The following is a 535,000-nucleotide window of genomic DNA, read 5'->3' on the forward strand; positions in this document are numbered from 1 at the left end:
ACAACATGCCAGGCACATGCCCTTTACTCACATCAGTATAGTCACCTTATTTTCTATTGCATAACATACTTATTAAAGTCATACTGTTCACCTGTATTTTTCACAATAACCATTCCACGTAAATGTGTATTTTGACAACTTCTCTAAAACACAATTTTATCAATAACGCAGCCCTTGCACCTACGTCGCAACGCCAACAGATATGCCCATATAGGGAGATCCCTGATGTCATCAGCATATGCCCTTATATGGGCATGCCCATTTATGGAAATCTCTGTATCTGTCAGTCCTTGTCCCTTTTATGCCCATATGGAGATCCCTGATGTCATCAGGGTTTGCCCATATATGGGCATGGTTATGTCTGACTCATTATATTATAATCATTTATTTTTGAGATTTTCAGTTTACATTTAGACAAGACAACAACAGACTCAGACATACATACAAAACAGTGTACATACAGAAAATCATACGCATAAGACAAAAACAAAAACAGTAAAACAAAATGTAAAAAATAAAAAGATAGTTATCAAGTGGTAAAGCTTCAGAAATGGGAGTCTGAGTCTGAGTCATAGCAATCTGGGAACCCATCGGCAAAAAAAGGGGAAAAATGAATCTGAATCTATCTTGAGAGATTAGACATAAGCCAATTTTAATATAGGATAGTGCCAAAATTTTGCAGGCACTTGGACCAGAAATGTCTTTATTTATTCATTTTAAAGTTGATACCATTTCTGACGACGTTGTTGGTGCTTTCCACAATATTCTCTTCTCTAGACTATGCTTTGTTTGTCTTGAGGTGGTGCTTCCATCGTTTCATTTCGAACAGACTTCTGGGACTTGCAGTTCTAACTGCAGACCATTAGACAGACACATTTTTCTAATCGGCCTCATGGTTTGTTTGATTGTTTGTTTGATTGATTGAATACTTTATTAGTCAGATATGTAAACAGCCCGAGTTACAGTCAGACATTTAGGCTAAAAGGATAACACAAAAAAGTCCTGGGGACTTGTTTCCATTGTGGTCCTATGGTGGTGCTATAACATGCCAATTCACGTTTTGGCCTATAGCTCTATTCTTGAATCATTAGTTATACAATCAAATTTGTTTCCCCTGGATTCCATGGATCATGAGGAAACTCACCCTGCCCATTTCTGCCTGTTCCGCCATTTTGCGTTTTCTTCAAAACACGCTTTTTGAAGGTCAAAACGGCTTTGTTCTACCCATAGTGGTCACGACAAGCGCTAACAGTTGCACCGTCTGTCGTACAAACTCAATTTCCCTCGCATCTTCCTTGTGTCCTGACTGCTGCACCTGACTTACTTGCTAATGTAAATTATTTTTTGCAGAATGATTCAGTGTGCAGACTTTATTGTTTTTTTAGATGGCGCTTTTTGTCCTGCACCTGGCGTTTGTTTGAGTGAACAAGAAAGCATGTGCTTTCTTGTTCGTTTGCATTTTGTAACTGGATATTCTTGTAGCTTAGATAAAAAAAATAATTGTTCCTTATTCATTGAACTCCACTGACAGCAAAGCTATGTGATAGTTCCAGTTTGGCTTTGAATGCAGCCACTTTATCTGCCAACTTAAATACAGTTGCCCTTCTCACCTGAAGTGACATAGTTCACTCAGCAGATTAAATATGTAGCACAAGTAAGCGAGTTTTGTGACCCATTCCTTGTCAGTGACGTACTTAAACTTATACTCGGGTCACCAATCTTCCTGATATACATTTGGAAATCCTGATTTCTATCGTCGCTGTCTGTTGCTGGCCGAAGCCGAGCCCTTACCAACCCATAGAGTTAAGAAATAATAGTGAGGGCACCGGAAATCCCCGCCCATCCACTTGCATTGAGTTGCTCACCCAGTGCATGTGCCTAAATCGCCCCTTCTGCCGGGTTGTGAAATGTAACGGGCGTTACGAAGGTGGCGCGTTTTGCGTCACCTCCATGCGCAACCCTGTGCCAAGCTTGTGCGCAAGCTCGTGAGTCGAGCCCATTGGTCAAAACCGTTTTCGCTCGCTCGTGACAGTGGCCCCAGGCCGTTTTAAGCTGCAGTACCTATGAATGGCCAACATGTCCAATGCGCTTCGATGCAACCTCTAGGTTCTGGGGGCTTCGACCAACCTAAATGGAGAATATTGGTGAATCTGATTGGCTCCATACATGGTGCCATGCCCAAGCAGGAGACCTGTTGATGATGATGAAGGCAAGCCTGACCACACCATTTCGCCTACAGGTGAAATGGGGCTATACGTGGCTACAAAACTGGTTATGACACCTTAATCGGCCTAATCACCCTAGTCATCATAGCAGTTAGAGCCTAACCCAAAAAGAGTGTTGTCACGGTATGAACAAAAGGGCATAAGAACCTCAACTTCCAGACTTTTATCTGTCTGGGGCACAACATATCTTGTAACCTGGCGCAGGTCAAATGTCTGATGACGGTGAAATGTATAGGCAGCGCCGTATATGCTCAAGCTAAGATGTTGGCAAGAAAATTATCCATGTGTGCAGACCAAGTTAAGATCTTACTTACTTAATCCTCTTCAACCCAGGTTGGACATATGTCTTTGACTTTAGTCTCTGAAAACATCTAAACCTAGTAGTTCAAATTACCAAAAGATAGCATATTGCGCTACTCTTGTCTTTATACTGCACCCAAGGGCCCAGCATCTGGCTTTGAAATTGAGTCTATATATTAAGTGACAGTTCATATGAATGGCCTGTAGTTTCGCTGTTTTACCCCTGCTGGTGTCAAGTCATTTGTCTATTAATCTCCATTCAAGTAGGGTAAGTAAGGGTTTTTGACAAACTTTAGACTTGATTTTCTTACCTTGATAAACATAGTCATAAATATATGCTTCCAGTCGCTAGTTTAAAGTCTTCTTTCAATCACCATGCGTTTTGGTAAATTATGGTCCCATTTATCTTAAAATTGATGATAAAGTAGGGTATGCTCTAGGAGGGGCGGGATGATTTGATTGACAAGCTACACAACCAATAGCATTCATTCCCCGCCCCCACTCTTGATTGACAAGCTACCCAACCAATGGCATTAATTTCCGGTGTCATAGGATATGACGCGATATGACGTGGTATAGAAAGATGGCGGATTTGAAATTGCTGAACAATAGGCTTCATTTATGGCCTGTAGAAACCAATGGTGTCCATTTGTCCATTCTTTTGATATTTCTGGGGCTTTTTCTGCCTTTATTTGAGAGGAAAGTAGGCTGACAGGAAATGGGGAGAGAGATGGGGGGGTGACACACAGCAAAGGCCGTCGTACACGCTGTAAGACTGGATTACCAGCCTATGTGGTATGCTCCTCCTGAACCGCTAGGCCAGCGGGCGCCCGCCATTCTTTTTACTGTCTATGACTGCACCCTTGGGGGCCAAGTTTAAATTGCATGCCAGCCAGTTTTAGGTGGCCTATAATTACAAAAATTCCAGGTGTGAAAGCGACTTGTTTTGTAATGCAGGAGTCAATACCTTTCAGGCTCTACACCTGATGTGCAAATGTATTTGTCGCCTGAATTTCCCAGAATGCCATTATCAAGCTGCTAACAAACCCATGTTTTAATCAGTTTAGCTTGCCCTATACTCAATTTTTTTAATTTGTACTTGAGTTAAAATACTTTATTTTAAAAATACTTTAGTAATAAGTATTCAACATTTCATGCTTTCAAAAATACTGAAATAGTACAAATTACAAAGAACATTTTCTTTTTAATATCAATGCCTTGCTGTACTGAAATTTTGACATTTTCAAAATTCAAAGATTTTCAAGTTAATGGAAAAAGATATAAATAATTTTGAAAATAGCAGATCTACAAGCTATTGATGCGGTGTGTTTTAAGCCCATTTAAGCCCAGAGTATTTGAAACTGGGCTTAAATTGTTAATTCATTATGTACTTTGAGTCAAAAGTATAATATTTGTCTTTGAAATGTCAAGGAGTCAAAGTCAAAGTATCAAAAAATACAAATACTCAAGTAAAGTACGGATATGAGTTTTGTATTTACTTAAGTACTCAAATAGTAGTGTCGTGTACGTAGTTACTGTCTACCACTGGTTTTCATGTTGTGCGATACCAGTTGCCCCTGTGGAGGCATTGGTGTAGCTGCTAGTGATGTGCGGGTCAGGTTTTTTCATTACCCGCCCCGCCCCGCCGCGGAACCCAACCCGCCTCAACCTGCCCCGCGAACCCATATATAAATCTATGGCTCAACCCGCCCCGCGACCCGCGGTGGGAAAAAAAGATAATCATCATCATAATAGCTCAGATTTATATAGCGCTCTTTTAAGTACCCAAAATTGCTTTAAATGTCTACAGTAGTACAACATTGTCATGGGCTAAATAAACAAGCATGTTGATGCGGGACCCGCGGGTTACGGGTCGGCCCGCTCATCACTAGTAGCTGCCTTTTATAAACTTTTAAAGTGTTTTCCCTTCTGTGGAGGAATTCAGACTTTTATTCAGACTATGAGTCTGATAAAAGTTGATTTGTTAATTTAATAATGTGTTTGAGGTTAGAAGCTGGTGTGACATCATGTTCTTAAGATTATAGCATTGTAAATACCAAATTGTCAAGAGATAAAAGGAATGAGGATGCTTATTTCTGCTGAGTCATAGACACAGCCTGCCTCTGTGGACTAAGGTGCAACTGATGTCTGGCGTAATTGAGAAGCAGACGATAGGACAAAGTTTGAACTGAGTTTAGTTGACTTCTAGAGACATCTGTCGAAAGTGTTGTTCAAAGAAATATACATTTTGATTTCCTCTGAGAGATAGGGATTAAGTCCCCATGATCCCATGCTCAATTAAGTCTAGTTTCTAAAGCTCATGGCATTTAAAGACTGTAGCTATTTAAGAACAGTCATGTGGAGGATGACTGATATAGACGGCAGGAATGCCTTTTCACAGAACAATGGCTTCAGTCATTATTTTTCTTTCTTTGGTGGTGCAAGGGTCTCTAGAACTTTCTCTCTAGTGAGAATAATCCATAGGTTAATTGTTGCCAACAGACAAACATCAGTCAAGAAATGTCTGAATCAATCCAGGAGGACCATGTATAAAGTTCCAGTCTGACCATGCATGCATGAAGTTCCATAATTTAAATTCAAATCTGTACACATTGTGAGTGAAGTATACATAATCATCTGTCACATTTTGATATTCTGTAAATATATTTGATCAATTTGTAATCAAATCCTGTATATATTTCAACCATATAAAACATTGTCCTACTTTGTGACAAGTAATGCACTTGACTACAATGTAGGCTTATACAAATAGTGGTGTTAGGTCGAGGCTTAATAGATATCAAAGTGTGGTCTTTGGGACTGTGAAATATATCAGATTCTCCAACATAATAAATATATTTGAATTAATTAAATGAAAACAGAAAGATTTCATTATTGTATATACCACCTTTGTGACAACAAACTTAAAGAGTACAAGTGATATTTGTCAATTGAGAGCCAAATTGAGTTATCTTTTCTCAAATTAATTTACAGGATGGATTAGTTGGGGACAAAACACTATAGAAAGATGCAACACACTCTCTCTCTCCTTCCTTCCTCCCTACTCGTTATTACCGTACTTCCCATGCAGTACATGGGAAGTACAATTTATCTTGTCACAATTTTACTCATTTATTTGTGTTGGGTGTTGGTGGACCCGTATGTCCTTGCATGTCTTCAGCACATCTGTTACGACCCAAAGTTGGAACCAGGGGATGAGTGGTGGAACATATTTAAAAAGCTGGGGGGAAAAAGGTTGTGGTTGCATAAAGAACAGGGATTTATTAACGCTTTGACTGCCAATGACGAGATTTCTCGTCACATTTTGCTAAGGTGCAGACTGCCAGTGATGAGAATGACGAGATTTTGTGTTTTCAGTGGTTTTACACTAGATGGCGCTGTTCGCTAACACATGAGTCACCATTTGACTCCCAGTGAAGCCAACAACAATGGAATGGATTATCGCGGCGGCACAATTTTTTTCTCAGATTCTACGAGAACCCCTACGACGTCTTTTAAAGCGATTGGAGGGTGGATCGTTGTGAAGAATAATATTCTATGATTTTTCAAAGGTTAGTGAAAACACTTGGAAATCGCTGGCAGTGTCTTAGCAAACAATGTTTTATTTCTGGCAGTCAAATAGTTAATAAACACAAAAATGAATGACAAAACAAATTAACCACTAAATAAATATACCATCAAGTATCAAGTGACAAAAAGGAATAACTAAATAATTAATAAAGGACACCAACAACTTATGCAAGTGGAAGTACACTCCTAAAGAGAATCACAATTGCCTGTCACTATGGGTAACCAACCACTTACATAAGTAAAACAAACTACCAAGGAGAGGCACGGCAATCACTGTCACTACAGGTAACTATACCTCACACACTCTAGAAGAAAGACAGTCACCCGTCACTACAGGTAACTCACTACACCTAAAGCTAAGGTAAACCTAGAACTAACAGACAAGCCCGGATCTAGGCCAACTTGCGCCCTAGGCAAGCTTTCTGTTTACTGAATATGGTACATCTTTTAAATCCTCTTGGCCACAAATCTTTGGCCCACCTAGGTAAAGAATGAAGTTCAGGCCCTGAACTTTAGCATTCTATTTCTTATCTCTCTTTCATTGCGGTGGAATATTTGTAAAACCCCTTTGGTGTTTCTTTGTCTCTCCTGCACAGATTGTATTAGTACTTTATCTCAAAGTATTGTTTGTAGAACTTTGAAAATATCCCTTTCATATTGCCAAATTAAATATGTAATATAAAGAGGATTTCTTGAGGGCTGTGGCTCACATGAAGCTCATAACCCACGTTAGGGGTGGGCAACCTTTTAGGGCACAAAATACTTTGCTGTTCTCCAAGGCTGGTGAGATCTATAGCCTCATTATTATTAGAGTCAGATCATCAGATAATGGTTCAAGAGGGCAACTCACTTCAAGAAATATATTTAGTTTAGATTGAACATTGTATTTATCATACAACATGATGAGGAGAGTGTAAATATTTGTATTTACACATGCTTTCATGCTGCCCTGTGTTTATAATGACATGAGCTCTAATAACGAATAACTATATCGATTCCAGAATGGTAATAATGTAACTGACATTTATACACCGTAAAATCCTCAGTGTTATCCATTTGTAACTCTGAAAGTGTACAAATTACAGGTCCATTTTGTAATTTTTGAACACTCAGAGTTAGGATTTTTCTATCTATGACATAGGGGCATAAAACAGGAGATGCTTGTTGAAATCTATCTGTCTTCTCTGATATTTCTCCTGTTTCAGGTGCATTTCTGGTTCCCTACCTTACAATGCTGTTCTTGTGTGGCATCCCTCTGCTCTTCCTGGAGTTTGCTATTGGGCAGTACACTCATTTAGGACCGGTACATGCCCTTGAGAAAGTCTGTCCCTTGTTAAAAGGTGAGTAACTTTACAGACAGTGGTTTCTCACATGCACAGAGAGCAATCATCTGAATGACTGGTTTAATATAGCAATGCATTCACAGTAAAAAGCCTCAGGGACAGGGTTAATATCATTCTGAGAAAGTACAAATGTACACAAATGGACCCGACCCATAAGGTTCCATTTCCTTGCATTTGAACACTCTCAGAGTTGCAAATAGATAAATTAACAGTGGTGGGTTTCATTATGTTCTCTCTTTTGTATTTAGTTGATCTGAAACAGAAAAGAGGTTATAGCATAGAGTGGCTACATAAGCACAAAGCCTGTCACATAAATTGCTATGTCAAAGGGTAAATGATTAGCCAGAAGCTCAATCTTGTATGTACAGTAAATACTGTACAACATAAACAGGTTCCTGTCCTTTGAATAAAATGTATAATTAAATGCAATACCCAATCCACAGTGGATATTTAATGAACAATTTGAACCCACTTCACAGCAACCAAAATAAATATATGAATACATAGTAAAGTGCTCATCATATAAGTACAGATATTGCTTTGTTGACATTTACAACAGAGAGAGATATATGTAGATAATGTATTTATTTATTATTAATTAATAATATTCAGTTTTATGAATTCTGTGTGCATCCAATTAGCCTAATCTCCTGCTTATTTAGGCTTTGAGTTACAGTAGTTACTATTTTCGGCAACATCTTCATAATATACTATACACAATAATTGGTGTATGACTGTAAGATTGGGTTGTTGTTTATGAGTTTTATGAAACATTTGTGTAAGACAAAACTTACAAAACTATAATATGTATAGTATTCTACCCTGCATTATGTTCATTTGTCATTGTATTGGCCTGTAATAGCCGTTTTGTCTTAAAAAGAAAAGGTGTGTGTGTGTGTGTGTGTGTGTGTGTGTGTGTGTGTGTGTGTGTGTGTGTGTGTGTGTGTGTGTGTGTGTGTGTGTGTGTGTGTGTGTGTGTTTGTGTTTGTTTTTCATGAATATTGTTGTGTATGCAGTTTAATTGATTGTTTAGTGTTCTTTTTTTTCTTTACAATCACAGTTGATGGCTGAGAACTTGTTAACAACAAATTCAGAGTCAATGCCAGAATTGGATTGAATTTATTGATTTATTAAATCACCTACTAGGTTGAGCTAATTTCACAAAAATAGTGGGAATTTATCAATGATATTTTACATACACTCAAATCAATTTCTGTTCAGCTGACAAGAGCCCAGCCATCAACAGTCACCTCTCTTGGGTCTGACTTGCAAAGGCTTTTTGTGTCCTGTTCTAACTTACGGCTTTTCTCCATAGTTTTTATCTCCTCAAAGACAGAGATAGTCTACCCGGTCAAAACATATGGGTCCATCACTTGATTTATCGCTCATTTCTGCCTGGTTAATGCTCTGTGCTAAGCGAGGGCCAAAAGCAGGTAGTTCTCTCTACATATTCTTCTGCTTGATAATTCTATTCCACTTGGTGCAGTAGAATGTGATATATTTGTGAGTAACCCCCCCCCCCCCCCTCCCCCCCCCCCACACACACACACAAACATCTTCTGCATTTATTACATAGCTTATCAACAGTGGATACAAATACCACAGGGTGCTTATGCATAGCATTATAAGCGTGGGTATAATAAAAAAAAAATGGTATTCCATTCTTTCTCATTTTACTCATGGACTAAGAGCCTTATTGCAGAGTATACTGTGTACAGTAAAAACCTCAGTGTTAATTTAAACTCTGGGTGTACAAATGTTCATTTGGTTCCATTTGTACACTGTCAAAGTTACAAATAGATAAATTGGGGCCAGAGATCGCATTAGGCCGGTAATTGACGGTTTTGGCCATTTTTTAATAACAAAAGCCATAAAATACAAATCCCTCTAGCCGGCCGGTAAAAAACAACACGGCAATTTATTATTATGACCGCCAATCAGACACATTGCAAATCCTCTGCTCCTTCACAAGTCCCTCTCTCTCTCTCTCTCTCTCTCTCTCTCTCTTTCTCACACACACACACACACACACACACACACACACACACACACAAGCAAGACGGAGAGATTTGCACATATGAGAAGTTCCGTGTGGAACTGTTACAAAGAATCTCTAACCACAGACACGTGGACAGTAGACACCATTGACTACCCCATTATGTCGCCATAATTATTCTGAAGTGCCTATTTTTGTACCGTACCCTTTGATTGTTCATTATTCTGAAGAAAATGTGTTATAAATTGATGATTCATGAAACCATGTGCATGCAGCCACGCACACAAAATGTGCGAATAGTAATGTAGCTAATTAATCTGCTTGTGCAAGATGAAGCTGTTAAGCTAGTACATTTTTATATTACTACTTTATAGTCAAATTGTTTTCAATAATGCTGCAACTGTTATTGGCTAAATTTATGCGACTGCTTGTCGTTCATGCATTAAAAATGGATATGGACGTTATTTTTTATCAGATGTCTGGTAAACTGTAATCTTCCGGACATTGTGACAGGCAGTTTAAAATCCTAAAGTGACCTCTGATTGGGGCCTAATGCCTTCTTCAGCGTGTACCCAGTTTTGACTCCTGGTCTGGACTGCTTGCTGTGTTTCAGTCCCCTGCTCTCTGTCCACCTTTCTTGTCTCTCTCTCTCACTGTCGCTATCGAGATAAAGCAGAAATGACCCAAAAAGAAGAAACAAAAACACCCCAAATGGACAAATTAACACTGGGGATGTTACTGTGTTATGAACACAAGGAAAAAACTAATATCTTAACAGCAAAAGTGTTTAAAAAAAGTATAAAAATGTCTCTCAGAGTCTGAAGTTTAGCTTCTAACTTGACCGTGTACTCGTTTTGACCAAATTGCTAACACTCAAAAGAGTTGTGAATTTAGTAGACCTCAGTTGTGGTCCTAACAGTTTTCCTCAAATTAAGGGTGGTGAATAATGATTCAGATCAGTTCAGCAGCCAGCTACTGTAAGATGATACCAGGCATTATCACACAACAGGTTCTAAAGTTTATTAAGCACATAGAACATATACTATATTTGCAGAGGTGGTTGGAAGATATGAGTTATGACCAAGACAAGAACAGACTGTGTGCTGAGCATACAGTTATGTGATAAAGAGAAAGATATACAGTACACATTGTACATGTACATTATCTAATAAGGAGATGACTTGTATAGTCACAGTGACATCTCATGTTTGGGCCAGCTGTATCTTTGAGAGCAAGCATATCTACGGTACATGCTTACGCAGCTACTAGAATTACTCAATATAGTTCATTACAGATGCTGTGACGCGGGTTAAACCTCAAGTTTATTACAACATTCGTGATGACAAGACTGGGATAAATGTTGAACCTGAGCTCAATATAATGACCTCCCATGTACTGTAGTGTCATTACAGGACATTATGCTGTTCTGCCATGTTATGTTACGTTAACGTAATTTTCACTTATTTTCTGTGCAAATTTCAATTCTTCTTCCATCTTTGTGAAATAGGTTTTAGACGGTTCCTCTTAGCTCCGAGGCCTTCCCATAGCTTCACTGTGCTGGGTTGTTTTTGAATTCTGCGGATTGATACGACTTGACAGGGAGAACTGAAACATCATAAGCCACTTGCAGTGTATGTGGTCGGCCAATGGAGCAGACAGCCATTTTAACTAGATGAAACAACAAGCACAGTGACAACAATAGTAGAGCAGCTTAACATGGAGTATGGCCAGTGGTTCTAACTGATCTCTGAGCTCAGAGGGGTTTGACTGGACTCTGTCATTGTGTTGACTCAGAGGTGTTTTTCAGCTGCCTCTCCCTTGGTATTTACCAGATAGGGAGATAAGATTCATTGAAGCAGAGCATTCCATCCGATCTCTGGCGAGCGGGCACATTTTGGCACATATCCGGAATACTCACACATGGCTAGAGTTAACAAAACTCTATAGGAAAACTTAATGTCATCTTTGTTATTTTTGAATAATGTCTGGTGTTTTTAACAGTATGTCAAAGAAAGCTTTGGGAATGGAAAAGGAACCCATCAGGTGGCTTAAGGTTTACTGAGACCATAATATAGTGATTTACAAAATTAATGTAGGTTACTGCTGGCAAATGCATTGCTAACACTTTTTCTTTTGTCTTTTGTTAGAGAGTGTGTGTGTGCGTGTGTGTGTGTGTGTGTGTGTGTGTGTGTGTGTGTGTGTGTGTGTGTGTGTGTGTGTGTGTGTGTGTGTGTGTCTGTGTGTGTCTGTGTGTGTGTGTGTGTGTGTGTGTGTGTGTGTGTGTGTGTGTGTGTGTGTGTGTGTGTGTGTGTGTGTGTGTGTGTGTGTGTGTGTGTGTGTGTGTGTGTGCATGTGTAATTAGTTTTTGTATGTGATTCTTCTGTTTTATTGAGTGAAGGCATTGCACCAGCTAAACATTAGTACTGTAGAATCGGAATATAACTTATACAATATGTTACAATATGGATACAATATGCTTGGGGTACAATATGTTTGGACATGCAACAAATTTGCCTTGGTGAGGTTGGTGCAAAGTAGTAACATAAACCCCTAAGAAAGATATTCAGTCTGTCCAAATGGCCAGCTAAGAGCTCCAGAGGTACTTTTCATTCACTGACTCTGTCGTCTTATCTCCCTCTGGAAGGGGGCAGGCAATACAATCTTTTAGGATAATTTGTTATAATTATTAGTTAAGACTTCTGAAGGTGTAAAAAGTGTACAGCGTATTACAATAAAGTGTATTAATGAGAATCTGGTGAAGAAATTTTCATATTTGTATTTTATTTTAACAGCAGAACTATATATTCATTAACAAAATCTGTAAATCCATACTGGTTGCAGGCATTCAATATTCTATGTAATATAATACAGCTGACTTCTCCAAATTTGCCCCCTCACCGCTCCAAAGGTCCGTTGTTATCGAGTTATCAACTTGAAATGTCACCTATAGAACAGGTTACATAATAACGTAATGTGGGCACCAACATTCCAGACTGTGCCTCCACAGATTCACTTAACAATACCGAATGACATTGTTATTCACACATCACAAGAAGAGAATGCAGTACAGCATCCACCACTGTGCACTGCTCATGCATGACTGCTGCAGAAAAGGACTCTGATTTGTGCGTGTTTCACTCCATGTTACTCTGCAGGTGTCGGCTTGGCAACAGTTGTCATCTCCTTTGTGCTCTGCACTTACTACAATGTGATAATGTCCTGGGCATTGTACTACTTCTTCAACTCATTTGGAGCCCCCCTCCCCTGGCAGTCCTGTAACAACACTTGGAATGCCATTGGCAACTGCTCCAATGGTTTCCCTGGCAATGTGACGCACCTGCACTCTGCAAGTCAGCAGTTCTTTGAGTGAGGAGTATTCAACACTTAAAAACAATTAATGTGAACTATACAATACAGTACTGTCATTAATGGGGACAAACAGTGAAATTGCTGAATGATAGGATTAGCTTTCAATGTTTATATCACAGCCTTTACGTCCATGTGGAATATTTGGATGCAGTAATGAAAATCACTGTATTTGTATTTTCATACATTGTATCCATATCCTCCCAGTCATAGACTTCTTGAGCTAACCAGGGGCATTGAGGAATCTGGTGGACTTCGCTGGGAACTCGTTGGCCTTCTCCTGATGGCCTGGACCATTGTGTATTTCTGCATATTTAAAGGTGTCAAATCCACTGGAAAGGTTAGAGAAACAGCATTATTTATTCATAGTTGATGACTAGCATTGGTACAATTGTAGGTGCAACTGTATATAACTTATATAACCTTTATTCCAGCCAGCTGTCATTCAGTATGAAGTTTGATTTCAGAGTGTATATGCTACAGTATGATTGGAAAACCAGTCAGATTGAAAAAGGTGCACTCGTTTTCTCAGACGGAGGTGTGCCGTCTGAAGGGGACTTGAGCCGCGAGAGGCACCGCCGAGCAAGCTTAGGCCGAGCGAGTCGTTGTGCTGAGCGTTGCAAAGTCACCTTCAGTCGACTCAGCGCCACCGGAGTTATGACAGAATCGTAAATCCTCGTTCTCACTAGTCTCGGTACCTCCGAGACGTAATTTATTTTTTCAACAGGGATGGGGACGGTGATGGGGGACGGGGGGGGGGAACTAGAAGAAATCTGACTGATTTTCCAATCATACTGTAACATATACAGTACTGCACCCCAGAATGTCTTAACAGGAAAGGCAAGGGCGCTTACCACATGGCTCTGATGTCTGACAGCATGTACCTGGTTTGATTGCCAGGCCGGGCGGACCATTTGCTGCATGTCACTCCCCTACTCTCTCTCCCTTCTTGCCTCTACACTAAGTATCAAATAAAGGCAGAAAAAAAACATTCAACAAAATGCTCTCATTGATGGCTCTCTTTCTGCCCTGCAGGTTGTGTATTTTACAGCTGTATTCCCATACTTCATCCTGTTTGCCCTACTGGTCAATAATGTGCAGCTTCCTGGAGCAAAAGATGGCATCCTCTACTTTGTGACACCAGTGTGGAGTAAACTCCTTGAAGTTAAGGTAAAATGGATTGTGCTTTTTTTTGACAAAGCATGCAACTGAGGTCATTGCTGTAAATTGGGTAAATACCCCTGTTAATGACTTGTGTACTTTAAATAAAACAAAAAAACTAAACTTTGGTATAGTTTGCATGCTTTTAAATCAGAGAATCAGCAGAAGAATCAGCAGAAGAATCAGCAGATATTTTCAAGAGTTACATTGAGCAACAGCGCAACTTAAAGGGCCATACCAGTGTTTTTGCATGTTTAGCCTTTTTACAAGTACACAAGTCATGTATACTTTACATTACAGCCAACCATTCTTTCAAAGTGTTATTGCCTGTAGTGTAATTGTCTCTGTCATGAACCAACTCAAAGTCCAGACAAAACCACACAAGTAATCATGCATCAAAGTAAAACAAATTTATCCTATATTAAAATTGGCTTAAGGGAGGACCGGCCGGCCGGCAGACCTCTGATGTCACACTCATCATGTCACCATGACTCAGCCATAACCAAGGTTCCCAGGTGTGGCACTTACTTCTGACACACCTCTGTCAGTCTGACCACCCCCCTACGCAAGGCTATGTAGAGAAGGAACTGTCAAATACGTCACATTCTAAGCGTTCTTTCTCGGAGACCCTAAGTTTGATGGAAAGCATTGAAGTCAATGAGAGCCAAGTGTATGAATAAACACTATCTTTGAATTATTGCGACCTTTGTGAAATAATTGGTTCAGGAAAATAAATATGTGTAAATATCTTCTTTTATTTTAGTTTATTTGACTAATGTCACCTTAATTCAAAGATTGTGTTTAGTTATATGCATCTCCACCGGACTCTCAATGACATAAATACATTACTTTGCGCAGGAATTTCCACAGAAAATGATTGAAGGGCAGCAACAACAAAAAGGGTGTTCACCATTTCTATTTAAATAAATGTTGTTACGTTTTGGTGCGGCTGAATGCCTCTGGAAAAACACACAAGCAGCCACAAGCAGAGCGGGAGGGGGCATCACAGTTCATGTTGTTCTATAGATAACATACTGTAAAAGATCAACATGATTGGTGACAGTGCACCTTGACAAATATGAAAACATTAAAGGTGACGGCACACCTTGATTAATATGATTAACTTCGGTAAAGTTTCCAATGCTTATAAACCAACACAAAGGTGACTCAACAGTTTTCTGAAAAGGGTATGTTTCTATGTCAGTGGCTTTCACACTTTTTCATGTCAAGGACCCCCAAAATTATATATTATTGTGTTTGGCCGAGACCCCCATCTCAAAATATTGTTAAAGGGACAGCCAGGAGCAAAGATTGGAGTTAATTAAACATGTTTGCTTTAAAGAGGTGGTGCCATGGTTTTGCACTTTTTCATGTGTCTGAGGTTGATAGAACTTCATTAAGCCCCCTGGTGGTGTTTTTATGGTGTTTTATGTCTTCTCTGACTATTTTGAGTTTCTACCTGGAGGTTGAAACCTTGAGGGTCAAACGTGCCAATAGAAAAACAGCCCTTTAGTGACATAGTAAAAATATACCCTCCCCCTCATTATCATAACACAACAGGTGTAGGCATGAGGAGGAGGGACTAGGACAGGTGGGTGGTGCTAAGGTGGTGGAGGAGGTGCTAAGGTGAGAACCAGGTATACTTAATGAACTGGAGGCGTGTCCACATAAAAAACATATACTTTTTTGAAAAAAATCTTCCTCCTAGTACAACCATACTACCTGATGATTATGTTTTAGTGGGGGGGAAAAATCACTGAAAATCACTGCACCCCGTCTTTAAATATATATATATACAAAAATGTTCAGGATTTTTGAATAGCTAAAGTATAAAATAATGGTTAAAGTGTTTTAAAAATAATTATTCCCGGTCTTAATAGCTGTTCCAAAATGTAAGCATGGTTTGCTTGCCGTAACTAGTTAATGTTAATATGCTGTAGTAGAAAAAATAAAATAAATTCACAGTGCCACACAAAGGGCCCAGACACACATACGCTTCAGACGCGTCAGACATGGCAGCTTCCCCGCTCAGTTCACTTCTATTATGGGAGGAAGGAGGTGGAGCGTGCTATTCCTGCATGTTGATGACGCTGAAGCGTGTGGCAAACGCAAGATAACATCAGAAATGGAAGTGTCCGACTCATGCAGATGCTTTGGCTGAAGCGCACGTGTTTCTGCAGCAACTTTTCTTGCATGTGTTACTCAATGCATGAGTTGATGCCACGAATCAGCAACACACCTTAAATGTCAATATTACAACTTTGAACATTTCATTGTTTTTTGTTGGCTCTCTTGCGTGACATAGGGTACATTAACACATCTGCGTCAGAAGCGTTGTAGCCGATGCACACCGTGGCGTCAGATGGAACTGTACCTTTCCTCCACAAAGCAACAGGAAAGATTCTAAACAAAGTACTGTGCATAAGGATTATAACATAATTGCACAGGACAAATAACTCAAAAAGCCTATACAAATCCTATTATTGAAATATACAAAGAAAATACTGACAATGACCTTTACCAATAATCAAAATAAATAATGTACTATGGCCAAAACAGGCCATATATTTAGTCATTTTAACCTTAATTTTTTTTTTCTTGCCCTAAATGCATATGGTTGGATCGGCAGTTCTGGACAACTGGATATCCATATATGCCTATTGCCTTTATATGGACATATAGGTCGGATCGGATGGACAACGTCTGTGTCTTAGCGACATGCCCATAGGCGGCGGGTGAGCCTGACAATTGGGAAGGCTAGGAGATCTGGCTTGAGGCTGGGGGGTGCACGAAATCGCTGAAATCGTGCACGCGAAAGATTTGTTTTTGGTTACTCTATTTTGGTTTTAGGGTTAGGGTTAGGTTAGGGTTATGTTATTTCATTCTTATTTTTGCCTGATTTTACTGATTTGTTATCAAATAATTAACTTAAATAATGCTGCGCACATATATTATTATATATAATTTGCACAATTCCCAGAATTTCCCAGCATAACATTTGGGAAGGCTTAGCCTACCCTAGCCTTCATTACCCGCCGCCTATGGACATGCCTATATATGGGCGTATCGGGTTTGTTTATGGTTATGTCTGAGTCATAGTGACGTGGCCGTAGTCGCCGGCCAGGCCTCCCATTAGTCAATTTTAATATAGGATTCTGTAAGTGATTGTTACAGGCCTATGCGCACAACAGTAGGTTTCTCAGCAGAAATGATGCAGGAGTATGCTTCAATTGTATTGAGCACGGAATGTCTGTCAGTGCTAAACTTTTGTTTTGCATGGATGGGGTGTGTACTTACTTAACCTGTCTAAGAACCCAAGAACAGACAAGACATATCTTGCCTGTTCTTGTTAAATGTATCAAGCCAAATTTAATATATAGGCCTGCATGTAGAAAGGATATAAATGATAAAGCAATCACAACACAAATCACAGCTGCTGCCGAGCAGGGAGTCCGCTGTTCTCTGCTCGGGGGAGGGGGGGGGGGCTTCACCATTACTGTAGTTCAGGACACACTAGACCGGGCATTCGGGGACAAGCCCCCAGAACCGAGAGAGAGCGGTGAAGGTCATTGGACATGCTGGCCAATCATAGGTACTGCAGCTTATTACGGCTGGGGCCAGACATATGAATGAGTTAAAAATTGAGAGAGACACAGGAAACTAACCGGCACATGATGATACAAAGAAGAGGTGCCTGTAATAGGCCATAGTTTGTTGATGTTCAAACTGTGTTTTTCCTACCTTGCAGGAATCCAGTAGTTTAATTTCAGTATGTTAATGTCTAGCCGAACTAAATTCAAATGGTCATGCCAGAGAAACAGATCATTTTAAGGAGGGTTCATCACTTGAAAGTTTGATTTAAAAAAATAATGTTGGGAAATGTGTTAATTATTCCAAAATTAAATAAATTAATCTTGGGAAAATGGTTGGCAGTAATGTAAAGTTTAAGTGAGTATTCAATGGAATAAAACATCCATTTTAAGTTTTGTACCGTACTTGAAATAATTAATGATTAGGCTCCGGTGTCTTTCAAGTTACCCTTTCAAGGTGTGACACAACATGATATCTAGCACAGCAAACCCATGTTCATATGTCTAGAATAGAGCTCATGTTGGTCAGTGCTCCTTTATTCTATTGGTCATGGAATTGAATTAAATTGGAATTACATGCTGTATCAAGTAGAGCTCAATCAAAAAAAGTAAACTGCACTTTAGACTTTAGGTAACTAAAATATTTCTTACTTTGTGGTATCTTAACAACATAGGTATGGGTTAACGCTGCTGCCCAAGTTTTCAACTCCCTTGGAATAGGATTTGGCAGCATGATTTCGATGTCCAGTTACAACAAGTTTAACAACAACATCCTTAGGTAATGATTTTGTATTTCTATGTACACAATGTTTGTAATTGTATAGCTCCAAGACGTTATGATAGCAACAAAAAAATAGTTGCTATCCAATTGCCTGTTTACATGTCAGTGGCAACAAAATTGTTTTAAAATGGCAGTTCTGGGAACAAGTGGACTTTATGTGTTTATGAGTTTGGTGGTCATGGGAAATCATTGTTTACTTTTTTCTACTTTTTCTTCAGGGACACTTTAATTGTATCCCTAACTAACGCAGCCACTAGTGTCTTGGCCGGCTTTGTCATCTTCTCAGCAATTGGTTACATGGCTCATATCCATAACCTCCCTGTGGACAACATAGCTACAGATGGTAAGTGCTTTTTGCTTCCTGGGGTTTATTTATTATCTTTTCTGTTTGCCTTAGTATTAAACAAAGGAACAAGACAGGGTCATGGAAGAGTTCTCTCCACCATTTATGCACATCAGTTTGACGTACAAAAGGACCTGTATGCCGAAAGAACAGCATGTGAGCAGACTGGAATATAGAACTAAGAGAAATAGACCTGGGAACATAATACACATAGTAATACAAAACGTATAGGAAACACAAACTGAATATTTGTCCAGTTTGTCTGTGTGTCTTTGATTGCTTGTCAGAAATGTTGTTCAATGGTCCCTAGATTACCTGTAAAATATTATGTTGGAGGTAACTTGGTTGAGGTCAAATGTCAAAATCGTTTTGGAACATAATTTAAAGTATTGTCCAATTTATTTAAAACTAGAACAAAATGCTCTTAGGTAATCAGGCCGACATCCAGCACACCGGGGGCACACAGCTATTTTACTGAGCCCTTCCTTAATCCTGCAATGGTATGCAAATCTCAAGGGAGAGGCATGACTTCACCTGTGCCTCATTAGAGAGTAGGTCACTTTTGTTGTTGCCCATTGGTAGAGCAGAGTTGGTGGAGCAGAGCTGGGTCTGACTGACTAGAGAAAGGTGGGTTAAAGTAAGCCAGGTTTGACCCACCTCACCACCTAGGATAAAAGCAAGTGCTCACTTGTTACTGTAGTATTAGTTCTGTTTAAGGGGGGCAGAGATAGTTGTGCCTGTCACCACTTGTTTCTAATTATATTTATAGAGGATATATCGTCAAAGATATTAAATTCCAAGGTTTTATCTGTGGGCAGCTTTAATTTATGACAAATTTAGCTAGAGCAGTGTGGGATGAAATCTTAATTATTATTAAGTAAAATGTGTCCTTTGTTCCATTTCTCTTCTGCCCTCCTCAAGTTGGCCTAACATACAGTCATTCATTATTCATGTTGAAGAGCTCCACATTGTATCTTTTGCTGTGGTGTAACTGGTGTTACATTGTCTCTCTCAGCACATAATATGCCAGGTGACAGGTTGTTTGTTTGTTCTCTCGTGTCTTTCATGGCATGTGTGGTGCATTATTAAATTATCTTTGTCTATTTCAGGCCCTGGCTTAGTCTTTGTCATATACCCTGAAGTCTTCTCAACCATGCCTGTATCTCAAGTGTGGGCCCCCCTGTTCTTCTTCATGCTTCTTTGTCTGGGTCTGGATAGTCAGGTATGATACGTCTCTATTTTCTATCTCTGTAGCTCCATGTCTCTCTGTCATGCAGAAAATAAGAGTTGGCACTCTAAACTCTAAAAGGAGCTAGAGACTTACACAAACCTGAAAGGAGGGTGTACCTCCAGGGGAGTATGCTGAGCAACGTTCATTGAAATGGGTGGGCGGGGATTTTCTGTGCCCTCTTCAGTTATAATATAGCTCAATGTTGTTAGCGTGCTCAAGAAATTTGATGCTGATTAGCCTAGTAGTATACAAGATTAGGTGTTGAGCTACTGTAGCTGTGGAGAGACACACACAGGGCTAAACAAACTACTAAGGAACTACACACTGATGGATAACCGGATAGTGTGTTGACCACACAATTGCAACGTTGCCGTCTCAATTCTGGTCAGAGACTTATGTTACATGTTGTTCCCCTTTTCCCCCTCAACATCCCCCCTCACCTATCTTTCTACACTCTCCCATCTAAAAAAAAACATTGATTTGGAGGCTACACTTCTTTTGACAATGTTAGTCGTAGCTTTAACTCCAGTGGTAAAAACAATATGTTAAATAAATAAATGCATACTCAATACAGAATACAAACACAAACACTGTACTTATTAACAGCACCACCTTACTGGTCAACCATCACCAGTATTGCAGAAAATACATGGTCAATTAACCATAACATTTCTCACATTGCAACAGCTTGATAACTAATTGTCGTCCTTGAAAATTATAAAGAAAATAACAAAGTCATTGCCTGTAACTTAAACAACAATGGATTGTACAAAATTCCAGGGAACTGAACAGCAGTTCTAGTCCCCATAATTACTGTACATGTTGAGACAATCTTGAAAGTAGGCTCCTCTGTTGCCCTCTACAGGCTGTTTGCAGTACAGCTATAACCGCAGTTTCAACTAAATACAGTGTGTCACAAGAGCATTGCTGGCATCAACGCCACCAAACACAACAACTGATATCCTCAGAGTCCCTGCTGCTATAGAGATGTTGCTCATGACTGTTCCCATGTCAAGCTCCCCCATCACACCACCGAACAAGAACATTCTACACCAGACCCTCCTTCGCTTATTCTAAATAAGGTATAGGCTACTCAATCCACACAAACGTAGCACATTTGATATTCTATCCATTATTTCCCCTCACACCTTTGGACCTTATCTACTTCCATACACTGTATGTTGTGGATATATTCAACGTTTATTTTTGTAACCTTTTGTGTAACCTAGAGTGGTATAGCTATCTGCATCATGATATAAGTCCAAATTATGTCAATCCTCTTTAACTGTTTGTTACACACTGGTGTGGTGAGGACCCAGACTGTGCACAAAGACAGGAGCTAAACCTAGCCCAAAACCTAAGACTGGTTGTTTTAATACAGGTGACACAGGTGATTTAATACAGGTGACACAGGTGAACAAAGACAGGAGCTCTCTAACATAAACTTGACACAGGTAACACACAACAATGAGGACTGTCTGGCCAGAAGTCAGAAAACTAAACCAGGGAACATAATACACATAGGAATACAAAACCTAGACAAGGAATGAGGCACAAAGTCTCAGCCATGACACTGTTGCTTCCGTGCTCCATGAGTGGCGAATGCATAATGGTATTTTATTTCTCTTTCCATTCGGTCTCGGTGCATGGTCTCAAATTCACACTTTTAGTACATTAGAAAATGGGAATAAAGTGCATTCTGCTAATATAAACCAACTATTCCTGGAACTTATTTTTGGTTAAGTGAAACAGCTGTATTCATGTAATATTACACTTTGAAGTTTAAAGAAAATCTGTAGTGGCACAGACATTGTAATGTGAGAGATGATAACATTTAAAAAAAGAAGCTCAGTCAATGGGTGGCATGCTCAAACCCAGCCCTTTAAACTCAAATTATTCTTTCCTATTTTATGCTATAAACTTCATTCACACTTTAAAAAGCGCAGTGTTTTTTCAATGTTTTAGGGTACCGTCACACCGACCGTTGATTCTGCCTATGCGGCGGATTCTGTTAATGCTTTTCAATGGGAACAGAGTTTTTTTTGCGGAAATACGCGAATGGCAACAAACCACATTTGTCATTATGACAATTCCCCCTTGTACTGTTAGTCCCTTGTCACTACTGACCCCTACTGGTTGGTTAATTAGGGAGGAGTTAGGCGAGCAAGTGTAACCTCTGATACACGTGATGCCGATGGTCCACTTCTTTTCCTCTTGACAGTGAGGAGTTTTCACCAGGAGGATGTAATGCATGTGAATGCACATTATATGCATCTGTGAGACCCTATTCACAGCTGCTGTTTTGAAGCTTATACTCAGCTGAAGGTAATAACATTAGTTGTTGGTTTTTGTTTTTGATGTTACTGTGTGCCAGCATGGGCTCATGCTGGGTTCAGCCTTCAAAATGGCTGCTGTGAATACGGTCCCATTCTCACACCCCTTGCGTGAAATGGGTGATGGTTGAGACAAGATGTTTACTATGTGGCACCCGTTGACACGATTCTGAGGGTGCCACACATTCATGTTCTGTAGCAGTCTTGCATGCATCAAAAAGTTTCATTTGTCTCACTTTTACGCAAATAAAAAGTTCATTTTGCCAGGTGGCATCCAATCAGATTGCTGAATGTGATGGAGCAACTGTCAGTGACACATCACTTGAGGGTTAGTATTGAGATAATAGTACTAACCTCAATGACAAAATGGTTAAAAACTCGCCTGCAATAAGCTTCTATTCCAGGAAGTTGAAAATGTCAACTTATCTTCTTCCTAATACAAATGGCAAAATAGTTTTTAAGGGAAAAAATAAAGTCTGTACTGGGATTGTGATTTTATACATTGGCAGAATCTGCTTTGTTTGTATTGATTTGTGCTAAAAGAGACCTGTTTCACTGTAAGTTCAAGGTAGGGTAAGTGATATTTTTGGGTGAAAACATTTTTTTTTTTACTGCCCAGCCCTTCTGGCATCTGCCAGAAGTGCCAGACCGTCCAATCCGGGCCTGCTTTGAATCAGGGGCGCCGATATTTGTCCGCTCTACTGGGTGCGCTACCTGGCAGTCACGCACGCGCGCTGTGCCCCGTGCGTGAGTGCCCCGCGAACCTTTTTGGTTTCTGGGCGGATATTTTGCGGGGGTTTTGTAACTTTCATTCGGTTTAATTACCTGCTAGGCAATGGTGGACAGTAACGGAGTAAATGTACTTGAGTACTGTACTTGAGTACAGATTCTGAGGATCTGTACTTTACTTGAGTATTAGATTTTTTTGATACGTATTACTCTTACTTGAGTACATTTCCAAGACAAATATTTCACTTTTACTCAAGTATATTTCTAGGAAGGCTATAAAGTACTGAGTACTTTTAAGCCCTCTCCACATCCACAACAATGCTTCGATCGCCATGCAACTCCTTGCAACATGCAACTACTTGCAACTACTTGGAAAAGTTACAAAGACTGAAACAAAATAAAAACTAAACAAAACAAAAAAAAGTAACTACTCAAATGTATCAAACAAACTTCAAACAAAAAAAAAAAAAACATAATGCTGGTCGGAGCGTGTCTTTGCGCTTGTGACATCAAAAATCACCACTGCACCTCTGGTGTTAGGCTCCCAATATGTCATATTTTTATTAATAGGAACTAGTGCATACCCACATTTCCACCCACCGTCCGTCTGGGATTTGGGACAGTGACCGCTACTACAGATCCCATAGGCTGTGGTGAAAATGCAAATAAAAACCACTTAAATTTGAGGAGCGTTAAGATCAATCTATCTTCTAGAGCTTTATAGATCTATGACAGATCTTCATAGCTCTTTCACCGAGTCATTTTGGTCCCATAGATTTGGTGCTAGTGCATTGAACAAATGTGTAAAAATCTAACTAAATAAAGAGAAAACTCCCTGATGCCACCAATGACCTCACAGTACTGTCATAGGCTGGCTTCCAAGTACTATGATAATGGCTACTGCTATGAATTATGACCTTTATCTGCTTGACCCAGTACATAATGTGGTGAATCACTCATCTGCGTAAACATAATTGATACCCTTGATACCATGACCATCAACTACTTTATCAGATTGTCTGACGTCTGTGCACAATGATACGAGATGCATGTTCTATTCCTATTCATTCTGTTCTTGTCCTTGTCTCATATATTTTGTTCACGTCATGTGTCCAATACTTCATATATATTCTCTATGTGTGTGTATTAAACTTCAGAACTTGCCGTGTGATACTGCCTGGTGTCATCTTGTTCTGCGCGCACGCAACTCAACTGAAACATCAATCACCACCTTTAGTTAGAGGGAGACTCTTAAAGGACCACATGGTTGGTCAACCGAAATCACAACAGCTACTGCACTAAATACTCTGACAACGGGTGCAGCAGGTTTTGCATAAGCGGAGGATGTGTTCCCAACGTGCATCTTTCAGGCAATTATATTTTGTATGTGAAATGTGCTATACAATGAATTGTCCCTACCTTGCCTTGCCTATTGCCGAGTATGCTCAGCTCAGCTTCAGTATGAAATAGAAACACAGGTTTCAATCAATGAACTTCATTGTTTATGATCAGAAGTACACTAGTATGGCACATGGTGCTTAAATCTTTCCTGGGTGGACTGCTCAAGTAATGAAGTACTGACAAAATAGCCAAATCTCTGTGCTACAGTTTGCCATGGTGGAGGTGGCTGTGACATTCATCATGGATGGTTTTGGTGCCAAGGCTCTACATTTCCTGAAGAGACAAGAGATAGTTGTCCTGGTTGTATGCTTAATTGGCTTTCTCCTGGGGATTCCACACGTTACTAAGGTAAGCGGCAACCAGTGAAGCCCTGCTGACAGGTCAGCCAGGCAAAACTGAGTACACATGTTGAATGTTAAGCTTGATTTATTCATTGCACAACAGTAGTGCTTGCCGAAAATAACAGATTTTAAAATAAGTTATTTTCGGTGAGCGACACCATCGTGCACCTAAAGCACTTAAGCCTAATTGAGTATAAATTAGGCTTAAATGTTTTCCCTTTTGAACACAGTTTTTAACCTGGGTTGTCCTGTTCCTATTGGGATGCTGAGCCCTTGTCTTTCTATTTTCAACCAGGGGGGCATATATGTGTTCCAACTCATGGACCACTACACAGCTGTGGTTTCCCTCATGTTCCTGGCTTTCTTTGAAGTTCTAGCATTCTGCTGGATTTTTGGTAGGAAGCACATGAATGATTAATTTACGAATGCTTTTAAAGTTGTTTTTGTTGTTTCTTCTTCCATAAGATTAGTCTAGAATGAATACTCAAATATTCAAAGACTTTATTTGTCACATATTCATATGTGTATGAGCAGTGAATATCTCATATTTTATTGCAATATCTTATATTGCAATAAAAAAAATCCTTTAAAAAAGTGATGAAATTGAATTGTTTTTATTAAATGTTTTAAGTATGACCTTTTTATAAGTGCACCCTTCTCCCCTCAGGAATACAAAATATCTCAGTTATGATAAAGAGGATGCTGGGAAGGCCTCCTAATGTGTACTTCCGCCTCTGTTGGTTGGTGTTCTCTCCCGTGCTGGTGCTGGTGAGTGGGTACATGGCATCATGTTGATGATAAATGCTATTAATTTATCTCGTTCCCTCAAATTAGTATCTCATTCCCTCGAATTAAAGTAATTTGAGGGAACAAGATAGTATTTCGAGGCCACGTGAGTATTTTGAGGGAACGAGATATTTAGGAGGACTTAATGCACTTTTACTTGGATTGTGTGACAGCCTATGTGCGTTCATATTCTTTATTATGGTGAAGAAATTGATGCTATTCAAGGATTATTATTATTATTATTGTTTTGTCCTTGTCTGTGTACAGTTGGTGCAATTGATCAAAGTAGAATAACTGAATAGAGGGAGGAGACCATATCTATAACAAAGGATTGGTCATGGGACGCAGTAACACGCCGTGCAACCCCTTTTTTGAGCAGGAGCATGCCTTAATTCACACCTCAACAAAGTTTACAAAGGCTCCCGACTGCCGGGTGTCACACCAGCATGAATTAACATAGGAATGAGCCTAGATGCATATCAATTAACCATTGTGTGAATTGTAGTGTAGGTGTTAAGCGATGTGCGTGTGACGTCTTTAAAATAGCGTCCCACCACTAACATAATCACCAATACAACACTGTCTACAACAGAATGGTCTGCTACAGCATTGAAGTGAACATCTTACACCAGTGGTTCTCAAACTTTTTCATGTCAAGGACCCCCACATTGACACTTATTAGCCCGCGGACCCCCATTTGAAAAGATATGCCAGCCAGGGACCCCCATAAGAGAAGATTCTTACGGCTCTAGCAATGATTCTCATTCATTGTAATTTAAGGACCCCCCCCCAGTTTGACATGCATTGGCTACGGACCCCATTTAATGGCATTTCTATCTCTGGGACCCCAATTCTTATTGTAAAATCAATGTTAATTTAACTCTGAGAGTGTACACATTTTGTAATTGAGAGGTATGGTCACATATACCCACCTATAAAAATGTTTTTGCCCAATGCTGACAGCTGGTCAGCAGGTGGTTTCATGAATGTACGTATATAGACAATATTTTGGACCAATAAAAAAATATATATAGACCACATTTCCCAACCCCACCTCAGGGGCTGCCGGTCTAATAAGCCAGCCACAGTAACAGGCCTATATTGTTGATCAACTAATATATTTTATGGGATTTTTTTTGGCGCGTCCCCGCACGGTAACGTTACATCGCGATCTAAATTTAACTCCGCGAAGGTACAGATGGAACCAAATGGACCCGTGGTCCTGTACCCTTGCTCTCGGACTAACAAAAACAGCCAAAAGAGATCTTTTAAGCCACATATTGAACATAATTCCTTAATAAATCGTTTATGAACAGAGCTAAATCAGTTTGTGTGCCTCAACAAGAGCTTGTGTGTGTTGTCTTGTTGCTGTTTGATCTGGGTCGCTGTTGGAGGTGGAGCTGTGTGTGTGTGTGTGTGTGTGTGTGTGTGTGTGTGTGTGTGTGTGTGTGTGTGTGTGTGTGTGTGTGTGTGTGTGTGTGTGTGTGTGTGTGAGGAGTCAAGCCAATACATTGTTTGCCCCCGACGTCCTCACTTTTTTTCCTGATTTTTTTTTTACCGTTTCTTGTATAAAAAAAAAAGAGTCATTTTTTGGTTGGTCCACTGCGCGACCCCAACGGCACCTTCCCGCGACCCCTCTTTGGGTCGCGACCCATAGTTTGAGAACCGCTGCTGTAGCAGACCATTCTGTTGTAGCCCTATCTTGCGCACCACCTTACCCCTAAACTTTTTTGCCATTTTTTTTACTATTTTGAAAAACATTTTAAAATAGTACAAATAGCCGATCTACAAGCTCACAACGTGACGGTGTAGATCGGCTAGTTGAACTATTTTAAAATGTTTTTCAAAATAGTGAAATATGGCTAATACCTTTAGGGATAAGGGGTAAGGCGGTGCAAGATAAGGCCCCATGGTCTCCTCCCCCGTTCAGTTATTCTACTTTGATACTGTGAACAATAGACAATAATGTGAACAATGTTTATTAACTGATGTGGTTATAGCAAACGCAGATCAAACAACATTGTATTTGTCTTTGATAAGCTTAACTGCCAACTCCTGATAAAAACACAACTCATTGACATAAGGAATTAACAGTCACACTTTTGTGGACCACAGTAAATTGAATGACAATCACTTTTAAAATCACTTAATTCAGAAGTGCCGGTGCATCCGTATCCACCCACTCTGACTCTGCGGCCGCACTGGGGCGCCGATAACGTTGGACACTGTACACCCGACGTTTGCTTCATACTCTCTAGCCTTTGATTGCCTTTCAATAAAACCATATTTGATTGACATAATTATCACCCACATATTACTGATTATAGATATTTTTTTATTATTATAAACTGTTCTTTGTTTCCTGCCTAATGGATTAATGAAACTTAACCGAGCGAATGGCATTACGCACGACGTGCAACACAAATCATTGTCTTCTTTGAATAGACTATCATCTTAAATAAACACAATTGACACAAGGAATTGACACTCCCACTTCTGCTGATTATAGGACAATTTAAATCAATCTACCTAATAGCATTCTTGATGAAAGAAATATACCCTTACACGGTTAATGTATTCCTTCTAGACTATCCTCATCTTCAGTATTGTCCAGTACACTCCTGCTCGCTATGGGAAGTATACATACCCAGTTTGGGCAGAAATGGTGGGCTGGGCCATTTCACTGTTTTCCATTGTGTGGATCCCGCTTGGAGCCATTCAAGAGATCTATAAGAACAAAGGCTCATTTATTGAGGTGAGTATTAGAATAAGGTAAACCACACACTCACTTACACAGATGTAAAATGCTAAAGTGTAAAGTTCTGACTGCAAGTGTTTTTTGCTGTACTTCCATATATGTAGGGTATTGTGGTTTTGAATGATAATGAAAGCTCTATATTTTAATTACACTGTGCAAGTAAAGCCCAACTAAGGACAAGAGTTGAAAATTAACAACAGGTATAAACTCTGTACAGCACATCAATTTGATGCTCTGTATTGGAACTATATTAAATTGCATAGTCCCTATCACATAAAACTCAAATATAAAATCAACTCTGGAAGGACGTTTTTCATGCATTTTATCCTATCTAACCCACAGAGAGTCAAAACCGCAATGGCTACCACAATAGATTTTGAAGTCAAAGATCACTTGCCGGAGAAACAAGAAGAGAACAACCCAGAGTCAGAAGCCTTATTTACATCAATGGCATGACCACGGATAAAATATTCTATGATGTGACATACAAGTGACATATATATATATATATATACATATATATGTGACTTGTATGTATGTGTGTGTATATGTATATGTGTGTGTACATATATATATATATATATATATATATATATATATATATATATATATATATATATATATATATATATATATATATATATATATATATATATATATATATATATATATATATATATATATATATATGTGTATATATATATATATATGTATATTTTGACATCATCAGTGTCAAATTCGATATAAAAAGTAGGTAACTATGGTCAATGTAATTATTTTACACTTTAAGAAATGTGCAGTTAATATGAGTTCTTTCACTTTCAAGATTGTAACAGATGAAAAATGTCACTGAGGCTGTCGCAGGTGCTAGATTCATACCGGCCAATAAACTTAAGGTCAAATTTACATGATCAGCTATCAGTATTGGCTGAGTTCACTATGTAACTTTGGTTTTGTGTATTCTGGAAGACCGCTATCTTGCGGTTAGCACACATAGTTGAAGCTTTCTGTTTCAGCCAGTGTTTTTTCTATGTTGGTGCTCACACACTTTAAATCTAAGTATTTTTTTATTATTAAGGGGTACTTTGTAAATTCACAAGGTCTTGGATTTATTTTATGTCATGTTCTGGTAAACTCTTGGCCTCCTGTCTCTCCTCTGTAAGTGCTCGCCTACACCAATAGTGCCTTTTGTCAGATATGCTGAAAACCTGCACTGAAACTAAATGCTAATGGCACTTCAATATTTACAAATGATGCAACAAAGAATCCAAGCTATATAGAGGTGTCTGTTAAGGGTTATTTCTTGTGTTCATCAACATACTGCTATTGTCAGATGAAAATGGCCTAGCTCCGTTTTATGTGACTTTCATGTTTTTACCTCTCTTGACATATTACATGGTCATGGTTTTTGCATAAGAACATAACACAACAAAAACAATTGCAATCTATTTAGATACAAGGTTTTCACCTGACAGCAGCAATCTGTGGAACATTCTGTCAAGTGCCCGGCATTAAAAACAGTTATTTTAGATAATTGGTATTTGATGAGACAACCCAAAGATGACATGATATGAGATTACGCTGCAAATGTTTGAAAGCGGATTTTTTATTTTATTGTATTTTATTTTGTTTCACTTTATTTTGAATGGTACGTGTGAATATTTGAAGGTGATTTAATGTAGAAAAAGTGATACAATATAGGTCACTGTTTACGCTTTTCTCGTTCTTTGAATAATGCTACCTGTAATTACTATTTTGACCAAAAAGGACAAATCCTATTAAGCTATTAACATAATTATGGATTTTTGTTTTCTTAAGTTTAACAAAGGTTTATGTTAAAAAGTGATGAATGATGTCTCTGTTATGAAAAGTCTGTAGAACTGAACAACAATCTGTGACATCCACACATGGGATTCATATCCCACTTGTGTTATTACATGCAACTGTATCATTTATGTCGCTGTCGTGCAGAAACCTTGTCTGTCTTAACCCTTTACTTTAACCCGTTACTTCTCAGGAAATGGAGGAAAAAAACCTGTGTTCAATGGATCCAATGTTATTGTTTAGTCACAAGCTCTTTCTTAATAGATTTCATTGGTGAAATATTTATAAAACCCACACAGATTTTGACACTTTCAACCTGTCGTCCCTATTTTGGGCATTATAGGCGAAGAATTACCTAGCATTTTTCAAAAATAGCGTAAATAGTACTAGCAAGCTGTAAGAGCTGAGCTTTTACGTCAGCTATTTTCAATACTTTTGCATGACTCCCATACAACAAAATATAAAATAGGACATTCAAAATATAAAAAAGATGAAATATGTAGATACAAGGTTTCTGCCCAACAGCGACATTATGCTGTTGTGATTTTACAGTTCTCAAGTTTTTAACAATGGGAAAGCCTACAATTTCCTCATATTCAGCCAAGGACCACTGAATCTACATAGCAAACCATTAAACTGCCTATCTGTACTGTACACTGAGTCACATGGGAATTTATTGAAAAATGTGTTTGCAAACATTGTTTTATTTGATAAGTTAGGCCTATAGTTTTGTTTTATTCTTTCTAGGATATTGCTACAGTGGCTGGTTTTATATTTATATTCATATATATATATATATATATTGTTATTTTTTATGTTTTACATTCTCTTATTTCAGCTCTCTTATCTGGACTTCAGAGCAAAAACATTAATATCTGAATGATTTTGTTTTCACAGTAGTAAGAACAGCAGTGAACAATTGACAACATTGGATTAAAAGTGAACAATGGCCAAGAGTTCAATTGTTCACCTTTTAACAAAAGTTTACAATAAAAATGTTTTAAATTCATGGTGGTGCAATTTCTTCAATTTCTTCAAATTAAAGCTGCACTATGTACATTTCCTGTTCCACCCAGACGCTGGACTTGAACTTGGGCCTCCTGTGCAAATGCTGATGTTTCAGAGACAGGATCGTGTCAAAGGTCATGTCTAACCTAGACACAGGATATACATTTCTCAGTAGAAGAGCAGGGAGAAAAAGAACCACAATAATACAATATAAGTGATATTGTATTAACTAACACATCGGGTGCCAAACACGGTCTGAACCGTGTGTTTACATAGTGGCAGTTCCGCTGCTTCGGTGCCGAACACGGTCTGAACCGTGAGTTAAGTCTTTTTGTTTTTTTCGTTTTTCTCCGCGCGGGCGGGGCTAGAGTAGTCTCGCGTCACCAGACAACTATTCCACAATCTCTGAATGCTAAAATAGAGTCTGGGACTACACTTCCCGAAAGCTGTGTAACGGAAGTTGTTCAGACCGGAAAAACATTCGACCAATCACGACGCGGTGCCCGCGGACCTGTAGTCCTAGTGGAAACAGAACCGAGGCGGAAGCATAGTCATAGGAGCGGTAGATTCATGTTATTTGTGCAAGGATTGTTTATCACAGAAAACTGAGAAAGGTATCATGGAATTAACGCCGAAAAAACTGTGAAAGAAGACACTAGTAGACATAAACGATATTTATGAGATTCGTTGATTCCAGTCGGACTCATTTGCGCCACTGCACAATGCTGAAACGGACGTGGGTAGGGGAGGGGCATCCGCTTTCCCCTTACACATGATCAGAGCTTCCGAGTCCCAGACTGGGTACATCCACACATGAGCGTGTATGTCGGAAACATTTGTAAATTGTGGGAGGCAACAGTCTGGTGACGCGAGACTAGGCTAGAGCAGCTCTGGGAGCACCCATTGTAATCCTGCGAAGGAAGTGCCAGATCGCTCACCGGAAACACATTTTCCCCCCATCCGCTTCCTGTCTATTTCCTACTGTGAAACGCCTATATCTCCGAATCTGTTTCCTGTGGGGAAAACCGGTCATGCGCGATGCGCGATCCCCCCCCCCCCCGTTGTAACTCGCCAGGGTAATGTTATGGTTCCAGGCTGTAGCCAGTCTCATGGGACAACATGAATCGATGCTTTTTTTTTGCGTGGATTTGCTTGTAACGCATGCGGAAGCTTTCAACAGCAAAGCGCAGTCAATGGGGAGAATGCTGGCACCCACGGTAAGTTGTTATGAAAAAATGCTGGTTATGTTAACGTACAAATTGGACAAAATAACATTTTATTTACTAAACAAACGTACATAATATAGCTTTAAGTCAGTGACTATAACATGCTGGCATTATTTGTACAGCTGGACTTCTTGCCAGGTCCAGCAATAGGTTTGTCGTTGGATTGGGTTGCAAAACATCTCTGTATAGTTTTTAGCTAAGGGAAAAAAAACTAAACTTGAGTTATGTCATTTTTTGTCCTGTCGGTTTAACTGACAAGCATTGTGTCAGTTGATGCCTCAGTAGGAGCACTAGGTGGTAGTATAACACAGGAGAAAGTGTGAGAGGATTAAAGCCATCAGCATTATCAACATTGTCCCCATTTCACTCATTTCTGTTGTAGATGTACTATTTCTCTTTTAAATTATACTTCAACATCATCCTATGTTTATCAATAGTATAATACACACTCATTAATTCCCGAGATTCCTTGTTCATAGTGATGCATTTGTAACCTAATTGTATAATTTGCTGTTATTTTAATGCATTACTAACATGATACTTCCATCATCTTGGAGAGATAATTTAATAGCATGCTCTTGACAAGCTAAATATATTCAAACATAGGGGAGAAGAGACAGGAAAAACATGACAGTATTTGATTTTAAAGGTTACTAAGTTAAAGCTGCAATATGTAGCTGCAATATTTCCTACCCTGGATATGAACCCCGGTCTCCTCTGCAAGTGCTGAATATTTTACAACCACCCCAATTGTATATGTTATATTGTATTAACATACTCTACCGTACAGATTGGACAAAATAAGAATGTGTTCACTAACATAGTAGAACATTATAGACTCTTGTGGTTGAGTAGCGTAGTACCCTGAAAAGCAACTGTGCTGTAATCAATATTCTCTCCCTGCCCCCCTTGTGACAGATCATGAGCACTAAATGACCACATGAAGCGTTGTTAGATCAATAATCATGGACTTTTCAGCCCAGGGGGCAATAAATGAATGGCTAGGCATGGCATGGTGACAGCATATAAGTCTGAATGGGAAATGAAAGGGTTAGATGGGTCACTGTCTATCCTACATTAAGTCGTGTAACAAACAAAAACATAAGGATACATGGCAGGGAATATAGAATGAATGGCATGGATGGATCTCATCAATGTATGTGGGAGACTCAGCAAGACAAGAGTAGGGGTCCTGAGGAGGCAGGAGCAATGTAAGGTGTAAAGTAATTTAACAGAGAAGCCCAGTGCATCCAATCTTAGGCCATTGGCTCATTCAGGCAGCTGCAAGAAAATTTGAAAACAACAATGTTTGTGTGTTCAAGAGGGTTCACTGCCTGTGAGAAATTAGATTGCACAATAACAGGAAATTAAAAAAAGCACTGAGCTGGAAAAAACATGCTTGTTACATAGTGTGAATAACAACCTATCCAATGTGTGTGCCATGTACAAAATAGCATTTTACTGCATATTGTACAGACATCTACATCTATTGTTATCATCTATTGTTATTGATACCAACAACAAAGAAAAAAAGAACGATGCTTTCTCAAGTGAAATTCTCTGTCTAAGTTTTTATTTTGTTTTACTTCAGAGCAAACAAACATCACCAATTCAAGCACATCTTACTGAGTTTATACTTTCAATCAATACACAATTCACTTCTTATTTTGCTTACATTAAAGCTGCACTATGTAACTTTTTTTTAAATCAATAAAATGTAATTGTGTTGCATGTTAATACAATATAACTTACAATTGGGGTGGTTGTATTTTGTCTCCCTGCTCTTCCATTGAGACATTTAGATTGTGTCAAAGGTCTCACCTAGACACAGGATCTGACATGAATTTTGACCTGAAGGTCAAGATTCAATTCATCCCTTGAGCAAGCAGGCAGGCTCTATTAGCTCAATGGTAAACATTTCAGCACTTGCGCAGGAAACCGGGTTCAAATCCGGGGTAGAAAAGGAAAGCTACATAGTGCAGCTTTAATTTCTCTTTTGGTTTATTTTGGTGTGTAGTGTGAGGAGGGTGCTGGCGGGGGCAGTTGGGTAGTTGGTGCAATTACGCTTGCAGGTATACCTGAGAAAAGTAAAAAGAGATAGAAATTAAGTCTTTCAGGTGGATATTTACAGAAAGAGGATCAGGTAAAGGCATGGATCCATCGTTTTAAAATTGGTGTCTCGCCTATCTGAGGCTGAATTCACTTAAGTTGTACTAGTATGTTCAGCCTGTTCAAAAGATTTATATGGTAGTCTTCATACACACAGCTTTTATTCGGTGTTAATATTTGTTTTCCATTTCAACATATTAAGATGGTTATGAGCAAATCCAAAGAGATAAGAGCTTTCGAGGTCTGAATTCTGCAGTGCAGTGATGTATATAGTTTAATGAGTATTGCTGCAGCGTGTTTTAAACTGTGTGGGTTGCGCATATACAGTATATATATATATATAAAGCTTGTCTCTAAATAGATCTCACCTCCTACTGAGTAGCCTAATGAGGGCGCAGCTCATGGCATCAGTTGGCCCTTCTCCAAGATATGAAATGTGTTCTTTCAGATGAGTGTCAGTTCTCAAGAAGAATACAGGAAGGCTATTATTACCCTTAAGAATTTATGATATGTATTTGTATTTGTTTGTCCTGATTTGTTTTCACAGCCCAAAACTATTTCATGTGAATGTAAACTGTATGGAATGCAACAAATATGCTAGACATGTTGGACATGCAAAATAAACAACAGATACTTGTTTCATTACATTACACTAAATGTTCTGTACATCAATGTTATAGTTAATCTTTTATACAGCATTCTGTTATAGGCTACTTAGCCTATGAGAATATTTGAGCTGAGTCACTCCTATACATTCAGTTGTACAGGCAATATTTTCTTGGTGTAAGGTATTTTTTCCCACCTAAATTCTGGATTACGTCTAGCTTCATATACGCAGATGGAACAAATTGGCAGAAACTGTATTTTTCACCTCCCCTTGATTGCATAGTATACACATCCATGTACAGTAGTTACTAACAGGCTGTGGATATAAATGAATATGCATGAACTCTGGGCCAGAATGGATGGTTTCCAAATATGAACTTCTAGGGAGTGTAGGTGTCACTCTTGATAAATGCTCAAAGAGGAATGACATGAAAAGAGCAGGTGGGCGTCTAGATATCAAAAGAGGATTCTCCGGGGGGGAAGAATGAGTACCATTGTGGATGAGGCATGGAAAAATATCTCCTTTTGTCCTGCAGGATTTTGGTCTTGAACACTGTGAGGAATTCACACAATTACAAGGCAGGTTCCTTTTAGATAGGACGTAACACTGTTTTCATTGGTTCAATCCAGAACATTTCTCTATTCTCACATCCTTTGGATTTTCTTTTTACAAAAAAATGTAAACCTAGGATTGATCCTTAGAGTTTTAAAACATCAAAAAACTAAATATGGCAAAGGAGAAACAAGATTCATTATAGGCAGCCTTTTTCCTGGTTTAAGCTTATATCCAACATACTAATGCAGTATTTATAAAGATAGAGGGTGCATGGCAGGAAGAGACAGAAGGAGACACACAGTGAGAGAGCTAAATCACTGGGACTTATTGGACCATGAGGTGAGTCAGCCCAATTCTCTTGGGCATGATCAGAATTGATGATCACACATAACGGACCAGCCATGTGCTGACTTGAACTGCCTGAATTTGTAGCATTTAACCACTTAAACCCCATATGGGTAACCGGAGTCCCTCAGGGCTCAATACTATTGTATTTTCTGTTTTGGGTTATTGTGTGAGCTACGAGCTCACAACACGTTGCGCGAGTGTGAGTCTGTGTGTGAGTGGTGTTCAACATACACAATCTGGGCTAGTATAGTGGTCCAGGCTAAACAACTTAACACCCTGCAATTTCCTGAAGACATGTGAACCCCAATGATCAAAATGTGTTTATGTTTCACAGCATCCAAAATAAACAAGAGTGATACATCTGGAAACAACCAGAGAAAAGGCATTTGCCATGGGCTAATGTGTATTAATGCAGTGATTCTCAACCTGTGGACCCAGGCCCACTGGTGGGCCGCAAGGATATTGGAAGTGGGCCCCCAGCTAATTGGAAAACACTAATATTTTAATGATAAAATGTATATGAAAATAATAATGTTTAGTAAAATGTCATGAATAACTGGATGTAAAATGCTGTATAATGCAAAAAAAAACATATATATATATATAACAACAAAATGGTAAAATAAATAACAACAACAAAACAACAACAACAACAATAATAATGCAAAATAAAACAAAATAATACTGATAATAGAAAAGGACAGAGCCATATCTTACACCATAATGAATGTGTGTGGCTCTTCCATATTTCAATGTTTCTGATCTTTAAAAGACTGCAGCATAAAAAGCCGGAAGCATGATCTTTTGATGCTGCTGATTAAATAGCGGAGATGGAACATCTGTTGTTTCATCATATGCATCCTTTATTTAACCGGGCACAGTAATGTGAGTTCTGTGCTCTTCACCACATGTGCACATCTGTACTGAATTAGATAACCATTCACATAGTTCATTCACAGGACATGAAATTTCCTTCTACTTGAAATAAGCAAATAATGGCAATTGAAAACCCCTTAGACATGCTGCTTGCACATTACACAATTGTGGCCCTGTTTTATACAATCATTACATGTCACACTGCGGGATTTGGAAAAGATAAAACCTTGATTATCTACCATGCAATGTTTTATCTTAAGAAAACAAAAAAAGACTGGGTCAAAATCGAGTATATCATTGCAGTGGTCACAGTAATATTTGTTGTTAATGTGTGCTTAAGTAGCATGTTTAAGCTATGCTGATTTAAACAAAATGATTTAAATGTAGGTGCAATGCCAGTTATATCTTGGGATGTGAACTATTTGTAATTATATGTTGACACCACCTGCTCTTTCATTTGTTCCTGTGGATTTGTGGACACAGTCAATATTGTGTGATTGTTTTTTTGGGGCTGATTGTTAATGCCTTGTGTCAATTATGTTTCTATCACCAGTGAATCAAAGGTTGTAATTTGAAAAGTCTCTGGTTTTCACTGCCACACATTCACTGCTTGAGTCCTACAAGTAAAGAGGAAGTGGGTGGTTTTCTGTAGGCTTGTCTTTAAACAAACATATTAATCTTCCTAATCTTCACCAATATGAACAAAACTACTTCATAAGAACAATGTTGGTGTAACTAAGAGGTTTGTTGGAGAACAAAAGGGTGTTTTTTTCTGGTTCTAAGCTACCCTCTCGCTATATTGCTGCTACAGAAATTCCTCATGGGGCCTTATCTTTATTATTATGTCTATCTTATTACAATTTAAAATAGGCATAGCATATCGGAATAAGCAGAGTAAGCGTGAACTCTAGTCAATAAACAAGGCAAATTGTCACATACTGTAAGTAGAGTGCAGAAAGAACAATATAGTGCCTAAAAAAAACAAGTAAGCAATGAACCTAGCATCTGTATAAATAACATACTATCTAAATAACATTCTTAACATTCTTAACAAAGCGGCAAAAACACAAGAACAAGTCACCAAGACACATCTGGATTGTGAACTAGCATTTATCGAACAAAGGTGAAAAGAAGGGATACAAGGCGAGAGAATTGCTAGGGTGTGAGGTGGAGTGAGTCTGCAGTTTTGACTGCAATGGGGAGTTTATTCCACAGTTTGGGAGTCTACATGGAGCATTGTCCAGGGGGTTTTAGGGAAGGCTCGGACAGCATTCATGTGTTAGTTGATCAAGTGAGCAGGAAGGGTTGTAGGGTCGGATCATGTCTTGAAGGGGCACCATGCCTTTGGTTGCCTTGTGCGCCAACCTCAGTGTTTTGTACTCAAAAACAGTACAATTGGATGCCAATGAAGGGAACGGAAAAGGGTTAGGGTTATTTGATCAAATGAATCACATGATCAAAAGAATCACAATCACAATAGTTTCATAGTGATTGAAAGACATAACTCCAGAAACACTATCTTAGCCACACTAGCAACGTTGAAAGACAATTGTTTGGTTGGAGACACAATTTTAGTCTGCCCAGCAACACATTTATTTTTCTGTGTAAAAAAAGCAAGAAAATGTGTCTGTTGGATTTATGCTGAATGCTTAAAATAATCCCATTAATAATTCATATTCCTTCTAATTAATTCATTGTGCCCTCTTAGTAATGCAGGGTCTATTTTTTGTAGTTTTCAGAGAGGCTGTTGAATTATTCATGCTAACAGCATTTACCAGGTTTGATAAAAGAGGATAGCTATTTCAGCTAAATCTGCCCCCCCCCCCCCACCCCCGCTCATAATGTCCTATTCAAGCACCTAAATAAGAAACATACGGTAAAACACTTTTCTTTGACACCAAGCCCTTGTTCACTGAGTATAACATTGACTTAATTTGTGGGCAGTTCATTAATATATGTTGTGCTACATCCCAATATGTCATGCTGCTGTCATGTGCTGTTTAACAGCGTATTAATCAGGTTTCACAGTGTTCTCCAGACCTGCTGTATGTTTATGTGGCATGGCTGTCACGAGGGACTATTCATTTTACTTCACACAAGATACTCTCAAAACAGCTTACACAATCACAAAGAGACAACATTTATGCAAGGATGTGGATGGGCTATATAGTAGCTTTAGATTTTGATACTGGAACCAGGAAAGGCTTTGATCCCAGTGTGCAGTGTGCATTTTACCTCTATACTGCTACTTAAGACAGATATCTGTTATTATTCATGTCTATACAGAGTGAGTGATGTAGTGATAAATAAAAAAATGTGATGATCTTAAGTAGTAAATAGTAAATAGCTATCTACCCACACTTCAAACGAGCATGACTGCACACCTGATGCAAAATACAAAAATCAGCTGGGCTGATCAGATGGAGTCTTGCAGAGCAAAGTGGCTAGGCTAGCAGTTTGCATGGGAAGTTTGCAGCCGTCTAGTTAAATCTGGCATTTGGCAAAACAATTCATTTCTATCGAATATCTTAAATACATATTGAGCTAACAGTTACTGTTCTTTACTTTTGTAAACCTGTGATGTGACAATAAAGCTGATTCTGATTCTGAACAGTTAAGTTTTGTTTCTCTATGTGTCCAGTCTGAGAAAAGTTGTCTAGCGTGGCTGAGTAAACAATGACTCTGTCTGTCTCTGTCAGACGGACCCCATGTATATTTCTAGGATAACAGAGATAACACAATGTCACAATCGCAGAATAGCTTGTGAAGAGAAAAGCCTGGTCACGTCCGGTACTTTTGGTCATGACCAAAGTACCGGAATTTGGCCGGTATTTCTGCCAAATTCCGGTACTTCCGTTTAGACACTCAACCGGCTAGGTCTTGACCAGCGTGCTCGCAGAAAGGGTTGTTATTTTGAGAGACAAATGCCCCGCAATATGAATACATTTTGATAGGTTTATTTTGATGAACTGTTCTCTTCAGTGATACTTGCAGAACTCGGCTCCGCCTGGTTCCTGACTGCATCACTGGCGTGCCAATAATCGCGATAACACACACCCTCTCGTGTAATATTGCTGAAATGTAGGCCTACCCATCTACAGCCAGAGAGCTGTTATGAAGTAAATCATTAAATGAGGTCATCAAAATGGGTAGAAGTATGGATTGTATTTTATTTCTTACATCCAGGACTACTCCAGAATAAATAGCTGAAGCTTTTTGTCTTTTTCAGAGTTGAATGATGTATGATAGGTTATCTCATCTGTTTGCCAGTGTACTGCAACTGCAATACATCTTGAACCTCATACAGACTGCAGTAGCATCCCCCTCAACCCTCTTTTTTTGATGGTTTGATGATTATTGATGTGATGTAAACTTGCCTCGACATTCTAATGGTTTTGTGTTCTCATAACGCAGGAACTGCTGTTCTAGATCTTCTTCATTGCCAGCAGTGTTACGTTCCACGTGGTTTTGGTTTTGTTGTCTGGGTTTTATGTCCTCCGTGTCTCTTCTCTCCCTCCTCTATCATTCTCTGCAGGTCTGAAAGTGACCATCTCATCTGCTGTCAATCAACCCATTACCTGACTCCACCTCCATCGAATCATAACCATCTGCTGTCTATAAAAGGCTTGGTCCAACCTTGTGTCACTCTCTCTCATTCCTTCGACCTGTCAGCTTGAAGCATTATGACTGCAGCCTTGTGTTTTTTCCTTGTATTTTGAATACCCAGTGAAACCTTTGAGAATTTTAGTGTCTGGTCTCCTACGTTGTAAACTATATATGCTCTCTGCCTTGGGACAGGTAAGACAGACAGAGGCCTCTATACATATGCACCACATAGGCAGAACCTCTGTTAATCACACTAGGTAAGGAGTGGTTGCCACTTATGTATTTTGGAACATTGGTTTGGTTAGAGTAGTTAGGTAGGCAGGCTTTTGTTTTCACTACTAGTTACTAGTTAGTTATTCTGTCTTTGTTTTTCCTAGCTGCTTCTTTTGTTGTTTTTGCAACATTCGCGTCCCCCAGTGGCTTGTTTTTGTTTATGCCCTGTGCATATTGTGGTGTAAATATTATATATTTTTTAAATCACTAAAACGGCACCTTTTGCACTTTGAAACCTTATGGTTTTTGTTTTGTTTTATGTAACATTTTATGTTACAAACTCTCCCCTAGACCTTTTTAAAAGGGTTTCGTAACAAGCACGGACTAGCAGAAAATATTTTAGATGTACATTACTGCTTTTTGAGAGCAGTAACATGCAGGGTGTAGTTTAATGGGGTACATGAGATGTGTGACTTTGTGGTATGTTGTTCATGACATCTGTATGAATATACCAACTCTCAGTTGGTATAGTAATTAACATAAAATGTATAACAAAATTCTAAACATTACCAAACACTGTACCTCTGGTAATGCAAGCAACAGACATTGTTATATTTATTTTGCTTTTACCCCGTCTCCCAAATGTAGTCGTTATGCCAATTAATTCTCACACACACACACACACACACACACACACACACACACACACACACACGTGTGTTGTCACTTGTCACTGCTGTTGTATCCTACTGACTCACCTGCCAGTGGGAAGCCCCCATCGGGAGGACGTAGAGCCTTCGTTCTACTCCTCCCACCCAACACTCCCTGCTGACAGGTGCCGCCCCAGCCTGTAGGAATATGTGCAGTGACAAATATCACCCTCCCCGCCCGGCTTCCCTCCTCGATAAAGCCGGATGCACCATATTCGAACCTACATCGGCAGGCACTTTTACCACTAGTGATACTAGTTGCCAGATATAAAGTGGCAACTGGGAACGTTTTAATGTTGATCACAGTGTGGATTTCTGATTGGCCCCAAGGGAGGATAGCAGAGATGCAATAAATCACACCTCAGATCAATAGACATGACATGTGATTATCAGCTGATTGACCTCAATAACTGACTGGCACAGTCAGCTATATATCCCAGCAGAAGGAGGCAAAGAAAAACCCTATTTTTCACCTCAGCTGCAGTATTTTTGTGAGTGCAACAATGTCAGTATTTTGGGGCTTTTTTATACCTTTATTTAGAGAGTGATAGGGAAAGTAGGCTGACAGGAAAATGGGGAGAGAGATGGGGGGGGGGGGGTAGTAGGGGGTAGTAGTCTCGCGTGGCCAGACTGTTGCCTCCCACAATTTTCAAATGTTTACATACAGTCTGGGACTCGGAAGCTCTGATCATGATTAGAATATAAACCGGATGTGAAGCCTCCTCCCCACTTCCGTTTTGTCTTTACAGTCGCACACATTTATCCTAATATAAATCTAAATCATTTAAGTATATTTAGCTTGCTGCTTAGCAGAAATGGAAATAAAAAAATAAAATGTAAAGATATTTTAAAATATATTTTCGTGAACGGAAGTGCCAGTTTCCTCTCTCGGATTTCGGGAGGTGTAGTTCCAGACTCTATATAGCCTTCGGAGATTGTGGAATAGTTGTCTGGCTACACGAGACTAGGGGGGGGGGTGACACGCAACAAAGGTCGTCGGGATCGTGAGTCGAACCTGCGACACGTCAGGCTGGCATTGCAGCCTATAGGGTGCCTGGACCGCCACGCTACGCTACAGCCCAGGCCTGAAAAAAGTATTTTAATTGTTATTTGTGTCCTTGAGTTCAGTGATGCAAGGCAATAGCCTAACAGTCTACAGTATGTCTGTGTGTAAAATATAATTTTGATCTAGAATGTTTTTCACTGACAATTTTTTAAATGTTCAGTATCTTTCACCTCGGGGGCAATATTTTATTTAGTAATTTTAACTGAGGGGCTAATGCTGACAGTGTGACAATTATTGTATCATGTGTTTGTGTCACTGAAAGGCAATTTGCACTTGAAAAAAAAGTAGCAATGTGAAGCTTGAGGCTGACTGAAACATGGATGAGATGCTGACTACTATCGACATAAGACCTGCTTTGAAGTTTTACAGCTGTGTCGATTTCATGCAATGTGACTAGGTAGGATTACACCACTGATGTCTCATTGTATTGGGAAACACTGCAGGCTACATTGAGGTTCCCACCAAACAGGTACACCTGAGTGGATCTCATCCCATGTCACAATTAATAGAGGCTTACCGCTTCAAAACATTCCTTAAGAACAAGCACAATGACCCATTGACAATAGTGTTTTGAAAGCTACAGTGTCCTTTGGGTGTTTTCATTTCGTGACAGGCTCTGTTAAGGAAACTAAACTAGATAATACCAGTCAGTGACAGTGGGGCAAACGTTTACTGTTCACACATAAATATTAGGTCGCCACAGCCTCGCGTGCAACGTTGACACCTAGGCTGAAAGTATTGCTATCATCACAGCGGCTTTGAGGTTGTATGGGATTCCTGTTTACCCTTCCTGCTAGGCTGTGAAAGGCATGGTGTGACAGATGAGGTAGCCTTTCTAATTCACATGGGAATGAACCAACATAGTTGGATTCTATCTATATTGCGGCTCCACTGTAACTTCCCCGATACATTTCTCACGAGAAACTCGTTACCACACAAAAGCTAGGCTAAGAACATTCTCTCCAGCCCTCTCCATTCCACCGCCGCCCACCCCTCGCCAACATAATCCCATGAAAGAGCAGGTCTTTTACACAATGAGCACTTTATCATCTGTTTACTCCTCTCTTTGCATGTGAGGGGAATATCAAGCAGAGGACGCACGCACGCACGCACGCACACACACACACACACACACACCGCTTGCAGGCTTATGACATATATTCTCTGACCCTGTAGGGGTGGACACCAAGCTGGTCAGAGGTCTCATCTCCAGCATAGCATGATTTAGTTGCCACTTGTGACCTTTGGCCATCGTCATGCTGTTCATGACCTCTAAATGCTGAGAGAAGTATACATGGAGAGAAGAGATCCTCCACACGTCACATTCCCGTGACCCAAAAAGAAAACAACGCTTGCCTATCTCAAATTGTACAATGCTGTTGTTTGGAAAGTGGCATAACAATGTCCATGTCAGTGTGAGTAATTCTGGAGTGTCAGTGGTAAGGTCAAAAGTATTCAACTATGCAATTTGGAGCCAGCCAACAAACTATATTATAAAATCTGGTCAATGCCAAGTGCTTGTCATGGTGGTGGCAGTTCAAATATGATTATTTTGGGGGTCGTGGCCTAAAAGGTTGAGAACCGCTGCATACTGTGCTCAGGGCCACAGCAAAGACAGTAAGCAACTCACAATCCGTCCTCTATGACATGATGCTGCTTGAATTCTGCCGTGTCATCTGCATTGTGCCAGACACTACTCTTTAATGACAGGCCAGCAGTAAGTCAGTAATCACTGTGTTGGTTATTCAAACTATACTCTAGGTAGGTCTTGGCGCCAGAGGGGATGAAGTAGACTATAACCAGCTTTAACTTTACAGAGTTGCATTCTCATTCATATCCAGTTTAATTTAATACCTCCACTAATGGAGTTGGATGGGAGTTATGTTTGTCTGACTGTTAGCAAAATAAATCAAGAACGGATAGGTGGGCAGTAAAGGACAAGGTCACAAATCAAAATTATATAATCAGTTCCAAATGGCATAGCTTAACAATTGCATAGTGGAGATGCACAGGTACAGTATATAAACACTATGGTGTGTTATCTTTCTAGTTTTTATTGCAATATATATAGTATAATATCTAATAATATCATATCATTATAACCACTGACTCCAAGCAGGATTATCTTCAAAGATCTTTTAGCTGCGACCACACAAGCACACTGTCTGTCTGTCTGTCTGTCTGTCTGTCTGTTTGATTGAATACTTTATTTGACAGAAATGCAAACAGCACGAGGTACAGTCACACATTTGGGCTAAAAGGATAACACAAAAGGTCCTGGGGACTTGTTTCCATTGTGGTCCTATGCATTCAATTCATCAACATAACATAATAAATAACACCAAAATACAATATTATCAACAAATATAAAACATATGTGCAGAGTAGAAAGGGGGGTGTAGGCAGTGTATGACATATAGTATAATATCTAATAATATAATATCATATCATATAATTATGACCACTGATTCCAAGCAGGATTATCTTCAAAGATATTTTAGCTGCGACCACACAAGCACACTGTCTGTCATACAATAGTATCAACAAATATAAAACATATGTACAGAGTAGAAAGGGGTGGGGGTGTAGGCAGTGTATGACATCATCTTTCTAGTTTACCTCCCCCTTTGGCCTCCAGAAAGATGGATTTTCAGGCCTGTTTTGAAGGAAGCCAGTGATCCACATTTGTAAAGGGGTGGTGTCAGGGCATTCCACATTTCGGTGGCAGTGCAGTAGAAAGAGAATTTACCAATGTTTGTTCTATAGGAGGGTGGTACCAGATCGTTGTTGTCACTCCCTTTAGTATTGTGGCTGTGGGTGTCGCTCACTTTTTTGAGATAGTTAGTCATTGTATTGTATTGTTATGTTGGGTTATGCTGTGCCCTATGTCTTGTCATGCTCGTGGTGTATTGTCTACCTTCTTGTCTAATAAAACATTGAAACAGAGATAGTTAGTCAGATATGAGGGTATTGAGGGCAGAGCCCCTTTGACTATCTTGAAAGCCAATCCCAAACTGAAACCCAAGAGCTGGTTGCATCTTATCACCAGGGGCGGACTGGCCATTTTGCGTTATTATTTTTCAGTTATTAGTTACGTTAATGTTTGGGCTGGGATGCTTTCTAGAGGGGCCTCAGTGCGGCTGCAGAGTTCATGTGTAGCCCAGGTGCTGGGCTGAAACAGCGAAACCCCCCGGTTCGGACCAAAATGCCAGGGCTGAATTTTGGTCCCAGTCCGGCCCTGCTTATCACGAAAGAAATGCTTGTCCAGTCAAAGAATAACTGTTGATCAGAATAATCATACTGGCATTATTCATATCTAATTATAAACTTGCTTTAACAAGCTATTTATTTATGCTAAAGAGGACTAGTTTGCATGAATGGTCCATGTCTCCGGTTATCTGCACACATCCCTTTATACAGTATGTTTGTGCGTGTGTGAATTTCACGATACAATAATTACTGTGACTTTCATGAGCGGTTTGTGCATATACTGTACTGTAGATGCTGGCTTGCCTGTGATGTGAATGTTGCCCCACGTGTAAATGGTGCATTTATATAGTAAATGGTGAATTTATATAGCGCTTTTATCCAAAGCGCTTTACATTCATTCACCGATGGCAGAGGAAACCATGCAAGGCACCAACCTGCTCATCGGGAGCAATTCAGCGTCTTGCTCAAGGACACTTCGACACTAGACAAGACACACTTCGACACTAACTCTGGGGGAGCCCGGGATCGAAACGGTTCACCATCCGGCCACTCTTCCGCTGAGCCACTGCCGGCCCTGCATGTGTGAAGTCAAATTGACCATTAAAGATCTGTGTAAAACACTAATTGTAAGACAATTAACATACGTAGGGGTAGAATGATAAAGCCGATCAAGGAGAAGCTTTACTGGTAATTAGAAATGATAGTCATCATGTGAATGTGACAAGCACAGGGACATAAGAAATCCTTCTGCATATAAACGAGACATCTGGACATGAATGTGAGAGGGGTAAATCAAGGACACTATATGCAACACCATTTTAAAGTAAGAGCTGAATGTTGTATGGTTGTATGGTTTGTTCAAAGTAATATGTCTGCCCTTACAAAGTGACCTTCAGCAAGGCGTTAATCCCTAGCAAAGACCAAAAGGTATCTTTCACCATGTATTATCTATCTATACAGTATAGTGCAGTGGTTCCCAAACTTAGAATAAGTTCTTAAAGGTTTATTTAAATGTATGGAATTTCTTTGATATCTTTTACATTTCCGAAATGTAAATGAAAATTTCGAAAATGTTCTGAAATAATAATAATAAAAATAGAAAGAAAATTGAAAAAGGGGATATTTACCCGCGAACCACAAATGGGTCCCGCCCCATAGTTTGGGAAACAATGGTATAATGTACTAATTCCCAGACTACTATGACACTACATCCTAAGCCCTGTGATCCGTACAGTTTTACACAACCATTAGAAAAGGGCATGCAGCTAAGCACATAGCTCCACTAGGCCAGGTGGCTTACCCAGTCCTGTAAAATGTGACACTGGCACTGATGATGTGCGGCATGGCATCAACCCAAAAAGCATGTTGTTGGACGCATGCACTTATATAGTAAACATTGTGTGGTTAAAATGATTGGGTATACCTCACTGACATGTATAATTGCTTTCTAAGACCATGCCTATCTTAACTCAATGTGGCGTTTATAGACCGTGGACTGTTTTGTAACTTCATTTTATTGGAGATTTTATGTTGTGTATTCGTTTTTTGTTGTTGTCTTCTTTGTGTGTGTGTTGTTTGTTTGTTTTTGTTTTTGCTGTTGTTTATTAGCCTGGTTCCAGACCATAGAGCCTGCCCACTCTCTGAGCAGACTGCCCCTCTTGGGGTGCGTTCGGAAATGCGCACCGGGAGCACACTAGGCCAATTAGACAATCAGGCTAGTTGTTTATACCTTATTCAATTTATCTTTTTTCTTACTCTTAATATTTGTTTATCCTGTTACCCACTAATTTTCTTGACTGTTTTGAGATACCTTGTTTATTTGCTTCAGTACATGCCTATATGACCTGTGAGAATGTAAAAGAAATCTAATTCAATAAACAGAACGTTAAACTAATGATTGATTGGGTATGTCAGAATTGCATTCATTACACTCTGTACAGGCTTAGGCTTATGTGTTTATAATGTTTTTAGATTAGGTGTTAAAACACCATAAAACACCCTTGTCTTATAGCAGTATTGTTTGAGTAACAGAACTCAAAGAGTTATAGAGTGACAGAATAAATGCATCCGTTTGTCGTAGCAGTAGCCTATTGGATGGCAGAAATTATATTATTGCATCTAACAATGTTACATAATGTTCTTCATAGCATGAGAGTGTTACAGATCTGCAAGAATGCACAGAGGCTGTGCAGGTTTTATAAACAAAATGCATAGATGGCATGACTGTGATTAAAATCACAAGACACATGCTACATCAGCAACCCTGGCAGACAGGGGAGGTCCGCTCACTGCTAAGGATTGTAGATGCTGCTTTTAGAGCTGGTGACTCTGCAGCATACAGAATGGTAAGAAACAACCTGAGAAGAGGCATCAGAAAGGCAAAAAGGCTGTATTAGCAAAAGCCAATGAGACACTTTAATGACAACAAGGAAACACTGCGTTTGTGGCAGTGACAGGCCATAAGCCCACTGGGTAGACAATCAACAACGACTGGACCAGGTGTTGTTCTAAAGACTGTGCTGATGGATGTCTTCACAGACATTTTTAACATTTTCCTCAGCCAAGCCAAAGTGCCTATAACTGCTGGAAGAGCAACACCATCATACCGGTGCCCAAGAAGCTGCAAAACCTACCTGCACCGCACAAACAACTTCTGCCCAGTAACCCTCACTCCAATATCCATGAAATGCTTTGAGCAGCTTGTCATGCTACATAAAGACAGGCCTCACTGCGCAGCTAGATCCCTAACAGTTTGCATATATAGAGTAAACCGTTCTATGAAAGATGCTGTTGCCAACATGCTCCAGCTGACCCTGTCCCATCTGGAAAAAAAGAACACCTATGCCAGGATCCTGTTCATTGACTTAAGCTCTGCTTTCAACATGATTATACCACAGCAGCTGGTGGAGAAGCTGAGGCTGGATGTGGACACTGTCACCGGCAATTGGATCTTGGATTCCCGACACAGACGGCAAACTGTCAGAGTTGGCAGCAACGCGTCAAAATCCACTCTGATGAGCACACAATCGCCTGAGGGCTGTGCACTTAATATTGTACCTTAACTGCTCTATTAAATTGAACAGTAATCACATCATAAAGTTTGCAGATGACACTACAGTAGTAGGCCTCATCAGAAGATGAGTCTGCTTACAGAATGGTGGAGCAGCTGATAGTCTGGTGTAAAAAACACAATCTATCTCACCCTCAATAGTGACAAAAACAAGGAAATGATTGTCAACTTTAGAAGGGCCTGCTATCATCAGCCATCAATGGTCCTGTCATGGAGAGGGTATAGCACCAAGTTCCTGGGGATGTTGCTGACTGATGAACAGACCTTCAAAAGCACCACACTACCACTTCCTCAATCACTTCCTGGTTTGGCAACAGCAAAGCGGATGAAAGACACCAAATAAACAGGATAGCTGAAAATATCACTGGTGCCTTGCGACATATTGTACCACAAAGTAGCCTCTTCAGAGCTTCCAGCATCATCAGTGATCCCTCTAGCCTGGTAAACCATCCCGTTCACGGAATTCTATTTCATTTTCATTCAGCCTGGTAAACCCCAGTCGCGGAACTCAATTTCATTTTGAAAATGAAATTGAAATTGAAAATGAAAATGAAATTGAAATTGAAATTGAAATTGAAATTGAAATTGAAAATGAAATTGAATTCCGCGACTGGGGCGGTTTACCAGGCTATGATCCGTCCCATCCATACAGCCTGCTTACCACAAGCAGTTTGGCAAAAGATACATAACATACAGGATAATCCACATAAAAAACTCGAGGCTATACTGAACAACTTTCCTCCTGGCAGTTAGGCTTTTAAATGACCAAAGTTGTAAGATCCCACAGGTTTTCTTTTAGTGCCTATGGTTGCATAGCCGAGGCTATATTCATTTGACTTTCAAATCAAATCAAATCAAATCAAATCAAACTTTATTTATATAGCACATTTACAACAATCGAAACTGAACCAAAGTGCTGTACATGGTGAGACACAAGAAACATCAAAACAAGAAAGTATGCAAGTGTAACAACAACAAAGTCACAGATCACATACAACAAGAGATCAAGACATGAACTTAGATATGATTGAAAGCTAAGGAATAAAAGTGTGTTTTAAGAAGGGATTTAAAAGCCTCAATAGAATTGGCACTTTTAATATAGAAGGGCAAGCTGTTCAAGCTGTTTTCAGCATCAGCACTATCATTAGTTATGTGTAAATTAAATGCCTTTGATTGTCTATTCGTTTGTTTGTTTAGACATTATCTTTGCTATTGATAGTTAGGGAAAGTTAGCCTCATTTTTGACCAATCTGCAAAATAATCAATAGCTTTATTCACAAATGTGTTCATAAAGTAATGTCTACTAACACCTCTACATTATTTGCTAATTAGCTAATAATTAGCTAATTATGCAAATTATGCAAACTAAATAAGACAATTAGATATCTTTATTTGACTCTCTAAGAACCACAAGATTCAAAATATACCACTCAACAAAGATAAATAAGTGACAATTACGGCCACCACAATTGGATGGATAGGCCATCTGAAAAGTAGATGTGGCCGATTGTATATGGCCAGGAGTAATTTTTGCTAAAAACTAATGGTTGGAAAGGATTCAGAACCCCCCAAACCCATAATTAGACATCCCACAAGTTCATATTAACCAGTAAAAATAAAAAAGTCCAGTTGTTTGCCCTCCAGGTACCTCAACTTTGATTGGCTCCAACAAAGTTTCCCATGGGAGTTTGGTTGGAACAAATTGAGAGGTGTTAGTAGATACTTATATGAACACTTGTGTGAAGAAAGCTATTGGTAAGCATTTATTTTGCAGTTTGGTCAAACATTTTGCTAACTTTCCCTAACTATGAAGCTAATGACCATTTTATTTAGTAGCTATATTCATGAGTTTTGATCTGGGTTGTTAGCTGTAATGCCCTCTGACCTGGCAGACTGTAGGTTATAGCACCAATACATTGTCTTTGCACTAAAATTGTCTCCATTAGCCTGAGCCAGCATTTATCCATGCAAGCACAACCATGGAAAGACTGCATTTTATGAAGAGTTCTTAATAAAAACCGTTGAGGGGAAGTTTTCACATTTTACATCCTGCAAAACGTCTGGTTCGCGATCAAGCGGCATCTGATTGCAGGCTAGGGGCTAGGGCTACTTGACTTCAAAATCACAACCGTGGGAATACTTTACCATTCAAACATCAGTGGCCAAGGCAGGCCCACATGGGGATGCCGTGCCGTCACTGCGCCTTTTTCCGAGCGTCTGCTGTGTCTCTTTAAACCATTGTTGCCAGGTTCTGCGAGAGAATTAAGCAACCAGGTGTTTGAAAAGAGGCTACAGCTATTAGAAAATTAAATAGCCGATCTGCTATTTTCGAAAAAAAGAAAAAAAAAATATCTTGGAGAGAAAAAAAATAGGTGAAACATTTGAACAACACACATTTTTAACAACACAAATCTTGAATGGGGGGGGGTCCCTATCTGGCACACACTATTGTCAAATGGGGGGATCTGTGTCTACTGACAATTAATTTGGGGGTCCTTGACATGGAGGTTTAAACAACATAAGGAAACAAGCCCAAATAAGCAACTACTCTTTAGAAACAAGCCCAAAAAAAAAACACAACCACCGATATTGTTAAGCAACTTTACAGAAAAAAATGCCCGAAATCGCTTATACTAAGTGGACATGGCAACACTACTTTAAACGCAGGCAGTGCTGTTCTGTGTGCGCGCGGTGCATATCCGCAGGATTTGACAGACGCTTTTTGGGAACGAGAGAAAAGACAGGTCGACTCACGGCAACGACACGCTGCCTGCTGCATCAAATCGGACAGTCGACTGCGACTCTGACCTAAATAGATTAACGGGGCGTTTTAAAGCCTGGGAGGACATGTGTAATTGTGGTGTGGAATTTTGTCATCTGCATTGCTCCCTGTTTACCTATTGGAGCGTGTAGTGGTATCTGCGCTACAGCGGGTTATTAAATAGAACTGGGGTTCATTATGGAATTGATAAACTCTTCAAGCAAACTGTTTTAAATCCGGTTAACCAGCAGTGATCCTGCATAATCAACCCCACAAAAGGCAATAACCGACAACAGTTTTTCGACGGTTTGTTGTGCCGTGAAGATTTAAGACATGTTTGTGAGCTGATGATGACCATCAATATCTGAGTTGCATTTTGTGAATTTGGAACCATCAAATCATCATCTGCTGAATCGGATTGTAAGGCTCGTGTTGACCGTTGGTTCTCTACAAGTTAAGGTATTGTCCACATATACCAAATGTTATATTGTCTTTTTAAGAGATGCACTTATCCAACTGTTAATGTACGACAATCACAGCTAGGATATAGCTTATTAGGCTGAAATTAGGTAAGGCTACTCAACTGAATAAAACGAAACGAAGATAGCCGGCTATTTATTTTTTGTGGTTGGTTACTGGAAAGGGTTCTATTTCTTAGTTGGATGACATTATTCATTCGGAGTGTTTGTATCAGTATGTTTGTGTAATCATTATGGTGCCACTCGAACCTCACTAAATTGACACTGCTATTGCTTGCTTGAGTAGAATGGTAAGGTTGCTGGTTGAGAATCAGTAGGCTTCACTCACCAGGCTCACCAAAGTGAGAAGCTTCCTTCACAAACCAGCACTGCCAAGAAGCTCAGTAAACAGGCAGAATTAACGTGTATTTCTCGATCTGTTTTTCTTACCTTTCACACATTTTATATAGCTTCAACTCTGTAATATCCCCAGATAGGCCTAGGCTAAACTATATTGCCTATAGTATGTGAGAATAATTCACTGGGATGATTTCCAATCACGGATATTCATTATTGTATGATGCATGGTAACCCATGCATGAATTTTTCAGAACATGTTAGTCTGCAGCTTTCAGCCAAGAAAATATCACCAACTGCTTTCGGTTGAAAAATAACCAACTGCCTATCTCATCAGCTCATCAGAACTTTATTGAACTGACTACCATATGGAACCCATCAGCATCCAAGCAGCATGTTCCCCTGAGCACAGTATTGAGCCAACTGGTCCATGTTGAGGGTTTAAAACTGCATTGGCGGAACATAAGGCTGAATAGATCATTAACCAAATTCATGGTTGATGTGCTGGACTTATATGCTGGTGTTGCAGCAAGTAGAACTCTTGGTTAAAAGAGCACTTAGGGTCCTGCAGCCTTTCACCCAAGCCATGGATAACTAATAGATAAAAGTGTGGGGCTCCCCTGCTTCAAACACTGTAAATACTTGGTAGGCCTTGTGTATATTATATCAAGTATCTGGCAGTAAATACATGACACATCTGGATTCTTACATTCGTTTTAAGCGGTGCCAGCCGTGTGCTGGCCGTGAAATGACTACCACAAGGTGGGAACAGACTTCAGACATATACTGTATGCCTGTCATTGTGGCAAGAAGTTACACATTCATCTGTGTATGTGATAATTTCCCCTTTGGACACACAAACATGTGCAAAAGCTGTCTTTCCTGATATGCAGCGTTTTCTAATATGTCCTGTGTTATTTAATTATGTATGCCTTTACTATAAGTGAGCATCAAAGTACAGTCTTAGGAATCTATTTTTGATGATGCTCCATATGGTGTGTGCTTTTTCTGCGAAGCATGCCACTGAATTGTAAGACAAAAGTTATTGTTTTCCTTCTAAATTTGATGTGGAATTGAGACGAGATTATCAAAGACAGACTTAGCTCTTAGTAGGCTGGGAGTCTTAAAAGTGCCTCAGATATGAAGTCGCTTGTGGTGCTATTGGCCGACCAAGCAGCACACTGAGAAGGCTTTGAGTTCCTTCAGAGCTTATGTGCCTTCCTTATCTCTTCATCCTCTTGGCGACCTCACAGTGACACGTCATGGATCATAATCAATGGCCACAGGCTTCGAAGACTTAAAGCTTATTTTCTTGTGGTGGTCATTGCTGTGAAATGACACCAGAATAGTGCTGGCTGGCTGTATGCATATGTAATGGTGTACTTTCTTGTGATATATCATCATCAAGAAAGGATGCCAAGATCCTCATTAGGAGCTGGTATAAAAATAGCAAGGCTATAAAAACTGAGCTGACGTGGGCAGTGAGGTGTTGGAACTGTAAAATGTCTCCTTACTTTTTTACCCAGGTACTGTTTGTCAGTTATCACAATCTCTGCAGTATTCATCGAGTTGTGAAACAGAGCATGGGATTTTAGGCATTCACCTCCGCTCTTTCCTTGAAGGACTTTTTGATACAGGATAATTGTCAAGAATCCTGCATGCATATCTCTGGCAGGTTTTCTGCTTATACCAGGATTTACCTTGACACTCTGATAATCACTGCAGTAGTGCAATATTGTATGCCATTATAACTGCATACATTTCCTGTTCTACCCTGGATTTGAACCCAACAGGTCTCCTGTGCAAGTGCTGCAATCTTTGCCGCTGAGCCAATAGAGCCTGCCTGCTTGCTCTGGGGAGAAATTGAATTGCCACTTTTGTACCCATATATGGAGATCTCGATTCTCCGTATCTGTCCATCTACCGGTTTGCCTTTTATGCCCATATATGTAGATCTCTGTATCTGTTCGCCCTTGGCCCCTTTATGCACATATTGAGATCCTTGATGTCATCGGTACAGTATATGCCCATAGGTGGGCATATACAGGGTTAAGTCTGAGTCTTAGTGACGGAGAATTTACAAAGGCAACTACAAACAATGGCCAACCGCAAAACACATGTTCAACCTTACGGGTCTGTTGCTAGAATTAGCTAAATTGCAGTTGAGAATGGGATCAGGTAATCCAGTGCATTCAGTGACATTTACATATATTTGAGATCAAACCTGATGCTGATCAGTGAAAGAGAGTTGACTGGAGTACACCATTGTGTGTGGCCTGTAGTTCAATGGAAATTGGCTGGAAATGTTCTTTTAATATTTGGAAGATCACGTAAAGATGTATTTGCTTAACAGCCAGGAACTATGCATCTGACATGAAAATGCACTCATTTCAGTCATAAAATCTATCAACAACAACTGCTGTGACTGAGACCATTGTGATGAGTGCATCTCTCCATGGGAGATGGGATGCAGATTTTTAACTACAGGAATTATAGCAAAACATAAGAGTTTCAAGAGAAAGTGCTACTGTGCTTACTTATGGAAAGGGCAAAAGAAAATCAAGTTTTTACAATATGAGCGCTTTAACCGTGTCCACACTGACACTGGTAAAAATAAGACCAGACATAATCTGATCTCTATGACAGTGCTTAAAGCATTTCCCTATCCTTCCTGATTGAATTCCTCAGCCATCAGTTGCAGCTACAGACACTCCTATTACAGCTGATCATCAAATTCAGTAGGTGTATAATAGCACATCCTGTGCCAGCCAGCCCAGCCTGTACATGAAGATGCTGCTCCTTACACCCAATTGGACCAAAGCGGTTTGAACTGACATACAGTGCCATCCTTAGAGCCCTGCAATCTCACCAGTGGAGATAGAAATGGTTCACAAAGAAAAGAAAAGAAAAGAAAAGAAAAGAAACGACACAGAGGACCCGAGGGTGTGATGCGCCGAGTGGGAAGTTGGTCGGATCAGCGATCTCCCAAAAATATTGATTAAAACCACAAATCCCCATATATATTGTAGTACGCTGATGTCCTCAATAGGACGCCATAGACTGGCCTCGACGGCGACGCCATATTTGGGAATGCCTGACACAGAACTCCATATCCTTTATTAAAATTGTCTAATGGGCAAGCAGGCGGGCCCTATGACTCAGACATAACCATATATAGAGGCTGGCCGGCAGACCACCCAGTCACTATGACTCAGACATAACATAACCATACACGGGGACTACAACATTTACGCCCACAATTGAGACAGTGCCCCCACGCAAGGTCTGTTAGAACGATGTACTGCAGCTGTTAATGCAATCCCTATATGAGAGACATCGTAAAATACCGTAATTTCACTGGTTGACTACTGAGGCTGTAGCAATTTTTAGCGGCTCCTGCTCTATACCTGACTTTGTCCGTGTGCGTACGTCAACATTCTGATTGGTCAGGTGCGTCAACAAAGTGATTGGTCAAGCTTCACGTGACACGTGGCTATAAACACATTATAAACACATATCGATGACAAAATGTATCAAAGGCGCCGCTACCTTCACACAGGGTGTGATTTTTTTTTTGTGTTCTAAAAAAGTGTCCCATTTGTTTGATTTGTCCTTTTAATGTGACATACTGTACACTGCCATCTCAATATGCAACCCACAATTTACTATAATATACTCATCAGTGTGTCAAAAGTTCTAGCTTCTGAAATCTAAAGTTTAAGTGGTCCCATGGTATATACTTCACGGACACATCCCTTGAGGTTTTCAATACCCAGCTACGTTTGTGTCGCTCACGTATCATTTTTATAGGCTATTTAATTTGGACAATTATCCAAACAGCATCTTGCAAGACTATTTGTATGTTAATACTATCCTGGAGAATTCACTAAGTAGTTGAAAATGTCGGGTTATTTCCCCAACTTACATTCAGGCAAGTTAGTACAACAGCAGTAAACCAACACGTTTTAATTTTTCATGTACCGTCGGAGCTCAGCGATTGGTAGAAAATTAATATAAGCCTACGAGATGTTCAAAATATAGACATGAACAAAGTCAGTCGGCGCTCGTAAAGACAGTGATGTCACTGAAATGCACTACATGTCTGTCTGCTATCTCCCCTCTGCTGTGTTAACATTATGTTATGGGTAACCCATTAAAGTGGCAAATTAAATGTGAAACACATCAACTATTAAGAAAACAAGAAGATATGTTGATATTAAAGACACTCTATACATTTGGAAACATATTTTTATTCAACTCTATATCGTCTCCAGTTCATGTAGGATCATTTTGAAAGTATTCCTCTCATAGGAATTGCATTGACAGCTGCAGTACATCGTTCTAATGGACCTCGCGTGGCACTGTCTCAATTGTGGCCGTGAATTTTGTTGTCCCTGTGTGTCTCTATGTATATATAATCCGGCCCACGGTGCTCACGGAGCACTCAGAATCCACATCACACAAAATATTTGAAAACCGCAAAAAAAATATATAATTATAGTATATAATGTAATTAAATATTTTGTTCACACAGAAACAAATGTTTTATGGTCATTATTCACCAGGAGCCTGGATGGCTTGGTTCCAGGTTTTAAATAACTTATATAAATATTTCTGGAAATCTCTATGGGAAAAATGGATGTTTTTTCTATCTGTGGCACCACAAAATGGCCACCACCCAGGCCTGGAATTTCGTCAATTTAGGGGCAAGGCCACTTGGCCTTTGGTGTTGTCCATATTGTGAGGGCACAATGGCCAAATGGTAGGGCAGGAAGGCCATCAAATAGAACAAGATTTTAGTCCATTAAAATAATTCATTGAATTTAAGGATTTAAGGATTTTAAATATGTAGACTATCTGCAGTGAAATAAATAAATAATGGTGTTTACAATCTGATCCATGCTCAGCCCTGCACCAATCAGAGTCACTGGATGGGTTTAAAGATGGGGACTCAGGGGAGTTAAGAATAAAGAATCTCAACAAAAGACACTGGTGTCTACATGACAAGAAAGAGACACTGGTGTCTACATATTGACAAGAAAGAGACGGAGGAGAAAGTGGTACAGTCAGGGGCACAAAGCCAAACTGAGAGGCAATGACGGCCATGGCCTTCGTGTCCTCCCTGAAATTCCTGCCCTTCCACCACTGCTATGCTCGTCGACATGTAGATCGCGACCAACCGGTTGGTTACCACTTGACTAGGGAGACCGTCTCCAACCACTGCAAATGTGATAGTTACCTGTATAACATACTCTACAGATTGTTTAAAATAATGTTTTATTTGTATTCATTAAAAGAAGTCCCGGATTGTAGCTTTAACCATAATCAGTGAAATAGCCCTAAATATGTGAGTGCTTTTGTTTTTCACTCATAAACTTGGTCGTTATTTAATACAGGCCTGAATTTCAACAGCCACATTATGAAGTCTGCCTACTATTAGACCTAAAATACTTATGTCTCAGCAGCATTTGTCCATGCATTCATCTTCAGTAGACTCGACCAGCGGTGGCTTCCTAAAATGTGTACTTTGATAATGTGTTTCTTTTGCAATTTGTCCTAATGTTTTGTGTAAAGCATTTTGAATTGCCGCCTTGTTGAAAAAAGGTGTACAAATAAACTTGCCTTGATAAAAAAAATATTTAGCTAAAATTGTGTTCCCAAATTGCATTTGTTAAATTTACCAGCAGTCTTATCACTAGTGTTATGATGATACACTGTGTTCTATAGTGGGACAAGGACAGTCAAGGTCCCAGGTGTGGCATCAGTTCTGGTTTCTCTCAGTCTTGCCAGTTCTGAACTTCCAAATGTATGTATAGAGAGTATGACTCTCACTCTCAGACCAATGTGAATGGTAAATGTCCAACACTAACAGCTCTGGGGAGTCAGAGGGCTAGCCATGGTGGATATGAATGGGTGGGTCTATGTATGTGTGTGTGAAGGACAGAGTATAATGGCACCACAGATGTAAAAGTATAGATCACTCATACTGCGTGTTGACAGCCACCTACTTTGCTGGGCGACCCGATGACGCTTAAATATGGATGCCATAACCAATGCATCTTCATATCGAACAAACACATCACAGAGTTTGTGTTTGACACAGAAGCACAGCACTGTGAATATCCATTCAAAAACTACATATATTTATAAGAATGGCACATTCTCTATGATCTATGGTTGCATTTGTGATAGGGTAGCTACAATTTGCACATCACAACTGTAATTGTTCATCTTGAAATGCAGACCTGTTTGCTTGTTCTTTCTTGAAGTCAATCTCAGCTGCTCAATGAGGCCTCTGTTTGTGCTAAGTGGCTGGGCTCTTGTTTTCTGTACCTGGTTTAGCAATGGGGCGCCACAGGGCAACTCCCATCCCTTTAAATAGAGACTTTTAGTTTACTGGCTCCGCTTTCACTAAATTGGTGGATAAAGAACATCGTTACTGGCGCCAGTGTGTTGCTCGGAGAGTTATTTAACTTTGGCCAATGTTTGCCCTCAAACCAAAGGCCCATAGATGTTTTACCCACAATTTAAAAAGCCCAGTCATTTTAGTTGAATTATAGCACATTCTGCAAATTAATTCCCCCATTAAAGTGATTAGTAATAGCTTCATAGGCTGATGAACACTGGAGCATGAGGGAAAAAGATACATATTATTTGATGAGTATTTTGTCTTCTGATATTTTGTGCTCTATGAATATATATTCTATTTTCCCTCGGACGAGCCCTCCAGCAGTGTTTCCAGTCATCTCAATCCTCTAGCTAGCTTGCCAGTACATTCCGCCCAAGCGTCTTTCTTTAGTATGTCCCAATTCGTTGCTGCGAGATGCCCTCATGATTGATGCCTGTGTGTTGGCTTCCACAGCACAAGTTTGCTTACTGGGAGCTCCTGGTGTCTGTGGCAATGACTGACTAGCCTCATTCATGTGGATGCTATGTTCTCACTCACCTTTGTTAACCCCCCATACAGATGCTTGTTGGTGACGTACTCGTTCTGCTAGATGTGTAGTACTGCATGCAGCATTCTAATGTAGCATGCATCCAGGGACTTCTGCAGGGCAGGCTTCAGGGTCCAGCATTCACAGCTTTTTAGTTGAATACTGTGAGGATGGCCGCCTTAGTGTAACGGCCGTTGGAGCATACGCCTTTCATGCGGAAGGTCGTGGGTTTGAACCCTGCCTGGGGTCGATGTCAGCAAGGGCATGCAGTCACAACAGGTTCCTAACGCCAAATCAAATGGGTTCAGATTTGAGCCTGCAGGAGTCGCTTCTGAAGCCTGTCCTGACGTAAAAACAGATGATGACTGTGTGGACATCTACTGATGTAAATGATATTGGCTTGAACACAGAATAATGACCAAAAGAATCGTATTTTCTTTGTCATCGGGCATGCAGTTATTTTTTCAAGGTTTCTGTAGGTTTGTGAATTTGACATTATAGTCATATCAACATGATGTCCCATAGTGATATCCTAGTTTTTAGATAATGTTATTGTGATATGACTATATACATTATATAGATTGTACTATGAAGAAGATTTGGAAGGCAAGAGTTTTCGATAAGCCCTGTTCCCAGTACAGCAGGATTCTTGGTATGATAAAGGCAGTGCAAGTGGAGCCCCCTTGGGGTCTGTCATGGTTCAGATCTCCCTCATGCTTACTGGGCCCTAATGAGGCTGTCACAAATTTGTCAATTTGCAGTGACATGAAGTACAAAATCGAGATGCATCCCAGACTGTTCCATCACATTCTCCTCATATTGCAGTATCACCACCCAGTAACTGGATATTCACGAGTTAAATGACTAAACTACACTTGGATATGCCCTACTGGGAGTAAGTCATTAAAGCATAAATGTACGACATTCCCATGACAATTTTGTGCTCTATAATTATGCCTACTGGGATTTCATCAGAAAGATGTGAAGCAGTAGCCAAGCACTGTCTATTTATATAACACTCCTTTATCTGTCCATTATTACACATAGACCTACATGTTCTTACTGTAATCTCCAGCTATGGAAGCATCAAATTGGCTGAGTTTAAGTCTGGTTAAGACTGTGATAGGGGCCCCGCTTCACAAAAGCTAATAGTCTCCATCTGTCAGTGAATGTCCAGGTTGGCAGATATGTTTGGTGGCGATCGTAGCACGCTCGCTTGGTCAGCCACAAGTCTTGTCTCTATGGCACGTCAACATTCATCCTTTGTCGGTGACTGCGCATGTGTCTTAGCTGGGTTACATGCCTGCAGGGGGGGATACAATGACTCAGCTCCAGATCCTTTGCAGTGCTTCACTGACTCCTGGTTCAAGCGTCCCCTTGTCTGCCAATCACAGCAACTTACATGAGGCCTTGCTTGCTGCAAGGTTAGACTGAGGCCAAAACACCGGTGGCATTCTCTGCTGTGTAAGCTTCTCTATGCAGCATTAGTCATGGGGAAACACAGCCTTGGGCTGGTTGCAAGGATTATAGTGGTGGTGGAAAAGGATCTGTGTCTTCCGATGCTTTAATCAGGCTTCAGACTCTAAGTGCCTAATCTGTGTTTTAAGTTTAAATAAGTAAGTTCCGTTAAATTCCATTTAATGGAACCATGTCCTGCTGGACAGAAGTGCATTATAATCTGCAGGGAGAAGGATGATTGAGAGCATGAATTCAACACTGTACTGTACACAGTCACTCTAAATCTCTCTTTCTTTGTCCTTGTCTGTTTGCATCTTTACACGCACGCACACACGCACATACACGTGCACACACACACAGATACACGCACGCACGCGCGCACACACATTCTCTCTGGTCTCCCACGGGTTGCTAAAGCAGGACAAGAATACTGTGAGCATGTCTTATTTTATTCATGTACTGTAGGCGAGGCTGCACCACTGAGGCTTGCTCTCTCCAGCAGTCACAGTGTCTGTATACACACAAGATTACCCTCCCTTTTGTAACACACACACACACACACACACACACACACACACACACACACACACACACACACACACACACACACACACACACACACACACACACACACACACACACACACACACACACACACACACACACTTACAACAAGTGCATACATATTATCATATTCCCCAGTGCATGCACATAACCACTCGGCTAATGCAGAAGTGTCCCTTACCCAATTTCCTTTTTGTGTCATGAAAACCAACAGCAACCTTAACAGCCTTAAAAGCCTGCGGTTAAGGCCAAACATATACACACATACCTTTTTCTTCCAGTCAGAGACAAAATAGCCTGTGTGATATTAATTTGATACTGTGTTGTTGAATCGAGTTGTTGATGGACCCAGCACCCTTCTTTTGCAATGTACCGGTTTTTGGGTATTAATATCATATGGAAAAAAGGGAAGGATATATACATCCCCACAGTTTTTTTTAACACAGTGCTGGACCCAAAAATAATCGGAAAAAATGGAATATCCGCACACGATAGGCTGCTCTCCCGTCTTTTTTTAAAATTATTTTAACCAAAAGTGAACAACGTTTCGTATTAATACGTTATCGTATTGATATCAACTACAGGATTCACCATGATGTTTGGAAGGAAATTAAAGGACAGGACAGAGTAGAGGTAGTTGATCATAGACAACAGTGGTATTGAATATATACTCTATGAACAACAAAGTCAGATGCAAATACATAGTTGCAAACCGACTTTTGGTGCTGATAAGACCCCATGCTTCAGTGGCCATTTTGCAAGAGCAGAGTACCCCATCCCTGCCTCCCACTAGTCAAATGGGTGCATCCTGTCAATTGCTCTCAGTTCACTGGTTAACGGGACCAATACCCTGCCTCGCATTTCAGATCATTCTGCATGAAAAGAAAAAAACTCTTGTTATGTAATCTGGTTAACAGGACCAATACCCCGCCTCGCATTTCAGATATGCTGATAGATATACTTCTACAAAGAAAACTATTTATGTCATCTAATAGACGAATGCATTGACCATAGTCTAAAATATGCAAGCCAGTTCTCGATCAAAAGCCGAGCATCACGCCTGCAGGGCAAGGACTTTGTTGCAAAAATTGTGAGAGGTTTGGTGTGCTTGCAGCACTGGGACAACAAATTAAATAAGGTGGCATCAGGTGTATTGCCACTGTAGTTTTTCCACCCTGGAGAATGAGGTGAATCAGCTCAATTCAAGTTGATTGATTGATTGATTTTTTGAGCACAGAATAGCTGTATGTTCTCCTAATCCCTGTTGCTTCTAACTTTGCCTTTGACCGCAATATGCTTTTCCAGGAACATGCTTTTCCAGGATGTATTGTTTGATGTAATCCTATATGGTGCACTGTGGATCGCCCTTTCCCTCGACAATGTGCACAACATGCCGTAATCCTCCCATATTTATTTACATTAAACATAATTATTTTAGCATTTCTGCTTCATTGCTGATTGTGAGAGAGAGACAGGAAATGCCAGGAGAGAGACAGGGGATGACATGCAACAAAGAGTCTTGGGTTGGATTCGAACCGAGGTCAGCTGCAGGAAGGACTACAACTATATTTTTTGTGTGTCTCTCACTCACACACACACACACACACACACACACACACACACACACACACACACACACACACACACACACACACACACACACACACACACACACACACACACACACACACACACACACTCTATATATAAAAATATTGTGTGTGTATATACACACACTGTATGCACTCTTACTAGGTGAGCCTCTCATATCTATTTATTTTAATGTGCTGTAAAACATTAGGCTGTCTAACATACATGTATGCGGTATATGGGATTGTGTTTGAATCAAAATACGTTCAAGTTGTTAGCGTAATTGTGAATGTGCTGTTTCAATGGATCAACATCCAGAGCAACTGTAATAAAGGGCAATACATGCTCCTTCCGATGTCTCCTTCCGATGTCTGAAAAGACCCGTTTCAGACGGGCTTTCCAAACTAGTTTGGAGAGTCAGAAATGTTCTGAGACCACCCATCAGAATTATGAATGACGTCAATTTGTATTTGACTCCTTTTCTGAAAACTTTGGAAGTAGCATGTATTCTGTAGGTCAAGTGCAAGGCCACATTGTGAATGTTACAAGGAAAGGAAGGTTTTGTCCAGGGGAAGTAAAGATTTATGGACACTGCTCTCTTGAGATACAGCTGGCAAGTTTAAGCCTTATCTCTGTGTGTGTGTGTGTGTGTGTGTGTGTGTGTGTGTGTGTGTGTGTGTGTGTGTGTGTGTGTGTGTGTGTGTGTGTGTGTGTGTGTGTGTGTGTGTGTGTGTGTTACTATTATACTATAGTTTACTATTTATGAACATACTATTATACTATAGTTTACTATTTATGAACATTCTATTTGATTACATTTTTTTATATTTCATGTAATGCTGCTGGAATTGTTTTATTTTATTTTATCTTGTTTAGTAAAGCACATTAACCATGTTCAGAAAGCCAATATATCGTTGCTGTCCGGCAGAAACCAGCTAACTCCATTTTTCCGCTTTTGCATTTATTCCCCATAAATCAAGGATCAATGAAAAGTATTAAAAAGGGCTTCTGACAAAACAAAACTATAGCTAACTCCATTGGATCCTCAAACTTTCTGCTAAACCAGCTAAGTCCAAAAAAGGGGGGTGGAGTTAGCTGGTTTTGCTGACTCCAGGCTCCACCCCCTTTTGACCTCCAACCTCATTGTGAGCTTTGAGCTCCATTCAGCTGTTCTTATCAATGATGAACAAAACCTCCTAACTGCACTTTTTGTTTTGTTTTTGTCATTTCCTGAAAAATGAACATTTTGGAGATATGTAATTAAGTAAGCAAATAAATAACCACTAATAAACATTTCAGGAAGAAAAAATGCTATTTTAGTCGACATTTTCAGTGGCAGGTGGACAGTTTTAGGCTAAATAGACCTGAAGGAAAGAAGACGACCATATACAATATTCCATTTTTTAACAGTACAGTATACAGCAGCTCTAGGTCATAAATACTTTAGTGATTTACCCATACAGGTGAGTGGTCTGTAAATTATTAATTGGAGTGGTTCAAAAATACATTCTATACACACCATCAAGGAATCCTTGTATAATTATGGTAAACAGTCACTATTTGACAAAGTTAAGCATTGTTCTCTAGTGTGTAACTGTTTAGTTTCCTGTTTGTCCAAGATGGAAAAACAAAGTAGGTTCCTCTCAGTTAATAAATAACTGCATTTCTGAGTTGCTAACGTGTTAGTGTTTCTACACTTTTCAGTGCGTAGTGGTTCCACAGTTCAATCATGTGCTGCTGAAAATTGCTTTAATTTCTGAGCAATCCATTGTGAAGGGAGGCATTTCCTATTTCCCTCCTTGTCTCTTCTTTTTCATTGACTACACACTTGCTATAGCCCTCTACAATCCCGACTAAAAGCAGAGAACACTGAAATTCAGAGGAGAAATGGGAACTTTCTCTTTTTATTAAGTAGTGCAATGCTCTGTGGTTAGTGGAGGTGGGGGGGAAGAGAGCAGGAAAAACTCTTGAAAAAATACAGATATTCTGTGGGCCCTGAATGAAGATCTTTGTATGGTTGGATAGTGGAGGATCATTCGATCTCCCATTGACAGCCACTCTCCATTCAGCAGAACTGCCGAATAATTACTTCTTTTAGAGAGCCATTAGAGAGGGCCAATTCATTCCATTGTCTCCCAAATGTTCATCTAGATAACCAACCAGGAACTGGAAGCAGTGGCGATTGAGAGTGGGCCTGAAACACACAGCCATGGAATCTGAGCTATTTCTCCTTGTTTTAGGGCTCCATGGTGGCACATACAGTTATGAAAGAGTGCCAGAACTCTCCCTTATTGTCAATGACATTTTTTGTTCTGTGCCTCTCTCAAAGCGTGAAGGTGGAAGGGTTGCCCTTCCGGAATTCTCCCACTCTCCATCCTGCTCTCCCTCCCATGGACACAATTTTAATGCTCTATTCTGTGGAACAAAAAGACTGCTGATTCAGCTTCTGTGGAAATGGTCGGTGCAGCCTCCTGTTTTGAGCCTGCCTAATTGCACGTCTCTGCTCTTGGGTACTTTCTGTAATCAAAGGAAAGCTATTAACATTGTCCTCCCCTTTTCTCCATATCAACCATATGCTGTGGAGATATTCATGCTTACCAGTAAAGAAGTTTTGCTTCATTACAGCACTACGGCTTAACATTACTATGCACTGGTTGAAAGAGAGGATTACAATATTTTGTGTCCTTTTAATTTATGTCTTCTCTTTCAGAATAAAAGGTCACCAGTGTGCTTAATGGACCATTGAGTATTATAAGGATTACAATGAGATTTTTCTCTGCCACTCTGGGCTTAATATTTAATCTTTATACAGTGTGCCTAAAACCTCTTCCTCTGATTGGACTATTCTAGTGTCCCATTGCCAAATGCATGGTCATTTGTAATTAACCTTAGGCCTTTGAAAAGTTTAAATGGTGGTGCCAATGAAAGCATTTGCTTCTTGGCAACATTAGTCAGTCCACACTCATATCTCTCATGAAGAATGAAAGAAAGTTATTTAAGTGGAAAGTTTTCATCAACCTAAATTAATCAAAGATAAAGCAAATACCCACCCCAGAGCCAAACGCCAGCTAATACACGTAAGGTTTTCAGTAACCAGCTTTTGAAGTCTGCTTGCTACAGTCTTTTTTTTTTTTAGCCCACAATTTTGTAACCCATTTTTTTCACCCAGTGCCAATTATCTAAGTAATCCTGGGCGCTACACTCCCTCTGCAGGCCTAGGGAGAGCTTAGAGCCGAGCTCATGCCTCCTTCAATGCATGAGAGCTAGCAAGCCGCTTCTTATCACCTGAAAGGGGGGAGGTTCCCTGGTTAGACGTAGCGCGTGGAAGGAACACGTTATTCCAACCAGTTCCTTTCCCATCAAGCGCCCTGGCTGACCAGGGGGAGGCAGTATAGAGACTAGGATTACTGCATGTTTTTGTGAGGGTACCTACCCTAGGAGACACGGGGAGAACATGCGAACTCCTTGATTAAATTCAATTTTAAATAATTACAGTGGTGTTCCATCAAGAAGATTGTAGATGTCTTCGAACTTCTAGGAGAAGGTGAAGTTTGTCCATATACTTTTTGATACTTTTTTTCTACCTAAAAGTGGCAGGGCCATGTTGACATGCAGGCGGGCTTGGTGTCAGTGTATAGTGTGTGTATAGTTTACAGTAGGTATAGGGGCCTATACAGTATGTACAGCATACAGTATGTAATTGTCCCAGAATCCTTGCCTCATCAATTACTGATTGGTCCAGAATTCCACAACAGATTTGATGGACTTTTTATGTAATGTAATTACTGCAGAAACTATTATGTAGAACATTGTAATAGAACTAGTATTGAATTATAATAGAACTAGAAAAAGTGCTCCTCGGAGCACAGGTCAGGTACGTTATTGTGGCCTCCTGGTGGCGCTATAATAGGCCAATGTGAAAAGGGTGCCATTTCTTCTTAGGCCTTTCACGGCAATCGGAATATAGAATAATAATTGTTTGTGGACAGATACTGTTTGTGGACAGATGCTGTTTAAAGGGATTGTTCACCCCAAAATGACTTTTTTCTATCCATTAGTCACCCCATGGAGACTTGAATTCATGGATATTTTTTTTGCTTTTTTCGCATTCCTATGCCAATAATTTAATAACTCAGCAGCGGTTCCGGTAGGAACCGCTGCCTACCGGTCCGCTGGTTATCAAAGTAAGTGGCTTAGGAATGCGACAAAAACAAAAAAAATATCCATGAATTCAAGTCTCCATGGGGTGACTAATCGATAGAAAAAAAGTATTTTTTTGGGGTGAACTATCCCTTTAAGCTTCAGAGGACCTGCAACTATCTTGAGATTCTCCAGAATGTCTCCACTGATGGGCTTCCAGAGGCTTTGAGTAGTCGTTGGTAATTAATTGTCTCGGGCGCCAAGCCAATCATTATAGCCGGCACACACCAGGATCAGCTACCGGTCTAATTAAAATGGTTGGCATGAAGTTGAGAAGCCAGGGCTCCAGCACCCGTTGTGGCAACATTTGCCAGATACAAAAGCAAAGAGAAGTAATTGGTTTGGCACATTGAAACAGTGGCACACAGCACTGGTCATGGGTCATCGCCTCCTCTAAGAGTGCCATCTGTGTTGGTTGAGCTGTTTTATCACAGAGTGGTGTGAGTTTGGCATCTAATAGATCCTTATGACCATTTTCATTACATCTATATAGCACAGTACTGTTTTAATAATATATTGTGTCAAGGAATTCCTGCCTGCCTTCATTGTTTGGTTCATGACACATTTACTGAACAGGTGAAGTACGCACGCACGCACGGACGCACGCGCGCGCACACACCAACGCACACATACACACACTGCACATGCATGCATAGGATACGCACAGATATACTATAATATACTATGCAGAAGCACAGTGCAATGCTTAATCCATATTCGATTAAATGCTTTCCTCTATACATAATAGAATGGTACACACAAGCTTTATTTCTGACCAGCATCAGAGGGAATCCACATTCAAATAAATTCCCTTGAAAACCTGCCTGTATTCCAAGGGTCTGACTCTGAACTGTCCCATCAGCTGAGTTTGCATGATGTACAACAGGGGACATGCAAACCCCCCGTTGTAGATCTGACGTAAACATCACTGGGGGAGGAATGTGATCTTTAGCTTGATTTGATTTAACAAACACAGCTAATGCACACTGGCAGGCCAAACACACCAGGATAGCGGAAAGACAGGCCCCAGGGTGAGGGGAAGGTCAGGGTTGTTAAACAGGACACTGCAGCTACAGCATGCCATTAACCCTTATGTTGTCTCTGTCACAGCAATAGAGGACAGCTTACCTGGATCCTTGTTGTTAGTCTACATAACCATATTGCTACAGTATTCAACTGATGAATGAATGAATGGATGGATGATTTTATTTTGTCATTGAACACAAGTGTACAACAAAATTATCTTAATGACATCAATCCAATGCAGTAAGAGCGATAGAATGCATATAATATATTGACCACACATACAGTAGAGTGAGGAAGAGAAGTGAGAGAGGGAGAAAAAAATTTAGAGATAGAGAGATGGAGAGAAAAGACTCATAAACAATTTCCTCTCCTACTGACAGCTGGTGCCAGAGCACCTGATACCCTCTTGTTCTTGTCCTTTTGGGATCTAAACTTTTGAGTGCTGCAGTAATGAGTGTGTTTCCGCTCTCCATTACGGTTAATGACTACTATCAGTAGAACCTTTTGCCAGAGACCAGAAGTTGCCTCACTGGCCTGTTGAGCCCACCGTCCCCTTTCCAGCCCCCAGTGTCATCTCACAGCAATGTTATTTTACTGTTATCACTGTTGTATTCCACTGTCGTGTGGGGAAGAACGACTGCCAAGTCCAACACAAGCCATGGGAGGGTGTTGATTCCATCTAATGCAACTCAGCTGGAGGGAATTGCGCTGGGGAGCTGAAGGTCTAAAAGTTTAAAAAGCCTCACCCAGTTGCTCAAGAACTGAAAGGGGGTCCTTTTTTGGCAAGCTAAAGACAAAGGAATGGAAATTAAATACATATGGACAATTCAAGCCAAACCACATATTTCATGCTCTCCATGGGAAAATAGCATTCTGGGTTTTGGGATCTGTCTGCTTCTCCAGTGTTCATACTGTATCATCTTGACATTTGCAAAGGAGAAATATTTTAGAATAATGCAGTAACAGAAGGCCCGTTTGTCCTTCCAAATTATTCCAAGTGATGCTCACATATATTGAGGAAACAAAGCCTCTCTTCTACTTGCCATGAACATCAGCTTTGGGTTATTTCCATCTTGACTATTGACCATAGTCATAGTCGGTGTGGGAAACAATCCAGGTCCTGTGGGAGGAGCGTCATAGGTGAGTGTAGCCCCAGCAGGCATGGGCCTGTTCCTGGTCAATAAGTCCCAGGGTAGAGATGAAGAATATTTATGGACTGACCCACAGCACTATTTGCCCATGGTGAGCTGAGCTGGCTGTCGGCCTGGTCGGCAAAGATTAACTTTGACACCCACTCCCTCCTAAATCCACTCTGATTAAATATTTGCTGGCTCATTTAATATGAATGTGAATTAATGACCAGTCAGTGAGTTTACGTCTGCTCCACTTGAGTAATGGCCATGATTTGGGTACAAGAACCCCACAGCACCTCTCCAATCCCTGGTGTGCCTTACTTTTTCTTATACATTTTATAACCATGCAAATGTCACATTCTGACTTTCATCCAAAATTCTCCCTTTGCAGTGCTGGAAGTTCATAAAGTTCAGCTGCACTGCCGTCAGCAGTGCACACAAGTATGGGGAAGTTATGATCACTGACCTTAATGTGCAGCACTGCAGACTTATGGGAGAGCTGCCTGTTTGCTGGTCTCCACTCTGATGAAAGAAGCCATACAAATCCAGTCTGTGCCTCACTGTCTACTCTGAAACCTCTGAAGTGTGTGCACACTCATGTTGCTGTTATTTGATCCAGCAAATTAGTCCTGAGTAGAGTTCAATTTCATTTTCGTTTGTTAGTGGACATAAATAATTAAAACTAGCCCTGTTTGTCGGTCTACTATGTGTTACCTGTGTCTGAGGGAGAGTGTGTGGGCAGATGTGTTCCTATTTAGTCTCGCGTAGCCAGACGATCAGAGATCTCTGCCTACTGACATGTCTGGGGAAATTTCATTGAATGGGCTTGGACGCCAGCGAAAACCAGCGGTAACAAACTTATGCCTATTACTTGGAAACCCAATCCTGATCTATCTATCCCATATGAAGGAAAGCCCCTGAAGTCTTTGCATTGGTTCTGTGGATCTTTTTTAAATTTCCGATTTTTTTCCACCCAGTTTGAACCCATTCATTGAATTTAGATATCAGTAGGCGGAGATCTCTGATCATCTGGCTACGCGAGACTAGTCCCTATGTAACTTTCTCCAAATTCTATATTTTTACAGACAGAACTGTACCTTCTGTACAGATACTGATCCTGTAGTGAGGAAGAAGGATTACATCACTCCTCTAAAAGCTGCAACATACAATCTAATTTGTGCCGGCTTGCTAATGACCACAGGTCCTCAACCCCAGGGGGGCAGACAAATAACGAATTTTCAGGATCTTAACACTGCCTGAGGAGGCAGCGTTTAGGGAGTATGGCATCTCAAATACAGTGTTGATAGACCAGGATTGCATATTGTTTATACTACAGGTACCACAGGGGGGCCAATTGGAAAGAGGGAGGAAACAAGTTATATATTTGTTAATTAAAAGCAAATTAATACAAAGCCTTAATTTGTTCTCATTTAAAACATAAATCAAAAAGGTGTGGTTTTAACCTTTGAATAACTGTCATAGGTAAGAAAATACAATATATATATATATATATATATATATATATATATATATATATATATATATATATATATATATATATATATATATATATATCAACAACAAAAAATCACTTGGCTTTTCAAAACAGGAAAAAAAGAAAACAAGTAACAGAAACCATGCACTTGTTGTAAGTGTGTGTGTGTGTGTGTGGGGGGGGGTGTGTGGGTGTGTGTGTGTGTGTGTGTTTATATATATAAAATCCAATTGATAAGATTATATTTCCAGTCAACTTTTAATCTGGCAGCCCTGTTTTTAGGCTCATTATTTCGGACCCCAACATTTTTGGGGTCCTTATCATCTGTATAAACAGTGGTTTCCCAACTTTTCCATGACAACACAGTATAAATCTGTAGAACTGCATTAATCTTAAATACTTCTGCCACTTTATGTACACAATTGCATCTTTATCTCCATTTAAGCCCAATCATCATATTTCTGTTCAATGCCATAATGGCTGTTTACTTAACTGGTCAGAGTTGGAAGTATGACACCCAGATGAAAGAGATTATGTAGTTTCAATGTCAGGGGTCTTGTCCATGAACCCACTCACATGGGTCATTTACTTGAATGTTTTGAACATCTGAACTCAATGTGAACTAACAGACTGAATCAATTTTGGAATATAGTATATATTATGCAAATATAATATAGACAGAGAAGTGTTGAGAAAGAAGACTGCATATTGCATTCTTTAATTTTCAGCAATTACTCTACAGCAATGGTTAGTTAACAACAGCACATAGTTAAAAAAAAAGTCCTCAGCAGTACAGTACTGTACTGTATGCATTGTGGTTAATTGGCAAAAGTCAATAGTCAATGATCCATTTTTCCTTGAGGGTCTTGGATGCTTCCTGGCTTTCCAGGGGGTAAATGGACAGGCTGAGAGACAGGCTGGGGGCTGGGTCTTGTGGTGGGCTAAGTTTCAGGTAACAAAAGTTTTTTGTGGGCTTTTCCTGAGGCAGACAGATAGCTCCAGGGGTGAGTGTCCCCTCGAATGTTCTGGAAAATTCCACGACCCTGAAGTGTTGCATTACGCCTGCCAATTGTACCCCGCTCAGGTCTGTCTGCATCCTTGAACAGAGAGTCCTTTCAAAGTGATTGCAGAGGATTTAAGAGATGAGAATTCTGAATGGGAACATTATTTCCTGTTGCTAAAATCTGATCAAAGTCAATTACTAATATTCTTTGGACTTATATAATCATGGCCAAAGACAAAATTCTATCCAAGGATCATCTGGTATATCAACCCGGAACTATGTTTTGAATTTCCTTATGCTTAAGATACTCTTGCTTCTCTTTGATGATTCTTTAAACCTGTGTATCTGTTTGTCCCTTCAAGTATACTTGGTTCAACTTAATTTAGAGAAAGATCTAATTGATGAACATAACTGAAACTTGTTGATATCAGCGTAAATAGAGTAAATACCAGACAGTGCTGGGCTTCCATAAAACTGATCTCTCTCTCTCTCTCTCTGTCTCTCTCTCGCTCTCTCTCTCTCTCATGCAAAATCACAAATCATATCTCTTGGTTATAAATGAACAACTGCATTGCAATAAACCTGTAATGAGATACAAAATATAGAGAGTAATATACAGCGAATATATACAATACTGTGACCACAAAAGCTTAGCCATACATTTACAGCGTTGCAAAGCAGATGTTGCTTCATACTTACTATTTCACTAAGCTGATCAGTGATTTTATGTTTTGTCTTTCTTTGCACCTGCAACATCACTTAGGTGTGTGGTTTTTCTTGTTCTCATTCTTTTTCTTGTTCTCATTCTTGCAGATGGTGAGACATGACCTCCCTCCCAGATTGCACCAGTGAATGGCTGGTCACACAAAAGGTGCAAAAGGCGAGGGGAGCTCGGCCAGTAAATAAAACCTTCATTAATCTGCGCTGAGGGAGAAAGTGCCACCGTACAGCTGGCATGGCATCTCTGTAGGTTGAGGACTTGAGTGAAAGCGGTGTTCGGTGATCATCTTTCACTCTGAGCCACTCACCTTTCATGCCATGGCCCTGCGACTAGTGCTCGGGGCTGGGCTCTCAGAGGGAACGTAGACTCAACGAGGACACATCGTCTAGCACCGCTCTCTGACTGCACGCCTGGATAAGGACCTCAGCCTCATGAGCCTGAGCAGGCACATATGCAGAATCTGCTATTTGGTGTGACCTTCACGCAGAATTGGATTAAGACATTTCAGCCACTGCTCTCTCTCTACATTTTAATTGGCCTTCTGTGAGTTGCAATGCCTCTTTGAAGGAGGGGGGGGCGGTGACAGGGCTGTTACTGTCTGCTGCTTTATGAGTCTTCATCACTTACTGTGTGAATGCGTGATTGAGAGGCAGGGGAAGGCAGCATGGCCAGGCCTCTGCTGAAGATACAACGCTATTTCCGCAGGAAACCTGTGCGCTTCTTCTCCCTCATCCTCTTGTATCTGACTGCCGGCAGCCTTGTGTTCCTTCACGCTGGCTTCGTTGGGGAGAGCTCTTCGGGAGTCAGCGGGGGCCCAGTGGTTTTGGAGACGGGAGGTCGAACATCGCCCTCAGACGGCCGGGGGCGGGGCGTCATGGCTACCAGGGTGATTAAGGAGACTCGCAGACCTGGCCGGAGGTATGGTCCTCCGTGGATGAAGAAAGCCGCACAGGATGGCCATGACACCGGGGGCAGGGGGGGAGACTACACCAGCAGCTGGAACCGTGCCCTCAAAGGACGTAATGCCAAAGACACTGATGATGGAAGAGGTGGGTCATGTACTGCTAGTGGTTCTCTGCCAGCAAACACTAGATGCACTTTCGCAATACTGCAGTGGTATTCATTTCGTTTTGGCAAAATCCCCGGAGCTGCTATCAGAGCCTCCTCGTGCTTCTCTCAGAATCGTAATATTTAAAACCTGTTAAGCCTAACATGGATAGATGGTAAGATGCTAAATACATATAAACATTACTGTTATATAGAAATGATAGATGCTAATAGGAAGATAAAGTACATTTTACGGTTACATGCATGGGGCTGCAGTGCTATAAATTAATGGGAAAAAGGATCGAGGTTGCCTTTGTGATGTCAAGTTGCTGTAGTATGTTAATAGCTGGAGATTTTACCTGGAACAGTAACTGGCTATACTTGCAATGTCTTTAAAAGGAGGCAGTTAGAGTGACCTTTCACCTTTTTTTCCCCCCTAAGACATTCTAACCGACTAATCCATAAACTCCATAAAACTTTTTTTACCAGATGGTACAGAATACTGAATTTGGTGTCACTATCCCCTCAAAAACATTTGATGATCTAAAAACAAACAAAAAAAAACATTTGAACAAACAATAAGGTCAGAGATGATTGTGAGTGGTTGTTCATTGCAGGATAATCGGCTGAATGCCTGCTTTCCTAAGCAGATGGCTTTTTGTGCAGATATATCTCTAGGCTTAGCTAAAATTTAGTTGTGTTCACTTTTGTGGCCCTTAGTGTGTGTACCCTGTCTGCAGTAATTAACCTCTTGGAAAAAAGAGCTGGCACTGCAGTGAAATGATGGAGACTCGTTGAATGTTTTGGTTCCACGTGGCTCCCAGAAGCAGCTGGTGAAATGCAGTGAGAGCCAGGAGAGATCAGTGCAGTGGAAACTGAGAGGCCTACTTCTCTCACAGGCTGTCAGGGTATTTCTCTTCACTCACCCATAATAATGTCAACATGGCTACTGCAGACCATTGTTGAACTGCTGCAACAGCAACCCATATGAATTCTCACCTGGGTAGAGAGACACAGGGGAGTTAGTTGTGTCTAGTATGCAGAATTTGATGGAATAATATTACAGCTATTGCATTCATAAAAGTGGAATGTTTTTAGTGCTAACATAGTATTAAGCATATCTCTTCCGATTATGGGTTCAGGAAATGTTTACACTGCACATTCAAGACCCCCCCCCCCCCCCCCCCGCCTCCAGTTAGCATCAAGCCTAATTTATGCTCCGTCGCACGATGGTGTTGTGTGCCGAGAATGGCCGAGAATAGCAGACCACAAGCTCATAATGCAAGGCATTCGTGACAAAGTATGAATCAGGCTTCAGAACGTCAACCTCCTCAAGCCTTTCTTTTTCCCTTTCCTCTTTCTCTTCCTGAAGTGGTAGCCCCACAGGACCATAGATGAGTATGATGAAAGTGCAATTAAAAGCATCAAAGCATTTCTGCTCTCCCTGCTATCCACCAGTACTCTGAGTGCACTGCAGCTGGCTTTCCAGCCTTTACAACTCGGTCATGCTATGGTTACATAGCAAGGATACACAGTAGTCAGACAGACTAGTACAGTGGTTGTTGATTAAAGACTATTATGACCCAGTGGATAATATGAGGTTATTCTCGAAGTTATACATTCTAGAGCACAGATTTAAAACACAGATTGTATTATACCCTAGGTGGGGTTGGCGAAAGGGCCTTTCTGTGTGGAGTTTGCATGTTCTCCCCATGTCCCCTAGGGTAGGTACCCTCACAAAAACATGCAGTAATCCTGGTCTCTATACTACCTCCCCCTGGTCAGCCGTTGCGCCTGAAGGAACTGGTTGGAATAACGTGTTCCTTCCACGTGCTACGTCCTACCAGGAAACTCACCCCTTTCAGGTGGTAAGAAGCGGGCTGCTCACTCCTCATGCATTGAAGGAAGCATGAGCTCAGTTCGGGGATCTCCCCAGGCCGGCAGAGGGCGAGTAGCGCCCAGGATTACTAGCTTAGGCAATTGGCACTGGGTGAAAAAAATGGGTTACAAAAATCGTGGGATTTCTTCTTTTTTTTTAACTAAAAACACGGATTGTATGGGAGTTCAAGGAAGCAAACAGGTAGTGGTTACATACACCTGTCATTCCATTATGAAAGACTTAATCACGCTTCCATAACCATTTATGCCCTATTATATTCTTTGGCTATTTGAAAATAGCCGATCTACAAGCTCACAATGCACCGCAACCCGAGCTTGCATGTATATCTGTTATTTTGTTTAAGATTAAGAATGTTATTTTTTATTGTGAGAAATTAGTTTTTGAAGTTTAAAAAAAAACGTTAACATTTTGGGATGCCAGGGTGAAAGTGGTTAAATTAAAATTGATACAACTAGTTCATGTCCATAAACCTGAAAATATGGAATATTTACTAAAGTGCAGCTACATTTGTATCGGTTTCCTCTGTAAAGCAGATTAGTACCCAGCTCAACAATGGTTAGGAGGAAGATTATATCAGAGGTCCTGCAGCACACCACACGCAGCTCAACCCCAGACCTTTTAGACTATTACAATTATAATAATGCACCAGGTTAAGACCACGTCCCTCCCCCACTTATAGCTATTAACAGAGGTTTAAAGGGGTAATGGGGCAATGGCAGAGCACAGATGGTGAGAGAGGTTTGGTGGTGTTTTGAATTTCAGAGCCTGTGTAACCTCAGTGAAAAGAGCAGCGTTTTAATGAGCAGGAAAGAAAGGCATGGTAGGTTTGCTGTGTGAGGAGGAACATTGCCTCTCACTATCCCTCCCCCCACCACACACATCGGCCTACTGCCAGGGAAATGACTGCATTACAGAAACAGGCCACTAGAAGGGGTTGAATCTTTATAAATAAATTAGGACGCTGCTCCAGTTAGGGCTCTGTTCACTGGACTGACCTGTGTAACACTGAGTGTTAGACACCGTTAAGGTCTTTCAGTGGATATCATGGTAAAATATATACTTGCCATTTGTCTTGCCATTTTAGGGTCCATAATTGTGTTATTGTATTGTAGTTTCACAGTGTATTGCTTGTCACATGTACTGTATTTTATCTAACTTGTGATCTGTTTAAAAAACACTTTTCCAGCAAAGTACATTGGCTGCTACACAGACAACATACAGAAAAGAGCGCTGAGGGGCACATCCTTCTTGGACTACAAGAAAATGTCTGTTTTCCGTTGCCAGGACAACTGTGCAGAAAGGTACGACTATGACAGTCAAAAGCACACACCTTCACTTTGTCCTGTCTCCCCTTTAATCATTCATCATTAGTCACTGTAACGCAAAAATGAAACCCACAGTAAAACCCACAGCACATTAATTGACCTCAGTGCAACTGTGCTCCAAGCCTCCACGGCATGCCGTCCTCTCTCTCCCTGCCACCACTCTCAGAACTTTGACTTCTTCTCCGAGGAACAGATGCCTTCATCGAATGCTTCCCATTACACCTGTCACCGATTCACAGACGGTGCGGTGCACAGAGAAAGGCGAATAGAATAGAAAGAAAGGGGGGGGGGGGGGTGTGGGACGGTTTTAGCTTCTCCCTAATGGCCCTCGCGTTCCTTCCTCGGAGCAGTGAGTAGGTAAACAAAAACAAACAAATGAGGGGAAAAGCACAATTTGCAGCAGTGGTGGAAGCTTGATTGACAACCGTGTATGATAGGTGTGCTGGCTAACTAACTGCATTCTAACAGTCCCTTATTATACAGAGACGTATGTCCGCATAGAAAGTGACGCAAGTTTATCTACTGAATAGACTTCCTTCTGTGCTTTACGTCTATAGAGCATTAACCAATTCATCTACTAGAGGGCAGTGGTACTTTCTGATGACCTACATTCCCCTACAATGCAATGCGATGACTTGAGACTGAAGTCTGTGGTGACGTCTGTTGTTCACCACATTCACATGCAAAACTGCTAGCATTAGCCTGCTAGCTTATCTGTACAACCAGACATCATGATTTAAAAATAAATGGACACTTAAAGCTACATCAGCAAACGTAACATGAATCTTTAAACTGGTAGTGCTTTAGACTATATGCCTTTGCCTATATATGGAGATCTCTGTATCTGTCTGTCCTTGTCCTTTTTATGACCCTATGGAGATCCCTGATGTCATCAGTATCTGCCCTTATATGGGCATGCTGGTCGGATCTGCGGCTCTGAACAACCGGATCTCCATACTCTATGCCTATACATGGGCATAGCGTTTGGATTGACGGTTCTGGACAACCGACTGTCCCCGACTTCAAGCCCGAATCTGAAGTTGTGTGGTTCTCGTTCTTGAGATGCACGAACAACAGATACACGCACACACACACACACATGCACATACGCAGATATTTCAAACATTTATAATAGAAGGATGGGCCTGGGGAGGATCCATACAGGGTCAGATACACTGTATGACAACTCAAAATTACTATCTGAGGGTCGAACTGCACAGCCTCTCTGATTTCCTTTCCAAATAATGTTAATTTCCCATTCCTACCTGTCCTGTCTGTGTCCAGAGGTTACCTATATGCAGGCCTGGAGTTTGGGGCAGAGTGCTACTGTGGCCACAAGATCCAGGCTCCAAATGCTTCAGAGAGTGAATGCAACATGGATTGTAAAGGCGAGAGGGGCAACTTGTGCGGAGGAGCCAACCGCCTATCCATCTACAGATTGGAGCTGAGCCATGAGTCAGCGCGACGCTGTGAGTTGATCCATCAACCCCTAAAGCCCCCTACACACTAAACCTTGTTGTCCAGACTACTACTGACTTTAAGTCGAATGAAGTCGGGAGATCAGTCAGTTGAAAGGTGTGAAAAGGTTGCTGAATGCAACTCTCTCCACACCGCATCGACAGTCAGCTAGTACTAGTTTGATGTAAAAAATATGGCTGGACGTTCGCTTTTCAATAACAAACACATGAACATGCCACGCAATGTGTGCATGCTCAAAACATGAACGCAGTGCCCGATTGCTGTGACACTTGTGCACGCACATTCCCGCTAGTCCAAGGAAGAAATGCCACCCTACATTTTTTAAATCGGCCACATGGTGGCGCTATAACAGGCAGATTTCTGTGAGAAGCTAATCCCCAGCAACATTGATGTGAAACCTTGCTCCCTGGAGGCCTACTAAGAACCTTTGACCTTTCACACATTTTTCACACCGGCCTGTTATAGCGCCACCAAGAGGCCGATTTTTGCTAAACTCATTTTTTGATCATTTCTACAGATTTTGTCCAAACATCATGCCAATCAGTACACATTATCTCTATAGTCATGTGATCAAGACGGATGTGTCCCGATTTGACATATTCCATCCTGATTGGCCAATGTTGGCTTCCAAAGTTTGCAGGAGTGGCTCGTCTTGAACAAAATGCCTCAAATCATGAAAGCAGCGTCCGATTGCCGGCCCACAATAACCTACCTTCCCTGGCGGAGACCTGTGCTCTGAGGAGCAATTTTTTCTAGTTTATATTTGCTTTCAGAGAAAATCTGACAGCTTGTGTGAGCCACACACACATACTCTTTTTTTAATAGATTCGTTTTTTACCCCCTTTTCTCCCCAATTTAGTCGTGCAGCGCTGTAATGATATACCATACAGTCTATATGCGCTGCATTAAGACAAAATAAATTTTACGCGAGCACTACCTCCGTATTGCGTGAGAGCTCTAACCCCTCTCTGCCACTCCGCTGCTATCCAAACATTGAATTGACCGAGCTTGCTGGGTTGGCTTTCAATGCCTCACTACAACTTTCGACCTGACACGACAGTGTACACACTGCCTATTCAAAAGCAGATTATCGGCCACAGACACTTACCGCCGCCAACATTGTGTGTTGGGGGGCTGAACACTAAGCTCCCTCTGACTTTTAAAGGTATTACATGCTGTTTCATTAACCATATTCAATCATACGACAGTACAAGTACAGCAGCAAGGTCATTTTGTTATACAAACACAAGAAAGCACTGTAATGTATTTGATCCAGCTAATACAGACCAACTACAAAAAAAAGTTCAATGATTGACTGTATTAACCGAATACACTGATGCTATTTCAATACAGGACATACTCATAGTCAGCCAATTTAGGAATATATTTTTCATTTTGGATTAAAGTCACAGTTAGGTATGACCTGCGCTGTTGTGTTTAACTTCTTCCTCTTGAGAGCTGTGCTGCCTAGCCATGGTCTGCATTATAAATACACTTTGTCTGCCTCAGGATCACTGACGGAAGGAAGGAACAGCTCATTAATAAAAGACACCAATTCCGAGCTCCTGTAGTTTGAGACTGGTGTGGATGTGGTTTTGTTTAGATTAGCACCATGTTACTGTCTCTTTGAAAGGAAATGGATACACCCTGCTATTGTATTTAAGGAAGTCAAGCCCACCATATCAGGGTAACGTGCACATCCTCATCAACTCCTCTTACACAACAAATAAATCCTTGTCTCGACCCCTGGTCTTCCTGCTTATTGCTGTTTGTTTACTTAAGAGTGACATGGAACCACACTGTTGGGTGTTCTCATTTCCCTTTTCTGTTGTTTTTGAGAAAACTGCTGATCATAGCTGTCAATGTTTGCGTGTTCACCCCTCACCCTCATCGTCATGTGAGCCTCGCTGAGTACATGGAAAAGGAGATGCAAAATGATACGTGTAAGATGATGTATCATTTGCAGAGCAAATACTCATGCAGCCACTTCATGAATTTCCATTGCTGTATTTTTAATGACATGCTGGTGAAGCTGACAAAGACAAAGAGGAAGTTAAATGCAAAATATACATTAGATCAGGGGAGGAGTTTTCCACACCCTATGTTTGTTTGAAGTAAATACGAAGCAGGAGAAAAATTGCCACCATATGAATCAATGAGAAGTCAGTGCGTGGATATGGATCAAGCTCATACTAGTGTCATGGTGTTAGTCCATACAGACATGTAAGACCACACCACTACTACAACTAATCCCCATTTTGTCATGAACCTGGTGTCAGTACAGACTGACAAAGGAGACCACACATGTAATCAAGGGGTAAAAAATATACACATTTATTAATTTAATACCAATTTTGTCATGAACCGGGTATATGCCATAGACAAGGGAGACCGCATGTAACCATAGGGTAAAGGTGAATAGATTTATTCAACTAATGGTAACAACCAGACAGATTATTGTGCAATGTGCCATGTCCGCCATATCCAGTCCTTTAAAATAGACATCAGTGATCAGTGGATTCGGGTGTATTTCATCCTCCTGACACACATGCACAGGAACAGAAGAAACACAGGACAAAACAGCTACTGTATGTTATCAACGTTTTGGTGTATGAAGATTTGAACACTTTGTCGTTGTGAGATTGTAGATTGGCTATTTTCGGCACTGTCGTATGACTGAGTATAAGTTGTGCGTAGTCTTGTCTATGTTACATCATTACCACAGCAACCAATGCAGATAGGGTGATGATGTCTGAATACATAAATGTGGTCTGATCTCTTGCAAATCTCAGTCCTAAAGATCAGGTTTGAGAAAATAATAGTATTTGCCTGCAGTCTGAACAAAGCCAAGATCCTCAAGCAGAGTGGGAGGGGTCATCACAGAAGCTATCCTATTTATCTTTAACGGAAACATACTGAACAGTACATTATTGTCCATTTAGAGCTGTTTTGCTCTGCTCTGTGTTTCAGATGGGAGTGCAATATTCAAAGGATGTTTCCACAGGCCTGACAATGTGACTTTGGCCCTTCCCATCAGTACAGTCATACAGAACATGTCTGTGGACAAGTGTGTGGACATGTGCACAGAAAAGGTGAGGAAGAAGTGTGAGCTTTAAGCCCTAACACCTTTCAGTACAAAATCTGTACCCGTAGTAGCTGTAGGGAAACATACACATACCCATGCTCACCCAGAATCACTGTCCGTGGCTGAGTGGCATACCCCCCTCATTGGCTCTTCTATGAAAGAAAGCCCTAACTAACCCCTGCACCCCCACACCAACCACCATTAAAAGAAAGTAGATACAATAAATATGATAATACTACCAATAATAGAAATCATAATAATAATAATTATAAAAAATATGTATTTGTTATCAAATGAGAAATTTATATAAAAAAATGTAACCCTTCCCAACCAACCCTCTCATAGGCTTATGAAAAAACGGCAAACAACAAAACCTGTAATAATCACAAAAAGATGGCCATTTTTAATAATTATTAATAATCAGAATAACACCTTAAAGGACAATTTTAGTTTTTTACAACCAAGGTTTATATTTTAGCTTGTAATTAAAGTAAATAAAAGATGAGTGTTATTTTTTTTTCATGTACTGCTTTCTACAGTTTTGGCAATTTTTGCGATATTTTTTACAGTGGGCGGGGGCATTCTGTCCGGTGGCTAAATATGCCTTTTTTACACAATAAAAAAGGTCCTGAGGTCTTTGATGGCCAGATGTGAGTTATTGGGGGTTAGAAGAGCTACTGTACGTAATAATAAAGAAAACACCGGGTTATTGTGTAAAAAAAGACATATTTAGCCACCGGACAGAATGCCCCCGCCCACTGTAAAAAAAAATCGCGAAAATTGCTAAAACTATAGAAAGCAGTACATTTAAAAATGTTAACACTCATATTTTATTTACTTTAATTACAATCTAAAACATAAACCTTGGTTGTAAAAAACGTTGTCATTTAAATGAAATGCACAGGTTGACAAGTAGTACAGCTTAAAGCTTGTAAGCCCAATATCTCCCCTGGACAAATGTTTATTTTGTGCGATTAATTTGCATTAATTTAAACTGCTGTTTGTGTTATGAGAGCCATTTTTTTCCGAAACAAGGTCGTTTCAGCGCAAATAAAAGTATCAACCTGTATGAATGAGGCATCACCAAAACAAAAGTTTGATAAACTTAAAACGTATGCATTCATTCCATTGTAGCTTTAACCACAACCAAACAAGACGATAACCTGGACAATTCCCTGTCCCTAATACAAAACTAACCCTAAACGTATCCCCTCGCCCTAAACCTAACCCCTAACTGCTAAATCATAACCCCAATCTTATCCAATCCTATCTCTATTCAAATGTGTTTCCATTTCTGTCACCTTATAGCAGTTGGTTTCTTAGTGAAAGCTATCTCTGAGTTTCCCATTTCTATGGGTATTTCAACATGATCATGACAAGCAATTGGTTTAGAAGGTTTTGAGTTAAAGATTTCAATGTGATGCGGAATGTACATCGAAGCATGTTGGTTATATGACAGTTTCCCAGGCTTTGTGCTGCATGAATTAAAGACACATGACTTCAAGGTTGAATGCTATCCAGACAGTTCTGATCGATCCTCATTAGAATTCCTATGCATGTGTGAGGACTAAGGAGGAGGGAAAGCATTCATCATGTGTTTATGTCTTCAAGTTCTGAATGGCCATTTCCTCTCCCGGTAATCTAGGAGCAGTCAATTGCTGTTCTAGCTGGAGACAAGTGTCACTGTGGGTTCCCGACAAAACACTTCTCCCTTCACGAGTTGGAGGATGAGGACATGTGCCTTCACCGCTGCCAAGGGGAGGAGTTCGAGAGCTGTGGCAATGAGGAGTACTTTGTAGTGTACCAGACACAGGTTCAAGGTAAGTGTTTAGGCTGTATTAGTATTATTTTAGTTGCTTTTTACCCCTTTTTCTCCCCATGTTTTGTAGTTGTGCCAATTATTTCCTCCTCACACACATTTCCCCTGCGCCAGTGAGGAGACCCCACCGGGAGGACATAGAGCCTCCGTCCTACTTCTCCCACCCAACATTCCCTGCTGACAGGTGCCACCCCAGCCCGTATAGGATTACATGCAGTAACAATAATCACCCTCCTCCCCTCATTTTCCGAAGATTTAGACTCCAATCCACTTCCTGGTTAACTTATGACTTCAAAAGCCTGTATCTCGGCTCCTCAAAAATGGTTAAAAATCCTGGCACTCAGTGTACTCTGTTTTTAAAAAAACCTGGCACCCCATGTGTTAAGGTCTAATATTTCTACAATTGCTACAAAACCTGTATATCCAGTAATTTTGGGGCATAAACAAGAAGGTGAGGGATACCGTGCATGACATGTTCACATACTTAGACCATTTTTCAAATATTTAACATTTTTACATTTTGGATTCGATTTGGATCGAGGTGCCAAGATGTCCCTAGTGCCCACCTACCCTGTATCCCTGGGGTTTTCAACTGGTGGTCCGTGGACCACTGGTGGTCCGTGAAGGTATTGCATGTGGTCCCTGACAATGCATTCAGTAATGTAGGAAAGTGAAGGGCACAATATTTCGTTTGATTTTGGAAATAAAGAAATTTAGTAACTTGGTATTGAGGACAGGGGAATTAAATACATTATCATCATTATCAGTGGTCATTTGAGGAGGCTTATGCTTCAATTCCAAAAGGACTTAATACAAAAGAGTCCACAGAGTAGACTCTGTCAAGAGGCACATTATATGAAACACTTGTGAAGTTCTGGATGAGTTCTCAGACACAATTCACAGAGCTTAGAGCAAAAACCAAATGTATAATTGACGTTTTACTACATATCACTGTGAGAGTGGTATTTTCCACTCTGGCATACTTGAAAATGTGTACAGGGCAAGGTCGGAGACAGAAAATGACATAGGACTCTGTCCCTGTCCACCACTATGGCCAAGAAGAGACAGACATGGACCACCTGTAATTATGCCATGGACCACTAGTGGACCATGGACCACTAGTTGAGAAACAGTGCACTAAACACCTAAGATGACGTGTCGATGTTGTCAGTTATTGGGAAGTCGGAGGTCAAGAAGTTCCACAGAAAAGGGAGTTAGAATCTCAATAAGGGGAACTATTGTGCAACAAATATCAAGCCCTTAACAGTCATTATTTAAATTTTAAGCCCCCCCCCCACACCGTGACCATAGCTTTTCCCCCCACACCACCCCTATTAAATCAAATACTTTCTTAAATTTGATGGACTTATGAAGTATTATTAGTTAAACATATCTTTATAATATAATTGGCATGCAGGCGCATGCGCGAGGTAATGGGTTTGTCCCAACCAAAAAAAGGGTTTGTCCCCAAAAAAAACCTGCGCATGTTAGGTTTCGCTTTTGGTTTGCATGTTGCAGTTAGGTTTCGATTTCGGTTTGCATGCTGCAGTTAGGTTTCGCTTTCGGTTTGTGCGTTGCCAAATCATGTGCGAGAAACAAGCACCGGTGTTGCAAGGAACGTCTATACGCTCTTCTGTCTCTGTCTCCGATGTGCGGGCCAGGCTACTAGACGTTTTAATACAGTTTTAATACATTTAACAAAGGTACAATTTTTTTTTTACATCCCATGGACCGCCTGCGCAGACCTAATTATGCCATGGACCACTAGTAGTCCGTGGACCATTGGTTGAACAGTGTTATAAAGCATTAACACATGTACTTTAGTGTACACTCGACATTTAACCCGACTGATCTCCTGACATTAGTCTGTAATAGTCAGGACAACTCAGTTTGGTGTGTAGGGGCCTTTTAGGGGTTTGTCTCCACATTCCATGGATGTAGTCACAGTCAAGAGCACTGTTGACAATGTTCACACGGTGGCAATTTTGCTCCCCACCCCCTAATTACTTACTATAGGAGCAAAATGCTGCTGCCACGGCCAGGCAAGCGATACCTTCGTAGCCATTCCACCACATTATGAATGTGGTGGAATGTCACCTGTCAGCCATCAGACTGTTGAACAAGTTAAACTTTCTGTAATCCAACGCTATTTCCACTAATGCGTTTTTTTCTACCCTTGCATGTGGCTGGTGGTGAGTAGTGCTTCTGCTTCCTGAGCAGAGCTGCTTCTAAGTCTTTCAGCAGAACTATCACGTCAAGGTTGAAAATAAGTCTTGCACAAATCTCAAATTTAATAACTCAAGTCTAAAGACTGCAACAGAGGAAAAACCCAGCTAAATGGAGGAGAGTTGGTAATCAAATGGACCCTTATAGATCTTTAGTCTTGAGTGTAAAATGAAACATTACAGGTCCATTTGGTTTCGTGTTACGCTCTCAAGAGTTAAATTATTGTTAAACATCTGCATTTACGTACTTAATTAAAGTATTGTTAATTTGATCAACGTTGCCTGTAATCTCTCCTATGGTACCAACATCAATACAGCATGGAATTGTGGACAAAATCGTGTCAAACAAGAACAAAATAGTCTAAATCTCATACAAATGGTGGTCCGTGGCTCTAATACTGAATAAATAATGGACCTTGATATGAAAAGGGTTGAAAACCACTGCTTTAGTCCGTTGAGAAGTGCACATAGGCTGTACTTGTCAACCTTGCACAGTCTTAACAGTATAGATGATAGCACATAATAAATCAACACTAGAGACATTGTATGAGGAAATGGAGAAGTCATCCGTAAAGATAACTTTCATTCTGACTCACTGCCAATAGCTCAGGGGGGTTTTCCTCTAAGGCCTTTCGTTGACGCAGGATATCTTTTTAAACAGCTGCCAATATTTCACCATCATTAAAACCACAAGCCACCATCAGATGATCAGAGCTCATGCTGAGTCTAAGCCCACCACTTCCAATTTCGTACATTGTGGTTAGAAAAAGGAAATGCCATAAGTGACTAAGGGCCCCAGCATACTTAAATTAAAATGGAATTAGGCATGTTCACAACTTGTACGCAGGCAGTGTTAAGTACAATTTTTGGGTTAAAAAAAACAACTATTGAACTAAAGTTCAAGCTATATATTCAATTGGTAATCATTGCTACTGTATAGAGTGTTTGTTCAATAAAGGTTCCCGTCTCTCCTTAATAAACAGAAAATACATTTTCAGCTGGGTTGCCAATTCCATCCAGTACCCATTTATCAGCTTCACTTTTAAAGTGTTCCAGTAAAGTTCCAATAAAGAGCTGAAGCAAAGAGACAGGAGACACAACATGCAGAAAATGATCGGGCCAATCAGTGACTGCGTTTCAACTGCTGTCCGTACTACAATGAAAAGCATCAAAATCATTTTCTGATTTCTCATACTCACTCCCTATGGGCCGAAGTCCAGACTGATACCGGGGAGGAACGTGAGAGTGAATCCACGTTATCAGTCTGGCCAATGCCAGGCTAGCAGACCACGGCTGGATAATAATGGTGAAGCCGACTGATGAGTTTTACTTTAATCTTTATTTGGAACCCACCGTAGAAACTGAGAAAAAGCATACAATACATAATCAATGATCACACATTAATACACAATAATTTCGTAAAACAAATTGCACCATGACATTTGCATGTTGAACCCATAGCCTACAACATAAACAGTCAAATGTATACAGTGTATAATGCAATGCTGAAAATAAATCTCAAACAGTAAAATTCAACAATAAGAGCCTACAAGTTTGACAAACAATAAAATGTCAGTCACCTTGTTCCCTTTCCAGCTCCGTGCTATAAGTTCGCTTGACCAACATTTCACCATCATTAAAACCACAAGCCACCATCAGATGATCAGAGCTCATGCTGAGTCTAAGCCCATCACTTCCAATTTCATACATTGTGGTTAGAAAAAGGAAATGCAAGTGACTAAGGGCCCCAGCATACTTAAATTAAAATGGAAGTAGGCATGTTCACAACTTGTACGCAGGCAGTGTTAAAGGACAACTTTGGTTTTTTACAACCAAGGTTTATATTTTAGCTTGTAATTAAAGTAAATAAATGATGAGTGTAATTTTTTTTTCATTTACTGCTTTCTATAGTTTTAGCATTTTTTGCGATATTTTTTACAGTGGGCGGGGGCATTCTGTCCGGTGGCTAAATATGCCTTTTTTACACAATAAAAAAGGTCCGGCTGTCTGAGATGGCCAGATGTGAGTTATTGGGGGCTAGAAGAGCTACTGTAAATAATAATAAAGAAAACGCCGGGTTAATGTGTTAAAAAAATACATATTTAGCCACCGGACAGAATGCCCCCGCCCACTGTGAAAACACTGTAAAAAAGATTGTGAAAATTGCTAAAACTATAGAAAGCAGTAAATTTAAAAATTTTAACACTCATATTTTATTTACTTTAATTACAATCTAAAACATAAACATTGGTTGTAAAAAAACAAAGTTGTCCTTTAAGTACAATTTTTGGGTTAAAAAAAACTATTGAACTAAAGTTCAAGCTATATATTCAATTGGTAATCATTGCTATAGAGTGTTAGAGTGTACATTTTCAGCTGGGTTGCCAATTCCATCCAGTACCCATATCAGCTTCAATTTTAAAGTATTCCAGTAAAGTTCCAATAAAGAGCTGAAGCAAAGAGACCGGAGACACAACATGCAGAAAATGATCGGGCCAATCAGTGACTGCGTTTCAACTGCTGTCCGTACTACAGTGAAAAGCATCAAAATCATTTTCTGATTTCTCATACTCGCTCCCTATGGGCCGAAGTCCAGACTGATACCGGGGAGGAATGTGAGAGTGAATCCACGTTATCAGTCTGGCCAATGCCAGGCTAGCAGACCACGGCTGGATAATAAGGGTGAAGCCGACTGATGAGTTTTACTTTAATCTTTATTCGGAACCCACCGTAGAAACTGAGAAAAAGCATTGCACCTTGTTCCCTTTCCAGCTCGGTGCTATAAGTTCGCTTGACCGTGGCATGTCCATCAGTTCCAAAATGTTGTTTATGTTTGTCCGTCCTTTCCTTGACCGTCCGTGCCATGGTCCATAGTTATGCCGTTCTCGCTCCTCTACCACGAGGCAGTTTTATTCTACTGCTGCTGCTATCTGCAGCCCCATGCTGGGCGTCAGCACCACAGGTGAACTTCTTCTAATCAGTGCCAATTCTTTGTGGCTGAGTTTGGGCAGGAAACCCGTCAAAATAGAAGTCTCAGAGACCTGACTTTGGGCAGGAAGCCCTTCCAAATAAAAGTTTTCAGCAACAACACACACGCAGTACTGTAATTATTGAGTTGCAATGGGTTTATATAACCTGATGCCCTTTGTGTTTATGTACCCTCAGATAACCGATGCATGGACAGACGCTTCCTTCCCACACGTTCCAAACAGCTGCTGGCCCTGGCCAGTTTCCCTGGGGCTGGAAACACCTGGGCTCGCCACCTAATAGAGCTAGCTACTGGCTTCTACACTGGCAGTTACTACTTTGATGGCTCACTGTATAATAAAGGTAGGCTTCGACATGGAACTTTTTGAAGGTCTTTTGGTGCACTGCAGCAGTCAAATGAAGACTACTGCTGTGCACCAATAAATCATTGTCTAAGTTTGTGAGTGTACACTATTGTTTGTGCCTCCTTGTCTTTGAGTCTACACCCATTACAGTACTGTACATAAGACATTGGAACTGAGCGCACCGTTCCATTTATTCAACATGGAACTAACATGACTTAAAGCAGACCAACAGACCATATTATTATTTATAACAGGCCATTTTGCTCTTGCACTGGACTGGATTATACAGTTATTTTGCATAATTTCAGGTTTTAAAGGGGAGCGAGATCACTGGCGTAGTGGGAGGACGCTCTGCATTAAGACTCATGAGAGTGGAAAGAAGGAGATTGAAACCTTTGACTCCAGCATCCTGATGATCCGGGACCCTTACAAGGCCCTCATGGCAGAATTCAATCGTAAATATGGCGGGCACATTGGCTTTGCGTCACAGGCCCATTGGAGAGGGAAAGGTGAGTTCCTGAAGTCATGGGGGGGGGGGCTTTGTCAGAGCACCCATCTGTGTCCCTTTTGTGCCCATATTTTACTTTACTTATCTTTGTTTATTTACGGGACAGTGCACGTTAATGAACATTCAATACATGTTCAAGATAGTGATCTCAGGTAAACATGCCGGTGGGGTTGGCAAAAGGGCCTTTCTGTGAGTTTGCATGTTCTCCCCGTGTCGCCTAGGGTAGGTACCCTCACAAAAAACATGCAGTAATCCTGGTCTCTATACTGCCTCCCCCTGGTCAGCCCGGGCGCCTGATGGAGGGGAAAGGAACTGGTTGGAATAACGTGTTCCTTCGACACGCTACGTCCTATCGGGGAATACCGGGGTGATAAGAAGCGGCCTGCTCACTCCTCATGCATTGAAGGAAGCATGAGCTCAGTTCGAGGCTCTACTCAGGCTGGCAGAGGGAGAGTAGCACCCAGGATTACAGCTTAGGCAATTGGTACTGGGTGAAACAATTGGTTACAAAAATCATGGGATAAAAAAAAAAAAAAAAAAACATTCCGGATTTATAGAAGCTCATTTCCATCAATTATATGGAGATATCTGTATCTATCTGTATACCTGTGTCCCTTTTATTTTACTATAAAATAGTTGATACTTTGCAGATGTCATTTATATAAAGTATGAACAGTTTTGGGCCCAATATTGAACCCTGAGGAACCCCAAATGTGATGTCCATGAGTGTTGACTTGTGCTCACCTAACTTTACAAATTGCTGCCTGCCCATCAAATAGCTTCTCATCCAGTTCAGCACTACCCCTCTAATACCATACCACACCTTTCCAATTTATCTAGTAATATATTGTGATTAATAGCATCAAAGGCTTTTTTTAAAATCTATAAATGTTCCTATAGCATACTTTTTTAAATCTATACAAATAGTGTTCAATTAATTCCATTAGTGCTAAAGATGTACATCTGTTTCCTCTGAAGCCATATTGGGTGTCAGTCAACAGTTTGTGTTTCTCAATGAATGTTTCCAGTCTTGCATTGAATACGTTTTCTAAAAAATTAGAAAACTGAGAAGTTCTATTCTCGCTCTCATTTCGGTAACCATAGTAACCCTTCCTGCCACAGTCTTCCTGTGTCTGTGGTTAAATCGATTTTTGCCTGAGAGAAAAAGAGACGCATGCACAGGGCGTCTCACGTGCTATGCAAACAGCAGCACATTTCCCTTGGTTTCTTTATTTATTGGTGTAGCGCTGATGTAAGAATGAAGAGAACATTTTGACAGCTGCCACTTGTAATATTGCCGAGCAGCTTGTGAGTCAGCTTGACATTGTGTAAGAGACCCCAGCTGAGGCATCTCAGTGCACTCAGCACTGTCAATGGAGGCTGTAGGCCACAGGGGATGATATAGCTACTGACAGCTATTATAGCACCTTTCAAACAATCTTTTACTTTTTCAAATACAGCCTTTGAAACCAGCTGGTGCAGGGGTAAAGGGGTTAAGCCCACCACTGTGGAGTTAGAGTATAGTCTATGGTCCATATTGTACATGGACTATACAAAACATGGGGGGAATTGGCAATGACTAAATTAGAGAGAGAGAGAGAGAGAGAGAGAGAGAGAGAGAAAAAAAGGCATTCTACAACAAGCAAAGTCTGATATTTGGATAAGAAGAGCCACAAGGACTAGGTGGAGTGGTTCTGAACAGTGTGCTAAGACAATTGCTCAAAAACTGACCTTACAGTATGTAATATTCTGCTCACCATGGCGCAAAAGATACCTCCCTCATTATTTTGTAAAGACAGATTTGTTAACTCAGCAGACCCTTAAGTTTTACTTTTAATATCCCCTTTTAATACTAGATACTTGCTAATGCAGCACAATTCTCGCTGGCCAAAACTTTTATGGCCCATCACTTCCTGTGGATCATTATTATTGTAAAGAAATTAAGAAGTGAGGTCAGGGTTCTCCAAGTGGTCCTAATGTCTGATTTAGACCTGGTTGCATGCAGCGTCACACACCGAAAATAGCCGATCTACTATAGCTCTCAACACCAGATCGCCGATAAATCAGTGACTGTCCAACTTCAATGTGACCTGGAGGAAGGACTTCATAAGTAATGACTGTGAACATCAAACTTTATAATTTATCTCCATTACTACTTGACATCTAGCTGTTTTTGTTTTGTTTTTGTAGTTGTGATACTTTTCCCTTTTTTCCCCCTTTTCCTCATCCAATGCAATTTTGTCTTTTTAGGCCTATTTGGGGTTTATTTTTAATCCCACCCTCAAAATGTATCCTTTTATTGTTCTATTAATTTCTTGTAATTATTCTGTATTTGGATACAAAAAAAGTTACTTAAGAAACAAGACACTTTTATAGAATTTCATTTTTCACTATTTTTGTTTTACAGAGTGGCCTGAGTTTGTGAAGAACTACGCTCCGTGGTGGGCGTCCCACACCTTGGACTGGCTGCACCATGGGAAGAACGTCCATGTGGTTCACTTTGAGGACCTCAAGAGGGAATTGTTCTCCAAGCTTAAGGCAATGGTCCTGTTTCTAGGCCTGGAGGTTTCAGAGGACCGTCTGCTTTGTGTCGAGGGTCAGAAGGATGGCAACTTCAAGCGATCCGGCCTACGAAAGCTCAAGTATGATCCTTATACTCCTGAAATGCGTGCTGACATTGACAAACTCATCAAAACAGTCGATTCTGCCCTGAAGAAAAGGAATATGTCTGGGGTTCCAGAGGAGTACAAGCCAAGGTGATATATGGGAAACAACTTTTATTCAGTAATTCATTCTCTCTTCCCTCCCATGTCATTTTTTTTTATTGATTTGGACAGCAACTTCATCCTGCTCATTGTAATAGGAGTGGTAATTACTTGCTGTAGATTGGGAGGTCATTTAAGGAGTTCATGAGAAACACTTCATTTCCTGCTCTATGCATATGTACTGTATTGGTATGTGGACATGCCTTAACATGAAAAAGCTGTGACCTGTTTTGGAAGCACATCTAAGCTCATTATGGCTGGATTATTTTCAGCTGTTAAAAAAAAGTGGACCTCATCTAGAAGTTGTATTAACACTGTAACGGGTGTTATATGAACTTATTTATATGCAGAAGATGAATTGCAATTATGGAAAATGGTCTGCTGCTATCACAGATATAGACATCAATCTCTCTTTTGTACATGCAATAATATTCCCTCAAAACTTCTGAATTTAATGTTCAACCTATTTGCTAGGTAGAAAACAAAAGGCAATATGCAGCCATTTTATTATAATGTAAAGTTATTGAACTACAGGAAAAAAAAAAAATCAGTCACGGAAAGGTAAAGGACTTCTTTTTGTAACTCCCCTCAGAGACGATTAATGAATTCCTCGAGGGCACTGGGTTGAAATCATTTTAAGAAGTTGGAACATAATTTATATAATCTCGAATACTTATTCATTTGGTTTTGAATATGTTTTTCTTTTCTTAACACTGGACTAACTGCAGAAATCCAAAACACATGTCACTGTGCAAGATTTACCCCAAAGATCACTTAAGTATTAGGCATTATATTCTAATTTATAACATTAGATTGATAGCTGTAGTATTCATTCTGTTGTAGTTTTGATGCCACTTGCTTATATAGAATGAGCATAACTATGTTCTCTTTTGTTAGTTGCTTTATTAAAATACAAACTATACAACAAATACCCATTGGTAATATTCAGTTCCATAACAGTACATTGAAGTGTGAAGCATTTCATTTGGTTTGTGCAGGCCCCTTCTCAGTGCCATTCGCATTATTCTATGCCATACACTTAAAAAACACAGGTGGCTAACAGCCATGCAAGATTAAAGACTTCCATATATTATGACCCATATATGTATATTTTTATAGTGTCTGCAAAAACATGTAAAAAAACAACAACATTCTAATGCAAGAGAAAAATGGGAGAAATAATTTCTATTTTTGACACATGCTTTATCTTTTAGTGACTCTTGCTCTCACAGACTGGCACTTTTGGAATACGGGAGTAACATTTGAATGTATTTTATATAGAATGAATGTAATGTGATATGGCCCAATAAATAAGAGAAGAACCTAGTGTAATATTGTTTATGGTAGTTACAATTTCAATGGCATGTTGCGTAACACCAGAAATAACCAGGAAGACACACTTTGTTGTTCAAAAGAGAAAACATATTCTGTACAATTAACTTCAATATATGCCCAAGATTCTCCTGTAATTAAATGGTATTTGATGATGCGATTGCAGTGCCTATTTTTTCCCCTGGGCAGATGTATTGTATTGCAATATTCCAATTCAATTATTGGCCAATAAGGTGCAGGTGTCATTTAATGCCCATGCTTAAATGACACACAACATTTACTGGAGAAAGGTAATTACACCAGAAGTTTTGTAACTTGGTGTGCAGCGTGAAATGCAAATGTCTTTGTGTGTGCACCAAATAACAACATCGTAGCTACAATATTGGTTATCCATGCACTGAATAAAGATAATAGTCTCATTAGACCATGTTACAGTTGAATAAATTATTGTGATAAGGCTCATTGGTAATTCCTTGATGACCATGATCTTCATTTTGTTGAGGAAATGCAGAGCCAGATCACTCAAAGCTCTGAGGATAGATTTGTGGATGAGCAGGACATTGCAGCCTGCGTTCTTAATCCGTTTGACCAGGTTGAGGATGTAGGCATGCTCCTGTCTGAGCACACTGTCCATCTGGACATAGTTTGACACCACAATCTGGTTGTCCATGTCCATTTTGAGAGGGGACAAGCAAAACTGGATCAGGCAGACCCAGAATTCTCACTTCACTTGTCAATACAGTGAACTAAATTATTTGTTTGCTAAATTATTTCAAGTAATACAAAAATGAATAAAAACAATTGGCAAGAGAGATTCATTATCAATTGAGAATATACTCGTCTCTAAAGCTGAGAAATAGATGCTCTACTCGTTGCTCTACTTCCAGAGGGCCTGTCTTCGCCGAAAGCATTTTCAATTTTTGAAGCAAAAGAGCTAAACAATTTCTGCTTCACATCTTTGCCCATGAATGCATAAAGAAATGGGTTCATACAACTGTTTGCGCTCGCGAGAGTCACCGATATCTTCGTTCCAGTTGAAATAAATGTGTGGTGACTATGGTTGATGTCTAGTAACATAAAGATGTGGTATGGTAGCCAAGAGATGACAAATGCGACTATCAGGGCAGTCATGACTATGAAGGGCTTAGTGGACTTGGCCAATTTGTTGTTCTGTAGCCTTACAATGATAAGAGTATAACACACAGTGATGATTATAAGTGGAAGTACAAAGCCTAGAACAAAACGAAAGACTCGTGTACTTTCGTTTGGTAGCAATTCAAAATTGTTGTAGCATTTAGTAACCTGATTATCTGGTATAATATCACGAACCACTAAGGAAGGAATGCTCAGCAGCATAGAAAAGAGCCAGGCAACAACAACTGCAACTGCTGCCTTTCTCAGTGTACGATTGTTTTGGGCCCAAACTGCACACACAACAGTCACACAACGGTCAATACTGATAATTACCATCAGGAAGATGCTGCTGAACATGTTGAGGAACAAAACAAAGGATATGAACTTGCACATGAAAAGTCCAAAGTTCCAAGATCCTGTTGCTGCCTGAGTGATGTAGAAAGGGAGAGTTGCACAGTAGATGAAGTCGGAGAGGGCCAGGCTGAGGTACCACGTTGTAATGACTGTCTTCTTTTTAATCTTGTAGGCAACAACCCAGATAACCACGCCATTCCCCAAAATCCCTAGCAGGAAGATGATCCCATATATCACAACCTCGATGACACACCCAGCTTTGTTAATGCACAATGTTGAAGGTTCCTTAATTGGATTATATGGAGTTGGATCAGCGTAGTCATAATCAAACGTTGTGTCATCATCTACACTGGTAGGTAACGGAGTCGGCGATGGCACAGATGTCATGGTTGGTAACGGTGATGACACAGATGTCATGGTTGGTAACGGTGATGACACAGATGTCATGGTTGGTAACGGTGATGACACAGATGTAATGGTTCACTGCTGTAGAAAAGGAAATGCATTGATATGTTCAAGTAAAGTAAATTTTTGTCACACCACAAACATATTTATTTCAGTTGCACATTTTGTGCTGCAGGAAAAAAAGATGAATAGATAAACACATACCCTTTTCTGATACTGTATAGTGACTCTGAGTTAAAATGAATATTTTGTGTCATTTTCATCTCTAAGGGCACGGTCACGCCGAAGTTTAATTCTACCTATGAGGGCGGATTCTGCCAATGCTTTTCAATGGGAACGGAGCGGTTTGTTGCCAAAGAACGCTCTGTTCCCATTGAAAAGCATTGGCAGAATCCGCCCTCATAGGCAGAATTAAAGTTCGGTGTGGCCGCACCCTAGCTGTGGTGAATTCATCTGTGTGATTATTTTAAATGTTTTTGCAATGGGTAAAAAAAAGCTTAAGCTTAATATGGCTTAATGAGCTAAAATCAAAATGGAAAGAATTACATTTAAAGTGCAATCATGAGTAGGCCAGTGGAAGAGGACACCAAAGCAGAAATAATAATGAAATAAGTTCACTCACCTCACACAAGACCACTTGTTCACTGTTCAGAACAGATCTGGGTATGCAGTAGTAAATGAAAGGGGATGTCACTTATATTTTGTACTACTTCATTTCCTATATTGTTAGTTTTTTACAGGAAACCACTCTCAGGGTGCGGTCACACCGAACTAGAATTTTATCTACTGTATGCGGGCGGATAATGCCAATATTCTGAGAAAAAACGCTCTGTTCCCATTGAAAAGCATTGATTGATTGAATACTTTATTTAGAAAGACATGGTAAAAGTGCATGAAAGTACAATTCACAATACAAGGTCCTCTAAACTGGATTGCTCATAAAAGCACTTGGCTTATTTAAAATGAGATGGTGTTATGATTGTGGACTTCATTTACGTTTTGGAAGTATTTTGACAAATACAGGGGGATCCCAATGCTGTGTCGAATTGTAGACCAGGCCCATAGCAAGTTGCCGTACTCTGTCCTCAACCCTGATCCATCCAACCCTAGCAAAGTGAGCAGGGGTTAGATGGGTTGTATGATTGAGGCCAAGAAGTAGCCTTACCAGTTTGTTTTGGGATGTCTGGAGCCTTGTTTTTAAATGTCCATTGCCGCATTGACAATGCATTGGGCGCTTAAAGTTAAATATCTCCAAAACTACAAATGATTTCAAAGAAATAATCTCAAGCATGCATGTCCACAGTAAGGTGGAATTTTTGAACTGTCAATGGAGTTTCTAGGTGAAAGTGTTTTTTTGAGGTCCCAAAATCGTCCATCGACCTCCATTATAAATCTCTGAACTTTTAAAGGAGTACAATTCTAAAAAGGTTAAACATTTCAAAGATTCCTTTTTAGGCAAACATGTCCACAGTAAGATGAACATTTTAAAGTATGATTGAGGTTACTAGGCGTAAGTATGTAGTTGTAAGCCTGCCTTTAAATGTCCATTGCTGCATTGACAATGCATGGGGCGCTTAAAGTTAAATATCTCCAAAACTACAAATGATTTCAAAGAAAAAATCTCAAGCATGCATGTCCACAGTAAGGTGGAATTTCTGAACTGTGAATGGAGTTTTTAGCTGAAAGTGTTTTTTTTAGGTCCCAAAATTGTCCATTGACCTCCATTATAAATCTCTGAACTTTTAAAGGAGTACAATTCTAAAACTATTAAACATTTCAAAGATTCCTTTTCAGGCAAACATGTCCACAGTAAGATGAACATTTTAAAGTATGAATGGGGTTACTAGCAGTAAGTATGTAGGATTAGTAGCCTGTACTCGTTTCCCTTTAAATATCCATTGCCGCATCGACAATGCATGGGGCGCTTAAAGTTAAATATCTCCCAAACTATAAATGATTAAAAAAATAAAATAAATCTCAAGCATGCATGTCCACAGTAAGGTGGATTTTTTGAACTGTGAATGGAGTTTCTAGGTGAAAGTGTTTTTTTGAGGTCCCAAATTCGTCCATCGACCTCCATTATAAATCTCTGAACTTTTAAAGGAGTACAATTCTAAAAAGGTTAAACATTTCAAAGATTCCTTTTTAGGCAAACATGTCCACAGTAAGATGAACATTTTAAAGTATGATTGAGGTTACTAGGCGTAAGTATGTAGTTGTAAGCCTGCCTTTAAATGTCCATTGCTGCATTGACAATGCATGGGGCGCTTAAAGTTAAATATCTCCAAAACTACAAATGATTTCAAAGAAAAAATCTCAAGCATGCATGTCCACAGTAAGGTGGAATTTCTGAACTGTGAATGGAGTTTTTAGCTGAAAGTGTTTTTTTTAGGTCCCAAAATTGTCCATTGACCTCCATTATAAATCTCTGAACTTTTAAAGGAGTACAATTCTAAAACTATTAAACATTTCAAAGATTCCTTTTCAGGCAAACATGTCCACAGTAAGATGAACATTTTAAAGTATGAATGGGGTTACTAGCAGTAAGTATGTAGGATTAGTAGCCTGTACTCGTTTCCCTTTAAATATCCATTGCCGCATCGACAATGCATGGGGCGCTTAAAGTTAAATATCTCCCAAACTATAAATGATTAAAAAAAAAAAAAAAATCTCAAGCATGCATGTCCACAGTAAGGTGGATTTTTTGAACTGTGAATGGAGTTTCTAGGTGAAAGTGTTTTTTTGAGGTCCCAAATTCGTCCATCGACCTCCATTATAAATCTCTGAACTTTTAAAGGAGTACAATTCTAAAAAGGTTAAACATTTCAAAGATTCCTTTTTAGGCAAACATGTCCACAGTAAGATGAACATTTTAAAGTATGATTGAGGTTACTAGGCGTAAGTATGTAGTTGTAAGCCTGCCTTTAAATGTCCATTGCTGCATTGACAATGCATGGGGCGCTTAAAGTTAAATATCTCCAAAACTACAAATGATTTCAAAGAAAAAATCTCAAGCATGCATGTCCACAGTAAGGTGGAATTTCTGAACTGTGAATGGAGTTTTTAGCTGAAAGTGTTTTTTTTTAGGTCCCAAAATTGTCCATTGACCTCCATTATAAATCTCTGAACTTTTAAAGGAGTACAATTCTAAAACTATTAAACATTTCAAAGATTCCTTTTCAGGCAAACATGTCCACAGTAAGATGAACATTTTAAAGTATGAATGGGGTTACTAGCAGTAAGTATGTAGGATTAGTAGCCTGTACTCGTTTCCCTTTAAATATCCATTGCCGCATCGACAATGCATGGGGCGCTTAAAGTTAAATATCTCCCAAACTATAAATGATAAAAAAAAAAAAAAATAATCTCAAGCATGCATGTCCACAGTAAGGTGGATTTTTTTGAACTGTGAATGGAGTTTCTAGTACCAAAAGGTTTCGGTAGTGACACAATGGTGAAATTTTTTTTTACTCCACTACAAAGTACTACCAATCAACTCTAAATTGCCTGAAACGTACTCCTAACAGGTTTTTGGGGGGACAATTTTGGCCTCCACACTTAGTGATTTTTTTGGATTTAACTTTCGTTTCGGTAGTGACAAACTTTCGTTTCGGTAGTGACACAATGGTGAAAAAATAAATGTATTTGTCTTGTTTGTTGTTCAAGTCAAAGCACCAGGAAGGCTGTATTTCTTGGCCAACAGTTAGCTCAATGGGTTGAGACGCAGTATTCATGATCCAGAGGCCATGAGTTCAAATCCCACTGGTGTCTTTACTGTGATGCTTCCTTTTGCAGACTAACTTCTAGAAAAACAAGTTAAAACCACCAAGAATCATGTAACTCTCAGCCAACAGCTTAGCTCAACTGGTAGAGCATCTGTCCAATAACATGACTTGACTTGAGTGGGTTAGATTCCCACTCGGGTCAAGTGTCCCCGGTAACTTGGGGCAACGGATAAATTGACTGATATCCTTAGTGATGCCTCCCTCTGCAGACTAACTTCTAGAAAAAAAAGTTAAAACCACCAGGAAACCTGTAACTCTCAGCCAACAGCTTAGCTCAACTGGTAGAGCGTATGTCCAATAACATGACTTGATTTGACTTGAGTGGGTTCGATTCCCACTCGAGTCAAGTGTCCCCGGTAACTTGGGGCAACGGATAAATTGACTGATATCCTTAGTGATGCTTCCCTTTGCAGACTAACTTCTAGAAAAACAAGTTAAAACCACCATGAAACCTGAAATTCTCAGCCAACAGCTTAGCTCAACTGGTAGAGCGTCTGTCCAATAACATGACTTGATGATGACTTGACTTGAGTGGGTTAGATTCCCACTCGAGTCAAGTGTCCCCGGTAACTTGGGGCAACGGATAAATTGACTGATATCCTTAGTGATGCTTCCCTTTGCAGACTAACTTCTAGAAAAACAAGTTAAAACCACAAGGAAACCTGTAACTCTCAGCCAACAGCATAGCTCAACTGGTAGAGCGTCTGTCCAATAACATGACTTGACTTGACTTGAGTGGGTTCGATTCCCACTTGAGTCAAGTGTCCCCAGTAACTTAAGGCAACGGATAAATTGACTGATATCCATAGTGATGCTTTCTTTGCAGACTAACTTCTAGAAAAACAAGTTAAAACCACCAGGAAACCTATAACTCTCAGCCAACAGCATAGCTCAACTGGTAGAGCGTCTGTCCAATAACATGACTTGACTTGACTTGAGTGGGTTAGATTCCCACTCGAGTCAAGTGTCCCCGGTAACTTAGGGCAACGGATAAATTGACTGATATCCTTAGTGATGCTTTCTTTGCAGACTAACTTCTAGAAAAACAAGTTAAAACCACCAGGAAACCTGTAACTCTACTCCTACTCCTCCCCCTACTCTGGGCCCTACTCCCCCCCTTACTCTGGGCCCTACTCCTCCCCCTACTCTGGGCCCTATTCCTACTCCTCCCCCTACTCCTACTCCTCCCCCTACTCTGGGCCCTACTCCTCCCTCCCCCTACTCTGGGCCCTATTCCTACTCCTCCCCCTACTCTGGGCCCTATTCCTACATCTCCCCCTACTCTTGACCCCCTACTATTCCTACTCCTCTCTCTACTCCTCCCCCTAGTCTTAGTCCTCCCACTACTCCCCGACTATATTCCCTCTTTACTCTACCCCTACTCTACTCCGCCTACTCTACACAACCTCTATCTATCTCAGTAACTGAGACCGAATTGGCCAGATTCGGTTTCAGTTACTAAGGTGGTGACTGGATTTGAACCAGCACACTCCTACAAGTTATTCTACGGATATCAGTCAATTTATCCGTTGCCCCAAGTTACCGGGGACACTTGACTCGAGTGGAAATCGAACCCACTCAAGTCAAGTCAAGTCATGTTATTGGACAGACGCTCTACCAGTTGAGCTATGCTGTTGGCTGAGAGTTACAGGTTTCCTGGTGGTTTTAACTTGTTTTTCTAGAAGTTAGTCTGCAAAGAAAGCATCACTATGGATATCAGTCAATTTATCCGTTGCCCCAAGTTACCGGGGACACTTGACTCGAGTGGGAATCGAACCCAGTCAAGTCAAGTCATGTTATTGGACAGACACTCTACCAGTTGAGCTATGCTGTTGGCTGAGAATTACAGGTTTCCTGGTGGTTTTAACTTGTTTTTCTAGAAGTTAGTCTGCAAAGGGAAGCATCACTAAGGATATCAGTCAATTTATCCGTTGCCCCAAGTTACCGGGGACACTTGACTCGAGTGGGAATCGAACCCACTCAAGGCAGGTCAAGTCATGTTATTGGACAGACGCTCTACCAGTTGAGCTAAGCTGTTGGCTGAGAGTTACAGGTTTCCTGGTGGTTTTAACTTTTTTTTCTAGAAGTTAGTCTGCAAAGGGAAGCATCACTAAGGATATCAGTCAATTTATCCGTTGCCCCAAGTTACCGGGGACACTTGACTCGAGTGGGAATCTAACCTTCTCAAGTCAAGTCATGTTATTGGACAGACGCTCTACCAGTTGAGCTAAGCTGTTGGCTGAGAGTTACAGGTTTCCTGGTGGTTTTAACTTGTTTTTCTAGAAGTTAGTCTGCAAAGGGAAGCATCACAGTAAAGACACCAGTGGGATTTGAACTCATGGCCTCTGGATCATGAATACTGCATCTCAACCCATTGAGCTAACTATTGGCCAAGAAATACAGCCTTCCTGGTGCTTTGACTTGAACAACAAACAAGAAAAATACATTTATTTTTTCACCATTGTGTCACTACCTAAACGAAAGTTTGTCACTACCGAAACGAAAGTTAAATCCGAAAAAATCGCTAAGTGTGGAGGCCAAAATCGTCCCCCCAAAAACCTGTTAGGAGTACGTTTCAGGCAATTTAGAGTTGATTGGTAATACAAAAATTACCAATCAACTCTAAATTGCCGTTTCAGGCAATTTAGAGTTGATTAACTGACTGGTAATTTTCGTTTCGGTAAAATAAATTTTACCGAAACGAAAATTACCAATCAACTCTAAATTGCCTGAAACGTACTCCTAACAGGTTTTTGGGGGGACGATTTTGGCCTCCACACTTAGTGATTTTTTTGGATTTAACTTTCGTTTCGGTAGTGACAAACTTTCGTTTCGGTAGTGACACAATGGTGAAAAAATAAATTTACTAATTCCAGAGCTCGATGAATGTTAGGGACCAAAAAAAGTCACTCCAAAGTACAACCAATCAACTCTAAATTGCCTAAAACGTACTCCTAACAGGTTTTTGGGGGGACGATTTTGGCCTCCACACTTAGTGATTTTTGATCGGATTTAACTTTCGTTTCGGTAAAATAAATTTTACCAAAACGAAAATCACCAATCAACTCTAAATTGCCTGAAACGTACTCCTAACAGGTTTTTGGGGGGACGATTTCGGCCTCCACAATTAGTGATTTTTTCGGATTTAACTTTCGTTTCGGTAGTGACAAACTTTCGTTTCGGTAGTGACACAATGGTGAAAAAAATGTTTACTCCACTACAAAGTACTACCAATCAACTCTAAATTGTCTGAAACGTACTCCTAACAGGTTTTTGGTGGGACGATTTTGGCCTCCACACTTAGTGATTTTTTCGGATTTAATTTTCGTTTCGGTAGTGACACAAAAACGTTTCGGTAGTGACACAATGGTGAAAAAAGAAAATTACTCCACTACAAAGTACTACCACGTAGTGATTTTTTCATATTTAACTTTCGTTTCGGTAGTGACACAAAAATGTTTCGGTAGTGACACAATGGTGAAAAAAAAAATACTCCACTACAAAGTCCTACCAATCAACTCTAAATTGCCTAAAACGTACTCCTAACAGGTTTTTGGGGGGACGATTTTGGCCTCCACACTTAGTGATTTTTTCGGATTTAACTTTCGTTTCGGTAGTGACACAAAAACGTTTCGGTAGTGACACAATGGTGAAAAAAATAATACTCCACTACAAAGTACTACCAATCAACTCTAAATTGCCTGAAACGTACTCCTAACAGGTTTTTGGGGGGACGATTTTGGCAACCACACTTAGTGATTTTTTCGGATTTAACTTTCGTTTCGGTAGTGACACAAAAAACGTTTCGGTAGTGACACAATGGTGAAAACATTTTTTTACTCCACTACAAAGTACTACCAATCAACTCTAAATTGCCTGAAACGTACTCCTAACAGGTTTTTGAGGGGACGATTTTGGCCTCCACACTTCCACCCAAATTTGTCCATCGACCTCCATTATAAATCTCTGACCTTTTAAAGGAGTACAATTCTAAAACTATTAAACATTTCAAAGATTCCTTTTCAGGCAAACATGTCCACAGTAAGATGAACATTTTAAAGTATGAATGGGGTTACTAGCAGTAAGTATGTAGGATTAGTAGCCTGTACTCGATTCCCTTTAAATATCTATTGCCGCATCGACAATGCATGGGGCGCTTAAAGTTAAATATCTCCCAAACTATAAATGATTTTAAAAAAAAGAAAATTTCAAGCATGCATGTCCACAGTAAGGTGGATTTTTTGAACTGTGAATGGAGTTTCTAGGTGAAAGTGTTTTTTTGAGGTCCCAAATTTGTCCATCGACCTCCATTATAAATCTCTGAACTTTTAAAGGAGTACAATTCTAAAACTATTAAACATTTCAAAGATTCCTTTTCAGGCAAACATGTCCACAGTAAGATGAACATTTTAAAGTATGAATGGGGTTACTAGCAGTAAGTATGTAGGATTAGTAGCCTGTACTCGTTTCCCTTTAAATATCCATTGCCGCATCGACAATGCATGGGGCGCTTAAAGTTAAATATCTCCCAAACTATAAATGATTTCAAAGAAAAAATCTCAAGCATGCATGTCCACAGTAAGGTGGATGTTTTGAACTGTGAATGGAGTTTCTAGGTGAAAGTGTTTTTTTGAGGTCCCAAATTCGTCCATCGACCTCCATTATAAATCTCTGAACTTTTAAAGGAGTACTATTCTAAAACAATGAAACATTTCAAAGATCCCTTTTCAGGCAACAATGTCCACAGTAAGATGAACATTTTAAAGTATGAATGAGGTTACTAGGCGTAAGTATGTAGTTGTAAGCCTGCCTTTAAGAACTTAGTGGTGTTGTGATACCATGAGAAGCATGCATAGTCGAAATGACAATGGATGAGGGCCCCTGCGAGAATCTTCAGGGTATTCTTACTGAATAGAAAGTTGATCCTGTACAGAAAACGTGTTCTTTGATTGACCTTTTTGATTACTCTTTCTGCCATCTTATCACCGAAGAGGTTTGCCTCCAAGATGGAGCCCAGGTAGGTAATTTCCTCCTTTCTTGTGATAACATCGTCACCCGCTTTGATTGTGAAGCTCTCAGCCTTGTTAAGGTTAACACTAGACCCAAAGAGAATGGATTCGGTTTTACCCAGGTGTAATGATAGTTTGTTGTCAGAGAGCCAGATGCGGATCGCATCGAGTTCAGAGCTGAGAGATTTTTCAACCTGCAGCCTGTCCCTGTCCGAGACCAGCAGAGCCGAGTCATCTGCGAACAGGAACAGGTTGCAGTCGCAAGCTGATGACATATCGTTCACATATATCAGGAACAGTAAAGGTCCTAGTATACTTCCTTGCGGAACGCCACAACTCACTGGGAGGGGGGGGGGGCAGGGTTCCGTTTACTTCGACCACCTGTTCCCTCCCCTCCAGATTGGATCTCATCCAGCTAGCCGACGTATCATCAAAACCTATTGCTTTTAGCTTATCATGCAGAATCCGCCCTCGTAGGTAGAATTAAACATCGGTGTGACCGCACCCTGTTAACATTTTTTTTATTTTTGAAAAATCATTACATAGTTTACACAGAAAATACAACAGTAATTCAATCATTGTTAAAAGTATATGTCAATCATGCTTTTAGCAGTGCTGAAAATGTGCTTGTGTATTTTAGTGATTCCCAACCTGTAGGCCAGGGCCTACTGGTGGGCCACTAGGGTATTGCAAGTGGGCTTCCAACTGACTGTTAAACACTACAGAAGTGTTCACACAGGAGGCAAAGATATCATTTTGAGCAGCGCGGTTTGAACGCTTTTGAGAATTTCAAGTGGGCTCAGATAGATATGGATGGCTGGACGGATAGATAGATACTGTAGCTAGATATACCTTAATTAATGTGTCACTCCGCAATAGGAATACAAAATGGTACATACATTATACAGCAAACATATTACCCCCCATGACAGAGTGTTTGTTTGTGTGTGTGTGTGTGTGTGTGTGTGTGTGTGTGTGTGTGTGTGTGTGTGTGTGTGTGTGTGTGTGTGTGTGTGTGTGTGTGTGTGTGTGTGTGTGTGTTCTGGTCCAGAAAGTATTGCGAACTGCTGGTCTATTTTGACATTTCAATTTGCAGAGATGACAGAACAAGGCCCTGTTAATAGCAACTTTAAACTTCTTACTGTACCAAACATTTACAGCAAGTAAATCTACCCAAAATGCAATATTAGTTTTCTAGATACAAATGATATCAATCAAATCATGGATGGACATCTCTCTCTCTCTCTCGTTTTGTATTTCCACCTCTAGCAGATATAACAAAGTTGCACTGAAAAACCCCATACAGTATGTACAATGGCACTTAGAATACATGTTTTAGGTTGGTTCTGAAAGCAAAGAAATTATAAGAGATAAATGTAAAAACCCAATTGCGTTGGTGTTTTCTGTTTCAAATCTTTTTTATTGTGAAGTGAATTAAGAAAAATAGATTTAAGTGTGTATGGGTAAGATTACACCAAACTTTGATTCTGCTTATGCGGTGGATTCTGCCAATGCTTTTCATTGGGAATGGAGAGGTTTGCTGCCATTGCTCCGTTCCCATTGAAAAGCATTGGTAGAATCTGCCACATAGGCAGAATCAAAGTTCAGTGTGACTGTACCCTAAAATGGTCAATGTTTTTCTTTTCCTGTTGAAGAAGAAAACAATCTTCTAAATTGTAGACCCTCTTCATATTACAAAAGGCTGTAAGATGGAAGTGGAATACAAGTGTGTATCTTTTAGCACTTTGAGGTTTGTTTCAAATGTAAAGTGCAATACAAATAAAATGTATTATTATTATCTCTTCTGAATTAAGCCAAACATTCCACTACTTTATAAGCCCAAACAGGCCAGAGGCATGCAATTACTTCCTCTCTTATAATCCAATCGTCAGATTTAAACTACATAGACCTGCTGTAGTGCAGCTCATTTCCCTAAAAATCACCATGTTTTAGTGTCACAAATACAAAATTTGGGTCATCTGTTGAACGATAGCATCAAAAGACCATTTACTGATAAACGTGTGCACTACAGATCCCCAGTATTTAGCCAGTTTGAGACTAGATGTGTGTGGAAGCCCTGCCGTCCATGGAGCTTGACCTGGAGAGATAGCGGCTGGTTGTGCGGCCATCATCCCCTATGGCATTTTCAATCTTAGACAGCACAGAACTCTTGAACGTCCGCTTGAAATCACCACCCATGAACACATACAGCACCGGGTTCAGGAAACTGCTGGCTGTAGCCACAGATGTGGCCACTGTAAGTCCGATCTTAATTATCTCATTGTGGTAATGGTGGTTCTGCTCCAGTAGAACGAATACATGGTACGGCAGCCAACAGAAGAAGAACGTGCCGATGAGGGCTGTCATGACTTTGAAGGGCTTGGAAGACCTGTTCATCCTACTAGACCGAAGTCTCACCATAATGATGGAGTAGCAGATTATGATAATGAAGAGCGGGATAACAAACCCTCCAAAGAAGCGGCTTACTGCGATGGTCTTGTGGCTGTGTTCATCAGTATATTTGTTGAAGCAAATCGTCTTCCCCAGATAAGAAACAATGTCCCGAAAAAACATAGCTGGCATGCTTAGCACAATGGAGACGACCCAGGCTAAGACAACAGCCACAGACGCCTTCCTAATAGTGCGGTGGTTCTGGGCCCACACTGGACACATGACCGACACACAACGGTCAACACTGATTATGACCAGCAGGAAGATGCTGCTGAACATGTTCAGGAACATCACGAAGGAGGAGAACTTGCACATGACGAGCCCGAACATCCAGTCGTTCGTTACAATGTGGATGATGTTAAACGGTAGAAAGGCACAGAATATAAAGTCAGAGATTGCAAGACTGAGGTACCAGGTAGTGTTGACTGTCGTTTTCATCTTAAAGCCAGCAATCCAGATCACCACAGCATTGCCACAGATTCCCATGAGAAAAATGAGCACATTGATCACCAGCAGAGTGATACATGAGGCCTCCTTGAAACACGTTGCATTGTGCGTGACAACGGCTTCCTCGTGTGGTGTAGACGAGTTATCATAGACGTAGTCATCGTAAAGTGTTGGATCATAATCCATTGTGACCTGTATGGTATTTGAGTAAAACTTCCTGTAAAAAGAAAAAAAAGAAAAGAAAACATTTTTGTTTAAAATGACACGCCTGTCCTCCCAGAGGATGTTCTTGAACAGGATTTAAAAAATGTGTTTGATAGTTCAATAAAAGATCAATATCATACTCACGGTAATGCGTTGAGTGCTGCTGACTTGATGCTGTCTGGGTCACTTTATGCTCTCTGTCGTGTTGTATCCTAACATGTCAATCAACATTACATCTCTTTTTTGACGCTGACAGCTGATTCACACAGTTTCGCAATATTTCCATTCCCCTGCTTTCACTACTGCATTTGGATATACTGGACTGTCCCAGTCAGTCTTAAGCTTTCATAAAATGCCTTATGTTGAATTTATTATAAAGGTGACAATATCATATCAAGTTCCTGTACCCTGACTGAGGATTTAAGTGAATTATGATACTTGAATGAAGAAAATTATGCCCACATACCCTCACAGACATACACATATCCGAAGATGCACGCACGCACGCACGCACGCGCGCACGCACACACACACACACACACACACACACACACACACACACACACGTGCGAAAAAATAATCAGCCTTCCGACCTAGCAGTAGGTAGGTAACAACCTGTACTTAAAGGAAGACTTCATCACCCATTTTCAACCTATCGTCATATAATTGGTCCTCCTCACTAATGCTCATGACTCACCCTGGTCATATGGTAACATTTTATTCTACTCGGTCTGTGTCTCATAGGAGGGCTGTGGACACTTCAGAAACCCGCTTACCAGTGACATCATCGTTTATTTTTTTACAAGATTTAAAAATGTTATTTTGATTGTTATCAACGTGAGAACAATGGCATTACAGCATGCTAACTTTCCAGGAATAGAACGCCTGCAGTTTCTGCTTAGATTCCCCATCGATGATGCCACTGGTAGGCAGGTTTCTGAACTGTCCACAGCCCTCCTCTGAGACACAGACCGACACACAGGGGTCTCGTAGAATCGAGAAGAAAACAAAATAAACATTCGATAATCCGTTCCATAGTTGCAGCCAGTTGAAAATAGCATGTTTTGCCAAAAATACATAGTAAAAAAAAAAAAGGTACAGGAGCCGAGATACAGGATTTTAAAGTTAACCAGGAAGTGGATGGGAGTCTAAATCTTTTTTTTATTTTTTTTATTTTTATTTTATTCAAAAACGGCCATAGACGTTTTTGGCACTCAATGGTTGGATTATGAAAAACGGCCAGGGCTGTTTTTGCCCCTCAATGTATTTTTTAAAAGGATGTACTTTTTAATATTTAAGTATTTTTAAAAGCAAGTACTCCAGTACTTTAACTTAAGTATAAATTTGACCGAGCAACTTTCACTTTTTAATAATAGTAATATTTGATCTGGGGTATCTATCTATACTTTGACTCAAGTACTGGGGTTGAGTACTTTGTCCTGTTGCAATGCCACACATAATTCGTGTCAATGTCACATCCCAGTGGTGGAAAGTAACATAAGTAAGAACATAAAAGTACTGTTCTTAAGTATAATTTTGAGGTTATTTTACTTTACTTGAGTACTGTATGTAATTTTGCAGTACTTTATACCTCTACTCTACTACATCTCAAAGGCAAATGTACTTTTTAGTCCACTATAATCATTTAAAACTTTAGTCACAAGTTACTTTGTAGATTTAGATCATTACAAAAAGTTAACAAACTAAGCCCTATTTTATCCTACCTCATATTCGAAAATAGCCGATCTACAAGGTCACACTATGTCGTGATGTGATGGATTGTGAGCTTGTAAATCAAGCAAATTTAGAAAACTTGAAAAAACATCTGAAATGGGACATTTTGCTTAATGGGTCCTTTTCGATTTGGTATTTTAAGTATATTTTGATCAAAAGGGGATCTGTCTGTCCTGATGAAGGTCTAACGACCGAAACATCGACCTAAATAAAGAGCAACATCTCTGCAAGTTCCAGACAGTGTGTGGGACCTCTTTCTTTGGTTTGATCATCAGAGATCCCCCTTTGAACATTGGCACATTTGTCCTACGCACCTGTCAGTTTTACTACATTGCGGAATTGCTACTTTTACTGAAGTAAAAGAATTAAGTACTTCTTCCACCACTGGTGCTTTGGCCTAATGGCAAAGCAAAAAGTGGGTCAGCTTTCCTACAGTAGAATAGCAACATTGGTAGGACCCCTGGTGGACATCTTTCTAGTCCCATCTTATTTATGTTTTTACATTTGCTTATATAAAGCTTGATGATGCGATTGCAGTGCCTACTTTTTCGCTCAAAATTTGTTATTTCAACCTCATACTCTGTCTCAGAAGATGAGTTGGTAAATAAGTGCAGGTGTCATTTTTTAAATTCAGTTTTACTGCAGAAAAATACAGAACCTTTCAAACATTCTAAATGGTGTGGAGTATAAAATGCAAATATCTTTGTGTGCCAGGTAACAACATTGTAGCACTGTTAACTTTCCATGCACTGAATGAAGACGATAGTCTCATTAGACCATGTTACAGCTGCTGCATTCAGCCTATTTTAAGCTCAATGGTGAGAAAAGTAAAAACATAAATATCCAAAAAATAAATTCTCTTTTCACTTGTCAATAGAGACAACTAAATGTGATGGACCTATTTGTTTGAAAAAACAACCCATCAACATCTTTATGTTCTCACAGGAAGATAAACACAGAGCAGCGAGACATCGTTTTATATCAACATGAAAATTGAGAACATACTTCTCTCTAAAGCTCAGAAATATGAAGTAGCCTAGTCTGTCTAAGCTTGAGACGTTGTGACTGTTCTGCAGGACCTCTCTTCCATGAAGGCATTTTGAATTTTTGAAACAAAAGAACCTAACAAATTCTGCTTAACATTTCTACCCATGAATGCATAGAGAAACGGGTTCATGCAACTATTTGCGCTTACAAAAGTTGCCGATAAAGCTGCTACAGCCTTATCATCGATCATCTGTAGTAAAATTAAGATGTGGTATGGAAGCCAACAGATGACAAATGTGACTATCAGCGCAGTCATGACTTTGTCAAGTCCCTTCCTAGTTTTGCTCCAAAGGACACAAGGACGCAACTCAATGTTCCAAACTCAATCAACTTTTTATTTTTCCAACTCTGTTTTTCACATTGGTTGGCTTCTTTTGTTGATTGGTCTGGTCAGTTAGTAGTTAGAAGTTTAGGTTGTAAACCTTTAACACAGAGAAACAATAAAGGTTAGCAACATTGCCATTTTACAACAAATCATAGCATTCCTTAAACAACAAATTTTTAAACACCTTGTGTTTTCAAACAATAAATGTTTTAAAACAATAAATATGTCTAAAAATAATAAATGTCTAAAAACAATAAATGTCTTAAAACAATAAATGTTTGAAACAATACATGTACCAAACAATTAAAGCCCTCTTAGACCAAACAATAAGTGTCTTTAAACAATTATATAAATAACATAAAGACACATCTTCAGAAAAATAGCTGATCCACAAGCTTGTAGATCGTCTCTTTTTCACTTGGCATTTTAAACCTTTTTTAAACATGGCAAATTCATGAGTTCTAAATTTTAGTAGTTTTAAATCAAAACAGCATTTTAGCTTTGTAACATTGTATTCTTTTGTATTTTATACCTTTCAAACAAAACGGAGGTCAATGCTGCAATGCTCCTTGCAATGTGTTCCTTAATTTAGCAGTTAAACATGTTACATTAAGCCACATTACAAACACATTAAACAGCAACTCAAAACCAAAGTAAAATAAAACATTCTACCGACCATTGGCGAATTTGGCGTCTTTGGGCTTAACTCTCTGGTTGGAAACTTGAAGTGTCTTCTCTCCTCTCTGGAGTCTCCTTCTCCCTGGAGTTGGTTTCTTTGAGTGAGCACCTCTGTTCTTTTTCAGGTGCTCCCAATCTGTTGACGAGCAGCCATTTTACTACTGCCCTCTGGGAATTGTAGTGCTGTTTGACTAGAGGTGTAGTTTTTTGACCATATAAGGAAGAGGGTTGGCAATGAAGCTCCACTTCTGAGTCAAAGCTCCAGTTTTGACTTAACAGTGGACTTGGCCAATTTGTTCTTCTGTGGACTTACAACGATAGTAGCATGTTCGAATGTTAAAAACCTACAGTATAAGAATTTGTCAATCATGCTTTTGGCAGTGCAGAAAACCGACACATTTTCTCAATTGTGTATTTTGAATATGTCCTCAAAAGTCCTTTGAATCAAATGAGATGTAATGAATAATTGAATTTGAAAGTGACTACATAGGCTAATGCCCGTAAGACCCCCCTCCCTCTTCACCATAGGTCACATTTAGTTGTCTCTATAGCTAAAAGGCACGGTTCACCCAGTGTTCAGTAGAAAAGTTGCACCAAATATCCCATGCATGAGCAAGCTCTCTCTTTGTGGCTGCTACTAGTATTGTGCAATACAACAGAATTCTCGCAACACAATGTCATGCTTTGGTGCATACACACTTATCAATAGTAATAAATGGATTTACAATATTTTTTTCCCTTGCTGACGAATGTCAGACCTTATCCAAAGAAAGAAAGATACTGTATATTAATGAATCAATTGATCTATTGATATTTAAAAATAGGCCTAAGTATTACAAATAAATGCATTTTATACTGAACATAACATAACTTGACATGAATTCAAATAAACATAATTAACACTTTTTCGTTATTCAACAAATACTATAACTGGCACAATGAATTCCATTTGAAGAGACAATATTGTTAATATTAGATGTTGACGGAGTGTAGCCCTGATTGCTGGTCTTCTCTATGACGCTTGTAAATGCAAGAGGTGTTTATTTTTACAAAATGTGTTAAATGTTACAATGGACATAATGGGTACTTTTACATTTGGTACTTTAAGCTTATTTTGTTGGCAAGTATTATTGTACTTTTACTCAAGTAAAATATTGAAAACAAGACTTTTGCTTCTAAAGGCCAGTCCATACCAATGCAACTAGTCGCTACTCCTTGCAACAAAACCGTTTTAACGCAACTCCTTGTAACTGCCATTGGGGATAATGTGCAAGTAGTTGCAAGTAGTTACATGTTGCAAGGAGTTGCGTCGCGAATTATTAGTGTGGACTGGCCTTAACAGAGTCTTAACTAGTAGTGCCACCACCACTGGCCTGATGTAAAAAAAAATGCATCAGCCTTAAGTTCCTATATAGTGGAATAGCGACATTACACAACTCTGGGTAGGATGCGCTCCTCTGAGACACAGACCGGGTAGACAAAAATGGTACCAGTTCATCATGAGCATTAGTGAGGACTAATTGTATGGAGATAGGTTGAAAATGGGTGAAGTCATCCTTTAAGTAAATGTCTGCACTTTACTTGAGTATTTGTGTTTTTGCATACTTATGACTTTCACTCCACTACATTTCAACGACAAACATTGTATGAATCCACTACATTTCTAGGAACGGAAAAAGTACATTATGAATTAGCCACTTAACCAGTGAAAATAGCCGATCTACAAGCTTGCAGATCTGCTATTTTCATTATAATTTATGTTTTTATGAATTTTTGTATTTTTGAAAACGCAGGTATTTTTTAAAAGGCTGTACTTTTTAATATTTAAGTACAAATTTTACTGAGCAACTTTCACTCAATAATAGCAATATTTGACGTGGGGTATCTATCTATACTTTGACTCAAGTATACTGGGGTTGAGTACTTTGTCCTGTTGCAATGCCACACATAATTTGTGTCAATGTCACATTCCAGTGGTGGAAAGTAACATAAGTAAGAATGTACTTAAGTACAATTTTGAGGTTCTTTTACTTTACTTGAGTACCGTATGTAATTTTGCAGTACTTTATACCGATCTACTCTACTACATCTCAGAGGCAAATGTACTTCTTAGTCCACTATAATTATTTAAAACTTTAGTCACAAGTTACTTTATAGATTTAGATCAGTACAAAAAGTTAACAAACTAAGCCCTATTTTATCCTACCTCATATTCGAAAATAGCCGATCTACAAGGTCACACTATGTCGTGATGTGATGCATTGTGAGCTTGTAAATCAAGCAAATTTAGAAAACTTGAAAAAAGTTAATGAGTCCTTTTAGAGTTGGTATTTTAAGTATATTTTGATCAAAAGGGGATCTGTCTGTCCTGATGAAGTTCTAACGACCGAAACATCGACCTAAATAAAGAGCAACATCTTTGCAAGTTCCAGACAGTGTGTGGGACCTCTTTCTTTGTTTTGATTATCAGAGATCCCCCTTTGAACATTGGCACATTTGTCCTACCACCTGTCAGTTTTTCTACATTGCGGAATTGCTACTTTTACTGAAGTAAAAGAATTAAGTAGGCTACTTCTTCCACCACTGGTGCTTTAGCCTAATGTCAAAGCAAAAAGTGGGTCAGCTTTCCTACAGTAGAATAGCAACATTGCACAACATTGGTAGGACCCCTGGTGGACATCTTTTTAGTCCCATCTTATTTTTTATTTTTTACATTTGCTTATATAAAGCTTGATGATGCGATTGCAGTGCCTACTTTTTCTCAAGCTGAACATTTGTATTTCAACCTCATACTCTGTCTCAGAAGATGAGTTGGTAAATGAGTGCAGGTGTAATTTTTTTAATTCAGTTTTACTATAGAAAAATAAATACAGAACCTTTCAAACATTCTCAATGGCGTATAAAATGCAAATATCCTTGTGTGCCAGGTAACAACATTGTAGCACTGTTAACTTTCCATGCACTGAATGAAGACGATAGTCTCATTAGACTATGTTACAGCTGCTACTACATCCTACTGCATCCTATTTTAAGCTCAATGGTGAGAAAAGTAAAAACATAAATATCCAAAAAATAAATTCTCTTTTCACTTGTCAATAGAGACAACTAAATGTGATGCACCTATTTGTTTGTTTTTCAAGTTAAAAAACAACCTATCAACATCTTTATGTTCTCACAGGAAGATAAACACAGAGCAGCGAGACATCGTTTTATATCAACATGAATATTGAGAACATACTTCTCTCTAAAGCTCAGAAATATGAAGTAGCCTAGTCTGTCTAAGGTTGAGACGTTGTGACTGTTCTGCAGGACCTCTCCTCCATGAAAGCATTTTGAATTTTTGAAACAAAAGAACCTAACAAATTCTGCTTAACATCTCTACCCATGAATGCATAGAGAAACGGGTTCATGCAACTATTTGCGCTTACAAAAGTCACCGATATAGCTGCTACAGCCTTATTATCGATCATCTGTAGTAAGATTAAGATGTGGTATGGAAGCCAACAGATGACAAATGTGACTATCAGGGCAGTCATGACTTTGAAGGGCTTAGTGGACTTGGACAATTTGTTCTTCTGTAGTCTTACAATGATAGTAGTATAACACACTGTGATGATTATCATTGGAAATACAAAGCCTAGAACAAAACGATAGGCCGGGGCTCTATTGCTGTGGGGTAGCAAGTCAAAATTGTTGTAGCATATAGTAACCTGATTATCTGTTATAATATCACGAACCACTAAGGAAGGAACGCTCAGCAGCATAGAAAAAAGCCAGGCAACAACAACTGCAACTGCTGCCTTTCTCAGTGTACGATTGTTTTGGGCCCAAACTGCACACACAACAACCCCACAACGGTCAATACTGATAATTACCATCAGGAAGATGCTGCTGAACATGTTGAGGAACAAAACAAAGGATGTGAACTTGCACATGAAAAGTCCAAAGTTCCAATATCCTGTTGCTCCCAGAGTGATGTTGAAAGGGAGAGTTACACAGTAGATGAAGTCGGAGAGGGCCAGGCTGAGGTACCACGTTGTATTGACTGTCTTCTTTTTAATCTTGTAGGCAACAACCCAGATAACCATGCCATTCCCCAAAAGCCCTAGCAGGAAGAAGATCACATTTATCACAACCAGGGTGACACACCCTGCGTCGTTGCACATGGTGAATGGTGAAGGGTTCTCAGTGCTATTTGGAGTTAGATCACTGTAAATATAATCACTCGTTGTGTTATAGTCATCTTCACTGTTAGGTAACAGAGTCGGTGATGGCACAGATGTCATGGTAGGTAACGGTGATGGCACAGATGGTAATGCTGCACTGCTGTAGAAAAGGAAATACCACAAGCATGTATTCTTATCAGTTGCACATTTGGGCTGCAGATAAAAAAAAATGTTTTACCCTATATGGTTTACCACTGTAGATTTAGGGGACATACCGTTTTCTTTTTTTCCCTCTTTTTTTTTTTTATCAAATAGTGAGTATCTGACTCCAAGTCTGAGTCCAAATTAACATTTTGTCTCATTTCCACCGAGGTGAAAATTACACAGAAAAAAATCATCTGTGTGATTCATTTAAATATTATTTTTCTTTCAAATAAAGAAAAAAGAAAGCTTTAAGGCTGTGATTCTTTGAAATAATCATTTAACTCATTGTAACAAGTAAGTCCAAATGGAAATATTTACCTTTAAAATGCAATCAAGAGTAGGCTTCAACGCAGAAATAATGTGTAATAAAATAACTTCACACAAAACCACCTGTTCTCAGATCTGGGTATGCAGTAGTAAATGAAGAGGATGTCACTTACATATATTTTCTACTTCTCCAAACATGTCACGTCACGTGTGACATAGGAGCACAACCATACTGCCACAGAACTGTATGCTATCGGTATACCAGTATAGGCCTACTATCGGAAGAAATGTGTTCTTTAAGACACATTCTTAAAGAAGAACTGAGGCAGGCAAGATGAGCTTGTTCAAGGCCTACGGTTAGGGACTGATCTGAAGGCAAAACTCTAACTTGAACACGTCATCTAATTAGCTGACTTTAAAAGGCAGATAAATGATATCCTGTCAATGACCTGCTCTTGTTTTTAAATCCTCTACCAAACATGTGTAGGTTAATTTTAATTTGTATTTCATGTTTTTAGTTTTTATAAGTCTCACTTATAATAAATAATCTTAATGTGACTTCCTGGTTGAATAAAGGTTATATAGCCTACGCATGCTAAATTATTCTTATTCTTATATGATAGAATTGCTATAATGTTTGTTAAGCCCTGCCCCTTCTCCCTCTGCCCAGATGGGTGTTGTGATAGATTACGTAATGACATATGTTGGATGACAGCACTGTGTATAAAACTTACCAACTAGACAAATGATTTGGAAAAGGGTTTAGACAGATGAGGAGTGTCACAAGGGCTTCTCATACCTGTCCTTGAACTTGATATTGTTCTCTTCTTTCCCTCCATTGTCTTCTTCACCTTCCTCTTCTTGTGAGTTACAGGCACAGTTTAATCTCAGCAGAATTTACAAGGTTATGGACTTTGTTCTGGCCAGCTGGGTAGGGTTGCTTGTGTGAGATCCACTGGTACTACTGTAAGTGTTCCCTGGGCTGTATTTCATCTAGAAGCCACAGCAGCCCACTTGCTATGGGTGAGTATCACAAATGCAATAGCAAGCAAGAGAACAGGGAAATGTACGGATTAGCTGATGTTGACCTGCAGAATGTCCTTTTTTCAATCTTTCATTTTTTTCTGTAAGTTAATGTCCTACTTCGTCTGCAAAAGTAGTAAAAATAGCTGATCTAAAAGTTCACAACCCATTGTATCGTGATTCGTGACACATTGTGGATTGTAGATCTGCTATGTTTGCTATTTCTGAAAAAGAAAATTGAATGTGATTGATTGACAGTCAGACAGACATTTTGTAATCACAACTCGCATGTACAAGTGAAGACGGGTCAAAAGGATAGACACAAGTGACCTGGAAAGCTTATTTCCATTGTCAATGGACATTTCCATTGTCAATGGAAATAAGCGTGTATTTATTTATTCATTCATTTATTCTTTAAGTCAGTCCCTGGGTTTTATAAAATTTAAACAATGAAAAGTATTAATAAGAGCGTATGTCTAAATAATAATTACATTGGCTCCATTAGAACACAGATTCCTTTTTTTATTTCACGGTTTTGGTTAAAAGGTCGACAATATTCAAGGTCAATATGGCAATTCGTGTACATGCAACATACTACAAGCTTTCAAGCTGCCATCAGAGATCAACAGAAACACCTTCTAAGCAGTGTGACTCTGGAATGGCTGGCAGACTGACTGACTGACTGACTGACTATCATGTCATGATAGACTATCACTGTATATCATGTTGGATGCAAGCTCTGAAATGCTAACGTGGGCCTTTTCATCACTTTGTTTTGCGCCCTGAGAATATAGTAGCAGCCCTAATGTACAATTGTGTAAATAATGACCGTCGTCCATCCACGATCATTAATGTTTGATACCAGTTATTTGCTATGGAGTGTCTCAGGAACAACTTATCATGTGTGTGTTTGTGTGTGTGCGCGCACGTTTGAGAGAGAGATTTCACGATTACACGCAGAAAGTAACTTTCCAAGTTCCCTTTCTTTCACTGAAACTGCAGTTTATGATGAGACAAATACATAAAATCCTGCTGCGGCACTTGATGAAATGTACACAAGGTTAAGAAATGTCAACCATATATGTTTGTTCCTTTCTGTTCCTTCTTTCTTTGTCTTGTGAAATGACAAGTCTTGTGAAATGATTTGTGGTTTGTCACAGTTGATGGTATAGCACTGTGTTAAAGGACCACAATGGAAGTAAGCTCTCAATCTTTTTTTGTGTGTTTTATCCTTTTGACAGATATGTACAAATATATGTTCATATATGTGCATTTTAGTCAGTCAGTCAGTCAGTCAGTCAATCAATCAATTTAAACAAACAACCAATGAATCAATGAATCAATCAATCAATCAATCAATCAGTCAGTCAGTCAGTCAGTCAGTCAGTCAGTCAGTCAGTCAGTCAATCAGTTAACATATGTCGAACATTAACATTATGTTGAATGTTTACATATTATGTTGAATCTTTACATTAACATAAACTTGTTGAATCTTTACATGAACATACTAGGTTGAATAATTTCATTAGCTTATGTTGAATCTTTACATTAACTTGATGAATCTTTACCTTAACATTATATTTAATCTTTACATTAGTTTCTGGTTAGCTCAGTCGGTAGAGCACTCGCTTATGGACTGTTCGATTCCTGGCACCGCCAACTCAGCGTATGAGTAGCACATCTTGGGTAATTATGACGTGTGGTATGTACCGATGGTGTGTTGTGCTCCACTTCAGCAATCCATCTCCAGGCCTGGCTTAAGGGGGCATTAGGGGCTGCAGCCCTGGGCACCAAGCTCTGAGTGGCATCAAACGCCTGGCAATTTTTTTTAAAAGAGTGGACTATTGCAAGTAACAGCGGCCGGGCAAGGAGGCCTACAGTATACATCAAGGGCAACACCACCAGGTCTAGGTCTAGGGACTAGGTCTGATAACTATGTATTTTGAGGACAATATTGATATATATATCTAACCAGTCATCATAACATATTTTAGTTTCATATTTTGGCCTAACTCAGCCTGGCTCCATATGTCTTCTCACTGTCAACCTGACATGTTTCACCCATAAGTCAGGGCCTTGCTGTGATAGTTGTATGATATCAGGGTGCCTGCTCTACTGTCTGATAATATATTCTCTACAGGAAGAAATTTCTCATTCTGTCTGCTATCTACCGGCTTCTGGAATTTATAATATTATGAGTTAGAAGGAAATGTTTTCAGCCCACTATAACTCTGTGTCCCTCCGATGCAATAACACTGGCAACTGAGTGCCCGGTCAAGAGCCGAGGTCAATGTCTTGACCCAGACACGTCGACGCTGGGGTCATCTTCATAATCTTCATCATCTTTCATCCTCCTCATCATCACCTACCCTCTCATCCAATGACAGGATTCCACCTATGCCCGGAAGCTCACCACTGTCACATCCATTATGTTATATGTTTATGTTACCAAACTGATAACGGGTCATGTTAAAACCCTTTTCTGTCTCTCGGGAGAGAGAGGTACCCCGATGCTGCCTGCCACTTGTTGATACTGAACCTTCCCTACTCTCTTTGTCTCAATAGAAATACAAGATATTTCATTACACTCAATGGCTGTCTGTCTGCATTTTCTTGTTGCCTTTCTTAAAGTTATCTGTACTTTATATGGGTGATAAGAACAAATATCCATCAGTAATATATCTGCTGCTATGCTCACGCACCTTTATGTCTTACCAGGTACCTTATGTTTTAGGCTACCTCAGGCACTTACCACACCGGATAGATATTAGATATACTATGAGTAAATATGTGGATAAATTGTTGTTTTTATTGATCTCTCTCTATCTTCCCCTGCCCCCCCCCCTCTTCTTCCCTTTCTCTTTTATGGAAATAAGAAAAACAATGAAGCTTGCCCCAAAAAATATTTCACCTACTGTTTTACACCTGTAAACCTGTGACGTGACAATAAAGTTGAGTCTGATTCTGATTCTGGTGAAGTGAAAAGCTTTTCACAGCAATACTAGAATCCAAAGGTGATATACTGACTGTTGGAGTATTTATAGAAGACTGTTGAAAAAGCTGTTTGTACTGTAACAACAATATTTGCTGTTATTTTGTTACTGTAAGCACAGTTGTAGACAGACAACAACACGTCATAAATCTAAGATATTACTTTACGATTTCCCCAATTACATGGAGCAACCAAGACTATTAGCAATGCTTTTCTCAATATCACAGTAGATTTAACAGGGAAAATGCATATCTAAACTGTCACCAAGGAAAACATAGATTTAAGCTTTGGATAGGAAAACAGCATTTGGATAAAAGAAAATTAAACTAAGGCACAGACAGATATTTCTTACATCATGCCACCTATTCTATAAGCCAATATGACATGGTTTTATGTTATCATCTGTGTAGCCTTTTACCATCTAAAATCTAAATCCTGTTAGAGTAATCAGAAATATCCCACAGGAGAGTCAATTAGTGGCACTAATCCCCATAGGAACCATGGATGATGAGGAGCAAGATGCAAGATGATGAGGATAACATGTGTCTTCCATAATACAAAGACCCAAAGACATGGTTTTGGGTTTGGGTTCCCAATCTTATGCACTGTTGAGGATTTCCTCTTGTCCTGTTAAATGCCCTTTATTGTCTTTACCAGGCCAAAGGCGTGCGGCCGACACTATCTGCTGGGGCTAACACCCCAAGACTGATACAGCCCTGGGTAGGCAACCCAGTCTGATGGAGATCCGAGGAGTGCACTTATCTAGTCAAAGTTACTGCTGCTGCCAGTGGTGGAAAGTAACTAAGTACATTTACTTAAGCACAATTTTGAGGTATTTGTACTTTACTTGAGTATTTCCAATTTCCAATACTTTTACTTCTACTCCACTACATCTCAGAGGCAAATATTGTACTTTAACTCCACTACATTTACTTGAGAACTTTAGTTACTAGTTACTTTTCAGATATAAACTATGATATAATGAAACATACATTAACCACTTTAGCCCTATTTTATACATAGGCTATTTGAAAATAGCATCGCGACGCGTTGTGAGCTTGTAGATCTGCTATTTTCAAATATTTAGTAATTTTACTTTTGGTACTTTAAGTACATTTTGAGGCCAATACTTTTGTACTTTTACTCAAGTAAATTTTTTATTCTGGACTTTTACTTATAACAGAGTATTTTTATATTGCAGTATTGGTACTTTTACTTAAGTAAAGAATTTGAGTACTTTTTCCACCACTGGCTGACACCTGAATTGCCCCCCTGAGGATCAATAAAGGTTGATCTTATATGATCTTGTTATGTAGCATCTAGATTTCAATGATCTAAAATGCTGTTCACTGATGTGGTTTGGAAACTAATTTCCATCAATAAATAATATGGTAGGACAATTACGACAAGAACTCCTGTGTTGGCTTTAAAGTCACGCAAGTCTAAGAGGCAGCTGGACCAAATACCACTGTTCTCTGACGCATTGAACTATAGAGAAGCAAATCGCAGCGCACTGGCACCCAGATTCCATGCAGGGACTTGATGTGCGAGTGTTTCAGATGTGATGCTGGAGGGAATGTATTTGCTGTTGTATTATACTGCATATTGGGAGCATCAAGAAGAGGCAGCTTCCAGATGGGAACCTCCTGCATAATTACCATATTTTGGGCTTGCAATGATTAATCAGACATGACTGCCATTAGATGCCCCCTGTCCCTCATCCACCACCTGCCAGCTGTTATAAATAATGTTTATCAACTAATCTTTACATTTTGTTGTTCTTTTTACATTACATGCTGTTCAGCAGTGGTGTAAAGTAACTAAGTACTGTACTTAAGTACAATTTCTTGGTATTTTTACTTACTGGAGTATTTCCAATTTTCGGTACTTTTACTTCTACTCCACTACATCTCAGAGGCAAATATTATACTTTCACTCCACTGCAATTATTTGAAAACTTTTGTTACAAGTTACTTTGTAGATTTTGATTATTATTACAAAACAAACATTAACCACTTCAGCCCTAGTACATTTCGGCCATTTGAAAAGAACCGATCTACTAGGTCACAATGCGTCGTGATGCGACGCATTGTGAGCTTGTAGATCTGCTATTTTCAGAAGATTTTTATACATTTGAAAACTTGCGAAATGGGATATTCTGCAGAATGAGTACTTTCTACTTTTGGTACTTTAAAGGTAGGGTAAGTGATTTGCTTTGGTTAAAATAAGTGTTAAATAGCTCTATATTCTGATAGTACTCATAGAGTGTTTGTTCAGTATTAGGAGTCTCCTTGTCTCTCCACCTCTTTATTAAACAGAAAATGCATTTTCGTTTCAGTTTCAGTTTCATTTCCAATTTTATCCAACCAGGACAGAGAACTCAATCAGGATACAGATTAAACAAGTCAAATTGGAAGTGATGACACTAAGAAATGAGCAGACAAAATTGGAACTGGAACACTATACAAATTAAGCTTAAAAATGGGTACTTTCTCCTGATTGGCTGAGATTTTGACACCTACCGAAAAATGTATTTTCTGTTTATTAAAGAGCTGGAGAGACAGGGAGACATCTGTTACTGAAAAAACACTCTATAGCAATGATTACTATCAGAATATAGTATTTTAACCTTTTAACAAAATACTTTTTGTTTTAACCAAAAAATATCACTTACCCTACCTTTAAGTACATTTTGATGCCAATACTTTTGTACTTTTACACAAGTAAATTTAGAATTCCGTACTTTTACTTGTAAGTATTTCTACATTGCAGTATTAATACTTTCGCTTAAGTAAACATTTTTTGTACTTTTTCCACCACTGCTGTTCAGTAATAAATTATTAAAACATAGTCAAGTCTTGTTACTTCATGTGGCCAGCCTGTGACATCAGTTGTGTGACATTTGTTCTCACCCTGTGGGCGGGGACCACTGGTGCGCCACGAGGGTATTGCAAGTGGGCCACCAAATAATTGGCAAAACTAAACAGCACTAAACAGAATATCCAGCCATACAACCCCTCCTGGTGGGTGAAGGAGATAATGAGCCACCCACAGATGCTGAGGTGCGTGTGTGTGTGCGTGCGTGCGTGCGTGCGTGCGTGTTGTGTGTGCTGTGAGTGTCTATTGGTGTTAGAATTGGTTCATCTGCCAGAGACAGTGGTTTGTCCACGTACACTCCTGAATGGAACAGGGTGGTGCGGATGTGAAATAACTAGTCAACTAGTGCCTGTGGGATGTCTCTGACAATGGCTGCTGGTCTCTATTTCTGCCTCTTGTCTTTTGACTAGATCGTTTTGTTGACCTTTTGGCCCTGCTGTGTCTCACAAGAATGTGAAACAGGCTGGGGAGACTACAGTTTCTGACTGACAGTCAGGGAGAGAGAACATCACTACGAGGTTGTGTTATGTGTTAACTAGGACCAGGAGACCTGGTACTGCCAGACCCCTAGTGGTTGAAATCTGAATGGCCGGACTTCGCTTGGCGTGTGTGCAGAGGAAAAGAGGAAAAGAAGGACAAAAGAGGGACGAAAGAGGGACAGACAAAGCCTCATGTAGGCCGACGCTCTGGGTCTGGCAAAAATCCCAAAGTTGATTACCAGGGGAGACAATAATCTTCCACCCAAATTCGTGGCTCAGTCAGGCCCAGTCATTCAAGATTAGCTCACCTTGCTCATTCAGGTCCTTCTGTGACATACCATACTACATACATGTATAGGCATAGGTGCATTTCACATTTATTTCTTCTTTATTATATTTTTGTAACAGAGCTATGTGCTCCTATTCTTATTTATTTTATATTACATGTTTTATGTATTCAGGATATTGTTAACACGGCCTGATTTACGTTAATGAATGAATTATTATTTATCGAACTTGGGCTAATAAACAGCTTAAATTTGTGGAAAGTTAAAAATGGGCTTTGTCACTTAACTCTCTTCATATGGCAATGGTCAATGGTCAGTGCAAGTTTAGATCAATTGGTTAACCCACTGAGGGCATACAGAAGGACAGACAGACAGACAGAGGTTTCTTCATTTTATAGTAGGATAGTAGGATCTAACACTGCATCAAAATTGACATTCTCCCATGTTGTAAGATCTCTCTGCGTATATGACACATGCAGACGTATGTTCTATTTAATGCAACGCAATATTAGTCTTTTTAGCTGTTATAAAGGTTCAAATATTTTATGTAATCAGGTTTCAATAGTGATGGATTTCATTGATGGAACAAAATCAACAGTAGTATAATTTAAGTTTGTACATCTGGCAAATAAGCAATGAAAAGAATACTGATGAATGCCATGCTAATCATCCGGAAAAAAGGTCACAGATGTGAATATTTGCACCAAAGTGCTATTTTAGATGTTCACAAGTGAATGTTTGCTCAAGCAAATGCTCTATTCTCTTTGTTCAGTCATTCAAAGGGTGCTGCTATGTGAACTGCCTATCCTCAGGGGACTGTGTCAGAGTTACAGAGAAGGACAGAGAGCATAAAGTGAATTAATAATGACCACTCTATCCAGACGATAGGCAGGAGGTCATGTGGATAAAACTTCCTACCTTTCTGCTTAATTGTTTCACTATACCTTTGGCATTTATGAATGTTAACTGGTATATACTGTATGTCATAACCTTCCAGTAGGTATAAGTACCCATGATGCAACTGTTCCTCTTAGGTACAACCATTACTGAACAAACGGTATTGCACGTAATTTTTGGGGTGAACTACTCCTTTAATTAAATCCTAAATATGGTGTCTTTGGAAACACTCAGCATGACAGCATAGGTCATGTTTTCCTTGAGATAGCTGTTGGCCTATCTCTGCTAAAAATGATTTTGTGGGAAAAATATAATAAAGTATAATAAAATATGCTTTAATTATGAAAATGTGTGAAATTGTGTTCTGATCCAGAAAATATTGCGAACTGCTGATCAATTTTGATATTTCCTGAACAGTCCTTTGAATCAAATGAGAGTAGGATTGTAATTTGCAGAGATGACAGAACAAGGCCCTATTAATAGCAGCTTTAAACTGGTTACTGTACTAAACATTTACTGCAAGTAAATCTACCCAAAATACAATATTATTTTTCTAGATACAAATGATATTAATAAAACAAACCATGAATGGGCAATCATTCATCATGTTCATCACAAAAATTACAAAGCTTAAACACTCTCTCTGTCTATAAATGTAAAAACTCAATTGCATTGGTGTTTTCATGAATTAAGAAAAAGAGATTTAAGTGTGTATGGGTACGATGACACCGAACGTTGATTCTGCTTATGTGGTGGATTCTGCCAATGCTTTTCAATGGAGAGAGGGAATAGAGAGGTTTGTTGCCATATGCAGATTTCCGCAAAAAAAACGCTCCGTTCCCATTGAAAAGCATTGGCAGAATCTGCCACATAGGCAGAATCAAAGTTCAGTGTGACCGTACCCTAAGATGTAAAATTATATTTTTTTCCTGGTGAAGAAGAAAACAATCTTCTAAAATGTAGACCCTCTTCATATTACAAAAGGCAGATGGAAGTGGAATACAAGTGTGTATCTCTTCTGATTTAAGCCAAACATTCCACTACTTTACAAGCCCAAACAGGCCAGAGGCATGCAATTACTTCCTCTCTTAGAATCCAATCTTAAAATGTTATCACATAGTCCTGCTGTAGTGCAGCTCATTTCCCTAAAAATCACCATAGAACATGTGAAAATGTTTTGGTGTCGCTAATACAAAATTTGGGTCATCTGTTGAAAGATATCATCAAAAGACCATTTACTGATAGACGTGCACTACAGATCCCCAGTATTTAGCCAGTTTGATACTAGATGATTGATTGATTGATTGATTGATTGATTGATTGAATACTTTATTTAAAAGTTTGCAGAGAAAAAAGCACATGGAAGTAAAGTTCACAATACAAGGTCAACTAAATAGGATTGAAAAGCCCAGAAAAGCCACACTGGCTTGTTTCAATTGGGGTCCTCACGTACTCTATTCATGGAGATGAGTGTGGAAGCCCTGCCATCCTCCCCTATGGCATTTTCAATTTTAGTCAGCACAGAACTCTTGAACTTCCGCTTGAAATCACCACCCATGAACACATACAGCACCGGGTTCAGGAAACTGTTGGCTGTAGCCACAGATGTGGCCACTGTAAGTCCGATCTTAATTATCTCATTGTGGTAATGGTGGTTCTGCTCCAGTAGAACGAATACATGGTACGGCAGCCAACAGAAGAAGAACGTGCCGATGAGGGCTGTCATGACTTTGAAGGGCTTGGAAGACCTGTTCATCCTACTAGACCGAAGTCTCACCATAATGATGTAGTAGCAGATTATGATAATGAAGAGCGGGATAACAAACCCTCCAAAGAAGCGGCTTACTGCGATGGTCTTGTGGCTGTGTTCATCAGTATATTTGTTGAAGCAAATCGTAGCAAATCTACCTATGAGGGCGGATTCTACCAATGCTTTTCAATGAGAACGGAGCGGTTTGTTGCCAAAAAACACTCTGTTCCCATTGAAAAACATTGGCAGAATCCTCGCTCATAGGCAGAATTAAAGTTCGGTGTGGCCGCACCCTAGCTGTGGTGAATTCATCTGTGTGATTATTTTAAATCATGTTTTTGTAACAGGTAAAAAAAAAGCTTAAGCTTAATAAGGCTTAATGAGCTAAAATCAAAATGGAAAGAATTACATTTAAAGTGCAATCATGAGTAGGCCAGCGGAAGAGGACACCAAAGCAGAAATAATAATGAACATTACTGTCCGAGACCAACAGAGCCGAGTCATCTGCGAACAGGAACAGTTTGCAGTCGCAAGCTGAAGACATATCATTCACGTATATCAGGAACAGTAGAGGTCCTAGTATACTTCCTTGAGGAACACCACAAGTCACTGGGAGGGGAGGGGACTGGGTGCCGTTTACTTCCACCACTTGCTCCCTCCCTTCCAGGTAGGATCTCATCCAGTTCACCGACGTGTCATCAAAACCTATTGCTTTGAGCTTATTGATCATAATTGGGTGATTAACGGTGTCAAAGGCCTTCTGGAGGTCCAGCATGACCATGCCGCAATATTTGCCCTTGTCGACATCTTGTTTGATAGAGTCGGGCCACGAGGGTATTGCAAGTGGGCCTCCAACTGACTGTCAAACACTACAGAAGTGTTCACACAGGAGGAAAGATATCATTTTGAGCAGCGCGGTTTGAACGCTTTTGAGATTTTCAAGTGGGCTCAGATAGATATGGATAGCTGAACGGATAGATAGATAGATACTGTACTGTAGCTAGATAAACCTTTATTAATGTGTCACTCCGCAATAGGAATACAAAATGGTACATACATTATACAGCAAACATATTACCCCCCATGACAGAGTGTGTGTGTGTGTGTGTGTGTGTGTGTGTGTGTGTGTGTGTGTGTGTGTGTGTGTGTGTGTGTGTGTGTGTGTGTGTGTGTTTTTTTTTACCAGCTTGCTTGCAAAGCTGGTCTAAGAACAGACAGACCTACTTCCGACACATTACAGATTTGCATTCGACAGATTTGCAACACATTTGCGCCATTGGCTGTCCTTACAACCAATGGGGATACTTTCCCAAATCCCATACTCTGAACGGGCCTCGTCCTCCCAAGCTATGGGACTAGACACGCCTCTCTCACGCCTCTCGCCTCTCTGCCTAGACACAGAGTAATGTATAGGACACAACACAACATAAGAAAAGTACTTGAGTTAATGTAGTACTTACTTACTTTACGCGAACGGCGTTCCCATTTTTCGCCGACTGTGTTGTTGACAGACAACGGATGCACGCTTATACAGTACTTGAGTAAATGTACTTAGTTACTTCACAGTAAAGTGCATTGCCTTGTGCCTCAAAGCGACTGCGAGGACACCCCCCCCCCCCCCTCCCCCTCCCCCTCGCTGCAGCGGCCATTAGTGGTCTCAGCTGTGAGAAGTTGAGAACACAAGACCTGATTGATTGATTGATTGATGTACTTTATTTAGTAAGACATGAGAACAACAGTACATGGAAGTACAAATTCACAATACAAGGTCTACTAAACTGGAAGACTCATAAAAGCACTGAGCTTGTTTCAAATGAGTTCCCCATGCACACAAATCATGATGACATATAAGAGACAGACAGATATACACAACTACTATAGAATGTCATACAATCAGTTTACGGGTTACTGGTATGAAGAGTGAGAAATATGTACAAAAGGAGAAGGAGAGAGGGGGGGGGGTAGGGGGGTAGGTTAGGTTAGGACTTAGACGGGGCCATTTTCCAATTGCAGCCTCCTGAAGGTGTATCTTTAGGGCTGTTTTGAAAGAGAGTAGGGTTTTACACTCCTTTACTCCTTTTGGTAGGGCGTTCCACATTTTTGATGAATAGCATGAGAACGAGTTACTTCCCTTTGTTGAGCCAAAAAAGGGTTGGACAAGGTTTGTGGAGCTGCCTCTGGTATTGTGATCATGGACATCATTAACATTTTGGAAGTATTTTGACAAATACAGGGGGATCCCAATGTTGTGATATATCTTGAAGACCAGGCCCATAGCAAGTTGCTGTACTCTGTCCGCAACCCTAAGCCATCCAATCCTATCAAAATGAAATTGAATGGAATGTTAAGGAGTCACAACTTGCGCTGCTCTATGCAGGCACATTAATTCAACAGAAACTAAAAATGGACACTAATTAGCCAACAGAAACTGCAAATGTAGGCTTTGACAAGGTAATGTGTGTAAATGGGGCTACTTAAAATATCCATTTTTGCGTTGAAAGTCCATATTAAAGTAGCTATTTATGTATGTGTGTGTATATCAGTGGTGGAAAAAATACTACAATTCTTTACTTAAGTAAAAGCACCAATACTGCAATATAAAAAATACTCTGTTACAAGTTAAAGTCCAGAAAAAAATGACTATGTATATATATATACATAATTAATTAATCAATTAATACGGGTCTCTCTCTCAGCTAAGGGGTCCTTTCCTTGACCTGCAAAACGTAGAATACCCAGGCCTGTGTTATTATATTATATGAATACAATCCAGGATTATTTGTAGCCATAATGTTTTAATGGCAGACCTACAAGCTCAATGACTTGCATCCACGACGCGTTGTGAGCTTGTATATCTGCTATTTTAGTCACGGGACAATGTCGTGTTGTGACGTGCTGCGAAGTGAAAGTTAGACTCGAGTCTAGCCCATTGAGAACAGCAGCAGAGAGAGAAACAAACGGCATCAATAGTGAAAAGCTGTGAAAAATACTTTGTTTTAAACACAAGCAGTACACGCAATCGCAGCAACGTTGTTGTTGTTGTTCATACGAGACTCGAGACTGCAAGAAGAACAAACAGCTGTGGGTCATCACTCGATGCTACAGTGACACAACAACTTATAAACGGACATTTATTTTATGAAGCTAACACAAATACAACCTGGCGCAACAGTTGCGTGCATTAGCGCAAGATGAGGACAAAGGAAACAATAACAAATACATAGCAACTACCAATATTTACAAACAACTTTACAGAAAACGAGGTCGCTTACAATTTGTGTGTGTGTGTGTGTGTGCGTGCGTGTTGAGGAATGAAAAACAAGCGGCGAAACAAGCGTTTTTTCCCCCAAACTAACACATTTACACTAGCGTGTGTGTCACCTACATAGTCAATCTATATACCATTGTAAAGGTACGGGCCTTGTGATTAAAAAAACATTCCAAGATTTATTATGATTTTAGCATCAAAACTGACGCTAAAATCAGCGTGTTTCATGTTTCATTACAATAGCAGATCTACAAGCTCACAACGCGTCGCCGCCTTGTGTGCTTGTAGATCTGCTATTTCTTTTTATTTTTATTGAATACTATATTTAGAAAAGACATTAATTAAACCAAATGGACCCATTTGGGTATTTTGTTCATGCAGTATTTATACGTTCACTTAAATAAAACATTTGAGTACTTTTTCCACCAATGATTATTAGGCTTAGGCTAATTAATGTATTTAGGTATGACAGGAATAGCTTTGGAGGCAGTATATTTTGTATTTACCCCTCTCTTACTATGGAACATGGGGAGTTGCCTGTATTCAGTGTATTGTACGGTAACTTAGTGTTGCAGATGGATGATTAGTAGCCTTAAAGCTACTATTTGAATACTATTATTATTTTGGCTATACTGTGTGGCTGGCTGTGCGTCACTCTGATTGCGTCTTTCATTCATTCTGAAACGTGTTAATTGTCCACCACCTGACAATCATTAGCTGTCTTTTGTCATCTTAATTTCTTTATAGTTAAATGTTGTGCTGTTGACGACCATTAGGCTACCTGCCCATTGAAATAAAAAAAATAAAAAAAGAGTACTGCTCACCACCGGTCTTTTGTCCAGGATTCAGAACAATGAATACAACACTATCAACCCGTTCTACTGGGTGTGTGTGTGGGAGTTTATTTTTGTTGCTCATACATTCATACATCAGATAAAACACATAGCAAGCTGGTATACATGACTGAGTCATGTCTTGTTTTATCTACAAATGAACTGATAGTACTTCTTCTGTGACACAGTTTTGTATTTCCACCTCTAGCAGATATAACTAAGTTGCACAGAAAAACACCATACAGTATGTACAATGGCACGTAGAATACATGTTTTAGGTTGTTTCTGAAAGCAGAGAAATTGTAAGAGATAAATGTAAAAACTCAATTGCGTTGGTGTTTTCATGAATTAAGAAAAATAGATTTAAGTGTGTATGGGTACGATTACACCAAACTTTGATTCTACTTATGCGGTGGATTCTGCCATTGCTTTTCATTGGGAATGGAGAGGTTTGTTGCCATTGCTCCGTTCCCATTGAAAAGCATTGGTAGAATCTGCCACATAGGCAGAATCAAAGTTCAGTGTGACTGTACCCTAAAATTTGGGTCATCTGTTGAACGATAGCATCAAAAGACCATTTACTGATAAACGTGTGCAATACAGATCCCCAGTATTTAGCCAGTTTGATACTAGATGTGTGTGGAAGCCCTGCCGTCCATGGAGCTTGACCTGGAGAGATAGCGACTGGTTGTGCGGCCATCATCCCCTATGGCATTTTCAATCTTAGACAGCACAAAACTCTTGAACGTCCGCTTGAAATCACCACCCATGAACACATACAGCACCGGGTTCAGGAAACTGTTGGCTGTAGCCACAGATGTGGCCACTGTAAGTCCGATCTTAAAGTTCTCATTGTGGTAATGGTGGTTCTGCTCCAGTAGAACGAATACATGGTACGGCAGCCAACAGAAGAAGAACGTGCCGATGAGGGCTGTCATGACTTTGAAGGGCTTGGAAGACCTGTTCATCCTACTAGACCGAAGTCTCACCATAATGATGGAGTAGCAGATTATGATAATGAAGAGCGGGATAACAAACCCTCCAATGAAGCGGCTTACTGCGATGGTCTTGTGGCTGTGTTCATCAGTATATTTGGTGAAGCAAATCGTCTTCCCCAGATAAGAAGCAATGTCCCGATAAAACATAGCTGGCATGCTTAGCACAATGGAGACGACCCAGGCTAAGACAACAGCCACAGACGCCTTCCTAATAGTGCGGTGGTTCTGGGCCCACACTGGACACATGACCGACACACAACGGTCAACACTGATTATGACCAGCAGGAAGATGCTGCTGAACATGTTCAGGAACATCACGAAGGAGGAGAACTTGCACATGACGAGCCCGAACATCCAGTTGTTCGTTACAATGTGGATGATGTTAAACGGTAGAAAGGCAGAGAATATAAAGTCAGAGATTGCAAGACTGAGGTACCAGGTAGTGTTGACTGTCGTTTTCATCTTAAAGCCAGCAATCCAGATCACCACAGCATTGCCACAGATTCCCAGGAGAAAAATGAGCACATTGATCACCAGCAGAATTATACATGAGGCCTCCTTGAAACACGTTGCATTGTGCGTGACAACGGCTTCCTCGTGTGGTGTAGACGAGTTATCATAGACGTAGTCATCGTAAAGTGTTGAATCATAATAATCCATTGTGACCTGTATAATGGTATTTGAGTCAAATTTCCTGTAAAAAAGAAAAAAAAGGAAAAAAAAATGTTTTGTTTAAAATGACACGCCTGTCATCCCAGAGGATGTATTTGAACAGGATCAAAAAATGTGTTTGATAGTTCAATAAAATATCAATATATAAATTAAAATGAATATTTTGTGTCATTTTCACCTCTAAGGGTGCACCGAAGTTTAATTCTACCTATGAGGGCGGATTCTGCCAATGCTTTTCAATGGGAACGGAGCGGTTTGTTGGCATTTGCGGATTTCTGCCAAAAAACGCTCTGTTCCCATTGAAAAGCATTGGCAGAATCCGCCCTCACAGGCATAATTAAAGTTCGGTGTGACCGCACCCTAACTGTGTTGAAAATGTGACAAAAATATTCTGTGTGATTTTTTTAAATCATGTTTTTGTAACAGGTATAAAAAAAAAGCTTAAGCTTAATAAGGCTAATGAGCTAAAATCAAAATGGAAAGAATTACATTTAAAGTGCAATCATGAGTAGACCAGTGGAAGATGACACCAAGGCAGAAATAATAATAAAACACACCTCTCACCTCACACAAGACCACTTGTTCACTGTTCAGAACAGATCTAGGTATGCAGTAGTAAATGAAAGGGGTTGTCACTTACATTTTATACCAGTTCATTTCCTATTGCATTTCCTATTTTCTGTTGAAAACCACCACCAAAAGCATTGTCAGAATCCGCCCTCATAGGTAGAATTAAACATCGGTGTGACCGCACTCTGTTAACAGTTCTCATATGTAGGCTATTTCTTTTCTTTTTTTTTTTCATTTGATTTATTTGAAAAGCAATAACCACTTGCAGTTCGAGGATTACGTCCTGAGACTTATTTCTGTTGAGGTCCTCTCACATATAACAGTAACCGACAATAAGTAAAAAATCACACCTGTGTGAAGGTAGCGGCGCCTTTGATATATTTTGTCATAGATATGTGTTTCTACTAGAGAAACAATATTAAATCTCTGTAAAAAAAATTAAAGGCTTCCAGTGGCACTAAATAGTGCCATTGGAAGCGAATCACCAAATGCATTCCAAGGTAAGTGGCAAAAACTGATCTGTCATAGCTGATAGAGTGGGTACCTAAAAAATAAACTTTGTGTGTGCATGTGTATAAATGTGGTACCAGAAAGATATGTATGTGTTATGAAATAATCTATACAATTTATAAGCCGTACCCAGAGTGTTTATGTTCCGGACTTGTACAGTTTATATAAACCATCTAATTTTGTATTCATGATATAATATTGATGTCATGAATAGTTCCCTTGCCTGACCAATCAGAACGTTGACGGGCCTGACCAATCAGAACGTTGACGGAAAAGCCAGGTATAGAGCAGGACCATCGCCGTTAAAAATACATACAAAAAAAGAAGGGGGAAAAGCATGAGAAAATAAAAATATATACAAAAAAAACATGAGAAAATAAAAATATATACAAAAAAAAACATGAGGAAATAAAAAATAAACCTTGACATCATAGTGATGTCATGAATAGTCCCCTTGCCTGACAAATCAGAACCTTGACGGGCCTGACCAATCAGAACCTTGACGGGCCTGACCAATCAGAACGTTGACGGAAAAGCCAGGTATAGAGCAGGACCATCGCCGTTAAAAATACATACAAAAAAAGAAGGGGGAAAAGCATGAGAAAATACAAATATATACAAAAAAATCACACCCAGTGTGAAGTGGGTGGTGTGTGGTCATTACAGCATGATTCTAGCTGTAATGTGATTGGCTGATATTACAGCTAGTGTCATGCGAATCAAAAAGTATCGATTTGCATTAACAATGGCAGAGTTTTACTGTGTACATAATTGGCCTATCACGGTGCAGGATTGGCCGGTGTACAGAATTCTCGGTGTATACAAATTGCAAAAGTATCGATTTGCATTAACAATGGCAGGGTTTTGCAGGGTACATAATTGGCCAATCACGGTGCAGGATTGGGCGGTGTACATAATTGCCAAAAGCCACTTATAGAGGGTGGTTACACCACCCTAAAAAAACATGAGGAAATAAAAAATAAACCTTGTGTATACATGTGGTACGAGAAAGATATTTATGTTTTATGAAATAATGTATACAATTTATAAGCCGTACCCAGAGTCTTTATATTGACCTTAGTGTTATTAGCAAAGCATCGTGGTCTTTTGCTGTGTAGTATGAACTGTACAGAGATGGATGTGCAGTGACTTGTCCGTTGTTTCGGAAGTACGCGTGGTCTATGTGTCCTCCCTCAAAGTGGGTTGCTTCTTGTATGAGTTGAGTGAAGCCTAGTTTCTGAAGAGATTCTGATACGTGGTTGTTGGGGTTTTCACCAAGGCATATGTTGAGATCACCGCATATCAGAGTTGTTTTGATTGGGTCGATTAACCGTGTCAAATTCTGGATCGAGGATGTATGTCCTTTGCTTTTGTAGACATCATAGTGATGTCATGAATAGTAACATAGTGATGTCATGAATAGTGACCAATCAGAACGTTGACGGACCTGACCAATCAGAACGTTGACGGACCTGACCAATCAGAACGTTGGCGAGCCTGACCAATCAGAACGTTGACGGACCTGACCAATCAGAACGTTGGCGAGCCTGACCAATCAGAACGTTGACGCAAAAGCCAGGTATAGAGGGCTAATATCAGAACGTTGACGGACCTGACCAATCAGAACGGTGGCGAGCCTGACCAATCAGAACGTTGACGGACCTGACCAATCAGAACGTTGGCGAGCCTGACCAATCAGAACGTTGACGCAAAAGCCAGGTATAGAGGGCTAATATCCGCTCTATACCTAAAGGTATAGAGCGGCTAGCGCCGCTAATAAAAATACATTACAGTACAAAAACACACGTAACTTACAGTACGCAACAATACAAAACACATACACAGTACATACATACAAACAAGTGCTCCCCTATCTTTCCCTAGTCTAGTGACCCTCTATAGGGGAACCTTTTCTAATAGACAGGCTTTAGTCTTCTGCTTAAAAGTCCTCAGATTGGTCATTTTGACACTAGATTCGAGGTCGTTCCACTGGGAGGCTCCTAAGTAAGTAAATTATTCTTTGCTTAACTTTACTTTTAAAAGCCGGATGGCTCACATCTGCTACACTGGCTCTGGTGAAACAATGGTGTACTTCGCTTCTCTCAGTAAAACATGTCTTTAAAAATATGGGAACCTCGCCATATATTATCTTATGAACCATGGTCAATCTGGCCATGGTTACCCTGGATTCTACCCAGCCAGTTGAGCTCTCTAAACTGGTTTCCGAATCCTACCTATATGGGATCTGGGTCCTAACCATAGAATGACCCTGATCAGTCTATTCTGAGCTGACTGTAGCTTGGTTTTGAGGGATTTCATTAAGCCCTCGAACCAAGATGTGCATGCAAAATCAAAATGGCACATTATAAGGGAGTTGGCCACCACCTGTTCTGTCTCCCTATCTAAGTACCTTGCTGTCCTTGCAAGAATTTTTTTCTATTTTTAACTATTTCGGCCATCTAGGTTACCATCCAAGATACAACCTAGGTATTTCACAGATGATTTTGCTGCCATGAAGTCCGATTTGAAAAGTCATTACATAGTTTACACAGAAAATACAACAGGAATTCAATCATCGTTAAAAGTATATGTCAATCATGCTTTTAGCAGTGCTGAAAATGTGCTTGTGTATTTTAGTGATTCCCAATCTGTAGGCAAGGGCCTACTGGTGGGCCACGAGGGTATTGCAAGTGGGCCTCCAACTGACTGTTAAACACTACAGAAGTGTTCACACAGGAGGAAATATATCATTTTGAGCAGTGAGCGACATTGAGGGAGTGTGAGTGTGTGTGCACAGTTTCGCTGTGATCAAGCCAACGGTGCCAGAGATTAGATGTCCGCAGAGAGGGAGACGGACACAAACACGGACACACGGATGGACGGAGGGGGTGCAAAACATAGTCTCGGCCATGCCTTTCGGTCTGGCGGAGACAATAAAGTAAAAAAGAAATCTGTTAAATAATGAATTGCTTAGATGCATATTATAGACATGATGCAAACCGATTTGTATTTATTTTCCAGTTGACACATTTAGAGCTGGATATGGTAGGTCCTTCGGCGTGTTGGCCGTTTCTGTAAGTGTGTCACTGCTACCATTTCATTTTTTAAAAACACATTTATTAGATTTATAAGACATTTAAGAAGATTAAAGATCTCAATATTTGGCTTTTGTCCAGAATGCCTCATAATTGTCACAAAAAAACAAAGTAGAAAAGCAAAAAGGAGTGTCCTACATAGGTGAATGCATCGCTGGTGTAATTTCACTTTTGGCATGTTTTCACACATGTTTTTTCTCTGTAGCTTCACAGTGTTCTTACTGGCAGGGAGGAGCAAGACTGTGTGAAACTAACAAGAGGCTCAAATCTCTGAATATCTGACCACAAGAGTGAGGAGCAGGAAACATTGTTATCTATTAGACTACATGTCTAATCTAGACATGTGGCTAGCACCCATGCTAGCACCCTGCCAGACTCAGTATGGATGGAAACTAAATGTCGACCACAAATATGTTTTCTGAGAACAAGGTCTTACTGCCAGTAAGTTGACTGATCTACGTAGGTGTTGCTTTGTGCAAAGATGATGTGGGTTTAATGTGTGAAAGAACACAGTTTCTGTCCTCTGCTGCAGGCCTCGCCATGTTAACGGTTTGATATCTGGAAGTACATGCAGGACATAATGAAAGAACTTATATGCTATGAACATATCTTCAGTATTTATTGTGGAGTTTCTACCTCTTGAAGCAAAGCATTTTCCAGTGATCTATCTCTGATGCATCCTCTGTGCATGGATGTGTTGTTGAATAAACACACAATTTAACCTAAAGTGCATGTATTGATTCTGCCTTTTACAAAAATATTATACATAACTGGTAAAAAATAAAATAAAATATTCATGCCCTTCAATGTCATTTACAACAATGACACCACTACGTCCCACATTCTGGGAGACAAAATAAAGACAAAACAAGAAAGATAATCTTGCGGTTGTCACTGGACATTCGCAACGTGTTGTCCTACGCAATAACCCCAGCAATGACAGTAAATAAATACGCCTGACATCAGCAGCAATCTGCACATCATATGCCCATATATGGAGATATCCATGAGTGTGTGTTCCCAGTTATATATATGCATATATATAGAGATCCCAGCTGTCACCCCGAATCAGACATTGTTATACTACGGTTTTATGCCCATACATGGAGATCAGCACAAAATCAACTTTGTTATAGGCAACAGTTAAATGACAGAACTATGTGCCTGCCCAAATATGGACATGCCTGATCATCATCCAGTGCTGGGTATCGAAACATGAACACTCTGATTAACGTGTTATTATTTTGCAACTTGTTGTCTGCGGGATAACCCCAGCAATGCCGGACAAGCCGAGAATGTTCTGCTAGTGAAGTCACACTTATCTTTTTCAGTAAATTCTAATTTAGTTGCACAGACATGAAGAAAGCCACAGTCTTTTGAAGGAAGTGCACCATTACAAATGATCTAGTCTGTATCTTTTCAGTCTCAGAGTAACTAACTGTAATTTGATCTACATGATCACCAAAACATCATTTTTCCACCTCCGCAAAATTGCCGGCCTTTGACCCAAACTGTCACACACTACTCAAGAAACTCATTCATGCCTTCATCACATCCAGTTTTTTTGACAACTGCAATAGCCTCCTCTACGGCACCACCACCAAAGTCCTCAATAAAGTACAGTGAGTGTATACAAACCTCTGCTGCCCTCCTACTACCCAGTAAACACTCAAGAAACACCATCACACCAGTCCTCCATGACCTTCACTGACTCCCAGTCAAATACAGAATACATTTCAAAATACTCCTCACTACCTACAATAAAATCACAATACAAGGTCCAACCTAGCTGCCCCCTACCTCTCTGACCTCCTCCACCATCATGTTCCCTCCTGCTCCCTCAGGTCCGGGTTTGCCATTTAAAGCACAAAACCTGCATGGGGAGATACAGTAGGGCTTTCTCAGTTGAATTATTATTATTATTGTTATGGTAAATGGTAAAAATAATTGTATGCATATCTTACTAAGTACTGGTCTAAGGACAATGAGATGCAGATAAATAAGTGCACTTATATGTTATTCATTATTCACAGTAAAGTATACTACACAGCCATTGTCAAACAAAAACTACAATCATAATTACAAATGAAATGAGTGATTTGACATTGTGCCAGCCCTACACAATTTTTCCGACAGAAGAACAAATGCTTTAAATATGAAAGCCTAGTCTTTTTCTTGCTGTGTCCAGCAATGGGCCTCATTTCATGCATTATGGAGTGCATGCTCTTCCCAAGTGAACCTGTAATAATATATATGTAGCCTGGTGCAATGGGGAAATTACATAGCACTGAGGACAATTCACAGAATGCAACATCTACTTTCCCCCCAAACAATTGTTAATCATTTGCTGTATTGTGATTAAAGTTCTCATACAGAATCTCTCTCCCTCTCCCTCTCCCTCTCCCTCTCTCTCTCTCTCTCTCTCCCCAGTACATCTGTGTTTGTTTGTGTCTCTCTCTCTCTCTCTCTCTAGTCCAAGCCCAGTCTTAATGTATGTCTACAGTGGGAGAAAAAGCTATACCAGGGCACCCTGTGGTTGTGTGAGCATGGTTAAACTGTGGCTATTGCCTAAGTATATTGTGAGACTGACATGATGGACATACCTCCTTCACAAATTAAAGTCAGCCATGGGTAGGTCTTATATTGACCTTGACCGCATGTGTGTTTACAGCAACATAGAACAGCCTGTAGTTATGTTTGGATCTATATGTTATAGCTAACGGCTTGACATGGCCCTCTACTAAAATAAATCAATCAGTCAATCAATTATCATCATCATCATCACAGGCTGGTCATTATTCAGTAATAACTGGTGTAAAGGACATGTCACTCAATATCTAACACGCACAAATATACAGATATAACAAATAAATCAAGGGCATATATTAACTAAATCAGTGAAAGCTCAATATTACAATCCCAATTACAAATAGTAGAAATATGTTTTGCTTTTTGTTCTGCTGCTGTAACCATCAATATGTGCTACTCTACAGTAGCCTATATACTCAGTGCAATACTGCCCTCATCTGTTTGAAGGTAAAGATCCCATTTAAGGAAAAAAGAAAAGGAGAAAAAAGCATGGCTTCTGTAAAAATGTGGCTATTAAAAGAAATGAAAAAAGGTCATACCATGTAGTAGACCAAAATTAAAGACAAAGCTATACAATATGTTGTAAAATAAAAAACAAGTCAATAATACTATGTCATCAAAATACAGTACTATACTATTACAATACTATTCTAAAAGAAAGTCATAAAATCAAACACTTTTGGCATAAAAATAGCCATACCATGTCGTCATAGCAGTATGGACAGTCATAGTAGCCTACTGCTTAGCCCCTACGGAACCTCTCCCTCCGCTGTATAGCTCCGAGATGAGGTTCCTCGTTTGTCTCTGCCGTTTGAGGTCGACATTGTCGCACATTTTCCACTTTACATGTTTCTTACCCCTTTCTGCACATCGTATCCAAAAAGTAAAGCATTTCCGCCACTCTCTCAGATGTTTTAAGTTCTAGCGCACCATAAAAGCTATCCAATGAGTTGAAGAAAGTATTTAATTTGCCTCGGTCTTCATCCGGTCAAATGTTTTTAAGACATTGCGCAAGAGTTGCGCCCGCAGAGATAACATTACTGATTCCCCTACTGGTCAAATGTTGAATTGCATCTTCTAATGCAAAATATTATGGAACAACAAAGGAATGCACAAACTTACTAGCAATGATCCTATGGTGATCACAAACTGAGTAGATGTCAAAAATGTCTGCTATCTGCAGACACAACTTGCACACTGAGTTTTCTCTGGGCATACTGAGGTAAACAGGTGTTCCTAATGTCCCCTTAATTAGGCCCAAATTAGACCACAGTGACAGAGGCTAAAGAGTTACAGAACATACATGCACCACCTAGTGGCTCAACAATGAAATGTATGAAAATAAAATACAGAGTCCAGCACAATAATATCAGTACTTCTCCACCACTGGCCTACATACAACTACGAAGTGACGTTTCCACCCTCCAAGCCCTCCTGTCCGCTCCGTCCAATCACTGACTGCTACGTACCTGTTCTTGTATTGCTGCGTTTTCAGCCAATCCGCAACATCTATCATCATGGTTCCGACCAATCATGTTGCAATACGTTCACAAGTCCAGCCTTTGTTCAGTTCCAGGAAGTTGATGATGTGTATTTTGGTACACGGCCTTGACTTCGAGTGAAGGGTTTAGGGTTATCGTATCACTAATTTCTAATTCTTTACCGTCCGATTTTTACAAGACAGCGGTTCTTCATTTTCCTTATTACGGCGTGGCAAAGGCAAGCCCTCTAGAAGAGGGTCTGTGTGTCTGCGGCTAGCAAACTACTGGACCGATCGGCGGTTTCCCCCTCACATATTGTGTTCTTGTGAGTGTGTGTGCGGGAATATTTTTCACACTTTCTGAAATCATAATCTCAGATCCGCCGTCCCTCCATACTTGGGCAAGACTGATGAGGTCATCGACATGACTTCAGAACTACAGGGACGCCAGGCTGTTTATTAGACCCGTCTTAACTTGTCACTGGTTACAACAACACGATCCAGTTGTCACTGCCACTGGTTGCAAAGCTAAGTAGAGTTAGCTACATGGTAGAAATGTAATGTGAGTTGATGGTGAAGTCTTGACAGCTGTTATACTGAATGTGTTTGTACTCCTCTCACATCTCAACGTATTGTATACCATTAGCTGGAAAAGTGCAGTAGTAGATGGGGTATGTGTTATTTTAAAATGTATGTAACCGGTGATGGCTGCTATAATGATCTGGCGTTACACCAGCTGCCGTGTCCTTGGAGGATGGGGTCCGCTTCTGTGTGTTCTTCTTGGGTCTTTGGTGGCACTCTGGATGCCACTGGTAGGGGTAGAAGACCAGTGCTGTTCCATGCTGAAGGGCATTGCCCAGTTACGCTGCCAGCTCTGGGGCAGCTCCCAAAAGCCCACCGTTCAGTCAACCAGTCTCACTGTTCCCTTTACCGCCCTTGATGTCCTGCCTCTTAGGTCCAAACCAAGCAAAGGTAAGCAGTTACTTCGGTTTCCAGAATTAAGGCTGTGCTTTTCAATGTTAAAATATTGCAGTGCCAATAATGTATCTTCTTTTATTTCAGAGACTGTGCTGGAGTCCAAAGCAGCTCTGCAGCAGGCTTTGGAGATGAAAAAACAAGGGAAGAGAGAGAAGGCTCACAAGCTGCTGATGCATGCCCTCAACATGAACCCTGACTTCGTGGATGCCCTGACAGAGCTTGGGACCATTTTGGAGGAAGAGAAGGATGTTGTCCAAGCAGACCACCTATATACCAAGGCCCTGGCTATCTCACCTTGTCATGAGAGGGCTCTGGTGAGCAGAGACCGCACCCTCCCTCTGGTGGAGGAGATTGACCAACGTCACTTTGGTATCATCGACAGCAAAGTGCGCCGGCTTATGTCCATTCCCAAGGGTAATTCTGCCCTCCGACGGGTAATGGAGGAAACCTACTACCACCATATATACCACACAGTGGCCATTGAAGGTAACACATTGACTCTATCCGAGATCCGCCACATCATTGAGACGCGCTATGCCGTACCTGGCAAGAGCCTGCAGGAGCAGAATGAGGCCATTGGCGTAGATGCAGCCATGAAATATATTAACACCACCCTGCTGTCTAGAGCTGGAGACATCGCCGTCACAGACATCTTGGAGATCCACCGCAGAGTGCTTGGCTACGCTGACCCTGTGGAGGCAGGGAGGCTGCGCACCAACCAGGTGTTTGTAGGCCACCATATTCCACCCCACCCTCAGGATCTTGACCGACACATGCAAGAACTGGTCGAGTGGCTCAACACTGAGGAGGCCCTTCAGCTGCACCCTGTTGAGTATGCAGCACTCGCCCACTACAAACTGGTTTATGTACACCCCTTTGTCGATGGCAATGGACGCACATCACGGCTGCTAATGAACCTGGTACTCATGCAGGCACGTTACCCACCCATTACAATTCGCAAAGAACAAAGGTCTGAGTATTACGCAGCTCTGGACACGGCCAACGAGGGTGATGTTCGACCTTTCATTCGCTTCATAGCCAAATGCACAGAGATCACTCTGGACACACTGTTGATCGCTACTACTGATTATGCTGTGGGTTTGCCAGGAGCTAGTGATCACCAGGCCTGCCCTGACTGCAAACAGACTATCCCAGTACACACCTGGGAAATGTGATGGAGCCTATCATGATCAAATAGGACATGCAGGGTTGTTCATACTATTGTCTTTAGATTATTTAATAACATATTTATGTTTCTTAAGTTGGCCAGTCACCTGGCTATGCTTAATACATTGTTTTTATTTGTTTTTGACTCTGACACTGTTACAGGAAAATGTTGGCACCTCCATAGCATGCATGGCATTAGGTGTCCTGTCTCACTCCTGCCATAGACCGTGTCAAACTGAAATTAGATTTTTGCTGGGCTTGTGAACAGATACCTGTACATCTCCAGAAGGAAAACTTCACACTTCTAGTTTGTTTATTTTCAATTAAGGATTTTGCTGCTGAAATGTGGAGGCATTTTAAAATGTTATATATGCATGTAGTACTATTTACACTTGCAAATATGAAAATAAGACGGTCTCATGCATTTAGGTCTATGCTTAATTTGGGATGCTTCACAATACTGACAAATGGTATTGAAAATGTGTAGTTGGTGCTCATGTAGATTGGCTCCTGATTTCCTTTATCTCTAAAGATCATTTCTCATTACACTGTCAAGCACTTTCATATTTCTAAATTATTTTATTAAATAAACTATTTTATTAGCTTCCTGTTGTAATGGCTGTCAACAAGAACAAACTGGAGATCACTCTGAACAAGGTTTTATTTATTTATTAAAACTTAGACCAGAAACAACAAAATAGCATGACATGACATTTTACAGCAAAGTAAAAGGGTAGAGCGGTAAATTTAAAGTTATCAAATACTAGCCGATCAGCTGTTCAACTTGGCCGAAATAGCCATCTATTGTTTCATAAAGTCAAAAATATGACCTTTAAATTCAAAAACAATGCACAACACGCCTTTTCTGTAGGATGTTTAGAGACCAATACTTTTTTTAAATTAGGCCACTGTGGTGATAACATCAATACATATAGCTTTTATTCCTTATTTTATGAAAGTCCTAAATTGTTTACAAAACTATGGCAACCTGTTGAAAATTACAACATAGCACATAGAAAATATCCTTCCTGATCCAAAGGACAAATTAACTGACCATGGAATGCTATTAGCAATACAAGGACAAAACCTTTCCATGGAAGAAAAGTGAGGATGCCATTTTAACGCTTTACTTGTAATGCTGCATAGTTTTCTTTCCTCTAATAATAGTGGACTATGCAGGACCAAATAAAACGTGTAGTATTATGCTATTTTACAGAATATTTCAGAGCTGTCAGCTTATTACCCACTGGGACAGCAGCTTCATACAGTAGGCAATAAAATCCTTTGTAAAAATCATGTCTGCAACTGAACTGATTTGCAAACTGCAAATAACTATAAGGGATTCCAATCGTCATGTATATTTTACATCAAATGTAAAAATTAACACAGTGTCCAACTGGACCTACGTCCTGTTGGATACACTCCTATTTATATAGTAACATTTTGTATAACAAAACAGCCTAGCCTTGTGCACTATTGAACTGCCGTTAAATAGTTTCAGCAATGAAAACCCATAACCTTTCTCCCAACCCTCAGGTATTAGTAACATGACGTGTAGGGCAGGCATTTAACTTATCTTTCTGCACCCTTTGGCTTTTGCAGTTTTCCATTACGTCATACAGGTTATTGTAACTCATAGATTAAATTAAAGGAGTAGTTCACCCAAAAAATGACTTATTTTCTATCAATTACACGCCCCATGATGGATTTTGTTTTGTTTTTTGTCGCATTCCTAAGCCATTTTTTACTGACCGTGTGCATCTCTGGTAGGAGACACAAAGAGTCTAATTTGTGTCTCCTACCGGATACATTAGCATCTTTCCGCCGGTAATCAAATTATTGGCTTAGGAATGCGACAAAAACAAAAAAACATCCATGATTTCAAGACTTCATGGGGTGTGCTATTGATAGAAAATAAGTCATTTTTTGGGTGAACTACTCCTTTAAGTAATGAAGGGGGAAAAAATTATGCCTGACAAAACTGCATGTTTGCTGCGTCCTCGGGGGTTCAAGATAAGCTGCACAACTTTGAGGATTTCCTTAAAGTATTTCTTTACATTATTGTAATAAATACAACTTGTATACACACACACACATACACACACAAACCACTTATAACACATCACATCTGAAATATCAAATGTTTGCATATAACTTCTTAACATACATCATGTTTGGCTGTGAACATTTAAAAAAATACTCTCTCCTATGGATTTGCCGGACTTAATTCCCTATCACCAAGTCAGCACAACAGAAGAATACACCCTGCAACTTCAGGTGTATAATTTGATATATTTACACAGAAACATTATGCAGTTTTCTTTTTTCTTTATAAAATATATTTACCAACCTCCCCTAAAAAGCTAAACAACAATTGGTCGTTACACATTCTATCATACTGGTGAAAAAGAATTCTCATCTTTGTTGAAAGGGATTTCTAGGACACGATCAAGTGGGATTAAGGCTTTCTCACAGGAACTGACATAGGGACAGGACTAGATTAAAGGGAAGTCAATCAACCTATTGGCCATATTCACATGGTGACCATTTTGCTCTTGCATCATAGTTGTGGGGAGTTCATCTCCAGAGTGTGTGCTCAATACAGTAAAATCACCACCATCACTAATCTGTAAGGACACAAGATGGCTTTCTGTAAGAAAGGTTGTCATCCTCCTCCCCTTCATCATTTCACTTCTGGAGAAGCATTCTGGCAAAGTCTGAATTAGACAAGGGTTTTGTCTGTGCCTCAACCCCAGTTTCTCCAGTTGCATTGACAACTGTACTGCCTGTCCCTGGTATGGGTTTAGCTGCAGTCCCATTCTCAGCTTTGTTTGCAGACCCACTCTGTCGTTGTAGCGACCGAGGAAGTAATGAGAGCTGTGTGCGTCCTCTCCCTCTCCTGGAAAAAAAAAAAAAAAAGAGTAAATTACAATACCAGTTGCAAGACTGACAATATCACTCTTAACTCCAGCAAATGTCTATAGATAGTATCTGGATTCCTAATGACTGGTATGAGGATGAATCTCATAGTCTACTACCTTGTTTACAATTGGTATTAAAATGCATCTGAGTAATCAGACAGATATCCTAAAGAGAATGAAATCATATAGCTAAATCCACCTTGGTTTCGGCAATATGATTTCAATCTGTTTATAATGCATGTTAATTGTGTTTTTAAGACCAAATCTGCCAAAATACAATTTAAGAGGTTTAAGTATGAGATGTGCTATCAGCAAACTTACGATCCATAGACCATAGAGCGAGGCTTCATGGCTGTCATGGGTCCACTAGAAGCAAGGTTATCCTTATTTCTTCGAGGTGGGTTACTGATGGCCACAGCTATGGTATTGCCTTCTACAACCATACCATCCAACTTCAACACTGAATGGGAAGCCTGGGCTTCATCAGCAAACTCAACATACGCCAGGCCCTGTAAAACAATGCAAAAGAGATGTAATGCATGTTACACAGCACATCTGCTATGCATGCCCTAACATTCACTGGAGCTTTTAGATTTGTGATTGAAATCATCCAGTAGCATATTTCCAATGGTCCAGTATATTTATTAGTTTTATTTATGTAAAACTATTTATGTCAACTTGAATAGCCCTAATGTAATTTACTGTCGTCCCAGAACTGAAACTTACAGTGACATCACTGTAGTGCTTTTAAAGGACTTCCTACTCCTTTTTCCAGGTCCCCTGCTAATCAGAACACAAACGATAACTGTTCACATATCTCCATCATAGAACGGAGCGGTGCGGGGTCAATAGGCCTCAGAACAGTCATAAAAAAGAGCCGTGCTGTCCTAGCAGCTCACCTTGGGTTGGCCTGAGCGATACGTGACCAGACGGACATCTACGACAGTGCCATGATCCTTGCAGATCTCTTTTAACTGCTCCTTGGTGCATGAGTAAGGCAGCCCTGAGATGAAGATCTTGTGTTTCTCCATAGTGTCATTGTATCTGAATACCTATAGAGATAATCAAGTAGTCATTAAGACAAAAAAAAAGTCCAGTGTCCAGTGCAAATACAATCAACCTTATATTTACCAGCCATTAAACCAACACAAACACAACTGGCATTTTTACCTTGAAGTTAGGATTTGCGTTTTTGTCCACACAGGGTGATACAAATACGGGTCTTCCTTCCACCTCGTGTCGGTCCAGCTTCAGGGCTTCAGGGACAGATGCTTGGCATTCAAACTGTATGTAACCATAACCTTTGAACTTCCCCTTGTTGCCGAAGACGAGGCGCACCTGCTGGATGGGACCACAGGGCTCAAACAGAGTCCGGAGCTTGTTTTCTGGCTCCTGCAGTGTGTATGCCAGGTTGCTGATGAATACACTGAGGTTATCATTGCGCAGCTCGGGCTTGTCATCCTGTTGCATCTGTGCAGTGACTGCTGCTGATCCCATTTGGGCCCTTTTAGCACCAGGTGGTGTAGGCCTGTGACCACCAGTGGCCCCTTTGCGCCCAAATAATCCCATCTCCGTCTCCATTTGCTCCTCTGTACCTGGGTCAGCATTTCCTCTGTGCCTCTTAGGAGCTTGTTCTGTCACACAAGGATTATTATGTTATAGTCATATATATATATATATTTCCACTGATCATGTGTTTTGTAGAGAAAAAACAAAAACAAAAATGTCTTTACCAGAGTCTTCATCCCATTCATCCTCCTGCTTGGCTTTCCTTTTGTCCCCAGCTCGGTTTCCTTTCTGACCCTTCTTCTGGGACTTCTTTTCTGCCTTAAACTTCTGCCGCTGCTCGACCTTCCCTTCCTCCTGACGTGCCAGGGTGGCTTCTTTCTCAGCCACCTATGGGATGGGTGGAGGAGATTAATATCAGCAGGCAGCAGTGAAAAAAGGGTATCTGTTCTGTGTCGTGCAGACAAGAGTGCTTACTTTGACTCTCTGCTCATTGACTTTGTTCAATCGAGTCTCCGTCTTCTGCACTGCTGCGTCCCAGTCTTCCAGAGAACCTGAAGGTGACAGAGGGCGCAAGAACATCCGATGAATGTATTCACTATACTACAACATTTGTATTCATCTGGTGACAGTCTGCTAAGAAACTGTGCTCAGTTTGTACTACATTCATACAATTGCAACACTTGACCAGTAGACTGGGATCAATTTGTTTTGCACTTTTCTGACCGGGTGCGAACATGGCCTGCTGTTTCCAAAAAATAATTCCAGAGGAAACCAGGGGTGTCATAGTGGTAGGGCCTACCCATAAACCTCTGAAATCTTATGAATCTGGACAGTTTCTTTGAATTAATCTTGGTATACTTCGTTATGTCCATGTTTTATTCTAAAACTAGAAGTGAAAACTAGGCTTTCTGCCGTGTGGAAAGCCTGGTGACGGTTTGGAGCATTACTAAAGGGTAATTTGCTAGTCAGGGTAATAACACCGGCAACCGTTCAGTTACAAGCTCATCCTATAACATACAGGCTACCACTTGCCCAAAGTCTGTCAAACTGTGTCCACTGAATACATGTAAACAAGATTAGAAACAAAATGTAATTACAGCTTGCCGCATTATTATTTTGAATTTTTCCCCCATAGAAGATGACTGCATGTGTTTAAAAACAGGTCAGTACCATTATGTCCACAAGAGGGTGCTCACTGCCAAATTATTGTCAAGAAAAACTGTGCACCACTACCATATTTATTTTCTGTCTTCTGTTCTGACAAATTTCAAGTAGGCTAGTTGCAGCATCATGTTCAATGTACATGTGACATTTAGTGCAAACTGCAGTGCAAAAATGTGATTATACTCTACAGCCTTTAGACTACTGAAAACCAAAGGTCAAATTACAATTAATGGCCTGAATAGATAGATGACATTAATGAAGAATGTCAAGTAATTAACGCCTATTCATTGATACACTCAGTGGAGAGAACAGAAGGGGAGGGCTGAACGAACCTGTCTCCTGTCTCTCTGTATAGTATCACTGTATGCAGTCAGCACGAACGATGGGAACAGTATGAACGAGACATGGATATAGCGTGGAGTGCCTCAAACTCCTTTAAACACTGTGTTTCAGAGATAGAGGGATTTCATTCTTGATCCATTCATTCTTAATCTATTAAGCTCTGAGCTCTGAAGTGACATTGATAAGAGCTATGTTTAAAAATGTTCACATCAGAACAGGGTGGTGGTGCTAAAGAGAGATCAGGTCCCTGTCTGAAAGTGCTAAAAAGTGCAGACTTTCCACAGGAAGTTGATGCCAAAACGGCACTGGTGGGACTTGCTTTGTTTTTCTTTGGTGGATACACCGTATTAGTTGCCATTAAGATGTACCTGTGGAACCAACACATTCCATTCTTCACCTTTAAACTGAACTCACCCTCTACTCTTTCAAAAGAAAGCAGGACTTCACACACATGCTCTGGGTAGTCTGTAGTGCACTGGACAGCCCGGTGTAGAGCCTTCCTGCAGTGCATGGGATCTCCATACGACCTATATGTATAAATAAAAACAAACAAATGCATCTAGTTACATTATTGCTTACACATTATGCTTCTGCAACTTCATTTCTGATTATCAAGACATACACTGGCTGACCTTTCAAGGTTATAGTACTCCAGCCACATGTTGGCATATTTGGCATTTCCTTTTGTCAAGATACTGTCCCACAGTTCTCTGGCCTTTTGCATGTTCTTGCAGTACAGAGCCTGGCAAGTACAGGAAAGAAGAAATACAGTTATTTGTACCATTTGCAAATACTTTAGCTAAAACTCCCCATTGCAGTCAGAACTGCAAACACAATTTTCCACCTTTTCAGTCTCTACCTCACCCCCTAGCACTTCACTCTCCCTGTACCCCTTGCTGTCACCTTCCATCCCGACTGATGGCAGCGATTGACTAAGATATGGCTACCATGCAGACATATCTTTGTCACTAATTCATGTTTTTGTTAGTTTTTTTTTTCTTGACCACAATTTTAAGAATGTTGATAGTATAAATTGTTTAGACAGATGCTAGGGTCTTGGTTTTACCCGGATACAATTTTCTTGAGGCACTGCACTGTTTCTCTGCATTCTATGCATGTGATTACCTTGCTTATTGTAAGTCGCTCAGGATAAGAGCGTCTGCTAAGTGCCCAAATTGTAATTGTATTCAGAGGCAGAATACACCAAAACAAAGATATTCATATTAACTCTCTCAGTGCCAAGCCACGAGTTATCCCGAGTTTTTTTTTTTTTTTTTTTAATAGAATGTTTAGAACCCAAGATATCGTGATCCGAAGATTTGCTGCTCCATTCACTTCTTGTTTAACTTATTACTGAAAAAGAATGTATCTCGGCTCCTGAGCTTTTTTTTTTACTAAAATGCTGGCACAGTATGAGCATATTTTTTGGCACTGAGAGAGTTAAACACTAGCAATGAATGTATTTTACCTGTCTTTGTCTTGTATCATCTATTCAAGATCTATGTAAAGACTTCTGAACTTAACACATCGGGTGCCAGCATTTTTTCATAACAACTTACCGTGGGTGCCAGCATTCTCCCCATTGACTGCGCTTTGCTGTTTAACGTTTCCGCGTGCGTTACAAGCAAATCCACGCAAAAAAAAGCATCGATTCATGTTCTGCCATGAGCCTGACTACAGCCTGGAACCATAACATTCCCCTCGCGGGTTACAACGGGGGGGGGGGTCGCGCATCGCGCATGACCAGTTTTCCCCACAGGAAACAGATTCGGAGATATAGGCGTTTCAAAGTAGGAAATAGACAGGAAGCGGATGGGGGAAAAAAAAATGTTTCCGGTGAGCGATCTGGCACTTCCTTCGCAGGATTACAATGGGTGCTCCCAGAGCTGCTCTAGCCCCGCCCGCGCGGAGAAAAACGAAAAAAACAAAAAGACTGAAATCACGGTCCAGACCGTGTTCGGCACCGAAGCTTCGGAACCGCCACTATGTAAACACACGGTTCAGACCGTGTTTGGCACCCGATGTGTTAAAAATAAGATTTTTTTTTTAGTGCAGTAAAATATTTTCCCTGTTACATCATCAAAACGTATGCAGCAAACTATATCATATCACAATGTAATGTAGACATGATATCAATTAGTAGTAGTTTTCTTTTCTTTTTTACCTCTATTCTTGCCCAGATCTGCATTATGGTACAGGATGGATCTCCACTTTCACTGAACCCTGCAAGTGCACATCAGTGAGTGAAATTAAGTGAATTAAACTATAATTAGGAAATTAAATTAAAATATGACATCAAAACCTACTCTCTTCAACATCTTGTTTCATGTAGTCCAGAGACCGTGAGAAGGCGGCTCGCAACTCCTCCAACTCTTTACTTGATTCTGAGAAATATAAGAGAAGCAGATGAATCAGAAAGGGACTGATCATCAAAATACAAAAATAACATCTATATTTTCATAAAATCTTAGCTCACCTTTGCTGAAATCGACACGCCTCCTCAGGTAGTCAAGGTATGCTTGCCAGATGTCCACATAATCGGTCGCTTGTATAAAACCAGCATTCAGTGCCTTTTCAAAAACATCTGTAAAGAAAACAGCCTACTGAATTAATAATAGCCTACCTATAGACCCCTTAACAGACGACGTCACTCTGATAAGAACCAGTATGCGTGCAACCAGTATGCTCTTAATGAAACCCATTCTGTCAGGTCTCGCTAGGACGCGCCTCACTAGCCAACACACAAGAGGGGGTTGGGGTGTGCTGAAACCAGCGCACCCCGAAACAACAGGTTGAGAATTGATTGCGTGAAACAATCACCTGTGCGTCCAGTCTCAATGTTAGTAAACAAATAATTGGTCTATAGAGGTGCTCCGATCGTTCGGCCACCGATTTAAAAATCGGCCGATTTTTAATCCAAATGACTCGATTGGTGATCGGCAATTTACCCGATCCGGAGAAACCGATCTTTTATGACCGAGCTGCACCATTTAAGTGTTACAAATGTCAATCAGATATACAGTATAATATCACTTTGCATCTTTGTGACAGGCTTACACATGCTTTGATCTTTCACTCAAAAACCATTCTGAAACTCAGTTTAAGTTTACCTGACCATGTTTAGTTTTAGTTTAATTATTCCATGAAGACAGGCACAGACAGCAAAGAGGGGAAATGAACTCCTGTTGCTCTGGCTGGAGCCTGGGACCAATGTTAACATCACTGTTTGGGGAAACGGGGGCGGTGAGGTGCAAAGTGCCGTTAACTGCTGGCTATTGTTTCTTTAAGTACCAACAACAAATGCTAAGCATGCTAAGCTATTACAGCATACAGTATGTATGCAAATCACCCAGGCATTCACAGCCACACCTCTTGATTCGATGTAGCGGGCACACAGTCTCGCGGGCATGCACGTGAATGCCAGTGTATCTGTGGGCGCGTGCGTGTTGGTCAAGAAAGGTGGTCATACGCCGTAGCAACGTGTAGCAGACCACTACACCCCTGATTATAATAAAAAATTACCACCATGGTAGCCCTAGAGATTATTGGTTACCTGACACAATTTGATGTTCTGCATCATGCCTCTCCAGGGCTAGCAAGTAGCTCTTCCACAGACCCATCGTCCAGGGGCAGTTCCTGACGGCACGCTCATGAGAAGAAAGAACTAAATCTTTAATCTTCAGTTGGCGGTCCTATGGAGCCCAGAGGGAACAGAATATCAAAACGACTGTTTAATGGTCATTAAAGAAATTGAATAATGGAATTTTAGTTTGTGGATTGTCACACTTTCTAACAATCCACATACACTTGCAAATGTTTTAGGGCCTCAGTTCCACCTCGTTGATGTAAGCCATATCTCTTAGCAAAAAATAAAAGAGAAATGACCAAACACATCAACAGGATCATTAGGGGGGGGGGGGTTTATTGGCTCAGACCACATGGTATGAGCCAATAGACACCCCACATAATGATCCTCCTTGGGAGCCTGAGTACGGTACATCAGTTCAAATCCAACTCCTGGTTTCACTTAGTCTCTTCTGCGACCGGGCTTTTCCAACCCGGTCGTAGTAACTTCTGTGTTACGCCCCCTTCTGTGACACACACGGAACTGCTTCGCCCCTAGTCACTGTGTCACATTCCAGGAGGACAGCACTGGCCGGCTTTCCTCCATGGTGGAAAATAGTGCTCGTGCTGGCACTGCCATTTACAATTTACGATTCTGTCCCTATCGGTACATAACTCAAACGGCGCTGAGTCTTCTCTAGTGGACTTCGCAACGTTCGGCACGGCGACTCGCTCGGCGGTGCCTCTCGTTGCTCAAGTCCACTAGAGACGGCGAGCCTCCGTCGTCCATGTGAGAGGCAGTTCCACGTGCGTCACAGAAGGGCGCGTCGCAAATTGTTCCGTTCCGTTCGTTTCTCTTCTCTCACTGTCCTTGGTTTCCTGTCTCTCTACTATCTCCTATCTAAGAAATAAAGCATACAAATGCCTGATCATAATTTGAAATATGACTCTGAATTCCTAAGCTGAAGCAATTGAATTAGGGCATACTGTACTTCCATTAATTTAATTAATTCTCCCAGTAATCGGAAGGAGACTTTCATCATATGCCTAATCATATGTACCAATGGAACCAAATGGGCCCTCAACGGGTCCATTTGGTTCCATTTGTACACTCTCAATAGTTAAATTATCACTGCAGATTTGATAGTGTAGATGAGTTACGGTCATGTAAGGGGTCTATTTGGACCGACGTTGAGAACCAATTCATTAAAGTATCTTTCCACCAATCAGACACGTAATATGACCGGCATCTTGATGAATTATTGGCTATTGTCTGGGTTTAGCGTTTGCCATGTCAGCATCTCATTATCACCCCATTAAAGCAATTAAAACCCCCATGAATAAATTTCAGCAGGAGATGCAGGATGTCTGAGTAATTAAAATTAACACCGTGAAACACAGCCTCACACTGCAGCTTGGAGTGGGGGAGGGGATACTCACCAGATAGGTGTTGTATTTTGCCCACATGTCTGGTACAAGGCAGTTTTCTGCCAGCGTCCGCTCAAAGATTATCTGGATCCGCAACGGATCGCCCTCCTTCACTTCATAATCAATGTAGGACTGATATTCTGCCAGCTTGGGTGGCTCTGCTATCATCTGCAGCAAGACATTGACATATCAAAGCATTGTAATGCCAATGCATATAATTTAAGAGAGTCAAATGTAATTTAAACAGACTTGCTAATATATGGGTAACAAGACATAATTGTTTAGTTTTTATAAAATAGGTACCAGAGCATCTTCATATGGCTTGGACTTCTCCATCTGTTGCAGGACTCTTTTGTACAGTTTTGAAACCTTCTCAGGCACCCCCTGCTCAGACCACTCGTCATACTCTGCATAGGTGGCCTCCATGTCTACAAGAACGCAAAAGACCGTTGGCTCAATTTGTAAGACATAAACACAATGCAAATTATTATTATTAGTAGTAGTAGTATTTTACAATATAGAATAGAAATCCAAACATTTAAATGTATGATTTACTTATCATAGTTATGTGAATGTGTATTAGATCACCTCCTACAGAAGTGGACATTACTTTTCCAATTACCTTTGTGTCATAATCTGTATAAAACTCAGGAGTGACTATAGCCAGAGAGCTGGCACAGGTTATTAACAAGATAGGCACCCAGAAATGTCCCCAGAAATGCCTCTGGTAGGCATTCAGCAGGACCCAAAAAAGGAAGTGAGCAAAGCCAAACCATCTGGCTATCTCGCACAGTATTTAGTCATTCACTTTGCCAAGAGGCGAATTGGGCCTGGAGCGGAAGTGTTCATTTTGTCAACATGTAAAGCTTTTTCAAAAGCCACACTGCAAACACTCAATCCCCACAAGGCTTAATAATCCCTTCAAAAGCAGCAATTCAGTATTTCAGTCTAGGCCTGTCACAATTATTGCATAATCACCTAATCAGAATTATATGAAATAATCACAATTATTTTACATAATCGTCATAATAATTTCCATGCTAAAAAAGGTTCATACATTTTCAAAAAATTGCAAAAATAGATCTACCAGTGCACAACATGTTGCATCGCTACGCGTTGTGAGCTTGTAGATCGTTATTTGTTATATCTGCCCTGTGCAATTTGGTCTACAAAGCCTAAAAAGGCCAACGGAAATGTAATTCTTATTCATATGTTCCAATGTTCAATGCCAAAAACGCAATTAAATCGTTAACCAGCATTATTTATAGGACAATTAATCATCAAGTAAAGTTTCATGATCGTGACAGCCCTAGTCATGACTCATGATACTATTGGGCATTCCCCAATTTAGAGCACCCCCTCTGACCAGAGGAGGTGGAATCCATACCCATTAAGGGGATGGCCAGCTGGCGGCGGAACAGTGTATGGATGCGCTCAAGCTGAGTGTTCAGTAGCTCCTGCTGATCATGGGAGGGAACACTGCCGGGGGGTGGCTGAAATGACGTGAGGGTAAAATATCAGTACCATACCTTTGTCTAAAATGAAATCCCAAGATTTCAATCATGCACATTGAATTTAGCATATTCTATTATTGAGCAACAGTGAGCCACCACAAATTGAAAACATGGTACAACATTATTGTTTTCATTCTTAAATAAATAAAAACTATCATAGGGGCACACCAGATAATTTTGACTGAGATGATTCTTCTTCTATGTGAAAATCTGACAACTTGCATTTGACCTATGCATGCAGACAAAGGTTGTAGGCAAAAACAAGCGTGCTTGAATGAACGCTTAGTGAAATCAGTGCCAAAGGAAGGAAACTCAGACCTGTACTGTGGACAGTATGGCATTCTCAAACTCCCTGTAAGCCTCCCACACTGTCGCTCCCTTGGCCATGTGAAGGCCCACAGCTGTCAGGGCTCGCTCAAAAATGGATCTCGCTTTGTTCATCCCACCAGGTAATCCCATTCCACCTATTGAGTACTGGGCATATTCAAGCCAGATATCTGGACCTGCAAGTGAAGACAATGAACTAAATAAATATAATGCTTGTTCAGTGACAGTGTCAAACCAAAGGCAGTAACTATTATATAAAGCACTTACAGATGTAGTCCTTCACGGCCCTCTCAAAGAGTTCGTAAACTTTCTCCCGGTTAGGCTCCTCCTCAGTTAGGCGGATCTCATCCTTGAGCCAGTCTAGCCAGATCTCTGCAGGGTGAAGATAATTCATACTTTGTGTTACATGACGGTGGGATAGCCATGTGTAGAGAGGACACCTGGGAAACAGAAGGTCCATGGTTTGGCCCCCAGCCCCAGATCTGTGTGTCCCTGTGCAAGACACTTGGCCCTAACTGCTCCCCAGGTGCGATATTAATGGCATTTAACCACTGCTGCTAATAGTTAGGATGGGTTAAATGCAGACGACACATTTCACATTATGTGCAAATGTACTGTGAAACAATACCCCAAAGGAAAGGGGACCATAATATTATATTATTATTTCTTATGACGGTTCCACAAAAATAACTATCAGAACCGTGTTACTGGTCGAAAATAACTCAAAATCAGTTATTTTCAGAGAGTGGCAACTGGCAACCAAGCGAGTCGGAGTCTCATAGTGTTAAGCAAATTGAACAATGAGAAACAGAATCATCCTTATGAACAAATCATAGGTTTACAGGTGTAAATAAGTGGGTGGAATTCTTTTCCAATATATTACTGAACTTGGTCAGAGCTCTCCATCTGCTGACCTGCATGTCAAGACAGTTAACTTTACATAAACCTACCTTCAGTGAGTGGGAAAAGCTCACTCATTTTCTGCCTTGCCCTGCGCAGAGGGATCAGATCTCCCTCCTGCCTTAACAGCTTGATGAGATCCACATGGCAGTTGTAGTCAAACGCATTGATGGATAACTGAAATCACACAAAAAAGAATCAATACAGCTTGGCAAATGTGGCTGGGTGATCACATCTGCAGCTAGACAAGTAACGTTAAAGGCAAACGTAAACAATAAGATGTGTCAATATCCACCTCTGATGAGATCAGACGAGAGTAAATATCTGCACTAGTACGGTCAGGCAATCTGGCATACTACATAGCAATACTTGTGACGTTGCTACAGTATAATTGTACTGTATTTTGCACACTGTGGCTGGACTGTAAAGGTCCAAAGTCTTTCATCAAAAAGGGCGCGTGGGTACTATTGTGGTCACCTGGGGGCTAACTATTAGCATTCGATATTAGCTAGAAAGCTAATGGGTTAACTTTGATCAGCTCGGTGTCTTGTGAGTCCAACTGTAATGCACTTGCAGGCACTGGTTTGCTCCGATAAGGTTGCATTGCATAAAATGTTATGTTCAGATTCGGTTTAGGCTGTTTTGAGGATAAGGGGCAGCTAACTTTTGCTAACACTAGCTGCTGTGTTTACCACCCATTCATTCATTCGTTGTCCATTACCTGCTCCTCCAGACGTTGGATTTCGGCTTCATTTTCTTTCTCATCCTCTGATGATTCGCCCTCGTCTTCGTCGTCTGAATTTTCGACACCCATGCCCTCCTCGTCGTCGTCCGATTCCATCTCTCTTTCCAACCCTGCGTCTTCCTCCATCTCTTGTAAGTGCGTTTCCTCTGCGTTGCTGCTGCTTGCCGCTGCCATGTTGGAAGGGCTGTCGTCTGTCTGCCTGGTAACAGCCTGCTGACAACACGCTGTCCGCGAGTACGACGGCCAGTGTTGCCAGATTGTGTTAGAGAAATAAGCAACAGGTCTATGAAAACAAGCCCAAAAGAGTATTCATCATGAGCTATTTGAAAATAGCAGATCTACAAGCTCACATGCTTGCAGATCTGCTATTTATTTATTTTTATGTAAAAAATGTGAAATATTTTTGAAACATCAACAAAAATTTGGTAGGGGTTGCACAAATGTTGCACAAAACATTTTCAGATAGAGTAAAGTAAAGTTGCTTGTAAATATTGGTAGTTCAATTTGTGTTGTTGGAATGTTAAAAAAAGATTTCAATTTTTCCCAAGATTTTTTTTGAAAATAGCAGATCTACAAGTTGTGAGCTTGTAGATCGGCTATTTTCAAATAGCTGATGGACATAGCTTCTTTTGGGCTTGTTTTCATGTAATCTCTCAAGAACAGATTCTGCTCTGCGTAAAAAACAGCAGAGGGCGCTGTTTTTCCTTTTTTTTTGGCGATGGGTTCCCAGATTGGTTTTCATGGACCTCGTTGCTTATTTCTCTCACACAATCCGGCAACACTGCACAGAGCGCTGTACTGTGATGTTCACTCGTTTACGGTCGTGCGATTCCGAATTTCCGTCAATCATCGTTTGTCAACAACATGGCGCTGGTGTCCTTACGAAAGAGTGGCTCTTTGGTACTATTTGGCCGAAGGTTATTGTTCCCGGAGCTAAAGGCGCTTTGCCAATATCACGAAAAGGTAACTAAAAAAACATGTTGTGACCATTTAGGTTCACATGCCATGAACCTTGAATAACGTCTATTTTGCGTGTGTTTGTCCTTGTCGACGGTGTAACCCTTTAGCAATAGACAGTAGCCACATAGCTAACTGCAGCAGAAACAACAACACGTTTGTCTTTCCGTCTGCATGGATTAAAGTTCTCAGCCGCCACGACTGATTTTAGTCTTTTGGATTCCATAGAAGCCAGCAGCGATCTACAAGCTCTCAAAGCTTGTAAATAGGCTATCTTTGGTTATTTGTTTTAAAGATTAGAGCATTTTAAGTGGTCAAACTATATGTTTAGAAGCATTTTCCATAAAACCCTAATGGTCTCGGATATTTCGTAAGGTTAAGGTAAGGTTAAGGCTTCAGTCTGTGATTTCTTCACCTGTTAGTAGGCAGTGTGTAGAACAGCAGGACCAATATTACTAAAACATGTTCTCAGTCTTGAGATTTTATTTTTGCTTTAATCCATGACCATGTGTCTCTCTCTCTCTCTGTCTCGCTGTTTTAAGGTGGTGGACCACTATGAGAACCCAAGAAATGTGGGTTCCCTTGACAAAAACTCAAAAAATGTGGGTACAGGATTAGTGGGCGCACCAGCCTGTGGTGATGTAATGAAACTTCAGGTATGCCAGCCCTTTATGGCTGTCCACATCCAGTTTTTTTATGGCCCATAAGCCAATGCCAACTATTCATTTTCTGCTAACATTCACAAAACAGTGACTCTTGTTTGTCTAAAGATCCAGGTGGATGACAATGGAAAGATTGTGGATGCGAGATTCAAAACCTTTGGTTGTGGTTCAGCTATTGCCTCTAGTTCTCTAGCAACTGAGTGGGTGAAGGGGAAATCTGTAAGTATGGCTTACCCTAGCCCTAGAATGGCTAATATTCCATAATCCATACATTACATGTATACACAGCCATAGAACACTCATTGCGTTTCTGTGGAGGGATTCTTCTAACTTCTAGCACTCTGTGTGTACTCAATCAATAATGAATTTCTGCGACTTGCAGTCAGTACTTGTCATCTAGTATCATATATAAGTGTGAATCTTATGGAATATTTTAAATATTTTACTAAATACGTTTTCTGCCAGAACTTTTTAATGGAACTGATTCTAGATGACAAAAGCTGACCCTAAGTTGCAGCAATTAATTATTAGGTAAGTTAAGTTCACATGCAGCACTGCAAATTAGAACGCCCCAGAGATGAGTCCCTCCATGGAAATGTACCAAGTGTTTCTATGTCAGTGTATATGGAATACATGCAATGTATGGAATATCAGTCATTCTAGGGCTATAGGCTTATCCCTGTTCCAAGCAACCGTAGCCGATTATATCATGCTGCAGTTGTTTTGTTGGGTTTCTTCATATTCTATATTCTTTCATGCAGGTTGATGAAGCACTTAAGATAAGAAATACAGACATTGCCAAAGAACTCTGCCTTCCTCCCGTCAAACTTCATTGCTCAAGTAAGTTTGCAAGGAAACAAAAGCTAACCTTTGCCTGGATTGTTAGTTTGGTTCATCCATAGATTGTACTGCTATGGTCATTATCCCATATACATTCTGTATTTTTCTAATGTGTTGAAGTTGCTCATGTCATTTTAAAAACCTCACTCATTTATTTGTAGTGCTTGCTGAAGATGCCATCAAAGCAGCACTGTCAGACTACAGACTCAAACAAGTGGACAAGAAGAAGGAGGTTGCAGAAGTCAGCATTTAGTGACAATGTTAAATATGCATGGTTTAGTACATGGGTTATGGCTTCCACATACTCCACTCTAATTTAGAAATTCAATAAAACTTGCAAGAGTGTGGAGTAAATTTAACAGGTAGCCCATTTTACAGAATATAAGTTCTGAGTGTTGCTGGTTCATTTGATCATTGTTGAAAATGAACATAAATAATACAGTGCAATACGTTTTGAGGAAATTCAAAGTTATGTCATCTCTATTTGATATTTCTGATCAGGAAAGGGATAAGAGACATCAACACTTTAAAATTCTATTGTGAATCTACAATGCATATCTCTTTGGTATATGAATAAGCATTTATCATTTGAGGTGTTTATATTTTACAGTTGGGTCTCTGGATGTATGCATATTATGGGATGAATCATTTACATATTCCGTTGTGTTTCATCAGATAAAGTAAATACACAGCCATAATACAAATTGAACAGAGAATAGACTGTTGTGTATATGCTTGTGTTATACTGAAATAAACTTTAAAAACAAATTGTGCATTCATCTTTTGTGCTGACATCAACCATATCTACAAAATGATGTTTACTTTCCATGAGTCAGTTGTCTTTAGGATTGTTGAAGTGGAGCCACCCGCTGGTGGTGAAGGAGAACCATTTTCAGCACCAGTAACACTCCCAATATTAGGAACGCTACCAGCACACACAACACAGCCAGCAAAGCTATGATTACTGGGGATAACTGTTGAGAGAATGGTCCAGGGTTGGGTGTAGGCAAGTAGCCAGCCTTGTATGTGGAAAGAAAAGACCCTGTTCCAAGTGAGGTGGAATTCTTCACAGAGTACTGTACTGTGATGTTGTCTATCCACGTTGGTGGTTCTTCATCGGGGATAGAGATTGTGGGTTTAACAAGGAGTGGAGTTAGTGGCTGTGTTACATTGAGCGACAAACAATCCTCATAGCTAAGCATGTCTAAAGAGTTGTGTTCAGATAATATATGAGTCATACGAACATCCTGGTTAGTATAATGAATTTGACCTTGCGGTTCAGAGGTGGTGGACGTTTCATAAGATTTTTTCTGTGATGGAATATTTATCGGACCACCCAAATGCCTTTTATTTACAAATGAATATTGGAAATCGGGTGCTGTGGTTTCCGCTAAGGAGTTCAACTTTCTCTCCAGTCTAGAGACACTAAGCCTTGGGACTTGCTCATTTGGCATTAGTACCCGGGGACAGATGGCCACGACCGACAGGTTTAGTAGAAGACGATGTGCAAGATGAATTGGTTCAGTACACACAAGGTCAGTGGCCATCTTTAGCCTGCCACTCAGTAGCCAGCGATAAAGATACAATATGTCACACTCACACACCCACAAATTATTTGCCAATTCCACAGATCGGAGTCGAGGCAGACTGTCAAAAGCACTCTCCGGGACTGAACGTAGGCAGTTACTGTTGATCTTCAGCACTTGCAAGTTGACCAGTGTGGACAGCGAGGGCAGGTCCAGGGCATTGATACAGTTTTTGGACACGTCTAGGTGGGTGATGGAGGCCGGCAGATTCAGAGGTAAACTTGTTAACTTGTTTCCCTTCAGTGTCAGGATCAGCAGCCTCCCAAGTCCCTGAAGTGCTCCAGGCTGTATGACACGAATGCGGTTGTCCTCCAAATCCAGGCGAGTTAAGTTCTGCAGTTGGCGCAGGGCACCAGAGGTGATATAAGTGATGTGGTTCTCTTGAAGCTGCAGGGTCTCCAGGCTTGGAGGTAAGCCACGAGGGAAACGGGCCAGCTGGTTATGACTGAGCCTGAGCTCCTGCAGACCATAGAAGGGCCCAAGTATGTGGTCTATGTTACAAAGCTGGTTTCTAGCCACTGAGAGGACTGAGGTGTTGAGTGGGACGAAGGGAGGGAGGGACTTAAGGCCCAAAGAGTCACAAAGTACCAGGAGTCCTGGACGAGGACAGCAGCAACCAGGGGGGCAGAGGGACATCACTGGGCAAGCTAAAGGACAGACATAGAGAACCATTACAATTTACAATTTAGGCAGATGCTTATCCAGAGCGACTTACATGTGCGAAATCTGAATAAGCAGAGTAAGCATGAGCTCTAGTCCAGAGGTCTTCAACAGGGGTTCCGGGACCCCTAGGGGGTCCTTAGAGTTACTACAGGGGGGCCGCCATATCTGTGTGTGATAGGATATATTTTTTACATTAACCACTTGAACCCTAACATCCCTTTTCTGAGGAGAACTTCAGCGTTGTGAGCTTGCAGATAGGCTATTATTGGCAAAGATGTTTGAGGGAAAAAAGGTCAGACCAAGTACAGAGTGAAAGGTCAAGTTTACTAAGTATTGACGGTGCGGGTGGTTAAATGTCTGAAAATAAACCAACATACTGATGATAGTGCTGTCAAACAACTCTATGAAGCTATCTACAGTATGAAATCTATGAAAAGTTTAATCTGCAACTCAATTTTATACAATATGTAGTGGGGGGTCCCTGCTTCGTCTCTCTCTCAGTTAGGGGGTCCTTGGCCTGAAAAACGTTGAAGACCCCTGCTCTAGTCAATAAACAACCAGGTAAATAGTCACCTAGAGTGCAGCAAGAACAGTGTAGTGCCTAAAAGAAACTATGTTCTAAGTAAACAATGAACATATAATATGTTGTACATTTTAAACTATAGGATACCATGTAAACAATGAACCTTGCATCTGTCTAAACAACATGCTATCTAAATAACATTCTGTACATTTGAAACTATAGGATACCAGGCAAACAATGAATGTATCGTAGGCCTATCTGTGCAAACAAAATGCTATCTAAATAACATTCTTAACATTTGTGGTGGAGAAAAAACTAATCAAAGAAACACAACATGAGAACAAGTGGCCAAGATATATCTGCATAGCAAACTAAATCAAGAAGGGATACAATGTTTACTTGTGTGCCAGATCAGCGCAACATAAATACATAAGCCACCACACGTGCGAGTCTTGGCCAGGCCTGCCAGTAGGACACCGCATGGGCACCAAGGCATGACTCACTGTGAAGGAAAGACAAGATGACACGAGAAAAACACTAGTAGAAGCATATTATAAATACTTTAGAGACTAAAAATGTTAATTCCGCGAGTGAAAAAGGTACCAAATTGTACACTTTTACACACCCTGTGTACTGATTGTACTTATGAATCCAAGTGCATCGTTACAGAACAGATTAATGCTAACCATAATAAATAAAGTATTGATTCACTACCATACAAAGCATCTTAACTTACCATTCTCCTTCGGTTGTATCATCTGCACCTCAGAGACAGACAAGCAAGTTTCCCAGGAGTCCATAAGACTGTCTGTCAGTTTCTAAAGATAACCACCACTTAGACAGAATTCCAAGCAGATGCTCATCAACATTTAATCATTACCCTTAAGGTGCTCTATTACCTATACTGTCTCCTCTTCATCATTCAAATTGAATGCGCACATTGCCTTTAGTTGTCGATAACAAACACACAGGTAGACTTATTAAAATGTACCAAAGAATTGTGCAATAGTTGCTGTGCCAAAAGCAACACAGCAGTTTCCCTAACTCTTATCTTATGAAAGGCTACTGCGGCTTGAAGGTCCATAAGTTGAACTAATAGTTGCATTCTGGGCTTGCGTCAGAACCTTGTTGGGTGGTACTGTGGCTGTGTGCCTTTCTATCGCTAAGTGGGAAGAGTGAAAGTAATCGTAGTATTTTCCAGAATTATTTAGCACCTCATTGACAAAAGAGTAGGGAATCTGACCCTAGTGCAATGGCCCTGTCTGAGCTCACATTTCCACCACTACAAGGTTACACCTGCTTTTGAGCTGTTCTGCCTTCATCTTTGATGTTTGCTCTTTGGTAAATTGACACTGAAGATCTGGGGGTTATCTGGACGAGACCATTATGGTTTGTTAAAAAAAAAAAGTGCAATTACAGTCCCTGCCCCACCCCCTTTTTTATTTTTTTCCTTCTTTTTCTTTTACATTAAAATAAATATGCTATAGATTTTTAAAATAATGTTTGTTGAAACATGATTCAGTAGATGAAGATCAGAATATCTAAAAATTCTGGAGAAATTATACATAGCTAAACTTAAATCTGGTTGTAACTAGTGGAATCTCTGTCAATACTTGGGAATGTTCACTTGAGGGCAGCATTAACCACTTAGAGATAATAGGTAAGTTCATGTTTAGGAGCCAAATGTTCTGTGCCTATGGTAGGTTGACCACTGTTGAAACATGTATGTAATCATGTTTATACCGCAATCATAACCAACAGCATGAGAAAAGCTCTCTTCATCTATAGGCTCTAGTGCCTTTTTCTCTTTTGTTTGTGTATGACATTATATACTGTAGCTGTGTGTGTTAGGGTGTGCAGGCACTTGCGCGTGTGTGTGCGTGCCTTCACTCTGTTGCAGGGAGCACACAAATGGGAAAGAATGAAATGTTAATTGACCAGAAAGCTGTAGAATTTGTGTCTCACAAAATAATAGATACATCTGACATTGGGATTGCTTTAAAAATAAACAGTTATTCTTGAATTGAAAGCGTGCAATAATAGATTCCAGTTATAGTTTACTAACATCCCTTGTTCCTTGTTTCTAACCTATTTTAATCCCAGATCTCCTATGCAAAGCCAACTGTAGTTATGGGACTTTCAGTATGACAACCTTTTACATTTGTTCTACTTTGTAATTCAAAAATGATGAATGATGAATCAAGATTTACAATTTATTAAACTTTAAAAGATTAAATTAAGATGCACGTATACAAAAAAAGGAAATATCCGTTAAAAAAAATCCTGGGTTTAACCTACAAAAAAAACAATTCCATTATTAGCACATTTTCCTCCCTTGTTACAGTAACAGAATATCACACACATCACTTACATATCTACAGCCAACAGTATTGTGGGACAGACAGATGAAACATTTCCCTGCAGACTAATTGTGTAACATGGATTTCCCATCATAAGATGTAACGGAGAAATAAGAAAAAGAACACTGTTTCTAGTTGTCTTTATTACCCTCCATGAGTCATTTTTAACCATGTTAAAACAAAGGTACGTGCAAAAGAAAAACAGAAATAGAAAAGCAAATGTTTCCAGTCCCAATATTTGTTTTTGACTGCAGATAAAAACTATTCTAAAGCTAAAATCTATCTTGTATATAAATATGCCCATTAGTCATTTATGAAAAATGTGATCCCTGTTTCACAAAGAATTTATTCCAAAAAAACTGTTTTATGAAAAAAAGAAATAATAATTTGGAGACACATCCAAAATATATTCACAATAAATATTGAGGAATGGAAATGTCCGCAAAATAATGTTTTATCAGAAACACCAGGTCCAATCTTTAGTAAGTTAAAGCTTTGTGAACTAGGCTCTCAAAATGAAATACAATATGATATGTAAATACAAAATTAAAAGTTAAGTCGGAGCTTGATCAACCCCGGCTGGGTCACCTGGGCGAGGGTGTATGTTGTTGCGAGACCCGAAACACCCGATGACCCCAGGCTACAACACTGATGATACGTCCCAGGTGCATCCATGTGATGTTTTCTTTATAGTTAGGAAAAAGAAAATTGCCACTCAATTCAAATGACATATTGTGTTTTTAATTTTGCATAATTTACAGCACCAAAATGCTTATTTGATTGATCCAAAACAAGCACTACATCTTCACAAATATCAATATGGACACACACCATCTCCCTTTCACAACTATCAATATTTCAGGATCTAATCTAATATTTCACAACAACCATTTTGAGCACTAATGCATGTACAGTAGGCTATAGAATAAGATAATGTAGTAGAAAACCTAGTTAATAACAAGTTCAAGCAGACACATTTTGGGTTACAGCAGTATAATTCTATAATGTTTAAGAAGAATCCAATGTGTTGGCAGAAATATGCAACAACTCCAACAATCTATTTGAAATATGTATTACTTGGAAATTTGGGTACTATGGTTTGGCAGACATCCAACAAGAAACATCCTGCGGTCATATCCATTTTCTGTCTGCTGCATTTTTTTATTTCTTTTTTTATTTCTTTTTGACCTCAGATTTAAACAGTATCTAGTATTATTCGCCTTTTCAATGTTTTAGGTTTTTGTTTAAGATACAAATAACATATTTCAATTCTTGTTAGCAGTCATAATTCCATTTAATGGTCATTTTACTTTGTGCTATAATACATTTTGAGGTATTTTTGCCCATGTCTGTGTGTTGTAATAAACAAATTCCTCCTTGTTTATTTACTTCCTGGTTGGATCCCCAACATACCACCTCTTACGTCAACAGCAGTGGTATATAAAACCTAGTGGTGGGCCTTCTTCAGATGGCAAGTGCAGACAACAGGCTGACTGAAGCTGGTGCTTGGACTGGAGCTGTGGTGCACCTCCTCTCTCTGCTTGGACGGCTCTTTGTACTTGGGCTCGTCCCTCCTTTTCTCCACCTCCTCTGCCTCTCTTACTTTTCGGACCTCCTGTCGAGGAGATGACCTGACATCCCTGCCCCTCTCGCCCACCAGTGCCTTAGAGGGCATGCGCAGATTCTTGGGTGATGCCATGCTCTGTGTCTGAATTCTCTTGACGTGGTCGACAGCATACGGCCTGTCTTGGAGCTCACTTGCATTCTTGACACTTGCAGTCTTGTCTGCCACGTGCTTCCTGGGGGCATTAGCCGGCGGCTTGTAGGCCTCCAGCTTGCGCTTATGACTCATGGCAGAGGCACAGCAGATGATGAAGACCATGACAATGAGGAGCGAAGTCACAACAATGATGATGAGTAGATTCTCCTGTAAGAAGTCCACCACTCGGCTGAGGACAAAGTCCTTGAGTCGGATCATGGTGGTGGTGATGGTGTTGACGAGTGTGGGAGCATCGGTGGTTGAGGTGACGTCAACAGGGGCGCGAGTAGAGACAGCGATCGGAAACAGGAACTCAGGCTCCCCTCCATCACCACTGCCATCCATGGTGATGTTGTACAATAAAGGAGAGGCATGGCCTCCATGGCCCCAGAGCAATACCAGGGACACGCACGTCAGGTTCAAAACAAAGTGGGACTTCATCTTCTCTTCCCAATCCTACAAACACAAGAGACTGTGTTGATTCAATGAACAAAGAAGGTGCCACATCTGATCTTCATAACCCTCTTAATCACAGGAGAGATGCATACTTTCCCATGCACGACATACTCTAGAAAGTTATGGTACATGTTTCAGAAAATATTTCAATTAAAAAAAAATAGAAATAAAGAAAAGAAAAAAGTTATTCAAACATCCACGACCTTTCTCCCTGCATCTATTTTCAGAGTGAGCAGGCTAGGCATCATTTATTCGGGGTGGAGACTGTGAGTTTGGTGCTGTAGGGCTTATAATTTGTAAAGTGTAGGGAGGCCACCCATCCACCACACCAAAGCCAAGAGGAAGCTATATATTCCTCAAGGAGCAGAGAGGCGTGGGAGACCTGTGGCCTCTATATTTACACAGAGCAGCAGCTTGCTGTACAAAAGACTGTACTAGCAGTAGATATTAATGCATACAGGGAGGCACAGGGAGGGTGTTGTGGATTTCAATCACTATTGTACCAATTAACTGGCTTTAATGTTTTACATTACCAACTATTAGTTCTATTCTCTCTCTCCTATCCATCCATACAGCCATACACCTAATAAATCCATCTATCCATCCATCTATCTATCTATCTATCTATCTATCTATCTATCTATCTATCTATCTATCTATCTATCTATCTATCTATCTATCTATCTATCTATCTATCTATCTATCTATCTATCTATCTATCTATCTATCTATCTATCTATCTATCTATCTATCTATCTATCTATCTCTCTCTCTCTCTCTCTCTCTCTCTCTCTCTCTCTCTCTCTCTCTCTCTCTCTCTCTCTCTCTCTCTCTCTCTCTCTCTCTCTCTCTCTCTCTCTCTCTCTCTCTCTCTCTCTCTCTCTCTCTCTCTCTCTCTCTCTCTCTCTCTCTCTCTCTCTCTCTCTATCATCTATCTATCTTCCTATCTATCTATCTATCTATCTATCTATCTATCTACCCATCTATCTACCCACCCATCCATCTTTTCTCAGTATGCTACTGTAGGTGAAGTCTATAAAACCTTGCCCTACAGTAAAAATTGCAACCTATAGCACAGAGTCATTACTGTATATCTTAACATGGTATGTAATTAGACAATGCTTAACTGAAAAGTCAAGCTACTAATCAACATGTTAGAGCGAACCTCGACCAATATCTACTTGTGTGGGCGTACTGTTCTATATGTAATATATACTGTTAAACCAGATGATTGGCTGGCACATCACTCCTGTATGTACAGTACAGCTAGTTGCCCCATCAGTACACCATGGTATGGTATTAACTAGACATAATCTAGACATAATTATACCTCTTGGAAATCATTGGTCATTCTTTAAACCTTCAGGTGAAGGACATTGAGAAGCCAAACATGGAAGTATTACTTTTTCATGAGTTTAAACGCATGCGCTCGCTCGCTCGCACGCACGCACGCACGCACGAACGCGCGCGCACACACACACACACACACACACACACACACACACACACACACACACACACACACACACACACACTATATAGGTTGGTATTGATAGAAGGTTAAGTATGTAATTTGGTTTCACACCAGAGACAGGAATGCAAAAAATATATAATTAGAAACTCACATATTCACTGGATAAAACTGGTAGTTTGCTTAGAAAAGTAATTATTTTAGTACACTTAAAGCTAGGGTATGTGATTTTTTTTTGTTAAAATAAGTGTTAAATAGCTCTATATTCTATTTTTTTTCTGTAACAGGAGTCTCCATATCTCTCCAGCTCTTTATTAAACAGACTATACATTTTCAGCTTGAGATATCAATTTGATCCAATCAGGAGAGGGAACTCACGCAGGATATAGATTAATCAAGTGAAATTGGAAATGATGACACACTGGAACACTAAAATTGAAGCTGATAAATAATAAATAGGTACTCTCTCCTGTCTGGCTGAAAATGGCAACCCACCTGAAAATGTATTTTCTGTTTATTAGAGCTGGAGAGTTACTGAACAAACACTCTATAACAATGATTACTAGGATATCAGAATATAGTCCTTTAACTATTTAACCTTAGCTTTAAAAAAGAAAAAAAAAAATAGAAGCACACAAAAGATTAGACAGTCACAGCATATCCTGAGAAAGGGTCTTTGTAACTCTTGAACATGAACAGCAAAGTGATGCAAATGTTCTTGGGATACAGTTTGCATCACCCAAAATACTGTATGCATATCGACCTTTACTTGTCTCTTCGTTATGTGCAAGTTCAATTAAATGTAATAAAATATGAATATATCATATAAAAATGAAACCAAATGTCAGTATGTGTACTTACAGGATGTGATTTCTTGGGCTTGTCCTCTGAGCACAACACAACTTGAATGAAATAGGGAGAAAGAGAGAATAAGGGGGAGACAAGAGTAATGAGAGGAAACTGAGGGTGGATGAGAGCTTCCAAGCATACGCCCTGCCCTCGCTTGGAAATTATACTGAGTTTTTTTCCCCTGAGCTCTAAAAAGCCTGTTCATTGCAAAATGATGTCCATCCCTCTATTTTCATCATCTCCTCCCTCTCAGTCTACTCTCCCCCATCCTCCATCCGCATCCAGGAACCATTCCAGGGTCCAAATCTGGTTCCAAACCAACCAGATTCTTTCCTAAACTGCTGTAGAAGGACACACCATATCATAGTGACTGGACATTTTGAAACATTCTCATACATGATTGGCTTGAACTAAAATCAAAAGAATGTGAACTAAAATCAAAAGAATGTCATATCAATCTAATTGATCTATATTGTTTAAAACATTTTTTTAAATCGTGATATGTTCACTGATGATCATCACACTTGAAATTTCCACGTGAGATTCCCAAAACCATTACAGTTTGTGCATCGCTCCTATGGTGAAGGTTAGCGGGTATTTCTGTACTTGGCAGGGCGAGTCCCTAGATTTCTCTGCCTCCCACTGAGTCCTCTCTAATTAAGTTCCCTTGATTACAGCCTGCCTCGATTGGACATACAAGACCTATGAAGAGAGAGTAGGCACGCCTTTAATCCCAAAACATATGTACAGTGAACATATACGCTGTATGGTCTTGTACAATTATTTGTCTCCAGACGTATGCAGGACTTCTGTTTGGAACAAGTAAAATGTTCATCTTTGTTCCCAATTGGTGGAGGATATTATGGCTGGTCAGCCTACAACTACTGTAAGCTGTACAGTATGTACTGTAGCTGTATTTTACAAGCAATAGGGGCAATACCATATGCATCAAAAGGTTTTGAGAAGATTATATTTCAAACTCTATACATTGGCTATGTCAGTTGAATATATTTTCCCAAATAAATATGAAAAAATCACACCCTGTGTGAAGGAAGCGGTGCCTTTGATGAGCCCCGTATTGATGTTGTCATCAATATTTGTTTATGGGACAGACACACACCCGGACAGACACACGGACACCCGGACACACAGACAAAGTCAGATATAGAGCGGTTGGCACCGCTAAAAATAATGTGCCTTGATGCTATGTATTCAAGTAAAGAATACATTATTTCAATATTAGATAAACGTATTTGGCACTACTTCTTATTAGCATGTACAAAGGTCCATATGAACCATGGTGGCCTGCGGATAAAAGTACAATAAAAGAGGACATACAGAAAATGTGTAAATCAAAGTACAGTGACATTCTCAAAAGAGAACAGGAAAAGGGAACAAAAAGGTACATGAAGTAACAGAAACAGACTCAGATAACAATTGAAGATAATTTGTCCAGTCTTGAGTTATATTCCACGAAAGATGAGGACAGTGAAGTCAAACGGCTGACACCCAGCCTAAGTTAATGGAGTTCCATTAAAAATGGAACTGGATATTGGATCTGCACTATCCATCACATCCTTAAAAGGAAAATTTCCCTAAATTGAAACTGAAACACACAAGTGTGAGACTGAAAGCATACACAGGTAAGATTCCACTGGGAAAACCGAAGGTAAAGGTGACATGTGGGCCAAGTATGGAGGCATGTCGTTATTTAGATGACAGTGGTTGAGGCACATCTGTCTGAACTGGCATGTGATAAAGGCCAATTGTAAATCGCCGCCAAAAAGAATAATTGATGTGCAGACATACAAATAGACATACTATTTTCAACTTGTATAAACTTATAAAACCCAATATTTGAGAATTATACAGCAAAGCCACTTTTTTAAAATGTGTTTATTAATATTTCTTATAATCAACGTTTGATACTTGAAGCAGGAATAATGAACAAAAACGCTGAGCACACCTCCACATGAGGCTTAATCCTGGTATGTTTTCTTCTGTGACTGATTTGTTTCTATATGTGTAATACCTGTGATAAGGTGGAGACTTTTTTGTAATCACATGACGGGTTATGGCAAGGCGCAGGAACATAAAGGGGAAACATTTAAAACACGCCATTGACCACATTCACAAGGTGGCCATTTTATTTTATTTAATACTTGGGTATTAAGTAATTAATTAAATAAGAGTAAAATGGCCACTGTGTGAATATGGCTAATAACCCAACTCCCATACAATACCCTCTTCAGCACAACCACAAGAAACAAAAACTAAAATAATTAAAATAAAACAAAGACAAAAATAAAACAAAACAAAAAAACATGGTGAGGTTATTTACACAGCTTTCAACAATTTGCTAGGCCTTTATTTCAAATACTTCTACCTTGCAACTGCACATTCCTCCGACCTACAGTGTCCCTTTGAAAAACTATTCATTATATTCCTTTCAATAAATCATAGCTCCCGTTCCAAGAGTGCTATAAAGAGACCAAAGACTAGCAGTCTAATGTACAAGATAGGGCAGTACAGATTCAACATGACACATTTCCTTTAATGTTAGACTCATTTCTTTAGCATGTTTTAGTTTTACTTTCACTAGTGGTCTGTGAACAAATGGTGCTGAAACCGAACATGTATCAGTGGGCCTTTAACGTGGCCGGCAGCTGCCTGGGTTGTATTTGCTTTGTTGTTGTTACTGTTTTTCCATATTCATGTTTTGGTGGAAACCAATCAAACTTTGTGTGCATTCAACTGTCACATCTGGAAGAGGTAAGATTTATGAATGCATCAACCCATATTTTAGCAGAAATTCTGTGCAGTACAAACAGTATACTGGAATGTGGAATGGGAAGGACTGAATGATGTCATCCAGGGGACTAACACGCTATAGGAAAATAAAGGGTCCATTAAGGAGACGATTTGTGTCAAATACTTTCTTCAGCCCTTCAACATGAAACTTGGCCAACTTATCCAATGTCACTCCTATGCAACTCAAACCAACTCTATTCATCACTCCCATGGCACCAACTCTATGGCACTTTCTATGGTCTTTTCAGTGGTAACAAACTTTAAAGGCAAACAACAGACTGAACGGTCTCACCTTCCTTCTAGAACACATCCATAACCAAAACAAACAATCATTTATCACAGTTGGCAAACCAATGAAAATATTTTAAGAGAACAATCCGAATGCTTCCTGGTTGCTCTAATTACTTGGCCATACAAAATTGGGGCATTTAAGACATAACCATAAAAAAAGTGATAGTGCTAAGAGGGAAACAAGCACAACTGAGCAAGAAAGAGACTAAAATTATCAATGTAGCAAGGAATCAACGGTTCAATTCTCTGTAGTTACAGGCAAGTCTGTCACATTCCACTGTAAGTTCATTTCATAACCAACCGCTTCATCACATTTCCTGTGTGTGAAGACAAGACAAAACAAAACAAGGAGCACATGAAACATTGTAGGTACATCCTTGCAATAACACCCGAAAGGCCAAAGACACCAGGCACATTTTCACATACACTTGACACCTCACGCTACACTGAAGCAATTTGTGCATTTATCAACCAAAACCTAGTTAAAATCAAGGGAGATCAATTGGTCATTATTTTGCACAAATTCCTGTCAGACATGTTCTGGGTTGTGCATATGAACAAGAATGAGCCAATGGTGGCATATAATGGACTGGAATGATGGTAAGAGAATCCCCACCACACTTGATTACACTTTAACCCCGATTTATACTTAGTTGCATGCCAGTGTCGCACACCAAGAATAGCAGATCTACAATCTCACAACGCATCACAGCTGCAATACTTAGCTTGTAGTTCAGCTATTTTCAGTGCACAACACAACTCGCAACAAAGTATAAATCATGCCGTAGTCTTGGAACACAAGCAACCTCACACATACAAAACATTGAGGTTGGTGACTGAACCCCTTATGACAACAAAGCAGAGCTAACACAGGCCTTTTCTTTGGAAAATTGACAATCCACAATGTCATTGGTCCTTCCAAGGGCAGAACGTAGAGAGGGGGGGGGGGCAGAGAAAAAGTCCACAAAACCTCATAAAGTTCACACTAACAGCCCACCACTGGAGCGGAGTCGGCGCAATGGACCACAGTGAAGTGTTGACAGAGGAGAGAGAGGGGATTTTACAAAGTGTTATTTTTCACCCAATAAATGACGAATGAGATTCATCCGAGCCGTTGATCATTTTATACTCCTATAAGTAAAGGAGGCATGGTATTATGTCAGCTATGAGAGGACTGCATGCCTACAATACATGACTTGCTGTGTGTAGTGATAGTAGAACAGATAAGCTCAGAGGAGAGGAGGGGGGCAAAGTGGAGAAAAGCAAGAAGAGTAGGAATAGGTTTACACAGATGTGAAAGACTGTGGCAGCTTAAGTAGTATATACGGTCAATATTGATTTTCTTCCTAATTACAGAGTTTTTGAGTTGTCAGCCGATTGTGACCAACAGTCACGTTTTCCTTGATTGCTATCGTGCAGTAAGTGATTCACTGATAGAGCTCCCCTCCTCGCATTAGCAGTCTACTGCGTTGTCCCTCACGGTTCGCATTTTCAATCTTCCCACAAAAAGAAGACAAAAATACTGTCAAGGAGGTGTAAACAAAGTTACTTAAAATTTGGCAACAGCGTAAGTAGGGGTATAAAGGATAAGAAATACTGATACCTGCTTAAAAAACAAAAAACGGAAGAAAAAAAACAACATTTCAGTATACCAATACATGGGACCGTTCACACAGGATTCTTTCTTGGTCATAATTCTAAAAGGAATGGGATAGTTAAGACTGTTTATACAACCTATGGACAAAATAAAAAATGACTGCCACAGATTAAAAGGAATAGATTTCTCTTTCAACAACATAAAAAAAAAAGAATATTTTCCATAAAAAAAAAAAAAAATCTGTCACACGTCCTTCTTTAATCCATCTGTGTTAACTGAGGGCTAGGGGCTGGCTAAGAAAAAAAGTTTGTCTGGAATGTTGCTAGGGATTGTTGCTAGGTAGGCATCAGGCGGAACGCTGTCATTGAGATTGGCAGTGACGGGTCCCGCCCACCTCCCAGCCAATGGAACGTCCTGAATTGTAGCGGGTTGGGGAGGGTCCTTAAATGGCAATTTTGGACATCTGCTCTTCAAGTTTGATGATTCGCTTCTCCTGACTGCTGACCAGGTCTTTGAGGGATTTGATTTCTTTCAAGATCTCCTCCAGCTTGGCTTCACTTTTCTGTGGGAAAAAAAGAAGACATGTATGAGTGACATTTTTAAAAAAAAAGGGTTATTTTTGGCTTTTCTGCCTTTATTGATAGTTTTCAGTGAAGGTAGACAGGAAAGAGGGTGAGAGACGGGGAGATACACGCAGCAAAGGTCGTCGGGAACGGGACTCGAACCCGCGACGCGCATTAGAGCCTAAGTGCCCGGATCGCTAGGCCAGCGGTCCTGGCTGTATGTGTGACATTTTAATGACATGACCATGTTTATTATCAATCTTTCAACAAATGCTACGCACATTTCCTGAATGCAAATCTACCAACCGTATTCTGAGTCAAACCTATTCCTCTGCACGAAACAGTTAATAACAGCAGCTTCTCTTTTTTTTATCACTACCTACAGCTGGAGCTGCAAATGCCATGTGGCAGAGCCTGGAACCCTGAGGGTTAACACGTACCGCCTTCAGCCTGCATTTCAGGAGCCAGTGAGCTATGATTATAGGCCAAATCTGCAGAGAGCAGTGGAGGCATGGGCTGGGTCCCAGGGAGGGCGGCTGTGTTGTGGGCGAGATGGGGCAGGACGCCCAGTGGCTGGGTGCGCAGAGCACCAGTAGACCCTCAGTTTGTGGGTCAGAGACAACATCTAAAAAACACTTCATGAATTCAGCCCATAATCTTAAATCTGACAAAACCCTGCTGGTCTAGAGACTCAACTGCAACATGATGCATCAGGGACTGAGGGGCATTAACCCATTAAGACCTGGAACAGTGTCATTTTTAGATTTCAGCTAAAAAGCATTATTTTACACTTTGGGCTATTCAAAAATAGCAGATATACAAGCTCATAGCGCGGCACCGAGTGCCGCGCTACGAGCTTGTAGATCTGCTATTTTTGAAAAATCGTGAAAATGTGTGCAAATCTTTGAATATAAATACTTTCAAAGCGAACATTTCTAACTCAAATCTTTGCTTCTGGGGGTCCCTGGAACAAAATACAAATACATATAATTTTGGGGGTCCTTGACATGAAAAAGATTGAGCACCACTGATATAGAAACATATGTTTTTCAGAAAACTGTTGGGATTTAGGAGACATGTAGAATCGGCTTCAGGTCTCAATGGGTTAATGAGATGCAGTGATGGAAAAGGGCATGCTGAGGGCAGTGTAGTGGTGGGGAGACACATTATACACAGTGAAAAAAAATGAGTGAATTTCTATCCTTGTTTGCATTTTCAAAAGCAGCAGCCATTGAACAGTCATCCAATATGTAGTGGATGTCTGGGACTGGACTAATCTGGTACTGCATGGAACAAATCAGTACATTAGAGTACTGTGTGGGTTAGCCGACTCACAATGGATGGAGTTGGAGAGGCAGACTTGTTGGGGGGGGCCGTGTTCTCCGCGTTCTTGGTCAGCTTGCTGTCCAGAATGTTCTTCTTTACCACTTTGAGGTCGCGGTTCTTGCCCGGGACATAGCCGTTCTTAAGGGAGATAAGGACGGGGTCTCCGTTCTTCCCATCAAACCACTCTTCTGCTTCCAGAACTGCGTCTGGACCCGCCGTGTCCGGATACAAGTCGTCCTGGAACAAGTCCGACTGGAGGGTAGAGCAAGACAGAATCACCATGAACAACACATTTAGGTACATGCCTGGCTTTTTGCATTGACACCAGCAATAAAGAGAGGTGAAAAGAGGCCTAATAGCAGTTTGTGTGTGGTTTAGGATTTAATCTCACCTTCCTAGGTACAGTCATGATGATGGGTTCACACTTCCTTTCATGCAGCTTATAGAATCTGTCAACACACAAGAAGAGGCTGATTACCCACTCTGTAATGCATTAAAAGAACATACAATTTCACTGAGCTGTGTGTTGTCGTTTTTTCCCCCTTTCCCCCCCCCCCTGTAACTAGAGTATGCCAAGAGAGCTTACAGATTACGTTGTGAAGAAGTACTACCTCCTAGTGGAGAAGGTAGGAAGTACCCACGGTTGACTATTACAAAAAAACATATTCTGGCCGTCAGAAAAAAAAAAAATCCAATTTCATTCAGGAGTCAGGACCACTCTTGTCAAAGTTCAAATTTATTATCAACATTATATGCGATGTTATAGGCGATATGGTTCTATTCTCTGCATTTGACCCAGCCTATTAGGAGCAGTGTGCCGTTCAAGTGAGCGCATGTGAAATCGTGGATCAATTAAATGTTCAGTTTCTTGCTGAACAGGGACGCCTCAACATGAAGCCCGGAAGAGCCGGAGATCGAGCCGGGAACCCTCTGATTCAAAGACGGCTGCTCTACGTCCTGACCAACTGCTGCCCCCTTTAGTAAAAGGTGAAAGGGCTTATTTGTCATGAAGAGAGACCCGAATAATTCAATTTGATTGCTGCGTGAATCAGCTGAGCTGTCAGCTGATGTGGATATTTCCTCAGCTGAGCTATCAGCTGATTATCTGTAAGAGTTAGGAGCTTGACTACATGGCGTGTCTGAATTATCATGATACTCAGTAGATCTTTTCCACAGCAGCCATATTGACAATGACATTAAATAGTACATTCTTCACAGGTGTTACCAAAGATACTAATTAAAGCTTTGTTCCACTTAGCGTAGAGCCTTTCCAATGAGCCACATGCACAATACAGGGATTGTGCATGTCCCAATCTGTGATTTGTGAAACGGCATGAAAGAAGCCCCGCACAGTGATGAAAGTGGGTCCAAGAGAAGAAAAAAAAAGCCAATTTCTCGGGTGGTAACACCACACAGAGTTAGGCTATACAGTTGCTCAAAGACAATTTTCTCGCATTCGCATTCATTGATTCGCATTCATTGAATGGTCAATATTGTGCTTCTCTGTTCTCTAATGTCTTCACTGTGAATATGTGCCAATCCATTCTTTATTTTGTACCATGCTGTGGAGGACAATGCTGATGTGTTGCATTGGCCACCAACAATGCCCTGCGATGCAATATATTGTAAATTAAGCCCGACTTCGTCATCTGACGGTGTCATGAAAATAACCAATCTACAAGCTCACCAGCGACACGGATGCAATGCGTTAACTCTCGGTTAATCATGCGTTTCAACAACTACACTGACGGTGAAAATCACACACCTTTCTATATCCCAACTATATTAATAATACATACGATTAATATAGCGCCCTTCTAGGTACTCAAAGTCGCTTTACAGAAACAAGATAAAAAACAACTTTATTGGAGAAACGAGTTATAATCGGGATACCTTTATTTTGTTTTTAATTTGAGGGTTCCCCTCTTATCATTGATGATCTTAAAAGCTAAAATGTTATTAACTGGTGGTTGAACGATGGTAAACAATTTGTGTTGCGCTATGAACATACATCATACTCTCTCTCCATACACATAATTAGATTCATTAGCCTACCTCTCGTGTAGTTATCCATTTTTCGATTTCTAACTTCAGGTTATTCCAGAATTGCCGCAATTTGATATTTTGGAGACTATACGATCACTTTACTAACCAGCAACTAAATGCGTTCAATTTAGTCAGAATGACAAATTACATATCGAATGACAGGGAAAGATGTGGTGAGACATGCTTGACAACTAGCGCACATTAACAAACATAAAATAAGCGCGCTATGCGGCCCGAACACCTACACGGCACCGCAGATCCGACTGATATGCCCATATATGGAGATGCCCCCTTTGGTGCCCATATATGGAGCCGACGGATTTGTTTATACGTGAGGTGTGACGTCACTCCGCCGTCCAACCAGCCTATGTACAAATCAACATAATTATGATAAGGGTCGTAAACTATTTAGATTATAGGTTTATAGATCAGTAGACTAGTCAGTGGGCTGTGTTTTGACGACTAATGTCTACTGATTGCTGTAGCCTACCACCCCACCACCACTTGTTCTTCTCTTTTGTGGATCTATTCTACACTGATCCCATATACTGTTTGGCCTATATGGGATCCAATAACGGAAATCCGTCGCTGAACTTTAATCCATGACAATGGAGTACAGAAGTCCTGAGGTCACTTGTTTATCCCCTGAGTCGCGGAAGTAATTTCTCTATGGAGAATAACATTGGGTCATCTTAGAATCATCTCATAAGAATTATTGGCAATATTGTCAGGGAGGTGGCTCTGTATCGTTTGTGATAGTCAGTCACTCATATTTGATACAGTCTGTTTCTGGCGAAAATTTAACTAATTCAGCAGAAGTAACATTAGCGTTTTCTCACCGTCAGTTGATGCTTCATATCCATAAGAGTCAAACCGCCAGGATAATTTTTGGAACACAGTTCTTATTTGACGCGATATTAAAACACATCTATGGGAATTCAGAATGGGGGAAAAAACGTGACCCAGGTAGGATGCGTAAATTATGTCAGACTTCGGTGCTCTATAGCAACAATTTGACCTGAATGGAACACACCCGTAATCAGTATCATTGGTAACACCTGTGTTTACCCAACTATTTCATGCCAATAATATGGCTGGTGTGACAAACAATCCAGTGGGGTTCCCAAATGGTTTGTAGGGACACAATGGACTGCAAGTCCAGTTCAGGTGTGGCAAATTCTATACCCTCAAAAATATATATATTTTGTCTTATTTGGTACTAGTAAATAAAAGTATTTGTAGAGAGATAAGATAAGATTTTGACGTGACCTTTGAGGAGCTGTGTGCATACAAGGTTTAAAAATCACAGTATTAAACTCTCTGCTTCTTCAAGCTTACCTTGCAATTTCACACTTATTGACATCAAGTCCCCTCTTGGGCATGTAGCCCATACCCCTCTGTGGTTCCTTGGTGGTGAAAGTGTTGAGGTAGTGGACAAACGGAGCCTCGTCCGTGATCTCAAAGTAGCGAATGCTGCTGTCACCCTGTCAATCACCAACAAAATATAAAGGGGTGATATTATTTCTGCATTGAGCTACATGGAATTTGACCTAAGCCTCCATTTGAACACTGTTTAGAGACAACATACCTTCCCACAAAGGTAAACCACATTGGTGTCTGGGTCATAGAAGGGCAGGAGGACTCCGTTGCTGGTGTCCATTTCATGGACAGAAATGGCCTCATCCATGCTTTGCTGAAAATGAAGCATTTGGTCAGAGTGGTCCTGCTGATGAGCTTCAAATCTAGAGATTTTCATGGGACCCCCCCCCCCTTTTGCTTTGACTTTCATTCCCCCCCCCCATTGTTGTACATATAGCATTATTATTCTTTCTGCGTTTTTTTTTGGTTTTTGTTTGTACATAGCGTTATTTTTCCTGTATTTTTTGTGTTGATATTTGAACTGTTGGTGCCACTATATATGACTTTGAATTGAATACCAAGGACCTCAATGGAAACAAGACCGCAAGGACTTTTTTGAACTGACCTTTTAGACAAAGTATTTTAAATGCAACTGTGCTGTTTAAAATATTTTGCCTAATAAAATATTCAATCAATCAAAGACAGTTGGAAAAAGGTCACCAGATACCAGCAGGAATGTTTGTTTCATGTACTATATAGTATTATTTAATGTAAGCAAGCTTTTTCTTTCTGTTTTCCTGACAAAGTGAAAATACATTTTGTGACTTGAAACTGTTATCTGCTGTATGCTTGTATGGTTTTCAATTAAACAAATCCTTCTATAAATGCGCAAAATCTCTGTTTGTGTGCGTGTGTGTCCCCCAGGAGAACCGCGTGACCGACTGACTTCAAACCGAGTGGGAAATATAAAATCCACAAATCCCCATATACGGAGTACCATGATGACAAGGACCTTTACCTAAAATACAGTATACCCCCAGAGTTAAGGGCCTTATATTATATTTAGCATATAAGTAATGCCGTGATGTTATTCCATATCTCCATGGAAATGGCAACCTACCGGGTTCCAGAGGGCTAGCTGTCTCTCACTCATGCGGCTGAAACCTGTGGTGAAGACATTACCATCAGCCAGGAAAATGGCCCTCATGGGTCGTGCTCCCTCATGTGCCTTCTCCTTCTCCTGTGAAGTATACGTCACAGGTTAATATTCGTATTCTGATCCCTGGTTTAAATTTGAAAAGAACAGCACCCTATACTTTTCTATTTTCCTCCCCATGTCAATTCCCCCCGATGTGTATAGTCCTTATCACGGCTGACTCCTACTGTTGATCTCGGAGGGTTGGCAACATGTCTCCTGCAATACACATGACGTTGCCAGCCGCTTCTTCACCAAACACTTGCAGAGGAACACGCTATCCTTTCCAGATCCAGTCCCTGCTCAACAACCTGTAGAAGTTGCTAGTGCAGCAACAGAGAATGCCAACTGTGCTCATGAAGCGACCAGCCAAGCTGGATGCACCGTGGAGCATTCAAACCCCAGTTCCCAAAGTGGTGGGCAGGGACTTTACCATGGATGCCCCTACCCTAGTCTTTAAATGTTATTCTTCATAGTAATCCATCTAATCTCCTTGGTCAAAGCCTTCAATTCTGAGTGAGATGCTTTGTCCTATACAGAAGAATGGTAAACATGAACAAATCAAAAACACCACTCACAGCCACAAGCTTTTCCTTTCGTGGGTCGATTACTCGAATGCCCTTGTCCTTGCAGGAAGTGCAGATGAGGCTGCCGTTGCGGTTCCAGCATGCGCTGTAAATAACGTCAGGATGCATGTCCTCCAGGTTGATCATGGCCTCCCCTGTGCCAACATTCCAGACGATGATCATGTTGTCACAGCCTGGCAAAAAAGAGAAGTAGCATGGGCACATTAAAAGCTACAGTACTTGACAGCTGATTCCATCTATGCTGACTTTGAAGCTCAGCAAGGGAAAAAGAAAGGGATATGTGGAACTTGATTTGTTCACATAAGCACGCAGCACACCAGAACCCCAACACCAGCACCGTATTATAATAACATGCTATTCCAACTCATTCTTTTAGTTTCGGTCAAGCAAAAAAGGCCAAGGTGAAATATTGTATTTAATTTTCAGCTTTACACAAAGCTTACAAATGAATGACTACAGAATATATTTTTAATATATTATTTTGGTCCTCCCAGGGCCAAGGAGGAAGGCACTTACCTGCACTGAGTAGGACGTTGCGTGCTGTAGGGTGCCATGAGATAATGCCAACCCGTTTGGAGTGGCCCTCCAGGACCACAACGGGTTCAGCCAGACTGGTGACCAGACCGTTTTCAGGGATCTGCCATACCTATCAAGAAACATGACAGACAAACATCAGTAAACAAAGACAGCCAAGGAGCGATACATGCATAATACTAACATAACGCACAGCTCTTGTCTACCCATTTGGCCATAGCTGAATAGATAGAGAGGCTGTCTGGGAAAGGTCCCAGGTTCACCCCCGGCCCTGGTCTATGAGTCAAACTGTTCCTCAGCAAGACACTTAACCCCCAACTGCTCCCTGGGAGCTGTAGATAGTAGATGGGTAAATGTAGAGGACAAATTTCACATATGTGCTAATGTACTGTGACAAAAAAATACCCTAAAAGGAGTAGGGGAACCATATTATTATTATTAGATGACAATTCTCTCACAGACCCAGAAGGGGGCAGCAGAGACTAAAAAGTCAATCCATAGGATTTGATGACGGCATATACAGACACATTTAGTTTTAATGAATCTTAATTATACAACTAAACCACACACACACACACACACACACACACACACACACACACACACACACACACACACACACACACACACACACACACACACACACACACACACACACACACACACACACACACACACACACACACACACACACACACACAGCTTAAACTTGCCAGCTGTATCTCAAGAGTCCATAAATCTTTACTTCCCTTTGGACAAAACCTTCCTTCCGTCCCCAAACTAAATGCTGGAAAGAAATCAAGTGATGGGTCAACTTCTGCAAACATACAGGCCCGTGGAAACACTGCATGTATTCACAATCCTGGGTAGTTTTATAGCCCTGAGCAGGTTAAACAGGGAAGTTGACTCTTTCAGGTAGGGGAAGTGGTAGCAACACTAAGGCCAAATAAGGACACAGTAAAGTATGTATAGCACTAGATTCAAACAAATCAGTGACGTCAGCCCAATAAAGCAGCTAAATCACCGCCCAGCTCTGATTCCTATGACACATATTTGTGCCTAATCTGATCCAGAGGGTGAGGTTTGTACCCATCCTGGGGCTATGAAAATCTGGTCTTTCGCAACCAAAACATGTAGTCTCAAGTCGGTTACTAGCTGAAGTATGTGCGTGTGTGCGTGTGTGTGTGTGTGTGTGTGTGTGTGTGTGTGTGTGTGTGTGTGTGTGTGTGTGTGTGTGTGTGTGTGTGTGTGTGTGTGTGTGTGTGTGTGTGTGTTACACAAGAAGAACGACTTGTCTCACTTACTAAGGTGTGCAGGATGACATCAAACTTACCATGACTGTGCAGTCCTCTGAGCCACTGGCAATGACCTGGTCATTGTGGGGACACCAGTCGATGTCTAACACAGGGCCTGTGTGACCACACACTGTGGGGTAGGATTTGTCAATGCGGCCTGTCTGTAAAGGGGAAGATAAACAAACAAGTAACAAGATTAGTCTCCTGCTGGTTCTGCTTAGACAACATAGCCCATGCGGAAATTGTGAAGAAGTTGCGAAACATGACAATTACCAGTATAATCCCAATGGCAAACTATATATACCTGACAAAAACATACTGGAAAATGAATCCTGTGGTTGTTTTTGTCAGTGCTAAAATGTGATCATTTGTTGCTAGCCATAGGTTGCCACTTTACAGGAAGAAGAAATGTGACTGCCCTGGCCCGGACGGCTGGCATAGCGGTCCGGGCACCTAGGCTGCTAATCCCGACGACCTTTGCTGCGTGTCACTCCCCATCTCTCTCTCTCCCCATTTCCTGTAAGTCTACTGTATTCTATCAAATAAAATAAAAAAAAGATATATATATTTTTTTAAGTAACTGCTTTAATATGTATACATCTTTGCATTGATGGCACCATACAATCATTTGAGAAAATAGAAATCTATCTAAAAGGTATTCTATTGTTATTAACATATTATTTACATAACATTTTCATATCCAATTTTCTTTGTTTTTTTTCTCGATTCTACGAGACTCCTGTGTGTGTAATGAGGGGATCACCGTGATCACGGAAAATATTTTGTGATTACTTGAAAAGGTAAAAAAACGCTGGCACTGGCTGTACCCTGTTTTAAAAAAAACCTCTGGCAGTGAATGTGTTAAGCAGTGACCTGGACAAGATGACACTTTTCTGGGGTGCACAGGAACCTATCAATGGTTCAGCTGCCGGGAACATGTCTTTATCCCTCTCTGACATCAGTTTCTTGTCTCTCTTTGCTGTCTAAAATAAAGCAAAACTGCCTAAATAGCTTCTCTTTAAAAAAAAAGGAGACCTTTCCAGCCATAAGGTAAAAGCCCTATCCCCCAAACACAGAACACACCCATCAAGTTCTGTAAACGAAGCCTAACTACACGTTATTAGTCCTATTACATGGTCCATTCACGCATTATGTGCAGAGAGAGAGAGGCAGTCTGGGAAACAGAAGGTCCCTGAGAGAGGGCCGTGTGAACCCAAAGACTAACACCTGACATTGGTCAGACTAGTTTTGTCACTGTATCTTTCAGCCAAAATAGAAGCCTGGAGTGCATTAGTGCTATACCGAGCAGGCATGCAGAGATTAAACAAAACGTTTTCTTTATAGAGCACAAAGTGCAGGATGAAATAAAATATTAAGAGAATGGGATCTATGGAAAGTTACACCCCTGTTTACCAAGCCTGATGCATGACAGCAGATGTCAAGTTTTCTGCAACCGTTCCTTTCTTAAATGATCACTCCAAACCAACCACTACACTGAGCCTTTTATATAATGCACTTGTACAACTATTGGACCAGACAACCAGAAATACACTTCCCCCTGAAGGACCGTCACACAAGGACATGCACACCCAACTGTGTCAAGACAATAGTCCTTTTCCACTAATTTAGTTGTTCTCTGTTCTGCTAGATCTATGCCTTTATTCAAACAGACCTCTAACTTTAAAAGCCGGGAATATCAGCTGCTTTCTCAACACACTATTGAAAGCAATTAGGCCTATTTTTTATTCTTATGTTCCAATGCCCAAAAATAGCTAATCACAATTATTTGTATGACAATTTATGGTGAAATAAGATTTCATGATCGTGACAGCCCTAGAGAGCAATGCAGTAATATGAATTGAATATGGATGGATGAGTACTATGAGACACGCCCTGTTCTTTGCTGTTGATTCCATAACAGGGCCATACGAGGGCCAGATAGATGATGTCAGCTACAGTGATCCATGCTGCTGCTGCAGCACTATTTAAAGAATAATGGTTTCCCTAATAAAGACATTTTAAAACAATCTCAGTGCCCACAGTCAATCTACCATTAGACTGGGCACAGTGACAATAATGGCCCCAGATAGGCTGAACGTAAGCAGTAAGCACTATGCAAATTCACTCATGCTCGGGTAGTGCAGATTATTTTTCCCAAGTACGTTTGAGAACAAAAAAGCAGAACACAATCACCAATGTTGTTCTAAAGAATAATTCAAGCCCCCCCCCCCCCCAAAAATAAATGCAGTAGACTAGAGTATGAAATGACTACAACCCAAAGAAGAACAGAAAAGGTGAACTCCATCCATTTCTATGTCATTAAGATATCATAGGAAAACAGCTAGTTTCTAGGTGTTTAAAAGAGATAGTGAGAATCTAAAAGTATAAGCTACAATCTGTCTTCTCCCGGCGGAGAGAGGTAATTGCAACTGTAAAACCTGAGATTTATTTTGAACCCAGGTCTCCCAGAGGAGAGACCAAACCTCTACCACTGCCTCTACGGAATGCCTTCTTGGCCAAGGAGATGTTGGGCTTATGAGCTTCAGACAGGGCTTCATCTCAACCAGTAGGTGTCATGCCCGACGCCAGGATCTAAATTTGTCAATGTAAGAATAAGGGGACCTCTTCGAAAATCTAAGATAGAGCTGAACATAAACATCAAACACTTTTAGTATAAATTACCCTGTAAACAGTGATCTGGGCCTGAATACCAGACGGCCTGTCCAGGATATGAGTCAGTGCGTTGTTCAGGATTTCCAGTTTTCGGCATCACTTCCTTGCCTGGGCTACAGCAGACAACAAAGCCTAGCAGAGGTCGCCTCCAGTCTTCTGCCACAGCACAACACACTCCCGCAGTACTGTGGTTGCCATATGACTCAGATCTTACGAGGCCGGAGTCAATTTAGACTGAATGGAACGGTTCACCTGCTACAGTAGGTCAGTGGAGGCCTATAAGCCACAAGTCGATAATATCTATAATGTAGTGGGCCTGTCCCTTATGCAATCACCTGACTGAAGCAGAGTTGGGCTAGCCTGTGACACATACTGTACTACGACTCCAAGCCTGGAGATCAAAGTCCAGTGTAAGTGTATGTGAGCATGCATGACCTGCGCTCGCGCACGCGCACACACACACACACACACACACACACACACACACACACACACACACACACACACACACACACACACACACACACACACACACACACACACACACACACACACACACACACACACACACACACACACACACATAAAATAAGCAGAGTGCGTGCGTGAGAGAGAGAAAATCCCAAGACTTGACTGTGTCCAAAGCTGACCCTGTCCTATGACCACACCCAGTAGCCAAGTCAGAACGAAACTGGGAGGGCATACTCCATGTAGATATTCTGGTTGATTTGTAGATTACTGATAACACCTGATATTTAGGCTACTTAATTGGTGAAAACCTATCCAGGCATACCGACTTCATTTTGTTAAGCAGAGTTCAGATGCATGCAGTGCCTTCCACTGCACCACATTTAAAAAAGGTATAGCTCTCCACCAAACTGCCTACTACAGATTAGATTACTACCGACTGGCAGGAACACAATGGAAACAAGTCGCCAGGACTTTTTTGTGTTATCGTTTTAGCCTGTCTGACTGTACTTCGTGCTGTTTACATTTCTGACTAATAAAGTATTCAATCAACAAGTCGAATGAAGTCGGGAGATCAGTCGGTTGGAAGGTGTGAAAAAAAGTTGCTGAATGCACCTGAGGGCCGATACAGACAGACTGAAAATAGCCGATGGCTTGATGTCTTTTTCAACAACAAACAACATGTACATGCTTAAATCATTTGATATATTATAAACATAACTACTGCACTGCAGGGTTCTTAGGGCATGGGCACAAGGTTATCTGTATTTAGACAATTTTTTGGTGTATCATATATCTTTCATATTTAATGTTAATTAAAACAATAAACAGCAGCGTGCCTGCAGCAAGCGGCAGCGCAATGCACACACAACCATATCATTTTGCTTCAACTAGGCTAATGACCAATATAATATAATAAATAGCTAGAATGATACGAAAAATGTAAACCTGTCATTTCTGTTCGAGTAGCCTACTGTAGGATAGGCTACTCACCACACGAGCCTTGCACATCCAATGCTTCATCATCATAATCATTTTCAATTGATAAAATGCCAAATTTATCCTCCATGTAAAAAACTCAAGTGAAACCATAGGTTACCACAGGTTGCTTCAGTGATTTTACAGACCTCTCTCGCCTTAAAGAAAAGCAGGAGTACAGACCTCTCTCGCCTTAAAGAAAAGCAGGAGTACAGACCTCTCTCGCCCTAAAGAAAAGCAGGAGTACAGACCTCTCTCGCCTTAAAGAAAAGCAGGAGTAAGTGATTATGATATTTATAAGTTAAAGATACGGCATACGCTTAGTTTCGTTCCAGAGAAAATATGACAGCTGACAGCTGGTGTTTGAATGAGACGAGCCACACGCGCGTCCCACGCTTTGTGTCTGCATTTTGGGCACACATGCAGCTGTAGAAATATATACCATGGATATGCACTGTATTAAGACAAAATAAATGTAACGCATTTTAGAAAGGGTCCCTAGCAGCCAACCAGAGAGCTCTATCTCCTCTCCACCAGCCCGCTGCTACCCGACGGTCGCAAGATGGGTTGGCTTTCGACGCTTCCCTTCAACTTCCGACCCGACAGTGCACACATCGCCCATTCAACAGCAGATTTTCAGCAACAGACGCTTTCCAACACTTACCACCGCCGACGTCGGTGCGGTGGAGAGCTACCTTAAGAGTGAACAAACCCCAATTCACTCAAATCTGTCATTACTTGATCTTATACATTTTGCCTACTCAAAATATCAACCAAAAGAGAAGTTGGCTTAGTTTCAAGATTATGGACCCATCTCACAGCAGTGTTTTCTTCCCTGCGCCCCTCTGTTTAAAACAGGAAGTAAAACAGGGAGAATGCTGAATTGCTGACTTTACAGATCACCAGTTATAGTCGAGGCAGGAAAGGCACAAAACGCTCAGATAGAAAACAAACTGAGTGAGTGTAGATAAGCTGATTCAATCAAAATTCATTTTAGCAACATTATAATCAGGGCTACAGTTTGTGTTATGACAGGACCAAAGGATTATTTTGTTGATCTTATTATGTCACTTTCTCAAATCCTCTTGGTTTTTAATCAGACTGGGTGATTACATGTTAAGTTAGTGCTCTACAGAGCTTTATAACCATCATGAAATGGGAGTAAAACAGCAGCAGGCTATGACCAGGGTGTGTCAGAGTCGGTGTTGATTGCTAATGTGTGCAAAGTAGAAACTCATCACAACCTGAGCTCTAGGTTTCAGAATGTATGCGCATGCAGCTTTTAAAAATAAGCTTTGTTCTAGAATTTCCATAGTTATACGACCGTGTCGCTCATCGAAAATAACAGATTTTTGGTGAGCGACACATTCATACAAATAAATATAAGTTAGGCTTAGGACTTTAGTGTATTTTAGACTTCATTCATATTCCACAAACAATATTCCATTTCTCTTGTGGTCAATATGCAGAAATGTACACATTGTAACGAACTAACTGCAAGAGTACTAGAAAATACCAAAAGCAGCACACACACACATACAGAGCAGTGCTACTTCCTGTCTGTCTGGTATTTCCCTCTGATTAATGCTATCCTCCTCACAGATGGCTCACTGACACGGCCTATAGAGATCAGGACCGCACACTCTAAGTTGATCCCCGTGGGGAAATTCAGGTGTCATAGCAGCTAGTAAATAGTAAAGAGTGAAACACAAGATCGGTAAGAGTAGTGTCAAGAGCCAAATGAAGATAGATAAGAATAAATATAAAATAATGAAATAAGCTCTATAGTGCTTGATCAGTTTTCTGACCCCAGGACACCATATTTCTTAGAACATTTCGCTTGGAAAATCCAGTCCAGAGCAGACAGTGACACACTGAAAAACTTCGGACTGTATACAAATTTCAGTACTACCTCATATCAGCCATTGCTCATGGTCGTCATGCCCAAAACGATCAGAATCAGGTTTACTCGCCATTATGTATTTTGTATGTTTCAACAACATGATCTGGTGGTGTTCAGATGTGGGGTAAGAACATCACAAGCTCTTAAGTTAACAGCCTACTGTACATGGTGGTTTTGTGGCCGAGGCCCGAGAACCATGTAGGCCAGCGATGTTAAAGTTAAGCGCTGCAATCTGACATTCTGACCGGCCTAGACCAGAGAGCACGCCAGGCCTCTTGCCACATTCTGAGGCAGCTGCCTGCTAGTTCACCAGAGAGCCAGGCGTTCCTCACATTCCACACCTCGGCCCCAGGCAGCTCTGGTATGGCTATGACTAATGAGAGCAAGGGGCTGCTAGGGTGTCAAATGTAGCACCCTTTGAGGTGTTAATCATGTTTGTGTCTGATATACACAATTAGGAATTCCTAGTACTGAGCGAGGAGCACAAGTGGATCTTGCCCTGAGCCTGCACAAACATTATCCAACAGTGTGATTATCTACATAAGGCAGGAATGCGGTTCGTATGGAGTGAGGTAACCATAATGGTTAGCACAAGCCAATAAACGGTCAAACTGTGAAAACACCTCTGATGTTGAGCAGGTGTCACCACGCCAATTAAACAAAGCTCATACTAGAAATGCATCGTCTTGTACAGCCATGAAACACTGGTTGTAACAGAGGCCATATGAAATGTTGTCCATATTGCTGAGCCAGTTTACAACAATGAGATCAACATTGAGAGCAGTGTAGACAAGTTGGCCTGTGGCAACCTGTCCCACACTCGTTTACTCTCCCAGGAAGAGTCAGAGCCTAAGGGGTATATTCACACCCCGATTCACGCCCTAAAGAATGTTCTACCCTTTACCTGTGTGTCCTACCAATCACAAACACTAGAAGATTTGATTCAGGAGAGGTTAGTACCAGGTAAACCCATGCCAATGTTGATATAAACAACATTAAACATACTTCAGACAGTGACAAACCGATTAGTTTGCTGGACATGATACTGCAATGTCCCGTTTCGATACTGACTTTGGAGTCTCTCTCTGTCTGCCCTCACTTTCCTGTCCCTACTTTCCAATAAATAAGGCTGAAAAAATGAATAAAAACATAAAATTAATCTTTAAACATTAACCATGTTGCCTACTGTTAGAAATCGGACATGGATAAAGAGTCTTACAGCCATTAACATCCATCAGGGCCTTAGAAGTGAACGAAGGGGTTACTTGGCAGGGTGGTGGGTGACATCACAGGACACTTTCACAACACTGGAAAAAAGGCTGCTAACAGAATAAACCAGCCAAGCAAGGAAAGGCAGAGCAGTGATCATCACCAAGGCAACCAGCCTAGAGGGAGTGTGGTTAGATGTAGGAGTGAGCATCATTCTGACCAGACGAGGGAGGTGAGAGCAGAGAAAACTGATATCTCCAGTGTTGGGAGAAAAAAAACAGAAAAAAGCCCTAACATGTCCATAACTACACTACAGACTATACTACAGACATTTACATCATAGTGAGGAATGTCTGCAGCGAAGGCATACTCACTTGTTGCTATGCAACTCATGAGGCTGTAAACAAATACTATACAAAAAAAATAAGAATGCATATCATTGCAGGAGATTGGCTAAAAGCAAAACTGTCTGATACACAAAAGGAATGGATAAGGAAGAAGGGCAAAAGTCCCTCAAAGCAATAGAGAACTTTATTTTCACTCACAGGGGACACTTCCTCACAACTCAACATGTGATTCTCACACACACACACACACACACACACACACACACACACACACACACACACACACACACACACACACACACACACACACACACACACACACACACACACACACACACACACACACACACACACACACACACACACACACACACACACACACACACACACACACACACAGACCACTAGAGGATCTTCCATCAGTGTGGCTCAACATATTTCATTGCTCCATGGAAATTTCCACTTTTCCTTTGCCTCTGTTGCCTTGAGACACACAGCTGAACCAGTAACAGTAGCAGTTGCCCAGTCAGACACAAGAATTATGTATATGTGATTTACAGCTTCTGAATGATAGGGGACCTACACAGTACACTGACTACAGTACAATACCGTTCAGCACAGTAAGAGCAGACTTAAAGCAAATTTACACATCGAACGACATACTTGAAATGTGTACTTGAAATGTGACAAACTATAAGTTAGTGTTTAGAACTATAAGGCCACTGGTATATGGCTTGTCTGGGTATAGCAGGGGCCATGGAAGGTGATGATTAGCAGTCAGCAGCTAATTATATGCTACCGCTGTCTCTCTCTTTTCTAACATCACTGGTTCTGCAGCTGGGAACCAGCAGAAAGTATTCAATATTGACTGACAGCTGGTGGTTCTTTTTGGACAGAAACTACTGATGATGACAGGACTGGAGAGAGTCCAACACTGGTTTATACATTTGCACAGGACAATGGTGACTGAAAATACAATTGCTCCACAAGAAAGAATGCTTGATAAAAGTGTTGTGTGTAGTTTTATGCCATTTCTATGATAGCAGTGGACACAAAAACACTGAATAGATTTGAATAGATATTCTCAAGGGGAATATTGGTGCAACATGTCAATGGTATACTATCACTTGTCTGCTGGGTGACAAGGTTATCTGAATAAGCTGTTAAAATGCTCAAGGAAATTATGTACAACTCACTAAACCACCAAATAACTACACTTAAAATTATACATAATGCTAGATCTCACAGAAGAAAACAACTTAAATCAATGATAATATATAATGTGGCATTGAAAGTCAGTGAATGACTGTGACACACAGGCAACACATGACGCTAGAAACGGTTCTGTCATCCTGGCCGCGCTTCCTCTTCCAGCCTATCCCAGTATTCACATGTGTACCGGCACTACTAGTAGCAGCCAATGGCAAGGCAGGGAGGAAATGGTCTTGGAAGGCTGTCAGGCAGGGAGCAGTGAATGACCATATATGGTAAAATCTGCAGTCAGCAGGACTCAGCGGCAGCAGTGGTGAAGGCAGAGGCAGCGAGGCAGTATAGAGGTCCTGGAATACAGATTGAGCAGAGTATGGGGAAAGACCCTTTCTATTAAGCACTTTAACCCTGCCATTCCTATCTTGGGCATGTAATTATAAGCAAATAATCTTAATTTTTTTTTCAAAATGTCAAAATGTTCACATTTTTGAAAATAACAAAGTAGCTCATCTACAAGCTCGCAATAATGGGTCATATAGCATCACTTTGGGCGCTTGTATTTTTGCTTATAGTACGACTAAGTAAATAGGTCTTAAGTTGTTAAACACAGTGAATGTATTGTATGTGTGCTTCTCTGTGTATAATGAGAATGAGAGATGTAGTAAGTAGCCAACCGTGTATGTATGTTTGAGAAAGGGAAATAGAAAGAGTGTGTTTATGCACACGCCCAGGGATTTACTTACACCAAAGGTTGAGTAAAGGTGAATGGAGGATTGAGGGAATGGATCCAAATAAAACACACACACACTCCAATTTCATTGTGCTGTTTGTATGAAGGCGGTGTCAGAGGTGCTAGCATGGAACATGCCTTTTACAGTACGCAATAGACTATTTGGTGTTACGGCCATACATACTTTTAGACCATCTAAAATAGAAAAGCCCAAAGCGGAAGCCAGAGATGCTAATACTGCCCTTAATATATTACACAGTAAGTAACACTTGCAGACAGTGCGGAAAATGAAAATACTCCAGACAAGGAATGAGAACAGAACCATGTCATGTTTGCCTGCATCAAATAAGTGATTTCAAGGCATGGGAAATATATAAATCTCGTCTATGGCCAATTGGCCATTCACTGAGAGAGAGGGGGGTGCAGGAATGTCTCACTGCATGCTTGCTAGTTGCTGCATTCACACTCCCACAGCTTCCTTCATATGGAAATAAGAGAATAAATTAGTGGGAATCTAAGAAAAAAGGGGGAGATTGAAAGCATAAGGGAAGGGAATGACATGTGTTTAGCTAGACACCTGACACCCTCTCTACAAATCCCTATGTGTTCTGACAGGAGGCAGCAACAATGCTCATGGCTGAGTTGAGTCATGCTGGACTGCAGCACCAATCCCATCTCTCTCTCACACACACACACACACACACACACACACACACACACACACACACACACACACACACACACACACACACACACACACACACACACACACACACACACACACACACACACACACACACACACACACACACACACACACACACACACACACACACACACACACACAGCAAGCCAGACACTGGCCAGCTCCAATCACTGACCACTCCTATAGATGAACCTCAGAGCTCGGGTCAGGTCACAGACCCAAGACATTAACCTCTGCCCCCTGCAAGAGATGCTTTCTATGTCCAACTAGATGGTGATACAGTAAACACAACAGACAGTGGCCTATAACAAAGCTATACAAACAAAGCAAAATGCTATTGTGGACTATTCAATAAAGTGAGCTCAAGTGTTCTTGCTCTCCCATCATACGTTAAAACAACAGAGTTGTACAATCTTGGGCCGAAAATGTGACATACTGTGAGGCATATTTGGGCAGGGGGATAGGAGCATGGTACCTCCACCTCCCCCCCCTACCAGAGTGTGGCAATGACAAAGGGCTTGGCTGGGAGCGAGTGTGGGACAAAGGCCTTGAGCAGCTGGCTGCCCACATAGGCTGAGAGCAGCACAGCATGGGCAGATGGACGAGCCAGCCAGATGCACCCTCACACTGGGGGAGGGCTGCGTGTCTTTGCAACAAAAAGGAAACTATACCCAATCGGTGTGAAACCCATGTGCCCTGCAGAGATGCAGAGCTATGGCCATGGCACAGGGTTAGATCCCACAAAAACATATGCATGGCGTAGTAGAAGCATCTTAAACATTTCTGAAACAAATCTATACAATGGTGGAACATCTATGTATTAAATAAGAACTGCAGTTTTGAAGGGCAACCCTGTAATACTGACCACTGCAGTGTATCTGTAACGGAAGTCTAGTCTCAGAACAGCCTCTCCTCTCAGTCAGCCAGAGATCTGCGCTGTCAGCAGATGGACCTGCCTTATTTTATGAAACATCACACACAGGAGTTATTTGGAGATAATATGGTAATAAAAGCCTTATGATACAAGGGAATACCACTGCAGTGAATATTCCAAATTTGCGTTCATATTTCTTTTGAAATTATACATTTTGTGTTTTACAGTTTTGTCTTATAATCTTATATTAAAATTGCCTAATGGTTTGACGGTGGATGTCACAAACATAACATCCGGACTTGCAAGGTCCAATCCGCACCAAACTTGGCACACACACCGTTCAGGGCTCTGCCATGACAATAGTCACACCGGGAGCCACAGGCGCACCGTTGTTTCAATCCTTACCAAACTTGGAATAACACTGTTCAGGGGTCTGCCATGAGAATAGTCACACATGGGGCCATGTGTGGCCCCCCGGGGCCCCAAGGGGCCACAGGTGCTCTGATGCTCGAATCCGCACCAAACTTGGTACAAACACTGTTCAGGGGTCTGACATGAGATTAGTCACACCAAAAAAATAAAAAATAGCAAACATAAGGGCCACTACATCAGTGTTAGAGCAATGTTTAACACTTCAAATGGCCATAACCCGGTGACCATTGCTCTGATCAGTGCATTTAGGACTAAATTTGAAGGCACATACCGAATGATTTTCCAGGGATGAAGGTATAGGTATAGTGATGTGGCATGTGGGTATTTGTATACACTACATGTATGCTTCAGAGCTGATTTATTGTAACATGGAGCAAGAATCTCATTAGAGATGCTCTTAGTTTTTGGCCTTCTATCCTTGGACCAGGGATGATCATAAATGCTAGATTTAATGGTCTATAGTTTATGGTCTTAATAAAGAATATTTATATTTGATTTATTTTTGAAAGACCCTGTAAAGCAGTAATATGTAATATGTATTCTCAGTTTGTAACATCACAGAATAATGTGTTGTTAGTCAACAAGGCAAATTTGAATGATTAAAAGCTTCCGAAAAATAAGCAACTCTGCTCTCTTTGGATGCCACATACATGGGGCTCCTTCCACTGAGCCTGCTTTGAAGGAGGGTAAGGAGTCACACTTTTTCATTCCACATTCTGGTGGCATAGCAGTTTAACGAATTTGACCCAATTTTGTGCTGACTCTGGGTTCAGTGAGAACAGTGAAGCTCCCTCTGGTGTTGTGCCTGTGTGTGTCTTTTACGCTATTGAAGTAGTCTGACAGGTACATGGGTATCCCTGTTTTCTGCTTCCCAGGCAGGCTCTCTAACAATTCGGCTATGGATGCCCAAAGCATGATACATTTATCTAAGTACATTTTCTTTACAGGATCTTTAATTGACTGGTAAATATTCCCCTTTAGCTCCTCCTTAGTTCTTCAATACATGCAATAATGAGAGGGAGGAAACACTTTGTGAGAGATTACTGCATGTCTCCATTGACAGTTTGTATGTGGGCAGATCTAAAATCAAGAGCTTTTTTCTGTCCCTCACTTGCAGGAAATTGAACAGGCTTTACTTTGCACACAAAGACATCAGTCTCCGACCACTTTTAATTCAGCGCTGAAAGCAGACTTTGTTCCGTGAACACACCATCACTGTACTGCGACATGTCAGGCAGAGGGCAGTCCATTTCCAAGACGGAGACACAGAGAGGAGGACAGAAGGAGTGTGAAGCTAGCTAATCTAGCTCCCGGCTCCAACTCTGGGACAAGGCTCTGCATTCAGTGAGGTGCTGAGAGGCGTAAGCTGTGTGATGACAGGCCAGGGGATCCGGTACCCCGTGCCAGAGCCGACTCATATGACACGCCAGTAATTACAGGCCCAGGTTGGACCTGTCAACGCCACAGCAGCACTCGTGTCACTCATGGTGTCGCGTCTTGACACTGGGACACAGCGTCAAACAGAGACATTGGCAGTGTGCTGCTGCTGCTGCAGCTAACGAGCAATTTGACATAAGTCATCATAACATTTCCTATAGGAGCAGTGTCAGGGGGTCCAGAACGGTTAGCGGTCCTAGTGGTTGTGATGTGTTTGACCCATTGACTATTAAAAAACAAAAGTAGATTTTCTCACGATGACAACAGGTGTAAACAACTAAATTGTTTACAGGAAACGCTCTATAAACACTGCCTTGTTCCAAACACGCTTTGTGGTCGGAATGGAGTAATGCAAGGCCCTTATATGGATGGAGGTGAGGAGAATCGAGACGGATCCCCCTCCCGGGCTTTGGTGTGCTTTCTGATGGGTCTGTGCTGTCTGTCACTCTGTGTGAAACAGCTCTCTGCTCAATGTTAAGACCCAAGGTATAGGGACTCAAAGAGTCAGCAGCGCTGTTCACAGAATTTACTGTACGCAAAATAGACATGGACAAAAGACTGAATGACAAAAACAGAGTCCAGCAAGAGTCAAAATTGAAATCTCAGCTGGCTATGCCGCTGGGTGGGGACTTTCTCTGTCACATGCTATACATCCTCATTTTGTTAGTTCAAATGTCATCCTGCAGATGTCACAGCTTTATTATTCCATTCGTTGTATTGCTGACAAGATGATATAAAAGCTTTCTTCCCCCTAAATATACCCTTAGGTGATTCTGTCACATCATCTGCATATGCATCAGCACACGCGGAACGTCACTCTGGCAAGGGAGACAAAGCTTTTAAAAGGAGTTACAGCCATCAAATGTACAATTTCTCCTTGCTCCCTGAGCAGCAAACACAATCTCATCTTTAAAGCAACTTCTGATTACAGTACACGTCATTTGGAGCCAAACAGGTCATTAGGCTTTGAGGAATAATAGGGACTGCACTGACTGTGACTTCTTGCACTGACTGAAAAAAAAAAGATGAGACTGAAATACGGTAATCCCACTGATTCTACCAGCAGCAGAGCTCAGGAATGTGAAGGACTAGTGGTGCAGGACTACAGTATGTGCTGCAACACATTGACTAGCCAGTAGCCACTGTCATCATAACATTCGCACTCGCTCCCCTCGCAGCTCGCTCGGGCGCGCCTCACGAGCCTCAAGGCCTTACTGTTGTTTTATGAGGGGCAAAAGTTCCCTCACGTATTCTGACATTCCAAGGAGTAGTGTATAGGAGTTGGCACAGAAATGCATAGACCTCATGTATTTTTTTTTTTTTTTCCAAAATATTTTATCCCACGATTTTGTAACCCCATTTTTTACACCCAGTGCCAATTGTCTATGTAATCCTGGGCACTACCTTCCCTCTGCCAACCTAGGGAGGCCAGGGCCGAGCTCATGCCTCCTTCAATGCATGAGAGCCAACTGACCTTCTTGTCACCTGACAGGGGAGAGTTTCCCTGGTTGGACGTACAGTAGCGCGTGGAAGGAACACGTTATTCCAACCAGTTCCTTTCCCCTCCATCAGGCGCCCTGGCTGCCCAGGGGGAGGCAGTATAGTGACCAGGATTACTGCATGTTTTTGTGAGGGTACCTACCCTAGGGAACACGGGGAGAACATGCAAACTCCACACAGAGAGGCCCTTTTGCCAACCCCACCTAGGGTATGGGCACTGATGCGGGAATCGAACCCAGGACCTTCTAGTTGTGAGGCGACAGCGCTACCGACTGTGCCACCGTGCCCCCTTAGACCTCATGTCTACTGTACACATTCATACATATAATCTGCAATAGAATTCATTCTACTCATCTATAAAAGCTATGTTAAAACTATTCCTGTCCGTCTCTTCCCCTGTCATCTTCTCGCGCTCACACACACACACACACACACACACACACACACACACACACACACACACACACACACACACACACACACACACACACACACACACACACACACACACACACACACACACACACACACACACACACGTATTCCCCCAAAGTGTATAAATCCCCCCCCCCCCCCCCCCCCATGTGATTGTGAAAAAATAAATAAATTTCAAACCCTGATTCACACGTTACGGTAAATGTATCTAACGTTAGCAGGCAAGCTAGCTACATAATGTTAACACACCGGCCAGAGCCCACCTCTTGTTCAGAACTTCAGAAGTGTGCACTGCTATGTCCTGCTAAACCACGCCCATCCGGGTGAAGCACCTGGGTTTTAGTTAGTCCATTCCACATCACCTGTGTGTCTTGTACGGCTGAGCAAACCAACCGGTAAAGAAAACCACTCAATTAGGCCACCAGAGACCACACAGTCACACACCTAGAAGCTCTGCAAATCACAAACTGACGCATGGCTCTTTAAAGAATGGATGGAGAATGTACTCTTTGTAAATGAATACTGCAAGCAAGATAAGCAACAGGTTGTAACTAGTTTTGTATTAGTAGTGCAGCATGTCTGATCAATGTATGATTACCTGCTGAGTGTGCAACTCTCAGTGCACTGCAAAGCAGTAAATAGTGCATTGTGTGACTGTCTAATTACTGTCTGTGCTGGATCAGTGGCAGGATGGGATTTCAAGCCACACAGGTATGTGAAGGTATGTGGACCTTATGAGGGCCTGCGGCATTGTTAAAACAACACTATGTACAGTAGCAGGCCAACGTCACTACTAATATCCCCTAAAACATTAGAAACAAAAACAACAATTATTTATGAACCTGTTGTGGTATCAAATCCTTTATTGGACAAGATAAACTTACCTTATGAAGAGGAAGAACGAGGAAAGCTCCACCCCCACTGGCCTCAATGATTAGGGCAACAAATCTGGGGTTGACCGCACAGAAGGAGCTGTCCCATGTAACCCTTGATACCCGGATATCATCGTAGCATTGGTCATTCTTTACCGCCTGGCCAAAGACATGACGGAATTTGCTCGCCCGTACAACTCGTCTGAACATATCTGTGCAGAGAAGAGAGGATAATTCAGTATTGTTTGTTGACAAAATTAACCTTTTATCAATGAAGAGCACTGATCAGTATGTTGTGTCTACTTTAAAACCAAAACATACTATAAACTTACTAGATAAGCTTACTAGATACTACCCGATACATACAGTATGCACTGCAGCTGGTACAACAGCTTGAGATCATCTGTGAACTTTTTTGTGTTAAACATTCCCCATCCAGATGTTTGAGGCTCTTTGACTCCAAAGTTGTGTCGTAACAGACGCTCCCCTTGCCTCTCCTCTCTGAGACTCTGACAGACCACCAACTGTCAGCAGACATGAGCTAATGTGGCTACCAATTAGCACATGGCTCAGCTGCAAGAATGGGGTGGTTATCACTGCTTTGCTCCAACAACACGCATCAACAGGATACACGAACAAGTATTTAACTTACTAAATGCAGTGTGTACGCATTAGAGCAATGACTAATGAATAATCAGATATGGTGAATTTATGTATGTTAGCCATACATACAAATGAGCTTGCACACTTCCTCTAAATGCTTTATTATCTTCGCCTGGCCGGAACGGATGAGGGTATTACGTTTTTGCTCCTGTGAGTCTGACTCTGTCCATCCATTGGTGTGTGTATGCACACTCCCAGTAGGCCAAGGAAGAAACTCGAACCCAAATTTCTCAAATCAGCCTCATGGTGACGCTATAACAGGCTGCTTCACATTTTGGCCTAACTCTTGAACCGTAAGGTGAAAAAACAAATCCCCTGGATTCCTTGGACCACAACTCAACTCCCACGGCCACGCCCATTTCTGCCTGACAAGATTTTCCGCCACTTTCCACGTTTTTTGCAAAACACAGTGTTTGCTTCTACTCTTACTGATTTTGTTCAAAACTCACACAAATCAGTACACATTATATCTGGAGTCACTGGTGATCAAGATGTACAAGTTTTTCCATATTCCATTTTGACTGGCTACGACTGACTTCCAAAGTTTGCGGGCCCTGTGTGGCCAACCCTGGCTACACAAAAACACCTCATCTTATCTACGAGTCATAGAAGGCAGTGGAGATTCAGCTGTCGGATGGCATTGATTAAGGAAACTCGATTAAGCTGTCAGACACTCTGGACACCCTGCCCAGATCCTCCTTACCCTAACCATAACACCACCAGACCAGACTGATGCCTAACCTTAATCCAAGCTAAACTCTACTAACTGTGCTTAACCTAAACTGAACCAGCTGCAAGCTATAATAATTGGTTAAATGGTGCAGACTGTGGAGAGACGCTGAATATCCACTACCTGCTACCACACACGACCAATAAAAAAAAAACACTTTGTTGCCATTTCTGCTGAAATTCTCATCCAGACAGACATAAAAAAAAAAAAAAAATCTGTTGGCAGACAAGAGGGGTTTGGCAAACAATCCTATTCCAAGAGCTACAAGAGCTTACAATAACAGACCACCTCCAAAGACTATAGAAAAAAGGGCAGTTTAAGATCAGTGTACAAAACCAAGTTCTAGTCTCATCTAAAACGCATGTTAAGGCAAGCTCATTTAATCCTTATTGATACTCTTTGACTGTGGTTCACAAACGTGATGTAGGACACAGGTTACTGACACAAGGTGTCTGAGACAGAGACAGAGAGATATATAGACAGAGAGAACAAGCATGAGATACATGCATGGCATGTTTTTCCTACAGCGGATGGATCCGATCCCAAACAGGAAGTTCATCCTGTAGAGATATGGCGCTGTAGCAGGCTTTCTCAACAATTTTCCTTTGTGAAGTAAGTCATTAAATGCATCTTTGGAGCATTTGTAACATCTCTCAACAAAGATTTAGGGATAACAACTCCAAGACTTGGCGGTGAATTATTTAATGATAAAACAGTTGATGGGTCCTCTTAATTTTTTCTTAATATCATGTTTTGGCACTATCCCTAATGGCAAATGGTGCATGTATATAGCATCTTTGTCCAAAGTCCTTTACAATGTGCATTATATTCACACACATTCTCTCACCGACGACAGTGGAGGAAACCATGCAAGACACGAACCTGCTCATCGAGAGCAGTTAGGGGTTAAGTGTCTTGCTCAGGGGCACTTTGAAACTAACTAACTAAGGGGGAGCTGGGAATCGAACGAGGAATTTTTCAATTCCTAAGAGGTCACTTTCTGAGCCACTGTTTTAGTAGGTTTGCAATATTTTTGTGTAACTAATCTGAATGAAAAGTGTCTGATAAATCAAATGAGATTCCAGCAGAGGTCTGAACTCTGAACAGACAAGCAGTTAACAACTGAGCTTCATCTTAGACAGCTCAGCAGATGGGAGGGAGGATACGTCTAACATTTAATCTTTTATCGCGATAACACTAGATCATTTTTATCATGGCGAGTTTCCATTATAGGGATGATCGTTTGCTCAGGTGAGTGACTTGAAAACGCTGTCTCAAAACGTGCCAGTGTTCTGGCAGAAAGCCATATAAAGTGAACATGCTGTCATTTTTGCACTTCAATCTATCTTGAAAAAGACCAAGGTTTGGCATGTCTCACTCTCTAGGCCACAAGTCTAGCAGTAGTGTTAGATGACACAGTGTTGTTCGGATTACAGCGTGGCTCCTTGGAGGCGAGCCATCTAGAACAGCGTCTGTGTGTACGTACAGTATGTGTCCGTGTCTCACTCACATATTATGAAGATTTAGTATTTTTTATAACTGAAATGATGTTATAGTCATTTGGAGGTAGGATTGGGCTGAAACTTCACCCAAATATGGAGATGACAGGCGTCATAAATGACTGACGTCATAGACAGGCCATATATGATCTGCGAGATACACATGGAAGCTACGTTATTAGCATATTTTTTACCAAGATGGGTTCAAAGTAGTAGTAGTTATACCCTTATTTCATTTCAAGAACAGACACACAAAGTTGCTATTTTGCATTTGTTTATCTATCCTTTTCTATGCCTTGGAGGACCTTGCTGTCTCTGGCGCCTGAATTTCCCCAGCAGGATCAATAAAAAGGTATCTCTTATCATTTATAATTATTACCTAGAAAGTAGAAAACACGACTTAAAGTGCCACATTATCAGCTTGCTTGGTGTTACCAGGTTTATTGACAACATGTCGCAGAGCAACGCATCAGTGTGTTTAGGTTTCAGTACCCAGCATTGGCCAGGTTATAGCACAGATGAAATAGCCTAGGCTCTTTCTCACCCTCTCCCTCCCTTTCACTCACTCACCCTCTTTCCCCGCCTCACTCACTCTCTCTTCACATATATGTCGAGGATCTCCATACAGTATAGGGGCATGTGACATTAGACACAACCCAACAACGTTATGGTTCTCCATATGGGGTAAGAAACATGTGTCCTATGATGCCCCGCCTCCCCCACTTTCCGTTTAGTCTTTGCAGTGGTGCAAACTTGTCCTAATGTAAATCATATTAATCGAAGCATATATAGCTCGCAGCTTGGAAGAAATGAACATTCAAAAATATAATGTAAAGATATTTTAAAAAACGAAAATGACAAACATGACAACATCCTGTTCATCATCAGCTTTCAGGAGGCGCAGTTCCAGACTCTATGTAGTATTCAGAGATTGTGGAATAGTTGTCTGGCTTGAGAGACTATTAAAAGGCAAACATTTGGCAAAAAGTTCACAACATGAACAGTCACATTGCAACGCTTTGTGAGCTTGTAGATCGGCTATTTTTGGTGAAATTATTTGGTGTAGAGAGGTGAAAAAAGGAGGGGGCCAAGTAAAGACCCCAGGGGAACCCGGTGGACAAAGCATATAGCCGATATATGTTAAAACATGTATGTAAAGTGGTTCCAGTAATGTATTTTTAGTGCCATTTCAGAGTTTTAAAGGAGTAGTTCATCCAAAAAATGACTTATTTTCTATCAATTGCACACCCCATGAAGCCTTGAATTCATAGATTTGTTTTTGTTGCATTCCTAAGCTAATAATTTGATTCCCGTCTCCTACCGACTAGTGTATCCGGTAGGAGACACAAAGTAGATTCTTTGTGTCTCCTACCGGAAATACACACGGTCATCAAATTGTTGGCTTAGGAATGCGACAAAAACAAAAATAAATCCATGAATTCAAGGCTTCATGGGGCGTGCAATTGATATAAAATAAGTCACTTTTTGGGTGAACTCCTCCTTTAAGCAAATTATGATGATTATAGGGATAATGACAATTATTTTGGCTAGGTAATCAATTTGTGACATGAAATGTTCCTATCGTACCCATGCGTATCAAAGACCCACCGTCCATTGCAGACCAATGCCACTGGAGAGAGACTGCTTAATTAGTTCAAAGGTAATTTAATACCTCTTGGTTGCACAGCATACAATTGGAAGGCCATAGTCACCCATTTGCCACTGCTGGGAGAACCTATCAACTCAAGCCACTCACCTTCGCACTTATATTTGGTTTTCAGCTAAAACAAACACGGAAAAGGCAATGTTGTTGTTTCTTAATCAAAGTGTAGTCTAGAGAAAACACTCAATAAGGACATCTTTATTTTAAGGGCTGAGCAACCATGAGGTCTGTTTGCCTACTGACCACCAGTAACTATAGATATACCAAAGGTAGCTGGGCTGCAGTGGAAGTTGCATGTGAACCCACACCTAAATCAACAATCCTGCACTGCCTGTCGAAGGCCAACTGACGCCAAGTCAAAGTTAAAACCTTCAACATTTTCTCACTTGACCTTTTCAACTCTCTCTTACATTAGCCCTGTCCTTTGGTCCGCTTATTTCCGGCAACATAATAATTGCTGCCATTAGCCAACATTGTAATGTGGGTAAACTACTGAATACTACTACAGAGACCAGACCAGCAACCACCAGTCCTTATGCTGCAGATGTAACACATGGAGATAAACTCAAGCACTGCCTACTAACTACAGTAGTAGCAAGCTATGCAAGGATAACAGTCAGCCTAGAGTGGAGACTCACTGGGTCCCAAATCACGTGCTTGAACAACATGTTTATTCAGCATCTATGCAACCTGTGTGTGAATGTTCTGACAAGAAAATGTGAAATGTCATGGCAGTTAGGCTATGTTAAAGGAACAATTTGACCACACATTTTTTAATTATTCACTTTTCCCAGGATTTCCAAACCCATAAACATGTGCCTGTGTAGAAAGGAAAAGGCCCTAAGTTATTTGAACAATCTACTGATTGTCCTGCCAAAAACACACACACACACACACACACACACACACACACACACACACACACACACACACACACACACACACACACACACACACACACACACACACACACACACACACACACACACACACACACACACACACACACACACACAAACATCAGGACCTCAGTCAGCTTACATCCATCACATACTAGGCTTATTTAGACAGGCTGGTCAATATATCACACATCTCAAACATCATTATTGTATTCTCCAGTGAGGTGTCTAAAACATGTAATTGAGAACACAAGTAATGGATATTATTTTGATTCTTTTGATCGATCGTTTGAACAATGGTAGTCTCAACTTGCCTTGCTCTGTTGTTACCTGTGCGTAACATAGGGGACTGGTAATAAACACAAGCCTCATACAGAGCCAACAGTCCATCATCCAACCTCTGCAGCATGAGATCCAATCAGGGATAGAACTAATTCATTCTAGTGTGTAAAAGACTTAACTCTAGGCTCTAAATCTGCCATAATAGCACTATATCCCTGGTTGCAACCAGAGTTCAGTATTTAAAATAAATAAATGAAATGATTAAAACAGCTATAATACATCATTAAATCAAAGCCCGCATAGGCCTATATGGCATAGAAATATAAAAATAACAATAATTCATAATTTCACAAATAATTTAAAGCGTTCCGATTCTGATAAAGAAATATAGCATTTGCCACAGAAATGCCAGACACAAGCCATGGCATTAATATTAAATAGAGTGCCTGACAGGCACTTGGTTCTATGACAGGCTAAATGAGGGTCACTTCAAGTGTTCAATCAGCACTAGCTCCTACTGGTTTGCTGATGGGACCATATGCTCTCTTGGCTGGAGTGTAGCGTTCCCTAGAAGGGAGGGGTAAGGGAAATGAAGGACTACACAACAATAGACTGGTGTAGACACTGTGTGTACAACCTGCTTGGCCAGTAATCTGGCCAAAGAAAGCAAAGTAATCATCCTCTTATTTAAGTGCTTTTTAATTACTACAGGGCTGGTCCTATATCTGAAACTACAAAGTACTGTTAACAAATATTTTACAAGAGAAAATGGTGCATTAAAATGACAGACACAGGGTGTGCAGATTGGTATAGCACCTAGGCACTGTGACTGTGATGTCTGGAATCTCAGATGACCAAATGGTGTGTCCTGGCTTGCTCAAGACCTGACCCTAACCAGTGAACCCTGGGAAAACCTCAGGCAAGCTAGCCTGGTTCCAGACAAATCTGCCATTACAAAACAAAATTGCCCGATTGGCAGATTATGTCTGACCCTTCTCAATAGAGATTGGATTTCTCTCCCTCCGAAGTTGTGAGGGACCAATCAGGGCCCAGTATGCAGGGTTTTTCACCAGAGGCATCTTTTTAATTTGCCCCTCGGAAATTCATGTTCCACACAGAGATTCCAGACTAATATTTACGCAGTGATATTAGTCTGGCCATGCCAGGCTACAGACGAGCACCTTGCTGCTCCAGATCGCTCTCCAAACCACGTGTCTCCCTTTGGAAAGCCTAATTTCGTGCTGCTTTCATGTCACTGTTGTTAATTTCACACTTGCAAGTTGGGAAGTGGAAAGAGTACAAATACAGTACGTTCAAGTCCTTTTAGTAGTAAATACCAGCAAAATGAAGCTCCTTGTGTTCTTCTTAATGATTTGGATTTTTTTTGTTTAGTTATTGGTATATTACTGCAGCAGAATCATTATGAAGAGGAAAGGATGACTAGGTCTAGACTGTAATTTATGATGATTAGGTCTGTAATTTATGTTTCTGTGACCATGACAGCACTGTAAAACAGCCGCCCATCGACGCAAACACCACCGGCGGATTCCACCATTTTGAAATCACATGACATGTTCACAAATCTTACAAGTCATGAACTCCCAGCTATTCATAAAGTTAAAGTTAAACTTCACCACTGGCAAATGACCATGTTGTCTCCAGCCATTCATGTATGCGCTTCTAGTTTTCTTGTGAATACAGTGAACAGAACACGATATGTCTCATAAGAAAAATGTATGATGATCCCTGGTAGACTGCACTTCATGAGAGGGATAAAAAAAGGTAATTGTAGCACTAGAGTGACAGATGAGGTTGAAAAAAAAATGTGTTAGTAAAAGGAGCTAAAGTGAGAAAATGACAAAAAGAACATCAATGGCTTTGTTTGTGAAGATTCACCTCACTGAGGTTGTATTGCAGGAAAATGCATTTGGGGTTGGTCAGTTGCAAGCCGTGACTCACTCATGCCTTGGACTCGACTAGGTTCTGCCAAGTTGCAAAGAGGTCTCCAGGCCATGTTTACTAACTTAGAGCTGCTGCTTAGCAACATCAGGAAAATATCAGCACAGGAATGTAAAAAAGAAACATAACGTGTTATGGTCAAAAGGCATGGCCATTAAAAGAAAGAAAGAACGGCAACACAAATTATGCCTTGTAAGGTTAGGGTATCAGAAGGCAAGTAGTTGTCGAAGTCTTTTAAATAAATAGACAGGCAAAAGAATGGAAAACTGAAATTCATGACATTAAACTCTCCATTTGCTGTTAAATGACACAAGAAAACACCAAGGAGTCTGGAACAACTGTTATCTAAACCAGTGTGACTTTGTTTTACTGTCGACAAACTTTGTGTGAACTTGCTGATCTGTAAAGTGTTAAACCAAATTAAGTAGCACAACTGTGAACTGTTATTGAATAGAAAGCAGTACTTATTTGTTGTTAAGCTTTTTTATCTTGAACATCTTGACATCAAAACACTTAAAACTGTGACTATAACTGAAAGGTTATGACCACGGTTTAAAATAAATTTGCTCAGGGCAGGAGGCAGTAATTGCAAATCTTTCACTCACTCACAGTATTGTATTTTTGAGCGGTGTAGCCGCTCCTATAAGTGGGTTTGGGACAAGACCGTCGTGAAAATTTGTCTTTCCCTGTACTGTGATTGGCTGACTCTATTCACACCCTTTTCGCTGTACCGTGATTGGCTGACTCTATTCAGACCCTTTGCTTTGATTGGCTAGCGAGACGCAAGATGAAATTAATAATCTATAAATAGCACGCACTTCAAAAAACTTCAAAGTGCAGTGTAATTTCACAGTGATGGAAGCTCACTTCAAAAAGTAATTTTTTTGAAGTGCGTGGTGATATTTATAGGTTATGAATTTCATCATGCGTCTCGCTAGCCAATCACAATACTGAGCAAAGGGTCTGAATACTTATCAGCCAATCACAGTACAGCGAAAGACACATTTTCACGACGGATGGGTCATGGGTCCCAACCCCACTTATAGGAGCGGCTACACCGCTCAAAAATTACTTTTTTTTTAAGTGAGCTTCCATCACTGTGATGACCACTGTTGTTTCTAAATAACACCGCTCACTTCACACTGGGTGTGATTTTTTTTTATAAGGTAGGAGGATATCATTCATTCATAGCATCACATGAAAGCTATGGTTTTCTCTTGCAATTTTCTAAACAAAATATTGTAGTTGGGTAATGGGGGTACTTGGATTCAGAAATCAAGGAAAGGGGGTCCTGAAGCCAACAAAGATTGTGAACTTCTGATCTCAACCTGAAAATAATTGGATGTCCAATAACAAACCCTGCCAGTACAAATGCAACATTAAGTCATTAATAAATGTATAACGGAGATCAAAAGAGAAACTGAGAACAGCACAAGTAAGACTTTTAGGAGGAAAAAACAGGCATCCATAGAAACAATGGGCCCGATTCACTAAGCTGTTTACACCCATATTTTGAGTGTTAACAGCCTTATGGTCTTAAATGGGGGCGTGGAGCAATGCAAAGGATCTTCCATATGAACGCACCTCTGACCTTCAGGCAAAAATGAGGAACAACTGTGATCCGCACATATCAGGGATTTACACACCCCTTGCTTTGTGAATTGCACGTGGGTTTTTGCTTAGACAAAATACACCCTCCTTTAGTCACTTTAAATACACGTTATTTACACTGATATTTACAACCAGCTTAGTGAATGAGTCCCAATGTTTTATTGGTCACCCTGCTATGGGAGAATTCTTAGTACTGGCTAATGAAAACTGTCTTGTATCCATAATGTCTGGATAGATAGGGACGCTGTTGGCTGTTAATTTACAATAAAATCGTATGTGAGGAGGGCATTGTCTTTGTGCAGTTTTTAACATGACATTTTATCACAATAGTGTAGCCAGCCTCGACAAAACAATCTGCATTCTTGAGGTCAAATGGGCCTGCACAAAGTTTACTAGGCAGACAGACACACCATACACAGCACTACACAAAATAATATGTTTTATCATATGTTGCTATTAAAGCCAACCACTGATAGGAGAACAAACCTGGGCCAATTCTGTTATGTTCTGATATTGGAGTCTGAGGAATATTCAGTGACGAACTTCAAACCTACTTATTATATACGTTTTCATTTACAAAAAGGGCCAGGGCCGAGCTCATGCTTCCTTCAGTGCATGAGAGCCAACTGACCTTCTTGTCACCTGACAGGGGGGAGTTTCCCTGGTTGGACGTAGCGCGTGGAAGGAACACGTTATTCCAACCAGTTCCCTTCCCCTCCATCAGGCGCCCCGGCTGTCATGGGGGAGGCGGTATAGCGACCAGGATTACTACATGTTTTTGTGAGGGTATTAACTACCCTAGGAGACACGGGGAGAACATGCAGGTCAGAGGCAGCAATGAATGACACCCACTGGCCAAGCTTCACTGTTGCACAAAAATGTTGTTTAAACAGAAATTATTAGCAGTACAACAGGTGCACACACATCCACAAGTAGGCTATTTCGGCGGGTGCTGGATCAAATAGATAACACTGTAGAGAAGGAGAAGGTCCACTCACCATCTTAATGCTCCCAAAAATATGTATTTATTCAGCTGTAAAAACACAACGTTTCGGCGTCTACGGCCGTCGTCAGGTGATACCTGACGAAGGCCGTTCACATCTCACACTAACCCTAACCCTAACCCTTAAAGAGTGCCTCTGAGAGTGGGCCAAATTAAAAGACATTATTTATCATTCACTTTGGCAGTACTAAAGACAGACATCCAAAGATAAATTTACACATACTTTAATATCTTAAAGAATATTGTATAAACTAGGGAAAACATTCAGCTAATTCCAAACAATGCACTCGCTCTTCTCAGAAGACTAAAGAGACTTTATTATATAGGCTACATAAGATTAAAGTAACACACCAATTCAATGCAACTTTGTACAAATATTGTCCTTTTCGCACAGAGCACCTTTTGCTTATACAAAGGGTTCAAGTCAATGCAGTGTTCGTTCTTCCAACATTTTTATAGAAGCTAGATTAGAGGCATGATATATTACACATTTATAGAGGGAGGGTAGAGCTTTTACAACTATAGAAGGATACATAAGTGACTTGGGTGGGGTGTGCTGCTGGTTGTGCAACAGTGAAGCTTGGCCAGTGGGTGTCATTCATTGCTGTAGCCTGACAATGCTGTCAGGAGGAGGAAGCTTCCGCCATTACTTCACTGTTGTTGGACCTTCACCATTGGTGCCGTTTAGAGCTAGACCCATAAATCAATATGTTGTTTACAGTATCACTAAGGGGTTGGGTATTGTTTGAATTGTCATATCATACCAGCTTGTGCCAAGCTAAAACTTTTGAAAAGTACTGTCATGACTCCTGCATCTTACAAAACATTACCAAAAATATATATATTAAAGAGTTAAATTAAGGTGCCTTTCACAGCTAAAGCGCAGTAGTGGATTTATTAATGCACTCTTACAGGCACAAACAATCCAACATCTAACTGTAAACATAAACAAAAATAACTTACAAGTACTAGGCTTCTAATACAAACTGCAGTATAACATTCAACTCCTTTGAACAATGTTTCAGAGACATACAGTAGCGAATTTCATTCTTATTAATCTATTAATTTGTATGTAATATAATCCTGACCCGAGTGCCTCATTGCGGCCACAGAGTTTCTAATGATCTAAGAATTTAACTAGGCTATTGTATCAGACAGACCGCTGACAACGTTGTCAGATAGGGGAGGGGTGCTGTGTTGTTTGGGCCATTCATCAATCAAATAAAACATGTTTAGGTTATTGTGGCAACTGATTCCCTCTTTATGTAGCGCCGGCAGTTGTGATGTGATGCCATAGCCTGATAATAACTTTCTCAAAACGTTCCCTTTATAGTAAAGGATAATGGTGTTGTCACTGTCATGGCTAGCTGTCCCTGGCTCTACTGGAGATACTAATAGAGCTGTCGCAGTCATGGCATTTGTAATGCTGATTGATGATCATCACCCAATTATTAAAACAAATGCCAACTATAATCATCTCATTGGGGGAGTGGGATGCCATCAGTGCACACGTGCAGTTTATTTTGATGACATCGTCGTGCCAGTGGCGTTGCAAACACATGAGAGACTTCCGCTGCCTCTGTGTATTAAATCCACCTTGGAACTCCTTTGACCCAATTTACCAACAACTCTTCAGGACTCAACATTGAGGACTCAATTTATCCTGATTGCCATAGGCCTGCACTGCGGAGTCATTCTGTAGGCGACTTGGCGGTAGTGTCTGTTTGTATTACAACACGTGTGTTTTACAGCAGCTTGTGGCTGCTATATAGTTCTGCACATCTCACACAAATAATGGAAAACCATGCAAAACGATCAGAGAGGGGAATTACTCTTCCTGACCGGATCAGAGGATTATTGAAGCTGCCGTATCCTGGTGGTCAAATCTGCTATTGCAAGACGTCCACAATTAAAAAGCTACTGCGCATGCTTATATCATCATAATGTGCATGCTTGGTGCTTGAAGTAGAGTGTACTTCCATGGCTTCATGCGCTGGCTGAGCAACTTCATTGACATGAATAGTTGGGGGTGGGGCCGTCCATACTCTAGAATCTAGATAATAATTATATGGAGTTGACCCGGTAACAACAAGGAGCAAATTTCATTGGCACAACTCAACATGCAAGAGAGAAATGAAAGAAGAGTGAGTGAGTGAGTGGGCATTGGAAGAGAAGAAAATGTAGTTAATGCAATTGTAAAAGAAGCATTGTAACAGAGAAATGATCTACAAAACACACATTTCTGAACTTTTGTGCTATGTTTACATAGATAGACACACTAATTGTGTATCAAGGCAGGTGAAAACCCATCAAAGTCTAGTTTAGAATACAGTACATGTAGATATGTGCACTACAGATGCCTCTAAACTAGGCAGGCTCTGATCAATTGGCAGCCGATCAATCGTCCAATTTCCATTCCAAATGACTCTCTCTTTAACGGATCTCAATGGATCTAATATTCATAACTGCATCGAGTAGTTTGTTGGCAAACCTACCCTAAAAATAACACATTTATCAGCACAATAGCACAATGACATCACCAAAACGTCAATCTCTTAAAGCAACAGTACCGACATAACCAATACTTCATTGTGAAACGTTATCAAAGTTGATAAATCACCTAATATTGCTCTATAAAAATGAAGGTGTCTCCACCTCCCAGTGCACATTTGTGAGGTTTTAATGATAGAGTATATTTATATAACCTGTATAAATAATGTATCCGACTTTAATTGACCCTTTTGTCGTACTTCAAAACATACATTTTTCATAAAATATAGAGGCCCTAGGTTGTGGAACTCTCTAGACACATCACTTAAGTCATCACTATCCTTGCCAATATTTAAGAAACATTAAAAAAAGTCATCTAATTTCATCCTCACTGTAGTCCATATGATTTAGTTCTGATGCATAATTTTTACTAATTCGTTTTTTTTCTTCTTCTGTGCAGTTTTTGTTTTATTTCTTTATTGCACTGCTGGTCCCCTTGTAAGCTTGTAAGTCTTTTGTATTGTTCTTACTGAACTTTTAATGCAGGGGTGGGCAAGATTTCTTGAAACTGCATGGATTTGGTAGACATGCCAGACTACTTTACAATAAGGTACTTGCTTTCAATCAACAATCATTTTCAGTTACAAAATGTTGTAACATTGTAAAATTGTTCTGTTAAAACATTTTTTTACAGCTGTACTGTATCACTCTGGTGTGCTGGCCTTACAATAAAAAGATGACTTGCATAAAACAATCCACATCAATGCCGTATCAACTTTTAAATGAGCCTATACATTTATACAGCATCTTATCTGATATGCACCACTCCATAGGTCACTGATCAAACACATTGCATTAGGTTATAAATATGGACTCAAGGTTGACTGTTACATTATAAACATAAAACATTTGAGTACATACGGATGGAGAAATGAAGGTAGGTAGCCTATAGTACTCAAATGGTAAATATGAATTACTATTAATTGGAGTCTAGTTAAATATTTGTTTCTAAAAAACATTAACATACGGCAGCCTTTTAGAATGTACATTCTTGGTGGGGGTCATTTTGTTTTTCTTTGAGGACTTGGCGGGCCGGATTAAGATGGTCAAAGGGCCGGGTCCGGCCCCCGGGCTGTATGTTGCCCATGTGTGTTTTAATGTATGCTATGGACTTCTTCCATTAAGGAAAGGATTGAAAATAAGCCTGTTGGCTTCTTCCTTTTCTTGCACAATAACTTGTTTTCTTTTGATATGTATTGTTTCTATTTTATATTGCAATGTGCTAATAAACTAAACTAAATTATCTATCAATTCATTCACAGAACCTGTGTTTGTGTATCTGTCCTGGGCATAACTCGGAAACTGTCCAACCGATCGACTTCCTGTGTGTGTGTGAGTGTGTGTGTGTGTGTGTGTGTGTGTGTGTGTGTGTGTGTGTGTGTGTGCGTGTGCGTGTGAGAGAGAGAGAGAGAATGAGAGATGGCATTCTCGTACAGATGATGCATTGCAACTTGTGCCCAAACCATTGTAGTCTTTAGCATCAATTTAGGCCAATTGCCTTGATGATATTGCTGCCATTATTGGGGGTGACACAGACCAGCCCCTCCTTGTAAAACATCCACGATTTGAAGGCATCTTTAAGTAACTGTCTCGCCTATATGACCCTCTGGTGCATAGCTTGTCTGACTGCAAGCACATATTTCTCAGCTCCCAATATTTGACATAGTGCTCAGAACTGGACGTTCTTCATATAAAAGTGGTTTACAGTTCACAACTTTTTCAACGAAGGAGCTCTCTTTAGCTTGATACGTTAATCTGACTCAATAACATTTTATCTGACTGACCATATTTGTAGTCTTGCCTGTCATATACCTGTCATAATATCTTTCACAAAAGTCTTACAGTCTATGGCTGTTTTTTTGCCTGGGTATCATTTTACCTGCAACCGAACCATTACCAAATGACAGATATTACGTCTCTTTTTTAAACCAATTTGTTCACGCTTGCATCTTTCTCCATCATTTATTGCCTATGAGAGCTATATTCAGCAGCGGGTGTAGAGTCTCTGCCCCTTCCTTGTTGTTGTCCACACATACCAAGGAAGGAGCGCTGCCGCTGACAAAAAAACAAGCACAATGAAATCTTGTGTTCAACTTGGAAGAACAGTAATATACAAAATAATACTCAATATTACCTTTCCCATATCGAGCATTATTAAAATGTTGAATCGAAGTTCACAATATATTGATTCGCCCAGCATATGCATGCAGCAAAGTCATGGAGACTGTGGTGCAATAATAAGGAAATGCCACCACTCTGCGAGCCACTGTCATCATGTCAGACAGGCAGACACATCCTCGGGGCAAGCAGTGATGCCTCGTCAGTAGCCACACTAATCTGGGTCATTGGTCACTGGAGCAGCGCATACTCTGGCAGAAAGTCCTCAAAGACCCACTGGTCAGATCAATGGAAAAGAAGCCAATGGAGGACTGCATACCCGCCCATTTTCATAGCCAGCAGGACTGACTGTGAAGACAGAAGGAGCTTCAGAGACAGATACACCTTCTGTTTGCCTACCACTGATATTAGGCCCCCAACAGCACCTTGAGGAAATTACTTGCAGTAAATTTGACCAGTGTGACATGGTTTAGGAATCACATGTATACCTTTTGCACCAGCAAATTTCACAAACCACGACCCATCAATTTCATTGGCTAGGCTACTCTGTCCTCCCTTTGGCTGGTTGGAAGTGACGTGCACCCGCTAACGTTAGCTAGCCTAACGCACTTGTCACTGTCAAGTACAACTATGTGCTATTTGGAAACTGGTGATAACCTATTCTGTCCGTCTCCACTCTAGTCTCTCCACCACAGCTTGCCAACTGGGATGGCTTGCTTGTCGACGCATGAGGCCATTTGCTGCTTGGTGCAGGCACACGCTCACCTAGCAGCTCGCTCAGGTGCACTTCACAAGCCTCCAGTGATGTTGAACTATTTTCATTGTAATGGGTCCCAGGACCCAATGGGGATCATTCAAGTGGGTCACAGGGAAATTGAATGGTGTGTGTTTTTGACTAATTGTAGTGTTTAACTCGTCTTTGATATCCTATTGTTATAATTATGGTTATATTCATGTACTGTATGTTCAGTTGAACTGAAAATTTAACATAGACAATCCCAAAATGTAAAATCGAAATTTAATCGAAGAAAAATATCTATAGAACATGAAGAGTAACAATCAGTGAAGGAATATGTAGTATCTACTGTACTGTAACAGTCAACTTAGTATAGCAGGCAGACAGTACAGTTTTCTACTGTGTATATGGTAGGCTGTGTACAGGCTGAGGGAGGGAGGGGGGGGATTGTTATCAGAAGTATAAAAGTGTAAGTGTATTAGCAGATTATAATGCACTATAAGTATGTCTATAATGTATTATAGACATGGGATGCATAGCAAGTGTTATACCACTATGTTATACAACTATATCACTATGACAAACTCTATGCTACTACGCCAGACTAATTTAGCTAAACGTCAGAAAGATATAAGCTACCAAAATGGCATGAAACTTTGTCCATATCGTGCAGCCCCAGTGCGCACGCACATTCACCCCCACATGCACCCCCCCAGGCTAAGTTTTTTCCTGTAGGAAACCCTGCTATGTTGTGAATTATGAAGAGGAATCAGCAATTTCGGCGATTGCATAGTTAAGGTGCACTTGTGGTTTACAGTGATGTTTCTTAAGTTTTCTAAGATTGTTTCAACAAAAATGTTGTTGTTCATTAACAAGGTATTAGGATGCGTCCTGTGGATGATGAGTTGAATGCTTAATAATGTGTCAGAGATGGGCGATGCACAGCGTTTCAACATCACTGAGCCTCAAGACCTTGCTGTTGGCAGTCACGCCTGCCATGTTGTCAAGTGATGTAAAAATCACAGTGATGTGGTGTGGTTTGTGAGTACTGTACAGGCTTAACATCCTACTCTGCAATCCACTACTCCCTCCATACAGACATTGGATAAAATGTCTGTATGGAGCTCTGTCACAGCTCTGACAGCAAAACGCTGTAGGGTGGCATTAATGGTAAGTTTATTATTGTGTCTTTCAGTAGTTAGTCTGGCTAAAACTTGAACATACAGAGGCCAAGATCTCTTGTTCCATCATGTCATCTGATATTACCAGGTCACACTTATCTCAGAAGCAGCTATATTATTGCAACCCTGCCCTGTGCCATTGGTGTCATATACATTAGACAATCTCACAACATAATCAATAAGGCTGCCCTGAGGGATTGGGCAAAATATGCGAAGTGATAAGGGAATGAAATGAGGTCACTCAGGGCACACAGGGAGTAAGATCTTGTAGCCTTTTCTTCTCAACTCTATCATAACTAATAAGGGAGGCAAACGGCTGCCTTCTATTAAACCAAGGGGAATTGTTATGCCTTCACTGAAAAGCAGGAACAGAACAGAGAAGGAGAGAGAGAAGGCTCATATCTGCCCTGATAGCCAGAATGCCTTCTTTTATTGCCTGTGCTGTGGAGATGGTGTCTCAACACAACAGTGATGAATCACTGATGGCCCAAAGGCTAGATCAGTCACCCATACCCACCAAGTACTCATACATTAACATTTAGTCATAATGATGATCATTGTGATCAACGTAATAGCTAAAACCCAATCTTAAATTGTGTGCTGTGACTGCTGTCAGCCTGTCACTGAAATAAATAAATAATTATTTGTACAATCTCTACAGGTCAAAATAGTTCTTATTATATAGTAATACTCATCCAGTCAACCCACCTTTAGGCCCACACGTTATTCACAACCCATGATTCCAAGTGAGTTTGTGAGACATACTACATTAGAACGTTTCTAATAGGAATACTTTCATAAATCTAAAATAGTAATATAAGCTCAATTTAACTGCATAATTTACTACTTAACTTAGGCTATGTTTATTGTTTGAGAACTAACTAGGTCTAGACTCTAGAATATAATTCCATACTTATTTAATACAAGACAAGAAACGCATGTGTAACTGAAAATATAATATAGTGTATAAAAGCCTCTTAGATCTCCTACATTTCCTGGAGAGACATGTATGTATAATCTCAAGTCCTCAACAACATTATACAGCCAGTACAGTTTGCAAATTGTGTGTATGCGACTGCTATGCATTAGGCTATGAATATGTGTGGGTTTTACAGCAGCGCGTGTACAGTATACTCAAACATAAACATCTGAGGATTCCAGCACCCTTTTTTGGTGACTAAAGCAATGAATGTTGTCCCTGCCATACATGGTGACGTTCATGCATTCTAATTAAGGCTTTGGCCACCCCGTTCTGTCAATGGCTATTTGTACTCCAACTGGTTTGTCATTGAGAGGGCTGCAACAGAGATACTACTGCCACACCCTGAGAAGGAGCCACAGGGCTGACAGTAAAATACAATAGCAATGAGGAAATGGGCCTACATTCACAATGGAAAATGTCCGGGGAATCAGGTCCGGTGTTGGTCGTTCACACATGTAGCATGTAGCAGGAGAATGTCCGTTTTAGATACGTTCACACATTTAAAGGAGTAGTTCACCCAAAACCTTACTTATTTCCTATCCATTATCCTTCAATAATTTGATGACGGCGGAGTCTCCTACTGACCGATGACCCGGTCATCGAATTATTGGCTTAGGAATGTGACAAAAACAAAAACATCTCCATGAATTCAAGGTTGCATGGGGTAAGTAATTGTTAGAAAATATGTTTTTGGGTGAACTACTCCTTTAATCCTTCCAAGTCGGCCAGGACACCCATGACCTAGGAGGCCAGGACCCATGCAAACAGCATTATAAAACAAAATGTGAGACGCCAGAGGGTTTTAAGGTAAATACTCCTAAGGTGAGGTGAGGGGCGGGGTCTGGGTAGTAGGCGCGCACATTAGCTACTCCCACGTAAATTTAACACAGGTACAGCCTGAGGGAGATAAGAGGATCAAATGCAATATATCTCTATATGCAGCCAAGTGCGCACTGCTCGTTTACAATTAGACTACTGCAGTAGTAAAGAGACGTTTATGTTTGATCTGTGAATATTCCAACTCAAACGCTAATAATCGGTGAATATTCCAACTCGAACGCTAAAAAAAAGCAGAATGATTAAACTGGTTTTCAGTTCTCTTTCTCTCCAAACACCTCGGGAGGAGGGGATACCCGGAAACAATAGAAGCAACACGTCCACGCTGAAAATAAATTCACCGGACAGTCACTGCTTCCATTCACACAGAGCGGTTTGAGCCAAATCGGACATTACCCTGACTTAAGTCAAGGGTCCTGCTCGCATGAAGTCTGTTGCATGTCCGATCTAACTGATCCGGAAAATGTTGCGTTCATACATACAGCCCCTCCGTTTGAACTCTGGAAAACCTCCATAATACAGTGCATGTCTGAAAGTGGCTCTACTGATCAATCTGAAAATCTAGATAAGTAGCAGCCTGCTGAAGTGCCAAGCTCCAACATCCAGGTACAGAGAACTGCTAACCTGCCTACAGCATGGATTGACATACTCATAGCATATTATTATCTGGGATGGGATTAAGCTTGTTGATTAAATCCAAGGTGAACAATGTCATTCCAAATTGATCATGCTACTCCATCTCCTCGATATTCATATCTGGATGTTGGGGAGCCAAACTCCATCTGGTGTTCTCTTGCAGCACAATTTCACAGTACACTACAGTACACTTCTTAGTGAGTGAGATATGGAATAATAAGGAAGTCCCGCAAACAAAATCAGGATAAACGGCGTATAACATAAGTAAAACATACAGATTTTCACTCAGGCTTTCTTAATGCAGTCTGCCCAATTGTGTCCGACTAATATTTTTAAACCTGTACTAGGCATTAGTCAAAACCAACTATCAAGACTATCAAAAAACAACATTGTCAAAAAACTAAAGCTCAAAAGTTTGATATAGCCTACATCAGAATCTATTCTAAATGCATAAGTATAAGCAATGCAGGCTTTCTATATAAAACATGTCCAACTAACTTAACTTAAGGAATTAACCATGATGAGGAAGCTGGTGTTACATTGTGCAGCCCAGAGCATTTTCTTTACAGGCTAGCTTCTTCATCATCACAGGATGAATTTTCCCACAAACGCTACCAGTCCACCCTGAAGCTGTTGGCAGAGACTATGACCGTCATGACCAGAAATTAAGACCTCACACTGCAGCAGAGTGAGATACAGACACTTTCCAGTTAACTTTGGAGACATCTGCCACATCCTTGTGATTTCTCATTTTTGTGTAGCACAGTTATTGTAATATTCAACAAGGACCAGGCCTGTAAAGCAGATTGTGTTTTTTTTCTATTAAACCAATATGGGGGACAGAAAGCTGTAGTTGTTACACACATAACACTATATACAATCTTTACTACATAGACAACCACTCTCTTTTCCCACAGTCTGCTGGCCATATTGCCCCATGGTTCTCACCCCCAATGCTGTCGCCTCAATGCTCTACATACACTGGCAGCCTTTTGCCTTTTGTCACCAAGAACGCATGAGACGCCACCTAAATCCCCTTCCTGTATCCAAGTCCATGGACCACCATTGTAATCAGATTCCAGCTACATTCCAGCACTTTTTGCAACAATGAGTTAAGGTGCTGCTTTTTCACCTCTCTCTGCCTCAGAGCAACCATGTGGTCCATGCTCTGCTCATTGTAAAATACAACGGAAACACAATGTAGTATGCAACAGAATGTATAATTTGCATGGGTGTTCCATGATGGGATGCTTCCAATACTTAATGGGACAAATAGCCTTGTGCTACCTAATTATTAATCTCTCCACAACATATAGAACCATCTGCCATATCTGAGCCAATTAGTATACCAGACCTTGACTAAAATGTCAATAGCTGCAAGAGTCAAATGATGAGATTGCACCGATTTCCAGATTCCAAAACAGGAACATTTAAAACACAAGGATTTACAGCTCAAAGTTTAAGATGTTGACTGTCTCTCAAAAGGGAGGCTGCCACATAAGCTGGTTCTTATCCAGCTTAATTCCAAGTTTTGAAAGAGACTAGGCTACTTGAGAAATACTATAATGCTACTTAAACTTTTAAGAAGTGCTATTTTTTCTCATATTGAAAGTGGGGGATCACTCACATGGTTTAATTGAAAAATCATTAGCTTTCATACTGTAGGTTTCTTTTCAAACTCTACACATACTTAAATGGCGATAAAAGGCAGGAAATCTCATGATAAAATGTAACATCCCAACATGAATTAAACTTACAAAAATAGCCTGATTAATAATATTAGTCGGATAGAGTGCTAAAAACTTGAACTTTATCACTGTCAGTAACAGAAGATGAGAATAAATAAAATACTGTACTTCTAGTACTTCCATATATGACAGGCTGAGCCTGCTCTGTCCTTTTCCTGTTCAGCCAGTTTCCCCTCCCCCCAATGAACAGTCCTCCCAGCCACTGCCCCATTTCACCAGATGTTGTCATGTGGGTGTAAGAATGAATGGAAGAATTACTATTAGCCTGTGCATCTGCTGGACGTTTTGTGTTACAGAGCATTATAACGCTCTAAAAGCAGGATGGGCAAAATGGAGAAAGGCACTTGAACTCCTTCTGAAATTACAAAAAGGTCCTCATTGCCAATGCCTAACTAAATTGCCTCCAAAAAAACAAAACAAAAGAATGGCCATTGGGGGATAAAAACAGTATTACATGGACAAGAATCACATTTTTTATTAGCTATGATGACTGTAAGCCAGGTAGGTACGGTACGAAAGGTGAGGTCACTGTCTCGCAACAATCACAGTACTCTATGCGCTGCTGTTGAGATTTATTTGAATTGTTAACTTCCCATGTTTGTTTTGTAATGTGTGTGTACATGTGTTCCACAGTAACATTGACTGTTTGGGAGTGATGACTTGAGTGTGATTAACCTTTGCAGCTTTCCACACTCGCTAGGCAGGTACAAATAAAGAATGTCGTACAGTACTGATCTGTGCGGATATCTTCCCACCTGCCCTCCTCACACAACATTAGAAAAAAATATAATTAAAACTTGTAAAATCAAACAAAAACTTAGTTAAGTATTTACATTCTGAAATATTTCAAGAATAGTCCTACTGCTACTTGAGGGTGAGGACTGATAACATCTGCTCTCACACAGACAGGACCTGACACAAACTGAGGAATGTCAAACATGTGAACAGACTGAGGTCTGGTAAAACATGAGATCTATTCTACGAAGTGCAAAATGCAATTCCATTCTCTGATCAGCCAAGCTTTCTCAAAATAGTGATTTTCAGTAACAGGACAGAGTGACATGAACACTGAATGAGAACTACAGCAAAACAACACAATTTAAAGGCCCGGCAACTTCTTGAAAATGTCAGACAAAGTCTTGTATGCCTATGGTCACACAGTACATGGGGGTCAACATACAGTACATGTAGCTGCTTGCCTTGGAAGTGAAAGTTAGCCTAGACTTCTAAACGATTTAATCTTGAAAGCACTCTTCTCTCCACGGCACATCACTGTGTCTTGCCCTGCTGGTTAAATAAAAAATGAAGTCTGCCCCTAACCAACACTTCCTCAAATCTCATGCTTAATTTCCCTCTGTTTCCTGACCCACTTCCTCTCTCAGAACAGACAGGGGAACTCAGACTACCCACTTCTAAAGAGCTTGTGTATTGCAACATAAAGGGCCCTCAGAGGTTGATGTGCCTAAAGTGGACAGCAAGACCAAACATGGCTTTAGAACTGTTGACATAAAACCATTCAGTCTACCAGTCAGCCTTCACCTGCTCTACATCTCTACAATGACAAAAATCAACCAGGGAACTCCCAGAACCCCCAAGCCAATTACACAAGTGCATTGAGTAAGATAGTTGAACAGAGTAGTTTACACCCTTTTGGTACACAAACCATAGTCATTACAACTCAAACTGACTTATTGTCATTATGTGAACACATCAGCCACACCACAATGATGGAATAATGACAGAGGACTATTTGGTTCATCACCATAGACACCATGTTCATCACCCAGCTACTATGGTCTGACTGGAGTATTACTATTTGCAAGCATTTGTGGATCCATTATTTACACACCCTTCACCAATCAATGTTCAAAATAGTTCTCTCCCAGAATATGACCATTGTTGTCTCAAACTAGGCACTGTTCCCAGTAGGGCCAAGTAGGGGATTACAGGGCCAATCAAACTCAACTTATTTATGCCACATGATTGAATTCGTTCTTCTGGTGCTACATAACTGACAATCTTGAATGGCAACCAGATGCATTAAGAATAATTAATGGGGAAAAATGTTTATTGACAGATTTGAGAAATTGCCTTGTTCAATAGGCTTTTCCATGGTTACACTTGTTTGGCACTGTAGAAGAATCCAGCCAAATACTGGGACTAATCACAAAGCAATGTTCAATAGAAGGCACACTCAACACAGCGAATATGCACCCTATAACCAGGCTGAGGACACAATAAGCTAACTGTTGTGGTTCAGGGAGAGCTCTCGTCCATTCCTTTTACACATTTTCTTATCCAGTTCGTCCACCTCATGGTTCGGTAGAAATCTCATAATAGACTCTGACTAAACAGACATAACGCAACTAAGCTCTGTATACATTATAAGTAACACCATCACCATTAAACAAGCAGAGAGCACAGTTACGAGAGTATAATACTTCATTCAGTTTTCACTCAGCAACCCATCACGAAGAAATTCTAGGTTATTGTGACTATAGTGGATTCTTTTGCACTAACACTTTTCCACGTGTTATGGCTAAACAAGCGGAATGCGAAAGACCATGACAGATATACACAGAAGCCATGCAGCTGGGTCATGATGGCCCCGGTTCAATTGCAAGCATGTCTGTCAGTCCACACCATTCCTCCTCCATAACCCGACCATAACCCCATATTATGTCATTGCATTAGTAGGTCACTTTCTTTTTTTAAACCAATCTTACATCGTAGACTGGTGCTAATCTTAAAGCTGTGTATATTTTAAGCACACTTCACCAGCATGGGTAAGGCAAGTGTATCTTACATCTATAGCACGTTTTCATGTCGTGGCGCCCACTATTCATCGCTGGAGGGGTTGACATGAATAGATCCCATGGCCACGGGCCTGGGTGCGGTTGCACTGCCTGCACCTCCTGTATCCCCGCCTCTATGGATCTATCGTTGATAAGTTATGCTTCCGTAATAGCGTTAGCTACCCCACCCCACCCTGCACGAGCGACTCACTGGACATAATACTGTAGACTACCATGGAACACTTACTAACAACACAGGACGACACGAGTCCAAAACACTGTCTGATTATTACTCTTTCTTTACAAAGATGGATGGGTATTCTTGGATGTGTACTAGGCTACCTAACCGTCGGCTAACGCTAGCTGCAAACCCAATTCACATTCTATGGACCAGTCCAGTTGGTAACCGGAACACTCGCCCCAGAACACGCTCGCTCCCATTTCCTTCGCGGACCAGCGGTTCTTGTATTGTTTGTTTTACTGAGGATAAGGTTAGAAATAAGTTTAGGGTTAGGCATGATTTTACTGAGGTTACGTTTAGGAATAAGGTTAGGTTTATGCATAGTTTACTGAGGTTACGTTAAGGAATACCAGGTGAATACCGCCGGATTTGCCCCGGGGCGACTGTGTTTTGGGACGAGCGTTTTGGTATTCGTCCAGTTCGTTTAGCTAGCGCATGCACTTTCCTGTCTTGATGGCCACAGCAGATAAGCTCGCGGCAAAAAAAAAACACCAATTCGGGAAGAAAGAAACCTCCCCCCGCCAATTCAGATAATATATATGATTAAAACTTACCTTCCCGGGTGAAAATAAAAATATTCCTGAAAGATGAATGGTCTAAGAGAGAGTTTATCCTAATTCCACCCTGCTGGAGCGAGCCGCTGCTGACAAGTCGGTTGTGTGTCTCTTTCCTCACTGTCTGTCACTGCGCGGTGCAGTTTGACACGCCCTCCCCTTAGTCCCGCCTCTGTTCTAGCCCTATTGGCTCTGGCCATGGTGAGCAGCAGCCACGACCACCAATCAACGAACAACAAACCACCAGTGGTGAAAAAAGTACTCACAGTTTTTTTTTACCTAAGTAAAAGTATCAATAGTGCAACGTAGAAATACTCTGTTACTAGTAAAAGTCAGGAATTCTAAATGTACTTGAGTAAAAGTACCAACGTACCAAAAGTAGAAAGTACTCATTGTGCAGAATGTCGCGCTCCACACGTTTTCAAATGTATAACAATCTTTTGAAAATAGCAGATCTACAAGCTCACAATGCGTCCCATTGCGACGCATGGTGAGCTCGTGGATCGGCTATTTTCAAATGGCCGAAATGTATTCAGGGTTGAAGTGGTTAATGTATGTTTTGTAATAATAATGAAAATCAACAAAGTAACAGTAACTAATGTTTTCAAATAATTGTGGTGGAATAAAAGTATAACATTTGCCTAGAGTAAAATAACTCGACATTGTACTTAAGTACAGTACTTGAGTAAATGTACTTAGTTACACCACTGTAAACCACATGCCTCTAGGGCTGCCTGCCTGCCTGCCGCTGTCTGTCAGTCTACCCGTCTGACTGTTGCATCTTTCAGTTACCATGATATGCTGACATTACCTGTGTGTGTGTGTGTGTGTGTGTGTGTGTGTGTGTGTGTGTGTGTGTGTGTGTGTGTGTGTGTGTGTGTGTGTGTGTGTGTGTGTGTGTGTGTGTGTGTGTGTGTGTGTGTGTGTGTGTGTGTGTGTGTGAGAGAGAGAGAGAGAGAGAGAGAGAGTGTGTGTGTGTGTGTGTGTGTGTGTGTGTGTGTGTGTGTGTGTGTGTGTGTGTGTGTGTGTGTGTGTGTGTGTGTGTGTGAGTGTGCGTGCACGTGCGAGCGTGCGTGCGTGTGTGTACGGAATTAGATATCCATATTGAAATGATTCTTGCCTATCTAATGAAGTTTGTATTTCATTGACTTCTCTCTAGCTTCTGTTGTGGTGGTTGTAAATCCCTGTACATTATTATATAGACAATTATTTCCATTTGAAATCTATATGTAGGCTCTACATGTGAATATGACAATTTGCTTCTTAATAAACCAGAATAATAGTTTACACTTATTAATAATGCATTTCAAAATGCAGAACAAAATGTACCACTCCACCGATTTATTATTATGTATTTAACACCACAAGATGGCACTATTTCAAATATTATTAAAATGTCAGGCATCTAATTGTGGAAACAGCTGTATTGCATCATGCAAGAAAATCTTCCTTGTTTTGTAGATAAAGGTGGATTGTGGCAAATCTCTTAACTTAACCCAAACCCTCAGGTCATGTCCTCAGGTCCAGGAGGGCTAACTTCACTGGATCATTGCATTTATCATGGATGATTAAACAATTCACCTTCTGCCCTGTTATTTGCAGTTCATTCAACATGCACCGACACTGTAGTGAAGTCCCTTACCTTTTCTCACAGATGGCTTTCTCTCAAGCGACTTTTCTGGGGATTTATGAGGCACGTCAAAAGTTGCCATCATCTCTGCAATCTTCACAGAGTGGCCTTGCTCAGAGGACCCATCGTGGTTGACCTCTATTGGCTTCGGCCTGTCTTGCTGCTGCAGCTTTTCAAGAAGAAGAACGTTCCCCTTTATGAGATCTGAGAGAGGTCTAGATTTGTGAGAGTGTGGAGATTTGTCTCTCAGTTTAACACTTTCACCTTTCACCTTGTCAGAATGTTGATCAGGCTGCACTGCCATTTTATTTTCTGTCACATACTGAGACAAACTAGCGTCTGCCACCAGTGAAGGACTGTCACTGTCTTGAATGGTGTCCTTTATCTTGTTTATCTTCTCCGCAGACTGAGCCTGCAGGGTCTCTGAGATATGTAATGTATCATTACATGATGGAGATGGGGGTATTTCGGTAATAGTGACCATCCGTTGTTTCTCATTGTTATGTAAACTGAGTGAATCTGTGGCGTGGTCATCCTTTTGTTTGGGAGAAGGCTGAGCATCTCTGATGCTGTCAGGTGCAATGGATGATGCAGGAGATAAGCATTCATCTGTGATCATGCCACTCACTTCACACGGCCCGCTTTCATCAGGAACAGTTGACTGTATGCTCTCTGGGGAAATGTTTTTAAAGGTTGCGTCGTTCAGTAAGATATTCTCCTCCTCCTGGAATGAGGCATATGTTGTGTTGACATCCTGCTGAAAATGCTGGCAATCAGCATTTGAATGTGATTTTGTTTGTGATATCTCACAATGGGTCCCAGTATCTCCAGATGCCACGCTGTCAACATTTCCAATCTGCTTCATGGCCTGCTTTGTGCTGCAGATGACATTTTGGACAAGGTTTATGTCATGTGGGGTCTCTGTTGTATCAATTGAGTTAATAATAATCCCCTCAGTGTCACACAATTGCAGAGGTATATTTAGGTCAGACTGATTAACCTCCATAATATCATTGGTGATCTTCGCTGCATTTTCTGACCCCACACCTTGGGGATGTAGGCTTCGCTTAGCACTCATGTCCTCGGGGACGATAATGGCAATCTTGTGTTCTGTGTCAACCACTTTTGTCTTTGAGAGATCTGGGGTTGCCTCATTTTTATTTCGTTTCAGTAGCTTCTCTAAAATGGAACTGGGTTCCAAGGACATAGCTGGTGTTGATGTTGACCATGGTGGGTTGTTTTGGTTTTTATCAATTTCATTTTCATCCATGGTTGCGTCTTCTTCAACGTTGTGGGTATCATGAAATTCATCCGCTGATGGATGCTGGTTCTCCGATGTTGTAGACTCTGAGAAAATATCACAGCCATCTCTGCTGGTAGTGTTGTTCTTGTCATTCTGTGATGCTCTTGCCATGTGCAATGACAGGTTCACAAGCTCACTTTGATTATCAATATCAGACTGTTCTGGCATCCTCTCCAAATGTTCACTAAGCAGTGGATTCTTGCTCTCTTCAAATTTGGTATGAATGTTAACATGTGAATGCCTTTCCGATGCCATGTTATTTTTTACCCTCTCTCTTGGAGGACTGCAGTATAAAGTACCACTTATTGCTGATAAAGACTCTTTATCCTGAATGTTTTTCAAAGGAGGTTGGAGTTCAGCTACAGGCAGTTCCTTCATCTCACTCAAATGGCCCACTGTTTCACCACAGCGCCTACTATCTTCATCCTGAACAGACATTACCAAGTCTCCTCCTATTCTGTGGATTAGGTCATCATCAGTTCTGAAATGAGCTCCACCCTCACTGATCTTCATTATCGAGGCTTCCTCCTTGTTTTCAGTGGAGCTAGCATCCACTGAGGTAAAGGCCACAGTCCCCCCAATGGAAGGGCTATGCTTCTCATCAGAATCTCCTGGTAAGAGATTTCCATGTTGGTTCTCGTAGTGTAGGTCTTTTTCCTCGGCTTTGTATTCCATGTTGTTCCTTGACAAACTGTGAGTTTGCTGCTTAGCTCTCTTCTCTCTGTTGATCTGATTGAGATGTGTGTATGTTCTGTCCCTCTCCTGGATCTTTGAGCTACTCTTCGGATTCTGGCTATTGTCCGACTCCTGTGGAGCTTGCCGAGCATTTCTGCCTCCTTCTCCTTCTTCGTGTTCTCCTCCCTTTCCTGCAGCCCCTCCCTCTCTCACCTCCCCGTCTGTGGAAGGACTCACCCGTCTTTGCAAGCCTGTGAGTTGCTTCATAGAGGAAGGTGTTGTTGGCTCCCCATCTGGGCTCTCATCCAAGCCCTGAGCGTCTGGTTTTCCTGCATCTTCCCCAGTGTTACAAAGGCCTCCGCCCTCCGTGACAACACCTGTATCATTACTCGCATCCCCCGTGTCAAGGCAAGGCCCTTTCTCCTCGGATCCTTCACCAACGGCCTGCTTTCCCCCTTCCACTTTGACTTGGTTCTGTCCCATACTGGTCTGCGGAGAGAGACATGCTGTTAACCTCACAATAAAAGACCGGTCCTTCCAAATGATGCCATGTCTGTGGCATGCCAGCCCAGGAGTTTTTTTTATGTCTGTCGACTATTACTGGTCTCCATACTCCCACGTTTTTTTTACCCCTAACAGAATTCTACGGGTCTGAGCCATTTGCTGTAAGCACAGTGGCAAATTGGAACATGAAGTGGAAATGAAGTTAGGAAATTGAAATATGGGCAGTGAAATTAGTTACCAGACACCCACATTTAATGTCAGAGCCTGTTACGTTAAACTATACAGTACATACTTTTGTCATGGAGTAAATTGTGCATGACTTGAGAGAAGAGAGAGAAGGCCATTGTGGCCATTCGAAAAGAATGAATTGTCACACAGGATCCATTTTCAAGGAAATAGGCAGAGCTAGATACCCTATGACTGGAACCACTATAAACTCTGTTGATTGCTCATGCTCTTGCAATGTTCACCCTTATAGCTTTAAGATAGAAATTAGTGTCACAAGTTTTCCTGCAAACTCACTGCAGGACCACAATGGAAACAAGTGTTTCATTACGCTTTCATGTGTTTATCCTGAGTTTAAGTATTGTGATTACTTGTATTTCTTTTACCAAAATCGAATCGAAAAAAATTGAATCAATTCTTAAGCTTCAAATCATAAGCCTTCCTGATCTCTCTCTCTCTCTCTCACTCACATGTATGTATATTTGTATATGTATATTCTTTCTTTTTACCAAGTCAGATTTATATCAGGCTATACTTAGAATGAATTAAAACCTGTTCTTAGAAAATAGAGACATTTTGAGTGAATGTCAAGTATCCAATCCAAAGACATAAAGTATATCTAAAATATTTTTACATGATTTCAATTTAATCTAATTTAAAAAATAGATTTGTGGAGGAAGTATGGCATAACCTTTGATTCTTGGTTTGGGATAATCAGCAGCAGATGAGGCTGAGAGAAATAAGAAGACTACAGTCAGACTGATACATTAATCCTCAGTACTGGAAGCTTATGAGGTCTTTTGCAGCTCTTCTGAAACATTTTACCAACAAAAAATATACTATTTTGCTGACATTTTACTTTACTTAATTGGAATTGGAATACGATATGATTCATGAAGTAGTGGCATTAAACTTATTTTTTATTTATACGTTTTTTCAAGTATTTCAGAATATTTTTTTAGAATTATTTTTATATAATTTTTTATATAAATATTTATTTTTATTAGATTTATTAGATGGCAATCGTGTACTTTGCAAATTGTGAATTGTTGCATGGATTTCAAGGCTATGGTTTTATTATATAATAATAACAATAGTAATAGTAATAATAAAAATCATCATTATTATTTGCAGTAGTAGTACCATTCATATAGACCAGTTTCTCTCAACCTTTGTTGGGCTCTGTACCACTTGTATACTTCAATCAATCCTCAAGGACCACCCCACCCCACCTCCTCAAAACAAGGTATGTATTTATATAAGAAGGCATAATAGTCATTCATATAAATATTTAAATGAATATTAACATCAATGATCTGAAATACGGATTGAAACTTAGTTGCGTGCCAGTCATGCGCACCTGAAGTAGCCAATCTACAAGCTCACAATGCGTCAGATTATTTAATTTCAAGCTTTTTTCCCCACACTACACTTATTAGTTGAAAATATTAAATATTACATATTATTTAAACATATCTTTGATACATTTAACAGAGGTACAATAGATATATTTTAATAATTTTAAAACATTTTCCCATGGACCACCTGTAATCATAACACCTGTATAATACCACTAGTGGTCCATGGACCACTTACTGAGAAACAGTAATATAGACCATGATGATATTGCCTCATTAACCTACTGTCCTACCATTGGACCATTTCCTGAATGTGAGCAAAGTTGGAGATACCTTCAAGCATCAATGGACATAATGTAGAGTGACATAATATCACATGAGATTATGGCTGTTTTTTTGTCAAGCGCCTGAGCTTACACTGTCCCACTGAACTGCAGCGGTAAGCAGAGTAGATGGTGAGGTACAATGAACAATGATCAGGAGCAGGCGTCTGCTTCCTGTCGATGGCCTCATACTGCCTCTGTGTTACAACATATGGCTGTCTTATCATCTGACAGGACTGAACATTCACCAGAGACATGAGCTCATGTTATCTAACTAGCACCGTGCCATAACTGTGTGGAGAAGTTACAAAATGTAAGAATCAACATACATGTTATAACCTACATTAAACTTAAAAATACAGTACTGTTTCTGAGCACACCCATGCAAAGTAACTGTCTTGTCATCCAGCAAATCATGTGAACTTATCACCTGTCCTCATACTGCATCCCCAACTTCAGTCGCCATCAGGACTATGGTTAACGTGACGATCCCTTGCCCTTTGGGGATCCCATCCCTGTTTACAACTAGACCATTGTATGGCATCCTCCTCCCTGCCTGCATGAGGCTGATCACTTGATCAACTTGTGCTCTGCTGTTTCAACATTCACAGACATGCAGGAATTTCAGCCAACCAAACCAAGAAACCTTGGGGGAAAAGTTGTTCAAAAACGGAAAGTAGACAAACAACTTATTCTGGCGACCCTGATCATTCTGATTGATATGAAAAATAATCATTTAGGTCTGGCACATACTGTAACAGTTCTCTACTATTGCGATCTTACAAATATTGTACCGACCTGTCCTATCCTGTCCAGTTCTATCAGGGCTGACACTCACCGGCAAGACGTCGTCCACCCGATTGCTCTCCCAGGATCGACAGAGTGCTCTTTGTTGGTTGTTTGGTGATGTCCAGTCCTCCCTCAATTGCAGAAGCAATGGGAGCCTTATATTCTAGACATGTGATGTCACAGCACATTTGACTAATACAATCAGAGAAAGCTCTGACTTGTGGGTTTACTTTCTACTGTGTGAAAAAAAAGAAAACTCTGAATATTTGTTCATATTCATTAGGGAAGATAAAGAAAAGTGATTGTGTTTTGTGTATGAGGTATTTTTCATGAATAGAACACTTTTACCCACCGCCTCAGAAAGAGGGGAATTAAACTGCATGGTTTCATGGACTATGACCAATGTAGAGCCAGACACTATAATTCCATAACTCCATCAGAGTGAAGATGAGGAATTGTATGCTTTCCTTCTTACCCACCACGGTTCACATGCCAATGCCATGGCCTGTACACAGAAAGTCATGCCAGAAAACCTTCAGATAAGCAGTCAAGTAGAGGAATGTTAGAGGAGTGTGGCTGTGGTAGAGGTTGAGTTACTCTCCTTCGTTGTAAATAAAATAAATCATAACCATCCTGGGCTCGTCTAGCCAGGAGGACTGCTAGTGTAATTGACATGAACAATAGCTGAGAAATTTCTGTTTTTACCTCAGTCTCTATAGTAACACCCAAAACAGGATACTTGCTCAGATAATAAAACAAAGGCATGTGCAGCCAAGAATTCACCAGCACCATCGGCAGAAGAAGGGGAGGGGGGCTCAGCCCACAGCCTGTTGGTGTAGATTCTGAGGGGTTACTGTGCTGACATACAGACAGCTCGTGTTCACTGAAAGTATTCTACTGGAAACTGGTGTCTGTTTGTTTACTAAGAGTGATAGAGTACTTAGAACATTGCATTGTTGTAAATCATCGGCAAAGTTTCCTCCAGATAACAGCTATTTGAAAATGATTTCTAATGGTATGGCAGTCACCTCCACACTGTCCAATACAAGCCAAAGATTCAGAAGAGCCTCTGACATTTAGTAAGTCTCTTATCTGACCTCACAGACATTAAAAAAGTTCAATAAAACCATCCGCTCTCTTTGTTATATTAACATTAAAGGGATATTTCACATTCAAACATGTTTGGGGTAATTTTATCAGACAGTACCAGACAGTTTTTAAGTTGCTTGATTCAGTGTTTAGATATTTGATATTCATTTTATCAGACACGCCACCTTCTTATACAAACCCATTGTAACCATGATGGATTCCTCGAAAACACCCGTTCTTGGTCCTGGTGACTGATATTGTCCATCTAATGCGGGAGGAGACCATGTCTTTTCAATGTCCTTAATTTTTTTTATTTTTTACATAAAAAGAAAATAAATGTAAAAAGTAAAAACACTGTCTCCTCACACATCAGTAGGGACTTTTCCAAGGGGCACACGGCCAAAGAGAGGGGCAACGACGCCCATGGCCGTCGTGAAATTCCTGCCCTGTGACTGACAAATCAATGCAACTACCCTATGTAGTGTAGTACAATCAAATGTTCTCATTGTCTTCATACAGTTTAACAGCACTCAACATTAATGGACTCAATTGTCAACAATATACGTATAAAAGATTTATATTAACAAAATATGTTACATAGGTACAGGTTGATTAAAACATGGATTTGGTTAAATTATACAACAGGGATCATAATATTATGAAAGAAAATTTATTTCCATAATAAACACATACAGTACATTTTAACGAACATAAAAAGTGCAATATGCATTCAAACTACAGCAAATGTACAGTAAAAAAAGTTACTGCATAATTAAATATAAAAAGAAAATGGTTACAAAAACTGTAAAGTAACCTATTGTGAGCCTTGTCACATCAGCGTGACAACGGCTGTAAATTTCATTGACGATATGAGCAAAAACATGACAGCTATGATGAGCCCAGTGACACTCCACTGTCTCGCTTTTGTTTCTTTCAAAAAGGTGCAAACAAGGTGTTACAGCGTTTAAATACTGTATATGATTGACATTATGACTCACAAGTTTTATACAGCTTCAATGGTGTATCCAATTTGTTGAGACAGCCATAGAACTTTGGTCTTCCACATTTCAATGAGCACAAATGAGTTTTAAACCTTGGCAATGCTCGTGAACATAAAAATATAAGACATAGAAGATTCAGTATGGAATATTCTGTTTTTTGTTTTCTATACTATAAAATGTTCAGAATGCATAAGTCTGGGCGAAAAAAACAAAAACGTAAATGTTTCACATTATTTGATTTGATGACCTAAAGTCTATGTCACCAGAGGTGCTCTCGCATTGTAAGATGATTTCAAGCCATGCAATGTGACCCTCACCCTGCCCTTCCCCATAACACAGTAGGGAATAATGAGGTCAATAACATTGTTCTCATGTTATATTGGAAAATAGCTTTTGTACTAGCATCCACTCATTACAAGCAGTGCAAACAAAAAGGAAAACCATACATACAAATGTCCCCACCCCCACTCTTGTAAGAGGAAGATAAAACCTTCACTCTTATCCTGTTCACCCAAAGACTCACATACACTATCGCATTCATGCATTATGAATAATTTAACATTATGGGTTTTAAATGTATTTCTGTAAAATTCCTATTTGCTTTTATATAGCTTATTGGTGAATTCAATAAGAGAACTGAATTGAAATTCTAAACCAGTGTTGATTTGAGAAAGAACTCTTATGCATGTACCATGAGTTAACCCTTTATTTTACAATCTACCACTCTACCATCTAGTAAGGTATTGTGTGGGAAACCAATTTACAAATACATTGCTTTCCTCCACATTTCAACTCAAGTTCATCAATGTACCAGACAGGTAATGATAGTACCAGACCATAATTTGGTAAATACGAGGTCATAGTAAGAGCGTAAAAGACTGTAAAGTTAAGGGTTTTACCCCATCATAGTCCTTGCCTTACACACAGCTCTGTGCCTCTGCTCTCTCGGGTAAGGCACTTTAGTGTCCATGAATTAAACCAAGGTGGAGGTGAATTGATGGCTTACATACTTGACAGATACAGCAATATGACCCTCCTCACTGTAAGCAGCAGTATCAGAAACAAAGTGGCAAAGGAGGGTGTTGATGGGCACTATACTAAACTCTTCATTACAAAGGTTGGCATACGTTTTCTGCAGGCTCCTTTAGTCAACAAGCCAATGATATTGGCACACACTTTTTTTTCATCCATTTCATGAGACAACTCTCCCCTTTCCAGAATCTGTCTGATCCCCTCCAGCTCACCAGAGGGAGGGTGGTGGGATAGGGGAGGAGTGTACCTCCATCCTTCCTGTCAGCTTCTCGGCTCCTGGGCCGGTGCTCTCTCTGGGCTGTGCAGGTCCCTGCCAGGCCGAGGCTGGGCAGGGATGGTGTGGCAGTCCCAATCAAGGCCAGGGTCTGGCTCTGGGGACAGGGAGAGGAGCAGGAGAGTGCCTGCATCTGAGGAGCAGGCTGAACATAGGTCCTCAGAAGAGAAGTTGAGGCTCCCCAGCTTGGCTAGTGAGTTGGAGCGTTTGAGTCTGGAGGGTAAAGTGAGGCCCGCTAGGCGCATGCGTGTTTCGATCTCTTGGGCCCTTTGACGTACTAAGCCAGGTTTCCCCCGCACGCTACGCAGGCTGTCACTGCTGGAGCTACGTGTCAGAGTGGAGCCATGAGGTGAGGAGGTGGGCGTCAGCAACCCAGACCCCATCACACCCAGCAAGGCCTCATTGGTAGGTGGCACCACCAGTGGCTCGAGGCGTAACTGGCACGGTGTGGAAGCTTTAGTGAAGTCGTCAGGTAAGACTGAGAACTCCTCTTCCTCATCGGTGTGAACAGAGCTATTCTTGGGCCTGCAACAGGAGTGAAAATGCTGCAAAGAGGGAAGGCTCTCCTGGGATGAACCTGATAGCCTCTCCAGTCTCTCTGCCCGGCGACGTACAAGCCCAGACCTCTGTAGCTGCATTAGCATCTCCTGCTGCAGGCCAAGGTGGCATGTCAACACAGGCTTCTCTTCCTCCAGAGCCAAACTCATCAACTCAGGGAGAGCCTCTGAAGCTCCTGGAGACGGCAGAGTCTCCTTCTCACACTCTATTTCCAGACCATCACAACCATCCTCAGGTTCTGTTATGTGTGGCGAGTCTCCCAGCTGATCCTTTCGGTCAGTGTCAGCTACGTCCATGGAAGGGGAGATGGCACAGTTGGCACAGTTGCACAGATGGCTACAGGGTTTCAGCAGCTGCCCAGAGGAATGCAGGACATCTGGGGATGAGGTGGACGAGAGTGGGTATGAAGAACCAGGGGGCTCAATGGAAGCAGGGTCAGTGTTAAGGCAAAGTTTAGTGGCCAGAAGCGAAGGCCCTTCTTGCTGCCTCAACTGACAGTCCCAGCGAGCAAGCAGAGAGGGATCAACCAGCTGAGGGTTTGAAGAGGCAGTTTCCTAAACACACAGAGAAGAATGGAGCAGTGAAGTGAAATTCCTACAAACTGGAATACCACTACGGTTTCTCCGTGACTTGAAAAATGCTACAATGTGGATCTTTATCTACTTGCATAATCCAGCACCACATACTGCCCCTGCTGCCCAAAACTTACATTGAGGTTGTGCGGACTGCTCAAGTGGTTGTTATTGTTGCAGTTTTCATTCAGGGTTGCCAGGTCCATCCCGTTACTCTCTGTGTCAACCAATTCTTCCGCGTCATCACCGTCACCCCCGCCTCCTCCATCAGGCTGCATGAGCACCTCCATCTCAGCCTCCTCTTTCTGCACCTCCTCCTCGTCCTCTTCCTCCACGGTGCTGAACTCCAGCCTCAGGCGCAGCTCCTCCAGGGGCTCTGGACCACGGCAGCAGGTTTGAGCAGCTGTGCCCTCCCCGGATGGAGCAAACTGGGGAGGCGGCGGGCCTTCCCGCCCCTCGAGGGCTTCGTCATCTAGCAGGGCATCCCGCTCCACATCCTCGATTTCGATGAAGACCTTGTCCATGTTCAGGAGGGGAGGGCCACGCACGGGTGTCGATGGCTCGCTGTCCAGGGCCGAGTCAGAGAGCCGGCGGAAGTAATAGTTGTTGTAGGCGGGGTCTACCTCCAATGCAACTGTCCTGTGCGGGGTGAGGCATGCCGCCCCCTTGTCGGTCAGAGCTTCCTCGCAGCAGGGGGACATGCCTGGCTCTGGGGTGGGGTGGCCTGTCTCCTCCCCTACACAACAATGCGTCATCCCCTGTTGCCCCTCCGTCATTTCACAGTCTGGGTCCGGACGCCATAGCTTGTTGTGACGCTGTTTACTGACACAGTAAAATGGAGAGGATGAGGGCAAGAGGCATTCAAATGAGAAAGACAACTAATGTATATACTTGATGTAGAAAATTCCAATAGAAAGAATGCAAGGCTGAGTTTTCTCTCTCTCTCACACACACACACACACACACACACACACACACACACACACACACACACACACACACACACACACACACACACACACACACACACACACACACACACACACACACACACACACACACACACACACACACACACACACACACACACACACACACACACACACACACACACACACACACTTTAGAGGGGTCTGTACCTGGCATCCAGGATGCCCTCGTACTCTGCTAGCTGTCTCATAAAGCTTGCATTTGGTCGTGTGATGCTCCTCTTCTCCTTAACAAAGTTGTAGGCCTTCTCTAGTGTCCAGCCGAACTCTTTCATGGCATAGGCAATAACTGTGGAGGCAGACCGACTGACACCCATCTTGCAGTGGACCAGACACTTGGAGTGGTTCTTCCTATTCAGGATAAATAAAAATAACTCTGCCTTAACAAGTGGTTTATAGATTAGCGCAATCGTCTGTGTAAAATGTGAATGAATACTGGACGCCACTTGTCAAGATTACTAGCTACATTGTGGTAACCATAGTTGTAACCATAGTTTGTTTCTATGTCCTTCGTCAATAGAGAGGTAATATTTTCTCTGTTATGATCCAGTCGTTTGCGAAGAAGGAACATAGGAAATGAGATTTCACTGATTTGGCAGTCAGCATAAAAGAATGGCATGTCTGACTCCGGTGATGACGAAGTGTTTCTAAAACATGCTTAACATGCAGTGACTTATTGACCTCTGTGGCGTTAACAACTCACTTTGCTTTAACAATGAAGTTGTATGTGTCATTCCAGTGAGCCAGCAGGTCAGTGGCCTCCTCATCATAGACGCGTATGTTGTGATAACTGAATGTGCCTGGAAAGAAGTTGTCTATCTCCCTGGTGACATTGAGGATATAGCCCACCCTGGGGAGGAAAGATAGTGTTACTGGACACTTTTCCATCAACATTCCTAGTTGAACAAAACACAGTGAAAGATGTTTTGAACAAGGTTGCTGTATCTTAGCGCCTCTGTAATTGCAAAATAATTACCCCGTCTCTTGTAGCTCTTCCAGATTGGAGGCATTCCATTCTGATCCCTGCCAACAAATGACATGAAAGTACTGTTTATACTCTGTTTTCACCCACTCTGTATAATTGTTCTCTTCTCAGAAAATAAAATAAAGGTTCACAAGCAACATTAGTCAGACACCGGACATTCACTGAGCTGACCAGGACAAGAGACCAAGACCTTTCACAGTAAACCATAGTGTGACTAAATGCTTCAGCAGATGTAGGAAGTGACATGAGGCATCTTACCAAGTACAAATGGTCAAAAATGAGTGTGGCCTTGTCCATCTGACCCAGGATCAGTAGCATCTCGTTGTCGATGAACTCTTTGTACTCATTCAGGTTACAGTTCATGTGCTTCTCCAGCTCTGTACGGATCTGGGAAAAGCATTAGATCGCAGACACTGTTATTTTAGAGCCTCAAAAAGTAATACTCTTACAAGACCAGCTGTTAATACATGTCCTTGTCTATTCACAGCTTCAGCCATATAACGTACATTAACAGACCATTCAAATCAATCTGTGCTTTAAAATGCATTAAAACTTCAATGATAATAAGGTACCTTTGGCATAAAATAAAGGAACAAAAAAGTTCAGTGTTGAATTACTTCGAGCAAGTTTCAAGTCTCTGCAAGATCATTTTCATACCGTACTGAAATAAATGGTTTCCCTGAAAATCTAACAAACAATGGTATGCTTTGGAAAATGATCAGCAGTGATCTCAAGTATACCGTGTGTCAGTCAATGGCCAGATCGCCAGAAAAAGAAATAGGACAAATGCATTATTTTTTGGTTTCCGGGTGGTGCTCAAAATAATTAATATGTAACTTCATAATTCCATAAAGTGAAAAAATACTTGAAGTGTGTTAACATCAACAAACTAGCCATTCAATGTGTTTAATTTGATCCAACAATTGATTGGAAAAAAGGGAGGTATACTCCTGAATAGGTTTTCTTTTCACCTGTTTGGAGGTGACATTCTCCAGATCCTGGCACATCATGAGGCTTCTGAGTTTGGCTTTGATAAGGCACTCTGTCCTCTCTCGTTCTGAAGGCCTACCAAAGATAACAAGTCTTGTTAGAGACCTACAATTAAATAGCATTCACACAAACATGGCTACTATAAATCAGTACATGGGCTTCTGTATGAGTGAATCATATACTCTTCTCCAGAGCCAATTTACGTTAACTGACCCAACAAACATGGTTGGCGAGTCAGGCCGAGTGGTCTCCAAATCCTTCATGGCATTCCACTCGTTGATAGAGCTCTGCTCTGAAGCAATGCAGCTCTCATAGTAGCCTATCCAGGTGAGGGCCATCCCCCCCGGGAAGTAGTTGTACCTGCGGGACACCTCGCACGCCTTGTGCAGGACCTGCAACGCTGACCTACATTGAGATTGTATGTAAAAGAATAATGGTCAGAGTCGTTAAGTTTATAGTTCATGATAGTGGCTCAGATTGCTTAGATGAAATTTGATAATCCAAAATTGACATTGCAAATTTACGTCACACTTTTAGCAAACTTTTAGCACCACGTGAACAAAGCAGATTCTGAAATGTGTTTTGGAAATAAAATTGATGTTACAATTTGAATTAGTAAGAAGATCCAATAGGTAGTGGTACAGTATGCTTTCGAGACCTTATCACCATGTTTGTTTTTGCACATGTAAGAAACATTACATTACATTACGTTACAGTCATTTAGCAGACGCTTTTATCCAAAGCGACTTACAATAAGTGCATTCAAACAACAATGGTAACACTTTACCAATCATTGTAAACGGGCGGGAAAAAAACATTGGGTCAGGTTTTGTCATTTTATTATTGACAGAATCCAATGTAAGTCAATCGGGAGAATATTTTGGATTATTATAATTTTTTTTATCTATGGAGCAACTATTTAAGATATCGCAGCAATATTTGCAGTTACATCATGGCTAGTGAAAGAGGGAGTCCCAAAACGGGACTCCCTCTTTCATTGGTGTGTCGCCCAGGTTGTGCCTAAACCCTAACATTTTACTGCACAAAAACTATACCTAAACTTAACCTTAACCTCACAAACACTATGCCTAACCTTAACCTCACAGAAATTATGCCTGAATCTAACCTCAAAACCCTGTCTACCTGGGCCAAACACCGGGAAAAGAGACTCTCCCCAACCAAAACCACTACCAAAGCTTAAAGTCTATGCATACTTGTACCAGCAGGTGGCAGAATGAGTCTGCACTGCCTCAACTGACTGGTCTTTAGAAATGTTGTGGTGCAAATGCCTGTCATGTGCAGTCAGAAGATTTATTGTCACGTGTGACGTGTGATTTATTACCCAGTATAATTTGTAAGCTGCCACCGTGGCTCCATAGGTTGATTGTTACTCACCACATTGCCTGTACTGACACCGGTTTGAAGACATGAGTCCGACCTGCTGTGTTCACTGTAAACCCCCTGGGGAGAAAATAAAACAGACGATCATTCCCTGGAGCACAATAGGTCTACTACATGACAACGTTAGCTTGAACTATTATAAAAGAACAAAATATAATCTGTATCTTCATATTTCAGTATATTCACACTAGGTCTCGTGTCTGTGTCCTGACAGTAGGAGGTTAGGGTGACAGAGGGAACTTACCCATCTCCGTCCAGATGAATCTTTGTATCACTCCACAGAGGCAGCACCATGCCTATGGAACAGCTTTTGCTGACCAAAAAAAAAGGCAAGTTAATACAAAACATCTGTGTTTCTCTGAAATTGCTCAATTGCAATGAGGAAGACACATTTACAAAAGTAGGCTATAGTGGAAACCTACCCAGAATTTAGGTTTGGAAATATCTACAGGCTAAGCCCAGGAAATATTTTTGAACATGAACACATTTCTGCAAAAACTAGAAATCAAAGAGGTAATATGCAAACCTGGGACAAATATGGTACTTGTGATACTGAACTTGCAATGTGATCATGCGTAATTTTGCAACTGCTCCACTGGGGATGAATTATAAACGATGGAACAACTCCCTAGGACCTAGCAGGGAATTTCCTTTGACTAAGTGATAACAATGCGACGGAACAAAGTTCACCTGGGTATAAAACCTCAAACAAATACACTGTTGGATCATCTCCAAATTTGATACCACGCAATGTCTGAACTGTGAGTCTAAAATGACGAGTGCGCTCAATCACAAATATGTTTTAAAAATACAATTACAGCTTCATTGTCTAGTTCAGTAGAGTGTAGAGACAGTGGTTGAATAACGTGGCACATAAGACAGTTCAAATCACACAGCAATGCCCTGAGTGCTAATTTAACACTCTGGAGAGTACAAAAAAAAAATGCACCACAGCTAAGTGATTGAGAATCACATGTATTCATTTGTTTTTTCAATATTAGTCCCTTTGAACAGATATTTGATTTTTTGGCAAGCAGGGCAGGTGAATTCCTGTACCGGTTGTATGTTCATACCTGTCCTTGTTGGTGAAGTCCATTCCCAGCAGGATGTTTTCCTCCGTGTCCTGTCGCCCACTGGTGTAAACCACCACCATGTAGCGCACGCGGTCTGACCACGCACTCTCCAACCGCACTGCCTGGATGCAAGATAGTCCACATGTTACATGCCAGTGTAGCACTGCACTGATTTTAAATGTATATAACGGTATATTGATACCATCCCTATCAGTTGTGTCAGATGCAAAAACATGTGATAATATAGCATCAAATAACAACAATCCACTTTTCTCAGCTAAATGCATGGAATTCATTCAAACAAAGCAACTTTCAAGTGCCCTCACAGACAGAATATCCTGGTCATACTGTATGCACATGTATTTCCCTCTTGATTGTGCAAAGGTACTATAGCATAGTGTGGCAATTAAGTCCTCAAATGTGAGCATCCTGGCGGATAACATAACTCTTACAAACACTAAACTAACACACACTGTTTAACACATATCCATGGAAACATTGGGTAATGCTCTCCTCTGTGTGTTCAAACATGTCTTCATGAGCTAATAATTATAGCGAGCAAATGAGAGTCTTAAGTACACAATAAAATGCATTCAGAAAGTTTGCCATGCCAGGGTGCCAGATTGTTACTCACTGACCTTGATTCTGTGTGTGTGTGTGTGTGTGTGTGTGTGTGCGTGTGTATGTGTCATCTCTCACCAGTTTGATTCTGTCTTCGGAACGAAGAATGTTTATCATCACTTGCAGGTGCTGAGGTAAGTCGCCTGTTGAGAGACAAACAAACAGATCCATGACAACAGCTGTGTGGCGATTCAATATCATCTCACAACATTGTTTTATGTGATTATAAAACTGTGTAGTCATATTGCCAATTAATCTCAACTTCAAACCAAATGAGATCCAGCCCATATTACTGGGATATTTTATGTGAGAATATTAACTGCTGAATGGCAAGGCATTTGAGGAGTTGGTGTAATGTAACGCTCTGCTCTAATCTGGCTGACAATATGTGACATTAGAGTTCTCCCTGGTGTTAAAGTCAAACTATTCCAGATCTGCACTGGTCTGTGCATGGACAGTGGGCACTGGGTACATGTTACAGTATCTTGCAGTGTGTGATTCAAATCTGTTGCCTGTCGATCAGTAGATTAACCAATATTCAATGTCCATATATAATTGTCAAATATGTATCTATTATATCCAGTTCCGTGCCTGGTGGACACAGTGACATTGAGTGAAATGCCTGTGTGTCTGCTACTGTATGTCAGCAGGCATACTTGAGGCTCTCACATTGGCTCTATCAATACAGCCTAATCATATAAGGCTTCCTTGACTTGAACGAGTCGACTTTGAAACAACTGACTTTGTCAGTCCAAGACAAGAGGCATCATTGTCTAATCAGCTGAAGTGTGTCATCGATATAATGTTTCACAATTAACTGATAACACGTTTTCCTTCTTTACGCTAAAAAAACGACCCTCCTCAAATTACATGGTTAACCATGAAACTACAACAAAACACTTCCTTCTGTGTTCGGTTGGCAGTTCTTGGTGTCTTCTGTGGAGGTAAATTAGCCCAGAAAAATGGGGTGAGAACATGGGCTGTGGATTACGGTAATCTCCTACAACTGCAGTGGTATTCAGCTATAGACTCAGAGGGGGAGCCAAGTATGCTTCAGTGTGTCACAACAGGTAAGAATGAATGCCCTCCTAGGTGGTTTTAATTACCGCTTTCAGCACAGTGCACAACGTGCCAGGCCATCTACCTGGACATGCTCCCTTCTGCACCCAGTGACAGTGGTTTCTCATAGTATTCAGGCATACATTTAAGGTTTCTCATAGTATTCAGGCATACATTTAAGGTTTCTCATAGTATTCATTAATACATTTAAGGGATTTATTCTGGAAATATTTCCGTTTCACAATATTCTGTGCACATTCACAAAATGCAAAAAGAAAAAAAAATCATCATTGCAGTATCAGCATCAGGGACTTCACAATGTTCTCATTGACAGCAACAGGAGCACTATCAATGAGGCAGGCATGATCCAAGTGCTCTCCTCACTGTTGGCAGAGTTGCACGTGCTAGATTGATTTATCCTGTTAGAATACGCTTGGAGTTGGATTTTAATGCAATGTATGGGACTCTACTTTAAGTACAGTGATACTATTATGCGTTGATAGCATTTCATTAACCATTACGTGAACACCGGTTCATATGTCCCTCAACTACAACCCTTCAGTTGTTTTCAAACCGTTTCCAATCCCAGATCCCAAGTAGGTCAGACTGAAAAACAGTCTTAACCCCATCATGTAAGTAAGTGTGGATCGGAGTGTGTTCCAATGAACCACAACAATGCTTGTCAAAATATTTTAAAGCACTTGAGTGCATACAGGGGTTTAGCTCAAATAGCTATACCTAATTTGGCAGCCAAGTTGGCATCTGTTCTGGATAACAACAGCTGGAGGCCATAGGTGTTCTTCCCAGCCAGTCGAGCTCAGAGGCAGTCTGCCTGCCTTACCCAGAAACATACTTCTATACAGACACATATCTGTTAAGGACGTCTGAAGGCACTGACAAGAGTCTTTAAGTGCAGGCCACAAACATTGTGTGGACAGTCCAGGGGTGGGCATGTTCACAGTCATTTGCCTTTTCATAATCTACCCATGATATGGCTTATTGGTTTCAATGCTGTGTGGATGAATTTCCAAGTTTGGCTGTTTGTAAAAGCACAATTTTCCATAGTTTGTTGAGAAATGCACAGGATGCATTTGCAGAACACCAATCATGTTCATACCGAGCCATACTTTGTGTGACACGAGCCATACTTTGTGTGACACAAACACGGAGACACAAACATTGAGCCTCGCGTGGACATGCCCCGGTCGGTGTATGCTGAGGTTCGCTACTGCATCATTTTAGTCTGTGCTTACCCCAGCGGGGTCTAGTCCATGTATGTTACAGTACATCTGCTATCAATTGGCCTTAAGGCCAGTTGAGTCTGTGGTTTTTACTGATTGCAAGAACATTAGCATTGAATTTCAGCTTTTAAATCAATTATTCTTATGACGTATGTATGAACTAGTTAGTATTTGCTATGGGCGATACCCAGTGACAAGACAGAGCTTGTAATCCATGATGTCACACCAATGAACAAATCTGCTGGGAAACAGGGAAGAGACAGAGGTAAAGTGGGCTGATTTTCTCAGGACCATGGCATATTTCCTCTCTGGGAAGTGGGAACGGACAACTACTGTGTAGCATACAGGGTTCACTTTGATGTGCAAACATATTCACAGAAGAGTCAGTGACTCAATTGCAATCAATGTAATAGCTTCAAGATCTACAATCGCATGACCCAAATGGACCGGTAAGGGTCAAAGGGACCGGTAATTTAGTTCCATGGCATGGACTCATGGATTTTGACACTCTCCGAGTTGAATTACACTGAGGGGTTTGCTGTGTAGAGTTGCTAATCTGAGATTGAACTTGTGGGGTCTAAAGTCATAAGGGCTGTCATGGAGCAAAACATGTAAAAAGCAAGCAGTGTCCTTACAAACGTAAATACGCAGTAATTTACAAACTACAACACAGAGAAGACAACTTTCTTGACTAAAGGCCACAGTGACTGCTGGTAAATTCCCCAAATGCTTTCCCTGCCAACTAGGTTTGTAGACTAAAGTAGGCCAGGGCCTCCAAATTGGTTGGTTACCTGCCAAAGTGGCTAGTAAAAAGAAAGACAAACTTGCCAGCAGGTGGCAAAGACTTACAGTAGGAGGATTTGGCTGGTGGCTGGCATAGAGATTTCCCAGCATGCCACTAGATCAGACCAGCCCTGTGTGTTTGGAACATTTATCAGTAGCTTTGAAAATGAACTCTGATAACCATACCTAGGCCAGGTGAGACCTCTGATTACCAGACCTAGGCCAGGTGAGACCTCTGATTAGCAGACCTAGGCCAGGTGATTTCCCAAAGCCAGCATGTACTTTCTCTATAGGCCTATCTTCTATATATACAATTGGCAAAGTGGATGTGTGCGTGTTTGCGTGTCGTGTTTGTCAGTGGCATGTTAGGTTTCGCTTTTGGTTTGCGTGTTGCAGTTAGGTTTCGCTTTCGGTTTGCATGCTGCAGTTAGGTTTCACTTTCGTTTTGCATGCTGCAGTTAGGTTTCACTTTCGTTTTGCGAGTTGCCAAATCATGTGCGAGAAACAAGCACCAGTGTTGCAGGGAACGTCTATACGCTCTTCTGTCTCTGTCTCCGATGTGCGGGCCAGGCTACTAGACGGGAGGGCCGCGTAGCGGCCCGACCCTCTAGTATTTAACAATACTAGACCATACCCGGTGAAAGGCGCAGGTGAAAGTAGTTGCAAAGTTGGGGTTAATGCACGTCCTGTCGCACGGTTTCTCCCCCGCGCGCGTCCCGTCGGGGCGCCCCCCCCCCCCCCCCCTTCCTCCCCGTCGTGGCTTCCCCCCCTCCTCCCCGTCGTGGCTTCCCACCTCCTCCCCCCCGTGGGTCGCGTTGCGTCACCCCTCCCCACGGGCATATATATATATATATATCAGCACGGAGAATGGCGTAGGCATGTTACTCGCCCGCCGCGGGTCCGTCTGGTGTGTTTACTTTCCACAGAAAGAATTGTGCTGAGAGTGGGCGGGGTGTCGGTGTTGCCATGTCGGCGTACTGTAAGCGCTGTAGGGCCAATGTTGGTGGTATAGGGTTCGTTTGGTTTGGCTCGTTTTCATAGACCTTGCTGCTTGTTTCTCTCGCGAAACCTGGCAACGACGCATGCGCAGTTTGATCAAGAGTCCCCCGAACCACGAACCAAGACACCGCCGCCACCACCACCGTGAGGTTACTAGAATTATAGGAGGATGTGTAATCACTTGAAGTAGACTGCAGCCTGCATAGTACCTTTAATGTCCTCTTGTTTAATCCATTTAAAATTTAAATGGATTTAACAAGAGGACAGTGACGCAAACTTCTCCAACCGCCAAATTATCTTAAGCAATTAAAACAAAAAACACAAATTTTACACAAGCGGACAAACATTCATTCACACGCTGTAAGTTATATGAACTGATGAGTTTACCCATTACTGGGGCTCCAGTCATCAGTGTTCTTTATCTGTTCGTCATTTCTAAAGGTTGCACTTTACACCACTACTAACTTCAACACATGTATACATCCCTTCCTTCTACTACAGTCTATTCACTATATTCACATTAACGCTATCATACAATAGATGGTGGATAGACATGGACAGAAACACTGATGTCCTCTCTTTATTGTGAAAATAAGGTGTGCCCACAGTTGTACCATGCACAGCACTTGCTTGCTAATCTGCTTAATCTACAAGACTGGAACGTGCTTATCAACCGGGCACCTTTCCTCCAGCTCCACACAGGAGCAAACATCTGAACATAAGAACTATCAAACAAACACACTACATACAGTGAAACATCTGAAATTAGGAGGCTAATTGACCATTTCACTCAAGCATATTGCTCTTACTTCATAGTCTGTCCAAGAGACAAACTAGATGCCGTTGTGACTCAACCATGAAGTAAGAGCAACATGTCTACTGTGTGGCAATGGTTTATGAGCTAAAGAATACTGCTTCAGTAGCAAGTGTATTCATAGCGGTTTGCCTACCAGTGTCAACTTCAGCTGGGACTTGATAGTGTCATGCCTTGTGGTTCTTACCTGCATGTTTGTGGTGGGGATGTACTTTCTGGCCCTGAGCACAGCTTCCCTGCAGAAAGAGTGCAGCCCCCTTCACCATGAAGAAGCTCTCGCTTAGGCTGTGAAACAAACAGGAGACAGGGGGCGGGCGTTATACTATAGTAACAGTACTCTCTATCAGACACTGTGCTGCAGGGCCTCAGCACTGCACATCGGCTCTAAATGGGACTGCGTTCCACCTGTTTATTAGAAGCATCACTCCATCTACTTTTCAGCGTGCACCGAGTGGTAGCTGAGAAGTGAGACAAATGGCATTCTGTTTCAATACAGAGGTGCAGTACCAAATATTAAAGCAATGAGATGAGGATAAATCATGGATGTCTGCTGCCAGTACATTACCACGACAGCCAACTGGGGAAAGCCCAGTTGTCAGCCACCATAGAGAGGGAGGCCTATGGTTCTGCAGCAGTGATAAATCAGGCTTCAGCCCGAATGCTTATCTGGCCTTTTTTGTGCTGCATGAGCTGCATTCTGATTTGATTTGTCGAGTCTGCTGCTGGATGGGCCTTAATGGAAAACAGACCTAAATAATTGACCCAACTGCAGTTGTTTGTGATACCAAATGTTTCTAATGGCTGATAAATCTGTCTTTTGCATAGTAAAATCTGAAGTGTTAATTGAACTCTGAGAGTGTAGAAATGGACGCAAAAGGGTCAATTAAAACTCCTGATTTTACTGTGTGCTTTCACACCTGCCTTCGTAAATAAAATCCTCTCAGGTTTCTTATGCTTCTGGGAAATCTACAGATGACACAACAGCAGAAGAGACTACAGTGAAAGTGGGACTGAGGTCCTACCCTTGAGCTTACACCAATTATTCCGTTTGACTGTTCTTACAAAGTCACTACATCGGCACGCTCGTAAATCTACCTGGCTGGCAGCAGGGTGGAACGCGCTCGTAGTATTCTGTGTGTTCAATCTGGTAAAGCAAGACATCATAAAAAGAAAAAAGCACAGGTGTGATGACAGATTGAAACATAACAAAATCCCAACCAGAAACACAAACAGTACTGCGTGCCAGCAAATCCCAGGTCTTAACAGATGTATCTGGGTGACTTTTTATATCACTACATCAATGTTACATTTAGACCGAGATGCGTTCCCAAAATGACCTCTCTCTGGCCACACTTCCATTGTCTAGTATAGCAGACCGGAACTGGACCAAATAGAGAACAACAGTCCCCGTCTTGTGCTTCTCACACTAAACTCCCCCCCAACCCCACTGGAAAGAGACAAAGTTCTATAGTGACCATATGTAGCCACTCAGGTAGTGTTTGTCTCACATTTGGCAACTTTTCTGTCTATTCTCTCTCCGCAAGAGAATTATGAAGCTGTGAGGTGGCTACTCTGTCAGGGGATGATGGATATTATGAGGCAAGAGCTGCAGTAGCAAGAGAAAAACATAGGCTGGAGAATATAAACTCAGCTAAACACAGTGTTGCGTGCAAACACCAACTGGTCACAATGCAACCTACTTCATCTGGCAGACCAGCAATGGATTCAGTGGACTTAAATGATACCTGATAAGCTATCAGTGCAAACAATTCATTCTTTTGACAGCTGAGGATATGTGAAACTTGCATTTCTCCTGGGGTGTAAATCAAAATCTGTGGCCACCACTCTGAAGGCCATACTCAGACAGCCTAATTAAATAGCCTCAGCTCTGGTGTCTCTCACCCTCCAGCACCCTGCTATCAGCCTCTCCACAAACGCTACAGCTAAAAATACATCTGGTATCAAGGCAAACAAAGACTGACAGAAAGGCTTGCCAGAGAGCCGCAATGATTCCACATGATTATAACCTACAGTACCTACAGTCCAAAGACATTCAGCAGCTCTTCGCCATTGATGGCAAAAAAGACATCAGGTTATACATAAGAATGGGGTAGGAAGGCAACACCATGTCCCAAGCATTGTATCCCATTCAATCACAATAGTTTTTTGGGGATGATAGCTTATCCTTCTGATTGTAGTTCAATATCTCAAAAGAACTCAAGGACGTAAGTTACTGATCCAGTTCACTGGTCTGATACAACACTACAGCTCTAAGTACTTCTGAAGCTTACGGTGTAAATGTCAAGAAATGTCAAATCATAAGCAGATATTTACTACTCTTGCACTAGTAAGTAATTCGAAGGACACTTTGAACAAGTTTAACTGTAAAAAATACAAAAAGAAAGGTTTAACAGTGGCTTGGCTTTCAGAATCATAAAAAAAGAAACGTAATAATGGTACTAGGCATAATGTTACTTAAGATTCAGATCGACTGTTCTCACATTTCATCTGTAAAGGACCTAACGGATTTAACGGTTTCCCAAGCCACTGGAGTGACTTCTGTGCGCTGAACTCACATGCGGCGTATCTCGCGCTGGTTCAACACAGCATTCTCCACAAAATAGGGCAGCATCTTCATCACAGCCTCCTGAGGTGACTCTACAACCAGATGCATCCTGTTGTTGACCCGGGCGAACCCGCAGCTCTCTCCACTATTGAGCTACCTCCTCTCCAGCAGCTCCGAGAATTAGTAATGGAGCGTAATATGAGAGTAGATACAATGTGCCAGGTCTCATCCCACACAGAGTGACAGACAGTTCAAGCTGAGGAGTCTGCACTCATCGGCGTTGATCAGTGCATAAGCGCTGCCTATTCATATGTCAATCCCTCTGTCCGCCTCTGCTTCTTCATCTGCGAGTAGACTTATAAGAAAAAGCTTTGTCAGGCTCCTGCCTGGAGGGAGTTGCTGCAGTCTCCACCCGTTGCCTGAGGCTGAGAGGGTTGTGCTTGCCGTCTCCTTCCCTTACTACTTTCTCCCTCTCTCTTTCGCGCGTGCGCACACACGCACACACGCACACACGTTTCCTATTCCATGATCATGAACTCTGTGATTGTTTACCATCCTCCATCAGATCTGATGCAGACACCCAACAATGTCCTACTTTTCAGATTTAAGTAGTGAGAGGTTCCCAATTTAGCTGTGTCAAACATGTCCAGACCCAGGACCTTGCAATGCTTTATCCAACAGACACCAGCTCTACAGAGCAGTAAAGAATGCCCCTTTTCTCTCCTTTAGCCTGGCACCACAAGCAACACCCACTTTCTAAACTGTAAAAGACAAATAGGAAACGAGAGGAGTTTTGGCACAAACCCTTCAAATGGGATATCTTGATCTTTTTAGTGTGGACTTTAGAGCTGCATACCAACCCAAGAATCAACTGACTCCCAGGCAGCACTACCAGGGAGCTTCCCACATGAGCCAAGCATGAGTGGAGCGGACTGGATGAACTGGCAATGGGTTCTCTCCAAATCTCATTACATTCAGGCTTATAGGGGAGGGATTCCCTTGCTGGCGCTATCATACAAGTGGCCGGTGGTGCCTGTCACTCCAGTGTGCCTCACACTGACCAAATGTGTGACATTGACAGAAGGTGCAATGATAATATAGGGAGAACATATTTCTTAACACCCCTGGCTGAAGTCTGATGGAGAAGCCTTACAACAATCATTGTTCTTTATAGTGGTAAATACAGAGGGGGAGATTCACTGAACTCAGGGAAAGAATGTAACATAATCATGTGAAGGCTAACCTAAAGACTTGTTTAAAGGTTAGCTCACAAATGGGTCCCTGTTACAGTGTAAGGTATGCCTTAAGTGGACAACAGTCTGTCATAGACCCCTATCACCCCACTTTCTTGTCTCTCTTGCATTGGGAGAATTTGCAGACAGTGGACACTGGTGAGAGCAATGGCTCCGTGACAAGGTAGATAACACAAGACCATCCTAACTTGTCAACAGGACGAAATCGTCAATAGCTTACAATAATAATATCATTGTGTGAGCTGTATGTACGGCAATAGGATTCGCCTTGCTACAGGTAGTGCCTCTATACAGTAAGACCAGATTCAGGAGCAGTAGAGAGGAATGGAGGCTGGGTTACAGCTAATTTAACTGTCATACGTCACCACGCTTTTAGATGAAAATCAGTTTTGTAAGCCAGCGGTTATTACTAGGGCAGAGGAGTAGCAGGAGTCATCTTAGCCACTGCTCTGAGTCACCAGGTGTATGACAGAGGTGTAGCGGATTACACAAACATCACTACAAAGAGGCTACACAGAGGCAGTCACCAGGCTAGTTTATTATTACGCTTTCTCTGTGATCTGCACATACTAGCAGTACAATGGAAGAGAAGCAGTTTCTTGTGGCTGGCTGTTGCATAATGTTGCCACTTTCTCACTGACTCCATTGAAAAGAGCAGGGGGAGGGTTAAGCTGAGCACACTGTACATGGAGTAAGAACTCTCCTCAGGTGTTAGGGGCGGGGGGGGCAGCACAGGATACAAATGACATCAGCACGTTCTAAAGAAATGATAACCTACAGGCCCAGTTCTACTCCAGTTCCTTTGTGGCTTGTGCAATTCCATTTCGACCGGTCTACACTCTACACACAAGCACAGTAGCACACCACTGATACAAACCACCACACGCACAAACAACCTTGCACGCACATGCAGACACACCAGTCCATTTTCATGATGAACATTAGCAGTTCTGAAGTGTGCCTTTTGAGTAAACAAGTATGGGTTGCATAAAGTTCAAAAGTTATTCATTTTGATACCCCCACATGACAAAACGTGGTTGCGGGGTGCTTCGTTGGACCCCCTCTTCTCACATTTTAAAGCTCTCTGCAAACATAAAGCCTGCAGCACATGGGCATGCACACAGCAAGAACACACGCACGCACACACAAAATTCAAGAGGGATACAGCAAGTGCAAACGCACCTCTCAGCATTCATATAGCTGTCAACCTAATATATAGTATATACAACTGGCAAATTCTGCCCCTCTCAAAATAAAAACTATAAATTAATAACTAATGACAAATGATATAAGCTGTGCTTGTACTAGCTGTTTCATTGCATAATAGTGTCAGTAACCTCCAGAAACTGGAGCAATATAGAGGCAAGACAGGCCCCAACTCATAATGCATAGATCTTTACTCCATCCATGCAAAGCACATTGGTTAGATAAACTGAAATCTTAATAGCTTTGCCTGCATTTTATTTCAAGGTCACGACAATGCTTTTAGCCTGGGTCATCGGCTTTCTCACTGCATTCTCTACTCCTGAAACTGTGTGAAGCCTTTAATCAGTAAAGTCCAGATGATAATGCACAGCAGATGATCCCAATGACTTTCAGACCAATTACGGAAAATAATTGAAACTAGGCTCTCTTAATATATGTGAGTGAACACAAAGTAGAATGTTGTAATAGATTGCAGCTTGTGAGCACAATTTCCAGGCTGCTTTTATGTGTTCTAAGTGCTACACAACATTCTAGTTAGTGTAATTCAATTTTCATTATGGTCCATGAGAGGAATTGTTCAAGATGTAGCCCACAATACCCTTGATTCCCTAAGATGTGTCTGAATGCGCAGAAACAGAAGGGGACAGCCTTTAGCTGATAATCCTAACCACAGCAACTTGAACATCATAATCAATATCTACCTATGCCACCTCACCACTTCCTGTGATTGCTGATAGTTACCAGTATTACATTGCCATCTTTGATACCACAGGCTGGCCAGTTCCTCCTGTATTTGTTGTTATCCACAGTAGGGCAGGAAGCTGTGACCTGTTTTCAGGCATCCTGTTTTCAGCAGCGACAGAAAGACTATAATGTCAGATCCACACAAAAGACATAGGGACAAAAGGGTCTAAAGAGAGACTTTCTCTGTCATACAGCCTGCACCATAACAACAAGACAGCTTGACAAGCAATTATCTGACGCTAATGAAGCAGTAAAGGTCTGCAGCGTTGTTGTCCCAAATAGTTGAACATTTGTTGGATTGATCTGAAAAAAAAACACGCTTATAATATTCAGAGAAAAAAATATTTTTTTCTTCAGAAAAATGCTCTTACATTTTGTAGCATGAGAGTTATAACAATGAGAAATGTAATTCTTCCAATGAGGAAATGCTGTTGGTCAAGTTCTTGACAGATTAAAAAAAAACAGAAGATCGCCACTGATTCATTCACACAAACACAAATAATATTCCATGTGTTAATGACATGTAAGAGACATACAGCGTGGACTGACTTTCACTGCTTAGCCACAATTCAAAAGTGTGCTCCTCAGAGCGCAGATCCCCGCCAGGCTGGGATGCCTACCCAGGGCCTGCAAAATTTGGAAGCCAGTCATAGCCAATTGGAATGGAATCGGCTAAATATACATCTTGAAAATATAAATAAAGATACATCTTGCTCACATGACTCTAGAAATAATATGTGTGCGTTTTGTAGGAGTAGTATCAAAAATTTAAACCAATCAATAATTGGAAGAAAACACAAAATGGCCGAAATTCTTGTCAGGTGGAAATGGGCGTGGCCTATGTGGTGAGTTGCATCCTGATCCAAGGAAAAAGATTTTGATTGTAAGACCTACAGTTCAAGAGTTATAGGCCAAAACATTTGAACATTTTTGGGTAGAGGTTCTTCCTTGGCCTTCTGGGAGTGTGCGTGCAAAGTTTCACACTGATTAGTCCAACGGTGCCAGCGATGAGCTGTTCACAGACAGACAGACAGACAGACAGACAGACAGACAGACAGACAGACGGACAGCCTCACAGGGGTGAAAACATAATTTTCAGGAGGCCGTTCCGGCTTCCTGACGGGGATAATAATGCATATATTAGTCTACTAATAATGCATATACTGGTTCTCAACGTGGGGTCTGTGAACCACCAGGGGCCTAAATGGACCTTCTGTCTGTACACTCAGAGTTAAATTAACACTGAGAATTTTACAAGGTATATTTGGGATCCCTGAGATAAAAAATAAATAAATGGTATCAAATGAGAGTCCGTGGCCGAATACAAATCAAACTGGGGGGTCCTTGAAATAAAAAAGGTTGAGAATCACTGTACTATCCCATACATGCATTTCCTCCCACCGTCTGTCTAGGCTAATCTATGACGAAAATTCTAATCCTACAACGTAAGTGTAAATGTCTGTTTGTCCGTCTGTTGTTCACGTATCTCGAGAACGGTCCAACCAACCAACTTCAAACTCGGCACACGTGTCGTCGATGACCCGAGGGACATTTATCTGCCCGAGGTCGTCAAATAGGCGGTTGTCCAGAACCGCCGATCTGACCGATATGCCTACATATAGGCTTAACCAATATATAGTTATGCGCATATTTGGGACCAACCGACTTCAAACTCGGCACACGCATCAGCGAGGACTCGAGGGAGTGCGGTGCCTGCTGTCGAGTTGTTCGGATAGGTGGTTGTCCAGAACCGCGATCCGATGTCCACATAACGGAATACTGGTTATATGCAAACTATTTAACTTGATTCATCCCACAATGGTTGTTGTCTACTCCTATTTTTTCAAACATTAATGTGGGGTGATATGATGGCAATATCGTGTGCATATACAATATATTTAAATGAGAATAGGCATGCAGCATAAATCTAGGCTTCTAAAAGTTGTAAATCAGTTGTTCTTGGTCAGTCAAGTATTCTAAAGAATAAATTAGGCATAAACTGATCTTACACCGTTTAAATTAAAACATTTTTTAAAACATGCTTGTTTGACTGGTGACAATAACATGTTATCTCATATGCTCAAGGGAATTCATTACTCTCCCACACAGACACATAATGATGCATTACACTGGATTCAGTCAACAGCAAATATTACTTGCCTGTTATCTGGCGTCATTTTGTCACATGAAACTTGAGGGAAAAGGCTTAGTTAAACTTACCTCAGATTTATTCGCCGTTCATCATCACTCCCCAAATCCTGAAATACAGATAAGGAAACATATCACATATTAAATATTACAATAATACATTTACAATACAAGCCTCTTCAATGACATTGTTAGAAAATTCAGTGGATAAAGGAATACTTCACCCCCAAATAGTAGTATTTATTTATACTTTACTTATTTTCTATTATATATATTATGTTACCACAATTCTGCAGAACAAGTCTCGCCAACCTACTGCTTGTACTTGTATAAATTAGAGACAAAAACAATACTTATTGATTCTTGAGAATTAAAAAAAAATAGGGGTCAATCCTATCCTATAATCCGCAGAGTAGAAAGTCAGTCGCATCAACGGATCTCCCAAAAATATTGATAACTCTGCAAATCCCCATAAATAGAGTACCCTGATTTCATCAATATCACGTCAGTAGACAGGCCCCGACTCCTTATTTGGGCATGCCCGACAAGGAACTCCCATCTATGGGCATAAAAGGGAAACGGACAAACAGACGGGTACAACGGGTATTGCATTACCAGGTTGGGTAATCATTGCCAACTTAATTTGTTCCCGACTTGCATCATTCCTGACTTGTGGGGCTCTCGAGTAAAAACATCAAAACTTTAACAAACATTTGTTTATAAACTCCAAAACAATGCTCACAGTGTAATCGCAACCAAGTATCTTGTAACCAGTCTGTGTCCTCAGTATTTACAAAATATCACTATTTCACTGAAACTTTATTGTTGAAAAGAAAGAACAAACAATGCACACGCCTGGGAGCACGCATGCATGTGAACTGAGCTCCTGTTGATCCCCACAGGCATGCCCAGGCGCATTCCTCCCAGTAAGTGTATGAGACGGTTTACACCGGAAGTGATTTAGAAAGTAATATCTTCACCTTAACAGCGATGTTTTGGAAGTATTAAACATACGACTACATAAAGGGCACTTGGGTTTACACTCTGAGCATTTATAAACAGATTTTTATGAAGTATTGCCGTTTTTAAACACAGACCCCTATTTTTTCCAACTATATTCTCTTAATTTTTTGATTCTTCATTCACCATAAAGTAGTGTGATACAAATGAAACTTCTCCTTGCATTTAAGCCATCACAGGGTGAGTAAATGATAGGCTAGTCATTTTGGGGTTGAAGTATTCCGTTAAGCTAATTGGCAAGACAAAGCATGTAGGCTCTCCTATTACCTAATCATAAATGATAATAAAGTAAGTAAAAGGATCACTGGCTAATAAGCCAAATATCATTATAATCGCCCTCTAGAACTAAAAAACTAAAAAACGCTTTAAATATTTTATAAATAGTTAATCTTTTACTCGAGGGGGACAATGCCTGTCGCAAGTTGATGATGTAATTTGTCTATGTGTGGTCCAACCCTATGGAACGTATGGAATGCATGTGCTAATAAAAATGTATTTAAAACATTGTTTTGATGCTATATTAACAAGGGGGGGGGGGCAACGGGGGGTAAGTGTGGAAGAGCCTAATATATCTCCCCTGGCCAATGATCCCTATTTAGTGGTTAAGATGTTTCGCTTCCCACACAGGAGACACAGGTTTGAATCCTGGGTGTTACACAAGGTCAAGTGGTCTTAATAATGTTCCATACAAATTAGAATGGTGGTATTGTATGAACTGCAAAATTCGTTTTTATATAAAATAACACTTATGAAAAGTACAGAACACAGCTAATGTCTGGAGTGTCAGGCATCTGTATAATAGCTGCATGACCTATATTATAAAAAAGGACAACAATAGTTTAATACTTTTCATCATGAGAGCAATATGATACCTGATAACTGTTCCCCTGCATTCTAAGAGAGGCGAGTTGCACTACATTGTGAGAATAGCCATTATGATCACTACAGATGGATTCATTGTATTGGGACAGTGGAGTGGAGTGTTAACATTACAGCCTAAAGGGCATCAGGCAATGTTATGGGATGTGAATGCTAAAGAAGTAAACCAAAGCTTCACCTATTTTAAGATGCTAATATACAGATAATATTTCCTATATTGGGTGGTTCATCAAAAGGCAACCCTAACTCCAGGTAAAGCTTTATTAAAACGTTTAGTGCAATCAACATTGTGGAATAATGCTGATCTTATATGTTCACACTGGAAAGCATAAGTTAGGGAAAATAAATTACTAGACCTAAATAGAGGTAAATTGATGAGACCATAATTGGTGACACAGATAACAGAGAGGTCACAGGGGCACAAAGAAATTCCCATCATTGTAGCATTTTAAGAGATTCTTAAGAGTAGTGCTGTTGCTGTTCACTTGCAGTTACTACAAGTGTAGCCTCACAGTCTCTTTTTCTCTCACTTTGCTTCGTTCAACAGACTAGAATTTAAATTCCAGCCATGATTTAGTAGCACAGAAACCCTGACAGAAGCAGTAAGAATAGAATAGAATAGAAACATTAGAATGCCACCTTTAGGGTGGACTAACAGTAAAAATATGTAACTGTTTGCAGAGAAGAGCAATGTAGTATGAAATACAGAGGCAGGCTGTACTCTGTATCATATTACCTTCACAATGCAATGACTAATAATTTCACAAAGATCAATGTCTCACATCACAGTCTCCTTAACCGATCATTACCTATATTGTTTTTTCTACCAGTTCCTTCCTACAGTAGCTGCACCCCTCCACCCCTCATAAGAAGATGACATCATAGCTGCAGCAGCCTCCTGTGAGGCTGGTCATTTCCACCTCAGGAGGTGCTGGACCACAATAGCTACACTTGTGACAGTGAATTAGAGCACTAGGCAGTGAAAACTTGTCAAACTAATGCAAGAACTACCAAGAAAAGATTAATCTCATTATACCCATGTCTTAAATTGCTACTCTGAGACTACAAAGCTGTGTTATTTTATTGCTCTAGTTCAATGAAACAAAACCTACTAACTCCACTACACTTAGATCTCTAGACAACTCTAAACACATGCTAATTAAAACACCTGTGGTTCAAAATAAATCCATCTACTGCTCTAAAATGTTATTTACCAGTGCAGTCATATAGGTTGGATTGAAGCATTATCTTGTTTTTAGCTAGGACTTAGCTCCCCCAACTGGTAGAACGAAACAGTGTGATAAGAGACAGCTCTGTCTTACTGGAACATTACTGCAGTTGAAAATATCAATGTGAAAATATTGGTTTATGGCAACGGTTCAATGATGAACATAACAAATAATTCTTATTGTGAGTGACCATTCACCTCACATCCTCTTGCCAATTGGTTTATAATTTGGAATATGAGCTGACTCTTTCCACATGACTGCTTTCCAGTCAGTATAAATAACAGACACCCCTTTCCTTGTTATAGTGATCAAAGCAGAAGACCACAAGAAATTTGATACCTAATCTTTTACCTACGGTCACTACCACCCTTTTACCTAAAACATAGTTTGATCATGCAAGTACATAATATAAATCATTCTGCATATTATCATTTAACCTATGATGCCCAAATGAATGGACTGCAGTGGCGTTTGGCGAACCTGGCCTACAGTAGGATAACATGTTAAGGGAAAAAACGATTGATACATGATGTGGAATGTCAGTCTGTCAGGTATATATCCTTAAAAGCTAGCTACAGTAAGCAGCTACACTTTTATGCATTTTTGCTATCCTAACTAAGCTCCACGCTCCTCGACCTCTTCTACCTCCAATTGGTCCCTAGCCAAAGTAAAGAGACGCAACGTGGAACAACGTTAAATTCATACCTCCTGCGGGTTCCTACGAATGGCAGCTATGTTGATGTGTATGGAGACTGTGGATTGTGGAGGGCTGAGCAATCTATCTACAATACATGTTTTACCACAGATTAAAACGTTATGTAGCTATAGCTAGCATATTGCGCTGGCTGGAATACCATAACGCTCGCCCCAAAACACAAATCCCACCTGGTATTCCAGGCTAAACGTAACCAGTAAACTGTGCCTAAACTCAACCTTATTCCTAAACGTAACCTCAGTAAAACGGTGCCAAAACCTAACCTTATTCCTAAACTTGACCTCAGTAAAACTATGCCTAACCATAAACTAATTTCTAACCTTATCCTCAATAAAACAAATACATGAATACAATAACCACTTTTTCAAGCGGTCCGTGGGGGATAAAAAAAAAAGGGGGTGAGCGTGTTTTGGGGCGAGTCTTCCCGGTTACAACTGGCTGAATTATGCTAGTTTAGCTTCATTCGGCGGGCCTGACTACTATAGCACCATTCCCAGTCATCCTCCGTGTTTCCACAAACGCTTTTCCGTCCTCGAGCCACTTTAAACCCACGTCCATCTTACCTCCCCCGCGGTAGTGGTGGTGGTGCTGGCGGTGGACGCGGCGCTGGGGGTCGGGGAACGCTGCAGAGTCACCAGCGCCATGGTTGGAAGTCGAGGATGCACTGGCCGTGGCCGCTGCTATAGTGGGCTAACGGATGATGATGGATGAGAGCGGTGTGTAAAGTAACTGAGTACATTTACTCATGTACTGTAGTACTCTAAGTACAATTTTGAGGTACTTTTACTTTACTGGAGTATTTCCAATGTTCAGAACTCTTACTTCTATACTCCACTACATCTCAGAGGCAAATATTGTTTTTACTCCACTACAATTATTTGACAACTTTAGTTACTAGTTACTTTGTAGATTTTAATTATTATTACAAAACATACATACCCACTTCAGCCCATTCCTTTTCGGCTATTTGAAAATAGCAGATCTATGCTCACAATGCCTCACTATGCAACACATTGTGAGCTTGTAGATCTGCTATTTTCAAAAGATTTTTATACTTGTGAAAACTTGTGAATAATGCATAAATGAGCACTTTCTACTTTAAGTACTTTTTTTACTCAAGTAAATTTTCATTTAATACAAGTAACATTGTATTTCTACGTTGCAGTGATACTTAAGTAAAACATTTGAGTACTTTTTCCACCACTGGATGAGAGCAGGATTATTCCATCGGGACTCCGGAGGCAGAACTATCAGTGGTGGAAGACCGCCTTTTAAAATCCCTCATTTTTCTTGACGACCGCCAACCAAAGTGATGCGATATGGAATATTTGATCTGCTATATTAGCTGTTTGCAAAAGTGCCCCATGGAAACCTTTATTCATTATTGATTGATTATTCATAACAACTGGACAACAATTTGAACATGCAAATGTAATTGATTACCAGATTAAGTCGTATTGTGTAATAACAATGTTGTATAGGCCATCGATTATAATATGATGACGAACTTTAAACCATGCCTAAGATAATTCAGTTAATTAGCTAACTAACTAATAAATATACGTCATCATCACACCTACCACCACCGATTATCAGTAGTAGCTAGTAGAGCAGGTGGATGCAATTCGGAACTAGCCCCTGTCAAAAGTCAAAGCCTTTTTTGACCTTCTATGTTATTTTTGAAAAATCCTGGCCCAAAAATATTTTTTGAGACAGGGGGTCCGCAGCCAAAGAAATAGAAATATATCATTTTGGGGGTCCTTTACATGAAAACGTTTGAGAACCACTGACATAAACAACAACTGCTTGCTGGGTGGTGTGGGATTTTTTGTGATTCATTCAGTTAATCTTTAATGCAGAAGTTTAATCCTAGACATCTAGGCTACTTCACTAAATGACAGCAGCCATGGTCACCGTGACTGAATACTTCTGTTTTCCTACCCTGCGATAATCGTAGTATAGTATAGGCCTACGATTGCACCTGATGTGATGCTCGTCGGGGAAATAGCATAGGCTATATTGAGTGAACAGTCTGCTGGAAAGTAACTAAGTACATTTACTCAAGTACTGTACTTAAAAAGTACGATTTTGAGGTACTTTTACTTTACTGGAGTAGGCTCATTTCACTTTATACGTCTACTCCACTGTAGCCTACATCTCAGAGGCAAATGTTTGTACTTTTACTCCACCAAAGTTTTTTGAAAATGTTATTTACTAGTTACTTAGATTTTGATTATCTACAAGCTCACAACATGTCGTGATGGGACGGTGGGACCTGTTGTGAGCTTGTAGATCTGCTATTTTCAAAAATAAATAAATTACACATTTTAGACATAATGACAACTTGTGCAATGGGACATTCTGCATACTGAGTACTTTTACTTTTGGTACTTTAAGTATATTTTGATGCCAATTTGTGGTTTTACTCAAGTGCATTTTGAATACCGGACTTTTACATGTAAAAGAGTATTTATACACTGCAGTATTAATACTTTTACTTAAGTAAAATATGTGAGTACTATTTCCACCACTGGTGCTAGTGCTACCCACTGGACCCTGGACAGACCATGCAGTAAATGAGTAGCCTACCAGAGCAAGGGTTGGACTCAGCGATACCATGTGACAGAGAGTACACTCCGCATTTTAATTGGGAGAATCAAGTTGTAAACCTACAACTTGGAAGGTAACTGCAACATGTTTCTCTCTTGATATTGTAAAATATGAATTGCAAATGTCGTTGCACTTTAGATCTGACATGTCTAAACTTTTGTAGGTTGAGGATTGCTGTTTTGCAGGTTCGGGTTATATGGTGTGAAAGTGAAAGAACACTTGTTACAACATATGCCGTTATAAAAATGCAGTCAGACAAACGTAACCTATCGGCTATGACCAGCATAATTAATCTGAAGTTTTGGTACAGTGACTGATGATTGCTTTTCAGTAAACAGCTGGTAGTGTTAGCCAGGCTATCAGACAGTCTTTGCACAAACGGTTTAGTGTTTGAATTGTTTATCTGTGTGTGTGTGTGTGTGTGTGTGTGTGTGTGTGTGTGTGTGTGTGTGTGTGTGTGTGTGTGTGTGTGTGTGTGTGTGTGTGTGTGTGTGTGTGTGTGTGTGTGTGTAATGTGTGTATCTACGTATATCTACAGTATATCTATATATCTATATATCTATATATATATATATATATATATATATATATAATAGATATAGATATAGATATAGATATAGATATATAGATATACTGTAGATATAGATAGATACACACATTATATACACACACACACACACACACGCTTATTTATATATATATATATATATATATATATATATATATATATATATATATATATATATATATATATATATATATATATATATATATATATATATATAAATATGATATATGATATATATACTATAGGCCTACATTAATCTTGTCTTCAAGTCTCACATTTAATATACAGGTTTACATATAAATATTGCCCATAATTTCAGACATGAGAGTGGCAGTGATTGGAGCAGGTGTCATTGGGCTGTCAACAGCCCAGAGCATATATGAGCAGTACCACTCCATTGTCAGTCCATTGACCATTGAGGTGTATGCAGACCGTTTTACTCCTCTGACCACTAGTGATGGAGCTGCAGGTTTCTGGCAACCATACCTCTATGACAAGGGAAATGTCCAGGAGACGTAAGTGCATTGGGATTTACTCTGCTAAATATATTATTTAGTACTCTTTAAATAAAACAATGATCAATGTAATGCTTTAATTTTGTTTAGACAATGGAATAAAGAGACATTTGACTACTTGCTGAGCTTCCTCAGTTCCCCCGACTCAATAAAAATGGGTGTATTCCTTCAGTCTGGCTACAATGTCTGCATGGAGCCTGCACCGGTGAGTAGAACAGTGTCCATGGAAAAATTATATATTTACCTAGTAAGATAAATGTGCAACATTTGATTGGCACGGGAAGCATTTTTACAACCCAAAGGCATTGTGTAATAAAAAACTTGGGCTGTGAATTAATGGGCTAGTAAATAATTATAACCTCAAAGGACTCATCCATGTCTTAACATTATATGAATGCAATTTCAGTCATTCAATAGCTATGCAAGCAGCGTCCATCAATACCCTGTCCATCTGAATAGAGGATTGTGTTAAGCAAAACAAAGAACTGGTCCATGGCATGGATAAAATTCCTGTCGAGGCCCTATAGACTGCTCTGTATGTAGGCTCAGGGTTTAATGAGGTTTCTATAGACAAACTGTGAATTTGCACAGCGAAGAGAGGCTTCTGAAATAACGAATGTTATCATAGTTGTTGATTCAGTTTTGTGTGTGTGTGTGTGTGTGTGTGTGTGTGTGTGTGTGTGTGTGTGTGTGTGTGTGTGTGTGTGTGTGTGTGTGTGTGTGTGTGTGTGTGTGTGTGTGTGTGTGTGTGTGTGTGTGTGTGTGTGTGTGTGTGTGTGTGTGTGTGTGTGTGTGTGTGTGTGTGGGTTTTGCAGGAGCCATCATTTAAAGATATTGTTCTGGGCTTTAGACATCTCACAAAGCGAGAGCTAGAGTTGTTTCCTGGATACAGGTATAGTATGTTCTTGTTGAATTTGTCATTATTAGGTCTCTAGTCTGGGTAGTTTAGGGAATGAGGCTAATAACTATTTTAAAAAAAAGAGAGACTGGTGAAAAAGGAATCAGGAACAACAAGATTATATAAACAAAATACAAAATATTTATTTTATAAGTTTATAATGTTCAATATAACCCCTGAAACAACTATACTGTCTAAATAAAGAATAATAAATAAACCAGCATGTCTAGACACATGGTGCACACACAACTCAAGTCTTGATCGCTAGCTTGGTTGTACAAGAGACAAAACGACAATGTAAAAATTCTCCCTTCACAAGAGAGTCACCACCGAATCCGGTGCTCCAATAAGTTGAGCATAAGCGCAGCAGGTCAGCTGTGTATCTGAGGCATATAACGAGTATCTGAGACGCAGATATATTACACTATGTTCATTACCTGAACTTATAGACTTGCATAAGTGTAATGCACATCACAGAACATACCGTCAGACATAACAGGCTAATATTCGATTGTAAATCATATTAGCAGAATGTTTCATGGCTGCGCTTTTTGAATATAATAATAAGTAATATTAACACTTTTTTCCAATGTGGCCAACTGTGTAGCTGTGGGTGGTTCAACACTGCTCTCATGGTGGAGGGAAAAAGCTACTTACCATGGCTTATGGATTGGTGAGTGATTTACTTATTCTGTAAATTATTTTGCATGCATCACATGATTTTACTTAGACAGAATAAACGGATTAAGAAGCAATAAGTAGTGTCCTATTTTTATCTTCTATTGGTTCCAATGTTATCTAAAGCAAAGGTCGGTGATAAACGCATAGTTTGCTATAGTACCTCACTTGATCCTGTTCTGTTAATGGTTTTGCTGTTTTTTCTGTGAGCCTTACTTAACTATTAAATGTTACTTTATAGCACAAAGCAGCTCCTAAAACCCTAAAACAAGCAAATAAAAAACACTACAGCTGCAGTCATCGACTGCCATCGACCAGCATGATGACATATTTTTCTGTTGTACATTTCTTGATCTAACTGTATTATCTTTATTTATTATTATCAGGTTGGAGAAGAGGAATGTGACATTTTACCAGAAGAAAATTGAATCTTTCAAGGAGGTTAGTTAGACTCTTATCTTTGAGAAATTCAGAAAGCTTTTAATAATGCCATTTGATACCCACAGTCTATAACACCTTCACTTTACAGAGAGTAGTAATTCCATGTAATTCAAAGAAAGTTGCAATTAAAGCTGCAATCCACAAGTTGTATGTCCTTTCCCAATGGAGAGAGTTAATTGTAACTATAACACCTGAGATTCAAAGCCAGGTCTTGTGTGAAACCAAACATCTACTGATCAGCCAAGACAGGATCCACCATTCGACAGGGGAGATATTGGGCGTATAAGCTTCCGGCAGGGCTACTTGTAAACTAAAATGTGCCCTAACCTAAATTCCTCAATGAAATAGTTGAGAGACTACTCTACCATAAAGATTGGTTAAGATAACATTATGTTGATTAAAATAAGTTCCAGATTGCGTCTTTAAAAAGGGAAAGATGAAATGCCATTGTTTAAAATAACACATACCTTTTAGCAACTGATAAGTGTAGCTTATGTCTTATATCTCATACTGTATGTGTTCAGCTGGCTGAAATGGGGGCAGATGTCATCATCAATTGTACAGGAATAAGATCTGGAGACCTCCAGCCTGACCCTGAGCTCAAACCAGGCCGGGGACAGATAGTGAAGGTAAGAGTGGAAAGAATGGAAAATGTCTTATGTGGTTGGTTACATAATGAACACTGCCATTGCTATTAATCTTTATCTCTTTGCATTTCAGGTGGATGCACCTTGGCTGAAACACTGGATTCTTACCCATAATTCTACCACAGGAGTGTACAATTCACCATATATCATCCCAGGGTAGTTATTGAGCTCAGTGTGTGTTTGTGTGTGTGTGTGTGTGTGTGTGTGTGTGTGTGTGTGTGTGTGTGTGTGTGTGTGTGTGTGTGTGTGTGTGTGTGTGTGTGTGTGTGTGTGTGTGTGTGTGTGTGTGTGTGTGTGTGTGTGTGTGTGTGTGTGTGTGTGTGTGTGTGTGTGTCTGACTGTCTCGCGCATAACCGATCGACTTCAAACTTGGCGTTTGTATCACAGAGGACCTGAGTGTGTTGTGCCGATTGGGCACAGTCCAAAGAATCCCTGTATCTGTCTGTGTCCCTTTTATGCCCATATATGGAGATCTTTCTGTCTGTCTGGGTACTGCACTAAGTGCTCTGACAACGGGTACAACAGGTACTGCATAACCAGAGGGGCATGTGTTCCCCAACAGGCATAGTTCCCAACGTGCATCGGCCTAATTTTGCTAAATTGCACACATTCACAGTACCTTATTTCATTTTAGAGTGTTTTTATATCCAATAATCCTTTGTGGCCAAATACCTCTTTGTGTGCAGAAGTCGTTTAGTGACTGTTGGAGGTGTATTCCAGCTGGGAAACTGGAGTGAAGCAAACAACTCTATTGACCATAAGAAAATCTGGGACGAGGCTTGCAAACTGGAGCCCAGCCTGAAGGTGACATGATATTGAATCATTGCCTGTATAAGATAACTTAAAAAGAGTTTCTTAAAAAAGTTCACTGTCTCTTAACTCAAAATGTTCACTTGAAAAACAGTTATTTTCAGCAAGTGACATCATCATGCTGCAAAGTATAAATTAGGCTCAAGTGTATTTGATATAGTAGGGTAGTATATTTGGTCAAATGTAGTCAATCCTTTATGTAATGCAACCTCATACAACTTGCCCTTCTCTGGTATCAGCATGCCAGGATTGTAGAGGACTGGGCGGGTCTCAGGCCTGTTCGGAATAAAGTAAGACTGGAGAGGGAGACCATACAAACTGGTTCAACTACAATGGAGGTAAGTCACCAAGTTTAGTAAGTTGCCTCAATGTTCATGTGTATCTTAGTCATTGTATTTTAGCGATGGACAGGTGTATAATAGCATTGTTCTCAATCAGGTTATCCACAACTATGGCCATGGAGGTTTTGGACTCACCATTCACAGAGGCTGCGCTCAAGAAGCAGCAAGGCTCTTTGGTCAGATTGTGCAACAAAAAGGACAAGGGTCAAGAGCTCGCTTGTAAACTCCATCTCACATACTGTGTCAAAGTCAGATATTGCATTGTATTAATGCTGCTTAATCATTAATGTATGGAACACTAACATCTTTTACTTTAGTGTCTATTATAGTATTATTATAGCTTATTACAGAAATATAGTCAATATTAATTACTATTCAGCCATAACCATAACGTTAAAAGACAAAAACATAGGAAGACAGTTGTGTGGTTAAATAAAAAGAGGCAGTTCACCTGAGCAATGAATTCCACAAAATCAATATGAATTTTGAAAGCTTGAAATGTAATGGGTATCATTTTGGACACTCATTTGATTGATATTGTAGATTTAGTGGGGAAACATTTTAAACTCACTGTTAATAAATATTGCAGATCCAGTGTTGTTTTGAAACACATTTTATTGTATCATACACAACACATGTACGTACATACAGTGCAGTTGGCAATAGTCTGTGCACACAATTAATGCAGCAAAACCAAGCAGGTACGAGTCAACTTGCCAGAGATGTGCACGGTTATTTTATGATTTGACAATACCTTGTGTGTAATCATCTATAAATTGAGATTGGGCAAGAGTTCATCCCAGCACCACCTTTCTGACAAACAAAAAACAAGAACCAACAACAGCCAAGCCAGGTATTAATACATTATTTACAGATTGTCCTCAGTGAAGACAGAATACACCATTGTACTAGATGGTTATGGATATATGTATGTGTGTACATCACCAGTATCATTGAACAATTTGTGCACCATTCTGGCTTGGATTCAAACCATGTATTTCACCAGTGTAAAAGTAATATCTGCTGTGCTAGGCTAATCTCCTTTGGGTGGTGAGTATATTCAAGTATTCAGTATTATATATGTTTTAATCACTTTGAGGTTCGCTGACACGGTTTTGTCTGAAGCTTCACTCCAATATTTGTGTAGTCACATTGCTTCCATTTTGTGACATTCATATTTTGTAAATGAAGCTTTGCTATAGCTGGTATATACTCTTTTGAGTATTCGTGTGCATACTGTATTTTATGTACAATAAAATACAACAATTTTGCTGTGCCACATGTAACAGTGTTCCAAGACAGGATACAAACATAAATACTTATATGAGTGACACACTGCCTAATGTCATCACTACAAATGCCTTTGTAATTTGTGCCTTCACAGAAGTCTATTTTTTAGATCTGAAGTCCCAGACCTTATATAATCTCATTTAGTCTCATTTATGATGACTATAATGGCGACTTTACTTATCCACTATTATAGACAAATTTGGGATCTTGATGCAGAACTGTAGTATTGACTCGTACTCATATCATTAAAGAATTCTCCACTTCTTATTGTTATATTTGCAACTTACAACATCCAAGGAATGGCGGAGATCGTCGTGTATTTTAAGGGGGTTTATTGAAAAGTCCAATCTTTTATTTCCATCCAAACAGAATATTCCTCCTGAGCTTCTCTCAAATAGGATCCTCTTGAAAATAGTAAATGGCTTTCCAACAGCAACAAAAAAATAATAAAACACGATTCCACTGGTTACATTTACGGTTATGGTTACGAAGTTACGGTCAAAAACTTGTATCGTCCTGCTCCTGCAGTTACATCATCTAGACTAACTCTCACTTTCGCTTCCCTGTAAACCTGACGTCACTGGTCAACTTTCACATGCGCAGTAGCTCAGAACAATACAGAAGTTTCAGAAATATGGCAATATATTCAAACAAACAATACCTGATATTAGTAAACAAATAATATCACAATATGCAAATACTAATAATAATACTGTGTCCCTTTGGTTATAACACAATAATAATAGACAAAAATACAATAACAGTATAAAACACTCAAAATGGGTTTAGGTCAGTTTTGGCGCTTACATTTCCGGCCCCTAATTGGAAGACAATAAGGCTGACAATTACTCACAGAATAACAAAAAAGTGCCAAAACACACAGTTGTACTGTTCAAAACACAAAATAAACATGTCAAATGAGTGTCCATGTCACATAGTCTTTCTCAGTTTTTTCAGTCTTTCTCAGTTTTTTCAATGTCTCTTTTAAGAGTCCGTTTCACACACAAGACATAGCTTGTCAACTGGTCTTTCTAAAATGTTTGTCTTTGTTTTGACCAGCACTCTACGAACAAGTCCCTTTGAGTCTGGGATGGTCTGAGTGACTCTTCCTAAGAGCCAGGAGTTTCTCGGGGCTGAGTCATCAACGATCATGACAACATCTCCAGGTTTGAGATTTTGCCTGACTTGTGTCCATTTTTGACGCTCTTGTTGGAGGGGTAAATATTCACGCACCCACCGTTTCCAGAACAGGTCTGCTAAGTACTGCACCTGTTTCCACCTGCGACGAGAATACAGGTCGTCTTTTTCAAACAGTCCTGGTGGGAGCAAGGGTTCTCGCTTCAATAGCAAGAGGTGATTAGGGGTTAAGGCCTCAAGGTCGTTTGAGTCGTCGGATGACTTTGTGATTGGCCTGTCATTAATTATGGCTTCTACCTCACAGAATAGCGTTTGGAGAGCTTCGTCATCAACAACTTGCTCCTTTAGCACAGACTTCAGTATCCTTCTCACAGATCGGATCTGCCTTTCCCAGATCCCTCCGAAATGTGAGCCCGCTGGCGGGTTGAAAATCCACTGTATCCCCTTTTGACGGAGTGAATCTTGTATCTTTGTCTGGTTCCAGCCTTTTATTGCTTCACGAAGCTCTCGTTCAGAAGCAACCAGATTGGTGCCGTTATCTGACCGCATGATGGATGGGTGGCCTCTCCTGCACACAAACCGCCGGATTGCATTCAAGCAGGAGTCAGTGTCCAGTGTGTGTGCCACCTCTATGTGCACTGCTCTTGTAGTTAAGCAAGTGAACAAAACACCATACCTTTTAACAGTGGCTCGTCCTCTTTTGACCATAAAAGGCCCAAAATAGTCCACACCAACATTTGTAAATGGTGGTTTGTCTGGTTGTAGTCTATCTTTCGGCAAGTCAGCCATCTTTTGTTCTCCTCTCTTGGCATTGACCTTCCTACAGATGACACAGCTTGACAGGAATTTCCTTACTGCGGAATTTGCTGCAGGAATCCAGAACTTCTGGCGTAGCTGTGACAGCATGTAGTTCCTCCCACAGTGGCCTATTTTTATGTGAATATCTTGCAATATCAGAGAGGTGATGTGCAGATCCTTTGGGATGATAGCTGGGTGCTTGGACTCTGCTGGCATAGCAGACTTGCTGAGGCGGCCTCCAACTCGTAATATCCCGTCCTGGAGCATTGGGTCTAGCTTATATATAGGACTACTCCTCTTCAGGTTGTGTGTTCCCTTTTCCAATGTTGAAATCTCTACTTGGAATCTTTGATTTTGACAGAAACGAATGATTTCTGTCTCTGCCTTTTGTAGATCTTCAACAGTTAGATCTCCTCTGCCAACTTTTGTCTTGTAGGCTTGCATCTGTTGTGCCACAGTAGCTTTTTGTGTGTCAGTTTGGGAGTCTTTGTATGTTGCTTGTAGCTCTTTTCTTTTCTTACTCAGTTCTCGGAGTATCTCTTTGAGATTAAGCATCCATGCTACTGCCTTTTTTAGTTTGTACCACTTAGAGTAGTAGTTGAACAGCTTATTCACAGTGTTTGTGTGTTCAGCTATGTGTGTGAGGTGTACAGTGACTGATCTCCTCACCTCCACATCATCCTCTTCAACCCCTGAGTTATGAAATCTGGCTGGCCACTGATCTTCAGGTTTTTGCAAGAATGATGGTCCCTGAATCCAGCTCTGGTGACTCATCAACTTTTTCGCTGTGAGGCCCCTAGAAGCGCAGTCAGCTGGGTTGTCCATAGTGTTGATATACCTCCACTGAGACAGCTTGGTTGTGTCTCGAATGGTGGAAATCCGGTTAGCAACAAATGTTTTGAATCTCAGCGTGTTATTTTCTATGTATTTCAATACAGTTGTGCTGTCTGTCCAGAATGTTGAGTCCAGCAGATTGAGTTGCAGCTCCTTTCTTATCATCTTGTCGATGTTCACAGCCACAACTGCTGCTGTCAATTCCATCCGAGGGATTGTCATTTGCTTCAAGGGTGCTACCCTCGACTTCCCTAGTAGGAATGCACAGTGAACACGAGCTTGATCATTCGTCAACCTGAGGTATGACACTACTCCGTATCCACTCTCGCTTGCATCTGAGAAGTGATGGATTTGAGCTGTCTTAATGTCACCAAAATCAACAGGCTTAATGCACCTGCTTACAGAGAATGTAGCCAGTTGATGTAGGTCTTTCAGCCATTGAAACCACCTCTGGGACAGCTTCTCTGGGATGGGCTCGTCCCACGCAAGCTTCTCTCTGCTTAACTGCTGCATAAGACACTTTGCAGGAAGAATGAATGGAGAGAGGAAACCTAATGGGTCGTAGATTGAACACACAGTTGATAGGATTCCTCTCCTGGTGACTGGTTTGTCTTTTACATTAATCCTGAACATGAATGTGTCTGATTCTATGCACCATAACACTCCTAGTGCTCTTTCTATTGGCAGCACATCTTGACTCAAGTCCACGTTTCTCACATCTTTAGCCCTGTCATTTTCTGGAATAGCTGCCAGAAAGTCCCGGCTGTTGCTTGTCCACTTAGTCAAGTTGAATCCTCCTGAGGCACATAGTGCTACGAGGTCCTTGTACAGTGCAATGGCTTGACTTTCACTGCTGACAGATGTTAAACAGTCATCAATGTAGAAATTGTTGAGCACTGTATTCACAGCCTCCTGAGATGACTTGCTTCTATTTTCCTCTGCAGTCTTTCGTAGTGCAAAGTTAGCGCAGCTCGGAGAAGACGTTGCACCAAACACATGTACAGTCATCTGGTATTCAACCATGTCTTGTCCAATGTCCCCGTCTGGCCACCAGAGGAAGCGAAACAGGTTGGCATCATCGTCAGGAACTCTCACCTGATGATACATTCCTTCAATGTCCGCCATAACAGCAACATTCTCTTGTCTGAATCGCAACAAAACTCCTATGAGAGAATTTGCAAAGTCTGGACCCTGAAGTAGCTCGTCATTCAATGAGGTCCCTTGGAAACGAGCAGCGCAGTCAAAGACCACGCGCAGCTTCTTCTTTTGAGGGTGGTAAACCCCGTGATGTGGGATGTACCACACTTTACCATCCTGCTTGCTTAGCTGGTCCTCCGGTACTCTGATTGCATAGCCTTTGCTCATCATGTCGTTCATGAAAGCATTGTACTCCTGATGGAACCCAGGATTTTTACTGAGTTTTCGTTTGAGAGTGAGTGCTCTTTGCACAGCAGCACTCCGATTATTTGGCATAATGACAGCTGCGTTCTTCTTTGGAAGCCCAATGTAGTGATGACCATGAGCGTGGTATGCAGAGGTTGTCACAGAGTCCATGAACTGTTTATCTTCTTGTGACATTTCCTGCTTCTCATCACCCATACGCTCAGGAAAATCCTGATTGAACTGCTGCACTAGCAGCTGCTCCACATCTTCAATGGACACACGATTCACTGTAACCTGTGTGCATGCATCACTTTCTGTGTCAGTGTCTGTATGCTCCTTTAGTGGTCCGTTGACTATCCATCCTAGTGCTGTTTTAACAGCGTATGGCCCATTGTCTCTGCTGTTGATTACCTGCCATGGTTCTAATGCTTTGTGGACATTGGTTCCGATGAGAAGTCCCACGTCGGCATTGATGGTAGGTAGTGTGACTTCACTGAGATATGGCCATTTCTCAATGTCTTTCTGTGATGGGATATTCTTCCTTGATACAGGAATGCTCTTTTGAGTGAAGACCTTGGGTAAATCGATGAAGTTGCTGCTCTGGAGCCCGCTAACTTCCAAGTCAGTGAGTATATAACTTTCCACACGTATTTTAGGACTCATGGTGGTCAAATCAAGTTCTGTGCGTCTTCCCTGTAGGTTCAGCTGGCTTGCAAGTGTGTTGGTACAAAAGGTAGCAGAGCTGCCAGGGTCCATAAACGCATAGGTCTCCACTATCTTGCTGCCTTTCTTTAACTTGACCTGGACTGGAACAATGGCAAGGATGCAGTCATCTCCGGCCCCAGTGCAGGTACTAGTTTCACTGTTAATTGTCACCAGCGCACTGGTAACTGTTGTGTGCTCTGTGGAGCCATCTTCCACCTTTTCTTCATCCATGTTTTCCCTGTCAGACTTCTCTTGTTTTGCAAAGTGTAGCATGCTAGGATGTTTCAGTGAACAGACTTGGCATGTCATTCGTTTTTTGCAGTCCTTGCTGACATGACCTTTAACAAGGCAACCAAAACATAGTCCTGCTTTCTTGAGAATCTCTATTTTATCTTTGTGTGTTTTGTTTTTCATCTTGTAACAATCTTCCATAGTGTGGTTCTTGTCACAACACACACATGGTTTGGTGAAAGCACTAACAGGTCCTGTTCCTTCAGCCCTGGCTTTTGGTGCATTAACTTGCTCTTTTTCAGCAGTAGTAATGCTGGTAGCAAAGCTACTTTCCTTCTTTACTTCTTTCTTTGTTCCACGTCCTGAATCCTGTTTTCCTTTTTCTTTCTTTTCACCTTTGGCAGCATCCAGCAGATCTCCAAAAAGTGGGTCCATGATGAGTTTAGCTTGCCGATCTACGAATGTGACCAGGTCTGCAAACCTGGCTCTGCGACCTTTGTTTTCTTGTAATTCAAATGCAACAGACCTCCACTTTTCTTTGACTTTGTAGGGCAACTTTGAGGTTATAATCCTCATGTTTGTGGGATTGTCAAGCTCATCCATATACTTGATGTCCTCCATGGTGTTGCGGCAGCTCAGAAGAAATAGTGAGAAGGTGCTTAGCGCTTTTCCATCTTCTGACTTGATTTGAGGCCACTTGAATGCCTTTTCCATCAGCGATGTGGCAATTTTAAGCTCATTTCCATAGCGATTATGAAGCAATTGTAATGCCTCTCTGTAGCCACGGCTTGCTGTCATGTGCTGGCAACTCTTTACCAGGTCCCTTGGTTCTCCTCTGGTATATTGCTCCAGGAAGTACAATTTGTCTTCACTGCTCTCAGCTCTGGAGTCAATAGCGTGTTCGAATGCTCTTATGAATGTTATGAATTCAAGTGGATCTCCATGAAATAAAGGAATGTCTCTTTGTGGTAAGCGAATTAGCCGTTGGTTCTTCACAAGGAGCTCTGTGATATCAGTCTGTCGTTGCATTACTCTGTACAAATCACCTGTGTCATTTTGCTGTGGCATCGGCTGCTGTGAAATCGGCTGGACAGCAGGTGAAGATTTAAACTGCTGTTGTGTATTAGGCATTTTAGGCTTTACTACAGGCGTGTCAATAACAAATGGAATACTCTCCAGCCTGCTCTTAGATGCTGAAGAAACATACCTGTTAACTTCACTTTTAACATGATGGTGTGCTCTTGCAGTGTTCGATGTCCTTGACATGGCGTGTGCATTCATGCCTTCTAGTCCTTCAGGTGCTTCATTTTCTTTGAATACTTTGATTTTAGCGTCAGAGACAGCCAATGCTGTTTCCATCTCCAATCGCTCCTTTTCAGCACGTAACTGTGCTTCCCTCAGTTCCAGCGCTTGCTTTTCCTTCAGTGCAGCTGATCTTGCGACAAGAGCTGCTCTATTTGCCTCTTCTCTCAGGCGTGCTGAAGCTGCAGATGAAGCAACAGATTTAACAGTGGATGATTTTCCAGATCCAGCCTGACTAGAAGTCCTGCTGGTCCTTCGTGGCGCGTTTGAGATACTGTCACTGGGTGCCACGTCTTTAACACTTGTTTGCATGAGTTCCATATGAAGTTTTGTGTCATCAATCCATTTATATGTATCGTAGATGAACTCTTTGCAACTCTGTAATTTAGGCTTAAACCAGCTCACTTGGTCTGCCTCTTTTTCCTCTTCTTGGAGATAAAGCAGCACATTAGAGTTGGCCTCCTTGAATTCTTCAACAAGTCTTTTATAATGTTCCATCTCGTGTTGTTCAATGCTCATCACATGAACATCACTGACCATGTGCTCACCAATGTAGTTCGATTTTGTAGTCAGCAGTCTTAGCTTGCCTCTTCTTGCATTAATGCACTGCTGCAACTTCTCCTCAAGTCCTTTTTCAGTGGGCAACTGCACCCTCTTGAGGTCGTGCTCGGCCACTGCACCACTGTCTTGCAATTTCTCCTCAAGACTTTTTTCTGTGGGAAACTGCGCCCTCGTGCGGTCATCCTCTGACACTACACCACTGACGTCTTTATCTTTATCCATGTTCTTTGTTGTTCGGTTGTGACGACGTTAGAAATAACGACGGTGAATTTGCTTCACAGCTAACAGTTACACTTCAAGTTTCAAGCAGCACTTCGGTTTAAACTTCCATTATGGGATCACTTCCATGTATGAAGACATCAGTTTCATTGAACAGTTGAAGAATAATCCTTTCCAGACGCGATTGTCTTTTGGGGTCAGGCTAATTCCTGGATTTGACTATTCCATCGCACATTCCTTTCATCCACAGAACGAAGTTTTTGACTTGATATAATGGCGACTTTACTTATCCACTATTATAGACAAATTTGGGATCTTGATGCAGAACTGTAGTATTGACTCGTACTCATATCATTAAAGAATTCTCCACTTCTTATTGTTATATTTGCAACTTACAACATCCAAGGAATGGCGGAGATCGTCGTGTATTTTAAGGGGGTTTATTGAAAAGTCCAATCTTTTATTTCCATCCAAACAGAATATTCCTCCTGAGCTTCTCTCAAATAGGATCCTCTTGAAAATAGTAAATGGCTTTCCAACAGCAACAAAAAAATAATAAAACACGATTCCACTGGTTACATTTACGGTTATGGTTACGAAGTTACGGTCAAAAACTTGTATCGTCCTGCTCCTGCAGTTACATCATCTAGACTAACTCTCACTTTCGCTTCCCTGTAAACCTGACGTCACTGGTCAACTTTCACATGCGCAGTAGCTCAGAACAATACAGAAGTTTCAGAAATATGGCAATATATTCAAACAAACAATACCTGATATTAGTAAACAAATAATATCACAATATGCAAATACTAATAATAATACTGTGTCCCTTTGGTTATAACACAATAATAATAGACAAAAATACAATAACAGTATAAAACACTCAAAATGGGTTTAGGTCAGTTTTGGCGCTTACAATGACTTTGGTCAAAAACGAACAACATTGAAATCCCAGCAACACATTTATATTAATGTTGAGTTCATCATTAGTACTTTAGATTAGAAGAGGCTTCCTTGCCATCATCGGTATACCTCTAACTTTATGATATTTAAAGCAGCAGTTTAAAAGCAGTGCCTCAACCATAAAACTCCATAAACAGAGGCACTCTTTCAGGAAAGCTTTGCCTGTCTACCATCATTCAGTTTGATCATCGTGTTCCAGTGCAGGTCACTCATATTCGCTAATCATCCACAGTGTGGAAATCACATGGTAACAAAAATCATGAAAGAAATGGCAGTTGAAGACAAGTTTTTAAAAAACACAACAGTGCTGTCAGGCCCTCTCTGGCGTCTATACAGAACAGGTCATCATGAGCAGCTGGTCTTCTTGACCCTGGCCTTGTTCTCACTCTAAACACTTCTCTGTGCTATCTATCTATCTATCCCTCATTATCTCCTCAGTCCTGAGAGCCAGAGCTAGAATGAGGGATTCCCCCTGGGCTGTGAGCAGAGGCCCGGCCCGTCATCTCCTGACCCCACTCGCGGTGGCTGGATTCCTGGAGGCCCCGGCCTGTTGTCTCAATTGGCAGAGCACAAGAGGCAATGGCAGCTAATAGGCAACAGCAACAGTACACTGAGAGAGTCAAGTATACAGAGGACTCCAACATCACCTGCAGTGAATACAGGATGACACAGTCAAATACTCAGTGTTAATTTCTCCTTTTGTAACTCTGAAAGTGCACAAAGTAATCAAATGTACCCCCCTTACGGGTCCATCTGGTAAGGTTACATTTGCACACTCTCAGAGTTAAATTAATAGGGTTTTAGGGTAGCACAGTAAGGGGCAAATGGGACAGTTGATTGTTTGTCTAGTTACCTGTGCAACAAAAGGTGTAATAAGGGCACCAACTCTTGCCATTCCACTGCTGGTTCCCAGACCTAGAGCTCTGGTTGCTGTTGGGTACACCTGCAAATTTGAAAGTGCATTAAAGCCATACCATGTGTACCAACAATAGATTTAAAAATCTTTACTCCGGTTGAATAATCTAATACAATGATACACTGTATATTTATATTACCTCTGGAGTATACACATAGGCAGCTTGGAATCCTCCTGCGATGAAGGCCCTGGCAATGAATATCAGCACTGTCATGGAAGTCCTGAAACAGAGATTGTGACACCAATTCTGACATTAATATAAATGATTGATCAGTGATTTTACCATTTTATTATCATTACTTGTGTTTCTGTTCCATCTTACCTCCCAACACAACCAAAAAGTGGAATAATGCACATAGAGAAGACAAAGAAGCACAATGCCATTGTCTTCCTCCTTCCGAGTCGATCAATAGCCCAGAGAGTCACCAACAGTCCTATCAACACGAAATGAATTAATCAATCAATCCCAAAGTTCCCCATACTGCATCAACCACAAATCTCATCAAAGGTGATACAATTATTTTTAAATTCATTAGTTGGTAGATTCACGTTTAGTGACACAGTGTAGTGTGGACACAGTAAAATAAAAGTGTTAATTTATCCATTTCTAACTCAGAGTGTACAAATGGACCGATTTGAACATTCATTTGTTTTTGTGCAAGCACCATAGTTTTTTTGTTGTTGTTCAGGAAGAGATAAAGAAAAGAGGGGGGGGGGGGGCAAGGAGAAAAATAAATCAAACAGTAAAGAGAGACATGTCAAGGATAGGCAAAAATGTATCTACTTCATACACATAGCATCCAGCTGGTACAGTATGTTCATGAGGTTAGACATAAGGTGCATACGGTTAGGTGCCTCTGAGCATTAACGCTCAGTATTTTAGTAGAGTAGAGAAAATGTGATGCTGTCTACCTGGGAATTCAGAAAGGGTGGTCCACAACAGGTCCTTATAGTCATCAGAATTGAGGTATTTACATTCCAGACTACATCGGGGTTCCATCTTATTGCCTTTGGACACTGGGGGGAGTTACAACACAACAAATGCCTTACATACCTACAACTGTGTGTGAGTGCGTGCGTGTGTGCGTGCGTGCGTGCGTGCGTGCGTGCGTGCGTGCGTGCGTGCGTGTAAATATATGTATAACATCTTTGGAAGGACTGATCACAGAAGCAGTGACTCACCTCCACACGCGCCTCCCTCCTGGAACAGCCCTGTGGTCAGCAGAACCAGTCCGTAGTAGGAAAATGCATTCGAAAACCTGTGGAGGTATACGGACACAGCACTCAGTTTTGTCACTCAGCTCAGTTTTGTCACTCAGCCTACAAGCAGAGCTGTTTCAAAGTGTTGTGAACCGATCAAGCGACAATGGCATCCTTAGAGCTGTGTGCTCTCACTAGCGGGGCTGAAAATAATGTTCTTAAATATAAGTTGTGAAAGAGAGAACTCCCACACACTGTCCTCAAATGCGAGCAAAAATATTTAATGTCAATATAACAACGTTTTGGTCCATTAGACCTTCATCAGGTTATCTTATCAAAGATAACCTGGTTAGGTTATCTTATCTAAGATAACCCGATGAAGGTCTAATAGTCTAAATCCCCATTAAATATTTATGCTCGCATTTGAGGAGAGTGTGCAGGAGTTTTTTCTTTTATTACGCTGGGGCCTTCGTTTGGTCTTCTCCTATGCACCTGTCGCCTTCGTAAGTGTGCAAAAGATTTGCTTTTCATATAAATTGTGAAAGAGTAAGCAGAAGAAATGCATTTACAAAAATAACTAATACATAGTACTCCTTTACCAAATAAACCACAGCAAAACTGTTGTCCATCGAAAGTGGGGTGAAAATAAATCTTGAATCTTCCCTCGATCCTCCTAGTTCAGAGACATATTCCAGAAGAAATAGTGTCTGAGGTCAAATAAAAGGCTTAAATGCACCTTGTATGACTATTTCAGAACATTAGTGGAAGATAATAGAAAAGATATGTAGAACATACCTGTCTGGCAGCAATAAGTTTTCCCAAGGGCATGGGTGCCCCATTCTCTGTGGCAATGCGCTTTAGGGTGGCCAGTGCTTTTTCCTGGTTCCCTGTCAATACATCATACCTGGCACTCTCTGGTAGCCACTGTCCCCCACCCCCCAAAATGTCTTATATTATTTTTTATTTCATTTATTTATATTTGATCAAAATAACATGACATTAATGTCAACCTAATACTCACAAAGCTAAAGATGGCAAAGATGAAGAGAGGGATAGTGGAAAGGGCGAGCAGCCAGCGCCAACCCAGAGTGGGCATCACCAAGATTGCTAACAGAACTTCAAAGACAGTGCCAAGTGCCCAAAATATCTGTGAGGGAATCACAATTACTCTTGTGTAAAACTGGACATTGTTTTGTTTAATTTCCTACAAGAGAAAAATACTATGACTTGATATATGCAAACTTAGGACACTGTGAATGGTAGTCCATACCTCTATTAACAAGATACATGTGGCTCTCGACCTCATAGGCAGAAATTCAGCATACAGTGTCACCCTAGGAAAAAACAATGAAATGCTAACTGTACCTCAAATCATTACAATGTTATTCTTGATAACAGAAATGAATGAAGAACTTACGACTGTGGGGCCCCTCCAATGCCAAAGCCCACTAGGGCACGGAGGAAGAGGATCCAGCCATAAATAGGTGCAAATGCACTCATCAGTCCATAGAACATAGTCCATGCCACACTCAGCTTCAGACCCTGAATGCACAGACAATAAACAGACAACAAGCTGTTAAAAACATGATTATGATAAAAAGGAATATATAGTTTTGTAGTGTATTATTATCTTTTATATTCTAGCCCTCCAACACCTACAAACTACATAATAGTATATATACAGTATATACAGTAGATAGATATAAACAGACGGATAAAATGATGTTTGTGGTTTCTATATAAAAAAATTCAAGACTTGTTATGGCTGCTGCATGTCAACACATTATTTTAAGCTGCTAATTAAAGGATGTGTCAAACAATGATCCTGCTCTAATATTACAGTTTGTATTCAACATAGTGGACAAAATATATATGGTATGCTCTTATAACTTACTGTTTTTCTGCCATATTTGTCAGATATATTTCCCCAAAGGGAAGAGCTGATCATCATGCCAATAAAAACTGCCTGGATTGACAAGAGAAAGAATGAATGCCTGATATTATTACAAACAAATTACATTATACAACTTCAAACCAACATCAGGTTTGACAAATCAAACCTGATACATTACGTGCAGTTTTTCTCAAATCTTTTTTTCTGAACTATAAACAATCCTGCACAAGTTAAAGTCAGTTAGTCTAACAGTGTCAAGAGTTAGTGATCACAGATTGCAACTCAAAGACAAAGTGTATATTGAAAACAGGAAACAAGACCTCTATGTTTTTTGCCCCCTAGACTCTGACATCGATATTTGTTGATTTCTTTCATAACAACTATAATAGTTAAATGTGTATTGTAATTATTCCAACCTCAATATTAGCCCATATCCAATTAACTAAAGACCATACAAGTGTCTCTGGAGAAACAGAAGCTATACTTGACCTATTATTGTGCTGAAACGTAATCCTCCAATCCTTTAGTCTGATGCATACTTCCTCTTAGTGTTGTCACTGTTCTTTAAACCCAACCCTACGTACCAACACTACGTAAGCATCCATCAGACAGAATCTCACAGCACAACACCCAAGAGCTCTGTTGTGCAGCCATTACCGAAGTAAGGAGTGCCACTGCCAGGCTTGGCAGTCTCCATTCACAGTGGAGCTGTGGGGCCAAGATACTGAGGATCATCATCTCCATAGCGTCGGCCATCTAAACAAATAACAGCCACAAAGAAAAATCCTCAGTGTTAATTTAATCTCTCAAATGTAACCAAATGGACATATAAGGGTCCAATTGTTTACATGTGTACATTTTCAGAGTTACACATAGATAAATTAACACTGAGGATTTGACAGTGCAGGATGGAAAAATCAAGAGGACACACACGCTTCAACAGACTTTTGTGACCAGATTGACATATTTTCCTTCTGAACTGGTTCTTACCCAAGACAGACCAGTAAGGATGGATAGTTTCCATTGGAATGTGCCGAACCCTATGGCCTCTACCGCATCTTCCACCATGAATGTGTCTGGGGGGGACGAGAAAGTTGAATGTGTTGAAAGCTATTCAAAATAGCTATCGAGCTCGGACAGGGAAAGCATTGGAAGAATGAGCCCTGCTATAATGTACCATCAGTTGGATTGGCAAACTCTCGGGGCACTGGTGCTCCTTCTGCAAGTGCCGCAGACTCCAGATCATTCTGCTCTGCAGCAATCCGGAACTCGTGCCCACGATTTTCACTATCATCTTCAGAGCGTGTGCTCTCACCTGTACGACGAAACTTAACAACACTGTAGGAAAGGAACATAGGTTTTACATCTACGTCTGCAACCAGAAGCACAGAGTTCATACTATGACAGAGGGAGTACAGATGAGAACCAGAGGCTGTTGCCTGGGTGACAAGATCATTTTGGTCTGTGCTTTCTTTTCTGTGAACAGGTGGTAACCTCCTCCCATGCATGGTGTCATGCCAAATGGGAGTTTTGCTTTTGCACACTATACCACTTGACAGTTGGTAAACTAGTGAAGTACCCCTTTTTTGATAATGGATGGTTTGTTGAGGATGGGATGCTGGAAAAACTGTGAGGCTGCCAGCAGTGTCTTAATCACTGTAATTAAAATAAATACTTGCCTCACACAGTTTCAATTGCACAGATCACATAGTTGATGTAAAGAGAATCACGTGTTCAACTATTTCAAATATATGTGAAAGAAGATGTATTGCTTCCAAATCCATACGTTTAATTATTAAATCAATCAAACAACCATTATCATGCTTATTATTGTATCGCTTCGGACACAAATCTGGACAAGAAAATGGCATACTATAGCTTGGTAGACAACATAACACTGGGGTCTTTAACAGGGGGTCCGGGACCCCTAGGGGGTCCTCAGAGTTAGTACAGGGGGGCCACCAAATCTTTGTGTGATAGGAACTTTGTTTTTACATGAACCAATTGAACCCTAGCATCCCTATTCTGAGGGAAACATTAGCTGAAAATAGCAGATCTGCAAGCTCACAACGCCTCGTGCTGCAAGGTGACCTGAGCTTGTAGATTGGCTATTTTTGGGGAAGACGTTTGGTGTAGAGGGAAAAAAGAGCAGACCAAGTAGGCTACCGAGCCAAAGGTCATAATTGAGGGTTTAAGTGGTTAAATGTCTGAACATACACATTAACATGAAGCTTAGCCAACAATGATAATAATAGTGCTGTCAAACCAGTCTATGAAGCTATCTATTTTACACAAAAATAGATAGTCCCTGCTTCATCTCTCTCTCAGCTAAGGGGTCCTTGGCCTGAAAAATGTTGAAGACCCCTGATCTGATGTATTCGACAGCTGGTACAAAACATTCTACAAAAATTCGATCCAGATGATGATGCACGTAGGCTACAGTTGGTTAAATGTTACAATGAATAGCTTATTAACAAATGTAAGCAAATGTCAATCGAGCTATAGTCACTCTCCCTGTCAGTGTCAGATATAACAGCTGTAAACAAACTGTACCGTTAGTAGGCTACCTCGACTGATGGAACCGATGGAAACCATTTCAGTGCATTTAGGACAATTCTTGCGTTTTAATATATGGGCCTTCTGTTAAAAAGTATAGGCCGTGTTTTGCCCAAAATGCTAATAAAAGGATTAGAATGCAAAGAATATCCCTGTCAGAAGCCGCGCCAGTCACTGTAATAAGCCCTTATAATAGCGATTAAAAATGAAAGGGCGTTTATTTGAATATAGTTAGCTACTTACGGGAGTTGTCTTAGTTGGAACAAATCATCGTCCATTGTCGTGTTTATTGGCCGACGCTGTGTTTTGCTTCATTGCTATTACATTACAACAATAAGCAGAGATTTCAGCACCAAGGAAAGCGACCTGCACGGGCTCTCAGATGACAGCCAATGGGGTGATGCCATGGTTGTGTCACAGCAAGGAGAAAGTGGATAGGATCAGAAAAGGACTGTCTCACGATGTCCAATTGTCTCTGACATAACATAGTTTATATTGCCATAATGTATGTATGTATGTATGTATGTATGTATGTGTGTGTGTGTGTGTGTGTGTGTGTGTGTGTGTGTGTGTGTGTGTGTGTGTGTGTGTGTGTGTGTGTGTGTGTGTGTGTGTGTGTGTGTGTGATAAGAAGGAGTTAAAAAAACTGCCAATTTCTTCTAAAAGTTTGAGTAACCAATAATTGTTTACACCATTTCTCCCTTTTCTCCCCAATTTAGTTTAATTTATGCCAATTAATTCCTGTAAGAAGATAAAATGAGTACTTTGAGGGAACAGATGGTTTGTACTTGTGAAAAGGAGGGATGAGGGGTACAGTGGGAGAAGGATGCTGAAGATGTAGCTGCCAAGAGGAGAAGAGAAAGGCCAAAGAGGAGGTTTAAGGATGCGGTGAGAGTCGACATGCAGGTGGCAGGAGTCACAGAGGAAGATGCAGAAAACAGAACCAGATGGATTTTTTTCTTTTTTTCTTTTATCCCTGAGTTTGCCTGTGAGTGAGCACAGTTGTGTGCCGTGTTTTTGAGATGTTTTCATTTTGATGGTTATAACTTATAAATGGTAACTCCTGTTTGAAAATGTTCAAAAACATGTATGGATGGGATGGGAGTGGGAGTATTTAGTGATTGACTAAACAAAAGTAGCCTACAGGCAAAGATATGCTGAAATGCAAAAACGGTCTGACTTTGACGGCCATCTAAAATCGAGTATGGAGAGTGACCTCCAAAGATTATACCAAATGTCACGCTTATCACCATTTGAACGATTCTCCCAAAATATTGTTGTTCTCGCTGCACTAGCCTACTAGTACTATGTTATGTTATAGTCCTGCCTCTAAAGGGTGCTGTTCATAGAGGTATAATATAACGGTGCTGTTGCGTAGAGTTATATGCTGCACACACAGCGATACATCAGTGTTGCCAGGTCTGCTTATTATAAGCGACTTTGGGCTTGTTTTTCTGTAAAGTGGTTTAATGGTTTAAATGATGGTAGTTGCGCCGCAACTACCAATATATATACAAGATTTGTGTTTCAAAAAAAAATCCCAAATTACCTATTTTTTCCCTAGATTTATTTAAGAATTATTTGTATTATTCTTTTGAAAATAGCAGATCTACAAGCTCACAATGCGTTTCATCACTACGCTACGCGTTGTGAGCTTGTAGGTCTGAGCCTAGCTGCTTCTTTTGATCTTGTTTTCCTAGACCTGTTTGTCTCACAAAACCTGGCAACACTGGGTACATCCTTTTGAGTGGTCCGTCTGAAACGCACTATTAAGGGGTTCCGTGATGAACACACACATGTTGTGGAGACACGAAAGGTCTGAAAAGCTTGTTAGAGAGTTCCTCGGCGCTCGGCCAGTACTCAGGTAAATGTCATTCTTGGCAAACAACAACTAAACGCTATTTAGGAAATATTTCGTACCAGCGATGGAGTAATAACTGATCACCCAAGTTAACTGGTACAGTTAACATGCTCGATCAGCTGTACAAACAGAGGGATGGGGTTAGCCTCACGTGTTGCCATGTCGGCTATTATAAGCGACTTTGGGCTTCTTTTCTGTAAAGTTGCTTGTAAAAATTGGTCGTTACGGGTTGCGTTTTTTTTATGTTGTTTCTGAAGCACTTATTTTAGACTTGCTGCCATATTTTTATTATTATTATTTAAACCAGTGGTTCTCAAATATTTTCATGAAAATGTTTGTGCCCAGGGAGCATGTGTTGTTGGAATGTTTCAAAATAGCAGCTCTACAAGCTGCCTGCAACGCGTCGCTGTGAGCTTGTGATCTGCTATTTTCAAATAACCGATGCATATAGTGCTCATGTGGCCTAAGTTGCTTCTTTTGGGATGGTTTTCCTAGACCTAGTTGCTTATTTCTATCACAAAATATGGCAACACTGGTTAGCTTCATGTTCTTGCTAACACTGTTGGCGTATCAGGTGAAAAAAACTCCGTTTTAGGAACATATGATATTATGACAGCAGCATAACGTAGTGGTCAAGTGTAGCTAGTATACCCCCAGTCGATGTCGTTGGGTAAGATGGTTAGCCTCATGATAATGGTAGCTTTTCTTCTTTTTAGCTAGCATTAGCCTGGTTTAGAACGTTGGGTACACTGTAGGACAGGGGTATTCAGGGGTCGCCACCCCTAGTGTGATAGAATTCTGAGGGGAGTGGAACTTAAGCCAAAAATAGCAGATCTCCAAGCACGCTTGTAGATCTGCTATTTTTGGCAAAGAGGTTTGATGTAGAGGGGGAAAAAAAGAGTAGACCAAATACAGAGCCAATGGTCAAGTTTAGTATTGAGGCTTTAAGTGGTTATTGGTTAAATGTCTGAAAATACACATTTACATGAATAGAGAAGCCACATTAATTCATACAACATTGATGATAGTGCTGTCAAACAAGTCTATGAAGCTATCTATCAAAAAGTTTAATCTGCAACACAATGTTAAACAATATGTAGTGGGGGTCCCTGCTTCATCTCTCTCAGCTAAGGGGTCCTTGGGCTGAAAAACATTGAAGACCCCGGCCTGCTGTAGGATATCACAGCTTGTCCTTTACGGTGTTTGCGTGCAGTAATACATAATAATAATCCCTGGTTCTGCTGACTGATATTGTCCTAATGCATGAGAAGACCGTCATTCTATTTGATCTCACCATAGTAGAATCTAGGGCTCTAGGGCCATTCAAGGGCTAGGTAGAGCTATATCTATCTATAGAATAATTCTATACATTGCATTTAATATATACATATTTTATTCATAAATTGCCATGTGCAATTATACCCCAAGAATTTGTATTGTGCCTGTAAATGTAATACATGCTGTTATGAAGGCTTTCACTCACCCTCAAGTCATATGGGTATTTGATAAGTTGCCAGAGTTACTCACTGGATATTGGCACTCCATTTATGGAGTTATCCGACCTATCCTAGTAAATTCCATATATGGAGATAGCTAACTAATCGTGACATCAGTGAGCTGTCACAAGCATCCAGCCAAGTAATTTATATAAAGGGTGGTTATAACACAGTGAGCTGAGATGCAGCAGTATTTTATACATGCAATGTATGGCATGTCAGGCATTAGGTTGCTTATCCGGGTATTCTATATGATCATGTGTCAGATATTCTCATTACCATGCAATGCATTTCAGAACCAAGATGATCAGGAATTGGGGTGTAATTGGAGGGATCGCTGCAGCCATGGCAGCTGGAGTGTATGTCCTATGGGGCCCAGTTACAGAGCGCAAGAAACGAAAGACAGGTAATTGCTTCAACAAAAGAATACCACATATGGATTGTGTGCATTATATTTGTCTTGGTTTAACTATAGTTTTAAAATACTTATTTTCCATAGGTATGGTTCCAGGCCTGTTGAACTTGGGAAACACCTGCTTCATGAACTCTTTGCTTCAGGGTCTGGCGGCCTGTCCCTCCTTCATCAGGTGGCTTGAGAGGTTTTCAGGTATGTCTGAAGGCCAGCCAGACAAAGACAATCAGCTGTCCAGGACTCTACTCCAACTCCTCAAAGGTAATAATGATAATAGCTTGAATTTATATAGCACCTTTCATGAACCCAAGGATGCTTTACATGAAAAACAATGAACAACCAACAAGCAAACAAAACAACAAACAAACAAACAACTATTTGCCATAAGCCTGAGAGAATAGGTGTCTTTTCAAGTTAGCCTTAAAAGAGTCCAGTGTTGGAGCATGGCTAATCTCCATTGGTATGTAAATGTAGTCTGTAATCGCACCACTGTTTATGTACACAGTAGTAAAATCCTCAGTGTAAATTTATTAATTTTTAACTCTAAGTTAAATTAACATTCAGGATTTTACAGTGTAAGTACATTTCACAGCCTTGTCCAGCACTGACCCTGGGGTGGAAGACGTGTTGGATGCAGGATGCTTACTGGATGTCCTCAGACTATACAGGTGGCAGATTAGTTCATTTGAGGAGCAGGTAGGTCAAGAATAGCGGAGAATGGAATCTTATATTAATTATTTATAAACTGGTCCTGTGTTTTGATTCAGTTTATAAATTGTATATTTGTGTTTGCCCTGCCTTAGGATGCCCATGAACTTTTTCATGTCATTACATCCTCTTTGGAGGAGGAGCAAGATCGGCAACCCAAAGTAACTCACCTGTTTGACGTGCAGTCCCTTGAGGCAAGTTGCTTTTCATTGTGCCAATCCTTTCCTAGCACTACTGTAAAATCCTCATTTGTACACTATTAGTTACAAATGGATAAATAACACTGAGGTGTTTACAGTGTGGTCTATCTGTCCATACAGTATGCTTCCGATATGTTATTTAGTAACATTTTCTAGGAACATACACATTATATAGGGAGAGGAAAGAATGAAACATTTCCTCCAAGAAGAAAATTAAAGGTAAAGCAATACGTCTAGTCTCTGCTAAGCCATGAGTACAGGACACATTAGAGTGCATGTGGGTCATAATACATATTTGTGCAAGTGTTTATTTGCTTCTGCTTGCTGTTTAGTTTTATGACTTCCTGTTTAACATCTCTACTATTGCCAGTTTCCAAGACTAACTTGTGTGGCTATTTTCATCTATTAATTCTCTTTTCTTTGAACACTAGAGGCTTCCTGAACAAGAGAAGACTTTACGTTGCAGAATTCAAGGTAAGGAGGCATTGAAGTAATGTTGCTAAAGAAAATAAACAGACAAAATAAAGAAACCCTTACTAATTAATTTGTATTACTCTTGTAGCCCCTATTCATCCATTACCAAGTCCGTGGAAGTTTCAGCACCCCTTTCATGGGCGTTTAACAAGCAATAAGACCTGCAAGCACTGTGAACAACAAGTGAGTTACAGTAGTTTTAGCTGAGGAAGCAGATAAGTGATATTTGTCCTCCTGTTGGTAGATTGATTATGTTTGCCTGAAAATCTTACAGAGTCCAGTGCGATACGACTCATTTGAGAGCCTCTCCCTGACTATTCCATTACCTCAGTGGGTAAGTAATAAGTCCTGAACACAGATGTAGAAATAAATGATTGACATTAATTATGGTGAAGCAAGGTTGTTACATATTTGTTCTAACATGAACAATGTATAAATGCTGTTCTCGTAGTTTCTGTATTATAGTGTGATGGATTTGTCTTTTTAGGGTCAGCCCGTCTCCCTAGATCAGTGTCTTCAACATTTCATCTCCCCAGAAACCATAAAAGAGGTGGAGTGTGAAAACTGCACCAAGGTACAGTTCCTGTTTTATCAATTTGTCTGCTTGGCCTTTGTGTTTATTCAGTGAGATTGACTGCAGTCCTTTTAGTTGAGTGTTTATTTACGAGAATTATTCCTCAGCTTCAGCAAGGGTCCTTAGTGAATGGGCAGATTCTGGAAAGCCAGAGGACAACATTTATCAAACAACTTAAACTGGGAAAGGTAATTATTAATCATACATGTGTATGTAGTAGTCATTAATGAATTATCTCGGTCGTAAGGCTAACAAGTACAGTACATCCATGTTTATCTACACACCAAGCTGAGACCATTCACTTTTTTCGTTAATTTAAAGATTATTTTTGGCACATACAGTACGTGATGTTTGGCTCCCTCTCCCAGCTCCCCCAGTGCCTCTGTATCCACCTTCAGAGACTGACGTGGTCCAGTGAAGGAACTCCCATCAAAAGACAAGAGCATGTGCAGTTTACAGAGTTCCTGTACATGGACCGCTACAAACATCGTGCTACCATTCAGAGGATCCAGCGGATCAACTGTTCCTCCAAGCCAATAAAGTCTGAGAACACAAAGGAGGCCATAGCCACTCCTACACCCAATGGCACTGGTACAGTATGCTGAAAACTGTCTACCCAAGTACCAAGCATATTGTTCTTAACAGTTATTGTACCTTGTATTCTCTAATACATGTTCTGTTTTGTTTTCAGATGTTGAGTACCATAACAACAACAAGCCATTGTCCAATGGAACCTGCTCGTCTGTCTTTCTACAATCTCCTGGTTTGAGTCCACAGCTCAACCTTACATTTGACTACAGGTAAACAGCGCAGTGCATATACAATACCGTACCAATATCAATTCATGCAGAGTGCTAATGGATTTCTGTACAATGTGTTCTGATGTCTGTTTTTCTTCCCAGCTCCCCAGAGTACCTGTTCCAGCTTATGGCCGTGCTGGTCCATCATGGGGACATGCACTCAGGACACTTTGTCACATACCGACGCAGCCCTTCCTGTCCTCGCAGCTCCACACCCTTTGGCTCCCAGTGGCTTTGGGTATCAGATGCATCGGTGCGCAAAGCCAGCTTGCAGGAGGCGTTGTCTTCAAATGCTTACCTGCTCTTTTATGAGAGAGTCCGCAGCCCATCTGGGAGGTCACAATAGTAGCCAGAGGATTTGTGACCTGGACACAGATTGGGGTTCCTCCTTTATTCCTCCAACCACCAGTCACTGGCTACATAGCCAATGGACACAAGTTGCATTGCGAATGAGATAAGTAAGCCAGTATATCGTCATACTGTAGATACAGCATTATATCTCTATTCACAGCAAGACATTAAACAACCTAATACAACTTTACAGTTGTGAATGAACGCATGCTTCTCCTTTAGCAGAGAAGTATGGTACGAATGGAAGGCACTTGATCCCAAATATTTTGAACATGTTCTTTTTTAGATCATGTTTAATCATTTTCTCTTTGACCCAAGTGTAACAGATCTACCATTTCAGAAAGAAAAGTTAAATTATGAATTCTCTACATGGAGGGAGTTGATAGAAGCTATAAAGAGGTAAAATAGATTTTTCTGGAACTCTAATTTTCCTCATCATTCCCAAAGTATGGTATGTGTAAATTATATTTACAATGTCTCAATTATTCTTCATAAGCTGCTGAATTTAATATTTTTCTATGTTTCAAATACATTGTTATACTGTTACTATTTGCATAGCTGCAAGTAGAGGTCATAGTGCCATCTCACCCATAATACTTTAAAACTTAAAGGAGTAGTTCATCCAAAAAATGACTTATTTTCTATCAATTGCACACCCCATGAAGCCTTGAATTCATGGATTTGTTTTTGTTGCATTCCTAAGTTAATAATTTGATTCACGTCTCCTACCGACTAGTGTATCCGGTAGGAGACACAAAGTAGATTCTTTGTGTCTCCTACCGGAAATACACACGGCCATCAAATTGTTGGCTTAGGAATGCGACAAAAACTAAAATAAATCCATGAATTCAAGGCTTCATGGGGCGTGCAATTGATATAAAATAAGTAATTTTTTGGGTGAACTCCTCCTTTAAGCCATGTTTAAGATTTAAAGATTCCACTTGTGAGAGATACTGCCATTTCAACCCTTTTAACTAAAATGTATTTCAAATTAGGATATGGCCTGACTGGTACTCCAGTTGATGCTTGTTGATCAATTTGCACTAATGTATATTTATGATGAGTTTGTATTTGTGTGTAAGTGATTGTTTTCAAATTTCAGTTATAAAAAATAAAAATGAAGTAATTTGTACATCTCTATTTTTAATCAAGGCAACAACACCATTTGCAAACCTCCTATAGGCTTACAAATTCTAACGAAATTTGCAATCACTGCATTTGACATGAACCTGCATTCCATAGATCTCAACTTGTCACTGCTTACTCTGAAAAGAAACCTAATGCCTGCTGTGAGGTCTCTTGTAATCTCAAATAAGTGCCAGTCGCAGAAATCAACACCAGTAGTCCCAAGTGATTAAACGTTGAATGGCTGCCACTCACTTCTTCCCGTCCATGAGGATACGTCTAAAGGTCAGGTTGATGCGTGGCATAAGAACCTTTTTACGTGCAGGTAAGCTGTGGTACCAGTGTGTGTTGGTTGGTGCATTCATGAGGAGCAGGCTTCCATGAGCAAGCTCCAGCTTCACTGGTTCAATATTACGAGAATTTGGTTTTCCCCGTGCCTCCCTGTGTCTGAAGATGAAGTCCCGTGCTGCCCCTAGAGAGACTGAGGCGATGGGGCAGACGGGATCCAACTCCCGTTCATCATCACGGTGTTCCCCCATGTGATCGTGCCCATCTTTATACCTGACAAAGAGCAGATCAGGTAAAACACTTGAGCCCTATTTTAAAAATAGTGCTAATAGCATATCTATCTACAAGCTTGTAGATATATTTAAAACATGGTTTGAAAATGCCTCCTACACATATGATAGGGATGCCAGATTTTATAGTGTAGTGGTTAAAGAGACTAATATCAACTCTGTACCTTATTGAAACTTATGGATTAACTCATTCCTCACCTGTTAACCAAAACAAAGTTGAATGTGTGTCCTGTTGTTTTGGAAACAGCATCCAGAATATATTCCAAGGTAGGAGTCCATCTACGGGCTGAATGTTTCACCCTAGAATAAGTGTAAGTTAGTCCTTCATCCCCATATGTTGCCTGTTTTCTGGGAATATCGTAGACCTTTCCAAACACTTGTACCTTTGCCTCATCACCTGAAACAAAAACAATAGTTATACCATTACATCTTAAATTGTTTTCATGATGATGTGTTGATATGTAGGCCTACCTGTTAAGTACACCACTTCCTCCTCCAGTTTCTTAAATAGGTCGTCTGCTTCCTCCTTGGGGAAGAGTAAAGCATAATCACAGTCCAGTCCTTCTGCTTCTACTTTCTGCCAGGGAACAGGATGAGAGAACTCTGCACAGTCTGCATCTTCATCTGCTTCTTCCTCCTTTATTATTCCCCCATCATCATTGCCTGGATCTAGTTTCACCTTCTTGCTGGCTCTCGGGGCATCTTCAGCAGCCCCATTATTATAAGAACGCTTTTGTCCTCGAATTACAAACCTATCCATAACTATGCTATAATAAATATATAATTAGAAGACATATACGAATGTGGAACGTAATACCGTGCTGCTGGGACCAGTTGCACCTGCAAGTAAATGCCCTGTTTTGATTGCTCGGGTTACAGGTCACCATAGCCACAATCAGCTATCAAGCAGCCACCAGTCTTCCTGAACCAGTGTTGCCAGATTTGTGTCAGAGAAATAAGCAACCAGGTCTATGAAAACAAGCCCAAAAGAAGCGACTAAGCAACGGCTATTTGAAAATAGCTCACAACGCGTCGCGATGCGACGTGTTGTGAGCTTGTAGACCTGCTAAACATTTTAACAACACAATTCTTGTATGGGGGGTGAGTCCCTGGCATAAAATATTCGGGGGTCCTTGGACAAATACATTGATTTGATCATGAAAATGTTTGAGAACTACTGGTTTAAACAAGTTTAAACAACATTAGGAAACAAGCCCAAATAACTAACTACACTTTAGAAACAAGCCCAAAAAACCGCAACCACCAATATTTTACAAACAACTTCATAGACAAACAAGCCCAAAGTCGCTTATAACAAGCGGACATGGCAACACTGTCCTGAACGCGACTCTAACTCATTTCCATACGCGTTGACGTCATTTTGTTTTGGCGCGGATCATACACACAGTGTGGTGCATGCCGGTCAGAACCCAACCTCCTGCCTGGTTTTCTCAGGAATAGTGGCTAGAAACTAAGTAGTTAACCATAGCTTGTTGGAATTATAGTAAAACTTAACAACATGATTGGACAGAAAACTATTAATTCATTCTTTTCACCAGTCTCGAAAAAGAGAGTTTCAAAGGACCTGGATGAAAACGAAGGGGATACTAAAGACGACCAGGTCAGCATGTATTAAACTGACGTCAACTAGTAGATTGCTTGTACAGTTTTGAGTTTTTTTTTTTTTTTTTTTTTACTTTACTGGAGTATTTACAATTTTCAGTACTTTTACTTCTACTCTCAGTGGCAAATATTGTACTTTTACTCAACTACAATTATTTTATAACTTTAGCTACTAAGCTACTTTGTAGATTTTTATTATTATTACAAAACATAACCACTTGAGCCCTATATACATTTCGTTTTTTTTTAAACTTGTGAAATGAGTACTTTTACTTTTGGTACATTTTGATGCCAATACTTCTGTACTTTTACTCAAGTGAATTTTGAATTCCAGACGTATACAGTATACTTAACAGAGTATGTCTACATTGCAGTATTGTTACTTTTACTTAAGTTAAAATGTGTACTTTTCCCACCTCTGGCAGCTAGTTGGATTGGATAACATGATTAGATTATTTCATTTGAATGTTGTTGTTGGCGGAATTAGTTGTGATGCGGCGTAAAGCAGGATGTGTTCACAAGCTGCGGCACGTCGTGCACTCTCTGTCTGTACTACTCTATGGTCTGTACTCTGCAGTACTACATTCACGTTACACCACGGAAATGTTTGTGCAGCGCGGATCCCGAAAACTAAAAACGTTATTACCAGCTGCAAACGCCTTGCCAACTGTTTATTTTGCTCAATATACTAAGGTTGGACGAAAGAAGTTGAAGTCCTCAACTACTGAGCCTGGGTCAACCGCCGCCTCCTCCTCCTCTCTGACCCAAGAACAACTGGACAAAATCGCCCTAAACAAAAGAGCAGCTCTTGACAGACTCGCTGCCAGTCGAACAACACCTGAAGGATTTGGGAAAAGCTGGTCAAAGGCACTGTCCGCAGAGTTTGACAAGCCCTATTTTAAACAAGTGAGAGAGACCAGCAGCACATTACCACATGTTGTACAAAGTGTTTTGTTTACTTGTATTTTTTAGTTTCCATATATTTCTGTCCCTGTCACAGTTGATGTCATTTGTTTCTGAAGAAAGGAAACGCCACACCATCTATCCACCTGCCCAGCATGTGTTTACATGGACACAGATGTGTGACATCCAAGATGTAAGTTTAATAGTTCTGCCATTGTTATTGAGTCTTGCTACTGACACGGTCTGACACACAGGTGCAATTTATTCCAAGGCATTCCCTTTTTACCTATACCTTCCACCACCACCTGACAAATCTCACAAAATTCCAGAAGCCACTGGAGAAATAAGCGGACAAATTAAACACATTGTGGAATGCTTTGATCTTCTTATGTAAACTGAAAAGACAAATCCACATGTGGGAAGCTTTTTTCCAATACAAAATATCTCCCTAAAAATATGTCTGCTTGCTTCAAAAGAGTAATCAGCAGCAGTATCAGATGTGTGATTATTGAAAGTTGGCATATGCTTGCCTTTAAATATTCAGGTCAAAGTAGTGATTCTTGGCCAAGATCCGTATCATGGCCCCAACCAAGCCCATGGTTTATGCTTCAGTGTGCAACAACCAGTTCGACCTCCACCCAGGTAAGAGAGAAATACCATTTCTGTAAATAAACACACCATGTCCAAGTGCTTCCACATCTAAAGCCCAGTCCTCAGCACACCAATGATTCAGCCAGTCCAAAACACTGCACTTAACCACCTCAGTGGTAAATTGTTGTTCAGTCACTTTTAGCTGTGTATACCATGTATTAACCTCTATTCATAGAAAATTAGGTGTTATGTACTTCAATTCATGATTATACCATGAAAACTGGATTCTTGAATTAGTAAATAATGAAAAAGAAAGACTGGGAAATAGGAATGCAATGCACTCCAAATTGCCTTTTTTTAATTTGCCACCCAGCATTTCAGGCAAGACCACCTTCATCAGCTTGTGTAAGCTTCAATAAGTAAACTTGCAAAATGGTGTATCCCAGCAAGGGGGGCCACAATGATGCAAGTTATAAGCATGAAGCTATTTATGTGGGGGGAAATACGTCCTTCCGTGGCCTACCAGCAACGTGCACAAGAACATTGCCACCGATCAGTCCAGATATTTGGAAATTAGTCTAGGATAAACAGACACAGACAGACGGACCCATTTGTCGACAGCTCATCTCCTACAGAGCCAACTGTAAAAAAAGTGTTAATAACTTTTTAGACCATCAAAAGATGGTCAGGTATACTGGGGTACCAGCTAGAGATATACATACGTAGAAGATCATTAGAGTCCACATGGCAGTCTGAGACAAAGAGGTGGCGATAGAGACAGAACCTTTCTTCAGAGGGAGGCATATTGGATAGATTAAATTTGCTTTTTTCTTGTTCAACGAATGCAATTTGTGTTTTTTCTTTAAACATATTTCAAAGTCTACTGTGGCCTACCGGCAGTAGATCAGCTAATACATTTGGTGTAGTGGGGGAAAAAAGGAAGGGACCCAAGTATAGGCCCCTGCTGGACCCTGGTCAACTATATAGGGTTAAATTAATGAATAGCCATAACCTCAGCTTGAGTGAAATACATTACATGGGCCTTGAAATGGTGAATATGCCACAGAGAGGGGGTAATTTGGACATAACCCTTTTACAGAAGGAGACTCCCTTGATACCCTCAATCCCAATGGGTTGGAGATTTCATTTGCTTATTTCTTATGAAGTGTTTTAGTATTTAGTGTTTTATTCACCTACTGTACATCATGTGATTGTGGCTCCCCCTGCTGGGATAGATCTGTTACTTGTGCCAGTTGTGGACATCTATAATTTACCTCACTTGTGTCTATTGATTGTAAAATTGTCAGTACACAGCTGACACTTCTTTCTGGCAATTAAAAAGTCAATTGGAATGCAGTATTTCCTTTTCAGTATCCACTATTCAGAAAGACAGGGTCCACACAAAAATATGTTGTTAATCCATAGACCTATTGTATATGTCTTTTTACCTTTCAATCCGGAACAGCATCTGAGTCACATAAGTTGTTCCTATATATTCTTTTCCCTCCAGGTTGGGATTTAGAGAAGGCGTTTTTAGAATTGGCCTTAGGTCTTAATGGGGTTAACCACATTATTCATCATGCATGGAAGAGTAAATAAATGGTACCTAATGTAACCAGCTAATGAGGGAACAGATTCAGTAGAGACTACAGTGTGGGGTTGGAATGCAGTTTACTTTTCAAAAACTGCCATTTTCTTTTGATTGAGGGAGTCGGGGAGACTACTTGTCCTGTAATGTAACTACGGTACTCCATTCAGTGTCATGTTCAAGGTCTGTGTATTGGCAGTACAGACTTTAGTTTGATTGTGGAAGTTGAGACAAAGAACACAATTGATACATACATAATTCTGTTTCTTTGCACTTGCTGTAAAGTGTAATTTTATCATTTAGAGTAGACTAGGTAGGTGTGCATTATATTTGGAAGGGTTCTATTTAAAGCGGCACTATGTAACTAACTAACCCTTTTTTTAATGAATACATTTTTATTTTGTCTAATCTGTATGTTAATACAAAACACAAAACGTATACAATTTGGGGTGGTTGTATTTTGTCTCCCTGCTCTTCTATTGAGACATTTAGATCGTGTCAACGGTCATGTCTCACCTAGACACAGAATCTGACACAAATCTTTACCTGATGGTTCAGATTCAATTTATCCCCTAAGCAATCAGCATTGGTGGTAAAACATTTCAGCTCTTCTTATATTGGATGCTAAATAACATAATTTTGTGCAGTTTGGTGAACATGTACAAAGAACTGGCCTCTGACATCGAGGGATTTGAGCACCCGGGACATGGAGATCTCACTGGATGGGCTAAACAAGGTACCACTTGAAAAGCATCATGTTGAAGGTCTGTTTTGAATGCCCAGAGAGGTGTGGCGTGTCCAGACTTTTCTGACTGGGGTGGCCCTATTTGGGGAGAGCACCTCCACACAAGCGCACGTATGCGTGTGCACACACATGACGGAATAGCATTAACCAAGTGCACGTTGGTTATAAACAAAATTGGCTCTTGCTTGCAAAATGGAAATTTGTATCGCGTGCAAAAGTGCATATCTCTTTATGCTGGATGGAGGAGGAACTATAGGTATTTGTAGCCAATTATGTTCACCTGCTTTTTATGCAGTTAGGCTTTTGTAGCAGTAATACAAGTGTAGCTATTTGCAAGCAAGGAGCTTCTTATCTAGTTTATTTTTGTCCCTCTGTTTTGTTAGGTGTGTTGTTGCTCAATGCTGTGTTGACTGTTCGAGCCAGCCAGGCCAACTCCCACAAAGAGAAAGGCTGGGAAACCTTCACTGATGCTGTGGTGCAGTGGCTCAGCACCAATCAGGAGGGTCTTGTCTTCATGCTGTGGGGATCATATGCTCATAAGAAAGGAGCTGCTATCGATCGAGTAGGTGTAAGATATATGCAGTAATCTTGTGTTTTGTGTGGATATGTAGTCGATGCTGATGACTTCATATATTCATGTCTTGTGTAGAAACGTCACCACGTCCTGCAAGCAGTACATCCATCGCCTTTGTCTGTTCATCGTGGATTCTTTGGATGCAAGCATTTCTCAAAGGCAAATGAGCTGCTGAAGAAATCTGAAAAGGAACCTATAAACTGGAATGCACTCTAGAATGTCATACTGTACATGTCTGTTTGCTGAGACACCACTGAACATGGATATAGATTAACAACAGTGACCAGATACAAAACCAATACATAAGCTTTTCATTTCATTCCTGTTTGACGTATTCTCCTAAAAGTGTTTGTTTTTTCCAGATTTTGTGCACTACACTGATTTTATTTATCTTTTGTGAAGCTCTTTTCTTTCCGTTTTGATGCCACCTTTAGAGTATATCTCTACAATGTTCCATTGAGTTTTATACTGTGAAGAGATAGAAGTTCCAGTGTGTGTTGTTCTCTTGTTTGTGTATTGAAAATGTTTTTGTACTTCCTACTTTTTTAAACATAAAGAAGTTCATCCCTTTTTCTTGGTTTGTTTTTCCCCCCAGTGCAATGCACAACATGCTTAGCTATCAGAATCTACGAGCTACTTTATTGAAAAGCAAGAGTTTTGTTTTAATAAAACAATTTAGCCCGCCTGCATTTGGGTCCATAATTGATCCATTTATGTCCATCCATATGTGTTAGATCTTCCCACTGAGCTATCAGGATCTTCCTAATTCTTTGCTGGCCCTAAACGTCATCAAATGTACAACTTCATGTATGCAAAGGACTTCTAAGATATTTTTCTACCAGTGGTGGAAAGTAACTAAGTACATTTAGTCAAGTACTGTACTTAAGTACAATTGTGAGGTATTTTTTACTTTACTGGAGTATGTATGTCCAAATTTTAATACTTTTACTTTTATTGTACTCCAGTCCACTACATCTCGGAGGCAAATATTAAACTTTTGCTTCACTACAATTGTTTAAAAACTTTAGTTATAGTCACTTCGTAGATATTGATTATTATTACAAAACATGCATTACCCACTTATGCCCTATATACATTTTGGAACGCATTGTGAGCTTGTAGATCGGTTATTTTCAAAATAACTATGCATAATGAGTACATTTACTTTTGGTATGTTGGTAAGTATATTTTGATGCCAACACACTTGTACTTTTACTCATACATTTTGATTACTGGACTTTTACTTGTAAAAGAGTGTTTTCTGCATGGCAGTATGGATACTTTTACTTATAAGTAAAGAATCTTAGATTTTTCTCTACCACTGAATGTTACCAGTTTACCCAAATGCACCATGCATGGCAGTGGCGGAAGGGCGTGTTTGGACTGGATGTGTGTCAATTCAGTGCACGCCGTGACGTACAGTATCTGGTGATCTGAGACGGAGGAAGACACTGGACAGGACTGAGTCTGAGAGCACAGAACACAGCTGAGTCTGAGGTCCTTTGTTTTAAGTTGATTTCTCATTTATTTAATCTGTTGCATGCAGCCAATGATCTGACCATGCCCGTACAGAGCGTGCCAGTTCGTGATTCGTCCATCCAGTTGCGGTTACTTCAACAGTATTTGATTCTCCTGAAGAAGTATCCCCTTGTCACAAAGTCTGTTACGAGGTCAGTAACTGTTTGGCCATACATTAATGTCTTGTTTTGTTTTTATACACAGCAGGCAGCTGTAGCTGCCTACCTAGGTACTAACGCCATGACTACATTGTAGTAGAGAATTAAGTTAGAATCTTACAGCCTAATGTACTTTTTCTGGTATGAACAAAGCAGGAAAAGTTTGTTTTTTCTTTTCTTTTCTTAGCATGACAATTTTACAGTTTAAACTGTTCCAGAATTAGCTTCAAAGCTAAATGTAGTCCCTCCCTGGATGAGTATTCTGTTAGCCATGCATGCTTCAGGATTGTGGCATTTCCAACAAATGCAACAAGAGCTGCACTTTTGATAACTATCTTTGCTTTTTCAATGAAAATGCATGTTTTGTTGCTGGCTTGTGTAGCCCCTTCTTTTTTGTTTGCTCTGACCGCTTGTCATCTACAGTTGCCCCCTCTGTCGGTTTCAGCCAATGAACATCTTCCTTAGGCAACTCCCCTATTAATTATTCGAGTTTTGTGATCCGTTGTTTTTTTATTTATCAATCCTCATCAATTCATGTTAAACATGTTTGTGTCCTTGGTATGTCAGTGGCATCCTCACTGCTCTAGGGAATCTTCTATCTCAGACATTGGAGGCAAAAAAGAAGGCCAAAGATGAACTGCCAAAGAAGGAGATTGACACAGCAGGAGTTACACGTTATGCAGTTTATGGGTGAGCTAAGCTGTATGTGATAATAGTTGTAGTTGGGTTCATGAATAATAAGTCTGGTTGTTGTAGGGGTGGCTACATGTTACACTATATTGTCAAGTTTAAAATATTTATATTTATTTTTTACAGTATTTTGCTGCATAGTTTATCACTTCATCTCAATATGATTTTAGCACTTTGTGTTTAATGGACTCTGGTGCACTTGCACATGGACTACTAGGATATATAAGACGCCTGTTAACATTATCTGCTGAGAGACTGTACTTATATTCACTATTATTATGCAGTTAGTGTTAATATTCACTCACATTCACTGTTGATAGTAGGCTACTGTATCCATTATTATATTCATTGTTGACACAGTCTATATTCATTCATATATATATATATATACCTGAACCTGTATATTCATTGTTGATTGTCAGACTGTGCATATATCCACCCACATACTCAGATTTGTTAGACTGTACATATTCATTCATATATACACTGTATTCATACTATATGCACTATATAGCAGTAGATGTATATTCATTAATATATTCACTGTATATTTATATTGACAGACTATACATATTCAAACATCCAGTGCAGATATCTAGGGCCATTAGCTTAGTATTTTATTTCATATTTATTCTTATTTATCTTGGTGTGGTTATTGACATTACTCTTATCTGTACCTCTCCTGTGTTTATTCTTACTGAGACCTGAATTGTCCTCTGAAGATCAAAGATTTATCCCTTATATTTTAGTTGGAATTGAGCTCCCTCTGTGACAGCACTGCTAAACATAATTTGAATGCCAACTGGCTAAAAGTTAAAGTCTGCACAGTAGAAAAAGGTCCCATTAAAAAAAACAATTCTGATGATACATATACATCTCTCTTTCTGTAGTATTTTTCTGTCTAGCACCTAGTATTTATTGTCTTGATGTATGTGCTTTTACAAATTTATGTATGAAAGTATGAAATGTGTGGCTTTATGTTTTAGCTAGCTTAATTTGGGTGGTTTCAGGTTGTTAATCACTGGACCAGTGAGCCATTACTTTTATCAGCTTATGGAGCTGTGGCTGCCCACCACTGACCGATACTGTATCATCAAACGTCTGCTGCTGGATCGTCTTATCTTTGCCCCTGGCTTTCTGCTGCTGTTTTACTTTGTCATGAACATCCTTGAGGTGGGTCATCACGAACACAGTGGCCCCTGCACCAACCACTCCTCAGATATTACACTGATCTCAAATCATTATACATTTTTACTTATTTTCTAAATTTACAGTATAGCCTTTTCTGTTCAACAGTATTTCATGAAGCTTCTACTAACAGAATGCATCCAAGGTCAGCTGAAAGCTGTTGTGCATTTTGAAATAAATCCAAACTTTACCTGTTCTTAGGCTAAAGGGTGGCAAGACTTTGAAAAGAAAATGAACAATAGTTACTGGACCGCTTTGAAGATGAACTGGAAAGTCTGGACTCCCTTTCAGTTCATCAATATCAACTTTGTGCCTGTTCAGGTAGTTACTGTCCACTGGCATGTTGCAGTATTTGAACAGAGGCTGATTCAGTGTTTTTATTGACACTTCCTGTGTCTCCCTTTTTTCTTGTTTTCAGTTCAGAGTGCTGTTTGCCAATGTGGTTGCATTGTTTTGGTATGCATACCTTGCATCTTTGAGGAAATGAAACCTCCGAAGTTGGAAGAATCTGGTGCACCACAATGGCCGGGACATGCCTTAGAGATGGAACCTCTCAGTTGTTACACTGAACAGTTCATATACAATATAGTAGCTATTCTAATTAAATCCTAATGAGTCAAATACAGTAAATGGATACATTGTTACGTGTGATAAGACGCTGTTTATGTTGAAGCAACTGACTTGAATTACTCATCATTTCAAAGAATAGCACCTTAAAGTGTACTTAAAACCAAGCCAAAGACTAGTACAATGTAACTGTGAACCTAAACTTGTATGTATGATCAAAATAATGTCTGTATCATTTTGTAATATATGATGTTAAAGTAATTTTTTATTTGTTCATTTGATTGATTTAGATTTAGTGTCAGTTACCATGCTAATATATGATATACGGTAGCTCTATGTGGCTTAATATCAAGTGTTTCTCAGGTAAAAGGAAAGATCTGCCCAGAATTCCAAATAACATTTAATCTTATGCTAAAGTAGTGAAAAATTTCCCCCTTTTCTTCAAGGAATAGGCTCTGTTAATGGAACCATCTCATTTTGCCTTTATTGTTACTGCCAATACATTATTACATTTTTAAGACAAATGTGATTGTAACAAAAAAAATAAAAATTATTAGATTAATATGTGGTCCTTTATCTGCAATGAATTAACATGGAATGATTATATTTCTCGCTTGAAAGTGTTCTCAGCCTCCTCTTAGTCTTAGAGTCAGGTAGATGGTGCTTCCACTTCTGACATTGTAGTCATCCAGTTTTCGGCCATCATCCATCTGCTTGCCTTCATGAATCAGCCTTTGTTGGTCCACAGGAACACCTTCCTTACTATGAACCTTGCGCTTGAACTCTTGTACAGTCTCACCAGGTGCGATATCAAAGGTACTTGTCTGGCCCTTTTCATTTTTCAAGAACACCTGGGTTGGAATCGGTTCAGTTATCACCATGCAGACCTGTGATCCGGACTCCAAACCATAGGAGCTCAAAGGTTTGGAATCGTCATCTAGACTCATCCTCTGGCCATTGTTGTAGGACAGCCTCTGCCTCTGGATGGACACTCCAAACTTCTGGCTGATGAGGGTTTTCAAAGACCCCACTGTAGCGCCCGGCTGCACCACCAGGGACTTCGACTCCCCATTCAGCATCGTTATTTTGATCTCCATGGTGATGGATATAGTCTATACAAATTATAAAAATAATAATTAATATTAAGATGTAAACCTGCCATGATTTTCCGGTATTTACACATTTACAAAAATCAATGTAAAGAAGAAATCTTTACATTAAAGTGATTCTTGTGGATAAAGGGATATTTCACTTTCAAACATGTTTGGGGTTATTGTAACATCTACTCTGGCATTTGTGAGCACTCCAGACAGTTTTTAAGTTGCTTGATTCAATATTTAGACATTTGATATTCATTTTATAAGACAAGTCACACGCCTCCTTCCTATACAAACCCATTGTAACTTCAAACTCAATTTTAACCATGTTAGATTCATTGAAAACACAGGTTCTTGGTTCTGGTGACTGATATTGTCATTCTAATGCGTGAGGTGGCCGTGTTTTCTCAATTACTTTTTTCATAATTTTTTTACATTTTGGAGGGGAAATGGAAAAAAAAAAAACATACAAAATTAAATAAAAGTAATGAAAAAAGTAATCGCAAAAACAAGACCCCCTCACCTATTACCAGGACAAGATCAGTCACCAGAACCAAGAACGGGTGTTTTCAATGAATCCAACATGGTTAAAATGGAGTTAGAAGTTACAATGGATTTGTAAAGGAAGGGGGCGTGTCTGATAAAATGAATATAAAATGTCTAAATACTGAATCAATCAACTTAAAAACTGTCTGGAGTGCACACAAAAGCCTGACGTTAAAATGACCCCAAACATTTTTTTTAAAAGTGAAATATCCCTTTAAAACGTTTTTTCATTTTTTTTTGGGGTGAAAAGGTCTAAGCTCAAAATTTTGATAGCTCTTTAATAAACAATTAATAAGTTAGGTTGTCAATTTAATCATATCAGAAGAGTATCCATTTTTCAACTACAATCTTAGTTCCAGTTCCAATTTTGTCTGCTCATTTCTTTATGTAATGATAATGCATTTTCTGTTAAATAAAGAGGCCCCTACTGATCAAAAAGCAATGATTACTATCAGAATAATAGAGCTTAACACTTATTTTAACCAAGACATATCACTTACCCTACCTTTAATTATGAAAAATAAAATGTTAAAATGAATGTTTTACCTTTTTATTGTAAGATCCGTTCAGTTAGATGTCTTGATGAGCAGGACAGGACAGGTGAACGGCAAAATGAGTTGATACCAGTCTAGGTGAAGAGTCAGACAATCTTCCAGCTGTTTGTCTCAAGTAATGCTCCTGGTGTCGCGTCTCAGCACAGCAGCCAGCAATGTTTATAAGCTTCAGCTGGACCGTGTTTTGAACAGCTGATGAGCGACTGTCCCACCTCATACGGCTCATAGCTTAAGATTCGTTTTCCTCCTGCAATGTAGTGGCTCGTTGTTTCGGTTTCCTTTCTCGAAACATGCGAGCTGAAATGTGATGTCATGTCATGATAGAAGATTCGCGAATAACATAACTATCAAACTCCGATTGCTTGGGTTATAACTTATAAGGGTTATTTTTGTGTTGATTTTATTGATTTTAAAAGCACAGTGCAGACTATCATGACATACCTCTAGTCTAGACTATAACACTTAAAATAATGTAATCCTCCATTGAAAGCTTTTTTAACGATGACTTTATAATCTAGTCAAGTGAAAGCTAATGCATTATGATTGTGGACAATATTGTTGGCCTGGCCCGAGAGCTCAAGGCCATAGCATGATTCACACAATAGTAATAATACTCATTACTAACAATGACCCCTCAGCCCTCATAACCTGTGCATGGGATGGGGGGGCACTCCTTTCGGTTGAATACTTTATTAACAGCTTATCACAGGGGGGGTGATAAGCCTTTTTAAGCCTCAAGGAGTCACACTTTGTATGACTATGGGGAATTCCACATTTTAGTGGCATAGCAGTAAAACGTCACAGGATCCACTCAGAATAACTTGCATTGATTTGCTTACTTGGGGGAAAATTGACCCTAACTATGCCAGAACCCCCCCCCCCTCTTTGAAGCAATAAGTCTACTTATCATGGACGCATCTGCTGCACCATGCATTTATTGTTTCCCCAGTCTGCATATCTTTATCTCCTACTGTTGTGAATTGGCCCAGATTAACATTGAATACACTGATAAATACATGGTCCAGTCAAAGGAAATTCCCCAAAGGAGACAGACACTGATCACTGGCATGAGCAGGGCAAATGTTAGAATTGAAAGTAAACACTTGATGAAAAATGAAACCAAAATTTGAACTATAAGCATTTCAGGTAAAGCTGAATTAAAACCATGGATGGATGTGGCGCCATCTAGTGCTTGTGAAAACATTTTTGTATTATGATGGCAAAAACAAAACTGAAAAAGCCTTAAAACGGCAGTCTACAAAATACAGACATTGCAAACATGTATCTGACGAAATATTTTTTTATTTTGTCCAGTTAATGTAGTTATAAAAAAAAGTACATATGTTTGGTGAAACCAAAATCTATAATAATCTGAAATATTAACAATGTACAATATAAAATAAATATCCAGATGAAATGCAGAAACGTGCATTGGTCAAAACTCTGAATGTTGCAACATGGTAGCCCGCTCCTCCCTCTTGGGTAGTGGAATGTTTCCTTGGATGAAAGAAAAAGAACATTAGGATGCAGCTCAACATTTATTATAAACTATTGAGTTGACAACCCTGCAAAATGCTTACTAATGGATATATCTGTACAGGTTAGACTGTACAGTAAGTAATCACTTACTGTAGCACCCAAATATGTACTAATCATCCCTGGTGTCATAACATTTATAGAAACCCCAAGGTTCTTCTTCCTTACCAGGTGGTGCCACAAAATATTCCTCAATTGTGCTTCTGGGAAGCTGGAGTAGTTCTTCAGCAATCTCTCCCTCCATCACAGCATCGTCCCTTAGGTACAATGTTCTGAAAGACAGGTTAACAAAGCAGCATTCATGTAATTGCTTCCAGCCACTGTGATAGGCAGAATGTAGGTATTTGTAATTAATCTAATAGGCAAAGCTGAAAGCTGTATTGTTGGAAATGTGCCATACTAGTGGAAAATGACTGCAACTTTAAAGATAATCGCATGACATTCACTTTTAAAGATCATTACCACAGAGCTAAAGAGATATTTTGTACACACATATTGTAATCTAGTGTTTGTATTGTACCTTTCCTCCAGAACAGAATCCATTGGTTCAACTCCATTTGTATTCACAACATGAAGCTGATCTGCAAATTGTATGGCTCTCTCTAAACATATCAGTCCCTCTTTGGTGCGGAAATCAACCAAGGCTAGTCTCTCCAGTTTGTCCACCAGATCAGCAGGGACTTGGCTTGCCTTTTTTTTTAAAGGGAAACATTAGAGGCGTTGTCTTACTTGGCTTATACATTTTGTTTGGCATGTCCAAGGTTATATTATACATGCATACATACATGTATTCCAGTGTGCTATTAATTATATATAGATGTGGATTATTCATTTAATTAGGGGGCAAATGTATATTATATACATTCAATATGCGGTTAAATATCTGACCCAAACATGCCATGTAATTAAACGTGAGGAAAATAGTATTAAAACTCATTAATTGTGAGCAGATCTTTCTCACCATTACATTGGGAGGTTGTTTATTCAGCACTGGTTCCCACGTTGCAACCCATGGTACCTAGAAAATAGTTTTCAATGAAGACTGTTCATTCATTTAATCTGCAAATTATTGACACACACACACACACACACACACACACACACACACACACACACACATGCACTCTTACTGAACAAATACTCTACAGGATGAGTATCTTCAGAATGTAGAGCTATTTAACACTTATTTATGTGACTAAGAAAATCACATACCCTACACTTTAATTTCAAGGAAAACATATATCTTGCCTAGGAAGTAATACTTTGCAATGGTGGTCCAGGCCAGCCAGGGTCCATGACAGACATGGAAAAAGTTTGAAATCCCTAAACTAGCTTACCTTGGAACTGTACCGACGGACTGCTACATGTTTTATTCTCGGAAGGGCGTTCTTCGCGTTAGATAACGTTATACAAACGTGTGTTGTTCTGATATGGTGGAGTGAATACCTAGTGCTAATCATTTTTTAATTATTGTGTACTAACTAGGTTAAACCATAGATAGAGCTATAATATATCGGGGTTAAACAGGACACCACTGAAGCATGCTGATGTTAGCTTTGCCTTTGACCAGTGTTGCCATGTTGTGTGAGACAAATAATCAACCAGGTCTTTGAAATCAAGCCCAAAAGAAGCAACTAGGAACTAGCAGATCTACAGGCTCACAACGCGTCACGTCACAACTCGTTGTGAGCTTGTAGATCTGCTATTATCAAAATGTGAAAAATGTGGAATATTGTTGAAACATTTTAACAACACAAATCTGGTATATGGGTGCCTGGCACAAATATTAATTTGGGGGTCCTTGACATGCACATGTTTGAGAACCACTGGTTTAAACAACATTAGGAAACAAGCGCAATAAGCCACAAACCACCGCAAACGCCAATATTTAAAAGCAACATTACAGAAAAACAAGCCCAAAGTCGCTTATAATAAACAGACATGGCAACGCTGCTGCTTAGACGGTAAATAAACAGGGAGGTACTGGGTCACAATGCGCAGGCGCTAATGACGGGCTCACTCAGTCGCACAGATTATGTAGGTAAAGCAGAAACGAATGTATTTTCATGGGGAGATTATTTATTTATTTTGAATTTAAAGGAAATGAATCATACCACCTATAATTGCATCACTGATATGTAGCCAAATATCCTAAATTGGGGGGGCGGGGGGTATATACAGTAAATTGGAGGGTGTACTATTTTTGTAATGTATTTTTTCAAAACACCCCTATCATAATGGTATAGTCTTGACACTTCCGTGTTCAAAAGTTTTATTTAGGCAAAGCTTTGGGGAAAGTTGGCTAGCCGGCTAATAGCACCATAGTGACATTAGTATTGCCAATTACCGAGGAAATTAATTATATTGTTTCTATGTTCGGTCGCTGCAAGGGCGTACAGCCGTTTTTCACATGGCTATAATTATAAGCTGCCAAACGTTCTATTAGAGAGGCTTCATAAAGAGGAAGATGTCCACGGCTATCGTTAGCGAAGCTATTAGAGGGTCGTTTCCACTGCATTCCTCGGTTTGGGAGAATGACTACAGGAAACTGGAGAATGAGTTGGCCCAGGTTTGTAAACATCTCAATATACATCAGCTCATACAGCTATCTAGTTGAATCAGCTACACAATTAAATAAAGCGTCATCCTCGAGCTATGTAGGTCTTCATCTAGTAATGTAGGCCAGTCCAGGCGTCACATTTAGCAGTTCACAGTGGCTGCAGTGGATTGACAGATGTTTTATGACAGTACAACACTTTTGAACCAATTAAGAGCCTGAAGACATTCACTGTTAGTAACAATAGGAACATTAAGTTCAATGACATATTAAATAAATAGATTATCTATCCATTTAGACATTTTACAGATTAGGAGAAGTCCAGGATATGTGTGAAACCTTGTGCGGATATGATAGATAGCAAATGTGACACATACTTGTTTGTGCCACCAAGGTCTAAACAGTTTGTTTTCATTGGATTGCACTCATTGAAATCGCTCCTTCATTTCCTTTAGAGTGACATTGAGGCCGTGGATCCCAGAGGGAGGACCGCTCTTCATTTAGCCGTGTCACTTGGGCACCTAGAATCAGTGAGAGTCCTTCTGAGACATGGGGCTTCAGTAACTAAAGAGAATTCCAAGAATTGGACAGGTTAGGCATTTAATCTTAAATGACATACTGACAATCACATAATTGTTTGTCTATGTATTTGGTTTACAAATGTCATGTTTTAGTGGCGTGTGGGCACATGGAGCCTTCCATGTATTTTAACCTACTGTACACACAGCTAAATTGGATTTCTTATAAAGATGCACACCCACTTGTCTTTTCCGCCTGCAGTAAGGCATTATTGCCCTCAGTGCCTATTACCACCACCAGTCCTGAGGTTTTATAATGGATGTTTGCAGTTTATGGATGACATATGCTCTTAGCTTAAAAGGGTTAGTGGTGTTTGACTGAATCTGTCTCTGTGTGTTCAGTGCTGCAGGAGGCAGTCAGTACTGGAGACCCAGAGATGGTTCAACTGGTGCTTCAACGCAGGGACTACCTCAAAGCATCTACAGCACTGGGAGGAGTGCCTGAGCTGCTGTCCAAGATCAGAGAGGTTTAACTTTACAAAACGCTGTCTTGTATTACCATCCTATTCTAAAACTCAACATGTACTTGCAAAAACATTAAGCAACTGATGTGTGTTTTGCCCCCAGTCTCCAGATTTCTACATGGAAATGAAATGGGAGTTCACCAGTTGGAGTAAGCTTTTACCGCCCTTTTTTTACATATACAGTAGCCTACATGTTGAACCAAAAATAAATGATTAAAAATAGTCACTTAATTCATGCAATTACTGCATGTGTAATGCAGAAAATATATACATTTTATGCCAAGATTAAAAAGAAAAAAGTTTGATTTAAGGGCAGAGTTAATACATATGCTATTTAAAGCAAAGCCCAGTGGTTTCTTAACAAAAATAAAGAATGTTTTGCCTACTAAGATTTTGTGATGTCCTGTGGAAAAAAAGGACATTCTCAACGCATCGTTGCCAGGTTTAAATTCTGCTTTCATTTTTAGCTTTGTGATATTCATATGCTTTGCTTTTTAGTCCCCCTTGTGTCCCGAGTTTGTCCAAGTGATGTCTGTCGCATCTGGAAGAGTGGTGCCAGCTTGCGGGTAGATTCTACTCTTCTGGGCTTTGAGAACATGACGTGGATCAGAGGGCGTCGGAGCTACATCTTCAGAGGCGATGGTATGTAAAAGAGTCTCAGACACACACAGGCCTTAACCTTTTGACTGAGGTCCTTGTGTCATTCTCATTGCTGTTTGTGCAAAACATTTGTTTATACTGGAACTATCGACAGATACATGCACAGAGTTGATGGAGGTGAACCATGATGAGGAAGTGGTGGACACTGAACGCTTCAACATATCCCAAGAAATGGAGGATGTCACATTAGATTCAATGCAACCTGCTGAACAGGAAGTTGCCAAAAGGTTGACTACTCCCATTGTCAATACGTACCTGGACACCAAGGATATTGCTTTTGAGAGGCAAGAGTCCCATCTTTTTCCTCTTTCCACTATTTAAAAACGTTTCTTTTACATTATGATAATTAGCAAACGGTACATCTGCCGTTACATTATTTCACGCTTTACTCACAAATACGTTTTAGTGCTATCGTTAGATTGTATGGCAGAAGAATTTGAAAATTGTGTGAGTCAACAGTCTGGCTCGAGAGACTACCTAGCATCTATAATATACTGGTTATGGTTGTTGTAGTGTCCAAAGTCCTGTACTTCAGGCACTACTGGTTGCCGACGGCTAGGGTTGTTTCGACGTGTGATAAAAAGACTGAAGTCCAAACCGTACGTAAAGTTCATAAATAAAGGCTTTATTCTCTGTACCTTGGTCGTCACTCCAGCATACAATTGATAAGTACAGTTAAACAGTTAAACGTACGGTAGCTAAATCAATAGCCCCCCTAAACACAGTCAAAAAACTGTTTGCCTCCCATCAGCAACACCTGCCCTTGATTACAGACAAATACCCTGTAACCCTGGCAACCTTGGCCTTGACAAAACCCTGTGGTGATGTCATCAATTTGGAAACACAATGGCTCAAATGTCTCTTACAGTTGTGTTGCAGAAATCTTTATTGAGGTGGAAAAAAAACTTGCATATTGAAATGTCAGACATTAGTGACTTTTTTTTAATAAAAGGGTTGCTCAACAGGGCCTAATGCTTCATGTCAAGCTTAACAGACGAAATGGTATCATAACACAGCATCTTGATCATTATTACTTATACTGTATATTTAGTTTAGGGCAGCTGTGTTGAAGAAAAAAAGTACTTGAGTTTATATTTCTGTGAAGTAGCTCTATTGTACCCTTAAATGCACAAGTTTTCTTTTCTTTTTTCATTATTTTTTAAATTTTCTTAAGAAACATCTTATTTTCACCAGGAATAAGGCTGGGGTCTGGGGATGGAGGACGGACAAAACTGAAGTTGTCAATGGATTCGAAGCAAAGGTTCATGTGAAATAACTTTATTTTAAACATAATCACTCAAGCTTACTGTAACAGTGCTCTTTAACTGTGATGTGATAGAATAATACGTGGTTGTTTTCTCAGGTATTTAGTGTCAACAATGTGAATGTGGTGATCCGGACAAGGACAGAACATCTTACAGATGAGGAGAAGGCCAGGATAAAAAGTATGTGTGAAACCTTGTGCAGACATGATTTTCCCAAATTGGTGATTAAGGAGAGTTGTTGTTAAAAGGTCAATGTAACATGATCATAACAGATGTGTTATCCACTGAGACCATATTCACATGGTGGCATTTACTTCATACTGGTGGGCAAACACCCCAAATATGAAGTAAGAGCAAAATGGCCATGTGTGAATATGAATAATGGGAAATGGACTTTGTTTCATAGGTGAACGGAATGTCCTTGAGTCTCTTCTGGGCACTGTGGAGCAGCACATAAGTGCACAGGGGGTAAGAAAACATTGTTCTAGCAACTACGCATGAATAACTTCTTGAAGTTGCGGGAGTCAGGTGACATCATATGAACACTTCTTGTAATTATCTTGATAGGACCTTACTCTGGAGTTTGCAACTGCCACTAATCCAACTGCCATCACTCCAGAGGAATATTTTGACCCAGAGTTTGACCTGGAAAACAGAGACATTGGCCGTCCTCTTGAGCTCAGCACCCGAACGCAGAAGTGAGGGGAAAAAAATGCATGATGGCATAATAAACCTTTTATCATTTCACCCTTAATATTTTATATGGCAAATAAGGGGAAGTTTGTGTGTTTTTACCTTTTCTTTATTCTACACAGGTTCAAGGGCACATTATGGATGAGTGAGGATCACCCCCTGTCTCTGGTGGAGCAGGTAACTCCCATCATTGACCTCATGGCCCGGACCAGCTCCCATTTTGCACGGCTGCGAGACTTTGTCACCATGACGTTCCCTCCAGGATTTCCTGTAAAAATTGGTACATTCCCCATCCCCTCGCAGAACAGAAATGGCACAATATAAATCATGACTTTTTACACAAACCACATATTCAAGTGATAAACAGAGGCCCTCATTCATTCATGCAAAATCTCTTTTAAGGTGTTTTAATTATTCACCCATTTTAATCTATTATTTGACCTTTTCACACAGAGATTCCCCTGTTCCATGTGCTCAATGCCAGGATTACTTTCGGGAATGTCAACAAATGCAGTACAGAAAACCAGGCCAACACATCCACAGCTACAACACCTACGCCCGAGGTGGAAGATGTAGAAGCTGCTGGTAGGAACAAAGCTATAATTCGCTCTTAACATAAGTGATGCATCAAAAGTCATAGGAACTTGCTGAAAACTGCTCCATTGCTTTTTGGTCCACGTAGCACCCCTCCCATTCCAGGTGTGTCCTTCTGTGTTCGATGTGCCTGCGCACTACCGCCATCGGGGGGGAAGCCGCCACACTCCTATGTCCAACCACGATGAGGAGCTTTTGCAGTACGCCATCCATCAGAGTCTTTTGGAGTCCTGCAATGTCCCAGGACAGGTCTGGGCATCAAGTAGAGATCTAAGTTCACTCACATATACCAGACCACACATTCTGCCTGCAGCAATCTTTCAAATTTTACTATAACACTGCTATATCTAGTTTCCTTCTCCAGTAAGTGCTAATGTATTCTGATTTTTTTACAGGATGTTAGCTGGGACGATGCCAACGGGGACTTCAGTGATGCTATGCTCAGTAGCCCTAGTGACAGGTAGGGACGTTTTATTTATATATATCTGTGAAAGCCAGGGCAATGCAGTTCTACTGGAATGTGTGTGTATTTACAAAAAGCAATATAGTTAGACAGGAAAGAGGCATGTCTTCTCTTTATGCTCACTATTCTCCTGTTGTTCTAGGAGTGTCCCAGAGGGGTCGCTAGTGGACTTGGGAGGCACATCCAGCCCTGTGAGCTCAGTCTCAGCCTCCAGCCCTGACACAGACCTCCGCCTTGCCATGGAGCTCTCAGCCCGAGCCCAAGAGGAAGACGACAAGAGGAGACGGCAAGAGGAAGAGGAGCTGGAGAGGATATTGCAGCTATCGCTCACCGAAAAGTAAAAGGAACAAGAGGGAATAATGGCTAATTATGCTTTGCCGAAAAAGTGTCATGACATGTCGCTCAACAATGTACGTATTTAACAACTGACTTTTTTACAGTTTAAAATGCGTCTTTTTTTTGGTGGAGTGACGAAATATAAATTAAGCGTAAGGAGTGAGGCCAGACCTCACTGTAACCGTGTTAACTTTTCCAGATCCAGAACCAACAGCCACACCTCAACTTCCCTAACCACTACAGTCAATCTATGCAACCTCTAATCCTTTCTGTAATAGATCATTGTTGTTGCACAGGCAATATCAAACTCCCTTTATTCAAAATTTTCCAAAAGCTATTTTTGGTAAGAACATACTCCTTTATATATTTGTATCTTAACATAATGCGTAGTCAGTTATGTGTCCTGTCCTTCAGTTAAGAGTCACAGTTGCAATCCAATACTTTGTCATTGACCGTATGTTATTGAGTTGCAGGGTTAAATCAACAGTGGGGTTCTGTAGCATTGAAGTGTCAGAGTATAGGAAATTATTTTAGTGACTAGTCTTCCTATAGAGTCACCTGGCAGAGGGTTCATGGTCTTACTGAATGATTGAAAATCTCAGGGTTCCATTATTCCACAGTCTCTTCTCTTTGCTTTGAAATTGGGCTTGTTGTCTGTAAAGAGATTGGAATGGTTATTTATTTTTCTTTTGTGTAGAATGATATCAAACCATTACATACTATCTTATGTTATACTATACCATAATTTTCTATTCTGTTCATTCCAAACTGTCTAGAAGGTTTACGGATAAAGTGAAAACAAAATCTCGTACTTGTGAATGTATAGTATAAGATAGATATCATTATCAAAGCATGTTGTGAGAAAATGTAATTCAGCTGCATGGTGATATCTTTGCTGCACAAGAAGAAGGAAGTTCCTGGCTTTCCTTAGGCTGAAGCCTTATTTTGTTTAGCGTACCCCATTTATGGTTTTATGGTTAGGGCGATTTATATTTTTCTGAATCACCAGTCAGTTATTGAATAACCGCAACCATTATCACCTCAGTTCACAGAAGCAATAGCAGCGCCCACTGTGCCTGTGTATCCATAGTGTGTCATGATTTCAAGATTATTTGTCACTCATACAAGTACAAGCCACAAAATGTTGGTGTGACATCCTCCGCAGACTGTGCTAATAACTAATATAAAGCAAGATATGATACTGGTAAAATATACAGTTTAGAAGTGGTCACACATCAGTGTTGCATGGATCATAATAATTGGGCTTTTTATTGATGAAAGATATTTTTCTTCAAGTTAAGCGGACATAAGACACCTAAACCAGCAGGTCCCTAAGGGCAAGTCTTTAGCATCTTAAAGCTACAAACACCGACTTGGCAGAAGGAAATTATGGACTTCAATATCAGATATGCTACTTATTATTTAAGAGGCATGTCCCACTTTAGGAAGTGGAGGTGTTTATTCTGTGCAATGGTACTCAGACCAACCTTTCTGAAGTGGAAACATACATTTTAAAATGCTTTATCTTCAAAAAGATGTTTTTCCAAATGTAATTGAGTGATGAAGATAGACCATTAACCACTATAGTTGATTTCACTGATAACCCACCATTTATCAACAGCCTGCATTGCTTTGTCCAGTTGTCTGAGGCTTGAGCTCAAAATTTGCGACATTTTAATGATCACTTTGCCAAACTGCTCAAAAGCCTACTTTACCAAGGCTAGCTTTGGTTAGATTTTGAGGGAACAGTCTTTATAATATGCCATTTGCTAGCTGTAAAGCTTTTTTTTTATTTTAACATGTGAAAAACTTGTTGATTTCTTAAATAAAAGCACTTTATTTCCACATTGAACTGATATGTCATTGTTTAAATGTTTTCTGTACAAAGGTACACAACAGATTAAATTGCTCATTGTTCAAATTAAGGTATAAGTAAAGCTGTATGAGCTGTATAAGTAAATGTACTTAATTACTGTCAACCACTGAACAGTATTCCCAGTTTAAAATACAAAACTGTATTATGTATTAGGCCTACTGCACACAGACACATTTATATATTCATATATAATTAAGATATATAAAAATATATAAGAGGGATGCTATTGATCTTGTGGAAATGTCAACAAGCCTGTGTCATACAGAGAAAATGATCATTGTAAAAGCTTACAATGTCTGTTTGAGGTGCTACTGCATATAGTACGATATGTGCTATGATAAGATATATGAGAAATCAGTAGCCTAAAGTTTAGGAGATCTGCAAGCGTGTAGATTGTCAATTTTCAATTTTCAAAAGGCCAAAGTTTAAATAGGGCTGCATGATATGTAAAGTTAAAAAACACTTAATTCCTAATTCAAGGTGCCCACATATCACGAGTGCCTACTCGTCCTAGTGCCCAGTTATCTGGGTTCTGGGTTGTGCTCTGAAGAGGTGGGTAACCGCCTTCACTTTCAGTCACTTACATCAGGTGTTTCCATGGCTTGATATGGATGGACTTGTAGCTTACTGACAACTCTTCCCTTTAAAAGAGCTAAAGTGATACTCTTGTGATAAATGTTATTTCTCTAATAAATAAGGGCTTGCGGAGTGGCAACATGGGCATGGGTGCCCATGTTGCCACTGTGTTTAAGGGGCCCCCATACCTCATTGCATGGACTTATTCAAAACATCATAAAATACATTGAGGGAGAAGTTGAACACTCCTTTTCAATGGTACAACAAACATACAATAAATGCACATAAGATTAAAATCAATAGCAATAAAAGAATACTACTAATAATAAAATAATTATAGCTACTATTGTTAAAACACAAGAAAGAATATGGTTACATCAATTAACACACAATAACAAATAGCAGCACTAACATTTTATTCAAAACCAGAAACCAATCATATTATTCATGTTATTTCATTTATTTATGATAACTTGTGCATCACAAGATTATCAATGTATTTATTAAACAAAACATCTTACAGAAAAAGGCAGAAGAGGTAGGCATTTCAACTTTTAAATGCTAATTGAATGTAATATAGCAGCAATGAAACAATAACAATGAAACAAACGTTAAAACTTGATTTTAAAATAATAAGCCATCAATTCTATTGAATCTTGGAAGTTAATATCATCTATTGATTGAATACTGTTAATAAAGCATTCATTCAATCAATCAATCAATCAATCAATCAATCAATCAATCAATCAATCAGTCAATCAATCAATCAATCAATCAATCAATCAATCAATCAATCAATCAATCAGGTATACATGTAGATTTGGGCATTCCAGTAAATAAAGTCATGGCTCCCAGTGAGTTGATCCATCCTGAAGAGAGAGATTGTCATCCTCCATGAAGTGTTCAAAACAAGAGCTTCGTCATCGGCGAGGCAGTGGTTTGTAAACACATACAGCCATAGTGATCATCACCACCAGCAGGATAGAAAGGACCGTCGCCATTGCAACTGTAAACACATAAAAGATATGCAACCCAGAAACAATATTGTAACATTGAAAAAAGACAGCGAGGACAAAGACATTAATGTATAATAACCCAAGTTTTCATTATAATTTAACTATGGTTCAATATTGCTCTGCGTGATTTAACATGTTTAGTTTTGGTCTCAGAAGAGCGACGCCGATAGCGCATCATTTCATAGACGTTGAAATGAGCAGCGTTGCCATATATTGTGAGAGAAACAAGAAACCAGGTCTATAAACAAGCCCAAAAGAAGCAACATAATAGGCCACATGAGCACTTTAAACCTAAAAAGATCTACAAGCTCATGACGTAGATCTGCTATTTTCAATAACTCTTGCAAAAAAATTGGAATATTTGGACTATTTTTCTTTTTTTTTTTAACATTCTAAAAACACAAATGCTCCCTGGCACAAAACATTTTCATGAAAATATTTGAGAACCACTGGTTTAAATAATAATCTAAAAAATTGGCAGCCTAAATAAAGCAAGTACACGTTAGAAACCAGCCTTTCCCAAAAAAAACGCAACTCGCAACTACCAATATTTACAAACAACGTCGCTTATAATAAGCGGACATGGCAACACTCATAGGCGTTCATAAGCGCACTTTGCATTTGTCTATGCCTTCATCGTAGGCCGTACAATCAATGGTGTCGGTGACATGGCTAGAAGAACCCTTACCTAAATTTTGATTCTGGAGTACCACATAAGGCCTCTCGTTCAGTTTGGAGTCCTCCAACTGTCCGCTTACTAACATTCCAAAACAAAGAATTATAGTTGGACTTGGAATGATATGCTGCAGCATCACGAAGCAGGCGATTGAAGTGTGTGCGATGATGGAGAATGAATGAAGCACACCCAATCTTCCACAGCCTGATATCTGGGTCCTAAAGCCGTCTTTTTTATCGGCTATCCTAAACCTATTAAAGGACGACTTCACCCATTTTCTTCCATTATCTTCATATAACTGGTCCTCACTAATGTTCATAATAAAATGGTACCATTTTTTCTACTCAGCCTGTGTCTCATAGGTGGGCTGTGGACACTTCAGAAATCCGCCTACCAGTGACATCATCACTAGGCAGATTGTTTTTTGCAAACAAGATGTATTTATTTTTATGTAAGATTTTTGTTCTCGCGTTTTTTTTAAACGCGAGAACAGTTTCCATTATAGCATGCTTACTTTCCAGGAATAGAAAGCCTGAGGTATCTTAGCTTGGATTCCCCATCGATGATGTCACTGGTAGGCGGGTTTCTGAACTGTCCACACAGGCCTCCTGAGACACAGACCGAGTAGACAAAAGTGGTACCATATTAAAATGAGCATTAGTGAGGACCAATTATATGAAGAGTTGTCCTCTAATGTAATGTGCATTGTTCGATCTATTTTCTTAAGGTAAAGTATGGCCGGCATATATATGGGTGTGGGCCCCTGTGGGTCCCATTTTTCATCACTGAAATGTCAGAGAGCAATAAAGTATAAAGGTCAAACTGCTTGGGGTTATATCCTTACATCATTATGTTCATGACTGATGTGTATGGCCTTTACCTTCACTTTCCAGATCTCACCAGCTCATCATCATTACAGCATGAACCACATGCATAATGTTGGGAGTCAGATCAGAATGTTGAAAATGCAACTACAAAAAAACCTGTTGCCCATTGTGCAGAGGTGTAGAGTAAGTCTCTCTCTCTCTCTCTCTCTCTCTCTCTCTCTCTCTCTCTCTCTCTCTCTCTATATATATATATATATATATATATATATATATATATATACAGAATATTATGTTGTGTGTGTGTGTGTGTGTGTGTGATGATTGTTTATTGACATCAAAAGAGATCGTTTTGGTGAGTAATCAGAGGAACCATGCCATTAATTGGCATGACATCACATGCTGGGGGGCATGATGTGACCACAAACTCTCAGAGTCTACAGATGTATCCAAATGGACGGGTCCACGGCATCTTTTAATGTGTGGACTAAAGAGCACGTCTTGATGCATCATAATCAGTTTTAAGGACCCGCTGTAATTAAATGTTGATATTTGTTTTTATTTTTAATTTGCAATCAATGAACAGTTTGATGCAGTATTGACTATTGACTACTGTTGGACTAAATTGAAGTGTTCAGCCAACATTGGGCTTACAAGCATCCATGATGATGATTTGCATGTAGGCTATGTGCTGATACTTTATATGACATGACATGATATCCATCAATATAATCGAAACTGTTAATGCAGCATTTCCCCTAACCTTTTTTAAGTGCTATTTGATCACTATTAGACAGCAACTGTACTACTACTACATCATGCATAATATGTGCATTCTGGTAAATCTGGTAAAAAGCTTGCATATCTATGCAGTCACTGTGTTCCCTCCCTATACTGCACAATAATCACTGCAAAGCTGTTCATCTCAGATGGAAGAGAGGCCATCCAATCAGCAGTGCTCCTTTCATGTGTCTCTTCTGCTGGTCTGTTGTGCAGACACCTCTCTAGCAGTAGTGGCTCACACAAAGGGGCTTTGATCAATGCTTCCCTCAACCAGTACCCAAATGAGGAATCGTGTGCTCCACTTTCCATTCTTCTATCTCTCATACCAGTGATCTTTCAAGCATTCAGGCCCTGACAACCAGGACAGTGTGAATAACTATGGGCTTTGGGGGGAGCTAGTGGAAATGGGTTTGTGTTTGTGCCATGGTTTGTGCATGTGTCTGTTTTAGGTGGTGAGGGGAATGAGTGTGCGTCTGTGTAGGGGCGGGAGAATATCTGTTAAATAAAACATTCAGAAGCATTTGAAGGTAGATGCTGCTCTATTGCCTTGTATGTTGATGAATTCAGAATATTGCAAATCAGCCTGTTAATTAGTAGCCTGGCAAACCCTCCCTCCGGAAATCTCATTTCCATTTGATTTCACTCCTGAAATCAAATGGAAATGAGATTTCCGGAGGAAGGGTTTACCAGGCTAGTTAATTAGAACATCTTGCTAAGATTAAATGGCATGAGGGAATAAGAACATGGAGATTAAAGTATAAAATAAAAGTACAATCTTCCAAAATAAAATGACCTAAATGTTAGTTTAAAAAACTACAAAAACAACAAAAACACTTGTTAATGGCTCTTAGACTATTGTCTATTTTTGGCAAGCAAAACGGTTGTATAAATAAGTATAAATTGGGCTTACATTACCCATTCTATTAAATGGAATGCAGCAAATACATTGTTGATTGAAACACACTATAATCATTCATTTAAGAGCTCATGACAGGCAATATTTTGCCACGTCCTACCTGATTGAAAATGAGTAGCTTCTAAAAAACACAACAGTCATTCATCTCTATGATGGTTTATAGATAAATTAACATTTCTGACTTAGACACAAAGTATAATGTCTCTGCAATGTTTGAACAGTCATTTCTTTGATCAGAAAATACATCTTTGTTTGGAGAGGCACAATATAAAACAACATTTACAATTCTTGCACATAGAATAATTAGGCATATTTAAGGCAAAACTAATGGAAGTAAACTGCACACTTCAGACAAAGACCCAAGATTCAAATTTAAAATGTTTTTATGTTTTTAAAGCCAATTCACATACAGTTGAATAAACCAAATGAATTGCAATGAGAACGCTACACATCATCTAGTACCCAACCTCTACTTTCTATAGCTTTAAATGCACAGAGCACTCTGACATTGCAGTCTTTGGATAAGGAGTTGAAGACATCTCCTACAGTATATGAAAACTTGTATTGGTATATTATTATGCATTTATATTGTTCTTTGTCTGAAGGCCCCAGTCATATCCATAACAGACAACTGTGTGTGTGGGGGGGGCACGTTACATTTTGTGGGAGTAGGCTATTGAGCAGCTGTTATAAACCTCCATACAAATACTAGATAAGTAAAAATACAGCATTGAAAAAGATAAAGTAGTTTGTAGTCTAACATTGTTTTTGGTTCAACCACATACACTTACTGTGTTATTTCATAATCATTTGTTATTATATAAATATGTCCTCTCAAACAAGAATTTGTGTAAACGTAGGTTTAAGACATGGGTCATTTATAAACCACACACAATATCTGCTTAGAAGTTTGTCACACAAATATATTGGTATCCATTTTATATGAATAACAGCTGACATATTGTCCAATATGTCCACTATTGCGTACAGTACATAAACAGTATTCAGCTTTTGTATAATAAACAGTCGATAAAACCCACTAAGAACTTGTCACATGAAATCACAAACAATTCTTACATCTTGGATCACTGCTCCAATTGTACTTGTCTCTGACAACAATTGTCAGAGAAACAAACAAAGATGTGTTCTAAAATTGTTGCTGTAAGTTTAAATCATTTTGGCACATACATGTGTGTGTGTGTGTGTGTGTGTGTGTGTGTGTGTGTGTGTGTGTGTGTGTGTGTGTGTGTGTGTGTGTGTGTGTGTGTGTGTGTGTGTGTGTGTGTGTGTGTGTGTGTGTGTGTGTGTGTGTGTGTGTGTGCGCGTGCGTGTGTGCGTGTGCGTTTTTTTGTTCATTTAGCACAGTAAAGACAGAAAGGAAACTTAGGAGAGAGAAACACAACAGCAGAGCAAGAGCCAAGACATGAACTCCTGCACTTGCTAGAATATGGCGTGCATGGATACACAGTGAAATCCTCAGACTTAATTTAATTCTGAGTTACAAATGAACACTGAGGATTTTACTGCATAACAGCATGACCCACCAGGATATTACAATGCAACAGAAATGTTGTTTTTCCATGTTACATGTCACACTCGAGGTAGCCTTATTAATCCAAATGAATAGCTAACATAGCCCAACAGGACACCTACGTATAAGTACAGTAGGTTTGGTGGAACTACTGTAAACTCTATTGTCCCTTCATATAGCTTTATTACATAATTGAACTATGATGTTCCCACATTTGTATTTCGGTCTAGTTTCAGTTCTAAAGTATGTAATGATCATTGCCAGGTGGTGGTGATGTTGGGTATCAGTGTGTATCTTCATGCCTCTGTTGGAAATAGCAGAATACTGAACAAAATACATGTACATTGCTACCAAAAACACTAAATATTTTGTTCAGATTTGGTCGCAGGCAATCTACAAAATACATGGTTGGTCCGATCAAGATTTAAAAGCAGGAGTGTGTTCCCTGTTTTTAAAGTGGGCCAACCTCTCTGTGTTCTTATGGTACTGGAGTCATGTTGATGCCGTCTGTGTGGATGTCTGGCACAGTCCTCTCAGGTCTCAGACACACTGCCAGACGCTGTGGGCAACAATCGGGACAGAAAGGATCTCAAATTACAAACAGCATTGGGTAATTCAAGATGAATTATCCAAAATTTCCCGAAGTTTTCCAAAATCTTCCAAAATCTTATTTTAAAATTGGCTAATGGGCTTCCGCCCCATTACTTTGATTCAGACATAACCATACTGTATTGAGTTCCCACTGCAGCTACATCCAAATGTGGTGTGTGTCATGCTGACTGTGACAGCATGACATCAGACGCAAACAAACCGTGTCATCTTGACAGTAAAAAAATGGAATCATCGTATCAGCTGTGCGATGTAGGTGTGAGGGCCACACAGCGGCCCGAACTCTAGGTGTGAGCTAGTTTTCCAAAGATTTCCAAACTTTTAAAAATTATTTATTTTCAGAAAAGTGAATATAGCAGATCTACAAGCTCACAACACATCGCAATGCTTGTCGATCTGCTATTCTGCTATTTATGATACAACAAGGTAGTGCTTAAACCCTCTATACTTTGTGAACTAGTACTGAGTTGACTGGGGTTGGCTCTGTACTTGGTCTGCTTTTTACCCCCTCTACACCAAATCGCTTTGCCGAAAATAGAGTGTTGTGAACTTGTAGATCGTTCCCCCCAGAATAGGGATGCTATGGTTCAAGTGGGCAAGTGGTTAAGGGGTGTGCTGTCACATTAAACTAAATTTCACATTACTTTGTGGAAAATGTACTGCATGAAGAAACCGTATGAGATCCACTGACCTGTTTAAGTGATCCAGGGGTCCACACTAGTTTGTATACCATATAGATTGGGATCCACATGAAGGATGAGAAGCCAATGAGGTAGCCCACTGTGATGCTCCATTCAGGGTACTTGTAGTCAAACAACGTGAGGGGTGGTGCTTTCAGCAGGGAACTCACTATGATATACTACATAGAGAAAATGAGGGAAGAATTGTGAAACCAATCCTGAAGAGATATATTTAGAAAATTCTCTCTGTCGATTTTCTTTGATTGTCATTATGCAAATACTGAATTGACTGGCAGTGATTCCCAAGCAGTGTGCCAAGGCACACTGTTGTGCCATGATGAGACAAGTCCATGTGTGCCTTGCGATTTTGTGACAACCACACATTATTATTGCAAATACTGTCTACAGAATCAACTTTCAGAATCAGAATCAAATGGATGTAAGGATCAAGCAAAGGAAGGCCACAGAGACATACTATCTAAAAGTGATGCATGTGTATCACTTAACCCTATACTTTGTTGACCGGAGTACCACCCGGGTCTATCCTTGCCCCCCTAATTTCTTCTGCCTGTCTGAGTATCCAGAGCTAATCTCAGCAATCCGCTCGACAGATCAGCTCTAAATTTCTGGTACACACTGCAAGTAGGCAAAAATACCTCTAAATTCTTTCACATATCATTGCTGTCAGGCAGAAACCTCACATCTCCATATTTCAACTTCTTATTTTTTTCATAAATTAATGCCCTACTTCACTTCACTTCATCATAGACAAGAGTGTCGCACAAAACTAGTGAAAATAGCAGATCTACAAGCTTCCAACACATTGCATCGCGACACGTTGTGAGCTTGTAGATCATCTATTTTCACTATTTTTTAAATAATAACAATAATTCCCTGAAAGTGCTTCAAGTGCTGGTGATCTTTTCGTTTTAATTTAATTCTTTCTCAACCATGCACCCAGTAAGAGACTGTTGTTTGTGACGAGGGCTCTCATTTCTTTTGAAGTTACAGATTCACCCTTAAATGCATGTCCGCTACTGCTAGTTTCCAGTGTGTGCTCTTACCGCTAGAAACGCTGGACTGATGGCCACCCAGCACACCTTCCAGAACAACCCTGGGGCACTGCCCAACATTGCCTGGATGTCATTACTGAACCGGTTGATGCCTGCAAATGATTTCACAGTAAGACATTGCAAGTACAATACTACTATATATCGCAACCTATGTGAAGTCATCAGTTTTTTTTTCACTCAAAGCATGGTTTGACAAATAATCTTTACGCCGTGGCTCTGTGGAGGCGAGCTGTCTAGAAGAGTGTGTGTGTGTGTGTGTCTGTCTGTCATTCTGTTTGTCTGGGGCTAATCTCAAACCTTTGGACTGATCATGCCAAATTTCTTTTGCACACTTCCATTAGGCCAAGGAGTACCTCCACGTATCTCACATGTTTTATGTTTTGTGAAATAGTTTTAAAATAATAATTAAATATTATATAAAGGAAGTCAATGATGCTCTGATTGGGCTGAAAAACCCAGATATGGAATCATACTGTATGTCATAAATGACTGATGTCATAGAGTGGCCACATGAAGTCCAAGATCCACATGGGAGTCTCGGTGTTATTAGACCCAATCTTGTTTTCCCTTTGGTCAACAACTCACACTGTACAATACATAAAACATGATTTAATTCCTTGCTTACCATAGAACCAGGAAACTGCAATGGCTTCAAGGAAACCAACTGCAATGATGGAACAACCTACACCAAATTCCTCCAGCAGCTTCACCACAAAGGCTCCACCCTGGCAGTATTGTACAGTATAACAAGATAAAATGAATTAAGATCTAAATATTGAATCAAGCAACTTAAAAACTGTCTGGGGCGCACACAAAAGCCAGAGTATATGTGTTTTAAAGTGAAACACCCCTTTCATTTTGTCAGCTCTATTGTCTGATACCACTTCAGCCTCATCAAGACATCTTCAAGAAGCTCTGTAGAAATACATTTTCATTGTGCTTCTGACTGATAGGATTTATGATTTGAAAAATGTACTCTATTGGTTACTTACATTTGTGAGGGTACTTAGAGAGCCCAAAAAGCAGACAACAACCAATCCCAGAACCAAGAGTTCTCGTCTGTGGGAGAAATAATCTGGGTATTCATCCAATACAGCAGTGATGATTGCCTCCAGCCCACCAAACTAAGATACACAGCAAAGACATGCACTGTAAGGCAAGGCAAGGCAACTTGATTTACATACACAAATGCAATTCAGAGCGCTTTACATAGGGCATGAAAATGTATTTAAAAGCATAATAAGGCATAACTCAGGCACCGTCCAACCAAACTGCCCAGGGGGGGGGTTTCCGAGAGCCGAAAAACTGTGAATGTCTGTGTATCTGTCTGTTCGCGGGTCTGCGGAGGATGCATCAAATCTCCTCGTGTTTAAGAGGGGTGTGGGCACCGGCTTCCCTGATTGGCCAACACGACCCGTTGGCTTAACTCATTGGCCGAGCTTCGCCTTACCTGCTGCACCAATGTGTTATTTGTCCACCTGCTTCCCTGAGTGACTAACCCGACCCGTTCACTTCAGTGATTGGCTGAGCTTTGCATAACGTTTTTACCGCTCCGCCAATAAATGTGAAATACTCCTGAGACGCCAACATGTCAGACAACATGTACAACGACTGCATCAGGTAAAGGAGTAATGGGTGGGCATGTATTTCCGACTTGTGTTGCGTTGCGCCCTCTACATATTAACACATCTCCATAAATATTGCGCATATTTAAGTGTTCAGATTTCTACCTAACACAATACTCCATCAGAAGCAGAAGAAAAATCATAATTTAGCATCAGAACAATCAAGTGTACGTTTGTTTTTGTTTTTTACAAAAAGATGGTGGAGAGCATTAACGTTTTCAGCCTAGATATAGAGGCAGTCAGAGTTGGCTCAAGTCTCAGATCCTATGTACATTTATTCCAAATTCCCATATCCATATCTATTCCATTCTGATTAAGACAACACAGAATCATTGTCTAACTAGAAAATGTGCTCCTCGGAGCACAGGTCTCCGCCTGTTCCTTATTAATCCTGTCTTACCTCACTTCAAAAGATATAAATGATATTTTGAAGTGACACACCTATTTATAGGTCTCTATTTCATCATGCGTCTCGCTAGCCAATCAAAGCACACCCTTTCAACATATTGTCACGTGTCACGTGAAGCTTGACCAATGTTACCTTGGTGGACACACGGAAGGACGAGAACGAAAACATAGTCTCCTGGCGGAGACAACAAGAAAATGTGCTCCTCGGAGCACAGGTCTCCGCCAGTACTGTTCCTGATTAATCCTGTCTTACCTATTTATATTACATATTGTCACGTGTCACTTGACCAATGTTAGCTTAGCTTCAAAAAATCACACCCAGTGTGAAGTGGGCGGTGTGTGGTCATCACAACATGACTCACTTAAAAAAAACATAAATGTGTTTTTTTAAGTCCATACTGCTATTCATAGGGCTGCACATGTGTCATGTGTTTCGCTAGCCAATCACAGTCCTGAATTTGCAAAGTCAGCCAATCACATTACAGCTATGGTGATGACACTAGCTGTAACCCCCACATGTTGAGCCCCACATGTTGGCAATGGCCTCTGGGTCACGTGAAGCTTGACCAATGTTAGCTTGGCTGAGACGGACGGACACACGGAAGGACGGAGACGAAAACATACTCTCCACCTCTGGCGGAGACAACAAGGCATGCGATGCAATGCAATCTCTATTTTTGCATGACACTGTCGTACAACGAAGTATAAATGATGTATTAAGTGGTTAATGGGTAACATTAAGTGTTAATTGTTCAAAATTCCTACCGTGCTGTCAAGACCCAGGGTGATCATCATCACAAAAAAGATAATGGCAAAAAATGTTGAGCCCCACATGTTGGCAATGGCCTCTGGGTAAGTAATGAAAAGTAGACTTGGTCCTGCAAATATGAAAAAACTTATGATGTGACAACGAGGTTGAAGTTGAGTTGAAGTTATACTTCGTTCTAGAACCGTCTCACTTGGTGAGTGGCACTGTCGTGCAACAAAGTATAAATGAGGCTTTACTTTAAGTTTGCCCCACACTGTAAAATCGTCATTGATAATTTAACTCTCAGATTAATTATCACAACATACAGCTACTGTACTTGCCTTTATCTCTGGCCACATCCTCTACCTCCACTTGCCTCTTCTCTGCCATGTGGCCCAGCACAGTGAAGATTACAAACCCTGAGACAAAGCTTGTCAGGCAATTCACTAGACTGGTCACTATAGCATCGCTGTTGAGAAAGAAACCCATATTATTGTCGCATTTAACATTATACAGTTATAGTGGAATGTGATGTGAAAGATCAAAAGAGGTTTATTTTACTTGCATGAGCTACCATTACTAGCATGAGCCTAATGTTATATCCTACATCCTTTTTTTTTCTTCTCATGTTTTTTGATGGGAAGCAACAGACTGTAGCACTGTGCCCTCAGGTAAATAAAGTTTACCCAAACCTTTATACAGATGATTCAGCCATTCATTCTGACCTTCTGCCTCTATTAATTTTACATTAATGACATACAGTAGGTGCAATGTTTATATTTTTCAATTCACATACACAGATATCAGCAATTGATTAAACAAGAGAGCCTCCATCATTGTTCTCGAACAATCTTCTTTGTTCTTACCGATAGCAGTTGTTTGTGAAAGGGTTGTAGCTTGAAAGGGCAAGAAGCACCCCAAATCCAGGTCCAAGAGAGAAGAAGATTTGAGCAGCAGCATCTACCCATACCTGCGGAAATAATATATGTATACTGTATATTCATTCATTCATCATACTATACTCTCATCAATATTAACACAAATACTGTAAGTTTACCTGCTTTTATTTTGCCTCAGTGGGTAGCTACAAGCATAACCAGAAATAGTACTTTCAAATACTGTTTGCAATTGATTGGATTTGTGTAGGAAGGTAAATGTTTATAATTGATACATTTTTGTTCATATTGTAAAAGACAATTATACGCCTTATCCAGCCAAAGTCCATCATCAGCCTCAAAGACGAGAACGCTGCTGCATTCCTTTTATGTTTATCAGTGAACCCAATCTGCATGATATACAATATAATACAATATCTGCCCAATTGTCTCAATCCAGTCCTTTAATCTCTCTCTTTATATCAGTATGTTATATTTTTCCTGTATTTCGCCCACATTTTTTGTAGGAGCTAAACAACCTTCAATTGTGCTTTTTTGTATTGGTCAAGTGAGGGAATGACTGTGAGAGTGTTTATATGTTTGTGTGTGTATGGGGGGAAGGAGAGGGGTGGAGTACTGCTGTTGGTTTAGGAGAAGTACGGGTGCAGCGGTTAATCAAGCTAATCAATTTAATGTATAAAAAATATAATATATAATAAACAAATATACAAAACTTCTCAATACCTTTCAAACTTTTTCATAGATAGCAAATCGACATAGGTATCCAGCTCTTAGCTGTAATTTAATTCCAGTCTTGTTTTAATAATTCTAAACAAAAAAATACTAAATACTAAAAAATAAGTAAAATTCAGCACTCACAACCAATATAAACACATCAGTATCGTCACATTTTCATTTGATCTATAATTTAATTGTTTACTGTGACCTATATCTAGTTGCAATACAGCTGTGTTCTGAGAGATCTGAAGAGGAGCATGCATGCGGCAGAAAAAAAGAAGGGAGAACATTAGGTATTTGTGAGTGAAACAGAAAGGGAGGCCTTTGTTAATGGGGGAAAAAAAATCTAAACCAATTATGCATCTTATTATCCTGGGCTGTGGCTTATTTATGCATCTCATCTCATCTCATCCATATTCCCTGCACCAAAGCACTTACACGTGCTCTGAAAACAACTGCTCTGACTTCCAACGATGCTTTTCACTGGGCCAATTCTCAAAGCACCGGACATATTAGACAGTATTAGACTCTTTTCTAGATTTTTTTATGTAAAATATGGTTATTTCACATTATTTTGTAACTAAGAGTTAATATTCTTTGTTACAACTCACACTGGTTTCAAGGAGCTTATCCCATTGGGGCTTGAGGTAGAACACCACACCTCTCCAGGCACCAGGCAGAGTGGCACCACGGATCAGCAGGATGAACAATACAACATAGGGCAAGGTAGCAGTCACCCACACTACCTGGCATGGAACAAACCCATGAACAGAGAGGATAGAGAATACAGATAAAAAGTAAACACAATTTAATATGCATTTACCCACTGACTACACGTATATTATTTAGGGAAATGCGTTCCCAATACAGTACCTTGCCTGAGGTTTTCACCCCCTTCCAGAGGCTGAAGTATACTATGGTGAAGATGAGAAATAGGCAGAGCATTAGCTGCCAGCGAATGCCACCAACATTACGTAACCCATCGGATTTGTGGATCTCAAGAACATTCCTCCTGTCAGGATAAAATGCATAAATCAGCTTTTTTTTATCACATAATTCGACCCCCAATTTTATTTTCTCAAAATGTTAAGACTACAAAATAATAGAATCTTTTTTGTATTATTATTATTTTATTTTTTTCCACTTCCACTTACATGCACTTACGTACGTGTAAAATTCCTCTGCAGGAGACCTGGAATAATTTGTCCAGATGACACTGTCATTGCCAAAATAATTGGTACAGTTCTCAGTGTTCCACGCATTGTCACAGCTGGCCCATGGCAACACACGGGAGAAAGAGGAGTAGAAGTAGAAGAGTGCCCAGGCGATGATGGTGTTGTAGTAGAAGGACACGTAAAGTGCGATGATACAAATGGCATACCCTATACCTGGAACAGGACAAAAGTTCTGGTAAGGAGGAATTCACATATTTAAATAGAGCACAGCATTGTGATGGCAGCAATCAGCAATGTGACTGGAATAGTTAACCTATATATTATTGATTGCATGATCAGCAGCTCAGTAGTCTAATCTGTTTTCTTTTTGTTTTTTTACAACAACAACATAATGGCCTATAGCAGAAACCTTACCTTTGAAAATTGGACAGATGTGTTTCCATATTGAAATGGCACCAGTCCTATGGTACTGGCCCAGTGCCAGCTCCATGTAAAAGAGTGGAACTCCACCAAAGATGGCCATCAAAATGTAAGGAATGAGAAAAGCCCCTGCACAGAGATACACAAAGGTAGATTTCATTGAGGTCAATGATAGGACGTTTTCAGTAAGATCGTTCTTTTTCCTTTTTTTATGGTAGAAACATGAGTCCTGTTGGCTGTTTTGAGGAAGACTGTATTAATGTATACTCTCTTAGACTTTTGAATTTGTTGGCTTTTTATTTATTAATAGTCCTACTTCCTTCTTGGTCTAGTCTTTTTGCTCAGGTTCCCTTATTATGATGCAGCCTATTACATTTTGTTGTGAGCTGTTACAGTTTTAGAAAGAAAGTATGCAAATCACATGAAGGAAGAAGGCTTTCTAACAGGTTATAGGAAATTGGAAAATATGAAACGGAAATACAAATTAATAATGAGGTTCAATTAGGCTTATTTGCGTAATTAAAGGCAAACAACTATTTAAGTCTTGTCAGGCAGGGCATCCAAAATATGAGCAGAAAATAAACTAAAACCTTACACAAAATCTGAATACAGTTCTTTCTCAGAGAACACAGGGTGCAATATTAAGGTGCAGGAGAGATGCATGCAGTTCAATACCAAGGACAGCTCCTGTTTGTGCCTACTCTCTCTTTACTATAAGACAGTGGTTTTCAACCTTTTTCATATCAAGGGCGATTATTTATTCTGCATTTGAGCCATGGACCACCATTTGATGAGATTTAGCCTCTCAGACCCAAAGATTGTCCAAAATTCCATGCTGTATTGATGTTGGTACCATAGTAGAGATAACAGGCAAACGTTGATCAAAATAACACAATTCTTCTTTATTCTCTAATTGTGTAGACTTCTTGTAAATAAAGTAATGCAGATGTTTAACAATAATTTAACTCTAAAAAGAAACCAAATGGACCCATAAGGGTCCATTTGGTTTCATTTTACACTCTCAAGAATGAAAGATCTAATAAGGGTCCATTTGGTTACCAACTCTCCATCATTTAGCTGGGGACCACCTGAAACCCCCTCAAGGACCACTGGTGGTCCCAGGACCACTGGTTGAGAACCACTGCTATAAGACATAGCCTGCCCTAGGCTACCTTTATGTAACACACATAGTGCACATAGAGATGGCCCCAGCCATAGTGTGGATATCTTTAAAAGAAACACACCTTTTTAGCCTTGATTTTATTTAGTGTTCTTATTTCGACTTGCACTTTTACTGTTATTTCGTATTTTATTATTAGTTTTAGTACCTATTATATTTTATTTTATTTTAAACGTTATTTTTTAAAACTTACTCTTCCCTTTTTATGTTCAGCACTTGAGTTGTATTTGATGTACTGTATAGACCAATGACTGCTTGAAATAAAGTTTGAGTCCATTGACCTCAATGGAAATAATAAGTCCTTTGGGCTTTTTTGTGTTATCCTTTTAGTACCTTTTGTATAAATCTGTAACACTGTACCGTTTTTTGCAAACTGTTAATAAAGTATTCAATCAATCAATCAATGACGCAAACAGCATCTTATGTGGTCGGCACTGTATTTGTATCTGATCTTAGCGTATTACAGCATGACAAGTAGGCTAAATCACGGAGAACGTGGAACAGTTTTACAAACAAGTAATTTGAAGAAAAATATTTTAAAAATAATGTTTTTGAAACATTTTATATACACAAATCTAATTTCTAAAAACTCTTACCGCCTCCGTTTTGATAACATATGTATGGAAATCTCCAAACGTTCCCCAAGTCCACCGCAAAGCCGATGACAGATAAGAGAAAGTCCATCTTTTTGCTCCATTTGTCCCTCGAGTCCGTTCGTGTGATGATTGGCACGGCGACAGCAGCATTGTTGTATGATCCGGGGTTCGGTGAGCCTTGGGCGCTTAGACTCCCAGTCCCTGCCAGGACCGTTGACTCCTGTCGGGGCTGCATGGTGACCTATCAAAAGTCACTAGTACACCTCCTGGATGAACTTTGAAAAAAGTGCCGAGGCTGAGGGAGAGCAGACTTTCACAGTACAGTATATCGATGACAGGTCCTAGTGGGAGGAGTTTGGGAGGTGGTTCTAATCTAAATGGATGCAGCACTGGGCATTTGGCTCACCTACCTGTCAGTAGGTGGTGGTTAACCACTTAAACACCATATGGGTAACTGGAGTCCCTCAGGGCTCAATACTAGTGTATTTTCTGTTTTGGGTTATTGTTGTGGAGGAAATTTTCGCTGAAAACAGACGATCGCTGCCTGCCACGAGTTGTGAGCTTGTCGATCTGCTTTTTTTGGGGGGTTACATGATATAGCCTTAGCTTACCTTGCTGTCAGTGGGTGCTTAAAGGACAACTTTGGTTTTTTACAACCAAGGTTTATATTTTAGCTTGTAATTAAAGTAAATAAATGATGAGTGTAATTTTTTTTTCATTTACTGCTTTCTATAGTTTTAGCATTTTTTTGCGATATTTTTTACAGTGGGCGGGGGCATTCTGTCCGGTGGCTAAATATGCCTTTTTTACACAATAAAAAAGGTCCGGCTGTCTGAGATGGCCAGATGTGAGATATTGGGGGCTAGAAGAGCTACCGTAAATAATAATAAAGAAAACGCCGGGTTAATGTGTTAAAAAAATACATATTTAGCCACCGGACAGAATGCCCCCGCCCACTGTGAAAACACTGTAAAAAAGATTCATCTTTTATTTACTTTAATTACAATCTAAAACATAAACCTTGGTTGTAAAAAACCAAAGTTGTCCTTTAAAGAAACATGTCAGTGTGTCCTTTTGCACTCAACCCATTATTACAGGTCCGAGCGGGAGGAGTTTGGGAGGAGGTTCTAGATAGATGCACTGGACATTTGGCTCACCTACCTGTCAGTAGGTGGTTAATCACTTAAACCCCATATGGGTAAGTGGAATACCTTAGGGCTCAATACTTGTGTATTTTCTGTTTTGGGTTATTGTGGGGAAAGCTTTCACTGAAAATAGCCGATCAACAAGCTCACAAGCAACGTGTTGAGAGCTTGTCAATCTGCTATTTTCTGCGAAAGCTTTCCCCACAATAAGGATGCTGGGGTTTAAGTGGCTAAAACCAGATTCACTGGGCATTTGGCTCACCTACCTACCTGTCAGTAGTTGGTTAAAGCCAGATTCACAGGGCATTTGGCTCACCTACCTGTCAGTAGGTGGTTAAAGACAGATTGACTGGGCAATTGGGTTACATACATACAGTAGCCTACCTGTCAGTGGGTGCTTAAAGAAAGATATCAGTGTGTCCTTTTGCAGTCAACCCATACTACAGGAGAGGACTGCATGAAAGGTCTCTTAACTAAAATGGAAAATTAATTATAGATGCCACAAGATCTTAAGATAATAAATGTTTCCTTCGGGCACAGCACTATCTTGTTAAGACTGATGTCAATATTCTAAACATATAACCTTGCATGTTGCTTTTTATTCCATGAGTATGTCATTCTGTGGCAACAGGTGATAAATCCAGGTTGATTTGAACCAGTTAAACAAATGTATCATTGAGTTGAAAAGATGCACACAGCTATGCATTTACTGAAGTTCACTAACAATTTCAAAACATGAAACACATTTGAATGTTTTAACAGTTTAATGGCCACAATAGAACATTTATTTAGGAGACATTTGAGTAAATAAGTTAGATACAATTAACACAATTCCCGCTCTCACAAATATTTTCAAGAATATTATTCCATGGATCAAATTTGTACATTCAATTTCAAAAGTGTACATTTTTTAGATATGGATAATGTTATTAATCTGCTAAACATATTATATTTTGTGGCCTATGCGGAATAAATTGCACTTCAGTGTTTGCACAAATGTTCTCTCATTGGATAGACCTAGCTGTAAGGTTCTCAAATGAGTGAAAGTTTGATAGCTATAAATAACATCCTTCCTGGTCCTGGGTTAATGTAGTTTGGTGAAGACAGCAGAGAATAGCCTCTCTGTGGCATAACATCACTCGTTAGGAAAACCTAATAAAATGACTTTGTAATCAAATCCACCGCTTTTAGCACTGACTGGTTGAAAAGACTGCTAACCAGATATACAGAGAGGAGTAATCACAAAGGTCATTGAGTGGAGAGTGCATCAAATTAAGTTAGTTTGGGAAGTGGATATGGCAATGAGATAGAGCAGGAGGCATCCAGTGAAATTGTCACTTAAAAGCCAAATGGCAGCCAAACAGTCTGACCTTTTTACGATGCAACTGTACCTCATGACTAGCAGACTGAGTCAACTGAAACTGGAAAAAAGCTAAATTCAGTTTGCTTGATAGATGGTGGGTAGATAGATATATGGATGGATGGATGGATGGATGGATGGATGGATGGATGGATGGATGGATGGATGGATAGATAGATAGATAGATAGATAGATAGATAGATAGATAGATAGATAGATAGATAGATAGATAGATAGATAGATAGATAGATAGATAGATAGATAGATAGATAGATAGATAGATAGATAGATAGATAGATAGATAGATAGTAAATAGATAAATCCCATCTCACTGCCAGAGATGGGACTGGGAAAGCTGGGACTGGTGAACAATCAGCCTTGGGAAAAAGCAATGGGTGCTCAGCCAAGGACCAGGGGCCCTTGAGGGCCAAAGCATAACAGCCAATCCCTTACTATCTCTGGCATTCACTAACATACCGTCCTGTCAATCCAAGTTGACACACATGAACAGAAGAACATCAGACTGACAGAAATTTGTACCACATGCCCTGGTGCCTATTAGGGCCTGTCGACTCCAATCACACTTGGACATGCTGGCCCGAAGATCTTACTGACAGTGTCCACACCCCAAGTCAAACAGACATGGATACGACCACATTGTTTTTTTCTTTTCTTTTTGTTTATTGTTTTATATTGTCTTACAATTTGATATAGTTTTTAGTAGTAGTCATTTGTTAATTTGTTGTCCATATGATCAATATTATTCCATTCCTTCTCTCATTCATATTCTTTATTTTCTGATTTTTCCTTTGATCTTACTTTCCCATCGTTGACTGGCTTTACATAACATTTATTTCCTCTTCATTATAGTGCCTCTATTATTCATGACATCTTTTTGTACCTCATTCTGATTCAGAGGAATGCTCAGCATCATATTTCCTTGAGGGGGAGATTATCTGGTCATCTACTTGCACTGATTACTGTGGATTAGGTAATAGCACACAGTAAACTCAGAGTTAGATTATTGTGTAACAATAGACTAAGTCATGACTGGGCATTCGGATTGTTGATTTGACCCCATGCAAATGAGTGTGGTATTGAATGCTCAGATGCACATTAAGCTACAATAATAACACACATACTGTAGGTTTGTCGTTGATGACTAATGCTGGAGAGGAGCTGGTGTGATGTGTAATCAGGCTGAAGTCCTGACTTAGCATTAAACATGGTCTACTATTACCTTATCTAAGCCATAGTAATGTCTGATTCATCTCTGGAAGGGAATCCCATATTGAAAGAAGAGGGAGGACACATTTACTATCAAAATGTGGTGTGCTTCTTCATCACAAATGTTTGAAAGAAGGGAGTCGCACAACTCATAAACACGATGCAATACTATTTTATTTTAAGAGTTTAAAACTTCCTCAGAGTTTGGGTGCTTCATCACAAAAACACAGCTTGAAAGAAAGTATAATAGTACATGGATGGATGGATGGATGGATGAGATGCTGACACTTCATTTCACCTTCATTTCCAGTTGCAGTTTGAAAATGAAAACATCAGTTATTTACCCTTTTCCCATGTCTGTGTTGTTAAATCAGTATACCCAGGTGCCCTCAGGTCTCAATCTCTCAACCAGTTAATATACAATGTTGTGGGTTTGATTCCCAGCTCTGGACGTCCTGTTGGATGTTATTTCTCCTCTTCTTTTTGACTTTTCCATTTAAAGTTATCTATTGGAAATGATCAGCAAAGAAATAGGAAGATGACAATCTTTGGCCTCTCTGTCTGAACATATTTGTGATACCAAACAGAACCAACACTACTGTGTGATTAGAAGTCTGGAGATAAACATGTGCCATCCATTGATGATTTGGTGGCATGTGCTGCAATAGTTTTTTGTTTTTGTTTTACTTTTTACCCGCTTTTTCTTCCCAATTTAGTCCTTATGCCAATTGATTCTAGCCTGGTAAACCATCCCGGTCACGTGAAATCACATTATCATGTAAGTTCTGCAGATTGGTCTTGGCCCAAGCGCTGGGTGGGTGTTTTGCAGAAACCAAAACGTGAAAGAACCAATCAGCGGCGGCGCCTGTCAATAACAGGACCCTGAGCGCAGACACTGATTGGCTCTTCCACTTTATGGTTTCCGCAAAACGCCCACCCAGTGCTTGGGGCCAGACCAGTCTGCAGAAGACACATGATAATGTGAATTCACTTGACTGGGATGGTTTACCAGGCTAAATAGATTCCTCCCCACACACATTTCTGTGTTGTCACTGCTGTTATATATCCAACTGACTCACCTGCCAATGTGGAGCCCCCACCGGGAGGTCGTAGAGCCTTCGCCCTACTCCTCCCACCCAACACTCCCTGCAGCCCGTAGGATTACATGCAGTGACAATTATCATCCTCCCCACCCGCCTTCCCCCCCCCCCCCGAACATGGGCCAATTGGGTTTGTGTGTAGATAGACTGAAAGAACGAGCCCAATCGATGGTCTTGAAGGGCGGAGCCAAACCCAGGCGCTGGATTCCAGCGCCTGGGTTTGGAGCACTCTGATTGGTTAGGAGATAACAAGGTCCTAAGACCAGCGTTCCTGCAAGGTTCTCCCAGGCTTTTTTTCTTTTGAAACAAAAAAAAAGGCATGGGTTTCCGAGGCTAGTGTGTAGACGCTCGACAAAGCCGGACACACCACAACCTTCGAACCCACAACCTCTGCGTTGGTGAGCATGCAGGCACTTTAGCACTGCACCACCCCAGTGCTCTGCTGCAATTGTTTTTGACAGACCCATTTGGAGTCAGCACTGCACACCTAAGAAATGTATGTTATTTTTTTTATTTACATGAATTTTCCCAGTTATATACACTCTATAGCAATGACGACTATCAGAATATAGAGCTATTTAATACTGATTTTAACAAAAAAATATCACTTACCTACCTTTAACTTCTAATCCACCCTTAACCAGATATAGCTACAACTGGTAGGCTACAGTATGTTGCACTAGGTTGGAACGGTTTTCCAAATTGATCCAGAAAATATTTTACTATTGAATGTGTCATGACTCACAAATGGACAGACCAAATATATGCAAAATTCCTGCGAGCTAGCACAACAATTATCAGTAAGGTAGAACATTTTTGACTGAGTAAATGTCATCTTTTTATGCCTGTCTTGAACCTTTTGGATTAATTTGGCTTGTCAAGTACCTTGAATGACAGTATCGCCATCTTCTGGACAATGTGTGAGGTACCATCAGGTGGAGGAAGTAGACATAACATATATAATGTATATGCATCATATGTGTATTATCTGATTTCGATACTAAGACAAACTCTTTCTTTGCTGCATAAACTTTTATCGTTTTTTATACGCAATAAACGGTGGATATTATGGTGTGAGAAGTCAAACCTTCTCCTAAACACCTCTAAAACACAGGGAATGTCCAGTGATTTTAGAAAGCTGCAGTCCTCTAACCTTGTAGGGCTATCAATGGGGAGCCAATACAATCTGTAATAGATAACAAGTGGCATTGTGCTCATCCGCTTATATGGGACCTGTGGATTGACCCCATTAGCACTAATACACAACAAAGAATGCACTTTCTAAAATAATGCTATCTTGTCCACAACAAAATGTTCCAAATGTATTTTACTCTGCTTTTATTGAAAGTGTTTCTTATTCTTCAACAGCTGCTGTTTTGCCAATGCTGCTGCTGAAGCACAAAAAATGCCAGGCACTTTGACCACTCCTTGCCTGGTCACAAAGAGTGTCACGTGCTGCCCAGTCTTATTTCTTTTCTCATTTTACACCTAAGTTGTTGCAACGATAAAAGATGCAGTAGTATGCCTGGCTACTGGTGACTTTTGTGATGTTGCTGAAATGCCTTGTGATTGTGCTGCAAATCAATTTCCCAAATGAAGCATATACGGTAGGCTATTATCTATTTAAAAGTTGGTCACACATAGCCTGCAGTATATTCATATTTTGACCACAAGATGGCATGAAAATAAAAGTGTTTGTTTTGTTCCCCACGTGGGAATACTTAATTGGTAGGCCCAAATCAAGGAGGAAACTCCGAGCCTTGAATTAATTTTATAGACCCCTTAACAGACGACGTCACACTGATAAGAACCAGTATGCGCGCGCACTGCCGCGCAGGCCGGCACCAAATGAAACCCATTCTGTCATCGCCTCTCGCTAGGACGCGCCTCACTAGCCAACACACAAGAGGAGGTTGAATGTACTGAAACCAGCGCACCCCGAAACAATATGTTGGGAATTGATTGCATGAAACAATCACCTGTGCCTCCAGTCTCATTGTTGGTGAACAAATAACTGGTCTAGATATGTTTATTCATAGTAGCTACATTTTAATGCTCCTGGGGACCCCCTGGAACCCCTTCTAAGACCCCACTTTGAGAACCAGTGGTCGGGGCCGGGTCACCACCGTGTGCTGCTGTAGCTTTAAGAGGCGTGTATAAAGAGTAGGCGGAGCGCTGTGCCACCCTGACTGTACAGACAGCGGATGGGAGCGGTGGGACTTGAGGGAAGAGGCAGGCAGCATCCATGGCAACAGCAATGGCAGGTGAGAGATAATAAGATAAAATAAAGAAAAAAATCGAATCAAATCTGTGTCAAATGTTTGAAAATATTTGTGGATACAATACGACATAAAAGCTAGGCCTGTGAGTTTTTAAAGTCAACAATATATGGAACAGTTTTTGTTGTTGTTGCTATTTTTTCTTTAGAAGCCGAGACGCGTCAGAGACTGCTGCGCACCGTGAAGAAGGAGGTGGGTGTTTTCAGCTGGATATCGAATTGGAAAAACAAACAGATTGGTTTAATTAAGGCAATGCATATGATACGCCTTTATACCATCCCGCCCGCTTATACAGACTGAGTCCATTCAAAATAGCCAAAGTCCTAAGTTTTTCCCCCTCACAAAAACTTCGATAGGCTACATAATTACGTACAATGATGTATTCATTCGTTCCAATGAATGAACCCTTTTCCTTGTTTATGACAATGAAAACAGATGGGCTTTTGATTGCTTTGGGTGTCACAGGGTCTTGTTCTTGTTTGGCCAACTTTTTTTTTTTGGTAAACTGCTTCATATGTTGTAAACTAATAGCCATATTCTAAAAATGGAACATTAAAATACAAAATAAAAACAACATCCATATAGGAGTCTCCTGGAAAAAACATACTAGCTCAGTGGCTTTGGAATTGGTGGGGTGGAGTACCTGCTGCATCATGCTGCCTGTTTACTGTATGTGTGGTGATACCCTCTGCTTTCCTGACAAACCATTTTGTGGTTCCAGGAGATACTCATTTAGAGGGGTTCCAATATCAACCTAAGGCTGCTGATGCTGTGTGTACTGTTATTTGCCCGATGCCTAGGTAGGAAAAAAGTTCCAAATGTAATTGATATGGTTTAAAACCACAGCCTCAAAAACACTGTTTTATTTGTCTATATCTGTCATCAGAATAATGAAAGACGGAAACTATCAGAATTCATCGTTGATCCAATTAATCGTTCATTTCATTGCTTCCATTTAGTTGATCCTGGAGGATCCTTATAAATATCACATTCACAGAAAAGCTTTACCTGCACCAGTATTCTTATACGTTCTCTTCCCACACTAGGCTAAGTGTAAGAAATTATATCCTGTCAAATTATTGACTGCTTGAAACGAGGCTGATAAATCATTAATGAGAAATGTCACATAAAACCCTGTTTCATCAAGATGGCAAACAAATGCAATACAATTCTGAGGTGCAAGGCTCTGGTTACTTTAACATACAGTAATTGATATGGGGTACTGTAGTGTAATGAGTTTTTGTGATTTAAAATCACTTTTCTGTTCTGAATGATTATCTATGCTTTACCTTATTTATTATTATTATTATAATTTGTATTATTATAATTTACCTGTATTTGTAGCTCTTTTATTACCACTGCCCATCTTCACGTGTTGCTAAATACAACCACATACCTTGTGAGAAGCTCAATCAAAGCAATTGGAGGGATTGTAACCACTAACTGCCCCCCCATGCGCTTCCCCCCATCGGAGCAGCCATCAGCTGGGTGAAGCTGAAATTGAATTCCCCCGCAGGATCAATAAAGCTCTAACTATATACTCCGTAGTGTGTTGAATGGCAAAAATAGCTTATCTACAATATCACAACATGTTGGAATGCATTGTGAGCTTGTAGATCTGCCATTTTGATTGATTGATTGATTGATTGATTGATTGATTGATTGATGTATGTGATGTTATGGATACTGGTGAGGATGACCGTAATAAATTAACTAACCAAACTAAACTAAACCTGCCCAAAATATGGACGCCAGGTTGAAAGTGGTTGATGATAGTTGTTAAGTGAGGACAGAGCATTATTCATACGCAGATAACTTTGACTATTCTGTCCCAGCTGGGATTTTGATTCCTTTTACCAAAGGGCTCATAAAAATGCAAGATATTGTGTTATGTCACAAAACCAAAAAGATAAGAGTCCCATCTGGGGCTATGTGAAAGACATTTCAAGTCAGAAGACTTCAGATCAGATTTTACTGAGTGTTTGTGGCCTTATCAAGAGACCAGATGCTCCCAGTGAGTAAACCTGCATGCCTCCACCAAACTGCTGAGGTCTGACTGTTATTCACAGGAAAAGGCATACATCTATGTGAGCCACTACTAAGGCAGGTTATGTGAAATGGACTGTAGCGGAGTATATGGGTTTGATGAACACCAAAACAATCTATCTTATTGAGCTCTTATGTGATTACTGCAGCACTTCAAGAATTGTGCAGATAAATGATCACATGGGTCAAAGTTCTCAGTCGCCAGGACTGATTTCAGTCATTTGGATTCCATAGAAGCCATCATGTCTTCTATGGAAGCATGTTGCGCAGCTAAAATAGCCGATCTACAAGCTCTCAATCCGTGATTTCTTCACCGGGTTGGCAGTATGTAGAACAGCAGGAAAAAAATTATGACTAAAACATCATAATTTTACATATTGTGTTAATTGTTTAGGAAACAGCGCTAGTGTTGGGGGGGCTCCTTTCGTAATGTATCACGAATCGCACATTAAGACTTGGTCATACAAAAAATGTCAGTTGTGAGGTTTTATTTTCCTTTAATCCATGTGATCAACATGCAACTGCATTGACTGGTGGTTATGACACTTTGGATTGAACTATGCCTTTTCTCCAACAATTGTATTAATTACCACACTAAAGACACTGGTCTTAGTGAATTAAGTGCATACATTTTGATTTGATAATAGTTGCTTTAATTAGCATGAAGTGGAAATTAGAAGAATTACTTCAGATTGTTTGACTTAAATAGGTAGAATAAGTAATATTCATTAAGCCTTTTATTGTGGTTGCTTGTTTAACTTTGATTTAACTTGGTTTATAACATATGGTGTTATGAGTTAACAGATTTTTCTCTATCCTAAAAATCAAACCTATTTGGATTTATGCCAAAATATTATCCAGTGAAATAAGGATGACCATGATAGATGTACAAGACAAGGCAATCATTGAGGGATGGACATTATTGCTCCAAAACACATGTATGGGTTCTCTCTCTGAGTATGCTACTCCCTCTTTCTGTCTAGCACACACATGCAGCCACACAAAACACACCTGTGTTTACACAAGGAGAGAGGGAGACAAACATGAAACTGCATGCAGGACAAGAGGCATTTACTTTTCTCTGTCACACTCAGCCTTTTTTAACACTGGTTGCTTACTCGGGTTTCAGGCCACAGCTAGCATGATTGTCCAGCAGTGGGGAAATCTCTCTGCATTTACTGTTTAATGCAGTTTTTTTCTTCTCTGTTTGCATATGGATGGATGGCACGCATGAATATAGATTTGTTTTTAAAATTTTAGCCACATGCACAAATCTATGCCAATACTGCTAGAACTGGCTGCAGGGGAACTCTGCGATGGTAATTGTTGTTATAAAAATGATAAAGGTTATTACAGGGAGGGCAATATATACAACATTTGACCTTTTTAAATGAATAAATGTGTGATCAGGTTTGGTATGAAAAAGATATGATTAACTGTGTTGTCAGGGAGATGCAGTTCTACAAAGGAGAGAAGATTAATACATGCTGTGACTCACAAGGGCTGATAAGCAAATAATAGTGTGGGGCTTTAATTAATTGTTAAGATTTTACAGATTGCTATCATTTTGAAGGGTGAGACTACCTCCACATTCTGTTATTCAAGCTGACTGGTGGCTTTTTGTGAACTGATGATTTTCAGGCACAGTGAGACATGAAAGCTGTCATAATTTACATAACATAATTTAATCTATTCATTCATAAACTATTCATCACCATCCTGGTCAATGTCAACCAATTATGCCACATATATCCATAACAGATACTATATGTGTCATATACAACCTGATTATTTCTATTTGTCTTTTTGCCATATATTTAGTTTAGGAAACCCATTCAATGCCATTTAGTGGCTGAAGATAACACAAAAATAAACACCTTTAAACTCATATAATGCAAAGTTTGACTTAATATAACGATGATGATCATTTTTTCACTGGATATCCTACTATAATTAACCAAAGCTCTGTAGTGGTGTGAGGGTGGTGGTGAGACCAAAATCTGTTCTGCCCGGTTCTGCTCAGTGGCTGGAGCAATTGATCTGAATTTGCACACAGCCATTGACCATTACCATGTGCACGGAACAGCAAAGCCTGTTTTTCGATTTCACCAAATGTCAGCTGTTTATTAGCGTTTTTGGTGTTCCCTGGCTCCCGGGTTGCCAGATCATGTGCGCATTTCCCCCCACGGGTATGGACTAGTTCTTCTAATTAGTGATTCTTCTTTGTGATTCAAACACACATTCAAACATAATTACAGGATAGATGTTAATGGAAGGGGATGTTCTCTCTAGGTCTTGTTTCTCGGCTCCGCTATAGCTTGAGTTAATTGGAATAAATGCTTTATCACTCTAGCCAATACCTTTAGGGCCTAGTTTAAGCTATAATTGCGGGTAGATTAAGTAGGTTACATATTTGTATATTTATGTATGAAGTGTGGTATACCTTTTCTCATTTATTTTACATTGTAATGTTTTTGTCATTTATTTTACCAAAAAAAGTGCAGAATGGACTTTTCTTCCCATTTATTTTACATTGAATTATGAATCACAGGGATGTTTGCCTGTATATAGATGTACAGTATATCTGGATGTTAACAGTCACTGTAGTCAGCAAGCATCAGTCATCAGTCATCTGTTTATATCAGTGACGAATGGATGGTGTTGACGGCTTGACGCATCTCCTTACGCAGTAGTGATACACTGCAGGACACGTGCTGTCTCCATAGAAACCTGCAGGTTGCCTGTTCAGACACTTTGCCAGATAAATTCAACAGTGGCTTGATCTATAGTCCAGACTGATGGGGCCATTAACTCTCAAGGAGTTGCGTGTGTCCTCCAGCTCACCACTCAATCAGCCTTATACAGTATACAGTATGTTTCATTTTGTTGAGCACCATGCAGCCTAGTTCTCTCGTGTGTTTGTGTGTGTCTGTATTTTAAGATCATGATCAGTCTGGTATTGTTTCTAACCTTCCTGGCATCATGATTCATGAGTCATTGCTGATGCCACTGTAGTGAATCGGGCAGGTCTGGCTAATGACTGGTTTCCAATTAACAACAAGGTTGAACAATGCTTTAATGGCATGTTTTCTGGGGTATTGTGGCATATTCGAATAATACAGATGAACACATTTGTTAACTGTGTATGAAGGAAAAACAAGCTGTTTTATTTCAAGTCTATGCAATTCAAATACTCATGCAGTAGTAGTATTTTAGTTTTTTGTAGCAACTATTTTTTTCACTAGAGCATATAGTCCATTAATTGATGGACTATGCATTAAAAAATATGGGGGAAAAAATGATGACACATTCATATTAATACCAAGTTGCTCTCTCCAGCGTCCCCGCACGGAACCAAATGGACCTGTGGTCCTGTACCCTGACTAACAAAAACAGCCAAAATGGCTCTTTTAAGCGACCCGCTCATATTGAACATAATTCCTAAGTAAATAGTTTATGAACGGAGCTAAATCAGTTTGTGTGCCTCAGTAAGGGCTTGTGTGCGTTGTCGTGTTGCTGTTTGTCCTGGGCCGCTGTTGGAGGCGGCGCTGTCTGTGTGTGTGTGTGTGTATGAGGAGTGAAGTCAATAGTTTGTTTGGTGGCGACGACCACACTTTTTTTTTAATAGTTTGTTTGGTGGCGACAACCACACTGTATTTTTTTTCTGGGCTGTTGTCTTTGTGTTTATTTCCCATGAACTTATACCGGCAACTTATACCGGCATTAATTAAACTCTGAGAGGGTACAAATAAGACCCTTGCAGGCAGGCGTGTCTAGTAAGGTTATGATCCCATAGCATGGGAGGACGTTCAGAGTATGGGGAAGTCTCGGGGGAGTCTCCCCATTGGCTTAAAGGATTGAAGGACAGCCAATGATGAAAAGGTCGCTAGAAAGTGTTTAGTAGTTGATCAGTCTCATCCTAGACCAAACTGCAAGCAACCTGGTAAAAAACGAATTATGCATATTGGCTAGGATACTGTATGACATGTATTTTTGTGTCAGTGACTGCTCTAAATATCAAACCATGAGGGTGAAGGCCAGTGAACTGATTCATGATCAGAGAGATCTGACATTTGTTTTATTTTTTATGATTCAGTGAAAGTTTCTCTCACTGAATTGGAGTGTAGACAGGGTGATTATAAGAGAAGTACTGGACTCATCAAAAGTCTCTATAGAATAAAATCTTTGTGACAGCTGTGTTGGTTGGGTAGACACTTATCAGGGACCACCTGCACACTGTGTCCTTAATTCCTTAAAGAAGTACTGGGGTAAAATGTCATTATAGGCAATGAGAACAACATACTGTAGACCAGTAGAACACACATTTATTTATGTGAGTGGTCGTGTGAGCATACATGCATGTATGTGACAGAAAGAGGAAAGAGGACGACATCTGTCTGTGGCCATAGATTTTATTGTTTGTTGAGGCAATGTCAACATTCACCAAAGTTTGCAAGTTATTTGTATTGCAAAATCAAATCCTTATATAAGTGGTTTGAAATTATTTGCTTCTGCTGTCTTCCAATGTCCAGTAGCTAGCTACTGTATATGTGAGTGAATTAGTAAATGTATGTACTAATGTGCACATGAGTGCAGGTGCTATGCACAATAAAACCTTCACTTTTAATTTAACTCAGGTTATGTAAAAATGGGTCCATTTTACTGTGACCATTCAAAGTTTAATCTATTCACATGTGTATTTGTATTGAGGGTGAATTCAGCAGCACTTTTCTGTAGACAGGATAATAGTCCACTGAGGACAAACTCATTTACTACAGGAAATTACAGCTATCTGTATGGCTGTGTCCGGGGGCTGATATTCCAGATGCAGGTTATGTTGTAAACACACACACACACACACACACACACACACACACACACACACACACACACACACACACACACACACACACACACACACACACACACACACACACACACACACACACACACACGCACACACACACACACACACACACACACACACACACTGTGTGTGTGCGCGTGTGTGTGTGTGTGTGTGTGTGTGTGTGTGTGTGTGTGTGTGTGTGTCCAGTGAAAACAATCTGTGGTCAAGTCGACAAAGAGAAAAGCCGTCGCTCTGATGATGACAATGTCCTGATCTGATTCCCTGGACATTTTCTATAGATCATTTTCCATAGTTCATATGTGAAAAGGAATTAAGTATTACCTTGTGAACATGGCACATGCAGGCTTGTTTTGTTTTCTTCCTCCAGATGTTGTTAGTGCATAATAATTAGAATTTCATTCAGGGTTTGACGTAACAGAATCAATGACTCCCTCTGAGGATCTGAAACCTCCATAGTGAAGTGGTTTATGGGGCGTGAACATGGGAAGGGGGGCATCCACCCCCTTATTCCCGAAGGATCCTCAGGATGAGAGTTGGTGACTCATCCTTTAACTTTACCACTTGCCCTAGATACTCGTACAACGAATAGTGATAAATAGCCGATCTGCTATTTTTACATTTTGAGAATGTTTTTGAAAATAGTTTATAATTTTTGAAGATCTTTGCCTATAATGACATGACCAAAATAGGGACCTCAGGGTTAAAGTGGTTAAAGCAGCACCACGGATTTGTTTTGTTTCGTGCACAAGTGCTGAAATATTTACCATTGCTCAGGGAATAAATTGAATCTTGACCATCAGGTCAAAATTCATGTCAGATCCTGTGTCTAGGTGAGATGTGACCTTTGACATTATCGTAATGTCTCAATAGAAGAGCAGGGAACACAATATAACCACCACAACTTGTATAAGTTATTGTATTAACATGCTCTACCATACAGATTGGACAAAATGACATTTTATTCATTAAAAAAAGTTACATAGTGCTGCTTTAAATGACCACTTCACCCATTTTTAACCTATCTTCATATAATTGGTCCTCACAGTTCAGAAACCGGCCTACTAGTGACATAGGCAGGTTTGATAAGTTTAAACTAGATTTCAAAAGTCGTTTTTTCATTCATTAAAGGAGAGCTTCTCCTTCCAGCATCGCATTTCAGCACTCGGCATCCAGCGTCTTTTGGCGGAGCACCCTGGGTGTCTAGAAAATAGTTCAACTTTTGGAGAGGAGCGCCACTCATCAATGTCACTTTCCTGTGCAGAGGGGTTGGAGTGACACGTCCAGTCGTCCACAAATGGCAAACATTGAGTGGAGGCATTTCGCGCAGTGCATGTGTGGTGCAAAAAATGTCAGGTCCTAGGAAATCCCCCCACCCCCAAAATGTTAATATGCAGCATTTTGTGTTATAATTATGATAAATGATATATTTTCTTTACATTAATTACCGTACATGTACTATATACAGATGTCTTATTTTATTTCTCGATTCTAAATCCTTTGATAATGATACAAATACTTCCACTAGCATTTCACTAACGTGGTGTTCAAAATGCCACATCTGCTGTAGCATATTAATGATGAATGAGTCATTAAGCATTCACCATGTCATTCACAGGTGAAGCAGATTATGGAGGAGGCTGTCACCAGGAAGTTTGTTCATGAAGATAGCAGCCACATTGTCTCCTTTTGTGGTAAGCAACCATTCTTAAGCAACTCTGCAGTGCAACAGCGTTTCCTGCTAAAGTAACAGATATTCAAACTAACAATGTGTTGCAATGTATTGTATATATGTATATGTAGCTTGAAAATATGTTATTTTCAGCAAACAGCATGGTCGTGCGATGGAGTGTAAAAGCTTATTACATTTTTCAAAGCCTTCAAGGATAAGGAGATTCTTTTGTTTAAAGATTGGAATTAGAGGATAGCCTCTCATCTCATACAATGAACATGAACAATTATAAAGGCTGCTGAAAGTAGATTCTAACAGAGGCTTTTCTCTCCATGTCTCCAAATGGTGCTAATGAAGCACAGTAGGAATGCTGTGAAAATCACACACTGTCGTCCCCAGGCATGCAAATTGACGGTGAAATACTCACTGTTAATTTAACTCTGGTGTAGAATGGTTGTAAATAGCATGGTCCAGTTATTCTCTATACATCATGTCATTAGAAGCTTGATATTATGAGACGTTTCTAAGCTTTAATGGGCCAAAGCTCAGTGTAATAAATGTTGTGGTCATAAAGTCAAGTAATCTATTTTTTCAAATGATGTCTGAGTTAGTCTGATAAAAGCAAACCATTATCATCAGTCTAGAATAAATATAGTTTGACATTGCATACAAGTGTATAAAATTACATAACTTTCCCTTGACACAGATTCAAATGCATTATCATGATGTAGAATCATGTTGTTGAGTGAACCATCTCTAGGCACCAGTAACGTTGGTGTTATACTGCTTGTGTGTGTGTGTGTGTGTGTGTGTGTGTGTGTGTGTGTGTGTGTGTGTGTGTGTGTGTGTGTGTGTGTGTGTGGGGGTGGGTGGGTGTGTGTGTGTGTGTGTGTGTGTGTGTGTGTGTGTGGGTGGGTGGGTGGGTGGGTGGGTGGGTGGGTGTGTGTGTGTGTGTGTGTGCACACTTCTAGTGGCACCATCATATCAAGTAATTTGAATTAAACGTTCAAATTTGTAACACTGTAATGATAACGCTAAGTTAATAACAAACTAACTTAATTTGCACAGTGTTTTCATCTCGCAGTGTACAGCCCTCTTTAAAAATTAGCCAGCACCCTCAATATTATTTGGATGTGTGTGCACAGTATATGTATCACCTGGTCTATACGTATAATTCTTGTTTAGCCCACACCAGCCCACGATAACACTCAGATCAGCTAAAACATGAGCTCACTCGCTCACTCTCTCACACACACACACACACACACACACACACACACACACACACACACACACACACACACACACACACACACACACACACACACACACACACACACACACACACACACACACACACACACACACACACACACACACACACACACACACACACACAGACATGCACTCGCACACATTCACAGACATAGTACAGACACATTAGTGTATTCGCACTGATGTGATTGTGACTCAGACATCATTTCCAGTGGACTCACAAATTTGAATCCAGAATGTGTACAGACCATTACATTCTACTTAGTGATCCAGAGAGACAGAATTCTGGTATCATAGCAGCAACAGCAGTAAGCATGAAACACAGGATAGGTAACTGAGGTAAGAGTTGAGAGATAAGAAAAGAAAAGAGAGAAAACTAGAAAAGTGTGAGCTGGGTTGCCTATACCCAGGGCCCTATTGGTCATAGCCACTTGGAATGGGATCTGACAAGTCAAACGTATACATCATGATCACATGACACCAGAGATAATTGTGTACCGATTTGTGTGCGTTTTGGACAAAATATTTAGTAGGAAAAAGTGTGTTTAAGAAAACACACACACACAGGCAGAAAAGATAATCTGGCACTAAAGTGCCTATGAGTTGCGTCATGATCCAAGGAATACAGGGGAAAGAATATGTTGATTGTACGACCTAAGGTTTAAGAGTTGTAGGCCAAAAGGTGAAGTGGGCGGTTGTAGTAGATAATATCAAAGTTTAGTAGAGTGGAGAATCCTCCTCTACAGCCACCATGGGGAGATTTGAAATATTTGGGATGGAGGTTCTTCCTTGGCTTAGAGGGAATGTGCGTGCAAAGTTTGCCAGCAGTCGGGCTCTGCATTCATGATGTGTTCCATTTTTGTGTCCCATTTTTTTTCCATTGGATGGAAATGGGTGTGGCTTAATTGGTTCCTTAATGATCCAAGGAATCCAATGGAAAAAATATTTTACATAACCACAGTTCAAGGGTTATAGGCCAAAACATGAATCGGCCTGTTATAGCGCCACCATGAGGCTGATGTGAAAAAAATGGGGCAGAGGTTTTTCCTTGGTCTCTACGGAGTGTGCGTGCAAAGTTTCACGCCTTCAGCCTGGCGGAGACAATAGTCAATCAATCAATCAATCAATCAATCAATCAATCAATCAATCAAATAAATAATACCTTAAGTCTTACCCTAACCATCTCCTATTGGTCTGACTGAGTTAACATAATAATATACTACATATTCCGTCATAAATATAAGTGTAATATAGTTGTACAATCTATCACCAGTAAATATACAGTATTCATGAATATACATACATCTATCATCTATGAATGTACAGACTATCAACAGTGACTATGAGAATGTACAGCAGTGGGTATCTGCATTATGTACAGTCTATCAACAGTAAATACAATGAGTAAATAATATACAATCTACCAACAATTAATCGTTTACATCAGTTATCCTTAACAGACAATGGCATCTGTCATGGTTCTGTAGTGTAACATCCCAGTAGTCCATGAGCAAATGTGCCAGAAACAAGCAGGAGTCTGTAATCCAAGAACAGAAGAATACAGGCTACATTTAAGAAAGTGGACACATGAATGAATATGCAGATAATAGCTCTGCTGTAGCCTTTAGCTTGTGAGCAATTCACCAAATTATCATTTAACATAAACAGAACTTAAATATAATGTATGACATTGCTCGTTGGATCATGACCTAAACATGGGAAAATAGGATTATTGTATGTGAATCTTAAGAGGAAACAAATGGTGCATTATGAATTTCAAGTTTGTGTGATTTGGATTTTCCTATTATCCCTGGAAGTTTTCCTTCCTGCAGAGAATGGGGAAACAAATCTTGAGTTTATTGCTGTAGCAATGTGTTCTCTAATGGTTAGAAAACGTATTTGTCAACGAACATTAATTTTTGATTGCGTTGTGGGGAATGTAGTTTGCAGAACACTTTTGTAGCAGCTGGACATGCATGTATTTTCATCAGCTCTTTAATGTCGCTGTGTTGTCAGTGTTGTCAGCACTGTGGCCTGTAGTATTTATATTATCACACTACTTATAGCCTGTAGGTGTGGGGTTTAATAGCTGTTGGGAAACAGCTATCAATCTGCCAAGAAGCACGTCTCTGCTGACTCCCTCGTCTCCTGCCAGTGCACGACAGCACATTAGAGGTGGCCTTCCAGAGGACCATCTTCGCCATTTTGTACCATCTTTAAGCCTGCAATGTGTTGGATACAGCATCCTGAGATGCCCCCTTAGAGGTTGTGCTGTGTGGTCTGTCCATGTGGATGTTTAGAAATATTGGCAACAACAGAGAAGGACGAAAGGGCTGGCCCAGCCAGGTCCCTTGGGAGTAATTAGCCTCTATGTTCATGTTCGCTTTACCAGTTGCCAAGGCAAAATCTGAATGGCAAACAAAGCTGTTAGAGGAAAGCACGATTGTTGACTGAGTTTTGAAACGATTCACATCACAGCGCATCAAATTCTATCAAAGAAGAGGAGTGTTCAGTGAAACTGAAGGTAGATCCAAAGCAACTTGTAAATTCTGAATATTGTTTTAAATGTTGTTTCGATAGATGCTTTTTTAGGTTTGGTGCATTCAAAAGACAACATTTAATATTTGTGTCCATGACATTTCAAGATTACACTGTTAAGTGGTAACTGTTTAGACCTCATGTTTTTTTTTGTGTGTACTGAGTGAAGTAGGGAAGTTGAAGGAAAACTAAAAGGAGGTCATTAAATTGAGAGACCTCAGTTTGCTGTGATATTTAGCTTCATGCTTCCATGATGACAACGTGACAAAGCTTGGCACAGAAAGATAACGACACAAACACAGGAAGAGAGATAAGAAAATATTAACAGAGATGTAGAAAGGATTTCAGTTTATGATGAAGGATGGAGATACTGGCTACTGACATTTAGCTACATTTTCAACGTCACAATGAAAATCCTGCAAAGAATGATAGTGATTCGAGGAGTTTCAATGAAAGAGAGACTGAGGCAGACAGACTCATAGAGGTGAGGAGGGAAAGTAACTGTGCGTGGGTGGGTGTGTGTGTGAGAGAGTGAGACAGAGGGGGAGAGACGGGTGGAAAAAGGGAATGAGAGGAAGGGATGCTGATGGTGATCACCCACAACCCCCCCCCCCCTGTTCTCTCCCGGAGTGCTCCATCAACATGGGTTTCCATGACAACGCTAGCCTTCCCCATGACCCCATGTGAGCAGAGACACAGGATTAGTCCTGAAAGAGAGCTCAAATGTCAACACAGTTCAAGATACTGCCACGTAGGATCTACATCTACACTGATGATAGGTGTCTGCTTTTAAATGTAACCACTTGAACCATAGCATCCCTGTTCTGGGGCTAATATTCGGTAAAAATAGCAGATCTACAAGCTATTTAGTGTAGAGCGCAAACAGGAGGGGGCCTAGTATAGAGCCCTTGGGAATCCCGTCAACTAATATAGGGTTTAAGTGGTTAACTCTGTCTCTGAGAGTGTAGAAATGGACCAGTAGGGTATAGATGAAGGAATATGCTAGTGCAGTGTTTCTCAAATGGGGGCACGTGTACCCCTAGGGGTATGCAGAGGTACGACAGGGGGGAAATTGAAGAATATCCCAGTGAGCCATAGTCGGCTATTAGACCTCCGTCTAAAACGGGGTTATAATTGGTCTAACAGTGAAAGTTTTTTAGACGTCTAGGCTTAGTCTAGACGTTGATTAGCTGTTTTTTAAGCATCTATATATAGACGTCTATATTATAGACTTCATTTCAACGGCTATGATATAGACGGTCTATAAATAGACGCTTAAAAAACAGCTAATCAACGTTTAGGCTAAGCCTAGACGTCTAAAAAACGTTCACTGTTAGACCAATTATAACCCCGTTTTAGACTAGCCCTTAGACGTATTTTAGATGTCTAATAGCCCGAGAAATGCTCAGTGGGATATTTTACTGTTATGTTTAATGACAAAACATTGACAAATGGTGTGAACCTGCTATTCTGTAAAGTAAATACAAAACATAACTAGCACAACAACTATTATGGAATAGAAAGCCATACTTATTTGCCATTCTGCCAAAACTGGACATATTTAAATGTTATATGGCCACAGTTTAAAATAAATCTGCTCAGGATGCACTAATTGCAACTCTTTCACTCCATTTCTCATTTGTAATGTTTCATAAGGTGGGTTATCATTCATTCATAGCATCATATGCTAGCTATGGTTTTATCTTGCAGCTTTCTAAGCAAGAAAGTCGGGTAAAGGGGGTACTTGGATTCAGAACTCTGGGAAAGTGGGTTACTGAGGCCAAAAACATTTGAGAACCACTGTGCTAGTAAACGTTATTAAACTTTTGGTTGTTACTGGACTAGTACTTCTACTACAATTTCCTGGATAAGCTCTCGGCTTATGCAAAAACAATTATGTCAAGGCCTGAATCGATTAGCCTCAATAATTAGCTTATTTCATCCTCAGGCCTTAGAACAACCTTGAGAGGGTTTCCCTGTAGGTGGGCATGACAAATTGACAATGACAATGTCCCTAAAATACAGCAAGTGGTTTGATGGTGCAGTTTAACTGTAAACCTTATTGTCTCCGCCAGGCCGAAAGGCATGGCGAGAGAGTATGTTTTACCCCCTGTCCGTCCGTCCGTGTGTCCGTGTGTCCGTGTGTCCGTCCGTCATTCGATCTGTCTGTGTACAGCTAATCTCCGGCACCGTTGGCTTGCTCACAGCCAAACTGTGCACACACAGTCCCTGGATACCAGAGCAGAACCTCTGCCCCAAATTTTTCACAGGGGCCTGTTATAGCGCCACCAGGAGGCCGATTTGTGCAAAACACATTTTTTGACAGTACTCCTACAGATTTTGTCCAAAAATCCCACAAATCGGTACACAGTATCTCTATAGTCATTAAACGAAACGGGTCTTTCAGATTTCTCATATTCCATCCTGATTGGCTAAAAATGTCTTCCAAAGTTTGCAGGAGTGCACCGTTTTGAACAAAATGCCTCAAATCATGAACACAGCATGCAATTTCCGTGAAATTTTGCACGCACATTCCCATTAGGCCGAGGAAGGACTACCATTTGAACATTTTCAAATCAGCCTCATGGTGGCGCTATAACAGGCCGGTTCGTGTTTTTACCTATAATTGCACCGATCTGTGTAAAACTTTGTATGCACACTCCCTATAGGTCAAGGAAAAACCTTTGGCCTGCATTTTTCACATCTGCCTTTTATAGCGCCACCAGGAGGCCCACTTGTGTAAAACACATTTTTTAATATTACTCCTTCCAATTTTATCCAAATTTCACGCAAATCGGTACACATGATCTCTATAGTCATGTGATCACGACGGATGTGTTTGATTTTTCATATTCCATACTGATTGGCTAAAATTGACATCTAAAGTTTGCATTATTGGCTTGTTTTGAACAAAATTCTGCAAATCATGAACGCACCGTCCAATTGCGCTCAAACTTTGCACGCACATTCACACTATGTTGAGGAACAAATGCCACCCTTTTAACATTGGCCTGTTATAGCGCCACCAACAGGTCTAATTTAGCGAAACACATGTTTTTAACAAAATGCCTCAAATCATGAATGCAGTCAGTGTCAGATTGTCGTGCAAGGCCTAAGAAGAAATGGCACCCTTTTCACGTTGGCCTATTATAGCGCCACCAGGAGGCCACAATAGCCTACCTGACCTGGCGGAGACCTGTGCTCCGAGGAGCACTTTTTCTAGTTCCCATATGTTTTATGTTGCAATGTTTTAGTAATAGAACCACTTTATTGCACTGCATTTATGTTTGAATGGTCTTCCATTTGTGTCAATACAAAGCGGCAGTGGAGGCATGTGTTCTGCATGGATTGAAACGACGTGCAGCAGGCTTCCTACGTAGCAACAAGATAGCTGCTCTCTTCATGAAGGTTGGGAAGAACTTCGCTCCAGCTGAGGACCTGTGCAGGAAGACCCAGGAACTAGAGCAGATCATTGAGACCAAGTGAGAGAATCCACTTAACCACTTTAGCCGTGCATACGTCATTGTATGACAAATAGCGAAAATACACGATCTACAAGCTCACAATGAATTGTAACGTGTTTTCTTAAAACATTATTTTAAAATGATAAATAAAAAACATTGCTTATAATGACATGCCCAAAATAGAGATGCCAGAGTTAATGTGGGTATGCCTGATTTATCCTTAGTTGAACAGCAGTGTTGCTTGATGAATATAACAGATTTTCAACTGAAATGTTTGCTGCAACACAACATGTTTTGCAGTTATTTTCCACTGTCGCGCAACAACATATTAATTAGCCCTTATAACACAACCACACCACAGTTCAAAGGCTACTAGAGCTGCAGCACTCACAACAAAGGGCTGTCCTCTCATCTAAAGGGCACATTTGAGCTATTTATAATTGTAGATATTCAAAAGGTGTATGAATCATTAATGTCAGGTTCAAACTACAGAGGTCGGTAGCAAGGTGGTGCAGGTATGAGCAGGTATAACCCTGATTTTTTTTTTTTTTTTTTTTTTGCCTTAACCACTTAAGACCTACAGTATATACTTCATTGTGCCACAAATTGCCATTGCATTGTGTGCTTGCAGATTGGCTATTTTTGCTATTTGACATTTTTAATATTTTTTAATGGAATATGTGGACACTTTTGGACTCTTTTTTTGGGGAGGGGATTTCTTGCCTACAATGACATGCCCAAAACTGGGACGCCAGGTTGTGCGCCAACATCTCCCACTTTAATCCACTTTCACTCAAAGTACTTTTTAGAGACTTTTCTCTTCTTCACTCTAACTTATTATTTGGCTCGCAGGCGGACCCAAAGCTTGCAGAGCCAGGACGGTTTGCGAAGGTTGCCTAGGTTACCCAGCTTTACTCCACAGGTGGGCTGTTACGATCATGACATTTTATTTGACGATTGATTGTCATACAAATAATTGCGATTAACGATTTAATTGTGTTTTTGGACATTGAATGAACATAGGAATATATAAATGCAAATACATTTCTGTTTGGCTTTTAGGCTTCTTAAACAAAAAATGCAAATATATACAAATAACGTAAATACAAAGAACTGATTGACATATTTAATAATTGTATACTTTAAAAAAAAGATGTAATAGTGGAAATGGCAGATCTACAAGCTCACAACGTATCACGACACATTCTGAGCTTGTAGATCTGCTGACAACGATTATGACGATTATGCGAAGAAATTGTGATTATCCGAAATAATTGCGATCAGGTGATTATTTAATAATTGTGAAAGGCCTACCCACAGGTTGCTAAGAACTTGTGGATTCGCACAGCTCTGTTTGAGAAGGTGCTGGACAAGATTGTACTTTACCTGGTGGAGAACAGCAGGTGTGTTAAGGAGGTCAAATTACATGCTTACTTGTTCCGGTAGAAGAGAAATATATAAATGTCTGATGCATTTGCCATCACATAATGTGTTACAGTAAATTCTATGAAAAAGAGGCTGTTCTAATGGACCCTGTGGATGGACCTATCCTGGCCTCTTTGTTAGGTAATTATTCTTCTGTGCCTATTCATTTTTGTATTTTATTTTGTATTTTTTCAAACCTGGTCTACTTTCAATGCATTCTATGCAGCGCTGTAATTTGGAAAAACATGGTATCTGATATCCAGGTCTTGAAAAGGATGATGCAAAAGTCTATTAGTCACCTAGCTGAAAGCCACCCTCTTTGAAAACAGATTAAGAAAATGTGCAGTGAAAAAACTGCACAATTATGAACTACTGTAGAAACTGTGTAGAATCCCTGATTCTCAGTAACAAAGTATATTCATGGTGGCAGTTGGTCCTTGTGCATTGGAGTACACTAAGATGAAGACAGCAGACCACTTCTGGACAGATCCCTCTGCTGATGAACTGGTTCAGAGACACCGCATCCATGGTGGCCACAGTAGACAGGACTCTCCCACCAAGAGACCTGCTTTGTGTGTAAGTACAAAATGGTACTTGAAAAAGACTGCAAGGGTCAAAACGTTATATCTGCTGCTGTTTGCCGTAAATAAAATTTTGGAGCATTTAAAAGTGAGTTGCGAGCCCCTGTCTTGTTTTAGTACAAAATGGTGTACAAAATGGTGCCATGTATAAGTAAGCCTTGCCGAGCCATAGAGCAGGAGCCTATCTCATTTAAATATCACAGCGTAGATATTAGTCTAGAATCTCTGTGTGGAATCTGCATTTCCAAGGGGCGGATAAAAAGAAAAGCCTCTGGCGTTAAACCCGGGCCATACCAAAGACTAAAAATGGGACCCAATGCCTCCCTGCTTGGCACTCAGCATCAAGCGTTGGATTAGGGGTAAGTCCCTGTGACATACTAGCGTCATGTCCAGGAGGTGTACTTGTATGTCAAGCTGCCTCACACTACAGAAAGAGAAGTTAGGCTCCTACCCTATGGGCTCATGGCTCGGCAAGGCTTACTTATGTAATATATGAATACAGATACTATACTGTAGACTCTGTACAATGGAGAACAGTTGTGGTCTGTGTCACCAGAAATAGAGTAGGCCTAAGGATGTTTCAGTATACATTTCAGTGATATTAAAACAATTAAATCTATATTTCGTGTTAAGCACAGGATTTAGCCAAGAAAACTTTGTTGCTTTTATTTATATTACAGTATAGCAGTAATTACCTTTCATTCGTAACAAGTTATTCAGGCAAATGCAGTGTGTGAACAATAAGATGGCACAAATTGCAATTTCAATCACAGTTAATACATTTTGAACCTTAAATAGTATATGGCAGTGTAAGGGGTTTGATCTAATCTAATCAGTGGGTGTTTCTAGTTCCAGAAGCGACACTCCAGCAGCAGCATGGATGAGCGGTCTTCCCCCTCGCCATCAGCCCGGGACTACGTGGAGTCACTGCATCAGAACAACAGGGCAACCCTGCTGTTTGGCAAAAACAATGTGCTCGTACAACCGGTAACCACCCACTTCCTCTCTTTTCTTAGCCTCAAAGCGGATGATGGGGAAAGAAAACAACTCTCCCTTGGCAGCAGAGCTACATTTTAAACAAGACTAAAGAGTCCCACTAGCAGCCCTTAGGATAGCACTCTAGGAAAAGCCATGGGTTCACCAAAATCAATAAGGTTCATCCTACAATCTGCCTATTAGATATCTTATAAAGTTTACATTTTGGCCTGAGGGGGGCACTAGAGGTAAGGCCATGGTGTCACCCAAATGGTTGTGGTTCATCATCCAGGGAGCAAGTTTTAAGGCACTCTGCCCATTAGACATGACTGTATCTTGTGTGCATGTGGAAATTTAGGCCTAATGGTGGCACTAGAGCAGGGGTGTCAAACTATTTTTAGGTTGCGGGTTGTAATGTTCAAAATGTGACTTTGTGCGTGCGTGCGTGCTCCCAACACTGAAAGGCATGAATTGATCGATTGGTTGATTTATAGACAATACGCACAGAACAAAGCAATGTACACAGGAAAACGTCAAAAGGCACAAGAAAGCTAAAAGCGTATTTCCATCATGGTCCCATTGATCTGGTGTGGATGCAGGCGTGCATGTGAGTGTGTGTGCTTGTGTGTGTGTATGTACAGTATGTGCGTGTGTGTGTGTGGGGGGGGGGGGGGGGGTAAGAACCCAAATAAAATGTACCTTCAGGTTTAGCTGGTAATAAGCCATCTCTTAAGGGAGGACTTGAAGCTAGCCATGGAGCTAGTGGTCTTAATGCTTGTGGGTAGAGCGTTCCATGTATCTGTTGCATTGTACAGGAATGAACTGTGGCCCATACAGCTGTTGAATAGGTGAGGCACAAAGTTGGTGGAGCTTCTTCTGGTTGAGTAACTATGTACTGCGCGGGAAAGTATTCATGTAGGTATTTAGTTGCAGCATTATTTATGATCCTGTAAACCATACACATTTTTATTTGAATGACTCTTTCCTCAACTTTGAGCCACTTAAGGCTGTTGAAATGGGCTGGTAGAAGATGTGTTCTAGGATGTAGATTGTGGATCAGTCTAACTAATTGGTTTTGCAAGGTCTGGACATTTTTCCTGAGGATCTTTGGGATGTTAGAGTACCAGAATGTGCATGCATAGTCGAAATGGCATTGCACCAATGCCCCTGCCAGTATTATTAGCGCATTTCTGTCTATGGCGTTATTCTAGCAGGAACTTTTAGCCTCTGGTTTACCTTCAGGTTAACTTTCAGTGCCATGCTCTCTCCAGATAAACAGTTATTCAGTATGCATCGCAAATAGGTTACTTCTTCTTCGATTTTTTTGTGAGTTAGGATTTATGTGTCCAGTTGTTTTATAGTGATTGGACATGGGGTAATTGGGGTTACTGCCTGGGGGGTGGCCATAACTGAATGGGTAGAGAGGCAGTCAGGGTGCCAGAAGGTCCCCAGTTCGCTCCCTGGCTAGCCCAATCTGTGTGTTGGGCTAGCAAGACACTTAACCCCAAACTGCTCCCCAGGCACTGTATTAAGAGCTCCCTCTGCTCCTAATAGTTAAAGGTAAATGCAGAGGACAAATTTCATGTGTGTATGTTACAGTACGATTGAATAACCAGTCAGATTGAAAAAGGAGTGCTTGTTTTCTTCGAGTTCACCTCCCATGCTCCCACGCGGCGGGGTGGGCCCCCACCCCGCCGAAAGAAATGGCGTCTTGGAGTACCGAGGGGGGCCGATGATTTACGATTCTGTCCCTATCGGTACGTAACTCGGTCGCTGAGTAACTTCAGTCGCTGAGTCGACTGAAGGTGACTTTGCAACGCTCGGCACGGTAACTTGCTCGCCTAAGCTCGCTCGGCGGTGGGCACCGACTCAGCGCCGTCCGAGTTATGTCCCGATAGGGACAGAATCGTAAAACATCATTCCCCCTAGTCTCGGTACCTCCGAGACGTAATTCTTTTTTTTTTGACAGGGGGCCCCGCCCCACGGCGGGGGAGCGCGGGCGGTGAACTCGAAGAAAGCGAGCACTCCGTTTTCAATCTGATTGTAACATATATATACATTTACAGTATATCTCTGCTGTCCGGCAGCAACCAGCTCCAAGATGATCATTTTTCAGGAAATGACAAAAACTAAAAAAAAGTGGATTTAGGAGGTTTTGTTCACCATTGATTAGAACAGCTGCATGGACCTCCAAGCTCACAATGAGGTTGGAGGTCAAAAGGGGGTGGAGCCTGGAGTCAGCTAAACCAGCTAACTCCACCCCCCTATGGTGAACTTAGATGGTTTAGCAAAAAGTTTGAGGTTCCAATGGATTTAGCTGGTTTTGTCAGAAGCAATTTTTAATACTTTTCATTGGTTCAATATTGTTTTAATCAACACACAGACGTAAAGGGTGTTCAATGGTCCTGATTTATGGAAAAAAATGCAAAAGCGGAAAAATGGAGTTAGCTGGTTCCTGCCGGACAGCAACGAATGTATATTGTATGTATGTATGTATGTATGTATGTATGTATGTATGTATGTATGTATGTATGTACAGTATGTATGTATATATATATATAGACTTTTTTTTAACTAGTATTACTTATGCTGCTGGATTGGAGCCAATTATGACCACTGCTTTCTATAAATAAGATGTATGCAAGTCTTCACATAAAGGAATGTGACGCGTTGTGAGCTTGTAGATATGCTATATTTGAAATAGTACTTTTTGTACTTTTACTCATGGTACTTATGTATATTTTGATGCCAATCCTTTTGTACCTACTCAAGTAACATTTTGAATACAGGCCTTTTACTTGTAAAATAGTCTTTTTATATTGTGGTATTGCTACTTGTACAGTACTTCTTCCACCACTGCAAATAATATTAATTTTGAGATGCCTGTGCAAAGTGGTCAGTACTGGGTGCATGTGTGCAGATGGGGTAGTATTTGATAATTGATTGATGAATATTTTATTAGGCAGAAATGTAAAAACAGCACAAGTACAGTCAAACACTTTGTCTAAAAGGTACGTCCAAAATAGTCCTTGCGGTCTTGTTTCCAACGGGTCCTAATAACTTTTGGCATAGCACAAGATGAAGTAAACATGTCACATTTGGGCATATATTGTCAGGGGGTTCAGAATTCATAACGATGTCCTTGGATTTCCTTGATTAGGAAAGAATGTCAAAATACGTTGGCCACTTAAATCCTGTATACTTAGTAAACTGGCCATGAGTTGTATCTATTCTTGATGCGGTCTTTTTTTATCTCTACACCAAATTTAATTGCCAAAATCTACAAGCTCTGAGCTTGTAGATCGACTATTTTGGGTGAATGTTCCCCCCAGAATTTGAATGCTGGGGTTCAAGTGGTTAATTATATCATCTTTCAATGTACGCTAGTTTTAAATGTTTTTAGTTTTTCTGTTTCTGCATGCATTTTGCTAATGCTATACACACGGTTAATTTGTGTTTTTCTTTTTTTACAGACAATGAAATCTTAATTAAAATGATGGTTATTATTTCAGAGGGATGACATGGAAGCCGTCCCGGGCTATCTTTCTCTGCACCAGACTGCTGACATCATGACCCTGAAGTGGACACCTAATCAGCTGATGAATGGCTCTGTTGGAGACTTGGACTACGAACACAGGTGTGCAGTGCACCACCCAGCTGCAATGACTTGATAATGAACAAATGGCAAACTTAACCACTTAAATCCTCTAGTCTTAGTGAAACAGACTTGAGTTTTATTTTTCCGTCTACACCAAATATCTTATCAAAAATAGCCGATCTACAAGCTCAAGCTAATATTCCCCCCAGAATAGGCATGCTGGGGTTAAGTGGTTAAGTTTAATAGTATCAATAATCTTTCCCTTTATTACATATCGTCACTGACAGGCAAAAACCTCCACATTTAATATTTTTATGCTTTTTTTGTCCCATAAATCAATGCCCTATATTATACTTTGTGTTGCACAAAAGTATTGAACATAGCAGCTCTTCAAGCTCAAGCTCACCCTCCATCACATTGCTATTTTTGAAAGACATTGAAAGCTTTTATTTGAAAGTTGACTATAATGACTTGCCAAAAATAGGGACGTCAGTTTGAAAGTGGTTACGTCTGTCTGTGGGTTTTATAAATGTTTATGTATTTGGCCACAGACCTCCATTTGAGAATATTTTGTGCCAGGGACCCCATGAGAGATTTGCCAATATTTGTCAAAATCTTTGTCAAAAATAGTCGCGATGAGAGGGTTTTAAGCTTGTAGATCGGCTCTTTTCAAGTAGGTTTAAGTGTTTAAAACTGTTCCTCATTTTACTGGGGACCCCCTGGAACCCACTAAAATACCTCTGGGGGTTCCCAGACCCCACTTTGGGAACCAGTGTTCAAATACTCAGTTGTGAGAGGGAGTATGACTTGTTATCTCTGTTTTTCAGTGTGTATTGGGATTACGCCATGACCATCCACCTGGAGGATATTGTTTACTTGCACTGTCATCAACAGGGTGCGTCCAGGCCCCAGACAATGGCTCTGGCCTCCATCAAATGCTGTTCGATAAGCAATCATTTTGTAGCTGACCTGTAAAAACATTAACAGTATTAAGATTTAGATAAGATGGCCTCCCAGAGGAGAAATTGGTGAAGATCAGATACAATCATTTCTGCCTGTCATTACCATTGCCTTTTCACTCATTCTGCATTCAACTATAATTCACAAATAGGCTAATCCATGTGCTCTATTTATTATTTCCCTTGTGTTACTCAACTGTCCCACGAACAGCAATCATGAATGATTTACAGCAGATACCCTCATGTTGTTCCTCTCTAGTGGACAGTGGGGGAACAGTGGTGCTTGTGAGTCAGGATGGGATACAAAGACCTCCACTACGATTCCCCAAAGGAGGCCACTTACTTCAATTCCTCTCCTGCCTTGAGAATGGTCTCCTCCCCCATGGACAGTTGGATCCTCCACTCTGGTCCCAGAGAGGAAAGGTCAGCACAGGAGGTCATTTATTGGGGTCATTCTTGACCATAATTCACACTGGGAATTTTGCTCTCATGTCATAGAAACCTGACCCTGACGTGGTATGATGCATATGACGTGAGAGAAAATGGCTTACATGTGCAAAGCATTCTCACTCCCAACTCGTCACATTTCAACGCTTGGTCAGGTACCTTTGGTGTTTGGTGCCGATGTCGAGAATGCTGCATACCATGTTAACGATGACAGAATGATCATTACTGAATCCCACCCTATCGGTATGCACCTTGGACAGAACTGAGTCGGCATAAGCAGGCTTTGCGCCACTCAGTGCTATGCATGTTTCAGACGTAGTGGGAGTTCTATCAAGTAGTTCTACCAAGGACTACACTGCATGTTGAAAAAACTAATGCAAGTTAGGATGCGTTGCCATGTGAATATGACCAATTACTTGTATATTAAGATCCAAGGAAACTGATATTGGTACACTTTGAGTTAAATCAACCTGATCTGATCAATAAAATCAATTAGCAACTAGAAAAGTGCGCTCCTCCACCAGGCCGGGTTGCCTACCCAGGGCCCAGTGAAATTTGGAAGGCAGTCATAGCCAATTGGAATGGAATCTGAATTTGTTTTTATATGACCTACGGTTCAAAAGTTATAGGCCAAAATGTGAAGAAGGCTGTTTTAGCGCCACCATGCGGCCAATTGGAAAGATTTCTTCCTTGGCCTACTATGAATGTGCGTGCAAAGTTTCACGGCGTTTTGTGCTAAACGGGCCCCTCCCGCAAACTTTGAAAGCCAATCGTAGCCAATCGGAATTGACCAGAAAAATCTAGGCTGCACCAACGCTCCTGATTTCGTGTATAGAGGGGCGGGTGTATAGAGGCGCAGAGAGATTGCGCCTGATCCCATTGGTTCACCGATCTGTCCGTCAACCCTCGCCCCGTTAACACAACATTACGAGCGACGCCCACTGCACTCTGGTTGGTTGGGAAAATGAAACACTTCCTATACCGGGTACACCGACGCGTTCCTCCAGGCTTTTATTTTTTAGCAAAACTGAACAATAAAAGTCTGGAGATCGAGGCTAAGAAACATCTGACAGATACATCTTCATCACATGACCACAGAGATAATATGTAATATGTTGTATTCCACAAAATCTGTAGGAGTAGTAGCAAAAAGTGTGTTTTGAAGAAAACGCAAAATGACAGAAAGTCTTGTCAGGTGGAAATGGGTGTGGCCTATATGGGGAGTTGCGTCATGATACAAGAATGCCTTGGTTGGTGTGATGTTGCTAAATGTGTTCTGTTGCTGTGTTGGCTGTGTTGACTTGTCCACCATTGTACAATGTGAATGACGAGTGTGTTTGTTTGCATCTGTATTCAATTATAGGGCAAAGTGTTCCCTAAACTGCGAAACAGGGTTCCTCAGGGGTCCGGTTCCATAGAGTCGGTCTCAGATAAGGAGGAAGATGAAGCTACAGACTATGTCTTCCGTATCCTCTTCCCCAACAGCCAATCAGAGTTTGGTAAGGAACTTTACCCCACAGGGTATCATATTAAAGTACGGTACTAGTTGGAATACAGGTATTAATGTGCGGCAGCCACTGGTATCGCCCAAGGGCTGCAGTATCTTTTATGAAAATGTCCCCCTTATTGTTTGTTACAGTGACTGTAACCCACCCTCCCCATCTGACTTCCTCCTTCTCCCTTCGACTGAGAGGACAGCCCCCCTCCAAAACATGCAGCTGTCCTGAAGAATCCCCTTTACTCCCAGGAAACAGCTGTAATACTGTCACGCCGCATCTTGTCCTTTCACCTGTCGGCTTATCTTGCTTTAATTCCCTGCCTTTATTATCCTCCCTGCTCTCATCTCTGCCTCTGGCCAAGTTTATTGATGTTTGCCGTAATCAAAGGCCCCCTCACACACACCATACACCCACCATTTTAACTGCATTACAATGCAATAACCTTTTTACAGATGGTGGTAGACAACTGGTTGAAGGATCATGGCTGTTGAACTGGAAAAGAAGTCTCTTGATCTGTTGCTAAAGGCCAATCAACTAAAATAGTCTAGTTTTGTGTTATTTACATGCAGATATCGTGGATTGATGCAGGCAGTTGTTTACCCATTTCAGACTGCTCAATGATCTTTGCTCATTTGCTTGATCTTCTCTCTTTCAGTCGGCAACAGCAATCAAATGATTATCTGAATTAATACCAACGGCGTCATAATTGATAAGTGTAATTCTGGGTGTGCATAAAGTTGCAGCTGTGTTTAAATCATCAAAGGGCAAATATGCTTGATAGCTTCAGCAGCATACTGCATTAACAGTAGTGCATCAGTATCTGATACTGGTGACAATGATGGTGGTGTGTGTGTGTGTGTGTGTGTGTGTGTGTGTGTGTGTGTGTGTGTGTGTGTGTGTGTGTGTGTGTGTGTGTGTGCGTGTGCGTGTGCGTGTGTGTGTGTGTGCGTGCGCTGCGTGCGCTGCGTGCGTGCGTGCGTGCTTGCGTGCTACAGTGACTCCTCCAGATCTGATGGACCAGGCGGCCACAATGTGGCATCCTACTCTCAGAAAGTCCTCGTGTTCTTCCTGTTCTCAGGGGAGCCTCTCTGATGGGGTACCACCCAATGGATGCAACCATGAGAGGTGAGAGAGTAGAAATACCCTTTGGCTTATAAACAGGTTCTATTAAGGGTTTCACCTGCAAACAACATTGCGTGGGGTAGGGCTGCAACTATTGATAATTTTTTTTGCGATTATTATAAAGATAATTTTTCCAAACAATCTACAAATGCGTTTGTTAAAATGATTGGGGTAAAAATGCATATTTCGGCACATCCATTAACCACTTAACACTGGCATCAGGCCAATTTTGATATTTTGAAGTCAATTAATGTTGCAGATGGCTCTCCTTTCCTGACTTTTCCTAAATAGGGATATAACCATGACCATATATGGAGTTCCGGGTTGACTATTATGTCCAAATAGACCAATTATTTGTTTACCCACATTGAGACGCACAGGTGACTGTTTCATGTAATCAATTCCCAACAGATCTCCAAACCTGTTGTTTTGGGGTGCGCTGGTTTCAGTTCATTCAACCTCCTCTTGTGTGTTGGATAGTGGGGTGCGTCTAGCGAGACATATATACTTCATCGCACAATGGTATTGCGTGCTGAGAATAGCTGACATACAAGCTCTCAACCGCGTCGCGGATGCGACCGTTGTGAGCTTGGAGGTCTACTATTCTCACCGAAATCCCACCGTCAAACATCATTGACCATGTCCATAAGACAAATACACGGTGGACAGTTACAACATTAATGCAACAGGGAAAAGCTTGTAGGGAAAATGTAAGCAAAGCAGAGTAACTGGTTGAATGCCGTGCATAAATCCAAGCTGATGTGTCATATTGTTGGTAGACATTAGAATACTAAACGCTTGGCATTTTAAACATCAACCCTCTTGGAACTATACACAAAATTAGCCACATTTAAGGACAATGTGAATCACTGTGAAATTAGAATAAGTTTAATTTTGTGAGTTTAGTTAGGTTCTCTTTTAGAAAGCATGCACAACAAATCCTTAAACTGTGGTGTCTGACGTGGCAGAAGTGAGGATTTGTGTTCCTCATTTGTCATTTCTGTTCTGTATTATCTGACAGGGCTCCTTTGAAGATGCTCTGTGACAACATGAAGTACCAGATCATCTCCCGGGCGTTCTACGGCTGTATGTGAATGCAAAACACCTACTCCTAGTCTGTTATTGTATAATTCTGAAATGCTATTTGATGTTCTAGGATTCATGTGTTTAAACAGAACAATAGTAATTAAAAAAACAAACAAATGACAACCACGATTGGCTGTCACATTTTTACTCAATAAGAATCTTAATGAAGTTTGATAAGATTCATCGGATAATTTACCTCTTTTATCTGAAAGGGCTTGCCTACTGCCGTCACCTGTCCACTGTCCGTACACACCTCTCTGCTCTGGTCAACCACACCATTGTGGAGCCTGACGTGCCGTGTGATGCCTACAAAGGTCTCACCACTGACGTGTGGCAGAGATTCCTCCAGGACTGCACTGTAAGCATCACGATTAGTCACCACACTCTCCACGTCATCACTGCCCTGCTGCAGCACAAGCTTAAAATGAACAACTGGTGATATGCTGTTCCCACACACATACTCACGCACACACACTTGAGTACACACCTCCACTTCTCTCATCTCTCTGTCTGTCAGTATATCTCATCCATATGTATGCTCTGCTAATCATGTTGTAGCACACACCATTAGTCACACAACAATATGCTTGAAGAATAATGCCCTGTCAATCTGAGAGTCATCTGAGAGACCCAGCCAAGTATCTATTTGGGCGTATGTATACTGTATTAGATATGTTAGCCTAGATTCATGAAGAGTCTGACTTGACCATACATGTTGTTGCATGTTTTGCATCCCTTATCCTACTATAAATGCACACTCATTCACTCAATACAGCTTGTGTTCTGGATTAATTTAACCGAATGGTCTGGTGTGTGGTTATAGCGAACACAGATCAAAATACATTTTATTTGTCTTTGATAAGTTTAACTGTCAACTGCTGATAAAAACACAACTTATTGACACAAGGAATTAACAGTCACACTTTTGTGGATTACAGTAAAATTGTAATGACGTTCACAATCACTTAATTCAGAAGTGCCGGTGTTCGACTCTGCAGCCACATTGAGGCACCTATGTAATGTCGGACAAATGCCCGACATTTGGATCATAAGCTCTAGGCTTTGATTGCCTTGAAATAAAATCTGATATTTGATACACAGAATTATCATCCACATGTTACTGATTATAGAGAACATTATATAATTCCAATCCGTTCTGTATTTCCTGCGCAATGGATTAATGGAACTGAAGTGTGTGGTTTGGAGCAAATGCCACTGCGCAGCACAAATCATTGTCTTTGAATAGACAGAAATCTTATATAAATACATTAGACACAAGGAATTGACACTCTCAACTCTGCTGAGTATAGGAACATTTGAATCACAGAGGTTCGTTGAGAATTAGGAATGAGGAAGACCTCTGAATGTGACTCTTGCGTTTTGAAGAGAGACGGGACAGGACGGGACGGGGGGGGGGAGAACACTCCATGACCGCACTTCTAGGCAAGAAGACACTGCGAGATTTCATAGGATTAATGAAGGAATAAGTCTTTGAAATGACACCTAAATTGTGAGGGATATATGACTCTTTCAGTTCGGCTCTGGGATCTTGCATGCATGCCCAATATGCGCCCAACATTTACATTCCAGGCGCGTGTGATACGTTGTCTTAAATGATTCTCAAACGTGCATTCTTCTTTTTAGTACATGTTTGTTTCAATTTGAAGACAGTGAAACTTTACACTCATTCAGCGTGTCAGTCAATCTTTCAATTTATAAACTAACTGGGTTATTCACTTCTCTATTATTTAGTACAGGCCAACGGTGGTTTCTTTAGCTTGCATTGTGTATCAAGTTTTTGAATTAAATTCTGAATTACTTATCTTAGTTCTAATGGTCTCTTCTGCACAAATTGCATTGCTTTTATCATCATAGCTTAGTTTTTAGTTTTTTCGTAAAAAAAATGTTCATTTTTCATCATAGTTTTAGGCAATTAAAGTAACACTGGCTTCATTATGTTTTTGTCAGCTACAGTATAGCCATTGATGGAAGAACCACTACTGCCACCCAGTGGTCAATCCTTCCAGTTACTGCAAATTTAAATGCATTACTGGGTGGGCCTGGTCAAAGGAAAATGTGTGTTACTTTGTGACAGAAAATAAATCTTAAATCTTGAATCTAGATAGCCTTTTAACGTTGTGGCTCTGTATGAGAGGGTGTGTGTCTGTGTGTGTGTGTGTGTGTGTGTGTGTGTGTGTGTGTGTGTGTGTGTGTGTGTGTGTGTGTGTGTGTGTGTGTGTGTGTGTGTGTGTGTGTGTGTGTGTGTGTGTGTGTGTGTGTGTGTGAGAGTGTGTGTGTGTGTGTGTGTGTGTGTGTGTCTGAGGCTAATATTGCAAGACCGCTGGACTGTTCAACGCCACAATCCTTATGTGCGCTGCCAGTAGGCCAAGCATTTTTTCATATAATAATTATGTTTAACTTTAATTATATAATGGATGGAAGTCAATTGTGGTCGGATCGGGCTGAAACATTGCCCAAACATGGAGTCATACATCATACTGTAGATACATCATAGAATAGATGACTGACAATGACATCATAGTCATGAAGTCCGAGATCCACATGAAGCCATGCCATTATTAGACACTTGTCTTATGTTACAGTATTTGATTTGTTTCTTTTATCACATGTCTTATCTCTGTAGGCATATGAAGAGCAGGAGCTGCTGCGTCTGGTATACTTCGGTGGTGTGGATCCCACACTGCGTAAGGAAGTGTGGCCCTTCCTTCTGGGCCATTACCAGTTTGGAATGTCTGAGGCAGAGAGGAATGAGGTTTGTGTTCATCACCCTTTCACTTGATTTCTACTCTGTTGTGCAATGGTGTCGTGTGCCGAAAATAGCAGATCTACAAGCTCACAGCGTGATGCGGTGTGACACATTGTGAGCTTGTAGATATTACGACTATTTCCAAAGTATAAATCAGGCTTTATCGTTTTAGTTAGCTCCCTCTGCAATCACTGAACCCTATCCAACTCTTGATCCCAGGTGGATGAACAAGTCAGAGCGTGCTATGAACAGACTATGAGTGAGTGGCTGGGATGTGAGGCTATAGTCCGCCAGCGGGAGAAAACACAGCATGCTGCAGCTCTAGCAAAGTGCTCATCTGTGGCTAGTGTGGACAGCAGCAGCCAGAAGATGATGCATTGCGATTCCACCGTCAGCAATGAGGTGACACTTTGACCAATTCAAACGTCTTGAGACAGCTGTTCTACAATAGAAACTATGCATGTGATGTCCCAGACACTTAACCTTGGTAGTTTTTGTTTTAAGGCTACTGTGTGAGAAAAGCAATTCAACAAAAATTGATGCAGGAACATTTAACCCTATTTGTAGGAGAGTGTGTTAGTGTGATTTTTCTCTTTTACTTTCTCCCTCCAAGTCATCCCAAAGCTGCAGCTCAGAGAGACAGAGCCTGGCTCGCCTACAAAGTGACTCTAGTAGCAGCACTCAGGTACCATAACTTGTCTTTCCTTACACACAGCACTTTTTACACTCACGATTCATGCCTAGTAGATCATGTTCAAAATCCGCACAGTGAAGTGCCTTGAAAGCAACTGAATTTTCATATTATCGTGCTCTATTTTCATAATAATTATCCAACGTTTTTACTGTTTAAATGCATTGAATGACTACCTACTTTTTTGAACCAATATCCCTTATCCCTGCACTCTCTCTCCTGCTAGTACTTCACATCCTTCCAACCCTTCCCCTTGAGTAGCCTGCTTCCCTTTGGCTTGTTCTTCCAGGTATTTGAGTCTGTAGAGGAGGTGGACCAGATCGAAACAGAGCCAAAGACTGAAGAGACCAAACAGGTTCCAAAGATGCCCAATGGGGCCCTCCAGAATGAGACCAGCTCTCCTGACTCCGGACATCCTTCCTCCCGCAATTTCTCAGTCACCTCTGGCATATCAGACGGCTCCCTCAGCACGGAGGATAGCGCTGCACCTGATCTTGCTTCTAAAATCACTTCTGCCTCGCAGCAGACCCTGCCACCACAGAGCCCAATCAAGCCTCCTCAGGACGCATTAGGAGAGAGCTCTGGCCTGCAAGAGAAGAAAGACAGTCAGATAAAAGGTGACATATCAGTGAGACAAGAAAAAGAGGAGGAGCACAAAATGCCTGAAGTGGCCAAAGAGACTGAGGTGCCAGATGCTGAGGTCACCCAGTCAAGAGAAGGGCAAGTGAAGGCCTGTGAAGACCTGAGTCTTCCACCTAAAACAGAGGACAGTGGTGTAGATTCAGCAATCAACCCTGACTATACTGAGCAGAAGACAGATGCAAAGGAAATGGATGCTGCTGAACCAGAGGCCAAACATGAGATATCAACAGCAGAGTCAGGGAAAGAAGTGCCTAAAGATGACGATGCAACACCATCAGTTGTAGTCGCAAAATCAAAAGATCAGATCGTGCTCTGTGAGCAGACTCTTGAGAAAGGGGCGGAAGAAATGAAGAATGAGGAGACATTGAAGCTAATGCACGTGGTTGTAACAAGTGTAGAGAAAACAGATGATGAGGGTGAAGTTTTGAACTCAGAGGAGTCTGAAGAAATGGATAAAGCTGAGGCACCAAAGGAAGTGGTATTAATGAAGGAGAATGAGCTTAAGAAAGTGGAGGTGATGGACGGATTAGAAGAAAGAGTTGAAATATTACAGAACCTTGTGGTAGACAATAATCAACTTTTCACAGCAGAAGACGCTCAATTAAAAGGAACGGCAACCTTTAGCAGACCTCCACATGATGACCCTCAAGTCACCACTGAATCCGATGAGTCTCCTTCAGTCATAGAGATGGAGGAGATCCCAAAAGCCAATGTTTCCATGGCACCTTGGGACAGGAAGGGTCCATGTGAGGCCTCCTCTACCTCAGATGATTCCGTCCCTCACCTGGAGCTCAGGATGGAAGATGAACGAGGGAAGCCCAGCCCAGAAGGCACAGAGTCCATCCTCTCTGAGGAGCCAGAGATGGAAAGCCTTTACCCTCCTTTTGACTCAGCGGCTCTGGCTGGAGAGACAAAGAATGATGAAGTGACCTCTCCTGTGTCCATTGGGAATATTTACTCTGTATGCACACCTTTTTACATTTCCAAAGTAATTTATTCATATATGATGCTACAGTGTTATGATTCTTTTTCTGCAATATGTTGCAGCAAGAGCTTTTGGATCTGTACACACTAAATCTCCACCGCATTGACAAGGATGTGCAGCGTTGTGACAGGAACTATTGGTACTTCACCCCCACAAACCTGGAGAAATTGCGCAACATCATGTGCAGGTAAAGCACCGAGATCTTATCAAAGGCCTTCCATCATTATCAAATACTGTAATATTGTAATGTAGTAATGCATTGAATTTGAAACATGTAGAGCAAAAGTATTTCTAAGGTAAAAAAGGCGTTGAAAAATGAAAAAATGAATGAATACACAATACATTCATTTTTTCAAATGAATACACGTTGAAAAATGAATACACAAAAATGGGACACTAGGATTCATGTGGATACTACTTTGAGAGTCACAGACTACATAGAGTACATACGTACACATACTGACAAACCCTGCTCTAGATTCTAAATGGCTTGACCTTTGGCCATGCCCTAAAAGATCTTACACTCACAGTCTTCATTGTTACTACAGCTATATCTGGCGGCACCTTGAGACTGGCTATGTGCAGGGCATGTGTGATCTGCTGGCTCCACTCCTGGTCATTCTGGATGATGGTGAGTCAACAACAATGAGTCAATGCACTGAGCAGTTTCCTGATACTCTTTTGACACTTGGTATATTATTACTGGTGGGGTGGTTAATGATGAACAATAGAATAGAATTTTCCTGCTTACCTTGTCCCACCACAAATCTGTGTATTTTAGAGGCTCTGGCCTTCAGCTGTTTCACTGAACTAATGAAGAGAATGAACCAGAACTTCCCGCATGGAGGTGCTATGGACACTCACTTTGCCAACATGCGTTCCCTTATCCAGGTGACATACATCTCCAACGTCCTTCCACATTTTTGCATAGGAATTATCACTAAATAATTGTATTTCCCAGAACATCTCAGAACAAAATTTCACCATCAACCGCCAATCTCATTATTTTTTCTCCTCCTATCCCTCACAATCCTTCCCCTATAGATCCTGGATTCTGAGCTCTTTGAGCTAATGCACCAGAATGGGGACTATACACACTTCTACTTCTGCTACCGCTGGTTCCTTCTAGACTTCAAGAGAGGTACAGTAATGACATACTGCTTAAGAAACTGTGTTGCTAGAAAAATGCCAATTAAAGGAACTGGAGGATCTGTTTTGAGCCCTGTTTGTTGGTAAAATGTCAAACCACTTGGCAGTTTTCTAACATACAAAGTATACAGTTAATTAAGCTTTTGTACAGCATGGATATGTAATACAGTAACATTCAGAAAAGAACCTCCTAGAGATTTGTTATTTAAAATATTGTCTATCAATTGTAATATAACAAGAGGGTGATTAATGCCAAAGCATTTATCTTGGTATATCCTTGGTGTATGAACTGTTCAGCCCTACTGTCTGATCCAGTTCATACCTGCTTCCTGTCACTTCTAAGTCTCACATCCTTCCCTGCATCCCACCACCTTGGATTCCCATCATGCTCTCACGCAGCTATGCAGCCTGATTTTTATGCTGCTATACTTTGTCTTACAGAGCTGGTATATGACGATGTGTTTGCGGTCTGGGAGACCATCTGGGCAGCAAAGTATGCTTCCTCTGGTCATTTTGTTCTTTTCATTGCACTGGCACTGGTGGAGATCTACAGGGACATCATACTGGAGAATAACATGGACTTCACTGATATCATAAAGTTCTTCAATGGTAACATACTTATCATATTTCCAGCCTTTATTTGCCCTGAATGAAGGGAGCGATAAAAGGACCAAGAATGTGATAATTGATATCAGTCATCCTGGGGCTTATAACTGTTATGACAGTAGCTGACAAATCAGCGCATGCTACGGTGCCACCACAAGCTAAACTGCCACCTTGAGCGTCCTGCAGGAGTCAGATCTTTGCCATTGTTGCTAATATAAGTAAATCAAATTTTCACAACAAGGAATTATGGTGCAGAACTGGTTGTATAGTGCAGAACTGGTTGTGCATCGTGTGACACCAAAAATAACAATCTACACGCTTACAACACATCGCATCGCAATGCATTGTGAGCTTGTAGATCTGCTATTTTCAGTGTGCGACACCAGCACACACCTAAGTATAAATTAGGCTTCAGACCTCAAGTTTGGATAAGCAAAAATGTGTGGTGGGGTTATCTAAAATGAAATGTGTAAGTCATGATTGGTTATTCATGTTTTCCTTTGTTTCAGAAATGGCAGAGCACCACAACATAAAGCAGATTCTTACTCTGGCCAGGGACCTGGTGTGCAAGGTGCAGATGCTCATTGAGAACAAGTGATGTTTGTTTCCTCTTTACTTGTTGTCCATGTTAAGTGTGATACGCAAATGTAGCAGCACAAGAGCAATCACACAGGACACCCAAACGAATACACATACACAGTATACAGAGACTTGTGACACACACACACACACACACACACACACACACACACACAAGCACACCTGCACGCACGCACGCACACACACACACAGCCTTAACATTCCCAATTTGCTGCTGAGACTAAATACAGTGTGTGTGTGTGTGCGTGCGTGCGTGCGTGCGTGCGTGCGTGCGTGCGTGTGTGTGCGCGTTTCGTTAAATGGTGTGGGAAAAGTGTCATATCTGTTAGTAATATCAATTTATGAGATTAAATAGTTAGAAAAGTATTCTTCGACTTCTAAATATTTTTGGAAAATAATGTGTTATGTGTCGATCTTTATTTGGTTGCATTTGTACTTGATATTTAGAGAAAGGCTGACTTAAGTTGCACACATAAAACCAAATTTCAACTATATTTAAGATAAGGAAAACATAATATCATATGATAATATTAGTATAATAATCTATATTTGAACATTTTTAATAGTCGACAAAGTAAGATAAATAAATACTTCAGCGGGTTATTCTTGCTTTTTAGATTAAAATTAGACAGGCAATTGCTACTAAGAATCTTTATTTTTATTTCCTATATTTCTTGGAGGGCACCTAGATTATGCCCATGTGTTTTCTGGATTTGGAGATGGTGTATGACAGGAACCCCAGGGAGATATTGTGGGAGAGTATTTTGAGAGTACGGGGTGAGGGGGACCTTACTGAGGGCCATCCAAGCTCTGTACGCCCAAAGCAACAGCTGTGTACGGGTTCTCGCCAGTAAGTCGGACTTGTTCCTGGTGGGGGATGGCTTCCGCCATGACTGCGCCTTGTCACCTATTGTGTTTCTGATATTCATAGACAGGATTTCGAAGCGCAATTGTGGAGGTGAGGGTTTACAGTCCGGTGAGCTGAAGAGAGCATCACTGCTTTTTGCAGATGATTTGGTCCTGATGTCCTGTGACCTTCAGCACTCACTGGAACAGTTTGCAGCCTAGTTTATTGACTAGAGCTCATGCTTGCTCTGTTTATTCCAATTTTGCACTTGTAAGTCGCTCTGGATAAGAGCATCTGCTAAATTCATGAATTGTAAATTGCAGCCATGTGTGATGCAGTTGCAATGAGGGTCAGAACGTCTAAATCTGAGGCCATGGTTCTCGCCAGGAATCTGGCGGATTGCTTACTCCAAGTAGGGAATGAGTCCTTACCCCAAGTGAGAGAACCCAAGTATTTCAGGGTCTTGTTCTCGAGTGAGGAGAGGATGGAGCGTGAGATTAGCTCCGGAGGTTGGAGCAACGGGAGAGGTATTGCGTTGGCTTTACTGTACCCTTGTAACGAAAAAAGGCAAAGCTCTTGATCCGGTCAATTTTCGTTCCTACTCTCACCTATGGTCATGAAAAAAGAACAAGATTGTTTTTTCTTTTCAGTAGAGTGGCTGGCATCTCCCTTACAGGTACAGTCCACACCAATGATTCACAACGCTACTTGAGTTGCAACTTGCAACCAGTTGCAGCGGTCTAAATTGACCATTTGCAGGTCGGTGCAGTTTTGGGATACTGTTGCAAGAGATTGCAGTAGCAACTTGTTGCGAATCATTTGTATGAACAGGGCTTTAGATTGTCTCTAGATTGTCCTCAGTCGAGCCCACCAGTGACGTCTCCAGTCCTTTTTATCCCTTTTTATCCATAACCCTAACCCATGTATTAGTTACTGCAGCACAAGTTTGCTGACTATGGCAGTGACCTGCCAGCTTCTTTCTCTGGCTGCTATCTTCTCAATCACTATTGTAAGCCCCCAGAATGCTTGTAGGTAACACGCTCATCCTGGTTGATGTTTAGTACTGCACATCGCATTATGATGTAGCACCCATCAAGGGACTTCAGGGTCCAGCATTCATAGCCATTGCTCAGTCATCAGTGATGGACATAGTAGAGCTGCTGCTCCTTTGCATAAAAAGGAGCCAGTTGATCTGGTTTGGGCATCTAGTAAGGATGCCTCCTGGTTGCCATTATATTGGACACTCCACGCTGGCCTGGGAATGCCTCCCCCAGCCAGTGCTGGCTATCATGGCCAGGGAAAGGGAAGTCTGGATTCCCCTGCTGAACTGCTACCCCTGTGACTTCAGATAAGTGGAGGGATGGATGGATTTCTTATTTAATTTAGTTTAGTTGTTTTTCACTGTATATGTATACTTTATATGCTGTCATCAGGGTATCCTTGAAAAAGAGAGCTTGCTCTCAATGGGCTTCCCTGAATAAATAAAGGAAAAAGAAAAGAAAGAAAGAATTTAGTTAAACATGCCAGAGGGTTATAGTCCATATCATAATCCAGCCTCCAGTAACATTTTGCACAAAAAACATTTTGTGCAATTTAGTATCAGTGTTTTCACAACATCCCATAATCTGCCTTGTCAACCGAATTCTACTGTATGTCTGTATGTTTAGTGTGTGAAATATACTGTAAAGGGAGAGAAAACAAGTTAAACTATTATGAAAATTGTATTAATAACCTGATGTGTGATTTATTGGTCTCTAGCTAGAAGTGCACACAAAGCAACAAGCCTGAAAAATTGTCAGTGCTCTTATTTTTTAATTATCCAGTAAACCATTGTATAGTTTGTAAATTGTGTAGCTTACTCAGTATGACATAGTTATGCTTGTATTACCTTTCAAACTTAACCAGAATTCTATTATTTAAATCAAATGTTTTTTGAATACTTCAGTAGTCAAAGATGTAAACAGCACGGAAGTATAGTAACACTTGGGCTAAAAGGATAACACAAGACCTGGGGACGTCACTTGTTTCCATTGTGGTCCTAATGTTATTTTGATATGGCATATTTAGGGGAAAACAAAATACAATATCCTGTGTTACAATACGTGATCATGTAGTAGGTCACCATGAAAGGGCAAATAATGCACAATTCATAGTAGCTCATGTGATATTCAGACAATTCCTTGGTGTGAGATGGTCAAATGCAATGGTATGAGTAGCAGTAGTCACACTTCATAGACATTTTCAGTGATAACACTGAATTAATTGGAAATTAATAATGTCTGGGAAAAGTAGTTGTTGGGAATTTGGAAATGTGTTTACGTGTCAATTTGTAATTTGGAAATGAACATGAATTACATTTTCTTGGACTACTCTCAAACCCAAAAACGTCTGAATGTCATTATAAAGGAAGGATGTTTCCTGAATGATGTTTCCTTTCCTGAATTGATATAATATAATATTACACTGACAAAACAGTCAAAGGAAGATGGAGGACACTGGTATTATTTTGCATATATCCCTTACTTTAAAGTAGTTTGGTGAGATTTTGTGAACATATACTAATCTAATGTTATGTTAATGTCAAATATTTGAGAAATTGTCATTTGTTGCCCACAGCTACACTTCGTTCTAACAGTATCTTTTAATTGATGTGCTAAATTAATTGCATTGAATATTGGTGTTTCTTTGTGAATGCAACTGCTCTATCAGAACATGAAACTACTTTATTTTATTATATTTATTTGCCATATTTATTTATTTATCTATTTATTTACTTGTTTAAATGCCACTAGATTTGTAAAGCAGAAAGTGTTATTTTGTGTATTTTAAATGTGTATTGTAAAACAATCAAATTCTATATAAAGAATTCATATATTAAATGGTATATGTTTTTATAATAAAAATAAAAATGGAAACATTCCTATTTTTCCAAAAGGCTATCTAATGTCTCTCTCTCTCTCTCTCTCTCTCTCTCTCTCTCTCTCTCTCTCTCTCTCTCTCTCTCTCTCTCTCTCTTAAAGTGGGTGTAACTAGTGCTTTTCTTTATGTCTAATAAGTGTTAAATAGCTCTATATTCACACAGTAATGATTGCTTGTGTTGGTTCAGTAACGGGTCTCCCTGTCTCTTCAGCTCTTTTGTAAACAGAAAAATATTTCAGTTTGGGTTACCAATTTCATCCAATCAGGAGAGGTTTTCGTTGTTGCACATTTTTTGAGCGCACAAAGCAAAGGCCAAATGCCAGGGCAGGAAGGCCATCAAATTAAAAAAATATTTTAAGTCCACAGAAATAATTAATTTGATTTAATGTAAACTTATTGTTTTTATTATTATTATCAGGAGAGACAATACATTCAAGCATACCAGTGCATCAAACTTCACAATACAATACAGAAAACAATATCTCACATTGCCTCTCCAGTGAGAGTAAGAAACAGTAGAATAAATAATTAGAGATAACAAAAGTGAACAAGAAAAAGTGCCTCTTAACAGGTCTCCGCCAGGTCAGGTAAGTTATTGTGGGCCAGCAATGTTAGGAATGCATTGGCCTCCTGGTGGCGCTAAAACAGGCATGTATGAACTTTCACGGCAAAATGCTTCATGATTTGAGGCATTTTGTTCAAAGCGAACCACTCCTGCAAACTTTAGATGCATATCTAACCAATCAGGATGGAATATGACAAATCAGACAGATCCGTTTTGATCACATGACTATTATATCATGTGTACCGATTTGCGTGATGATCTGTAGAAGTAATATCAAAACAATTCTTTTGCTAAAATCGTCCTCCTGGTGGCGCTATAACAGACCGATCTGACACATGCCTTCTCTATTTTAACGACTCTATCAAACAAGATGTCGACAAGGGCAAATATTGCGGCATGGTCATGCTGGACCTCCAGAAGGCTTTTGACACCGTTAATCACCCAATTATGATCAATAAGCTCAAAGCAATAGGCTTTGATGACACGTCGGTGAAATGGATGAGATCCTACCTGGAAGGGAGGGAGCAAGTGGTGGAAGTAAACGGCACCCAGTCCCCTCCCCTCCCAGTGACTTGTGGTGTTCCTCAAGGAAGCATACTAGGACCACTACTGTTCCTGATATATGTGAATGATATGTCTTCAGCTTGCGACTGCAAACTGTTCCTGTTCGCAGATGACTCGGCTCTGCTGGTCTCGGACAGGGACAGGCTGCAGGTTGAGAAAACTCTCAGCACTGAACTCAACAAGATCTGCATCTGGCTCTCCGACAACAAACTCTCATTACACCTGGGTAAAACTGAATCCATCCTCTTTGGGTCCAACCCTAACCTTAGAAAGGCTGAGAGTTTCACGGTCAAAGTGGGTGAAAATGTTATCACAAGAAAGGAGGAAATTACCTACCTGGGTTCCATCTTGGAGGCAAACCTCTCAGGTGACAAAAACGCTGAAAAGACGATCAAAAAGGTCCACAAAATAACACGGAGGATGTGGAGGCTTGTTCGTAAAGTCAGTAAGAATACTCTGAAGATTCTTGTAGGGGCCCTCATACAAGGTCATTATGATTATGCATGCACTTCATGGTATCACAACACCTCCAAGGCCCTAAAAACAAGGCTCCAAACATCCCAAAACAAACTTGTAAGGCTACTTCTTGGCCTCAATTACAAAACCCATCTAACCCATGCCCATTTTGCTAGGATTGGATGGCTTAGGGTTGAGGACAGAGTACAGCAACTTGCTATGGGCCTGGTCTTCAAGATACACCACAACATTGGGATCCCCCTGTATTTGTCAAAATACTTCCAAAATGTTAATCAAGTCCATGATCATAACACCAGAGGCAGCTCCACAAACCATGTTCAACCCAGATTTGGCACAACAAAGGGAAAGAACTCTTTCTCATGCTATTCATCTAAAATGTGGAATGCCCTACCAAAAAGAGTAAAGGAGTGTAAAACCCTACTCACTTTCAAAAATGCCCTAAAGATACACCTTCAGGAGGCTGCAATTCAAAAATGGCCCCTGTCCAATAACCTACCCCATGTCCTAACCTAACCTACCCCCCCCCCCCCCTCTCTCTTTCTTTTTTTGTACATATTTTTCACCCTTCATACCAGTAACCTGTAAACTGATTGTATGACATTCTGTATAGTAGTGTGTATATCTGTCTGTCTCTTATATGTCATCATGATTTGTGTGCGTGGGGATCTCATCTTAAACAAGCTACGTGCTTAACTGAGCTATCCAGTTGTTTAGTAGACCTTGTATTGCGAATTTGTACTTCCATGTACTGTTATGTACTGTCATGTACTGTTCTCATGTCTTACTAAATAAAGTACATCAATCAATCAATCAATCAATCTGAACAATTTGGGGGAGAGGTTCTGCTCTGGCATCCAGGGAGTGTATATATACAGTTTCGCTTCGATCGGGCCAACGTGCCGGACACGGACGGACGGACGGACGGACGGACGGACAGACAGACAGACAGACAGTGCAAAACATAGTCTCGGCCGTGCCTTCGGCCTGGCGGAGACAAGAAATTGCGGAAATTGCCTATCTAAAAGGCAAGCTCTGAGTCTCAACGCGTTGAACTTGTAGATCTGGATTCTTCGCCAAATATTGACCGAACGATAGGGTTGGATGATTAATTCATGTGTTTAAACCTGCCCTTTTGAAATATTTGGATGTTTACATGAATGAGAGCGGACCAGCGAAGACGGGAAAGTAATTTACTTTAAATTGTAATTGCTTATTTCGTTACTGTAATGAAAAGTGCGCCTCGTTTAATAATAAAGCCAATCAAGTGGAAAAAGCACGCCCGAACAGGGACTTGAACCCTGGACCCTCAGATTAAAAGTCTGATGCTCTACCGACTGAGCTATCCGGGCGCTCTATCCTCAATGACGCTTTGTTGGTTAATAACTATGAAGCTGTACTGTACGACGTGTTGTCACTCCAACATAGGCAGCAGGTAGTTAATAGCAGTTAATGGTGTGTACAGTACAGCTAATGTATTTACAAGTTTTGCTACATGAGATACAGTAATCATTACATATCGATTGATAATGTCTGTATACATTACTGCCTGCTAATTTACCCCGCGCTGACTCAGACCTCCTTCAAAACAACCATATCATTTGTCCACATATCGCTACTACAACAAAATGTTTCATTGTGAAGAATATATGAAGCCGCTGCCTTTAGGGTGAGTTCGTTTCTTTTTGTTTTGTTCATTTGTGTTTTTAAGTGGGAATAGCCAATAGCGATTGAATACAATACAAATAATTCAAGACCCATTCGCATCATGGTATTTTAAATAGTCAGCGTGTCAAGCCACAAAACGGCATTCCAATCCCACTGTGTCCTGACGCGTCCACTATCCAGATCCCATGTGTTGGACGGCAGTAAATCCAACTCACTCCTGGCTTATAAAGTCCGTACATTGTTTTCCGAATACGCGACCACGCTACGTATGTGGTCAAAGATGGTGCAAAAATTAGAGAACTGCAGACGCACCAGAGGCAGCCCCACAGATCATGTTCAACCCAGATTTGGCACAAACAAGGGAATGAACTCTTTCTCATTCTATACAACAAAAATGTGGAATGCCAAAGGACTAAAGGAGTGTAAAACCCTACTCACTTTCAAAGCTGCCCTAAAGAATTACCTTCAGAGGCTGCAACTCCAAACTGGCCCCTGTCAAAGTCTTAACCATTTTTTTTAGAAACACATCTTACTTCATCTGGAGCTTAGCAGTCATTTTTTCCATAGTATACATTTTCAATATCCTCTCATGCCACTGGCTGATCATAGGTGGTAAAGGTCTCAGCCAGGATAGGGTAATCATTTTTTCCGCAATCAACAAAAGAACTTGTAGGATATACCTTCTGTTTGTCCACTAACCCCTCCAGAACCACTCCAATAATATATATTTTTGGGTCTAATGGTAATATTAAGAATAGCACGGACTTCCATGCGTATTCCCTTCCAGTAACATGGGTATGATCCCCAATTTGCTTGCAGTCCCTCCATCATAATTCGGTATTTACATCAAATTTGGATACCATGAGGGGTGTTCTGAAATATCTCATTTTTGTTTTCCAATTGAATTCTTTCCACAATGGGCTGTTTGTGATTTTGTGACCTCCTTCACAAGTCCTTTCCCACTCCTCATCTTCTATTATCATTGTAATTTCCAATTCCCATTTTAATTTAATCTCTAATGTGTTCCCTGAAACTATGGACTGCAAGCAGTTATATATTTGAGATATAATTTTTCACCTCCGTTATCCTAATTAAAAACAGCTCCAAAGAGGTTGGCGGTTGTCTCAAAATCTCCCAGTCCTTATATGTGACAGCAGATAGCTTCTCACCTGTAAGTATTTGTAAAAGTATTTTTAATCCAAACCAAATCTATCCTGCAACTGTTTAAATGATTTAATGGAATCCCCCTCAAGCAACTGGTGAACGGTAATAAGTCCTTTCTCTGTCCACACTCTGAAACCAGAGTCCAGTCTGCTTGGTAGAAAATCCTCATTCCTATCTATAGTGGCTCTTGATATTGATAGAGACAGCTTCAATTTCTTCCTTACCAAAGACCAGCCTTTAGGGGGTCTTTCTAAACGTTAGCCTTGAATCCATGGGCTGTAAAAAAGGGGGGGAGGGGAAAAAATGTTTTCATGGTAAGACACCAACAGCGCTTTCCATTTTACATAGTGACAGCAGTGTCTGTTACAGTGATGGTGTTTGTCCTTCATTCCTTTTGTCTTACTCAAACAAGAGCTCCCTCTGTGCACTGTGTGCAGTCAATCTCAGTGGTGTAAAGTAAGCACATTTACTCAAGTGTAAGTGCTTATACGTTTGAGTAATTTTTACTTTACTGGAGTGTTTCCAATTTTCAATACTTTTACTTCTACTCCATAACATCTCAGAGGCAAATATTGTACTTTTTACTCAGCTAAAATTATTTGACAACTTTACTTACTAGTTACTTTATAGAAACAAAACATGCAGATTAACCACTTCAGCCCTATGCATACTTGGGCTATTTGAAAATAACCGATCTACAAGCTCACAACGTGTAGCAAAGTGACGCGTTGTGAGCTTGTAGATCTGCTATTTTCAAAGCATTTTTATACATTTGGAAACTTGTGAAATGTGACATTCTGCAAAATGAGTACTTAAGCATATTTTAAATATACTTTTGTACTTTTACTCAAGTCAATTTTGAATACTGGACTTTTATATGTAACAGAGTATTTCTACATTGTGGTATTGGTACTTGAGTAAAACATTTTAGTGCTTCTTCCACCACTGGTCAATCTCACCACCTTCTCGCAGTAATCACAGATCCAAAGAGCTATTTTCCATAGAGATGGCCCCTGTCACTGTCTGTCAGGATGCTCTGGGTTGGAGCAGTGTAGGAAGTTTTCAGGCCCTTCTCTCAGACCCAGCTGACTGAGTTCAGCTTGGCATATTATGTGCAATCTCCAATACAAGCCAGGGGTCCTCTGTGATTTGTACTCTTCTCTCCTGAAAAACAAACAGTTTGTAACCAGATGGTAAAATGCATAGACATTTTTTTCCCGGTTGGCGGTTGATTGATTGACTGATTGAATACTTTACATTAAAAGTTTGCAAAAAAAAGCTCATAGGTATAGGCTACAGTTCCATACAAAAGAATGCTAAAAAGGATAAACCCAAGAAAGCACTATGGCTTGTTTCCATTGAGGTCCTGTGCATTCAATTCATCGAAACATTTAAAGACAAACAATAATATACAGAATATGAAAAAACATCTGAACCAATTACCAAAGAACTCCTTTAAAGCTCGCCTCCCCGGCCTTGCCATCTGCTGGTAAAACAAGAGATCGGCCGTGTGGCATATCTTTTCGTGTGTCCACCATCTTTGCTGTAAAGGAGCTCAGGGTGGCCATGTCTGTAATGGCTTGTTTTGTAAAGTTGATTGTAAATATTGGTAGTTGCGGGTTACGTTTTTTTTGGCATAATTTCTAAAGTGTAGTTGCTTAGTTCGGCTTGTTTCTAAAGTGTAGTTGCTTATTTGGGCTTCCTAATGTTTAAACCAGTGTTTCTCAAATATATTCAAGTCAAGAATCCCCAAATGAATATGTATTTGTCCCTAACCCCAATCTGAAAATATTTTATGCCAGGGACCCCCATACAAGATTTTTAAATGATTTATTAAAATGTTTCAAAAACTATTCCGCTTGTTTAAACCAATGTTTAAAGGGCGAAGGGTTCGCTTCTTTTGGGCTTGTTTTCATAGACCTAGTTGCTTGTTTCTCTCGCAAAACCTGGCAACACTGAGCTCCGTCCACAGTAGGTTACTCCTGTGACTGCTGCAGCCAGCCAGCAGCTATAGGAGTGAGAACTCAACTACGGGAGAGAGTGTCTACTGTTACTGTAGTTAGCCTGTTGGTGCTACTTGTTTAGCCCGTTAATTTCCTTAACAAGCAAGCCTTTGTCTAATTAATATGTGTTTATAGGCGCCGGTAACACATTTCGACAATACTTGGGAGGAGCTGCTCGTTTGTTTTGATCCGAAACGGGTCAATTAGCTGTAGCTCTATAGCTAACGCGGAAGGAAGGAAGGAAGGGAGGGAGGAAGATAGCCCTGCAGCCAGAGAGAGCCATCAATGAATAGCTGAATATACGCTACAGCAATCCTCATTTCTGACCTTTTAATAGGCCTTTCCACCCAGGATAAGGATGTCTAAACGCCTACGAAACAGCGAGGTTTGCGCTGATTGCAGTGTCCCGGGTAAGAGCTGTAACTCCATCCAGCCCTGCAGCTGTGTTTTCTGTTTAGCCTGACGTTACTGGGCGCTCCTCCTAGCTTGTAGCCACTGGTTGGTTAGTTAGCCAAACAGTCAGGATTTTACTGTGTTTTTAAACTCTATGGCAGGGGTCTTCAACGTTGTTCAGGCCAAGGACCCCCTTGCTGACAGAGAGATGAAGCAGGGAACCCCTTTACATATTGTATAAAATTGTGTTGTAGAGTAAACTTTTTCTTTTTACTTGGTTTGCTCTTTTCCCCCTCTACACCATACCTCTTTGCCAAAAATAGCCGAGGTGTTGTGAACTTGTGAGCTTGTAGATCTGCTATTTTTGGCTAAAGCTCTCCTCAGAAAAAGGATGCTAGGGTTCAAGTGGTTAATGTAAAAAATAAAAATATATAAATCCTATCACACAAAGAGTTGGAAGCCCCCCTGTAGTAACTCTGAGGATCCCATAGGGGTCCCGGGCCCCCTGTTGAAGACCCTTGCTCTATGCTTTTTAATAGTGGGTCACCAAATTAAATCTTTACCTTTGGTTACATTTGTATACTCATAGTTACAAAAGGTTACATTAACATTGAGGAATGTACTGTGTATCAACAAAGCAGACAAGACACTGACTGACATGTCCATTTGATGTTGGGTCAGTACTGTTGTACAGCTGTTGTGCATGTTTGTTTTACTGTGTCACATTATGTGTTGACACATGTAGCCTCGTCCAAAAACTAAAGTACATTATCTTCGATGGCTAACGCATACTATAAATCAGTGAAGCTAACAAAGTTTCTGTGGACGGTAGATCAGAGCTAAAATGCTTGCAACTTGGCATAATTATGTACAATTTTATAAACCCAGTAGTTGTAACATTGGACCCTTTCCCCATACAAGACAGTCAGCTAGTAACCTATACAGACAGTAAAGTCGGGAGACATTGCCCAAACGTTCTGTTAAACGGTTTAACCTTCAAGGTACTTCATTTCCAACAGCTTTCACATACTGATGGAAGTCTAAAATGAGTGAATTCCTCGTTCCTCGCCATGTTTGATGTTCGTTTTAGTTGATAATGATCTTACTTTGGAGTTATAAAGCAGATAAGGCCTTGTACTGAGGATAGGTAGTCAATGTGATGTTTGCAATCTTTGCTTCCTAAAATCAGGTTGGCATATAGTATCTCATTAGGCCAATCATTTTGAAATAACAATTGATTAGAAGTTGTCCTTCCTAGTCAGAGTAGGAACTAGGAAGTCTCTACATGCAAGTGTAGAAGTAACTTTTTTTGCTGGGGTAGCACATCCTCCATTGCTTGTCTGAACTAAGCCTATTTTTTTCGAATAATACATTAAAAATGAAATCATTGGGCGCTTTACTAAAGACATTTCTGGGAAAGCAAAGTGATTCATTGTTGTATTGTGTCAAAGACACTTTGCATAAAATCCTTTTTTATACAGGAATGACGTGATGTTTTTCTGAGTGCACAGGAAACAAAACAGGATGCTGAATGAGTTGACTGGATGCTATGAATGTAGCGGATTCATACTGTATGTGCCAGACCAGTGCTGTTTCCCACCAACTTAAAAAAAATAAAAAAATCCTGAGCAATTGAATTGTTTACTAATTACAAAAGATGAGAGCTATGCTGAACACATTTCTTTTCTTGTCTTTAGATACAGAAATATGTTTTGTGAATGTAAGTAATCTAAGAGAGATGATTAGAGGCAAGGGAATTGCTGCTGGCAGCTACTGTCGTAACCCCTTTGTCTCTAATAATCTTGGCTCAAAAAGTCTGACGAATCTCCACACCAGCTGGCCTGGTCTGCCCTTCCATGCCTATTACCAGTTGTTGTTGTGTTCGAATATTTTTAGAGTTTCTGGATGTGGTATTAATTCAAGCAGCACTTGTTAAGGAAAGAGTAAAAGAGGCATGTGGTAAGCTTGTCAGCACTCAGTTCTCAGTGGAGTGGAAGGGGCAGACAGGACCCTCAGCACCAGGTGACCCAATCTAACCAGCAGCTGTTCCTCTTTCACCTCAGCTGTCATGTCACTATAGGAGGCATAACAAACCTCCCTGTCCCTCATCTGAGAAAGCCAGAACCGCAGACTATTTAGGCTAATTTATGCTCTGGCGCACAGCGTTGCCACTTGTAGAAAATGACTGATTTTTCATTAAACATGACGCAACGCATCGTGAAAGAGGAAGCTGTTACTCTGCATTAATTATTCAGATTCTTAGCGCCTTCAAAAAACCAAGAATCATAATACGGTTTGTCTGTACTTCCCCTTTGCACTCTACTTGAGTTCAACGCAAGCCAGAATCTACACAAGTGGGGTCAAGGAAAGGCTTAAAAGCCTGGGACTATACCTACTATTATGTCTACTATTACTACTACTTACAGTGTAGTTTAGGCTTGCTTCTTGGTCAAGCTTGTATCAGCTACAGTATATGTGCCCTCAGTGCTTCCTCTAGGCATATTGTGATAATAATAGCCTTAATATTGGTCTAGCCTGAATGTTGCAGTCAGCAGTGTCTGCGATTGAGGTTGTGTTCACTGTTCATGTTACATTAGCCTGTATACGGGTTGCTTTATCTGCAGTGATCTGAGCTGGCTAAGTCAGCTAGACCTAAGGCAGATAGATTCCAAGGGTATAATTGAAATTGCTATCCTCTGTGTGTTAGTGAGGACATAGAAATTGAATTGATTTTAGCTGAGACAATAAGTGAAATGGTCTTCCAATGCCAACACCAGAGATTTAAATAATAGTTATGTGAACAGAGAAAAAAAAACAGTCACAACTCACAATGAAGTCAGAAGCCAACTGATTTGTGGACCTGAAGTTTAAACTGTCAGACAATGCAGATGGAGTTAATTCAAACAGAGGTGTTTTCATGTAGTGTGCTGTCTGCTTATTATCCACACTACATCAAACATCAACCATTGTCAATATTAACCAGTGTTGATGTGCAAATGCCTTTGGTGCGTTACCCTTTCTCCTCCTCCTCAGAACCTCGCTGGGCCTCAGTGAACAGGGGCGTGTTGATTTGTGATGAGTGCTGTAGTGTTCATCGTAGTCTGGGCAGACACAGCTCCCAAGTCCGACACCTGACACACACACCTTGGCCTCCCACGCAGCTACAAGTAAGAGCCCCATCATAATTATCTTTTTTGTGTGAGGGTGTTTTTTGTGTAAAAATACACATTCGTTTAAAGTTATACTGTGTAACTTTTTTGTTTAAACAAGTTTTTTTAATATCATCTTGCACAAGTATACTCCTCAAAAAAGGTTCGAAACTTCCGTCGATTATTTCTCCCCTTCAATAATAACAATTGGTATTGTATTATATATCGTTGTTATCGTTTGATTAGTCAACTTTACAACGAGGTAAAGGTGTTTTTACCTCCCCCGGCAATATGCTTCTGTTGGTAATCGCTCTCGTTTTGAGAGACCTGGCAGGTGTGTGCCACCTGAGCATGGATCCTGCAACTTTGACAGAGATCTGTCTGTGGTACCGTTGTGCAAATCTTGCCTGTAAATCTCTGGCAGGAAAAAAAGCCTGTGGTTCCTCAGTCAAGCAAGGGTGAGGAACCGGTCTTCTTGGGGTGCTGTCTTCCTGGGACGGCCACGCGGTCTGTCTTTGACTTCACCGGTCTCACTGAACTTGGTCCTAAGTTTGGAAATGGTACCACGGCTGACACCATATAATGCTGCCACTCTGCGTAACGGAACACCAACTTCCACTTGCCCTATTGCAAAGGCCTTATCCTGAAGGGGCAAACGTGGCATCTTTCCATGGGGGCAGTGTTGCTGCTTGTGTTGCAGCTAACTGCCTTCTTCAGAAGAAGGCAGCCGAAACAAAGCGGGGACTTGGGCATATGTTTTGGGGGGCGCTACCCATACGCTTAGCTGTGTTGCTCATTCCACGATTGCACGATCCTTATACATTATAGTTATACCTCGTTGTAATTAGGTGACTAATCAACGATACCAATGCAATACCAATTGATATTATTGAAGGGGAGAAATAATCGACAGAGTTAAGTTTCCAAACTTTTATTTTGAGTTTTATATTAACTAATAGTAACTAGTAGTATATTCCTATACTACTAGTAACTATTACTTAATATACTAGTATATTAAGTATTAGAAATGAATTAATAGTAACTTCTCTGCACAGTGCACACTAAAACAATTGTTTTATTATTTCCGGAACATTTCCAGTGCCTACATCATTTTGGCGAGAGTGGCTGGGGCAGACACTTGCGCCAAATTGACGTAGGTAAAGGAAATGTACTGTAAATGTATTTGTTTCTGTATTGTAACGTTAATAAACATTAATATATTCCCGGGCGCTAGGACACTGCAGCATACATTTTTGAGCAGTACTTCTGTATAGACAAACGCTGTAATGACAACAGAGCTACAAGAGGTGTCGTCAAAAAAACTACTAAAACAAGAAAAGTATGCTTCTCTGAGTGCAGGTGACCGGTCTGGCAGGCCGGGTTACCTACCCAGGGCCCGCAAATTTTGGAAGCAAATCGTAGTTGACTGATCCATCTTGACCGCATGAGTCCAGAGAGAATGTATACCGATTTGCGTGAGTGTTGGACAAAATTTGTAGGAGTAGCAGCAAAAAGTAGGTTTAGAAGAAAACGCATAATGGCGGAAAATTAGTCAGGCACAAATGGCCGTAGCTTATATGGGGAGTTTAATTAAAACTGTGTTTACTGTGTAGCTACTGTCTGTCTTGTCGAGTAGGACCGATTCTGGGAAGCCCAGATTTTGAGATTGGACAAGCGCCTATCCGACCGACTCGAGGCCAGGCACGGCACTCCCCCGGGTCGTTTGAAGTCGGTCGGTCGAACGGTTCTCGAGATAGGTGAACTTACAGTCCCACGGACAGAGATTTCTCACATCATAATAATAATGATAATAATACATTTTATTTGTAACGCACTTTATATTTGAACCAAATCTCAAAGTGCTACATATTAAAGCAAAAACAATAATAACTAGAAAAAGTGCTCCTCGGAGCACAAGTCTCCGCCAGCAGACTTGGGAATGTTGGGAATGTTCTACTTCTTATGTTCTAATTCTTACAAAAAATAGAACATGTTACTGTGTCATAGTAACATGACACAAGTGTCCTATCCGTCTGTATAACTGTCCTATCCGTCCTGTCTGTTTTTGGCGAGACATGCCATTTTCAATGGCGTATAACAAGCGAATGAGAGGTCGCAATGACTTTTTTTTCTATCCGTCCTGTCTGTATAAGTGTCCTATCCGTCCTGTCTGTATAAGTGTCCTATCCGTCCTGTCTGTATAAGTGTCCTATCCGTCCTGTCTATGTAAGTGTCCTATGTAAGTGTCCTATCTGTCCTGTCTGTGTAAGTGTCCTATCCAATTGTTACAGTATCCGCCATTTCTCAGCCATTTCGTGATTATTCCTGTCTTACCTCACTTTGAAAGAGGCTAAGACTCTTTCAAAGTGACACATGTATTTATAGGCCGCTATACGTCACTAGCCAATCAGATCACACTATTTCACCGTATTGTCACGTGTCACGTGAGGCTTGACCAATGTTAGCTTGACATGTGGAAAGTGAAAACAATGTCTCCTGGCGGAGACAATAATAAAACGGTGAAATAAATACAATTCAGATCAAAGGTCAGCTATACACAGTTAAGAAAAAAAACATGCATGGTATCACTCAATCAACACAATCAGTCCATCTAGGCAAATGCCTTGTCAAAAGAAAGGTATTTAATCTCCTTTTAAGAGTGTGGTGCTCTCAGATGGTCAGGGAGGGCATTCCACAGCCGAGGAGCAGCTGAGCACATGTATTGTAGGATTATTGTCCTTCACAGCCAATTGGCTGTCTAAATCAAATGCGACACACATTAATTGTTTCATCACTCCTATTTAAATCAGATGGTGCAAACGTTATACAGCAATGGTGCAAATTCAATATGGGAGCACTCTCTTTTGGACCCTTCATCTGTGATGAGTGGAAAGCGAAAGGCCAATCCTCAGGACAAAGTGCAGTGAGTCATAATTGTTTGAAAACAATCATGTATCACATAGATCGTCATGTTGAATTGTTGAACAGAAACTCGTTGAACATTAAATGTCAATGTGCCTCTGGCTAATGGCTCACTTCCTGCTCTTTCTGTTTCTTCTGTTTCATGTTGCCTCAAAAGTCCAAACAAAACAGAATTTATAAAGGCCAAATATCAAATGTTAGCATTTGTCCATCGCATGCCATGCAGAGAGGAGGACAGCTGCACAGCCAAGGATTTAAGCAAGGTGAGGAGAAAAGGCTCCTTTCTAAATCATTATTTAAGTCCAGGGGTCCTTGAGCAGGTTCCAGGGGGTCCCCAGCAAATTCAGTTAATGTAGTGACAAAAATCAGTTTAACCACTTAAACCCTATATACATCGCTATTTGAAAATAGCCGAACTACATGCTCTCTCAATTTGGTGCATTGTGAGCTTGTAGGGCTGCTATTTTCTAGACATCTTGAAAGAATTTGGAATATTTTTCAAACATAACATTTTCAACTACATAAATCTTGTTTAGGGGTCCCTGGCACAAAATATTTTCAGAAGGGGGGTCCACGGCCAAATACATATTAATGTGGGGGTCCTTGACATGAAAACGTTTGAAAACCACTGCTCTAAAGGTCATTTACACACCAGGGGGGGCGTGAGGAATAAACACTGCGAAAAGTTGTCAGCTAATATTTCGCATGAAACTATTCATATACTGTAGGTGATTCCTCATTCAAACAGGGTGTGGCTTTTATTCATGGTGAAAAATCTACTTCATTCAGAAAATGTACACAACACTTTGAAAACAAATGTTTGCAAATTAATCGAACAAAAAAAAGAATCCTCCCGGTGTGTAAGGACCTTTAGTGAACAGCTTTGCTTCAAACATGCAGATAGTCAGAGGTTAATTTTGTTATTGTTTTTTCTCTCCAAGCAACTACACTCAAGTGTACGGACTGGGAATCTCGAGACATGCTTGAGGCTGCTATCACTGGGAGCCCAAGCAAATTTTTTTCACCCAGTAAGGCTCACTCACTACTTAACCTTTTTGTGTTAGGCATGTACACAATCTACATTTTCGGATTTCAAATGGCCCCTCTGAAGATTTCTTCTTTTTTTTCCTCAAGGAAAAAGGGAACACGCCCCTGCATGTGGCTGCAAAGGCAGGTCAGGTATCTCAAGCTGAGCTACTGACAGTTTATGGTGCAGACCCAGGAGCCCCAGACACCAACGGCAAAACTCCTATTGACTATGCAAGGTTAATGGGAGACATATCCACCCCCAAATAAATCTTAAATCTTTAAAACATGAGATTTTACATGCCTGTAATTACACCTTGGAAGTAATAACTTATTGATACTGTGTATTCTTTTTAGGCAAGCTGGACACCATGACCTGGCAGATAGGCTGGTTGAGATCCAGTATGAGCTCACTGACAGACTGGCATTCTATCTCTGTGGAAGAAAGCCAGGTAAGCAGACAATTGTCAGACAGATATAGCAAATAATTGTTCTTGTATACTTTCTTGTGACTGGCAACTTACCTGTCAACATTTCAAGATAAAGCCCACACGTGTGGCTCCCTGCAGGTTAAAGAAAAAACTAATCTTTGCATCTGCACACAAAAGCTTTACAGACAATTGGTTCATGCTACTTTTACTGTAGATGGTACATTGTTTAGACATGATTATGACAAGTAATCAACTGTTGTTAAATAAACAATCAGCATAGTGTGATTGTAGTCATCCATTGCATCATTTTTTGTTTCAGATCATAAAACTGGCCAGCACTTCATTGTTCCACAAATGGCTGACAGGTAAGAATATGAGTAGCCACAGTCAAGTGATCACCTTTTAAAGTTGAGGACTTAAGGTGGATGATTTTAACTTGAATCAACCCTTCAAAACTGTGGAGTGGCTTTGTTGCAGTTGTTTATGGTTGTACTCTTGCTCTGGGACCTGTTCTGACATGCTTGTGGTCTTGGCGTAGCATCCATTATCTAGTTGTGAGGAAAGAGACTGAAGTAGCTCATATACACCACACAACTGCTCTGTAATTGTTGTAAATGATTGAACTATAATGTCAGTCCACTCTCATTTAATTATTGTAGAGTCACAGCATTGTACTGCAGTTCATTATACAGTAGCATTGTTCTTTTAGAATAAAATTAGATTTCTTCTTCTTTATTGCTCTCTAAATGGATAAGGAATATGTAAGTATTATGGAGCAAATAGTGATTTGATCTTTTTGACTTTTGTTAGCAGAAGTTTATACGTTTTTATGGTATTTTCTTTCTATTTTCTTATTTCCACCATTTTTAGCAGTTTGGATTTATCAGAACTGGCAAAGGCTGCGAAGAAGAAACTGCAGTCTGTAAGTGTTGCAGTATTTAAATTAATCATCAATTATACACACATTTCATGAAATGAGACTGACCCACTCCTGACTGTCTGTCTGTTCGTCTTTATTTGTTGCGTAGCTCAGTAATCATTTATTTGAGGAGTTGGCCATGGATGTGTATGATGAGGTGGACAGAAGGGAGACTGATGCAGGTAAGACATTTGCCCACCCTTTGAAAATTTGTTAGTGTCATCATCACTTCACATTGGTATTTAGCCACCTGAACCCTAGTATCCCTATTCTGGGCATGTCGTTATAGGTGAACATTTGGCCAAAATAGGTGAACAGTCACAGAAAATAGCAGATTTACGAGGTCACAGTGCACCGTATTGCGACACGTTGTGAGCTTTAAGATAGGCTGCTTTTGGTGAAGAGATGTTGAGGGGAAAATGGTCGGGACCAAGTATAGACCCATGGTGGACACCGATCAACAAAGTATATGCATAGGGCTTAAGTGGTTAAAAGCTACCAAAATAGATTGCATATTGCAGATATGACCTCTGAATGCTCCCCTGTTGTGTGTAGTATGGTTAGCTACGCAGAACCACAGCACCCTAGTGACAGAGACGACTGTGGTCCCTTTCCTTCCTGTGAACCCAGAATATTCATCAACACGAAACCAAGTAAGTTGACCTCACACAACCTTAACTTACTGTATCTCCACTGTAAAACCATTCATTGTGCTCTGTGTTGAGAAAATACAGTCCTCTTATTTTGTGTCTCAATTATCACAGGTTTACACATTCACCTTGAAGTTTGCTGTATGATGTGAAGTAACTTTTTTTCCTTTAATTTAGGGACGGCAAAAACTCGCAAGATTCAATGCACATGAATTTGCAACTCTTGTTATTGACATTTTAAGTGACGCTAAACGGAGACAGCAAGGGAATTCAGTCGCTAGCCCCAAAGGTCAGTGTCATATTGATATTTTGATCAAAGTATGACTTGACTGGTATAATGATATAACTCTTCTTTTTCTTGTTTTTGCTTTTCCCTGATTCCAGACAATGTTGATCTTATCCTGAGGAATGTGGGTATGAGACGTGGAAGCGAAGGCCAGGACAACGACCAGCCTGATTATGATAGTGTGGCCTCTGATGAGGATACAGATCAAGAACAACCTTCAAGCAAAGGAGATAGGACCAAGGTAGTTGACAAAATCCAACAAAATAAGATAAAAGCTACTCGTTTCAAAAGGACGCACAAAACAGTTATTGTCTCCGCCAGGCCGAAGGCGTGGCCGAGACTGTTTTACAAATGTTTTGATATTACTCCTACAGAGTTTGTCCAAACATCACGCAAATCGGTAAACATTATCTCTATAGTCATGTGATCAAGACAGATCTGTCTGATTTTTCATATTCCATCCTGATTGGCTAAGATTGGCATCTATACTATAGTCATGTGATCAAGACGGATCTGTCAGATTTTTCATATTCCATCCTGATTGGCTAAGATTGGCATCTAAAGATTGCAGGGGTGGTTTGCTTTGAACAAAATGCCTCAAATCATTAACACAGCGTCCAATTGCCGTGAAAGGACGAGGAAGACATGCAACCCTTTTCATATTTGCCTACAATAGCGCCACCAGAAGGCAGATTTTTGAAACATTTTTTTAAATATTACTCCCACACATTTTGTCCAAGTATCACGCAAATCGGTACACATTAGGGCTAGTCATGACTGAATTACGAACATTGCTAGCCCACTAATAACCTACCTGAGACCTGTGCTCTGAGGAACACCTTTTCTAGTTGCCAATGTCACTCCTATCTCATGTCGGATGTCTCTACTGTTTCCCACACATCCTTCCCAACAGAGCCTCGACTCGGACTTATCAGACGGACCTGTCACCGTGCAGGACTTCATGGATGTGAAAAATGCACTTACGGCCTCAGAAGTCAAGATCCAGCAGCTTATGAAAGTCAACAGCAACCTGAGCGATGAGTTGAGGCTGATGCAGAAAAAGGTATCCACAGAACTGCACCAATAAGATAACTAACACCAATGGCCGGACTGAGGGAGGGACACAGCGGTCAGCAGAGCTCTTCTCCTGTCCAATGTGATCTCCCTCTGGCGGGGAAAGCACAGCCTGTGTGGGTTGTAATGAGGCCTGGCCACCTGACTGGGAATGCTCTGCTCCAGGGCCAGGCTGCTGTCACCCCCTGTTGGTCCACCTTCTGTTTCGGCCAGCATGTTACATCTCAAAGTTTGAATGGTGGCTGGAGCATTCTGTTTTGTTTTTGTTTTGTTTTTTAATTTGTGAAGAAGAAATGCATTCTTACTACAATTCTGATTGGGGAAACATTTTAATACCCTGTTCTATACAGGAAATGTATTACAGTAAAAGCTGTGCTATCTCATGGTACTAACAAGCATGTTTGAATAATAAGCATGAAATAACGTAGTGTGTATATTAACTAACACAACTCGTATGAGTAACCATTGCAGTATCAATTATAGTTCAGCGTGTCTAAGGAGAGGGTCAGAGTGTCTTTCTGCACATGGTTGTGTTTGGGTAAATCTTTGGGGTGCTTTCATTTTAAGAGGTCATGTCGCTCTACTGTGCTTGAAAACATAGCCTTCACAGCTGAGTATACATTTTGTCATTTAATTTCTTTTTTAAATATTCTTTTGGAATGGATTAATTATGAGAATCTAGTATCCTATAGCTTGCTTAACCCTAAAGACCTCAAATGACAATTTCTTCTGATATAGATGTTGTCATTTGCTCATGTGATAAGCACCTTAAAGTTAAATTATTTGGTAATGGGTTCCAATCAGTGATGTGAGATTTGTTATTTCCTTTTTATGTTTAATTTTTTTGTCAGAAAATTACTTAAATTTAGGCTGGATTTGGTAATAAGATGATATATGGTCTCTCTCTAATACTCAAGTGGTTGAATATGAAAAGTCTTGCCAGCACTCTCTTGTAGACATCCAGTATGTGATTTAGCTGTGTGGTTTGGCATTGTCTCATAGACCTCACCAAGCTCTCAAAAACAAGGGTGGGTTGGAACAAATGAAGTACTCCAAACACCACTGACTGACTATTGTTATGACAATCAGAGAGTGTTTCAAAAGTCAATCAATTCAAATTACGCCTGGATTTATTTAGATTTTTACTTAAACAGGACTCTTTTGCACGATTGGCCCTCAGGGACAGTCATGCGATGTGTCACTACACCAAAATGACATATTTTCAACTGAAAAAAGTTTCCCCTTGAAAATATGTCATTTTTGTTGAGTGTTATTGTTGCACAGCATCTCTTTTTTGCTATATCATGAATTAGCATAGGTTTAATTTACAATTTACGCATTTCTCTCCAATTTATGTCAGTCAATCATGGCATAGGTTTGTGGCTAAAGCATATTGGTAATTTGAGTATTTTACTTGCCCGACTGTGGCAAATTAGGCCACTTCTTCTTCATCTGTGCTATTGTATGGCTATCAAAAATGTATCCTGATATGATCAAATTTCATATCATCTTCCTGACTTCTTGAATGCCTCTAATCTAATGTACTCATCTTTCATGCACATCTTTGGTAGATAGATTGCAGCTCTTTTGCCTGCCTGTGCCACAACCTTTTGCTTGCTTACCCCTTGCTTCACATCTTAGAAGAGCAAATCTACACTAAAATTGTATTCACCCATTATTATTATTATTATTATAATTATGATTGTTTTGAACAGTAGATATTTGTGAACATGAACATCTGAAAATTCTTTGATAGTTTCATCAAGAAACTTTATGGAGGTGAAAACAACTTTGACACAGTGACAGTATGGGTGCATTTATGTTAATAGCTAACATTTTCATGTGGTGAAATTTAGATAGCTTTATTAAGATAGGGCATTGATTGAAGTTTGACAGCCAAGTCAGGGAAATCATGCAACATAGGTCCTAAGCCGAGAATCAAATCTAGGAAAGTGCAAATTATGGTAAATATTAACATTCCAGGAAGAGAATGAATGCAGTTCCCATTATCATGTTAAATGTTAATTTGAAGAGAGAATCTACCCAGGGGAAGAATTCATGTTATTCCTATGATTTAGTCATTTAGCTATCCGCAGCCGACCTCTGAGACACAGAGTGTGTACACAGAAATGTTACCACCTTATATTGAACATTAGTGTGGACCGATATAGGGAGAAAAGGTTGAAAAAAGATTTTGCAGCTTTCCATGATTTTTGTTGTGTGCCGGCAGTTCAAGACTGTCAGATGTTATGTGACTATATAGAGAAACTTTGGGCAAATGCTATTAAGATAGAATGACCAGTGTAGGAAAAACGCTTGCTTTGCTGACAGCACCTCTTAGTGTATTGCTGACCCCTCTCTTCCAGCTGCAATCTCTGCAAAACGAGAACACCTCTCTCAGGCGGCAGGTCACACCCAATATCTATCAGGTCCCCAGCGGTTCAGACTACCCTGATCCCTCCAGCCCCTCAGCCCTGAAACGCCGGCAGTCTGCACGGTCCAGCCGGACCATGTCTATGTATGAGACTGGCTCAGGTCTGAAGGCCTATCTCCCCAAGGGGGAAACTCCCTACGCAGAGGAGGGTATCCCCACCCTACAACCTTTCCCACCTCATGTAAGTAAGACCTGCACCCTGCCTTTCTTTGCCATTTCCTCTCCATTTCCAAGCTTTTCCTCACATCTATCCAATCTGTCTGCAAACGTCCCCCCCCCCCCCCAATTCCTTTACCTTCATAGTAATTTGCCATCGGGTATTTGTCTTCTCAGTAATAAGCCACAGTGATCAGAAAGTGCAATGCGATGAGCAAACAACACACAGCTAGTCTCATTCCATGATGTCCACTGCTTGGGCTCTCATGGGACCAATTCTCTGTAAATCTGGTGTCAATGGGGTTCTGTTTGTTTATGAGAATAAACAGGGTTAGCTTAGAAAGAGCTGTCATGCTGAGCTTGAATTAATTATATACTTTGATTTGTACTATGTATCATGTCATTCAGCATTAAACATACCATACAAATGTGCTGTGTTTTTGTACTAAACAACAAACTAACAAGGTCGGTCATTCTCTCACCTCTATACATTACATTAGAAACAAAGGTACCTATGCGTGGGTACTACTGGAGTACTTTTAGCTTGCGCTACATTTGGGTCTTTGATACAAACTTGTGTGGAATTGAACAACGGATGATGTCTGTTCTAACATTTTACCAATGAGCATAAAATATATGCTTGTAGTGAAACATTATTGTAAACCATTTCCCTGCTTTCAATATCATATACATGTGCTGTTTGTTTGTCAATGTTTGAGCTAGCATGAGTAGCACTATAGAACCCTGGATTTTATTTGTTTATTGTGAAAATATATCTTCTATTATTTCTGTTTACAAACTTTACAGTGTGCCCAGTACAGGCATGGCTAAGGTGTAATCTACCCAAGGCTACTTGTGTCACATACTGTTGTGTCACAATGTTTCTTGGGAGCACTACATAAGTTTGTCCTCATTTTTACTTTGTCTCCTTAAAATGTGATTTGAACCCTGTCTTTAGACGGAAAGGGGCGCTTTTGTGACCACCTCTTCATCCCTCCCCTCATTTCCATCCACCCTGTCTTGGTCGAAGGACGAAAGTGCTCAAAAGGTTAAGTACCTATTCACTTGGTCCCAGCCTGGTGGGATGCAGCGAATCCACTGAGAGACCCTTGTCATTTGTTCCATTTCCACTCCCTTCCATGCTACTCCTTACTTGCATGAACCAAACCCTCTCCTCCATGGGCTGCATTCACCCCCTGATGCATACTTCCATCATCAACATTGTGACTGCTACAGAAAGAGAATTGTGTGTTATTTGCAAATGCAACAGCTCTGCCCAAGCACTGACATCTGGGTAGACGAGTGCACTTGTGATGTGGCACAATGATGTTAATTCTTATTTTTTATCCATAAGAATCCTGTGTATTGGCTGAGGTTTACATCATTACATACTGTTGCCGACACTATGCCAAACCCCTGCCACTGAAAAAGAAAGACGACCAAATTTGTATTTTAAAATAATTTGAATTAAATGTCTGTAAGTAGTGTCTGTCAATAAAGAAAATTCTTGAGCCCACATCACTAGCACTCCAACACTAAGATCCCCATCTCTAACCAGAACATGGCCATCTTGCACAGCAAGCTTCAACCAGCATGCTCTCACCTCCTCTAGTAACACTCAGTCCATGTGTTCATCTAGGGTGATCCCTGTCCAAAGAGATTGGTTATTGGATATATAGATACAGAGGAAAGACATGTCAAAATGTGTACATGTCAATTACATCGTCACAATCGTTTGTTGTCCGAAGCAAGGGTGCGCATGCAGCCTTGAAAACTTTACTACATACAGGAGGACGATTGTTTTTGAGCGCTTTAGGACTTGTATTGAAAGGGTATGTATATATGTGGTTTAAATTAATTTCTTGTTTGTCTCGGCTTCCTCTTTGGATATGCAATCCTGAGTCTACAGTATGTGTATCTGCTCAGAACTCTCAAATCACTGTGTAATCTAACGTCACAGTGAGCGCCATCCCACTTGAGGATGAATGGCTGCTATTTTGTGCAGTACATGCAAATATGTGTTGATTTGTTGTTCTGTTTGTCTCTCTGAGTAATTAGTCCTGAATTCATCGGAGTCGTGACTTGCACCTCAATTTATGACTACTATAACTCTACTTTTATCTACCTTGGATTACAGTAGGGGGAAAGTGACGTGTCATGATTCTGATAAAATGTTGACTAGTGGGTTTGTAGAGGAGGGGGGCCACGGCCACGTCACTCTGACAAAGCCGATACGCCCATATGTAGGCAGGACAACAGCCACGTCACTCTGACTCAGACATAACCATAAAAAAACTGTTACGCCCATATATAGGCAAGCCATTAACAAACCCGATATGCCCATACATAGGCATATGGGAGATCCGGTTGTCCGGAGCCACAGATCCGATCGATATGCCCATATATGGTCATGTGTATATATGGTACTGACCGACTTCAAACTCGTTGCGCGCATTCGCAAGAACTCAAGGGAGTGCGGTTCCCGCCGCTGAGTTGTTTGGATAAGCCAGAGCTGCCGATCTGATCTGACCTGACCAATATGCCCATAGATGGCTATGCCAATATACAGGTTATGGGGATATACTAATGACATCAGGGATCTCCATATATGGGCATAAAAGGGACAAGGACTGTCAGTCATAGTATCAGTACCAGCCATTACCCTGATCTGATTATGATTTCAAGCAATTCAGACTTATTTCATACAAGACATTGCCAGTGAGGGGTGTGAAAACTATTGAACCCTGGATATTGTCTTCACTAACACTGATGATTACATTTTAAAAGCTGCTTGCAGATTCTTTATTCTTGCTTCATTGCTTTATTGCTTGTTTCATGCAAAGTTGTTGAATGGCAAATTTGTCATTGTCATATACTCTTTATTGTCCACGATGCCATAAACACGAGGTGTAATATGTCACACTGAAAGTCTGCATTTCTTCTCTGAAGTTAACACTTTGCATTGAAATGATGATTCCAGCAACGCTGCTTTCTTCTAAACATCGTCAATGGCACTGGACATTTGCAACAGGCACATTTTATCATTCTTTCTCTCCTCTGTTGGTTCTAGGCTTCAAAGTTTGAGAAGCAGGGCAGTATGCCAGACAGCGATTATGACAATGCATTCAATGATTCTGAGATGGATGAGTCGGGGTAAGATTCTTCATTTGAAAAAACTTAATATAAAGTTATTGGTTTGTTTTAGTTTTTTCTTTAGGCTGAGATTGGTAGAGTGTACAAATCTTTTCTATTTCTATGGGCAGTCTAAGTAGGAGAGGGAGACTAAGAAGCTGTGGCTGGCTAGGAGAGGGCAGCTCTATCCCTGAGCTGGATGATCTGGAGCAAGAGCCTGACCCCACACTTCCCAGCACAGAGGATGTCATCCGCAAGACAGAGCAAATCACCAAGAACATACAAGAGCTTCTGCGTGCCGCTCAGGAGAACAAGCATGACAGGTCAGAATCCGGAAATAATGTTCCGCCTTTCAACTCACTCAAGATATTTGTACTTTCACTTCCTTGCTTCTCATAGTCCCATACTTACTTCCCCATTGGCATTTTTTTCATTGTTCTGTTGAGTAGTTTCATTTCCTACCATTTCCCCTTTTTCCTGTTCTCTTTTTATGTTACTCTTCTCCCTCATTCCACTTCCACTCCTCTGCTTCTGGTTTTCTATTACTTTGCTGTGGTGGCCCCTGTCCCTCACCCTGGCGAGCAGAAGATGCGAGCGCGAGGGTGTGCGTCGGCTCAGGCACAGTCTGGGATGTTTCAGCACCCTGGTGCCTTGGGCTGAGAAGGCCCCCGCTCCCTTCCAGCCGCTCAGCCTCCGGCCCCCTGACCCTGCCTCCTGGTACTCTGGCCTCTGTCCCTGCCTCCCAGGCACAGTTTTGTTTTCTCTCACCTATTGGTTTTCTGTCCTGCCTGTCTATTGTTCTACCTCACCTACTGACTGCCTCTTTTTCTGTTTTGTACAGCCAAATGCTTACCCGGAGAATATTGTGAAGATACTAAAGTGCCTAAAAGCATTCCGTTTCATGCTTACTTTCCATCATTATTATTATTATATTATTATTATCATCAGACATGTATGAAACGCCAACTTGGGATGTGTTTCAACCAATCAGTGAAGCTGAACGAAAGACAGACAAATACACAGAGATTACTGGAATTCTTAGATCATTATCTCCTCTAGTCCGAGAGCAAGGGGTGAGATTTTGGTTGTTTGTCTATCCGGGCTATGCTCACAAACCGCTTGACTGATCAGCCCCACATTTCTTGTGCATGCTGCCAGTAGGCCAAGGAAGTACCTCCAAGCATTTTCCCACATTTTCAATATGTTTTGAAATATTTTACTAACTATTTTATAATGCAAGTTGAAGGTGATCTGATCGGGCTGAAACCCTGCCCAATTATGGAGTCATATGTCATAGGTACATCATAGATGACACAGCCTGGCAGAGATACAGTATGCTTTCCACTGAGTGCATGAACCTCTCTAGTTATTGTCCTTGCTACTTTGACTATGGTTAGTAGTATAGATGAATTGTAGAGCTTTATGTACAGTGAAGCCAGGTACATAGGTACAACATAGTAGGTTTTGCCTTTCTTTGCATAGCCTACACAAAGTTAATGTCATATAGTGCGCTGCACTTTTGAATACTCTTACCCCTGTTAAATTGATGTTTGCTAACATTAGACTGTTGATTTATTATTACCATGACATAGCCCCTCACTGGTAATCTGGAACTCCTATTGCATGGATTGCTGTGAGCTGTAATTAGTGCTGCATTTTGCGATTGATGACATTCAATATTCTTGGCTTGTTTAAAACGACTCATCACACAGTGTGAACATACATTTTCTGTTTTATCTTACGTTCATGTCTGTGATCTATGTCAATTTCATGGGCAATTTTCTTTTCCCCACAGCTTTATACCATGCTCAGAAAGAATATATGTTGCTGTAACAGAAATGGCTGCCCTCTTTCCCAAGGTAAAAACAAAAAGGAAATAAAAGCAGGTTGTTTTATTAATTTAAGTGTAGGTTGCTATTATATTGCTTAAAATGTTTTGGATTCATCAAAAAACATTTTTTCAATTTGGCCTTTTTCAAGGATGTTAATTGGGATACAATTCTGTATTCTGTATTGGTTGTTCACACCCCATATGTATTCATTTATGTAATAGGGAAGGAATCACAGGAGGCTTGATTATTTCAGCTTCAGGTCCGCAGATGTTGTTTCAGAGGCTTCAACACTTTTAGTTAACCAATTTATTTAACCACTTGAGCCCTATTTCTATACTTTGTCGTAGAATGTTGTCACGCAGCTATTTATATTTGTTTAATGGCATTTCTGGTTTAAGAGGTAGAAAGGTGTGACACAGGTCATGAACTGGATTCAAATGTTTGACTTTGACTTTGTGATTAGAAGCCCCGCTCGGAGACGGTGAGGGGGTCCCTGCGCCTGTTGACCTCCAGTGCCTACCGCCTTCAGAATGAATGCAGGAAGGCAGTGCCCTCAGAGGGAAGCCCAGCGCCGGACATGCAGCTCGTCACGCAGCAGGTCATCCAGTGTGCTTATGACATCGCAAAGGCAGCCAAGCAGCTTGTGACCATTACCACAAAAGAGAACAACTGTTAATAGTCATCAGTGAATAGCACTTAAATGGTTTCAGGCCAATAACATCTCAGTTTTGTTCTTTTATTTTTTTATCAGTATTTGTGGTATATGCATGCGTTTTTTTAAAGATGTTGCACACTACACATGATTTGTATGTTTTACCAACATTTAAAGCCAACAATGGACAAACAATGTAATGTAGTCTTTGGGGAAAAAGTCAGCACATTAACAATGCTAGGTTTGAAGTACGGTTTGAGCACAATTCATCTTGAGCTTGAGTATCACGTTTACAGCGGTTTTCTTATAATTGTTGAGGAATCATGTATCTAATATGCAGTGACTGGTTTACCTGGGAAATAGAATGGGCTTCTGCTTACTTGTCTGCTTACCAGTCATGCTCAATCAGTCCATTATGTAAATACTGCATCTTTAATAAGTAAATACTAAAGTTACTAAACCTTAATGCTTTGTGACAAAAGCCTTATTTATACTGTGTTGCAAAACTGAGTATAAATTAGCCTTCAGTGTACAGTATTCAATGTTCTTTGTTAACAAGTCCAGAGTCCAAACTAGACATGGAAGCTAGCAAAGCCATAAGCAATCCATGAATCCATTGTCATGAATTGCTAGTGCTTAAATAATTTGACCTTTAAATATACTTCCATTAAATATTGGAAATTCATTTATGTACATTCTCATCCTACAATGCCGATGTAAGTTGCATATCAAATATTTACCCGTATATGGTTTGCCCCTGTCCAAATTACCCTCTATAATTCACTTATTGCGGCCATTTTACTATGCCTATTTGTCAAGTCAGTGAATGCAAGACAGTAACATTTTGTCAGGGCCCAAATTATATTTTTCACCAGCAACATGTTGTTGTATTAAGTTATGATTATTTGTTTTTCAGAGGATATGCACTGCAATGTATTATCCAGTCTTGTGTGCTATAGCAGTGTTGGTGGTGTCGCAAGATATTCAGAGCTAATAATCATTTGTCCTGTGTGTTTTGTGCTCTGTTCTGTTGCTGCTAGATTTGTATTTATGTGCAACTAATGGGATAGAACTATATTTATCTCTTATATAATTGTGCAACCCAAGGTCCATCCTCGCCATATTGTATCAGAGTTCATTGTAAAACTTGAAATCTGATCAAGGAAATGTCCCTCTCTGTACTTTAATGGAGTCCAGAGATGTATGTCTTGCAGCTGTTACAGCTGCACTTGGGAAAGATAATTTTTATTTTCTAAATAAACTTAATTTATAGATATGTTGTAATTTTGTCATTTACTGTAAAACAAAAAGACAATGTTTTTTTTTCCAGATTTAATACAAAATGTTATAAAGCATAAAAAAACAATTTAGCTCTAGCATGATTGCAAACCTATCATTTTATTATTTAAACAAGCTTTATTGGCATAAAAATAGTCTGTTATTGAGTCCTCATGTCCAAGCTGATCGGGGTCTGCTGTGAATCTGAAAAAGATGGTATCAAGTAAGGAATTCAATTAGTTAAAGGTAAAAAAAAAGAATCAATCAAAACACTTTACTAAATAACAGCCTGCTAGATGGAATGCAAACTTCACTGTCATCGATTCATATGATGTAGCCTTTTTATAATCCTGTACCTTTTCCTGGTACCCCCGCTCGACTATCCTCTCCGTCTCCAGCCTCAGCTCGTCCTCTTGGAGTTGAAGCGCCTCCCTCTCCTCCTTTTCTTCTTCTTCTCTCCTGCATTGCTCCTCCCATTGCTCACGACCCCGTTGCTCGACCTACAATAATATTGTAAACACACAATATACTTGGTCCAAGACCGTCTTGGTCTGAGGACTTGCTCCCCAGACCAGCTGATGCTTTAACCCATTAAGTTAGTTTTTAGATTTGAGCTAAAATGCATTATTTTACACTTTTGGCTATTCAAAAATAGCAGATATACAAGCTTGTAGCGCGGCACCGAGTGCCGCGCTACGAGCTTGTAGATCTGCTATTTTTGGAAAATGTGTGCAAATCTTTGAATACATATATTTTTAAAGTGAACATTTTTAACTCAAATCTTTGCTTCTGGGGGTCCCTGGAACAACATATTTTGATGGGGGTCCGCGGCCAAATACATATCATTTTGGTGGTCCTTGACATGAAAAAGATTGAGCACCACTGATATAGAAACATACGTTTTTCAGAAACCTGTTGAGATTTAGGAGACATGTAGAATCGGCTTCAGGTCTCAATGGGTTAACCCATTCAATCCGGGAATGCATCAGAGTCATTTTAGATTTCATTGGCTATTCGAAAATAGCAGATATACAAGCTCATAGCTTGTAGATCTGCTATTTTTGTGGGGGGAAATCGTGACGTGTGCAAATCTTTACTTCTGGTGGGGGTCCCAACATTTGAGATGGGGCGTCCCCGGCCAAATACATACAATTTTTGGCAAAGATTTGAGTTACAAATGTTTGCTTTAAAAATATATATATATATATTCAAAGATTTGCAAAATTATTCAAAGAATAGCAGATCAGCACGGCACTATGAGCTTGTATATCTGCTATTTTTTAATAGCCAAAGAAATCTAAAATGACACAGATGCGTCCCTGGATTGAATGGGTTAACCAGGCATTCAAATACATATGCATAAAAAAGTGGTAAGATTTATTTTACCACTGTATGCATTGAGTTATGTTTATTGATGGCCCCTGTAATGGAATTAATGCAGCTACAACAGCATTAAAGTTCATTTGACAGAATGAATTAGCATCATACAATTCTACAAATTCACTCATTTCAACAATTGTTTGTATTATTGTTTATACCTTTTAAATTTGGTGTGTGCCTGAGATTTGTCACATCTTTAAGCTGGTTTGTTACAAATGGAGGGCTATCCAAAGGTTAGTGAGTAATTTGGCCTATTGTTAATCCAGAAATTGGTTAGTGCTGTTGTAGTCATTTATTGCCGCCTTGATAGGTCATTAGAGTATCTGGGGGGACAATAATTCATGATTTTATTCCAGGGGTAGGCAACATGTGGCTTGGAAGCCGCATGCAGCTCTTTAAGCCATCTCCAGTGGCTCCCTATGCTTTGACAAAAAATCATATCGAATTTAAATTAATATAATCGTTATTGTTGTAGGACTAAGTGATTCTTAAATTCTCCAATCGTAAAAAAGTCTAGTCTATACACTGAGAAAATGTCTAGCTTATGTCCACAGCCTTATCCTCTAAACATTTTGCCAAACCTCAATAGCATTGGCTAGTTGGGTTTCTCTAGCTAGACTAGATTACAAACCCAGTAAAGGGACCCTCAGAGGAAAATAGAGAATTTAATAGTGTGTGGACAGATTTGTTTGCTTTCACTGCCAGCGTTGCTGGCTTGCCGGTATGCTTGATCTGCTGCGACAAATTAGCAAACGGTAAAGAAAAGTAATATTGAAAGAGATTTCCAGAACAGGCAGACTACATTTGCTGAAATGTATCTGACGCAGGCAAGTGATGGATTCGGAACACACTGCAGTCTGATAGTTAACATTTTATCTAATTGTTTTGATGTTTATTTTGATTTGTTTGGTTGGTTAATTTGAAGCCGAGTTTTATGGAGAAGACACCAATGTCTCAGAGCTTTGTCACATCTTGGGTTTGTGAAAATATGTTGCAAATATTGAGCATCTACAGTTGTATTATTTGTTTTGCTTTGTTGTCTGTCGTTTTTAACTTTGGAACTTTGTTTGGAAAGGTGCTATACAAATAAAATTAATTATCATCATTATCATGTCAAAATGCACAGCTAGGAAATTCCAACAAAAGCATAAAAGACCACTTCTCTGCATGCTCGCAAGCTGTAACAGAGTTGTTAGATGTGCTACAGCTGGTGGGAACACCACTGTCCATTAACATGGGGGCCAACTGTAGAGTTGACGTTCTAGACTTGTTTGGTGGAATCAGGCCTTAGTTGAAAAGGGACTATCAAGGTCAGTGCCTTGATATTTAACATTTTAGTTAGCCGGAAGCTCTAGCTTCTTAAGTGAATTTGTTTTTTGTGAAAGATACTTTTAGTTTAGCAAAAGTAAGTCGCAATCCAAGAGTTGCATTGCTTTTTAAGTGACTATCAGGATACGTGTAGAATCAGTGCTCTAACCTGAGCATTCATTTCTTGCATCCGTGCAGTTCTGTATCCCTGTTCCTGGTCCCTCTCCCTGCGTCTGGTCTCCCTCTCCAACTCCAACTCCTGGATCAGCTCTTCTCGTCTCCTTAGCGACTCCTCTTGATCCTCACGGTTCTGCTGCATCTTAGCCTCTAGCTGCTGTTGTCTCCCCATGAGAACCTTTTGGTGAAGCATTCAGCTGGGTTATTATGAAATGGTCATGTTTTGGCTTACCTCCACCTGGGGTTTTCAGCCATTTGTGTGTGTTTATTTTTGGGGCGGTGTAGCCGCCCCCTATAAGTGAGTTTTGGACACCGACCAAAATATTTGTGTACCCCCTAACCCTTCCATTGTTAATGCAAATCGATACTTTTTTCATATCAGCCAATCACATTACAGCTAGTGTCATCACCACTAACTGTAATGTGATTGGCTGACTTTGCAAATTCAGGACTGTGATTGGCTAGCGAAACACATGACACATGTGCAACCCTATGAATAGCAGTATGATGACCACACACCGCCCACTTCACACTGGGTGTGATTTTTATTTTATTTATGACATCCCAAATCCCTCTGGACTGAAAAGGCTAATTCACCTCATGCATGAGCCGCTCCCTGGCTTTCCTCTCCTTCTCCCACTCTGCCTCCCGTTTCTCCCAAACACGTTGGGCTTCCTCCCTGAAAGGATGAGACAGGGTGTTTTGCAATTTTAACAGTAACATAATCCCTGCCCCATAGTCAAGAGCTTACAAAAGACTAATCTTATACATGCGTTGCTCACCGAACATAACCATTTCAACTGAAAAACTCATCAAGTGCTCACCTGTACAGAAGGTCAAACTCTGCCTCCCTTTCCCTCTCTAGCTCAAGTTGTTCTTCGATCACATGTTTCATCCAGGCGGCGTCAGCCATAGCCCTTTCCCTACGTGCACTCTCACTCCTCCTGTCCTCTTGCTCCCCTTCCAGCAGAGCGGTCAGGATCTTGCGGTCTGCCTCCTGGTTGGGTACAGGCAGGGCACACAGATATTGCTTAGCATTGCAGAGTCCACAGAGGCTGAGTGATGAATGAAAGTTTAATTGGACTCACAAGCTCCTCCTGCACTTGCTGTGCTCTCCTCTTCAGCTGAGCGCGGTACTGACGGACCAAGAAATGCCTGAAGGGGCAAGAGGTCAGTAAGCATGTAGCTAACAAACGTAATGAGATTTCTATCATTTCCAGGCCATTATGAAGCCCACGGAGAGCTTGCATTACCCCATCTCTGATTTCCTTCTCTTGTCCTCCACTTTTCGCCTCTCTTCCTCCATCTTCTCCAACTCCCAGTGCTGGGCGAGCAGGACTTCCTGCTCTTTCTTTAGACGACCAGCCTGAACCACAGAGAAATTAACCACTACTTAAACAACGCACCTGATAACACCATTTCTTATCGCATTTCAAGTTAAGATTCCAAGATCTGTATACCTCTTCCTCCCTTAGCTTCAGTTCTTCCATCTGTTTCCTGAGTTCATCTGCTCTCTTCCGCTCCTCTGTTTTTCTTCCTTCTTCCTCCTGCTTCATTCGCTCCACAGCCTCTTTTCGCGTTCTCTCAAACTCGTTTTCGAAACGTCTCTTCTCTTCCTGAGCTGCCTCTTCATGCTGTAGGTTTTCAATAGAGGGCTTATATCAATGTTTAAATGTACTCAGTAATGCACTATGCTGTAAGCCGTAAGGAATCATTTACTGACAGTAGATTTCAGACTTGATACTGTATTACAAATGGTCTACATGTCAAAAAACATGAGTATATTCCTTTAAAGTATATTGAGACACAACGATCTGCTGAACAGCTATACCTTGTTAATGCTCAGTATTACAAATATGACCTACCATTTTTTTCTCCGACACCTGCTCTTGCCATTGGCTGACAACATGATCTTTATGTAGCACAGACTCGACCTGTGGGCAGAATGCAACTGGGATTTGTGACAAAGACCAGACAGCGATACCGACAACCCTGACCTAAGAATATTTAATCCTCTGAAGTAATTCTATTGTAGGACTCAGGTTAACAAAGTCATGGAATATTTGCCTCACAAGAGCTATTGGTTTCCAGATCAAGTGCACGTCATGTCAAAAAAGTGTCTATTTTCTCTACGCTATTAGACTGGAGTCTTAGACTGTCATGAGATTCCTCTGAACTTTTAGCATGCCGTGCCATTTACCTGTTTGCCCCAAACCTGTGCAACAACAAATGGTTAGTTTAGGTTTAGCTACCTCTCGCAACTCTGGGTTGTTTTTCTTCCAGTGTTCATGCAGCAGCTCTTGTGCCAGCTAGAGGGTACAAGACAGAGACAACCATTATCACTGCAGTACAGGCTGACACATTTCACACACTGAGTTATAGTGATGTGCGGGTCGACCCTTAACTTCAGTAGGTTCAGGCGGGGGGCCAACACAAACACAAAGAAAAGCATTGGGGTAGCTCCTGTCTGTCTCTCGCCCTCTCTCCTATTCTCCTGTCTCCCTCCCTCTACCTGTCTATCTCCTACTGGAATCGATCAGAGCTTGTGTTCAATGTGTTGCTTTATCAGGTTAAGCGCAGCTGCGTCTGTCACTATCCCCTCACTGTACAACCATGTCAACTTTATCTTTGAATCCAGCGAGAGAGAGAGCCTGCAAAAGACTGTCTTCTACCGTCTTCTAAATGCCTCAATTGATTCTAAAAAAGAAAAGTAAACATTTACAGAATCAGAACCTTTGACTGACTGATGATAAAAACATAATTGACACAATTAAGAGACCAGGGACATGCACACACACATATTGTATCCTATTGTATTATAAACACTACTAAGGGACCATGCAAATCGGGAACAATGTAAGTGGGGAATGCATTTACAATACACATTGTACCCGTTGTTAGAGTAACCAGTGCGGTACCGGCGGGCACTGGCTTACTCGGGAATAATGCAAGTGTTGATGACGTACGTGAGCATACACAAATGGAGTTCCATTGTACGGTACCACTTATATTGGCGCAGCGGCACAAACATGATGCAAAGTTCAGCGAATGGGTCGGGCTGGCCAATCATCAAAGCCGATGCCTACACCCCACAAACACAGAATGCATCCTCCACAGACCCGTGGACAGATACTTGTGTCTTTTTTGTTTCTCAAAAACCATTGGTCCTATCGATTCCCCCATGGCACTGTACACCCCCGGGTCATCTGGGGGACACACCACAAGTTTGAAGACCTTCGGTTGGTCGGTGCCCGAGTTATGCCGGACAGACAGACAGCCCCGGCCCGTGCATCACTACTGTTACATTGTTGATGGAGGAAGATTTCATGCAAGTTATGCGACTACTGTACCTTTTTCCTTCGCTCCTCCCTAGCTGAGCGGAGCTCTTCTGTCTTTTGCACCAACTGACTTGACAATGTTCTCCTATCAGGAACGACTCCCTGGAGCTCTGCCTCTAGTTGGTCTCGCTCCTCCTGGAGCATGGCCCTGAGACGGTTCCTGCGCTGCTCCAGATTCGCCTTCTTCTCCTCCTTCAACCTATCTTTATGGTATGCTGACATGCTGGTCGAAGAGATGAATGAGACATTAGCTCATTCGTATGTCAGTTGTCTGCTCAAGAGCAAAGGATGTTATCCTCTCACTGTGTCGTTATCAGAACTGGCTAATTTCTCCAGAATGGTGATGTGTACATCATGTAATTAGTGTGAAACAGATATGAGCGAGCTCTTTATGTGGTGGTACATACAGTTCTTGTGTACACTCACTGCACTGGCCACTAGGTACACCCGTTCATTATTGCAAACAACCTCCTACCCCTCCAAACAGAGGGCATTGATTGATTGATTGAATACTTTATTAACAGTTTGCAAAGACAAGCACAGGGAAGTACAGTTCAATACAAGAGGATTTTAAACCCAAGAAAGCACTATGGCTTTTTTCCAATGGGGTCCTTTGTTCTCAATTCATCGAAACTCAGTACATAATCTAATAGAATACACACATCACTTGGTTGAGGTGCTGGGTTGGAAAGTATCATGAAGAATAAACCCACACACTCATCTGCTCCAATGTAATTTAATGACAACGTTTTGCGGCAAGGCTCTTCATTGGGTCAAACTCCAGGATTTTGACCCGATGAAGAGCCTTGGCTCGAAACGTTGTCATTAAATTACATTGAAGCAGTAGGTAGTAGGTGTGTACCTAATAAAAATGGCCACTGTATAATTGTATAATATTACCTCTGTTCATGAGACTGACGAGAACTCCACCCTGCTTGTTTAGAGCTGTATAAAGTTTGTTTTTTGAAGTACTGAGAATGCAGCTCCCACTGCTGCCGACAGCGGGCCTCCTGTTCCCTCTGCCGTGCCATCTGTCTCTCCACCACACGGGCACGACTGGGCACATGAGCGGACAGGGTTGGTAGAGCCATCAGGGATCTCTAAAACACACACACACACACACACACACACACACACACACACACACACACACACACACACACACACACACACACACACACACACACACACACACACACACACACACACACACACACACACACACTTGTTACACAATGTTATTTATTGATTGATTGAATACTTTATTAACAGTTGCAAATAGTACAGTGGTACGATATTACAATCATTGTAATAATATAATACAATTGTAATACAATGATTGCGAAAAGGATAACACAAAAAAACACTATAGGGGCTTGTTTCCATTGTGGTCCTGTGTATTCAATTCATTGAGACATTTAAAGGCATACAATAATATACAATAATAATAATAAACAAGACATCATCAATAGTAGCAATAAACGTATACGTACAGTAACCCGTTCATGTCATCAGCGTTAGTTAGCTCGCACTGCGAAAATAGCAGACCTACTATGATGAGCTCAATGATATTAAGCTCATGCGACTCGCGAACGTATTGTGAGCTTGTTGATTGCCTATTTTCGGCAAGCAACACCGACGTACGAAGGAGTATAGACTTGTTTTGGCTGGAGATACAGACAAAAACAAACACTATGTATCCCTAGAATGGCAGCCTGTGATATCATGTATTCCAGATACATGAAATGTATGTAATATCACAGCCGTTCTAAGGCTTACAAACTAGATAATATAACGTTACTGTCGTCGTTGGCCACGCTGCATCAGCTATACTAACTAAGATGGATGTGTGGGGAACATAATTGTTCAAAACAATTACGTAGCTACAGGCCATATAGTTCGCTATTGATTGGTTGATTGAATACTTTATTTGCAGTTTGCAAAAAAAAAAGCACAGTACAGTTCAATACAAGGTCTGCTGAGAGGATTTTAAACCCAAGAAAGCGGCTTGTTTTCATTGGGGTCCTTTGTACTCAATTCATCGAAACATTAATGACAGACAATTATATACACTACTATGCACTATTATATTTGACCTAATCTAAATTACTATACGCTTACCTGGCTGTCCCGTGTCACTCTTAAATTTGTGTAAGTTTGTTGATTTCTAGGCGGGTCAGCATTCAAATAATAACCGTCCTGTAGGCTTCTTAAGAGCATCCATAGAAACCACTCCACTTCCTAGTTACCCCCACGCTACAGGATGCGGTATAGGACAAAAAGGCGTGACTCCATAGTCTAAACCAGTTGTGCATGATTGGCCAATACGCTTGTGCAAGGACGCGCTGTGATTGGCCAGTAGCCACTTTGAGTGACAGTTGGGGCAAACGCTCTCACCAAAACATTATTTACTATTCTGTCCCTATCGGTACATAACTCGAACGGCGCTGAGTCGACTAGCAGACCATTGGCCGGTCGACGCGGGCACTCGCGCCTGGAGGCGCTCGGGCGCGTCTCCTCGGCCTCAAGGTCTGCTGAGTCGGCGCGCCTCCGTCATGGTCCAAAACTATACTTTATCGGCGAAAAGAAATAGTCCGCGGTTGTTTGAAAAAGGCACTTCCGCGTTGGCCACAGAAGGGGGCGTGTTTATAGCACAACTGGTTTAGACTTTGTAATGTCGCGACAAAAAGATGCATGTCATTACACAGTCTAAACCAGTTGTGCTATAGCCACGCCCTGCTTCTGTGACGCGGTCACTGACCGCGTCAGATAAGCGGGGCGTGGCTATAGCACAACTGGTTTAGACTGTGTAGTGACGCCGGGACTCGCTGTACCCTGTTCCCATAACAGTCCTTCAAAAACGTTGTTTGGTAAATCATTTTAAAAAGTAATCTTTACTCGAATTACATGCTCGACATGTGTTTATAAAGCAAGACTATCTTTCAACAGGATTAATTAGTGCTCTATTGGTGTTTATTTATACATTTACATGAATTGCTGCTCCCCGTAGATATGGAAAAGTTTACCGTAATGCGTTGAGAAGCAAAAGTTAATTATTGTTGTTATGTTATAACATTTGTTTTTCAGCAGGTAAGTAATTCATCCAGATCCCAGTAGTTGGCGGTCTTGCAACATTGTATGATAATAAGTGTGAAAGAGGAAGAATGCTGTCAGCTGATCGGCGCAGTTAAAGTCCATCGTGACCAGATTGATTCAAGACTGGTGTTGAAACTACAGTCCTCCTCTGTGGGATATTTGGCTGCTCTTCCTAATGCTGTCACAGCCGGCTGACTATCTATTTGACTCAAATGTAAGTGTCATTGAGTGTCCTCTCTTTGTGTGTGTGTGTGTGTGTGTGTGTGTGTGTGTGTGTGTGTGTGTGTGTGTGTGTGTGTGTGTGTGTGTGTGTGGTGGAAGAAGTACTCAGATATTTTACTTAAGTCAAATTAGCACAATTTAAAAAATACTCTGTTACAAGTAAAAGGCCTGTGTTCAAAATTTGACATGAGTAAAAGTACAAAAGTATTGGCATCAAAATATACTTTGACAGTACCAAAAGTAAAAGTTTTTTTTTTTTTTTTAAATAGCCGATCTACAAGCTCACAACTTGTGGCGTAGTGAGGCGTTGTGAGCTTAGTTGGGCAATTTTCAAATAGCCTATGTATAAAATATGGCTAAAGTGGTTAATGCATGTTTCATAATATAATAATTTATATCAAGTGACTTGTAACTAAAGTTTTCAAATAACTGCAGTGGAGTAAAAGTAACATATTTGCCTCTGAGATTTAGTGGAGTAGAAGTAAAAGTACTGAAAACTGGAAATAAAAAAATAAGTAAAGTAAAAATACCTAAAATGTGTACTTAAGTACAGTACTTGAGTAAATGTACTTAGTTACTTTCCGTGTGAGTGTGTGTGTGTGTGTGTGTGTGTGTGTGTGTGTGTGTGTGTGTGTGTGTGTGTGTGTGTGTGTGTGTGTGTGTGTGTGTGTGTGTGTGTGTGTGTGTGTGTGTGTGTGTGTGTGTGTGTGTGTGTGTGTGTGTGTGTGTGTGTGTGTGTGTGTGTGTGTGTGCGTGCGTGCGTGCGTGCGTGCGTGCGTAAAGGAGGAGCAAGCAAGGGGAGGAGGTGGGGAGTGTTGTCTACTTTTCCCAGGTGTCGACAATCAATCAGCTCTGCCTCTGTAACTGTCTATTTGTCTAACAGTCTATTTGTAACATTACAGAGTACAAGAAGATGGCTCTCCTCAATGACCATCAGTTCAGACAGCTCCCACCTGATAGTAAAATAGAGACACGACCATTTCTGGAGGCAGTGTCACATCTTCCACCCTTCTTTGGTAAGTGAAGTTTGTACAGGTGATGGTGAACATGTAACTGCGTTACAGTACTTGATACATAGTAGTTAGCATGTTCCACATCAGTTATTTTGTTTATTTGTAGAAGAAAACATAATTGTTGATGTTAATGAATGCAGAAATGATAATAAGTAATTTTCTATGGAGTGATTTACATTTAGCAGGCTTCATATCCTTTAATGTAACAATGAATTATCTCACAGTTTCATAGGCAAGACTTATCTTAGAGTAGATTAGATTATTATCTATATATTAGTGATACATTTGTTAATGTTCTATTTTACAAATATTTTTCTCTGTCTGACCCTAATAGCAGTTGGGAATTGTTTTCCAAAATGGTATTAAGTTCAACTTTGATTAAGAAACACAAAGCTAATTGTGTGATACAATCTATCCAATCACCTCAACATATTGGTCCCTATAAAGGATAATCTTTTTTGGGGGGGATCAAATTCCTCTTCATCAAGCAGTCCTCATCCTTTAGCATGCATAATTTAATTCACTGCCCTGGATTTTAAGTTGTGAAAATTGATTAGTACGGTGTTGAGTTGCCCTTGCTCATTCACTGGCTGCATAGTGCACTGGGGCAGCTTTGTGTGGCTTCATTCTGTATTAATATGCCAAAGCTCCTGTATTGAATCTGTCACGTGAAACCCTTGAGAGAAACCATTAACTTCTATCCTTCTCATCGCTATTGTTTTATCTGACCTGGAAATCTCTTGGTCAACTTTCCTATGAGCTTTTTATCAACTCGACCACATGAGCCCTAGCATCCCTGGCCTATTCTGGGGCCAACATTCACAAGGGATATCTACAAACACCTACCAATGCAACACATTGTGAGCTTGTAGATCAGCTATTTTAGAAGAAATTTGTTGTAAGAAGGAAAAAGGCGCTGACCAGGTGTAGACCCCTGTGGGACTCCATCAACAAAGTATATAGGGTTTAAGCGGTTAAACATGGCTAATTGGTGCTAATGTTTGTTAATGTATTATGGTTGTTGAAGTAGACGTAGTTCTAGGCCCACTGTTTTCAGTGGGTTATTCTAATGTGAGCATGGATCTGTTGTTCCATGCAATGGGGGGGGCATTGCATTTCAAAGGCTCTTGTTGTGGGACCTCTATTTGTTTTGCATTGCCAGGGCCTTCCATCCAGAGGCACTGTTGTTTGTAACAACAGTCGCGCTTTGGCATATTATGTATTGTTAAACAATAGAGACAAACAGAGACAGACAGACATGCAGTGAGAGGTGTGTATGTAGAGATTTTATTCATACAATTCCATTTAGTTATATTCATATTTTAGTCTTCTGAAATGTTTTACTTTGAGTCTAGTTTAGTTGACTAAATATCATAAGAATTTAGTTGTTAAAATCTACAATTGATTTAGTCGACTAAAATGTATTTTTGGCAGGGCTTGATGGCGTCATAATGCCTGATTTATACTTAGCTGCATGCCGAAAATACAAGATTAGCTATTTCCGGAATGCGACACCAGCACACAACCAAGAATAAAATGACTAGCCTTAGTTTTACTGGATCTCTTCTCCACTGGTCCCTCCCAAACATTTTAGTCTAGTTTGTATTTCTTGACAAAATTGTCAGTATATTTAGTCATAGTTTTAGTCATCATAGCTTAGTTTTTATTTCGTTTTCGCCAGTGAAAAAAGGTAGTCGTAGTTTTAGTCGACAAAAATGAACACTGATATAGAGACAGTCTGTAAATACTGAGGGCATGCAGGGTAAATGTATAAAGATCCTTTTGAGAAAGAGGATGTCACTGAAATTAGATATAACAGTGTTGGCATCAGTTCAACACAATTGACTGCACTTGGTCATGAGTAGTTTCCGCTGTGGGGGGGGGGGGGGGCTGAAGGCTGTCTGTTTTGTCACACGATCTTCTCCATCAGCTGTGTGTGGTCAAGAGATTTTAGATAACTCCCTTGTGGTCCACTGTCCGACTGTCCTACTGTATCTCCAAACACTCAGGTTCTCTACACTGTAAAATCCTGAGTGTTATCACAAGTGAAATCAAATGGACCGTAACTCTTGGATTTACAAATGTATAAATAAACACTGAGGATTTTACTGTGTAGTAACCTATTAAAACACCCCATTGACAATAGTATAATGATGATGCCTCAGTCTCAAATAAAACATAAATTAATAATCCAGGTGGATATCACCCCTGACACTGTGTACTGCAGCTTGTTTTGACATTTATATTAAAGTTTGATATCTACATGTTCTGCCGGCACATAGGAAACCAAATTGAAATGTTGTAAGGATTTGTGCATTAGTGATATATTTTTTCAAATCTTACATGATGTCCCTTATTTATACACAGTGCATTGCATTTGGAGGGGAAAGCTGGAGCTACTGAATATTTAATGCAATCCAATGCTCCTTTCAAAAAATCTGTCTGGCTCTCTATCCTGTTTAATTATTTAACATTGTTTCTTAGTGTACAATTTAATAGAAGTTCCAACAATTGAAAATTATTTAATCCAACAAAAACATGTGCATATGGAACCGCCGTAGTAGTAATGAGTAATGACACTTACTGTAAACATTTATATTTTCTACTGTCAAAGTGCAATGGTAATTCAAGAGGTTACAATGGTGCATAATAGTCTGATGTTAATCAGACATAAAAAATAGTCAGTCTACAAACTCACACCATGTGGCATTAGGATGCGCTGTGAGCTTGTAGATCTGCTATGTTCGCCGTTTGTTATTTTTTTAATCATTGAATTTGTTTTGCCTACAATGACATGTGTCAGGTTGAAAGTGATTACCGGTAATATCATTACAAATTAGGTCTCTTTAATGTTTTCAGCTAGATATTATGTGTCCATTTCTCTCTTCAGATTGCCTTGGCTCAACAGTGTTTGCTCCAGTCAAGGCTGACATAGTAGGGAACATCACTGTGAGTACCTTATATACATAGTAATATAATAATACTATCTAGAAAAAGTGTTCCACGGAGCACAGGTCTCCGCCAGGTACGTTATTGTGGCCTCCTGGTGTCGCTATAATAGGCCAATGTGAAAAGGGTGCCATTTATTCTTAGGCCTTTCACGGCAATCGGACACTGCATTCATGATTTGAGGCATTTTGTTCCAAAATTGTGTTTTGCTAAATTAGACCTGCTGGTGGCGCTATAACAGGCCAATGTGAAATGGGTGGCATTTCTTTCTCGGCCTAGTGGGAATGTGCGTGTGAAATTTCACGGAAATCGCAAGCTGCGTGCATAATTTGAGGCATTTTGTTCAAAACGGACCAATCCTGCAAACTTTGGAAGCCAACCTTAGCCAATGAGGATGGAATATGGGAAATTGGACAGATCCGTGTTGATCACATGGCTATAGAGATACTGTGTACCGATTTGCATGACGTTTGGATAAAATCTGTAGGAGTAATACCAAAAAATGGGTTTTGCACAAATCGGCCTCCTGGTGGCGCTATAACAGGCCCATGTGAAAAAGTTGGGGCAGAGGTTCTGAATTGGCATACAGGGAGTGTGTGTGCACAGTTCCCAGCGACCGGACCAACGATGGCGGAGATTAGCTGCTCGCACACGGACAGGACACACGGACGGACACACGGACGGACGGACAGGGTCAAAAACATACTCTCTCGCCGTGCCTTTCGGCCTGGCGTAAACAATAATACGCAATAAAATTCTCAGTGTTCATTAATCCATTTGTATATCTGAGAGAGTAAAAAGTTAAGTTCAACTGTATTTTGTATTGTTGTCCACATTTAGAAAATCAAGGCAGTTTATGATGGCAACCCAACTAAGTTTAAGACACTCCAAAATATACTGGAGGCAGAGAAGGAGATGCATGGAGCAGAATGGCCCAAAGTTGGAGCTACCTTGGCACTTATGTGGCTAAAAAGGTGAGGGAAGAAGAGATTTGTGGGGTTTTGGTGTGCGTGTGTGTCTTTAACCATATTGAGATTTACATCTAATTTGCAAGTGAGACCTGGCCATGAAGGCATCGTATATGTAGTTTGCAAATATAACACATACATGTAGCTGAATGTATAACACATTAAAACAGACCCAAATAAAGGGCATGAAAGAACTATAGAGAACAGGCTTCCTAGTGGTTAAAAGTGTGTCAAAATGACTATCCTCATAACATGGACAGTGCAACCTTGAAACAGGTGCACTCGAACTCTCTGGGATTGAAAATCATCAACTGATATAAAATGTAACAAAAGCAGAGGAACTAATTAACCCTCTCAGTTCCACTCCCCTGCTGAACAGGAGTCCTGACCAACCTTTAGGAGTCATTAGTGCAGCGACAGAGATCGCCCTCCCCCGCAAACAATGGCTAATTGTGTTCCATTTTAATGCCCAGCCAAGCTGGATGCGTTGTGGAGGAATCGAACCCTGGTCTCCGCGGTGGTGGGCAGGAACTTTACCCTTGTGCCAATTGGACAACCCATATGAAATAAACCCTGATTACTGATATAGGATACAGGATACAGTGTTGTGTAAGGGATCTTGTGTTAATTACAGCTCTTGGAGCTGCACAGTATTGTGTGACTGGTGTGTGCACGCATTGGACCATGCATAGGATATTGACATAGTCCAACAAAAGTGTTTTTCATGTTTATTATTTCTTATTTAAGTATCTTGTGCAGCCAACTTGTGTATATTTCTTAATCTCCATCAACCAGAGGTCTACGATTTATCCAAGTCCTACTTCAGAGTCTGGCAGATGGTGAGAGGGACGAAAACAACCCGAATCTCATCCGTATCAATGCCACCAGAGCCTACGAAGTCTCCCTGAAGAGGTACCATGGTTGGCTGGTTCAACAACTCTTCAAGGTAAGGAGTTCACAGATATTGTGTGTTTGTTAAAGACATGCTTGGTTCAATTGCTGTTTGAGAAATGTACTGCACAGTAAAATCCTCAGTGTTAATTTAACACTCAGGAGTTGCAATGTTTTCAAAGTATTTGTCTTTCAAATCTCTGTTTACCCCTTTTAGGCAGCACTTTATGCTGCCCCCTATAAGGCAGACTTCATGAAGGCTCTTTCCAAGGGTCGGGAAGTCAAGGACGAGGAATGCTTGGAGAAAATTAGAAAATTCCTAGTAAACTTCACTGCTACTGTGGATGCTATTTATTCCATGTACAGCAAGTTGAATGCTGAGCTAGACTACACAGTGTGACCAACACAAAACGGTTTCATATTCACCGACTGATGTGCTTGGTTTACAGTTATTTAGATTCAGTCGAAGCCTTGACATGGTCACAGGACAACTTGTTGTGGTGATGTGTAAATGATTCAGTGGTTCGACACATCAAATTGTCGGTGTTGGAACTCATCTGTGTGCCTTTGCTTGCTTTCTTATCGCCATTGTCTTTGTCTGTATCTTCGCTCTTTGTGAGTATGTTATTTATAAAAAAAATTAAGACAATTATCAAGTACTATAATAACCTCAAAAGACATCTATGTAAACAATGTTTCATGAAAACGGCACCAGGCCTGTTATGAAAGTGATGGCTTTCAAAGAATATACAGTTTATGCAGCTTTTGAGAACAACAGACTGTTATTTATATTGCTGCATTACCGAAACTCAAAACAAGTTCACTGAATAATAGTGCTTGAATTTGGTATATTTTATATTGGTCTTTTTCACTTCTAACATGCATTTAAAGCATGTTTATTAAGATAAACTACTTGAACGTATCATAATTTAAGTGTTAAAACCTATAGTGCATTTCTGAGTCGATCATACCAAGAATATATTTAATTAATATTTATTTGTGAAATTACAATAAGGATTAGTATTTAGTGTTAATTGTCAGATTATTTTTCCTTGAAAATATTGTTTTGATTGAAATGGTAAAATACCTTTTAAAAAGCCAATTACTTTAAGGATATTGTGTATATATTTTTGGAAATGTGATAACAGGAAGGTGGCACTTTGGTGCTTTAAATTGATGTATTATGTCAAAACATAGCAGTACAGAAAGCTATTGCTTTTATTTTGAAGTGAGATATAGGAAAAATGTCTTGAAAATAAATCCTCTTCATTTACATGTGTATAGTAGAAGTAGACACATTTGTTTGAGAGTTAATTTTACACACACAAAATATTTTTTGTTTTCCAGTTTAAAAAGGTACTTTCATTACTTCAAAAGAGACAAGCCATAGCCAGAATCCATCATTATATTATGATAATGTATCTATTTGGTCAAAGTTTTGATTATTGTAAGGACTGACATTATGTTGAAAAGCACACAAGATTCATTCAAGCACAAACCAGCATAAAAGGAGATGTATCGTCATATATGTGTTCTAATGTTATAGTACACCTATCTGTGCCTTTAACCTGGTTGCAGGGGCCGTAGTGAAGACCATATAAACTTTTCTGGCGCTGTGTTTTTTATATTTGACTCTTATTCAACCAGGTTGGCTATGTAAGAAGAACCAATTCTAAAGAATGAAGGCCTGTGTCTGTCTCTGTCTTGCTTTAGCAAGGTCTAGGACTGTGGTACTTTTAACCTCCATACCATGAAGGAATTGCATGTCTTTCAAAGTATTTTTTTTCCAAAGCAATGCCTCACCATTAAGCTTAAGCTTATACTTTGTCATATGACGGTGTCGTTCAGAGCTTGTAGATCAGTTATTTTCGGTGCAACACAGGTCGTATGATGCAGCATAAATTAGGCTTTGGGTGATCTGACTTCCGTCCACTATCTTCTCAGGTGCTTACCTTCAAATCTGTCGTGTGGGAGAAATTAAACGAATGTTGCACTATTAACTCTTTACCTTTTATACTGTTGCTTTGATACATGATTATATTCTATTACAATTATTGAATTTGGATTGTAGTTTTGTTCATGTGAATTGTACAATATTATTATGACACCTGCACTGAAATGCAGGAACTTTCTCAATAAATAAATGTTCAAGTGTGGATTGTTGATTGTTACACTGCAAAAATAACAAATATTGTATTAATAGCTGGTGTCGACCAACATTTTCAATAAAAATGTATATTTAAAACTATTTTAAATATTTGTGTCAATGATTTAAGTTGTGCCTTTAATTTGTTAAATCAAGTAGCTTAATGCAGATGTAAAAACAATGCACATTATAGAGTTGTCGAGACATAGTTTATCCACATGAGGGAGCTATTTCTCTTTCTATTAATTCGGAGCAAAATAAGTAGACTATAAATTGAAGTGTTCATTTACACAGAGAGAACGTTTTACTACACAGCAACACCATTTTTGAAAATGTTATGTGTTCAGGGAGAACTTTTAGGTTTTTGGCTCTTCGTGCCTTGCTCATAGCTACGTAATCTGTTGTCGGAGAGTCCCACCCAAAACTTGAGCAAACTTTAGTAAAAGCGTCAGTTGTTTAGGTGGGCGTTGAGTAGAGTGTGTGTGTGGGGATCCAGCCCAGGACGGCCAGTGGAACAGATTCAATCAGTTCAGCATCTGGCTATTACCTGGAAAAGAAGACTGGAGCAGCAGCTGGGCACATAGTCGTCGCAAGGAAATTCCATTTCAATAATTTGATCAAGTCCACAAACCCACGAACTGCTGCTTGAAAATAGTATTCTGTTATCATTTCAAGGTAAGGATCCCCACTGTTTATGTTGACTGCCTGTTGGTGCTTATTTCTATAAATCGTTTAATTGTCAGGATTGATTTGAAATAAAGAGAAATATTGGTGTAGTATTTGTCACATTTGTGAACTAGCAGATACTGTTAGTGAAAGGTTACATGTTTTTTGTTATTTATGCATATTTCTTTCTTTATTAAAGTTTTGTCTCAGTCAAATCACATCTTGTTAACTGGGCAGTGGGCATGTTAATCACTTTGGGCAAGGTGAACAAAAGAAAACCAGATAATAGACATATGCTGTACTGTACCTCAATGTATTATGAATATTAAACAAATCGCCATGAAACTGACATGTTTTATTAGCAAAAGTCCTGTCAAGGTGAGATTGGTGAGACAGAGTAGAGAAAGTGTGGGGGAAGTAGCCTTGATCAAGACTATCATAGATGTATTTATAAAATATATCTGTGATGGTCTTGATCCAAGGCTAGGGGGAAAGTAGATCTTGTTCTTGGCTTCGTGCCATTTTCCCACTACGATTTTCTTCCAGGGAGACCCTGTCAACCTCCTGTGGTCTGGATAATGTCACATTAGAGGAGGAAGTCACACAGCAGCACAGGAGGAACTTACACAACCTGTCTCTGAGGACAGATAGGAGAACAATGACTGAAATATTACAATTTCCGAGTCTAATGCAATCTGTCTGTTCAGTGCTCCACCACTACCTATTTTATGATGGTACCCCATCACTACAATAATATGTCCAATATTTAAATATGGGTAGCAGTCCCCAAGCACACACCTGCTGGATGAGTGACACTGGTTACTGGTCTGTTTCTGTAGTTTATGAAGGGAAGCCTGTCTTTGTTCTGCAGCCTTTTTACCATCACATGTCCAGTGGAGTGTGAAGGCATGATAATCCTATGTGTTGTGTAGACGGTCTGAGTCATGTCTCTTCCCCTTGCCAGGCTCTGTTTATGTTAGTCTTCTGTTCTGCAGTTTGGTTTAGCTTAGTTTATATGTCTGCTTCATGAGCTAAACTGTAAAGAGCTTCATGAGCTAACCCAGGAAAACACAAGAGTTATACAAGCATGCATTTTAGGCTTTTTATGGAGGCTTTTTATGGAGCTTGTTGGTAGCTATGTCCCTTATGCTACCTCACTGCCCACACAGTCTACCTTTACCTCTACTCTAAAAATCTTCAGAGTAAGCCGAAGGGTGTACAAATTGTGAATTTGAACCCTCAGGTCCATTTTTACACTCTTGAGGTAAACACAGACTTTTGTTGTGTAAGGTAAGGCTCCGACTGAAGGTGACAGACAGAAGCCACTATAATGTCTGTGTTTTAAAGACAAAGGGTGACGGAGAACGCTTTTTTGGAAGACTACTCAAATTCATTTCAAGCCCTAGAAGACACTTTACTGCTGGTGTGTACTGGGCTGGACATACAGGACATGGTCATGTGATTCCACTAGTCTACACAGTACCATCTTAAGTGTTAATTCATTTATCCATTTGTAACTCAGAGAGTTTACTCCCCTTCTCCATGACGGGTCCATTTGGTTACATTATAAACTTTCAATTAACACTGAAGATTTTACAGTGTAAAGATTTTACTGTGTAAAGAAGACATGTCCTCCTTAGTTACGTTTAGTTTATTTGGAAAGGAAAAACTCTACAGTCATAACATTCCGAGGATGAGACACAATAAAGTCCAGGACTTGTTTCCAATTGTGGTCCTCTTACTCCAGTCTCATGGTGACGGTTATGTTATTAAGTAAGTAGCCTTGGGAACCAGTGGTTCCCGGCCCATAGGTCAGGAGCCTATCTCCTGTTTCTGTAGCAGGAGGCAGCTTGATGTACATGTACACCCCCTGCACGTGATGCTAATACATATGTCACAGTCCAATCCAACCCTCCATGCTGAGTGGCAAACAGGGAGGCATCAGGTACTATTTTTGTAGTCTTTGGTAGGAGTCAGCCAGGCATTGAATCCCAGCCTCCCAGTCTCAGGGCAAACACTGAAACCACAAGGCCAGTCACTGAGCTGGTCAGAGCACTCTGAGAGCAGTTGTTATTGGTTTTGGCTAAAGCCCATTGCATGGGTTTCCAACTTCCATGGGATAGAGCTCTTTTTGTGTTCCTGAAGACCAACACACATTTTGTCTGTAGGTCCGTGTCAATTATTGATTGATTGAATATTTTATTAGACAGAAATGCAAACAGCACGAGTACAGTCATACACTTGGTCTAAAAGGATAACCCCAAAAGTCCTGTGGACATGTTTCCATTGAGGTCCTATATATTCAATTCACCAACATCAACTATTATTCTGTGGTGTAATATTTTAACAAAATGTTCTCTTCTTCTGGAGTTTTAATAAAGATTCACACATCATGGTCTCTCTATTTGTTTCCATAGACTGACCACATGCTTCGGCGTCATTTCCAGTTCCCCCTGAAGAGGAATTTGGCACTTCACCGTAATCTAAGGGATGAATGAGGTACTGAGGGGTTAAATGTCAAAGTCCTACCCGAGACCACTTCTTCCACTGCAGTTAACATTCCTCTGTTTTGTCATCAGTTTTTTAGAATAGTTTAATTTGTATTAATTGTACTTACAGTACATGAATTAGAGTACATTTAATTTAAGTTATAGTAGTCTATACTTAATTGATCACGGTGGGGAATTCCGTCATCTGCATTTGACCCATCTAACTATTAGGAGCAGGAACATTAATGGTCAGTGATCAATACTGGCCACAATTACAGGTATTTTTTTAAAGGCTGAAGAAAGGTTGAAGAAAATTTGTCTCATTCATTGTTTTTGGTGTGTTTCTTAGGGCCGTTCTGCTACCACTCTTTTGAAAAGATGCCATGTAGCGTTGACCAAGGCAGACACCCTTTCCTCTGTTCCTACAAGGGCTGCCCTCTCTGCAGACTCAGGGGAAGGAGTGGATAGTCAGCTTGACAATGATGCCGCATTCACTCTGTCTGGGTTCTCTGACCTGTTTGAGAGTGAGGATGGTTCTTCGCCGGCGCAGGACACGGGTCAGGAACCGCCCCCAGAGGCACCTCAGGCGGACAGTAGACAGAACTTGCGCATGAAGTTTCAGGGTGCTTTTAAGAAGGGCATTACCAACCCCATGGACCTGCTGGAGTCTACCATCTACGAGTCACAGGTGGTGCCTGGCCCCAAGAAAGCACCAATGGACTCTCTGTTTGACTATGGCACCTGCAGGAACAATAACAACCAAAAACGTCGCAGAAAGAAGCTCCCAAGAGGGTGAGACCAGCCTTCACTGCTTCAATGCACAACCAGTCAGCGTGATGTCAGTAGATGTCAGCCTGGCGGCAAGACTATTATCATAGATGTATTTTTTCAAGTCTGACATTTGCTTACGTATCTATGATAGTCTTGGTCTCTTGGTCACTGAAAATCTGCAAAGCCCGTATTTCTCCTTACATGTACAAAATAAACATATAAAGTAGCTATGGACGTTAACTCGCCATTCGGAACCTGTGTGCACTGTACTAGTCTGTATTTTTCAATAGATATGTTTTTATTTCCTCGTTTACATCCTGTTTACATCGAGAGTAATACCGGCTTTCACCTGATGTGCCCTGCCACTACCACCCATTGAGGAATACAGGGAACTTCCGACAGCCGGGATTAAAACACATATTTATTAAAAAATACGGACTAATACAGTGCTTACAAGTTCCGAATGGTGAGTTAACATCTGCGGCTACAGGGTCAGCATTTTATGTTTTGTTTTGTACATGTAAGAAGTACAGGCTTTGCGCACAGATTTCCAGTGACTATATGGACCAAGAGACCAAGGTTATAATAGATACGTAAGCAAATGTGAGACTTGATAAAATACATCTATGATAGTCTTAATCCAAGGCTAGGGTTTTGCCATTGTTGGTTTCCTAAATTGTTGGCTCCTCATATTAGCAAGAGTGAACATAACGTTTGACGTTTGAAGGAAAAGTCAGAGGCTTGGAAAATTCTACTCATAAAATTGTGACCCTCCTATTACTGCCACTGTGTAGACACTCTCTCTCTCACTCTCACTCTCACTCACTCACACACACACTCTGTCACTCACTCACACACACTCACTCACTCACTCACTCACTCTCTCTCTCTCTCTCTCTCTCTCTCTCTCTCTCTCTCTCTCTCTCTCTCTCTCTCTCTCTCTCTCTCTCTCTCCTCTCTCCTCTCTCCTCTCTCTTCTCTCTCTTTGGGCCAGGCAGCAGTCCTTCATATGTCCATTCATTGATCTAACAGAGAGTGTGTTGTGTCCCACACAGCCGTTGAGGTAATATTTAGGCTGCTGCCTGTTCTTGGCTGCTCTACCTGTTGCTGGCACAGTGAGGTCTATTTATAAGAGAACTTTGGTAAAGGGTGTGGGGGTAATCTCTTCACTTTGAGATGTTGGGGACAAATCTACGTAATTCTGTAAACTGTATTATCCTCAACCTGTGTGATAGTCTGCATTTGTTAATGAAGTGATAAATAGATTTCATAGATCTATATTTCGTTATGCTACATAACATAAGTGTGACTTACAGTATTTCCTGATTCCATTCCTACCCAGTAAGACAGAGACATCCTGTGATGAAGGACCAGGCCCTGAGTCTGACCCTCCAAAGGTATTGAAGACATTCAACCGCTCTCTCCTCTTCGATTGTGTGTCACATGCAGACCCAAGCTCTCTAGATGGCCTTTTGGAGTACTTGCAGTGTCACCAAAAGAGACTAACTGATGAGGAGTTCAAAGGTAAGACTATTTACGAGTGGAAGGTTCTCAAATTCCAAATCAGTTGTAAAGTTATTTTAGCTATAAATTATGGAATCTTCTCACTCATGCCAAATATCTCCTTGTAACCTCCTGGATTTTAACTTGGGTCTCCCACATGGGAAACCAAACAGTTACCACTCACTGAAGGAGAATTCTAATAGAGGTTTCCCAAGCGGGAGACTGGCTCCCAGTGAGGGAGATCGAAGGGGGTGAATGTAGCACAGTAGCCCTGACTGAAGCCCAGATGCCTACATCTTTCTGACAAACCCCAGCTCCTCATGTTCCTGTAAAATCTAAACTTTGTGTCATGTCATCTGGCTGCTTTACCTTTGACCTTTGAATATCCCCCCTGCTCTGCACTTCGCTGTTGTTGGCTCAGAGGTCCTGAGAGCGGGAAGCTGTGATGTCAGAGCTTTTGTCCTGCCAGGGGTGGACCCAAAGACAGCTTCCTGTCCATGTTGGGATGTCTTTGTGGGGGCTTATAACAGGGACCAGAGAGAAATCACAGCTAACTGTTTTCTAAGAGCCTGGCACACTATTTAAAAAACTGTCAGGCTGAACATAAATTGTGTATACTGGATGTCGTTTAAGTATTTTCTCACAGTAAAACATTTATTTTTGCGTCTATATTTTTTAGACGATGTGTTACTTATCCCAGCACTTATCTCAATTATATATCAACTCCCACAAGAGGAAATTTAGTTTGCAGAGTATTTTTTAATTGTCACAATGACTGAGTGTTAATAATAAATTAGCATTAGCATCTTCTCTATATATTTGTCCCATTCCCATATCTCTTGAAGAAGACATCAGGAAGCAATATTTCATTCATGTGATGCTTTACAGCAGTGGTTCTCAACGTGGGATCCAGGGTCACCCTGGGGTCCTTAGGGGTTTCCAGTCAGTCCCCAGCTAAATGATCGATAGTTAATCTTCACCTTTATTGCAAATACAAGTAAATACAACTAGAGAAGATAAAATAATGGCTATCATGATCATCAGAGTGTCACTGTTATCTTTTTCTTAGATTTGGGTCCCAGAGATAAAATATCGTATCAAATGGGGGTCCGTGGCCTAATGCATATCAAGTTGGGCTTGGGGGAGTTTGAGAAACACTGCCTTACAGGACATACTCAGCCGTAAATCACAAGTCTAACTCGTCTAACTCTGTTGTTGCATGTTTCTGCAGAGCCAACCACAGGAAAGACATGTCTGCCTAAAGCACTGCTGAACCTTTACAGTGGCCAGAATGGCACCATCCCTCTTCTGATGGACATAGCAGAGCAGACTGGAAACCTCAGAGAGTTCATCAACACACCTTTCAGAGATCTCTACTACAGAGGTATGGCTATACAGAAATCCTGTAAAGGGTGATTAATACTTAGTTGTGCACAGTGTGCGACCAAGTATAGCTCAAGCTTAACATCACCATAAAGCTCATCTGTAATCTAAAGGTGTTGCTTCAACAGTAAAGGTCATATTAGAATTTACAATTAGAACGTGTTTTCATATCTTTTGCCCGTATGGCTCTTGCTGTTCAACTTCCTCTGTATTGCAATCGACAGACGGTGTTTGCTGAGGAGACAGTTTGCCATATGCTTGCCAGGCTGCTGGCTCAGGCTCAGATCCTTGAAATGATACAATAATGTTTATTTATATGAGCCATATACTCACACCTCACAAATTAGATAATCCAGGCCTCCTCTGTTGACCTTTTAAAGCTTAAACTAATATTTGTTGCCCAACAAGCATTTTCTGCATGGATAAATCAAATGTGTGTCACATGAAAACGTCAACAAACCATCCAAGTTTCTCTTCTCAACTCTCACTTGAATTGAACTTTCATCCAGCGCTGTCCTTTATAGAATGAGCAAATGTCCCGATGACAGGTACATAAAAAGCCCCTTCAAAGCTTTTTATGTAAAGCCCCTTTTGAAAGCCCCTTCAAAACGCTTTCAAAAGTGCATAAATATATAATGTTTTAATATCACATAAGGTTTTGTTGTTTACGTATCTATGTGTATTTCCACATTGACCGTCATGTGTAATGTGTTGTCAGGCCAGACGGCACTCCACATTGCAATAGAGCGACGCTGTAAGCAGTATGTGGAGCTGCTGGTGGAGAAGGGGGCTGATGTCCACGGCCAAGCTAGGGGTCGCTTCTTCCAGCCACGAGATGAAGGGGGTTACTTCTACTTTGGTAAGTACTATAAAAGCACTAAATAGCACACACTGTCTTTCTTCATAGTGTGTCTATTTTTCGACAACTCTTTATTGTAACCTTTGACTGGTAATAAGATATTGCTAATAGACTTTCAATTATGTGGTCTGTTTTTCATTTTTGATTGCCCGTTCTATGATATAAATGTCCCTGCAGGGACATTTTTGGGAAATGGTGAAAGTCCTGCCAAGGCTAAACGTGTCACTGTTGCAATGGTGAGATGAAATCACCGGCTTAGACCCACCCTTTCTCCTTTTATATGGCAGACTTGGGCTGGGCAAACATAGTGGTGAACCCCACCTGACAGCCAAAAGTTGTTTGAAGTATCATACTGTCATTAGCTTAAAAAAAAAAGAAAGGAAGAGAGAGGCATGATGTCAGACGTTCAAGAAGTGCATCTGAAAATTCCAGTGAAAGGTGTCTGTGTTTCACACTAAAAGAAAAGTAAACATCTCCCCCCTTAGATGGCCCACAGGACAAAAAGGTGCTTCTTAAGCAAAACTCCACACTGCCCTCTGCTGGCATGGGAATATTCTCTTAAAGATTTCATGTGGTCAAAGGGGAAAGCGACTTAACAAATGTTAGTCTTATACAATAAGTATTGTACAATAATAAGATCACTATATCATATGTTTTCAATTCAGCCAATAAATATTACATACTGCATGTTAGCACCAGTTAGATGACAGTATTTTGAGGAGAAATAACTGCTGAGTTCAGGATATTTGACTTTTTGTCAAAGCTAGCTACTCTTAGAATGTGCAGGAAATATTAAAAGCTGAGATTATGTCTTCACACGTAAAGTGAGCTCAACCTGGCATCTCCCACTCAACCTTTTACCTCAATCACCCATAGTACCCAGGATTAATATGTGTATCCCTGTAATATGGCCTGGTAGCCTCATAGTGATAGTTGTGGTCTCTTTACTCAATATATATATATATATGGCATATATAATTATTTAGTTATCATTTTCTATTTTTTACCAAGGATTGTTTTGAGAAATTATTATTATTTGATTAGGCTCATGCATTATATTCCATGCTCATCATCACATGAGATGATTTCCATTTGTAACTTAGTGTAGCATGGTTGTCATTTCCAAATCCCAGCGTGTCCAGGCACTGTGTGAGTAATTTGCCGTGGAGCTTTGCAGTGAGGTGAACAGGAACCTGGCAGGGCTGATGGCTAATGGGATTTAGCACTCACGCTAACGCTCTGCATGCAACCGTGCAAATCCATGAAGAGGACCGTTTCTATGCGAGGTGACAAAGTAATCTGTCACCCATGGCAACGGCTCATTTTCAGCAGCTGCTTTTGGCAGTCTCACCCCAATGCGCCCCTCCCTAAAACAACTACTAATTGTGCTCTTTTCAGAGCAGCGATTTAAGGTGCATCTTTGATCTATATTTAGAGTACCATGCAAGAGAGAAAACAGATTGGATTCTCTGTTACAGTTCCTCATTAAGTCACATATTGATTTGCTTACTTTCAATCAGAAATAGGTACAGTACTGTATCTCAGAAACTGAATCAACTTTATATTCCCATCACAGGTTTACAGATGTAAAGAAGTGGGTGAAATTCGTTTTTGTGCAAGCTTCATCGTTTTGTTTGTTTTCAGGAAGAGAAAAAGAAAAGAAGAGGGATGGGGGGCAGGGAGAGCAAGGAGAAAAATAAATCAAACAGTAAAGAGAAGCATGTCAAGGATAAGCAAAAATGTATCTACTACATACATATAGCATAATCCAGCTGGAACAGTAATTAGTTAAACATAGGTTGCATACGGTTAGGCACAAAGGTAGCACTTTGGTAGGTCCACAAAGCAGCAGCTATGTTATGAGATTAGACATTACGGTGCAAAAGAGTGTCTGTGCATTGTACATGAGATAAAGTGCAAATAGAGTGTCAATGTATTGTCAGGTACAATCCACATGGTAGATCCACAGGAAAAATAAAGTCCATGTCCAGCCTGTTGACAGGCTCACATAGAGCGGTAACTTCCCCAGGTAAAATCAATATGGTAGATCCAAAAGGAAAAGTAAAGTCCAAGGCATGCCTGATGACAGGCTTCAACAATCTGATGGTAGCCGGGTGGAAGCTGTTCAGAAACCTGGTGGTCTTGCCCTTGATATTACAGTAGGCCTCCTTGCCTCTCCGCAGTCGTTGTAGGGGTATGAACAATTTGTGGCTGGGGTGGTGCCTGTCCTTGATGATGTGCTGAGCTTTGACTACACTTATTGTACGGTTCCTGGAACGAGGAAGCCTCCTGTACGTTTTGTTTATGAACTGAGTGCCTTACATCTGTCCAGGTGAGCTGCCTCTGTCCCTGGCAGCATGCACTAACCAACCTGACATGGTGCACTACCTGACTGAGAATCCCCACAAGAAAGCTGACCTGCGTCGTCAAGACTCCCGTGGTAACACGGTGCTGCACGCCCTGGTGCACATCGCAGACAACACCCGCGACAACACCCGATTCCTTACAAAGATGTACGACCTCCTGTTGATCAAGAGTGCCAAGGTCTACCCAGACTGCAGCCTGGAGAAGATCCACAACAACGACGGCATGTCACCTCTTATGATGGCCGCCAAGTTGGGCAAGATAGGGGTATGAATGATGATTACACACACTAATACATTATACATGCATTATACATACACACTGAGCAGCATAACAGTAATAAGGGAAGTTTATGCCATCATGTTTCTATATGTATATGTGGGATACAATTTTGTGCAAATGGTGATTTATAATTTGTTGTGCGCCCGTGTTACGAACTGAAAATAGCCAATAAACAAGCTCACAACGCGTCATGTTGTGAGCTTGTAGATTGGCTATTTCATTGCTCAACACCGGTGCACAACTAGGTATAACAGGGATTTAACTTCCCCACTACCTCCAGGTTTTTCAGCACATCATTCGGCGTGAGATCAAAGATGAGGAAGCCCGTCACTTGTCTCGTAAGTTTAAGGACTGGGCATATGGACCTGTGTACTCTTCCCTCTATGACCTATCCTCACTGGACACCTGTGGAGAGGAAACGTCTGTTCTTGAAATCCTTGTCTACACCAGCCGCAATGAGGTGAGCCAGAAGATGCGAGCTTATGTGTACTAGGCCGTTTGTTGTTGTTTTTTCTTTCTTTTTTCTTTGTTTTGTATACTGTAAAATGTATGTATCTTGACAAAACTTGAAAATATTGTATTTGTATCATGTGGCGACATGTTTCTGATCCTATTCTCAGAATCGCCATGAGATGCTGGCTGTGGAGCCTATCAATGAACTCTTGAGAGCCAAGTGGCAGAAGTTTGGCGCTGTCACTTTCTACATCAGTGTTGTGTCCTACCTCATCACTATGATCATCTTCACCCTTGTGGCTTACTACCACCCATCACAGGGAACAGTGAGTGAAAAAGTGCTGAATATTATGTATAGTACTACCTACTGATATGCATATATCACATAGCTTTCATACCCTGCAGTCGTGGCTGTACTGTCACCTTTACTGGTCCAAAATAAGAACTTGTTTAAAGGACATGTCAGTGTCTGTTCACAGGTCTGGCCTTATATCTTACATAAACATAGACCAACTTTCTCTTTATTTTCAGATTTCTTGTATATTTCCATTTTTTCCATTAAAACGATACTGAACTCACTTGAATAATTGAGTCAATATTGGCTGAACATTATTGCATGGTCCCTGCATAGTCATGGACATTTGAATTTCATTCGTAAATTAATATTTTCTCCAGAGACTATTTCTGGCTAGACTTTCCAAATCATCTCCTGCCTTAAAATGTTTTAAAACGCTAATCTAGTCTTGGATTACTACCCTTATACAAGTCTCTACAATAAAATCTTCATATCATATTGAAATGAATGGAAACCAGCGGCTTCCTTGAAAATTATACAAATTGTGTGATTTAACTTCATTGTATATTGGCTGCATGCTATACATGTTAAGATTGTATCTCTTGCCTCTCTGTCCAGCCTCCATATCCCTACACCACATCCACAGACTACCTGCGTATGGGTGGGGAAATAATTACCCTTGCATCAGGAATCTTCTTCTTCCTCACCAACGTGAGTCTGAAGCCTCATTGTGGTTTAAATGTCCCCCAATTTCTTGCATCAACCTCAAATCTGCAATGACAAACCGAAAACGACATCATGGGAAATTTCTGTCCTGTGCTTTGTAGATTAAGGACCTCTTCCTGAAGAAGTGCCCAGGGGTGAACTCTTTATTTATTGATGGTTCCTTTCAGTTGCTCTAGTAAGTCTCCAGCCGCCCCCTGCCTCACCTTTGCTGTTGCTCTCTGACTCTTACCCGAGGCTAATTTCTCATCCTTTTAATTGAGTCATCTAATTAATTCCACAACCTCCTCTCTGGTATGTTTTATCGTTTACATTTTTAATTAAACCTCTGATCCAAACAGAGAGCCGAGGATGTCGGGCACCTCTCTGAATCATCTTTATTTAAGCCATTAACATTGCGTCTGTGATGCCTACATTATGGTAAAACACAAAACGACCATATATACCTGTACTGGTTTATTTCCTCAATATAGAACTGCCATCAGGGAAGTTTGCTGTACTCTAACCACATTTTTCCCCCTCTAGCTTCATCTACTCTCTGCTAGTGATCGTAACGTCTGCTCTCTACCTGTCTGGCATTGAGGCCTATGTATCAGTCATGGTTTTTGCTCTGGTTCTGGGATGGATGAACACACTGTACTTCACCAGAGGCCTGAAACTCACCGGCACCTACAGTATCATGATACAAAAGGTAAGATCCTCCTGGAAAATGTGACAATATGAAACAAAGGAACTGCCCAACCATGCCGTGGATAATAATAACACTCTATTATGGTTCTCAGATTCTTTTCAAAGACCTATTCAGATTTCTTCTGGTCTACGTGCTCTTCATGATTGGCTATGCATCAGGTAGGCCTCGGTCAAGTTACTTTACTGAAGTATCTTAGCACGACACAGGGGCTCATAGAGCGTGTATAACACCCTGTGTGTTCTGTGTCTTGTGTCCAGCCCTGGTGTCACTGCTAACGGCGTGCCCCACGCCAGGCACGGAGTGCGAGGGGGGCTGCCCCACCTATCCCCAGTGCAGGGACACTGACACCTTCAGTGCCTTCCTGCTGGACCTGTTCAAGCTGACTATCGGGATGGGAGAGCTGGATATGATCCACAGCGCCAAATACCCGGCGGTGTTCCTCATCCTGCTGGTTACGTACATCATCCTCACCTTTGTGCTGCTGCTCAACATGTTGATCGCACTGATGGGAGAGACAGTGGGGCAGGTTTCAAAAGAGAGCAAGAAGATTTGGAAGCTACAGGTGCGGAGGAGTTCGTCGTGTGTGTGTGTGTGTGTGTGTGTGTGTGTGTGTGTGTGTGTGTGTGTGTGTGTGTGTGTGTGCATTCACGTTTAAAGTGTGTGTAAGTGCTTTTGTTTGTTTGTTTTTTGTTAAAATACCTGTTGAAAATCTATTTATTCCAATAGCCATCATTGTACAGCGTGATTGTTCAATAACGAGTCTCCCTGTCTCTCCAGCTCTTAAGTAAATAGGCACTTTCTTTTTTCTTTTTTTTACGAAAACATCACTTACATTACCTTGGCTTTAATTCACTGTGTGACCACAGTGGGCAACAACCATCCTGGATATTGAGAGGTCCTTCCCAGTCTGCCTTCGCAAGTCCTTTAGAGCTGGCGAGATGGTGACCGTAGGGAAGAACCAGGACGGAACTCCGGACCGACGCTGGTGCTTCAGGTAGATATTACCTTAATCATGATTGGCCAATGTACGCCATAATGGGTGCAATAAATCAGCCAGTTGTCATGTTTTAGGGTGGATGAGGTCAACTGGTGCCACTGGAATCAGAACCTGGGTATCATCAATGAGGATCCAGGCAAGAATGAGGTCTGCCAAGCCAACGGGATGCAGCAGACTGTCAGAGGGCTGAGGAGAGGTGAGATTCTGCACTGTGTTCACAGGTGTACTGTGGTGGCTCAGCCATTTAAGCCCAGTTCAGACTAAAAATGCGACGAGACAGTTTTAAGCCCGATTTATACTTTGTCATACGACAGTGTCGCATGACGGAAATAGCCAATCTATAAGCTCACAACATGTCATGGATGCAACGTGAACAGTCTTCTACCGGGCTGTTGAAGGCGCAAGGGGGCGGGGGGCGTGTGGGGAGAGAGTCAGCACACTGAAGTCAAGGCACAGACTACTGTGCTGTTGACAGACAACGGATGCACGCTTATGAGAAACAACAAAAATAAAATCTGGCAAAACAGTTGCGTGCATTAGCGCAAGATTAGGATAAGGAAACATTCAGTCTAAATGTCCTGTTTGCTAATTCACAACTACTGTGCCAGATAATCACCAAGAGAGTAAAAAAAGAAAAAACGTTTCAGTCATTCAGTCCAACTTCACTGTAGCCTAAGTAGCCTTTTTATAAATGATATATATATTATTCTGGACTTGCGCAAATGCACGCAACTGTTTTGCCAGGATTTTTTGCCAGTGAAGTTGGACTGAATGACTGAAACGTTTTTTCTTTTTTTACTCTCTTGGTGATTATCTGGCACAGTAGTTGTGAATTAGCAAACAGGACATTTAGACTGACTGTTTCCTTATCCTAATCTTGCGCTAATGCACGCAACTGTTTTGCCAGATTTTATTTTTGTTGTTTCTCATAAACGTGCATCCGTTGTCTGTCAACAGCACAGTAGTCTGTGCCTTGACTTCAGTGTGCTGACTCTCTCCCCACACGCCCCCCGCCCCCTTGCGCCTTCAACAGCCCGGTAGAAGACTGTTCGCGGATGCAACACAGTGTGAGCTTGTAAATCTGCTATTTCCAGATGATTTTGCCTTTAGTGCACAATGTACTCATTTTGAGCCATAAGGACCTGAGTAGGACCCAGCACATGAAAAGGAAAGGAAAATTAAAGCCCTATTATTTTATTTCCCTTCCAGATCGCTGGTCCACGGTGGTTCCTCGAGCAGTAGAGTTGAGTAAAGGTCCAAGGCATCGTGATCTGGTGATAGAGATGGAGCCCTTGACACCCAGACATAGACCATGTGCAGAGGGCTAAGCGATGTAAAGGACTCCACAGGGCATTATCAGGACCAGTGAGGTCAGCCTGCTGGGGAGGGGGGGGGGGTGCTTCCTGTTACTCAGACTAGCCAAGCTTTGTTCCCTGAACCCAATATGCACAATTGTTTTATTCATTTTTCAACCAGAGGCCCGATCCGATATGGAACCGAGGATAATCAGACCCATGTCCCAACAGACCCTAACAGGTCCATATCTAACTGGACCCGACACAGAGCAAGATTCTAAGAGCAGTATGCCCAAGAATATAGCAAAAAGCTATATGTGTAACCATCAATGTAATGCCAGTGTAGTGTAATTCCAAAATAAGTAATTTTGTTTATAAAAATATTTATTACATATTATCATATTTTCAGCAAGGCTTTGTAAAACAATGTGTATCTCATCATTTGATTACTGGATGTAGCTTCCCTTATAATTGTGCCTTTTTCATGGATAGTTTCTCCCTTGCAATTCCATAATTTCAAAATCTGCAGAAATACTTTCAGGAAACTATAGTGATGTTTTCATCACTCCACTCTGCTCACTCAGCATCAGAACTCACTCATGTCATTGAATATGCGAGAACAGATGTGGTTTTAAGAACATAATTCCATCACAAATTACTGACAGGTCTAAGTTAAATATGCATAATTTTAAAACCGAAGATTAACCAATTTGATATGGAAAAACAGCTGATCAGGTCCCCACGGTTCCATATAGGTAAATCAATTTCAGATTTGCTTACCCGAGACCCGCAGCAATTATAATGACCCAACTTACATACATGAGGCAGGTGAAGATTTTGGACCCAGATGCACTCGGGTCTCTCAGGTAGGGTCTTCTGGTTCAGCTGGACTCATCAAGACGAAGACACTACCACAGACTGACAAAGGACTGTTTGGCCATGAGATGTGCTGAACACGTTTGACTTTTTGTTAGAAAAGAAGAATTATTAGAATAAAGCAGCCTGAAAAACAGGCAGGAGGATTTAATACAGTGGGAGAACACACTGGATGTGCAGCTTCTTGAAGAACTCCTCAACCTGGAAGACAGCATGTAGAGGTTGGAAAAAATAAATGTGTAATAATAATAATAATAATACTTATTTGATACATTGAGTTTGTTATAGTTTTAACATCAATTGTGAAAACACAGGCAATGAAAGCATGGTGTACCTCTACATTTATCATGTCACACTCAGGGATTTTCAGATAAAATATTTCAGAAAGAAGAGTACTCTCAGTATTACTACAGTGCACAGAGTCTGTTAGCATTAATAAGATTATTGTCTTACTGTTGTAAGTGGAGGTTCATTTCGTTGTTGTTGGGCAGAAACCTTGTATCTATATATTATATATTTCAACTTTTTAATGTTTTTTTCATAAATGAATGCCTACTTTGTCAAGAGTGTCATGCAAAAATATCAAAAATAGCAGATCTACAAGTTCTTATTATGTAGAGCTTGTAAATTACAATTACAATGGATCCATTCGAACATAATACTTGTTCAAGGTTTCCACCCAAAAGCGATGGTTCACACCTTTTTTTTTTAGAAGCATAATTCTTAAATTAAGAGATATATATCTCAATTTAGATTCTATCATACTTTTTGTATATTTAATATATAGTAATTATATAACTAGACTAAGGTAATTCAGTTAAGCCCACATCTCATCTCTTTTATATGATCTGCCTTTTCTATATTTCTTACGTTTAAATCAGGAAAGCAAACAGATCAGAATGGGTTTAGCTGACAGTGCAGGAAGCACTGCTTTCAATTGAATTGTTGTACAATGCACTGCTGCCATTTACTGATGTGTGTTTAATATATGAATACAGGGATATTGTTCTGAACAAGATGGGCATGATGAGCAGGTTACAGTTGTCAAGCAATCATGCAAATGGTAGACAATAGTAATCCATGTTATGGTTTGTCTTTGCATTTCCAGTGTTATTGTTCCTTTGCAGCTGGGGTATTTGCATAATCAACTCCCAGGCCTTGCTATTATGTTGTGCAGTGTTTTCATTGCATTTGGCTCCTTGCCCTATTCAGCTTGTTTATGCGCATCTACAGTATGTATGTATGTATGTATGTGTGTTATTGTACTAGATGACACACTTAGATGAACAGCGGACCGTGCAATTTATTTTGATGAAGGTCAGAGTTGATTGTTCACTACACATTGCTTCAATTGTTCAAGTGCCATGCTTTTTTATCTTGTAGTCTACTGTTGCACATGAAATGAAGTAAATGTCTGAACTGATTTTAAGAAGAATAAACATTATATACTCTGCTTTACAACATATAAGCAGATGTGAAAATTTGTATTTCCTTGTCTATTATTTGCTACTGATACAACCCCCCACAATATTTATTTATTTTAGAAAAAGGGATACAAATTATTTGAAGAAATCGATGACTATGTTTTTGTCAAAGTTAAATGCATAAATTGTAGAAACTCCTGAACCCCCTTGGTGATCAGATTGCATGTCATTTGAATAAAATACTGTGTGTACTATTTAATATACTACAGTATATTAGTATATTAACTGTAGTATATTTTTTCTATACTTTCACAGACAATTCAACAATGAAGCCCCCCATTTGTAGACCACTATTTGCAGTTCCTTCTTTGGCCTGCTGATGGCTGCAGAGGTTTAAATTCCTCTGCTGTACTCACATTGTTGCATGACAAAACCCAAACAGAAGACAGTTTTTTTTTGTATTTTTTTCCTTTATTGTACATCACCCTTTTTTTCTTATTTTTTTTCCCCACAAATTAGACCTTTTGAAATCTCTATTAAAGTAATTTGTCACACATTGAAATAATGTGAAATAAGAATACTTTTTCTTTTTTCAGAGTAATAAGGTCTCACTGACCTTATTCTAACACCTGGTCAGTAATGGGCTTTTGCTTTCCTTAATGAAGGCACAAGCTGGCAACAGTTTTCTATAATTATTACAGTATGTTGTTGCCTTCCATCTTTCACCATTACTCTTGAACTTTCTCCACTTTGCTAAGTAACAGTTTTGATTTCCAATCATTCGTGACTGCCCCTCACTCCAATCCCCCCCACCCCCTCGCTCTCGAAGGCCAGTAGTGCTGAAGGACACAGGGAATCTCTTGCCACCTCACAGAAGAGGCTAATCCTCTTTGCCCCAACTTTAACTGGGCCACTAATCCTCCAGGTTTATCTAAGCAGTGAGCACCTAGTGCTGCTGAGGACTTGGCCTGCTCTCCTCCCTGCAGCCTCTTAAGTAGGGCAGGACTGGGGCCCGCGAGTGTCACCGTCAGCAACTCTGGAACCGCACACTTCCACAGGAAGCGTAAGCTGTTAACAGAACGGTTTTATTGCTTGCTGCGTGTGTGTGTGTGTGTGTGTGTGTGTGTGTTTCCTATATGTTTGTCTCAACACACCAAGCAACAACCATGCAATAAGGAGTGTGTGTGTGTGTGTGTGTGTGTGTGGGGTAAGGAAACCGGTTGTGTCTCACTCTGATCTTCGGTTGCACATCGTCCAAGTCGTTCCTCACTCTTACACTCCCGTTTCAGCTGACTAAAGATTCATAGTAACTACCTCAGGCCCAGCGGCATCCTTCAGTGAATGAAACATCTCAATATGCTGGCTGGACATCAAAGGCCTTCTCAGATCAAAAACACACAGTCCTATGCATTGATCATCACAGTGCCTGAAAATGCAGAAGAAGTGGATTGAAAATTGTACACAGGCTCCATCACTGAGCCATTCTCTTAACAAAATAGGAGAGGCAGGAACGGCTCTCAAAAGGCGACTCTCAGAGCGACTGTCTGACTTTGTTCTTTCTCTCTCTCAAAGGTTGAAGCACCCTCACAAGGTGGTGTTAATTATTTTTTGCTTTGAAATAATTCCCTGAAAATCATTTCATGATTACCAGTGAAATATCTCACCGACATGTGACATTTCTGAGTGGAACGAGCAACCCGACATTGGGAGAGGAGGGTACAGTCAGGGATGTATCGTTGGTTATGAGGCTTGTGAGATGACCTTTCAGTTCATCTGAGATGAGACGAGGTAGCTGAACCTGAAATGATTCAGAGTGTCTAAACTGACAGGCGAGGGCAGGGCCATGGCAAAGCATCAGCCTGCTGCCGGCTGCCCGGCTTCCATAGGCATCTCTCGTGATTTATTGTGAAATTGCCAGGGACTCAATGTGCCGTGCAGGTGAATGAGTTTTGCTAATAAGAGAAGTGTTTCTGCTCCACAGATCCCCTTTTCTGTCTGAGTGAGCGTGTATGAAATCAGTGTGCAGTCTCCCTGTTCCACACGCTCTGGTGGAGGCGGCTGGCTCATCAGTCTGGGGCTTATCTGATGTTTTAGGTGGGTAGAGGTTGGGAATGAGGGAAGAATAGAGGAAAGGGGCTCAGCAGGCTTGTGAAGGTGCCAATGCTGTAGAGCAGCCCTGCCTGAAAACCAGAACCCTTTGGCCGGGGGGCTTCCACTTCGGATGAGTGGTAGATGTTTATTTTCCCATGTGGGAGACAGAGGTCTGAATCCAGGTGGTTACACAAGTCATTATATCCACCAGTCTAGGAGATCCTACTTCTGCTAATCTCGCAAACTTCTAGGCCGATCAGCATCATATTTCTTCTGTAAACTGCTAGCAGGCCAAGGAACTGCTATTGCACACGTCTAGTTGCATCGTAGTTGATCAACTATGCATGTAAAATATATATATATTTCAAAATATTTTCCTTTGAAATAGCTTTTGTTCATATTGGTGAACATTTTAATGATGATCGCAACACACAGAGGTAGAAAGGGAGGAAGAGAGTGAGAGAGAGAGAGAGAGAGAGAGACACACACACAGAGAGAGATGCCGTTCAGTTCAAGCCCACGTATGATTAACAACACCAACATATATTTATAAACTTGACAACATACCACACGCACCTATTTAGGTTACAGAAGCTGTCACTTTGATCATCAACTTCATGTTCAAATGTGTTTACCTGTAGTCTACAGGTAAACACATGATCTACAGCAGGGGTCTTCAACGTTTTCAGGCCAGGGACCCCCTAGCTGAGAGAGAGATGAAGCAGGGACCCCCTCTATATTGTATACAATTGTGTTTCAGATCAAAAACATTTATTTTTACTTAGTCTGCTCTTTTTTCCCTCTACACCTAGCCTCTTTGCCAAAAATAGCCGATCTACAAGCTCTCAACGCCTCGCAGACACGGTAGTGACACAATGGTGTCACTACCGAAACGAAAAGAAAAAAATTCCCCCAAAACGTTTCAGGCAATTTAAAGTTGATTGGTAGTGACTTTTTTTTTGGCCCCTAACATTCATCGAGCACTGGACTTAGTAATTTTTTTTCCGTTTCGGTAGTGACACAATGGTGTCACTACCGAAACGAAAAAAAAAAGGTTCCCCCGAAAACCTGTTAGGAGTACGTTTCAGGCAATTTAAAGTTGATTGGTAGTGACTTTTTTTTTGGTCCCTAACATTCATCGAGCTCTGGACTTAGTAAATTTTCTTTTTTCACCATTGGGTCACTACCGAAACGAAAGTTAAATCCGAAAAAATCACTAAGTGTGGAGGCCAAAATCGTCCCCCCAAAAACCTGCTAGGAGTACGTTTCAGGCAATTTAGAGTTGATTGGTAGTACTTTGTAGTGACACTTTTTTTTGTCCCTAACATTCATCGAGCTCTGGACTTAGTAAATTTTCTTTTTTCACCATTGGGTGTGGAGGCCAAAATCGTCCCCCAAAAAACCTGCTAGGAGTACGTTTCAGGCAATTTAGAGTTAATTGGTTGTACTTTGTAGTGACACTTTTTTTGGTCCCTAACATTCATCGAGCTCTGGACTTAGCACATTTTCTTTTTTCACCATTGGGTCACTACCGAAACGAAAGTTTGGCACTACCGAAACGAAAGTTGAATCCGAAAAAATCACTAAGTGTGGAGGCCAAAATCGTCCCCCCAAAAACCTGCTAGGAGTACGTTTCAGGCAAATTAGAGTTGATTGGTAATACTTTGTAGTGACACTTTTTTTGGTCCCTAACATTCATCGAGCTCTGGACTTAGTAAATTTTCTTTTATCACCATTGGGTCACTACCGAAACGAAAGTTTGGCACTACCGAAATGAAAGTTAAATCCGAAAAAGATCACTAAGTGTGGAGGCCAAAATCGTCCCCCCAAAAACCTGCTCGGAGTACGTTTCAGGCAATTTAGAGTTGATTGGTAGTACTTTGTACTGACACTTTTTTTGGTCCCTAACATTCATCGAGCTCTGGACTTAGTAAATTTTCTTTTTTCAAATTGGGTCACTACCGAAACGAAAGTTAAATCCGAAAAAATCACTAAGTGTGGTGGCCAAAATCGTCCCCCCAAAAACCTGTTAGGAGTACGTTTCAGGCAATTTAGAGTTGATTGGTAGTACTTTGTAGTGACACTTTTTTTGGTCCCTAACATTCATCGAGCTCTGGACTTAGTAAATTTTCTTTTTTCACCATTGGGTCACTACCGAAACGAAAGTTTGGCACTACCGAAACGAAAGTTAAATCCGAAAAAAATCACTAAGTGTGGAGGCCAAAATCGTCCCCCCAAAAACCTGCTAGGAGTAAGTCTCAGGCAATTTAGAGTTGATTGGTAGTACTTTGTAGTGACACTTTTTTTGGTCCCTAACATTCATCGAGCTCTGGACTTAGTAAAATTTCTTTTTTCACCATTGGGCCACTACCGAAACGAAAGTTTGGCACTACCGAAACGAAAGTTAAATCCGAAAAAATCACTAAGTGTGGAGGCCAAAATCGTCCCCCCAAAAACCTGTTAGGAGTACGTTTCAGGCAATTTAAAGTTGATTGGTAGTGACTTTTTTTTTGGTCCCTAACATTCATCGAGCTCTGAACTTAGTAAATGTTTTTCCGTTTCGGTAGTGACACAATGGTGTCACTACCGAAACGAAAAAAAAAATGTTCCCCCAAAAACCTGTTAGGAGTACGTTTCAGGCAATTTAAAGTTGATTGGTAGTGACTTTTTTTTTGGCCCCTAACATTCATCGAGCTCTGGACTTAGTAATTTTTTTTCCGTTTCGGTAGTGACACAATGGTGTCACTACCGAAACGAAAAAAAAAAAGTTCCCCCGAAAACCTGTTAGGAGTACGTTTCAGGCAATTTAAAGTTGATTGGTAGTGACTTTTTTTTTGGTCCCTAACATTCATCGAGCTCTGGACTTAGTAAATTTCTTTTTTCACCATTGGGTCACTACCGAAACGAAAGTTAAATCCGAAAAAATCACTAAGTGTGAAGGCCAAAATCGTCCCCCCAAAAACCTGCTAGGAGTACGTTTCAGGCAATTTAGAGTTGATTGGTAGTACTTTGTAGTGACACTTTTTTTGGTCCCTAACATTCATCGAGCTCTGGACTTAGTAAAATTTCTTTTTTCACCATTGGGCCACTACCGAAACGAAAGTTTGGCACTACCGAAACGAAAGTTAAATCCGAAAAAATCACTAAGTGTGGAGGCCAAAATCGTCCCCCCAAAAACCTGTTAGGAGTACGTTTCAGGCAATTTAAAGTTGATTGGTAGTGACTTTTTTTTTGGTCCCTAACATTCATCGAGCTCTGAACTTAGTAAATTTTTTTCCGTTTCGGTAGTGACACAATGGTGTCACTACCGAAACGAAAAAAAAAATGTTCCCCCAAAAACCTGTTAGGAGTACGTTTCAGGCAATTTAAAGTTGATTGGTAGTGACTTTTTTTTTGGCCCCTAACATTCATCGAGCTCTGGACTTAGTAATTTTTTTTCCGTTTCGGTAGTGACACAATGGTGTCACTACCGAAACGAAAAAAAAAAAGTTCCCCCGAAAACCTGTTAGGAGTACGTTTCAGGCAATTTAAAGTTGATTGGTAGTGACTTTTTTTTTGGTCCCTAACATTCATCGAGCTCTGGACTTAGTAAATTTCTTTTTTCACCATTGGGTCACTACCGAAACGAAAGTTAAATCCGAAAAAATCACTAAGTGTGAAGGCCAAAATCGTCCCCCCAAAAACCTGCTAGGAGTACGTTTCAGGCAATTTAGAGTTGATTGGTAGTACTTTGTAGTGACACTTTTTTTGGTCCCTAACATTCATCGAGCTCTGGACTTAGTAAATTTTCTTTTTTCACCATTGGGTCACTACCGAAACGAAAGTTTGGCACTACCGAAACGAAAGTTAAATCCGAAAAAATCACTAAGTGTGGAGGCCAAAATCGTCCCCCCAAAAACCTGTTAGGAGTACATTTCAGGCAATTTAGAGTTGATTGGTAGTACTTTGTAGTGACACTTTTTTTGGTCCCTAACATTCATCGAGCTCTGGACTTAGTAAATTTTCTTTTTTCACCATTGGGTCACTACCAAAACGAAAGTTAAATCCGAAAAAATCACTAAGTGTGGAGGCCAAAATCGTCCCCCCAAAAACCTGTTAGGAGTACGTTTCAGGCAATTTAGAGTTGATTGGTAGTACTTTGTACTGACACTTTTTTTGGTCCCTAACATTCATCGAGCTCTGGACTTAGTAAAATTTCTTTTTTCACCATTGGGTCACTACCGAAACGAAAGTTTGGCACTACCGAAACGAAAGTTAAATCCGAAAAAATCAGTAAGTGTGGAGGCCAAGATCGTCCCCCCAAAAACCTGTTAGGAGTACGTTTCAGGCAATTTAAAGTTGATTGGTAGTGACTTTTTTTTGGGTCCCTAACATTCATCGAGCTCTGGACTTAGTAATTTTTTTTCCGTTTCGGTAGTGACACAATGGTGTCACTACCGAAACGGAAAAAAAAATGTTCCCCCAAAAACCTGTTAGGAGTACGTTTCAGGCAATTTCAAGTTGATTGGTAGTGACTGTTTTTTTGGTCCCTAACATTCATCGAGCTCTGGACTTAGTCATTTTTTTCCGTTTCGGTAGTGACACAATGGTGTCACTACTGAAACAAAAAAAAAGTTGTTCCCCCAAAAACCTGTTAGGAGTACGTTTCAGGCAATTTAAAGTTGATTGGTAGTGACTTTTTTTTTGGCCCCTAACATTCATCGAGCTCTGGACTTGGTCATTTTTTTTCCGTTTCGGTAGTGACACAATGGTGTCACTACCGAAACAAAAAAAAATAATAGTTCCCCCAAAAACCTGTTAGGAGTACGTTTCAGGCAATTTAAAGTTGATTGGTAGTGACTTTTTTTTTGGCCCCTAACATTCATCGAGCTCTGGACTTAGTAATTTTTTTCCTGTTTCGGTAGTGACACAATGGTGTCACTACCGAAACGGAAAAGAAAATGTTCCCCCAAAAACCTGTTAGGAGTACGTTTCAGGCAATTTAAAGTTGATTGGTAGTGACTTTTTTTTTGGTCCCTAACATTCATCGAGCTCTGGACTTAGTAATTTTTTTTCCGTTTCGGTAGTGACACAATGGTGTCACTACCGAAACAAAAAAAAAAAATGTTCCCCCAAAAACCTGTTAGGAGTACGTTTCAGGCAATTTAAAGTTGATTAGTAGTGACTGTTATTTTGGTCCCTAACATTCATCGAGCTCTGGACTTAGTAATTTTTTGTCCGTTTCGGTAGTGACACAATGGTGTCACTACCGAAACAAAAAAAAAGTTGTTCCCCCAAAAACCTGTTAGGAGTACGTGGTCGCACTTTACAATAATGACCCGTTATAAAGCATTTATAAACGTTTATAAGTAGTTTGTAGACTATTAACAAATCATTAACAACCTGTTTGTTGACATTCGTAAATGATTACTAAACCTTTATAACTACAGTTACAAATCATTTGTAAAGTATTAGTAAGTAGTGAACTATTCATGAATAAGCCATTTATATACATCTGTAAAAGATTATTAAATCATTTGTAACGACCCATTCTAAAGCATTTATAAACGTTTATAAGCAGTTTGTAGACTATTAACAAATCATTAACAACCTGTTTATTGACATTCGTAAGTGATTACTAAAACCTTTATAACTACGGTTACAAATCATCTATAAAGGTATTAGTAACTATTCATGAATAAGCCATGTATAAAACATTTGTAAATGATTATTAAATCATTTGTAACTGATGTTACATAATATATACAAGCTATTGGTAGCTTGTTCATGTTTAACATATGCTTTGTTAAACATTCCTAAAGTATCTATAAATCCTTAGTACATGTTATTATGTGCCCTATAGTAAAGTGAAGACAGTTCATCATTTACAACTGTCTGTTAATGTGTTTGTTCATGTTTAACATGCTTTGTAAAACATTCCTAAAATATCTATAAATCCTTTGTACATGTTATTATGTGCCCTACAGTAAAGTGAAGACAGTTCATCATTTATGACTGTCTGTTAATGTGGAATTTCTCCTTACCTGTTGCAAACTACCTGGCTTTCATGAATGCAGACACCAAACAATTACTAGAATTATCATTCATGTTAAGCAAATGATGCGTAAGACATTCGTAAAGAGTATGTAAACCATTTGTGGTGTTAGGGACCAAAAAAGTCACTTCAAAGTACTACCAATCAACTCTAAATTGCCTGAAAATATGTAGTGTCAGGGCCCCCCATGAAAATTTTTGATATTTATGCTGTAACACATTTTTTAAAAGTTATTTGTCTTGTTTGTTGTTCAAGTCAAAGCACCAGGAAGGCTGTACTTGTCAGCCATCTGTTAGCTCAACGGGTTGAGACGCAGTATTCATGATCCAGAGGCCATGAGTTCAAATCCCATTGATGTCTTTCCTATGAGTCTTTCCTTTGCAGACTGGCTTCCAGAAGATCAACTGAAAACTACCAGGAAGGCTATATTTGTCATCCAACTGTTAGCTCAACGGGTTGAGACGCAGTATACATGATCCAGAGGCCATGAGTTCAAATCCCATTGATGTCTTTCCTATGATTCTTTCCTTTGCAGACTGGCTTCCAGAAGATCAACTGAAAAGTACCAGGAAGGCTGTACTTGTCAGCCATCTGTTAGCTCAATGGGTTGAGATGCAGTATTCATGATCCAGAGGCCATGAGTTCAAATCCCATTGATGTCTTTCCTATGATTCTTTCCTTTGCAGACTGGCTTCCAGAAGATCAAGTGAAAACTACCTGGAAGGCTGTACTTGTCAGCCATCTGTTAGCTCAATGGGTTGAGACGCAGTATTCATGATCCAGAGGCCATGAGTTCAAATCCCATTGATGTCTTTCCTATGATTCTTTCCTTTGCAGACTGGCTTCCAGAAGATCAACTGAAAAGTATCAGGAAGGCTGTACTTGTCATCCAACTGTTAGCTCAATGGGTTGAGACGCAGTATACGTGATCCAGAGGCCATGAGTTCAAATCCCATTGATGTCTTTCCTATGATTCTTTCCTTTGCAGACTGGCTTCCAGAAGATCAACTGAAAAGTACCAGGAAGGCTGTACTTGTCAGCCATCTGTTAGCTCAATGGGTTGAGACGCAGTATTCATGATCCAGAGGCCATGAGTTCAAATCCCATTGATGTCTTTCCTATGATTCTTTCCTTTGCAGACTGGCTTCCAGAAGATCAACTGAAAAGTACCAGGAAGGCTGTACTTGTCATCCAACTGTTGGCTCAATGGGTTGAGACGCAGTATACATGATCCAGAGGCCATGAGTTCAAATCCCACTGGTGTCTTTACTGTGATGCTTTCCTTTGCAGACTGGCTTCCAGAAGATCAACTGAAAACTACCTGGAAGGCTGTACTTGTCAGCCATCTGTTAGCTCAATGGGTTGAGACGCAGTATTCATGATCCAGAGGCCATGAGTTCAAATCCCATTGATGTCTTTCCTATGATTCTTTCCTTTGCAGACTGGCTTCCAGAAGATCAACTGAAAACTACCAGGAAGGCTGTACTTGTCATCCAACTGTTAGCTCAATGGGTTGAGACGCAGTATACATGATCCAGAGGCCATGAGTTCAAATCCCACTGGTGTCTTTACTGTGATGCTTTCCTTTGCAGACTGGCTTCCAGAAGATCAACTGAAAAGTACCAGGAAGGCTGTACTTGTCAGCCATCTGTTAGCTCAATGGGTTGAGACGCAGTATTCATGATCCAGAGGCCATGAGTTCAAATCCCATTGATGTCTTTCCTATGATTCTTTCCTTTGCAGACTGGCTTCCAGAAGATCAAGTGAAAACTACCTGGAAGGCTATACTTGTCAGCCATCTGTTAGCTCAATGGGTTGAGACGCAGTATTCATGATCCAGAGGCCATGAGTTCAAATCCCATTGATGTCTTTCCTATGATTCTTTCCTTTGCAGACTGGCTTCCAGAGGATCAACTGAAAAGTACCAGGAAGGCTGTACTTGTCATCCAACTGTTAGCTCAATGGGTTGAGACGCAGTATACATGATCCAGAGGCCATGAGTTCAAATCCCACTGGTGTCTTTACTGTGATGCTTTCCTTTGCAGACTAACTTCTAGAAAAACAAGTTAAAACCACCAGAAAACCTGTAACTCTCAGCTAACAGCATAGCTCAACTGGTAGAGCGTCTGTCCAATAACATGACTTGACTTGAGTGGGTTCGATTCCCACTCGAGTCAAGTGTCCCCGGTAACTTGGGGCAACGGATAAATTGACTGATATCCTTAGTGATGCTTCCCTTTGCAGACTAACTTCTAGAAAAACAAGTTAAAACCACCAGAAAACCTGTAACTCTCAGCCTACAGCATAGCTCAACTGGTAGAGCGTCTGTCCAATAACATGACTTGACTTGAGTGGGTTCGATTCCCATTCGAGTCAAGTGTCCCAGGTAACTTGGGGCAACGGATAAATTGACTGATATCCGTAGAATAACTTGTAGGAGTTATTCTACGGATATCAGTCAATTTATCAGTTGCCCCAAGTTACCTGGGACACTTGACTTGAGTGGGAATCGAACCCACTCAAGTCAAGTCATGTTATTGGACAGACGCTCTACCAGTTGAGCTATGCTGTTAGCTGAGAGTTACAGGTTTTCTGGTGGTTTTAACTTGTTTTTCTAGAAGTTAGTCTGCAAAGGAAAGCATCACAGTAAAGACACCAGTGGGATTTGAACTCATGGCCTCTGGATCATGTATACTGCGTCTCAACCCATTGAGCTAACAGTTGGATGACAAGTACAGCCTTCCTGGTACTTTTCAGTTGATCCTCTGGAAGCCAGTCTGCAAAGGAAAGAATCATAGGAAAGACATCAATGGGATTTGAACTCATGGCCTCTGGATCATGAATACTGCGTCTCAACCCATTGAGCTAACAGATGGCTGACAAGTATAGCCTTCCAGGTAGTTTTCACTTGATCTTCTGGAAGCCAGTCTGCAAAGGAAAGAATCATAGGAAAGACATCAATGGGATTTGAACTCATGGCCTCTGGATCATGAATACTGCATCTCAACCCATTGAGCTAACAGATGGCTGACAAGTACAGCCTTCCTGGTACTTTTCAGTTGATCTTCTGGAAGCCAGTCTGCAAAGGAAAGCATCACAGTAAAGACACCAGTGGGATTTGAACTCATGGCCTCTGGATCATGTATACTGCGTCTCAACCCATTGAGCTAACAGATGGTTGACAAGTACAGCCTTCCTGGTAGTTTTCAGTTGATCTTCTGGAAGCCAGTCTGCAAAGGAAAGAATCATAGGAAAGACATCAATGGAATTTGAACTCATGGCCTCTGGATCATGAATACTGCGTCTCAACCCATTGAGCTAACAGATGGCTGACAAGTACAGCCTTCCTGGTAGTTTTCAGTTGATCTTCTGGAAGCCAGTCTGCAAAGGAAAAAATCATAGGAAAGACATCAATGGGATTTGAACTCATGGCCTCTGGATCATGAATACTGCGTCTCAACCCATTGAGCTAACAGATGGCTGACAAGTACAGCCTTCCTGGTAGAGTATAATAATGCATAGTATTAGATATTTTAGGAATGTTTTACAAAGCATGTTAAACATGAACAAACACATTAACAGACAGTTGTAAATTATGAACTGTCTTCACTTTACTATAGGGCACATAATAACATGTATTAAAGATTTATAGATACTTTAGGAATGTTTAACAAAGCATATGTTAAACATGAACAAGCTACCAATAGCTTGTATATATTATGTAACATCAGTTACAAATGATTTAATAATCATTTACAGATGTATTATACATGTCTTATTCATGAATAGTCATAAAATACCTTTATAGATGATTTGTAACCGTAGTTATAAAGGTTTTAGTAATCATTTACGAATGTCAATAAACAGGTTGTTAATGATTTGTTAATAGTCTACAAACTGCTTATAAACGTTTATAGATGCTTTAGAATGGGTCGTTACAAATGATTTAATAATCTTTTACAAATGTATATAAATGGCTTATTCATGAATAGTTCACTACTTACCAATACTTTATAAATGATTTGTAACTGTAGTTATAAAGGTTTTAGTAATCATTTACGAATGTCAACAAACAGGTTGTTAATGATTTGTTAATAGTCTACAAACTACTTATAAACGTTTGCAAATGCTTTATAACGGCTTGACGGGTCATTATTGTAAAGTGCTACGCAATTTTTTTTTCGTTTCGGTAGTGACACCATTGTGTCACTACCGAAACGGATGAATCGATGAATGTTAGGGACCAAAAAAAAAGTCACTACCAATCAACTTTAAATTGCCTGAAACGTACTCCTAACAGGTTTTTGGGGGAACATTTTTTTTTTCGTTTCGGTAGTGACACCATTGTGTCACTACCGAAACGGAAAAAAAAATACTAAGTCCAGAGCTCGATGAATGTTAGGGACCAAAAAAAAAGTCACTACCAATCAACTTTAAATTGCCTGAAACGTACTCCTAACGGGTTTTTGGGGGAACATTTTTTTTTTCGTTTCGGTAGTGACACCATTGTGTCACTACCGAAACGGAAAAAAAATGACTAAGTCCAGAGCTCGATGAATGTTCGGGGCCAAATAAAAAGTCACTACCAATCAACTTTAAATTGCCTGAAACGTACTCCTAACAGGTTTTTGGGGGAACATTTTTTTTTTCGTTTCGGTAGTGACACCATTGTGTCACTACCGAAACGGAAAAAAAAATACTAAGCCCAGAGCTCGATGAATGTTAGGGGCCAAAAAAAAAGTCACTACCAAAATAGTTAAATATGTAAATATGCTTTATAGTTTTTTGAAATATTCATGTGATAATAGAAAAGGTGGTACTTCTGTGGCCTACTGGGAGTCTACACAGGAAATGTGTCCCTGATTGGTTCAGCGGTTTTCAATATTATCTCTAGTCACACGAACACATAACCCTCTTCTAGACCAATTAGTTCTCAACCTTTTCAGGCCGGGACCGCCCCAAAACAATCATATTTGAACCGGGGACCCCCCACCCTGACAAGCACTTGGAATTGTAGGAGTTGAGGCATTACATTTTGTTTGACTCGGTTCCACAGATAAATATTATGAAAATAGCAGATCTACAAGCTCACAACTGTGAGCTATTTTTAAAAATGTTGCCTCTTTCTTATATTATTTGACAATTTGGCCAATGTTTGACAATGTTTTTATTGTATAGTTTGTTGAATACTTTTGACTTTTATCTTTAACTTTTTTTTAGGTATTAAAAAGGTTTTAAAAGTCCTTACATTGTCACTTCACTGTCATCTGGGGAACCCCCCAAAATCATGTGGGGACCCCCCTGGGGGTCCCGGCCCTCAGGTTGAGAACCACTGTTCTAGACGGCTAGACTCCTGCAGAGCCACGCCGTAAAAAGAATGTAGATGCCACAATAATGGCAATGTTTCACAGCATGTTTCATAAAGCTTTTGAATCCTAACACTAATATGCTTCTTTTTGTTACATAGTTGTTTGAATGGGGTCTTGTTCAAGGTAAATACAATGTTCCATCTTAGAGAGAGAGAGAGAGAGAGAGAAGAGAGAGAGAGAGAGAGAGAGAGAGAGAGAGAGAGAGAGAGAGAGAGAGAGAGAGAGAGCAAGGAAATAAAGAAAGAAAGAAACTAAATTGAGAGTGTGCGCTAAGTGTGAATGGGACCATAACATAAAACAGGCATAGAAGTCATCCGCTTTATTTAATTTTGTCAAACAATATTACAGAGAAGTGGATAAATTAAAACCACCCATCTACATTAAAATAAATAAATTTCAGTCCTGAGATTGACAAAAAGCAGGAAAAAGAAAACAATATATGGTAGTTAGGATGAGGATAAGATGGGGAGGTACAGTGGCAGTTTCAGCAGATTGAAGATGGTGGTCGTGGAGAGATCGGGGGGACTGGACAGCAGGAGAGGGGTAGAGGGTAAGCAATCACTTGGATGCTTGGCTGTAGGCACATTCAAAAGTTGAAAACCCCAAGACCGAAGGATTTTACAGCTTTTTAATATTCAGACATCTTATTTCGAAATCTAAGATCTGTATATTATCGTCATTTAGAAAAAAAAGGGGGGGGGGAAAGCAAGGTGTTCTTTTTTTCTTGATCCTGAGGAGACAAAATCATTTTGATACATAAAAACAACACTGCAGGGAGAACAATAAGAGATGCTTTATAGATTTCCCATTTCCATATATATTATTTTCTCAAGGTTGCAGCACCCTCAGACTTTGGCAGCGTTGGTGCGTTTGATATCATTCTGGAATCAGCCCTGTTTTGTCTACAGGAACATTCGGAGTGCCACACAGACAATAAATAAAGGAAACTAAAAAAGGCAAAATCCCCAAACTTTTTAGTCAAGATCAGATATACTGTAGCAATATACCCACCACAGGAAACAAATTAGTTGGAGGCTGAGCACATTTTCAATTGAGTACATTATATTGTTAGATTAAAAAAGATATATCATATCAACATATGAGCTCTTGAATTTATGACCGGCTGTTATGCACTGAGGAGGCAGCTCTGGCTTTGTGCCTTTGATGGAAAGCTTCTCTGCAGAGCCCAATGTTCTTTGATGCAGCTTACCTTCTGTTATGCCTAAACTTCCATATCAAGTGATACCCACATGCCACTCATCCTGTTGTGTACTGTAGGCCACCACTAAAGAAAAGAAAACAAGTGTGCTCTTACTCTGTTGCAAAACACAGCAAATCCTTTAATGATATTGTGCAATACAGATATAAGGCTGGTGGGTCAACTATAAGAGCCTCCTCAGGACCATCTGAATTATTGATTAAAGCGTTTTCTTGCTAGATAGGAGCCAAATGGAGAGGGCTATGCTTATGATTTTATCTTCTCCAGTTGGCAGTGGAGGTTAAGAAGGGGTATAGGAGAAGACTCTGAGATGAGAGCCCCAGGGGCCCAAGGGCAGCCAGGGGACATGACTGAGGTTGAGCAAAGTGGAGTGGAGGGGGCAGCGCCCTCCTGTCATCTGTAGGTTAGAGACACAGCGCCAAGATTCTACAGAGAGAGCAGCTGCCCTGATTTTTTTCTATCCCACTCTCTCCTCCTATCTCTGTGTTGTGAGAGTGAAAGAACTAACCCTCCTTTGAACTGTACAATACCTGTCCACTCTCTCTCTCTCCTGCTCAGCAGCAGTTAAGGTGCGTAATACAGGACTAGACCTTTGCACTGGGTAAAGGTTTTCATGGACTTACTGGGATTTACCAGGGGATCTGGACGACCAGTAGTAAGTCGATTCCTCTCCACTTTGTCCTCAGATCATCGTCATCTGAGTGTCTCATTGCCCTTGAAATGTCTTTTAACACTGAGAGAGGAATGTGTCAACATTCATTTTCCTCTGGCCACAGAGATAAATGTAAATCTGAAAATCCTCCTTTATGTGTTATTTGAAGGCTGCGATGTATCGGTTACTTGCAAGAATAACCAAATATTGGTGCTACTTACTCAGTGAAGCGCTGTCAAAGCTTAGCTACAGTTCGAATTGAGAACTTGTGTTCTACTGTTTATTGATGTTATGGAAAACGGGGGCTCCAATTGGTTGCTTGATGAGAAAGACGATGATGGTTTCAGAGGATGATATTCATTGTGATTGTGAAGCCACAGCGAATTGAAAGAGGGCTGAAACCAGCACCAGGAACGTGGCAATTATCCTGATTACTGATGCTTCGAGGCTTCTCTGACCCCAAAATCCCTCCCTCTATATCTCCCTCTTTTTTTTCCTGAGATCTGTCACAGTGCACAGGGCCCCTCAGCCAGCCAGGGCACCGCAGAAGTTCACAACCATGCATAATCCAACAGAAAACAAATCCCCTCCATCAAACAGCCCCAGCTTTCAAAGCAGGCCCCAGAGCCTGGGTTGCATGGTGTGGTGCCGAGGCCCTCGGAGACTGCGTGGAGGCTACAACCCCCCTCCAAACGCCTCCATCCTCCCCACCAACCCCAGCCACTGCTAACCTTGGGTTTGTTTAAGCACTGCTGAACCCTGTTGGCCCTGGACAGAGGAAGGGGGGTTGGATAATGACATGCCATATGCCACTTTGCCTCTGCAGCTGAGTGAGCCTTGCATAGATCGGCTCAGGCACAAATCTGTTCGAAATTTAATTCCATTATCCTAATATGGGCTGAGCGTCCATTGTCCAAATCTGGAATCCGAGAATGGACTGGAGCTAGGGGTTAGAGGGTAGGGTGCATCCCACCAATTGGAGCTCATGGCTGTGTGTGCAGAACTGGGGCACAGACCATTTGGAGCCTATAGGGTAATGTAACCACAAAATAAAGAAGCTGTATCTCATTTCTGTGTTCCATTAAACACAATAAGTGCAAGATTTTTACCATTTCTGTTAAAACAGAAAACTATTATTTTTACCCCGCCTTCTTTTCTTTGCTGCTTGTTTTGCTAATTGAAATAGACAGTTTCTTTTCAATACCTAATAGGAAGTCCCTTGCCATTGGAAATGGGGTTGATTTCAGCCCTGTGAGTGAACGCTCTCCACTGGCAATGTCTAGCTGCCAGGCGTCATCCAATATTCCCATTAGTAGAGCAAACTTGTGCCTCAGACCTCCACTGGTGGGAAAGGCCTGACACCAGAAACTCAACTGCCTCAAGTGTCTCCTCCTCTCTTCAACAGTATGTGACAGGGTTTAATGCTCGGATGCCGAAACCAAAGGGAGGGGATTTAGAGACTGGATGTATCTGTAAATCTGTCAAAATATTTCTACAAGATAGAAAATATGCTGGAATCAGAGCTGTGGTTGGGGTATTGAAACAACATGATTTTTTTTTCACTGGAATGTTAAGGAGGCTTACTGTGCAAATTCAAGTCAAGGGCTTGTTATTCCTTGAGACTGAAAGCTTTGTCAGCCTTCAAAGACAGTAGCACTTTCACAAACACCATTAGCTTACTGATTTAAGGCTCGTGGCTAAGATTAAGCTAGGGTTATCATAAAGAGGGAAGCAGGTTTGGATGAGGAATGGTAATGATCAAAGAAACAATATTTCCCTCTTCTCACCTTTCTATCCATCTAAAGAAATTGAGATACAGCTCGGGGAGACATCAAAAAATGGATGTTAAAAGCATAAATTATTCTTTTAAACAACACTATGTGGCATTTATCTGTATGGCCCAGATGTAACCCTTTGACAAGCGGACCAATTAGATTCTTGATGGCAGAGATGAATCTACTTCACACATCCTTTTACTAAGACCAGCTCTAAATCCTATGGATCTGTACAAACAGGGCCCAATTTCCCTGACTGCTAGAGGACATACTTAAAATAATGACAAACTTCAAAGCCAAGATGTGGCCTCTGAATATATTCTTAATGAAATTTATTTTACACCTCAAAACAAAAAACAAACAAAACAAAAGATGGGGATTGGGGGACTTGGTACATTGGGAATGTATTCACAACTGTAGTTTACATTTTTGGTGTAAGCTCAGAGAAAAATGTTAATACAGTCATAATAATTGCACTTCATAAATCTAGACTGATGCCAGTATTTCCCGACAACAAAGCTCCGACTCCCTCTCTCCCTCTCCAGTTAATAAATTCAATTTACCATTGAAATTTGACTGACAAAAGAAATGCTAATTTAAGACCAGAGGACTGCAGCACTGATCCAATTTTTCTCTTTCACTCGAGTCCCACAAGGCATTAAACATCTCAGTAATTTAAGTGCAGTACATTCAAGGGAACCTCACAGTCATAATAAATATTTCACTGCTGTGAATCATCAAATTAATGACTGGCCTGGGCTAAATGCATCTCAACCATGGGCTGAAATGGACAAGGAAAGCAGTGAACCTCATCTCATCTCATCTGACATGAGAGGACAGGGCATGATTGTTTTCATTTTGTTATTGTTTGGGGGTTTGGGGGCATATACGGTGCCAGAAACATTCCCATTTGTTCCCACCTCTTGCTCTCATTGTGATAGCACAGTATAAGGAGATATGGGTCTGTAACCACACACTTAAAGAGACCAGAGAGAACTCATTCTCGATACTAACTCAGGAGAATATCTACTGTATAGCCTCCAACAAAACACAATTCTTTTTGTCAACGTTGTAGATTTTTTGAGAGGATTTCCTATATTTTTTGCCAGATATGATGATTTCTTTGGGGGACTGGTGGGTGCGTTTGTCAGTCCTGGTGGTAGAAATCTTGTAATGACAGAAAAAAAAAAGTCTGGGGATTTTTAAAAATACAAAGCAAACACACGCATGCGTGTGCACACATACGCATACATATAAGGTTATGTGAATAACCTCCCAATCATGACATTCATAATTGTAACATTTTGTTTCCTCTTTTCTTTCTTTATTTCTTTTTTTGCAACATTTTCTTTTAAATAAGTGTTTCAAGATTTACTGTAGATTCCAGTGTTGGTTAGGAAAGAGAGCTCTCCCACTAGGTTCTTACAGAACCAAAGCAGCGACTATGTCTTACAAGAGGACATAAGAACTGCACATCAGCTTGAGGAGAAAAACTTAAATTAAAATAAAAACACAAATGAGAGAAAAAAAAAAAAGCATTTGAGAGACCTTTCCCCATAGCAGCCAATGCATATAATATACCTACAAATATATAAAACAACAAAAAATAGGTTCAAGTTTTTCAAGTTTCTTAAATATATCATATCCATCCAAACTACCCAATTCCAAACTTCAAAGTTAACAAGATTTCAAGCAGTGCAATTTATGTATCAATTATAACAGCAATAATAACTAATATTTTACTACCATTTTAATTCAACATTATGATTCTTGTACATAACGCCCATAATGTTCTTCTACTCTTGTATCAGCGTGTGTGTGTGTGTGTGTGTGTGTGTGTGTGTGTGTGTGTGTGTGTGTGTGTGTGTGTGTGTGTGTGTGTGTGTGTGTGTGTGTGTGTGTGTGTGTGTGTGTGCGTGCGTGTGTGTGTGTGTATCCATGTAGACAGGTATTTGTGACACACTGTTACCGAGTTTGGGAACAGCCCTAGACTTTGGCCCTTTGAGACCTTCTCAGTGACGGCCAGAACAGTGGCATTATCCTCAGCATTTGGAATACAGGTGGCGTATGCACTTCATGTCAAGCTATGATTCTCATCACAAAGTTCAGGCAAGTAAAACAACAAAATAAAACAAAAAGAAACAAAAAAAAGAAAAATTATCAATCCAAAATTCCTATTGGCAAACCACACAATGGAACATCTGGAGAATCTTGAAATCCCTTTTCTCCCCCACTGGTAATTCACTCCCACCTTCAAGCTCTGGGATTCCCTCCGCCTGCCTCAAAGGCCGCCAAACCCAGGACACACACACACACACACACACACACACACACACACACACACACACACACACACACACACACACACACACACACACACACACACACACACACACACACACACACACACACACACACACACAGAGCACAGTTGATGCTCTCCTCTCAACAACCACGCTAGTTAAAGCAGTGACAATCTCAACAGATCTGTACCCGGAAACAAAACAAAAAAACAAAAGAATCCCCTCTTCCACTGTCCTTTTCACTCTGATTTTGCTCACAACTTCTCAATGTTTTATTTATTCATTTATTTTCCCCTCTCCTCTCCGATTCGTTCCCCTCTTATCTGTAAACGGGGAGGCGGATATGTGCGTGCTGGTGGTCCAAAAGACGTGGCACAGACACAGTCTCATAGCCTTTCCCCAGCATCTGCTCCTTGATGCAAGGCGGGTGGATGTCGTTGATCAGGTACTCCAGAGACTGCAGGCTGCTGCTCAGCACAGAGGTGTTGCACATACTCCTGCTAGGCAGGCTGCAGCACAGGCCTCCTCCGCTGTCTATAGCAGGGTGGTGTTGATGGTGGTAATGGTGATGGTGATGGGGGTAACCCATCTCCCTGTGCCCCGTGGCTGGCCCTCCCGCGGAGGTCCCCAACAGCTCCTGGGGGTTGTAGCAGTCACTGTCAGGGGTCACCAGGACACTGTTCCAAGGCGGGGCAAAGTATTGACCCACTGAGAAGTTGCCGTGCATTCCCACACAGTTCAAAGGGGAGGAGCTGACCTTGTCCATGCCGCCTCCTCCACTGGCACTCGCTGTTAAGTGATACGGTCTGGAGGATGAGGAGGAGACTTGCGCTGCCATAATCCCCCCCCCTGGAACACAGGTTTCAGGCGACTTACTGATTGCCCCGCCCCCTCCACTGCCTCCACTGTACATGCGGAGCACGGCCTGCTGCTGCTGCTGTTGATGATGATGATGTTGATGATGATGATGTTGATGATGATGTTGTTGTTGTTGTTGCTGCTGTTTCTGCCAAAGGATGTAGTCCATGCTATCTGGGTAAACCCCAGCTTTCATCGCCTCTGCACTCGGAGCTGGCAGCCCTGCCCCTGTATACATCAGGTTCGCCTGGGGAACCATGCCCGCCACATAGCCCCCGCCTGAGGAGTTCGAGGAGACGCCCATGACAGCCGTGCCCTGCTTAGAGGGGCTGGAGTTGGGGGGCACAGTGGCAGCCCCCTGGCACACCTGCTGCAGAGCCTGGGCTTGGCAATGCTGGTTGATCTGGTAGATGATGCTCTGGATGGAGGGGAGGTTGGATTGCGGGGGCAAGGCCATACCTCGCCCCCCTGTGACAGGAATCACCGAGCCAGCTACAGTGACGTTAGGGGGGACTGAGAGCCCGGGGCCTTCTGGAGGTTTCGAGGGCCCAGTGTGGTATACAATTTGCCCGTGGCCATTGGCTAAAGTGCTACTACTAGGGGGCGGGTACGGGGCTACAGCTATGTGGGCTGGGGAGAGCTTAGTCCGTCTGCCTTCTGAGTTCTTGAGAACACCCTTTGAGGGGCCGAAGGTGGAAGTTGTTGACGATGCTGAGGATTTGATGATAGCGAGCAAGCCCTGGTGGCCCCCTGTGTGGATGTGTGGGTAGGGGCTATAACGCTGGCCTGTGGTGTCATATCCATTCACAGTCCGGTTAAGGTGCTTGTGCTGCGGGACCCTGATGTTAGTGGGGAAGATCTTGATGGACAAAGGGTTGTTGGCGGTCTTCTGGGCGTAGGCGTCAAGCTCTGCCACAGTAGGATAGCGGGGGGAATGCATGGGGGTCACCAAGTCACCTGCAATATAAAAAAAGGGAAAACATTTTATGAGACAGGCAAAGGATACAATAACACATAGATTGGTACGTGTGAAGAGAAAGCTACAGGTAACGCAGGGCTTTTATCAGCTAAAGGGCAGACAGTGGTGGCAGATGCAGAGTTAAATCAATCACTCATAATAACCACTCAACCTGCATGAGCACCTCTAAAGCGGAATGTAATATTTAAGAGGGCTCCAGAATTGAAAACACAGCATACACTGCCACGTGAATAAAACAACGTGTAAACAGCACATTGCGGAATGTCAAGCGCCAACCAGAGGGTCAGATTATAAATCAGGACTGACATTCACTCATGTTCCACCACTCCCCTCCTCCATTTCAGCTCTCTCTTTTCACCTCATTTTCACACCCTCCCGTGGAAGTTCATCCCTAGACAAATGGATCTTTTTAAAAACTCATTCTGCCGAAGCCTGGCACCTAAGGCACTGTTAAATCAGTGCTTTGTGAAATTAATTCGGACTCTCTTTAGCATCGAATTGGGTTAGCCTTGGATACCAGGCGAGGAGAGAGGAAGGGGAGGGGGATAAAAGCTTGTTTAATTGCAGTGGCACATTTGAGATTTATAAGTAGTATCACTTACTGGGTCTTACCCTTGGCCACACAATTTCCACATTTATTCAACCCAGGAGTACATGCAGCAGAGACCCTCACAAAAACCCAATTAACCAGCTATAGGGAATTACTAGCCTGGTTTAAAGCTGAACTACATAGAATAGAGCCTAGTCAAGTGTGTTAAGAGTATTATAAGTAGAATTGGTCAAATATGATTGAAAATTGAGAAGGGCTTGATTTATCCAGCATGACATTTAAAACATCATTTGTTTCAAGATATGGTAAATCAAGTCCTTCACCTCTCACTCTGCTTTCCCAAGTGGTCAACTACGTAACTTGTGTCTTGGTGTGGCAATAACATAGAATATTTCTAATAGTATATGTCGGCTTCATTTCTTTTTAACTACACAGGAGTGTTAACTCAACTGAAATGACTCCTGTGTAGTCAATAAGAGTTTTACAGCACCCAACGAAAATATGACCTAATGTGAACACTAAAGGCAAGGACCATCCTTATCTCAAGCTAGAGCAATCATATCTAAGACTGTGTTTCAAATATAAATGATCATACTGCAGGGAGGGATATAAAACTAAAAGCCTAAAATTAATTTCAATAGCATACGAAGAAGGTCAAACTAGCAATGGCTTTTACTCAACAAGGCAAGGCCCAGCTATGGTGAATAAAGGTGGCACACAAGAAAATGGCAATTTCTAAAAAGCCCACCATGTGTCAGTGTTTGGGGGTAGGGCATGGAGGTGAGGGGCCGTGGCGAGATTGGATTTAAACGACATTATTCAGGCAATTTCATGGCTACTTAGCTCAGTGCAACAAAAAAGTGGGGGTTGGGGAAAGAACTCAATTTACAAGCAATATATCAACTGCCACAAATGACTTGCAACCCTTTCAAAAATGACATTTTTATGCAAAATCTAACAAAACATGCAAAAAATTAACTGCCATAGCCGTGCAGTCAGCAAATGTCCTGGCGACCTGAGGAGTCTGCAGGGTACAGGCTGAGAGTAGGACTCACTCCATTTCCTTCCCGATCACAAAGTCATTTTAAAGACACTCCACAGCCAAGCAGTCATTACCGATAGCATGGGGAGTTCGTTTCTACAATCCAATGAGCCTCCAACTGTGAAAATGATTAAATCTACAAGATCCATATCATAAAAGAAATAAATTGCAAGTTTAAAGCATAACAGGGAACCATCATATTCGTGACTTTGAATTTCCCAAAGCTAAATTTAGAGGAAGATCATTTCGTATTTGGTCCATCCTACATTTTGCATGAATAAAAGGAAAGCAGTTGGAGGTCCAAAACAGAAATACAATATTTCACTTCATTTAAAATGAAAACCGATCCCTTTCATGTAAAAGTCAGACTTTAATGACTTATTTTTAATGAGAGTGAATGGACCTGGTACCATCCAAATGGGTTAGACTGCAATGGCCAGGCTGGCCTATCTGAGATCTAACCAAGTGCACTGAGGCGAAGCACTGCTTATCAACAGCAGTGCCATTTGCTTTGATGTTGTGACTGGCAGTGGGGAAACTGACAGAAGACTTATTTCATTTGCTCTGAAGAGAAAAACATGCTCATTTCAAAGCACACTGCTGGTCCACATGCAAATGGCACGCCAGCATTTTTTTCTGATCTCCTTTACATGAGGGCAAAAAAACATCTTTGATCATCACATGGTCTAAATGAGGAGATACTCGGCTTTGGCATATCAAGGGCCTACACCCTGCCACCCCTACCCCCCCAGCTGCAATATGCCCATCATTCCACCTAATTACTGCCACATGAGGGGAAAAAAACTATAAAAACAGCCAGGAAATTCATTAAAGGGTGGCTAATTCTATTCCTTCTCACTGACTGAGTCCATATTTTCCACGCCTGAGCCTGCATTTCTTCTGTATAGTGGAGAGAGCCCTCTCGCTACCGTCTTTCCCAGCTTGGCCCTTGTTTGTCAATAGGCAGAGCCTTTGGCACACCAACCTGGCATCAAAGGGTTTCACACTTCACAGGCCACAGGGATTAGAGGCCTTTCAGGCCCACAAAACCCATCTCAGCTCCACAAAGGCTTCCGGTTATTAGAACCCACAGGCATAAAGGAAGCAGAGGTGGAGGAGGAGGCAAATGAGCATCTGGATGCTTCTGATTCCAGCTTCCTCTTTTTTTTCAAAGTTCCACGGTATAAATTTTATAGCAAAGTTGATTACGGTAATACAGTAAGTATGACCACAAACTAGAGTCCATTCACTCTCACACAAGCACACACACACACACACACACAACTGTGCGCTTGATGTGCGTGGCCTTCTCACTGTGGGATCAGTGAGGACAGGGGAGGTTAAAGGAGAGGGGCTCTTTTTAGGCTGCTGGTGTTGTGTGACTGATTGGCTCAGGCTGCACTAGATCACAGTCATGAGAAGCAGTGTACAGATGGTGCTTGCTGATAAACATCCTGCGAGGCATTCGGCTCTGCCTCCTCCTCCATGTGATCCCTCACCTCTTTACAGGGCTGTGGGCTTCCGGCACATATACATACGCATATACACACACACGCTCCTATGTGGTTGCACTTGCAAACGTAGATAAACAACAACAATTTAAAAAAATGATGTGCATACACAAGAATAATCCTGTGTCAATTTACCAATGTATAACTCAGAGTGTACAGAATGTAACCAAAATGAACCTTACGGGTCTATTTGCACACACACACACACACACACACACACACACACACACACACACACACACACACACACACACACACACACACACACACACACACACACACACACACACACACACACACACACACACACACACACACACACACACACACACACACACACACACACCTCCAGCTGCAGATGTGTATTTCACATGTTGTTATCCTCTGTTCGGTGTTCTCTCATGAAATGTAGGGCAGGGACAACAACAGGTGCCAGTGCAGGCGACAGCCTGCAATGCCTCCTGGGCTAAATGCTTCACACTCGCTTCATTTCGACATGCGACAGCCTTGTAAGGATTAATTATTCCCCCTGGGGATAGAAGAATACGCTTTCTCCCTTCCTGAGAGCGGGAGGTGCCGTGCTCTCACGTGCACACATGAAACAGATTAACTGAACAGGGGAACTTGGACCAACACGGTTTACATATACTGTGTGTACTGTATGTATGTATGTATGTATGTATGTATGTATGTATGTATGTATGTATGTATATAAAGAGGAAGAAGGGGGGGAAACACCTTCACTTCCACGTGAAAGCAATGTAAACAAACCAAGCGAGCGCGCGATTGAATTGCCAAGAGAGAGGATAAAAGCCAAGGCAATGCATGCATCAGTTCTGAGAGATCACACGCCAGGGAGCGGAGATGGCAGGGAGGCAATTAATGGGCTGACCTTCGTCCTTAATCACCTAGTGCCTGGCACACAATGCCCATGTGTCAGAGCAGCACATCTCTAAATGCCACCCCTCATTAGCACGATGCACCTAGTGAGAGAGGGTATCTGTGTGCGCTGTTTGCACTCTCCAGCGCTCAGAGCGAGATAGCACGGCGAGGGTCGGATAACATGGCAGTGTGGAGCTGGACGGAGCTGCAGAAGGCCATGATATGATCTAGAAATCCCATTTCACTTGGAGGATGGGCCTCTCCTGTCTCTCCATTTTTGATTGGCAGGAAGCTCCCCAAGCGCGTCGTCCTTGGTGTACCCTGTGCTGTCACTGTGATAGTGTGTGTGTGTGTGTGTGTGTGTGTGTGTGTGTGTGTGTGTGTGTGTGTGTGTGTGTGTGTGTGTGTGTGTGTGTGTGTGTGTGTGTGTGTGTGTGTGTGTGTGTGTGTGTGTGTGTGTGTGTGTGTGTGTGTGTGTGTGTGTGTGTGTGTGTGTGTGTGTGTGTGTGTGTGTGTGTGTGGTACTCAATTCTGAACACTCAATTAACACTCCTTTAATTAGCCAGCAGTACATTTTGAATTCTGATGAACTAATTTCCTTGGTGTGAGGGCGTAATAGGTAGGGGTGTGGGGGGGGGGGCTGGTAAAGATTAGGTCCACTGGGTAGAAAACAGCAATAAAGAGGGAAGTGGTTAGATTAGACTGTAAAAAAAAAATCCATTAAATTCGGTGCACTTCTTCCAAGTGAGAGGTCAAATTGTGTTGATCACATGAAGCTGAAGCAGACAGCGCGAGCATGAGTGCAGGGAGTTAGGTGAGGTGGAGGAGAGATAGTGAGGGAGTAGAGAAAAAGAGAGGAGATAGGGAGTCAGAGGCTGCGTGAGAGTGCAGTATCAAATCCAGAGGAGCATGAGAATGCTTTGCATTTTAATTAGAGGTTTAAATGAATATGCAGAGGGAAAAGCCAGAGAGAGCTGCCTGAAATGCCCTTGCTCCCATTTATTAGCTTGTGCAAGTGTTCTAAAATTATGAGCAGCTTGGAGAAATTTCTACTTATTAGTGAATCCAATGCAACTCCAACACATCAAAAAAGCCCTCAAGAGTTTTCTCACTACGGCAAGCCTGTATCCATGCTTTCATCCTTTCCGATGGCCTACACGAGAGCAGAAGAAACCAAAAAATGCTCTTTTAAAGTACAGGGGAGACCATTTGGTCGCACTGCAATTATGTTTTCACAGAACAATGAGCACATAACACACATTAACTTTGGCCAAACAAACAGAACTGTCTGGAGTAACAACAGGAGCAGAGATTCCCAAAGAGATGAGAGAGAAAATAAGAGGTCAGCCACAGTGCAACTTCAGCCAGGATCACTGGTAGCATTTCCTCCAGAGACAGCCCCTGTCAGATGTGCAAATGTGCACAATGTGTGAGCAGTCAGCAGCCAACAAGCCCACAGAGGACGTTAGGCACACTGTGTGCCCCTAGAAGCCTCTAAAGACCATTGATAATCTATGCCACGCCATGCTAATGTTCCCTTTCCAAATAATCTTTCTGCATATTCAATCTATTCTCCACTGACTGACACTTTGCCCTTTCCACCTCATTGTTATGAAGCTATTTAAATTAATTATTAATGGCTGCATGGAATGGTCTCCAAATCCGTCATGCCTGAATCGCTCACTTTGGAAAAAGTTTTGACTTGTTAAATGCACTGCAGTTCAGAATGGACAGATTTGAAGTTATTGTTCCATGGAGGAACCCTTGACCTGTGCCCATTGTTGGGTTCTCTGCAGATAGGATCGGGGTCTATGACATCCTCTCCCCACCTCCGTTAGCATGCCGGACAAAAGGAGGGCTGTAAAAGGACGCGCAGGCGGGGGGAAGCCAGAGGCAGCTTTGCGTCCTGAACAATACCTGCCTTGTGCTAATGGAGGTGTCATCTGGCACAGGGCTGATTAGTCAGCGATTACAGCCAGGCCTCAATTGTCGTGACAACTGCTGCAAACACAATTGGCCCTGATAGAGCCAGCTGTTTGGTCCTGTGCAATTAACCCTGCATCCCACTCATCTCCGGTGGTGAGCTGCCTCTAATTGACTATTGGGCACACAAAGCAGGGGCTGTCGGCTAGACCCCCTGGACAGTGACCCCCCCCCCTCCGCTGAGGTAGAAATGATAATAATAGAGGTGTCCTGCAGACTAGGCCGCCAGTCAATCAAAGCTTCAGTGCCCCACAGGAGCTTCCTGAAGAGAGAGAGAGCAGAGAAAACACGTGTATGAGCCAGTGATCAACAGAGTAGAGCAGCCTTGCAGGGGGGCAGACATGTTGAATATGCCCTAAGCCAGAGTACTAATCAATTCAAGTGCACGTGGGGGGAAATGAGAACCCTGCTGCTAGCTTGACAACAGAAATCCCATTTTTAGGAACACTCATTTCCCACAGTCCATCTCAAGGTTGATTTCCTGAATGACAACACGGAAGAAAGATTGGAGACAATTTGGGAGGCAGGTTATGTTATCTGTAATTGCAAAGATAAAGATCTAACTGCGATTGCCCTATTTGGTTCACTGTTGCCTGTGTCATCATATTCATCAAACAAATGCATGTCTGTAGATGATGGAAATCTATGGCTTACCTCACTCCTCTCTGTTCTCTAGAGGCATGGAGTTTAGATTGCTTCACATACATACATTCTTAAAGAGGTTGACTGGTAAATGGAATGAATACAAATTATTTTTGTTTGCAAACCATACACACAAAAAAAAAATGGCCACAAAATACATATAACAGTCATGTTCTGGGGTTCTAAAATACTTACTTTAAGTCCTTGTACCAAGAGCTCAGTATCAATGTTACATTTCAGAGTGAAAATGTCTTTCATCCAGTAAATGACTATGTAAATAGACTCAATGGTGGACAGAAAGCGTTCCTACAGGGGGCGACATACTGCAATCACAGATTGGATTTTTAAGCACCATCATGTTTCACAAATGGAGATGAAAATGAGTGTTAAAGGCTTTCTGCAATCTGCACACTGATCCATCACAGCCACACAGACATGGCACAATGTCAAAAATGGATTTAGCCATTACAATAAGAGATAAAAAAAACCTTGCTTGGACATGACTCCAAAATCTAATCTTTTATTTCATTAAAGCAAATCTCATCTAAGATTTAATCAATCTATTTCCTGCCTAAGCAGACAGAATAAATACAAAATTGAGAGCCTAATTTGGTCTAGTTCATCGTCACACAGTCAAAGCCTGAAGTACGAGGTCCTTTTAGCTAACATCTGGTGGAATAGTACATGTGTATCGATAATACAATAGTGTGCTGGGAATGAGATAAGGGTCGCAGTTACAGAAAATGATTAAGATGTAGCAGGGTTAAAAAAAAGAAAGAAAAGAAAACAAACAGTGTCAGTTTCCACTATATATCTGAACAATGTTTGATTAAAACCAGTTTGATTTAGTTTCAAAGATATGTATCGTGAACATTTGTGTACCTCATGATAATGGACAAACGTGATTAAAAATCCTAATTGGGTTTCTACTATAAAAGGGTTTATATAAAAATGTTATATAGCTATGGTACTGTTGTGTTCACATTTTCTCGTTAGAATTTATCTCTAAAACCAGATGTTACTGAATCAACCATGAAAATTAATTAGGTGGTTTGATGTGGCAACCTCATGCTCCTTCCAGACAGACCTGCCTTTTATGGGCTGTAGGGGAAATTACTGAGAATTGATTGATCCTGAAGGACCCCTCTGTACACATGGCGTGGCAGAAAAAAAGCACACACACACACACACACACACACACACACACACACACACACACACACACACACACACACACACACACACACACACACACACACACACACACACACACACACACACACACACACACACACACACACACACACACACACACACAGTTAACAGCTGATCCAAACAGTCACTCCATGAATGTGACCTCTACTACTACTTCTTCTTCCTTAAGTATTGTCAGCCAAAAATCGTCAAAATCCCTGATGATAAGTTAAGCTTTGTATGTGTAAAAGCTCAATGTCACTGATGAGTACGTACAATTATGTAAAATTATGACAAGACTGAAGATAATACTGTTGGTTCATGTCAATTCATGTGTTTTGGTGCAATAAGGAAGATAGGCTACCGCTGTCTCATTTAAACTTTCTGTCTTCCTAGATACATTTTGCCACCCTCTTAATCACTTTGCCATATACTTCGTTGAAAAGCAAAATACGCGTCGAATAATTTAGCTATTTTTGAACTTTTCAAAATCTTTTTTGCCTATAAAGACATGCCCAATATAGGGACATTAGTTTGAAAGTGGTTTTAAAGGAACCATGAGTAGATACATGGGGTACTATAGACTAGGTGGGGTAAAAGGACCTCCACGTTTGCACGTCCTCCAGGTTTTCTTTCAACATCCCCATAAAACGACAATGCGTTACGGTTACACAAACAAGCCGTTCTCTTAATCAAAAGGCATTGATATATAAATCTTTGGACTGACAACGTTTTTCTCAAGCTGCTCTCTAGATTTAGTTTCTGCTTTGTCTCGTTTGCTCTCTCCTTTACTTCTCCTTTATTTCTTTTTGCATTCTCTGTACTATTCTCTTGCTTTACCCTCCTCCCTGTCTCCTCTGTCTCCCTCACAGAGTAAGTGAGTTTCATTGGGGGTGCTTGCCGGGCGAAATCACCTCAGGGCGAACACTTTATTATCTGTAGTCAAAGCGTCACCACAAATACCATTCTACACACACAAGTGTCACTTTCCATTTGTCTGTGCTCTGGCTGCATTAGGCGAGCCTAGCCTGCCCAGAGCCTTGTCTCTGACGCGCCGAGCAGAGGAAAACCAACAGCGTGGGAAAGCACACGTCCTGCATTCCTGCCCCATTAACACCACTGACACCACCACAACAGACCAGTTGTCCCTACATAGCATCGCTACGCTAGCATCATCATCAGCGTTAGAGGTAGAGATGATGATAACACCAACGCAAAACTCAAATAACAAAAACAAAAGTCAGTCATTTAACAGATGTTAAAGCACATTATTTTGTCCTGTCCAGTTTCATTTCTCCGGGGGCCATTCAGCTCGGTGTTCTGCTGTAGTGCATCTTGTAAAAAGTGTGGTATGTTTGGAGGAGAATCAAACAGAAGAGAGATGAAGTTAATGTACGCGTTAATTACAGACGATAGGGCTGACTGGCCCTGCTTGGCCAGCAAGAACAACACCAGCGGGTGGCTAAGCAGGGCCCGCTTTGAGCCACAGAGGAATGCAGGCCAGTCAGCAGCCATGTCAGGCCTATCGCAGGACAGTCACGCACTACACAAACAGGGAAAGTGGGGCAACATGTTTACCCCACAATACACCCAAACTCCCCACAAACAAAACTGTCACACAGAATAAGCCGGCAGTGTGTTTGTTCCCATGACAGCCAGAAATGGCATTTCAACAGAAAAATTAATAAATAAATAACAACCCTGAAAATCTCACACTGAATAGAGCCCACAGCCACGACCTCATTTCAAGCATGAGCTTCACGAGGCTCTTTCCATTTGTAATAATTTATGGCCCTGCATGGCCAACATAATAGATTAGAAATGGGGGAAAAATTGACCATATTCATCACACGGCTGTTCTCTGGTTAATAATCAAGTCTGGCCGAGGGGCCCTGTGGTGGTACAGTGCATGGTTCTTTATAGACAGGGGGCACATGGGCCCTCTGTGGACCGACTATGACGAGCCTGCCCGCGGGCCTGCCTGGGCCACCCTCATTGTGCACACAGCATGGTCTAGAAAGCAGAGCTTTATCAGCAAATAACCGAGTCAGCACAAGCGGCGGCCCGGTTATGCGTTGCGACTGGCACACCAGCCGATATTGTCATGTGCGATTAGGCCTGTGCTCAGAAGCCTGTGAACTCATTCCTATGGCATCAGAGTCAGCCACACCCCCTTGCACTCTCCTCCTTATATCCCTGCCCCTCTCCTGCCTCCTCTCCCCCTCGAGGCTTTTGGATTTTGTGTTAACGTCCAACACCCATCCCTACACCCACCCACACACCACAATATGCCCTCACACAGGCCTTTCTAAGGAGCTGTGCTCCAGTGCAAAATGAAAGAGAGCCCAAAACACAACACGGACCCAGGCTGGTTTCATTTCCAAAACAAAAGCCTTTGGAGCCTAATTAACCCTGGCCCCGTCCAGAGGGGCCGTCCGCAGGTCAGAGCGCACTGCTGCACCAACAAGCCCCACTCTGCCAGTTGTTTTGTCTCAACACACCTCTCCAGATGACAGGGCTGATAGAGAGGAACAAAGGGGAGAGGCTGTGGAGAAAGACTCACTCTGGGGGCCAGCAGCCCTGAGACTCCGGGAAGAGGAAACAGAGAGTCAAATGGGAGAGGACGCGAGGGAGACGTGGGACACATGAAGCTGCGAAAAAACACACAGCAACCAAAATAAAACAAGCAGAACTCCTGACCTGAGATATTTATGCTGGGACTCTCCCTGTCATGGCTGTCTTAAGAGACTGTGTCACACACTGCTGGGCTACTTCCTCACAAGTCTACATGCAGAGTCGAGAGCCAGCGGCAAACACATTCGTGCAGACGCATAAGGCACACAGTCACAACACACACAGTCACACACACACACACACACACACACACACACACAGACACACACACACACACACACACACACACACACACACACACACACACACAGACAGACAGACAGACAGACAGACAGACAGACAGACAGACAGACACACACACACACACACACACACAAAGGGGGTAGAGGACCTGAGAGGTAGAGATTGTAGGAGCATACAGAGATAAGAGAGGAACCAGAGCAGTGAGAACAGCAGAAGGAAAGAGAGAGGGAGGGAGGGGAGACCCGGGGCGCATGGGCAGGCCTGTCAGACTGGAGGAAGCGCTGGTGCGCAGGCCTGCAGGTAAATGGAAGAGGAAAGATGCCTGCAGGCTGCCTGAGGCAAGCCTGGGCCCTTCTGTTCTATCATTTAGGAGACAAGTCCTCCACTGATTCCCAATTAATATTTAACACTGCACAGACAACAAGCTTCTCCGCTGCACTACACATGCCAACAAGAGAAGAGGAGAGTAGAAGAGAGGAAAGTAACCCCAAAAGACTGATTGTAATACATGAAACATAGGGCAATTTTCTAAAGATGTACAAGGGATGTTAAAAGATTGACTAAATGAAGACATCAACCACATAAACCCTACTTCATTGTGCATTAATAGCAAAAATAGCAGATCTACAAGCTTGTGATCTGTAAGCTTGAAGATTGGCGAATGTTCGCCTATTATAACGTGCCAAGAATAGGGACACTAGGGTTCATGTGGTAAAAGAAATTATGACTCCACTAGTGGTCCACAATATAATTACAGGCTGAGGCTGTCCATCGGAAAATGGTTTAAAATGTAAAGAAAATATATATATTGTACATTTGTTAAATGTATCAAAAATATACATACATATATATCAATAAAGAAAATGTTATCAAATAGGAATTATTGTGTCATGCCTTCTTATATTCTATTATATTGTTATGGGAGGTAGGGTGGTCCTTGGGGATTATTAGAAATATGCTAGTGGTCCAGAGCTTGAGAACCACTGCGTTAAAAGACAGAATGACTCAACGAAATGTGAGACTGGGGAACAGAATGGACATGCATGCCGATTCTACTGTCCATATTGGTTTACACTTGTAGGTCCTGGGCTGAATCACATCAACCTGTATTTTCTACTTCAAAAGTCTGTTTTAACCCATTCAATCTGGGAACGCATCTGTGTCATTTAAGATTTATTTGGCTATTCAAAAATAGCAGATACACAAGCTCATAGAGCTCTATGAGCTTATAGATCTGCTATTTTTGAAAAGTTGTGAACATTTGAATATATATAAATGTTTTACTCGAATCTTTGCTTCTGGGGACCCTGGAACAAAATATTTTGAGATGGGGGGTCCGCGGACAAATACATATCATTTTGGGTGGTCCTTGACATGAAGTTTGAGAACCACTGATATTATAGCAACATAAGATTTAGAAGACATTTGTAGAATCCCCAGAAGCAAAGATTTGAGTTAAAAATGTTCGCTTTAAAAAAATATACACTATATATTTTATACAGCTAAAAATCGAAAATGACACAGCTATGCGTTCCCGGATTGAATGGGTTAAGGCTCAGGAGGTGCAGTGTAATTTGCCTTGGGGTTCACTGAGCAAGAACTGACAGACTGGGTCAGCAAAAGAAACACAATAGCAATGTCACACGTTTGACACAATTCTGAAACCCAAGATGGCAAACAATGCACTCAAGCCACATACTGCACCTACAATACATAAAAACACCCCTTTTATCCAGTAAAGATGGACCTTGTCAGATGAGACAACTACACTAATTGAAGTTTAAAGGTCCCACCGGGCCGATGATTAGCATTGTGCCTTGGTCAATTTGCGCTCATCATATGCACATGCTATTCCAGTCCAAATCGCAAATATTCCTGTATTAGAGGAGACTGACTTTCATTGAATTATGTTTTGAAGCTTATGCTTACAGTACTTGAATGTGTGATGTCTGAATGTCACGTTCATGCTTGAAATAAATGCAATTGTACCACTTGTTTTTGTTTTAAACTGTTACATTTTTATAGTCTGCATGTTGTATATTTGAATTGTTTAATTTTGTTTTATCTGTAATAAAGAGACCACTCTATGCAGCGCTGTTAACAATCCTGCCAGGAACGTGTGACACCTCCTGAATGCCCCTCACTGTGAGCCTGCTGTGGGCTCCGCTCTGAGATGGCACAAGCAGTGTGTCATTTCCTGAGGGACAGCAGGGGCCATGGACACTCCCCTACCCCCCCCACCCCCACCCCCTGCTCTCTGGCAGGCAGGGAAAGCGGGTACTGTTGCCCTGCACCTGGGATGCCCAAATGCCAGCTTGGAGGCTTTGGAACCTGGAACCTGTATTTCAACCCAAGTCCCACTGAGACAAAAACTAAAGCAGGGCCCCTCTTCCTAGCGCTCCGCTCCCGAGGCAATAAGAATGCTCTACCCCCCACATTCAAAGCAGACGGCAGAGGGCAGAGGGAAGGCATAACACTGTGGGATGCCACCAGCCGATATGATCCTCTGTGTGCCAGCACTGTGACACTGGCATGACAGAATAGGCTGTGAATGTAGCAGGCACAAGGTAAGGCTGACACAATGGGATTCTGTCTCTATAAAACCACCTTTTAACAGCAAACTCTGGCTAATCATTTTGCAGCATGTAAAAGTGTAAAGTGAGGAGGCTGACCTAAACCTAGGTAACTGTGACAAAGAGAATGCATGAGCAGGGGTCCCGGTCATGAAGTGCTAGACCTGAACAGCTGTCAATCATCTTAAACCATTAAAAGAAAAAAAGGGGAAAAAAACACTTTGTGACCTCTATTTCCCTATTACACACTGTGGAATAATGACAGCCTCCGTGGGCACTCTTTGGAATTCCAAATGGGAGCTTGAAATGAGGAAGTTCAATCAGTGGAAAAAGGTCAAGTGCATGCAAGCTCCTCTGTGGGTCTGTCCCCACCCCTCTCTCTCTCTCTCATCTCTCTCTCTCTCTCTCTCTCTCTCTCTCTCTCTCTCTCTCTCTCTCTCTCTCTCTCTCTCTCTCTCTCTCATCTCTCTCTCTCTCTCTCTCTCTCTCTCTCTCTCTCTCTCTCTCTCTCTCTCTCTCTCTCTCTCTCTCTCTCTCTCTCTCTCTCTCTCTCTCTCTCTCTCTCTCTCTCTCTCTCTCTCTCTCTCTCTCTCTCTCTCTCTCTCTCCACATCTCTCTCTACCTCCACAGTTCCACTTTATTCCTCTCTCCCGCAATCAGGGTAAAGGCTGTTATTTCTGCTGCCACTTGTGACCACATTTAAATATTCTACAGGAGTCCCTCCTCCGTTTTCTCCATATCGGAGAAAGCTGCACTGCAATTTGATACGGAAGGCTAATTCTATTGTTAAGTCTCACACCGGCTTTTAGACAACGGTAAAGGAGCAGTAGCCTGGAGGTCATTACCTGAACCCCCCCCACCCCCACATCCTCACAGTCTCCATGGCTTAGGAGGAGAGGCTCAGAGAGCAAACTAATGGCTCCAGCAACTCTGCCCGCAGAGTCACAGGGCTATTAGGAAAGCTACAATCCCCAGGTGAACCCCGTGTCATGTCCTGGGGCTGTGTGTGACATGGCCAGGTTGTCTCTGTCGATCAGGCTGGCAGAGGGCAGAACTTGGCCTGACGTGGCGTGAACCTGGGATATCGAGTCTCTCTCGGGCCTTCTCATCTACACCTGCCTGATTGGCACCCCAGGCCCGCTGGATAGTGTCACAGAGCCTTATGGGAAAATCCTGAAAGTCAATTTAACTCTGGGGTTCATTTTTTGAGTTAAACTGATTTAAGTTTAAATTTGCAGTGTTGCACGCACTTGCTTGTATGTCTGCGTTTGTGTGTTTGTGCGTGTTGCCACCAGGTCTTGCTTGGGTTAGAGGAATGATGGGAAAACTCAGATTGGACCAGAAGTCTGATCCAATCAGGGAGAAGATGCAGGAGTGGTAGCGACGTGCATGGCTAACGACTACATGACCTATGATAGGATAAGAAACATTATGGCATTAGCCTTACCATCCTTGCAGCATCGATCTCGCTTTCAACAAATATAATTGTGGAGTGACAAATAAAATGTACAAATTAAAGTCTAGTGTATAATTGGGGAATATACTGTAAATACTGCAGATTCCCAGTCAGCAGAGGGCTTCTGGACCTGTTATTCTCCAGTTGACATGTGGCACAATAATTGCTGTCTAGGCCTGGGAGGGAGTGATGTACACTCTACGGAGCAGTGGGGGCTGCTGCCCCTCTGTCCAGCCATGTCAGTGTTACTCTCCATTGCCACACCTCCCCGTCCTCTAGAGGAGCAGGGACATTATATTCACTCCTGCTCCCTGGAACTTGAGTTCAATCCTGGCAGTGGCAATTGAGGGGGAGAGAGGGGTCGGGAGGGTGGCTAGGAGTGGCTGACGGGTGGCCATGGTCAGTGGCGTCCATCCCACCACAGCAGAGTTTGTCTCTCTCATCTGACTGGACGTTGTGCCCTGCACAATGAGAGGCCTTGGCTCTACTGCCATCTCCGCCTTTCATGTCTCCATCTAGGGCAGCGGTAGGGAGATGTGGCGGGGAGCGTGAAGGAGGGGGGCATGCTACAAATGTCACCCGTAAGGGGGGATTTAATTAAAAATGACAGGGGCTGGCACTGGAGAGTGGAGCCACATACTGTATGTGGAGAATTTGGACACACTGAAAGCAAGTGGCTATGATTTATAATTCAAGTAATGCTCTGCACTCCTTTTTAATTCCATGGCCGGAGAAAAAAAAATATGAAAAGGCCGCCCCTGTGAGGCTAATCCAATATGATATTTTTAAGGGCAGGCGGTCAATGGCTTTTTGAAAAGCCAGCTCCTCTCCCTCCCTCTCGCTCTTCTCTACTTGTCTGTCTTTCCTCATCTCCCTGTGCCTCTCCACTCATTTCTCTTCCCTACTCCCCCCTTGCTCCCCCACCCCCACCTCCAGCCTAGCCAGACAGAGCGAGGGGCTGTGATAATGGAAACATCCCGCTCTCCGCCTCTCGTTTCTCCCGCTAAGCTCTGTGCGCTCGGGGGAAATTGATTGTCTGGCGAGCCGATCTGAACGCTTCCAGCTGATGGTAGAGCCAGTTAAGTCCTTTTTTATTGAGGGTATGAGGGATTTTTAATGGGAGTCGCATCAATGAACTGTGCAGCCTGTCGGCATCTGCATGCAGGGGCTTTTTCTAATACCCTCATGCCCCCCCCCCCTCACACTCTCATCCCAGCTACCCTGCCCCAGCCTCCCCCCACAGACACACACACACACTTCTTCACTTTTGTGCAAAGGACAGCAGATGCAAATGACACAGCTCACCTCTTCGGCACTACCTCGTAATCTCCTCCACATACTTTCTCTCTCTCTCTCGCTCTCTCTCTCTTCTTGTGCGGCGTATTGTGGTTTTCAGACTCCCTTTGAGAGCCCAGGTCACCTTACCCCCCCCACCCCCTGTCTTGTCTTGCAAACTGGGCCACGACTGATCAATCACGGGGACCTGCTCAGCATGGTGAGATGAGCATGCCCACTCTTCCACCGGCCAAAGCCAACATCTGCCTTTCCGCACCCCTTCTGGGCCTGGCTGAACAATCGCCTCATTGAGGCCAAAGGCTGCACACAAAGATGAAATCCTACACTTTCACCTCCATGGGGACAGAAAGGAGGCCATTATGCTCCAACACACTCATTATGAACCTCAAGTTAGGCGCTGTGGTAATCTTTCAATCAAAGGGTTTAACAGGTGGTGAGAAAGACATGGGGAGAGAGTGTCAGTGAGATAGAGAGAGGGAGGGAGGGAGAGAGAGTCAGGGGGGGTCACTGAAGGGGGAGGCCAAGGAGAGACTGTTCTTTTTCTCTATTGATTCAAGCCCTGACTCCCTCTGGCTGCTCCTCAATAAAAGTGCCCTGAGAGGAAGTGGGCTAATCCTGTAGAAATTGGAAGGAGGGAATCGATTAAGACGACCATTGAGGACTCCCTCTATTTCTCTCTCTGGCTCTCTCCATCTTTGCCATCTGTAATTCCATTTCACACAGTTCCTCACCGTGCTCCCTTTCACTTCTCCTCTCCCTGAAACCTCATTAGTGAACCTGGCTGAACCCCACTCCGCTGTAGAGCTGCCCCTTCCAAATGCACTCTGAGCTCTGTTTATCCATCTGCCTCTCTCTCCATACCGTACTTCCTTCCATCCTTCCCTCCCTCTCTCTCACAAACAGTTGCTCACGTGCACACAAACACACATATACACCTCCAACACTAGCGAACACACACACACAAAAATAAATCTCAAAAACGGACACAATCTACTGTACTGTAAGTGCAGCCGGTAACATTACCCAGTAACCCTTTGCCTCCACCCCTGATAGTGGGAGCCTAAGGGAATTGAGGAGTAGCTAATTGGCCAGTGAGTTGCTTAGAAGCAAGACCACAGCCAGAGCTTCAGTTCCTCCCCTTATAGCCCCACTGTATCGGGTACAGAACTGATCCAGTGTCCCAGTGATGCAGAGGAACACAGCCTGCTATTCCTGCTAAGCCTCTCTAAGCTGAGGTAGAAACTGCTAGGTTAGTGCTCTCCTGCTCTCCATCACCATCCCCTTTTAATCGGCTTGAGGTAGCTAGCAGGCCTGCCATGTAAACAAAGGACTCCTGGAGCATTCTATAAGGGGAACAGACCTCTCTCTCTCTATCAATCTCTCTCTCTCTCGTGTCTGAAAACAGACCCTCTCTGTTAACGGCTAATCCAACGGCCTCAAGGAAATTAGGGAGAAATTCAACTTACAGATTCCTGACTGCCTACTGCTGCTTTATTTTAATCCCAAGGCTGCTGGTCAGAGGAGCCAGCTTTCACCGGTTCCATAGCATAGTTTCTGTCAACCTCGTCCCATACACTGTTTTGTGCGTGGACCGAGGGGAGGTGCTCTGGGAGGCAAACAGAGCAGCTGTCATGCTTTACAGGCGGCCGGCACGGCCGGGGCCAGACACTGTAAATGTTTACAGACCCTCAGGGTCACCCAGGGCCAGCGAGGCACGTTAAACAGTGTCTGTTCAGCCCTGTTGCCACGACTGCACAATCAGCACAGCTAAACAGCCCCCTCTCCCAATCCCCCCCACCCCCCGCTCCACAATGAATAGCCAAACAAGATGGCAATCCGAGGTCTAAGTGCAGAGCGAATTAAACTGTTTAGAATTCCTCTGAGTTGCAAGGAGAGAATGCACATTAAAATCCAGAGTGTTTTAATGTGATTTAATTCTGAGTGCGTAAAAAAGGATTTGTAAGGGTTAAATGTACACTCCGGATTTTACTGTGTATAACGGCAAACAGTAACTTGAAAGTCCATTTTCCCATCTCCATAATTCACAGTCCAGGTTGGTTGCCATTGTTCAGTATGACCGTCAAGCTTAAATGCAACAGACACAAACAGTGGCCTCTCTGATTCCTCCACTACTTTTAGACAAGGTGAGAAACCCTCAACTTAACCCATCACCCGTCCTCCACTCAGGGGGGGAACTCACATTTTCTTCCGAGGGCTTGCGGCGGCTCCAGGGTCTTGCTGGCGCACACCGGATGCTGGGGTGGAGGGTTTTGCCTCCTCTGCAGACAGGCCAACATGGCGAGGTGGGCACAGTACTACAGCCAAAGGGAGCGCTGCGGCCAACCTACAGGAGAAAGAGAGAGAGAGAGAGAGAGAGAATGTGAGTGCATTAAGCGAGATTACGAGAAGGCACGGGCACGTCTGTCCCGTAAGCAGTCAGGGCCTGTGCTCTGGGCTGGGAAGAGCCGCAGTCCTCACCCACAACTTAATTGGGGAAGTAGGCCCACAGCTGCCAGCCTCACAGCTCTGCGTGCTGAATGATAAACACACACCTGCACAGTTCACACTTGTCCAGGGGCTCAGGCCAACCCGCTATAACTCTGCAGTGTCAAACAGCATATCCACACATCCGTTCGGCCTCATCTGCGATCCATGAGACCGCCCTCAAGACACACGCACGTGGTCGCGAGCGCATGCACACACATACACACACACAAACAGAAACTACAAACACCCAGGCACATTCCTTTCGGGGTAGCGTGTATGTGTGGTGATTGATGGCGTTATCTATGGACAGCAAAAAAAATGGTAATGTTGAGAAAACAGCAGTCTGTCTGCTGCAACTTAACATGCGACAGCTCTGGGGGACTGTCACGAAGGGCCTGAGGGACCGTGAGGTATCTGGATATATGTGTAGCTGTGTGCGATGTACCGGGTGCCACTGTGTGTGTGTGTGTGTGTGTGTGTGTGTGTGTGTGTGTGTGTGTGTGTGTGTGTGTGTGTGTGTGTGTGTGTGTGTGTGTGTGTGTGTGTGTGTGTGTGTGTGTGTGTGTGTGTGTGTGTGTGTGTGTGTGTGTATGAGCAAATGCTGATGGGTTGGGAGGGAGAGAGTGCCAACCGTACATCAGGGCTAGTGACGGCACTAATCAATCTCCCCCTAGGCCATAAATCTCTGGCTCTACACCCTCTCCCCCCTTCCCACCCCACAGCCCCCTTCACTCTGGGAGAACAGCGATGGTGGTGCCGCCTGCGTCCTCTCCACAAAAAAATGAAAAGAAAAGAAAAAGCCCCATCAGAGCCATAACAGAGAGACAGGACCCGTAGTTAAACAGTGCATTTAAACCAAATTTGGTGACACCCATGCATGCTGACTATGCTGTCTAAAGTGTGTCAGATTGCACAGTGTTAACACGTGATATGTCCCAGTTCAATTACTCTGGGTATGATGGGACATATCAGTCATCAGGAACATAGCACAGTCACATAGCACAGTGATGACTGATTACGAGTTCCTTGTCATGGCAAAATTAGAGCAGCTAAAACAAATCTTTTAAGACACAGAATGTGTGATAATGATAAGCACTTCTATTGCCAATTTAGTTAACTTAGCAGACACACACACAAACACTGTATCACACACAAATTCTGTATAAAGGGCATCATATGCCCATGTTTAGTTTGCTGTCTCTGTATGAAACATTGTTGCTTTTAACCTCTGTCTGTGTGCGTTTGTGTCTCATGTCCAGAATGCATCGATATGAAACACTATCATTTTCATCTGCGCCAGTCTCCTCCCATATAAAAACAAAGAGCACAGGCGAATATTTCATCTCGGCTGTCAGCGCTGGTGTCTCCTGCCGTGATGCGTGGCAGATTATTGAAAAATGATTTCTCATGCGCCTGTCTGAGGCATGTCCCCTGTTATTTATTTTCTCGGTGAATCACTAAATGAACATTTAGCCACCTGCCATCAGTCCATTACTTAGTTTTATAGATTATAATTTTAATATGAAAGAAAGCAATTACAATGATTAGAAGTTAAATGACTGGCAGTCCATAAAGTGCCAGCGCCATCTCTCGCTCATCTAGAATGGAATATAAAAATCTTTTACAAATATAAATATATATCCTATATTAAAATTGGCTAATGGGTGAGCGGGCCGACCTCTGACGTCACTCTGACTCAGTCATAACCATATAAGGAGTTCCCAATGCAGCTACGACCAAATATGTATGTTGTCTAACCTCAATGTGTCGTCATGGCATCAGCCGCAAACAAATCAGTCAGCTTCATATATGGGCATAAAAGGGACAAGCATAGCGGCCCGAACCTCTTGTTTAAAAAAGAAATACCCCAACTACCAAGAAACAATCACGCAATCATACCGACCATTACAAATGGCACAGTTCTGATGGCACTATATATATATATATTAATAAAATGGGGAAAAATAAAGTACAATGACACTATTTTGTAGTGCCTTTGAATTTTAAAGGACATTGGAAGCCTTTATTACAAAGTCAAACATTAATCTCAAATGCTAATTATTTTGGACGCCTCTCATAATCTAAATGTCACAATAAGCTTCACATTGGACTACCGTTTTCTATATTTTCTCATCATAGCAAATTATGTGACTGTGACATACAGTACAACCTAATCTGGCACAAAAACTCTATGATTTGTATTACTCTGCATTTGTTGTCAGAAGAACGATTATCTAGTCTGGTTATATGCTAATCTGGACAGAGTACATGTACAGCTCGTTGACTCTGTACTACACAGTTGGCATTAGCCAGACTATGGCTAACTTAAAATTCAAATAAAAACATCTTCTTAGAATTTGTAGTTAATGTCATTGCGAACGCGGAAGGAGGCGCGGCGAAGGCGCGCCTCCGCCCAAGTGGAGCATACTATGAAACTCTGCTCTCATTGTGTCTCTGTCTGTCTGTCTGTGTGCAGTATGTGTGCACTGCACTGCCTGTGTGCAACCAACAGAGTGGCGCCAGAGTGCAGTCAAAACACACACACACACACACACAGTCCGTAAATGCACAATATTTTCGAGCTGCGTTCGCTTCCAGCGTTCGCGCGTCTTACTTGTAATATATAGTGCAACCAACCATGCGCGCACACACACACACACACACACACACACACACACACACACACACACACACACACACACACACACACACACACACACACACACACACACACACACACACACACACACACACACACACCACAGTTGGAAAGAGAGGGCCACTCTTTTTCTTGCCAGGTGCATGAGAAAAAGCCCACTCTCCGTGCCATTTCCTCTCTCACACACAGGCATGCCTGGCCCAAACACACTAGCACTTTGAGCTCATTACTGGCTATTCACAGGCTCAAATCCTTTCTCTATGCCCTCTCTGTGAGGATACTAATTTCACAACAAGCCCTCCCTCACAGCCCATTTGTTAAAGGATAGTGGTTTAGGGGAGAGGAAGGGGGCACACAGCACTGATAGAGACCAAAGTCTAGTCTTATGGGGGGATGCCTCCACAGTGTCTCCCCCCCTTTGTAAAATGAAAGACAATCGTGTAACTACCCTCCATTATTCTCCATTTGCTCCACACCAAATGTATTCTGAGGCATTATCCTGCACTGAAAAGAGACCACTTTTTTCAATTCAATTTCAAGAACCAATTTTCTCCTATTACTGCCTTTAAGAGCGAGAGACGGAGGAAGTCTTTGGCTTGTTTGTCACGTCCCCCCCTTCCTCTCGTCTCCTCCCATAGGCTCATAGCAGTCTTCAGCAGATGTCTACCAGAGGCAGGAAATTATCTCCCCTACAACCCTACCGCACCCTCAGTGACCCAAACAACCTGTCTTCTGAGATCATGCCTGGGTCAATCCCTAAAAAGGTCCTGGTGAATGAGCAAGACTCCACACAGCAAAAAAAAATCAACTGCACACCACTCATCCCACTCATCAAATCCACTCGTGGATGGGTCTCCTATTACACGAATGTAGGGATATATCGCAAAAGCCAGCCTGCCTATCGGCTCTTTCCCATGCTGCTAACTCTGCTGCAGGGTTTGGAATGGGGGTGGAACATCGATCCTAGGAGATGAGGGAATAAGCTGGAATCAAGAGGCGGTGGGCTTGGTGGTGGGATATTTCTCAGTTAAAAGGTCTTAAACTGCAGCAGAGATCACAGGCGATGGCTCCCCGCACCCAGAGCTGTCTGCCCAGATAAGCATCCTGCCAAGCGGGGGAGTAAGGAGGTGGTCATGGATGAATAAATGGTGTGTGTGTGTGTGTGTGTGTGTGTGTGTGTGTGTGTGTGTGTGTGTGTGTGTGTGTGTGTGTGTGTGTGTGTGTGTGTGTGTGTGTGTGTGTGTGTGTGTGTGTGTGTGTGTGTGTGTGTGTGTGTCAGGATGCAGGCATGTGTTTTATCTGTATATGAAAGAGTGAGGTTGTCCAGAAGGTCCCTCTGAGGTTTACATAGTTGACCCATCATCAAGCCACTTTTAAGGCTTCACTATCTTGGGTTAAAACGTCTCGAGTGAAAACTCCAGGCCCCCCACCCCCCCAAGAACAGCCATGGTCCGGGAGCCTGGCAGCCAGCCTGCACAATGAACAAGGGTGGGGCTTCAACCTAATTGAATGGTGACCCTGCCGTCTCACTGTGGGATGCCCCATGCAGCGCTTTTAACAAGCTGCTGTGTCTCCCCTCTTAATAAGCCCAAACAAGTTAATCCAATCGACACACTCAAACCCTTTCTTTTTCTTTAACAAGGCACTGCCTCTACCCCCTTAATCCCCAGCTCCCCCCTTCCGTCACCATGCCGTCACATGAATGGAGGGAGAGTGAAAGGCCCCATTAGGAAGGCCTGGCAGTAACCCCCTCAGCTCGCCACTTTCCACACATCCACACAAAATCATTTGCACACATATTGTGTACACACACATACATGGTCACACATGCACGTACCTGCATGCACCTGTGTACGTACACACACATGCAAGTACATGCATGTGTGAGCATGCATGTGCATGTGTACACACATACGATAGAAAACTGGTCCATGGACAGACTGGACAGAGCACACAATGACAGGGTTATGTACACAGACCTTAATCTACAGGCGCGCAAGCGTGCGCGCACACACGCACAAAGAGGTTTCCACTAACAAACACACAACAACACGCAAACGAAAATTCTGAGAGGACATTTGCCGACAGGCACGCACTCTGGGACATAAAAAAGGCATTGTTAACAAACCCTCCCAGCTCCACAAACAAGAGTCACCGATTCCCTAACAATACAAGCCCCTGGATGCGCGCACCCAACAGCACTGCACAGCCCAACGCCAGCACAATAAATAACAGCACAACAAAAGGCCTTTGTGTGTTAAAGCCCACAGTTTAACTATTATTGCCATGATATACAGTGTTGAAATAACATATTGGTAGCACGGCCTTATATCTTCTCTACAGTGTGACATCGTTATTGAGGCTTACATAGCGTAGCGTGTTCACTATAGCCGTGTTCATGGGAGGTTTCTCTTCAGATGGGGGGCATCTTGGCAAAAACACTGAGCTATTAGGTTCCATATTCCAGTCAGTTTCAATTGCTTCACCCATGGGATGCAGGGTGAGGAATGTCTGGCTGTCCAATGGCACTGAGTACCCTGTCATCTCTAATCAAAACACGCCTGCCTAGACTAATGTCAACCCTGTAATAGCAACGAGGACTAATTGACTTCACGGCCAACTGCTGCATCTTCGTGCAGGGCCAGTTTTCATTAATGGCAAATAAAGGGCATGGAAAGCAGTGAACCAGACTATTATAGCCAAGTAGCATCCTTTGCATTTGATATCTAGACAGTACTTCCAAAGGAACAAGTCCAGCGAATATACAATTTAGCTTGATATAATGTCCAGGATGTTCTGAATATTAATCTGCCAAAACAAACCTTTTGTGTGTGTACGTGTGTATAGAAGCTCTAGTTTTCCCCATTCTAAAGAAAAATATTGTGATGATTTTTCAAAATCCTGCGTATATAGTACCAAATAGTTTATAAGGCACAGCAACATTATTTGTACGGCAAACACTGGAACAGGAGCACACACCAGTAGTAAGGAGGTGCTGACCGCGGGAAATATACAACTGTTTCGACAAAGTCTTATTCAGGGTTTGAAACCTGAAGAAGACGTTTATTTTCTAAATAAAATTGTGGCTAAGAGCTGTGCGACCTCCAAGTTTATTTGTATAGCACATTTCAACAACAAGGCAATTCAATGTGCTTTACATAAAACACAAGCGGTTTTCAGTGATGGACTGTGAGAGCAATGCTAGAGCGAATACAATGGAAACAAATGCTGTTAATTGGTTGATTGGTTGGTTAGAGCTACTTTCTAGACAGCAGTCTGTTTCAGAGTTGACATGACACTTCCTGCTGTTTATATACCAGAGTAAAATGTCTACCTTAATCAGTCTTATTTTAATTTTAAAAATGTAATTATTTTCATGATAATCTTGATACAAGAACAAGCTTGAAGACAGATTCCACTGACGTCAACCCCACACACCAAACAGCACACCAACTTTAGCTACAGTATACTGCTGTAAAGTAAAGAACATTTACAATACTTCGTTTTTGGAGTAAAACTCAAACATTCCATTTATCCTATTACTTCTTTTGTAAAGCATAGTTCAAATTACTTATAGCTTGATATGACAATTTCTCAGTTTATCCCAGTGCATGGCACAATGATTTATGTCAAAGAAAGGTCTCTATTCATGGTTTAACACAACAACAACAACAACATAATAGGGGTCTATTCTATTTCCCCCCTACCCCTCCTAAAGTCACTTGAATATTCAAACAACATTCATTGTCTTTAACGGTTTTGTTCATTGTTTGTTGTCTCGTCATTCCTCAGCTTGGCTCCTGAACTTCAAAGAGAGGCTCATGTCAATTTATGAAGAAATAGAAGTCAAACAGTGAGAGAGAGGGGGGGGGGGGCAGACAGAGAGAGGTGCACTGTCTGCACCGAGTAATCTCGGTACATAGAAATACAGTACATACAAACAGTGCAACTTTAAACACATTTGAAAAACCGCTGCCATTTGTGCACCATTTTAAGAACATTTGAAAAATGTGCTGCCCTTTATGCCAATGGTTTTTATACCAAATGAATGCAAAACATTGAAATATTGCTGCCATTTGTTTCAAAAGTTTATCCCAAGCTAACCTTTCCTACGTGGATGTAAATTATAACTACTTCTAACAGTAAATGCACAATTCTTATGGTATAGTAGGTGGTATAGTAGGATAGTTTTCTCTGTAAGTTGCAATGTGCACAGCCCTGTTTACACATTTCTTTATTCCCTTTAATTGCACATAGTATACACTATTTTGTTTTGTTCCACTTTGGCACTGTAAACATGTTTTCTCATGCCAATAAAGCCTCTTTTGAATTGAACATTATATTGAAATTGAGAGAGAGAGAGAGAGAGAGAGAGAGAGAGAGAGAGAGAGAGAGAGAGAGAGAGAGAGAGAGAGAGAGAATGCCTTCACAGAAAAATGCATACTTATTAATGGGTGGTCAATAAATCAATGGAATATAATTAAATTCAAACAATGTGATTTCTCCTCCTGACTTGCTGATGCCTGCCTCTAAACACCACTCTCTATTGGTCCTAGGTGACCCTCAATTCCCATGGTCTAAAGGACAACTCAAGGGTCTTTCAGTGGACAGTGTCACAGATCCAATATTCAGTCATGCATAACATTAGTGTGCTGTGAAGCCCGCAAGGCAATCAAATACACCAGAGTCAAAAAACACTGATCTCATATGATATATTCAATGTTTGAAAAAGGTGCTTTTGGTTCCCTGCAAAATAACAAATACGTGCAGACCAGTCGAGTGCTCCAGTATTTTATTTGGGTAGTCTCTTCTGCCCAGGTATTATTCTCTCCGATTAAAGTTATGTTGAGCACCGATGAGCCTTTCTACCTTCAACTGGCTGAAGCGCGTTGTGCTTTTGGTTCTGTTGGATTTTTAAGGAGTTCATTTTTTTTAATCTAGAATTGATACAGCTTAACAGCATAGACTAGTTGAGAACCAAGCATGGCTGTTTTCCTCTCTCCACATGGCATTGACTGCAGATGCCATCGCTGAGATTCAGCAGTCCTCCCTTTAGCTCATAATGCCTGCTCTCCAGCTGTTGTCTCCTCCTCAAAGCTGGCCTTGACCACGCAGGCAGGGGGAAATCCAATTGGACAGTGGGAAGTGAGACTCATGTAGGTAATCGCCTACTGGCTATGGACACAGATGGCACAAAACCACCAACAAACAAGCTGTTCTCACAGCAGATATCTAAGGTATTTTACTGGAATGCCAACTAACGAACACAGGAGCACAAGAAAACCACAACAACCCAAGTAGGCTGGAAATACAGACATCAAGTTGAAACCAGTCATGAATAGACCGTTGAACTTGTGGTAGGGTCAGGTGTAAATAATTCATACCTACATACCTTCTGCCTCAACTTGCAAGGTCTTGGTGTCACTGTGAACTGATTAGGTAAAGAAGTGGGGGGGGGGACATCAAGCTTGTAATGATTTAAAATGGCAATGCGCTTTCCACGACAAAAGTGAGCTGATAAGAGGTTGTTGTTATCAGTGAGTTTGACCAGCCAGACGAGGGAAATGAGTGGAGAGAGGTCATCACCAAGATAAAAGCCAAGGTGCAGACTGATTATCTTTTCCTTCTCAAGGATTTTGATAAGTTTTGGCCCCATATTGATTTATTTGGTGGGACATTAGAGACACATTGTCTTGAGCAACACTGACCCAATGTCTGAGTGGTAGCTCTCAGCTTTCAGGGGGTTGGTCCAGGTTTTAGATCCGTGTTTCAGGGGCAGGGCTAATGACAGTATGCACCTGTTGCAATTTATTATCACCATTAACCAAAATCTTGTGAAAGAGGACTGAAAGAGACAGGGGCTGAGGTGAGTTAAGGTTCAATGATTTAACAGCAGGCTAAGTAGGAAATGAAGAATTTGCCAAACCTCGGACAAGTGTGCCATGATGTACAGTAGACTTTAAAACTGGTCACACTTTAGATTTTAATATGCCCGTAATTCACACACTGCAACTCTTTTACAGTCTCAGTTTGAGTCAACATGCCATGCAAAGCCTGTTAGCTTTTCTCAGCGCGAGAGAAGAAGGAAGTCGGATGAAGTCGTTTAGTTTATTGATGTTGCTAGCAGAGTTCAAGGTAGTCAGCGTTCCCAACACATCAAAAAATATCACAGTAAAAATGCCCCGGAGACATCGCTCTTCTTGTAGTCTCTCTAGCAGATGAGCTCCTGCTGCTCTGTGACTTACTGCTCAGTGACTAGGTTTGTCCTTCACAAGAGACAGGTAACACTTGCCAAGACCCTGTAATTAGTGCAGATGGAAACTGCAATATTCTCTTCCCTTCCTAACAGAAATGCCATGGGATTGAATCTATAACTTCTTGCATATTAATTCAATTTAAACCCACTCCTGACACCTTGCTGGAGGCAGGTGATAAAAAGGTGAGTGGTAGACTCTCAGGCACATACTGTAGCTTCTGATCTGTAAGTGACATTGGTGCTCTTTCAACCAACATCACACACACACACACACACACACACACACACACACACACACACACACACACACACACACACACACACACACACACACACACACACACACACACACACACACACACACACACACACACACACACACACACACACACACACACACACACACACACACACACACACAGCTTGATCTATTCTCTCTGAAAATACTCTAAATCCTGACCTTAGGCATTACAACTGGGACTCTATCAATAATTAAATGGTAATCTAAAAACCCATTTTAGCTGGGTCATCTTTCTACAACATTGTCTCTCCTCTCCACCCTCCATTTATTTTTTCCCTCTTTTCACAAGATCTAGTTAGTGATTCCATTAACATGAGAAAGCAGGCTAGTAATTGTCTTCACCCTACCGAGTGATCCCTGGATAGGGGATTAGGCAGAGAGAGAGAGAGCCCCATCTCAACTCCGAGCACAGATGCTGCCCATAACCACCCACTCCAGATTAGATTAGAAGGCAGAGGGATGAACCCTAACAGTGACTTCAAACAATATTAAATATAAAAGCATGAGCAGGAAGTTTAAACTTATATAAACTTTTATTCACCTCTGTTGCCCATGTCCTTGTGAGAATGTTGCCCTCCCCTTGGGTTTTTTAAAATTCTGTTTTTATTTTAATCTACTAATATGCTTTTCTATTGAAAATAGGGATTGGGGTAGGCAGCTTAAACTTTTTCGCCTCTCCCCCCCATTTCTCATCTCTCTCTCTCTCTGTGTGTGTGATGCATTTAGAGCTGAATCTCCCTAAATCATCCCCCTGGGCCACCCTGTCCGTCACTAATCTGCCCGCCACCACCCACTCTTATGGAGGTGTCACATTTCTGGCACTCCTCCATGGGATAAGCACTTCAAACACCAGCGCCTCTCCTCTTGACCTTTCCACGGAGATGATCGATTTAGCCTATTGGATTTATTCCACAAACAGGCAACCATTACATCAAAAAGGCAAGGAATTTACCTCAGAGGCAGAACTTAAAATCCATATAAGCTTCATGAGGGTTTCAGATTTTATTGGCTTTTTCAATCCAATTTCTGTTGCACGTTAATAGATATGGAGCCTTTTTAGAAGCTGTTTTCGCATCTGAATTACGACACTGTCCTGATCTGTATCTGTAATCGTTCATGCAAATCACAATAGTGAAAAAATATTCAGTTGCAATGTGAAGTCCCTAAAACCTGCAGTGCAGAAAAATCGTTTACCTCACTCCACTGCCAATGTCGCTGTAGAAAATGAGAATACAAATGGTTGGAAAGTTTAAATGTGACATTGTTGTTAAAATGGTGCTGAAAAAGAAAAGACGCAACTTCTTCTCCGTGCTTTTCACCTGTCCAGGAAGTTGCGTGGGGTAAATCAAGGAGCACTGAGGCCAGTAAAAGGTCTACCACTCCCTCACCGCATGAACCATTAAGTTACAGCAGTGCAGGCTTCCTGTTTTCACGCTTGAACACTTTCTACACGCTTTCAGCAAGGACAAGACTAAACAATCTGCAGTGAAACACCAGGGAGGAGAAACAAAGGAAGCTAAAAGACAAAGGAAGTCAGTCGACAAAGTGTATCCAGTGATAGCATGACTAAATCTTAAACCATACATCACTTGAAGGTTGAAGCCCAATTCGTCAGAGTTAAGCCCCATTTCAAAAATAGCTAAAATATCCGATCTTGCAAGCTCACAATGTGTCGCATACCGACAGGTTGTTGTGAACTTGTAGATCTATTTTCACTTTTTTTTATTATGTTTTTGAACATTTTTGAAAACATTTCAAAAAGACGGATGCCAGGTTAAGATGAAAAAATCAACAACCAACAACACACATTTAATTTCACATCATCATAGCAGACGATCATCACCCCAACTAGAATTATCTTCTTCCTGATTAGAGTGGCCACTGAGGCCTGGCCCAGGGATTCTGCTCTGTGGTAATCATATCCTATTTGAATAATGAGGCGATACCACCCCTCCTGCTGCCCGTTCACCCTGCATCCTTGACTGGAGTCTTTGATAGACACTAATTCTAGTTCCAACTATAAAGCTCCCCTCATGCATTTTTAATAGAATCTATTACTTTAGGATTAAATTATAAAAGACTGTCCTCCTTAAATTTTTTATAGTTTGTATAATTGGTATCAGGGCTTGAATGCGAACCATAAAAACCCAGTTTGTACAGGACCGATCTGCGGAACAAACCAGACAAAACCACACAGTGCTGAGGGTATAAAATAGAAAACGATGCACACACAGACAGTGATACTACCACACAAGACACACAACAATGTGCACGCACACACGCACGCACACACCCACACAAGGCCATTATAGGTCTAGGTTCATTGCCATAGAGAATGAAGCGAAGTTGTAAGCTCACCCAGTAAAATCCTCAGCGTTCATTTATCCATTTGTGCCCTCTCTCACGAGTTAAATGAACACTCAGGATTTTACAGTGCAGCACTCTGCTGCAGAGGAAGGGGACAATAAGGTCAGGTACCATGTGAGCTGCTTTGGCTGCTTAGCTGCTCAAGGAGCCCCAGGGGCACAAGGAGTCACCTGATGGAAACAGGAGACCAAACCAGGTGTCCTGTGAGACACCTGCCACCACCAGTGTCAACAACACTCGGCAAACAGCTAGAACTACTTCAGTGGTTCTCACACATTCCCTCACCAAGAACCCCCAAATTGATACATATTAGGCAGCGGAAAAATAGCTCATCTACACGCTCACAACGTGTATAGAATATGTGTTAAAGTGATTTTGATGCTATATGAACAAATTTAGCTGGGGACCTCCTGGAACCCCCCCCCCCCCCCTACACAGCACACACACACACACACACACACACACACACACACACACACACACACACACACACACACACACACACACACACACACACACACACACACACACACACACACACACACACACACACACACACACACACACACACACACACACACAATAACGGAACACAAAATGTCTTTCAGGCATCTCCTCCCTTTAGAAATCTGTGCACGTCACCATCCCCCCCAAATTAGCACCACAGGGACACCCCCCCTCATCCAACCTCACCGCCCCCCGCCTGCTGCTGGCGGCAGCTCTTCGGCATATCTGAACCGGGGAAAATATTTCACACTGTATGAATTATTAAGTGTGGGGCCGGTGCTAAGCAGTGTGGAGATAGACCAGTTATTCACAGCTCTATTGGGACGAATGCGTCGGAAAACCCGGGCCCGCTTGCCTATCAGATCGTTTGTCACAAGCGATAGACAATTTACAACGGGAGAATTTTTCAATTTATTCATTCTGCTGTCACTGCAGTTTTCTACCTCCACTCCTTCCACTCAGCCACCCCCCCATCCTTAACTCTATCTCAGTCCTCTTGTCTGAAGAGGGGGGGCTCCTTCCCCGAACCCACTGCCTGCTTGTCTGTCTGCTCAACATTCCTCACTTTGTCTTCCTCGAGCCTGAGGAGGAGGGCGGGGGTGCAGCTCAGCAAACACCTGCAGAGCACAAGCCGTTAAAGTCTGAGCACATGAGAGGAACAGGCCTTGCTACTTAAATCATCTTAATTGAAGTAAAGGTGTGTTGAGAGGGCATTCTGTGCACGCTGGCGGCTGAGACGTTTCCTGCGCTTTGGCCTCGGCAGTGGAGCTGTAGCCAACTGTGCCTCTGTGATAAAATAAAAAGAGGGAAGAGGGAGTGAGGGGGCTGAGTGTTTCTGCCTGAGCCTCATCAAGACTGAGCTTCCTGGTAAGAGGAGATAGGCCAAGAGGACCCCCATTAGATACAAACAAAAGAGCGAGAGAGGCGAGGGAGAGAGCTGAATTAGGCTGCAGTTGACTTCCTAATGCTGTCAAGTGCTGTTAGAGAACAGGGAGAGAGGGAGAGAAGCTTATTATAGCCTAGACATGAATGATAATATGTATAACCAGAAGAATTACTTTGGCCCGCAGGAAGGAAATAAGAATTTCCAAATAAAAAAAAACATAATAGCTATTCCAGGGAAAAAATAAAAGCATTTTCTTTTATTCTGAGAGGGCAATGCTAAATAACAAGACAGAGGACCTCATCCCATATGTCTGAATCACAGTCATTTCAACATTGATTGCTCAAGGTGAACCAGCTGTCAAAATAGTGAAGGATTTCAATTTAGTGCACAAACATCCCCTATAATGCCCGAGTTATACTTGGTTGCACGCGGGTGTCGCACACCGAAAATAGCCGATTCACAAACTCACAACTGTGACACGTTGTGAGCTTAGAGATCGGCTATTTTTGGTACGTGACACCCGCATGCAATCAAGTGTAACTCAGGCGTTAGAGCAAAACACACCACAGAAACAATATTTGTCTAGCTTCAATAGCAGCACTATGGCGAAACCTTAACCCGAAGGGAGTTATAGGAGAGTGAAAACAAGGATAAGCATTTTTAAAAGGTTCTCTTTTCTACACAAGATACAAGGGAAATGGAAAATAACATCAGCAGCTTTGTTAGTCTCTAAATGCTCACTGAGAGCAGTTTGACCTGTAAAGCTGCCTAGAGTGTTTTTTTTCCCCCTTTGAAAGGCTGATCCAGACGGGTAGCACTGAATAGGGTTTGATGTGAAAGGCAGAGATGTTAGATAAATGTCCTCACAGCCAAGGCCTCTGTCCCCTTCCTGATGGTGCATTCTTATACTCAAATACGCAACCCCCTTTTGCGTGCGTGCGCGCACGCACACACACAGACACACAGACACACACACTCACACACACGCAGTGCCAACAACCCCACTGAGGGCAGCATTTGTTTAGGGACAAGGTGACCCTGTCGCCCAGGGGCCTGTGAACAGACATAATGAAGGCCTCTCATCCTCCACGTCCCAGTCGACTATGTTGGGTCTATGACAGGGATAGAGAAGGGGGGTGCATGACCGCAACCCACTACTGCAGCTTTAAACCCCTATTCAGGAAGCCCCCCCCCCCCAGAGATGGGTCCTTTCACACCCCGCACAGACGGAGCAAAATCCCCCCTTGTAACCCAGAGTCATGCAGCCGACAGATGGAGCGGCTATTGAGTGAAGGATCGCAGAAGCAGAGGCAGCTCCCCATCCATCCATCCCTGGTGGAAAACAATGGGGCAGCAGGTCAAGAGTGCTGTCTCTGAGAGGAGGGGGGTCAGGGAGGAGGGGCGTGCTTCGACACAGTCGAGCTATGCGAACCCTTTGAAATCCAAAGAACCGAGTGAGAGACTGTTTTTTTTGGGGGGGATGAAGGGAAGAGACTTGAGCCGCTTGCTTGTGGATCAGACAGGTGGAAGGCGGTGATGGTGTGAAGGCTGAATCTGGGACAGCAGTGTTTGTGTTTAACCTGCTGCACAACTGCAAACAGGAATGAAAAAGTACAACCCCCCCCCCTTCCCACACATTTGCAAGGTCAGGAGGAAGGCAGACACACACACAGTTACATGTAGATAACACGGGCCAACTGTTACAGAAGCACACTCAAACTCATACTTATTCACTGGGCCTGGCTTGTCTCTTTTAAACCAATTAAGGCCTGTTTTATACCTCATCATATGATGGTGTTGCATAGAAAAAATAGCCTGTGGTGCATTGTGAGCTTGTAGATCTGCTATTTTCACTATCACTTACCAAAAAAAAAACAAGGCATGCCCAAAATAGGGACGCCAGGTTGAAAGTGGTTAAGGGACAGATACATGTATTCTTTGTAGGAATTACTTTAAACTCTGCTTCCATTTTGACTGACAAACAAAAATAAAGGAAACCGCCATTGCGGTAAAACAGTGGCAGCACCCTTAGAACCCTTGTCACAAAATAAAATACTGGTGAGCATTTCAACAAGGTGTCACATATTATGGCACAAACAGGCAGCCAGACATTTTCTCTAGACATTAAAGTACATAATTAAAAAGCAAAATCCAACACTTCAACAATCATGTATTATTCAAAATCTCAATATTCTCTCAGCAGTATCATGTGCGACAGCAATAATAGAACAGTGCCAAGCTAAAGCCTATATAAATAGTGGGGTGATATTGTTCTGAACTCTCTGTGTGTTTCATTATTAATGGATTGATTTCCAGTGTTTTTGGAGAGGAGGGGCAACTGTGGGTCATAGAGGATGAATAGCTATGAATAGCCACACGCACATATGCAGTTAGGCACGACTGCGTGCGCACACACTCACATGCATACATGCATGTGTGTGTACACACACACACACACACACACACACACACACACACACACACACACACACACACACACACACACACACACACACACACACACACACACACACACACACACACACACACACACACACACACACACACACACACAGATCACAAAGCAAGGCTGACCGGAGGGGGAAAGTCAATCCAGTTCCATTGACCGGCGGTCTGGCTATCATGTGGCTCTGTCCTGTCCTGGGTGTGAGTGAGAGCAGGCTGGCCGTCTGGGGCTGGCCCTGCCTCATTGGGTTTCCATGGCCTGGGGTTGCTTCACCTCAACTGGCGTGGAGGGGACAAGGACGTTTGGATGCCATACCATGACTCCACAGCATTGAATATCGTTTCATGTTATTGGCGCCATAAATACTGACATCTCAAAACACCACTACGGAGTCCATGCAGAGCTGTCCTCAACCAGATGTTTGTCATCTTTGCATGGTTTGGTTTATGGACCCCTTTTGCACAAGAACGCGGCCATTACATAGATGAAGGTGTCAGGAACACAGTACTTGTTCTGTATTAACAACCACTTTGACAAGGACGAACAAGCGCTCTCTCTCTCACAAAAAAAAGACTTCCTACTACAAATTACCCTTAATTAAACCCTTAAAAAAAACATCACCCATGTAATCAGAGTACAGAAAGCTTCTCTTTTTGAAAGGCCAGGGTAAACAAAGCAGATATGCAATGACTTTCACACGTTATTCTTGGTTACAAGAAACACATTGTAGTGCAAGGACAGTGTACAGTATGCACGCAAAGAGATATGTATGTTTCCCCTCTAATAACCAGCTAGTGCAGAGTGAAAGTGTTACTGTCCATAAGTCACAATGCCTCTGATGATCTGCCGTTATATTGTTTCAGCCCAGAGTTGAACAAATACATTCCAACCTTGCCAAAGGGGATCGATAAGTGCATACTGCATATACAAAGACATGGCCATAAAACACAAAGACATTCATTCAGACCGCCACAACGCAGATCAAAGCACAGAATACACCTGGAGAGCCAGGCAGTGAGCAAGAGAGGACAGGAAACACCACAGAGTATCAGGTAGGGCCAGACAGGCCTGGCTACATTCAGACCTCTGTTCAATCCATCTCCACAGTAGCTATTAGATTTCTAATATTGTTGGGGTTTTAAGGAGGCTCGGCTTTCCTGCCACAATGAGACTTACCCAGCCCTGGTTGCCCCTTTTCCTTTTCAGTGTGGTCTCACAAGGTCCTCTCGGTTTTCTGCAAACAATACTGCTGGGCTCTGGCCCTTATTTAAAAGATTAATAGGACGCTGTCTTGGCAGAAAAGCAATCAGTGAGGTTTCTGTGACAGCAACAAAAAAAAAAGAGTGAAAACAAGGCAACAAGGAGAGACCATTGTCACGGTTACCAACTGGCTGCCGCGGCTCGATTGAGATAGCTCTGGGCTTTCAGGACTGGCTGCCAATCACAGCAGCAGGCATCAATGGAGGAAATTTGAATGATAAAACGATAAGTCATAAGCAGGCGATTTCCTTGTCATCCGGCTAGGGGGGCTGTTTGAATGTAAACTCAAAATGGGTGAATAGGATTTTTTTTATCATTTCACAGCCATATGGAATTTGGTTTTGCCTCGAGTTGCTGGCTTCACCCCTCAATCACGACAGAATGTGTAATCACCAAATGTCTTCCTCTCAACCTGCGTTACAATTGGCAGCGCCATCCTGTCACTAGAGATGAGGAGCAAAATAGAGGAACTGACTAAAAGACAAGCCTTAAGTGACACTTAATTGGAGACATCCAGGCATTCTCTCAGCTCCAGTAAACAGGATCCATCAAACTTTACCCAGAGCCTGTTTGAGTCTGCAGCTGTCTGCAGGGAGCGGCACAGTATGCCTGAGAGGCCCTCAGTTATCAACAAGACTGATGAAGAAATCAAGTCTTAAAAAAAAAAAACAGCAGTTCCTAAAAGAACATCCAAGACCAGCCGAAGGGATGATTGCATTATGCACAGCAAAATGCACAGCAAAAATCCTCAGTGTCGGCTTAACAGAAAACTAAAATAGCCCGATCTACAAGCATTGTGAGGCTACTTTGGGGGGGAAATTTAAAACCTTTTTTTGTACAATTTCACCTATAATGTCATACATTGTGAAAAAGTGGTTAACTCTGAGCTTTTACACTGTTCTCAGTGTTAGACCCACACTGATTTGTATGCCCCCCCTTTCCCCCCAAAGTACAGACATTAACAGAGCTCTGTCATCTCTTTCCTATACCAAGACTGCATTTTAATGTATTTATCCATTCACTATTCCACCAGTGCACATGACAGAGGCTAATGACAGAATGAGAGAAGGAGAAGAGAGGAGAGACGATGAGTGAGACAGTGATAGAAGAGACTGAAAAAACACTGAACACCCCCCACCACCCCCGACATCTCTTTGCTCCTCAAGTCCCAGGCAATCGCCGCAATCCAGGTTTGTGGCTGACAGAGGGGACTGGAGCGGTGTTAGTCTCCCTGCTCCCCCCCATCCAGGCATGTCTCTGTGGTGGTAGGTGCATGAAAATATGGGATGGGGGCTACAAGAAGGAGAGACTCTCCCAGTGGATTCTCGTCAGTTCCAGGCCATTACACCTTGCTCGCTGGGACTTTGTTTACACACACACACACACACACACACACACACACACACACACACACACACACACACACACACACACACACACACACACACACACACACACACACACACACACACACACACACACACACACACACACACACACACACACACACACACGATTGTTAGCAAAAGAGGGCGATTGTAATGTGCACGTTCAGCTGCATTCAAATGCGCTCTGTTGCAGAGAACTCTGTAAATCCAACATCTTCAATCACGTTAGTATTTTGCGACGAAAAAACAAAAACCTCCCCTCTGTGAAGTTTACTTCAGTGCGGGGCAGATAACATTTAATCAAGCCTGACGACACGGTTGACATGGTCAGTGTTAATGTGCAGTGAAAAAGCCTGACATACTTCCATGGTCTTTGGGGACATGTAGGGAATGGCAGGCTGCCCTCACGCTTATACAGTCTCTCTCTACAGATGTTGCCTAGGAGAGTGGCTCACTGGCTGACTGCGGTGACAGCTGGACAGCTGTTCCCATAGATGCAGCCACAGAAGCATGCCACAGCGACGGGGATGGGGGGTGCTGTATGTTCAGTTTGTCTGTATGAAGTCCCCAGTTATGAGCAAAGCTGTCAGATTTTAGCAATGGTGCATGAGTGTGGATAAAGCAAGGCGGCGATAAACAGAAGAAATAGAGGATGAGCACACATGAGCAAATACCAGACATGTCTGACACTGTTTAAAGGAAGCTGCACTACAAAACAAATAAGCGAATAAGTATTTTTTTTATAGCAGGATCCAAATAGGAGCTCTATAATGCAACACCAAGCGGCTACACTGTCTGGCACAAGTCAAAACATTTAATTTGATCCCAGCATATTCAGTCTGTTTGAGCGAGCATGACTTTCATCATCATAAACATGTAAAAGTTTAATTTGGACTTCAGAGGGAGCTTCAAATGAATTTTTTACCTCTTCATACAAGGGGGAAGAATCCATTTTCAAAAGCAGGGGAGATAATTGGCTGGGCATTAAAACGATGCTGGACTTCGGGCCAACATCAATGAGCTGCTAGCGATGAAAGTCAGCTTTAATTGGGGTCATGTTCTGATAAAATACCTTCATCCCACAATTTTAAAATACAGTTGTCTAACATTATAGCCAGAGACATGCTTAAAAGTAGGACCAACCACAGAAAACCTGCAGGTGAGAGTGCCTCGGCCATACAGAAACAAGAGATTTAAGAAGCTGAATGTTAGAAAATGGTGAGCAGCTTGTTTCACCTGCTGAATAAACATACCGCAAATCTTTAGTTAAACAGCTTGGATTGTTGCCAGTCATTTCTGCCAAATTTCTCATTTCCCCTAAGCAGACCAGGCAATTCATTATGCCACAAAAGGTCAGCAATTCGTTCAACTCAATAAAAATGTTAATAAAACTAAGAGCTCACAGAAAGGAGCACTCATTGCCTCTGGTCAGTCATCAAAGCGTGTGTGTGTGTGTGTGTGTGTGTGTGTGTGTGTGTGTGTGTGTGTGTGTGTGTGTGTGTGTGTGTGTGTGTGTGTGTGTGTGTGTGTGTGTGTGTGTGTGTGTGTGTGTGTGTGTGTGTGTGTGTGTGTGTGTGTGTTCCCTTGCATCTATGTGCATGTAACCTTGCCACCAGTACTAGGTCAAAGGTTGGTCATCATCAGCTATATAGCAGGGAATTCTCCAACAATAATCCTGGTCAAACTCCACCAACTGCTCACCACAAAGTAGATCCACAAAGATCCACCACAAAGTAGACTGTTTGCTATCACAGTATGTGTATTTGCTATCACAGTATGTGATAGCAAACACAGCACAGTATGTGATAGCAAACCGTTTGGTTCTATATAGTACACTACAGAAAATTAGTAACATAGAAGCCCCCCCCCCCCCCCCCCCCCACACACACACACACACACACACACTAATCTAGGAAAACCAATAGTTCATAAGCCCCCACACCAAAATCTCTAATTACATATCTACTCCCACCATCACCCCACTCTCCTAAATAAATGAAAAGACCCATTAGGCAGATTTCAACGGATGGCAGTGGGCTTATAATTATACATGACATCTTTTAGAGGAAAAAAAGTGATTACTCTGGATGCCAGTCTGGGGGGGATAAAAAAATTGCTAAGCAACCAGTCATTATCCTCCAGAGTGGAGCGAGGTGACCGGCCATCCGTCTAACTCCGGTGGCTCGCCTGGCTCCTTCCTCCTCCACTCTCTCTCCCTCTCTCTGCCGTCTCCCCGTCCGAATACAAACAGAGATAAAGAACGCCGCAATCGCTCTTGACACACAAATAGGTTAACACAATAAAGCCGGCTTTGCCTGGCTCACTCGAGGGAGGAAAGCAATTCCAGCAGCAGGCAGGAGGTAATAAAACAGGCTAGGAGTGTGTGTGTGTGTGTGTGTCTACAGTATATGTGTTCTCCTGTCAATGTTCCTATGTTTCTGTATGTGAGTGGAAGCAGGCATACAGAAGCTCTTTGGCCTGAGGGCCTAATATTGTACGGATTTTCAACCCTTTCTTGACACAAGTAATAACAGAGAAGAAAATGACGAAAATTCCAGGCTACTCCTCTGCTCAGATTAGAACAGTGGCTTTATACTACTAGCAATAATATCGGCCAGGACCATGGTCAAACAAATAAACTGGTCCCTATTTGTCATATTATGGCCATTCTTGTGCAAATGGCCTCCGCTTGGTTAAAATTCAACAGGTAAATTGAATGAGTTTTATCTGTGCAAGCCTCTGCTTCATACGCATGTGTCTGCTGCCAAGCATGGCAATACATGATCAAAATCTCCAGAGTTTTATTAAATCATGTTGCATTCACGCTGAACTCAGGAAAATGGCGAGGTGGCTTCTGCAATTACAACCCAGACCAGACAACATTGTTTTCTCCAGTCAGTGGAAATTTCATTACCTTACAGCAACACCCTTAGAATTGGATAACAGCCTATTTTTGTCACAAGCACTAACTGTCTGTAGATGGCGTTTCACTCCATAAGTACAATGCATACCCAACAATATGCATCCAGCTATTGTCACAATCCGGAGGCTGGCACACACAATGTACACCATTTGAGTGATATGGCAGAATTGAATGAAGAAAATCAAGTCAATACCACATTCCTGAATTGACTGTGGCGCAATCAAACAAATTACAGTGGAAACCTATCTCTCCTCAGGCTATTATAGACAGATGACGCAGGTCACACGCAGCGCAATCTCTTGTGAAAAACTGTCAATACAACGAGGGCTAGCACTTTTCTCATAGAAGGAACAAATCGTTAAGAAAACCCAATTAAAGCTTGGGGGAAAAGTTTCATATATTTACATCGTACAGTACAGCCATTTGTAACTGTCAATCAATTCCCATGTTTTCACATCCTGCTCCTCCAACCAGGTAATAAAATAGCAGAGATGTAAAGTGGTGGCTATTGTCAACTGGGAATAAATTACCAAAGCATGAAGAGAAAACATCTTATCTGTCTGATGTATTTCCTGCTATTGCAGAACGTTACAAAGCCCGAGGGAGAGCAGTCAACCAAAATGCAGGGAGATGGAGATTAGGATGATGTGCAGTTCCTTGTTCCATTAAAGTTTGATCTTCCTCAATAGCCGAGGAGAATCAGATATCTTCCATTCAAGATTAAAGTACACCAGCATAGAGGGAGAGATTAATCAGAGGGCTGCAAGAGATTAAAAAAACAGCCTTGCTTCTGGCATGGAAAACAGTGGCAATAAAGAGTACAGCAGATAATGTGAAACATGGTGAGGCACAATAGCAAATCAAACAGCATTTACAAGCCTCCAAAACAAATCAAAGCGCTGCGCAGACTATGATACAACCGCTGAGGAACTGCAACAAGAGCTGGTCTGATAGTGTCCAAGGCCTTCGTTTTATGAGGGCACTGTGAGGTTTTCCCATGTTGCTCTCTGTCGCCATACTCTCTCCCTCTCGCTCTCTCTCTCCTCCTACTCTCCTTGAGATCAATGGCGCTGGGGTGATTTCACAGCAGCCTGCACTGTCACCCAGAACAAATCAATGTGACCATGAGGAAGGCAAGAGCGGCATTGTTTTTAAGGAGAGCAAATTCACTGTTGGAGAGCTTGTCAGATTTGCTTTATTCCCTTTTCTTCCCCCTAGAATACTTTGGAAGCAACATGCCTTTCCTCACACTTTTCCTGAGTGGATTATACAGCCAACTACTGTACGACATTCACAGCAGTCTTCCCTCCATAACAGTATATTCATTAACCACTACATAGGAAAACGACATAGTTCCCACTGACTACATTTGACTGTGTAAGTACTTTTAAAACTAAAAGAATGGCTTGCCTCCCTTACCCATTCCACATTAATGGCTGTACATTAACCCGTGGGCCTGTTTAGACCTAGCCTCCATTCAATCTGACAGCGAATTAAGAGGGGATGGAGCCATAACTGACCTCAGCGCCACAGAAGCCTCTGATGAAAAAGCTACCATTGTCTACCATCAAAGTAAATCAGATCAGACGAACAGAACACCTGTCAGGTAAACCTTTAGGACAGACTTCACATAGGTAAGGGAGGGAGCTTGGATTATTGTGTGGAAATACAATAACATGCTTCTCTAGACTATGAAAGCATCTAGCTTAACCACTTAAGCCCCATATCATTTGTTATACGACAAATAGCTAAAATAGCCAAAGGCAGAAAAGCCAAAAAATATATATTTAAAAAATAAAAATAACGTTGCTGCACCATATACTAGAGAGGCCACTGTTTCTCAAGATAAATTGTATGTATCTGTGTATAGAAATGCATTCGGTGGCTGGATACGAACAAGTGAGGAAAGCAGTTTTTACAAAGCTATCAATTAAATGGGAGTATCAACAAGTTGACAAAAACACGTGGCCTGCAAACTGTCCCGTTCTTTGGTGAATTGTTTTTGGTTTTACTCATGTGTCATGTCAAGATCAGACCGAAAGTAGCATTAACAAAGCTTCTTCAACATTTGCTTATTTGAGTCAACCATTGTGTGAACATAAACAAATCATAGATGAAGCCTAGCTGAAAGTAAAGCTATAGACTAGAACTGTTAAGACAGTACAGTTCATTATTGACTCCATTCTAAAATATGAGTGTGAAGTTTAGTGCACTGGATTTGGTAACTATATACACTTTAACAAGGGGCCAAGATCAGGTATGTAGTATAGTTCTTTTGACACCGCATACATGACTTTGGCAGTATGCAAACACTACCACACTTTCACAGAAACAGCACTGGTTAACTTAACTGTACCTCTATAATCTCATAATGCAATATTGTGCACCACAAAAACATTATCAAACATATCTCTTGTTTGCATGAATAGGGGCTTTGTAAAGACACTGGGGGATGTTTCATCAATACACTGTATACAACTTCCCTGCTATGAAACACAATATCTAATGAGACACAGTTGACATTCTCTAAAATGGAAAAACCTCACAAGTCTTGTTCCTAAAAGGCCATGTGTCATATTATTATATTGTATTTCTAAGTAAAGATACTGTATAGAATTTTTTTGTAATTCATGAACCACTGGGCTTTACTGTGCAGGCTTTACACCATTGTATTCCTGACTGTTCGTGTCTCATTTATGATGTATATAGAATATCTTGATAGAAATCTTATATGCAATTCAATTTCTGGTCCAGAGAGGACAAACATTTTAATTTTTTCACAGATATAGTCTAAACAAGCTAGTATATGCTACTGTAAACCTAGAATGTCGCGCGCGCGCGCACACACACACACACACACACACACACACACACACACACACACACACACACACACACACACACACACACACACACACACACACACACACACACACACACACACACACACACACACACACACACACACACACACACACACACACACACACAGTGCCAAAGTGAGTTTTGCTGCCTCTGGGTATGCATTGAGACAATCAAACCATGGAGGGATTCAAAAAGATTAATACGTAGTGCAGGAAATTAAACTTCAGCTACTATAACGATATTCATGAGAAAAGCTCACTTATTCACTCCAGGCAGGCACTTTAATAAGAAAGAATACACTGCATTCACCCTAATGCTATCAATCAATCAAACTGATATACAATTTTATTCTGGCAAATTGATAAAATGTCAGGGATTGCTTAGTATATTACTTTTGTTAATACCTCCCTTGCTGAATATGCTCTATAAACTTGTACCAAGCAATGCTGTTTGTTTGAAATTCAATGACAATCAGGATTTTTTTTTTTTTTATGTAATCTTAATAGTGAATTTGAGTCCATTATTATGGTTAAAATGACTTAAATAAATTGCAGGTGACAACATGCAGAATATGAAGCATTACTCTATATAATACTTTTTACACAGGAAGAAACAGAGCCAGCACTGTCAGAAAAAAGATACAACAAAATATACAACATGAGAACTACGAACTCCAAAAGGTAATTCAGTGACCCACATATTAGAGGTTTTCTTCCATCCCATTCTCCCAGCCTTGTCCAACCATCATGTTGAGTTAAGGCAAGCATTATGCTGGGAAGACTATTTGTTTAGGTGAGGAGCAGCCACAGAGCTAATATGAGCACAATTTGCTCAGCGGGTCATAGGCGCAGAGTGGAGGAAGTAAATGAGGCAGCTCTGCCCCCTCGGGTGCAGCCCCTGCCTCATACATCACTGGATGTTTTATTCAATACAGCCAGGAAGGCTCTATGGCAGGTGCCCTGACTATGGGGGCGCCTGGCCCTGCTGTAGGGGCCCATATTACATTCAATGAGTTAGATGTATGAGCAGCTGTTGGAATGAAATAACTGAAATGAGAGAGGTAGATAAATATTGAGGAAATACATGTAGTGTTCTGGTAAACAATATATAGCATATAGGTTTTTAACTCCCATTTACCATAATCTATGCACAAGGCATTGGGGCAGATTTTGTAAATTAGCATCAAAATCCCAGGAGGCTCAAAGTTCACTGGAATCAAAACAACCCATCGTGTTAGCTGGCCAGAATACACTCAAATAAAGTATGCACTTCCATGACATATCAGCCTTTACTGAAAACAATATTGTAGCCACAGCTAAGGCAAGCAGAGAAAGTACTTCACTACATCTGATACAGTACGCTACCTATTACGCACAGATCATTTTAAGAGTTACTCGATAACAGCTTCACACAAAACCAATGTCTAATATTAAAATAACGCTTGCAATTAACACGTAGGGGTGAAAAAAAATCACTACAGCAGAAACTATCTACACAAGTTGCACATTAAACCATAATGTGACGCATGGTGGCGTAGCCTACAGATGAGAATGTCACACCTTGCTCTGAGCTGCAACTCTTTCTGTCACATCCTCCTGACTGTGGTGCCTGCGGCGCAATGCCCTCGACAATAGATTTAATTGCTACCCATACTGAAAAGACCAATATTACACATCAAAGCAGTTCCTAAAGCCATTCGGGAGTATGCTATAGCTTCAGCTCCCTCTAACACACCGGTTCTCAACCTTTTCAGGCTGTGACCCCCGAAAACAATCATATTTGAACTGGGGACCCCCCACCCTGATAAGCGCTTGTAAAATGTAGGAGTTGAGGCATTACATTTTGTTTGACTCGGTCCCACAGCTAAATATTGTGAAAATAGCAGATCTACAAGCTCACAAGCCAGACGTTGAGGGCTTGTAGATCGGCTATTTTCAAAATGTTTGCCTCTTTCTTATATTAATTGACAATTTGGCCAATGTTTGACCAGTTTGTATAGTATAGTTTGACTTTTACTTTTGCAGTAATGGCCTTTTAATTTAATTTATTTTGGTATTAAACATGTCTTAAGTCCTTAAATTGTCTCTTCACTGTCATCTGGGGACCCCCCCCCAAAACCATGTGGGGACCCCGACCTACAGGCTGAGAACCACTGCTTAACACTCCGATTTTACAGCTCACTTCCTTTATTGCGGGGTCAGCCATGGAAACAAACGGTTTGAATCTAAAAGAGAAGGTATTGTTGAAGAGCATCCCTGTCCTGCAATGGGAGCATTTCTAAACAATAATTTTCTATAGTTCGTTACGTTTCCATACAAAAGGTAGGCTATGCGCAGCGAAACGATGCACGCAGCCCGAGGGAAACCGAACGGGTGAAAATAAAGACCCTGTCATTATTAAGAAGCATTTTAAAGACGTTTTTGAAGAATAGGATTGTCTGTATTTACCATAAATTGCTTCGTGGTCCAGACTAGAACTCCATGCAGATTGTAGCAACAATCACTGAGCAATCTGTCCCAGACTTTGTGGTCCAAATCAAAAAGGTCGCATTATTCTGCTGCTCTCCAAAATCCAGAAACGGCTTTATCGATGTCAGCTGTCCATTCAGTCTGTTCTCCTCCTTTCGATCGTGTGCGAATATACGGCAGATCAAGAAAACAGATCCACACTAATAGCCTATAGTCTGAAAAGTTGATCAGCTTTGCCCTTTTCACCAATCGGTGTCAATTTTGCTAAAGGCAAAGGGAGCCAGAACAGCTCGGCAATTTCAGGAGCGTTAATTCTGTCAGATGAATTGCGCACCAGACGCGCTTAGGGTCTGCGCTGTTTAGCCCCGGAAAGTATACGGTCCTGCTTGTTCCTCTGTTCACTTGTAGATATAGAGATCCACGAATCCCACCTTTCTCACATTTAGCTATCAATAGATAGACTGAGTGGGTGAATCAATGGCTATGTATGTGATATTCCAAATCCACCGATTATTATTACGCATGGGTTTAAAGTGTTCCGCCTATATATGCTGAATCTTATTCTGTGAAATGTTATCATGCGATTGTTGTTGTATTATACGTATGCAATCTTGCGTCACGGTATACCCTGCAAAAACATCAAGGTTGAAACAAAGGAAATAGTCAGAAATATCCCAAATTGACAGGCGATGCGATGTTAAATCCCAGTGATTATGCTCCGTCCGTCTAGGTTACACTTTCTCCCCGGCAGCCTCTTTAGAGTCGTCTTAGCTTCCCGATTCACACTCAGATTTCCGATTAAATTGGGGGGAAAATATGCTCCAGGCAACAATTGTCCACGTCCTGTTATTTGATGTATCAATAAAAAGGTCAAATTGTTTTAATTGGAATAAAGATCTAGTTGCTGTAGGCAGCTCTCGGTCCTGCCCCCTGTGCCGAGCTGCCCAAACTGACAATAACCCGGAACGCTGAAGCCTCTCACGGCCAGTGTTGCCAGAATTTGCGAGAGAAACAAGCAGCCAGGTCCATGAAAACAAGCCTATTTGAAAATAGCCGATCTACAAGCTCACAACGCGTCACGATGCGACGCTTTGTGAGCTTGTAGATAATAATAATGAACAACTCAACTCTGATGCGGGGGTCCCTGGCACAACATATTTTTAGATGGGGGGCCCACGCGGACAAATACATATTAATCTGGGGAGGCCTTGCCATGAAAATGTTTAAGAACCACTGGTTTAAACAACATTAGGAAACAAGCCCAAATAAGCAACTACACTTTAGAAACAAGCCCAAAAAACTGCAACCCGCAACTACCCATATTTACAAGCAACTTTACAGAAAAAGAAGCCCAAAGTCGCTTATAATAAGCCGACATGGCAACACTGCTCACGGCTCCACAGACCGCCCACCGACCAATCAGTGTACTGGGGGAATAGAAACATTCCCACGGGTTGGCCAATCATTGCTAATTGAGTACTGTTACCATAGAGATGCTATGGCGTCCAAGCGTCTGAAACCACGTTGTTTATTCGAGGAATACACTATAAAGGTCTGATATAAATTGTCGTGGTTCAACGCTGATTTTTAATCACTCTTTCTCTTACACCCCTGAGAAAGACTGAAATTAAATGTCATTAGGACAGACCGAGTATAGTATATTGCATCTAGTGTTATGAATTGTCCACACAATATGTGTTTAAGCTTGTTAAAGCTGATTGCACGGAGACTCCTAGGATCTAATCCTCCAATAGCCTATATAGGCTAAATAAGTTAAAGGCGAGTTGCAATAAATCCTTAATATCATAAAGCTACCAATATAGGTAGTATTGAGTTTGGATGAGTAGTTGTAGTCTCTGAGTTAAGATAATGGTCTCTCCTCATAGGGCACTCTTGTCATTATTAACAGAATTAATGTAAAAACTTTGTGGACCTCACACATTTTCATTTTGCTTCTTGCTTCTGTGAGACAAATAAACCTTTCATTCTTGACTCTAACTTTACATCCAATGACTTGGCCTAAATATTTCTACAACATTGTAACAATACTGAAAATAATGCAGTATGTCTTCTTAATTTTTCAGAACTCTACCCTTGACCCATACAGCTTATAGGTCACTGGAAACATTTTGCAAAATGAAATTACAGCAGTGGGGGAACTGGAGTTTAGTGACAGAGGACCTTAGCCCTCTTCATAAAGCTTGCCAACTGTCCAGTCAGTGTACACAGATCCTGGAGCAGCACACAAAGGCAGTACAAGTAATCACACATCATGGACTCTCATAATAAGCTGACGCTGGGAAGTGGGTGATGCAGCACTCAGCTTATGCCAGTGCTGATAAGAGCCTGAAAGTATTACCTCGGTCTGGCAGCCTGCTCCAAGAAATCCATCCTGAGCCAGGTCATCAATTCTGCCCTATCTGATTGCTCACCAATCCCTGGCAGCTCCATGTCGCTGTCCTGCTTTCTGCTTTTAAGATTCTCTGTATGACTTGCACTTTCATGCTAGTCTTTCAAACACAGTAATGCCTCTCGGCATTATACACTATTTTATATTTTATATGGTCTGAAAACACTGAACCAGGGGTCCCTCAGAATGTTAACAGGCCTGTCCACCAGTGAAGCCTAATTTATACTTCATCGCAGGAAATGAAATCAGTTATTTTTGTTGTGTGATTAAGTATAAATGAGCCTTGAGCCACTGTCCTATACTCTCTTTCATAAATTCACTCAGTTTCCATCTCATCTCCCTTACTTGTGACACAGACCTAGATGTACACTATAGCCTGTGAAGTTCAATACTATCACCTTACATGGTGTAGCCCAATAGACAATCAATCAAAAAATACTCAACCAGAGCTGTGTTATGCCCCGGTAAGGCGGGTAGGCAGGCAGGCAAACAAGCCATTTGATTAGTTGATAAGCAGATGACTCAACAAACATTCAAGGCATGTTTACTGTGGTTTGATTAGAGTACGCCCAATACACAGAAGATTGGACACAAATACATTGTGAAAACACTCAGCTGTTCCAAAGCCCAAGGCAGCATGAGGGCACATAAAAATAATGAATTATTTATGCAGGAGACTGGCGGAATATCACAGTGGATAATTTTCTGTGGGCTATATTAAATGCCGTTTTCAAAATCATATTTCTGGGTTTGCATCTCAAAAGATCAACTCCAACAACAGCATATCGGCATCTACAATCTGACTAGCGGATAGAAAAACATTAGATATTGTATAATGTATATCCCTGCCAAAATACCTCAGAGAACCGCTCTAAATATATGTGGATATGCCTCCTGGATCAGAGCAAAGTCTTATTCACATGCTAACTATTTCAATATCTTTCTTAGTCAACATAATGAAAGAATGTTTGCCTTGTCTGTTTCTAAGATAATACGGTAAATCCTGCACCCAATGGAAGACAGCATTGACATGGCAAGTTGTCTTTGAACTTTGGCATGCTTCTTCTAAAAGGTCTAACAGCTAGTTATACCAATCTATACGGTTTCACCCTTAGTCTGAAGTGGATCCATTTGCCTTTTTTCATGGGGCATCTCATAAATAGTGCTCTTGTGTGTCTGAAGCTAACATGGCTGTCTGACTCAGGGCTGAAAGCCTTGCCCTGCTGTTACAATTTGTTCCTAAGGCAAAGTGAACTCCGTTTAATTGAGCGAAGTTCAAGTCTCCGCAAACAGCAAAGTAACAGGAAAAAAAAATCAATGGCAGCAGAGGCATGGAAAAAAGAGATAGCATTGATTTATCTGCCATTGATTCCCGAGGATCGCTGCATCGTGCCCTCTGGGTGAAATGCACGCTGCCTGCCAACTGATGGGGATGAATCTGAAGAGGTGTCAGGTAGTTAGAGGACACCGAGGTGGACGGGCGGGGGCAGGGAAGAGTAGACAATAAAATGTGGAATGTTAATTTAACTTGGAAAGTGTAAAAATGGACCCTTACTCTTTTTACACTTTCAAAGTTAAATTAACACTCCAGATTGTTCTGCATAGACAGGAGTCTATGTGGAGGCATGGGCATCAAGTATCACACAGAAAGAGGATGGTTGGCTTAAGACTATAAGAAGATGATACATGGGGTCCAGTCTGTGTGGAATGTCATTTGAACTTTCTTTGATGGGGGCATCAAGCTGAGATGAACATGACAGTATGGAACAATCTGAAAGAGCAACAGGTGCAATCTAAGAAAATGCTATGAGCGCAGATTGAAACCTATTTATAATTTGTACAAGAATGCAGCTAATATGACAGATTACTGTGATTAGATGCTGACACTTGGTAAATATTAAAACTATACTACAGAAATGAAGGATTCACCGGAGTGTTGATACATTATGTGAGTGTAAAGATTGCTCGGTAAGGGTACATTTTTTGTTTACGTTTTAAGATATGTTCATACATACTGTACATACAATGAATATCCTATGTTCATAAATAATCCTATGTCCTATGAACGCATTAAGGTCCCTCAATCCGTTGTGAACTGTAATTCTCAGTATATACAGTATGTAATGAATCTCTTTCCATATAAAATAGTTGACTTGGAAGTTGGATGTGCTGTGCTGTCATATGGATATCAGCATTATCTCTAGTCTAAGGGTAACACACCATTGTAAATTATAAATTGTAAATTGCACACCAAAGAGAGGATTGCGTGCGTGCGTGCGTGCGTGTACGTGCATGTGTGTTGGGGGGGTCAGGCCAAGTGTGAATCCTCTCACCTAGGGTGTGAAAGGTCATAGCAGCTCTCCATACTCATAAAAACAGGGCCTGGCCTTTCATCTATATGCTGACACAAACGGGCAAACAGGCAATACGCGTTAAAACACTTGGCTATACTTGATGCAATAGGAGCAGGATGTGTGGCTCTACAGTGTGTTAAAGCACATGCTTCTTTTTCTTAGCTGTCAATTCAATTCAAAGGGGCTTTATTGGCATGCATGAGACACATACGTTTACACAACCAAAGCAAGTGTGAAATAAAACAATCAAAACTAAGTATATGCACAATTAAAAGGAATATAGAAACGTGTAAACAGAGCTATATATGTCACATTGCAATTTGCAATATTATATAGGGGAATAAAGAACTCATCAAAATAACAAGATCTGAGTTTTTTTTTTCATGGATTTTTTCTTGTGTTTATCAATGCCTCTAGAGCAGCAGGTTGTACATTACAATGGCTAGAGTTCCTACAGTTACATCGATAAAGGAACTTCATTCTGATTAATTACAACTAAATATGTAGAGGTAAAAAACATCAAGGACTAGTGAATCAGGAAGTGCACTGCATTAACAACTTGGATGATCCTGCCTCCTGTCAAGGCAAGGCTTGACAACAGCATGTCAATGTTCACACTGTTCTTTTTCTCCCCAGCAGCTGGTCTGGACAGGACTGTCAAGAACACAGCCATTCTTCCTGTTGTTTGAGAGGTTAAAGCCTAATTTACACTTTGTTGTATGACTGCGTCACATGCTGGGAGGGGGGGGGCATGTCACATTTTGCAGTTGAAAATCAGTTAACTTCGGCAAGCAACATGGTCGAACGACGAAGTGTACATTAGGCTTAATAGGTTTTTGTCTCCCCTCTTGCTTTACAGTGCAGGGTCAGCAACAGCACTGGTGTATGTGACAGGTGGGAAGTCTCACTACAGTGCACTAACTGTTTAGTTTAGTTCAGTTGTATATCATGGAATACAACTAGGTAAGGTAAATGGGCTGAATTTATATAGCGATTTTCCAAGTCTTTCCGACCACTCAAATGTACTTTACAATGCACTTAACATTCGCTGATTCACACGGTGGAACACAATTACACATTATGTATTTAATGTGGCATACATTTACACACAACTTTGGAGGATACAACCATGCAAGGCACCAAACTCCTATTCTGGAACAGAGTTCAGTGTCTTGCTCAAGGACACTTCATCATGCAGCCAGGAGGAGCGGGGGATCAAACCGGGAACCATCTGGCTCCCAGACTTACAGTATACCTCCTGAGCCACTGCGTTTTAAAGTAAAAAAAAGAAAAAGAAAAGTACAAAAAAATATATCAGACCTGATGTGGCTTTAAAAACAGCAACAACAAATTAAAAGTTAATTGATGTGTTTTTGAAAAAGCGACTGTAAACCAATAGAATTATTATTACTCTGTGGCTAGAGGCGATATCATTTTGTCTTGGCTGTAGTGTCATTAAGTTGCCTTATTAGATAAAACACACGAGAGATTTAGAGGATTTGTTGTGCCTGTAGCCAATTACAGCATTCTGAATCCCTCATATTGTATTCTGAATAGCTTGGGCTTGTTCATTTTGAGTTGTGGGCAGCTGGTTGAACACTCTGTGTGTCTCTCCATCTCAGTCAGTCAGGCTCCAGTGGACAGAGGGACCATCATCCTCTGCTTTGCGCAATGCTCAGCTCTGCCCAATTTTGCACCTCCGTTCACAAGTGATAGAGCACTATCAGTTCTGACAGCACCCCAGAGCCACTGGGATTTGAGCACTCCCTCCTTTCACCCACCCACACCCCCAAACACACTGCCAGACACACAGACGCTGACACACACACACACACACACACACACACACACACACACACACACACACACACACACACACACACACACACACACACACACACACACACACACACACACACACACACACACACACACACACACTCTACCTCCTCTCTTCTGTCTGTCTCTTAAAAGGACAAGGGCTGGAAATGATAGGCGGAACAAAAGCCGTCAAAGTAAAGAAAGACACAGAGGAGTGAGGATATCTGTAGGGATGTGAGGGACAATGGGATATGCTGTCCCCGGTTTCATTATTGGCTTGTGTTTCATTTGAAACAGACAGGCTAATCACATTAGAGACAAGCTCTCTCCACAACACTCCAGCGCTCTGCACCGTCTCCTGGAAGCAATCGCCATGCTCAAAGTGTCATTGGATTCTTGGTGCAATTACTTAACTGCTTACAAATTGTCCTAGATTTAAGGGAATCAATGGATTTGTAAGGGTCAGCTCTCTCACTAATGTGTCTTGATAAGTTTATTTTTGTGCGTGTCATAAATCAAAGGGTTTTAGTTAAAGTGAGCGCTGTTGATGCCTCCATAGTCATCCCTGCATGTTTTCAGGTTGTTCGGCCTATGCGATAACATCCACTTGGACTCAGGGATGATCCAATTATCGGTGGTCAAAGGTCAAGGTCACTAGCTAAACAATAATGGTAGAGGGATGCAAACAGGTGCAAAGGTGAGGGAACAATACCAACACAATATACAGCGATAATATACAACAAGGTAAAGTATCGGCATTATACAGTATCAGTGGGGAAAAATACGTATAACTCCTTGGAGCGCAGGTCTCCGCCAGGCCGGGTTCCCTATCCAAGTCAGCCCGCAAAGTTTGGAAGTCAGTCATAGCCAATCGGAATGGAATATGAAAAATCTGACTGATACATCTTGATCACATGACTCCAGAGATAATGTGTAGTTTTGGACAGAATTTGTAGTAACAAAACGTTTTTAACTAAGGAACGTAAAATGGCAGAAAATCTAGTCTGGTACAAGCGGCCATAACCTATGGGAGTTGCGTCATGATCCAAGGAATCCAGGGGGAATTTGGAATTTGATTTGAATTTGATTGTACGACCTAAGATTCAAATAGGCCAAAATGTGAAGTGGGCTATTATAGTTGTTATAGGGCTGTTTATGACTAAAATGCAGCAATATCAATTAAAGAAACTGTGTTTCTGTACACACATTTAAACTAAAGCATAAGAACCACCGGAGTTTCTTAATCCAGCTCTCAAATTTATCTTTGAGGCCAAACAGGTTTGGTCACTGACTGACCATATACTTTTCTCCATTCGCGGCTGGGCATCTGTAGGCTGCCCGCACGGTAATCTGAGTTCCCAGAAGTTTTTCGCCTCGCATACAAACGGGAGCGGCCCGCACGGCAATGTCACGTCACGTTGCGATCCGTATTTAACGCAGTTTGTTGACTAAAATGCCGATTCGGGGGCTTATTTTCTTTCCAGGTACATACAACAGAAAGGCCTACAATTTACACTGTTTATATCTGTTGTCAATAGGTACGTAATTCCTGCAGTCAGTAAGAAAATCTCAGCCAGACTCATTTAATGAGAGATTTTAAAACATGATCTTGGATGAACAACTCTTTCAAATGTCTAACGTTAGCTTGGCTGCGGGCCAACAATCCCAACAGGGCATCTTAGCATCAAGCATTAAGCATGAATGAGGTCATAGGAGGCTACAATCATGGTCCCAAGGGTAGGGAGCAAGAGTCAGACCATGAAAGAAACGTGCAATCACCTCTCGAGGGAAAAAAATCCATGCAGTTGAAATAAGCAGCATGCAATTAGCTACAGATACAGAATGGAGCTCTTTACAATTAAATTGTCTATTTTCAACTTTAACAGGATATCAACTGACTTTCAGAGTGATTTTGTTTTTGTTTTGTTTGTAATTTAGCTAAAATTGCTCAGTAGGTTGGAAACTGGATGCAAAGAAGCATTTTGAGAGGAGAAAAGTTCCAGGTGTTCATTTACATGTCTGTTTGTAACACGATCCCTGTTTGGCAGCTGTTTGGCAGAAAGAGGTGGATGTTCCATGCCAAGGACACAATGTGGATCTGTTATTTTTGGATAATTTTGACATGCCCAAAATAGGGATGTTAGGTTGAAAATGTGTCAACTGGCACAACAATCTTATGAATTGAATTGACATTTTAAGAATTCTATTTTGATGATTTTTATCTCCCTTTTTTATTTTCCTGTCAGCCCCCACTTTGAACATGCGAGCTAGACGGTGGACAGCGCATGTAATAATGCCTTGACCTCTGTCTTAATTTCCATACTCTTTCTCCTCATGGTGCTCAAGCTGTTCTCTCCACTAGGCTATAAGCTTAAGTTCCTTTCCTGATTTATCATCCATCCATACCTACCTACCTCCATAACTGCTGTTACCTTTGACTCATTCTACCACCCGTAATCTCTTTTTTTCCCTGGGAAAGGATTTTGAATGCATTATTCAATATTCATCCTTCCATTTTCATCATTCCTCCTCCACCCTCAACTCTGACCTAAAAAAAATCAGCTTTTCTTTTTTTTTGTGTGAATTATTATCCCTTCTTCTGTGAAACCTTGCCAATCTATTAATCTAACTTGCCATTTTACTGTCTTTTCTCTCTGGCTCTGTTAAAGGTTGGCTGCCTCTTCTCTCCCTCTATCTGTCAGTCAGTCTTTGTGTGCAAATCCCACTTCTTTCTCCTGCAGACTGAATTATTCAATTTAGATGCCATTTGTTTCACAGTCGGCAAGAGGGACGGTGTGTTCCCTCTACTCTATATAAACTAGGGTTCCAATGGGCCACTGCACGCACGCGCACGAGCACACGCACACGCACGCACGCACGCACGCACGCACGCACGCACGCACACACACACACACACACACACACACACACACACACACACACACACACACACACACACACACACACACACACACACACACACACACACACACCACTTTTACTCTGTTAATATTCCCTCACCATGCAACCTTTCCATTTCACATTCATCTTCTGTCCCTTACTCTGAATTAGCGGCGTATACGTGTGAAGAGGCTTTTAGGTGTTGCTGTCTCCAGGGACAGCTCTCTGTTTCACACCTGGAAATCAATTTGTCGAGACGAACGTTTCACTGAAAGGTGCTATTATGATTCGCTAATATCCCTGGTGAAAGGGTCATCGGGTCTGCGCCCACTACCATGCTCCTTTTAAATGGGTTTCTCAGAAGAAGCCAGGTTTACACAAAAAAGGTTAGGCTTTTTTTTATTGTAATGGTTAGATTAGTATGGTTTCTGTGAGTGCTCTGTCTGTACTGGTTTTGACGTGACTTTCAGCATTTCAGTTGAATATTACAGTTTAGAATAATTCAAACACACTGAAATAAACATGACGGCATAATCCCAAAATAGATTTTGAGCACACAATCATTCAAAGTGACACCTTTTAAATCCAAGTGGGGTAGCCAATGGATTCAGTTCAACAGGCTATTTGATTTCTTCGAAGGCCAGCGATTGTTTGACTGATTACTTTATTAACATGTTTGTTAACAGTACGGCAGCACAGTCAAAAAAGCTCTGCTAAAAGGATAACACGAAAAGGCTTGTTTCCATTGTGATCCATTGTACCCAATTCATCAATGAGACATACAATACGTCCAATTCAATACATATCGGTAACAACACCAATAGCAGCAAAATAGTAGGTGGTTGGTAGGGCATGCCACATTGTGGCAGCATAGTAGAATTCTTCCCCATGTTTGAGCCGAATCTAGGGGGAAGCTCCCTCTGGTGTTATGCCCATGGGCATCTCTCACTCTAGAGAAGTAGTTAGACAGGTACATGCCACTGTTCCTTTAAGTATCTTAAAGACCAGGCCTATAATGCAAGTTGCTGTGCTCTGTCTTCTCTGTCTTTGAGCCATCCCAGCCTAGCAAAGTGAATTGGGGTAAGGTGAATCCCGTAGATTTCTAAATGCCAGAGTGGTCAGCAGTTGACCTGATGAACATCTGATAGTTTAACCTCATTAACTCTGGCATCCCATGACAATAGACATTCTACAAGCTTGTAGATCGTCTATTTTCAAATAAAAAAATATAAAATCCAAATTTGTATTGCGAATTCCAATTTTTATAGGGTTATTTTTATATAAGTGGCAACATTTCAACGGTATAGCTGATATGTCTTCTGGTAGAATCACCCGCTTATGGTTCCAATACAGATACCTTCTTCACCCTTACTAAGTTCTGACAAACATAATGTAGACCTTCGTCCTGTCTCATCTCTGAAGCCATTGTTTCTAACTCCTCTAGAAACACCTCTGCTCCAACTGCAAATGCAGACAATCCGTTGCCTGGGCAACAAACTTCTCTCCTGGTTTCTGTCATGCAAATCCTTCTTAGAAAGGGCATAAAGTTAAGGAAGCCAATGCAGCCACTTTACAGAGTCCATAATAGACAGAGGATTTAGTACTGTGGAGAGAGACTCTTTATAAATAACACTGCTGGACTGCCTTGTTCTTTATCTCAGCCTGACTCTTCTCCTCTCTTTCAGAAACGTAGTCAATGTAGGAGGGAGATCATACTCCAATCACAGTCCAATTTCCGTCTCTCTCATCCAGATTCATGAAAACGAGATGCCTCTTCTTGGATCATTTCAATTTCTCCAAACCAAAGCACATTGTTCTTTCATCTTTAAAATTACAAAGGATGGATTGAGGTAATAACATTAAAAGCTCTAAATAATAATACGGAGAAAAAAGAGAATCACTAGTTTGGTAAATTAAATCTAGGAGAGGCTGTATGTACCCAGAGACCCTCGCGAGGGCATTTTCTCTTCGGTGGCCTTAGAGCACCCTTCTTCCTAATGGAAGGGAAGCAGAACAGATGGGACACAAATTGCACTTTCATACATCGAGGTTCAAGGCAATTTCCCCTCTGTGCCTGTGAAGTTCTCGGATTGCCTCTCCATCCTTTGAGCTTTTCACTCTTCAAAGGGCTTGGGTTTGTTCAATGCTCACACTCATACACACTAACACCAGCTTGTCAAACATGGACATACTGTATGTGTGCACAGACATACGATAGATGCACACACACCTCCTTAAAAGAAAAAAGAAAAAGAGGTTGCGCATCAACAATGGGGTTTCTCAGAGGAGTGCTGGACCCGAAATCCAGTATACATATAAAAAGTGTGAATAGAAAAAAAATCCAAAAAGATAGCGCACACCAATAAACTAATGCTTACACGTTTCGGCTCTGATGAAGGTGCATAGCCAAAACGTGTAAGCGTTCGTTTATTGGTGTGCGGCAATAAAAAAAAGTGGAAATGTGAGTACATGTCCTCCATTGATTTGAAATTTTACATGTGCTACCTTTTTGGGATTTTTTCAACTCCTACCTCCTTAAAAGAGTGTCTTATGTATTTTCATCATCACTTAGTTGTTTAGGTTAATTGTTGTGCAGGTCTATGAGCACAGTGACCGAGCAAACACCTAATTAAATGATATCTTGATCCAAACTACCTGTTATTGATCAACAGGGAGTTAGGCCGCCCTCACACCTAAATTGCACCGCTGATCCAACTGAACTGATATGTCTGAGTAATAGTGTTGGGGCTTTGTCAGTACCTGTTATACCCGTATGTCCCTTTTGTGCCCATATATGGAGATCTTTGTATCAGTCAGTCCTTCTCCCTTTCATGCCCATATATGGAGATCCCTGATGTCATCAGTAAATGTCCATATATTGGCATGCCCATATATGGGCATATCGGTTGGATCGGCGGTTCTGGACGACTGCAGATCCATATCGAGTTTGTTTATGGTTATGTCTGAGTCAGAGTGGCGTGGCCGTAGTCCTGCTTATATATGGGCGTATCGCGTTTGTTTATGGTAATGTTTGAGTCAGAGTGACGTGGCCGTGGTCCTCCCTATGTATGGGTGTATCGGATTTGTTTATGGTTATGTCTGAGTCAGAGTGAAGTAGCCGTGGTCCGCCTGCTGGCCAGCCCGCCTTCCCATCAGCCAATTTTAATGGGCTAGGATGGGCTCTAAGAAATTAATGCACATGCTCTGCACAGTAAAGCAGAACATGTGCATTCATGGATATGCCTGACCCCTCCAAACCATTTTTGTCTGTGCCAAGTGTTTTAATCACATGATCCCTAGCGTCCCAATTCTGGACATAAGAGCTGCAGAAGATAGCCAACAGAATGATGGAATAATCATAGATTTAAGTTTGTTTGGTCTCTGTTGGACCTTTTCCATTTGTTCTACGGTACAGTAAAATTCTCAGTGCTAATTTATCTATTTTTTGAGTGAACAAATGTAACCAAATCTCTCACTCTCAGAGTTAAATGAATAATGAGGATTTCACTGTGTACCGTATATCTGTATAATCCTTATAGCCAAAGGCGCTGCAAGATGTAAGCATGCAGCGTTCTTGTCTTTGATATCATATTAGTTTTATTGTGTGCTGCTGCATGGCCCAGGTGTTAGCAGAGCTGCTGAGGAAGTCATAAAAGATCTCCAGTATTGTTTACTGCTCCATTAACAAACAAACATCAGGGCCCATTTGACTAAATACTGCTGACAGAGAATATGGTGATCAATCACCATGGCAACCATCCCCATTAATTAATATAGCGCTGGAGGCTTTAGGGATGCATGGAAGATGAGGTCACAGTGCACAGATTTTGCTTTTAGGAGCGGATTGTGTGTGTGTGTGTGTGTGTGTGTGTGTGTGTGTGTGTGTGTGTGTGTGTGTGTGTGTGTGTGTGTGTGTGTGTGTGTGTGTGTATGTGTGTGTGTACACACGCACGTGCCTAATACAATCTTCAATTTCTGGCCTTTGTCCATTGTAGAGAGACGTAGCCTTGCTCTGTATAACAACCAAAGGGTTAACTGTGTCCCCAAAGCAATTACGACCAATTGTGGAGCTAGTTAGCAATTAGTGGATTAAATGTAATGAGTCTGCCGTTGTCATGGCGACAGAATTTTCGATGATGCTTGTCAAAATTAAGAGCCCTTTAAAAAGGCAGTAGTTTCAGCAGATGCAGGCAGAGATAATGCCAGTCCATTTAGCATGATCATCACTTTAGTTTGTTATTGAATATAATTAGCTGTTTTCGTGTTAACTATTAAAAAAGAGAGTGAAAAACAACATAATCAACCTGTGACCAGCAGGCAGAGGCTACACTAGCACAAGGTGAACCTTCAACTACAGATGAAAGAACCTGGTGTGGCTGATATGAGAGCGGAAGCAGAATTGTTTAAAGCTTCTAAACTGATTTTCTAGATATTGGAGTTTCACTTGACATTTTACAAAATAAATATTGCAGTATTAAACAAAATGGTCACAAATGGATTGAGTTCTTGCATATGCTTTGACATAGTCCAGTTAGCAGTACCTTAGAATTTTCCACAAGCTTCTGTGCAAAGCATGCAGCTTCTGTCGGATCTGTCCTTCACTCAGTTGACTTCCATAGTTATTAGAATGCTCAGTCATATGCATATTGCACATATACTGTACTGTACCATCTGTGCTTTCATCCCTCCAGGGCCAGGGCTGATATTACAATGCGAAAGCACTTATCGAGTAGTAGAAGGGATTCAAAAGTACAGCTTTTCATATCCCATGACTGCTATTTAGTCAGGATATCTGACGTTGCTGCATGCCCATTCCTCTCCCTTTATGAAACCGTCTGCGCAAACGGGGCCAGAGTCCAAAATATGATTTATGGCAGATTCATGAAGAGAGGCCGAGGGGAGAGAAACAGATTAGGTAGAAATCTGGAGAGATAAAGATGAGACGTCTGTCTGCTGCTGCTGAGGGCAGTGAGACAAGCCCTGTTCGTATCAGGCTCAGAGAAATGTGCTCAGGGCCCTGACAGACAGCATCGGACCATCTCAGAGCAGAACAACTTTTTAGGGCTGACACAGACATCATCTTTCTTCTCATTTCCCAGGGCATGGGGAGGAACGTCACATCACCAATATAGAGTCCTTATGTGGCCATTTTGTACTTCATGTACTAACATAATGCTAAAGTAGGCTCTGCCAAGCCTTTGTTTCTAGGCACAGTTTCTAGATACAGTATTGTTTCTAGGTACAGCAGGAGGGGATGTTTTTTGAAGGCCATCATATCTCCTAACAGCTAGTAACACGAGAGAAAGGTATATCATTTCGAGACATATGATGCGTTTGATGATGCATCAGCAGCTGAAGCGTCTGATAGCAGCTGGAGAGGAGAGGTCTGATCCACTCAGCTGTGCTCATAAAGAGTGGACAGCATGATTTATCCAGCGTGCTCCTCCGCTCTACTCAGCGTCTGTGCCCTGGCAGCCACAGGAATCAACAGCAACTGAGAGGAAAGAGATAGCATAAAGATATCCCTGCCAGGAATCTATATTAAAACAGTCAAAAGCCACTGTCTGGCATTCTCGGAAATGGCCAATAAAATTCCCGTCATTCGGGGAACGTCTGTTTCAAGTCACCTCAATATTACATCATGCTAAAGTGCAGGGCTACGGCCAACCGATCACACAGAAATTTTGATGTTTGTTACTGTGAAGAAAACAGCACTTGTGCTGACAAATCAACAGTAATGCCGGGCTGATTCAGCCCTTTTTTTTCTTTCAGGTTCCATCTCCATTTCATTTCTCCCCCTCTCAGGTATGATGACTGTCAGCCATAATGCCGGTCAGCATGAGCCCGGCTGCAGTTGAGCAGAGTGCTGGAAGGCCTGTGCGATTACCCCTGCCCCCCTGCTGTGAGTGCTGCAACCGTGGAGGGACAGAGAGCCAGAGCGGTGAGCTTTTAATACCATGCACAATAGGGCACCCCCAACCCCGGACAGGCACCATATTTACACTGAGCTAAGGCTCTCCCTGAGCCTTATGACAGAACAGGCGGAGTGATCGCCCTTCGTCTTGCAGCCAACAATCCATAATTCATGAGAAGAGGTAGATGGGGTGCAAACAGGGCATGCTTACTGGGGGTGGTAGGGTGGGGGGCCACTGCCTGAGGAGTGTGTCCTGAGCCCTGTGTGTATAAGTAATTAAATGGGATTAGGTATGCGCTGAACCCATTTTCAGAGAGATTGGCTGGCAATGCCATTATTATTGGAAAGGATCAGAGTGGCTTATAGGCATTGGAAAGAAAGGTAACTGAAGAGAGAGGTTTTAGGAGAATTATTAAAAGAGAAAAGAAAAAAAGCAGACTTTCTCAAATGTGGGTGGGAGACTGGAGGCAATCACTTTTTACGTCTTCTTTCCCTCCTCAGGGGAGAAAGGTGAGAAAGACGTGGTCCAGTGGATGGGCTTCTTGTGGAGGTGTGGAGGCAGACACAGCATCAAAGGAATCCAGGGGAGAATACGTTCTCATACTCCACAGTCCACACCCCTGCTCTGCCCAAAACAGCCGTTTCTAATTTGTGTGACAATGCCACAGTGGATGGCACCTGATTTGCAAGAGGATGCCCTGAGCTGATCTCATTTGAATAAGCACACATCCGAGTTATCTGGGATCAGAGGAACGAGTTCACAGACTGACTGAGCACTACCTTTCTCCTCACTAGCCTAACATCTTAAGCCTAAAAAGAAGAGAAAAATAACAGATTTCCAATGAAAATGCAATGCAATTAGGCTTTAAACACACTCTGCTAACAAGGTATCTCAGTGCGTACCTGAACTGTAATCCCAACAATGCTAACAAAATGGTCCAAAAAGGATCATGTCATGTAGCCAGCACATCTTATTCTCTATCTGAATGGATGGTAAATCCCAGCCAGTCTGCCCAACTGAAGGATGATTTCCTCCTCTTGTCAAAACAGCTGAACCTAGTTCTTGTTTGTGCCTCTTTCAGGATTTCTTTTCCCCTTACAGAGAGAACCTTTTGGCGACAGCAACCCTGGGAGAGATGCAGAAAGCACGTCCCCTGGGGAGAAAAGCTGCCTCAGGCTTCAGAAAGCCTATTTACAACAAGCTGTGCTTGTTACTTTCATCAAAATAGAGCACTGAGCTTTTCTTCTGCCTTGTTTTTTGTGCTTTTGGCAGGAGGTTGTTATTGTAAAGCACTGACTCCATTGTGCTCAGTGGTGCGGTGAAAGTCTAGCTGTCCACGGCCTAGGAGAAGACAGGAAGAAAGGAGAGACGCCTGGACTGAGAGGGAAGACAGCGCCCTATTTTCTCCCTGGGATCCTGATCCGTCTCATGGACCTTGGTGGAGTGCCTTTCAGAGGAGTAAAGAAACCTGCTATGTCACCGAATTTTCACAACCTTTGATCCTCAGCTGTACTCCATCAAGTTCAATTAGAGGATCGGTGGTCTCTGGCGGGCACGTTTGTCATAATCTATTGGGTACGGCGCATTCCAGATATTGAAGGAGAGGACAGAAAATCAATAGACTGGATTGGGCTGCCAGGCCCAGAGGGAGGTCTCCTTACCCTGGCTTGTGTGGCTCAGGCTCAACTCGTCTCCATCAAGGCTTTCTTTCTACTGCTCTCTGGGCCATCAAATTGAATTTGATCAAAAGGTTTCAGGGAAAAAAAGAACAATATGTAATGTAAGGCTTTTGTTTTCTCACACACACACACACACACACACACACACACACACACACACACACACACACACACACACACACACACACACACACACACACACACACACACACACACACACACACACACACACACACACACACACACACACAAATGACCCTGTAGATATAGAAGATGTAATCTCATACAATCAAAGTTCTCTATCTTTACAAAAAAATACACCATCTGAAGTTATCATTCATTAGTGCACCAGAACATTTGACATGCCACTACATTTTGTAAGATATTTTCTTGAGGTAGTCACTTACCATCAAACGTAAATGCACTTAGCAAGGTGGGTGAAATAATACAGTATTCAACAACAAATAAAGAAATTAAAAATAATCACAGCGAGGAAAGATCTTTGATTCATGCGAGTTTGGTGGCAGCCTAGCCTCTTCTTCAACACAGAGCAGAGGGGAGAAAGGAACTGTGGGAGGAATCAAGGTCAATGACTCCTTGACAACCGATCCATCTGTGAGGTATTATCATTTCATTACCTGCATACGTCAATAGCTACTGCTGTTTTTCTTTTTGACTCCATTTCCATAGTTACTATTGATTCATTGTTTGTTAGGGCCAATCTTTCCTGGACGATTACCTCTTAATGATGCAATATGACTGGCAGCTGCTTTGTCTGAAAAATATCGCTCTCCGACTCTCTCTTTTGTCACTCTGCATGTGTGTTTGTGTGCATGTGTGTGTCTTTCGTGTGTGTGAGTGTCAGGCTATAGGCACTGTCCTATTCCTCTGTAGCTATTATCTTTGAAAGAATATGCCATTCTCCCATAGGGTTAGGAGTCCCATATACATGAGTAATTGTTTAGCGGATGTGGTTATTATCGCTGACAGTGTCAACCTCCCTGCTCTGTCTCACACTCTGTGTTACCTGCTACCTCTCTGTCTCTCTATATGACTTCCTTACAGTTTCCCCTCAAGTATGTAGAACAAAAAAGGAAAGAAATATGCCCCAAAGGAGGCAGTCCACCTAAAAATCTATAAAGTCCTCCATCAAAATCATCTCCCTTGCTTTATGAGGACATTAATCTGCTGGTGCAGTGCTCTGCTCTTCAAAGCACCTTGACAATGAGAATGTCCTTTTTTTCCTCCTGCTGGGGTTTCTTGTGTGCTTTGTTTTACCCGAATCACAACAGTTTATCAAACAGAGGCTGAAGAAAAAAAGAGCAAGAAGGAGGGGACATGCTATTGGAGAGAAATAAAGGATTGCTGAGAAGCAGGGAGATCGACAGCGAGGCATAGAGGAAGAGAGAGAGGAGAGAACTGCTTCTGAGTAACAGCCCTGCCAAAATAAACCCTCTGAGGGAAAACAAAATATCCTGCGAAATAAAACTTGAGCCTCCCCTTCCAAAAACGCTGAAACCTTCATCTATTACTCTCAAGTGTCAGATAAATGTCTGCAGGAGATGGAGGAGTTGTCCTTGGAGTTGTGCTTTTTTTGCCTAAACTCTCTACCTGGCCCCACCACCCCCTCCTACACAGTCAGACATACTCTTGACACACACCTCCATAGTGTAGTTGGGTCCGTCAAGTAAAAGCTAAGCGTTCGGGTCACAGTGCAGGGTGTTTTAATTGGCTGTCTGTGGGAGGGGATGGAGTGATATGCATGCAGCTACTGCGCAGGGTTTAAGAACACATGCCACAGAGCAGGAACTTTGGGAGGAAACAGGGAAATAATAATAAAATAAGACGTTTTCCCACAAGCGCAGGAAGCAGTGGAGTGGGTTCCTTAAAATGAAGCACGTTAGTCATGATGAATGCAGCTCACGAAAGCTCCCCATCCACCATTACAATCAGATTCATCACTGGCCGCGTTCGCCCGCTCCAGTAAAATGTGCCACAGAGATTATTTACGACACATGGAAGGCACTGCCCTATCCTTTAACAGCCCCGCCGGTGTGGAGAGTGCTACCGGGAACTCGAGCGGAGCTGAGCCAGTGGCACCGCTCCGTTTAGTAAATAAATTAAGTGGGTAAATGAGGGCGGCAAGCAGTAGGAGCAGAACCCCACTCCCGTTAATTACGCCCTTGGCTGCAGCTCTGGGACTCCAGAGCTAACAGGTGGGGCCCGGGTTACTGATGGTTCCAGGTGGGCTTGCCAAAGCAGCTCTTTTCATGCGCAGGGGGTTGACGCTCAGGGTCTCAGAGACTTGCAGAAAATCGAACTGGGGTCGAGTTCTAAGATGGGGATGGAGAGAGGACAGATAAAACGGGGGCGGGATATTCTATGCATGGGAAGCTCCACTCCAGTCGTTTCATTTAACAGCCTGTCCTTTTTTTTTTTAAGACTTGGTTCGTAATCACAGATGAGAGATGTGAACATCAAACGAGACGAGCGACTTCGGTCTTTGCATTCGCCTAATAAAAAAGCAAACAAGCGATAAATAAAAGGGAATTTTATAGAAGGGCGTCTGTCGGGGTTCATGGGGACGAGGTGGGGAGAGGGGTGGGCAGGGGAAAGCAAGGGGGGCAGGAGACATCAGAGAGTACATTGCATGACATTGCCTATTAGAAACACAATGTGCTGCTATTTAAATGTGATGGTAAGAGCAGGTTGGCTGGAAGAAGAGCTGCTATGACAGCTCGTAATGAGATCCTTTGATGTGGCAGATGAGGGGGGATCTTAATGAGGAAGAGGGCCCTCTGGGGAGCAGGCCAGACCTCCTCCACTCCCACAGCACAGGAGAAGAGAGAAGCTGCGCCACACAGTGACCAGGCAGGACCTATGAGGACTTATACACACAGAGAGGAGGAATCCTTTATCAAATACTTTGTGCTCTGATATTCTGTTTTGTGTGTGTGTGTGTGTGTGTGTGTGTGTGTGTGTGTGTGTGTGTGTGTGTGTGTGTGTGTGTGTGTGTGTGTGTGTGTGTGTGTGTGTGTGTGTGTGTGTGTGTGTGTGTGTGTGTGTGTGCGTGCGTGCGTGCGTGCCATGCATGCATAGGTGTGCATGTGTGTGTGTTCAATGTACAATGTACACATACACACAGGTTCCTTGAACTTAAGTGCTGTACTGTGTGTCCAAACCAGGTGTCTCTATAAGGGCTACTCTACTATGGCAATAACAGAAACATTCACCTGCTGTCTCACTGCAGCCTCTACACGGGTCAGGCCATCAAAATACTGCATCAGCTTCTTATGTGTCTAAGTGCGTGTGTGTGCGCGCGCACACACACACACACACACACACACACACACACACACACACACACACACACACACACACACACACACACACACACACACACACACACACACACACACACACACACACACACACACACACACACACACAGTGAGAAAGGACCAAGGGAGCTAAAGAAAAAAGTACACACAAACACACACACAGGCTTGAAAGCTGCACATGAAACTCTGCTTGATGTTTTTTTTTTCCCATGGCAAACAAAAGCACAAAGAAAGAGGAATAATTTGACAGGAATAATGAATGTGACAATGTGCATTCTGGGGCCTTGTACTTTTGACATCCCAGAGTGAGGCAGTGTTATTGAAGCTTACTTTGAAGGCAAGGGCAGAACAATAATCAAGGGCTGGTTCTGGGAACATATAGCTCATGCCCGATTTATACTTGGTTGTGTATCGTGTCTCGCACCAAAAATAGCCAATCTACAACTAAAAATGCGTCCCGCTGGGATGCTTTGTGAGCTTGTAGATCTGCTATTTTATATGTACAACACCGGCATGCAACTAAGTATAAATCAGGCTTCAGCAGCACAAGGTGTTCTCTGATTGAAAACAAATTGGTTTTATTATCACTGTCATCTTACATGATCTTACATACCAAAGAGCATAGGTGGGCTTTGATTTTTTTGGGGAATGCATGAACACTGAATGCTTTCATCCCAGAGAAGCTTGTTTTTCCCCAAACTGTTCCACAGTAGTTTCCTTACTTTCAACTAGGTTGAGCCAGGTTATCTTGAGATGATCAAGGCTCCTTTTGTTTGTTTTTCATCTGAACATCTGGCCAGGTGTTGGATTATCAAAAAGCCAGTCTCCCATGTAGTGGAATGACGCAGTTGAAGCAATTTCAATTATCACACTGAATTATCAGATGTCCTCAATTCAATCAGAGTTGATCATGTGTCTTTGCCCCAACAAGAGGCACCGAGTAGTAGTATAATAGTCTAGCGAGCCATTGTTTTGTAATGGGACAAATGTGCGAAGGTTATCAGGAAGATCATCAGCGACTCATCAGGCTGGAGAACAAGAAAGGTCATGAAGGGAATGTCAAACGACCATGTTTTGTGGTGTGGACAACAACATTAGGATATTTACAGTCAACGTTCAGGAGCGGTGAGCTGCATTTCACTTGGAAAGTCGTGAGCTCAGAGGATCATCAAAGCAACAACTGCCACAACGTGGCGTGTGTGGGCTCGTGTGTCACACCTCATTTCCTCGGAGTCTTCATGCCTGTTGGCAGGCAAATGACTCGGGGCAAACACTCACATACAAACCAGAGGTTACGTGCCATTCTCTCCTTTCTCATGGTGCAGCATTCCCATCAGGTGGGCCTTGTATGTAAATCTGACTTTAACATGTAGACAACCAAAGTGATGCCATCAAATAATTAGCGCTAGACTCCTGGGAAACTTACCAAAGTAATAACACGAACAAAGGTAATAATTTATTTAAAAAATGTAATCAATGAATTATTATCAGTATTTCTGTTAAAGGTAAAATCCTTAAGTCTCCCTCTTCTGACTGAGAGAAGTGTCTAGTGTCCAACTCAGTGCTACTTCAAATAACTTTATTGACATTGTCAACCAGTTGGTGTCCTACACCAGGGTCTATGTGCTAGTTCTATTGCATTAATATACACCATACAGATAGGTTAAAATAACATTTTATTCATAAAATATGTTTTAGAATGTAGCTTTAAAGATCAGAGATGAACTAGAAAATGTACTCCTCGGAGCACAAGTCTCCGCCAGCAGACTTGTGTTGGGAATGTTGGGAATGTTCTAATTCTTATGTTCTAATTCTTACAAAGAATAGAACATGTTACTGTGTCATAGTAACATGACACACTGTCTGTATAAGTGTCCTATCCGTCCTGTCTGTATAAGTGTCCTATCTGTCCTGTCTGTATAAGTGTCCTATCCGTCCTGTCTGTATAAGTGTCCTATCCGTCCTGTCTGTATAAGTGTCCTATCCGTCCTGTCTGTGTAAGTGTCCTATCCGTCCTGTCTGTGTAAGTGTCCTATCCGTCATGTCTGTGTAAGTGTCCTATCCGTCCTGTCTGTGTAAGTGTCCTATCCGTCCTGTCTGTGTAAGTGTCCTATGTGTAAGTGTCCTATCCGTCCTGTCTGTGTAAGTGTCCTATCCGTCCTGTCTGTGTAAGTGTCCTATCCGTCTGTCGGAAAGGCGACATGTAACCACTAAATGTTAGCTTGGCTGATGGCACTGATGTCACTTCGGAACGCGCACCGCAGCGCTCCGAAGTGACACATCTATTTATAGGCCGCTATAAGTCATGCGTCTCACTAGCCAATCAGAGCACACTCTTTCAACGTATTGTCACGTGTCACGTGAGGCTTGACCAATGTTAGCTTGGCCGAGGGGGGGGGGACGGAAAGTGAAAACATAGTCTCCTGGCGGAGACAATAATATGATTAAAATCATATACACAGTATAGTATATGCTAATCTGTTATTCTGCTGGTCACTTTCTTTCAGCACTTTGTTCTCCATGCAAGTTGCTTCTGTGTTTTATCACAGGGCTGTAAACACCACAGCAACCAGCACCAGAGGCCAACGAGGGCATGGCAGGGGGGGATGGGAGCTCCAGCTGGGAAGCTCAATTTACCCACAGGCCTCAGCTTATGAGGCTGCTTCTGCATGAGTTTCACTTCCTGCTCTCCATTCTGACAGCGGGAGAGAGTCTCTAAAATCTTCCGTCCAACAACACCTCTCCTCCCAGGACGAGGTTCCCACCCTGCCGGTCCTGATACCCCCTGCTTGCTACAGCTGTGACCTCAGAACACTAGCTGCACCGCACGGCGGGGGGACATTTAAGTGAGGAAAAAATGCAGGCTCAGTCTCTGAGACAAGTTTGTGTTTGTATTATGTTCTTCCTTACTAGTGTTAATCGAACATCAAATCACAATTCTTCAAGCCATGGAGTGCTACATTAGTTTTAAGTTTTCACTGCAAAGTATGCACATGCTAAAAGGCGTTGGAAGAACCAAGATTTTAAAGATCACCTCACTCTAAAATGTATTCTTCGCTAATTGTCTAATGCAGTTACCACCAGACTAGGCGGGCAGCTTTGATTAAATCCTTCTCTCAGTAAACCTATACACAGTATACTGATCACTAAAAGCTCCTCATTCAGCACAGTGCCATTCCAGTGTCTCGAAATGGGAAACACTATGGAGCAGAGGTACTACAGGGGTATGTGAGAGAAAGTGGAAAACTCGAAAACATTTCATTTACTTTATGTTTAATGATAAAACATTGACAAACTGTGTGTAAACCTGCTGATCTGTGAAGTGTTAAATACAAAAATTGAATAGCACAACTGTTATTGAATAGAAAGCAATACTTATTTGCACATTGATCGACGTCAACACTGTACTTACTGAAATGTTACGGCCACAGTTTGAAATAAATCTGTTCAGGTGGCACTAATTGCAACTTTTTCACTCCATTTCTTCAAAAGGTGGGTTATCAATCATTCATTCTGAAGAAGACTAACGTTAGTCTATAATAAAGCCTTCATTGGGAGCTTTTGCAAAGTCACAGTGTGCAGACTTCTCTATTTTCTATCTTGCCTTATATCAATCATTCTTTCATTCGTAGCATCATATGCTAGCTTTGACTTTATATTACAGTTATATGCTAAATGTTGTAGTCGGGTAAAGGGGGTACTTGCAAAACACATTTTTTGACAGTACTCCTACAGATCTTATCCAAACATCACGCAAATCGGTACACAGTATCTCTATAGTCATTAAACGAAAGAAGTCTTTCAGATTTTTCATATTCCATCTTGATTGGCTAAGAATGGCTTCCAAAGTTTGCAGGAGTGCTCCGTTTTGAACAAAATGCCTCAAATCATGAACACAGCGTGCGATTTCCGTGAAATTTTGCACGCACATTCCCACTAGGCCAAGGAAGAAAGGCCACTTGAACTTTTTCAGCCTCATGGTGACGCTATAACAGGCCGATTCGTGTTTTTACCTACTGTATAACTTTGTATCTGCACTCCCTAGAGGCCAAGGAAAAACCTTTGCCCTGCATTCTTCACATCTGCCTTTTATAGCACCACCAGGAGGCCGACTTATGTAATACACATGTTTGGATATTACTCCTTCAGATTTTATTCACATTTCACGCAAATCGGTACATATGATCTCTATAGTCATGTGATCAAGACAAATCTGTTTGATTTTTCATATTCCATCCTGATTGACTAAGATTAACATGTAAAGTTAGCAGGAGTGGCCCCTTTTGAACAAAATGCCGCAAATCATGAACACCCTATTATAGTGCCACCAGGACGCCGATTTTTGCGAAACATTTCTTTTTACATTACTCCTACAAAAGACGGATCGGTCCGATAGGAGTAATGGCCTAAAATGTGTTTTGCAAAAATCAGCCTGCTGGTGGCGCTATAACTGGCCGATGTGAAAAAGTTGGGCAACTGGTTCTGCTCTGGCCTCTAGGGAGTGTGCGTGGCTGCGTGCACAGTTTCACAGTGATCAGTCCAACGGTGCCGGAGATTAGCTGTTAACAGACCGAGGGACGAACACAGTCACACACAGACAGACACACACGGACACACACGGACACCCGGACGGACGGGGGCGAAAACATAGTCTCAGTCACGCCTTCGGTCTGGCGGAGACAATCCGTTGATCAAATGGCCTGTTGGTCAGACTCAGGCAAGGGGAAAACAACTTCCTTTAACTGCCATTGTTTGCCAAAGGGCAGAAGATGCTTGTCTTTTTTGAGTGCAGGGTCACTCATAACCCAAGAATAGTAATTATTTGAGATTAAAGAGCCACAAAACAGGACCATTTATCAAAGAATAACCTTCATATTTTCAAGGGAATCTATCGTGAACAAAGGACCCTGAAATCATTACTAATCAGACATGAGAAACCAAATTAAATAGACTGAGAAATCAATGGTCTTCAATCGATTGGTCTAAAGGACAGCTGATTTGGCCCCAGAGAGCTGTGGAAATTCCAGAGGCCATTCTATAGAAGGCCATGGATCTGTTTCCACTTTATAGCCACAGCTGTCAGAGCTCATTCCCATCAAGCAGGACCACCATGTCTGAAGGTAGCTTGTCTGAGCTTAAACAAAACAAAACCTTGGAGGGTAGGGTAATACTGGGTAAGAACCAGTCTAATGGAATCTCACTGAAGGGACAGATAAGGTTCCAGTTCTCTCTCTCTTTCTTTCTGGAAGTCGATGGCTCTCCTGTCTCCTCTGCAGATGTGCAGCAGATGGCTGCTGGTTCATTCATGGCTGGTTTCCATGTCTTTGAGGTCACAGACAACCACTTCACCAACAGGAAGCGTGAATACACATTGTTGTGACGATCAGAGGTAAGACTGCTATGATATTTTTGTTGAGAATTGCTTTGTCATCTTAACTAAATTATGCTGACCCATCTTGGGTATTGCTTTTCATCCTATATTGAAACAATTATTTCACGCTATAGGTTAAGTCGATCACACAGTACGTCATGTTAAGTGTATTCTTGTAAAAAATAATAACTCGAGGGATGATAAGAAAACCTTTCATGTTAGAGTGCAATAACAATAATATAATATATAATACAATATAATATTAGTAATAGCATGCTAGTTTATGTGAGAGTAGTGTATAGTCTATAGTGTATAGGAGATAATAAACAGCTGATATAATGTTACATATAAAAATAATAGACGACATACTCAACATATTTAGCAATCTTACAATTAAGTACAAACATTTATCAAAATGTAAAAAATAGTCGTATTAATATTGTTGGCTTAATCACTTTACCACAAAGCATACTCCGCTTACTCTTACAAATGTATCCCATGGTAGGGCTGCACAATTAATCAAAAATAATTGAATATCGGGAATTTATGGTTCACAATTATGCAATCACGAAACTTGGCAATTCATTCAAACATCTTATTTGGACAGCTGTTGCAACTTGCCCTCATCTCCTCACCATTACACAAGGGTTAATAACCAGAACAATGTACAACTCATCTCCCTATCCATCATGTTCACAGAGGAACAATATAATCACAGAGGACATTACATACCATTTGACCAAAGATATGGCACTGACAAGCAACAGAGGCATTAAGAAAATTATGAAAAACATATTTTTCCACCAAAGAATAATCATTATCAATAATTGTGAAATCACAATTGAAATCACAATATTAAGCAAAAGAACCAGGATTTTCATTTAAGCCATACTCGTGCAGCCCTACCCTATGGCACTTCCTTTTCTGAGTATGTTTCATGAAAAAAAGAAAATTGTGAATTCCACAAATGTTTCACCTTGTTAGATGCTCACACAATTATAGCACAGACCCCTGAGGCAAACTTAATCTGAAAGTGAAGGGAAATCTCCTATCATATCAAGTGAAATTACTGTGAGCTTTTCTCAGCCAATCCCGATAAGATATATATCAGCAGAATAGATTGGCTTTTCCATTATCTGCTGGGAGATCTTGGAGCGCATTGGATAGATAATTTGCTAATGTTTCCTGTGACCTCCCCAGATTTAAATTATGTCTTTGGCTACATGTCAACTCAATCCTCCTGTTTACCAGGGAGCAAGCACTCAAACAGCCATTAATATTCACTGCAACATAACTGTCTTTTCATATATTTCTCTGTAGCATTTACAGACTTAAAGGATCTGGTCTCCATCTGACTGTTGAAGGGTATGGATCGGGCTGGCTGAGTGTTTTATAGACCTTGTTGGTGTTCAGAAGAAAAAACTGAAAAGAGCTAGAGCAGTGATTCTCAACCTTTTTTAATTTCAAGGACCCTCAGTTTGATATACTATTTTAATACTATTTTTTTGTGGGACTCTAATCTATACTGTAAAAACTGTAAAAACTGTAAATCTAACTCAGAGTGTACAAATGGAACCTGTAAAGGTCCAACTGGATTCTTAGACATTCTCAGAGTTACAGACGTAGTGTACTTTTGGTGCATAACTATCAATCATTGAGCTGCGGACCCCCTGGAACCTCCTCAATAACCCATGGGGGACCCAACCGAACCCCCATGGGTTATTGAGGAAAGAGAATTGTGAGAAGAGAAGAAAAGGATGGGAGGAATGATAATCGAATTTCAAAAGTTCACTTTCAGCTGTTTCAAATATCATGGAAAAACATTCAATGCCCACATTTTTATGAAGGAAGCATATTCTCTTACGCTTACATAGCATTTTGAAGTACAGCACCCTTTTTAATAAACTCCATGAAAAAGAGAGAGAGAGAGTAGCTTCAATGTTGATAGTAACCAATTTAATATAATTAAAATATGGTGAAATATGTAGACACAAACGCAACATTTAATCTGTTTGAGTACAATATGGGCTGCTCACTAAAGTATTTTATCCCAATGTCATACGTGTCATAAAAATTATACGAAATCTGATCTCTTTGCCATGGTAAAGGTTTCAGTGAAGCCACCATTCATCCTGCGATTAGGAAAAGCTACATAATAATATAGCGCATTTAATCAGATCTGTAGCTGTACCTACCTTCTCTGCACTCTGCTGTAAAAGTAACATCTTTATATTGTTGTGGGTTGTAAATAGTGTTGGAGCAGCACAACACCTCTGGGAGTGAATGTCCTACCCCTGGCAGCTAGTGAGCAGAGCATGTTCCTCTGCTCCTGTACTGATGCATGCACTACTTCTAAACAAATCAACACTGATTATAACAAGGCCTTCCCCAGTGGAAACTTGTCAAGAAGGAACGCAAGTCAGCCTGATCCTTCAAAGAGGACTTAAAGTCCCACTGGACTCAGCGGTAAATAAGAAAAAGCGAGAGCACTGTACCCTGAGCACACATATGGTATAGCAGCATTATTACAAACCATATCAAAATTGGCCAGACAATGATTGAGTGACAGCCAAAACTCGGGTGACTTGTATTACACAGCAAGGGAAAGGAACATTAACCAGAGAGAAATGAGGGCAAGTGCCATTTCATCCAGCGATCATATTTTTCAAAACTGTGCTCAAATTTTCATTTAGCTCGGTGCCACCCCCTCCTCCTAGAGTTATTAAATCAGCTGGAAGCAGTGCAGCTCTGTCACACACAGTATTAGAATGCCATCCCCCCTCCCATTACCAGGTGCAGGCCTGTGATTTAAAGCTTTGATTCTGTTCAAATGACAACAAAGGTGAGCCCAGAGCTGACGCTCCCAATTCATCACTCCCTGCTTGATAAGAGCAGGATTAATGCTTTTAATGCAGCGGTCGCAGGCAATCATCCATTTTAGCGCTGACTCCCTGGAGAATGTGGCTAAAAAGGGAAAACACCTGAAACCACCCGATACACACGTTCTCAGTCCATAGAATGGGCCTGTTATCAGGGTTGTCAGTCCATAAGTATGGCCCAGTAGGCCCCTACTGGCCTCCCAGGAGACTCTGGTAGGCCGTTATCAACCACTCTTATGGGTGATGCAATGTTAAGGTATGTGTTGTCACGTGACCTGCCCAAAGATGGCTGTGTGAGGGACCGGAAGTGCCTGTTTTTTTCTATATATTAAACACATTTCTCTCAATATTAATGTTGAAACTGATTGTATCAACGATCGTTTGTATGTTTACGGTGGATATATAAATTTATAACATTACAATACCGGAAGTGTGTGTTTTTTGGGTTATTAAACCATTTAACTCCCAATATTTATGTTAAAACGTGTACACACACACACACACACACACACACACACACACACACACACACACACACACACACACAGACAGTATGTGTATACATTTATAATAATGATGTTTGAGCGCTTTATATATATAATATATATATATATATATATGTGTGTGTGTGTGTGTGTGTGTGTGTATGTGTGTGTGTGTGTGTGTGTGTGTGTGTGTGTGTGTGTGTGTGTGTGTGTGTGTGTGTGTGTGTGTGTGTGTGTGTACACACACATTTATGCATATATGTACATTTATAATGATGATGGTGCTCATCAACAAACATTATTATCATTCTTAAGTTAATTAAAATAATGTTAATTATTGTCTGAGCCCGGAACTGTTATTTCTGATCGTCCATTTAAATAATCGTTCATTATTTAAATGGATTATTATTGGTTATTAAACCATTTCACTCGCAATATTTATGTTAAAACGTATTTTACATCGATCGTATGCGTGATTACGGTGGATATAACTGCAAACGAACTATATTTACTATATATATATATATATATATATATATATATATATATATATATATATATACACACACGATTCATCATTATTATTTTTATTTATTATTATTGTTATTTATTAATATTATTTATTTATTGGCCTTATGTTATTAATAATTATTATTATTAACATAAGGCCAATACATGAATCGAATACATCAAGTCAGGAGGGCACTAGAGACATCTGGGCACCATATTGTTGGGACGACTGGACACCTGGACATCTGGGCACTAGGGACATCTGGGCACTATGGTACAACTGGGCACCTTGACAACTGGCACTAGGTACATGTGGGCACTTGGCCAACTGGGCACTAGGTACATGTGGGCACCTGGACAACTGGGCACTAGGGACATCTGGGCACCTTATTTTGGACGACTGGGCACCTGGACATCTGGGCACTATGGTACATGTGGGCACCTGTACAACTGGGCTCTAGGTACATGTGGGCACCTGGAAAACTGGGCACTGGGGACATGTGGGCACCTGGACAACAGGGCACTATGGACACGTGGGCACCTGTACAACTGGGCACTAGGGACATGTGGGCACTTGGAGAGATGGGCACCAAAACCATCTGGGCACTAGGGACATGTGGGCACCTGGACGAGTGGGCAATTAGGGGTGGAGACATCTGGGCACTAGAGACATGTGGGCACCTGGACACCTGGGCACTAGGGACATCTGGGCACCTTATTTTGGACGACTGGGCACCTGGACATCTGGGCACTATGGTACATGTGGGCACCTGTACAACTGGGCTCTAGGTACATGTGGGCACCTGGAAAACTGGGCACTGGGGACATGTGGGCACCTGGACAACTGGGCACTATGGACACGTGGGCACCTGTACAACTGGGCACTAGGGACATGTGGGCACTTGGAGAGATGGGCACCAAAACCATCTGGGCACTGGGGACATGTGGGCACCTGGACGAGTGGGCAATTAGGGGTGGAGACATCTGGGCACTAGAGACATGTGGGCACCTGGACACCTGGGCACTAGGGACATCTGGGCACCTTATTTTGGACGACTGGGCACCTGGACATCTGGGCATTATGGTACATGTGGGCACCTGTACAACTGGGCTCTAGGTACATGTGGGCACCTGGAAAACTGGGCACTGGGGACATGTGGGCACCTGGACAACTGGGCACTATGGACACGTGGGCACCTGTACAACTGGGCACTAGGGACATGTGGGCACTTGGAGAGATGGGCACCAAAACCATCTGGGCACTAGGGACATGTGGGCACCTGGACGAGTGGGCAATTAGGGGTGGAGACATCTGGGCACTAGAGACATGTGGGCACCTGGACACCTGGGCACTAGGGACATCTGGGCACCTTATTTTGGACGACTGGGCACCTGGACATCTGGGCACTATGGTACATGTGGGCACCTGTACAACTGGGCTCTAGGTACATGTGGGCACCTGGAAAACTGGGCACTGGGGACATGTGGGCACCTGGACAACTGGGCACTATGGACACGTGGGCACCTGTACAACTGGGCACTAGGGACATGTGGGCACTTGGAGAGATGGGCACCAAAACCATCTGGGCACTAGGGACATGTGGGCACCTGGACGAGTGGGCAATTAGGGGTGGAGACATCTGGGCACTAGAGACATGTGGGCACCTGGACACCTGGGCACTAGGGACATGTGGGCACCTGGAGAGGTGGGCACCAAAACCATCTGGGCACTAGGGACATGTGGGCACCTGGACAAGTGGGCAATTAGGGTTGGAGACATCTGGGCACTAGGGACATGTGGGGCACTGTAAAATCTGATTTCATGTAATGGTAGACCTTACTTAAAAGAAAGAGTACTCTTTACTCATTTCGGCTTAATTTGTTGACTCTACTAGATGAAATCTAGTAGAGTCAACTTTCTGGTGAGGAAAGTAATTAAACTTTGTCTTTTCAGTAACCCTTACTTAACATTATAAAGTGAGGAGGATTTGTAAGTAAACTAATGTCTTTTCAGTAATCTTTACTTAACATTATAAGTGAGGATGACTTTTAGTGTTTTATTAAACTTATGTCTTTTCAGTAATCCTTACTAAACATTATAAGTGAGGAGGATTTGTATTAAACTAATGTCTTTTCAGTAACCCTTACTTAGCATTATAAGTGAGGAGGATTTGGTATTAAACTAATGTTTTTTCAGTAATCCTTACTTAACATTATAAGTGAGGATAATTTTGGTGTTTGTATTTATCTATTTATATGCATAATATAACATATACGTATATGTATATGTACATGTGACACTGATAAAGCTCAAGGGTCAGCAAAAAGACTGCAAAGGTCAACCCTGGTTATGTCGAATGGTGGGTTACATCAATAGTCTACAACTTTTCAATAAGAAGTTATAGATTTTTGAAATAGTTCAAAGTTAAGCTTTTTTCACATTTTTCAAAAATATTTTTTTTAAATTAAAAAACACGTTTTCAGACTCAGAAGAGGACGCTGAATCGAATGGGCTAGGTCTCGATTTTGTATGACCCTTAGAAAGTGGTTTAAACAAGCGTTAAAGTTTAGTAAACTTGAAGCTTTTTTCACAAACATATTATTATTTTATTTTGACCCTTCCACCCTCTTATTTATATGATATTGAGTCGAATGGTAGGTTACATCAATAGTCTAGAATTGTTTAATAAGAAGTTTAAGATTTTTGAAATAGTTCAAAGTTTAGCTTTTCTCACATTTTTTTAAAATATTTTATTTTTAAATTAAAAAACACCTTTTCAGACTCAAAAAAAGACGCTGAATTGAATGGGATAGGTCTCGATTTTCTAGGACCTTGGGAAATACAAACGGTCACCAAAAAGATTGGACGTTGACTTTTGTATAAAAAAATGATTTTGTTGAGCACAAAATCTGTAACTAATCGCTCCAGATATTTTTTTAAAATCCGAAACTTCTCTCAATCCATATTGAGAGTAAGCCGGATTTTTTGGCACCGGCCCTGATTTTTTTTGACACTGATAAAGCTCAAAGGTCAGCGAAAAGACTGCAAAGGTCAACCCTCGTTAAATTTTTAGAAATTGTATTTTTCTTCGAGACTCTGGCTTTAGACTAATGTGATGGCGCTGATTCCAAATATGCAAGTTTCTTTTTTCTCGGACAACAGGAAGTGCCTCAAAAGGCCACTTCCTGGTTGGTTTAGGGTGTTCCAAGCCTGTGATTACTCTGATATATTTTTTTACCAAATCTACACGTAAAATAATGCTAAAATTTGAAATAATCAAACCCTAATATCAAATCATGATTTAATTATCCGTTAATTGGCTATGGTTACGGCTTCGCTATCTCGCTCAATATCTCGGATACGATGAGGACTTAGGGTCCACTTTTTGGATATGTTGTAGAGCTGGCTGAGACGCACATGTGGATGTCTTGTTTGTCCCGTTACGACACATTTCTATTTCTGACTTTGTCCTTTGATATGGTCTTAAGATATAAGACTCTATGTGCCTTCTGAAAGTGTAGGAGGTCAACTTAGGAGTGTCGTACCGGGACAAACAAGACATCCACACGTGCGC

General features: G+C 41.0%; 28 protein-coding genes across 44 annotated transcripts in view; 13 read left to right on the forward strand and 15 right to left on the reverse strand.

Moving 5' to 3' along the window:
- LOC311043354 (sodium- and chloride-dependent GABA transporter ine) overlaps positions 1 to 28,861 on the forward strand; it is a 32,330-nt gene extending 3,469 nt beyond the window's left edge. Inside the window, exons 2-13 of one of the 2 annotated variants that reach the window (XM_084054573.1) lie at positions 7,322 to 7,456; positions 12,611 to 12,821; positions 13,029 to 13,161; positions 13,857 to 13,991; positions 18,247 to 18,350; positions 18,572 to 18,696; positions 19,806 to 19,918; positions 24,598 to 24,738; positions 25,027 to 25,126; positions 25,399 to 25,499; positions 28,105 to 28,272; positions 28,618 to 28,861. In XM_084054573.1, the coding sequence (XP_083910699.1) occupies positions 7,322 to 7,456; positions 12,611 to 12,821; positions 13,029 to 13,161; positions 13,857 to 13,991; positions 18,247 to 18,350; positions 18,572 to 18,696; positions 19,806 to 19,918; positions 24,598 to 24,738; positions 25,027 to 25,126; positions 25,399 to 25,499; positions 28,105 to 28,272; positions 28,618 to 28,731 (1,580 nt within the window). In that variant the 3' untranslated portion in view covers positions 28,732 to 28,861. Of the gene's footprint in view, positions 1 to 7,321; positions 7,457 to 8,834; positions 8,893 to 12,610; positions 12,822 to 13,028; positions 13,162 to 13,856; positions 13,992 to 18,246; positions 18,351 to 18,571; positions 18,697 to 19,805; positions 19,919 to 24,597; positions 24,739 to 25,026; positions 25,127 to 25,398; positions 25,500 to 28,104; positions 28,273 to 28,617 lie in introns of those variants that run through there. The other variant, XM_084054574.1, reaches the window with a different exon arrangement.
- A 22,557-nt stretch (positions 28,862 to 51,418) lies between these two features.
- Positions 51,419 to 93,381, forward strand: wscd2 (WSC domain containing 2). Its single transcript, XM_084056302.1, has 9 exons — positions 51,419 to 51,923; positions 72,497 to 73,453; positions 76,538 to 76,652; positions 77,961 to 78,145; positions 81,126 to 81,247; positions 82,886 to 83,060; positions 88,450 to 88,614; positions 88,925 to 89,125; positions 91,532 to 93,381. The coding sequence occupies exons 2-9, from the start codon at positions 73,069 to 73,071 to the stop codon at positions 91,882 to 91,884; spliced, it is 1,701 nt and encodes a 566-aa protein (XP_083912428.1). The 5' UTR covers positions 51,419 to 51,923; positions 72,497 to 73,068; the 3' UTR covers positions 91,885 to 93,381.
- Positions 93,382 to 93,490: 109 nt separating this feature from the next.
- LOC311044602 (chemerin-like receptor 1) lies at positions 93,491 to 95,168 on the reverse strand. Its single transcript, XM_084056303.1, has one exon. The coding sequence runs from the start codon at positions 95,154 to 95,156 to the stop codon at positions 94,065 to 94,067; it is 1,092 nt and encodes a 363-aa protein (XP_083912429.1). The 5' UTR covers positions 95,157 to 95,168; the 3' UTR covers positions 93,491 to 94,064.
- Positions 95,169 to 105,632: 10,464 nt separating this feature from the next.
- Positions 105,633 to 107,249, reverse strand: LOC311044603 (chemerin-like receptor 1). Its single transcript, XM_084056304.1, has 2 exons — positions 107,155 to 107,249; positions 105,633 to 107,023 (listed from the first exon to the last, which is right to left on the reverse strand). The coding sequence occupies exon 2, from the start codon at positions 106,990 to 106,992 to the stop codon at positions 105,967 to 105,969; it is 1,026 nt and encodes a 341-aa protein (XP_083912430.1). The 5' UTR covers positions 106,993 to 107,023; positions 107,155 to 107,249; the 3' UTR covers positions 105,633 to 105,966.
- Positions 107,250 to 110,192: 2,943 nt separating this feature from the next.
- LOC311043195 (chemerin-like receptor 1) lies at positions 110,193 to 114,960 on the reverse strand (the record flags this gene model as incomplete). Its single annotated transcript, XM_084054377.1, has 2 exons — positions 110,193 to 110,213; positions 114,223 to 114,960. The coding sequence occupies 2 exons, from the start codon at positions 114,958 to 114,960 to the stop codon at positions 110,193 to 110,195; spliced, it is 759 nt and encodes a 252-aa protein (XP_083910503.1).
- Positions 114,961 to 130,435: 15,475 nt separating this feature from the next.
- On the reverse strand, positions 130,436 to 131,495 carry LOC311044057 (chemerin-like receptor 1; the record flags this gene model as incomplete). Its single annotated transcript, XM_084055478.1, has 1 exon — positions 130,436 to 131,495. The coding sequence occupies one exon, from the start codon at positions 131,493 to 131,495 to the stop codon at positions 130,467 to 130,469; it is 1,029 nt and encodes a 342-aa protein (XP_083911604.1). The 3' UTR covers positions 130,436 to 130,466.
- Positions 131,496 to 139,860: 8,365 nt separating this feature from the next.
- ficd (FIC domain protein adenylyltransferase) lies at positions 139,861 to 142,500 on the forward strand. The gene is made up of 2 exons (XM_084056090.1): positions 139,861 to 140,723; positions 140,814 to 142,500. The coding sequence occupies exons 1-2, from the start codon at positions 140,456 to 140,458 to the stop codon at positions 141,902 to 141,904; spliced, it is 1,359 nt and encodes a 452-aa protein (XP_083912216.1). The 5' UTR covers positions 139,861 to 140,455; the 3' UTR covers positions 141,905 to 142,500.
- A 39-nt stretch (positions 142,501 to 142,539) lies between these two features.
- On the reverse strand, positions 142,540 to 156,493 carry sart3 (spliceosome associated factor 3, U4/U6 recycling protein). Its single transcript, XM_084056089.1, has 19 exons — positions 156,287 to 156,493; positions 155,616 to 155,742; positions 154,933 to 155,037; positions 154,657 to 154,841; positions 154,212 to 154,317; positions 153,128 to 153,252; positions 152,837 to 152,992; positions 151,386 to 151,524; positions 150,309 to 150,416; positions 150,139 to 150,216; positions 149,997 to 150,055; positions 148,465 to 148,574; positions 148,247 to 148,359; positions 146,801 to 146,877; positions 146,551 to 146,713; positions 145,988 to 146,451; positions 145,717 to 145,869; positions 145,139 to 145,326; positions 142,540 to 144,795 (listed from the first exon to the last, which is right to left on the reverse strand). The coding sequence occupies exons 1-19, from the start codon at positions 156,482 to 156,484 to the stop codon at positions 144,585 to 144,587; spliced, it is 2,865 nt and encodes a 954-aa protein (XP_083912215.1). The 5' UTR covers positions 156,485 to 156,493; the 3' UTR covers positions 142,540 to 144,584.
- A 633-nt stretch (positions 156,494 to 157,126) lies between these two features.
- On the forward strand, positions 157,127 to 159,537 carry iscua (iron-sulfur cluster assembly enzyme a). Its single transcript, XM_084055113.1, has 5 exons — positions 157,127 to 157,273; positions 157,810 to 157,923; positions 158,038 to 158,148; positions 158,691 to 158,769; positions 158,931 to 159,537. Exons 1-5 carry the CDS (start codon positions 157,175 to 157,177, stop codon positions 159,020 to 159,022), a joined length of 495 nt encoding a protein of 164 aa, XP_083911239.1. The 5' UTR covers positions 157,127 to 157,174; the 3' UTR covers positions 159,023 to 159,537.
- Positions 159,538 to 164,026: 4,489 nt separating this feature from the next.
- tmem119a (transmembrane protein 119a) lies at positions 164,027 to 168,579 on the reverse strand. Its single transcript, XM_084054613.1, has 2 exons — positions 168,449 to 168,579; positions 164,027 to 166,116 (listed from the first exon to the last, which is right to left on the reverse strand). The coding sequence occupies exon 2, from the start codon at positions 166,099 to 166,101 to the stop codon at positions 165,349 to 165,351; it is 753 nt and encodes a 250-aa protein (XP_083910739.1). The 5' UTR covers positions 166,102 to 166,116; positions 168,449 to 168,579; the 3' UTR covers positions 164,027 to 165,348.
- Positions 168,580 to 170,314: 1,735 nt separating this feature from the next.
- Positions 170,315 to 222,621, reverse strand: coro1ca (coronin, actin binding protein, 1Ca). The gene is made up of 11 exons (XM_084054007.1): positions 222,501 to 222,621; positions 197,826 to 198,025; positions 182,079 to 182,201; positions 180,728 to 180,857; positions 180,203 to 180,384; positions 179,550 to 179,669; positions 178,659 to 178,763; positions 178,409 to 178,554; positions 175,416 to 175,473; positions 175,034 to 175,276; positions 170,315 to 173,697 (listed from the first exon to the last, which is right to left on the reverse strand). Exons 2-11 carry the CDS (start codon positions 198,021 to 198,023, stop codon positions 173,578 to 173,580), a joined length of 1,425 nt encoding a protein of 474 aa, XP_083910133.1. The 5' UTR covers positions 198,024 to 198,025; positions 222,501 to 222,621; the 3' UTR covers positions 170,315 to 173,577.
- Positions 222,622 to 231,052: 8,431 nt separating this feature from the next.
- ssh1a (slingshot protein phosphatase 1a) lies at positions 231,053 to 257,240 on the reverse strand. Of its 4 annotated transcripts, none has more exons than XM_084056196.1 (15): positions 257,112 to 257,240; positions 252,778 to 252,815; positions 244,976 to 245,073; positions 239,971 to 240,035; positions 239,272 to 239,393; positions 238,443 to 238,505; positions 238,193 to 238,258; positions 237,011 to 237,202; positions 236,779 to 236,872; positions 236,066 to 236,194; positions 235,799 to 235,845; positions 235,526 to 235,672; positions 234,973 to 235,173; positions 233,971 to 234,655; positions 231,053 to 233,815 (listed from the first exon to the last, which is right to left on the reverse strand). In XM_084056196.1, the coding sequence occupies exons 1-15, from the start codon at positions 257,190 to 257,192 to the stop codon at positions 232,691 to 232,693; spliced, it is 3,153 nt and encodes a 1,050-aa protein (XP_083912322.1). In that variant the 5' UTR covers positions 257,193 to 257,240; the 3' UTR covers positions 231,053 to 232,690. The 4 variants fall into 4 exon arrangements, with proteins under 4 accessions (XP_083912322.1, XP_083912321.1, XP_083912324.1 ...); XM_084056195.1 differs by having other exon boundaries at positions 238,443 to 238,511; XM_084056198.1 differs by lacking the exons at positions 252,778 to 252,815; positions 257,112 to 257,240 and adding an exon at positions 250,555 to 250,658 and having other exon boundaries at positions 238,443 to 238,511.
- A 2,807-nt stretch (positions 257,241 to 260,047) lies between these two features.
- On the forward strand, positions 260,048 to 264,279 carry LOC311044538 (D-amino-acid oxidase-like; the record flags this gene model as incomplete). The annotated part of the gene is made up of 10 exons (XM_084056199.1): positions 260,048 to 260,241; positions 260,332 to 260,446; positions 261,057 to 261,133; positions 261,747 to 261,812; positions 262,204 to 262,258; positions 262,783 to 262,887; positions 262,979 to 263,061; positions 263,592 to 263,709; positions 263,955 to 264,053; positions 264,154 to 264,279. The coding sequence occupies 10 exons, from the start codon at positions 260,048 to 260,050 to the stop codon at positions 264,277 to 264,279; spliced, it is 1,038 nt and encodes a 345-aa protein (XP_083912325.1).
- Positions 264,280 to 273,913: 9,634 nt separating this feature from the next.
- Positions 273,914 to 280,326, reverse strand: svopa (SV2 related protein a; the record flags this gene model as incomplete). Its single annotated transcript, XM_084054169.1, has 16 exons — positions 280,289 to 280,326; positions 278,667 to 278,827; positions 278,480 to 278,565; positions 278,147 to 278,245; positions 277,490 to 277,561; positions 277,013 to 277,137; positions 276,866 to 276,929; positions 276,617 to 276,742; positions 276,391 to 276,519; positions 276,195 to 276,268; positions 275,578 to 275,654; positions 275,308 to 275,412; positions 274,718 to 274,829; positions 274,535 to 274,616; positions 274,333 to 274,422; positions 273,914 to 274,126 (listed from the first exon to the last, which is right to left on the reverse strand). The coding sequence occupies exons 1-16, from the start codon at positions 280,321 to 280,323 to the stop codon at positions 273,914 to 273,916; spliced, it is 1,650 nt and encodes a 549-aa protein (XP_083910295.1). The 5' UTR covers positions 280,324 to 280,326.
- Positions 280,327 to 281,830: 1,504 nt separating this feature from the next.
- usp30 (ubiquitin specific peptidase 30) lies at positions 281,831 to 288,039 on the forward strand. Of its 2 annotated transcripts, none has more exons than XM_084054464.1 (13): positions 281,831 to 281,909; positions 283,699 to 283,808; positions 283,902 to 284,075; positions 284,407 to 284,510; positions 284,618 to 284,716; positions 285,154 to 285,196; positions 285,285 to 285,379; positions 285,471 to 285,530; positions 285,684 to 285,770; positions 285,878 to 285,958; positions 286,139 to 286,361; positions 286,462 to 286,570; positions 286,673 to 288,039. In XM_084054464.1, the coding sequence occupies exons 1-13, from the start codon at positions 281,842 to 281,844 to the stop codon at positions 286,914 to 286,916; spliced, it is 1,497 nt and encodes a 498-aa protein (XP_083910590.1). In that variant the 5' UTR covers positions 281,831 to 281,841; the 3' UTR covers positions 286,917 to 288,039. The 2 variants fall into 2 exon arrangements, with proteins under 2 accessions (XP_083910590.1, XP_083910591.1); XM_084054465.1 differs by lacking the exon at positions 281,831 to 281,909 and adding an exon at positions 282,309 to 282,576.
- A 141-nt stretch (positions 288,040 to 288,180) lies between these two features.
- Positions 288,181 to 289,533, reverse strand: LOC311043278 (DNA oxidative demethylase ALKBH2-like). Its single transcript, XM_084054466.1, has 3 exons — positions 289,096 to 289,533; positions 288,823 to 289,021; positions 288,181 to 288,607 (listed from the first exon to the last, which is right to left on the reverse strand). Exons 1-3 carry the CDS (start codon positions 289,382 to 289,384, stop codon positions 288,298 to 288,300), a joined length of 798 nt encoding a protein of 265 aa, XP_083910592.1. The 5' UTR covers positions 289,385 to 289,533; the 3' UTR covers positions 288,181 to 288,297.
- Positions 289,534 to 290,048: 515 nt separating this feature from the next.
- On the forward strand, positions 290,049 to 295,335 carry unga (uracil DNA glycosylase a). Its single transcript, XM_084054659.1, has 7 exons — positions 290,049 to 290,245; positions 290,941 to 291,153; positions 291,248 to 291,343; positions 291,695 to 291,792; positions 293,977 to 294,065; positions 294,458 to 294,636; positions 294,724 to 295,335. The coding sequence occupies exons 1-7, from the start codon at positions 290,144 to 290,146 to the stop codon at positions 294,862 to 294,864; spliced, it is 918 nt and encodes a 305-aa protein (XP_083910785.1). The 5' UTR covers positions 290,049 to 290,143; the 3' UTR covers positions 294,865 to 295,335.
- Positions 295,336 to 296,087: 752 nt separating this feature from the next.
- Positions 296,088 to 299,081, forward strand: pxmp2 (peroxisomal membrane protein 2). Its single transcript, XM_084054107.1, has 5 exons — positions 296,088 to 296,318; positions 296,892 to 297,014; positions 298,025 to 298,187; positions 298,404 to 298,523; positions 298,621 to 299,081. Exons 1-5 carry the CDS (start codon positions 296,209 to 296,211, stop codon positions 298,687 to 298,689), a joined length of 585 nt encoding a protein of 194 aa, XP_083910233.1. The 5' UTR covers positions 296,088 to 296,208; the 3' UTR covers positions 298,690 to 299,081.
- A 146-nt stretch (positions 299,082 to 299,227) lies between these two features.
- On the reverse strand, positions 299,228 to 301,182 carry isg15 (ISG15 ubiquitin like modifier). The gene is made up of 2 exons (XM_084054108.1): positions 300,959 to 301,182; positions 299,228 to 299,881 (listed from the first exon to the last, which is right to left on the reverse strand). Exon 2 carries the CDS (start codon positions 299,864 to 299,866, stop codon positions 299,396 to 299,398), a length of 471 nt encoding a protein of 156 aa, XP_083910234.1. The 5' UTR covers positions 299,867 to 299,881; positions 300,959 to 301,182; the 3' UTR covers positions 299,228 to 299,395.
- Positions 301,183 to 301,903: 721 nt separating this feature from the next.
- Positions 301,904 to 304,063, reverse strand: gatc (glutamyl-tRNA amidotransferase subunit C). Of its 3 annotated transcripts, none has more exons than XM_084056338.1 (5): positions 303,840 to 303,968; positions 303,464 to 303,561; positions 303,023 to 303,192; positions 302,671 to 302,774; positions 301,904 to 302,463 (listed from the first exon to the last, which is right to left on the reverse strand). In XM_084056338.1, the coding sequence occupies exons 2-5, from the start codon at positions 303,464 to 303,466 to the stop codon at positions 302,402 to 302,404; spliced, it is 339 nt and encodes a 112-aa protein (XP_083912464.1). In that variant the 5' UTR covers positions 303,467 to 303,561; positions 303,840 to 303,968; the 3' UTR covers positions 301,904 to 302,401. The 3 variants fall into 3 exon arrangements, with proteins under 3 accessions (XP_083912464.1, XP_083912463.1, XP_083912462.1); XM_084056337.1 differs by having other exon boundaries at positions 301,905 to 302,463; positions 303,470 to 303,520; positions 303,840 to 304,063; XM_084056336.1 differs by having other exon boundaries at positions 301,907 to 302,463; positions 303,464 to 303,520; positions 303,840 to 304,063.
- A 690-nt stretch (positions 304,064 to 304,753) lies between these two features.
- Positions 304,754 to 311,964, forward strand: ankrd13a (ankyrin repeat domain 13A). Its single transcript, XM_084054894.1, has 15 exons — positions 304,754 to 305,071; positions 305,515 to 305,650; positions 305,980 to 306,104; positions 306,205 to 306,250; positions 306,600 to 306,743; positions 306,856 to 307,045; positions 307,956 to 308,022; positions 308,125 to 308,206; positions 308,433 to 308,494; positions 308,594 to 308,724; positions 308,842 to 308,999; positions 309,173 to 309,304; positions 309,402 to 309,562; positions 309,709 to 309,773; positions 309,919 to 311,964. Exons 1-15 carry the CDS (start codon positions 304,970 to 304,972, stop codon positions 310,115 to 310,117), a joined length of 1,800 nt encoding a protein of 599 aa, XP_083911020.1. The 5' UTR covers positions 304,754 to 304,969; the 3' UTR covers positions 310,118 to 311,964.
- A 6,824-nt stretch (positions 311,965 to 318,788) lies between these two features.
- Positions 318,789 to 328,672, reverse strand: slc6a4b (solute carrier family 6 member 4b; the record flags this gene model as incomplete). Its single annotated transcript, XM_084055479.1, has 13 exons — positions 318,789 to 318,869; positions 319,611 to 319,778; positions 320,664 to 320,764; positions 321,298 to 321,397; positions 321,665 to 321,796; positions 323,471 to 323,583; positions 323,786 to 323,922; positions 324,320 to 324,423; positions 325,678 to 325,812; positions 325,940 to 326,078; positions 326,235 to 326,454; positions 326,656 to 326,790; positions 328,438 to 328,672. 13 exons carry the CDS (start codon positions 328,670 to 328,672, stop codon positions 318,789 to 318,791), a joined length of 1,800 nt encoding a protein of 599 aa, XP_083911605.1.
- Positions 328,673 to 335,482: 6,810 nt separating this feature from the next.
- Positions 335,483 to 374,219, forward strand: sgsm1a (small G protein signaling modulator 1a). Of its 4 annotated transcripts, none has more exons than XM_084056278.1 (27): positions 335,483 to 335,533; positions 335,697 to 335,740; positions 344,080 to 344,155; positions 351,266 to 351,428; positions 352,263 to 352,332; positions 352,731 to 352,813; positions 352,909 to 352,976; positions 353,266 to 353,411; positions 354,266 to 354,403; positions 357,904 to 358,028; positions 358,817 to 358,884; positions 359,208 to 359,371; positions 360,759 to 360,894; positions 361,035 to 361,151; positions 361,890 to 362,019; positions 363,038 to 363,102; positions 363,315 to 363,460; positions 365,747 to 365,875; positions 366,089 to 366,271; positions 366,483 to 366,554; positions 366,787 to 368,163; positions 368,250 to 368,374; positions 368,736 to 368,818; positions 368,969 to 369,078; positions 369,232 to 369,328; positions 369,778 to 369,945; positions 370,452 to 374,219. In XM_084056278.1, exons 1-27 carry the CDS (start codon positions 335,515 to 335,517, stop codon positions 370,538 to 370,540), a joined length of 4,191 nt encoding a protein of 1,396 aa, XP_083912404.1. In that variant the 5' UTR covers positions 335,483 to 335,514; the 3' UTR covers positions 370,541 to 374,219. The 4 variants fall into 4 exon arrangements, with proteins under 4 accessions (XP_083912404.1, XP_083912405.1, XP_083912406.1 ...); XM_084056279.1 differs by having other exon boundaries at positions 366,850 to 368,163; XM_084056280.1 differs by lacking the exon at positions 361,035 to 361,151.
- A 6,511-nt stretch (positions 374,220 to 380,730) lies between these two features.
- On the forward strand, positions 380,731 to 401,064 carry git2a (G protein-coupled receptor kinase interacting ArfGAP 2a). Of its 7 annotated transcripts, XM_084054204.1 has the most exons (21): positions 380,731 to 381,156; positions 384,173 to 384,306; positions 387,099 to 387,211; positions 387,368 to 387,473; positions 388,152 to 388,238; positions 388,345 to 388,475; positions 388,594 to 388,688; positions 388,987 to 389,032; positions 389,538 to 389,589; positions 389,696 to 389,768; positions 390,142 to 390,239; positions 390,414 to 390,525; positions 390,621 to 390,763; positions 391,436 to 391,585; positions 393,963 to 394,211; positions 395,145 to 395,234; positions 397,257 to 397,339; positions 397,450 to 397,641; positions 397,904 to 398,035; positions 399,114 to 399,177; positions 399,614 to 401,064. In XM_084054204.1, exons 1-21 carry the CDS (start codon positions 381,105 to 381,107, stop codon positions 399,824 to 399,826), a joined length of 2,415 nt encoding a protein of 804 aa, XP_083910330.1. In that variant the 5' UTR covers positions 380,731 to 381,104; the 3' UTR covers positions 399,827 to 401,064. The 7 variants fall into 7 exon arrangements, with proteins under 7 accessions (XP_083910330.1, XP_083910332.1, XP_083910331.1 ...); XM_084054206.1 differs by lacking the exon at positions 397,904 to 398,035; XM_084054205.1 differs by lacking the exon at positions 395,145 to 395,234.
- Positions 401,065 to 401,129: 65 nt separating this feature from the next.
- Positions 401,130 to 409,531, reverse strand: tchp (trichoplein, keratin filament binding). Its single transcript, XM_084054212.1, has 13 exons — positions 409,405 to 409,531; positions 408,184 to 408,383; positions 407,296 to 407,506; positions 406,198 to 406,254; positions 405,811 to 405,879; positions 405,406 to 405,579; positions 405,199 to 405,311; positions 405,034 to 405,100; positions 404,770 to 404,942; positions 404,543 to 404,624; positions 403,938 to 404,123; positions 401,437 to 401,580; positions 401,130 to 401,284 (listed from the first exon to the last, which is right to left on the reverse strand). The coding sequence occupies exons 1-13, from the start codon at positions 409,501 to 409,503 to the stop codon at positions 401,252 to 401,254; spliced, it is 1,608 nt and encodes a 535-aa protein (XP_083910338.1). The 5' UTR covers positions 409,504 to 409,531; the 3' UTR covers positions 401,130 to 401,251.
- An 874-nt stretch (positions 409,532 to 410,405) lies between these two features.
- gltpa (glycolipid transfer protein a) lies at positions 410,406 to 418,557 on the forward strand. Its single transcript, XM_084054214.1, has 6 exons — positions 410,406 to 410,593; positions 411,504 to 411,617; positions 414,505 to 414,563; positions 415,404 to 415,537; positions 416,327 to 416,477; positions 416,640 to 418,557. The coding sequence occupies exons 2-6, from the start codon at positions 411,515 to 411,517 to the stop codon at positions 416,820 to 416,822; spliced, it is 630 nt and encodes a 209-aa protein (XP_083910340.1). The 5' UTR covers positions 410,406 to 410,593; positions 411,504 to 411,514; the 3' UTR covers positions 416,823 to 418,557.
- Positions 418,558 to 419,104: 547 nt separating this feature from the next.
- Positions 419,105 to 435,632, forward strand: trpv4 (transient receptor potential cation channel, subfamily V, member 4). The gene is made up of 17 exons (XM_084054203.1): positions 419,105 to 419,243; positions 421,652 to 421,733; positions 422,073 to 422,515; positions 423,837 to 424,018; positions 425,229 to 425,381; positions 426,099 to 426,239; positions 428,572 to 428,870; positions 429,166 to 429,345; positions 429,506 to 429,664; positions 430,252 to 430,344; positions 430,461 to 430,534; positions 430,882 to 431,047; positions 431,139 to 431,205; positions 431,305 to 431,609; positions 431,914 to 432,041; positions 432,119 to 432,240; positions 433,254 to 435,632. The coding sequence occupies exons 2-17, from the start codon at positions 421,725 to 421,727 to the stop codon at positions 433,370 to 433,372; spliced, it is 2,640 nt and encodes an 879-aa protein (XP_083910329.1). The 5' UTR covers positions 419,105 to 419,243; positions 421,652 to 421,724; the 3' UTR covers positions 433,373 to 435,632.
- Positions 435,633 to 454,628: 18,996 nt separating this feature from the next.
- fam222aa (family with sequence similarity 222 member Aa) lies at positions 454,629 to 502,691 on the reverse strand. Its single transcript, XM_084054213.1, has 3 exons — positions 501,739 to 502,691; positions 475,126 to 475,269; positions 454,629 to 456,897 (listed from the first exon to the last, which is right to left on the reverse strand). The coding sequence occupies exons 2-3, from the start codon at positions 475,220 to 475,222 to the stop codon at positions 455,402 to 455,404; spliced, it is 1,593 nt and encodes a 530-aa protein (XP_083910339.1). The 5' UTR covers positions 475,223 to 475,269; positions 501,739 to 502,691; the 3' UTR covers positions 454,629 to 455,401.
- Between the last annotated feature and the right edge of the window lie 32,309 nt (positions 502,692 to 535,000).

Source organism: Gymnoscopelus microlampas (assembly GCF_963454915.1).
Source record: "Gymnoscopelus microlampas genome assembly, chromosome: 4".
Taxonomy (NCBI): domain Eukaryota; kingdom Metazoa; phylum Chordata; class Actinopteri; order Myctophiformes; family Myctophidae; genus Gymnoscopelus; species Gymnoscopelus microlampas.

Bases quoted from the DNA above. Each gene is read 5' to 3' on its own strand.
- wscd2 (XM_084056302.1), top strand. From the start codon at position 73,069: ATGGCCAGGCCTCTGCTGAAGATACAACGCTATTTCCGCAGGAAACCT. The intron at 73,454-76,537 runs GTGGGTCATGTA...ACACTTTTCCAG, and splicing joins AGACACTGATGATGGAAGAG to CAAAGTACATTGGCTGCTAC. The intron at 78,146-81,125 runs GTGAGTTGATCC...TCTGTGTTTCAG, and splicing joins CCATGAGTCAGCGCGACGCT to ATGGGAGTGCAATATTCAAA.
- LOC311044602 (XM_084056303.1), bottom strand. From the start codon at position 95,156: ATGACATCTGTGTCATCACCGTTACCAACCATGACATCTGTGTCATCA.
- LOC311044603 (XM_084056304.1), bottom strand. From the start codon at position 106,992: ATGGATTATGATCCAACACTTTACGATGACTACGTCTATGATAACTCG.
- ficd (XM_084056090.1), top strand. From the start codon at position 140,456: ATGGCTGCTATAATGATCTGGCGTTACACCAGCTGCCGTGTCCTTGGA. The intron at 140,724-140,813 runs GTAAGCAGTTAC...CTTTTATTTCAG, and splicing joins TAGGTCCAAACCAAGCAAAG to AGACTGTGCTGGAGTCCAAA.
- sart3 (XM_084056089.1), bottom strand. From the start codon at position 156,484: ATGGCAGCGGCAAGCAGCAGCAACGCAGAGGAAACGCACTTACAAGAG. The intron at 154,842-154,932 runs GTAAGTGCTTTA...CTTCACTTGCAG, and splicing joins GGCCGTGAAGGACTACATCT to GTCCAGATATCTGGCTTGAA. The intron at 146,452-146,550 runs GTAAAGACATTT...CTTGTGTGACAG, and splicing joins TGAATGGGATGAAGACTCTG to AACAAGCTCCTAAGAGGCAC.
- iscua (XM_084055113.1), top strand. From the start codon at position 157,175: ATGGCGCTGGTGTCCTTACGAAAGAGTGGCTCTTTGGTACTATTTGGC. The intron at 157,274-157,809 runs GTAACTAAAAAA...CGCTGTTTTAAG, and splicing joins TTTGCCAATATCACGAAAAG to GTGGTGGACCACTATGAGAA. The intron at 158,149-158,690 runs GTAAGTATGGCT...TCTTTCATGCAG, and splicing joins AGTGGGTGAAGGGGAAATCT to GTTGATGAAGCACTTAAGAT.
- tmem119a (XM_084054613.1), bottom strand. From the start codon at position 166,101: ATGAAGTCCCACTTTGTTTTGAACCTGACGTGCGTGTCCCTGGTATTG.
- coro1ca (XM_084054007.1), bottom strand. From the start codon at position 198,023: ATGTTCAGACGAGTTGTACGGGCGAGCAAATTCCGTCATGTCTTTGGC. The intron at 178,764-179,549 runs GTAGGTTGCCAT...CTTCATTTTCAG, and splicing joins AGCTAGCCCTCTGGAACCCG to CAAAGCATGGATGAGGCCAT. The intron at 175,474-178,408 runs GTAAGCTTGAAG...GTGTGTTGACAG, and splicing joins AATAAGTGTGAAATTGCAAG to ATTCTATAAGCTGCATGAAA.
- ssh1a (XM_084056195.1), bottom strand. From the start codon at position 257,192: ATGGCGCTGGTGACTCTGCAGCGTTCCCCGACCCCCAGCGCCGCGTCC. The intron at 239,394-239,970 runs GTGAGAGATGAC...TCTTGCATCCAG, and splicing joins CCGAAGACAGAATCAAACTG to GCAGTGCGGTTGGAGAGTGC. The intron at 234,656-234,972 runs GTACAGACCCCT...TTACTGTGTCAG, and splicing joins GAGGGCATCCTGGATGCCAG to TAAACAGCGTCACAACAAGC.
- usp30 (XM_084054464.1), top strand. From the start codon at position 281,842: ATGTTGTGGAGACACGAAAGGTCTGAAAAGCTTGTTAGAGAGTTCCTC. The intron at 283,809-283,901 runs GTAATTGCTTCA...TATTTTCCATAG, and splicing joins GCGCAAGAAACGAAAGACAG to GTATGGTTCCAGGCCTGTTG. The intron at 285,197-285,284 runs GTAAGGAGGCAT...TTACTCTTGTAG, and splicing joins TTTACGTTGCAGAATTCAAG to CCCCTATTCATCCATTACCA.
- LOC311043278 (XM_084054466.1), bottom strand. From the start codon at position 289,384: ATGGATAGGTTTGTAATTCGAGGACAAAAGCGTTCTTATAATAATGGG. The intron at 289,022-289,095 runs GTAGGCCTACAT...TTTTTGTTTCAG, and splicing joins GGAAGTGGTGTACTTAACAG to GTGATGAGGCAAAGGTACAA. The intron at 288,608-288,822 runs GTGAGGAATGAG...GCTCTTTGTCAG, and splicing joins AACTTTGTTTTGGTTAACAG to GTATAAAGATGGGCACGATC.
- unga (XM_084054659.1), top strand. From the start codon at position 290,144: ATGATTGGACAGAAAACTATTAATTCATTCTTTTCACCAGTCTCGAAA. The intron at 290,246-290,940 runs GTCAGCATGTAT...CAATATACTAAG, and splicing joins GGGATACTAAAGACGACCAG to GTTGGACGAAAGAAGTTGAA. The intron at 294,066-294,457 runs GTACCACTTGAA...CTGTTTTGTTAG, and splicing joins CACTGGATGGGCTAAACAAG to GTGTGTTGTTGCTCAATGCT.
- pxmp2 (XM_084054107.1), top strand. From the start codon at position 296,209: ATGCCCGTACAGAGCGTGCCAGTTCGTGATTCGTCCATCCAGTTGCGG. The intron at 296,319-296,891 runs GTCAGTAACTGT...TTGGTATGTCAG, and splicing joins GTCACAAAGTCTGTTACGAG to TGGCATCCTCACTGCTCTAG. The intron at 298,188-298,403 runs GTGGGTCATCAC...ACCTGTTCTTAG, and splicing joins TTGTCATGAACATCCTTGAG to GCTAAAGGGTGGCAAGACTT.
- isg15 (XM_084054108.1), bottom strand. From the start codon at position 299,866: ATGGAGATCAAAATAACGATGCTGAATGGGGAGTCGAAGTCCCTGGTG.
- gatc (XM_084056336.1), bottom strand. From the start codon at position 303,962: ATGATTAGCACTAGGTATTCACTCCACCATATCAGAACAACACACGTT. The intron at 303,521-303,839 runs GTAAGCTAGTTT...ACTATTTTCTAG, and splicing joins TCCGTCGGTACAGTTCCAAG to GTACCATGGGTTGCAACGTG. The intron at 302,775-303,022 runs GTACAATACAAA...CCTGTCTTTCAG, and splicing joins GATTCTGTTCTGGAGGAAAG to AACATTGTACCTAAGGGACG.
- ankrd13a (XM_084054894.1), top strand. From the start codon at position 304,970: ATGTCCACGGCTATCGTTAGCGAAGCTATTAGAGGGTCGTTTCCACTG. The intron at 306,744-306,855 runs GTATGTAAAAGA...AACTATCGACAG, and splicing joins CTACATCTTCAGAGGCGATG to ATACATGCACAGAGTTGATG. The intron at 309,563-309,708 runs GTCTGGGCATCA...ATTTTTTTACAG, and splicing joins CCTGCAATGTCCCAGGACAG to GATGTTAGCTGGGACGATGC.
- sgsm1a (XM_084056278.1), top strand. The intron at 352,977-353,265 runs GTAATTATTCTT...TCATGGTGGCAG, and splicing joins TATCCTGGCCTCTTTGTTAG to TTGGTCCTTGTGCATTGGAG. The intron at 358,885-359,207 runs GTGCGTCCAGGC...GTTCCTCTCTAG, and splicing joins CTTGCACTGTCATCAACAGG to TGGACAGTGGGGGAACAGTG.
- git2a (XM_084054204.1), top strand. From the start codon at position 381,105: ATGTCTAAACGCCTACGAAACAGCGAGGTTTGCGCTGATTGCAGTGTC. The intron at 398,036-399,113 runs GTACTCTGGCCT...TTTTCCCCACAG, and splicing joins CCCCCTGACCCTGCCTCCTG to CTTTATACCATGCTCAGAAA. The intron at 399,178-399,613 runs GTAAAAACAAAA...CTTTGTGATTAG, and splicing joins TGGCTGCCCTCTTTCCCAAG to AAGCCCCGCTCGGAGACGGT.
- tchp (XM_084054212.1), bottom strand. From the start codon at position 409,503: ATGCTCTTAAGAAGCCTACAGGACGGTTATTATTTGAATGCTGACCCG. The intron at 405,880-406,197 runs GTAGCTAAACCT...TTCTGCCCACAG, and splicing joins ACAACCCAGAGTTGCGAGAG to GTCGAGTCTGTGCTACATAA. The intron at 405,580-405,810 runs GTAGGTCATATT...GAAAACCTACAG, and splicing joins AGGTGTCGGAGAAAAAAATG to CATGAAGAGGCAGCTCAGGA.
- gltpa (XM_084054214.1), top strand. From the start codon at position 411,515: ATGGCTCTCCTCAATGACCATCAGTTCAGACAGCTCCCACCTGATAGT. The intron at 414,564-415,403 runs GTGAGTACCTTA...GTCCACATTTAG, and splicing joins ACATAGTAGGGAACATCACT to AAAATCAAGGCAGTTTATGA. The intron at 415,538-416,326 runs GTGAGGGAAGAA...TCCATCAACCAG, and splicing joins GCACTTATGTGGCTAAAAAG to AGGTCTACGATTTATCCAAG.
- trpv4 (XM_084054203.1), top strand. The intron at 422,516-423,836 runs GTGAGACCAGCC...ATTCCTACCCAG, and splicing joins AGAAAGAAGCTCCCAAGAGG to TAAGACAGAGACATCCTGTG. The intron at 425,382-426,098 runs GTATGGCTATAC...ATGTGTTGTCAG, and splicing joins CAGAGATCTCTACTACAGAG to GCCAGACGGCACTCCACATT.
- fam222aa (XM_084054213.1), bottom strand. From the start codon at position 475,222: ATGTTGGCCTGTCTGCAGAGGAGGCAAAACCCTCCACCCCAGCATCCG. The intron at 456,898-475,125 runs GTGAGTTCCCCC...TTTATATTGCAG, and splicing joins GCAAGCCCTCGGAAGAAAAT to GTGACTTGGTGACCCCCATG.